The sequence below is a fragment of the Globicephala melas genome, chromosome 8 (assembly GCF_963455315.2).
Source record: "Globicephala melas chromosome 8, mGloMel1.2, whole genome shotgun sequence".
Taxonomy (NCBI): domain Eukaryota; kingdom Metazoa; phylum Chordata; class Mammalia; order Artiodactyla; family Delphinidae; genus Globicephala; species Globicephala melas.
The window spans coordinates 24,456,140-24,930,860 of record NC_083321.1 but is presented as its reverse complement, the minus strand read 5'-3'; the positions used below and the strand labels follow the sequence as shown (position 1 = coordinate 24,930,860).

Below are 474,721 nucleotides of genomic sequence, written 5' to 3'. Positions count from 1 at the left end.
AAAGCATGTGGTTTCCAGTAGGCCAGTTTAGGCTGTGCCTTCAGACACCACCTTATACTTCCAGGATTTAACTTCAGAGAAACATCAGGAGGAAAGTTTCTCAGCGCCCCGCCAGAACATACCAGTGAGAATACGTATTCTCAGTCTCTCTCAGTAAACTTTTACTCGATTACATGCACTTGGTGTCTGGCTTCTTTTCGTTCAACATTTTATTTCTAAGATACATCCACGTTGTATGTAGTTGTTGATCATTTACCCCATTACTGTATAGTATTCATCTGTGTGCATATGTAATCATTTATCTGTTCTGTTGATAGACATTTGAGTTTTTACTTTTTGGCTATTAGGAATCGTGCTACTGCAAACATTTTTTGTTCATATCTTTTGGTGAACACGTATGCATTTCCTTTGGGCATATATGTAGGCATGGAATTCCTGGGTCATAGGGTATACAGATGTTTCACATTATTAGGTACTGCAAACAGTATTCCAAAGTGGTTAAATTAATTTACACTCAACGCAATGTATGAGAGTTCTAGTTACTTTACATCCTCACATGTATTTTTTGTTTCTTTCCATTTAGTCATGGGTGTGAGTTGTTCAAAATTATGTGAACATTCTAGCCCAAAGTACTGATCCCACATATAGGTGAAATCCAAATTTTGCAATTCACTTGAAGGTAAATTGGCTTCTTGAGAGTACTAGGAAGTATTTAGCTATTTAAATGGATCTAGGAATTTAAAATATTTTTTTCTAAAGAGATTAAAAAGTCATTGACCAACACACGTAAACCATTCAGCCAGTACCTATCAGAGTGCCTGTCACAGCAGGTATGTCAGGAGTCATTCAGTAATATTTATGAAGCATCTACCATGTTCCAGGCATTCCATGCTAGGCATGTGTCAGTGGACAAAGCCAGAATATTCTTTTGCTCCTACAGATGTTTTTGTGGGAGGGAAAGATTGAAAGTAAATAAGTTCAGTTAGGGTAAGCAGAATGAAGAAAATGGCCTGATTAAGTGACCAAGAAGGAGCGTGTCAGGATCTGCCTCAATGAGAAGGTGACATTTGAGTTGTGACAAGAAGAATGCTAGTCAGCCATGTAGGGGAAGAGTATTTCTGGTAGAGGGAGCAGCAAGTACAAAGGCCCTAAGTCAGGGATGAGATTTAATATGGACAGACCAGGAAAGTGGCTTGTGAGGTCAGAGAGGAAGTGTGTGAGTGGGCAGCAGGAGCTAGAAGACAGAACCAGAGGGGTGGGAATGCAGGCCTTTTGCCAAACAAAGGAGTCTAGATTTTACTGTGTTATGTTCATGGGAAGCAAACACCATGAATTGGCTATTGTGGAGAATGGTGGCAGGGCCACAGGAGCAGCTGGAAGACCAGAGAGGAGGTTGTTGAAGTAGTCCAGAAGAGATGGTGGATACTAGTCTTTTGTCAAGACGTTTGTATTACAAATACTTTCTCCCAGTTTGTGGCTTTTCTTCTCATTTTCTTTACAGGGTGTTTGGAAGAGCAAAAGTTTTGAATTTGGATTAAGTCCAAGTTATTTATTTTCTTACAGTTTATGCTTTTTTTTATTATTTATTTTATTTATTTATTTATTTTTACAGTTTATGCTTTTTGTGTCCTAAGAAGGTTTTGCCAGTCCCAAAGTTGCAAAGGTTTTCTCCTTTGTTTTCTGCCAGGAGTTTTAGGTGTTGGCTTTTATTAGCTCTGTGGTCCATTTCATGTTAATTTTTGTGTCAACTTTTTGTTCTAATGGCATTATTTTATCTTATCGAGAATCTGTACTTTTCCCTAAATGGAAGTATGGTTATTTGAAGTGGGAAAATAAGATGTTAATAATTAGTATTTTTCAATCATAAAAATAATACCTGATTACATTGTACTTGGAAAATGCAGAAAAACAGATTTTTTAAAACTCAAAAATGTAAGTGTTGAGGTGGTTAAAATAATGTAAGCAATTTTAGATCCTGATATTTTCTACTTCAATTTATAACATGAGTATTTTGCATGTTTTACAAACTTCAGAAATATTTTGAATGCCCAAATGTGGAATTTAGAGAGGTGATCAGCTTTGTTCTACATTGCTTATTTCCTTGGAGAATCCAAAGAATTCACTTTTTCTTATCACATCGAATGTTTATACTTACTATAAACCAATTTTTAATTAGAAAAACAAAAAGAATAGTATAACACACACACACATCCTACACCTAGATTCACCAGTTAACATTTGCCACATTTTCATCTCTCTATATGTAATTTTTAAGTTGAACCTGCTGTGGATAATCATGATACTTGGCCCCTAAGTACTTAAGCAAGCATGCATCTGTTTGTAAGAATAACATTCTTCAGCTGATCACAAAACTGTGTAACACCTAGCAAAATTAACAATTTTATAACATCTAATTTCCAGTCCATATTCAAAATTTCCCAGATGTTTCAAGAGTGTCTTTTATGGCCATCTCCCCATTCCCCCTGTCTAGGAGCCAATCAAGATTCACCCATTGCCTTTAGAGAAATGCAAATCAAAACCACAATGAGGTATCACCTCACACCGGTCAGAATGGCCATCATCAAAAAATCTAGAAACAATAAATGCTGGAGAGGCTGTGGAGAAAAGGGAACCCTCTTGCACTGCTGGTGGGAATGTAAATTGATACAGCCACTATGGAGAACAGTATGGAGGTTCCTTAAAACACTAGAAAGAATTACCATATGATCCAGCAATGCCACTACTGGGCATATACCCTGAGAAAACCATAATTCAAAAAGAGACATGTACTGCAACGTTCATTGCAGCACTGTTTACAATAGCTAGGACATGGAAGCAACCTAAATGTCCAGCGACAGATGAATGGATAAAGATGCGGCACTTGTATACAATGGAATATTAGCCATAAAAAGAAACGAAGTTGAGTTATTTGTAGTGAGGTGGATGGACCTAGAGTCTGTCATACAGAGTGAAGTAAGTCAGAAAAACAAATACCATATGCTAACACATGTACATGGAATCTGAAAAACTGATACTGATGAACCTAGTGGCAAGGCAGGAATAAAGATGCAGATGTAGAGAACGGACCTGAGGGCACGGGGGAAGGGTAAGCTGGGACGAAGTGAGAGAGTAGCACTGACATATATACACTACCAAATGCAAAATGGATGGCTAGTGGGAAGCTACTGCATAGCACAGGGAGATCAGCTCGGTGCTTTGCGACCACCTAGAGGGGTGGGATAGGGAGGGTGGGAGGGAGACGCAAGAGGGAGGGGATATGGTGATATATGTATATGTATAGCAGATTCACTTTGTTGTACAGCAGAAACTAACACAACAGTGTTAAGCAATTATACTCCAATAAAGATGTGAGAAAAAAAAGATGTGAATAAGTGTTTTCCTTTTTTTTTGAATTTTATTTAATTTTTTTATACAGCAGATTATTAGTTATCCATTTTATACATATTAGTGTATATATGTATATAAAAAAAGGATTTACCCACTGCCTTTGGTTATGACATGTCTCTGACCAAATTCAGAACAGTCTTTTTTTTTTAATGACATTTTTTTTGAAGAGTTCAGGCTAGAATAGTCTAAAATCTGTGTGTGTTTCTTCGTGCTAATTGTAGCATGAATTTCTGTGAAGTACAAGCTGGGTCTAGTGGTTTGATCAGATTTAGTGTTTGCTCATTTGCAAGAATTGTAGGAGTAGTTGTGCCTTATTGCTTCACATTAAGGGGCGCATAATGTCAGGTTGTCCATGATCGGCTATGACACTAACATAAAGAGGTTACTAGCAAATCTCTCCATTGTCGTCTGTGGGGTTGGTACTGTGGCAGTATCAATAGCATTTTGCTCATTGGCTTTAGCGTCCATTGATGATTATTGTCTGAATCAATTATTACATTGGGGGTTGCAAAATGGTGATTTTTCAATTATATCGTTCCTTCTACATTCTTTACCTGGCATCATTCTTCTAATAAAGGCTTTCTGCCTTTCTCCCTGTGCTCCCTTCAGTTTTTCTCTGTCTCTCTCACCACTATGGATTCATGGATTTTGCTTTATTCAATAAGGTAAAATTATTAATTATCTTCAGGTCTGTCGAATCCTTTTGACATTATTGCATTAGTCTCTGAATGTTTCCTCATTTTCTGGCCTAATAAGGTGTCTTATGCTCACCTTGTATTTTTCCTGCCTTGGATCTGGAAGTAGCCATTTCTCCAAAGAGCCAAGGGTTCAAAGGACCCAGTTGAGTAACGTTTATGATACAGAGGTAGTTCGTTTGTCTTTTGTAGTACTGTCCAATTATGGTGTCATAGGTATTGCTGACCAAGAGAAAAGACTGATCTTTTCTCTTAGTTTAGCTTTAATCCTGTATCCCCATTACTCAAGCTCATATCTGACTCCGTTTTTGCAGAGAGATGTTGTTTGTCCAGCAACTACAGCCTACCTTCCCTACCCATCTTGTGACTCTCAGGCTTACACACTGATTGCAGTTGACCAGGGAGAAAGATGAGTTTTCCCATGCATGGGAAAATTCATCTAATAAATGCCATGTTTACTGCTGTTTCCCCATTGTTTAGCCCTTGTGCCCAGTGGATTTTGAATAAATGTGGACCCTAGGATTTGAGGACCTTATTTAGTAAATCATGAAAATGGTTGTGTTATATTCATGATGATGGTGATTAACTTGAAGGAGGTGATGAAGTGAGAACAGGAGCTGTGCTGCTGCTTCATCATAGTCTCCATATTCTTTCATCACGTTCATCATATTTCTTATAATTATCTTGACTGCTTTTCTCACTAAAACTCTGAATGCAAAGGCTGTTTTTATCTTGTATGTGCCATATCTTTGACTCTATGTACCTGGCCATAGCAGGCACTAAAACATTTGTTAAATAAATGAATGAAATCAACAAAAATCTGTTGAATGGAATTTAGGAGGCCCAGTTTTATTACCTGCTTGGCTACTCATTTAGGTGGTCCGGTTTTGAGCAAGTTTGGGCTTCCCTGGTAAATTGAGAGAGAGAGATTGGGATTTCAAACTCAAAAGCAGCAAGGGCTGGGCAGACTACACAAGTAAGTGAAGCAGACTGAGTGGGGACTGTGGCCAAGCAGGGCGGTAAGTCCGAAGGGAGCAGGACACGCATGTGGCATGGCACACCCAATGTCTACCAACTTCTAGTTTTCTGAGAAAACAAATATGGATGTCAGTGAAATATTGGCAACTAATGAAACTGAAAAAAAAGTTATGTTTGTTTTAAATATGGCGTAGGCCAGACACAAGTCATCTGCAGGCCAGAGTTGGTTTGTGGGTAGCCGGTTTGCTGGAATAGTTATTCTTAGAGTTTCCTTTCAGGTTTGACATTTGATCATTCCGTTCATTTCATTGTTGCTATATCGTAGTATGGCCAGTAGGGGGAGAAAGAGTACTCTAATAATTTTTCTTTCCAGTTTGGTGGGATAACAACATTAAAGAAAATAACAAAGTAGAGATGGGGCGAATTGTAGGCTATGTCCCATGAACACTGAATAATACAAAGTGAGAAATTTCTGACTTTTGTAAATAGAATTTGAAAAAGTGAGAAAGGATTCCAAGCCTCAGTGAATCCTTGAATTAATAGACTAGTTGGTTTATCATGGAATCAACGTGAGAGATCCATTCATCCCTCCATTCCTCTGCTGCCATGTATACCTGCCATGTAGTCCAAAAATGTGTGGATTATTTCATCTCCAGCAAAGGAAATCAACCTTAGAGGGTTTGCAACTGGAAGGGGAAGGAAATGGTAACAGGAAAAAGTGACTCAGTACCTAGTTTTTACCAGAGCCTTTTATGTACATTATCTTCCTCATGATAACCCTTTTCCTGTGCCCAAATCCCTCTTTATTTTTTTATTCTGCAGAAGAAGGAAAAGGCTTAGAGAGGCTCAGTAATTTACTAATAAAACAACACAGAAACAAACAATGCTGAAAACAAGCCCCTGTTTGACTCTGAAGCTTTTGGATGTTTCGCCTCGCTACATTGTCTAAAGCCAGCGTGGTAACTACTTAATAACTGCCTGGGGGTTGTATGCGTATGTATGTACATAAGTGTGTTATAACCTTTATTAATATAAATAATGTATGGCACACAATTGACAAATGATGATAAAATATACAACACTTTTTATTATAGATGTCATATAGTCAATTGATTCTCACAGAAGGCTTTCACTGAGTTTTGCTAAACTCTTATATGGTTATAATTCAGCCACAACTTGACAAAATCAGGCTATGAATAAATGCTTTATTACTATCTGATTTAGCAAAGAATTGCTTATGTTATTGATGAACAAGGGCGGTTCTGACCTGAATGTTCACTGTTATTTTCTTTTACATTTAAGACCAAAGTGAAACAACAAAGATATACCTTGGTCATATATCATCATATATACACTGTTGGTCAATGACATGAGTGAACTTTTTGCTCAGTCTGATGATAGTTTTCAAACACTGGGAGAATATTGCTTTCCCTCAATTTTTTGGTGCTATTTATAACGTACAGCTACACACACGATATACTTTTAACTGCATTAACATTTTCTTCATCACTTAAGTCTAGAAAATCAACAAAACAATAAACTAAACTCTAATTTGTAGTTGAGTTTGTAGTGTTTGCCAATTTCCATGCTATAAATATTCCCGCCATAGCATTTCAAGCTACCTACATGATGTCACTGAACATAAAGTTGGGAAGAGATGTGCACCATTAGATAGTACTTCCATTAAATAGTTACAATAGACATAAATAACATCAAGAGCACAGATAATAGCAAAATGTAGTGAAATAATTAGAGGTAAGTTTTGAAAACAAGCAGTTCTCCCTTTGCACAGTAGTGTGGGAACATAAAAATGATCATGCAAGCTGAAACCATGCAAAGTGATCTTAATCATCAATGGGAATAATTACAATTGTTCCCTCACCTTGAATATTTTTTGTTAAAGCATTACAAGCTCTCTGCTGCTGGTTATAAATGTATGTAGGAAAATGTAAAAATAGTACGGCTAATAGTATATAATTTAAGACATTAGAAACATTGAGAATTAGAGTTTTAAAGTTTTATTTCTTTGTAAAATACTTATCAAGAGTTTAAACAGTGCTTGCATTCTTCTCATTGTATAACTTATGATGCATATTTTCTATATCTTGGTGAATTGTACTTTTTGATCATCTTCCAACATTTTATCCTTTGCGCTTTGAATGTCATGAGATATCTCTGGTAACTCCTCTAATGTGAATTCTGTTGCTGGCATCACTTCCTCTCTGGGACATCGTCATCCTCTTTGTCACAACACTTTGCTAGTTTATGTTGATGAGTTTGCCTTCACTAAATTCCTCTGGCTGTATACGTACAGTCTCCCAAACAGCAGCGTGTCAGCCTTCTCACAATCAGCTTTGTCTTCTTTGGGTCCATTTACATTTGATTCACATTTGACTTCCAGCATTATCATTTTCCATTTCTCTGCTGCACTTTCATCTTTTTTTGGCCAATTCCCTCTTTCCATTATCCATTTTTGTAAAATGTCACGTGGGTTTATCACGGGAAGACAAGAAGGTAACAAAACTACATACTCTGCTGTCTGCATGAACTGATGAACAGATGCGCAGGGATCAATCACCAACAGTCTTTGGAAGAGGCGATGTGACTGGTCACTGATCATGAAGTGCGTTCATTATTAACCTAGTGATTTATGGACTGAAGAGCCAACAGCGAAGTTTGTAATTTATGCCTTCACTCATAGTAAATATACTGTGGTGACTAAAATTTGGACCACATTGTTGATGGACTGGTGTTATTTAACTAAACTGTGGTAACTGAAATTTGTGCATATCGGAACCATATAAAGTGAGAGCTGCTTATATTTATTACTTTTGTTTTTAATATCATTTAATTGTAAGTTTATGAAATTCAATTTTTAACAATGAGTGTGTTTGACAACTGGTTCACAAAATAGCTGAAAATTTCTCAGCTGACTTTGGTACAAGCCAGATCCAGCACATCACTACGTAACCCCATAAAGCATTTAGTACTTCCACTTTCCTCAATTGTGTGAACAGCAGAGGGGCTGTTATTTGTTCAAGTTTATAGGCAGAATGACATATCCAAGGCTGCTGTTCTTTAAACTCTCCTGATAACTTGGGTTCAAATGATCTCAAGGTTTACTATAAGCCTCCAACCTCATGCTGTGTCTTCTTGGTATCCGTAAAGAGGATATGTAAGAAAAGTTAATAACTTTAAAAAACGAAACATTTATTTTAGTTCTTCTATTTCATTCCTAGCCTTGTCTCTTTCATTAATAGCAGAGAGACTATTATTAGTCAACTTTCACTAGGTTATACTGCAGTAACAAATGACCCTCAACATCTCAGTAGCTAAAAGCAACACAGCCTTATCTCTTGCTCTTGTTGTATATAGGTCCCAGGTTGGTGGCAGCTCTGCTCCTAGCTACAGCCTATGTATAGTCCATGGATTTTCTTCATGTTTGTATCTGGACTAAAGGAGTAATAAATATTGGACATGCTCTCCTGATGGAAGAGGGAAAAGACGCAGAATTGGACCTTGCAGTGTTTCCTAAAGCTTATGAATGGAACTGGCATGCGCTCACCACTGTCACAGGCCATTATCCAAAAGAGTCATATGGCCAAGCCTCATATCAATAGGGAGGGAAAAATCAGGACAGCAAGACTACAAGTCACACAGTAATGTGTGAGGAAGTGTAATCTTCTGACATGGAAGTAAAGAACAGAAGCAAATCTGCTTTTTTTTATTTCAACTCGTGAGAAGACAGGAATAGTTTCTCAAAAATTACCAAAAGTCAAGAATTTGATTTCTAAAAATTCATTTGTTGAGATAGGATTAAGCCCTGTGTTCAATGACCTAATGTCTTGTTACTCCAAGTGTGATCTATCAATCAGGATTAGCATCACCTCGGAATGTTTTAGAAATGCAGACTCTTGGGTGACCTCAGATCTACTTAATCAGCATCTTCTTTTTAACAAGATCTACAAATTTATGTACACATTAAAATGTATGAAACTTGGGCCTAATGGGCATCTCTACCTGGATGCCCTTTCTAGCTCTTGTTTTCTTCCCCCCAAAACCTCCCTTTCCTATATTCCCAGATCTTGGTTAATGACATCCTCAATCACCCCAGCCCAAAGGCTGAAGGTTTTCCTCAATTCCCAGCCCCGTCCTCCTCCTATCATTAGTCACCCCTATCAGATCCACTTCATCCTTGGCTCAGGCCTAGGAACTTGTCTAAACTAATGCTCTTATCTGACTTCCTTGCCTCCAGCCCACCATCCTCTCCCGGCTCCAACCAACCTCCTTATTACTTGCTGTGCGGTCTTATTAAAATTCAGTTCTGATTAAGATAGTAGCAGTGGAGATGACAAAAAAGTGCTTAGGTAAGGGAGGCAGTGCAAGTAAATATCCAGTCTAACAGCATACTATTCATCAATAAAAAGGAACAAAGTTCTGAGAGCAGAGTTCTGCCTATCAAATTCAGTTTCAAGGCAAGTCCTTGACTATTTTCCCCCCAAGCTCCTCATGCGGAAATCCTGGAGTGGCCATTGTATGCTAGCCTGCTTTAAAATTGTGACTATCACTTTTAGGGTAATGTCCAAATCTCTTAGGGGGAGATTCTCTGTGATATGTCCTTGGTCTGCCTCACCAAGAGAATCCCTCGGGCTTCCCTGGTGGCGCAGTGGTTGAGAGTCCGTCTGCCGACACAGGGGACACGGGTTCGTGCCGATCAGGGAGGATCCCACATGCCACGGAGTGGCTGGGCCGGTGAGCCATGGCCGCTGAGCCTGCACGTCCGGAGCCTGTGCTCCGCAACGGGAGAGCCCACAACAGTGAGAGGCCCGCGTACCGCAAAAAAAAAAAAAAAAAAAAAAGAGAATCCCTCATTGCTTTCCTCCCCATACTAAGCAGCCATACCAGCATCCTGGTCTCGTGTGAAGGTACCTGTTGATTTATAATTCCACACTTTGGCATGGCTCAGAGGCCCTCTTTCTTGCCTCCATTTTGTCTGCCTGACATGTCCCAGCTCAAGTGTCATCTCCTCTGGCATCCTTCCTTGAGTCAGGAAGAGATTTCATATCTCCTTCCTTATGTCATTTTTCACCTATGACATAAATAATTGTTTTATGATTTAATTTATCCATTGCTATATCCTGAGACCCCTGAGGGCGATGGATTTTGTCTTGCTCGTCTTCGTAGTCCCAGTGAGCACAATGTTGGGCACATATTAATAGTAGAGATCAGTAAAGGTTTATTGAACGAATGGAGGAGTGAAGAAAAAACGATGGTTTAAATCAGACATTGTGAAGAATGATAGGATTGTGTTAACATATAGAAAGTCTCCACTCTCAGGCACTTAACAGGTACTCAAGAATGGAAGACATTATTACTGTGCATGTTGCCTTTATTATTATTTTATTATTATTTGGACGTGCTGTGCGGCCTTCGGGATCTTAGTTCCCTGACCAGGGATTGAGCCCATGCCCCCTGCAGTGGAAGCAGGGAGTCCTAACCACTGGACCGCCAGGGAATTCCCACAAGTTGCCTCTAAAGGGGTGATGGTTTCATCTGGTCTGAAGATGCACTTGATTAGATTTTCTATAAAATAGAAGTGTTTTTGGCAAACAAAAAGGGGCTTTGGTTGGTTGGAGGAGCTGGCATTTATCGCTAGTGGGCTAATATCCTTGTTAGGATACGTATTGTTTGTATTACGCTTCTTATATACCTTTAAAAAATGATAGAACTTTAAAATGAAATTTTAAATGTAAATATTCTCTCCTTTGTGTGCATTGAGAAAGGCTTTATATAAAAATAACATCAAAGATTTATTGAGCACTTTGTGCCAAGCTTAGTTTTTTTTGGACAGCTTTATTGAGCTATGACTTACATAACATAAAATTCACTAGTTTTAAGTGTACAATTCAATGAATTTTGGTATATTTACAGAGTTAATCGTCATCACCACGACTAATTTCAGAACATTTCTGTCACCCTAAAAAGAGAGCTTGTGCCCTTTGCAGTCAGTCACTCCCCATTTTTCTTCCCTCGGCCCCCGGTGACCACTGTGCTACTTTCTGTCTCTTTGAGTTTGCCTTTTCTGGACATTACATACGTGGAATCATGTAATGTGTGGCCTTTTGTGACTGACTTCTTTGATTTATCATAATATTTTCAAGGTTCGTCCACGTTGTAGCATGTTTCAGAACTTCATTCCTTTTTATTGATGCTGCTGGAGCACATTTTACCTGTTCACCAATTCATAGAGATTTCGGTTACTTCCACTTCTTGGCTGTTGTGAATAATGTGCTGCTACAAGTATTTGTATTTGTGTGCACATTTGTTTTTATTTATGTTGGGTAGATACCTTGATATCTTGGGTTGACATGTCCAATTTTCTTAAAGAGGAATACTGAGGCACAGAGAGTTTATAAAATTTCCCCAAGGTCACCAGTTATTAGGTGATAGAGTTAGGACGGGAACCCAGGTTGTGAATCAGTGAGATTTTCAATGGCCAATGCTAGTTGCCATCCCACAGGGCCTGAGGAAAGGGCTTAACGTAGTTAAGCTGGAACATGAAGGCAAAGTGTGCAGTGGAAATGAGCTAGCCTCAGAGTGCCAACGCCTGGACCATATCCCCGCTCTGCGATTGGACGAGCCCCAAAAGCAACAAACATTAACAAGACAAATTAGCCCTTGATGGTTAAAAAACTAATTTTCTCCTCCCACTGGAGGATTTGGAGAGCAATTAGCCAGAAGCCGGGGAGTTGAAATGTCATTAATGGAAAACCAGTTCAAATCAACAAACACTGAATCTCTAGGCTGCCGTAGGGGCCATGGCCAGGACTGAGGTCAGCATCACCCACCTGGCACTCGGGCTTGGCCCTCGTGGGTGCTGGCATCACCTTGTTGGGCCTGTTGTGCTGGGCCTTAGAGTGAGCTTTGGAAACTTAAAAACATAGGTTGAGAGATGAGCGAAAAGGGAAACCAAGATGATCCACTCTTCTGCAATAGCCTCATTTCAGGTGGCCCCTTCTCCCTAGTCTCCTGCCTCTTCTAGTCCATTCTACCGGGTAGCTCCTCTCTCAGGTCCCCTCTGTGTGTGCCCACAGCACTTGCCAGGCGAGGCAGACGTGTGTGTTTACTTGTCTCCTTCACTCCAGGGTGGAGGCAGTGCCTTGCACACTGCAGGGCCTCCAGGACCTACCAAAGTTTTGGGCACAGGAAAGAAGGGCTTCACAGTGTAGACCTGGGCTTTGTACCAGCAGGGAGTGTGAGTAACAGAGATTAGAACTAGAGGAGAAATATCTGCTTATTGCAAAAAGAATGAAACAGGCCCAGGCATTCCCCTCCACGGCAATGGTGGAAATGTGAAGTTGAGGGCCTAAAACCACTGCCCAGGGATCGATCTCCCCACCCCCCGACCCCAATCCCGCCTCATAAATGCTTTGCACGAAAGACACTGACTTTATAAAGCTACATAGCAAAAAATTCACACATAGGTTAAGTCCAAAAGCCCCGTTTAAATAGACTAAAATTAACAAGAGGGTTTATGGTTTAAGAGGGCTGCAACTGTCATATTATATATAAGAGATAAGATTGATTGAGTGCTTATCGTGTGTCAAGAGTACTTCTAAATGCTTGAAATGTATCAATTCAATCCTTAACACAACTCAAAGAGGTAGGTGCTCTTACTATTTCCAATGTTATAGATGAGATCTATAGAGATTACGGGATTTGCCCAAAGTTATACAGCTAGTAAATGGTAGAGGCAGAATTTAAATCTAAGTAGTCAAGTAACAGAGTCTGTACCCTCACCCATCGCTCAAGGACTGGGATCTCATCAAGTTTCCTGAGCCTGCAGAAAACCTCTCCGGAGCTGTTCCTACCGGATGAGGATAAGGTACAAACTCAGCCTCTCTACATCTGCCTCCAGCTTAGGTCTCCGGCCTTGAAGCAGGATCTCCTCAGGTCCCCTCTGTGCTGCCCTCACCAGACACTTTACTTTTCCTTGAAAAATGCTGCAAACTCTCACGCCTTTCTACCTTAACTTTTGCGGTGCCAGCAAACTCCAAGTTTAAATGTTACCTCCTTTCACCTCTCCTCTCCTTCCAGGCAGAAACAGCCAGCCCTCACCCACATTCTCGCGATGATGGGCGATGTGCATATATGCCTCTAGCGCATACTCACTGCATCTCTCTGAGGCTAATGCCGTATGTGTCTGCCCCCTAACTAGATTTGAGACTGGGGCTTCTTGAGGCTAAGCATTGTGTCTGCTCTTGAGGCCAGCTCATCAGAGAGAAAGATTCAACGAAACATCAGTCTAACCACCAAAAACGCTGACAAGTAATTTATACCTTATCTAACTCTGGCAACTAATGTCGAAGGGAAAATCCCATTTACAATGCAGAGGATATACTTTGCTATCTCTCAGCCCCAAATCTCTGTCCCCCAAATCTCTCTCCACTTTCTCTACATGCTCACAGAGAACCCAGCTTTGGTTGGGTTTTGCCTCTCTTGCCTCATAGCCTCTCCCCTTCTGGATCTTTTCTATCTCTTAGGCCAGCAACGTTCTGTCCCTTTCCATGTGAATTCAGTTAGCCCCTCTGGCTTTCTCAGTCCTAGCCTCCCTCTCTATTCTCTCCCCACTGCAATGTGCAGAAAAGGACTGGGTTTGTGGGGTGGGGTGGGGGAGGCTGTGACTAGTCAAGGGTTTATATTTCTCTCCATCACACCTGCCTGTGTGTCCTCAGCTGCTAACTCAGAGCCCGCACATCACTGGTGCTCCTGAGACTGACTTTTCTTCCCCTTTTCCTCTCCCTCCCTTTGGGAAAAACCCAAATGTGTCCAAAGCCTTCCACAAGTTGGTCCCAATATTCCTTCCCCTCTCCACCTCCCACTTCTTCCTAACAGAGTTCTTAGCTTCAAACAAGGGGCCCCAGGGCTCCACACATGCCTTTTTCTACCTCCCTGCCCACTTTTGCTCTCTTTTCTCTTTGCCCTCTTTCCCCTCCATGCTCCCTGCTCCTCAACACCTCCGCTGCTCCAAATCTTGGCGTCTTTCAGTCCAACTTTGCCTGGACTGCTGGCACCATCACGCTCCACCCCGCTGCCCCTGGGATCACCCCTTGTGGCCAGCACCATGCCTCCTATCTTATGGTGTTGTCTGAATCATGGCTTTCTCATTAGTGGCTCAAAATGATTTTTTTGAGCTGTTTTATTGCCGCAGTTAGACTGCAATTTTTTAAAAAAACAGCAGAAGTGATTTAATTGAACAGCAAACTTAAATAATAAGAACCCCAAGAAGGTATTACTATATGTCAACAAATTTTAGGTGCATGATAAGACACATCTGACTTCTGAGAAGTTAATATGTGAAAAAATGTGTGTCTTAGATGAAATATGGTGTTATTTCCATCCTACAGATGCACAGTAAGTGAGATTTAACACTTTTCCAGGCCCACTGGCTGGCTTGCTGTGCCCTGAATGCCCCGAGTTTTCACCCTTGCTGCCCCTTTTTCCTGGCATGCTCTTCCTGCCAGGCTTATTCCCTCACCTCCTTCAGGTCTTTGCTTAAATGTCACCTTCTTGGTGACACCTTCCTTCCCTCTATTTAACATTGCAACACTCCGTCCCCGATTTTTTCTTTCACACTGATTTTTCTCCATAGCTTTTATCACTGGCTGACATTTTATCTCTTACGTATTTGTTTATTGCCAGTGTACTTCCACTAGAATGTCAGCTCTAAGAGGGCAGGGATTTCGTTGGTGGCTGCTGTCTTCAGTGTCCAGAACAGTGCCTGACACATAACAGGCCGTCAGGAGTTATTGTTGAACGAATAGAGCTGGAGCTTCATCACATCAGGGACTGTATTTTTTGCTCGTCACTTAGATCCCTGATGCCTCGCATAGTAGCTGGCAAGCAGTGGGCCCTCAATAAATATTAGTCAATAAATAGGGGATGTGTGAAGCTCCGATGAACTAGGTAACTTGCTTCAGGACATCCAGCTTCGCAAGGGGAAAAGCAAGGAGGCCAGTTCTGCTGATATCGGGCCCTTGTGTCCCACCGGATAGCGACTAAATGTCCTATTTTCAGGAAGGGACTTTTATGAAGAGACTTTCCCCTGGTCTTTCCAATGTGCACGGCTTTGCACATTGTGTGGCTGCAATAAATATTTATAATGCGTTTTAACCCAGAGTGTTATTGCAACTAGGCCACAGGCGCTTCGGTTCCTCAGGGGTAAAACGGGCATTCGGGTGTCCGAGGGCCCCTCAGAGAAGTAGTGAACAAACAGCACAAAGCGCTTCCCCCATCCAAAGGGCTTTCCAAAACCCAGGCCAAAGGGCTTTCTGACCTCTTCAGCACGTTGACCATGACTCTTTACCCCGCTTTTCCGGGCCGGAGGACCTTTCCTGTCCATCTCCCCTCCTCTAGCCGACGGACTGGTGGGGAATGCGAGGAAGGGAAGCCCACCCCTCCACCGCCCTGTACGGATGTCCGCGGCGCGCAAACAGCCGCGAGGGGTCCCCCTCCCCAGCCCGGAGCCCGGCGGGGCGCGCGGGTACGGGGGGCGCGCGGCGGCTCCACGCGAGGATGCGCGCGCGCGCCTGCCTCGCTTCCCTCGCCTCCCTCGCCCGCTCGGGTGGCTACGTGCTTTCTTTGTCAATGAGGCGCCGCTCTCAGCTGCAGTAACACTCTCGGCCAGGGAGCCGAAGCCGGAGCTGGAACCCGAGCCCGAGCAAGCGAGCGAGGAGAGCGCGGCGGAGAGGCTGCAGCCGGCGGCGGGAGGGAGGGCCCTGAGCGCGCCCAGCGGCTACCTGCCCCCGCGGCTCGCAGCCTCGCCCCCTCAGTCTGCGGGAGCCCGCCCGGGGGTGGGGGCTCCGGGCGGCGCCCGTCCCACCCTTGCTGCCCCGGGCGCGCCGGCGCGCGGCGACGGGTACCGTGGGAACCCCGGCCCGCTCCCGCCGCGGCTCCATGCGGCCCCGGCCCCTGCGCGAGTGAAGCCGCGGCTCCGCGGAGCTCGCTCCTGGCGCGGCAGCACGAGCCAGCGAGTCGCGCCGCCCGGCGCCCCCGCCCTCCGGCGCCCGGGCCGTGGCCGGAGATGCCCGGTGAGGACCGGGGCGCCGAAGGCTGGGCTCCCCGGAGCGGTGCGGAGCGAGGCAGTGGCCTGGATGAGTGAAGCGTCCCCATGGCTCGGCAGGAGGCGAAACCCCAGGGCCCGAGGGAAGATGGGCCGGAGGTGCGGGCGCGCAGGGGCCGGATCCGGGCGTGCGGGCTCGGCCGGGCTGGCGGGGGAGCCGCGCGCTGCCCGGGCGTGAGGGGCCCCCGGGCTGCCGGGTCCCAGGATGCGCCGCCGCTGCCGCCGCCACTGCTGCTGCTGGGACTTCTGCTGCTGGCGGCCCTTCCGGAGCACTGCCTGGCGGACCTGGGTAAGCACTTGGCGGCTGCTTTGTGCCCGCGGAGGTTTCTGGAGGAGCGGGGCTGCCCGTCGGGGCCGGCACCTGACCGGGTGGCGGTGGATGGAGAGGTCTTTGCGGCACCGGCGCTAGGAGTTTCCCCTCCCTTTGCTGCTGCAACAGCAGGCGAACTGTCAGCCTTCCCGGGAAGGCACCGTTGGGCGGGGTAGTAAAAAGAGGTGCATTCGCATCTTCCTTCTGGACAAGTGGCAGGTCCTTCCTGGTGGTCCCCAAGGCACACTTCATTTAGATAAAGATATGCTGTGTTTAGGACACCTGAAAAGGGATGTGTTTTAGTAGGACACACAAAGTGGGGACGTCTACTATGTTTTGGGCTCCCTGACGGTTGTCCACTTTCTTTTAACTGCACGAGGTGGCCCAGAGAGTTTTAGGCAATTCCCATGTCGGCGTTTTCCTCACTGTCTTGACAGGAGACTCCCTTTTCTTTTGGGATAGAGGTACCTAAAATAATTGCTTGCGTCTTGCAAAGGGATCGAGTGTATAATCCACTGTTTGCAGGAGGTTAGTTAAAAATAACCACGCTTAGCTCTTTTGACTCCCAAGAATCCTCAGGAAATAGATTTCTTTAATTTCTTGGACGGTTTTTAAAAATCTGTTGTAACTATTTAGGGGGGATTATTCGGCTAATGTTCTTCAAAACTTCCTGTGCGGTCAGCAATTGCCTTTGAAATAAGAATGATTACTGTGGCACTTGTAAAGGGCAGGCTTTTATTTGTGAAATTCTGGGCTCTTGGTACATTTCAGTTATCAAGGAATATAGCCCTTGCTTCAGCCAGTATGCTTCTGTACTTCTGTGGTTTTTAGCAAGGGTTAAAGAGGACTGTTCTTTTCCCAGTGTGCCTCGCCCCCCAATTAGATTCAATCTCCTAATTATGAAGGAGTTCACACTGTTTTAGATAAGAGGGTTTCAGGTTAAAAACATTTCCTGTCTTCAAGAGCTTAATTCAAAGCCCATTTTCCTTTGATTCACTCAAAAGGTTACTGACATGAGGTGTCTATGTGTGCAAGTTGCTCTCCAGGAATTGTCTATTGTGATCATAGTGGTGAGAAAGTTCAGTAATCTTTGGATGCGTGCCCGAGACCAGAGAAAACCTCCGAAGAACTTTAGCCCCCAGTTTTTATGCCTCTAGCAGTTTTCAGTGATGTGTATTTGATGGTTAAAAGGTAAGTTCTGAGTCAGACACATGTAATTACCTTAGTATTCACTGGATCAGAAACACACTTGGAGTTTTTATTTAAAATGAATCAGATCCTTAATAGTTTTGTAAACAATTTATGAGATACCAACTTAAGGAAGGTCTTCATTTGCGTGCAGATACCAAAATCTGTTCAACCGTTTGTAATATGTGAAATTTAGATTTTAGGTATTTATCCTGTTCGGCCTGATATGTCAGATGATTTCCTCTGATCGGCTTTGATTTCTGATCTCTCTTCTGACCTTTGTACTTTGCCCCTTTGGAACCTCTGTGACTTTTCTTGGCTCTTCTTTCAGGCTGCCAGAGCCTGACTTAGGGGACTTCTGTATCTTTTGTTTTTAGCCCTGATGTCCTTTTCCTTTATTCTCTTAGTGTGGGGATCCTGGGGATTGCTAGGAAAGATGCTTTGATTTAAATGATGGTAACAATCAGTAGTCCTCTGTCTTCTTCCTTCTCGTTGCGTCCTCTGTGCTTTTTGGGTGTCCTTTCTGGTGTCACTCTTGATGGCCAGTTTCCCGTGGTCCAGCTCACCTGTGGATCCAGAGTCTACCGCTGGGCTCCACGGTTTCCCGTGTGTTTGCCTCTGATTCAACTTCACGACTTGTTGCTCTCTCAATGGAAGAGTTAAACGTTGGGCTCACTATCTTGCCTCCTGCCTGCTTTCTTTTGTTCTCTGATTTCTACCTGAGGCAGCTTTACTGCGGGTGAGTGCCTCCTGGACCTGATGCAGGGAGTCCCAAGGGGTTTGTGGAGGAAGCAGTGTCAGGAGGGAGGCAGGAGAACAGATGACATTTTCCTGAGACCTTTGACTTTCAACAGACTCCCTGGTTTTGAACTTTTTCTGAGGCACAGCTGCTGCTTGGTGCCGCCACTCGCTGTAGAGTGAGCCTGAGGCCGGGTTGCATGCGAAGCCAAACGCTGATTCGAAGATCGCCCTGAACGTGCTGGCTTGCTACAGTCATGTCATGTGCGTGGTTGCCGCATCTTGTTTTCTAAGCAAGGCTAAGCAGACATTTGCCTTGGCTGACAAATAGGTAAAAATAGGTTGGTTTCTGGACAGTGCTATAGGACCTTTGTGTCCTGGAGCCTCTGCAGTGTGTTCCCAGCCCACCTCCACCCTCTCCACCCCAAATTCTTTTTATTTAATATTCCTGACGAATTGGAGTTCCTTCTCAAGGCTGCTGTCTTGAATGTCCTCTCTCGGACTTCCTCTCCTAACTTCCATCTCCAGGAAACCCTTGCTCCCTGACTTTTATTTTGCATGTGGGAGACTGGTGTGGAAAAGAAGGTTCTTTACAGAGGCAAGCTCTGACATCTCCCCATTCTGTTTTGCCCTCTGAGGCTCTGGGCAGATTGGTAAAGTTCAAATTTGACTACCCGATCTTCTTAACTACTGATCTTCCATTCAGTTCATGTCAGTAAACATTTCCTGTGTGTCTTTTAGGTGCAGGTGCAGTGCTCATTCCTTTATGTGACCTGGCGTCTCTGGACCTCAGTTCTCTTGTCTGTAAAATGGGGATAATAATAGCTCCAATCTGTTGTGAAGATTCAATAAGTTAATATATCCGAGGTGTTTAAAACAGTGCTTGGTACATAGTAAATGCTCAGTGAATGCTAGCTGTTCTTATAAAATTGACTGAACATTTACTCCGTCCAGGTGCTGTGCTGGGGCAGGGGATACAGACATGCATAAGTGTCAGGCAGTTTGTAGAAACCCCTCATGAATAGGGTGATACACGTCCTTGAACTCTGATACTGTGTGGTCAGAGCAAATAAAACGAAGGCACAGTTAATTCTGGAAGACCAGGAGCTTTGGAGGATGAGTAGGTGTTGGCAGGGTTGATGGTGGCATTTCAGGCAGAGGAGAAGTAAAGGTTCTTTACTTCTGTGGCCAGAAGCACAGGATGCTATAGCGAGGAGTACCCTGGACTCTCACACTGCCCTTGGGCTTTCTCAAGCCCTCCTCACAGGCACTCCACCCCCCGGCCCTCCTCTGCTTCTCTCACCAACTTGTAAGTTCCTGATTTATCTTTGTTTCCCTCTTGCCTGTTACAATGCCCAGCACAGAGTAGGTACTCATTAAAGTTTCAGCCTTCTTTCACTCCTATTTCCTTAGCTTGGATGATTCTGTTAGATGTTAGAATGATTATCTCATCTAAGTAACCCACAGCAAGTTGTTAATGACTGCTTTATTCAGGGAATGTATTTGCATTTTGAAAGAATCTCTAATTGAGCACAATATATGGGGGATAATTTTGACCTAGGATGTCGTTTTTTTTTACCCCTCTCCAACATTTTATACATCATCAGATTGGAGTCCCATTCGAAACAGGTGCAACAGTTCATTTGTTCATTCATTCATTCATTCATCCATCCATCCCTCCATCCATCCATTCATTCAATGTATCTTGAGTACCTCAGCTTTTTGAGGTTACAATAATGAAAGAAAACAAGCTCCCATTCTCATGGCAGTTAGGAACTAGCCCAGTGCTTTCCAGACTTTACTGTGCGTGTGAATCACTTGAAGATCCTGTTGCAGATTCTGATTCAGTAGGTCTGGGATAAGGCCTGCGGTTCTGCATTTCTAACAAGCATCAGGGTGATGCTGACGCTGACCCCACTTTCAGTAGCAAATGAAAATAAACGAATAAATGTAGGTTGGATGGTGGTAAGAAAAATGAATCAGGGTAAGAGGATAGCAAGAGGCTGATGTCTATGTGCATGTGTACCCTCATGCCTGTGCCTCATTATCTAGAGTGATGGGGGATGTCCCCCATGTCGAGGTGACATTTCAGTAGATAATTAAAAGTGGATATCTGGGAAAAGGTATTCAGGCAGAGGGGAAAGCGACTGCAAAGGCCTTGAGGAGAGACTGTGTTTGGGATGGTTGGGGAACAGCAGGGAGGCCATGTGGAGTTGAGTGAATAGGGGGAAGGTGGTAAGAAATGACATTGAAGTGGGAGCTGGGCCCAGATCATATAGGACTTTTTGACAAAGTGAAAACTTGGTATTTTACTTTGAATGAGATTAAGCCAGAGGTGATGTGACCTGACTTGAGTTTTAGAAAAATGCCCATGGCTATCATGGGGACAAAAGACTGTAAGGTTGGGACTTCCCTGGTGGCACAGTGATTAAGAATCTGCCTGCCAGATGGCCCTGGTCTGGGAAGAACCCACATGCCATGGAGCGACTAAGCCCATGCGCCACAACTACTGAGCCTGCGCCCTACAGCCCAAGAGCCACAACTACTGAGCCCATGTGCCACAACTACTGAAGCCCACATGCCTAGAGCCCGTGCTCCACAGCAAGAGAAGCCACCACAATGAGAAGCCTGCGCACTGCAACGAAGAGTAGCCCCCCGTTGCCGCAACTAGAGAAAAGTCCGCGCGCAGCAATGAAGAACCAATGCAGCCAAAAATAAATAAAAATTAAAAAAAAAAAAGACTGTAAGGTCAAGGGTGGAAATGGGGAGACCAGGTAGGATGGCTTAGACAATGGGGAGAAGTGGTTAGATTTTGGACCTCTTTTGAAGATGGAGCTAATAGAATTTTCTCATGGATTAGAGGTGGGGTGGGAAAGAAAGAGAGGAACCAATATGGCTCCAAGGTTTTTGGCTCAAGCACCTGGAGGTTGAAGTTGCCATGGAGATGGGGAAGGTTGCAGGAAGCTCAGGATTTGGGTAGGAAATAAAGAGTTGGTTTTGGGTTTGTTAAGGTTGAAATGTTTGTTAAACATCCAAGTGGAGATGTCAGATGGCCAGTTGAACCAAGTAGTCTGGAATCCCAGGCTGATACTGGGTCCAGAGATGTAAATTTGGGAGCCATCAGCACTCAACTAAGCAAGAAAGTATAGAGAAGGGGGAGATCTCAGCAATGAGACCTGGGATATTTCAGCATTTAGGGATTCAGGAGGCGGGGGACCAGCAAAAGAGACTGAAGAAGGCTAGATAGGGACTAGCAATGGATGTTGTATTTAGAGATGTGGAGATGTTTGGTGGCCCTAAGAGTGGAGAGGACAAAAGTCTTGCTGCAATGGGTTCAAGAAAGAAAGGAAGAAGAGAAATCGGAGACAGTAAAAAAGACAACTCTTTTCGTCTTTTTTATAAAGGAAAGCAGAGACATAGGGGAGGTAGGTCAAAAGAGGGTTCAGATGGGTTATAATTACATTATATTTGTACTTTCTCATTATTTTTTTCCAAAAGGATTTTATTTATTTTTTGAATTTTATTTTATTTATTTTTTTATACAGCAGGTTTTTATTACTCATCCATTTTATCCACATCAGTGTATACATGTCAATCCCAATCTCCCAATTCATCACAGCCCCACCCCCACCCCCACCCCCCACTGCTTTCCCCCCTTGGTGTCCATATGTTTGTTCTCTATGTCTCAATTTTTGCCCTGCAAACCGGTTCATCTGTACCATTTTTCTAGGTTCCACATACATGCATTAATATACGATATTTGTTTTTCTCTTTCTGACTTACTCTATATGACAGTCTCTAGATCCATCCACGTCTCTACAAATGACCCAATTTCATTCCTTTTTATGGCTAATATTCCATTGTATATATGTACCACATCTTGTTTATCCATTCGTCTGTCAATGGGCATTTAGGTTGCTTCCATGTCCTGGCTATTGTAAATAGTGCTGCAATGAACATTGTGGTACATGACTCTTTTTGAATTATGGTTTTCTCAGGGTATATGCCCAGTAGTGGGATTGCTGGATCATATGGTAATTCTATTTTTAGTTTTTTAAGGAACCTCCATACTGTTCTCCATAGTGGCTGTATCAATTTACATTCCCACCAACAGTGCAGGAGGGTTCCCTTTTCTCCACACCCTCTCCAGCTTTTGTTGGTTGTAGATTTTCTGATGATGCCCATTCTAACTGGTGTGAGGTGATACCTCATTGTAGTTTTGATTTGCATTTCTCTAATAATTAGGGATGTTGAGCAGCTTTTCATGTGCTTCTTGGCCATCTGTGTGTCTTCTTTGGAGAAATGTCTTTTTAGGTCTTCTGCCCATTTTTGGATTGGGTTGTTTGTTTTTTTTAATACTGAGCTGCATGAGCTGTTAATATATTTTGGAGATTAATCCTTTGTTTGTTGATTCGTTTGCAAATATTTTCTCCCATTCTGAGGGTTGTCTTTTCGTCCTGTTTATGGTTTCCTTTGCTGTGCAAAAGCTCTGAAGTTTCATTAGGTCCCATTTGTTTATTTTTGTTTTTATTTCCATTAGTCTAGGAGGTGGATACAAAAGTAGCTTGCTGTGATTTATGTCATAGAGTGTTCTTCCTATGTTTTCCTCTAAGAGTTTTATAGTGTCTGGTCTTACATTTAGGTCTCTAATCCATTTTGAGTTTATTTTTGTGTATGGTGTTAGGTAGTGTTCTATTTCATTCTTTTACATGTAGCTGTCCAGTTTTCCCAGCACCACTTATTGAAGAGACTGTCTTTTCTCCATTGTATATCCTTGTCTCCTTTGTCATAGATTAGCGACCATAGGTGCATGGGTTTATCTCTGGGCTTTCTACCTTGTTTCATTGATCTATATTTCTGTTTTTGTGCCATGTACTTTCTCATTTTTTAACATTAAAGATGTATAGCAAGAGTGTTTGATTGGGTGAGCTTTCTTTTTTTCCAGGTATAGATAATCCAATAAAGTATATTTAGACTTTTTACTCTCAATATTAATTATTAGTGCTTCAAAGATACTTGCAAGATGTCCCAAACTTGCCTCCCTTTCCTTCCCATCCCACACACGAAGTAAAGAAGAAAATTTTGGGACTAATGAGTCTGTGCTTTTAATACAGACATCAAACAGAAATCAGATGTCCCCTCCCTGCCCCTCACCCTTCTCTAAAACCGAACATCACTGTGGAAACTGAGATACTGAAATTCTTCTGAGAGAATCTCTCAGAAGCCTACTTATCTCAAGTCTTGAATTACTAGAATATGATCTGAGAATATTCAAAATGAATGTGCATGTTTCCTTTTTCATTTTCATTAACCTTCAAGCCCTTATTGAAGGCTTTCTTGTGGTTTTCTTTCTTTTTTCTTTTTTTTTAAACAAACAACAACTCCACTCTTCTCCAGACAAAAATGAATAGTTGGAATGACCCTAAAACATTTTCGTTGCTTGACAACACATTACAGGGGATTTCTAAACACACAGAGGGACACATTATTCTAGGTCACGGGATGGCTGCCTTGGACGGTGGCTCCCTGTGGGGACTCCAGGACCAAAGGAGCAGCTGGCAATCCAGGTATTGGAAATGTCAGTTATTGTAGCCAATAGGATGGTGGCAAGTGAGTCACACTGATTTGATGGTATTTATCAAGCACCTGGCATATGCCAGGTCAAACTCTTTCCTAAATACTGGAGGTATAGTGGAGACGAAGCCAGGCCTGGCCCCTGCCCTCAAGCAGCCTGCAGCCCAGGACAAGAAATCCTCACTCAGTGGCAGGTTGGTAAGGTACCTCTGGGTCAGGAGGGAGGATATGGCAAGACAGAAAGTACCTGCCTTGTCCAAAGAGGCTGTCTCTGCCCAGCTGCAGTGAGGCTCAGGGTGGCAAAGTTCTGACTTCTCAAGGAAAGCCAGATCTTTACTTCAAATCTTGTTTTCAAATGTCACCAGCGAATTCAGAGTTTTGAAATGTCATGCTGTACGTAAAGCACACCCATGAGCCACCACTCGTCTCTTTTTAAGTCAAGTTTAATTAAGGTGTAAATTACATACAGTAGAAGTCACCCTTTTTAGGCGTTCTGCATGACGGGTTTTGACAGAAGCATACACTCACGGTTCCACAACCACAATCCAGACATAGACCGTTTCCGTACTTTCCAAAAATTCCCTCCTGCTCCTTTGCAGTCAGTCTTCTCCGCCAACAACCCAGTACCTGACAAGCACCAATCGATTCTCTGCCCATATAATTTTGCCTTTAACTGAAGGTCATATAAATGGAATCATACAGTATGTAATGTTTTGTGTCTGGCTCCTTTCATTGAATGTAATGCTCCTGAGAATCATTGCATCTCTGGTCCTGTCCTTTTTATTGCTATGTAGTATTCCATTGCACCACAGTTGCTTATCCACTTGCCAGTTGATAGACATTTGGGTTGTTTCCAGTTTGGGGCATAAAAGGCTTTGTGTGGGCAGTTTTCATTCTCTTGGGTAAATACCTAGGAGTGTGATTTCTGGGCCATATGTTAGGTATGTGTTTAACCTTATAAGAAACTGCCCAATCCTTTCCCGAAGTGGCTGCGTAATTTTGTATTCTTATGTATGTGAGTTCTAGTTGCTCCTCTGTATCCTCATGGGCACTTGGTCTTGTCAACTTTTTTAAAATTTAAATTTCAGCTATTCCAATAATATTTTAGTGGTATCGCGTTATAATTTTAGTTTGCACTTCTCTAATTACTAATGATGTTATTGTTGCATATCTTTACATCTTCTATGGCCATTTATATTTCTACTTTGAAGTGCCTGTTGAAGTCTTTTGCCCATTTAAAAAGATGGATTGTTTGTTTCCTTATTATTGAGTTTTGAGCTTTCTTTATATATTCTGGATACAAGTCCTTTATCAGATATGGTTTTTTGCAAATATTTTTTCCCAGTCTGTGTGGTTTTTCTTTTCATTTTATCAACAGTATTTTCCAAAGAACAGACATTTTAAATTTTGAGTAGTTCCAGTTTATGAACTTTAAAATTTTTTTTTTTTTTTTTGGTATGCGGGCCTTCTCACTGTCGTGGCCTCTCCCGTTGCGGAGCACAGGCTCCGGACGCGCAGGCTTAGCGGCCATGGCTCACGGGCCCAGCCCGTTCCGCGGCATGTGGGATCTTCCCAGACCGGGGCACAAACCCGTGTCCCCTGCATCGGCAGGCGGACTCTCAACCACTGCGCCACCAGGGAAGCCCATCTAATAGCTTTTTATAGACTCTTTGGGATTTTTCTAAATAGAAAATCGTGTTATCTATGAATAGAGAGTTTTATTTCCTTATTTCAAATCTGTATGCCTTTTATTTCTTTGTCTTGCCTTGTTGCACTTGCTAGAACTTCAAGTACATTGTTGAATAGGAATGGGGAGAGTGGACATCCTTGCCTTGATCTCCTAGTCTTGGAGGGAAAACATTCACTGTTAAGTATGGTGTTAGCTGTAGTTTTGTTTTTGTTTTTTTGTAGAGGCCGTTTGTCAGGTTGAGGAAGTTCAATACTATTCCTAGTTTGCTGTGAATTTTTATCATGAATGAGTATTGAATTTAGTTAAATGTAGAATTGGTAGAATTGGTATTATTTCTCCCTTTAGACCTGTGGTCTTAAAAATGAGAAGATCCCTCAAGGGTTTCTTTAGTAAAATAAAAAGTGTCATGTACCTCTCGTACACTTCCTCATTTTCAGGGGTGCCAGTGGACACTTCCTAGACATTAGAACAGAGTTTGGTTTCAGGTCTAGAATGGCCTGGGTGAGGGGGAATTGTGTTGGATGAGTTCAGGAAATGGGTCTCCCGTAGCGGACTGTTTGCTGTTTTATCAAGTCACTTTTTGGGGCCTTAGTTTTCGCATCTGTGAACAAAAGCCTCAGGATCTTCCCTTCCTCCCTCATTACCCTGGGTATGTGTTTATGAGCCCTAAGCAGATGTTTTGGTGGGTTAGACCAATCCTCTTCTTACCTCTTCCTATATTAGTGGCAAGCCAGGTCACGGACTCTCATTCTGCAAAGGGAAGAATTTTCCCATGGTTTTCTGTCATGGTTCCAACCTGATGCTCAGACAAATGTTGGCTTTTTAAAAAAAATAAATAAATTTATTTATTTTTGGCTGTGTTGGGTCTTTGTTGTTGCGTGTGGCTTTCTCTAGTTGTGGCGAGCGAGTGCTACTCTTCGTTGTGGTGCGCGGGCTTCTCACAGTAGTGGCTTTTCTTGTTGCGGAGCATGGGCTCTAGGTGCGTGGGCTTCAGTAGTTGTGGCACGTGAGCTCAGTAGCTGTGGTGCATGGGCTTAGTTGCTCTGCCGCATGTGGGTTCTGACCAGACCAGGGCTCAAACCCATGTCCTCTGCATTGGCAGGCGGATTCTTAACCACTGCACCACCAGGGAAGCCCCAAATGTTGGCTTATCTTTAATCTTCATTGGCTTTTAAAAGTTGTAAAAGTAATATATACAGTACTTTATTAAATTCAAGTAATGCACAAGGTATGCAGCAAAATGAAAAAGGCCCTGTTGACTCCATTGCTATTTCGCAAATATGGTAGGTCCTGGGCTTCCCTGGGCTTCCCAGGGGATAAACACTGTGTATAAATCAATTAATGCAGATGTAAATCGGGCCAAGGAGCTGCCTCAAGCTTCAGCCCAAGGTCATTGCTGCACCTGCCATCTGTCCACTCAGGCGAGACTTTGCCTAATGCCTCCTAACCACAAGAGGGGAATTTGATTTAGATTTAGATTTATATATGTTAAACCTATTCTTAGCTTGAAAGAAAACCTCCTGACCGCAGAAACACAAAATGGCTTTGGTATTTATGCAGTGCCAGTAAATAGGAAGGTCTGGGTTATTTCTCACTTTACTCTTTCAATGTGAAATATGGAATTAAGTGCTAGAATGAAACCAGGACTCCTGGACCTACCCCTCTACTTCTGTCCCTGCTTGTGAATGCTGCTCCTCAGTCGCTTGTCTTTTTATTTACCAAACGTCAAGAGGGAACCAAGGGAGCCTGAAGAAAAATATGTCTGAGAAGAAAATGTGTTGCAATTAATAGTGCAGCTTCTAAGTCCTTGTTGAAAAGAGCTGAACCAAAATATCTCTAAACCTACAGACATCATTATCAAATGTGAGTCTTTGTTTTGAAAAGAGCAGGAGAATCTGGATTATGAGCATTTTTGGAATATAATTGACCTGGATGGAAGCGTGTTACAAAATCACTGCCACAGAGCTGTCTTTGGTAGTTTCCTCTTATTTTATTAATACTGGAGGTGAACACATGAATCAACCTGGTGAATCCCAGGGAAATTAAACCTTTTTTGGAGTGGGATGGAGAATGGGTTCTTGTCTCTAGTCCAGCAATAGAAATGACATTCAAAACAAGTGTTTCCCCATTCTTATGGCTAACGTGATATATTTACTATTCGCTACGGGGATACTCATCCTCAGAGTTTGGTAGAGCACGTCACAGTTGTAGAAGTTTTCATTCTTGTTTCTTGTTTGAATCTCATATCTCTCCTGAGAGAGGGTTGAGGAAGTAATTTGCTAAAGGTCACACAGTGGTCCAGGGATTTTTTCATTAGTCTGTGATTTAGGGGACAGATTACCTAGCTCCTCCACTAAAGCTAGCTCAAGTATGGGCTCCAGGCCACAGGGAAATCTCATGTGACAGATTTGGAATAGGAATGAAATACAACGGGGTCACGTGGACAGTGTAACTCATTGATAGAAATAAGAGCTAACAGTTTTGAGCATTTACTCCTTGTATCAGCTCATTTGATTTTCACAGCAACCCTGTGAGGTTGGTTCTGTTGTGACCCCTGGGTTTCAGGTGCGGGGAGTGAGGCAAAAAGCAATTTAACAGTAATGTATTCAGCGTCGCACAGGTTAAGTGTCAGAGGTGGGCTTTGAACCCGGGCGGTTTGATTCCATGGCTCTCACTCTGCTTCGTTATATTGCCTTCCTTGACAGTGAGAGGCTGAGGTTACTGGCTTTGTGTCTCCTGGACCCGGAGGCCTCTCGTCTCTCTTTTCCTGCAGGCTGGGCCTGTCCATCTGCCTCTTTCTGCAGACTGGCCTTCTCTGCTTACCTGTAGCTTCTGGGTTCCCCCATAACTAACCTTTGCAGGCGGCTTTGCTTGTCGTGGTGCTCCCTGCAGCCAGAGCTGACAAGCCTTTTGCATGTAAGCGCCCACCCTCCAGTCTCTGTCCCAGGTCTATATTTCCCAAGAGGGAAAATCAGGCTGCCATAGTGTGGCCAAAAAAGTAAGGAGTCTACCCCTCATCTGATCAGCAGAGGCCAGAGGTGAAAAGGCTGGTCGTTCAAAAATGCCCTCCTAGGGCTTCCCTGGTGGCGCAGTGGTTGAGAGTCCGCCTGCCGATGCAGGAGACACGGGTTCGTGCCCCGGTCCAGGAAGATCCCGCATGCCGTGGAGCGGCTGGGCCCGTGAGCCATGGCCGCTGAGCCTGCGCGTCCGGAGCCTGTGCTCCGCAACGGGAGAGGCCACAACAGTGAGAGGCCCGCGTACCGCAAAAAAAAAAAAAAAAGCCCTCCTAGGCTGAGCCCTCCTTCAGCCTTGGCAGTGGGCAGAGTTCAGTTTTAAATTAGGTGTATGGATAGGGCAAACTTCCCCAAATTCGTCTCTTCCCTCATAACAGTAAAAAGAGGCTCATGTGCTGGCTTTATGAAAAATGGCAATGACAGGTGGCCTGATTGATAGAGTTGACCAGTTTCCATGGTATAAATACTGTCACCGTGGCTGATTTCAAGCTACCAATGTGACAATGGATTTGGGAAGAGATGCTCATGGTTGGCTGAGCGCCGAGATGATCCTGTCCATCTACGGACTGGATGCAGGGCAGCTTACACAGTAAGTGCAGGATATCTCCAAGGAGTTTGAAGTGTAGGCTTACCAACTAGGTGGGCTTCTAATTATGTAACAGGGAAGGAGATTTCAAGGAAGAGAGGGTGGAAGTTAGGTTTGGCTCAGGCAGCCTGAAATAACTTGTTGCCCTAAGTGTGCATCTACTAGGCACACGGGGCTGCTTTCTAAAAAATCGCAACTTCCTTTGCCTGCAGCGTCTCACTTGTGACATATAATGAACGCTTTCACTGATTTTAAGATGCCAGACCTCATTTTCTTGGAGGGGCATTGGTCTAACACCGAAAGATATAGTTTTTCCTTGCTTCTCTAAGTCAGCACTTCCACCTCGTTTGCTGGTGTCATTAATGGACTCCTTTCTTCCACCTTCCAAACCTAGAGATGCCGAGTCCACGTGGTGGCCTCTTAGACATCTTTCAGCTGTGTACACGCTATTAGTTTCGATTGGAGGCTTTTATTTATGACCATAAGGGCATCTCTCAGGTCGTGTAATTATGCTAAAAGCCAAGACTGGCTGGTGACTGCAGCCTCTGAGAGCATGTCAGATGCCGTCACAGATCTCAAGGCCCGTCTGGGTGGCTCTTTCCCTAGCACATCTGGAGAGGGGGTTGGGAATCTTGGCTTTGGTGCACTACGTACAATTCCCCCATCTTTCGCACGATGCGGCTCCGTTGTTAACCCTGGCCCGCTCCCATAAAGGGTGGTGGTGACCACTGGCAGATGAGGAAGGGGGTGTGGACAGCGTAGATCTCTCCTCAGACATGGAGTTCCAAGTGTCCTACTGATTGATGGAAGGTCAGCGTCTTTACCTATAAAAATAGCACAGTTAATTTATTCTTTTAATTTCCCCAGGGATGTAGCAAGGGAGAAATTTTACAAGATTCTTCTTTTATGTCTCATTGGAGTTTTGCCCTAGTTTGTGGATATGTTGACTTCTGAATAAGAGGACTAACATTTACGAAACAGCTACTACTTGTTAGTTGGTGGATCAAGAGTTTTGTATAATTTAATCTCACAGTGACACTGTTCTTGTCCATTTTGCTTGGAGGAAGCTAAGATTGAGAGAACATTTATGAACCTGACTTGCCTAAGGGCACTGTTGCTTGGAAGTGGTGGGGATGGGATTTGAAACCAGATTAGACTACAAGGTAAATATATTTTCAGCTATACTCTGCCGGCTGTCCCCCCGCCCTGCCCCATTTTATTAAATTTTCAAGCATACAGAAGAATTGAAAGTACTGTACAGTGAACAGACATATACCTACCACTTCGACGGTACTGTGAACATTTTGCTATATTTGCTTTATCGTTTATCTGTCCTTCCTCTATCCACCCATCAGTACATCTTATTTTTTGATGTATTCAAAGTAAGTTGCAGACATCAGTACATTTCACCCCTAAATATTTCAGCATTCATGCCATTGATTATAGTTCAATATTTGTTTATAGTCCTTTTTTTTGAGGTAAATTTTACATACAGAGAAATCGAGAAATCCTAAGTATATATTTCCAAGTTTTGACAAATGCATACATAGGTGTAACCCAAATCCCTGTCAAGATATAGAACATGACCGTCACCTCAGGAAGTAAGTGTCCTCTTGCCTCTCTCCAGACATACCTCTCCCTACTCACCCCCCACCCCAGACATCACGGTTTGATTTTTCTTTTCACCATGGTTTAGTTTTATACCATGCAGTCTTAAATGATGTTGCCTGTTGTTTTCAAATTGACTTTTCATTGTTTGTATTAAGTCAAGACAGTATTTATTGAGCCCTTGGTATGTGGCAGGCACAGTGCTGGTACAAGGGGTACAGCGGGCAGGTAAAAGACATTGGCTCACGTGGAGAAAGAGACATTAATCAGCTCATCACAGGAAGAAGTACCCTATTACCAGCGGAGGGGAGTGCTGAAGGGGGAGCCCAGGGTGCTGGGGGGGCTTGGTGAGTGATGAGGTGGAAGGTCAGGAAAGGCTTTCCTGAGGAAGTGACGTTGGAGCCAACATCAGAAGGATGCGTAGGAGATAAGCAGGCAGGGAGGTGGGGCAAAGGGCAAGGTGCCTACTATCTTCCCTGGTGGGAAGAAGTGTGGTTTCTTCTGGAACTAGAGAGAAGGTGGATGTGGTTGGTGGGCAGGAATCGAGGGTGAGAGTGAGTGATCGAGTAGGCAGAGAGCTAGCAGGGGCCACATCACCCAGGAGACAGGCCTTGGCCTCTAGCCACCATCTTGAGCCATTGCCTGGTTTTAAGTAAAAGAGTGACCTTGACATTCAGTTATCCAGCCAGTTGAGTTGGATGAAGGGGAGATATGGACCGGATGTTCTGGAATCACAGCTAAAATTAAGTATCATTGGCGTGAAGCTTCCAGCTTTTAGGAGAACACTGATTTGCATTATGATCCTATATAGATCTTCAGATGCCGCATGTGAGTTTTCTCCCTCTTCTGCCTGCCTAACTAACTACCATTTAGTTACTAAATAAAGATCCTCTGTACCTCCAGCTCTTGCTTGCTCTTTCCTCCCAGTCTCCCTGCCTCCATTTCATTCTCTCCTCCTCCCTTAACTAATCCCCTTTCCATCACCTGCTCCTCCCTGAAACGGGCCCTCCTAGAGTCACCAACGACTCCCTGATTTCTTAGTCCTGGGGCGGCTGTCAAATCCCCTTGGCTCTGTCATTCTGTAGACTGTCCCAGGTGGCTTCATCCGAACTCATGGCTTTAACAACTGATTATGTACAGGTGATGCAAAAACTCTTGACTCTCTCCTGAGGGTGCGATTCATACACCCACCTGTTTACTGGACATCTCTACCCATGGCTACAGACAACCCGACCTTTTCCCCTTAAAGTGAGCTCATTTTCCCTGGGGTCTTGCTCCCCATTCTGTATTTCCTATTTCAGTGAGTGTGCCCACCACTTATCTGTGGAGCCAGAAATCTGAGAATCATTCTAGGTTCTTTTCTTTCTCTCCTTCTCTTCATCTAGTTGACCGCTAAAGTTGCTACTTGTATTTCTGAACGTTCTCATAATTCTGTCCCTTTCCTGTCTCTGCTGCCTTATTTCAGACCCTCCCTCTTTCTGGTCTGTGTTCTTGTCAAAGCCATACCTCCTAACTGGCCACCCAGCCTCTAGTCTTGGCCCCCTTCTAAGTAATCTCATCCTCCCTACAGAGATTTTCATAAGACATGAATCCACCCAAACCCTTCTATGGTTCCCTGTAATTCTCTTCCACTGCTTAGCAGTCTGGGTACTTTATGGAAGAGCCACCTTCAACTCGTACCTGCCACCATAGCCAGACTTGCAGTCCCCCCAGAGCCCTTGCACGCCCCTTACGTGTTATTCTTTCTGCCTGGGAAGCCCTTCCCAGCCCTGTCTGCTTGGTTAGCATCTGCACTTCCTTCGAGACTCGGTTCAAATATTAACCTCCTTCAGGTAGCCTTTCCGGGCAGCCACTCTGCCCTCTACCGTGGGAGGGAGACGCTGTCCTCTCTACTCCCACCCTCTGTGCCCTCTGTGATGGCCTTTGGCCTGTGTCCTCCATCAGACTGTGAGCTCCTTAGAGCAGGTGTCAAAAGGGGGGTCCTGGAAAAACCCTTTCACAGTAACTATGATCCATGTGTAAAAACTGTTTTCATTATAACGTGGACACACAATGTTACAGCCAAGTCTATTAGAAGGAACAAGGAATTAAGTGGCTAGTGAGACAACTTGCTTAGAGCAAGAGGGAAAAATGTAAACTCACACCAGCACCGAGGACCACCTGGGCTCTGCCTCCTGCACACATGGCGGGAGACGATGCTGCCAGGGCAGGAAGTGGTGCTCCTTAGTACACGGCTGTAAGTTCTAGGGCGAAAGTGTGCAGACAACCCCTAAAGTTTGGGAACCCACCGTCTCAAAGGCTGGGGTCATGTATTTGTCTCAGCGCAGGCTCTTACACATACATGACAGACAGGGGATGGGTGTGGTGTGTATACAGGAAGGAAGAGAATTTCCCGGTATGTTCTTACTGTACTTACAAAGTCCTGGTCTGTTATTTCTGGTCTTAAAACCTTTCTTGGGACTTCCCTGGTGGCGCAGTGGTTAAGAATCCATCTGCCAATGCAGGGGACATGGGTTCGAGCCGTGGTCCGGGAAGATCCCACGTGCTGCGGAGCAACTAAGCCCGTGCGCCACAACTACTGAGCTTGCGCTCTAGAGCCCGCGAGCCACAACTACTGAGCCTGCGTGCGGCAACTATTGAAGCCTGCGCGCCTAGAGCCTGTGCCCTGCAACAGGAGAAGCCACTGTGGTGAGAAGACTGCGCGCCGAAATGAAGAGTAGTCCCCACTTGCTGCAACTAGAGAAAGCCTGTGCGCAGCAACGAAGACCCAACACAGCGAAAAATAAAATAAATAAATTTATCTTTTTTAAAAAGTAAAAAAACAAAGTGCTAGTCCTTTTCTGTGGATAGCGCTCTACACTGCTTGCTATTGTGTTATCACTCCTCTTCTTCCATTCATAGCCAAGTTAGAAGAAGAGGAAAAATTCACCCATAATCCCAACAATCTAACACAACTATTCTTAGGATTAGTGTCTTTCCTTTCATCCTTTCTTTGTTTTTTTCTTTTTTAAAAATTTTTAAGGTAATTTTAGTACAGTTGTCTCATTCACCTAGGGAAGTTTAACTCTTAGAGGTGGCAAGCTCTTTTTTTTTTTATAATTAAAAATACTTATTTTATTTATTTATTTATTTTTGGCTGCATTGGTTCTTCATTGCTGCACGCAGGCTTTCTCTAGTTGCAGCGAGCGGGGGCTACTCTTCGTTGTGGTGCTTGGCCTTCTCATTGCGATGGCTTCTCTTGTTGCAGAGCACAGGCTCTAGGTGTGTGGGCTCAGTAGTTTTGGCATGCGGGCTTAGTTGCTCCACAGCATTTGGGATCTTCCTGGACCAGGTCTCAAACCCGTGTCCTCTGCATTGGCAGGTGGATTTTTAACCATTGTGCCACCAGGGAAGTCCCTTTCATCCTTTCTGTGTGTATGTGTGCGTTTTACAAATATAATTGTAACCATAATCCACCATGGTTTCCAAATCTTTAGATTCAGGTTCATAGTTGCCGTATTACGGACAACTTTTGTGTTTCATCTATAGTCTGAGTTAAAGACTTAGTAATCAGTTATGTCTCCTAATTGTTTCTCTTTTTAGGAATTTTCAGCTCCTTCAGTTCCAGTTAGTGTTTATAATATCTTAAGAGTTTTTGGGTTTTTTTGGGTGGGGGGGGAGGAGAGAAACTTTTCTTCTCTATTCTAAATGTTGTTGGTTTCTTGTCATGCAGCCAGAGAACTGCTAGAAAATAATTCAAACGTCTTTACCTTTCTAGTATTCTATTCTCATTAATCCCAGGGGTTACAGAAGATGCTCTTTTTATCCTCTGCTAGTTTTCTCTGTTAAGGTGAGGCAAAATTCTCTCAAGTCACCAAGCTTACCTGGTGGTTGAGACTCCAGGCGGTGAGCTGGCCATCTGGTGAAATGGACATCGCCTCCTACAAATAGGCATCTCCCATGGAGGAATGGCATCCCGAGGGCCATCGTTCTGAATCCCCCAGGCTCCATCCACTGCCCACTGGCCATCTGTTCTCCCCTACCCCAGGGTTTATTTTGGCTTTGCATGCTGACATATGAGATCTCTTCTGAGTCACCTGTGCCCACCTTGGTCTTATTATTATCCTTTAAAATCCCTTCCTAAACCTTGGAAATGATTGTACTCACTCGGTTTTGTGAATTCAGAATGACAAAGATAAAGAAGCAAGAAGGTTGTGGCCATGTTTTCGTCATAGGCTGTGGCATTCCAACTCCTCTTATGTGGCTTATCTGCCTGTGGGCTCAGCTTTTTGGCTCACAGCATCATAAAGCCAACCCTTGCTGGAAAGAGCTAGCCCCACTCGTGCTAATAGGAAACTGACTTTTGATTCCTCACTCAAGTCATCTTGAGGAATGATGTTTAATAATTAGTTCTGGGGACTTCTTTGGTGGCGCAGTGGTTAAGAATCCGCCTGCCAATGCAGGGGACACAGGTTCGATCCCTGGTCCGGGAAGATCCCATATGCCGCGGAACAACTAAGCGCGTGCGCCACAACTACTGAGCCTGTGCCCTAGAGCCTGCGAGCCACAACTACTGAGCACATGTGCCACAACTACTGAAGCCCGTGTGCCTAGAGCCCGTGCTCTGCAACAAGAGAAGCTGCTGCAGTGAGAAGCCCACGTATCGCAATGCAGAGTAGCCCCTGCTCGCTGCAACTAGAGAAAGCCCGTGCGCAACAACGAAGACCCAATGCAGCCAAAAAGATAAATAAATAAATTAATTAAAAATAATAATAATTAGTTCTGAATTTGGTATTAATAGAAAAGTAATTTCTATGATTTTGACATAATATATACTTTAACAGTAATTTTGACAGTCTTATTGGTTTCTGGCCTTTAAGAGTCAATGCTATTTACAAATATGAAATTTTTACAAATAGAAATCAGCCAATCAAATATTTACAGAACATGCACGATGTTCTAAGTAAGGCCAGTGCTAGGGGAGGTTTTCTAAGTGGTACCAACAGTGTTTTTAAGGAATATACATGAGAACACAGTTGCATGAAAATAGCTAATTGAATGTGGAAGGTGCAGTACCCAGGTGCAAAATAAGCAGTATAGGCAATCAATGTTCAAAGAATTTATCCATTTTCATTCCTCATGGACTGTGCTGCCGAACTCAGCATCTACTTTGCTCCAGGTTACAATGGGAATGAACTGGTGGGTCCCTAATGCTAAGAACCTAGGTTACAATGGGAATGAACTGGTGGGTCCCTAATGCTAAGAACCTAGGTTACAATGGGAATGAACTGGTGGGTCCCTAATGTTAAGAACCTAGGTTACAATGGGAATGAACTGGTGGGTCCCTAATGCTAAGAACCTAGGTTACAATGGGAATGAACTGGTGGGTCCCTAATGCTAAGAACCTGTCTGAAACAGCAGTGGTTGCTGAGCATCTGTGATCTGGAACCCCATGGTCTAGGATGGCGCTAGAGGTCCTCTGGGAACTTCCAAGTTGTTGATTTTCCCTAGAGCAGGTCTTACAGAATCATGCACAGCAACAGAATCTTTAAAAGAGAAGCTGGCATTCTGCTTCTGAAATATATTCTCACTATAGACAGTGGGAATTGTGGAATAAAATTACCTCTAAACTGTTCTTACTTGAATTACCTTTAACTGGAGAATATCTTTACTGAACAACTCTGTGACGTGTGAGTTACGGTGAAAGTAGTAGTTTCCACTTATTCTGTCAGCACTTAGTATGTTCCTGACACTGTACTGGGTACCTGACATGCTTATGATGGCATTGAATCTTCACAGTCGTTTTATGAGATGTGAACTGTAATTATTCTCATTTTACAGATGGGGAGGCTGAAGCTGAGAGAGACAGTGTAACTTGCCCAGGACCACAGAGCATAATGATGTTAGATCTGTACCTCTGCACCCAAGCCTGTGCTCCCGTCTGCTGCTTTGCTAAATGTTCTCTGTGATTGTACTTGCTCCCCCTCTGCCCAGCGAGCTGTAGCCCAGCCCTGAGGATGAAATAAAGCAGTTTTACTTGATAGGCACATCCCACATGCTTTACAGAGGGCTTTCACATCCGCCATCTCTGCCACAAGGAGGATTTGTGACTCTTCATTTCAGATTTCACATACACACGAAATGATATTTATTTCCAGGCTCTTGTTATTGGGGATGATGAGAATTGACTAGATTGTGTTTTGACCCCCGTAGTGCTTGAAACTCAAGGACACTGGCAAGAATTCTAAAGAATTTTATGGAATTCTTAAAAACTCACACATGCAGATTGAATCGATTGTGCTTTTGGTCTTGTTTGGGCCCTTAAAAAATGCACAGGCCTGAGTCACACTGTGGTCACATCTAAATAAAATTTAGATGCAGTTGGATATGCTTCTGAATTTGCCCTTTGAGCTTGGCGAATTATGAATTTGTCTTGGAGACTCATCAGTTTCCCTGCCCTCGGTGACCACTACATTTCTCATGCTGGCAATATTGAAAAGAATGTTTAGGTTTCCAGCTACCTTTTGTGGAATTCATATACATTTATACCAGACAGTTGGATCTGAGATGGATATTGAGAATTTCCTGCATCTATACAGATTAAAAATGTTCAGTTAAAAATGTTGCAATAGATTTCTTCTATCATCCATTTATTCAACAGTAATTATTATTATTATTTTTTTTGCGGTAGGGGGGCGTCTCACTGTTGTGGCCTCTCCCGTTGCGGAGCACAGGCTCCAGACGCGCAGGCTCAGCGGCCATGGCTTACGGGCCCAGCTGCTCCGCGGCATGTGGGATCTTCCCAGACCGGGGCACGAACCCGTGTCCCCTGCATCGGCAGGCGGACTCTCAACTGCTGCGCCACCAGGGAAGCCCCAACAGTAATTATTGAGTGCCTACTGCGTGCCATGTTCTGTGCTCTCCTTGACCTTGAAGTCTCACTATTGCTCTTGTCCAGCTCATTTTTCACAGTAGCTGCTAACTACATCTGAGTGACCTTCAGCACTCACCTGTTCACTAAACATTAGTTGGAAGCCAGTTATCTGTAGAGATTGTTGGGTGTCAAGGCATGGCCGTAAATGTCTGTAATATGGTAGGCTGAGGCTGGGGGAATCTCGGTCAAAGAAATGCCACTAGGCATTGAAGCACAGGGGAAATCCCTCAGAAGCAAAGAATCAAACAAACAAAATAAATAAATGCTGGGTAGACAGGTAACAATCATTTAGTCCATCTCTCTCATTTTACAGATAAAATATTGAGGCCTAGAGAAGAGCCAATTGGTCAAATTAAGTAACCCGTAATATTGAAGTTTCATTTTAGGATTTGGCAACTTCCTTAGCTTTAAACTCCTCCAACAGGATGAAGGAATGAAATCGCACTTTGAAACGTTTTCCTGCATTTTGTCTGGCACTACGTGCATCATGTGGGTGGGACGCTGTTTTGAATTGTTCGGCGTTTCTCTGCTACCTTTATTCTTTCACCCTCATACAAAGCTTCCTCTCGTGTTGAGATTCCTGCCTTCCCCCTCCTTGTTGCTGTCACCTTCTGACTTTACGGGCACCTGGCCCCGCAGTTATCGAGGATTTGACTCTGCTCAGACTCTTTCCATGCCAAGTCCTACCATCAGCGCCAGCAACATCAGGCTCCACGAGGATAACCCATCGTTTCCTCCCCCAGCTTCAAAGCTTCTGAACTTCTCAGTTGGAACCATCTTTATTTTCACTTCAGTTCAGCCACCGTCCCCTACGGCCACACCCCGCACCGCCCTCAGGAGCTTGTGCCCCCTGTGAAATCTCAGACTCTAGTATTCCCGTCTCTGTCCACCACCCCTTAGCGTTCTGTTGCTCACTCCCTTGTTCCCACTGTCTCTACTCTTTGACGTCCAGGCATTCGCTGTGTCTGCTTCAACCCACAGGCTGCTGGAATATAGAACAAATACAGCTGGGAGTTTGGTGATCTTAGGGTTCTTGTTTCCAGCATCCCTGTAGTCAGCTGGTCCAGCGGTGCTCCTCTCTGCAAGGTCTTCCTTGCCAGTTACAATCCCTTCACGGATTCCTCATCAATTCTGCTTCTCATTCCCCATGACTCTCCTGGAGCCTTCTAACCTGATTCCAGCCTCACTTCTCCTTCTCAGCAGATGACTTTTGTGGTACCTTCTACATTTGTTCATCCCTTAACTGTGGGTGTGCCCAAGTTTCTTCCCTGGTCTTCAAGCTTCACCAATGTCTGGGTGGAGACGACTCACAGGATGCATCACCAGCATAGTTCCTGCAACACGCCAGCCCTCTGCTCGCTCGTGGACGCTTCTGGTTAGATGCCCTCCAGTCACCTGGCACTCAGCCATTTCCCAGCCTAATCTCCTAACCTGGTCCTCCTGCTATATTCCCAGTCCTGCTGAATGGAGCCTGTCTGCCTCGCCATGCAAGCTGGAAAGCAGTCATCCTAGACTCTTTCCTTTCAGTCTGCACATCTCTGGTCCTGTCAGTTCTGTCTCCTTAATATTTCCTGTGTCCGCCCCCTTCTCCTACAACCGTTACTCGAGCCCCTATGACCGCCCATCTGGATGATTTCTGTAGCCTTCTATCTAGACTCCCTTCCCCCCTCCCACCTCAATCCATCCTCCACAGATCTTTCTAAATTACAGAACAAATCCCATCTTCTTCCTCAGCCTAAGGCTGAAAACAGCTCACAGATGTGTTTTATTTGACTGATAGTGTTGGCCCGTACCATGTTTAAAAACAATTTTCTTTTGGCTTTTCTTGTCTATATTGAACAGCAGAAAACTTCACCTGAGACCTCCAGGTTTCTGGTTTGTCTTTGAAAACCGGAAACCCTGGCCCCCTGGCTCCTGCATTCCCCCAGGGTCTGCTGGATGGACAGCTGTGCCTCTTAGATGGGGTGTGCCCTCATCCGTTAGTCACAGACTCACCTTCCCAGGTATGTTTCACTCACTCATGTCACCCACCTGGCTCTTGCATCCTTAGTCGGTGGCCTTTGGTTTGTGGAATGAAGTTGGGTCTCCTCTAGTTGCAAGGGCCCCACTGTAGTCCTTGTCGCCTGCACCCATTGAGCTTAATTTCTTGGAGTACGTCAAATTTGGGATTCGGTTTCACACCTCTGTGTTGGCATGTATCCCTCTTCTGGTTAAAAATCACATGAGAGGCAATAATCTTTCCTGAGGATCTTGGCAACCAGCTAAGATGACAGTTTCATCCTTAATCATTTGGACCAGGGGTGGTCCCTGAGTCCATGAACCCCTAGAGTATCCTTTCCTAAATTCACAACCACACGCGCACACACACCACAACTAAAAAAAGAGTGCCAGGAAATAATACTTCCCATTACCACTCTACCTCCTTCCTTCCCTTTTCCTCTTTTCCCTTCAGTTCCCTTCTTGCCTCCCTTTCTTCCTTTTCCTTCCAAGCTGGTCATGACCCACCAAACTGATTTCATGATCCACTAATGGATCACAATCTGTATGTTGAAAAACACTGCCTTGGGGGGTGGTGTCTATACATCCTTAAGATTACATGTTTATATCTGTTGTATACCATACCTGTGTTTTTCTGGGAGAGAGAAACCTCCTTAGCATTCAGCTCGCCAAGGGGCCTGAAGAAACATTTCATAACCACTGATTTAGGTATTTTATTTTCAATGGGATTTGACATTGCCACTTTTCATGTACCCAAACATAGAATTTAGTGATAATTATTATTATTTAAAAAATTTTTTTTAGAATAATTCTTTATTTATTTTATTTATTTTTGGCTGTGTTGGGTCTCTGTTTCTGTGCGAGGGCTTTCTCTAGTTGCGGCAAGCGGGGTCCACTCTTCATCGCGGTGCGCGGGCCTCTCACTGTCGCGGCCTCTCTTGTTGTGGAGCACAGGCTCCAGACGCGCAGGCTCAGTAGTTGTGGCTCACGGGCCCAGTCGCTCCGCGGCATGTGGGATCCTCCCAGACCAGGGCTCGAACCCGTGTCCTCTGCACTGGCAGGCAGATTCTCAACCACTGCGCCACCAGGGAAGCCCAGTGATAATTATTTTGAATGTGGGCCCTTTGTGTCAGCTCTCTGACATGTCCTGTATTGTTTGTTGTTAAATGAAGTTAATATTTGCAGACTCTCAGGGCGGGCGAAATGGATCCTTTAAATCTCTTGTTCACATGGGAAGGTGGAAAGCTGGGCAAGGCACCCTAAAAAGGATTTACTTGGTGAAGGAGGTTTAATAAAACCTTCATTTAAAGTCAGATAAAATAACAACCCAGAAAACTTTTTTTTTTTTGGTTGATATCAAGTCATTTATTCAACAACTGCCCTTGGTAATGGGAATGAAGAAAACAGTAGTGAATAGAATACTGTTCTATTCAAATTCAAATTATGGTATTTGAATAGTATAGTGTATACTCTACTATTCAAATTCTTGCCCTCATGGCTCTTTCAATCCAGAAAAGAAGAATGAGAAATAAAAATGGGGTAGCAACAAAGCATTGAAGTAAACAGAATAAATATCGTAAACGCATTGATGCCAAAAATATATATTAGAAAAACCTAGGTTTGTGGAAGGGACTGTGTAGGGAGATAACAGAAAAGACATTACAAGATGACCAAAATTATTTTGAGCTACAAAATTATTTACACAATGGTTTTGAGTAAAAATTCAAATGAAACCGCCATAATAAATTAACAAAAAAATTTCCTGATTAAATATCCTCTGGTAATGTCTTTTCTGTTATCTCCCTCTATGTTTTTTTTTTTTAAAAGCACCAAAAGCTGCATTGGGAATAGTATCTTATCTGTGTTCTAGGTGTCACTGGCTCTGATTTTAGAAGGGGAAGGCTATACGTCAGTAGGCTTATGGACCTGGCCTACTACAGGGAAGCTTAATGCTTCTCAAGTAGGGCTATTTATTATGATCGGTGTGTACCACTTCTCTGAGTGATTCCAGCAGTTGGAGCAAAACTGACTCATTACTACAATAGTCAAAGAATGAAAAATGACCACTGTGACAAGTGTTCCTTTTTTTTAACTTTAGTAACACAATTACAATATTATTATAATTTTTGGTGTGAATATAACAAAACTGTGTTGCTCCCCCTAGAGACGCCTGCAGAGAAGAAAGAACATAATCCGGAATCCCATGGACCCCAGCACACCCGCTGGTGGCGTTTCTCTTGGTAACTGAGTGCTGCTCTAATGCGCTTGGCTCGCTTTCAGGATGTCTGGGAGGGCAAGGGGCCCCTGCAGGCTCCCACTTACGCTTCACCCGTGCCCTGGCCATGTGGCAACACGACTGTGGGTGTGCAAGGAGGGGACGGCTGCCAGGACATTTTCATTTGGTGTGTCTGTTTTTTCAGATGATCTTTGGTCCAAATCCTGTGTCTCCCAGACAGGTGGATGTGGTCGGGGGAGGGGGTGGTGTGCTGGAAGCACACACTTATCCTCACTGACTCTGTGTTGTCATCTGGCAGGGAAATCTCAGCAAAGCTCCCCAGAGCCCTGATATTCCCGGAGGCCTGACATTTGCTCTCTGCCCTGCACACTTGCTTGTTTCTGAGGGCCCCCTCACCCCTGCACGGAGGGGATTATCTCCCACTTTCTTCACAAGTCTAATTGAAAGGCATCGGGCACCTTCCAGGGAGCAGTTCCTTTGCTGCTGCCTCTTCTTTTTCTTCTTCTCCTTCTCCTTTTTCCTCTTCTTCCTCCTCCCCTTCCTCTTTTCCTCCACCTTCTCCTCCTCCTCTCCCCCCACCCCCCGGGATAACCTTCGCTTTCATGTACCCAGGTATCAGAAGAGGTCTTCTTGCCCCTTAAGCCCTACTTGAGTGGGCTCCAGCCCCCCCTGTGGCCGCTGGTGGAAGTACAATGCTCTAAGGTTCCTACACATTCCTCAGGGGCCATATTCTTACCCTCAGTTTTGCCTCTGAGCTTCTGCTTCCAGCCAGTGAGCTCAGATTAGGGGCTCTCTACCCTTGTTCCTCACACGTGCATCCTTAGTTTCTTCAAACAACCCCCCTGGAGTAAGCATTTGCAAGTACACAGAAGACGTTATTTAATTTTTTTTTTTTTAACATTACATGCCCAGAATTTATCTTGTAACTGGAAGTTTGTACCTTTGGACCGCCTTCATCTACTTCCTCTACCCTCCACCCCCCACCTAGCCTCTGGCTCTGGAAACCAGCCATCTCTTCTCTGTTTTCAGGGGTTCAGTTTTTAAAGATTTCACATATAAGTGAGATCATATGGTATTTGTGTTTTTCTGTCTGACATTTCATTTAGCATAATGCCCTCAGAGTTCATCCATGTTGTCATAGATGGCAAGATTTCCTTCCTTTTCATGACTTAATAATATTCCATTGTATATGTGTACCACATCTTCTTTATCCTTTCATCTGTTGATGGACACTTAGGTGGTTTCCATATCTTGGCTGTTGTGAATAATGCTGCAATGAGTAGGTGGGTACAAATATCTCTTTGACATAGTGATTTTGTTTCCTTTGGATACATACGAAGAAGTGGGATTTTTTGATCATACAGCAGTTCTATTTTTAATTTTTTGAGGCATCTCCATATTGTTTCCCATAGTGGCTGTACCGATTTACATTCCCACCAACAGTGTACTAGGATTCCCTTTATTCTGCATATTCACCAACACTTGTCATCTTTCTCTTTTTTCTTTTAAACTTATTTATTTATTTTTTGGCTGCATTGGGTCTTCGTTGCTGCACGTGGGCTTCCTCTAGTAGTGGTGAGCGGGGGCTAACTCTTCGTTGTGGTGCACGGGCTTCTCATTGCGGTGGCTTCTCTTGTTGCAGAGCACGGGCTCTAGGCGCGCGGGCTTCAGTAGTTGTGGCATGGGGGCTCAGCAGTTGTGGCTCTCGGGCCCTGGAGTGCAGGCTCAGTAGTTGTGGCACATGGGCTTAGTTGCTCCGAGGCATGTGGGATCTTCCTGGACCAGGGCTCGAACCTGTGTTCTGTGCCCTGGCAGGCAGATTCTTAACCATTGCGCCACTAGGGAAGTCCCTGTTATCTCTTGTCTTTACGATGATAGCCATTCTGACAGCTGTGAGGTGATATCTCATTGTGGTTTAGATTTGCATTTCCACGATGATGATTCGTGGTGTTGAGCACCTTTTCATGTTCCTGTTGGCCATTTGTATGTCTTCTTTGGAAAAATGTCCATTCAGTTTCTCTGCTCATTTTAAAATTAGATTCTTCGTGTTTTTGCTGTTGAGTTGTGTGAGTTCTTTACGTGTTTTGCGTATTAGCCCCTTATCAGATTTATGACTTACAAATATTTTCTCCCATTCCATAGAATGTCCTTTCATTTTGTTGATGGTTTCTTTTGCTATGCAAAAAGGGTTTTAGTTCGATGTAGTCCCACTTGTTTATTTCTGCTTTTGCTGCCTTTGCTAAGAAGACTTTAAGGAGGATTGTGGAGTCCAAAGGATTTGCACTGCAGCAAGGCAAACGGCTTTAAAAAGTTCATGCTGTGTCCTTGTTCTGAAAAATTCCCCGGCAGACTCTAAAAGCCCTCAGCCTTCTGCTCCTTTCTTTCTGTCTTCCCTCTTCTCTTTCATCCCCAAACTCCTCATCAGTTTTTGCTCAGAGCTGTCGAGCTTTTCTTTGGTTGCTTCTTACTCTCAATGACCCCTGCCTATAGGGTCTCACGTTCTAAGCCCCAAAAGCTCATCAAGATTTTTTTCCCCCTCCTAAACAAGAGAATTCCCTTCTTAAGGGCTGCTAAGATAATAGAAATTTCACCATGTCACTAAATTATCTACTTTCTAGAGGAAAAAATAATATCAATGAATTCTACTCTTCTGAAATAAGGAATAGATATTTGTTGTACGCACAAAATAAAGATTGAAAAGTGTCTTTTGTAGCACCTTCTTTTCTAAAACAGGCCATAACTGGGCTAATATGTTCTGGAGCTAGAAGGGAAGTTATTTCAACCAGTTGGGGGCCTGGGGGGCAACAGGGGATAGAGAACTAAATTATGAGCTGGAAGTGAAATGCAGGGGACTTTGCTACATATCAGCTGTATATATGGCCTTAGCTTTGGGCCAGTGACTCCCCTTCTGTTTCCCTATCTGCAAAATTAGATTCAATGGTTTCTAATGTTTTCCAACTCTAAATAAATATATGTATGTGTAAAGAAATACATTTTAGAGCTTCCTAAACCTTTAGGAAAGCTTTCTATATACAGATGCCTTGGGTGAGCAAGTTCTTCTGTGTCTCCATGTCCCAGCTCTGCATGTCCCAGGTGATATAGATTTCCCTCTGTTAGAGCGTTGGTTGCCTCACCTATGACCCTGTCCTTGAGATTAGGTGTCCTGCCCTTAAACTAGACTCTAAAAAAAGGCCAGAGCTGCTTGCCTGGGAAACGTTTTCTCCTTTAAAATAACACAACAGTCAAAGGTTACAGTGTAACTGATGCTGGGGGGTTGGGGGCAGGGGCAGATATCATAGCATCTGTGTTTGTTTCTTTTGTGGGGGGAGGGGTTTGTGAACCTTGGAAAGAGCCTCAAAACTGTTCCTCCCTCTGAAACCAAATCATGTCAATGCCAACACTTGTGAAACTCCAGACTTTTTAAGGTCCTGGTGGACTAAAGTGTTGATGGTTTGATGGCTTTGCAAAAGTCTTCATCAGAAGTGAAGGTGGTGATTCATAATTGATCGCTTTCTAAAGCGCTTTTTGTAGGAAAGTAAAATGGATGACAATTCCCATTCTGAAAGTTTCCTTTAAGTTCTCTTTTTTTTCCTTGCTGGTTTTCCTGGTGATTAAAGGAAGTAGCATTTCTTCCAAGATATTTCTCTTCTCTTTTGTGCTTCACGGACATTTTTGTTAGTCCACTAATTTCACTAAGGGTAGATTCTAATGTCACATTTTGATTGTGACTTCTCCCAGAATCAAGGAAGAAGGTGAAAGAAAATCAATAAAGATCAGTTGCTAAATCAAGGTCATTCTGCTTGCTCTTTCCTCTCTGTTCTCCTTACTCATTTATTCTCTTTCTTTGGAAAACACCCCTTTGGAAAGACTTCATTTGATCATTATCATAATCTCCTTTCTCAGTTTAAAATGAAAACCCAAAAGCTTGCTTTTCTAGTGCATTGTCACCTCTTTTTTTTTTTTTCCCCCTGTACTTTTATTTCCATAGTGGTTTTCTGTAAGCCCTCAGGGCATTTTGGGATAAGATTTGGAAGAAAAACTCAATACAGTATAAAGTTACCTTACACCCATCTCAGAGTAGGTAAAAGACTTAAAACAGCCAGGAAAAAACCCAAGGGAGTCTGGGCTAGTGGGGGCCACAAAGGTCATTTTGTCTTTTCTCTTGTGCTCCTGGCTATTATCGCTACCTTTCTGTCTTTTATTTCTCTTTATTCATGGCCCTCTGCTGTGTCTACTTTTGCCTCCTTCTCCTTTTTCATAGAACTGTGGGATTTCAGATTTGGAATGTGGACCATGGGAATCACTAAGACAAACCTCATTTTTTGGAAAAGGAAGCTGAGGCTTAGAGAAGGTACCATGAAAGGAGGCAGTGGGTTGTAGCGGAGAGATTTCTCACAAGCTTTGGAATTGCAAAGGGGAGGGTTTAATCGCTGGCTTAGCCATTCACTCCCGGGTACTCTGGGGCTAGTCTCTCAACTGCACTGCTGGTGTGCACTGCATTTGCCAAAGGCGGACAGTAATATATTACTCGTGGAGTTATGAGGGTTAGATGAGATAATGAATATCGTGTTCCCAGGCAGTGCCTAGGAAATCACCCCCCAAATGGTAATTATTATCACTAACTAGTTAGAGTCAGTACCTGGATTTGTTCCTGTTTCAGGTTTCTTACCGTCATGGACATTGTTAACCGTCTTGGTGCTGAAACACCTGCCTCAGTCCATCTTGTGCTCCGCTTTCCTAGGTTTTCAGTCTTCTTGGCTTTTGACTTTGAGGTTGGCTTTTCCGCTTATGACCTCATCTCACTCCTTGAAATGAATACTGCATTTTAAATTCTACTAGGTTCCCTGCCCTGCGGACCCACGGATGGGCATAGGGAGTGGGTATCAACTGACTGTGTCCTTGATTTAAGATTGATGTGGGATTTGGGTCTATAGACAAGGTGGAAGGGAGTTGCAAGAAAAGGCAGCAGCATGAGCAAAACTAGAAGCAAGGATTTGCAAGACATGTTTGGGAAACAGTGAATTGCTTGGCAGGCTAGGAAGAAGACGGTTTCGAGAAGGGGAGACCAGCCCCCTGTGTGAAATGCTGCAAAGATGTGGAGGTAGGAGAAATGAGGAAAAGTGATTGGATTTGGCTACACAGGATTCCTTTGTGAGCTACGAAAGGGCTACTTAAGTGGAGTGGAACAGGCACAAGCCAGGTTGTAAGAGATTACAGAGTGAGGGATGGAGAAGTGCAGTGTGTTAGTGTGGACCGGGTATCCCCGAATGCTGGTCCATAAGCTTTTCAGCCGAGGTTGTTAGAAGTGAAACGAGAAATACAAAGTTAACATAGTATGTTTTTCTAGCACAGGGAGATCAGCTCCGTGCTTTGTGACCGCCTGGAGGGGTGGGATGGGAGGGTGGGAGGGAGGGAGACGCAAGAGGGAAGAGATATGGGAACATATGTATATGTATAACTGATTCACTTTGTTATAAAGCAGAAACTAGCACACCATTGTAAAGCAATTAGACTCCAATAAAGATGTAAAAAAAAAAAAACTCAATTTACCAAAAAAAACAAACAAACAAAAAACTGCTGCTTAAATTGATGACCCCTCAGATTAGATGAATTATGACAAAAGAGAGAAGGCCCAAATAAACAGTACCAAAAGCAAATAAGGACATTTCTCTCAATCTTAAAGATATTAAAGAGATATTAATAGGATGATATAAACAACTTACAAAAAAAAACATAGTATGTTTTTCATAAGCCTAATTTTATTTACTTTTAATGGCCATCCTGTAATCTGAGATTATAGCCTTACTTTTTTGGCTTTAAAATGACCTTTCTTTAATGGAATGATGGTGGTTCTCAACGCTGGCTGCACATTAGAACCACTTGGGGAGCTTTTAGAAACAATGGAGTTCTGGTTCCAATTCAGACAACTGAATCAGGATCCTGGGGCAGGCCTGGTGCTGGTGTGGGTTCAAAGCTCCCCAGGTGATTCTGTTGTGCAGTCAGGGTTGTGAATCTGCTAGTGAATGATAGGATTTTTGTTGTTGTTTTCCTTTAATTTTTAAAAGGCCTTATTAGGCAGAATTAAACATTGGAAACCCTTTGTTCTATCACCTGTTTAAGACAAAAAGATAAGTGGTTCAACCAGCAAAATCGAGTTTATTTGGGAATAGCAGAAGAATTACAATGGGGGACATGCAAACTGTGGGGGACCCTAGGCAAGTCTGGAGAACAAAGGAAGAGTGTTCTTTTATAGAGGAAAGGGGGGAGTTGGGAGGGACTGTTTTTGAATAAAAGTCCGTTGGAGAAGAGCCAGAGTTCAGAGGTTTGGTAGCTCCTTATTGGCTGAGTTGTCATGACTTCTCATTGGCTGGGCTGTTGCTGGGTGAGGAGAAGATCATCTTTACTCCTGCGAGGTGTGTAAAGTAAGCTTCTTCCTTTTGGGGAGATACAAGGTAAGGCGGTGAGTGGTGGTGCATGTGAGCTCCCCTTCCAGCGCCTTCCGACTCCATTTTAAATGAGGTTTCCGGGACTTCCCTGGTGGCTCAGTGGTTACGAATTTGCCTGACAATGCAGGGGATACGGGTTGGAGCCCTGGCCCGGGAGGATCCCATATGCTGCGCAGCAGCTAAGCCCCTGCACCACAACTGCTGAGCAACCCCTGCTCGCCATAACTAGAGAAAGCCCGCACACAGCAACGAAGACCCAATGCAGCCAAAAAAAATAAATAAAAAAAAAAAAAATAAATTTATAAATGAGGTTTCCTTTATTCATTTTCACAGTTCATTGCCCCACCTTGTTTGTTTTGTTTTGTTTTCATTTGTACTTGTATTTAATTTTTGTTTTACTGACTTGTGAAGTTCAAATGGCAGGGACCCAAATGACAAGGGAGAGCTATAGCTGTCCTTTAAAAGAGTTAGCTCTTGGGCTTCCCTGGTGGCGCAGTGGTTGAGAGTCCGCCTGTCGATGCATGGGACACGGGTTCGTGCCCCGGTTCGGGAAGATCCCACATGCCGCGGAGCGGCTGGGCCCGTGAGCCATGACCGCTGAGCCTGTGCGTCCAGAGCACGCAGCGGGAGAGACCACAACAGTGAGAGGCCTGCATACCGCAAAAAAAAAAGAAAAAAAAAAAGCGTTAGCTCTCCTAGTGCTTTTGACTGGCATTCAGTGTGTTCACATTTTCAGGATCATTGCATTTGTATGAAGTAAGGGTCACTTTTGTTCTCAAGCACACATTGAGTATCAGGATTATTGAGAGAGCAAGTCGGAGACTTAGATTGATGGATGTAAAGAACACAGAACATTCTCCATTTGAGTGTTCTCTTGTCAAGAGGGGGGGGTTCTTGTGTTTCAGCTGCGCCTTTTATTCTAGCTGCACACAGGACATTCTGTCCTTTCTGACCTTGAAGGTGAAAATCTTTTTACGTAAAACTGAAGCTCTGAAATGTAGTACCAGATAAGTGAAACATTCTGCTCTCTGGTGCTTCTAGTTATTTTAATGTTTAAAGGTCAGAGTAGGAAACATCTTAAATGCAAAGCATTTAATTTCCATTAGAGTTAAAGTTTTCTAAGCTTGTGTTATAGCCAATAAAAATGATGATGTTTAAATCAGGTAATGTTCTAGTTCTTACATGAATATTTTATATGAACTACACAGGCAGAAAAATCTATATGTTTATCCAATGTTATGTCCAGTGGCTATTGGAAGCTTGTCTTCTTGGGTTATTATATGAATAACTCCTATTTTTTATATATATATATATATCCAGATTATAAAAAGAATTACATGTATTGTTTTTAGGGCTTGTTTTGTAGACTAAGTATTTGGGCTAAATCTTGCTAATATAGGCATTCCCTGAATTACTAACACCCTTACAGACTTGCTATAAATAAGACTATGTGGGCTGTGCTGTGCTGAGAGAGTGGCTAGGTTCTACCTTGGGGCAAGAAATGATATTTCTGGGTGCTGCCTTGCCCTAGTATTAGTACTGAAGTACATAGAGTGTTATAGTAAAGAGTGTCTTAATAGCCCTCCACTTAACCAGCTGGCTGCATTAATCAGTGCTGGTCGTTTGCTCTGTGACTGATGGCATAGCACGCTGTGATAGCCCATGGTTAGAAAGTTGGTACCTTCTCCCACCAGGAGAGGATCAGTTATGTTTGTTCCCAAATCTGTTGATGTCTGTTCAACTTCTTGTTGTAATTTCTTAATTTATTGAAATATTATATAAACCGATTAAATATCAGTACAAACATTTCACATAGTAATCTACTATGAGATAGGTGCTATTTTTCTCTCCTTTCTATAGACAAGGAAACTGAGATACAGAGAGCTTAAATAACTTGCCCAAGCTAGTAGGTGACAGTGACAGGGTTTGAACCCAGGTAGTTCAATTCCAGCTATAGTCTTTTTAAAAAAAAAAATTATTTATTTAATTTATTTATTTTTGGCTGTGTTGGGTCTTCGTCGCTGTGCGTGGGCTTTCTGTACTGGCAGTGAGCAGGGCTACTCTTCGTTGTGGTGCGCGGACTTCTCATTGTGGTGTCTTCCCTTGTTGCAGAGCACGGGCTCTAGGCATGTGGGCTTCAGTAGTTGTGGCATGTGGGCTCAGTAGTTGTGGTGCACGAGCTTAGTTGCTCCGCGGCATGTGGGATCTTCCCAGATCAGGGCTCAAACCCATGTCCCCTGCATTGGCAGGCAGATTCTTAACGACTGCACCACCAGGGAAGCCCCCAGCTATAGTCTTAACTGATCCACTCTACTGCCAGGGTAATACATAATCCTGGCGTAATTGAAGGCTTTCACAAGGGGAAGATGAACAAGATTTTCCAAACTTATTTGAACATGGAATCCTTTTACCAAGAATACCTATTAATAATCTGCAGCGTGAATGGTCTGTGGAACCTGACTTTTGTTGGATGTGGATTTAGAATAATTAATTTTAGGAGAAGATATGTTCCCTTAACAATGCTCAGTTAGGATTGCTTTGCTATCATTTAGCACAATATATATATATCTTTAAAACTTCTTATGACTTTGGTCTTTTAAACTTCATATTGTAGTACGATCTATACAGTTAATTATCCTTATTTATTGCATAAATTATAATTTATCCTTATTAACAGGCCAGGAACAGCTTTGGGCACTGGGGAAACAAAGAAAGTGACAATTATAATGAAAAATTTAGCAATTCATCTACATGAACTGTTGGCATGGACTTCTGTGCCGTACCGAGGTCCAGATACTACATGCAGAGCAGTCCTTTTATACTGTCTTGTTGTAGAGAGTAAGAATATTTGAATATGTTTAGAGTCTCTAGTTAAGGTGTTCACATTTATGAAAAGGAAATCAGAGCAGGGTCTGACAAAGAATTTGTGTGTGAGGATATGTAAGACTTGCAATCTCCAGCATCTGGATGTTTCTGGAAACAGAATATTTGAAATTCCCTGGAAATGCTTTGGAAAACCCTGAGATAGCCATTGGCAAAGCGTTTTTTGATGTTATAATTTCTTAATTCAGTAAACTTACTACCTAGTGTTTTTATTAACTACTACTGTCAGCACACAAGCTTAGAAGTCTCTTAAAATTGTAATTGTTGGTCGTGAATATCCTCACTGTAAATGTGTTCTGCAACATCCTTCAGAATCACACAAAAATTAAGCTTTGTACAGTATGGATTTAGCATGAAGTATATTCTGTAATAGGATAATTTATGAAATAAATAATCCATTGATTAGAAAATCTTGTAAAAGAACTTTGAAAAGTTGTGATAAAAAGGACAAAACATGGGCTTCCCTGGTGGCGCAGTGGTTGAGAGTCCGCCTGCTGATGGAGGGGACACGGGTTCGTGCCCCGGTCTGGGAAGATCCCACATGCCGCGGAGCGGCTGGGCCCGTGAGCCATGGCCGCTGAGCCTGCGCGTCTGGGGCCTGTGCTCCACAACGGGAGAGGCCACAACAGTGAGAGGCACGCGTACTGCAAAAAAAAAAAAAAAAAAAAAAAAGGACAAAACATAAAATTTACCACCTTAATAATGTTTAAGTGTACAGTTCAGTAGCGTTAAGTATATTCATATTGTTTTGAAACAGATCTCCAAAACTTTTTCATCTTGCAAATCTGAAACTCTACACCCATTAAACAACAGCTTTCCATTTACCCCTCCTGCCAATCCCTGGTAACCACTATTCTATAATACTCTCTGTTTCTATGAGTTGGGCTACGTTGGATACCTCATGTAAGTGGACTCCTACAGTACTTGTCTTTTTGTGCCTGGCTTATTTCACTTAGCATAATATCCTCAAGTTTCCTCTCTGTTGTAGTATATAACAGGATTTCCTTCCTTTTAAAGGCTGGATATTATTCCATTGTATCTATATACATTTTCTTTATTCATTCATCAGTTAATGGACATTTGGGTTGCTTCCAACTCTTGGCTAATGTGAATATTGTAAAAGGACTTAAAAATTATGCATAGTTTCTGTCATAGGCTAGTAATAGTCACTTACCAACCCTTCTATTGATGGATTTTTAGGTGACTTCTGTTTTCCCCTACCGTAAACATCTTTCTCATAAGTCATTGATTACAGCTCTGATTATTTCCTTAGAATAACTTCCTGGAATAGAGTTACGGACCAAAAGGGGTGCATTTTAAGGCTTTTGGCACAAGTTGTCCAATTATCTTCCTTAAGTGTTTGAACAGTGAAGGAGGGAACCCATTTCTCCACACCCTTGCCAATGTTGAGCACTGTCATTAAAAAGCAAAACAAGGGCTTCCCTGGTGGCGCAGTGGTTGAGAGTCCGCCTGCCGCTGCAGGGGACACGGGTTCGTGCCCCGGTCCGGGAAGATCCCACATGCCGCGGAGCGGCTGGGCCCGTGAGCCATGGCCGCTGAGCCTGCGCGTCCGGAGCCTGTGCTCCGCAACGGGAGAGGCCACAACAGTGAGAGGCCCGCGTACTGTAAAAAAAAAAAAAAAAAACAAAACAAAACAACAGAATACCTTTACCAATTTGATAATTGAAAATGGTATCATATTGTGGTTTTAATGTGCATTTTTTGATTACCGCAGAGAGGTTGAACTTTTTCATGTGTTTATAAGCTATTTGTGTGTGTGTGTGTATGTGTAGATTCTGTTCACATCCTTTGTTCATTTTTCTACTAAGGTACTATGTATCTTTTCCTGTGTATTTTAAGATCTCTTTATAGAGTAATAGAATTAAGTCTTTATGATATGTTGCAGGTATTTTCCCAAATTTTATATCATTTTCCTTTTAATTTTTATAGTGATTTTGACATCCGGTATTTAATATAGCCAAATCAATGAGTCTTTTCCTCTATGATTTCTTTCCTCTGTGCATTACTGATAAGACTGGTGAAGTATTAGCCAAAGCGAGTGTACTTTTCCCTGCTTCTGCTCCAATTCAGAAAGACAAATGAAGTTGTAGCCATATTAGGTTAGTGCAGGGCATTGTACATTTCATATTCAATCATTCATTCATTTATTCATTCGAAAATATTTATCAGGTGCCCACCATGTCCTAGGCACTGTATTAGACACTGGATTGCACAGTATGCAGCTGGGTTGCATGAATAAGATGCCCATACATAACGGATTTTCACAGATATTCCCAGTTTCAAAGATGCCACCCTATTGTCAGTTTTAGATATTAGACTGCCTGTTCTGAATTTGGTTTCTGAATGCATGGATATCCTCTCCTTGAGTAACATGCTCATTGGGGATCCTTTTTGGTCTGCCTACACCTGGACCCAGAAGGCAAGTACATTCATCCATGCTGCAGCTGGAAGGGGGCCAAGGTCCTGCTGCAGTTGAAGGTGTGAACTCGAGGTGAGCATAGCTCATTCTGGTTCTCAGGAGTACCCTCCACTGAGGTACCCAGTGGAATAGCCAAGACCCTGTCCTCACTCCCTGGCCCACACTGCTCATGCTGGCACAGTCATTTCGCCTTTCTAAGCTACAGAGCAAGTCAAAGCCTGGGCTGGGACCCTCACATCCATAGGCTTCTTTCTTTACATCAGTGCTACGGGGAGAGCTGAGGTGAAGGAGCTGAAAACACTGATGATTCCCCAGCATGTAAAAGACCCCCTTCAAGCAGAAACCAGCCCCAGATACTGCATGGTGAGGACCTATTTTGGGGTGGGGTGACCACTCCTGAACAAGGTCCCTGAAAACCCTCCGTGTGATATATCACCACCCTCTCGGGCTGCAGGACTTCTGATGATAACACTAATTGATAATCATTAGAGTCCCACGTGGGAATATTATGCCTTCATTGGATTTGGTTTCAGGCCTTGCTCAGAGCCAGGAAATGAATTTGTAAAAATCACACTGTTGTGTTATAATTGGTCAGCTGCCTGTTCCTGAAGTGCTCGCTTTTGGGATTTTGTAGTTTTTTCCCTAGTAAGTCCTTAGAATTCAAAACAAACACTGGGTTGTTATTTATTAATAGTGACTTTATGGATAAGAAAATTGAGGCAGCCGTGCATATGGCTGGTAAGTGTCAGGGTGATTTTCGTTATATTTTGGTTTTATCTCCAGCTGGATGCCAACTGGATGCCAGCTGGATTATGAGACAATATAAAATCAGAACCTTCCATTCAGAAAACCCATTCATCTGATCACCCTGGACACACTTGTAATTCTATCAGGTGACATTAGAGAGGTCACGAAACTCAGAGAGCCATCTAGAACTGTGCTTGCCTAGAGAATCCTGTGTTCAGATGGAAATATTTTATCTCTCCTCTGTCCAGTACAGTAGTCACTGGCCACATGTTTCTGTTGAGCACTTGAAATGTCGCTAGTGTGACTGAGGAACTGAATTTTAATTTTTTTTTTTTTTTTTTTTTTTGCGGTACGCGGACCTCTCACTGTTGTGGCCTCTCCCGTTGCGGAGCACAGGCTCCGGACGCGCAGGCTCAGCGGTCATGGCTCACGGACCCAGCCACTCCGTGGCATGTGGGATCTTCCTGGATCGGGGCACAAACCCACGTCCCCTGCAGCGGCAGGCGGACTCTCAACCACTGCGCCACCAGGGAAGCCCCTAATTTTGTTTAATTTTTGTTAATTTAAATTTAAATAGCCACATGTGGCTGGTGGATAGTGTATTGGACAGCATAGATTTATGAAGCACTACATTCATGGTTTTCAAACTGTTCGATTGTAATTCGCTATGAGAAGCACATTTTATATTGTACTGCGGCACAGACACATGTGTATGAACACACACCCCCGCCCCCTGGCGCTCCCCACCTCGCTCCGCCGCCATCACCAAAATTTCACCAAATGATATTTGGCCTTACTACAGGCAGTGCACAGTGGTATTTTCTTTTTAAAGGTGCTGGTTATGACTTGATCAGTTGATTTTGTGACTCATGAGTGGGTTGTGAGCCCCCAGGTGAAGAACATTGCCTTACATTACCTGCCTCCCACCTCTAGCCATTTCCTCTATCTCTTTTCCTGTCTCTGCATCTGGCCCCCTTGCAGGGTCTTTGCATTTGCTGTTCCCTCTGCCTGACATGCTTTTCCCTATACCATCTCCTGACTGCATGTCTTACATCCTCAGATTTCTGCTCAGATGCTCACTGGAGATTTCCTCTTGTAGCCACCCTACCTCGGGAAGCTCCCCATCCCTCTTACCCTGACTTGCTTTTCTCTGTGGCAGTGTTCATCACCTGACATATACATCATTTGTTTATTGCCCACTTTCCCAGCTAGGAGGTCAGCTCCACAAAGGCAGGGGCTGTTTTGTTTGCTGGTATGTCTCAGTAGCCCGAAGAGGCTTTCAAAATAACTGTTAGTTGAGTAAATGAACAGACATGGCCCCATGACCTTACTCAGAGTTTTCCTTATGGCTTGATATACTGAGAGGTTTGTGGAATTGTTCATTCGTTCCTTTGGATATATTGAGTTGTTACCAGTGGCCTGGCTTGTGTTATGGCTGCTGGGGATAGATATGCTGGAGGAGAAGGGAGACAAGTCTCTGTCCTCTTGGAAATTTTAATTGGCTTTGGGCCTCTGCTGTGTGTGGGTCCAGGAATGTTGTGCTGGAGGTTGTCTGGATATGTACCAGGCAATCAGAGGAGTAGGTGAAGATTTTGTATTTTTTAAAGTACAAGCAGCCCTTAGTAAGGCTGCTGAGAGTTGGGGACGGCACTGCATGGAGGTCTAGGAAAGTAACTGCAAACAGAATTTTACATGGAAATGCTGGGGTCCTGGCGATGTGGCCTGTCTTATGTTGTGGACTCTGTAAAAGTCTGAGACTAGAATTCAGGTCTCTTATCTTCCATGCCAGAAGCTCTCTCTGCACCTCTTTATGGTTGTCTCTTAACATTTTCCTCTCAACATAGGATTAAAAATGGCCAACCTAAAAAAAAAATTATTTTTGCTTCAGGGCTGAGTGGCAAGCTTTATGAGAATTGAGGAATGGGTTTAGTGGATAGCTATCTAATTATAATCATACCTTGAAATTTTTATTAGCCAATCTTTATACTTGATGGTTTCTGCTTACACTACAGATATGCTGGTGGTTCTCGAATTCATTTTGAAGGCACAAAGTGTTTCTATTCTTGGTCTGTTCTCTCTCATCTTTTCCTTACAGTCAGATTTATTATTCCTTAGTCTTTTCCCCTGTCCTTCGTCAGAGAATCATCAGGATGGTGCTATTTTATTCTCCTCTGTTGAGTGTACACATTAAATATAATTTGTTGAATGGCTTTCTTTTTTGCAACAGGAAGTCTTCAAAAAGAACCTATTATAATATTAAGGCTCCAGGTAATAAACAGTAGAGCTGGACCAGTAAGTTCAAAACATCTGAGCAGTCTCTTTATTGTGTACACTCGAGCTTTTAGCTGCATACATTTTACAGTACCTCATCTGACGCTATTTGTGATACGTATCCCCCAGTGATTAAGTCATCATTTTATGATCTCATGCACAGAAAGTGCATCCACAAAGCTATTTACTCCCCATTCCTCGAGCTCAAATGTTAAGAATCCTGGTTTGTATCTGAGAGATCTTTTGTTGATTTTAGTCGAGCTGTTCTAAAGAGGTCATGCAGATTTTTACAAAATAGTTTTATGTAAGAAGTACCTTTTTTAGGGAGGGACAGAGTGAGTTGGGGATAGAACTGCCTGGTAGGGAAAAACCAGAAAATGGACCCTGAAGTAAAAAAGAAGTGGTGTCTTAACGGCTGTGGTTAATAAATGTTTACAGCGAAGTCTTGAGCTGCAACTCAGCAGTTTTGTTAACATAAACGTTCCATAACCACAGCATCTTTGATGAGCTCGTGGGGCAGGCGACTGATGCCGTGAGCGCAGAAGGAACCGGGCTCCCACTCGTGAGGGAGGTGCTGTCCGCGAGCATCGTGTTTTCCACTGAGTTAATGCAGTGGTCCCAGCTGGGATTTTGACTGTTCTCGACTGATGGAGCTCCTGGGAGGGTGACCAGAGCCCCTCTGGCCCCGAGGAATGACTGTTGATTTGCAGCCTCAAATGAAGCTAAAGCCGAGAGCTTATGTTTTAAATAATGGATAGTTAGCTTTGTGAACAAACCAGCCAGATCCTGCCTCCGGCCAATGCCCTCTGGAGGTGCCTGGAGAGGGCTTGGGAAGTGTACTAACTCCCTCCACTGGCTTGAAGGGCACAGAAAGTCCCTCTTCTCACTCGGGGAACTGTACCTGTGGAAGCGTTGACCCACAGGCTGACTGGGAGAAAGGGAAGACACAGGGAGTGTGGGGAGTGGGCAGGGGGGCTGCTGCAGCAGATCACGGGGTCTGAGAGCCAAGTCCAACTGGTACGGAGATGGTGTCCTGCTCCAGGGGCTTTGAGATGTCTGGAACCATGTAATGTCTTGCTACTCGCAATGTGGTCTGTGGACCAGTAACACTAGCATCACCTGGGAGCTCACTCGAAATGCAGAATCCTAGGCCCTGCCTAGCCTTATGGATTCAGTCTGCAGTTTAACAAGATCTCCAGGCGATTCGTATGCACATTAAAGTTTGAGAAGGACTGGCTGAACACTTTCATTTAGTACCTTTACAGACCCGTGGCCAAGCAATGTTAGTGACTTATAAAGCAGACGAGTAAGTCATTCAAATACACGCTGCTTTGCAGCCCATCTCGCGTGTTATAGGGAACGGAGTAACAGCAACAGCAATAATAATGTGAATTTGGCTGGGAGTGGAGGTGGTGGGGATTTTGATTCAGTTTTGGCCAGCACACATCATTGCCGGCTTGAGCTCGGAGCAGAGCTCTTCAGACTTGAGCACGCATCCCAGTCCGTGGAGGGCGTGTTAAAACACACATTCCTGGACCCCACCCCAGAGTTTCTGATTTGGTAGATGTGAGGTGATCTTTGAGAATTTGTGCTACTAACAAGTTACCAAGTGATGCTGCTGCTTCCGGTCCGGGGGCTACGTGCTGAGAATCACATGCTTCAGGTATAGTCTGCTCACGGCAACTGCGTGGTGCTTGTCTCTGTGATTCCCCCCCCCACCCCGGGAATTCTGTGCTCTGGAGCTGCCTTGGCCTCCTCTCCTGCCAGGCCTCTCACCACACCTCGTTAGGACATTCTTGGAGTGTCCTCATGATCTGCCTGTACCTGCAGATTCCCAGAACCTTCTGACTCAGAATCCCTGGAGGAGCACAGGACGGTTCATTAGCATCTCAGGGTCACTATTAGGCACACATAAATAAACAACAATTGCCCTGTGTGTTCCTTCCCCAGTGCATTACATCTTAGTTTCTAGGATATGTTTTGCCCTTTTTTTTGGCCCTTTGTCATTTTGCTTGGGCCACTGTTGCTCTAGAAATGGCCTCTCACACCTACTCACCTGCTAGGATTCTCCCCTCCTTCCAGGTCTTCCTATGAAGCTGCATCCTCCTTGAGACTTTCCCTGGCCCTTCTAGCTGGATGTGATCCCTAGACCATTCTTTCTTTTAAAATAAGCTTTTATGATGAATTGGGCGATTGGAATTGACATGTATACACTGATGTATATAAAATTGATGACTAATAAGAACCTGCTGTATAAAAAAAAATAAAATTCAAAAAAAATAAAATAAGCTTTTAAAAATGAGATGCCAATCTTTATATTTTGATCAATTGTAAGATGCCCTTTTCACCCCTCCTCATACCCCCTCCTCTTTTTGAGTTGAATTTTCAATATATGGCACTTGTGGCTTATTGTGAGGTGTATGTCAGTGGACATTGCTGTGAAAAACAAGGAAAAGAATACCAAAAGCTTATGACTTTTTCAAAGTTAAGTGTCAAAAACCCAGTACATCACACAAGACAGCATCGGCTGTTAGGTATGTGATTATAGCTCCTACTGATTATAGGCTCCTGGACAGCTGAGACTGTCTTATATTCATCTGTTTGGTTCCCCATATAGCTGGCTTATAGTAAGAGCTCAATAAATACTAGTTGAATGAAGTGTGATTCCTTTATCTGTGGGTGAAGTTGACACCCTTCCTTTTCTGGTTTGGCCTTTTGTTTATGTGTAGAAATATGCACCCTGCTCTGGATACTGATGAGAAGGGCAAACGGCAGAGATTCAGCCAGGAGAATGATGATCTTCATTCAACCTCTAAATACATAGTGACCCCCCGCCAAAGGCTGGCCTACTTCCGTAGAGTCCTGGGTGTCTGTGGGACTCGGGGTGGGAGATAGATAGGGCTAAGGGAAGTGCTACCCTTCTGGACTCTGTATGCAGGGCATGGGGGAAGCCTAAACTCCTCCAGCCTGGAGACCACGGGCCTCCAGTGTCTCTGTATCCCCAGCTCTTAGAATAGAAAACAGGCAGGGGTCAGTGTTTGTTGAGTGAATGAATGAATGAAATCTTGACTTTGAGTCTCTGGCAGGTATCAAATCTGACCTCTTTATGTCTCATTTGCTTCATTTGTGGGGTAGGGATGTTAATATGTGATTCAACTCTATCTCAAGGAACTTTCGAGAGTCCAAGATGAATTAATTGATCCGAGGGCACTTTTTAAAGAGTTGCATGTGTGTTATTACCTAGAGCAGAAGAGAACTCTCTTTTTTCTTATAAACAGCTCTTCTTCTTGGTCCTCAAGGCCTATTTAAAAAATTTGTCAATTAGGGGACTCTTGGCTCTCTTGGGTGACTCATTCTCTGATGATTTGCAGCAGATGAAGGGCAGGCATTGCAAGTGTTTCCGGGTCACCATGTGTATCAAGGGATCCTCCTGCTAGTCCTTGTTTCTCTGACAGATATGTTTTTTACTTTGTACTGTAGATTTCATTGAAGAAACTCCGGGCTTAAAGGAATGATTTGTTGTGGCATTTCCTTTTGGAGCGTAAGCGTTGAAACGAGATAAATATATAGGAGTCATCCGGGTGTAGCAGTGAGAGTGGGTGGAAGACAACATTTGAACTCGGATCAAGTTTAAGTCATGACTCCGCCCCTCATTTGCAGAATGTGTGCTCTTGGGCATGGTCGTTGCTTTTTCTGATCTCTGTGAAATGAGGTACATACTACCCATCTTGTAGCTTTTGTGAAATTTAAAAAGAAAGCATCCAGGGATTACACTTTTTTGTTAGCACTGGGTGGTGGTGGTGGGGGGCGGGTTCAGCGCCAGGGAAGCTGATTTCCTCCCACGTTGATCAGACTTAATTTTGCTGTGTCAGGAGGCTGAGCGTCAGGTGGCCTTGGTTGGGCTAATTCCTGCTCTACCATTTACTAGTTTTAAGATATGGGGCAAAGTACTGAAAATCTCTTAGCTTTCCTCATTCTCTCAAATGGGGTTAATAACATTTGTCCTCAAAGTTGTGAGGAATGGCGATGATGTATGTAAAGAGCCTTGAATGCAGTGGTCACCAGAGGGTTGATACTCTTTTTCGTTGGTCCTTTGGATACGTGAGTTCTCACATGGGACTTGGGGGCACTTAGGTGGTGAAGGGATTCTGGATGTGGCTGAGTGAGCAAGGGCCAGGTGGTTTGAGTTGGGCACGTAACTAAAATTCTTTTCCTCTTTTAAGCATTTTTGGGGACAGAATAATCTAGAATATGATTAAAAGAAAAATAAACCCTTTGGGTGCTGAGCGTGATTACACGTACTGGTGTACAGATGCTGGAATGTGGACGGAAACATCTATTTCCATCATGATCAGGGAAGGGCTGGAACTGTTTCACACTGAATCAAAGATGATATGAGACAAAAAAAAAGGGAGAAACCCAGCAAACACCACCCGAACCAAATGATCGTAAGTGACAGTACCAGTAATGAGGTATATGGACATGTACCCCTCTTTTGATGCACTGAGGTGGATAAAACAACACCTCTGGGAGATTTTTTACTAAAAATGCACAAGCTCGCTCTAATCAGGAGAAAACAGCAGATCAGTCCAAATCCAGGGAGGTTCTAAAAATTACCTGACCAGTTCTCTTCGCAGATGTCAAAGTCATGAAAGACAAAGACTGGGGAGCTATCACAGGTCGGTGGAGAAGGAGACTTGAGAACTGAATGCAATGCGGGGTCGAGGATTGAACCTTGCAGGAGAAAAAGAACATTAGAGGCAGAGCTGGAACGTTCATATAAGGTCTATGGAGTAGCTAATAGTACTTGATTAGTGTTCTTTTCCAGGTTTTGGCAGTTGTATTATGGTTATGTAAGAGGTAACATTAGAGGGAGCTGGCTGGAGGGTACTGAACTCTCTGTACTGTTTTTGTAATTTTCTGTAAGTTTAAAATTTTTTCAGAAGTGAAAAACATGATAGTGGGATACCTGGCAGCTTTTGTGAAATGTGCCATTTTGTAGGAAGTGGAGGGAGCTTCATTTGCTGCGTATGAATTTGGGAGCTAGAAACACCTGTTTACTTTTGAGCGAAAGCAGTGGAGTTATATCTTGACTGATGAAGTTCCTGGCTGTCAGGTGAAAGCAAGGTGCGTTAACAGACCTGCAGAGGCCACCCTGCGCACAGGTGTTTGGGTGCCTGGAGCCGACGGTGTTTCGGCTGTTTCACCTTTCACTGGGTTGGTCTGGCAGAGCTGACCTGGCTAATAATGACGATTACCTCCTTAGATTGGATGCTGTTGTATGCTAGAAACTGAGTGCTAAGTGCTTATCATCATTAACCCGCACAACGGCCTTGAAAGGCAGATGCTAGTTCCCCTGTTTTATGATACATCTCTGAGCAATTCATTTGCCCAAGACTTGCTGGACTGGAAACCTGCCTCCAAAGCTCAGACTCTGACCGCTGTACTGTTCTGCTCTCCTTCCTCTTAACGGGTGCTCCCCTGACCAGCCTAATACCAGCTCTCCCCTGCGGGGCCTCCAGACCTGACCCCTCTGTTATCATTTATGCCTTCAATGGATAGAAAAGAGGAAAAAGGGGGTTACCAGTATTTTCTATATCCCCTAATTGTTTGAGCATAGACTAGCATTTTATGTAGGCTCCTTGGGGCTGTTACTAGGTTTCTGTGGTCAAATATATTAGGGGGGAACTTAGGGATAAATAAATTAAATAGCTGTCTACCTTTACCCAGGCAACTGAATGTGGCTGGAGAAAAGCACTCAACCAGGCCGAATGGTGCCGTCATTTTATTACTGCTAATGTCAAGCGGGCTGTTGGAGCGGCCAGGCAATGCTGTCCTATTGCCCCAGCTCACGTCCCGCCCACTCCCCAGGATGACTGCATCACACCTCTCCTCCCTTATAAATCTCCACCTTTCCCAAGAAAAAACAACCAGGTGAAGGAGGGTTTCCAAAAGCCCCCACCACTGCCATGACCAAGCTGCCTGAATCCTGCCTTCTATCCTGTTAAGGATGAACCATCTGATTCTTGTGGGAGATGGACCCACAGGGTCTTTGTGCTCAAGGACCTCCTACCGGCATCTTTCCTCCTTCCCGTTGCAGATTGGCACGTCGGTCTACCTTCCAACTGAGAAAAGCCCTCCCTTGACCACACACACTCCTTCAGCTGCTGCTCTACGGCCCTGTTCCCTTTTCAGCAAATCTCCTTGAAAGAGTTTTCTTACAGACTGTCTCCATTTCCTCTCTTCCCATTCTTGCTTCTTTTAAAAATTGAGGTGAAATTCACTTAACGTAAAACGAACCATTTTTGTGTGTTAAAATGTATAATTGAGCAGCATCTAGTACGTTCACAGTGTTGTGCAGCCGCCACCTCTGTCTGGTTCCAAAACCTTTCCATCAGCCCCAAAGTAGCTCCCAGTACTTTTTAAGTAATCATTTCCTATTCTCCCCTCCCCCTCACGCAACTGCAAATCTGTTTTCTGTCTTTATAGATTTGCCTATTTTGTATATTTTATATAAATGGAGTTGGACAGTATGTTGATCTTATGTCACTTAGCATACTATTTTCAAGGCTTGCCCATGTTGTAGCATGTGTCAGAGTTTTCATTCCTTTTCATTGCTTAGTAATATTCTATTTTATATGTGTAGCACATTTTGTTTATCCATGCATCCATTGATGGACATGTGGGTTGTTTCCACTTTTGGGTATTGTGATCAGTGCTACTATGAACCTTCAGGTATAAATATTTGCTTGAGTGTCTAGTTTTAACACTTTCGGGCAGATCCCTAGGAGTAGAGTTGCTGGGTCATCTAGTTCTATGTTTCACTTTTTGAGGAACTGCCAGACTGTCTGGTGGCTTGGACAACCGGCTGCACCATTTTACATGACCACCAGCAGTGTACAAGGATTCCAGTTTCCTTACATCCTTACCAACATTTGATATTTCCTTTTTTTCATAACCGCCCTAGTAGGTATGAAGTGGTATCTCATTATAGTTTTGATTTGCATCTCCCTAATGGTATTGAACCTTTTTATGTGTTTGTTGCCCATTTCTATATCTTTGGAGGAATGTCTCTTCAAGTCCTTTGCCCATTTTTCGTTCGATTGTTTTTTTGTTGCTGTTGTTGAGTTTCCCATTTTCTCTTGAATCTACTCGAATCAGGCTTTTCTCCTTATCATTCCACAAATTTGCTCTTATCCAGGTCACCAATGGCTTCCCACGTTGTCAAATCCAGTGGCCTATTTTCAGTCCTTATTTTTTTTGTCCTCACAGCAGCATTTAAGGGAAGAGCACGCCTTCCTTCTTGAAATGCTTTCTTTACTTGGCTTCCCAGATACTTTTATTTCTTCCTTCTTTTCAGCATCTTTTGCTGGTCCCTCCTCATCTTCATGACCTCTAAACATTACATTTTCCCAGGGCTCAGCTTTTATACCTTCTCTGTTTCTGTCTTCACTTCCCTGGGTGACCTCATCTGTTGGAGGACGGAGGAACAAAAAGTGCCCACTGAACTGAAAAGGCATCTGGAGACTGAAAATGAGGCAGGCAGCTCCATAGAGTCAATGGATCCATTTATTATTGGGTAATTTACTCACAGGGTGGGATTGGGATCAGGTGGACGACGATCTAGAAGCATCGCAGCTGCACTCTGCACTGCTGAGGGGCCACTGGGACAATTTTATAGTTACCCTACGTACGGGGGTACGTGCTTGGAAATAAGATGTGCATTCCTAAGTCAAGATTTATGAGGGGTTACTAGTCTCGTGGGCACCAGGAATGCGTCAGGGAAGGTTTTCATCATTGTTTGGTGACTAGAGAGCATAGTGATTATTAAACAGTATCTATTAACTGCAAAGCCCTTGATGACAGAGAAGTGATTTATTGCACAGCACAGTCCTGGGTAGGGTCAGTGGAAGGACAGGAGAAACTGAATGGGGCCCAAGATGGTGTCAGTTATTCCAACAGCCATATACCATCCTTCCAAGTTGTTCAGGCCAGAAATCTGGGGGTTGTCCTTGACCTCTCTTTTTCCTCCTCCACTTGGCTCTACCTTCACAGTATACTCAGACTCTGATCGTGTCTCACAACCTCCAGTGCAGTCACCCAGATCCAAGCCACCATCATTTGTCAGCTAGAGTTTTGAAGTAGCCTCCTAATTGGTCTCCCTGCTTCTCCTCTTGCCCACCCCCATCTATTCTGTGTGAAACACAGCAGCCAGAGAAATCCTGCTAAATGGTGAGTCAGATCATGTTACAGCTCTGCTCTGAAAGCTCCAGTTGCATCTCATTTCACTCTGTTTGAGCCAAAGTCTTTAGCCCTGGCCTCCTCTTCCATCTTGTCTCCTGTCACTGCCCCCACAACCTGCTCATACCACTCCAGCCAACGCTATCCTCTTTGCTGTGCCTTATACCTGCCAAACACACTCCTGCCTCAGGGCCTTTGCACATACTGCTTCCTCTCTTGGAGTACTCTTCTTCAAAGTCACATGGCTTTCTCCTTCCTATCTCTGCCCAGTGTCACTTGGTCAGAGAGGTCTCCACTGACCACCCTATACATAACAGCAATATCCTCCTCCCTCTTTTGATCTTCCTTACCCTGCTCTGTTTTTCTCCTTTTCACTTATTTATTGCTCCGTATCCTCTATTAGAATATCAACCCCATGCAAGTAAGGACTTTTTGTTTTTTGTTCACTGCTTTAGTCCCTATGTTTACAACTATGCCCAGTACAGCAACATAGATAGTTAGGACTTCTCCTAGTTTGTAATATGCTACTATTCGTTAACAATCTCGAAGGAGAGGATATTTTTGCAATATTCTCCTTACCTCCTTTCTTTCTTTCTTATTGATTTATTTACCCGTAGGGTCTATTTTTTTGCAAAATATTTTTGGGAAATGCTGGAACAGACTCTTATTTGTGATAGGTCATGTTTGGGGGTGATGTAGGTAGGGTGAGTGTTATATAACCTGAGTCTTTTTTCCCTTGACTAATAAAACATTTCAGCGTGTGGGAAAACCGTACTTCCAAAAGCCCGGAATTTATCCTGAGGGTGTGTTTTGATAACTCACTAGGTGTGATCTGGCTAATTAATTCTTCTTTGATTTTGAAAAGTGGTTTTACCTTTGAGTGCTTTTGCATAGTTTCATGTTTATAAGCAAAGTGTGGCGTAACTTGGAAGCAGTTTCTCCTAGAGCTGTTCACCCAGTTCATACTTGTCCTTTCTCTGCTTTTGTCTCAGTTCTCCAGAGGATCTCTGCTGTGCCCTTTGGGATGTCAGGATCCTGCAGGGTCCCATAGGCGGTCTCTGTCATTTTCTAGCCCCAGACTTCTGTCAGAAGAAGCTCTGAGAGGGTGGGGGTTATTTCTGTTTTGTTTACCACTGTAGATCCTAATGCCTAGCACCATGCTGTTCCCATAATACGTGGCCAGTGAACATTTGTTGAATGAAACTTTGAAGTAGCACATCCACTTGACCTTGCCTCATGATGACTTATTTTTAGGGCTCAGGTTCAATGGATTTTCTTTGAAAATTTGCTTAAGAACTCTGTCCCAATGGGTTTCGTATACAGAAAATTTTTGTGTAGTTCCTTCTGGGCACAATGAGAATTTTGTCCTCTGTAAAGCCGCTGAGATTCTGAATGGAAATCTAAGTACCTTTTCCTCCTAGTTCCATGATCTCAGCTCACAAACAATAATATGGACATTCTTGGAAAGATTCTTTAGGTAGTTTGAATAGTTTGCAGTAAATAGATTTGAAAAAAAGATTCTGTTAGGGTATTTAACTTGAAAGCCACCATAATGTAAAAAGCAGCTTGTGTGATTGACATTCCCGGAGGAAAGTTGCTCTGAGGACCTGCCCATTTCATCTTTTGATTTTGAAAAGGTAAAAGGTACAATGTCAGCCCACGGTATAGATGGGTTGGTATTTTATTTCTTAGAAATGGTCAACAGAAAAGCTGTACTGTTTCTGGAAATTGGAAAAATAAAAGGTTACTTGGAAAAGCCCAAGATTTTTGTCTTTCAGCCTGCTCTCTTAAGCACAGAATGATGTGCCCTTCCCTTTTAGCTTTTCCAAGGGTGTTCTCTGATTTGCACAGTAAGAAGAATTGCATTGTATCTAGCTAATTAACTCTGAGTGCTAATGTCTGAGTATTAGTGTCTTAACTTTCTCTAATTAAGTTCAGCAAATTCAAAGGCCACCTGAATAGGGATGGGATGGACATTTGCTTTAGAAAGAGGCAATAAAATCAAAGGTGAGGAAGCCAATGGGGCTGTGTGTTTGGTAGTTTTTCATAGATGTCACCATAGTCACAGTGTCTCTGGAAATCACACGTATATTCCAGCACAGAAAATGAAGAGACCTGTGGTTGCAGGTGAAGTAACCTGAATCTTTCCCATTCTGTAGCTTTTTAAAAAACCTTTTGCTTCTACACATTTTAGGGTTTTTTAAAAAAAGGCTCAGAGGACTGGGATAGTAAATGTCTATTGGTGAAGTATAATATTTATTGAGGTCTTACGCTGTGCCAGACTCTGTCCTAAGATTATTGTCTTAATTCTAAAGTAACCCTGAGGTGTTATATTAGTCTGGGCTCTCCAGAGAAACAGAACCAATAGGGTGTGTATCTATACTATATTATACTATACTATACTATATATACTATACTGTACTAGACTATGTCTATCCTTTATCCTCTAGCTATATCCATATCTATATCTCTATACCTGTACCTAGAGAGATTTATTATAAGGAAATGGCACACCCAATTATGGAGGCTGAGAAGTCCAAGACCTGGCAAGTTGGCAAGCTGGAGGCCCAGGAGAGCTGATGGTATAAGTTCCAGTCTGAGTCTGAGTCTGAAGGCAGGAGAAGACCGATGTCCCAGGCAGACAGTCAGGCAGAGAGAGCAAATTCTTTCGTACTCAACCTTTTATTCTATTCAGGCCTTCAACTAATAGGATGAGGCCCACCCACATTGGAGAGGGCAATCTTCTTTATCTGGTCTACCAATTCAAATGTTATATCATCCAGAAACACCTCCACAGACACACCCAGAATAGTGTTTAACCAAATATCTGGGCACCCCATGGCCCAGTCAGGTTGACACCTAGAATTAACCACAGATAGGTACTGTTTTTGTTCTTTGTAGAGATGGGGAAATGGAGAGGATGGTATAGGTAACTTGTCCGAGGTCACAGGCTGGTAATGGTGGAGGCAGAACACACAACCCAGGCAGTCTGGCTCCCCAAATCCTCTCCTTAATTCGTATAACAAACTGCCTTTCAGAGGAGTAAACTGAGATGGGGGAGGAAGGGTGGGGAGGGGGGAAGTAACGTGCCTAAGAGCCGCCAACTAGTTAAGAGGCAGAGCTGGGATTTGAACCCAGATCTCCTGACACCGGACCCAGCCCCCAGGGAGTCCTTCAACTCCAATATGGCTTATCCTCTGTATAACAGACAACTTGTTTGTGAAAGGAAAAAAGTTAACTTTACCCCTGAATTGTTGACTTAAGCACTCAGTGTAGTAGTTCCAGCCGTCTCACCTTTTCAGCATTGTACTTTGTGTCTATAATATTCCAGTCCTAAAATACTCTCAGATGAGTTAGTCTACATGGACAAGTATGGTAATTATTTTTAAAACACTACCTTCCATTTTAAAGCAAGTCAAGCTTTTGAGAGCACTCTCATTTATACACATTATCTAAAAAGTGGATTAGCTTGACAAAGTGGATTTATTCGGGGGTTGTGGCCTTTTGTGGATGTGAATGGAGAAAAGGCTTTTACCTCCTCTTAGCCAAGATTAGAAAAGGAAAAAATGAGTTATGAGAAGATGCTGGAAGAGAAAAGAGTGTTTATTCAAGCAGCATGATCATTGGCAGGCGGCTCTGATGGAGACTGAAGAGCCCTGGACCGGGAAATGTAGAGTCATAGAAACTCTGGATATTGAAGCCACACAGTTCTGGGTTCGAATCTTGGATCTGCTGCTTACACATTGTGTCGCCTCTCTGGACCGTTCCTCCTTTGTGAGATGGGGATTATGCTTTGCACCTTACCAGATGGTTGTAAGCATGAGAAGTGCTTGTTCGGTGCATGGCACATAGTAAGCCCTCGATAAATAAGAGCTATTACAAATCCCACCACCTCTACTGGTGAGGCCTACCTTTACCAACCCTGAGAAGACCTTCAGTCTGCCTGCTCTTTCCCACCTATAGTGGCCACATCTGACTATTTTTTCCCATTCTTGTCCCTGCCAGTGGGGCAGCTGTGGAGTCATCCTGCTGCTCTAGGCCAGGTGTAGTTGGAGACCACCTGTCCGTCAGCCCCTTTGTGTGTGTCCAGCTGGATAAAGGGGCCTCTTCCCTGGTTCCTGGCTTGCGTTCTGCATCCCTTCTGAACCTGGCCTGCCTGGCTGGCCCACTACCAGTTGCCTATCCTTCTCCAGCCCTGTCCTGGCCTCCTTCCTCCGAGCTGTCTCTGTCCCTGTTTTACCACTGTTGCTAACTGTTGGTGTCAAACTGGGCAGATTTTTTTTTGGACAGAAAATTGTTACACATGGATTGTTTTAGAAGGAGCTACACCATTTCAAGAGAGACAGTAGATTTGGTTCACTGAGTCAAATTCCTGGTCATTTCTGGGGGAAAAATCAGTTAAGCTGGTGGCTTACTGACTCCGTTGGCTGGTGGCTTCATTAAACTGACCGGCCTGTTTAATCTAAACAGTTCTGCTGGTGACCAGTTTAGACACAGACGTAATGTCCCGTTCCTCCTGGTTTTTACCCTGGTTTCTCCTTACCTTGTGCGTGGAGTATAACAGCAGAACTCCTTTGAACACCGATCTTTGCTTTGCTTTTGCTGGAACTGCCTTGAAAGGATCTGGAAGCTTCCATGTACGGGAGCCAAGGCTGAAGAGGTCTCAGGTGCTGTGCTGACAGGTGACAGGTGGAGGGCTGCTGCTTCCAGCAAGAGCGCCCTGGGTGCTGGACCAGAGGTCATGCTCGCCAGCGTGCCCAGGCCAAGAAAAGGCAGGGATGCGGGGGGCATCTGTGCCTTCCATGCCAACAAAAAGGCAGTTCGTCAAAGCGGAACCTACGACACCCGTTATTTGATTGCATGTAACTTTTTAGAATTACTATCATTCGAACTTTTTAACTGGATTCAGTTCCAGAAGCATCACTCAGGGCTCCAGGTATATGAGTCTGCACTCTGAGTCAGAAGGCACCCAGTACTTTACTTAGGCTCTGGAAAGCATCATTTATGGGGTAAGGAGTGTTCTTCCTCTATTGACATTTTCCCTTTCAGCTCCTCTGTGATCAAAGTGTAGAGATTTGAAAGTCCTTTAAGATGTAACCTTGGAAACGGTAATTCTTGTTTGGCACAGATCCATCAGATCCATCAGATGCTGGTGACTCCGGTCATTCCTGACCATGTTCTGCTCGGTTAGTGATTTAGAGCTGAAAAGAATCTCCACGCAGTCCTTCTTGGCACTGGCTACATTTCCGACTCTTCCGGTTTCTCCCCCTTGTATCTTAAATGGATCCTAGCCCTGAGAAGGAAAGTCTTCGTGATTTAGTGTATGGGCCTGGGAAATCCAAACCATCACGTGCCAGTCTTTTGTGAGAGAACAGTCTCAGATTGAAGAGACTCAGAAGGTGGAAATTTTTGAACAAGACTTTTATAAAACGGGGGCTAGTAATTAATAGTCTCTCACAAAGGATTTAGCAAAATTACCATTCCCTTGAAAATCTTAAATTTCTGTGTCTACCCTGAAAATTTTGATTTCAATTACATGTAGAATTTTCTTATCCTGTGGAATTGTTGTATTAAATTACGGCAATTATAGTTTACATGAAAATGAAAGAATAAGTTATGTCCAGCGTTCCTTAGTTGAGCAATTCATGGTTAGTTTGTCCAGTTTATCACTTTCATGAGTAATAAGCCCCTAGCTGGCCTCCCCTTTCTGAAATAGTTTGGACCCGTCTCAAAACTCAACCAGGGTGGACTCAGAGTCCAACTGTAAGCATTGACACTTAACTGCTTAAATATTCCTTCTGACATCTCAGATCTTCCTTTCAAATCACTTTCCTTCTGAGTATATTCTTTAAAAATTTCTTTAGTGAGGATCTGTTAGTATTGACCTCTATCCAGTCTTGTTTGCCTGAAAATGTCTTTATCTCACCCTTGTCTGGAGAGAGAGTTTTGCTTATTCTAGATTGACAGTTATTTTCTCTTGACTCTTTGAAGATGTCATTTTACTTTCATTTTGGCTGCTGAGAAATCAGCTCAGTCTTTGTCAGTGATCTGACTTTTCTCACTGTCTGCTTTTATTTTCTTCTCCTTGATTTTGGTTTTTCAATTTCACTGAATGGTGAAAGTTTTCATGTCTAGACACTGATTTCTTTTTATTTATTCTGCTTGGGATTTATTGCACTCCTTCAATCTGAGGTTTCATGTCTTCAATTAATTTTTAAAAATTCTTAGCCCTTATTTCTTTGAATATTGCCTCTACTTCAGTCTCCTTATTTTTTTCCTTTCTGAAAATCTGATTAGATATATGTTAAACATTTTCACTCTGTTCTCCCTATCACTTAACTTCTTTCATGTACTTTAACTTTTGTCTCTTTGTGCTGCATTCTGGGTTATTTCTTCAAGACTGTCTTAAGGTTCATAAATTCTGTCTTTGGCTAGGTCCAGTATGCTACTTACCTGTTTTTTTTTTCATGATTATATTTTATATTTCAGAAATTCTATTTATATTTTTAAAATATTGTTAACTCAGTTGTCATCATCATATTATTTCTTTACACACGTTAAACTTATTCTGTATTCTGTATCTGATTATTGAAATATCTCCTGTTTTCTGATAACTTTCACTCACAGTGACTTGCTTACTCTTAGTTTTAGTGATTTTTTATTGTGAGCTTATGTTCCGCGAAACATTTTCTGTGGGAATTATTAGAGCCCTGTGTTTGAAGAGTCATTCTCTAGAGAGAAAGGATTTGAAATTTTCTAGCCATGGGGTAATGACAACCAAGGGCTGCTTTAATCCCATTTTCACCTCAGTGGTGGTGGTTGGTATTCTTCTAAGTCATATTGGTAGTATGAATTCTGGCCCTAAACCTATGTAAGTGTGGGCTTTTAGTTAGAGATTCTCAAGAGAGACTTTTTTTTCCTTTTTTCTGCCTCTCTAAGAGACAAGGCCAGGATAGATAAGTCTTCTTCTAAAGGACAGTTGTTGTGTTTTTTTTGTGGTTTTTTTGCATCATGATCTGAAGTTGCTTCCATTTGACTATTGTGGTGTTTTGGAAAGCGGTGTTTGATCTGACCTGTGACCAGGATCAGGCCCCAGGCTTTGTTCTCAGGTCCCCATACTAAAGCAGTGTGAAAAAACTCAGGCTCATGTTTAGCACGTGTACTTGGAGCAAAGACCAGCAGCTCTGCATTCCATAGTAAAATTACACTTTCTTCTAGTTTCTGGCTTCCAGCTATTTTCCTTACTTTATTGCAACCTTAGCCATGTTTTAAAACAGATTTAAGAGAATATTTTTTCCCTTTCTTAAATGATCTGTATTAGAAGAGGCTTCTCCACCCATCTAGTTGCAGAAACAAAGGTTCTGCATGTTCTAGGCAGTGTTTTAGATGTTTGGGATACAGCAGTGAATGAGCAAGACAGTAAGACCCCATTTATCACTTATATTTAAGTGGTCGTGGAGAGAAGAAACAAATAAAAAATACCTAAATTAGTTTCAGATAGTATTGAATACTATCATCTTTTACAATAGTCACAGTGACCCATACACGGGATTTGGTCCTGTATCTCTTGATGTATTTGTGTATTTAATCACCCCATCGTGGTGCTGTTAGATAAATCTACCCATTATTCCGTGGGAATTGAATAAAACCACCTCATTATTAAGTGATTGGTTAATTTAGTGATAAGGACAGCATGGTAGAGAAGCCTTTGAATTTGGGCTCTGAGGTAGTTTGCATCTACATCCAACTAAAGCAGTTGCCCTAATGTGATTTGTTAAGATAGGTATGAGGTTGAAAATGACGTTTTAATGACAAGCTGAGAGCAATCTTATAAGGCATGAATGCAGCTCTTCTCTGCAAGTAAACATTTTAAAGTCATGTTTTCATTAACGAAATATTTTGCCTCATTTTTATCAGTGATATAGACAGATTAAGGAATAACAAATAATTAGTACCTTTAAGCATTCATCCTAATCCATACCTCTTTAAAGTGGAAACATGGAGAGGAGAGAAAAAGCTGAACATGTTTTTTCCTTAAATAATGAGATGATCAACACATCTGGTAATAAAGTTGATGAAAGAGATTTTGATCATCCAGCGATCTGCTTTGGGGTCAAATGCTGTTTGAGAGAAAGCTATTTTTTATAAGAAATGTCTCAAAATATCAAATCAGGAAACCAGGAAGTGAGCTTGGTTTACTGAGCCTCTTTCGTTTGATTTAGAAACAGGCGCCACTAATGAGAAATGTCAAGAAATTTTCAGAGGTGTAAACGGCAAATGGATGAAATGCTGCACTTTTCAAAGTAGTTGATTTTGCTTGGCACCCCCAAATTGATTTTAATCCACTGGTAGTCAGAGAGTCTTACTTTTTTTTGGTGCCATGGTCCCCTTTGGCAATCTGGTGAAGTTTATGGCTCCTTCTCAGAATGATAGTTTTAGTACTTAAAACAAAATGCATAGAATTAAAAGGAAACCACAAATATTGAAATATAGCTTTATTCACAGACCCTTAAGAGATATCTAGATTATTAACCTCTGTGACATATTTACATTACCTCTCTATTCTTGATAGAAAAAAAGTAGTTTATGACATGACTGATTTCCCCAGTTTTCTTAAAAGCGGAAATGGAGCTGGTATAAAGAGGCACTGTTAAGTCTTATCACATATATTTGAATAAAGCATTTCTGCTGTAGTAACAACATGGTCCCTCGGAAAGGAAATTCCTAAGTTTTGTACCCATATGATTTCTGTAAGATAAGAAATGAGTCAAGACCAGTGCTACCTAGGGCTATTGACACTATATGTTAAGGATGACCTCAGAAAACAAACAAAATCAACAAGGGAAAAACAAAAAGGAAAAATAAAGTCAGTTTATTTGGAAAGCTGTGATTTATTTATTAACTGCCACAATAGGATGAAATATTGTTTATTCATTATGCTTTTCAGTATCAAAGAAAACATTGAAGTGCTTTAAAACATTGGAAGCGATCTAATTGAACATCCTTACAGGAGTGGCTTATTATGTCATATGCATACAATAAAATCCTATGCAGCCATTAAAAAGAATAGAGATACATGTGCTCTCATAATGAACTCTAAGATAGGTCATTAAATGGAAGAGGAAAGGCGTAGATGAGTACACTGTGCATTATCATGTGTTAAGATCTCGCCATTGATAAATCCTTCCCGCCATGTTTCCGCAAAGAGGTACCGGTAATTGGTAACAATGATTATTTCTGGGAAGGGAACTTGAGGTCTGGAGAGTAATGGGGAGCTTGACTTTTCTTTGTGTATCTATTTGTATTGTTTGAATGTTTTGCCACGTGCTTGTATCAGCAGTTCTAATTAATTCATTTAAAAAATGAACTGTCCTTCTAGCAGCTATTGATATTGAAATGCAATTAAAGCATATAAAGAATATGTACTAATTAAGCCTGTCAAATAACACATGTCACTAACTACTACACTATTCTGTGCACCAAGAAGAAAGTCTCAACAATTAGGCCTGCTCCAAATAAGACCGACTGGTTCTTGAGTTCAGGGTTCAGAAGGCGAAGCCCGTGGTTCAGGGTTTCCCCAGGCCCTCTGAGTGTCCTTCTGGGGCCTGTTGTCTTCCTTACACCTCTCACAGACTGCTTTGTAGCTGTCTAGTTCTCTTCCTCTCTCCTCCTTGGTCTGTGAACTCCTGGAGCCACGTGTCTCCCACAGCGTGGCATGGAGCAGGCCCACAATAAATGGTGAAAGAATGATTCACTCTTGATCTTGCCAGGAGTGAAGTCTAGGGATGCAGAAATAAGTAGTAGGCCCCGAGTCTTCCTATAGTGGAGCAGGTGGCACAGTCAGACCCCATGGCTTGGTGGTTGTCAGCTGGATGGGCGGCAAAGGGAAAGGTGGAGGCGATGCAGGGGAGCCAGGGAGAGCTGAGTCTGGTGAGGAAGGCACCAGTCCTTGGCATCCCATTTTTATCCCCAAACCTCCGTTGTGGGGCTGGTTGCTGGTGGAGGAGACAAAGCCAGCAGAACAGTGGGAGCAGAAGGTGGGAGTGAATCAGAGAGAATTTGGATAACAGCAGTTGTTCAGTGAAATTTCACAGTGCCTTTCAAGCATGAAATTCAGTTTATATTTAGAATTTGATTTTAATCCAGAAGGAACACGCAAACTGGTTGATATTAAGACTCTGTAAGAAAGAATTTTTTGTGTCAGTTATTGAAAGGATTAGTAATCAAGTGTGACAGGGGCGACTGGTCATGCTCATTCATTTATTCATTCATTCATTTATTCCATATTTAATGTTGCGCCATGGTGCCCCAGGAGGGACACAGAGATGGATTAGATAGGTCTTCTTCCCTAAGTAGCAGATCATCAAAACATAATTTTGCATAATGATTAAGAATGATATGTTGAATTCAAGCTCCTGGGTTCAAATCCTGGCTCCATTACTTGCCACCTGTGTGACCTTGAGCAAGTTGTTTAATCTCTTTGTGCTGCAGTTTTCTCATTGTTAACATGATAGTAGCGCCTATCTCATAGGATTAAATAAACTACTACTCTCTATGTAGTTTGTGAAACCAAAAGTTTCTTACAAGGTAAGAAAAGTATCTTCTGGTAGTTGCTTTTTTTAAAAAAAATTAATTTATACCCCCTTCACCCATTTCTTTCATCCCCCACTCCCCACCCCTGGACCCCTGGAAACCACCAATCTGTGACTATGTGCTTGGTTTTTCTTTTGTCTTTTTAGATTCCACATATAAGAAAGATCATACAGTGTTTGTCTTTCTCTGTCTGACTTATTTCAGTGAACATAGTGCCCTCTAGGTCCATCCATGTTGTCTCAAATGGCAAGCTTTCATTCTTTTTAAACGGCTGATTAATATTCCTGTGTATTCAATTTCTTTATCCTTCCATCCATTGATAGACACTTAGTTTTTTTCCATATCTTGGCTGTTGTAAATAATGGTGCAATGAACATGGGGGTGCATATATCTTTTCAAGTTAGTGTTTTCGTTTTCTTTGAATACGAAATTGGAAGTGGAATTGCTGCATCATGTGGTATGTACTTATGGATACAGGCTGAACCTCGTTGGTGGGAGTGTGAATTGGTACAGTTTTTTTGTAGGAGACTTTAGCAATGTTCTGACACTTTGACCCAGCAAGTCTACTTCTAGAACTCTACTTTATAGCTATACGTGCACATGTGGCCATGGCTGTCTGGTCAGTCACGGGAATCTCCATACTGTTTTCCATAGTGGCTTCACCAATTATATTCCCATCAGCAGTGCACAAGTGTTCCCTTTTCTCCACATCCGTGCCAAAACTTATTTCTTGCATTTTTGTTGATAGCCATTCTAACAGGTATGAGGTGATACCTCACTGTGGTTTTGATTCGCATTTTCCTGACGGTTAAGTATGTTGAGCATCTTTTCATGTACCTGTTGATCATCTATATGTCTTCTTTGGAAAAATGTCTATTCAGATCTTCTGCTGTTTTTTAGTTGGATTGATTTTTTTTTTTTTTTGCTATTGCTATTGAGTATGAGTTCTCAATATTTTGGATGTTAACCCCTTATCAGATATATGATTTGCAATTTTTTTCTCCCATTAAGTATGTTGCCTTTTCATTTTGTTGATGGTTTCCTTTACTGTGCAGAAGCTTTTTAGTATGATATAGTCCCACTTATTTATTTTTACTTTTGTTGCTTTTGGAGTCAAATTCAAAAAATTATTGCTGAGACCTATGTCAAGGAACATACCACCTATGTTTTCTATAAGTGTTTTATTGTTTCAGGTCTTATGTTCAAGTCTTTAATCCATTTTGAGTTAATTTTTGTGTATGGTATAAAATAGTGGTCGAGTTTCATTGTTTTGCATGTGGCTGTCCAGTTTTCCCAGCACCATTTATTGAAGAGGCTGTACTTTCCCCACTGTATATTCTTAACTCCCTTCTCATAAACTAATCGACCGTATATGCATGGGTTTATTTCTGGGTTCTCTATTCTGTTCCATTGACCAATGCGTCTGTTTCTATGCCAGAATTTTATTATTACAGCTTTGTAGTTTAGTTTGGAATCAGGGAGTGTGATGCCTCCCTCCGCCTTTGTTCTCTCTCAAGATTGCTTTGGCTATTTGGTTTTTTTTGTGGTTCCATACAAATTTTAGGATTATTTGTTCTATTTCTTTGGGAAATGCCATTGGAATTTTGATCGGGATTGCATTGAATCTGTAGATTGCTTTGTATAGTATGGACGTTTTAACAGCATTACTTCTTCCAGTCCATGAGCACGGAATGTTTTTCCATTTATTTGTGTCATCTTCAGTTTCTTTCATTATTGTATTGTAGTTTTCGATGTACAGGTCTTTTATCTCCTTGGTTAAATTTATTCCTAGATATTTTATTCTTTTTGATGCAGTTGTGAACGGGATTGTTTTCTTTATTTCTCTTTCTAATAGTTCATTACTAGTGTATAGAAATGCAACAGATTTTTGTCTATTGATTTTGTATCCTGTAACTTTACTGAATTCATTTATTAGTTCTAATAGTTTTTTGATGGTGTGTTTAGGGTTTTCTATACAATACGTTATCTGCAAATAGAGACAGTTTTACTTCTTCCTTTCCAATTTGGATGCCTTTTATTTCTTTTTCTTGCCTAATTGCTCTGGCCAGGACTTACTTTTATATAATGTAATCTATATAATTATATAGTAATTAATTTTTTTAAAAGCACATCAGAGGAGGCATCCTTTGCAGCTATCAATATGTCTAAGCTTAAAACTCCACTAGTTGATAGATGTTCTTGTGCTGTGGCTGTAAATGAAACATGACTACCAGAGTTGCATGTCCTTCCTATAATTGAGCTTTTTTCTCAATACTGTATGCATTTATCTTTTTTTTTGTGTGTGTGGTACGCGGGCCTCTCAATGTTGGGCCTCTCCCGTTGCGGAGCACAGGCTCCGGACGCGGAGGCTCAGCGGCCATGACTCATGGGCCCACCCGCTCCGTGGCATGTGGGCACAAACCCGTGTCCCCTGCATCGGCAGGCGGACTCTCAACCACTGTGCCACCAGGGAAGCCCGCATTTATCTTTTAAAATATATTTCCTTGCTTCAATGGCAATACCTTTAGTTTTCCCTGTAGACTTGACATGAAACATCTTGACTTGAAGATGTTTTTGTGTCACATTGGCACTAGATAGAGCCACAATCCAGGATATTTTACAGTGAAGGAGGTTGTAGGTCTGTGATGAGGGTAGGTTGAATCAGATATTGTTTATACTACTGTACTCTAGGACCAGCTTGAGATCTTTTTTAGGTTATTATTTTCTCAGTCGTCTTCAGTGCAGAAATGTTGGCATGCCTGGAGGTGCTTTCTTGTGGCCCCCTGCTTGTCCCTTGTCTGTGAACTTTAGGAAACAGCTGTACAGAGAAGACTGAAACCTTTATAGATTTCCAGGTACTACTGCATTTATGAAATTCTCCTCAGTGGCCACCATGCTCAGGTAATCTGAAAGTATGAATACCTTTGAAAAACATTTCAAAAGAAGCAACTTGGCCCCAAGGATTTTCTCTGGTCCCCGTTTTTTTCTTAGTAACTCACTTTGATTTTTTTTCTTGTTATCCACCTCTACTCACACTTAGCAATGTAAATGTTCAGTATCAAAGAATAAGCCTTAAATGTTACAGAGGCAATTAATTTTTGGTTCTACTGAAAAAGTGGAACTCAAATTTGATCTTAAATCGGAATAAAAAGTTAACAGTAATTGTCTCTGGGTGGTGTGATTAGGGATATTTTTCCTTCTTTCTACTTTTATTTTGCCCTCAAAATCTCAAAAATGAACATGTACTATGATTTTACAGTGGGTTTAAAACCAAGACACTTGGGAAAATTTGCTTTCCAACATTTGCACTATATGTGATCTCTAGGCATTTTTGCAGAATGGATCCTGATTCCTCACTCCTTTTCCTCTTCGGAACTTAGTTTTCGATGTCAGTAATAGTGGATTGAGTGATGGCTTCAAACAGCAGAAGAGGATTCTCATTTATTAACTAAAATTTGCCTGGAGAAGGTTAGCAGGGCAAGGCAGAGCCAAGCAAATGAGACCATGGAGTCACCGGAGACTGGGGCGGGCCACCAAGGAGGAGACATTTATTTCCACCCCATTCCTCTCATTTCCTATCAAGGAAGTTCAGAAGCAGCCATTTTTCTGTGACTCTCTGTTGCTGATCATTGGGCAGTTTTACCCTGGCACATGTCTGCCAGTCTGCTGATGTGCCTTTCGGCTGGTGCTTTTGAAAAACCATCTCCTGACCATCCCTTCTGAACTCAATGGTCGCATTCTCCTCCCACCAACATCACAAACATCAGGTGGTTTGTGGGCACACTGTCTCTGCCTGGCCCAGGGTAACCAGATGACTCTGTGGTATGTCAGATAAAGTCCTACTCTGGAATAAAAAAAAAAGTAGTGGATTTGAGCAAAGTAAGACAGCCTTGAAAACACGTCCTAAATATTTGACTGGCTCACCAATTTTCAACTCCTTTGCTCTGATTCCTGCAGAAAGAACATACAGGTGACAAAAATAGATGAAATCAGCCTTCCAGCCAACCCACCAGGCATAATATATTACTGTTTGTCTTGAGCAAGTAGCTATTTGCAAAGCTGCTTCAGTGTGATGTGCCTTAATGGTACACTTGTAGCTTTTCCTTGGATGAGGATTTCAGAAGTTACTCAGGGAGTCTGATAACTGGACACCTCATCAAGTTATAACCTTAGAAACGTCTTTACCTTGAAGAAGAAGAAAGATATAAGAAAATCCCCTGATACACAACCACTTGGGATGAAAACGGGCAAGTAATGGGCTTTCAGTCCAGGCGTGAGCAAAGAAACCATCCTTAGAAAACCCAGAAGGGAGCTCTCTGTGCCGTTTCTGAGTCACAGGCTGTGGTCTTTGCTCATGTACAACATCGCAAAAATCTCCAGCCCTGCAGAGTCTTAATGGTGCATCCCTGATTTCTGTTTTCCAGAAGTATACTGGACAGGATTATAAAAATTGCAGACTCTCCGAGAGGGAGTTCTTAAACTTCAACAATACGGAGCTGGCTGTCTTCACAAAGAAACGGGATCCCTGTGTCCTTGACTACATGATGAAGAAACTGGACCTCAACTGATGGGCAGCTAGAGTTCCAAGAATTTCTGAATCTTAATAGGTGGTGTAGCTGTAGCTTGCCGTTACTCCTTCCTCTGGAGGAAGGAAGGCCGTTCCCACAAGCAAATCTGAGGAGCCCTGGGGCCTGGCTTTCAAACTTGCCCCCTTTCCTTCTAGCCTCCCAATCTCAATTTATTCTTCCCAGGCTACACTAGCCCTGAGCCCAGTGTACCTACCACTCCACGCAGGCCAGTCCTGCTAGTAGTAATAAGACAATATAGTTTTTTTTAATTAATTTTTTATTGAAGTATCATTGAATTACAATGTTGTGTTAATTACTGCTATACAGCAAAGTGACTCAGTTATACACACACACACACAAACACACACATTCTTTTTCAGATTCTTTTTCATTATGGTTTATCACAGGACACTGAATATAGTTCCCTGTGCTATACAGTAAGACCTTATTGTTTATCCATTCTATATATACTAGCTTACATCTGCTAATCCCAAACTCCCAGTCCATCCCTCTCCCCCCCACCCTGCCGCGCCACCGCACTTGGCAACCACCAGTCTATTCTCTATGTCTGTGAGTCTGTTTCTGTTTCATAGATAGGTTCGTGTCATATTTTATTTTACTTTTTATTTATTTATTTAAAAATAAATTTATTTATTTTTGGCTGTGTTGGGTCTTTGTTGCTGTGCGTGGGCTCTTCATTGCAGTGGGTTCTCTTGTTGTGGAGCACGGGCTCTAGATGCACGGGCTTCAGTAGTTGTGGCACACGGGCTCAGTATTTGTGGCTCGTGGGCTCTAGAGCGCAGGCTCAGTAGTTGTGGCACATGGGCTTAGTTGCTCCACGGCATGTGGGATCTTCCTGGACCAGGGCTCGAACCCGTGTCCCCTGCATTGGCAGGCAGATTCTTAACCACTGCGCCACCAGGGAAGCCCTGTGTCATATTTTAGATTCTGCGTGTAAGTAATATTATACGGTATTTGTCTTTCTCTTTCTGACTTACTTCACTTAGTATGAAAATCTCCAGCTGCATCCATGTTGCTGCAAATGGCATTATTTTGCTCTTTTTTATGGTTGAGTAGCATTCCACTGTATATATGTACCCCACCTTCTTTTTTTTTTTTTTTTTTGCGGTACGCAGGCCTCTCACTGTTGAGGCCTCTCCCACTGCGGAGCACAGGCTCCGGACGCGCAGGCTCAGTGGCCATGGCTCACGGGCCCAGCTGCTCCGCGGCATGTGGGATCTTCCTGGACCGGGGCACGAACCCATGTCCCCTGTATCAGCAGGCGGACTCTCAACCACTGTGCCACCAGGGAAGCCCTGTACCACACCTTCTTTATCTATTCATCTGGGGATCGACATTTAGGTCGTTTCCATGTCTTGGCTATTGTGAATAGTGCTGCTATGGACAAAGGGGTGCATGTATCTTTTTGAATTATAGTTTTGTCTGGATATATGCCCAGGAGTGGAATTGCTGGGTCATATGGTAATTTTATTTTTAGTTTTCTGAGGAACTTCCATACTGTTTTCCACAGTGGCTGCACCAACTTACATTCTCACCAAGAGCGTAGGAGGGTTCCTTTTTCTCTACACCCTCTGCAGCATTTGTTATTTGTAGACTTTCTAATGATGGCCATTCTGACTGGTGTGAGGTGGTACCTCGACAATGTAGTTTTAAAAAATTTTTTAAATTTTTTTAGTTTATTTTTGACTGTGTTGGGTCTTTGTTGCTGTGTGCGGGCTTTCTCTAGTTGCAGTGAGTGGGGGCTACTCTTCATTGCGGTATGTGGGCTTCTCATTGCGGTGGCTTCTCTTGTTGCGGAGCACAGGCTCTAGGCGCGTGGACTTCAGTAATTGCAGCACGTGGGCTCAGTAGTTGTGGCACATGGGCTTACTTGCTCCATGGCATGTGGGATCTTCCCAGACCAGGGCTTGAACCCATGTCCCCTGCATTGGCAGGTGGATTCTTAACCATTGCACCACCCGACAATGTAGTTTTTAAACACACAGTTACACACACACTCTCTCTTTCTCTCTCTCTAACGCTCAGGTTTATAGATAAGTCATTAAGTTTCTTTCCAACAGTTGTCTTGGTGAGGGTGTACTGTGTGTAGTTCACTGAGGATTCAAAAAGGGAGAAGACATGAATTTTCTCTCAAGGAATTCATACCTTAGATGGGTAGATGGGACTTCCATGCAAATAGATTTTACAAAGTTGAAAGTGAAAATTGCCCCAGAGAAGGCGTAAAGTGTTATGAGCTCGGCTCTTGACTATTTACAACAGGACAACACAACCAACCAACCTGGGTATATTTATAAGCGTTCACAGGCATAAAAAAAATGTTTATTTTCTTGACGCTTCTTTAACGTATGGCCATTTTTCCCGACATTATTTCTATTTATTGCACACATTGTGGTAAATTTATCATTGTGCATAAATGTCATTAAATTCTGCTCACTGTCCACTCTCGAGTTAATTCATTTGCTTTGTAGCCAAAGGGTTTATGAGGAACCATTCTGCTCTTGTCTGGAAGAAAACAGAAGTGTCCCACTTGTGAGGACTCCTCATCCTCTTTTATCCATATGTCAGCTATGTTTCCTTTCCTTAGAAGTTGAGTGAGCTTCTCTCCAGAACTTTCCCAGTTTTTTTAAGATTTATTTTTATTTATTTTTGGCTGTGTCAGGTCTTAGTTGCGGCACGCGGGATCTTCATTGAGGCATGCGGGATATTTTGTTGTGGTGCGCAGTCTTCTGTCTAGTTTTGGCATGTGGGTTTTCTCTCTCTAGTTGTGGTACGCAGGCTCCAGGGCGCGAGAGCTCTGTAGTTGTGGTACACGGGTTCCAGAGCACGTGGGCTCTGTAGTTTGCGGCACGCAGGCTCTCTAGTTGTGGCGCGTGGGCTTAGTTGCCCCGTGGCATGTGGGATCCTAGTTCCCCGACCAAGGATTGAACCCGCCTCCCCTCTGCGTTGTAAGGCAGATTCTTTACCACTGGACCACCAGAGAAGTCCCCAGAACTTTACCAACTTTGAGAACTGGACTGGACACTCTGAAAAAACCTCAAAAGCAAGGACCTTCCTCCCTCTTGTCTCCAAACAGCCAGCTCTTGCTTCCTTGCCACTCTTTTAGGCTTTGCTGGGGCTCCCCTGGAATTCAGGAACAACTAGCTTTCATTTATTGAGTGCCTACCATGTCCAAGGCATTTTACGTATATTTTCTTTGAATTCTCTCACTTTATCGGATGAAGAAACTGAGGCCAAGCAGTCAAGTAGTTTGACTAAGATCACATAGCTAAAATTTGGACCCCAAACCCGACTCCAAAAACTGATGCTTTCCCCATTGTGCTGTGCTACTTCTAAGTCAAAGAACCCAGTAAGAGAGAAGATACTTTAGTCCAAAGGAGAAAAAAAAATCTCCCTGACCCACAGACTTTAAAGATAGTCTTCATTTAATTAGCTCTCTCTTATTGATAATCCCCTTATTGTCCTGCCCTTCTCCTCATATCCAAGAGGCAGGTGAAATGGGAAGAAACAGCAGGAAAAGGAGGTGTGCATCGTAACCATCCCACTGCAGAAGGAGAGTTTGTTCTACCTTTTTCCTACACTAGTAACCCCGTGGTGATTGGCTGTTGATGAGCTAGTTTTACCTCTTGTCCCATAGTTCAGCCTGTTGGGCATTTCATCGGGGGCCTCTCACCCTTCTCTGAGGGTCTTTTTTCCCCTTTGTGGATCTTCCTGCTTTGCAGCGTCCTGGAGGCTGGGGTGAGTGAGGTGGGTTGTGGGACCAATGCCTCTGTCTAACCTTTTTATGAAGCAGGAGTTTTTCCTGTATGCTTCCTACTGCCCAGTCTGGTGACTCAGACCTGGCCAGGATATACTCATGCTGAAGCTTAAAAAGGAACCTTTCCGGCCGGACTCACACTTTTAAGATGCTGTTGATGACTCTGTTTCCTGGGAAGCCACATGCGTTCTCCGAGTGGCTCACATAGTGTAGCGCTGCTCTTTCAGGTCGCAGCTGGATCCTTGCAAACGTCACAGGATGGATGAAGAAAACAAGATACTGGGAGTGTCAGTGAACTGCAGAGCTGTGAAAATTTGCAGTTTCGGGAATGAGTCAGATTATTTCTGGAAAAGATATCTGCAAGGATGGGCGGGGTGGGGGGGCCTTTAAATTTTTCTGGAGAGGGTTTTAGTTTTAGCTTGCTCCAAATTTTAGGATTACTGGCAAGGGTAGGGAATGGAGGATAAGAGTTATTAAAGTAAGACTGTTGCGGGGGGGCTTCTAGTTCATCGTGAGTTCAAATGTGACTCAGCAGTGTGAGATGGCTGGGTAAGAGAACTAATTCACTCCTAGGGCACCTTAATAGAAATACGATACCTTGAATCAGAGATGTGATTGTTCTCCATACTTGGGGATGCTGTGGAGATGCTCCTAGAGGACTGGGTTCATTTCTGGAATTTCAATTCTGTTTTGTCTAGGAAATTCTAGAATTCTAGAATCTTTCTAAGTCACTTTTCTGAGCTCAAAAAGCAAGCGTTGTCAGAGGTGACAGGCATCTGATCATATCAAGAATATAATTGAATATGGCCAAATGGAGTCAGTTTCAACTTAAATTTTGAACCAATCAGATAAAAATAGCTCAGAAATATTAAAACTTAATCACCATTGAGCATCTGCAGTTTCTGCTTTGAGTAATGTTTAACTTTGAAAACTAGTTTTACTATGCTTAAACTTTATGAAAATAAACTCAGAAGTAAAATACAGTATTGGTTCATCCAACATCCAGTTGATCCTTTCTTGGTGGATATTGCCACGCAAAATATTGTAAGGAACACAATTAAGAATAACACATTCTTTCCTCCCTCTATTCCCCGAGATTTTTACTCCTCTGTTACCAAAATGTTTATGTTCTATTTTGGGAAAGAGGTAATACTGAATAAAAAGTTAAATAACAATTAAGGGCAAGAATAAGATCCCTTCCAGTAGAAGATAAGACCCACCTATCTGCAAGCAGCTATTATGCAAGCTCTCTGCCTAAAATCAAGAAGTAAGAATTCAACTGTAGGGGCTTCCCTGGTGGCGCAGTGGTTAAGAATCCGCCTGCCAACGCAGGGGACACGGGGTTCGAGCCAAGGTCTGGGAGGATCCCACATGCCGCGGAGCACATAACTACCGAGCTACTACTCAACTACTGAGCCTGCGCTCTAGAGCCTGTGAGCCACAACTACTGAGCCCGAGTGCCACAACTGCTGAAGCCTGCGCGCCTAGAGTCCATGCTCCACAACAAGAGAAGCCACTGCGATGAGAAGCCTGAGCACTGCAACGAATAGTAGCCCATGTGCAGCAACGAAGACCCAACGCTGCCATAAGTAAAAAACAAACAAACAAATAAATAAATTTATATAAAAAAATAAAAAATTTTTAAAAAGTAAGCGGAAGAGTCTCTGAGCTGGTGAATTAGACATCAGGAGGTCCTGGCATTACAACGGAAGTTTACTGAGAACTCTTCATACCCTTGTTTATACCCTAACTATTCTTAATTTACAAACATTTCCAACTATAGTTCTACCATCCTTGCAATGTTGGCAAATCAGAGGCAACAATTGAGATGGTAAAAGAGGCTACCATTGACACAGGCAACTACCTTTTGGAAACAAGGTAGCCAATAAATAAATATAGGCAGATACCATGACAGTAATAGGGCTTGACATTGACAGCTAGACAATAGATGTGACAGAAAGCTATAAAAATCTCTGCCTGGGGTAGGTTTAAATAGTCCCACTGAGCCCAGTGACCCTGAGGGCTTCATTGCATTAAGGTGCATTATAGTAATTGATGTGTTTCTTCTGAGTCTAATAGCCTGTGTTCATAACCATGACCCTGAGCCCTGCGGGAAAGATTCAGTTATTCTCAGTGGATGCTGTTTAAGAAGGTATGTGGGTGCACTGTATTATTTTTCTTAAATAATTTTAGAAAGATATTCTAATGTCTAAAGCAGTGGCATTGTCATAGAAGAAATATGTTTTGAAAAGAAAGGAGAAATAAGATGAAAAGGAATTGCTGCTTTAAAAAAAGTTGGAAAGCCATTTGACAAAAAGAAGATTTAGTGATTGCTGCTTAGTTTTCCAGAAACCTTGGTCAGCCACGAGGACTCATTCTCCAAGGGAATTCTCTGGATTGCCAGCAATAATAAATGCTATAGAACTGTGCTGTCTAATAAAATGGTAGCCACAGTTACATATGACTATTTAAACTCAAATAAAATCAAGAATTCAGTGCTTTGGTTGCACTAGCCACATTTCAGGTGCTCACTGGCCACCTGTGACTAATGGCTACCATATTGGACAGCACGGATATAAAATATTTCCATCATTACAGAAAATTCTTTTGGCCATCACTGCCATAGAATGTCAGGAGGAAACAAGGCTTCATGTGGGAATTAAAACAATCATATAGACATCTTTCAGTCTTAGTTTCTTGTTTGGCTTTGGCGTTTCAGTATTTGAACTAAAACTTCGTTGCAGAATTCCAGTTAGGTTTGGTTCTGTTAGAATTAGTCAGAAAAATGCTGTTTCTGAAATGATTTCATGAGTATAATGCTTCTGCATAGTTTTAGAGGCAGCTAGAAAAGTTCTTTGAAAATATGATGCTTCTGAGTCCTTTTTCTAAATGCACAGAAAGTTCTGGAAAAATCACAGAGTTCACAAGGCTCTTGGTTAATTCCATGCTAAGTCATTGGTGTATTTATCTTATTTTTTTTTTTAGAGTTATTCTGCAAGATATATATTGTAAGTAGTAGGGGAAATAATCTCAGCCAGTTCTTCCAAATAGATTTTAGGGAGCAAAATGTCGTTTCTTCTTCACAAATGTGTTCAACCAAACACTATTATGTTTTAAGTTACCTGAGAAGGAAATGTTCACCAGCTCACTAGTGGTCCAATCTGTGAGTGATGGTCATGATAAAGAAGACTTCTCTTAGGAAAAGCGGCAGACCAGTAAATTATGGGGAAGATAAAGGTATTCAATTACTGACCAAGGGGGGCGTTCTCTTTAGCTGGTTGATAGTCGTCATGATATATGTAGGTTTAAAACGAAAAGAGGAGAAACTAAAGTCAGTTTAACACGTAACTTATAATTTGAGCAGGGAACAAACTGACTTTCTCAATCTTAGAAAACTCAAATCGATGACCTAATTTATTTTTCCCCCAAGGGCAGCTGATGCTCTGTTGGAGGTGGGCGTCACGAGAATGTTGTAATGTCCATGCATGCCTTTAGCAACCTAGGTATTTTATCCATGTGAGTTAATGAGCACATATGGGTTTATTGAACGTGCTGAACTTGGTAGGGCACATGTAGGAAACAACTTTGCTCTTTCTTATATCCCTTAACTTTTCTAGCCACTCTCAGGTGATAAGCCAGTAGTCTTCTTTCCCATGTATTAAAAACATCCATCCAATGTAACATCAAAATCCAATTAAGGGCTTCCCTGGTGGCGCAGTGGTTAAGAATCCGCCTGCCAGTGCAGGGGACACGGGTTCATGCCCCGGTCCGGGAAGATCCCATATGCCGTGGAGTGGCTGGGCCCGTGAGCCATGGCCGCTGAGCCTTTGCGTCCGGAGCCTGTGCTCCGCAACGGGAGAGGCCACAACAGTGAGAGGCCCGCGTACCGCACCTTCTGCGTTGGCAGAGGGACAGTTGCTGGCTCATTGTGAGGTGCTTTTAGGGTTCTCTGGGCTCCCCCATTGCTGAACTTTCTTATTTTTCCAAGTAAGGACAAAATGTAAGTCCCCTCTCCAGGGGAGGGGGTGGAGTGTGTTGAAATATGCAGCACACTGGTAACTCTCTCCGTAGAAAATATCTTTGCCCTCCCAATGAATGCTTCACTCTCTCTTAAAGAGCCTGGAGGTGGGTGGTAGGCTCAAGCTAGCAGAACTGGCAGCTCAATCTCTTGGCAAGTCCTGCCAAGGTTGTCCAAGATACGAGGGATCTTAACATCTGTTGAGTAGTTTTGCTTCAACCACTCTGAGACCACAGAATAAGTGGACTTAACATCCTGTTATAAAAGCATCTGGACCACTCAGCCAGGAGGAGGCCTAGGTCAACGGGCTTTTCAGTTGTGAACCCTGATCGCCACATACTTGGTAACAAACCCAGGAATTTATGGCATTTCAGCTTAATGTGGCCACTGCTCACAAGGCTCCAAGTCTCTACTGGGGGAAAAGACTGATAAATACAAGCTCAGTCTATATTACAGATATTCCGTGCTCATCTAGGTGTTTCTACAGCCTTCATTTAATAAGCACTCATTGAACCTCCTGGATTTGTGTGTGTGTGTGGGTGGGTAGTCAGGGATGACTTCCTGGAGGTGATGATCTCTTCTGAGCTAGGTTCTGAAAGAGGAATAGAATATGCCTGCAGAAACGAGTGGTACCAACCTTAGGCCTGGGCCCATTCTGGCCCTCCTCAGTCTGCATGTTTCCATGGGGCAGGGGCTATGCAGGGACAAGGAGCCGTGCCCTCCCTTCTAGAGTCTAGAATCTGCATTAGGCTTTGGGTGCCCACAACTCTGGAATTCCCTATGCATGTCTGTTTCCATGGCCTGTGTGGGCTTCATTCCTTCCTCGCAAGGGCAGCCTGTGACACCAGTGTGTGCACCCATAGGCCTAAGAGATGACAAAGAAATGACTGCTCTGTGTGCTGAGATAGAAGGATTTGTATATACAGCCCAGCATTTCCATTAGCGCGAGTCCCCTTGTGCTGTGGGATGGGAGTTAGAAAAGAAGGTGGGCCGGCTGAGATCCAGGGGCTGAGGGCCAGAGTGAGAATTCTGTATTTGAAGCTGGCCTTCTAGGTCATTACGAAGGAATCAGTAATAAGATAGGATAGAACATACTTCATTTAGTAACTTGTCAGCTTGATTTATAACTTTAAATATTTACATTTATGGCATGCAGGCCTCTGTTTGTACTCCTGCCCCAGGTTCTGCAAATGTTAGGAGTGGGAGGGAAGGTAAGCACGTTAATTAGGGCAATTGGATGGCTTTAGATCATAGGGGTTAGAAGATAGCTCTAGATTAATTAGAAAAGAATCCTATTTAGGAGGAGATCCAAGAATCAGATGAATTTTAGGTGAAACCTGCAATTAAAGGAAGCTTAGTTTGGTGCGGGAGGACCGGCTGCAGGGTATCTGAGGGCAGCTGTGTCCAAGTGGGCCTGCCGTGAATGCTTACAGATGCTGTCTGGAACAGAGCAGGGCTTGGGAAAACTCACAGCTTGGTAGCTTGATGTTTGGCTCTGTTTGTAGGACCCGTAGTATTCAGAGCACAGACGTCTGAAAAAGAGGGTGATCTAAGAAGAAAAAGGGCAGGTGGCCCCTACCCGGGTGTGTTTTTCACTAATGATTGTGCTGATCAAGTGACAGGAGTCACTGTCCTGGTGTGGTTGGATGAGAGCTCAAGATGCTCACTGGTGCTTTTGTCCCCCATGAGGAGCTCTAGATATTGGGTTGACCAAAAAGTTCGTTCGGGGTTTTGGTAAGATGGCACAAAACCCCGAATGAACTTTTTGGCCAACCCAGTAGATTTAGGGAAAGTGTAGAATTCACAGGGTTAAACTCGAGAGCCCAAAACTTAGAACTTGGGAAATGGAGGCATCTGAAAGTGACAGCTGGGATGGTAGGAGTGGCAGGATGAGGAGTTTCAAGCTTTTAAACAACATGTTTATTACTTACATTGCTTTTTATAATCCCCAGTTCCCCAATTTTGCTTGCAATTACCAGCTGCTAGGAGATAGGCTTTTTTAATGGACTGCATTTATAAATTTGGGCATTTGGGTGCTAGTGGAGAGTTTATTTCAACTTTACAGCAGACTGAATGGAAAGGATGCAGAGCTTCACCCATTTAGCTCAGACACAGCTATTTCTAACCTTGTTGGCCGGAGGGGTAGGATGGGAATCCACATCTATATTTATTTGGATCTATACTCTGATGCCGCCCCTTCAGAGGTCTGCTTCCTCCGTCTGCGTGTATGTGTTTTGGGGAGAGGAGGTGGGCACGGCAGGGCTTTCCAAAGGGTGGTTTTTGTCACCTCCTTTGGAAATGATCATATACATTTGGAGCCGTTACCCGACAGATCTGTCATCTAATGTCACTTTGCCTTTGGCCACTTGGCTGTGCTCAGTCTCACATATGTCCTGTCTCATGATGCTCAGCCCAGGAGGGTTTACTTTGTGCAACAGGGTGCTGTTAGCAGCATAATATATTACTTTTTATTTGTTACTATAAAAGGGGTGAGGAGTTGAAAAACCAGTGTCCTAGAGGATGTGGCACACGCATTCTGATTCATGGCCTCGGTCAGAACCATCCATCAGTCTTTTTCCTTTTCTCCTTGTATAAATAGCCTTCATCTCACCTGCTCCTTTTATCTTTATTTCTTCTCTCTCTTAGCAACCCACAGCATATCTTTTATGCTACTCACCACACTCGTGCTCTTCATGGCTACCTTGGACGGACCTGTATTGCTCAAACATAGCAAATAACAATTAATCCTAAGTGCTCGCTGGCCTCAGGGAGGGACCTCAGCTCCACTGAAGTGGAATTAGACAATTAGCTTTTCAGTAGTACCTCTTGATGGGAGGGGAGGGAGCACAGGGATTGAGATGGGGTGGGTGGGGACAAGGGGAGTTGGGCAAGCATGCATGTACCTGATTTTGAAATGCTCCAGAACCAGTCACTACACACAGGGCAGCCCAAGTCAGTTGCCTGGCATCGTGAGGATGGGGATGTGGGATGGAAATGAAATTCCGTTGGCTGGACTCACATGGTTGTGTATATGTATATGAGGTGAGAGTTAAGGGGTTCCTGGTGTATGGGAGCCATCTATTGGCTTAAAAACATGGAGTGGTATTGGAGTGCTGACAGACTCAATCATGCCTTCAACTTGCTTGAGTACATGAATATTGACCATATTTGGATTCAGCGTCAATTGTGAATGTGTGTGTACTTTTCTGCCTGGTACTTGGTTACATATTGTTGGTCGCAGGGAGATTTATGCATATTGAGGAGGTTGTAGGTCTTGGGGTAGCATGTTTAATTAAAAATAATTCCCTTACCTATGTGCTCCTGTGAAATAAATAGACAAAAATCCTTCTTAAGTATTTACATTTTGTTCCTTGCAAAGATTGGTGCAGGCAGGGATGGTCCTGAGGGAAATGGGATTCCTGGTCTTTGCTGTATGGGACTATTACAAATGGATTTGCATGTATATATGTTTATAGGCAGAGAAAAACCTTCTGGAAGGGTAAACACCGAAATGCCACATGTAGTTATCTCTACACAGTGGGATTAGGGGAGGCTAATTTTCTTCCTTTTATTTAGTCTCTATTTTTAAGGTTTTTTTTTTTGTGTGTGTGGTATGCGGGCCTCTCACTGTTGTGGCCTCTCCCGCTGCGGAGCACAGGCTCCGGACGCGCCGGCTCAGCGGCCATGGCTCACGGGCGCAGCCGCTCCGCGGCATGTGGGATCCTCCCGGACCGGGGCACGAACCCGTGTCCCCTGCATCGGCAGGCAGACTCTCAACCGCTGCGCCACCAGGGAAGCCCTAAGGTTTTTTTTTTAGAGTGAAATTGCTGAGGTATTTAAAAACAGGTTGAAAACAAAGAAGAGCATTAAAATTTGAGTTGGGGAGTTGATTTTTCATATATATATGATATATGATATGATATCTATGATACATGATATGATATATATATATATTTCCCTATCTCTAAAGAGTAATCAGTTTTACATCATGTTTTCATAAGAAGTTGATTTTTTTTCCTTGGTAGAAGAGAAAACAAAACATTCTTATAGACCACTCTCTCAATAAAGAGGAAACTTGACACTTAAGTAAAATTCAATAGGCTGCTATAGTAATAGTATCTATTGTTTACGGTGTGCCGGGCATTTTACACGTATTATTTGCAGTTGTTTCAGCAACACTACGTGGTAGGTAGTATCATCCGCATTTTATAAACGGGGGTACAAAGGGGTTAAGCAACCTGCCTGAGGCTGCCTAGCAGGTGAGTGCTGAGCTGGGATTTGAGCAAATGTCTGACTCTAAACTTTGGTTCTTCCCATATGCCAGGCTGCCTTCCTCAATAGGAAGGCATCCAGGATCATTGCAGTGCATCTTGTAGGTGTTTGCTATACCTCATGATTGCTGTTTGTCCCCAGGCATCTCATTCTACCTCATGCCTGAAAAAAATAGTTCACACCTGTGCAACCTCTTCTCCCGAAGGGCCTGAGGGTTACTACTGCTAAATAAATTATCTGTTAGAAAAACACAACTAACCAAATAATAAAACCTGCCAACCTTTTCTTTTCACCATGTGCCATACATATGGAGTCTTTTTTTTACATCTTTATTAGAGTATAATTGCTTTACAATGATGTGTTAGTTTCTGCTTTATAACAAAGTGAATCAGTTACACATATACATATGTTCCCATATCTCTTCCCTCTTGCGTCTCCCTCCCTCCCACCCTCCCTATCCCACCCCTCCAGGCGGTCACAAAGCACCGAGCTGATCTCATATGGAGTCTTTTATATGAATTGTCTCATTAGGTTTTTACAGCGGCCCTGGGAGGTAGATATCATTATGATCTTCATCATTTGCAGATGGAGAAATTGAAGCATCAAGATATCTCAGCTTGTGCAGGAGCGCCCGGCTAGGGAGTATTAGAGCTGGTTTTAGGGTCCAGACAGTTAACTCAGTGCTACGTGCTTTATCAGGACAAGATGCTGAAGAAAGTGTAGGCTTCCTTCTTGGGGCTCACGGTGGCTAAGACTCTGTCACGCAGAAGCCAAGGATGTGGAGACTTTCTGGAGGAGAGGGTGGTGTTTGCTGAATCCCAAAGAGTGTCTGAGTCATTTAGTGGCTAGCCAATTCTTAATTCATAAATGGACCACCATATGGATGGAATTTATCAATCAGCAGAATTCTTCCCTCAGGTTTTTGCTGGAGAATATTCTGAACCATCTAATAAACCAGCTGTCAGTAAAAACTGAATGGAGAACAATAATATTTAGGGAAGGTAACTTATGGAGCATATTCTCTGCTTCTCTGGATACATTTGGTTCCATGTATGGGTTGTATCAGAGTATGAGAAGGTGACATTCTTGGACCACATGACTTTATCCATGGGGAATTGTTTTCATTAAGCTGTGTTTTTATATAAGCCTTCTAATTGTTTTTGAAAGTTTTAACAAAATATCTGCATATACCCCTTATGTAATATTTCTTTTTTTTTTTTGTGGTACGCGGACCTCTCACTGTTGTGGCCTCTCCCGTTGCGGAGCACAGGCTCCGGACGCGCAGGCTCAGTGGCCATGGCTCACGGGCCTAGCCGCTCCGCGGCATGTGGGATCTTTCCGGACCGGGGCACGAACCCGTGTCCCCTGCATCGGCAGGCGGACTCTCAACCACTGCGCCACCAGGGAAGCCCCTTTATGTAATATTTCTGAGAAATTTTTCTCTGAGTTTTTCACTAGGAAAAGCTTTTGCTTCCCTAAGAAGCTATCGTGTTTCTTCCCAAATAATAAGAATTATGTAATTCAACGTGTGTCTGCCTTCACCGTGACTGCCAGGAAACTCAGCAGTAGAGATACAGTGTATTCGGTGATAAGGGGCCTGAGCTCTCTGGTGTCAGACTTCCCGGGTTCAAAACCTGATTCTTCCACTTACTGAAGTTTCAAGTTTCTTAAGTTGGGCAAGTTTCTTAACTTTCCTGTTTTTCAGTTTCCTCATCTATAAAATGGCAGTGGTAATGCCGTGTTTCCTTGGTTTTCAGCCATGGTTTTTATGTTTGTTTGTTTTTTGTATTTTAACATCTCTGAATTGCCTTAGTTTAACTGGCAGTTTTTCCTTTCTTAATGATGCCTTATATGCAGTGAAATATGGTACCTTTCAACCATGTGGTTATTATAAGAACTACATAAGGTGACATACATCACGTAACACATGAATATCATGAATGTTATGACCTTTTTTCACGCTCACTCCCAGGAACCACAGTCATCCTTATTGTTGGCTCATCTGCTCTTCTCCTCTTAACTGTTCTTTTCCTTTTATTTCCATTTTATTCATTTTGTATTATTAGTCCCTTTTGAAAACGAGTGTAAATAAATTGCAAAAAAGTAGATAGTGTTGTAAGATGCATTAATTATTACTACCACCAACTGAAACCACCCCAAATAAATACCAACCTCTGGGACAAGAGAACAGTCAAGTCCACAGGCACACGTTCTTCTATCAGAGGAAAAGAAATATCGACTATCTGTTGTCAGGCTAATCCCAGGAACACCACTGAAAAAGTATCTCAGTTAAAATCAATGATTATTTTTCTGTTTGATAGTTAGTGGTCACAGACAGTCTGAACCTCTTTCTAATTGGCAGAACATGACCTGGAAAGACTTTTATGTTATGTTGTATCTGTGGCACCTTTCCTACATGCTTTAACTTCTTTGCTCTCTAAATAATAAGCTCCTGCTCTTTAGTGGTTCAGTAGCTACTGAAATGAGGATTGGCCAATTTTTCCTATTACAGACAAGGAAATTTTTTAGAAGTTGTCTTCCACTTGGCATTAGGTACAGGTCTAGAATCTCTACTTGGTTCTCCCCTTGTACTGTATTTCTGGAACACTGTGCTGGTGCCAGGTGGCGGGGGGAGGGAGGGCAAACAAAACTGAAAGGGGCAGAGTTTTGTTTGGTCAGTGCCTATGCTGTGCCAGACCTTTGCTTGGCAGTTTACGCACACGGTCTCACTTGATCCTGATGATAATATTGTGAGCAGGTATTATTATCTTCTTTTTACAAATGAGGTAACATTCTCAGAGTGGATCACCTTGCACAAGCTCACACAGCCAGTAAGTGATAGATCTGTGATTTAAATCAAATCCTGCCGGTTCCGAAGTCCATGATCTTTCCATTAATACTTCCCGAGGTCCCTGTCCTCTGTCACTTGTTTGTTCATTCATACTTTCACCCGCTCATTCAGGCACTCAGTCATTCATTCAACCAGCAGACATTTATTAATTGCCTGCTCTGTGTCAGGCACTGTGCTGGGCCCTGAAGATACAAAGATAAATACGACTTGGTCTCCCCTCTTACATCCCAATGGAGAACACAGACAGGCCAACAGACAAGCCAAGACACACGGTAGACATGCGTGACTGCAGAGCGCTGTGTGTGTGTGTGTGTGTGTACAAGCTAGTTGAGGACCCTTGCACTTTTTTCCCCTAAACATTAACATTTACTGGTCAAAGAAGTTAGCAGTCCCATCTCCCCCTCCCTGCCGTGTCTCTTTAAATTCATTCTCTACACTGCAGCCAGAGTGGTTTTCCAGACGCACACCTACTTATATCACTTTCCTTTTTAAAACCCCTCGATGGTTCTTGATAGCCCCAGGATAAAGCCCAGACTTCCTAACAAGGCTTACTAGCCCCTTCTTGATCTTCCCTGCATCTCCCTCCACCTTGCAGTGCTTGATTCGGCTGTCGGGATTTCTGTGATGCTCTTACGATACAGTCCAGACTTCTTATCCTGCATCTTCCTTCACCGCCAAGTCTTTGATCCAGCTCTACGGAACTTCTTGCAGATCTAAGAAATCTCAGAACATGCTCTGCATCTCTGAGCTCTGACCTTTTGCCCCAGGTGTTCTCCTCTCTTGGAACATCCCCACCTCCACCCCAACCCCCTCTTGACCTTCTTGTCTTCCTTCACCATCACCTCCTGTGGGAAGCATTCCCTGACCCCAAAACCTAAGTCAGGGGTCCCTGCTTTGTGTCCCCATCCCTTCATGCATGACCAGCATTTATCACATAGTTTTACAACCTCCTGTAGACACATCTGTCCTCTCTAATGGCCTGTGAGGGCCAAGAGCTTGAGCTTGTTCTCTGCTGAGTCCTCAGCAGCTAGCACCCTGACTGGCACATGGTAGGAGCTTAATAAGCATTGTTGAGTGAATGGATCAGAAATTTATATGCCAATATGAAGAAAACAGAGACCCCGTTTTCTTTTATACTAGTATGCACTGAAAAATGTTTAGCCTTTTTCTTTTATTTTTTTCACAGTCTGATAGTTAATATTATGTGTCAACTTGTTGGGTCATGGGATGCCCAGATCTGGGTGTGTCTGTGAGAATGTTTCTGGAAGAGATTAGCATTTGGGTTGGTGGACTGAGTAAAGCTGCCCCAGTGTGGGGTGTGTGTGTGGGGTGTATCATGCCTCTGCTGAGGGCCTGATGGAGCAAAAAGGGGGAGGAAGGGAGCGTGCTCTGTCTGGCTGATTGGGCTGGGACATCGAACTTTTCCTGCCCTTGGTACTCTTGATTTTCAGGCCTTCAGATTCTCACAGGAATCTACACCATCAACTCTCTGGCTCTCAGGCCCTGGAACTGGGTCTCCAGCTCGCAGATGGCAGGTCATGGGACTTGGCAGCCTCCATGGTCCTGTGAGCCAGGTCCATATAATAAACTTCATGTATATAAATTTCATTATATATAATATATAAACAAATATATTTCTATCAACATAGTTAAATGAATAATACATTATATAAATAATATACGTATATTAAAATAAATACAAATATATTGGTTCTGTTTCTCTGGATGACCCTGACTAATACACATGGCTAAGTTGATGGACCTACACCTGATATGCAAATACACAAACAAGTGCAAGTTGAAAACTGTGGAAAGCAGCAGCAGTGAGAAGAAGGGATGGTGGTCTAGAATTTATTAAGGTGAGAAGGCTGGTATCTTTTGTTCTATAATAGAACATGTTGTGATTAACAAGTAGGAAACAGAATGCAAGTGCACCCACACTAGTGAGACAACTGAAACATTTCTAATAAAAAAGCATGTCCAGGGCTTCCCTGGTGGCGCAGTGGTTGAGAGTCCGCCTGCCGATGCAGGGGACACGGGTTCGTGCCCCGGTCCGGGAGGATCCCACATGCCGTGGAGTGGCTGGGCCCATGAACCATGGCCGCTGAGCCTGCGTGTCCGGAGCCTGTGCTCTGCAACGGGAGAGGCCACAACAGTGAGAGGCCCGTGTACCGCAAAAAAAAAAAGCATGTCCAGCAGAGAGAGGGACTGTGGAGCAAATGGAAGGCTCATTCTTGAGTTTGAAGGAGGAGCGTAGGGGTGGTACCTGCTGCACTAAATCAATGGCAGGGACAAAGTGGGAGGGCTCCAGGGGACACGGCCTGGCCACCAGGAGCTTAGTAGGTTTGCTTGATTGGAGTTGAAGTTCCACGTGGGAGAAGGAGAGGTTGGTAAAAACCTTGCTGAAGAGTCTGGGCTGCTGGTTGGGTGGTTTACTGTGAATACCCTGGGTCTCTGGACGGATGGCAGACTACTGAACATTGGACCCTGAGAACAGTATTGCCATTTTCTTTTATTTTTAATTTTTTTTTTTTTTTACTGAGGTATAGTTGATTTACGTTTCAGGTGTACAGCAAAGTGATTCAGTTATACATATATATATATATATATATTATATATATATATGTTCTTTTTCAGATTCTTTTCCCTTATAGGTTATTATAAGATATTGAATATTGTTCCCTGTGCTATACAGTAGGCCCTTGTTGTTTATCTTATATATAGTAGTGTATATCTGTTAATCCCAAATTCCAAATTTACCCTTCCCCCTGCCCTATGCATTTTCTTTATTGCTTCCTCTGTCTGGGCAGTATAGTAGATTCCTTTTTTTGTTTTGTTTCTAGATCAGCATTAATGAAAATCTACTGTGGGTTGAGAGATGCCACCTTTATTTCGAGGGTGCAAGGGAAAAACGACGGTGACCCTCTGCAGCGAGCAGAGTGGAACACCTGGGGTCTGGCTTGCTTGTCTCATACTATCCCAGAGTTCAGGTGAAGGAGAAGGTGAAAAATTCTGCAGTCCAAAAAGAAAAAGAAAACAACAAAAAAAAATCCAAAACAAAATCTTGTCTTTTGTGCTCCTTTGGAGTAGGGCATTGGGCACTCCCAGCCACCTTGTCATTAATTCCCTGGACGTATCTACAGCCTTCTCCAGACAGCCACACTTTTCCACTGACAAAACATTTAATTCTCAGTGACATTTCTCCATCATTATAAATAGCAGGGAAGTTTCAGTCATGTTTTAAGTGCCAAAGCTTTTTTCGCCCAGTGGGGCTATAGCAGTTTGAGCAGAGCCATTTGGATCCTAAAACAGATCGACTGGCTAGTATTACACTTGGCTCTTCAAAGAGAACTGCTGATTTTAGCACATTAGGAAGTTTCACAGGGGTATACATTTTCATATTTTCCTCCTCCAGTCAGGAGTTTCCACGGCACCAAAATTTTTGTGTAGCTGTCGACACTCTGGGATAGCTCCAATGATCTCTAAGGGCGTCATACATTTTGAAAAAAATTATCAAAAAGAAATTAGTTTCAATTCACTGTAGTTATGAAAAATTCCCCAGCCCTGGCAAAGAGTGTTACAGAGTCACCCAGTTAGGTCATTCCAGACCTGGGACTCGCCTGTGTCCTCAGGTCCATCACTGTCCCATTATCTGGAGTGATGCGTATTGCCCGAGAGCTTATCTTCCTCTGCTGTTCTGCCCCGTATCCCTTGCAGTGTTCCTCGTTTATGTACTGGTGAGTGATATGGGTTAATAAAACTTGGGAGAAAACATCATGTATGAAGCAAGAAGATTAAATTTGGTGAGTGTTGATTAGCATTCTCAGTACTGCTTTAAAAATATATACTGTAATGAACTCTTCTCGGCTAAAATATGGCGTTACATGATCGTAATTCTGGTTTCTGTGCCGTCGTAATCTCCGTGAGTATACTTTATTGCTTCCTGGTCCTGGGTAGAATGAAGATACTGAGCTTATTCTCTTTTTAAAATGTTGTAGGAACATCAACAAATCGTTTTTTAAATATCCCCAGGAAGGTAGAAGTAAGTATTGAAAGAGGGAGCATGGATGTGCTCTGGGTCGTATTGGGTCTGGGCAGAAATGGTCCTCCAGTGAAGTTTTTTGGTTCGTTTTTGTTTCTTAAATAACAGCTTTATTGAGATATAATTTGCATGTCATAAAATTCGCCCATTTAAAGTGTACAACTGAGTGGTTTTTATATATTCACAGAGTTGTCCAACCATCAACACTCACTCATTTTGCAGTGTTTTCATCACCCCTGCAAATAAGCCCTGTACACATCAGCAGTCACTCCCTATTCCCCCTTCCTGTCAGTCCTAGGCAACAACTACTTTCTGTTTCTGTGGATTTGCCTATTCTGTGCGGCCTCTTGTGTGTAGCTTCTCTTACTTAGTGTGCCGTTTTCAGGGTTTATCCATGTTTCAGCAAATATCAGAACTTCGTTCCTTTTTATTGCTGAACAATGTTCTATATGTGTGTGTAACCTTGTTCGTCCATTCATTCATTGATGGATTGGGTTGTTTCCACTTTTTGGAATTGTGAATAATGGTGCTATGAACATTTATGTGAAAGTTTTTGTGTGGATATATGTTTTCAGTTCTCTCTAGGAGTGGCATTGCTGGGTCATATGGTAACTCTATGTTTACTCATTTGAAGAACTGCCAAACTGTTTTCCCAAAGTTTCCAAGGCACTGTTTTACATTCCCACCAGCAGTGTAAGAGGGTCCCAACGTCTCCACATACTCATCAACACTTGCTATTGTCTGTCTTTTTGATTTTAGCCATCCTAGTGGATGTGACTTGGTATCTTATTGTGGCTTTGGTTTGCATTACCCTGGTGGTTTGATCATGTAGAGTGTCTTTTCATGTGCTTATTGACCGTTTGTATGTCATCATTGGAGAAATGTCAATTGAAATCCCTTGCCCATTAACATATTTTTAAATAGGTTTTTTTTTTTAGAGCAGTTTTAAGTTCACAGCAAAATTGAGTGGAAGGTAGGAGAGTTCCTACACACCCCCTGCCCCCATACACACATAGCCTCCCCAACTATCAACATCCTGCACCAGACTGGTACATTGTTACAGCTGGTGAACCTGCATTAACACAAAGTCATTATCACCCAAAGTCAGTAGTTTATGTTAGGGTTCACTCTTGGTGTTGTACATTCTAGGGTTCACTCTTGGTGTTGTACGTTCTGTGGGTTTTGACATATGTATAATAACATGTGTTCACCATACAGTATCTATCATACGGAATTGTTTTACTGCCCTAAAAGCCTTTCATGCTCCACCTATTCATCCCTCTTGCCCCCCTAACTCCTGGCAATCACTGATCTTTTCACTGTCTCCATAGTTTTTGCCTTTTCTGAAATGTCATATAGTTATAATCTTACAGTTAGCCTTTTCATATTGGATCTTCCAAAGTGGCTGCACCATTTTGCATTCCCACCAGCAATGAATGAGAGTTCCTATTGTTCCATATTTATACTAGCATTTGGTGATGTCAACATTTTAGGTTTTTGCCATTCTAATAGATATATGAGGTATCTCATTATTGTTTCTTTCATTCATTTTAAAATTGATTTATTTTTCTTTTTGTTGAGTTGTAAGGGTTCTTTATGTATTCTGGATATAAATTATATATCCTTATCAGATATGTAATTTGCAAATACTTTCTGCTATTCTTTGGGGTTTTTTTCACTTTCTTGATGGTATCCTCTGAAGCACAAATGTTTTTAATTCTGATGAAGTTCAGTTTATCTGTTTTTTTTGTGGCTTGTGCTTTTGGTGTCATATCTAAGAAACCATTGCCTAATTCAAGGTCATGAAGATTTAGTCCTATATTTTCTTCTAAGAGTTTTATAGTTGATGCTCTTACATTTCAATTGATGATGTATTTTGAATTAACTTTTGTATATGATATTAGATGGGAGTCCAACTTCATTCTTTTTTTTTAAATCTTACTAAATATTTATTTATTTATTTTAATATCTTTATTGGAGTATAATTGCTTTACAAATGGTGTGTTAGTTTCTGCTTTATAACAAAGTGAATCAGCTATACATATACATATATCCCCATATCTCCTCCCTCTTGCATCTCCCTCTCACCCTCCCTATCCCACCCCTCTAGGTGGTCACAAAGCACCGAGCTGATCTCCCTGTGCTATGCAGCTGCTTCCCACTAGCTATCTATTTTACATTTGGTAGTATATATAAGTCCATGCCACTCTCTCACTTCGTCCCTGCTTACCCTTCCCCCTCCCCGTGTCCTCAAGTCCATTCTCTACATCTGCGTCTTTATTCCTGTTCTGCCCCAGGTTCTTCAGAACCTTTTTTTTTTTTTAGATTCCATATATATGTGTTCGCATATGGTATTTATTTTTCTCTTTCCGACTTCACTCTGTATGACAGACTCTAGGTCTGTCCACCTCACTATAAATAACTCAATTTCGTTTCTTTTTATGGCTGAGTAATATTCCATTGTATATATGGGCCACATCTTCTTTATCCATTCATCTGTCGATGGACACTTCAGTGGCTTCCATGTCCTGGCTATTGTAAATAGAGCTGCAATGAACATTGTGGTACATGACTCTCAACTTCATCCTTTTACATGTGGATATCCAGCTGTCCCAGTACTGTTTGTTGAAGTGACATCCTTTCCCATCGAAGGTCTTGGAACCTTTGTAAAAAATCAATTGATCAAAAAAAAAAAAAATAAGTCAATTGATCGTAAATGTAAGGGTTTATTTCTGGACTCTAAATCTTATTCTGTTGAGCTGTAAGTCTATCCTTGTGCCAGTATCAGTCTCCATTATTGTAGCTTTGTGGTAAGTTTTGAAATCAAGAAGTGTGAATTCTTTGGCTTTAAAAAAAAACACATCATTTTGTCTATTCTGGGTCCCTGCATGGAGTTTTTATCGCTAGAATTCCATTTCCACTTAAGATTCTGGCTTCAGAAAGAAGGGGGCAGGGTTAGTGGCTGACGGAGGGGATAATGACTGAGCATAATGTTGCTGCAGTGTGATTCAGTCCTTTGTTCCGGTGTCCATGGTAACACAGGTACTTCAGTAGGTTTCTTACATTCTGAGGGAAATGTCTTTGAACACCACTACCACCCCCCAACTTTTCATGGCTTAGAGAAGCTGAAAGCCCTTTTTAAAACTTCTTTGAACATCCTCAGACTCGTGATCCCAGGGTCTCCCCTGTCTAGCACCTGCAGCTGGGTGGGCCATCTCAGATTCTTTCCCCGTGGCACCTTTGGTGACAGACTTAGCCACCTCGTTGGTTCTATAAATCATGCAATCATGCCAAGCATTTTGCAACTTTGGTAGACTGCCAGTGAAAATCGGCAGCTCACTTGGAGTAGTTCTGCAGGGTAGGTAATATTCTTCCATCTCAGTCACCCTTTCTTCTCTCTCTCCTCAGTCCCTTCATTCCAGATCTCCCTCTCCCCTTCTCTAGTGCTTGATGCTCAGTTATACAGAACAGCTTTCCTCTTTCTTAGACGCCTCATTCAGGCTTTGGAGATATAACTTGTAGCCCAAGGAGCTCAGCAAAGCCTTTATGCAACAGCAGCAGATGTCTCTCTAAGAGGGATTCTCCTCACCACCTGCTAAGAGAAGAAAACCTTTTCCATCTCCTTTCTTACGTTAACTCGCAGCAAAGTCTGTCAGCTCTACCAGGGAATTTGTTAGGCAGGTGCAGATCCGACATGAGCTCTGGTAGGAAGGAACAGGGAGCCAGGTTTCTGAGGTCCTTCCTGGATCCAACATTTTGGGAGTCTGGGAATCCTTAGATTCCTTATCAGAACCTCTTCAACATTTTCATGAAAGCAACCAGACAGTGGCTTAAACATTCATGGCTTTATTTTCTTGTGTAAAAAGTCCAGAGTTAGGCAGCTCAGAGCTGGCATGCAGGCTCCTTGCAACCTGCTGCTCTGATGTCCTTAGAGGACCACCTTGGGATCCAAGATGGCTGCTTGAGCTCTCTGCTTCACGTCTACATTCCTTTCAGCAGGAAAAAGAAAGACAAAGACAGCGTGCCTTTTCCCTTTAAGGACACTTCCTGGAAGTGACAGACAACACTTCCACCTACATTTAATTGACCAAATCTTAGTCATATGGCCACACAAAGGAGACTGGGAACTGTAATTCCAAGGACCATGTGCCTAGTTAAAAGCAGAGTGTTCCAATACTTTCTCTGGACTTGGTGATAACACTTCACTTCCCAGAAGGCTGGACTTGGGCTCATGAGGCTCTGTGGGAACTGGTGTTTAGGGCCTTTGGATTCCATCATGTGACCAGGAGCAAGAGTAGGGGGTGACTTGGGAGGCAGACACACTGTAATTACCAAACCGGAAGCACGGTGCAGGGTATAAAATAGGGCCACAAGAAATGTTTGTTGGAAGAACAAAAGAACAAGTGAATTTACTGCACCTACAGTTCAGACTTGCATGGCTGTGGTTGTAGTGTCCTTTGGGGGCTTTTTTGATGCTGTTCGCTTTAACCCACCAAGCTTTTATTGAGCATCTATTACATGCCAAGAAATCAGGAATTGAGGGAAATCAAAGATGAATAACCATGGTGCCTACCTTCAAGGAGCTTCCGTCTAGTGGGAAAGACAGGAAGCAAACAGAAATTTCAATGTCAGTATTCGGTATGAGGAAGCCCATAGGAGGGGCACCCAACCCAATCTCTGGAGAACAGGGGACAGACGCCTCCTGGAGGAGGTGATGCCCAAGGCAAGTCTTAAGGATTGCTTAGGAATCATCCCAGCGTTGAAGGAAGGGAGAGAAAAGCATGTGTGAAGGGTCATTGGTGAGACGAACTGTCAGTAGTTGGAAGTGACCAGACTATAGTTATCTTGTCAAGGCCCCCGTTTTATCACCCCTCTCCTTTGGCCATCAGTGTTCTGTAATACCCTTTGCCTAAAGAACGTAGTCCCCACTTCCGGTCATGGCATTCAGGGCTCACCACCCTGTTGGTCTCCTACCCATGCTCCTTTCTAATCATATCGGTTTGGCCCCCATTCCCTGAACATGTTCCTCTTTCCCACATCTTGGCTGATTGTATAATCTCTGCATAGAGTAACTTTTCCTAGCTTCTCCTCTGGTCAAGGCTTATCTCCTTTTGGGAAGTTCTAACTAAGACGTCACCTTGTTTGTGAAGCCTTAAATTTGTCCTGAATTGGACCTGCTTTGCCTGTCTCCCGTGGTTCCAGGACTCACGTTTCACCATGTCGCGCTGATCACCTTCAATTCTATACCGTAGTCACATACCTGTTTACCTTGCCCATCGCTCTTCTGTGAACAACCTGAGGGTAGGGACGCAAGGCTGAGTCATTTTTATGTCGCGATTCTTTACTAAAAGAGCGACATGAAAGCACACCCACTTTAGACTCAAATCTGGGCTCGATACTGCACTCAGGCAGGCGTGATGTGCCTTGGGGAAACCCTTTCCCTGCCCTGGCTTCCCAGCTTGCTCATTTGTACGAGAGAGATAACAATAATCACCACAGCAAGGAGTGGGTTGGATGATTAGATGAAATAACATAGGTGAAGTGTATTTCATAGAAACCGGCACATAATAGGGGCTCAGGAATACTTGCCACATGAAACGGGCTGCGACCTGATCGCTGCTGTTTGTTTTGGTCCTGTTTTTTCCAGGCCGGGGGTCTTGGGGCCTGTCATCCTCATACACAGTCTCATGTGAGAAATGGTGTGGGCATTCTAATTATTTGGTGCTGTAGACTTTTTTTTTAATGAAGGAGGGCTGCAAGATTTTACATGTTCAGGGGAATATCCAAGGGAATTGAAAGCCAGGAAGAATATGCATCTTCAGGGCATGTGGTTTTGAAAACCCTGTGTGTGTGGATTTGCCGGTTGCTGCTGCAGAGCTGTGACCACTGAAAGCTAGGAGAGTGAAGAAGCAGGTGCGTCTCATTCTCCTGCAGTGATGTTCTGAGCAGAGAGGGTCAGGGCTCCATATACTCACTAACCCATAATTCTTCACCTCCTCTTCTCCTTCCTGATATAGTCCTGATCCATGTAAGCAGGAGACAGTTGTTTTTTTTTTTTTTTTTTTTTTTAGGCGACAGTTTTTCCTCTTCTGATTCTGTGACTGTTAGTGTATGGATGTGTATTTATTTATTTTTTCCTTAGCCTTGTTCAAAATAAGAATTTGCCGTGGTGAGCTTGTAAATATAGCCTATCTCTCTGCAGTTTCGTGGCTGTTAAGCAGAGGTGCATGTCGGAATTGCCTGGGAAACTTAAAAAAAATACAGATTCCATGCCCCCTCCATCCTGGCCCTCCCTGGGTGGTGATTCACTAAATCTAGAGTGGGCTGGGGCACATCTGGAAACTTCGCCAAGTCCCCAGGTGTGTCTATCCCTGGTTGAGAAGCTTGGCTCCACATCACCCGAATGGTCTTGTAAAATCTGGAAACCCCACACAACTGGCTAGAGTGACAGCCTGTGTGAGAGACGGCAAGTTTGAATGCCACTCAGGAAATTTATTACTGAGCTGAGATGGGCAAGCTGCCAGGCTGACGGCGTTAAAGGGAACGAGAGTGCAGTTTTGTTGAAAGAGAAGTTTCCTCTGCAATCAGGGCAGTCGGCTAACGAGCATGCAGACCATGCTGATTAGGGAATAAGGCATTTAGAGGAATGAATGGGGGTGTGTGTGCTCACTGAGAAGGCTCACCCCCATCTCTCAGTGTGGGCAGCAGAGAGGCTGGGGCCAGACGTTGGACTAGAGAGAACCTCAGGTCTAGTCAGCAAAAGTCAAGTTCAGAGAGGTTATCTGAGAAAAGGAGGAACAGGTAGATGCTATAGGGCCAGAGTCCTGAACACTTTTATTTTTATTTATTTATTTATTTATTTATTTTTTGTGGTATGCGTGCCTCTCACTGTTGTGGCCTCTCCCGTTGCGGAGCACAGGCTCCGGACGCGCAGGCTTAGCAGCCATGGCTCACGGGCCCAGCCGCTCCGCGGCATGTGGGATCCTCCCGGACCGGGGCACGAACCTGCGTCCCCTGCATCGGCAGGCGGACTCTCAACCACTGCGCCACCAGGGAAGCCCGAGTCCTGAACACGTTTGATGCAGTAATCTTTTAAAAACATGAGTCAGATCATGTCACCCTTTTGCTTAAAACTCTCCAATGAATTCCCATTGTGCTTAGAATGAAATCCAGACTCCATACAATGGCCTGCTAGCACCTACCTGCCCATCTCTGCGTAGCTGGTTCCTTTTCATTGTTCAGGTCTCAGCTCAGATGTCTCCTTGTGAGGCCTTTCTTGTGCACCTCCTCCCAATGTCACTTTGAAATGCATTACCCTGTTTTATCTTTGCTTTTTCATAGAGTTTATCACCACATAAAAATCTCTCATTTATTTCCTTACTTGTGTACTTGCTGGTTTGCTTCTCTATCCGTCTCTTCCATCAGAATGCAGGTTCCATGAGAGCAGACCTATGTACCTGGTTCGATTCTGTATTCCCAGCACCTGGAACAGTGCTAGCCACAGAGTGGGAGCTCAGTAAATAATTAATCAAGTGAATGAATGAATGAGTGAATGCAGATTCTAGATCTCAAGCCAGTAAGCTGGAGTCCAGACTGTAGTTCTAGCAGCTTGGGGTCGGCAACCAGGGCAAAGGCAGTCACACATCGGAGCTGAGAAGGGAGCCCAGTCAGCTCTGTCTGTGTAGGAGTCTCCTTACAGCCTCCTCAGTGGGACCTGAGCCCAAGGGGAGGAAAAGTGTCCACTGGGTAGATTGGCCCCCAGTGCACTGAGGAGGGAGCTGGGGAGTCTGCCTCTGACACCTCAGAAAGGGTGAATGTACATTTAACAAGATGTAGAAATCCAGTGAAGTATGACTCACACAAATGTTCTCTCCGACCTTCTGTCCAATGCGATGGAACACAATGAATTTTAAGATGTAAGATGTTTAATGTGGGGTTTTTTAGAAAGGCACCATGATGATGAACAATTTGTGGTGGAGTGTGCCTGGGAGGGGTGTCCAGGGACACATGCACACGCAAAGAACTCACATCCCTTTGTGCACAATTCTCTTTGGCTAGGTCCTCACTTTTTGAGCTGCATTAAGGTGCCACTTGCTTTGGAAACCATTGCCCCAGGGCCATGGGAGGTGTTCTGATTTGCAGTCCCTTGGCCTGAGCACATCCTACCCGCCCAGGGTCATCAGTTACCTGTTCCCTCTCACACCCCCAGGACTGCGAGCGCCTCAAAGGACTGTGTTGTTTGTCTTTATTTCCCTCTCACCGAGCACAGTGCCTGACCCACAGTAGGTCGTAGTAAATGTTGGTTAAATGCACAAACACATGCACACACGTGTCACTGCAGGAACATATTTTGGCTTTGTCTCAGTTCAGGGAAACAGGGAATAGTCCCAGGGGCACAGAGCACTTGATCTGCTAAAATAGCTCGTGGTTTGGAAACCTGCAAAATACAGGTTAGACGAGCAGGCCACATTTGGACAACAGGCTGGGGTCCAGCCAGGGAGGGTGTTGGCTTGTCCCAGAGAAGGGCAAGGCTTGAGTTTTTCTCTGGGATTTACTTCCCTAGCATAAAAGGGCACAGGAGGGGAAAAATCCCCAACAGTAGTTAAAGCCATTGTCTTCAGCACGCAGATCCCTCTGACCTTGAACTCACTGATGACATGGTATCAATTGCACCTGCAGTCCCACGGCAGCAGCTGCTAGCAGAAGCCATGCTAACAGGGCTCTGGGAGAGTTTTGTTCCAGCCTGACCAGCACAGCTGGCTTTGCCGCCTCAGCCTGGGCAGGGGTTTCTGTAAAGCTGTGTCTTGCAGGGATTGCAGTTTTGTCTTGGGAAAAACACAGATTGACCTGAACTGGTTGAGGGGAGGAACAGAGAGAAAGAGGTTTCTCAGGCTTTGCAGAGCTCTTATAACCACATGGAGCAGATTTTCCAAGTTGATGGGCTTTGCCTGCAGAAGGCTGCATAGCACCGAGGGAGGGCGGGTCGGGAGTCCTCGGTTTCCGTCCTCTGAAGAGCCGGTCACAGAGAGTAATGGCATCTTTCCCAGCGGATTTTTTATTTCGTCCTTCAGGTAAAGAGTAATCTATGATTTTGCCTTAGGTGGACTGATAGAACGACCACAGTCCCAAGCCTTTTACTCGAATCATCTCATTTAATCCACACAATATTATTATCCCCATTTTCACAAATGAGAAAACTGAGACTTGGAGAGGCTAAGCAGGTTGTCCCTTAAAGCCACCGGTTAGTAAATGACAAAGCCCAGATTTGAATCCAACACAGTTAAAGATGTATATGGGACATATACAGATCTGCAGAACTTCAGAGTTTTCCTTCTCAGGAGTGAACCTTGTAATGTCTTTGTCCTCTTTGCCTTTCTTTGGATAGAGAGGAGATGGCCAAGGTCTGTGGATTTGCCAGCTGGGGTCTGGAGTGTCAGGGGGTGTCCTGGGGTAGCTGTCAGCTGCCCTGTGGTGACTGGGGAGGCTCTGAGGCAAGGCCAGAGGGCATTCAAGCCACACACAGACCACCCAGGAGCAGCCACCTGGCCTTTCCTCCTCTGGGATTGGCCAGTGTTAGGAAGAAAAGCCAGGATATGGAATTTACGAATGGCTTGTCCAGGGATGGGGTTGGGGGGCTTCCAGATTGAGAGAGGTTGGCAAAGAGTGAAAATAAATCCTCAACCCAAAAGTAAGGCAGCATTGGGCAGGAGGTCTGGGCTACACAGATGACAAGCTGGTCATTGAAGTGGCTGAGCCAGAGAGAAAGGCTGGGAAGCGCCAGGAATAGAATAGGGAATCAGTGGGAAATTTAAAAGTTGAATTAGAAAATCTGAAATGAAAGCAGCGTCGGGGGGATATGAGAAGGCTCTCAGTTGTACTGGCATAATAGATCTTGTGATTCTCAAACCTTTTCTCCTGTTGTCAAGAGCATAACCTTAGGTCTGAACATTGAATTGAGATGTGTGTTTTTAGCAGAATTGTTGGGAGGGAAAACAAGAGCCAATACTGGCCCAGTTTGGTAGAGAATTAGACTTATTTTAAAAGAGAAAAAAGAAAGAAGAAGAAAAGATAGGACTGTCAGGACCAAGCAAGGGTGGGAGAAGAGAGCTGAGAACTCTACCCAGGGTCTCCATTTAGAAGTTGTAATATGTTTAGCAGGCAGGAATTTGTTTCAAAAGACTGGGCTACAAGAGACATCCTGTTAGCTTATTTTCCTAAATCGAGTTAAATTTGGCTGTAGGCCTCCACTTATCAGGGTTGGAGGCAGGTTCTTATTAATGGTGTGTGTGTGTGGTTTTCAACAGTTTTACTGATACAAAATTCACACACCAAACAATTCACCCTTGAAAGTATATAATTCAGTGACTATATATTCAGAGAGTTATGCAAGCATTACAATTTTAGAACATTTTTGTTACTTTAAAAAGAAACCCTGTATTCATTCTCCTACTTTCCCCCAACCCTCCCAGCCCTAGGCAACCACCAGTCTACGTTCAGTCTCTATGGACTCGCTTATTCTGGACACTTAAATAAATGGGATCATACAATATGTAGTCCATTGTGAACTGGCTTCTTTCGTTTAGCATAATGTTTGCAAGGTTCATCTATGTTGTAGTATTTATCAGAACTTCATTCCTTTCTATGGCTGAGTGACAGTCCATTGTGTAGATATGCCTCACTTTATTTACCCAGTCGCCAGTTGATCTTTGCTTTTCTCCACCTTCTTGCTGTTACGAATGCTGCTGTGCGCATGTGTATAAAGGGGTTCCTCATAAGTTTGGGGGATCTCTGGTCTTCAGTCCCCATGAAGACCACAAGATGCTCATTTCCCAAATCTGTGTGGCCCATTTGAAAGTTAGTGGTTCTTCTATTCTCCGTATCCTCTTAGATCCCCCTGCCAGACTCTGCAAAGGGATGGCCACTGTTTGCAAGGCTGGACTTATGGCTCTGTTCCCTGGCAGCCATGTGCCACTCCCATCAGAAGCCCAGCTACCTCCTAGGATATCACGTGGAAGGAGCAATCTGCCTTTGCTGCTACTTAAAGGACATGGCAACGACACCATCCTCCACTAAATCTACCATCACCAACATATTTTTTTTCCTGTATAATTGCACCAGCATTGAATTTTGCCATTTGTATTTATTTTAGTTTAATGTGTGCAGTTATGTCTTAAGTCATTTTAGTTTGTTTTGCTATAATGCCTAGGGATGGTACATTTCTCTCTCTCCTTTCTCTTTCCTTTCTTTCTCTCTCTTCTTCCTTCCTTCCTTCCTCTCTTTCTTTCCTTTTTTCTTTCCTTCCCCTTCCTTCCTCTCTCTCTCTCTCTTTCTTTTTTTCTTTTTCTTCTGTTTACATTTCCTTTGGGCTAAGTGAACCATCTCCTCTGGCCCACTTAATGAATACAGTCTGGGCTTTTTGTATATATTTATATAAGTTCTTTTTTTTTATATCAGTTCTTTATACATACTATTTTTGAATAGTGAAAGTTTTATCAGTTATGTTTGTCCTATTTCCACATTACTTTTTATTTATTTATTTTTCAAACCCGTTGATCTTTTCTCTTTTATTTCTTTAATAGTAAGACCATTCTCTCATCTTCATTTTTCATTTCTAATATAATTCTGGTAGTTCTAATACATAATCCGTTGCCCTGTTTGAAATTTATTTTGTATCACCAGGACCTAAGGTACAACAAATCATTTTTATTTAAGTTGGCATTTAACAGTAGTTATTTTTTTCACTTTTGTATTGCTTCTAATATGTAATTTTTTTACATTCCTTTAATAGTTTGAATTATGTTTCTGAAGTGTATGTCAGACCAGTGATACTTGTTTTTTTGTTAATACATTTATTTATTTTTGGCTGCGTTGTGTCTTTGTTGCTGTGTGCGGGCTTTCTCCAGTTGCAGCGAGCGGGGGCTACTCTTCATTGCGGTGTGTGGGCTTCTCATTGTGGTGGCTTCTCTTGTTGCGGAGCATGGGCTCTAGGTGCACGGGCTTCAGCAGTTGTGGCGCACGGGCTTAGTTGCTCTGCGGCATGTGGGATCTTCCCGGACCAGGGCTCGAACCCGTGTCCCCTGTGTTGGCAGGTGGACTCTCAACCACTGCGCCACCTGGGAAGGCCCCAGTGATACTCGTTTTTAGTGAAGCTGCATACAATTTCGATGACTGCGGCTTTATAGTTTACAGTCCAGTAGGGTGGATCCACCCTCATTTCTTCAAAAAAAGTCTGTGATTCCTTATTTCTCCAGATGAGTTTTACTCATCTGTCTGGTTCTCGAAAGTATTCCAACAGGTCTTAGTAGATAATGGATTAATTTGTGTCAACATAGGACATGTAGTCATCTTTACCAACTGAACCATCTCTATGCCCTTAGCTGTCCCCTTTAAGCCCGTGGACTCATCCCACGTCCCCCATAAATGCCCAGCCCCCTGCTTCCTCCTCTTTCTTTCAGAGGAAGTTGGAAATTTACCCTTGGAACAGGGAACATCACTCCATTTATTCCAATTTTCTTTATTTCTCTTAACAGAGTTTTACAATTTTCTTTAAGCATTGTGCATCTCAAGTTAAATGAATGTGCAGGAATTTAACATTTTATATTATTATTGCAAATAGCATTTTTCCCTGACTTTTTATTTTTAAGCTGTCTGGCACTAGTATAAGCAAAGGTTATTGATATTTGAAGATTCATTTTATATCCACAATTTTGAGCAAGTCATTTTCTGGTTAATTTTGAATTTTCTAGGAACATGAACATGTCATCTGGAAATACTGATACTTCCATTTTTTTTTTCCTTCACTATCTTTGCACTTTATTTTTTCTTAAATAGTTATCTACGAATATTTCTAGAGCTAGGTTAAATAGAGATGGTAACAATGGGGCATTGCTGTTTTGTTTGCAGTGGGTATAAAACTGATGCTTCACAGTATATATGCTTAGCCCTTCCACTAGGCTAAGACAGAAATTCTGTACCATTTTTTTTTAAAAATTTTATTTATTTATTTATTTATTTTTGGCTGTGTTGGGTCTTCGTTTCTGTGCGAGGGCTTTCTCTAGTTGCGGCGAGCGGGGGCCACTCTTCATTGCAGTGCGCGGGCCTCACACTGTCGCGGCCTCTCTTGTTGCGGAGCACAAGCTCCAGACGCGCAGGCTCAGTAGTTGTGGCTCACAGGCCCAGTTGCTCCGCGGCATGTGGGATCTTCCCAGACCAGGGCTCAAACCGTGTCCCCTGCATTGGCAGGCGGACTCTCAACCACTGCGCCACCAGGGAAGCCCCTGTACCATTTTTAAAAAGAAATTAATTAAAAATTAATGCTGAATTTCGCTGAGTTCCTTGTTGGCACACTTAATAATTATATGTATCTAAGGACTTTCTTTGAATATGCTACATTGTAAAAATAGTTTTTAAAATTTGTGCTAGATTTACATGACTGGGACAAACTCTACTTGGTTATAATGATTTTATCTTATTTAAATTAATTAATTTGATAGGTAAGAAGTGGATTTATTTAGAGAGAAACACACTCCACAGACAGAGTGTGGGCCATCTCAGAAGGTGAGAAAGGCACCAGGCTATGGGGTTGTCAGTTTTTATAGAGGTGGGTAATTTATAGGCTAATGAGTGGGAGGCGTATTCCTGCTATTTCAGGAAGGGGCGGTGATTTCCAGGAATTGGGCCACCGCCCACTTTTTGCTCCTTATGGTCGCCTGGGAACTGTCATGGCACCGCTGGGTGTGTCATTTAGCTTGCTGATGTGTTACAGTGAGTCTATACTGAGGCTCCAGGTCTAGTGGAAGTGTCCGCCATCTTGGGCCCATTTGGTTTTAGTCAGTTTATGTCATGTCCTTGGTCTATGTCATTCTTTCAAAGGTTGTGCCTTGCCCCCTTCCCTCCTGTTTTATTCCCCCCTCAAAGATTTTACTCCCATATTCTTATGGGAAGCAGAAGTGTGATAGCCCGTCTTCTGTAACTGCTTCAAGGCTGAGTAGGGGCATCGACCCTGCCTGTCAGGGAGTAAAAATCACTGGATGCCTGATCTAGGGGCCCCAGGGACAGGACAGGTCCTTGTTTTAAGTCAGTGTGGGCTGGAATCCTCGCATGGCCATCATCTTGGTGTGGAACTATTGTAACTGCTTCCGTAGCCTTTCTGTGAATCTCCTTGATGAGGAAGCACTTTTTGTAACAGCATCAGAGTACAAAAATATTTATAAATGACAAAAGACTTAAAAGGCATGCTTAAACATGATTTTAGATGCTACCCCTTCCAAGGTAGTCTCCCAACCAGGTGTTAGTGCCCAAAAAGTTGTCACAAAGAAACGGCACAGAAGACATTCCCAACAGTGTTGACGACGAGCAGGGGTTGGTCTAGCTTATCACTGTCCTTTCATGGTCACCAGCTGAAACCATGTACCTCAGACTGGGACTCGAACCCATGCAGCCGGGACTGGAACCCAGCCAAAACCCACAGTCTTCCAACTGAGATCACACACCCGGTTTCAGGACTTAATGAAGCTCAGGTTCTTGATGTCTTGTCGCAGAAAGAATTCAGTGACAGACAAAGTGATAGGTAAGAAGTGGATTTATTTAGAGAGAAACACACTCCACAGAGTGTGGGCCGTCTCAGAAGGCAAGAGCAGGCTACTTGGTTATTAATGATTTTAAATGTCAGTGTTTCCCTGATATTTTCATAAGACAGAAACCACTACCCAGCTTCCTTCTCCCCATTTCCTTCCTTTGTTCCTTCTCCCCCATCCTCTTTTTTCCTCTTTTCCTCTCTCCTCCTTTTCCCTCCTCTCCCCTTCTCTCCCTTCCTCTTCTTTTTCTTCCCTCCATTTGTCCTTCCTTCATCCCTTGCTTTTGGTGGTGCCTTTGTCAGGTTTGGGAGTCGAGGCCTTTATTTCATAAACTAACCTAGTTTATGAAGGTTAGTTCTAGAATATGAGATACTGCCCCCCCACCAGTAAGTAGAATATGAGATCCTTTATTTAATAAGTGGGTTGGAGAAATTTTCCTGTGAGTCAAGTAGTAGCAAATATCTTATTTGAGGGGTGGACAAGGGGATTGGAAGTTGTGCAGGAGAATCCTACATTCTGGGGTGCCCTTTAGGAGACTGATATGCCAGCCTTGAGTGGAATGACTTTGGGGAGATATGGATGGATAAACGATTCAGGGGTTGGATACATTCACCTAGAGAGAAGAGCTGATCTAGAATGGTGGGCTTGACACTTACACATGGTGAAAGACACATTGTGAGGGTAGAGTTTATTCCATTTGGCATACAACTGAGCATGACAGCCAAGGAGGCAGGACAGGCACATGTTTTCTGCTCTCAGACCGTCTCTGTCTCTGGTAGTTATCCTTCCAACCAAAGAATTAGCTTGGCCATTTGGTCTTGGTCTTTGGGTCTGGAAAATATTCTTCGTGGTCAGGTACTGTCCATGCTCTGAGGGCTGCATGTGGCTTCATTTGCGGGTAGGTCCTCCCCAGATCCTTCTCTTTTCCTAAATGTGAAGGGTAGACTCTTAAGGTTATTCTTATTATTCCAACCATAACTCTTACTTTTAGAGGCAGCTCATGGATCTTCTCTTTGAATTTCAAGTTTAGAAAGCTGTTAAGTGCAAGTCTCCAGACCTCTCTTTGACTTCAGTCCTGCACCTGAATCTGCGGCTTTGTTGATTGATATCCACATAGAAGTTGTCTTTCACGTGAGGACCTTTGTCTTTATCGCTGCCCTCTTAGGATCTCAGCATCATTGCATTTGTTTTCCTTTTTTCTGTTGGTGCCTGTGTCACAGGGTGTGGATCTTCATTCTGTTTCCAGTTATGGCTGTTCCTTCTGCCTTGGAGGCAGTGTGGTGTGTTGATACGGGCAAGGGCTCTGCCTGGGTTCTAACACCAGCTCCACCACTTAGAGTCACAGTTAAATAACTTGGCCAGTTATTTATCTCTGGTGTAACATGACGTCTCCAACTCTGTGATGAGAATCATGACCACTCTTTCCGTAGAGCTGTGAGAATGTGCTTATCCATATGTAAGGCTTTGTACAGTGTCTGATAGAAGTGAGTGTTCTATAAATACTAGTTGTAGCTTTATTGTTACAGTCTACCGGTGTGGTAAAGCTATAAATTAGGTTTTCTGTGGTTCTGTGTGTTCTCTGTTAAAAAATTCTGACTCTGATTACAATGTGTGTGTGTGTTTTACCCCACATCACCAAGCAATTCTCTGGCACCAGCTGGGTCTCCCACAATTCAACTCAATTCAACACTGTCTACCCAGATTCCACAGGTGAAGGGCTCAGTCCCACAAGACTCTCCCTGCTTCAGGTGCCAGTCATAAGTCCAGGTTGTTACCTGTGCTTCTGACCAACTGGCTATAAATCAGAGATATGTACCACCCCCCTCCTTGGGTTTGATTAATTTGCTAGAGAGGCTCACAGAACTCAGGAAACTCCTTTACTCACTAGATTACTGGCTTATTACCAAGAATATTAAAGGATACAAATCAACAGCCAGATGAAGAGGTACATAGGGCGAGGTCCCGAACAAAGGGGCTTCTGTCCTTGTGGAGTTTGAGGCCAGGCATGGTGGCATGTGGAAGTGTTCTGTTTCACCAACCTGGAAGCTCTCGGAACTGTGTCTTTTGAGTTTTTATGGAGGCTTCATTGCATAGGTATGATTGATTAACTCATCAGCCATTGATGATTGATTCAACCTCCAGCCCTTGTCCTCTTTCTGGAGGTCAGTGTGGTGGGACTGAAGGTTCTAACCCTTTAATTGCACCGTTGGTTCTCCTGGCAGCCCCCATCCTTAGGTGCTATGCCAAAGCCATCTCGTTAGCATAAGAAAAGACACCTTTATCTTGGGACTTGGGAAATTCAGGGGTTTTAGGAGCTCTGTGCCAGGAACAGTGGATGAAGACCAAATATACATTTCTTATTATAAATCGTAGTATCACACCATAATATCAGTGTTTTACCCCGCCCTCCCTTTTTTCAGTCCCACTCTAGAGTTTGTAATTTTACTGTGGTACCGTTACTTCACTGCCCAATCTTGCTTTGATAATTCATTTCTTCCTGCATCTTTTAAATAAGTAGTCATGTGTCATGCTCCTACTGGCCTTCAGAAGGCACCAAGCCAATCAGGCCATTTTAAGGATCACCTGTCCACTTCTCCGCCCCTACTTGATCCCAGTATACTTGGGTTGCTTTTTCATCTCTCTGGGTCAGGCTTTCCTCAGCCCCTGACTTTGGCAGCTGCCATCGGCCCAGCACAGATCCGGCTTCCTTCTTTGGCACTCATAGCTCAGATCTTGAACCTTACAACCCAGGTTGGGACTTAATTTGTTACTGAACCTTGGTGCTTCCCGTGGTCAGGTAAGAGCCCCCCGTTCTAACGCAGCATTTGGTCATCTTGCCAACTTGCCCTTTGGAGTCAACAAAGCTTTTGAGGATCTGTGTCTTTTAAAATTGGTTTTAGAGCATACCTTGCTTGGTTTTATTACTGTTTCTGTTGGTTTAAGGCATTTTTTTATTTTGGCCAATTTGGTTCGGAGGGAATCCCCTGGGGATGCTGCCGTTCAACTTGTTGAAAAAAAATTGAACTACTATACATTTACTTTATGTATGAAATTATACTCTGTATAATTAACTTAACTAAGTCTCTATAATAAGTGATATTATACTCAGAACAATGTTTTATTAAAGGCTAATAGATGATCTTCGATAGGAGAGACACTGTAACAGCTTTTCATCTTGTCATCTCACAAAGGACAAATTATCCTTTGAATCATTGTCTATATCTAGCAATTCTTTTAACATCTTTCAAATGTCAAGGTCTTTCCAGATTAAAGAAGAAAAGAATCTATGAATAACTCAACCAAGGAGCTGCCTGCAAAACTCAATTTCTGCTGGTGATTAGGTATGTCACAGAAATCTGGTTACTGATGATGGAGCAGGTATTCTCAGTCTTGTTCGAGCCAAGACTGACTTTGGCCCATTCATTCCTAACAGTTTTTTTTTTTTTTTAAATTGGAACCACTACATTACCGTCATACACTTTGTGGATCCATGAAAACAAGTGGCTTTAATCATTCTCAACAGAGCCTGCCCGTGATGAATATCAAGAAATATTACATGGATTCCCTAGTAATTGATTATTCACTCAATCAGAAATAAATTGCATTTCTTCACTATGCCTTGACCTGTAGGAGGCCCACTAACGGGGAAAAGATAACATCTAATAAAGAAAAGGCTGGTTGTTTTTCGAGATGTCAAAGTGTCGAGGTCAGGTTCCACCAAGGACAGGGTCATTTGAGAAGATTATGAGCCGTCTCTTTTCTTGGCTCCAGGTATAGCTCATTTGCAAGATTCTTGCAGACCACAGAGACTGATTTGGAGGGGTGGAGCTGCATGGTGGGAGGGTGATATGTACTGACCAAAAGGTACAGTCCACTAGATGGAGGCAGTTTGCTGGATGAAGAGCTCTGGAGGCAGGGACTGTGGTCTATTGTTTTTGTAATCCTTAGCAGCTGATACACAGAAGGTCTTGACTGTTCATTGAATGGCTGAGTGATTGCCATGGGGCTTTGGGAAATGGAATGTTCTAGCAAAGCTCTAGCATTTCAGTGTTGGAAGCTCTTCTTTCCCCTCTTGTCCTCAAAAGTCCATGAGCTGAAGCATTGGTTTGTAACTATGAATGCATTTTAGAATCACTTGGGAACGGTAAAAAAAAAAAAAAAAAAAGTGACACTTGGGCCCATGCTCAGAGATTCCGATTTAATTAATCTGGGGTAGGACCCAGGCATCAGCTTTTTCCAGAAGTTTTCTCATGTGACACTAATGTCCAGCCAGGGATGAGGACTCCTGGACTAAGAGAAAGACCAGTGTAATGGTCTGAAGTTGAAAACCCAAGATCCCGTGTGTTAGACTCCACAGCTGAGCAGGGTTGGTTGGGGAGCCTGCTAATGAGTAAGAACTCTGTGTCCTCTCTGTAGCTGAAATCTTGGAAATTAAATCTAGAATCATCTTTTAGAGGAAAGATGATTTTCAGGGGGCAGAATGATAGAGTAATCCAGGAAATGGGCTGTGAGAGACTTAGATTCTGGTCCATCTTCTTATAACTAGCTGTGATCTTGGCCAAAACACCTAACGTCTTGGAATCCCAGCTTTCTCATTGGTGAAACAAAGACTTCAAATTTTAGAATCTTTCCAGTTCTAAATATGATTTGGTAAATGTGCCTTTTTGTGCTGACCCACTCCCTCAGTAGTCAGTCTATGATGTTTGTGGTGCCCAAACCCGAAGAGAGTGTTAGGAAAGTGAGTTACACTGATGTCATAATTATTTACATTCCCTGCTCTAGTCTATGGACAATTCCTGAATGTGGATAAGTCCATCTACAGGTATGTTCCCCCTCAATTTTCTTGAAGAACAAACATTAAAGGATGGCAAAAGGACTAAGTCTAATTATTTTAGTTGTCAAAAATATTTATATTGATCAAATACTGTGTGTCTAGGGCTTCCCTGGTGGCGCAGTGGTTGAGAGTCCGCCCGCCGATGCAGGGGACACGGGTTCATGCCCGCGGTCCGGGAAGATCCCACATGCCGCGGAGCGGCTGGACCCGTGAGCCATGGCTGCTGAGTCTGCATGTCCAGAGCCTGTGCTCCGCAACGGGAGAGGCCATGACAGGGAGAGGCCTGCGTACTGCAAAAAAAACCAAAAAACAAACTGTATGTCTAATGGGAAGGAAGGCCAAAGTTATCAATGTTTATTAATTGTTTGCCATGTACTAGATGCTGTTTTAGGAACTCTATGCCTGTCTTCTCATTCAATACTCACAACGACCATACGAGGTAGATTCTATTATTATCCCAAATTTCCGGGTGCAGAAATTGAGGCACATAAATGTTAATTAACGTGCCTAAGGTTACTATCCAGGAAGTAACAGATCAGAGTTTTGAATTCAGGAAGACTAGTTCCTAACCACTAAGTCATATTGCCTGTGGAATAACAGCTTTCATTTCTATGATGCATTCACTTATAAGAGCCTGTCATCTGCCTGAGAGCCCTGTGAAGTGTTATTCTTATCTCCGTTTTCAGGATCGGCTCAGAGAGTATGAATAATTTATTCAAGATCATCCAGTTTGTGTGCAACAGTGCTTGGAGTTGAACTTGGTCCTGACTCCAGATCTGGTGTTCTTTTCATTCTCTTTAAACATTTGCACAGCACTTAACAGTTTATAATGCATTTCTACATTTGCTATGTTGTTAAATGTTCACAACAACCCTATGAGATAAACTGGGAAAAATGTGACTGTTGTACTGCGCAGCTGTAGTTAGGTGGCACACTAGATGCTATACCAGATATGCCCTGAAATTGCTGACTTAACACAATATCAGTTTATTTCTCACTCATACAGAGTCTAGTCAGTAATGAAGGTGATTCACTGCATGAAGTCATCATTCAGGGGCCCAGGCTGATGGAGGTGCTGCCCTCCTCATCCCATGATCTCCAAAGTTACTCCATCCAGCAGCATACTGGGGAAAGAGTGGAGGATCCCACAGGAGGCTTTGATGGGCCAGGCCTGGAAGTGGTATCTGTCTCTTCCAACTGCATCCCATTGGCCGAGACAGTCCATGGCCACTCCAGACAGAATGGAGGTCTGCAAAATGTAGTCTAGATGTGTGCTCAGGAATGAAGGAAAATGGGTTTGGTGAACAGCTGGCCAGATTCTGCTGCAGTAGTTAAAAATGATGAAAACATCAAATATTACTAATTCTTGCTATATGCCAGGCACTCCGTAATCTCAATAATTTACAAACATTATGTCAGTAAATTCTCATAACCGTCTTTGAGATAAGTTACTACTTCTTACAGATGCAGAATTTGAGAGACATGAAATCAAGCGACTTGCTCAAGGTCAAAGAGATAGATGATAAGTAGCCAATCTTGAATTCAGGCCCAGGTCTCTCTGACTTTGGAATCAATATTCATAACCACTCTGCAAGTTTTACATCTTCTTAGGGCAAGTCAGGAGAGTGGGGTTCCAGTCCCACTTTTGTCATTAATAGTACAGCATAGACCTTGAGTGATGAGGCAGCTAAGCATGTTGGGGAGCACTGATTAGTTTCCCTCTCTTATCCAAGGCCCAGGCCGTGAAGGGTCTGAGTCTCGTGTGGGAGTTGATAGAACTACTTAATTTACTTCAGATTAGCCAGGCTTTTCTAAATCCTGCATCCGTATACATTCAAGCAGATGTAAAAGTCTTTTCCCTTGATTATTCCTGGCGCATTCTCCTTGCAGCTCCAGTTAGGTGTGTTAGCAGGGACCCAGGTGCCCGATTTTTCGTTGACATTTAACACAAAGCTTTTCAAGTTCTTATATGCCCATGCATCACCTGGGATCGTATTAAAATGCAGATTCTGCTTCAGCAGGTCTGGGGTGGGGCCTGAGAGTCTGCATTTCTCACAAGCCCCCAGGTCATGCCCACTTTGCTAGCCCATCAACCACGTTTTGAATAGTAAGGATCTGGTATCTGTGTAGCAGAATCGGACCGCTCCCTCCTCCTTTGTTCCTATCTGTCACTTCACTCGTTATAGTGTACTACAGCTAATGGGGTAGATGGCTGTCTTCTCAACTAGAATCTGAGTTTCTTGAAGACTGAGACCATTTATACCTGAAAATTCTATGGCTGGCTTAGTGCCTGATTCATAATCATTGCTGAATCCATGTGTTTTGAGTGGACAACTAATGACTGCAAGTGCGAGTATGGAGCGAGGCTTCATGGAATCCTGCCCTTGAGGCACTGTCAAGGGCATTGCCTCTCACCCTATAGGGTGCTATGTGAAAACAGTTGGCCATCTGCAGGTCCCACAGGGCTTTTGATCCTTTTTGGTTCCTTCACCGTTCGTATGACAATACAAAACAAATGCAAGACCAAAGAGTAGAAGGATACATAGGGAAATTGTCTGGCTAATGTTAATTTGGTGGGTGTGGGAGGAGGGATCTGAAATACACAATCCATAATGTTCCAAGCAGCCAAGGTTGACTAGTTACAGTTCCTATTTGTCTATTTTCTTGTAGGTACTAGGTTTTGAATGTGGGAGTACTTTCCAAACTAAAAAATGAAGATCACCATAAAATATATATCTTTCCCCAACAAATCCCTTTTCACATTTTTCTACAGAAAAATCTGTTTTCTCTAAAGAAACAGAATCTGAGGGCTATAGTTGTCTGAAAATGGGATGGTATCGACCCATTTTGTAAAGACACTCCTTCCCCCCAAGTAGTGGACCCTTGAGGTTACCTGAGGTGGCTGGTTCCTGCAGTTCTCACCAGTGACAGACCACTGACAAGAAAAAGAGGACATGAATGTCAAGTGTTAGAGGAGAGATCTGGTTTCCGTCCGAGGTTCAGATGGCTTAGAAACAGGATCTGTTTGTAGAAGGTGAGATCTAGGAAGGGAGTCAGAATAGGCAAGGAGAAGAAGAAGGTAAAGTTTCTGAAAGATTGTCAGGCTAAGCCTTTCTGTGGATCACCACAAAAGTCTGCTGGGACCCGTGGTACCTCTGCCCAGGAGGGCACATACATGCACAACTGTGCATATGATTGCAGCAAGTTCAGGGTGCCTTTGGGCCCCAGATTAAGACCAGTGTTACCCCTTCGAGTGACAAGACATGAAGACTAGGGTATGGATAACATGGGGCAGGATTTAAAGAGGTTCTGTCTCTCTCTCATCTATTCCCAAATGGAATTTCATGTGGGTACTAGTTATGGACATGGTTCTACCTTGTGTTATTTAGGCTGTTCAGAGAAAGTTTAGCTTCTTTTCAGACACTGATACAATCTCAGAGACGATCAGAGATGTCAAGAGCCTTGATAATTGGGCTGCATAGGTCATGGCATTAGTTCTGCTCCTTTAGCAAGATTGGATTTTATTGTCCCAGGCATGGGTACAATGTTCCCTATCAAAAGTTATTCCAGGGACTTCCCTGGTGGCGCAGTGGTTAAGAATCCGCCTGCCAATGCAGGGGATACGGGTTCGAGCCCTGGTCCAGGAAGATCCCACATGCCGCGGAGCAACTAAGCCCGTGCACCACAACTACTGAGCCTGCGCTCTAGAGCCCACGAGCCACAACTACTGAGCCTGTGTGCCACAACTACTGAAGCCGGCGTGCCTAGAGCCCGTGCTTGGCAACAAGAGAAGCTACTGCAACGAGAAGCCCACGCACCGCAATGAAGAGTAGCCCCTGCTCGACGCAACTAGAGAAAGTCTGCTCGCAGCAACAAAGACCCAACGCAGCCAAAAATAAATAAATAAATATCCTTCAAAAAAACCCAAAAAGCTATTCCACATACTCTGTTCATTATTTTATCTGCCTGCAGTACTGTCATCAGATGAATACCAATCATTTTGGTGGATAGTTCCCAGTGCTGTTTGGAGTAACTGTTTTTCAGCTCGGTTAACATTAGCATTTGCAGTAACAAGGCAGGGAGCGGGGGGCGGGGGGTGGGGAGAGGGAGATGATGCCGTTTATGTTCATCTCCAGGAAAACACAGTGTTTTCTTTTAGCGGGAGTCCATGCAGTTGTCATGATTTCTAATTTAAAGAAAGAACAGGAATCCTCATTGTCTGACTTGCACCTCCGCTTCCTGAAAGTGATGAGAGAAGGTCTTGGTCCCTCTCCTTGGAACTTGGCTCATTGCAGCAATAGTGAAGTTTTCATTTGAGCTGCAGCTGGGATGGTGAACTTAACTGTGCACATTAATGTGATGCTTGGGGCATCATACACCTAGGTCTCTGAGTTCCTGCTGTGTTGAAAAGGGTGATCCTGGTAAAACACAAAATTCCAGAATCGTGGAGACTGTTTCCCATGGGTTTGTGTATCAATTAAATTATGCCTTTATATCTAAAAACAAAATGATGGTGAATTGTCATTTTGATCTTTTGGCTGCCCAACCTCCATTTGCTCGCCTAATAGCACCCTAGTCCCCTTTTGGGGAATTACCTTTTCCCCAGTGCTACAGTCTGGCAGGCTAGTAACCACGTGCCCTGTCTTCCCCTAGCTAAGGGGCAGGCTTGTGAATCAAACTAAGCCAGTAGCACCCTCCCTCCCCTGGGATTTCAGTCTTGAATAGCCTGACTAAGGGACTGAAGATGATTGGAGAGCAGTCATTTCTAACAACAGGTCTCCAGTAAGAGCAGTCCTGTACGAGGCCAGTTAAGTCAGAGTCCCAGAGGACGAGGTCAAGACATCAATATTCTTTCTTTATTTTATTTATTCTTTATTTATTTTTTTGACTGTGTTGGGTCTTCGTTGCTGCGCACAGGCTTTTCTCTAGTTGCAGAGAGTGGGGGCTACTCTTCGTTGTGGTGTGCAGGCTTCTCATTGCCGTAGCTTCTCTTGTTGTGGAGCATGGGCTCTAGGTGCATGGGCTTCAGTAGTTGCAGCACGCAGGCCCTAGAGCGCGTGGGCTTCAGTAGTTGTGGCATGTGGTCTCTAAAGCACAGGCTCTGTAGTTGTGGTGCACGGGCTTAGTTGTTCCGCGGCAGTGGAATCTTCCCGGATGAAGGATTGAACCCATGCCCCCTGCACTGGCAGGGAGATTCTTAAGCAGTGCGCCACCAGGGAAGTCCGACATCAATATTATTTAAAAGCTTTAAAATCTCCCCCGATGATTCAAGTGTGCAGCCAGGATAAGAACCATTGCCAAAGAGACTGTTCCAGAGCCTCCAGACCTGCCTGCCTGGTTTCCACACCTAATTCACCTTCTTGTTGAATCTGTGAGTTACTAAAAACCTTCTTTTAAATCCTCGAATTATTTAAATTAATCAGAGTTTGTTTTGTTTCTTGTAGCAGATGACCCCAATATTAAAATAAAAAACAGTCATATGTATATGTTTTACTCTGAACCCAATTCAAGTTAAGCCACCTTGCCAAGAAACCCAAAACTCATGGATTTGACAGCTTAAAGCCAATAATTACTCTTCCTTTCCTAATGGAAAAGCCAAATCCACTCATGAAAGGTAAGCCCATTATTCCACCAACACAAAGACTGGGGATTTGCATGGTATTAGGAAAACTTTTTAAGAATCCCTGGAAGACTTAAGCAAAAGGACACTCTAAGTACCAACATGCCCTCTTTTCCTTCTCTACCTGCTAGAGATAAATTAACATGTAGCCAAATAGCTACTTACTGGCAGCAAACGTGTGAATCAGGGACTTTGCAGGCACTCTTCAAAGGCAGTTGGCAACAGGAGGGCTTTCTGGACCTTCAAAGAGTTTTTAAGTGCCTTAGATTTTCCAGTTGGCATCACAGAAGAGGAAATTGTAGCTTTGAGAATGAGGGTGATAAGTGGCCAGTGAAAATGGAAAATTTTCCAAAAGCCAGATTTCATTTAGATTGTGTTGCAAATCCGGAAGAGAGCCACTTGGGCTTGCTGCTTCTCCCCTGGGTACACAGCTGAATTTCAGGCTTTGGAACAAAGGTGCAGAGGCATCTCATGCAGCTTTCCTGTGAGAAGAAAGAATTTGTAATTTGTGAATATTTATCTGCATTTATAGTCACATCGCCTTTTTTTTTTCCCCAGCAAAGCATTTTTATTTTTTTTAATAGATCTTCATTGGAGTATAATTGCTTCACAATACTGTGTTAGTTTCTGTTGTCCAACAAAGTGAATCAGCCATATGCATACAGATGCCCCATGTCCCCTCCCTCTTTTTTTTTTTAAACATTCACAGAATATATATTTTTAAAATTTATTTATTTATTTTTGGCTGTGTTGGGTCTTCGTTTCTGTGCGAGGGCTTTCTCCAGTTGCGGCGAGCGGGAGCCACTTTTCATCGCGGTACGCGGGCCTCTCACTGTTGCGGCCTCTCCCGTTGCGAAGCACAGGCTCCAGACGCGCAGGCTCAGTAGTTGTGGCTCACGGGCCCAGCCGCTCCGCCGCATGTGGGATCTTCCCAGACCGGGGCACGAACCCGCGTCCCCTGCATTGGCAGGCAGATTCTTAACCACTGCGCCACCAGGGAAACCCCTCCCCTCCCTCTTGAGCCTCCCTCCCACCCTCCCTATCCCACCGCTCCAGGTCATCGCAAAGCACCAAGCTGATCTACCTGTGCTATGCTTCTGCTTCCCACTAGCTAACTAACTATTTTACATTCGGTAGTGTATATATGTCGATGCTACTCTCTCACTTCGCCCCAGCTTCCCCCTCCCACCCTGTGTCCTCAAGTCCATTCTCTATGTCTACATCTTTATTCCTGCCCTGCAACTAGGTTCATCAGTACCTTTTTTTTTTTAGATTCCATATATATGCATCAGCATACGGTATTTGTTTTTCTCTTTCTGACTTAACTCCACTCTGTATGACAGACTCTTGGTCCATCCACCTCACTACAAATAACTCAGTTTCGTTTCTTTTTATGGCTAATATTCCATTGAATATATGTGCCACATCTTCTTTATCCATTCATCTGTCGATGGACACTTAGTTTGCTTCCATGTCCTGGCTATTGTAAATAGTGCTGCAATGAACATTGTGGTACATGACTCTTTTTGAATTATGGTTTTCTCAGGGTATATGCCCAGTAGTGGGATTGCTGGGTCGTATGGTAGTTCTATTTTTAGTTTTTTAAGGAACCTCCATACTGTTCTCCATAGTGGCTGTATCTATTTACATTCCCACCAACAGTGCAGGAGGGTTCTCTTTTCACCACACCCTTTCCAGCATTTATTGTTCCTAGATTTTTTGGTGATGGCCATTCTGACCCGTGTGAGGTGATACCTCATTGTAGTTTTGATTTGCATTTCTCTAATAATTAGTGATGTTGAGCATCTTTTCATGTGCCTCTTGGCCATCTGTATGTCTTCCTTGGTGAAATGTCTATTTAGGTCTTCCACCCATTTTTTGACTGGATTGTTTGTTTTTTGATATTGAGCTCCATGAGCTGTTTGTATATTTTTGGAGATTAATCCTTTGTCTGTTATTTCATTTGCAAATATTTAATCATAGTCAAACATTGAAGCAGAATGGTCTTGATAGGAAATAAATACATTCTTTATTCAGTGTGAAGAAAGGAGAACTATGCCTTGTTGTAAAAAGATTCACACACTTCTAGTCCTTGGGGATTGTTGTCATGTGTATTAACGGCCTTCTTAGGCCACTTGCAGAGATCAGAAGTTGGAATGCAGTTGTCACTTTAAAACTCTTTGATCTCCTTTCACCCATAGACAAACAACCCCTGAAGTCATTGGACTTCCTTATAATATCTGGGAATAGGGGTTTAGGATCCCAGGACCTCTGGGTTGGGCAGCACTGGAGGGGGTGTCAGTGGCAGCCATTGATGTAGTGCTGGCAGCCCTTCTGCAACGCTGTTTTAGTCTAATGCATATCTCAGCTTACTATGCCCAACGTACAGCTTTGGAATTCTACTCCCAGACATGTTCCTCCCATTTCGGTATGGATGGCATCTTCAGTGGGGATGCCTTCTCAGCCTCTCCACTGTCACTCCTTATATTCAATGACCATAGACTTAGCCAGGCCACTGTAATAACTCCCAACAGGTTGTCTTGCTTCTCCTCTTGCCTTCTTCCCTCCGACACTGCAATCATTTCCTCACTATACAGCCAGAGTGATCTTCTAACATGCAACTCAGTTTATATCACTCCCTCATTTAAAAGAGAACAGCTTTTAGAGTAGAGAATTGCTTTCCATCTCAATAAACTAAAACTCAGACTCCTTATGGTGACCATAAAGCCCTATGATCTAATGCCTGCCTTTTTCCTAATCTTACCTTGTATAATTTTTCCCTTTGCATCATGTTCTAGCCACAGTAGCTCTCTTCCCACCCCTTCAACACACCAGCCTTATTCCTACCCCAGACCCTTGCAGTTGGTGTTCTCTTGGCCTAGAATCTCTTCGCCAACTCTTCCCATGCTACTCTTTCTTATGACTCACATCTTAGTGCCAGTGTCACCTCTTCTGAGAAGCTTTCCCTGACTACCCAGGCTAAGGTAGCCTGGCTCTCTTCAGCACCACATTCTACTTTCTCCATAGAATTTAACACTTTTGTGTCCTATTCAGCTGATTTCCCCCACTAGAACCTAAATGCCATGAAAGCAGGGACTTTAAAAAAAATTCATTGTTGTGTCTCCAGTACTTAGAATATTGCCCAGCACAAAGTGGGTAACAGTAAACCCCAAAGTAAAGCTTAATATGTAGCCCCAACATTCAAAGAGTAACTTAGATTGCCTCACCTAATGTGCAGCTTTATTAATAAGCAGGTGACATTCTTTTGAGGGGGGGTGAACTTTTTAATTTATTTTTTATTTTGTTAATTTAAAAAAATTTATTGAAGTATAGTTGATTTACAATGTGTTAATTTCCACTGTACAGCAAAGTGACTCAGTTATTCATATACATATATTCTTTATTCTTTATATTCTTTATATTCTTTTTCTTGTTCTCTTCTGTTATGGTTTATCAAAGGATATTGAATATAGATCCCTGTGCTATACAGTAGGACCTTGTTGTTTATCCATCCTATATACTAGTTTGTATCTGCTAATCCCAAACTCCCAATTCTTCCCTCCTCCGACCCCCTCCCACTTGGCAACCACAAGTTGTTCTCTATGTCTGTGAGTTTGTTTCTGTTTCGTAGCTATGTTCATTTGTGTTGTATTTTAGATTTCACATGTAAGTGATATCATATGGTATTTGTTTTTCTCTTTCTGACTTCTCTTAGTATGATAATCTCTAGGTTCATCCCTGTTGCTGCAAATGGCATTATTTCACTCTTTTTTTATGACTGAGTTACATTCCATTGTACTGTATGAGTAATATCCCATTGTATTGTATCCCGTTGTACCACATTTTTATCCATTCATCTGTTGATGGACATTTAGGTCGTTTCCATGTCTTGGCTATTGTAAATAGTGCTGCTATGAACATAGGGGTGCATGTATCTTTTCAAATTATGGTTTTGTCTGGATATATGCCCAGGAGTGGGATTGCTGGATCATATGGCAACTCTATGTTTATTTTTTTGAGGAACCTCCATACTGTTTTCCATAGTGGCTGCACCAATTTACATTCCCACCGACAGTGTAAGAGGGTTCCCTTTTCTCCACACCCTCTCCAACATTTATTATTTGTAGACTTTTTAATGATGGCCATCCTGACTGGTGTGAGGTGGTACCTCATTGTAGTTTTGACTAAGCAAGTGACATTCTTTTTGAGAAAACTAAAAAATCATTATTTCAGCTCATATAAAGCCCAGTTGTCTTGTGGCCACGTTTAGGTATGATGTCACTTTCAGAGAAACATTACTCCGGGACCTCCCTGGTGGTCCAGTGGTAAAGAATCTGTCTTCCAATGCAGGGGACGAGGGTTGGATCCCTGGTGGGGGAACTAAGATCCCACATGCCGTGGGGCAACTAAGCCCACGTGCCACAACTGCTGAGCTCGCATGCCTTAACTAGAGAGCCCACGCGCTCTGGAGCCCGGGTGCCTCAACTAGAGAAGAGAAGACCCGCACGCCACAACTAGAGAGACGCCCACATGCAGCCACAAAAGATCCTGCGTGCTGCAACTAAGACCTGACGCAGCCATAGAAATAAATTAATTTAATTTAATTTTAAAAAAAAGAAACATTACTCCATCCTCCAAAATAATCAAAAAGGAATTAGAATCTTTACTGCAGTCTAGAGTTAAAACTCCAAAACGCTTCTCAAATATCTTCTTTCTTCCTTTTATTCCTCCTTAGTATCTCTAAGGGTGGAGGATTGCAATCTATTTATTAATACTTTCCTTTTTTTCCAATTTACATTGTAAAAATAAATGTTGAAAATCAAAATATAAAAAGAACACAACATAACAAGGCAGTATTCTGTCACTACAGACGTATTTTATATTTACTTAACCTTTCTTCAAAAGTACTAGTGAAGTTTGTGTTGAATAGATATGTGCACACAAAATAAAAGTCCATTAGAACTTAAATATGCAATTAAAGTACCAGCTGTTGCACTACAGTTGCCAGATCTTGATGTTTATTTGAGCTACGGTACCAGACTGACCTGGATTCAAATCCTAGTTCCACCATTTGCTGTCAGTGTGATCTTGGACAAGTCATGTAAGCTCTCTGAGCCTTGGTCTCCTCACCTATAAAACAGAGATACTAATAATGGTGACCTTATGGCCTCCTTTGTAAGAATTAAATGAGATCATGCATGGAAAGCATTTAGCACAGTTCTGGACTTCTGGTAACCCTCAGTAAGGGTTAATTTTAACAACATAAATTCCTCTTGTTAATGGGACTGGGAGTGATGTCAGAGCATGTTAGTATTATCTAGGGGCTCTCCAGGAAGCTTTGCTACACCTTCTGTCTCCACCCACTCCCACCTCAGACTCACTGTGTCCTCCTTCCTCTTTTCAATCTTATCTGTCATCTGGCAGTCTGAGCCTGATAGCTACATTGAGAGGAGAATTGTCAGTGGTAGCTTGTGCTCTAATTAGAATATGATGTGTGGCTTGCCTCACTCAGGATCCAGCTGGCTGGACCTTTTATACCCTTCTGATGTATCCTATTCCCTGGGTTTTGGTGGAGATGATTAGTACATGCTTCATCATGTCTGGGTTGGCTTAAACAGCTGAGGGCCAGCTTGGATAGCTCAACTGGGGTCGTATGTATGGGTTTCTCAGTTCTCTTCTACATGATCTTTCCACATTGCTAGCTTATTAGGCTTCCTCATAGCATGGAGATCTCAGGGTAGCTGGACTTCTTACATGGCAGTTGCCTTCCTCCTAGAGAGAAAGCAGAAGCTGCCAGGACTTTGAAAGCGGGACTCAGAAGTCCTGGAACATTTCTTTCATCACATGCTATTAGTCAAAGCAATTATAAAGCCAGCCCAGATTCAGGGGGAGGGGAAAGAGACTCCATCCACATCTTGATGGAGTGTGTGCATACAGGGAGGGGAGTAATTGTCGGCAGCTGTCTTTGGAGATAATATGCCACAGTGAGAAAGTGACCATTCCCTTCCTGCAGAGGGGTTGATGGGAGGGGATAGACTCTTCACACACAGTGCACTTGCTACAAGACCACCACTCGTAGCTCCTAGTCCTTTTCTTACATTTACCTGTGAGGGAGGTAGGAGGGCTGGTTCTTCATCCTGATGACTCTCAAAGAGCCCTGTGACGTAAGGCACGTGTCTGACTCTAAAGCCGGTATCTCTCTGAGCTTACATACGAACACTCAGAGCCTTTTTTTTTTCTTCTCCTTTTTCTTCCCCTGAACAATTGCACTGAGCAATTAAAAGACAAACCCCTACTTGACATTCTGCCATATAGAAAAGATCTTCCTCTTTCCCCCATGTTAGCTTCTTGGTTATTTTCTCTCTCCAGCTTGTTTCAACAAGTAGCCTTCTCTATCTAGCCTAATCTACTCAGGAACTGAGTAGATTAAATTACTTGTTAAATAAATCCCTACCATCTGAACTTTGATTACTCTTTTGATGACGCTCAGAGAGCAGCTAATGCACTGGGTGGCATCCCTCACTCTCCAGACCTGTATCCAAACTCTCCTAGGTTAATACTTATATTTCATATATTTGGGTATTTGGGGGTGGGGGTGGGGAATAGGGAGTCTGTATTCCCACCCTAGAATGTAAGCGTTATTGAAGGCGGAGTCAGCGTCCATCCTAGCCCTATGGTTTATTTAGCACAGCGCCTGGCATGTAACAGGTGCTCAATAAATAGTTGTTGATTGAATGAGTGAAGAGAATGTTACATGCAGAGGCTTAATGCTCCCTGAACCAGAGTGAACATGCTCATCTCTCCATTTTGGTTTTGTGCGGTTAGTTTTTGGACCAACTTGTAGGACCTCGGAGTTATCTCATCTCTATTTCCTCTTGTTAGATCTTGTCAGGATTTAAATCTAGAGCTTTCTGACTCTAAATATAGTGCTCTTATGGTGCTGATATGAGAATTAAATGAGATAAAGTATGTATAAAGCCCCCAACACAGTGACCGGCATGTAAAGGCACTCAGTTTCCTGATAGAGAAGTCAAATTCATTCCCCATTAATAAAGCAAACAAACAAGGAGCACACATGAATCATTCTCCTTTGAAACTCAATGCAGTTCATAGCAAAATAAAGGAATTTATATGGGGGTCTTACTTAGCTCCAAACATCTGCATTCCTCATATTATGAACCATAAAGTGGAGCATTCTAAATGCCTTCAGCGCATTTGGAAGCTGTTGCCGTTGCTGTTCGTGGTGCTGAATCGTTGTTGCCCGATCTCCCTCAGAATAATATTCTAAATATCAGGGTAAGGAATGGTAACAAGGAAGAGAAGGGGCAGGAACACAGAGACAAAGCAAACAGAATCTGTTGGAAAGGCCTATTTGCTTACAGAAATTTCCAGGGAGAAAAAAGTGAGCCCTTTGTTTGCTGTTCTTTTCAAATACAGACGTCATTCGTCATTCAAACTTGGGATCAGATAGCTACAAATATATTTTCAGATAAACCCCCTGCTCTCCAAACTCTTGGTACTGGTACTATTATAAAATCAGGAATCAAACAGATTTGTATAACGCAGTATTTCTGACAGTTCAAACTTGCTATTTAATCTCAGAAATTTAAATAATTCAGGTAACGAAGGACAGTTGTAATTGCAGTTCATTTATTCTAGTAATGTGTACTGAGCCTTCTGTGTCCCGGGGACTGTACTTGGCAACCAGACATAGAGGAGTGAACAAGAAGGATGAAATCACTGTTGTCATGGAGGTAACATTTTTGTGGGCGAAGACTAAAGAAAAACAAATTATAAATAATTTGAGATTCTAGTAAGTACTATGAAGAAAATAAGCAGCAGTTACCAAGAAGGAACGTTATCTTTTTTCTTGGCAGTTGTATGTGTATGTGTGGAGGATATTGTATATAATTGATAATACTAACAAGGACTAGCACATGTTTAGTGTTAGGTGACAGGCACTACTGTGAACATCTTACCTGTATTAACTCATTTAATAATTACAACACCTCTGTGATGTGGCTACTGTTTTTATCACCCCCATTTTATAGATGAGATGGCTGAGGCACGGGAAGGTTAAGTACTTGTCCAAGGTCACATGGTAAATCAGGGATAGAGCTGAAATTTGAGCCTAGATAGTGTGCTGTCAGAGTCCACCCCAGAATCTGAGATGCCCAGAAGCCAGTGGTGAGAATGAAAGGAAAATGGTAAGAGAAGAAAGGATAAGAGCAACCTCCTCAAGCAACCCCTCTCGGGAGAGGTTGGCCTTTCAAAGAAGCTCATGCAGAACTTTGCATCTTGCTTTTGCAGAGCTTAACCTTGCAGTCTTCATGAATCAGTCTTCATTTTCCCGTCTTTTTACATCTGTGATTCTATTGCTGAGACCGGATTCTTAGTGAGATTCTGCTCCACAAGCTTCTGGATAGAGCTCCATTCCATCACTCATGAGAAGTCAGTTTTTTTTTCTTTTATAAATTTTTAATTTTTATTTATTTAGTTTTTGGTTGCGTTTGGTCTTTGTCGCTGTGCGCAGGCTTTCTCTAGTTGCGGCGACTGGGGGCTACTCTTCATTGCGGTGCACGGGCTTCTCATTGTGGTGGCTTCTCTTGTTGCGGAGCACGGGCTCTAGGCACGCGGCTCAGTAGTTGTGGCACACGGGCTTAGTTGCTCTGCGGCATGTGAGATCTCCCCGGACCACGGCTCGAACCCATGTCCCCTGCATTGGCAGGTGGCTTCTTAACCACTGTGCCACCAGGGAAGCTCTGAGGAGTCAGTTTTAATTGGGAATTTTTATGTTACTACCTTCGGTCTCTGAGAGGAACTTCAGAGATAGGGAAAAAGGCTTAGGTCAGTTTGGTTTATGAAAAATTTTGTATTGAAAGCTTTAAACACTTCTTTAGAGCATCCATTTTTCCTTTATGTGAAGGCAACTTGGTGATATCTGAATCTGATTCTCTCTAATCTGCCCTCAGGCACACTCACTTTAGGAGTCGTTTTTTAGTTTCTCAAGTTGACCATGTAAACTTAGTTCAGAGTTTGTCCTGGAGTTTTAGTGTTTTATTCACAAAACTATACAAAAAGTGACATCTAATAGGAATATTGGTATCTTCAACTTTAAATGTTCATGAAACCTAACAAGCAGATGCCAAAGACCGATATATCAAAGGAATAGTTATTTTTATTACCAGAACATGCTTCATGGAGTATAATGTGGTCTCATGGAAAGAGCATGAGCTTCTTAGTCTGTGAGACCTGGTCCAAACCTCAGATCTACCACTTGTGAGTTGTGACCTTGAGAAAGTGATAATCTTAGAACCTTGATCATCTTGTGTCTTAAAATGGAGATAACCTCATACAGTTGTCTGTCAAGGTCAATTGGAATCATGCAGATAAAGTTCCTAGCACAATGCCTAGCTAGTAATTGCTAGTTGATTTCTTTTTCTAATGCAAACTTTGTATGAAATATATACAATAGAAAAATGCACAAACCCTAGGTATACAGCTTGATGATTTTTTTTCAGATGAACGCATGTATATAACCACACCTAGATCAAGAAACAGAACATTACTAGCCCACCTGAATACCCCCTTATGCCGCTTCCAATCACAGTCTCACCTTATAGATAAATTTTGAATGTTTTTGAAATTCATATAAATGGAATTATAGATTAAATTCTCTTTTGCGCCTGACTTCTTTTCCTCAGCATTATGTTTGTGAGACTGAATGATGTTGGTATGTGTAATTGCAATTTATCCTCCTTGCTGTATAGCATTACACTGTATGAATGTATCACAATTATTAATCCATCCTGTTGTTAATGGGCGTTTAGGTGGTTTCCTTTTTATCTGTTATGGATTTTGCTGCTAATTATCATTCTAGTATGTGTCTCTTGGTGAACATATGGAGGCATTTCTATTGTATATGTATATTTTTTATTGGGCATATTTCTAGTAGTGGAATTGCTGGGTTATAGGATATGGTAGACACTGTCAGTGTCAGCTTTGGTAGTCACTGTCAGTCAAATGGTTTTACAAAGTGGTTCTACTTCTTCCTTTTCCTTCTACAAAGGAATATATCTCAAGGTTTTTTTAAATAAGTGAGTTAGTAAGTTTACCATATGAATCTATTTGCCAAAATTATATGGATAACCTGCATCTTCAGTAATATTCCCATTATATAAAGTGAAGTACATCTGGGTGTGTTTGTAACTTTATTTCTGAGAGTTCTTTTTCCTGGGAATTATTGACTCTGCCACCAAAAAGTCATCTGACAGTTTCAAATATGGCAGGGCTTAAACTGGTTGATTTTCAGTAGTAGTTTCAGTGTTTATGCCAAGCTTTTCTCACCTTTCAATACTGTGAGTGTAACCCTTGAATTATTTACTAGCTCTCACTGAGTCCTGGCTTGAAGCAGGGACAGTTAACAGAATATACCCACTGTCATTATTCAGCTCAAACAACATTCACAAAAATTCTGCCTTCAAAGTGGCCTGAAGAATTGTTATTTTGCAATCTCCCAAGTTATGTAAGTTCTCCCCTTGCAATTTAAGAAGTTTGATGCTGCCTCCCATCTTTACTATCCCCGTCATTTATTGCTTGCCTCTTGTGAACAGAGAGCACAGAGTGAATTACTTTACATGTGTTTCATTTAATTTTCATAGCAAGGCCATCAAAGAGGAATCATCACAGATTACTGAGCTAAGGCACAGAGAGGTGTTAAGTTGCTCCACAACAGCTCCCAGGTGGTGGAGTCAAGGTTCTAACCACAGTGCACAGGACTCCGAAGTCGGACCTCTTTCCTTCTGTCACACATCTTCACATCTCTGTATTCTTCCCTCAGAAGTACTTAAATCACAAAGAACAAAACACCCCATGCACAGAACTGCCTGAAGCGAATGTTCTGTTCACTCAAGTTCATTAGTTCGTTGTGAGGAGACTCTCCACTGAATGCATTATCTGTGCTTTTAGTCAGTAAAGGCTGAAAACTCTGCATCTGTGAACTTTTTGTCTCTCTTCTCTCCTTGCCAACTAGCGCAGTTATTCTGCGGCCAACACAGCCTTTCTCTCCTATTCCTGTTACCTGATACCCCATGCTCGTTTCACATTGGGTTCCAAATCAATTGTAAATTTTTCGGAAATTGCAAATCCAGGCCGCCTCCCACTCCTGCTCTGCACCCCCTCCCCATTTCCCTCTGTTTATCTTCTATTCCCACTGCCATCAAATTGAGCCTTCACCTATTATGTCTGCTCATCCTCTATTATTTCAGGTCTGAGCAAAGCAATGGAGACTTCCTTTCTTGTACCATCTGTGCTCTCTAGGAGGTTAATATAGCAATATTTGTGACAATTAGTGAAAAGGAATCTTCTCTTTGATCCTTCCCACCTGTAGCTACAGTTCTGGGTTTTTGGTTTTTTTTTTTTATGGCCAGATTTTTGGCATCTGGGAATATGATTCCAAGACTACAAAATCTTTCAGTGGCAAAGGGAAAGATTCTAATGTTCGACCTCCACAAAAATAATGGCTTCTATGTATTAAGCTCCCGGACCTGGGATCAAACCCATGTCCCCTGCATTGGCAGGCAGATTCTTAACCACTGTGCCACCAGGGAAATCCCCATATGACATATTAATTTATCAACATGACAACCCTATGAATTCTGTTATTCCCATTTTACAGATGAGGAAATTGAGGCAGAGAGAGTTAAGAAATGGACTCATGGTTATCAACTTAAAAATGGCAGCATGAGGATTTGAACCCAGAAAGTCTAACTCTAGTAATGTTTACTCATTCTGCTCCCCTGCCCAATGGTGGATGAGTCCTGGAAAGAGCTCTGTATCTGAAGTTAGGAAACTGGGATGGTTCCTGGCCCTGCCATTTATTAGCTGGCCATTTAGAGTGGAGAGGTCGCTCAGTTTCCCTATGTGTAAAATGAGGACAAGCTGGGTTGATGTGATGTCCCATGAGAGTGCTGCATGTAAAAGTTCTCTGTGAGCTACAAAGCAAAGGCTAGAGCGGCGTTATGAGTATTGTCTCCTCGCATTACTCTCCTTGAGATGCAGCCTCAGTTCATTTAGATTTGATTCAAAACACATAATGGGGCTACAAGGAGCTGCCATTAATAACCATTTGCTGTTTTGTCAAGCTGGTGGGTTGCTTCATCACCATTTCTGCTACCTCCAAACTATGAAAACAGCCAGATTTTGGCCCATTGGAAGAAGATAAAAATATTTGAAGTGTTTCTGAAATTAGGCTTCACTTGACATTGGAGCTCTACTTTAACAGGTCTGCCGATACCAAAATCCAGTTTGTTGCAGGAGCCCCACCTCTTCCTAAACCAGGCCTCAGATACATGGAGGGCATGATGCTTGGGAAGAACCTCCGAAGGGTTGAGGTCCTTGGAATAAATAGGGTCCAGCCCTGTTCAGTTTTCTTTGCCAAACTCCTGAGCAGCTTGATTTCTAGGGAAAATACCTAATTTCTGGTATGACAGTACCTTAAGTGGGACACAGCAAGGTGTAGTGGAAAGAACACAGGGAGATTTGGGTCCTTTTGAATGATGGCTCCTTGAAATACCACCAAATTACCTGCAGCCAAGACAAGGCTGAGTTTATTGTTTGCTTCAGGCAGGCGAAGGCCACCTTGATGGAGTAGCATCTCAGGGTGAGGAAAGTTAAGATATTTATGAGCTTTTGAGGAGGTCTTGATAAGGATTGGGTGAGGATCAAGGTAGAATATTGATAGTTTAGGATTAGGAGACACAGCAAGGCGAGAGTTTCTAAGGGTCTTGGAGTATCAATAGTCATTTGATGCTATCATTGAAAAACCAGGCAGTTTTAAGTAGGTTTTTGGGAAGTCTTTGAAATGAATAATAAAGTTATTTGTAACTTATATCTTCCTGGCCAAGAGTTTCCTGGAAGAGCAAAGTCATGTTGATGAAGACAGTGGAATAGTCGAGTCCTGTCAGTGAAGCCAGTGGAAGAGTCCCATTAGTGTAGACAGTGAGCTGCAGGTGTAGACAGTTTTCACCTCTCAGCCTGACCCCTGGTAGAGCTTACCAGCTGTGTAACCTACATCATTTTGTGTGAGATGGAGTTACTCACGCTTACTTTACAAGATATTTTTGAGGATTGATTCATAGAACATATATAAAATACCTTGAATGAGTAAGTACTCGACTATTAGTAAGTTTCTGAACTTTCAAGAACAACTGCCAAAAACTATCTTGAAGAACTGTGCTCTGAAAAATCAGGAAGCTGCTATCATAGCTGATGGTTTGAGAATCACGCTGCTGTAGCCACGACCCCTGGCAGCAGAGCGCATGTGCTACACCTTCCTTTCTCTGCATGTGACTTAGCTCCAGATGGAAATCTTGTGCGGTGCCTATTCTTGTTGGAACCTAATTCACACACAAAACCCCAGCTGCAAGGGCATCTGGTAAATATGGTTTTTGGTTTTCCAGCCTCTTCATGCTACAAAGAGGTTGGACTGGGTATTGAGCAAAACGGTCAGTTCACATTATCCACATAGACAGTGTGCTACTGAAACCTTACCCAGACACTCTGCTCTTTCCCCATCCTTATCATTTCACTACCTTTTAGACTCCTAACCTCCAAAGGAAGCAAAGGCAAGGAGTGAAAGAGAAATAAATTGCTCTGCTTTGCTTCTTGCAGATGAAAGAGGTAAGGTTAAAATTAATGGCTGCTGGTATAGTGCACAGAGCTCCAGAGTTGTGGAATTACACCTGAGTGTCTACTCAGGTTCGTTGTCCTCATTCTGCTTCCCCCGGGCTTTGGGCATGGTGATTATCCCCATAACGCAGATGTGGCTCACACCCTTCCCCTCCTACCGCTACCATGCCTGTACTTAGCCTGCTCTTCATTTAGTCATTCATTAATCAGACCACGTCACACACTTGCATGAGAAATGGATGTCTCTGTTGTGCACCCGGACATCTCCCACCACCAACTTGCAAATCCCTTTGAGATCTCTCCTCTGAATGAGGAAGGGAAAGAGCAGTGTTCAAGTAAGTGGAAGCCTGGATTTTTGCCTTAGGGCAGCCCATTTCTCTGCTGTGTATATTTGTCAGCTCAGGCAGCCATAACAAATACCACAGACTTGGGGGCTCAAATAATAGATACTAATTTTCTCACAGCTCTTGAGGCTGGAAGTCCAAAATCAAGGTGTTGGCAGGTGTGGTTTCTCCTGAGGCTTGTCTCCTTGGCTTTCATGGCTGCCTTCTTGCTTTGTCCTCACATGGCCTTTTCTCTGTGTGTGCTTATCCCAGATGTTTCTCTCTTCTTATAGGGACACCAGTCCTATTGGATTAGGGACCCATTCTTATCCTCTCATTTAGCCTTAGTTACCTCTGTAAAGGCCTTCTCTCCAAGTACAGTCACACTGAGGGTTAGGGCTTCAACATACAAATGGGGGAGTGGGCGCAATTCGGTCCCTAACACTGTGTGGTCTTGGACAAGTCGTTTAACATCTGACCTCCATTTCCCCATGTATAACCTGAGAAGATTGGGGAATATGACTTCCTTTCAGCTCTTTGATGCTACCATCTCTTGGGGGGAAGTTCAGCTCCTAAATGACAACTGAGGGGGTGACTTGTTTTCTGAAGAGAGACCAGTGGCTTATGCCATCTTCTCTTGACCTTGACACCCCACTGCAGACTCCCTTCCTGCTCGGTTTCCATCACTCTTCTAGCATTTTCCATACTCACTGCATTGTACTTGTAATGATTCTTTGGCGTGTCTGTCTTTCCCACCGTCTTTACAGACAGGGACTGCTCTTTATCTTCTTAACTTTAAAAAGAAAGGCCAAACCTACCCTGCGTGATTTGCAAACAGGAAATACCAAAGCACTGTTCTAGGTCCCACTGTAGTTTCTGTATTTTACCTCCAGCAGGAAGACTTGCACCTGCTCCCTCTTTATTCTTGTTCCTTACTCCGTTACCCCAAAAGACCGCGTATTTTATCACCAGTGGTGATGGGATCACATCAGATAACATTTGTGATGTTCAAGAAGTACAAAGTCGGGCTCCCCTGGTGGCGCAGTGGTTGAGAGTCCGCCTGCTGATGCAGGGGACGCGGGTTCGAGCCCTGGTCCGGGAAGATCCCACATGCCGCGGAGCAACTAAGCCTGTGCGCCACAACTACTGAGCCTACGCTCTAGAGCCCGCGAGCTGCAAGTACTGAAGCCCGCGAGCCTAGAGCCCGTGCTTCGCATCAAGAGAAGCCACCGCAGTGAGAAGCCTATGCACCACAACGAAGAGTGGCCCCCACTCGCAGCAACTAGAGAAAGCCCGTGCGCAGCAACAAAGACCCAACTCAGCCAAAAATAAATTAATTTATTTTTTTTAAAAAAGAAAATAATTATGGTACAGTGGACTCATTTTTCTTATACACACAATTAGACTTTTAATTTGGCCATCATTTTCTTAAAATATTTACCTTTTAATACCGCAGTGGTGGTAACGATTAATGCATAATAGTCACATTTTTTTCAGGCAATCTAGTTTATTTCTGTTTTACAACAATCCCAAGGCAAGGAGGTGGTTCTACCTCATGAAGCCATCCAGGGATTCAGGTGCTTTTCTCTTGCTCCTTAGCCATGTCCTAAGGTGTGTCCCTTGTTCATACAGTACAAGCTGGCTTACCAGTTACATATGTTATGTTCTATCCCAAAGGGAGAGTATGAAAGAATGGTGGAGGGACAGCATTTTCTTTGTAAGAAATAGAATATTACTTTTGTTCACATTCCACGGGTGAGAACTTAAGTCACCTGGTCACGTCATTTGCAAAGGATAACGAAATATTGCTGATGGTTACTATGTATTGTACTAGGCACTATTCTAAACTCTTTTAATGCTATGTCTCCTTTAGTCCTCACATCAGCTATGTAAGGAAGGTATTTCATAGGTGAGAAAATCGAGGCAGAGAGAAGTAAAGCGACTTGCCCAAAGTCACACAACAAGTGTAGTGCTGGGATTTTTATCTGGGTCTGTCAGGTTCCAAGGCTTATGTTCATATCCACCGAGACGGAAGAGAAAAAAGAAAGCTAAGAGAAAAATTGCACAGGGTTGAGAAATCGGAGCTCAGGTCACCTTTGTCAGTGTCACATTGGCTCCAGCCCCCTTCCCCCACTGCATGCTTGATGATGTGGTGTGGTTGACGCCAGGACACAGGGACAGAGACGGTCAGCAGCGCTTTCTCCCAGGCCTCCCCTGCATGGTGGCCAAAAGTGTCAGCTGGGAAGCTTTCCTCTAAACTTATAGTCAAATTCATCAAGTGTCTTTAAGAAAAAATGAATTTCAGGTGTTATTATGGTGTTTGGGACTGTCCTGAACTGTTCACAGATAGACTCCAAAAATGGGGTAAAATGAAAGTAAATCAAATTTCTTCCAACTCAACAGAAAATCCCCTGGTGACCTAGAGTCTTATCGTGGAGGGATTGACAGTTTTCCTCACAGGGGTTGGGGTGGAGGTGGATTGCAAACGTACAGAAGGTTTGGATGGTCGGAGTCTTTGGGTGCTGGTAACACTCATACTAGCTGAGCCAGAGACGGGAGTTTTATTGGAAGGCTGCAGGGGTACATCAGGGAACCCCAGAAGAGAGAGTACCACCGGGCTTGGTGAGAGAAGAACCAGCAGGTCCAGGGCTGGCCATCTCTGTTTCTATTGTCTGTCTCTGCCTCTCTCTCTCTCTTTCTTGTCCCACCACCCCAATTCTCTCATTTCTGCTTCTCTCTGGTCCTCTCCTTTACGTTTATCTGAAAACTTTCTCTGGGTCCATGGTATTCAATACAAATAGCCAACCTGAAAGGGCAGCATGGAGTCCAGTGCCCACCCCCCACCCCCAACACCTTACTGAAGCTCTCCGTGGCCCAGGGACAGCTTGACTGCTGCAAGGTCAGGTACAGTTAACTCTCCCTGAGGCAGGTGTCCACTCTTGGGCACCTGAGTGTCAGCAGTAGGGTATGATAGCAAACCAGCTTTGTGTTTTCAGGAGAGGGCGCTTGCTGGCAGAGGGGCTGCGCACTGGACAGAAGCTCCAAATAGTGTCTTCTGCAGCTGGACAGAATAAGGACTGTTTATTGGTCATTTACCTTGTACCAGACTCTCTACCGTCTGAAAATGAAAATCAAGACTGCCTTGATCATTCCATAGTATTTTACTCATACCCCAATCTAGGGCATCTGGACAGGTCCAAGGCCCAAGGAGGTAAATGGCAAAGGCAGATTCAGTTACAGCTCTCTTTGCTCCAGGTACAAAGGTTGCTCGCTTGGAGAGTTTGGTTCGTGTTGCAGCGTAAGCTGCACAGCTGCTCCTCGCCATTCCAGGTACCTCTTTTGGGGCATCTGGGTGACTTCAAGGTTGACAACCGGGAAAAGCTCCAGAGGTTTATCTTTTTAGAGGTTAAATGTTACACGTGGTCTTGGAGTCAACTAGAGGAAGAATAAACTCAGCAAAACTAGAGTAGTATTTTATGCAAAATCACTAAAAAATTCAGAGATAATGAAAATTTTAGTCTGGAGTGTTCGTTTCCCAGAATGTGTGGTGGAAACCGCACACTGATCAACACTTTGCAAATCGCATGACTTTTACAGGTCTACACTGCCTGATGCTGGCCATGGGGACGTATCAACAGGATCTTCCCTCCACCTTCTCATTTTCTGTACCAGATTTGGAGGACTTCAGTGAAAACCCAATCCTTGCAAAAGTGAATTGTCTTTTAAAAAGGGTTTATCTCTCCCTACTTTATATCACTTTGCTTTCCTACAAGGAGGCTTCGGAGCAGTCTTTCTACAGGCTTTGCCTAAGCGCTCACCGGCACTTTATTTAATCATAGTTTTATGAACTCTTCCTATGCCACCAGCCAATTTTACAGCCCCAGAACCTTGCTTAGGAGACAGACACTGCATTTTCCCACAGTCGACTTTAAAGGCTTTACCGTCTGGGATTTTTAGTAACTTGTGACTAGCAAACGGGTGTCATGTTTTCAGGACTTTGCAGCCTGAAAACTCTAGGGTTGTTGTGCAGAAATGCCTGGTAATAAATAAATGACATGTACTTGTTTCACGTTCGTTTGAAAAGCTAACCATCAAAATAGATTTTAAGTAGCTGATATCTTGTTTAATTTGATTTATTGCCTTAGTGCCTTACTTGGTGGATAAAAGTCAGTACATTATTGCAGAGGTTACCATATTATGTCAGATTTTCTGAGAACATTTGACCTGGAAAAGGATACTATTTCTCATCTCCTCCTCCACAGCTGTCACTGTGTTCATAGAAAACGGAAACCAACCAGGGTTAGGTTGACTTGGCTGCGGTCATATTTGCTTGCAAAGAACAGAAGCCACCTGAGCTAGTTGAGGCAAAAAAGTCTTATGTTTTGGGAATCATGCAAGGGTATGTCACAGAACACAGTGGTCTGGAACCCAGCTGAGTCCCCCTAGAATGTGGAACCAGAGCAGCTAATCTAACTGTCTCTTCTTAAGATTACGTGGTCTCTTGCCCGTGCAGCTCCTTGCATCTGTTTCATCCTTCTCTCTTTCTTCAAACCAGCATTCTCTGTTTGGGCACGTATGTGTGCCAAACGTGGCTTCCTGTTCTGTGTCACTTCCCTAGTCAAGCACCCAACACAGAATGACAATGGTCTCCAGGTCCCAGTTTCAGATTCTGGGGGAACAGTTCAGTTAGCCCAGCTCTGACCAAAGTTATCCATTCCAGGTCCAAGCATCTGTGACCACATGACCAGAGATCTGCTCAGATGGGGCTATAAGAGCTGATGCTCAGGGATGGAGCAGGGGAGGTGATACAAGTAGGTTCTCTCAGGTGAGTGGTGAGGAGGAAATTGTCAGTATCTCGGACTCACTAGGTGTGGAAACAGCTAATTTGCATACCCCCTGTAGCCTGGAAGTCATGTCTATCCTCTGACCCATCCCTATTAATCTTGCTGATCTTTTCCTCTCTTTCATTTAGTCCCGCAATCATTCTTTAACTTCCTCTCTTTGCTTCTCCTCACTTCATTTTCTCTCCCCTGTCTCTTAGTTGATGCTTCAGGAAAGTAACATGATGCATCTGGTGATAGAAAGCACACGGTCATTGGGAATCCAAGACCAGCCTCTAATTCAGACTTGCCCAGAGCTAGACCTTGGCCAAGTCACTTAACCACCCTTGGCCCTGGTTTCATCTTCTGAAAATGAATGGAGCTAGGCTAGTTGCTGGAAGAAATCTTAGAGATCACGTTGTCCAGGCTGCTAAATATCTATCTGTCTGCTGATGCTACCATTGTGCAAATATGGCATATGTGGCAGACATTACTAATAGATTCCAGCATGCTTCCCTGCTGATCCAGAGCTGTGCTTAGAATCCTTCACAGCAGTCTGGGCAGCCACTACCAATCAGTTGGAGGCAACCCACCTTTGAGATGAGACCGATTAGCCATCTCTAAAGCAAGAAATCAAGGCTCAGATGTCTACCAATTTTTCTTCCTTTTACCTTCCTTAGAGGGATGGGATATGTGAAGTCACTATTCCTAATTTCCTGAAACTTTGAAGAAAAAATAAATGCCCTCTTCTGCCCTTTTCTTCCTAATATTCATTCAATCCAATCCATCCAGTTCAGCCTTTAATTTCTCCTGTGGCTGAAAAATTGACAGTTCTTTTAGCAAAGATGTGGAATCGGCCACATTTGTCTGAGAGCTCAGAATTAGACTGTCTCACTTTGCAACTGTGGTGGAAGGCAACAGTGAGCGTTATTTTACTTCTTGAAAATATGTTTTCTGCAGTTATATTTGGACTGAAAAAAGATCCTTGCATTCTCAGCTCAAATTATATTCAATGTTCCTAATTGCTGTTACCCTCAAATACGATATTGAGTGAGGTCACATCTTCAATTCACATTTCTCATCTATATTTACAAATGAAACAGCTTTGAAACATCTGCTCTGCCTATAGAACACTCATTTTTGCAGATGATGCAGCTGTAATGGCTGGTGGCAGAATTGTTTCCTCGACGACAATGCTGGGAAACATATCTTTCTCCCTTTCTGCCTTTCCTGCTAGATGCTGTTTTTTTAAGTCGCCTTCTGGAGTTCATTTCCCCAGGAGAGACGAGTTTAAACTTCTAAGGTAGCATATTCCAATTATTTCTGCTGAAAGGCTGCCTCCTTAGAATAATTACTGATGGCAGCTTCCATGTGGTTAGGGTTAGGACCACCTTACGTAACGGCCTTGAGGTGGGGGAGCTGTAGGTCTAGAAAGGAGACTGATTGTAAGTAGAGGGATGAAAGGAAACTTTTCCAAAGAAGACCAGACCTGGGAGAAAATGCCTGTCTCCAATGCATTGGAGCTGGGAGAAAATGCCTATCTCGAACGCATAGGAGTCTAGAGCTGGCTTCCTAGTAAAAAAGAATCCTTGCTGTTGGTAGAGAATCTGGCTGTACCACTTTATTCCTCCTTGGAAAGGGGTAGTGCTGTAGGTGAATGAGGAAGAGTGGGGTTACAGTCCATAAAGACTGCATTTAAATGCTTTGTTGTTGTTGTTATGTACTTCCCATTTAAAAATATTATAAGGTAATAGCAGTGAGGACTTAAATGCTTTCATTTCTGGAGCCAACTGTCATTTGCAGGAACTCCAGAGGACAGAGGTATATGTTGAATTGCACCGTGAGTAGGTGCTGACCCAGTTCAGACTGTGGGAACTCTACAGGTTCAGGGTGACACATTGTAACGTCACAAAAGGAATGGAGGGCAGAACCTGGAGATTAAAAGATACCTAAAAGACAAAACAAATTTTTGTTTGTTTTTGGGCAAGATTAATATATATCTAGGATGATAAAACTATTGAAAAATAATTTCCTAGATTAAATCATGCCATAATTAATGGGCTCTTCTAGGCGATCAGTTTTACCCTCTCATGTTACAGAGGAAGAACCTGGGACCCAATCAGACAAAGTAATTTGCTTCACATCTAAGTGGGAGAAGGTAGGAGAACCATGGTCAGAATCCAGATGCCCCGGCCCATGTGTGATGTTTCTACTACTCCCCGAGTATGATCTTTGTCATACATTAATTTTATCTTTGAGTTGATTGAAATAGATAAGATCACAGCAGAACCACGTACATATTGGAGACTACTTTGTGTTAATCTGTTCCGTTACTTGCTTTTCAAGCAAAATTGACTATTTGTCCTTTATATAGTGGCTGTAAGGAAGCCCAGGAGCTGTAGCATTCTCTGACTTTTAGATTCAGAGCATAAAGTTATTCTTTTACTTTCTACTTGTTTTGATATTATAAAGTCACTTTCAATGTTCAGCACTATTAAAATGCTCTAAAGTTGCAATTAAAGCTATTAAATAATCTTTACCTTTGTTATTAAATTTCTTTTTTTCCCAATAGTTCTTCCAGCACTGATTTAAATTACATATTTTCACATGTAGCACTTTCTCTTGGGGGATTCATTCTTATATAGACTGGATGTTTTGAAAATGGGAACTACCTGATGTAGGTTGGCATGAAAAATAACTAGTTAAAATTTCAGAATTCTGAATAAAGATGTGTATCACTACCATGAAAACAATTTAGCCAACAAATTCAACCTTCTGAAATAGATTTAGGATTTAAATTATTCAATATTTCAATATAGTTTGAGAGAAAATAGATTTTAATGAAGTCTCTATAATAGAGATGTTGATTTCTATATGACATATATTTGTCATTGATTATTTCTATTTTTGAAAGGAGCCAGGATTTCAGGATCACTTACATGTAATTAACAACCCAACCAGTGTGCCACAAGAAACATTTAATTTCTCTTGGTATTTGTAAAGAGTGAACAAAACATGCTACTATTTCACTGGTAATGGTTCTAACAGTTATTTACTGTGAAAATAATAGTGTTAACAATTCAGGGTAGAAGAGGGAATTGTATGTTATTTATTTTGCGGATAATAGTGTATGTTTTTAACGTCAAGAAGCTTTATATTGATACTAGGTGGCAGTTCGGCAGGAACACACAGCATCTCCCCCCTCCTCTCACCAAACGGTGTGTAGTCAGTCATTCCTAGGCTTCTTCTGGACCAGAGTGGGAACCGTGTTGGATAGGCCAGGTACAGAGAGTACCAGCATTCTGGTTGCCTCTTGTGGGCAACCCTAGTTCTGGCCAGACTCTGTTGCTAGTCGCAGATTGGCCTGGAGGAGACTGGAAAGATAAAGGAAAATCCATTGCCAATACTGAAAAATCATGTCTAATGATTCTGGTTAATACTAGGTAAGCCGAAGTATTGGGAGAGAGAAATGGAAATTCTGTTGAATGGAATAAACTTAATATAGATAGATCTTACTATTTTATACCAAATGAGGGAAAATGTAGTCTCAGGCATGTCTAAATTATAGAATTCTTAAAAAGTAAATGCTATCTTGATAGGACCACATGTGTAAACACTAAAGGCAAATAAACTGTAAATGAACTAACACAACATTGTAAAACAACTATACTCCAATAAAAATTAATAAAAAATAATATAAACTATAAATGGAAATTGCTATGAACATATTGGCTATCTTATTGAATTTTGGTGCTTCTAAAGGGTTTGAAAATTATTTACTTAGAATAAATATTTTCTTTTTTATCTTAGAGGTAATCGGTTTGATCATTATTCAATCCTAATATAGTTGGTCAATAATTTCTTCCTACAAGAATCTGAATTAATAAATCCTGAGATAGTGATATTCATATTAATGAAGTTAGACTCCTGTAGTAAAACATATGCCTACATCAGTCACCAGTGAATATGAATTAAGAGTCAGTAATACTATTTGTATTAATATTGGCTACTTATTCTGCTTCTTTGGTCTCCACATAGATACTTGCAGGTTTTTAGTGTCTAATTGTGAGAAAATCATCAGTATCCATGAAGCACCACACAACCTTTTCCGGTAGAGCACTTTTTTTTTTAGGTCTCCAGTCAGGGGGGAAAACAGTCAAGTTATTGATATTATTATTTTACCTAAATTAAATGAACTTAATGCCCCAAGAAGGCATTAGAGCCAATCAGTATAATAATGGTGGTCCTTACGTTAGTGACAGTGCTTTACAGGTTTCCTAGTGGTTAACCTTGTGTTATCTCAGTGATGTGCATCGTTAGAAGAGTTCATGAATAAGTCTGATAAGGTATACCGGGAAACAAGCAAACAGAAGCAGAATTTGTCAGCTATGTAATGACCAAGGGTATGTTTTCTGATTCTTTAATGGATTCAGTCCACCCATCAGTGCTTCTTTAGTTTTTCTGTGTGTCTGAAATTGCTCGAGGGCAACAACTTTAAATTCTGCAGTGATCTAAGCTAGAATTCCAAAGTGTTCTTCAGTTGGGATATTAAGTGGTATCAAGCAAAAAAAAAAAAAAGAAGAAAAAGCCCCACAGTCAACCAGCTTGAGTATTTTCTAGATGAAATAGGTCTTTTGTTTATCGCACACTTTTCAGAGTCTTTAGTGTATTTGTTTGCACTGTGAATCTCCCACAAGAAATTTCCTGAACTGTCTTGAATATAGAACTTCTTTTCCCTCAAATCATTGCATGGGACCAGGATTTATTGGAACAGATGTTGGGACCTGGTTGTCTTTCCTTTTTCTCAGGTTTAAGAATGTCAGGTTGTCTGGATGTCCATGGGATTATTTTCTTATCAATATAAAAAAAAATCGTGTGAGATACAAGATGAATGAGAAGGACTCTGCCTATCATGAACAGCAATGCAAATGGTACAGAGTTGAGGTTGCACACACTGAGTCCAGAGTTGGGCCTAGGGTCATACTATTTGGTCTTTAAATGCAGTGGAAAGTTTTACATTCTCCTTTTGTGTGTATGGATGTTTTGTGCATGCACTTGTGTGTGTGTTTGTGTTGACTGTCACAAACCTTATAAAATTTTTATTATTTATTAATTGATAATTTATGCATTGCATAATTTATTATTATATACACATACATAATTTTTATATAACTGCACAAATGTATCTTGGAGTGTACATAGATTTCTGTTTTTCACTGCTGTCTTTTCCCACCCCCTACATACACAACATTTTTGCTTGGCTGCCTTGTATTCACTTACATATTTTGATCATTGCTTATTTGTTTAATATATCCATACTGGATTTGGGTGTTAAAGCAGTACTGGTTTCATAAAACAAATTGGGGACATTTTCACATATTTCAAAGGCCTGAATTAGTTTAAGAACATTAGAATTACCTATTTTTTTTTAAGTTAGATAGCTCTCAGCTGAATATATCTCATTCTGGTGCCTTTTTTAGTAGCGGCTCTTCTTTTTGTATATTAATTTGTTTAGGATTTTCATATCTGGTTTAATTTTGGTTATCAAAATTTTTCTCATGTAATAAGTAAATAAATATTAATAAATACATTAAGTTTAAAATTTGAGATACATATGTGAGAAGCTCTTGTTCTGTCTCTGTTTTCTTCTCTCAGAGTCTCAGCGATAGTTGTAGTTAGATTTGTAAAGAATCTTATTGGGAAAGTGTTCACTTGGCAACTATGCTGAATAAATCATCTTCAAAACCACATTCTTGACTGTGGAAATAAGCAGGCTTCAGGGGAGAAATCTAATGCAGAAGCTCTGTGAGCTCTTACTAATGCCTAAGAAAGCCAGACGGATTATTCAGGTACTCATTGGAGAATTACGGCTGGGGAAAAGGGATTCATTGTAAGGAGAGAGAACTATTCCTGAGAAGATAGAAGAAGTTTACCCTCAAAAGTGGGAGTATAAGAATTTATTTTTATCATAGTTTAGAAAAAAGATATGCCTCTGAAACCTCTCAGTGGGATTTTGTGCCCCTTGATGATAATCATAACAAGTAACATTTTTTTTAACATCTTTATTGGAGTATAATTGCTTTACAATGGTGTGTTAGTATCTGCTTTATAACAAGGGGCAGGACAGGAATAAAGACGCAGACATAGAGAATGGACTTGAGGACACAGGGAGGGGGAAGGGTAAGCTGGGATGAAGTGAGAGAGTGGCATGGACATATATACACTACCAAATGTAAAACAAGTAACTTTTTTTTTTTTTTTTTTTGGCGGTACGCGGGCCTCTCACTGTTGTGGCCTCTCCCGTTGCCGAGCACAGGCTCCGGACGCGCAGGCTCAGCGGCCATGGCTCACGGGCCCAGCCGCTCCGTGGCATGTGGGATCTTCCCAGACCGGGGCACGAACCCGTGTCCCCTGCATCAGCAGGCGGACTCTCAACCACTGCGCCACCAGGGAAGCCCCAAGTAACATTTTGACTGCTAACCACATACCAGGTTATGTTTCAAATACCCTACATGGATTAATGCATTTAAGCCTCAAAACAGCCTGTGAGACAGGAATTCCTACCATCCTCATCTTAGAAAGGAGGAAACAGGCATAGAGAGGTATTAACTTGCCTAAATTTACACAGCTGGAACAAGGCCATCAGCTGCTCTGTCCCCAGGTCCCACACCCTAAACTGTGGCCTTTGCCCACCTTCCCAGTGAGATCACAGTTTTTTTTTTTTAATTTTTAAAAATTTTATTATTATTTTTGGCTGCGTTGGGTATTTGTTGCTGCACGCGGGCTTTCTCTAGTTGTGGTGAGCGGGGGCTACTCTTCATTGCCGTGCGCGGGCTTCTCATTGTGGTGGCTTCTCTTGTTGCAGATGGAGCACGGGCTTCAGTAGTTGTGGCTCACGGGCTCTAGAGCGCAGAATCAGTAGTTGTGGCACACGGGCTTAGTTGCTCCGCGGCATGTGGGATCTGCCCAGACCAGGGATCGAACCTGTGTCCCCTGCATTGGCAGGCAGATTCTTATCCACTGCGCCACCAGGGAAGCCCTACAGTTTATCAATCTTTGTAAAACAGCGACAATCAGATAAAGCATTCAATATGTATTTGTGGAATAAATGTTAAGTGATTGAGCAAATAAGGGAGATAACTGGCTGTAATACTAAGCAGAAGGGAAGTACTCTAATAGAGCTAAAAATAAAGAGTTGTGGGAACAGTGCCATCTTAATTATGGGACTATCACTTAGGAGTGGTTTACATTTAAACCTTTCAACGTGGGGGAAGACTAATAATATGTTGTCTTTTTGCTCAACTCTCTAAGCTCCTGTTACTGCTTTTCTCTAGGTCCAGAATTTCTTAGATCTCCAGTATCTTGCTTAATGGATTTAAATGGTCTCAACTCCCCTTAAGGCCATCAGAATGAAATAGTAAAAATTAATACGCAATTTGGAAAGGTTTGCCAATAGGATTGCCCTAGTTGTGAAGGCCAGTTACTGGTGGTTAATTGTCTTCTGTCATTGAGTTAGGCCATCATGAAGTTTTAAATTTATAAATGACCCTATCCGAAAGATCAGAAGGGTGCCAGGGCATAGGGGTAGGAGAGAAACTCCAAGTCCCATTGGTTTATTTCTCTTGATGCAGATGATCTTCTGAGTGTATGGTGTCCTAGTCCATAAGAGGAGGCCATTGTATCTGTCCCATCTGCCACATATGGATTTTGATGACAGAATTGGAAGGAGATGAGGCCATTATTTATAATACTGAAAATTTATAAGCAACCTGTATCCTAACAGTTAGGGGATGGTTAAACAAATTATGATACCACATCTTAGTGGAAATAATATACAGCCTTATCCAATATGGAAAAATGCCTTAATATAATGTTAAAAGACAAGAAGTAGGTGCAAAGTTGTATGTGCAGCGTGATCACCAGTCTGAAAAGCAAGCTAACCCAAACTTTCCCAAGAATGAAGTCCGGAAGTACAAGTCACCACAGTATGAATCCTAGTTTTCTTGGTGTAGCTGGACATGCACATGGAGGGGGCCGAGGGCAGCACGGGGTTATTTTTCTTTTCTTTCTACTTTTCCATCTTTTCTGAATTTTCTGTAATGATCACATATGCCAAGGTTTTAAAAAACTGAAAAAAAAAACTGAAAATGAAATTTATTACTGTTATAAAGGGGGAAGATCAATTTTATTTTTAAACCTGTTTCACAAAGGATTTGAAAGCAATAAACTTTTTTTAAAGAAGAAAACAGGGGCTTCCCTGGTGGTGCAGTGGTTGAGAATCTGCCTGCCAATGCAGGGGACACGGGTTCGTGCCCCGGTCTGGGAAGATCCCACATGCCGCGGAGCGGCTAGGCCTGTGAGCCACAACTACTGAGCCTGCGCGTCTGGAGCACGTGCTCCGCAACAAGAGAAGCCGCGACAGTGAGAGGCCCGCACACCGCGATGAAGAGTGGCCCCTGCTCGCCGCAACTGGAGAAGGCCCTCGCACAGAAACGAAGACCCAACACGGCCAAAAATAAGTATAAAATAAATAAATAAAGTTTAAAAATTGTAATATGTTAAAAAGAAAACAGCTGTGAAGGAGCTTTGAAAGTTAAAATGCTTCTGTCGAAGCAGTAAACAGAACCTGTTTGCTGGCATCACTTCAAGGAATGGCAATTTGATTCTATTAACTGGTGCATTTCATTTTAAAAAGCCCCAGGAGAAATCATCTTAGGCAAAAACATCCCAGGCGCCAAACTTCAGGACTGTGGGGTCTGGGGTGTGGGGTGGATGCTTCAGCATAGCAGTGATGCTTAATCCATCTCTTCTGACCTTCTGGGAATCGAAGCCTGACAGGTGTTGGTGATTTAGAGCTGTGTTCCAGTAATGTTTGCCAAAGCATCACCAAGGAGAGAGACTCATCATCAAACTCAGGAGAGGAGGGCAGCTACCATGTGGGCTGGAGGATGGAGCCCACCCCAGACCTGGAGATGGAGCAAGACCTACTTCTCATGTGGAACAGAGAGCCTTGGATCTGAGGTCAAAGGGGTTGAGTCATACTTGGCTATAGGGTAACTCTCAGAGTGACCTTGGCCAAGCCAGCACTTGACCTCCCTGAACCCTGGTTTCTTCACCTGTAAAATGGGGATAATAACCTTTATCTTCTACCTCACAGGAACTGTAAGGAACAAGGTGGGTTGAGGGTATGACAATACTGTGCAAACTGGAATGGGTTCCACAGATGTGTGGGATTGTGGCAGTGCATGATCTGCAGGCATTTCTAAGTTCTGACTGGTATCCAGATCCTCTGAGGAGGCTTCTGAGTACTTCCATGTCTACTCTGGGCTCAACAGGTAATAAAATAACAATAACAATACTAGCTGGCAGTATAGGAGCACTAGTACCAGGCAGTGTTCTAAGGACTTGACATGTATCACCTCATTTTAATCCTTAAAACAATTTCGTGGTACTGTGGGTACCATGAAGTAGGGACTGTAATTGTCTCCTGAGGAAACTGAGGCACAGAGAAGTTAAGTAACTCGTCCAAGATCACCCAGCAAATAGAGGAGTGAGTGGGATTTGAATCCAGGCAGTCTGACTATGGGACCTGGTAGAAAGCCTCAGCTATTTTTCTCTGGCATACAAGGAAGAAGAGTTCGGGATATTTATTAATTGGTTGCCTTAGTTTCCTACATTTAAGGGTTGTTGGGGATCAGGTTTGCTTTCCTTTAAGTGCTGCAGGGAGCAAACCTGCTGGTGAGCGGGGAGCGGGACAAAGTGGATGGTTTCTCGACCTTGGTTGGAAACGCAGCCATGCCTCATCACGCATTAGGCCGGCTGTGGAAGGCTGTCTTCCCCTCCATGTCGCCAGCAGTCAAAGAAAGGAACAGCGCTGATTGGGAGAGGACTGTGGCGGGGTTACAAGAATGGTTTTGAGGAAACCAGCAAGCAACCCAGGGAGGGCAGCATAGAGGCCCCGTGAACCTGAATGAGAACGCTCCTTAAGTTGCAGACTCTGAGGGCTTTGGAAAAGAGGGTCTCTGAAAACAGCCATGGCCAGGGGACTGACACAGCCCTGGGGACTGAGGAAAGAGGCTCAGGTGAGAAGCTGCATCAGCAGAGGAGTCTGCTGTACCTGGGAGCTTCTGTGAGGTTAAAGTGTGCCCGGTGCAGGCAGCAGCATCGCAGCCCAGCTCTGCGTCTTATGTACAGGTACTGAGGATGATAAACGAGCAGCAGCGCCAGGGGCCTCAGGAAGACAGAGGCCTGAACGATCCATCGTTATGCATCTCCGTGTTCCCACGTGGATCTCTGAGGTCTGGGGAGACTAGGGAGGTAGTTCTCACCATTTTGACATTAGTCAGTGACAGACTCTGCCTCCAAACCTGGCCAAGCACTTTCTTAACTTTTGATGTTTCATTATGTTAATGATCTGTTTCTGGACTCTTTTCGTTGAAGGCTAAGTTTAGCTGCCCTGGGACTCTGCAAACTTGCTGAGCAACAGAAGCACTTGATGCTTAACCTGTGCGTGCAAGCTTGTGCACTTTATTATTAAGTCTGATGTTTGGACAGGAGTGACTTATCACTTTCCTGAAGCTCTGAGAGTTATGGTTTTATTTAAACCTGGCTCAGATAAGCTTGGTTTAAAATGCGTGTGTGTCGGTTGTCTGCTGAGCAGCATTTGTGTGACCACCCATCCTTGTTGTCTGAAGAAGGGAAGAGCTGACTCAAGTTAACTTTTCTTTTCATTATTTTGAGCGTCTTCATCTTGCTTTGCTTTCACTCGTTTGCAACATAAGTTGATCTTTGCTCCTTGTCTTTCTTCATCCAGAGCCTCCTTAAATCTCTACCATCTAAACGACTTCCCTTTACAGTTCTTTAGATTACCAGTCCCTTTGTGGGAAACACTGTCCAAACAGAAGGTAATTGTTGGCTTGTCCGTGGAATAGATGATGTTTGTAAATGTTCAGAAAGGGTAGACAGCCTGGGGCTTGTGCGGAAAAACACCACTGTCTTTCATCTCCCTCTGTAATGTGTGGGACTTATCTTTGCTTTCTGTACATGTTTTGAAGACTGTTACCATATTTTCAGCAAAGAATAATCCATTTATTCTAAATAGAAGAAAGTTATGGGGGAGTGGAGATTGGAGAGTCAGCGGGAGTTCATTGAGAAAAATAAGAATTCAGTAATTTGATTAGAATGGTGTGGCTTTTTTTTCCCCTGAAAAATGGGATTTAAACAGAAGAGTACATACACCCTGTTTCATGGCAACATTCCAACGTGTCTGGCGCTTTTTGCTGCCGTGGTTTTGTTTCTGCTCTTGCAAAGCCCTGTGTTCTCTTCAAATAACTTCCTCCGAGTCCCAGGTACTGTGTTAGAACTTTTACTTCACAGCTGTTCTCTGTGATAGTCCAAACAAACATATTAATTTGTGCTCCTTTTCTGCTGACTTGAGTACACCTTCTCGCCATCCTTCATGCTGCACTTCAGCCACGGTACCTCGTGCTCCGTCTCTGCCTCCTCCATTCCCTCGGCACCATATGCCCTTCCACAGCGTGTTACTGCCTACTTATGTCAGCTTTCAACTGTTGTGTAGTCAACTGCCACAAACTGTACAGCTTAAAACAGCACACATTTATGATCTCACAGTTTCCGTGGGTCAAGAGGTTGAGGATAGCTCGTCTGGGTCCTTCGCACAAGGTCTAATAAAGCCGCCGTCATGGTGTCAGCTGGGCTGTGTTCTCATCCAGAGGCTTGGCTGGGGAAGAATCCACTTCCAAGTTCACCCAGGTTGTTGGCAGAATTCATTCCCTTGTGGCCGCCAGATTGAAGGCCCTGGCTTTTTGCTGTCAGCCAGAGGCCACCCTCAGCTCTGAGCCGCCACTTGTAGTCCCTAGAGACCACGTGCAGTTCTAGAGGCCACCGACAGCTCTTTGCCACACGGGCTTTCTCAATATGGCCTCTTAATTCATCAAGCCATCGAGAAGAGCGAGTCTGCTAGCAAGGTAGAGCCTTATATAAGATAAGATCATGAGGGTGACAGTCTGTCACCTTTGCCGTAGTCTCTTGGTTAGAAACATGTCACAGGTTCTGCTCTTACTCCAGGAGGGCGGTCACACAAAGGCATGACCACCAAGAGACAGGGATCATGGGGCTGCCTTAGTCTGTCCAACATACCACCTCTACCAAGCTTCTACTTCACTTCCTTCGAGTGTGTTTTAAGCCCTCTGTAATTTGGTTTTGTCCTACTTCTTGTAATTTACTTTCTCTTCTTAATCTATACCACCTACCTTTCATTTCTCCTCAAAATTTTTCTTCCCTTCTTCTTTCTGTGATGCATCTTTAATTAATACAAAAATACTTAAAATTTTTATTATTTATTTATTTTTGGCTGCATTGGGTCTTCGTTGCTGCGTGCGGGCTTTCTCTAGTTGTGGCAAGCGGGGGCTACTCTTCGTTGCGTTGCGCGGGCTTCCCATTGCGGTGACTTCTCTCATTGGGGAGCACGGGCTCTAGGTGCGCGGGCTTCAGTAGTTGTGGTGCTCAAGCTCAGTAGTTGTGGCACATGGGCTTAGTTGCTCCGCGGCATGTGGGAACTTCCGGGACCAGGGCTCGAACCCGTGTTCCACCCGCATTGGCAGGTGGATTCTTAACCACTGTGCCACCAGGGAAGTCCAGTACAGAAATATTTTTATTAGCAGAGACAAAGTTCTAAAGTCTTATGTGTAAAGCAGAAGTATTTTTCATTGAAATGAAGGCTTCTTAACTGTCTTTTTGGCTTCTGAATCCTTTTGAGAATCTAATCAAGGGTATAGAGACTCACTCCCAGAAGTGAGGGACACAGCCCTGTACTGTTTCAGTTATTATTTCTGCACAACATACCACCCCTAGCTAAGTGTTGTAAAACAACAACCATTTTGTTGTGCTCATGGTTTCAGGAATTTAGACAGAGCACAGAGAGGATGGCTTGTCTCTGCTTCTTGATGTCTGGGGGCTCCATAGGGAAGACTCAGACAACCACAGTGATTCAGGTGGTTAGGGGCTAGAATTATCTGGAGGCTTTTTCATTCACCTGTTTGTGCCTGGGCTGGGATGACTGGGAAACTTGGCTCATCTGGGACTATTGACTGGAGTACTTGCACGTGATCTCTCCACATGGCTTGGGCTGCTCACAGAGCAGTGTCTGGGTTCCAGGAGGAACAATGAGGGAGGGGTATGGAGGAGCATTCCAAAAACCAAGCAAAAACTGCTTTTTATGATGGTAGCCTCAGAAGTCACATGGCATTATTTCTGCCACACTAATTGGTTTAACAGTCTCAAGTCCACCCAAGGGATGGGGACCCAGACGCCCACCTCTCAACGAGAGGCATATTGGAGAATTTGCAGTCATTAAAAAAAAAGAAAAACCCACCACATACACAAACACACACATTTTTTTTTGATTTTTAATTCAAGTTTTTATCAAACACCAATACTTCATAGACATGCAGGGCATGACAGTACTATATTTCCATATTTTCCACAAAAGTGTGAGGAATCACATGTTGCCCACGTTTTCCTTTTTGCCTCCCATTAGTGAATCTTTTTTTTTTTAACATCTTTATTGGAGTATAATTGCTTTACAATGTTGTGTTAGTTGCTGCTGTATAACAAAGTGAATCAGTTACATGTATACATATATCCCCATACCTCCTCCCTCTTGTGTCTCCCTCCCACCCTCCCTATCCCACCCCTTTAGGTGGATGCAAAGCACCAAGCTGATCTCCCTGTGCTATGTGGCTGCTGCCCACTAGCTATCTATTTTACATTTGGTAGTGTATGTATGTCCGTGCCAGTCTCTCACTTCGTCCCTACTTACCCTTCCCTCCCCATGTCCTCAAGTCCATTCTCTACGTCTGGGTCTTTATTCCTGTCCTAGGTTCTTCAGAACCTTTTTTTTTTTTTTTTTTTTTAGATTCCATGTATATGTGTTAGCATATGGTATTTGTTTTTCTCTTTCTGACTTACTTCACTCCGTATGACAGACTCTAGGTCCGTCCACCTCACTGAAAATAGCTCATTTTCGTTTCTTTTTAGGGCTGAGTAATATTCCATTGTATATATGTGCCACATCTTCTTTATCCATTCATCCGTCAGTGGACACTTAGGTGGCTTCCATGTCCTGGCTATTGTAAATAGAGTCGCAATGAACATTATAAACACACACATATTTAAAGGAATATATTATCTTGAACTCTGAGAACTGAAAGGGACCGAGAAGGATTATCCATTTCAATCTCCCACCCACGGCTCAGCTCCTCTTTACAACTTCCTGTCATCACATACCTGGACCACAGCAGGTGTTTCCTTACTAGTCTTCTGTTGTCCACTCTTGCCCATTACAGTCTGTTCTTCACTCTGTAGCCAGAATGATTGTTCTGAAACACAGATTTGCTCCTGTACATCACCCACCCTCAACTCCATTCCCTCCCACTCCTCTTTGAACTAAAATCTGTGACACTCCAATGGTCCAGTCATCAACTACCTCTTCAGCCTTATGTCATGGCCACTCATGTTCTACTTGATCTTGCTATGGTTACTTTTTTAGTTCTTTGTACTACTTATGCTTCTTCCTGCCACAGGGCCTTTGCATATGCTCTCCTCTCTGCATGGAATGTTTTCCCCTACCCTCTTGGCTTGATTAATTTCTCCTTATTCTTTGGCTCTCAACTTGATAGTAACTTTCTCAGTGATGTGCTTTCTGACCTCCCTGGTCAGGTCACATCCTCTTATTGTATGCTCTTAAGGACGATGCATCTTTCATCTGTAACATGTATCATTTTCACATTTGTGAGAATGTCTGATTTAAGTCCACATCTCCCATAAGACTGTGAGGTCCATGAAGCCAGAGACCATGTATGTTTTTTGTTATTTATTCTTTATGTATTTATTCTTACATACAGATGTTATAAATATTATTTCCTAAGTATGCAATAGTTTTTTATTTTAGGAGTGAAAAAAATTTAATGCAGCCTAAGAATTTATACTTTCCTTGCTAGCCTATATTCCTATTGTAGCTTATAATGAGCTCCAGTCAAACCTACCTATAGTTAACGTAAGCTATCCTTAAAGGGAAGCTCCCCCATTCTGTTCTTGTCTGGGTAATATGTGGATTAAGGGTAAGCCTTTATACTTAATCCTAATTTATGTCTTCCTTCAACAATAATTTCAGTCAGTTGACATGTCTTTGAAGCGTGTTTCTCTGGAATTCTTCATATCAATTATTCTTTTGAATTTGCTATCATTTGCTAATTCAGTGAACATGCTTTCTTCCTTAGCTTTATGTATATCGGTGGGGTTATTTTGTCACCAAGTTCTGAGGTCAAATATGTTTGAGAAATATCCTAAACATATTTCAGAAGTTAAATAGACTTGATCAATTTTGGCCAAAGTTTAATTAAACCATCCAACATCAATTCATGGAGTTTTTACTGCATCCCAGGCACTATGTTTTCTTGATTATGGGACTTCTCAGCCTTTATTTAAATGTTGATATACATGGGAGTATGCCCATTTAAGTTCCAAATCCACTCTGATACCAATTTCTGAATAGGTTAGGGTAAGTTAGGTTATGCTTCAGTAGCAAACAACCCCCAAATTGCAGTGATTTAAAAGAGCAAAAGCTTATTTTTTCCTCATGCTACCTGGACACACTTTTACAGCAGAGGGCTTTTGCTTATTTCAGTCCCTAAGGGACTCAGGCTGGTGGACCGACCTACAAACATTTTGAAGATTACTAGGTTCCTCCTCATCCTTCTTCATAACAGCTTACTGAGATATCATATTGCTAGGGTTTTTGTTTTTTTATGTCTTCAGAGGAAGCAAGTTCTGGAGAGTCTTGCTCCAGCATTGATTATGAATGTTCTAGACCAGAAGTGACACTTGTCACTTCTGCTCACAACTCATTGACCAGAACTAGTCACATGGCCCCACCCAACCATAGAGGTATCCAGAAAGTGCAGTCCTATTATATGCTCTGAAGGTGGAGAACCAGAAATATATGGTGAATAACATTAGTGACTGTTAGGTGTGAGTGTAGTGTACAACACTTCTCAAAATTGTTAGCTTGTTGAAACTTTTCCTCATGAGGCATCTTGGGACACTGTGTTTTGTAAGGGATAGCTTGGGAAACACTGGATTCTAGTCTAGAAACAACAAGGTTTAGCAGAGGCAAGTCCACTAGAGACTATTTCTTTACTTCAGCCTCCTTTGGCTGTGCCCATTCAGTCAGTTACAATCCCCCTTGTATTAATCATCCAACACCCACTTCCCCTTCGTGTTTGTAAGATTTTTATGAAAGAGTTTGTAAAAAATATTTCTGAAAGCAAAAACTGCTTTGCCTGTCACATCCTTTTTGACTTAGAAGGGTACTTACTTGAAAACAGTTTAATTTGGTATGACTCTTGAATCCATGAGTTGAACCCATGGTTGACTCTATTTCAATGAGAGTCCAAAAGAAGAAATTCTACATAGATTCCATCTGACATGCCAGTAATAAAAATGGATTCTAAAGTGTTCATGGAAAATGCCAAAATGCACAAACTACATTAGATGGATGTTATATTCACTCGTGTAAGTACCGCCTATATACATAACCAGACAAGACTGCACGGCAAGTGTGAAGCTGAGTCTATCTAGGAGATAAGCATCGTGAACAAGAAGGACTGAGGCGTGACAGTAGTATCAGCCTTCCATGTAAAATTGCAATCAAGGGAGCATGGATACTTCCTTAGGCTGAGTTTGGTAACAGAAACACAATTTTCATTGCAAACCATGAGGCAGTTCCCAGGGAGTGCAGATATTTTAATGACAGGCTGTGTAGACTTTTTTGTCCTATAGCTGTATATACATTTGGCACTTTTCCTGTGAAAGGTGCACTTTTGCTAACAGAGGCAGGAGGAAGCTTTGGGTCCTGCAGGTGAGGGCTGTGGTGATTCTGATCTGGCGACAAGGAGACAAAGAGGCTGAGCCTGGCTTATGAAGATGGCTTGCCCAGGAGAAGGGGTTGGTTCTCACTTGCAAAATTAAATGAACAAGGCCGTCGACTGCTGTAGTATTGGCTTATATCCTGATGTGTTCTAAAAATGACTTACGGCTAATTCCTTGGGTATCTGTAAGTCCCAAGAATGGGGAATTTTTGAAACAAGAAAACAAAAAATCAGAAAGGAAAGTTAATTTTTTTGGTATTAATTCAGAGTAAAAGACATCGTTTGTCCTTGCTTTTTCCATCTTAAAAAATGAAACCGAAAACAATATTTCAGAACATCATCACGGTTAGGCTTTTGTGACTCAGAGTGTATTTCATATTCTAAGGGCTCAAATACATGAAAGCTTCAGCTTTAGCTGTTGGGTTTTCTGGTGGCGGATACAACGGGGGTGGAGTGAAGGCTAGAACTGGTTTGGGAGAAGCAGTTGGGAAGAAGACGCTGCAATGGGAGTGAGGAAACCTCGCATCTGGACCTGCTTCTGTCCCTGATGGGTTATGTGGCTTCTGGCAATGATGTCTCCACTCTGGACCATAGCGTCCTCTTTAGTGAAAGAAATAAACAGAAAACACAGGGACTTAGAGCCTGTAATGACCGCTCACTTGTTTAGTGATTTTTTTTTTTTTAAGCATTTGTTTGGTGCTTTTCTGCTTGGGGAGCCCTTCCTTCCACCTCCTTGATTTCCTCTGTTCCTCCCAGCCAGCCAGTGGGGCAGTTAGAGTGTGCTTGTTGCCCTCACTCCTGCCACAGCAATCCGCAGGTGCACACACAGCCGCGGGTGGCTAGAGGGTGCGTGCGAACCCAGGTCTTCTGACTTCCGCTCTTGGTATGTCTGCTTCTATCAGGTGGTTCTAACGTTTTTTTGGCCAATGACATAGAGAACTCTAGGAGTACCTTTTCTTTGTTATTTTTAATTTAAAATACCATTTAAGGGCACTTAGCCACCTCTGGGGGGTCATCAACACCATCGGGACCACTGTGGAAAGGGGGATCCGAGAATCCTCAAGCAGGATGTCGTTTCTCTTCCCAAGCATGGAATTCCCGGCTTTCTGATCAGTTATTTCCTTGCCTCCTTTCCTGCGGAGTCACCATTTGGCCCCGTCTCCTCGCCTTTCTGCCTGCAGTTTTGCTCATTAGTGCTGACAGTTCTGGTTTCTCTGCAGGTGCTGGGAATGACACCAGGCCTCATGAGAGGTGTCTCTGGTCCTAGATGGGATGTGAATAGTGTTTCTCACAGAAATAGCCTAATTTGAAAGAAATCCCCTTTGCTATTTGACATGGTGTGAACGATAGCATCAGGAATCCTTTTACATCCAACAAAATAAATATGTCTCCTTGGTGCCATGTTCCCAAACACAGGCAACCTCAGTTATTGTGCTTGAGATGCCCTAGGGTCTGAAATAAAAAAGATTTGCATTCAGATAGACAGTCCTTTCCCTTTGCATTTTGGATTATTGGATGGGATTTATTTTGGTGTCCGTGGCCATGGCAGGGAGCCATGTTCATCTTTGATTTTCCAGGTTGTGAGTTTCACAGTCCAACCCTTGTAGGTGGAACAGAAAAGAGATTTAAAATACACAAGTATCTACCACATCTTTGCTTAAACGTCACTTCATCAGAGACCAGTTCTCACCAACCCTGCCCTGTAGGTTAGCTGCAGCATCTATGTATTTGTAATTACCTAAGTTATCATTTGAATGTGTTTAATGAGTCTTCTGTGATGCGGTGGAAGCTCTGTGAGGTCCCAGCGGTGCCTGTCTGGCCTACCCTTCTCTCCAGGACCTATGGTGAGCCGATGCCTGACTGCTTGATCCTTTGTTTCACAGGAAGGGACAATCTACAGATCACTGTCACCCCAACCCCGGTGTCATTTCCTCATGGGAAATTGTTACCGATTTCACCAACATGGCCTTTGTCCGAAGTCCAGTCTTCCTCAGCGGTGGACAGAATGAAGCCTGTGCCGGGACGGTCCCCTGACAACACGAGCTGGCCGCAGTCTGCCCAGACGCCTCCACCCAAGACACAGCGCCAAGCTCGGGCCCACAGGGACTTCTCTCCTTCCCCTTACCAAGGCAGTGGACATAGCACCTCCCTCGAGCCTTCCAAGGATTCTGCGGAGGCCCTGGTCCAACCAAGACTTCCAGGGGGAAAAGAAGCAGCCGCCGTGTCAGGTTTGCCTCACACCAGCATGCTTCCCACACTGTCCCCTCTCCCACCAGTGGCGTCCTCCCGTGCTGGCCTCCCATCCCGGCCACCGTGGGTAGGGACTCCTTCCATGGCAGAACTACATTCCCTGAGGGCAGACGCTCTCCCCTCATCTTCACCTTCTTCATTGGCTCCTGCCTCACCTCATTCCATCATCTTTTCTAAGCCAGCAGAGCAACCCATCAAAGTGCTTTTATTCCCCCAAACAGCTCCAACTGACTCATCCTCAAGGCAGAGCATAGCTAATCCCCTAAACCCATTTGCTGAGGAAATGAACCACACTCCATCCAGAAATACGCAGGATTTAATAGGCGTCCCTCGTCCAGGTTTTCCTGGATCCTCAAGCCCAGCAGAGGGTCCTCACTCAGCAGTCTCTCACACACCTGAGTTTCCGAGCTCCGTGGCCGACCTGGCCCATCCGTCTCTCCCTCCCCTAGCTCCCGGAAGTCTTCTTCAGCTTCCAGGTGGAACACCCTCATCATCGGTGTTGGAAGGGGCTCCAAGTCCTGCATCCACCCAGCCAATTGAAGCTGAGGTGGCTGAAAGAGCACGTAACGGGGTGTCTCTGCCAGCCTTTAAGAGCACCGCGACCCATGAGGCTGTGTCTTCACCTGTCCAGGCTGCAGAATCGGTGGCAGTGGGAATGATCAGCCGAAAGGCAGCCCCTGCTACTGCAAAGGACTCTGCTCACCCCCTGCACTTGTCAGCAGCTCCAGAGAATTCCAGAGGGCCCGCCCTTTCAGCAGAACACACATCCTCCCCTTTGGTGCCTTCTCTGCCTCTCACCCCAGCCAGCCGAGGGCAAGAAATCCTTTCTGGGGAGGTTCTCACATCCCCATCAAATGGCGCAGTGGCGGACTTCCCCTCCATGCCTTCCTTCCTCCAGCTGGCAGGGAATCATGCCTCGCCATCCGCCACGCCCCCAGTGCCAACTCCTCAAGAAGCAGGCAATTATGGACCCTCTCCGACTGCAGCTGCAGACCTGCTCCTCTCAAGCACATTTCCTAATCTTCCTTCCACGACTTGGACATTTCCCCTGCAGAAAGAAGGTAGCGGAACAGCTGTTTTAAAGAAAAACAAAAAGGCAAATTTGACAGTTGCTCTCCAGACCGTTTCAAGTAAAGAGAGGCCAAGTCTTCACACTGTAAGTGGAGTCACCTCTGATTTTAGCACTGATTGGGTTTCTTCAGACATTACACCACCAAGAACAAACCTCCTTCCTTCAGAATTATCTCCATCTTCCATCCCCTTCGCACGAGCCACCCAGACTGTTTCTCCATCTCATAGCTCTTCCAACACCAAGCCAGATACTTACACAGTTGTGACGGACCATTCTGAGTTGCCAGTTTCAGCTTCCAAACAGGTGACAGCATTTCCCTCCTCCAGTGAGGTCTATGATTTCTCAACAATGGGAGACATGAAGAAGCCAGCAATCACAGATGTTTTCTGGCATTCTCTTGCAGCAGAAACTGGATCCCGTTCAACAGAACCAATGATATCTGGCTTGCAGCAGCAAACAAATTATGATGTGAACGGGCACACAATTAACTCCACAAGTTGGGAAACTCACTCAGCTTCAACTGCTCCTCCCGGTGGTTTAAATTCTGCTGCAAGTACAATAAAATCTCGGGATTTCAAAGATAATGTTGGGCATTTAGCGACTGCAGAAGGCTTTAGCGTTCAGGATCCAGTCTCTGGTACAAGCAGTAACCAGCTCGTCCAACAGTCAGACGTTACCATGGTTGGAAACCATACAGACTTCTTGTCTATAAACACTAACAACTATTCCAGAGACTTTCAAACAGCTGAGGTTGAAGATGACCCATCCATTAGTCAACCTTCTGTGTCTCATCCCCATCTACGGCTGCCTGCCCATCCAACACACTCTCCTGTGCTGACCTCTCCAAGTCTAACTTCCACAGCTAGCTTATGGGAAATGCTTTCAGATGGAACGGATACAAGTTTCCAAATTTCCGGCAACATCTATCCACCTCCAGTGATAAGTGCTTCCCCACCGTTCCAGAGTATCCCGAGATATCACTCTACTGCTGAATCTCCTCCTCTGTCAACCAGTGCCTTATTCAGGACCCCATCCAAAGCACTGCCGGCTTCTCAGCGCCCCGAGAAGTGGACAGGTGCAGCCACTAATGCAGGTAGTTTGTTTCCTGGTACCCCCTCCCCCAAAATAGGTGTGACTGCTTCTGGGGCCAAAGCATCTTCAAGCTCAACAGAGATACACAGCTTTGCTCAGAAGGAGCAGATATACCTGATTCCAGGATGGTGAATGAGTTAGCAGTCCAGATAGTCAGGGCCCCTGATCTTCTGCCGACTTGATTTTTTGGAAAGTATTCAGAATTTAAGTGTCCTTATTTCCAACCATAGCTTTGCTCTAAGTGGCATTCTCATTATGTTTAATCGACTTAACGAACCTAAAGCTGTTTTGCCTAAATTCCAGTGCTCAGAGACTTTTCACCCCAGCAAATCCATAAGTTACATCCATTCATTCCCACAGTGGTGTGTGCATTCCGGACCAATGACAAACTTCGCTTTTCTCTCTTTGCAGTGGACTCCTCGGTGTCGCCCAAGGCAGAACCAACAACAGCAACCATGTTGTTTCTTCGGAAACCGAGTCCACTGGTGCTGTCTGCAGCCCTGGTTGCTAAGGGCGCCGGCAGCAGCCCTTCGGCCGTGGCCTCGGGATTAGTCAAGAGCAGCTGGACCACTGCTGTAGCTAAAAACGTCACAAGCAACGCAGCATCTGGCCCAAAGGCGACACCAGGGGCAGCCCATCCAGCCTTCTCGTTCACGCCGACCTACATGTTTGCAAGAACAGCACACACCGTGAGCACTCCCATGGCCATGCAAGGGAACACGGGCACTGCCTCTGGCCTGTTGTCCACAACACACCTCCCCAGGAAACCACAAGCCATGTACACGGGCTTCCTGAATCCCACCAACCCAGACATGCCCAAGGTGTCCACCGCACGCCCGCTGACAATCACGGCAGCCTTGACGTCCATCACTGCACCAGTAAGGGCCACCCGGATGCCGCCTTTGTCAGCAGAAAACACAGACGTCGCTCTTCCCTCTGTGTCCATGGCCATGGTCACAACTGGCAAAATGGCATCCAACCTGGAGTGTCAGATGTCCAGTAAGCTCCTGGTGAAGACAGGTAAGAGTCCACTGTCCTGATTTGACTTGAAAGCAGCAAGTGCATCGTGGCCTCAGAGGTGTAGCGGAATTATTAGATTTCTTTGAGATCAGTGGTTCTCAACCAGGGGGCGATTTTGCCCCCCTGCCCAGCCACCAGGGGACATTTGGCCATGTCTGGAGATGTTTTTGGGTGTCTACAACTTGGAGGGTAGGGAGGGTGTTACGGGCATCTAGTGAGTTATAGACCGGGGATGCTGCTAAACGTCCTGCAGTGCATGGGACAGTCAGGCGACAAAGAACGATCCAACCCAAAACACCCGTAATGCCGAGGTTGAGAAGCCCTGATCTTTATCGAGTGACAGAGGAGAGGAGCATCATGTGACATGGATTCTAGTCCTGGGATCCATCCTGATATCAGAGGCTCCTGGGAAACCAGTTCTGCCAGCGAGTCTGAGACAACAAATGTACACCAAAGTTTGTGTGTAGAGACCTCGGTGATGTCTCACACGCGTGAATGATGGGATCGGTAAAATGCAGAATCTTGGGAAGGGCTTTCTGTCATGTATTTTCTCAACCAGCAGATACTAACAGTACAGCTACCGTACATTATGTTGGCGCCCAAGATTTCTTCTGATGTTAAAAAGGAGACCTTCTTGAAAAAGTCGCGTAGATGCTGTCTTTTTTAGCCCCCGCCTCTGAGTTGCAGCAGACGGGCCAGGAAGGCACAGGATGCTTTTAATAGTGTGGCAATGTCTGCTATAAAAAGCATTAGACACGTTATTTGAAAGAACATGCCAGTGTTGAATGCTCATGTCCCGCCTTCCTCTTCACCCCGCAAAGAATTAAATGAAATTATCTCTTGAGATGTGTCTTATTCTAAAATGGGAAATTGTGAAACTAGGCAGAGCAGAAAGCACAGTATCTTTTTCAGTTTCTCAAGCAGTTATACCATCTGGTTTTCCACATCCCAGCCACCTAGGTGCAGAAATCTGGAACATTCTCCCCTCCCTCTTCTTCACAACCTCCCTTCACCCCAGCCACCCCCAGTCAACGACCGGTTCCTTCCAGTTCTACCTCCTAAATACCTCTTCCCTCCACCCTCACTGCCGCTTCCCTGGTTCACAGCGTCACCATCGCTCACCTAAATTTCTGAAACCACAGCCAGATTTCTCTCTCTGCCTGCAGACTTCCCCCACCCTCCAATCTGTTCTCCAGTCTGGAATCCAGAGAGCCTCCTAAAATACATGCCTTTGCTTTAAACCCTTCATTGCCCGCTGCCCCAGGACCGAGCCTGATACTGTAGGCTGAAATATTCACTTCTCTCCCCTGTGCCTTTGCACTTGGTCTTCCCTCTGCTGGGAGTGGCAGGGGGCAGTCCCTCCGGCCTGGGCCTGGTTCACGCCCATCATCCTCCAAGACTCAGTGGAAGCGACAGTTCCTCCCGGAAACTTTCCCTGATCCCCACCCGCTTGCCCAAGTCAGAGCTGGATCCTCCTCCAAGGGCCTCCAACCACATCCTAGGCTTCCATTCACCTAGCACCTGTCATGTTCAATCACAAATGCCTCTTCTCCATGCCAGGTCTGCATTCCTGTCTCTGTCCTGCTTGTGGGGTGAGGACTGCACCTCCCGATGCAGGGTTGATTTAGGCTGTTTTAGGATGCAGGGCCTGCAGTTAAGGAGGTTCTCAGGGATGCTGTTCCAGGAATTTCCTTGCATGCAGACCGGTCAGGGGCAGGCAAGGCTTAGCCTGGCTTTCAGGGTCAGAGGCAGCGTTGGTCAGAAGTGAAGTACCACCAGCATGCTAGCTCTCTCTCCACTAGGGCCACACGAATGGCTGGGGCCTTCTCTCCTTAGGACTTGAGCGGGACCAACGGAGCTGCTGCCCCATTGGTTGGACCTGTGCCCACTAGCTTTGCTCAGAGCCTGTAGGAGGTGGTGGGTAGCTGGGGAGGAGAGGAGGGCTCATTAATTAGGAGGTCTGCTGCCTTATGCTGATTGCATGCTTCTGTTTCGCCCCACAGTTCTCTTTCTGACCCAAAGGAGGGTGCAGATCAGTGAAGCCTTGAAGTTTAATGTAGCCAGAGGGCTCACACAGGCATTGCGGAAGGCATTTCACCAGAATGACGTCTTGGCTCATGTAAGCCCCCTGCTTTTGTAACCAGGCTCATCTATCTCTTCCTCTTGGGTCCAGAGTCTGTTTAGATTGTTTTCCTCCTACCTGGGTACCATAGCCACAACAGAAGTAGAATCTTTCATCATTTGGGCAAATAGCTAATGCATGGTAGCTGGAGAAGGTCAAATTCTGAGATGGAAAATTGAGGATAATTGCCTTATGTCTAGTTTTTTTTTTTTTTTTTTAAGCCTGGAGGTTCTGTTTTAAATTGTCCCATTATCCTGTTGTTTGGGGAAAGTATTTAATTGTGTCAGTGTAATTTTGCAGAAATCATCCATTGTGTTTTTCCTTTATCTTCCTCACCATTGTGAACAATTAGTGATTTATTTCTGGACATTTAAAAATTACTCTGACTTGTAAACTGAGTCCACCTTTGCTTGAATTGCCAGCAGCAGATAGGGAAGTAAACATTTTTTTTCTCTAAACACTTTAATGCCAAGAACTATTTAACAGCCACTAGCTGATTTTGATGGCATATCTAAGTGATGGAAGCCTTGCTTTACACCCTTTTGGTTTGATTCCAAGTTTTCAAGCAGTAAGTGTGATTGGCAGTCAATGGACAACCCTTTACGTCACTAAAAAATATTGCTGTCGCTTCCTCCTTTGATGCTTTGTGCCCCAGCTGCATTCAGATTAGGGGTCCTTCCCCACCACCACATGAAGGACTAGGAAGGAGATTGGGTACACAGTTTATTGGTCATGGTTAATCTCTTTTATGTAATTCTGAAAAAAAAAAAAAGAAGAAATGCTCTCCACGAGAGGCATCTGTGGTTTCTGCACCAGAAACTTTATTTGAAAATGTGAATGCTTCCATGTGGTTACCTGAGACAGTTTTCACTAAACTTTGGTTGTTTGCAAATTTTCTCACAGCTTTTGCCTTTTTTGCATATCATCACAGACCGCTGTGACAATTAGTACATGTTAGTTTTTTTTAAAATCAGCTTTTATTTAAAAAACACTTAAGATTGGGATTGACATACACACACTACTGTATATAAAATAGATAACTAATAAGGACCTGTTGTCTAGCACAGGGAACTCTTCTCAATACTCTGTAATGACCTATATGGGAAAGAATTTAAAAAGAGTGGAGATATGTATATGTATAATTGATTCACTTTGCTGTACACCTGAAACTAACACAACATTGTAAATTGACTATACTCCAAAAAATTAAAAAAAAAAACACTTAAACACGTTTCTGTTGAAAGGATGTTTGATATTACCACCATAAATGGTAATCAGGATCATTTGCCACAAATAAAAGGTAATCATAAAAAGGAGAATAGGGAGTTCCCTGGTGGTCTAGTGGTTAGGATTTGCACCTTCACTTCCATGGCCCAGGTTCAATCCCTGGTCAGGGAACTGAGATATTGCTAGCTGAGCGGTGTGGCCAAAACTTTTAAAAGATAAAAATAAAAATGAAAATAATGGAAACAGTCTGCTAAATTCAAGCTAGACATTGTTGCTTACAGAAGGCATTAAGGCTGGGCCTGGTGTTCCTTTGTTTGTTTAAAAATATGGTTAGCAAGGATTAGAGAGGTGTTAAAAGTCAATTATCCTCAAACTGAGACCTGCTCCTTGAGGTAATTGGAAGGGTTGGAATGGGAGTAACTTTCTTGCTGGGTGACTTGGTGGCATTTGGTGCTGAGTCCATGTTCCATCCAGAAAGTCACCTAAAGTCACCTTGAACACTGCCTTTAGGTAACAACGTGCTGGGGAGCACACAGTGTGGAGGAAGCAAAGGCATACCCAGCCTGCTGCAAAATCAATTGTCTTGGTTTCTTTGGCAAATACACATGACACTCCTAATGGAAGTGCAAGAATAAGGGGGAGGAAAGCAGGTGTTAAAAACACCCTGAACTGCTGATATAAAACACTAAGAAAACAAAACAAAGTAAGAATAAAATCGAAAGTCTCAGAATCTTCCAGTTGGGTCAGAATGAGCTCAGATCATCAATATCCCTTAGGACTCAGCTGTAAGAGAAACTCTCCATGGCCCATCCCTGCCTTGGTCTTGAACCAGTCACAAGCTAAGAATGGAGTGAAGTCTGAACAGTTCTTCTCTCAGCTTCTAAAGAAAGGAATTCACCTCATTTACTACCTGACCCCTGTCCTGAAGGGCCTCCACTTAATCTATCACTTCTGCCTTTTAATGTTTATAAATGATGAGAAATAGGATACAGCTGTTTTTCCCAGCATTCCATTCCCTGGAAATCTCTTTTGCCTGCCGTCTCCTGCCTGCCTTCTTGGGTGCTAATCGATGCTCACAGGATTATACTGAGGCACTTAAAGAATAATAATAAAAAAACCCCACACATTTAATTCTATTCCAGAATTAAATTAAATATAGATTGAATCCTATATCCGTAGGTTCAATATAAACTATATTTTGTTGTATTCTTGTATTTTGAGACTTGACAATCCCCATAGGCTTATGGGATTGTTAGAATATTTGGCAAATGGGAGTGTCCTATTACTTAGCCATGCTGAGTAACAGTTGTGGTTCTAAGAAACACCAAGAAGAACTTAAAGTACCATGGAAATGAACACTGAGTTCTGTGGGTCCATTTGTTTTGTAGGTGGACATGCTGGAGCATTCTCACAACGTCACTGTTGGTTATTATGCTACCAAAGGGAGGCTGGTCTACTTGCCTGCTGCAGTGATTGAAACGCTGGGCGTTTATGGGATCAGCAATGTCACTGCAGATCTGAAGCAACACATCCCAGCCTTGCAGTCTGTGGCAGTACTTGCCTCCCCGTGGACTCCCCAGCCTGCAGGCTACTTGCAGCTGAAAACAGGCAAGTAACTCAGAAGGAAAGGATTCCTATCCGTTCTGGGATCCGTGGTGGTACCAAGAGGACACCTGTTTGAAAACTCCATCACTAGCTGCTCTGTTATTTCTTAGAGTCATTGTGTACCTTCCTCCAAGGGCCTTGCTAATCAAATGTCCAAGTTCCCTGCACAGCAGCCTAAACTTTTCCAACCTGGACTCATTAGAAATATTCCTTCACAGGAGTCTTTCTTCCCAATTTATATAATTATGAGTATATCGTACTTGTGAGCATCATATACTGTATTTATTTTTTCCTGTATTAGCAGTGGTTACTGAGGAGAGTTGAGCGTCCATAAAATCTGTGCTTTGCAGCAACATGTTCCAGATGCCCCTGAATCAGAATCTCTGAGCTTAGGCCTTGGAATCTTTCTTTCAAACTCCCTGGTGACTCTGATCTGTGGTTTGTAAACCACAAGAGTAGAGGAACCATTGAAATTGAAAGACTCAAACAACTTAGTCATGCAGGCCAACTGATTGTTTTTTTCCCCTGCAAAGAAATAGAAGACATGATCACTCTTAAGCCGTTTTGTTGTCTTGGAGCAGATGTCTCCATATGCCAATCAAATGAAATCACAAAATCCTTTGCATTGGAGGGAATCTCAGGTTAGATCCCGCTTTTAATTCTTTTATGTTATAAATCATTTTAAGAGCCACTTCCAAAATTGCAACTGTCCTTATTTGCCTGATTTCTCTGATGTAAAATCATGCCGTTTTATATCATGACTGCTATTAAGTTCAAGGAACTAAGACGCAGAGCTTTGGTGAGCACTGATTTATTACTCTCATTCTAGTGCTACAGTTTGTGAGCCAGTCGGACAACATACGGTCCTGCAAGTTTGCTCAGACGATGGAACACAGGCTACAGAGGGCCTTCCAGGACGCCCAGAGGAAAGTTCTGAATACTAAAAGCAACCTGACGATTCAGGTAAGGAGGAGGGTGCTTCAGCTGTGTAGTTGACAGAGGCCAACCGGAACACAAATGTTGGCAAGAAGTGATTTGGTCCCGCATTTCAAAGCTGCCTGGTGTAAATGTAACTTTGTACTTCGGGCATATGATATCAACAGGAGAAGGTGCCACTTTGGGGCCACCGAGTTGAGTCAGGCCTGGCAATGATGAGGATGTCTGGGGTGTGGTGGTCATGACAAGGGAGATGCTGTGAAACTGTGTACCTGCTGTGATTTGGGATTTAATATTTATTTTCCCAAGCCTTTCTTGGGAAGGCTTGAAGCTTCCTTAAGCCTTTCTAATACATTTATTATTATTATTATTTATTTTATTTTTTTTTTGCGGTACACAGGCCTCTCACTGTTGTGGCCTCTTCCACTGCGGAGCACAGGCTCCGGACGCGCAGGCTCAGTGGTTTTAAAATTGACATTTAGCATAAGTGAATTATCAGCAAAGCCAATATGATGTGAAAAGCATACATTTTAATTTGAATGAGCAGTCGTCCTTTTCTAGATTCACCCAAAGTATATATGGAAGTATCTCATTATGATCTGGTTCATATTAGACTAAGATCTAAAAACATGTCACAGACATAAGATTTATGTAAGGAGTGTGACTCAGCTCCTTTTTCTTTCTGTTTGCATTTATGATCCTCACAGGTACATGAGTCTTATTGGAGCTTGGCAGAGGAACATATTCTAATTATATTCAAGAAGCACAGACTTATCGACTAGCTTCTCTTTATCAGGCACTGGAAGGGACACCAAGATAAATAAGCTGCCCTTGGCCTTAAGAATCCTCTCTTGTGTTGTCGTATGATAGTCAGGGGCCGTGAGATGAAACTTTATAAAGCAAGTAACAAACATTCCTTGGAAAAGAGTACAATGGGCAATTAGATAATTGCATCTAAATAGATTTTAGATGCTCTTGAACCTATCCACAGCTTTGGGTGAATTGTTTTATTAACCCTCTTTCACTTTTTGCCTTGGCTGGCAGGAAGCCCAGAGCCAAAGTTGTTGTGTGGATTTAGTAACCCTCTAGGCTCCTATATCATGCATAGATTGCTACATGTTAATCATCACCCCAGGGTTGTCTTTTTTTTTTTTTTTGCGGTACGCGGGCTTCTCACTGTTGTGGCCTCTCCCGTTGCGGAGCACAGACTCCAGACGTGTAGGCTCAGCGGCCATGGCTCACGGGCCCAGCCGCTCCACGGCATGTGGGATCTTCCCGGACCGGGGCACGAACCCGCGTCCCCTGCATCAGCAGGCAGACTCTCAACCACTGCGCCACCAGGGAAGCCCCAGGGTTGTCTTTAATCTGTTTTTTCAGGACCTGGTTTTGTAATTAATAAATTACCAGTGTATTGTATTAAATGTAATTTGTGGGGCACCTTGGATCTTTTGTGGAATAAGACCATGTAAATATTTAATTTGTTCAGAGATTCATCAAAAAAGTGACTTAATTATTTTTTACTTGTATAGCATTGATATTAGGGGCTAGAGTATAGTAGACTCAGTTAGGACTTTTTGATTATAAGCAACAGAATCCAAGCTCACAGGCTTATGCAAAAAAGAGGAAGTGATTGGGTCATGTAACCGAAAGGTTCACAGCTCCTTACTTCAGGAGCAGTTGGATCCAGGTGCTTACATGATTTCTTCATGAAGTTCTCTCTTCGTCTCTTGGCTTGCCTTGCTCTGGGCGGCATCATCCTCAGGCCCCTGGCACCTCCAGGTTTGCCTCATCCTTATTACTTACAGTCTCATGGATCCAGAGTGCCTTTTTTGTGTCATTCCAGTCAAAATCCTGGATTAGTTTTCATTGAACCCTCTTGGATCACGTGCCCATTTCTGGACCAGTAACTGTGGTCAAGGATATGAAATATCCCAGTCAACTAAGTCTGGCTGAGATGCCCACTCCTGGAACCTGAGTGGGACAACTGCAACCAAAGCACATGAACTGATTGGAGAGGAGGAGGTGTTTCCCCAAGGAGAATTGTGGTGCTGACAAGGAAGAAGGGAGAATGGATACTAAGAATGAAAACAACAGCCTTCCATTCTGTCAGCGTTGTGGGTCTAATTAGCTAAATAAATCATGGCATGAGTGAATGGGAAGTAAGAGATACGGTCAGAACCCATATGAGTCTAAGAGTAGAGGGGTAATGGGAAAGTATCCCCTGCAAGGCACAAGGCATGACTATCAAGGAACAGTGATATGACCTTGGTTTCAGGCCTGTGGATCTCTTCTTATTTATGAAGTTGTTGTTAAGCAGCCCCCAAGAATGGTCACACTTTTCTTAGCTATAAGAAAAAAAAAAGAGTACAGTAAAGAAAACACAAATAAATGGAAAGACATTCTGTGCTCATGAATTGGAAGACTTAGTATTGTTATGATGTCAAATACTACCCAGAATGATCCCTATGCAATCCCTATCAAAATTCCAGTGATGTTTTTTGCAGAAATAGAAAAATGCATCCTAAAATTCACCTGAAATATCAAGGGACCCCAAATAGCCGAAACAATCTTGAAAGAGGAAAACAAAGTTGGAGGTCTCACACTTCCTGATTTCAAAACTTAGTGCAAAACTATGGTAATCAAAGCAGTATGGTACTGGCATAAAGACAGACATATGGACCAATGGAACAGAATAGAGAGCCCAGAAATAAACCCTTACATATATGGTCAAATGATTTTTGATGAGACCATTTGGTGTGGGAAGGGACAGTCTTTTCAACCAATACTACTAGGAAACTGGATCTCCACAAGCAAAAGAATGAAGTTGGATCCTCACCTAACACTGTATACAAAAGTTAACTCAAAACGGATCAAAGACCTAAATGTAGAAGCTAAAACTGTAGGACTCTTAGAAGAAATAGGGGAAAAAAGCTTCATGACATTGGATTTGGCAGTGATTTGTTGATATGACACCAAAAGCACAGGTAACAAAGGAAAAAATAAATAAGTTAGATGTCATCAAAATTAAAAACTTTTGTGGCTCAAAGGACATAATCAAAAGGCAACCCACAGAATGGGAGAAAATATTTACCAATCATGTATCTATAGGGGGTTAATATCTAGAATATGTAAAGAACTCCTACAGCTCAGCAAGAAAAAAACCAAACAACCCAAGTAAGAAATGAGCAAAGGACTTGAATAGACATTTCTCCAAAGACGATATACAGGTAGCCAGTAAGCACATGAAATGATGCTCAACATGACTAATCATTAGGGAAATGCAAATAAAAACCATGAAATACCACTCACACCTATTGAGGATGGCTATTATATAAAAAAATAGAGAATAATAAGCATTGGTAAGGAGAAATTGGGACTCTTGTGCACTGCTGGTGGACGTGTCAAATGGTGCAGCTGCTGTGGAAAACAGTATGGCATTCCCTCAAAAAAACATAGAATTACCATATGGTCCAACAATTCAATTTCTGGATATATACCCAATAGAATTTAAACCAGGGACTTGAACAGATATTGGAACACCGGTGTTCATAGCAGCATTATTCACAACAACCAAAAGGTGGAAGCAACCTAAGTGTCCATCCATGGGTGAATGGATAAGTCAATGTGGTATATACATGCGATGGAATATTATTCATCCTTAAAAAGGAGGGAAATTCTGGCACAGGCTACAACATGAATGTACCTTGAGGACATCATGCTAAGTGAAAGAAGCCAGTCACAAAAGGACAACTACTGTATGATTCCACTTATAAAAAGTATTTAGTTTTGTCAAATTAATAGAGAGAGAAAATAGAATGGTTGTTTCTAGGAGCTAGGAAGAGGAAGAAATGGGGCGTTATTTAGTAGGTACAGAGTTTCAGTTTGGGATGATGAAAAAGTTTTGGAGATGGATGGTGGTGATAGTTGCACAATAATGCGAATGTACTTAATGCCACTGAACTGTACACCTTAAATGATTAAAATGTAATGTGTATTTTACCACAAAAAAGTATGAAACTAATATAATGTTGTATGTCAATGATGTCTCCTCAATAAAAAAATTCTCATCTGAAAAAATGTATAACTTACCTGGTCGAGAGTAGTATGTACAGAGATACCATATTGCAAGCTCTTTGGGATCCAGTGAGATTTAGTTGTGTTGAAAAGCAAAAAAATAGTGTTCAGAATAGAGATAAAGGTTGCAAAGTTATTTTAGTTATTATTTTTTTAGGTGACAGTGCAGTGAGGTCTTTTGAATTATTCGGAAAGAAGTGCCTTTTTTCTTGGTACCTTGGGAGAGGCATGAATATCTGTGGCTAAACCACATTCCAGAAATACTGTTGGAAAGGAAGTAATAGTTGACCAGAAAAGTTGACTCCGTATGTCGTTAATCATGGGACTCTCGCTACTGTGTTAGAGAATTTAAAAGGAACTTCCACTTATGGGAACAAGTTCGAAATAACATGAAGAAGCTATTCTTGACAGTCTTCTTCAAAGTAAGGTTTAAAAGGAACGTTGCAGAGATATTTATGTCTGAGCACACAAAGGTCTGGGACAGACTGGGTATCAGTTTCCGGCAGAAAGAGAGGACACATTCAAATGAAGATAATTTGAGGAAAGTCCAATGAAATGGACTTTGTAGAAGTGTGGGCGGGCTCTAGGGAAACCACAGGGACAGTGCAGCTGCCAAGGCTGTGACAGTTGGGGCCGATGCGGTGAGAGGAGCCAGCAGTTGTGGGAAGCCTGAGGCCAGAGCTGCCCAGCATGAGCTGTGACCCCACGGGAGGGAGTCCCTGACACCAACTCTGACCTCACTCTCCTCCTTCTCTCCCACATCCTCCTGAGCTGCCTGCAGCTGAAGCCAGGGGGCCAAGGAGCCCATTGATGTGGTCCACAGGGGTCTGCCTCTGGGGGCACTGAGCAGAATGAGGGCAGGGTGGCAAATGCATCTGGAGGGGGAAGGGGCAGACGCCAGCACAGAAGCCCATAAAGAGTGTCTCACCAGGCAGAATGCCTTCCTACCGCATCTGTTTTTCAAAGCTCATCTGTGGGATATTTTTATGTATACATTGACCTATAAAAGTCTCATTTCCTCATAACTAAAAAACTGACTTAGACAAGATTCGAGAAGAAAACCACACCATCTCATAGTAATATTCACATGTTTTACATTGAATTAATAGACCACAAGGAAATGGAATCTCTCTCTAAAGAAGCTGTTTTCTATTTCTGAATTCTTTTTGTCATCAGGTTCGGTCACGCTGTCCATGACTAGGTTGATGATGGACGGTGTGCATTCCCTGTCCTTTCAACTTTAAAACCCCCATAAGTTTGACTCAGGCTTTCTCTGTCTGAGCAGTTGAGTCCTCCTTAAATTTACCATTCCTATGCTCTATTGTGTATTTTCAGAACCATAAAAGTAGCCTGAGACCATTTAGCCCCTGGAAAAGATACACACACCAGTGGTTAAAACCCGAAGTCAGGCTGCCTGGGTTGGAATCCTGTCTCCGTCACTTATTAGCTGTGTGACCTTGGGCAAGTCCCTTGATCATTCTGGGCTTCAGTTTCCTCCTCTGTAAAAGGGAGTCATAACAGGATACACCTCCTAGGGTTGCGGTGAGGATTAAATGAGATCATGTGCCCTTAGCACGATGTCTGGCATGTAAGCAAGCAATCCGTAAGTGACAACTACTGTTATTCTTATCTCTTCCTTGCTCTCTTCCCACCTCCCTTTCATTCCTAACCTCAACTTCTCCTTAAACTTCTCCTCCCACGGCCTCCATGAAACAGACCCTCATCTTATTTGGCATGTCTCCCTCCCCTTTCCTCCTGTGTCGATTCAGATGGTGAGCACGTCCAACGCCTCCCAGACAGTCACCTTGGTGTACGTGGTGGGCAACCGAAGCTCCTTCCTCAACGGCACCGTGGCCAGCAGCCTCCTCCGCCAGCTCTCCGCTGAGCTGGTGGGGTTCTACCTCACCTACCCGCCGCTCACCATCGCCGAACGTGAGTATGTCCACGTCCTACAGGGACTCTGCCATCTTCTCCGGGGCCTTGTCTGTTTAGCAAACCTCCATGGTGCCAGGCCACATGCTACCTCTTTTGTCATTATATCACAACTGAAATATGTGATCAACGGGGATTGAATTGATGAAAACTTTATTACACGTTGAAAAAAGCAGTAGGTGCTTTTTACCCTTCACTTATCTCGTATCTCATTTAATCCTCACAACTACCCTATAAGGTAGGTGCAGAATTAACCCCATTTTGCAGATGGGAAAACTGAAACTCCAAGAGTTTTAACAAGATGCCTACTCTGACATAGCTAGCGAGACGTGGAACCTGGGGTTTGAACCCAAGCAGTCTGCCTTCTGAGCTTATAACACTGCCTGGTATAGCATCTGTCCTTGTGGCAATCTGGGTTGCTATGGTTTCCTCCACTTCTGCCATCAGCAGATGTTCCTGGGCCTACAGCCCTTGCCCGGGCTATAGATATTATGATGCAACTCATGTGCAGTCAGCATCGTGACTTCACTTAATGAAGTCCCCATAGGCTTGTGGCCTCATCTTCCTCTAATGCTTCAGTTACATAATCCTCATTACCATTCAGCAGTCATAGACTTTGAAGACGATGCAGCCTACATTTTGTACCCAAACATTTACTTGGTAGCCAAAGGAAGTAAAGATCTATGCTCTTAAATTTAATCATTGGTACATTTCTAAAGGTCACTGGGCAAGTTATTTTTTTAAACATGTATTAGCAAAATTGTTTCTATTTCCTTCTTTTATATATGGTAGATAAGTGAGATAATGTGTGTGAATGTACTTATTAGCACATAGTAGACACTCAGAGTTTTTTTTAATGTTTGTTTAATGGCAAGCTTTTGTGACTTTCCATATACTAGGGAAAGATGCTTCTGGATTTTATGGAAAAGATGATGTCATTAAAGATGGCATTATGTCACCTGGCAGCACATGAAGAATTTCGTTTTTCATCATCTTGATATTCTGAGAATAATAACAATAACACAACTATGATTTATTGAGTACTTACTATGTGCCAGGTACTATGCTAAGCCTTTTACATGTATTAACTCTGATGGTCACCACACCTGTAAAGAAATGGTACTGTTACATTTGGCTATAAAACTTAGTCCTTGACACTGGAAAAATCCATTCAAGAAATAATTATTCCTAAAAGTGTTGTGATGGTTGGATAATTTTTAAAGAGAAAGCTATTGTTAAGATAGGTTCTACCTGTAGGTCTTGACAATGGAAGTGTTTCACTTAAGAAGGTTTTGATGGAGAAACCAAAAGCAGACACCCAAAAGCCCTTTACTGAGTATTTTAGTTTTCTGAATAGCAAGTTTCAGTCTGTATGTCCTAGAATTCCCAAGAATGATAAAGCAGGATTTAGCTGCTTGGTATATTGTCAGCTATGTCTATTTCTCTGAACAATATTTACATATAAAACCTGTGAAAGTAATTTGGTGTGTTTCTTGTTTGTTTTAGCGCTGGAATACCCCAACCTTGATATATCAGAAACAACCAGAGACTACTGGGTAATTACAGGTAATCTCTTCTTTCATTTCCCCTTTCACCCTATCAGGTTGGTTTATTTTTTTCTTTCTTTCTTCCTTCCTTCCTTTCTTACTTTCTTTCCTTTCTCTCTCTCTCTCTCTCTCTCTTGCTCTTTCTTTCTCTCTCTTTCTTTCTTTATTATTTTTTTAACATCTTTATTGGAGTATAATTGCTTTACAATGTTGTGTTAGTTTCTGCTGTATAACAAAGTGCATCAGCTATACATATACATATATACCCATATCCCCTCCCTCTTGCGTCTCCCTCCCACCCTCCCTATCCCACCCCTCTAGGTGGTCACAAAGCACCAAGCTGATCTCCCTGTGCTATGTGGCTGCTTCCCACTAGCTATCTGTTTTACATTTGGTAGTGTATATATGTCCATGCCGGTCTCTCGCTTCGTCCCAGCTTACCCTTCCCTCTCCCAGTGTCCTCAAGTCCATTCTCTACGTCTGCGTCTTTATTCCTGTCCTGCCCCTAGGTTCTTCAGAACCATTTTTTTTTAGATTCCATATGTATGTATTAGCATACTGTGCTTGTTTTTCTCTTTCTGACTCACTTCACTTTGTATGACAGACTCTAGGCCCATCCACCTCACTACAAATAATTCAATTTCGTTTCTTTTTATGGCTGAGTAATATTCCATTGTATATATGTGCCACATCTTCTTTATCCATTCACCTGTCAATGGACACTTAGGTTGCTTCCATGTCCTGGCTATTGTAAATAGTGCTGCAGTGGACATTGTGGTACATGTCTCTATTTGAATTTTGGTTTTCTCAGGGTATATGCCCAGTAGTGGGATTGCTGGGTTGTATGGTAGTTCTATTTTTAGTTTTTTAAGGAACCTCCATACTGTTCTCCACAGTGGCTGTATCTATTTACATTCCCACCAACAGTGCAAGAGGGTTCCCTTTTCTCCACACCCTCTCCAGCATTTATTGTTTGTAGATTTTTTGATGATGGCTATTCAGACTGGTGTGAGGTGATACCTCATTGTGGGTTTTTTTTGTTTTTTTTGTTTTATTTTTGGTACACGGGACTCTCACTGTTGCAGCCTCTCCTGTTGTGGAGCACAGCCTCCGGACGTACAGGCTCAGCGGCCATGGCTCACGGGCCCAGCCGCTCCGCGACATGTGGGATCTTCCCGAACCAGGGCACGAACCCGTGTCCCCTGCATCGGCAGGCAGACTCTCAACCACTGCGCCACCAGGGAAGCCCTGCTCATTGTGGTTTTGATTTGCATTTCTTTAAAGATTAGTGATGTTGAGCATCCTTTCATGTGTCTGTTGGCAATCTGTATATGTTTTTTGGAGAAATGTCTGTTTAGGTCTTCTGCCCATTTTTGGATTGGGTTGTTTGTTTTTTTGATATTAAGCTGCATGAGCTGCTTGTAAATTTTGGAGATTAATCCTTTGTCAGTTGCTTCATTTGCAAATATTTTCTCCCATTCTGAGGGTTGTCTTTTCGTCTTGTTTATGGTTTCCTTTGCTGAGCAAAAGCTAAGTTTCATTAGGTCCCATTTGTTTATTTTTGTTTTTATTTCCATTTCTCTAGGAGGTGGGTCAAACAGAATCTTGCTGTGATTTATGTCATAGAATGTTCTGCCTATGTTTTCCTCGAAGAGTTTGATAGTGTCTGGCTTTACATTTAGGTCTTTAATCCATTTTGAATTTATTTTTGTGTATGGTGTTAGGGAGTGTTCTGATTTCAGTCTTTTACATGTAGCTGTCCAGTTTTCCCAGCACCATTTATTGAAGAGGCTGTCTTTTCTCCACTGTATATTCTTGCCTCCTTCACCAAAAATAAGGTGACCATAGGTGTGTGGGTTTATCTCTGGGCTTTCTATCCTGTTCCATGGATCTATATTTCTGTTTTGGGGGCAGTACCATACTGTCCTGATTACTGTAGCTTTGTACTATAGTCTGAAGTCCAGGAGCCTGATTCCTGCAGCTCCGTTTTTCTTTCTCAAGATTGCTTTGGCTCTTTGGGGTCTTTTGTGTTTCCATACAAATGTGAAAATTTTTGTTCTGTTTCTGTGAAAAATGCCATTGATAGTTTGATAGGGATTGCACTGAATCTGTAGATTGCTTTGGGTAGTAGAGTCATTTTCACAATGTTGATTCTTCCAATCCAGGAACACGGTATATCTCTCCATCTGTTTGTATTCTCTTTAATTTCTTTCATCAGTGTCATAGTTTTCTGTATACAGGTTTTCTGTCTCCTTAGGTAGGTTTCTTCCTAGGTATTTTATTCTTTTTATTGCAATGGTAAATGGGAGTGTTTCCTTAATTTCTCTTTCAGATTTTTCATCATTAGTGTTTAGGAATGCAAGGGATTTCTGTGCATTAATTTTGTATCCTGCTACTTTACCAAATTCATTGATTAGCTTTAGTAGTTTTCTGGTAGCATCTTTAGGATTCTCTATGTATAGTATCATGTCATCTGCAAACAGTGACAGCTTTACTTCTTTTCTGATTTGGATTCCTTTTGTTGCTTTTTCTTCTCTGATTGCTGTGGATAAAACTTCCAAAACTGTGTTGAATAGTAGTGGTGAGAGTGGGTACCCTTGTCTTGTTCCTGACATGGTTTGTCTTGTTCCTGAAATGGTTTCAGTTTTTCACCATTGAGAACGATGTTGGCTGTGGGTTTGTCATATATGGCCTTTATTATGTTGAGGTAAGTTCCCTCTATGCCTACTTTCAGGAGAGTTTTTATCATAAATCGGTGTTGAATTTTGTCAAAAGCTTTTTCTGCATCTATTGAGATGATCATATGGTTTTTATCCTTCCATTTGTGAATATGGTTTATCACATTTAATTGATTTCCATATATTGAAGAATCCTTGAATTCCTGGGATAAACTCTACTTGATCATGGTGTATGATCCTTTTAATGTGCTTTGGATTCTGTTTGCTAGTATTTTGTTGAGGATTTTTGCATCTATGTTCATCAGTGATATTGGCCTATAGTTTTCTTTCTTTGTGACATCTTTGTCTGGTTTTGGTATCAGGGTGATGGTGGCCTTGTAGAATGAGTTTGGGAGTGTTCCTCCCTCTGCTACATTTTGGAAAGGTTGGTTTATATTTAAAAACTGCATGCCATTCAGTGATAGAATTGCCATCTTTTCTTGGGTCCTGTCTTATACGCCAAGGAGTTACTTCCCTAGGACCAGAAGTGGGTGGAGTAAGCCGAGATAGGAAAAGACAGCATGCTGAAGATGAGGGTTAAATAACCAATTCAGAACAGCTACATTGAAAGTCCCACCCAGGAGCTTCCTCTTCGCAAAATGTGTACCCGTCAAAAGGTGCGGCATTAAGCTGTGGACGTCTGGGGCATGTCCATGTGAATGGTTGTCTATTTGTTTAAAGATTATTTAAAGACCGTAGGACTTTCTGCACTGCTTTACAAAACCCAAATGAAAGTCAGAGGAATGCCAGGCATGCATTTTTCTCTCTCCCCAGTACGCCCGCGCTGATCCTGGTGGAGCCCGGGCGTGTCCTGACAGTGAGGGTGGATGGAAGTAAAAGGGTGTTTGGGTGGCAGTTTCCTTTTTTCTTCCTTGACATTTCCCAGCTGAGATTTATGAAACAGCAAAAAATTTTTGCTTGTGTTTTTCAAAAGCCAGACAGTAGCTCTGAAAATTAGAGAAGCAAGGATTGGAAGCGGAGAGAGAGGACAGATGCTTGTAGCAGGAAAAGTGACCAGCCGGGCCATAAAGGGTGATGCCAAAAGCTCAGCTTCTTGGGCTTCCCAGGTGGCGCGGTGGTTGAGAGTCCGCCTGCCGATGCAGGGGACACGGGTTCGTGCCCCGGTCCGGGAAGATCCCACATGCCTCGGAGCGGCTGGGCCCGTGAGCCATGGCTGCTGAGCCTGCGCGTCCGGAGCCTGTGCTCCGCAACGGGAAAGGCCACAACAGTGAGAGGCCCGCGTACCGCAAAAAAAAAAAAAAAAAAAAAAAAGCTCAGCTTCTCTGTAACTGGTGACACACTGAATCTCAGAGACGGAGTTTTGGGTGAAGTAGAAAAGGATAGCTTCGTTGCTTTGCCAGGCAAAGTGGAACACAGCAAGCTCCTGCCTTGAAAAACTTTGTGTCCCAACCCAGGAGGATTTGATGAAGAGTTTTATAGCAATAGTTCAAGGGTGGGGTTGCTGATAAGATTAGGGTGTGTGCAGGGTCTGCATGCCTTTACTCTCATCTCAGGTGGTCGGTCTCCTAATCTTGATGAGCTTCTCTGGTCCCTTCAATCTCAGGTGGTCTCTTGGCTGCTTCTCCCTTGATTAGCAACTGTTCGAATCTGCCCTTTGGAACCCAGGGAGGGTCATGGAGGCTGGAGTCTTGCCTACAAGAAAGGAAGGACAGAAAGGCTTCCATGCCCAGGAGCCCCACAGGGTCCTCCTCAGTTTCAAGGGGAGGGACGGAAGGGTGTTAGTCTGCTAGAGCTGCCGTAACAACGTACCCCAGGCTGGGGGAGCTTCAACAACAGGAATTTATTTTCTCATAGCTCTAGAGGCTGGAAGTCTAAAATCAAGGTGTCACTTGGGTTGTTTTCTTCTGGGGTCTCTCTCATTGGCTTGTAGATGGCCATCTTCTCTCTGTGTATGTCTGTGTCTTAGTTTTCGCTTCTTTTTTTTTTTTTTTTTTTTTTTGCGGTACGCGGGCCTCTCCCTGTTGTGGCCTCTCCCGTTGCAGAGCGCAGGCTCAGCGGCCATGGCTTACGGGCCCAGCCGCTCCGCGGCATGTGGGATCTTCCCGGACTGGGGCACAAACCCATGTCCCCTGCATCGGCAGGCGGACTCTCAACCACTGCGCCACCAGGGAAGCCCAGTTTTCTCTTCTTATAAGGACACCAGTCGTATAGATTAGGCCGCACCCTGATGACCTCATTTTATCTTAATTGCCTCTTGAAAGGCCCTATCTCCAAATACAGTTGCATTCTGAGGTCCTGGGAGTTAAAACGTCAACATGTGAGTGGTGGGAGGACACAGTTCAGCCCATTACAAGGAGGGAGGAAGATTTTGCAAGTCCTGGAAGATGTGCTTGAACAAGCAGGCCCTCCCAAACCGCCTTCTTCCCTTGCCTGTCTCCTCCCTCCCTTGCTGTCCTAAACAAGCAGTAGATGGGCTGCTGCCTGGAATACTAACCAAGGAGCTTGGTGAAGCTCGCTCAAGGTCTCTCCTAAATTGCAGAAAATTGCATTTCTTTCTCCCCTGCAAAGCCGTGGATTTGTAGAGATTGTTTTACCTGCTAAGAAGGCCAACTAAAGAAACGTTTACAGAGGAAACAACAACCCATCAGAGCTTATGCTCGAGAGAGACAATGCAACACATTTTGGAAACCAGCAGGTTATGTAACATTTACAAAAGCATGTTTCCTGCACGCGGAATGCTGTTTTTTAACTTGTAGCCATTTCCTCCCTTCTCGTAACTTTTAAGCGTTACATTCAACGATAAAACATCCTGTCCTTGACAGACTCCTGTTTCATGCTTTCCTCATGTACCTGTGTCTTGCCCTGCCTCTGTTTTAGTGACATAACCTTAATAAAAAGCTCCATACATGGTCTTGCTTTCGGGATTCTTCTGGGACTTGACCCCTGCCCACTCACCTACGTATCCAACTTTGTTATCACTGTTGCTGCCTGTTGGTAATCAGCATACACAGTGGCACCCATCACTGTGTTTGGGGCTGATTGGATCAGTTGATTAGTGCTTGCGGGGGAAGAGGGGACAGGTCCAGGTCTCAGGATGACCCTCCTGCCTTCCCTTTGGCCCATAACCGCTTTCTAGACCCATGGGCGGCCACCACCAACTTTAACCATCTTTTCCAGAAGGGGTAGGAGATTAGGAACTGAGAGATGAAGACAGCACTTGTTCAAACCTACAGTCCCTAGAATAACCTGTCTGCCCAGATATTCATCCTGGGCATCCTGTCTTCTGCTCACTGCTAACAGCCAAGAGGATTTGAAGCAACTTTTCTTCCTGTAATTTGTATTGTAAAAGCCTAACATGTTTTCATCTGTTTTCCGACTAAGCTTATATTAAATATGTTTTGTCACACTATCCACTTCTCCCCTCCCTGAGTGTGGGTCCCGCTGTGGTGGAAAATCACTGGCTTAGGGTGACTCCTGCAGCCCCTCTTTACAGAGTACCCAGGGGCTACCCTGCTCTCATGGATCCTGCAGGCAGGGGTGTATATATGAGGCGGGTTAGAAATGTACAAACTTAATGTTGCTGCCTGACAGAGGTGAGAGCCCCTCTTAGGCTTATTCATCTGTCTTTATTTCACCTACCAGAGTCAGAATATCCCAGACCCAGCAATTACAGGATTTCTTCTGGTCTCAGCTCTGCTACTGACTAACCTAGTGTGTCCTTGAGCAAGTCAACTTAGACCCACTAGGCAGCACATGCTCACCTTTAGAATCAGGAAAAGATGTGAGCTGAGGATTGAGGTTCTTTTGGCTCTGAGTATGTGAGATTCAACCATGAGTAAAACAACTTAACTTGAGTTCACTTGGCCTGATCGTTGGAATCTTAGAGCCCAGTGCAATTGTAAACAAAGAAGGAATGAGAGACCAGTGATGTTACAGCACCAAATCCTCTGGACAAAGCTCCTAGGAACACAGCTGGGACTTGCCCGCCTCCTCTGAGCTGAATCAGTGGTGGGTAAGGGTGGGTGGCCAGGGCCCTGGCTGATGTACTGAGGGGCTGCGGTCTTCCTGGGCCCCCGTGCCAGGGTCCAACCCCCGCTACTGCTTCCGTGTCTCTGTGAAAGCTATGGGCACACACCTCTTTCCACTCCCTTCCAGGCGGGCAGAGAGGGCCAGGAGCCTGAGGTCCACAGTGCTTCTCAGGGAAAAGGAAAGGAGCTACAGTCCTGGAACACAGCTCTGTGCTTTCCAGGCAATTCCTTCCTCTGGTGAGGATGTGTCTAGTGAAGGAGGAGGCGCGTTTGAGCAACAACAGCTACTGTTTACGGGCACCCCCCTCTCAAGTGCACTATGCTGGAAGCGTTTTTGTATAAAGTATACTGTTCTTTGCAATGATACAGTCAGGAGGAGCTTATGATAACCGTGTTTTCTGATGAGGAACTGGGGCCCAGAGAAACGAGGCAACTTGCTCAAGACACTCGGTAAGGGGGCATCAGGATTCAAACCCAGGCCCCTGGCTCCAACCCTCTGCTCTTCTCCAGCCGCCTCGAGAAGGACACATCCTCTTTGGAAATAGAGCCACGAGGCATGAGGGAGCTGCCCAGTTGATTCCGTGTAGCTCTGTGGCTGGTTCCCACAGAGCTGTACTTCCCGTACAGCTTCCTGTGCTTCCCTGGAGGTATTTTTTCTCAATTTTTAAAACTGTGGTAAAATAAACATAAAGTGTGATTTACCATTTTAACCTTTTTTTAAAAAAATAGTTATTTATTTATCTTTGTCTGCGTTGGGTCTTTGTCGCTCTGCCCCGGGCTTTCTCTAGTTGGGATGAGCGGGGGCTGCTCTTTGTTGCGGTGCGCAGGCTTCTCCTTGTGGTGACTTCTCTCTTTTTTTTAAATATCTTTATTGGAGTATAATTGCTTTACCATGGTGTGTAAGTTTTTGCTTTATAACAAAGTGAATCAGCTATATGTATACATATATCCCCATATCTCCTCCCTCTTGCGTCTCCCTCCCACCCTCCCTATCCCACCCCTCTAGGTGGACACAAAGCACCGGAGCTGATCTCCCTGTGCTATGCAGATAGCCAGTGATTTTCCCACTAGCTATCTGTTTTACATTTGGTAGTGTATATATGTGCATTGGCTTCTCTTGTTGTGGAGCATGGGCTCTAGGCGTGCAGGCTTCAGTAGTTGAAGAACGCGGACTCAGTAGTTGTGGCTCACGGGCTCTAGAGCACAGGCTCAGCAGTTGTGGCGCATGGGCTTAGTTACTCCGCGGCATGTGTGATCTTCCCAGACCAGGGTTCGAACCCGCGTCCCCTGCACTGGCAGGAGGATTCTTAACCACCAGGGAAGCCCTTAACCATTTTTAAAGTGTACAATTCAGGGGCATTAAGTACATTCACAGTGTTGTGCAACCATCACCACTATCTATTTCCAGAATGTTTTTGTCACCTGAAGGCTTCTACTCTTCTCTTCTTTGATGTCTGCCCTTGCATCATCTCTGGGATTCCTGTAAAGTAACCCATGATGACGTCCCTCGACCATCCTGTGTCCCCTCTCTTGCTCTTGTCCACCAGTTAGGAGAGACCAGTGTAGAAGTAATCCTTCAGCAGTTGGCGCTGTCCTTTTACGGGAGGGGTGTCTTTGAATGCGCAAGAACACAGGCTCTCCTTCTGGGGTCAGGAGGCTGGTCAGCCCTTCCTCAGCCTGACAGCTGTGTCAGGAGGGTTCCAAGGGGCCACAGTGGGAAGTGCAGGAGTGTTTTATCTTTGTTTGCAGGAGTTCTGCTGAGCTGGGAGTCCCTCATAAGGGCCCTGGAAGGAAAGCTGCTTTATGCCCTCCGTGGGGATTATTTAGCATTTGTGGTTTCAAAGAAATGATTTCTAAGACTCAGCTGTGGGTTTTATTTTTCTCTTGATTGGTTTAAGCATCGTTCTCTGTATCTCGTTGTCATCCGTTGCGTGTTCTGGCCCTGTTAGAATGCCATCATAGCAACAATGCCGTCTTTATATCCAAGCTATTGCTAGATCCCAGTAGACGGGTGGTATTAATGGTCCTTGGCTGGACTGTAGTAGAACAAACTCTGCTAAATGAAAAACCTTGTATTACATTCCCAGCCCGTGTAAGTTTTGGTCTAAGAAGATGAGAATTGCTTTTAGCATTTTTGTTTTCAGGGATGACTGTGTTTGGAGGGAGTGTTCGTGTGTTTGGGAAGAAGTGTGCTTCTTCCCAAGGGTCTCGGAGGAAGGGCTGGCTTTGGGGGTAGACAGCAAAAGGCAGTCGTCCCCGTAGTAATTGACCACAGCAGTCTTTGGACGGCTCTGGTGTTCACTAAATTCTCTCCCGTGCACCAGCCATTGCCTGGAATTCCATCACCAACACCTTAACCCATTGATTAAGACACCCTGGATGTGGGTGAAGCCCAGCAGTGAAGGAGGGATGGAAAGAGAGGGTTTCATTTTCCTTCTGCACACCAGGCTCTATGCTAAGCTGCTATATACATCTTATTTCATCTCAACCTTAAAGCCCACTAGAAATATATTTGCTGTGATATAGCCTGTAGCCCTTCTTATTCCGTTTTACAGAAAAGGACTTGGACTCTGAGAGGGCCGGTGGTTTGCCCAAAGTCCCCCAACTGGCAAGGGCCAGCACGGAGAGAGCCCAATCTTTCTATCACACGATCCTTCTCTCAAGTGAGAGAGACCCCAGGGGCCCTGGGCAGCTTTAGGGGTGAGCCCTGAAAGGACCCCATTGAGGAGACAAGGAAGAGGACACCGAACAGGGGGGTTTGCCCATGTGGAAGGGGCTGAATTGCAGGGTGGAGCTTAGATTTCTCACCAGAGCTGTTGGGAAGGAAAAGTAAAATCAGGGTAGCGCTGAGCCAGGGCTTCTGAGTGGGAACCACCAAAAATCCAAGTAGTTGTACCCATTAGCGATGCTGTATTCCCATATGGACTCTGACAACACATACTGTCTTAAATAAGGTTGGGACCTAATACAGCAGCGTTACACCTGTCACAGCTTGTGAAGGACAGAGTGCATGCTTTGGGGTTCCACAGGCTCAGGTTTGAGCCCTGGCTTTGCTGATTACTAGCTGTGTGACCTTAGACAAGTCACTTAACCTTTTCAGCATCTCGAACAGGTCAATAGCGATTCCTAACTCCTGGGGCTGATGTGAGGGTAAAGTGAGGGAAGGATGGCCAAACCCTAACGTGGGGTCGGGCCCATGGCCCTTAGTGGCTGGTGGGGGCCAGCGGTGGCGGCTGTGGTTCCGAGTCAGCAGGCAGCCTCTCCTCTGACAGCCCCTCTGTGTCCTGTGTCCACAGTGCTGCAGGGCGTGGACAGTTCCCTTGTGGGCCTGCACAACCAAAGCTTCGCCCGGGTCATGGAGCAGCGCTTGGCCCAGCTGTTCATGATGTCCCAGCAACAAGGCCGGCGGTTTAAACGGGCCACCACCCTGGGAAGCTACACCGTGCAGGTGGGTGTGCGTAAAGTCATGGGGGTCTTATAAGAAGGGTGTGGAAATGTGCTTCCTGAGCCTAAGAAAACCATGCTGCGTGCCGAGGCGCGCTCACATTGCAAGCTGATGAGGCCAGTTCATCCACACTGCTCTTAGGTTTGGGGGGGGGGCGGGTGACAGTCATAATCATCGAAATCATGAAGGAGGCTGAGAGCTGCTCTCCCGACTACTAGCCTGTAGGGAAAGGAGGTCTCGGAAGAAATGCTGCCCACATGCACATATTTATTAAACAGAAGGCTATTCGTAAGCAAGCGCAACTCCTCTGCATCCTCTTCTGGAGGCTGGATGACGTCCCAGCTTTCAGGCCTCTCAGCGCCATGACTGTGATCAGCAGAGACACCGATCAGCCTTACAGGTGTGGGATTCTGTTAGCCTTGTCGAATCCGTTTCCACAAATACAGCCCTCTACGTTTATAATGGACACGTGACCACACAGGGATTCAGGGTAGGGAGCTGTAGCAGACACCACTGGTGCCCTGCCCAAACCCCCTTCTAATTTCTGTGATGAACGCTGATGAACTCCTAGCATCTCTTTATTGATGGGCTGCTCTTGAGATGCCAGAACGTACTTTGCCCAGCCACGGCTGGCCGGAAGCGCCTGGGAATTCACCAGGGGTGGAGGTATAAATACCACAGCTCTCTTGCTTCTTGGCTGGGAGGATTCTGAAATGTATGCTTTAGGATCATTGCCAGAGCTTTCCCACAGAGAATTACGCTTTAGTTTCCCGCTGTGGTGACTGGCTTCATAATGCATCCCTTGTTAGCTCCCTTCCACCCCCTGTCGGTTCCCTGCATCTCTCCAATAAATTACAAGCATTCAACTCATCTCAGAGTCTGCTTCAGAGGGAACCCGACAGAGACAGTAGCCATCCTGAGGGTAGAGGCTCTAAGCCTCTCTAGATTCTTTATCCAGTTCAAGCAAGAGTGGGAATGTCTATAGCATATTCTGGGCAATCCACGTATCTTGAGTACCACTAATTTCACAAAAAGAGGACCCATTTCTAACATTTGTTATGCTAATTAACAAGCTCTCTTGAGCAAGGTATCAAATTACAGAAGTGCTTCTGGTAGTTGCCTCTAGGAAGTGGGCTTCTTATTTTCTGGGATCTAGTCGACTGCCCCTGGATTGGTAATTGACCACATCTAGTGTGTAACTTAACCCAAACACACATGCATGGTGTCTAACTAAGAGGAAGCTTTAAAGGAAATTGCAGACATTACCACAGTGTCTGCAGATCATGTCCCCAGGCAATCTTGGAAGTACAAACGACCCATGTTCTGGAACACACTTCCCTATGTTAGTCAACATCACGCCCCTGAGGGAGACTCCAGGTCCCCCGTTCGCAGTTGGTGAATTTGGCCTCTTGTCCTATTGGATGTTGCTTTGGTTCTAAAAATCTTTGTGGTCTGAGACAGCCTTGTCATGAGGTAAAGCGATAGTTAATTTCATGTGCCAGGTTTGTGATTTCCCTTCTGTGGGTCCACGTGGGCCCTATAATTCATACTTTTCCACATGACAGAAAGGAAGTTGCTGGGCTTCAGACAGTTGAAATGAGATTTGCCTCAGCTGAAGGGGAGGAAAGAATCACCCTACACTGCTGGTGTTTTTTGTAAACCTAAGAAACCCAGAACATTCTAAGTGTCTAAAAGAGCCCAGTGAGATGCTGTTTCCTCTTTTTTTCTGAGTACTCAGTGTGCTTGGTCCCTTGCGTTGCCTGGAAAACCTGAGTGAAGTAAGTAGGGGTTTATTTCTGCAAATCCCCAATTTACCGAGGCTGTAGACCGCCTTCCAACATCATCCTTGGAGAAATTTGGTAAGAAGAATTTGCTATTAAATTGAAATTGAGCGAAGTTATTAGATACTTGAATGTTCATTCACCTTGTACCTGGTTACACTAACGCTCTCCCTACCTCCTCTCCCACTGGGGACAGAAATAACACCCCCAAGTTTCCCAAATAAAATTCACTCTACACAGCTTACATCATCCTTCACCCAGAGAAGACCTTCGTCTTGGCTCAGATCATTTGTAAAGATGAGCCACCTTCATGAATATGGAGATTTTAATGTCTAGAATCTAAAGATATTTCTCTAGTGGATGTATTTGAGAAATTGAGTCCAAAGAAGATATACATATGACCAGTAAGCATTTTTAAACATTTAACTCTTGTCATCAAAGTAATGCAAGTTTTAACTACCACAAGATGCCATTTTCAAGATGAGTAAAATGGTACTATCCAGTGTTGATGAGGTTGCAGTGAAGTGGGCACCCTCAAACACAGTAAATGGATATGACCTTGCTGGAGGGCAGGTGAGCAATTTAGACAAGAATCTTTTAGATGGTCACAACATTACTCCTATAAATTCATTTCGAGGAGATAGAGATGAACACAAAGATGAAAGGGTAAGAGCAGTGTTTCTCAGAGAGGGTCCAGAAAATGACTCTATAAGGTGCCCAGAGGCAAAGGGGCTTTCTGGCCAGGGCAGTTTGGGCAAGGCTGCATCCTGTAGAATGTTCTTGAAGATTCCAAAGGCATATTGGCATACCAAAGACTCTAAAAAAACCTGCAAGTAAAGAAATCTCCTTGACTTTCTTCAATATACTGGTTTCTACATTTAAATGCCAATAAGACCCTTGTTTATAATAATATCTACATTTCCCCAACATTTTATTACAAGCATTTTCAAACTCACAGAAAAGTTGAAAAAATTATGACGTAAGCACCCATTTACTCACCGTCTAGGTTCTACAATTAACAGTGTATTATGTTACTGTTTTATATTTGATAACATATCATTTCCATACCGTAGATCAGTTTGGACTGTTCTAGAACCTCATATAAGTGGAATCCTACAGTATATTCTCTCTTGTATAAGGCTTTTTTGACTCTGTAGTGTTTTTGAGATTCACCCATGTTGTTCTTTTATTCAGTAGTTTATTCCTTTTTATTGTTGAATAATATTCCCTTGTATGAAATATACTACCATTTGTTTATCCATGCTTCTGTTGATGGACGCCTGCGCTTTTCCCAATTTTTAGCTATTATAAACAAAGCTTCTATGAACCTCTTCTGCAGGTCTTTCCATGGCCATGTGCTTTCATTTCTCTTGGGTATGTAGGAGTGGAATTCCTGGGTCATAGAGTTGGTCTATGTGAGTTCTAGGAGAGACTGCCAGACCTTTTCCCAAAGTGTACAGTTTGACATTCCCACTCCCACCAACCAGATGTGGAGTTACCCCACCTCCTCATCAACACGGTGTTGTCAGCCCTTCTTATTTTAGCCACTCTGGTGGTTGATATTGATGACTTGTGTTCGTTTTTTTTTTTTTTTTTGCGGTACGCGGGCCTCTCGCTGTTGTGGCCTCTCCCGTTGCGGAGCACAGGCTCTGGACGCGCAGGCCCCGCAGCCATGGCTCACGGGCCCAGCCGCTCCGCGGCAAGTGGGATCTTCCCGGACTGGGGCATGAACCCGCGCCCCCTGCATCGGCAGGCGGACTCTCAACCACTGCGCCACCAGGGAAGCCCGACTTGTGGTTTTAAATTGAATTTCCTCATTGAGCATTTAAAAAATATGCTTATTGGCCATTCAGATATCTTCCTTTGTGAAGTGTCTGGTCAGACTTTTTTAAAACCCATTTTTTATTGGGTTGTAGTAATATTTATTTTAATTATTATTTATAGCATACATACATAGGAGCATAAAAATATGTAGAGTTTAAAGAACACTAGTAAAAAAGAACCCACAACCCAAAGAGTAAGAACATTACTGTTACCTTAACCCAGAAGCCTTTTCTGTGTCTTTTCTTATTATACATACTCACTTCCTTCCCATCAGAGTTGACTGTGCTTCTGAATTTTGTATTAAATCACACCTGTGTTTTCTGTATAGATTTTACCATCCTCATGTGTATCCTTAAGTAGTACATCATTCGGTTTTGCATTTTATATTCTGTAATTTGTTTCTTTTGCTCCATATCAGGCTTTTATATTCACCCATATTGATACAAAGAGCCACAGTTCATTTACATGACTCTATAATATTGCATCGTGCGACTGTACCATAACTCACGTATCCATCCTACTGTTAGTGAATTCTGAATTTTCAGATTTTTTTGCTATGATATGAACAATGCTGCTATAAATATTTTTGTAACTCTTTTAATATCCTGTGAAGCTCGTAATCTGTAATGTACACTTTGGAAAATACTATATTATGCCATAATGTTTGTCGATGGTTAATTACACTAGTAAAAAGTTGGAAACAACCTAAATGTTTAAAAAGGAAGGGTTAGTTAGGTTTAAGAGACATGCATACAGTAGAACATTATGTAGGTTTTAAATTTATGTTTTCTGTATTTATAATGATTATCAATTGTTAGTTACAATGCTGAAAAATGAGTAACAATTGAAGTGTTCAACAGTAAAGGATTGGCTAAGTTTAGGAGGCATGCCTTGGAATGCCGTGTAGAAGTTAACATTTATGCTTTTGTTATATTTAAGCCCATTATGGATGCAAGTAAAAATGGCAGTATATAATACTATATAGAGAGTATGATAAATAATTTTGTAAAATGATAAATAAAAGGCCTGTGTGGAAAAAACAAAGAATAGACAAAATGGTAATAGTAATTAGCTGGTGGTGGAAGGATTCCAGATTGTTTTTATTTTGTTTCATTTCTCGATGCTTTTTTGTATTTTCAGATTTTTCTGTAGTGACGATGTATAACTTGTACAGTGAGAAAAAGCAACAAAGGTTATTTTAGAAAAAGAGCTTTGAGCCTCCAAGTACTGCTTTTATCAGAGTTCTTTTGAATTGCAGACATATAAGTTCATTTTTTTTTTCCTCTCTGGCAATTGCAGGAATTTGAAATTAGAAATCTTGTTTGAGAATAACCTAACATGCCCTGAATTAATGTGGAGGCCTAGTTTCAAATGAGGCCAGAGTTCTCTGGAGGCTGGAAGACATCACCATTTCAACGTTTCCTTCTCCAGCCTGAAACTGTTCTTTCCAGATGTTTATATTTTCAAAACCCTTTTCTCCTCCCTCCTCCAGCCATAGCAGGGTTTCTTGAGATGTTGGTGATAGGGAGGTGTGAGAAGGGTGATGTCTAAAATATACGTCATGGGTCCACTTAGCCATGGAAGGCTTCGCAGTCGGGAGACAGCCTGCTGATTGCCCAGGTGATTGCAGAGTTAACGCAAGATGCCCTGTAAACATGGCCTGTCTTTTTCTGAAAGATGGTAAAGATGCAGCGGGTGCCAGGACCCAAGGACCCCGCGGAGCTGACTTACTACACCCTGTACAATGGGAAGCCTTTGCTGGGGACTGCAGCTGCCAAGATCCTGAGCACCATTGACTCCCAAAGGATGGCCTTGACCCTGCATCACGTTGTCCTTCTGCAAGCTGACCGTAAGGGGATAACCTTTCCATTCATTCATTTTTAAATTTTTAATAAATTTATTTATTTATTTTTGGCTGTGTTGGGTCTTCGTTGCTGCGTGCGGGCTTTCTCTAGTTGTGGCGAGTGGGGGGCTACTCTTTGTTGCGGTGCGCGGGCTTCTCATGGTGGTGGCTTCTCTTGTTGTGGAGCACGGGCTGCAGGCGCGCGGGCTTCAGTGGTTGTGGCACATGGGCTCAGTAGTTGTGGCTCGCAGGCTCTAGAGTTCAGGCTGTGTTGTGGCACGTGGGCTTAGTTGCTCTGCGGCATGTGGGATCTTCCCGGACCAGGGCTTGAACCTGTGTCCCCTGCACTGGCAGGCAGATTCTTAACCACTGCGCCACCAGGGAAGTGCCGTCATTCGTTATTTTTAATACCAGTAAATGTTTCCTGAATCACTTGGATGTTATTAGACCCAGAGCGAAACATACTTCTGTTCTAGAAGGTTCTCAAATCAACCAGTTGTTTCCTGTGTTGTTTGAAGCAATAGGTTTTGGGTCAGGGATATGTTTTGGCTACTAGGATGATGATAATACTGCTTTTCCCCAGGTCCTATCCTCTCTTCCTCCTCAGTATAATCTTGTGAACAGTTAGAAAAATCACCACAGCTGAGCTGGTATTTGTCTGCTGGGGAATTAAAGGTAATTTCATTCAATAAGCTTTGTAGAGTCCTGCATCAACTGTGTGTTCAGTGCTGGAGGACATATAGGAGTGGGCAAGTCCCAGTCACTGCCTTTAAGGAGCAGAGAAGGCGTTAATGCAGATATAAAGGCATAGAATGCAGGAATGCTTTGAGGAGACAATGTGATTGCTACAGGGCTCAACCGAGGGACAGATTGCTCCGAAGGGGCATCCGGGAAGGATGAACAGAGAAAGGATATGAAACATAACAGCTGCCTCTTTGAGGACCCTCCCCTGGCAGCTACTCTGCTTGTTGCTTTACATAGATTTTCTCAATTTCTCTGGGGCAACTTTATTCAGCTCCAAATTACAGATGAGGAAACCTAGGCTCAGAAAAGTTAACTAACTTGCGCAACATCACAGAACTAGGACTCGAGTTGCCAAGATACGAATCTGGATCTGTTTGACTTCAAAAGTGTATTCTTAACTGTATTGCATGCTACAGTTTCAGCAGAGGGAGAGGAGGATGTACTGTCCAGAAAGAGGGAGCAGCAGAAGCAAAAGAAGGGAGGTGAAAAGTACCAAGGGTGCTTGAAGAAAAGGAGTTCCAGTTGCCTGGAGTGCAGAAGCATGAGGAGGAGGTGATGGGATTAGAAACGAGCATTGCTTAGGAGACTCAGGCGTTGGATGGCAGGGGAAGGAGATTGTACATGATGTGATTGGCTGTGGGGAGCTGTTGGACATTTCTGAGCAGGGCAGTAGTATCACTGGAAGTACCCATTATCTAGGGAGGTTAATCTGTCGGCAGTGTCCGGGATGAGAGGGGGCAGGACTAATGAGGCTCTCTGGTGGCCCAGGCATTGGGGCCCCAGAAGAGGGCTGTGAAGGCAGCGAGGGGAGAGGGGGTTGATGAAGGTGACAGATTGTGTGGTAGAAAGATTAGATTCGACAGCACACCGAGCATACAGGGCCTGGAAGGTCGTCTCCCGTTGATCTCCTAGTTGGTGTCCGTGTTCCTTAGGAACCTGACGCCTGGCTCATGGTTTTCCTCTCCTCCTCGTCTCCTGCCTTCGTCCGGGGTAGGTGTGGCTTCCACAGGGATGGTCCAGCCCACATGTGGTTACGGCCCTCACTTCTGCTCGGCCAGCACATCCTCACAGACACACCTTTGCCTGGAAATGATGGTCTCCCTCTACAATCTTGCCTTTGAAATGACTTTTTAACCAAGATTCTCTTCCTTTGCACCTCTCTCCTTCCCTCCCTGTGAGCTCTGTCCCGTGTCTGGTCAGGTCAGCTACTAACTTCATCAGTTTTACTGCATCTTTTTTTTTTTTTTTTTTCTGTACGTGGGCCTCTCACTGTTGTGGCCTCTCCCATTGCGGAACACAGGCTCCGGACGCGCAGGCTCAGTGGCCATGGCTTACGGGCCCAGCCGCTCTGCGGCTTGTGGGATCTTCCCGGACCGGGGCACGAACCCTGCATCGGCAGGCGGACTCCCAACCACTGTGCCACCAGGGAAGCACTTACTGCATCTTCTTTATGTGGGTTCCCCAGGGCTCCATTCTCGGCTCTTTCTCGGTCTCTCCAGGTAGAGAATGAACTGTAGAGGACTGGAGTGAAAACCACCGTAGGTGCCCAGGTAAGAGGGGAAGGTGTCCGAGGTGGAGACTCAGAGAAGTGGTTGGATTCGGGATATTTTTGGAGACAGAGCTGTTGGGGCAAGGTAATGGATTGTGTGCGTGGCAGGAGGAGGTGAGGGCTGGAGGACTCAAGGGTGACTCCCAGGTGTTTGCTTGAGCACTGGTTGTGGTGTCATCTGTTGAGATGCAGAGAGGAGAGGAGGAGGTTTAGTGGGGCTGCAGTGGCGGTGGGGGAGATGGAGTTGAGAGTTTGCTTTTGGACATGTGAGCTTACACATTCAGGGAGAGCTCAGGAGATAGGAACTCGGCAGTCATCCACACAGGTGACATTTAGAGCTAAGGGAGTAGGTAAGATTAACCAGATTTGCCTTGATTTAGAACTAAAGAGAAGAGGGTAAAAATCAGGCCCAGGGCATCCACATGAGGGAAGAACTGGAGCCAGCAAAGGACCCTGGGACGGAGCATCTGGGGAAATGGAGGAGGTGGTGTCTAGAAATAAGTGAAGAAAGTCAATGTCCTGGGAGGGAGGGAGCTGCTGCGTCATCTTCTGTTCTGGAAGGATGGAGATGAAGTGAATTTGGAGTTTGGTGGTGACCTTGGCAGGAGGGGTTTCCAGGAAGAGGTGGTGGAGACAGCTTGGCTGGAGTGGACCCAGGAGAGGGTGGAGGTGGGGAAGCAGTGACAGCAAAGGGAGAAGATTAATGGGACAGTTGCTGGAGGGGCGTATGGGAGATATTGGGGTACATTTGAATATTATGGGTGACTAATAGCAAGGGAGAAATTGACAATGCAGAAGAGAGACGAACACTGCAGGGGTGAAGTCCATATGTGCTCGAGGGGGTGGCAGAGGTGGAGGGTTCAGACTCAGCGAGGAGCAGGGACGGCTCAATCTTTTGCACCAGGAAGGAAGGCAGAGTACAGGGGTGTGGGTGTCGGTCAGGGGGTGCATTTGGTAATGGAAGCCTGAGGATGTTTCTGCGGTTGTTTCTGCTCTCCTGGGGCATAATGAAGTTGGCAGCTGAGGTTGAGATTGTGTGGGGGGCATTTGAGCAAGGGTGCAGTGGTACACACTGAGCATCAGCAAACTGATGAGAGAAAAACCGTAAGATTGGCAAGGCTCCCCTCCTCCTGGGTCCTCATTGCTATGTTCAGACCATTTCTTCTATTCTTTCAAAATTCTAGATGCTTTGAACTGCCCCTTCCTCACTGTAGTCACCTCTAGAGCCCAAGCTGGCCCCCATCATCCTGGTTCATTGTCTCTTCCTCTGCATCGTTTCTCCTGTCCCAACCCATCCTCTACTTTGAGGTCAGTTCCTTGACCTCCTCACATCTACTCCAGGCCTTGTGGTACTTGGGAAGGGGCAGAAATGGGAGAGCAAGAGGTGAATGGAGTGTCAGGAGGAGAGGTAAGGGGACTTTGCTGATGGAAATGGGTGGGAACAGTGGAAGGTCTGAGAGCGTGGGCAGGAGAGAGCAATCAATCAAATTAGAAGGTGCATGGAGCCTTGTGGAAATGGGAGTCGAGGGGTCATCTAGGAGTGACCTTAGAGGTTTGACTCTGGCTCAGAGAGCCAGGATTCAAACTCTGTTCCGCCTGGCTCCGGAGATGCTAGCCCTCAACCTTACTTCTTTGTTTCCTTGAAATCCACCTGGCTCTCTCGGTTCCCTTCTAGAGTAACTCACAAACTGTTTCCTCTTCTCCATTTCATCATTATCTCCTCTTGGACTTTGCAGGTGCTTCCCAAATGACTCAGCCTCAGCCTCTTTGCCACTAATGTACCATCCACACTGTAATTAGAGTCATTATAATAAACACAGGTTCTGGTCTTACATCTACTCCATTTAAAAAATATTTGGTGGCTCTCTGCTGTTCATAGAATAAAATCCAATCTTCTTAAAGTGGGTCTTTGAAGCCTTTCACAACAGGTGCTCAGCAAATGTTCAGGGCCCTTGACAACCTGGTCTCCAGGCTTCTTACCCAGCCGTACGGCTACTCTTCTCTCCTTCAGACCTAATGCTTCAGCCACACGGGAGGATTCATTCTTCACATTCCCTATGCCTCTGAAGCCTTCCCTGACCCCTGAAGCATGACCCCTCCCCGAAGTTTCCCTAGTTCCAGGGGCCTCCATTGCCCTTATCACACTGGGCAAATGAGTTGTTTTCTCTCTTCTCCCTCATGAGCTCTTTAAAAGCAGGTACTACATCTCATTCCTTTTTGAATATCCAGCCCCAGCTACTGCCTGGCTCGATCCTTGTGAAGGCAAAGAACCCACTTTTGCTAAATGCCTCTGCCAGGCCCTGAGTGAGGCACGTGGTTGGAAGACACCATAGCAGAGCAGTTGAGAGCAGAGCCTTTGTAATAAGACCGAAGACAAATGAATGACCCTCTGACCTACATTTTCCTCATACGTAAAATGGTGATATCAAAAACACTGACCTGGTAGAGCTACTGGGGGGACTAAATAAGATAATTATTGCATGTAGAGGGTTTAGTACCATTTACTACATGTCTATTAGGCTCGTAGTAAATGGTAGCCGAGTGTCTCATTTATCCATAAGGTAGAAGGACTCGAGGAGAGGCAATGAAAAGGGAAGGGAGATTTGAAGGTTAAGAGCCTGTATAATTCAGAGAATAGGGTGCTTTTAATGAAATTAGAGAGGGGGTTAGAGTGGAGAAGCACTTTTAGGAGGGAGAAGGTGATTTACTCAGTTTGGACCATGTGGAGTTTAAGTGATGTGCTATTAAGGGGTACCATGGGGGTGTTGAGGGCTGAGGTTAGGAAAGTTGTTGGAAATCCAAGCCTGGATCCCAGGAGAGAGGCCTAAGTTAACACTATGGATTTTGAGAATGTTGTAGATACAGGGTAGAATTTAAATCCTGGAGAAAATTCGAGTCCTGGAGAGAGTATAGCTAGATGACAGACCCTGGGAAATGCCTCCATCCCAGGATCAGATGAGGAGGACACTAAGGCCAGTGAAGAAGAGGAGAAACAGAGAGGTTTTAAATCTCATTTTCTCCTAATAGCTTTGAAATCAGCCTGAGATGTGAATCTGAGGTCAGCACTTTGAATAGAGAGTCATGGTGTTGAACAGACACCTTGTCCCTCTGAAGGTAGGGTGTAGCGTTCTGTGTGTTCCAGTGTCTTCTAAGTCGCTAGGTCTAGGGCCGATGTGCAGTGCCCTACAGCGGAATATATGATGCCCACTCTACCCATGTCATCTCTGGGTAATGGGGCAGCAATGACTTCTATAGAAGCAACTGCATTCCCGATGGAGGTTTTCATCCACTCCCTTTGCAGGATCTGGAATGAGAGGCCCCTCAGAGAGGTTATCCAGCTGATGGAGTAGGGAAAATTCTCCCCATGCAGAAGCAGTCCAGGGCGGGAATTGGTTTACCTTACACGGCCATCAGAAATTTATCTCAAAAAAAATATCACTTAAAGAAAGCCATAGACTGACCCTTTGGTTAAGGGAACTCTCATTCATTCCTTCAACAAATATTTTTTGAGCACCTGTTATGTGTCTGGCACTGTTCTAGGCACTGGAGATACAGCCGTGAGTAAAGCAGGCAAAACCTCTGCCCTCATGGACCTTACATTCCTGAGCGGGCAGGTTAAACAGACAAAATAACTGAATAATATGTTAGATGCTAATAAGTGCCATGGAGAAAAATTAAGCACAGAAGGGGCTAGGGGATGCCGAGGAGATAATGGCTGTGATTTTAAATTGTTGGGGTGTCGAGAAGAGGATATTGAGGAAGTAACCTTTGAGTGACCACCTGAGGATACCTGGGACAAGAATCCAGGCAGAGGGGGGAGGGTTTGAGAGCCAGCGAGGAGGTCCCGATGGAGGAGAGCAGCAGCGATGAGGTCAGAGGTGCAGACTAGGGGCCACGATCGGTGGAGCCCCATGGGCTGCACCCAAGTGGGGTGAGAGCCACGGGAGTGTGTGGGCAGGGGAGGATGGGCCTGGGCTCTCACCAGCTGCTGGACCCTCCCCTGCGTCCACTCACAGCAGTCATGAACTCTGATGTTTTGACAGCCACAGAAGCGAGCTGGGAGCTTCTTCGAATGGATTCCTTCTCCTTTCAACATTTGCTCCACATGAGAATAATTATTCTGAGTTTAGGTTATGTGGACCCTTTGACTTCATTCCCTCTGACAGATACTTTGTGTGTGTGTGTGTGTATGTGTGTGTGTGTGTGTGTGCATGCACACGCACACATGCACAAACTTCCATTCATGTGTGATAACTCAGAACTGACTTAAATTGTATATTTCAGAGAAATGAATTTTTTGGTAAAAAAAAAATATCTAACCTCCCCGGGGCTCAGTTTCTTCATCTGAAAAATGGGTATGAGAATCTTGACAAAGAGGGTATCCCAATGCCTAACACACGGTAGAAGCTCAAGAATGTTGTCTCATTTTCCTGTCCTTCCTCTGACACTCTTGTGAGTTAAATAACCATTTGTTCCATTTCACCTCTGTACATGACTTTGTAGTTTTAGATCATTATGCCAATGAATATACTGGGTTTGGATGACTTCAGCTGACCTAACTTTACTATCGCTTTGACTGTTCAATGAATTTATTAATGTACATAGCATGAATGTGTTCTCTCCCCATTTAAATAGAGGTGAAAGGATTTTCCACACTGCATCAAGAAGGCACACCTCCATCAAAACAATAGAGCTGAGTAAGAGCAAAACACATGTAAATATTTCATTCTTGCTAATGAAAACACTTATATACATATATAAATATATGTAGGATATCATGTTCTGATCCACTATACATTTTTCTCCATCAGGATAGAACAGCATAGCCGAAAAGAGGCATACTGATATTTTTCACAGAAGCACAGAGCTTTAAAAAATGTTAATGGCCTAAAACTCACATATAAATACTGAATTACTAAAAGCAGCAGCAATTACATGTTTAATGTCAACAGGAGCACATTATCTAATGAGCTGTTTGCAGAAGTTAATAATGTGATTAATCACTGACTGACAAAAACTGTGGAAAAGAAGTTCTTTTGTACTGATAGTACTCCCAAGGCAATTGCTGCCTGACGAGAGGTAGATCTTGGCTAATGAGGTGCCAGTTCAAGTCAGGGGCTGGTGGAAGTCAGAGAAAGATCAGCTGGCTCCTCAGGCAGGCCCTCACCATGTGGCACGTACTGGTGGGGCCTTTGTATTCCAGAGTCCAGTCCTCAGCTTTGTGGGTCTAGTAGCCCCCAGAATTAAGCAGGATCAGGAGGACCAAGTTACGCTAACCAGACTTATAAGAGATTGATATATAAACCAGATTGAAAGTATTTAGTTTAAAATATGGATTAGAACTACCAAGGAGAGGGGATTTCTTTAACTGGCTGTTACTCTATCCTTTGTGGAAATCTGTATGGGGAGCCAAATTGCAAAAGGAGTAATGGTAGTTCAGTTACACATTCATTCAACTTTTAATTGAGCACCTACTATGTGCAAGGCACTGTTCTAGGCCCTGGGGAATGCAGCAAACAAGGGACAAAAAACCTCCCTGCTCTCTTAGGGTGCACATTCTAATGGAGAGGCAGGGGGTGACAGATGGTGAGCAAATGTATATGTATCATGGCAGATGGTGATACGTACTTTAGAGCCTCACCACTCCAAGTGTGGCCTGGGGGCCTGCTGCATGGGTACCCCCGGGGAGCTTATTAGGCATGTTACCGAGTCCAAGCTTGTACTGCTCACCACACGACAGGCTGATAAATTCAGAGACGAGTTGTTGGGGCCAGGAATAGTGACTTTATTTGGAAAGCCAGTAGACTGAGAAGATGGTGGACTTGTGTCCCAAAGAACGTATTACAGGGGGACCCATCCCAACCCACAGAATCAGAATCCACATTTGAGCAAGATTCCCAGGTGATGGGCATGCACATTAAAGTTTGAGAAGCACTGATATAGAGAAAAATTAAGTAGGAAGAGGGGGATGGAGAGTGCTAAGGGCAGGGATTGTTATTGATATTTTATAGAGAGTACAGGGAAGGCCTCACAGATATGGTAACGCTTGTTCAGAGCCCTGATGGAGGGAGGGAGGGAGCCACGTGGATATGTAGGTGAAGAGCGTTCTAGGTAGTAGAAGAATAAGCTGGTGCAAAGGCCCTGAGGCAGGAGCATGTCCTGCATGTTTGAGGAACAGTAGGAGGGAGGTAGGCTGGAGCAGAGTGAGTTGAAGGAAGAGTTGTAAGGGCAGAGAAGTAACTAGATGGTTGGTCAGGCAGATCACTTAAGGTCTTATAGAAATTATAAGGACCCTGGCTCTTACTCTTAGTGGGGTTGGAGCCTCTGGAGGGTTTGAGCAGAAGAATGTTGTGATCTGAATTTTTAAAGGATCACTCCAGCTTCTGTCTTGCAAATAGACTATAGGGAACAAGGGAGGAGCTCATTGCAGTAATTCAGGTGAGAGATGTTAGTAGCTTGGACTATAGCAATAGAAAGAAGTCATATATTTTGCAGATGGAGATGACAAGGTTTGTTGCTCAGTAGGATATTGAGTGAGAGTAAAAGAGACAGGTCAACATTGATGGCAAAGTTATTGGTCTGAGCATCTGGAAGGAAGGAGTTGCCATTTGTTGGAGTGGAAAATATCACAAGAACAGGTTTGGTTGGGGGTGGGGGGATTGGGAGTTGGGCTCTGGATATATTAGAGACATTTCTTAAGTATCCAGCTGGAGATTTGAGTTGATGGGTGGATACAGGAATCTGGAGTTCAGAGTAGTGGTCCTGGTTAGAGAGATAAATGAGCAGCAACAGCACAGATGGTTTTTAAGCCTTGAGTCCATGAGATCATCTAGGGAGTGGGAGAGAAGAGAGCTTGTGTGGTATTAACAGTATCACCAAGCTCAAACAGCCAGCTGCAGCCATCTTGCCCACCAGATAGACCTGCCATCCGGCCAGGTTACCCATGTCTGCTGGTCGGGGTACCCTCCCCTGGCATGGATAAATCTTTGGTTCTCTTTTTCTAGATTTTCTGCAGACCCCACTCCCTTCCAATAACTCTTTATTCCTATAAACAATTATTTTGGTTACTGTTTTCTTTACTCCAGTCCTTTTGATTGGACTGAGGTGTTTCCAAAGCTTCCCCACCTGGGATCGTGGGCGGAGGACTCATTCATCTCATATCAAAGGCTTTTTCTTTTTCTCACATTTTCCTAACCCAGCTTACTGAAAAGTTGAAAGAATTGTACAGTGAACACCCATGTTGCTACCACCTCGATTCCACAATTAGCGTTTTACTCTATTTTAATAATCACATCTCTGTTCATCTATTTTTCCATTCATCTGTTAATCCATCATATTTTTTGATGTATTTCAAAGTAAGTTGCAAACATCAGTAGACTTCAACCCAAAACACTTCAGTATGCATATCATTGCCTAGAGTTCAATATTCATTTGTGATGTTTTAGATAAAATCAGCATACAGTGAAATGAACAGCTCTTAACTATACCATTTGATGTTTTGACAAGTGTATACACCTGTGTGACCCAAACCCCTATCATGATGTAGAGCATGACCACCAACCTGTGGCCCTTTGCAACTTAATTAATGCCAGCCCCACCCTCCTTGAGGCACCTACTGTTCTAATAACACATTCTTCCTACTGACAGTCACTTTCGTTACGCTGTTTCACTCTGGCTCTGAGAATAGCTGGATCGTTTTGATTAGACAAGGCATTTCCATGCCTCCCCAGGCAGCCATCGGGGGGCGGGGCAGATCCGTCCACTCAGGTATGTTTTATTCGTTGCTCACTCAGTGGGTGACTTAACTACAATATTTAGAGTCATCTCTCCGTGGCCTTTGCCGCCTGACTGCCCCTCAGATTGCTTCTCTCTCCTCTTTTGACTCACGGACATTACCAGAGGGGAAACTTGATACCAATCCATCTTCCTCTTCCTCCTCTTAATCATAGTGAAGGCTCACATTTCTTCAGCACCTACTAGGGGCCACACCAAAGCACCACATGTACCTTGCCTCTCTGATGCCTTGCAACGTGATAGCCCCATTTTACAGATGAGGACACTGAGGCTCAGAGACTTTGAGTAGCTTGCCAAGGCAAGAGCCTTTTTGAGCCCAGACCCTCTCAACCCTCTCACGACCTGGGACTGGAGGGCATTTATCTCCTGCTTGCTTTCCCCTTCCCCGAGCTCCTTGTCATGTGCTTCCCCTACTCTTCCCTGCAGCCGTGGTGAAGAACCCGCCCAACAACCTGTGGATCATCGCCGCGGTGCTGGCGCCCATTGCCGTGGTCACGGTCATCATTATCATCATCACTGCCGTGCTCTGCCGGAAGAACAAGAACGACTTCAAGCCAGACACCATGATGAACCTGCCCCAGAGAGCAAAGGTACGAGATGGAAGCTGTGAGGAGAGGGGCAGGAGCCCTGGCCCCTTGGGGCTCCACCTGCCTTTTCTCTCATGGCTCTTGAGGTCTTTGCAAGTACCTTCAGAAGCATCCTCATGAGCCCTCATGTTGAAGGAGACCCTTTATTTACTTATTTGAATGTTTTAAAAATTGTGGTAAAATATACATAGCATAAAATTTACCATCTTAGTCACTTACAAGTGTACAGTTCAGTATTCTTTAGAATATTTGCATTCTTGTGCCACCTTTATTTTTATAATGAGGACACGATAGCTAATGCTCATCTAATGCTCACTCTTTGCCTTAAATGCTTCTCAGGGCTTTGCATATACCAACAACCCCTAATCTTGCCAGCAACCCTTTGAGGAAGAACATTATTTTACAGATGAGGAAACAGGCACAGAAAACGAGTTGCTAGCTAGACCTGAAAGGGGCCTCAGAGGTCATCTGATCGGACACCTTCCCTTTTACAGAGAAGTGACTTCTTCACAATGGCACAGTTAGTAAGTAGCAGAACTGATAGTAGAACCAGGTCTCTTGGCTCCTAACTCAGGGCCCTTTGGGGCACATCAGACCCTCAAAATTTTCCTTCTTCCGCTGGCCGGAATGGCTGATCTTCAAAGGCTGCATGACGGGCGAGCTACAGATGCTTGGCCGGGCAGCCATCAACCCCCAGTTCAGTGGCTCCCCTGAGGGCCGGCCGGGAGCCCCGGCCACTTTCCACAGCCTCCACAGGGCCGTACCACCCATCTCCAGTGACTGGAAGGGGAATGAACTGAGGAAATTCCAAAGGCTAATTCTCCAGTCACATAGCTCCCTTCACAATAGTCCCCGAAGGGACTATAATAACCTGTAATACCCAGTGTTTAAATAATGCCTTACAATATCCTGGGCTATCCTAGGTCTGTCACCTTGTTTGCTCATCACAGTAGCCCTGTGAGGTAGGTTATAATCAGGGCAGCATTTATGATTTTCATTTTACTGCAGAGAAACCCAAAGGAAAGAGAGACTGTGGGACTTACTCCACAGCAGTGGGGGAGGTACTCAGGCCCATATCCGAGTCTTTGGGCTGTGTCTACTTTATACCCCTTCCTGAGCTCTGAGATTTGGTGGGTAGGATCCTCTTCCAGCCCTGAACATCTGAGCTTTGTCTACCTGTGCAGGAATGAAACAGCGAATGGAATTTCACATCCACTGGGATGCATGACGTAGTGATCGTCCTTGCTGGGAGTCAGGCATGTCTAGTTCTTCCTGGATGATCATACCTTGCTTCAGCAAAAGAAATCAAATGAATTTGATTGTTTGTTAAACCGAGTCACCTGTTGAGAAGCTGCGGCTTGCTGAGACACTGTCTAGTGAGGAGCCCAACCCCAAAGAATGTCGTTCCGTGTCTGTTGACATAAAGCCACCCGCTGCGCGGACGCAGCACGATGTTGGTAATTACCCAAGCAGTGAAAAATGAAACTATTCCAAGAAGGGGTATTTCATTTCCATCTTAGCTTGGTTATAATCTGAGCCTTGCAGACATAACAGTAATTACCAGAATCTAATTGCAGCTGAGTCCAGGAATGCAAAACATGCCATACTGAGGTTGTAAATGCCATCTTTGTGTGCTAGATGAAGCCAAAATTTTACTAATTTGCCGAGATGAGTTGGGCAGCACATGATTTCAGCATATCTTCTGGCTGGAAAGCTGTCTGAGGCTGGAACAGATTCACGTGTGTGGGTTTTCATAGCCCCTTTTATGTCCCTTCCCGGTGCATTGTGCTTCAACAGATACCCGGCTGCTGTGGAAAATCAAGCAAATTTATGTTCCATGAGATGATTGAGTTCACTTGTGTGGGGTGATGGCGGTTGTTTTCTCCCTCAATGAGACTGGGCTACGCACTTGATTTCCAAAGCCCTTTTATCACGGGAAACCAGCGGGGTGGAACTGCCTCTTTCTTACCGCAGTCCTGCCCGTTGCAACCCAGGGGCACTGCAGTGTTTGCAAGAGGAGAGAGCCGCCTGCATCACTTCTCAGAACCGTTGTGTGTGAGCAGAATTCATTTAACGCCAAGGGACCAGGCGGGATGAAAAAGTTAGCTTTCGCCACCAATCCAGAGACCGGGAGGGTGGTCTCCTAGTCTCCAGGGATACCACTGTGCCTGTAAAGATGCGGGCTGCAGTGCCAGAGGACATGGCTGGGGATCCTTGCTGAGCCCCACTAATAGACTTAACATCCTAAGAGGAGGTGAGTGTGGCTGTCCCGGGAGCCAAGACCCAGCCGTGCACGCCCACACCCTTCTGCAGAGACAAGGTACCACAGATGTAACCCTATTACCATTGCTGTCATCCGGGCTTCGGCAGGTAGAAGATTGAGAAAATGATCAGCGCAGGAGGAGGGCCAGGCGTCATGCCTTTATCGCCTCCTTTCTTCCTAGTTCACTTTTCCCTCCTCTTTGTCATTGGATTCATAGCCTTTCCCCAGGTTTTCCCTTCAACTGAAGAGAACATGATCCCCTGGAACAGGCCACCTTAAGAGAAAGTTGTTAGGGCCATATCCAGGTGCAGAGTGAGCTTGGAGGGCCTGCACTGGTTGGCATGACCTTCTGCTTGGGATGGGTCTGCTTTAGTCACCCCCTAAAGATGCCCAGCTGTCTCCTGTTTCTCACATATTATCTATATGACCATACTTAACCTCTTTGTGCCTCAATTTTCCCATCTGTGAAATGGGGGTGATAACAGTATTCACTTACAGGTTGTTGTGAGGATTGAGTTATGTGCATTACTTTGAGTGTACCTGGTACAGAATAAATATTATATATAAGTTGATGTTTATTATTATACATGCTTTCTTCTTAAAAGATCGGGGTAACATGTTTACCTTTGAAATTGTTGGAGATTATTTTGATTTGATAATTTTACAAAACTCATTAAAGCAACTGTAAGTGTTTCATGATGTTGTATTAACGGTGTTAGGGGTCACTATTGTGTGTCCCGTGGGCAGTTAGTTAATCTCAGGTGATTTTCAAGTTGGAGGTTGAAAGACCACTATCCTGTCAGTCAGAAGAGTAAGGTACTAGTCTTGAGTCTTTCACCACTTAGCTGTGTGATCTTGGCCAAGTCACCGAACCTCTCTGAGCTTTTGTTTTCTTACCTGTAAAGTGAAGACTGTGCTGTTTGCCCTGCTTTCCCCATGTGGTTGTTGTGAGAATGAAATGAGGTGTCAGTGTTTTGCAGGCTGTAAGTACTGAACATGCACAGGGATTGTTATTATTAACCTAATAACGAGGGCCGCCTTTTAAGCTTGTTATTCCTTAATGTCTCCCTGCTCACCCACCGTCAACCCAGTCTCCTGAAGTATCTAGCGGGTAACTTCAGCCCAGTGTGAAGGGTGAGAGGCCAAGTTCAGAGAGAGTGAGGATGAGAGGGGCAAGCCAGAGCTAGCTCGTCTTCCTCACTAGGTTCTCAGGTCATCTTAGCCGCCAGTGCAGACTCCAAGTACCTCACACACAGGCCAGGAGGCTCAACACAGGAGCCAGGCCAAGTGTGGTAAAAGATGCCCAACCAAGATGGCAGGCTGCAGAAGGAGAGGAGAGGCCGTGGGAAGAACCATCAAGCAGTGGTTGGGTGTTCTGGCTCTGGGCCATATAGTAATGGGTTCAAATCCCGGCTCTACCATAGACCAGCTGTGTGAGCCTGGGGAAGTTGCCGAACCTTTCAACCTCAGTTTCTTCATCTTTAAAATGGGGAACCATAACAATCCCTACCTCCTTGAACTACAGTGAGGATGAAATGACATAATTTATGCAACGTATTCGATACTGTACCAGTAATATCAAGTGAAGCTGAAACTGTGAGCTCCTTGAGGGTAGGGGGCCAGTTATTATTCACCTTTATGTTTCCAGCATCAAGTGCAGTCCCTGACACAAGCCAGTGCTCAATAACTAGAGTTGGAGCAAAACTGAATAGGATAATGGGAGGATGGGGGTATGGCATAAAAGGGACCAACAGGAGATGAGGCTGGGCACATGGATTCAGACAGAATGTGAAGGGTCTTGGGTGCCTTGCCAAAGGGTTTGGGTGCCATGGAGCGTTTTTCATGAGGTAGTGATGATGACCTGACATGGTTCTAAGGGAGGTAACTTTGGAGGCTTGTCAAGGGTGGGCCTGGAAAGGAGCAGAATGGAGGTAACAAGACCAGGGCAGGGTCCGTACAACAGTGGACCTGGAGAGAAAAGGTCAGCTTCCAGAAACATTTCAGTTGAATTCAATTGGTGATCAATTGTTTGTAGGAGAAGCAGGTGAGTCAGTATTCTGGGAACATCAGCACATCCTCTGAAGGCTCCTTTGTATTTCATGTACCACCAAGGGAGGGGAGGGAAATGAACAAACACTATTTCAGAAGCACATTCCCAGATCTTAGCATAGAATTTTAGTGGTTACCACGTGGGTCAGAGTGTGAGTGTCTCAGAGAAGAGAGACCAGTGACCACACCTCCCAGAGTGATTTATCCAGGGAACTGTCCATGGCTATACTACAGACAGCTTGAAATAAGGAAGCTTTGCTGGATTTAGCAAGAAAACGCCATCCTATTCTGAGACACGATTTGATGGGTTGGGCCAGGGTCTTAGACCATTAAATCTGGCTGGAGCCTTCCTGTTACAATTCTTAGCTAAGTAACCTGCTGAAAGAGGAACTTCTGATCATATCAAGTGCTGATAGAACCCAAACAATAGAGGTTAAGTTTCATCCCAAATTTTCTTAAGGAGAATCCACTGATGTCCATTTCACCTGGCCTATGATTTAGTAGGCAGGAAAGCAGTATTAGCTAATATTGATTGAGCATTTGCTGTGTGTCAGGTACTTAGCTAAATGCTGGACTTGAATTTACTTATGTAATCTACACAGCCTCCCTTTAAGGGTAGTTAAATATCACGCTCACAGACATACACATTTGATCCTGCTTACGCTGTTATTCTCTCCATTTTACAGGCGAGGAAACACGTGCAGAGAATTTCAGTAACTTGCCCAAGGCCACCCAGCTAATACACGTCAGAGCCAGGATTTGAATCCAGGCTGTCTGCTTTTGGAGCTGCTGACCTTAACCTCCCCATCGTCCTGCCTCAGATCTGTGTTGTGCTGTTTTGGGGTGTCAAGCAGAATAGAGACACTCGCAGGAATTGTTTAAATATGCTTCTTGGTTTTTTCATTACCCCACTAATAAATGTCTGTTGGGTTTTGCTCACAGCTGCCCTATCCACTTGGGATTTCAGACGTTGTACAACAAAAGCCTTGCTAATTTTTCAGTAATGAATTATAGGAGAGCCAGCCTGCTTAAGGGAGAGGTCTGGATTAAAGAGTGATTCCATAGATTCCATTTTATTATTAATAATTGTGCTGCCTCGCCTGTGGTAGCACATTTCCTCCCTCTGTTTTCAGAGCTGTGATCCCCTTTCATACTCAAGGGTGGTGGAGGTAAAGCAGATAGGATTATCCTCATTTCTCAGATGAGACAGCTGAGGTTCAGAGTCCAAGTGACTTGGCAAGGCTGCACACCTGCTATTAAACAGGCTTTAAGGGATGACAAAATATTCCTAGGTAGGAGAAGATGCGGGACCTGTTTAATGTAGCAATTAAGAGCTTCTAATTAGCAGTATCCTGTGACTTAAAATAAGTGGTCTAAAATCCTTGAAAGTATTTGTTCTCACACACGTATTTGCATCTTGTTTATACTAGTCATTCTTCTGAGTCTTAGCTATAGCGATTCTGGAGCTATAGGTGGAATTAACGCGGATTTTGATTTTGCAGAGACAGAAATTATGATGGAGATTCATGTTAACTCTTGTTCCTCAGAAAGCTAAGTATGGTCCCAGCACATGCACTTTCCCACCTGTCTTCTCTTAAAGCTGCTGTGAGCGTCTTGCTTTGCCAGAAACGTGACTGCAAATCTGTTTCCTCTTTGCAGCCTGTGCAGGGCTTTGATTATGCCAAGCAGCACCTGGGCCAGCAAGGGGTGGACGAAGAGGTCATCCCCGTGACTCAGGAAACGGTGGTCCTCCCACTGCCCGTTAGAGATGTTCCTGCCTCTCAGGAAAGGGATGCCCCTCAGGATGGAAGTACTATCAAGACGGCCAAATCCATCGAAACCAGAAAGAGGTAGGCACGGGGCCAGCTTCTGCCTCTCTGTGTCAGCAAGAGAAATCATGGCTGGGGAGAACAGCTGAAGCCCTCAAGTTAATTCCTCTGTTCTCTTTAAAAATTCCCCTTCGTGCTTGTTTTGAATATTTGAGAAGGAGACTAAGGGAGACGATAAGAATCACAATACCTGCTTCTCATGAGCCACTCGTAAGGTTTTAGATGCCTGATCAACCCCAACGGAAGAGGTTTAGCTCTTAGATTTATTATAACAACTTTGGCACTGATGTCACACTTATATTTTTAATTTATCTCAAGAGCAGTGCCTTTGGTTCAGGATAGTTGTATTTTATCTGGCAATTTCTCTATAGAGCTTATGATTTTAGTTCAAAAACCATTTATTGAGTTTTTACTATGAACAGAGCACTTTGACAGGCATTGGGAGGACTACAAAAAGGTTTAAGATTGATTCCTGACCCCAAGCATCTCCTGATGGAAAGACAGAAATTGCTGAAATACCAAACGTGATGGGCGGGTGCCCACAGTGGAGTCTGAACCAAGTCCTGGGGAAAAGAGAGGAGGAAGAATTTAATTCTGATGAGGGAAAACGTCGTGGAGGAGGTTATGTTGTAGCCAAGCCTTGAAGGGCAAGTGGGATGCCCATAGGTGGGAAGAGATAAAGGGATCCAGGCTGGCAGAGCCAGGAGAGATACGGACATCCATGCTCACTTAATAATGAGTGTCGCTGGGGCTTAGAGCTCACAGTGCTTGGGTTATAGTGAAAGATGAAACCAGAAGATAGATGAAAACTGTGGAGGGTCTTAACTGCCAGCCTAAGGAGTTTGACCTTTATTCTCTAGGCATTGGTAAGGCACTGAAAGTTCTTCAGGGAGACAGTGATGTCCAGCCTGTATCTTAGGAAGACTACTCCAGCGGCAATGTGGATGATAGATGGGAGAGGTTAGGCTGGAGGGCAGGAGCCTGTTAGGACTTTGCAATAGGCTCACAAAGAGGTAATGAACTCTCTGGCCAGCCCTGTTGTCTGGCTGAACCAGCTCCCATTGCCAACCTTACCTGGGACCACAGTGGCGGCTGGAAAAGCTACATCCTCTCCCCCTCCTTCCCTCCCTTCACCTAACATATTTATCGACTGCTTGCTGTCTACTAGGCACTAGGGATACTGCAGTAAACAAGATAAAGTTCCTACTCCCGTGGTGCTTACAGTTTGGTAGGGAGAGATAGACAATAAACAAATAGAGAAATAGAAATATAGTAGGTTGGGCAGTGATGAGTACAAAGAAAGCCAAAGCATGGTAAGGGAATGCAGAGTTGGAGAGGGGAACATGAGGCTATTTTAGCAGGAAGTTGGGGAAGGCCTCTCTGATAAAGTGACATTTGAGGAAGACCTGATTGAAATGATGTGTGAGCCTTGAGGTTATCTTGCAGAAAAACTTTCCAAGCAGATGGAACAGTGTGTACAAAGCCCAGGGGAGGGAACTTCTTGACTTGCTTAAGGAAGAGCACGAAGGCCAAAGAGGCTGATATGAATGAGGGGGGAAGTGGTAGCAGGTGGGCCAGAGGAGCTGCCTGAGGTTGAGCATGGCAGGCTTTATAGACCAAAGTCAGGACTTGAGATTTTGTTGTGAATAAAGATCAGAAGTCATTGGAAAGTTTTGAGAGGAACAGTGATGGGATGTGACTTGCAATTTTAAAGGTTCACTATGGCTGCCGTGTGGAAGTAGACTGTAGAGAAGCAGAATAGAAGCAGAGAGACCCATTAGGAAGCTATTGCAAGAGTGGAAGAAGTGATTGGGTTCTAGAGATGTTTAGAAGGAAGGGCTGACAGGATTTGCTGATAGATTGTTGTGGGGTATGGAAATAGGGATGAATTTGCCATTTATTGTGCTGGGGAAGACTGGAGGAGAAGTTCGTAGGGGACAATCAAGAGTATGGATGTGGGTATGTTAAGTTTGAGATGCTCACGAGACATGCAGGTGGAGATGTTGAGAGCTCCGTTAACCATATGAGTCTGGAGTTCAGAGGAGAGGTCCAGAGTAGAAATATAAATGTAGGAGCTGTCAGCGTTTGGTTATAAAAAGCTCTGAGACTAGATGGGGACCTAGGAGAGTGTAGCTAGAGAAGAAATCAAAGAACTGACCCCTGGGACATTGCAACGATTAGAGGTCCAGATAATGAAGACGGATCAGCAAAAGAGTCTGAAAAGCATCAGTAAGAAAGGCACAAGGAGAGCGAAGCAAGAGTGGAATCTGAGAAGCCAAGAGAGGGGAGTCTTTGCAGGAGGAAGGAAGGATTGTTTGTATCAAATATATAAATTTTGCATTGGAGTCAAGCAGCAAGGCTCTGTGCTTTTCTCTAGGAGATCTTGGTACTTAAGAAAGAGGTACAGAGAAACAGGGATGGATTTCAGCTTGTGTGGGAAAGAATGTTGAGGGCATGTGGATTAATTATCTGTTGCCCTCTAACAAACCACTCTAAAGCTTATCAACTTAAAACAACAACCATTTCTTTAGCTCATGATTTTTGGTGGGTCCGCAGTTGAGGCTGAGTTCAGCTGGGTGGTTCTTCTAGTCTGAGCTAGGCTTGGCTGATCTCAGCTGGGCTCACTCATGCATCTTTAGTCAGGTGGAAGGCCTGCTGGGCTGGCTTGTTGATGACAGCCTTGCCTGGGGTGGCCAGGTAACTGGGACCTCTTGACATGTGGTCTTGAACCCTCCAGCAGGCTAGCACTGACTTTCTCACAAGGTGGTTACAGGGTTCCAAGAGCAGTAAGAAAAGAAGCCCCAAACAGGCTTCAAGTCTCTGCTCTTATCATGTTTGCTACTGTCCTGTTGGCCAAAGCAAAACACATAGTCAAGTCCAGAGTCAGTGTGGGAGGGGACTACCCTAAGCTTGGTTACTGGGAGGTGTGAACAAATTGGGACCTTAACTGCAACAGTCCACCCCAGCATGAAGTTGAAACATACAGAGAAGCAATGGATGATTTATCTGAGTTGACTGGCAAGTAGTATTATCTATAGTAATTATTCTCATTATGATCTTTGCCAAGTACTACCATAAAGGCATGCTAACAGTTTATCACCTATTTAGAGGACACTGAAAAAAAATCAATAGAATTACTAAAATTAGAATATTAACATAGCACTGCACTGCCAGGAAGAATAGAAACTTTTCCACCCATTCTAGTTGAGTGGTTTAAATTGTGCAAAGATTTCTTTTAAAAAAATTGTTTTAGGGGGCTTCCCTGGTGGCTCAGTGGTTGAGAGTCCGCCTGCCACTGCAGGGGACATGGGTTCGTGCCCCGGTCTGGGAAGATCCCACATGCTGCGGAGCGGCTGGGCCCGTGAGCCATGGCCACTGAGCCTGCGCGTCCGGAGCCTGTGCTCCGCAACGGGAGAGGCCACAACAGTGAGAGGCCCGCAGACCGCAAAAAAAAAAAAAAAAAAAAAAAAAAAAAATTGTTATTTTGTTTCTTGAATTTGCAAGGAGTCTATTCTTGCTAATCAAATTTAAATACTTAACCTCAGATTTTTATTAAGAAATATTAGCTTATGAAACAAATACAAATAAAGAAAACAATGCCTACCCTATTGAATGATTTCTCCATTTGCTTCATAATTTTACCATAACAATATACTTTTATTAAAGACTGGCTATATCATTGCCATAGCTGTGGGAGAAACATCACCTCTGTTCAAGTTCAGTTGATCACAGGAATCTCTGATCATTTGGGAAGATTTTAGGATGCCACATCCAAGAGCAAGCCCATCACGCATCTATGTTTCTAGCTTCCCCAACTTGCCACTTCAGTTTCCTCGTTCCCGCTAGAGCAGGACCCTTCAGAATGGGGCCGTTAGATGGTCCAAAAAGTTCTGCAGGTGAAAAATAGGGGAAGCCAGTGATCTGGTGGTCATTAAGATATCTTTAAAAAATTTGTTTTAAAACTGAAGGAAAAATGAAGATTCAGCCATTGCAGACAACCAGATGATGTTTTAGGTCCTTTTCCTTATGTAGGCTTTTGGCGATGGCTATTTTGTTGTTCCATGACTGGGATTAATGAGCAAGGATAGAGAAGCACCAGCCATTCGCAATGGGTACTTCAGTGCAGGGATTGGTCATGATTGTTCAGCAGTTGATTAATCCCCACCCCCAAGATTGTTCTTCCAGGATCCATGTACACCCATACTCAGAACGGGGACTACTGAGTTCAATAGACTTAAACTGCAACCTCTCAGGTGACACTTGCTTTCAAAGACATTTTTGTTACTGTCGTGAGTGGACACACACACACACGCACATACGTAGATCTCATTCTCTGTTTTTGACCAGAAATTCTGAGTTGACAGGTCCATGTAAACATAAATCTATAAGCTGATGCAAAGAATAAAGCCAAGCTGGGGTTTTTTTTTCCCTCCAGAAATGTGTTCATTCAAACCTTTCCTCGGAGCCAGAGTAATAGCCAGCGAATCGTTTCAGGATCAAATGAGGGAAAGGGTACGCAAACGCTACAAAAACCATTAAGTATTTTGTGCATGTGAAGTAGGTTGCAAGGAGCCTTTCCTTCGGGACCTCAGTGAAAGCCTCGTTGTGCCAAGGAAGCCGGTTGGAAGAGTAGGGATCATTAACTGTGAGGTTCTGAAAACGATCCAAAGGTGTGTGTGTGTCTGCACACCCAGCACTCAGTGGTCAACTAGTTAATGCCTCATTCATATTTTCCTGAACTACGTTCTTTGTATTGCTTTTATGGTGAAAGAGATTGTGGCCAAACAAACGGGGAAGTGCTGAATTAAACACAACAAGATGAGTCTCTTTCTGACAGGACTGATGAGAGCCTTTGATATGCTGATGTGCTGTAGGAATATCCAAAGAGGGAGTATAGTGATTGACATCTCCCAGACTCGTGCTTGTCTGTGCATCCTTGGCGGGGAGCATCTCCCGTGGCCCCAGCGGTGCTCTGTGGAACGCTCGTGGCTGACTCTGCCTTATCCCACGGTTGTGAGCGGGCACTTTCATTGTGCGTGGTTTTTAGGGTGCTAAAGTGCACAAAAGTGTACAGAACTGAGGATCCCAAATTCCCAGAGGATGAGAGGGGGATGGGAGGAGGAGGTAGAGGAGCATCCACCAGGATACGCGGCTTCCACTTAAGAAGCTGCTTATTTATGGGTCAAGGGCTGCATTTTTTTTTAAATTTTATTTTATCTCTTTATACAGCAGGTCCTTATTAGTTGTCTATTTTATACATATTAGTGTATATATGTCAATCCCAATCTCCCAATTCATCCCATCACCCCCACCCCCCGCTTTCCCCCCTTGGTGTCCATACATTTGTTCTCTACATCTGTGTCTCTATTTCTGCCCTGCAAACCAGTTCATCTGTATCATTTTTCTAGATTCCACATATATGCATTAATATACGATATTTGTTTTTCTCTTTCTGACTTAGTTCACTCTGTATGACAGTCTCCATCCACATCGCTACAAATGACCCAATTTCGTTCCTTTTTATGACTGAGTAATATTCCATTGTATATATGTGCCACATCTTCTTTATCCATTCGTCTGTCGATGGGCATTTAAGTTGTTTCCATGTCCTGGCTATTGTAAATAGTGCTGCAATGAACACTGGGGTGCATGTGTCTTTTTGAATTATGATTTTCTCTAGATATATGCCCAGTAGTGGGATTGCTGGGTCGTATGGTAATTCTATGTTTAGTTTTTTAAGGAACCTCCATACTGTTCTCCATAGTGGCTCTATCAATTTACATTCCCACCAACAGTGCAAGAGGGTTCCCTTTTCTCCACATCCTCTCCAGCATTTATTGTTTGTAGATTTTTTGATGATGTCCATTCTAACTGGTGTCAGGTGATACCTCATTGTAGTTCTGATTTGCATTTCTCTAATAATTAGTGATGTTGAGCAGCTTTTCATGTGCCTCTTGGCCATCTGTGTGTCTTCTCTGGAGAAATGTCTATGTAGGTCTTCTGAAGGGCTGCATTTTATTCCAGTCAGTTTTCCATTGTAGGGGCCAGATGCCAGTAGGTGCTGAATTTGGACAATTGACATCAGAACAACAAGGGATTTGGTGAACCTCTGCATAGCTGCTTCCTGATTGTCTCCCACAGAGGAGAAGGCAGTGGGTCTCTAGCTCAGCCCACCCACAGGCTGATGTGATCCAAGGAGCATGAGCCTTAGCAGGGGTTCCCAAGAGCCCATGTTCCCACAGGTTCCAGAACACCAGTGAGTGGCCCCAGTGGAAGGCGAGAAGGCCCCGTGGCTTGCCCTGTGTAAGGCCTGCCTCATCTGGGACATTGTAGGAGACAGAAAGGGAAGGGGCGCTGGCCTGTGGCAAAAGCTCCTACCCGCAGGGGGAGTCCTGGCTTCCAGGGCTGATCCGCCACTCCCAACTCTGTCCTGGACAAAACACCTCGCCTCCTGAAATTCCTCACTTGCTAACAGAGGTGACAGTCACCACGTCAGTGAGTTGTCATAAGGATGCATTAACAGTTTGGAAGCATTCAGCACAGTCCTTGGCACATGGTAGGTGCTCGTGGTGGGGAGCTTTTGGAGAACCTGGGTGGTGTCTTCATATCGCTATATACCTGTATACCTGACACAAATCCACAGAGGAGGTGCACATAAAGTCTTTCCTGAATGAATGAATAGCTCGAATTGGTAGATTCAAATGTAAGTGGTTGCCAGTTAGCTTGAGTGACTTAATCTTTAGGAGTCAAGCTATATTCTGTAAAGAGACCAGCCAAAGAGAACCATGTTTTATGCATGTCCCTCAAGATGCCATGTGAATCAGACACTCTGCAACACTATCCAAAGTGCCGCGTTTTAAAAAGAGGGCACGCTTCCAAACGCCAGCACTGTCTTGTCCCTGGTCACTGGGGGTTCATGAAAAAGAGATGGGAATGGAGCGCTGCGCTCACTGAACTTCTCTGAGGAGCCCAGCACTGGGAAACACACTTCACAACAGCCAGGTCCTTAACCCATGCTGTGTGTTGGGTGTGTTTTTTTCCTTTTCCTGTATCGTGTCTTCTTTGTGGGTAAAACCAGAATGAAAGGCTGCAGACACAAACTGTGCGAATAAAATAACCTTGAGAGGAGGCTGCTCTAGTTGAAACTTACCGTCTCCCTGTTGCTATGGTTACCTCCAGCAGGTCGCCCAGTGAGAATGGCTCTGTCATCAGCAACGAATCAGGGAAGCCCAGCTCGGGGAGGCGCTCACCCCAGAATGTAATGGCACAGCAGAAAGTGACAAAGGAGGAGGCATGGAAGAGAAATGGTGAGAAGCCTTCCCTGCCAAGCAGCACCCCCAAGCCCAGCGCACACGTGCGCGCACACACGTGCACAGGCTCGCACACCAGTGTGCTTCAGACCACCGCCCACTCTTCTCTCTACTCTGTCCCGGAAAGGTCCTACCTACCTCTTGAGGTAGTGCCTTACGCCCTTGCCTGAATTACTGTGTTTCACTTCGTCTGCCCTCTGTGCTTATGGAATTGTGCAGGGCCTGAGAAAAACCCTATACAGATTGAGCTGATGTTTGCTTAGAGATTCTTCTCATTTGGGGGTGAATTGCCTTGATTTGTAGCACCAGGTCCACGAGGGTGGCAGGTTTCTGAAACGCTGCCTGTCTTGGAGAGTCCCCTCATTTTCTTGCCCTGACTCGCTTGATAAGTTTCAGGGCTTCAGTCTGTGCCAGTGACTCCAGATATTACACATCCATCTCTCCCAGGAAAATCAAGACAGTAATAAATCTCTCATCATAAAAATCAGCCTGAGGTTGTCTTTATGCTCCAGGGAAACTTAACCGTTTAGTTTCTCCCTCGTGCAGATCTTTTCAGCACCTTTAAAGGGTTGGTGTTGGGGGTTATTTCCAAGCCGTCAGCGCTGCCTTAGTGTGCTGTGACGCCACCTGGAGATCTCACCTCTTAGACATCAATGTGCAGCCTCCTTCCTCCTCATCCCACTTTTGTTCTGAGCCTCGTCTCCACTCGGTCCTTCTGTGTGTGATGCTGGCTTCCTAAAGTGCTGCCACTCAGATCAGGGAAAATTCCTTTTGGATATCAAAGGGCTGTAGGTGGAGTCCTACAGAAATGCTGGGCGAAAAGGCAAACCATCTGGCGCTCTGGTTAGCTGTGCTTCCCTTGTACAGGAATCTGATGAAGTGTGGTTCAGGACTCTCCCTTGAAACTAGTGCCAGGATATTCTTTTGTTTTCGAACGTCACTTACTTCTTTCTTTTTTCTGACCAAAAAAGAAAGAATGGCACAATGCATTTGTCTTCTGCATGGAAAATGTGGTCCCTGTTCCCATTTCCAACCATTATATAAAGCATTTCTTTAAACTGTCAAACTGATTTGATTCTTACATTTTTTCTTTTCCTGATCCCCCCCCCCCATGCCACACAGAGATTGTGCTTTCCACACCAGAATCAGGGTGTGACCTGTGGGGTTTTCCTGGAATATCACCCTACCCGGGACCACCAGAAATTCTGCCTGTCGGCAGTCTGCCAAGACAGCTCACAGCGGGCCACAGGAGCTGTGGCTGATAAAGGGAGATGTGAACTTAGCCACTTTCTCCTCTTTCCTCCCAGAGTGAGATGCTAAGGAAGGTGGTCAGAGGGAGTGAGGCAACCCAGAGGCAATGCAGTGAAGCCATAGGGGAAGGTTGTTTTAACCAACTGCGGTGACTGCCATTGCCTTTAACCGAGATGCCCCCCCTACTCCCATCACACCCCTCCTTCCCTCCTTCCTTTATATTCTTCCCGGAAATGTATAAAGTTGAGTCAAAGTCCATCCTCCCCCAGATACCCCATCACCCACCCCAGTCCTCAAATGGCCTTGAATAACTCAGTGTGTGTCTCTCTCAGACTTTTTTACTATGCATATGACAACACACATGAATCTTCACATGTATCAACACATGTTTTTTGTTGTATTGCCTTATTTTATTTTGTGCAATGGGATCAATGTACACACTGTTCTGTGCCCTTTTTCTTGCTTAAAAATATGCAATATACAGACTCCTCTGTCAGTAAATACCCACTGACAAGATGATGCCTTTCCCCGTGCCCTGCATTTAATCTGTAGAAGAGGAGCGGGAGGGGTCAGTTTCAGACCCCATCACTCCCCACCCAGCTGGTGAGGCATTGACTTCTCTAAATGCTCCCACTGACCTTCCTGTTCTTGTTTTCCCACCCTCTCTACCTGCCTTCTCATTCTGTTTAGGTCACTTTGATTATTTAAATATCAGGTTCAGAAGTAACAACAGCCAGGTGCATGAATAAAATGCAATTACTGTACCAGGCTGAGGTTTTAACGTGTTTGTTTTATTAGAAAGCCGTCCTTTCTCCAAGTTTACAGTGCTTCATTGCATTTTATTTTTGCCAGAGGTAAACCCAGTGAATTTTCAGACTTGGTCACTTCTCTTTGACCACACGTTCTCGTTCAATGAAGTTTCACTTTCAACATTTCAAATAGAAATAAGAGGACCAACTCATTTAATGTAAAATTCAACAGATGCTAAAGCACATCAGAATTCTAGACTGGACCTTCAGCGGAACCTACACTTGTCCTTTTTTTTAATCACAGGGCCCCACTTTATCACAATACGAGGTTAGAGTTCACCAAAAATATCAATAGCATATTTTATTGGATTAGAAGATGAACAGAAGAAGAAGGGAAGGAAGGAGGGAGGGAGAGAAGGAAGAAAGGAAGGAAGGGAGGAAGGAAGGAAGGAAATAACGTTGAATGGAATTGTGGAAAAACTAAAAGGTGCGGTTCCATCACATTGTCAGCTTGCAGAAAGTACTTGATTGTGTGAATGTAGCCTCTGAGAATAGATTATTCTCTTGGTGCGGAATAATCAGAAGTTGTTTTTATGGCTTAGTATCCATTCTAGAGGTTAGGGTTACTGAGGTTAATTAATAAATGTTCATGTACCAGGCTGTCATTCTAAAACTCTTGTTTTCCACCAGGTTTGTTGCATATGTAGCTTCTAATTTTCTACTTTTTTGTGAAGATAAGAACTTTAAAAGGAAAAGACACTATTCCACTAGCAACATGGCTGGGGGTGGGGGAGGGGGAGGTCCTTATAGCACAATGGCCTCGTTAGTTACCATAACTGCAGGCAGTTTTAGAGTCTGTTTCAAGGTGATGTTTAAATATAAGTGGGAAAGATAGGTGCCAGAGCTAGGATTTTGAAAGCAAAACAATTTGGCATTCTCTCAACTAAATACAGATACTTAAACTTCTGAACCCAAACCACTGTCACCTTAGAAAGAGTGTTTTCCAGGAAAGAGTTAACAATGAGTTCAAGGTGAGAACATTATGTATTTGTACCTTCAGTCATTTAGAAGAAAGGACCGCCATAGACCCTTAAGGGTGCACCTTCCTTTAAGACACCAAGATTTCACCGCCAGGTTTCAGAATCTAATCACACCTTGCCTCCTAGTTGTCGTGGGGCAGGTGGGACAGGAGGAGGACAAGCATCAGAGAGCTTAGAGGATGAATCACTACTTTCTTAGTAGGGGCCCTTGAGGATTTGTCAGAAATATTAGCTCAAAAACAGTTTCAGTTTATTCTTTCTTTGCTTTGCCAGTGAGATGAAGACTCACTTATTATTTGATAAGCAACACCAGAGGGCAGTGATTCTAGTTGTAAATTATTTGTCTTTGAGCTTTAATAAAGGTTCCCCAAAAAGAAAATGTTTTAAGAGCATTTTCTGCTTCACGTGGGAAGGTTCTCCCCATGCCAGTTCAAGCATAAAGAAATGAAATCTCCCTTTCCAGCCTGATATACTGAAGTTCACACCAGCAATGCAAATAAAACACAAATAGATACAGGGTGGATGCCTGGTGGCATTTACTGTGATGATGTGATGATGTTCTAGGATACTTCCTCAATTTCACTGTGGCCCTTTTCTTCAGCATTGTCCGATGCTTTTTTCTTTAGGGATAAATTATGCTTTAAATATTCCCACGAATCTGCTGTACTCACATAACATTTTAATGTATTAATATTTAATGCAATGCCTTTTAATGTATTTTTTCCATACAGTCCTTTTGGGGGGAGGATAACTATTTTGCTCTTAAAGAAACCTAGAGGAATTATTGTGCAAATCTGAATATGACTTTGAGTGATAGTGGAAAGGAACTGCAGTTTATACAGTTTCTAGGGTGTTCTTTTCCTGTCCCATTATAGTTATGCTCCCCCCTTTCCCTCCACGGGGTGAGGAGTAAGGGTGTCACAACCCAGAAGCAATAAGAATGCTAGGTATCATCTCTTCAACCTCGGGATGGTTAACTTTTACATGTTTAATTGTTCTGCAGGTACTAACAGCATCTCTTTTTCCAAGTCAGGAAATTTTAGTCATTCCTTTATTCATTCATTTATTCAGCAAATCCCTATTGAAATCCAACTGCATGTGAGACATTGCTAAATGCAAAGGCATGAGCCTTTAAAAAGATGGGAAAGAATGGAGCTCTTATATTCTAGTGGCAGGGGGTGGGAGCTGATTAAATCAATACAACAAATCAATAGTGATAAATGCATTGAAGAAAATACAACAGAGTGATGAGGTGAGTTTTTTTTAGATTGGTGGATAAGGTAAGTCTTTTTTAAGCTGCAACTTGAAAAATAAGAAGGAACTAGGCATGTAAAGATCTGCGGAAAGAGCAAATGCAAAATCCTGGAGGTGGGAACAAGCCTGCTGTGTTCAAGACGGCCATTGTGGCTGGAGCAGAGTGGCTCAGGGAAGAAGTGGGAAATGAGCTCAGCAAGATAGCCAGGGCCACATGGTACAGGACCTTGTAGGTCACAGTAAAGACTCTGGATTTTATTCTGAGAGAGATGAAGCCTTCAGAGGGTTCTGATCAGAGGAGTGCTGTGATCTGGTTATCTTTTGAAAAGATAATCCATCCTGGCTGCTGGTGGAGTGTGTATTTTAGAGGTAGGAGGACAAGAGTGGAAGCTCAGAGGAGGGGCATTGTTTAGGAAGTGTATTGGTTACTTATCGCTGCGTAACAAATTACCCCAACATCTAGCAACCGAAATGACAATCTAAATTTATTATCTCACGTAGTATCTGTGGGTCAGGAATTCAGAAGTGGTTTAATTGGGTGGCTCTGGGTTCAGAGTATCTCATGAGGTTGCAGTCAAGATATTGGCCTGGACTGTAGCCATTGAAAGGCCTCACCGGGCCTGCAGAACCCACTCATAAGATGGCTCACTCACATTATTGTTGTCAGGAGTCTCAGTTTCTTGCCACATGGACGTCTCCATAGGGCTCCTTGAGTGTTTGCATAACATGACAGCTGACTTTCCCTAGAGGCAAGTGATCCAAGAGAGAGCAAGGTGGAAGCAACAATGCTTTTTTACGACCTAGCCTTGGAAGAGATACATTGCCATTTCTGCAATTTCCTGTTTTGTTACACAGGTTAATCCTATGTGGTTGTGAATATCGGGAGGCAGGAATTACTGGGTGCCGTATTGGAGGCTGGGTTTCATAGGAGTTGTCTGGTGGGAGATAATGGTAGGAAAGCAAGAATTGCCCAGCAAAACTACACTCTAAAAAGATATATGCATCTGGTAACACATCTGAATAGAGATTTTCCTCTGTCATTGGCTTCTTGGTGGCCTGCTGTTCACAAATAAGTCCACAGAACCCAAAAATCCTCCAATTATAACCCATGGTTAGACTCTGAGGTGTTTTAGCCACATTGCAAACTAACAATTTACTTGGCTCAATTTGACAAATCTTCTGTGATTATGATAAGTGACAGAATGGTACAAACTATGTTTCTCGATAATTTAAATGACATCTCAATCTCTCGAGATGGGAGGAAAGATGAATACACTTCTATTACATTCATATTTCATATAACACCTATTTTGCTCCTAAATTGCCGGCTGGCTTGGTCGTTTGAACAGGCTTAATTTATCTCTTGCCGAGCCATGCTCAATAAACTGTCATTCGTGTAGTTACTCAATGGGAATGTGCTTTAAGAACAAGTAAATCAGCAAGGTAGCCCTGGCCCTCCAACATCCTCCGTCAGCTTAGCTGTGGAAGCGCAGGCAGATGGCTGTCTTGCAGCAATCACAGCAGAATCCTCTGTCAGAGGGGAGAATTAATTTAACAGAGTGTAGGTGGAAATCGCTCTACTTAATTAGGGGAGTCGTCTGTAGCTTTAAATTCGTTTCTCGGGCGGTTATTTCTTAACTTTCTTTTGTTTTAGTCACATGAAAGAAACCAAACCCTAGTCATTGAAGAAGCAGTCTTTAGAAAGAAAGAAAAAGTTTCAGGAGCAATTACTGTGGCTGGTTGACCAGGGAAGACTCGTGACCTTCACATGATGCCAAAATGGGTAGCTTTGGTGGCAGAGACTAAACTGAATGCTGTTATTCTCTTGATTGTCGTATTTTAAGAATAGTTGCCAGGTTTGGCCAAATGGCACTTTTCCCATCTCCGACTCAAACATAGAGAACAAATTTACTTTTTATTTTTCAAGTGTGTTCTGTCACAGTTTTGAAGGAATGGTTTTTACTTTTTGAATTCAAACCAGTGGAGGGGTGAAGAGTGTAGATCTTAAATTAAAAAAAAAAAAAAAGAAAGCAAGCCACGAGCAGGAGTGAGCCATTGGCACAGAACCAGACACTGTCGTTCCTGAGGTCATTTTGAGCAAAGTCATATCCTTCGGCCGTGAGCCTCTCATATATTCCCCCACGGTGGCGCAGCTTCCGCACACCAGAAAATCAATGTGTTTATGTTGTGCTTTAGTGCCGGCGAGCGACGAAGAGGAAGGAGCCGTCCTCTTTGACAGCTCTGGCAAGGCGGCTGCTGATCCCTTTGACACGTCTTCTGGGTCTGTGCAGCTCATCGGAATAAAACCCACAGCCCTCCCCGTGGTGCACCCCACCTCGGACAGGAGCCAGGAGCCGGTCGTACTCAACGGCGAGGTGAGCACCTGAGGACCAGAGCAGGAGAGAGCGGGTACAGCCAGGCCTCCGTGGATGCGGACTAAGGAGTAGCACCTGGGGGTCCTGGGTGCAGGTTGCATCCAGGTGTACGGGGCTCTGGGGGTCATTTTTACCTCTGCATGCGTGGGCCTCAGCAGAACTAATCAGGACACAAGTCACCCCAAACCAGTTTGCTGAGTGATGTTTTCAGAGCATTTTCTACCTTCATTAGAAAGCCCAAAGGGGACTTTTTAAAAACTGTAGTTGTGAAGAGAAACATCAGAAATCCTGCTTCCCCAGCACGTCACCCACACAGCCTGCTGTCTTTCTTGATACTAAACTGGTCAGGATGGCACGTCTGTTGCAGTGGTGGTGAGAGGCACTTGAATTGATAGGGGACCGGAGGAGATCCAGACCGGGATATGGCCCACTATCTAGGCTTTGAAATGACTTTTACTCCTTTGAGCAAGCTTGAGACAACCCTTTGCCTGCTTCCAGGAGGATATCGATGGATATCATGATGTTAACCAATTTTCCTAAGTCTGAAAAAAATGATTAATGTACACGAGAATAATGATTCCACCAAAGAAAAACAGATAGATGGATGGGTGGGTGGGTGGATGGATGGATGGATGGAGATAGATAGATAGATTGATAGAGGCAGTTTAGGGGAGAGCAAGAGAGTAAATTGGGTAAAAATTATCTGCCATTTCTCCATCTCCTGCAGCAGAATGGTCAGTGGGCTGAAGACGTTTATGGTCCTTTAAGGCCATGCATGTGGAACCTGCATGTGAATACATTACACATGTATGCACGCACACACGTACTTTCATATATTTTTCTCTGTTGTTAAGCTGTCAGGTTGGTTTTTCACTTCATTAGTTTATACCCAGCTATGGTTACCTGCATCAGGAGGGAGATTGCCTAAGCTTTGAAGTCTCTTTACCCTCACACCCGGAGGACAATGCGACAGCCCCATGCAGCTGTGTATTGTAAGCGCACTTAGCGGTTTGTCTGCGTCCCCCATCGAGGCCACGTATAAAAGCCTGTTACAGACCTGATTCAGGAAGCTCCTCTGGTTTTCTGGACAGAAAGACCGAACTGCCCGGAGGTGTGATGAGTTGAGGTTCATCAACTTTAAAAATAATTTAACTGGGAATTCCCTGGTGGTCCAGTGGTTAAGACTCAGTGCTTTCACTGACGTGGGCCCAGGTTTGATCCCTGGTCGGGGAACTAAGATCCCACAGGCCGCACGGCATGGCCAAAAATAAATAAATAAAACTAAAAAGAACTTAACTGGTTGTGGACTTATAGAGCACTTCTATTCCAACCTCATTCTTTTTAGACAAAGCAACTGAAGCCAGAGGGCTCAGGTGGCTTGCTCAAAGTTGCACTGCAGGTTATTGCAACAGTATGATGCTCAGGCCCCCTGGCTCCCTGTCCAGTGCTCGCTCCTTCCCTCTCTTTGACTTCCTGTGGCCCATTAGTGAAAAAAAGCATTGTGCTTGAAAGAGTATGGACTCTCCAGCCATGCTGCAAGAATGTGAATCCCACCTCTTCTACTTACTATCTTTGTGACCTTAGGCAGGTTAATTTATCTGTGCCTCAGTATCTCCATCTGTACAATGGGACTGTTGTGAGGATCAAATGAGTTAATACATGTAAAGCACTTAGAACAGTGCCTAGCCTACAAGTACGTTATTATTACTGTCATCATCATCATTAGTCAGCTAATGAGCAAGGATTCACTGATCGTGTACTTTATGCCCTTTGGCCCTATAATGTGGGAACCTGTATATCTTCTTAAAGCCAATCACAGCCAGTGAATCTTTCCTTATACACAGTTCTGCCACTGGACATGCAAGCCCAGTGATTAGAGGCCTCTGAGGTTATCACTAACGCACTGGTAACTGCTCTTCATTAAGACCCTCTGCCCAGTATGGGCCCAGGTGATGGCTGCCATGCCTGGATCTTTTCATTCCCAGCTTAGCCATGTGAATGTCCTGGGGACAGGTTCCAGATCTCGGCTAAATCTAACTTACCACTCCCTTTTTCTGCCAGGCCCATCACCCTGTCACAGGAGAACAGATGAGCATTTTCCCTGTCCAGAAGTGGATGCATGTTACACTTTGGTAGCCGAAGGAATAGACCTTGCTGACGTTTGGATTGGAAAGGAGCCCTGAACTGTTCTCTGTAATTTACTGCCTTGTGGCATTTGAGGCAGATTGTCTTATAATTTTCCTCTTTCTCCTCTTACGGGCAGCTTGTATAAGTGAAGAAAGTACAGCCTCAAAGCCATAAATTTTCCTTTTATGAATTATAGGTAATTCTTTTAAATATTATTTTAAAGAAAACATAATAACAGCAAAGTTCAGAAAGTAAGAAAGATCACTGTAACTTCACTACCCTAATACATCCTCTGTTTTCATTTTTTCCACCTTCACGCTTTTGATCAAGCGCATGATATTTTAGAATCTCATCATAGACAGACAACTTTATATCTTGTATCTTAAGCACTTGCTGTGTTGCTGTTGTCTTTCTGACGATCATTGTGAATGACCTGATTGAGTAGGTGCACCATTGATTGGGAAACTACTCTCCCATTGTTCAAACCAGGTATTTTTGGTTTTAGTTTTCATGCATGACTTTTAAAAAGTTTTTATTTTGAAAATAATTTTAGATTTACAAAAGAGTTGCTGTAGTAGGACAGAGAATTCCGTTACCCAGCTAGTTTTTTACCTGCTACCCCTACTGTTAACATATTCTGTAACCATAGAATAATGATCCAACCCAAGAACATAACATTGGTACAATACTATTGACTAATGTGCAGATCTCATTTGAATTTCACCGGTTTTCCTGCTCATGTCCTTCTCCTGTTCTGGAATCCAGTCCAGGATCCCACATGGCATTTAGTTGTCTTCTGAGTCTCCTCCAGTTTGGGACAGTTTCCTTCTTTGTGACCATTTTGTCTTTCATGACCGTTACTCTTTTGAAGCCAGTTACCATGTAGAATGTCCCTCAATTTGGATTTGTCTGATGTTTTCTTATGACTGGATTGAGGTTATGAAGTTTTGGCATAACTATGGGAATGTTGTGGCCTTTCGTGGGCATTGCATCAGGAAGTACTTGATACTGATATGTCTGATTACTGGTGATGTTAACTTTCATCTCTGACTTCGAACTTCTCTTGGAACGTTGTTTCAGGAGAGATTCCAGAAATGGATTCCTGGCTCAGAGGATGTCATGCTACCTTCTTCTCTTTACTGGTTTTCTCAGTGGCAGGCAGAATGAGGGAACAATTAAAGATTTGTGAGATGCTACCAACCTAAAGCTATCATCAGGGCCCAGGTTGGGGAGATCTTTGCAAGAGTTAGAAAAAGTATGTCCCTCAGTCTGTTTCTTCAAATGCTGTAAAAATAAAGCATCTAAGATGCAGCCTCGTGTTAGTGAACCTTGGGCTTCGTACGTTGGTTGATACGTATCTTACCACTGGATGAATTCATTGCTAGGATAACCTAGCAGCGTGGAGTGTCAGGACTGGAGTCTCTGCTTGTACATTGAACCACATCCTGGGCATTTGGGAGTTTATCTTAGAGGATGGGCTATAGTTACTCAGGCTCATGACTCCGGAGCTAGCTGCACGGATCCTCGAATGGGCTTTGATAAAACACCACACTCTCACCACAACTTGTTGGCCAGACACAGCTAGTGCTGTATCTAATCCTCAAAGCCCCCAGGTGTTGGTTTACATTGTTATAGGCTGCTTCTTGCAACTGGCTTGCCCCTTCCTCTTTCCCTCCTGAAACAGGAACCAGAAAGGATGCAACCAGAGTAACTCTCATGGGCAAGAGGAAGGAACAGGGACATTCTAAGACTTCAGTGCAGCCTGTGGCCTGTCTGCCTTCCTTTGTTCATCTTGCCCCTGCCCCAGCACACCCACTCCCACAGTGCTGCACCCATGCTGCTCAGCCCAAAGCCCCCTCACTGCCCCACTCCACCCACGTCTGCTCACCTTAGTGCTCTGTGCTCCCAAAGCTACTCATTCCCCTTCCCCTTCTCTCTGTCAAGCTCCCTCTCCCTTACTCTTAGATGTAAAGGAACCCCAAACAACCCACATTAGCGATAATAACATTTTAAAGTCATTCTCAGTGATGGTCACGTTGCAAGCATGCCATGCATGTGAACTCATGCAAATCCTCACAACAGCCCTACGAGGGCAGTAGTATTATCTGCCTCTTCACCTAACGAATCTGAGGCACAGAGAAGTTAAGTAATGTGCCCAGGGTCACGTAGCTAGGGAACGACAGAGCTGGGATTTAAACCAGGCAGTTGATCTGGTCCCCAGAACCTACACCCTTACCCACAGCTTTATGCTGCTCCATCATTAAGATGCAAATGACTGAAAGCAACGGTATTATCCTCCCAAGTGTGTTTGCATATTAACCCACTGAGCTCTGGTGAACATTTCATGAAGAGTTGGGAATGAGTGAGAGACAGAGATTGACTTTAAAAGGAGATTCTTCCCCTGTGTTACTTGCAAGTAAGTTTGGCTCAAGTGGGGACCCTGCTCCTATGCTTACCTGTGACAGTGGGGGGGAACTGGGGGAAAGAGGGGAGCAATTCCCTCAGCAGAAGGGAGTACTGCTGGCCTTCGTTTTTGGAGTCTTGATGTTCTAGCAGATTTTAAGTTAATTATCCAAATAGAAGAGCCTTAAGAAGAAAAAGAGCTTAATCTAAAGTATCGTCAGCAGCATGGGCAGTGAGTCAGGGATTCATGGGCCCGACTGGCCAGAAGCCCAGCATCCCAGGCTGTGGGTCATTGCTACCAGGGGGACTTTCAAGTCCAGGGGGGACACAAAGTGGGAAAGACAACTGTACCCCTTCCTCCCTCTGTCCCCCGTTGGCATTGGCTGCAACAGTGAGGAAGCTCCTGTGCCACGTCCCGGGGGCCTCAAATTTCTGACCCCAAGACCATTGGACCTTATGCCTTCTCGAACCCCCTAACTGTTTCTTCAAACACGCTGTTTTGTAGCAGTCTAATATAGAACACGAACAGGAGCATGGAGGGCTGCTCTGTTGGTTGGGGACCAGACCCCACAGCTTAGCTGTCTTTTTTTTTTTTTTTTTTTTTGCGGTATGCAGGCCTCTCACTGTTGTGGCCTCTCCCGTTGCGGAGTACAGGCTCCGGACGCGCAGGCTCAGCGGCCATGGCTCACGGGCCCAGCTGCTCCGCAGCATGTGGGATCTTCCCGGACCGGGGCACGAACCCGTGTCCCCTGCAGCGGCAGGCGAACTCTCAACCACTGCACCACCAGGGAAGCCCATTAGCTGTCTTCTTGCTGCCTCCACACTTTCCTGGCTCCTGAGGACTCTCCTGGAGCTCTGGGGCAACAGTTCTTAACCCAGGTCCCTGGACTTGCTGAAGCTATTGGCTTTTGGAGGGCAAGACTCCTAATTCTCGTAAGATTCTCAGCTGACCTTCCAAAATGACACAAATCCATGGAATATAATTTGAAAACCAATGCTCAGTGCCAGAGGTTTCTCACCCAGGTGCTGGACCAGAGTCAGCTCTGGGACTGTTTTCAAACCACAGATGCCCAGGCCCCACTCTTGAAGATTCGGATTCAGTAGGTCTGGGGTAGAGTCTGGGCCTATGGATTTTTTGCCAGCTCTGTATCCAGCGCCAGTGCACTGCCAGATGACCATTGCCTTGCATATCTTCCCAATGGAAAGACCCAACTCTGGCAAGCCCACACCAACCTCAGCCCTCAGCCATTCTTGGGGTGGAATCTACCAGTCCAGGGGCTTAGACTTTGGACCTTCTGTACTTCCTCGTCTTCTCATCCTGAGAGGCAGTGTACATGGTAGCTAACTGTGCAGACTCAGAGCTCTGACATGGGCTGTCCAAGGTCAAACCCTGACCCCACCACTGATTATCTGTGGGGACCGTGAGAAAGCTCCTTAATCTCATCTGTACAATGGGGAATGAAATAACCTGCCTATGGGTTGTCATGAAGGTTAAGAAGACTTCACTTCACACACATTAAGTCACTCCAGTGATTGTACATCACAGACTCTATAAGGGGAGCTCTTACTTAGTTTGCTAGGGGTCCCAACTCTGCACTTTACTAAGTTAGCCGTTTGGGGGCCTCAGTTTCCTCATCTGTCAGGTGGAAGTCATCCGCACACTTACCAGACTTTCCATGATTGTCCCTTGAAATTACAGCTGTGAAAATGCTCTCTACATTATACACGATCATACAGATGTAGTCAAGTCCGATTACCAGCAGCACTAATGGTTCTCCATATTGTTCAGTGTCAGGCAGATTTCACCATTCAGCTCTGTTTGTGGGAGTAACATCCTCATCATTTGTTACTTACTTAGCAAAGTCATCTGCTTGTATCTTTGACAGGTGAGCAGGAACTGGTTGGCAATAGCGACCATGCAAGGCTTCTTTCAAGAAAGCTATAGGTTGACAAGAATAAGCTCTCAAGTGCAGGTCGATAGAGTGGGGAGACCTTGGGAGCAGGGTGTCTGCTCCCCTTTCCCACCCCATTCATCTCAACTCTACTCCTTCAGGAACTGGCTGTCTTATCCAGCCGGACACCAGCCAGACTGCCAGGGGAGGCCACTGGGCTGCTCAGGGCTGGAGCTAGAGTCGGAACCCCAAGTCTAGCTGGGTTGCCAAGTCCGAGTCTTCCACACAGGGGAACCAAAAGGGTTTAGGCGGGACTAAGGCCCACACCACAAAGCTAAAAGTGCAGAGTCAGGCCTAGACCCGAGTAGACTCGAATAGATGGGCAAGGACGCCCTGCGGGAAGGTCTCAGGTGACTTAGGCAAGCGCCAGGCTCCACACTGTTTGTGGTCCACTCTTGAGGGCTGGTCTTGGCATGGGACACAGGTGGGTCTGGCTGGCTCAAAGGACCAGAGGTGAAGCCCAGGATGGCTTTTCCAGGAGTTGTGACTGTCTGATGAAGCTTCTTGTCTGTGGGCTGTGCCTGGTCAGGTGTGGGCCTGAGACTGTCTCTCTCCCCAGGTGAACAAAGCCCTGAAGCAGAAGTCAGACATCGAGCATTATCGGAACAAGCTGCGCCTCAAAGCCAAGAGGAAGGGCTACTACGACTTCCCTCCGGTGGAGGCGGGCAAGGCTCAGATGGAAAGAAAAAAGATGTATGAAAAAGCCCCAAAGGAAATCGAGCACGTTTTGGATCCAGACCCAGAAATGTGTGCCCCATTCACTGAGGCTAAAAACAGGTGCAGTCCCTAAGGGATTCTCTGAAGGTCGCTGTACCATTAGTGGGCGAGGGCAGGGTGTGCCTCGGGCAATACAGTCTGGGTCTCTGGATCTGTTTGTTACTTTAGGACTATCGTCTTTGCAGGCTGCTGGTCTGGGCCACACTGGTCTGTACGAACAGGAGTTCCACAGTGAGTCTGGGAGAGAATAAAACTGAAGCCGTTAAAAAAAAATACTTGTGCAAACAACCATAATTGTCCTTTAGCTTAATGATGTTTTCAAACCTGTAGCTGTTTCAGAGCTGGGTTCAGATACAGTTATCACCCACCTGGTTATGCAACTTGCAGATCAAGGGACAGTGTATTCGTCAATTATTTTAGTGGCTCTTGCATAAGAAAAACAGAACGCATGCCTCACCTTTTCATTCAGCTTCAGTAAGTATTTACCGCACCGCTACTGCAATCTCCATGCCGAGTTCCTCTTTCATTCATAGACTTGTTCATTCACTTGCCATTTATTGTCACCTGCTCTGTATTGGGCACCACGCATGATCCTGGATACTGTCACGGTCACATGTTCATTCATTCAATTCATTCCAACTTTTATGGTGGACAGGACAGCCCAATCACTGCTCTTGTGGAACTTAAGGTCTGATGGGAGAGAAAGATCACCACCCCAAAAGTTCATTGCTCACAAGTGCAATGGGTGTTTGAAATGTGAGCTGCTGTGACAGTGGAAAAGGTGGGCCTGGCCTAGCAAGAGACGGGTAGGCCTGGTGGTTGGAATTGGCATCTCTCCAAGCTTTGCGGCTAATTCAGCAGGGAGTGGCCTCACCTGCTGGGAAAAGGGGTAGAGGTCAGCAAAGCTAGATAGGCCCGCCTTTCTTCTTTGCCTTCCCTCTGAGGCATTTCCCCAAAAGCATTTTCATGATTTGAGAACATCTCTTTCAAATACTCCTTGGCAGGGGCCCCTTGACTTTGAGCTGCCAGTGCTCCAACCCATCCTGTAGCCTTGGCAGACGTACCCTCTTCAGAGGTCCCCGGGGAGGACAGGATGGTTCCTGGCCTGAGTGGGTATTTATTCAAAGCCAAAATGACTATGTGGCAGGCTTAGATGGAAGCCATAAAATCAAGCTGCTATATTTTGTGAATGGAATCACCATAATTTATTTTTAATAACGAAAGGGGAGAATTCTAAGCCAGTGCTTCACTTACCAGGCTTCTCATTAGGCTTGGTGGGGATACCAAGCTGTTGATCTAAAATCATACTGTGATGGGATCACAATGTGTGTGCCACCAAGTTGATAACTGTAGGAAAAAGAGAGAAGAACATATGTAGATGTTATTGGGAGGCTGGGGCTTCTTTAGCTTTCACATTATACTTTGGGTCTTTTTACTTCAGGGGTCTTTTATAGACGAGGGCGGGGAGTTTTTTTGCTGGGTTTCCTGCTGATACTTGGGAAATGAATCAAAAGCCCTGTACAAGGAAGAGGAACTGAGTTTGGAAATTTTTGAGAAATGAAACTTTCCGTTAAGGTATTTTGTAAGGAGAATGAGCAAAACTTTTTTCTGGAGAGGTGCATCTCCACTGCCTAACGAAAGGTCAGGCCAGATTCTTAAGGCCCTTTGATGGCCTGCTGATGCTGGAATGATAAAGGTAATTTTTAGGAAATGTCTGTTGAAGAAATGATTTCATTAAAATTTTTGACCAGTTAAGGGAAAAATAGAGATAACAACAAATCAGGTGAGGTGGGGGGTAGGAAAGGAGATGGGGTCAGCAAGAGACTGGGACGAGAGAAGAGAAAGATTAATAGAGAAAAGGAGAGAAACAGAGGCTCAGTAAGCTCTTGGGTGCTATTCTTTTTTTTTTTAAACTTTTTTAAAAAAATTAATTTTTAATTAATTTTTGGCTGCGTTGGGTCTTCGTTGCTGCGTGTGGGCTTCCTCTACTTGTGGTGAGCGGGGGCTACTCTTCGTTGCGGTGCACGGGCTTCTCATTGCGGTGGCTTCTCTTGTTGTGGAGCACAGGCTCTAGGTGCATGGGCTTCAGTAGTTGTGGCCCATGGGCTCAGTAGTTGTGGCTCATGGGCTCTAGAACGCAGCGTCCGTAGTTGTGGCACACGGGCTTAGTTGCTCTGCAGCATGTGGGATCTTCCCGGACCAGGGCTCAAACATGTGTCACCTGCGTTGGCAGGTGGGTTCTTAACCACTGTGCCACCAGGGAAGCCCCTCGGGTGCTATTTTTGTCACACCCCACTGTTGACTCCAGGCACTGTCCACTGCTACCTGCTGTGTGTGTTACCTGTTATCACAGGTTAGACTTGCCTGTTAATTACTGTTCACAGTTCAACTTGTTAGAGGTTCTGCTCTCAGTGACCTAGCCCCTGCAAGGCACAAGTAAGGGACTCATTCTCTAGGCCAGAAGTAGCATCAATAACCAGAATCTTACCCTGAGACCTAAATAAATCAAAGACAAAGTTTAGATTCCAAATGATGACTCATCCTGATACCCTTTAAAAGAGTTTTCACAGGGCTTCCCTGCTGGCGCAGTGGTTGAGAGTCCACCTGCCAATGTAGGGGACACGGGTTCGTGCCCCGGTCCGGGAAGATCCCACATGCCGCGGAGCGGCTGGGCCCATGAGCCATGGCCGCTGAGCCTGCGCGTCCGGAGACTGTGCTCCGCAACAGGAGAGGACACAACAATGAGAGGCCCCAACAGTGAGAGGCCCATGTACCACAAAAAAAAAAAAAAAAAGAGTTTTCACAGCTTTTTTTTAAAAGTCAGAGCACACCCCCCTTTTTATTTTATAAACTCTTACTCAGAGACACAGAGTATGTAATATAACTGAGGCAGGTGCTGTCACCTACATGTCCCCTCAGCCCCCCTATAGGCCAGCAGCATCCTTCATCTGTGACTCTGACGTGAGCCCCCGACCAGAAGTGTCAGGTAGTTAATGTGCTCTGGAGCAGCTGTAGTCACTGACAGATGGGAACTGATAAAGACCCCTGGCAGAAGAACTATACACTGTTGTAATAACCACGTTGTCTGGTTTCTATGTTTGATGACTTGACATCTGGGACCTTGCCCCTGGAGAAACGGGGCCCCTCCCAGGGCTGGCTAGACTTTTCTTAGGGATAGTAAGTCTCACGTGCAAGTGCACTTGTTAGACACAAACCAAACAAGCTGCAGCCCAGACTCCAGCTGCCTCTTGCACACAGGGCTTTTGCAATCTGAGCCCCCAGCGTCCCTGCCCGAATCACCCTGGCCAGGTACCAGACAAACAGGGACAGCTCCCATGTCCCAGAGTCTGCCAGAATCTTTCAAGTGAGCCAGTCCTAAGCCTGCTTACCCTGCCTTGCCAGTTCTTTCCCATGAAAGCCACAATAAAGGCTCTTGCCCACATTTTCCCCACACTCCCACTGCCTTGTGACTGACCTTTGTGCTTTCCCTGTGGCCCTCCATAGTGTGGCATGCCCTTTCCTCTTGAGATCTGTGAGTATACGAGCTATCTTTTCAATGGCAGTCATCCCCTGATCTGTTGGTTTTACCATACCTGAATAATAATGAAACCTACATTTTATTTTATTTTTATTATTATTATTTTTTTTTGCGGTACGCGGGCCTCTCACTGTTGTGGCCTCTCCCGTTGCGGAGCACAGGCTCCAGACGCGCAGGCTCAGCGGCCATGGCTCACGGGCCTAGCCGCTCCGCGGCCTGTGGGATCTTCCCGGACCGGGGCACGAACCGCGTCCCCTGCATCAGCAGGCGGACTCTCAATCACTGCGCCACCAGGGAAGCCCGAAACCTACATTTTAAAACATCTGTCTCTCACACTCCTCTAGTGAGTTTGAGCCCCAGATACCCAAAACACTGATCTGCTCTGGATCATATCCTTTATTGGCCTCCTTTCCTTCCCTCTCTCATTTTCCCACTTCCCAACTTGTGCTTCCTGGAACCCTCTCCCAAATAAACCACTTCTACTTCTACTCAGATCATCACAGAGCTTGCTTCTGCGGGAACCCAACCTAAGGCAATAACCTATAAAGACAGAGTTTCTCTGATAGAAGCAGGGCGTCCTCCTCCTTCTCAATGGCTCTAGTCCATCTTTATGGAACCCTAGGGTTCTGTAGAACACAATTTGGAAACTACATTCTTAAACTATAGTGGTTAATCCCAGGCTCCAAAAAAATCCAAATAATATTTATCATTATCCTCCCAGCAGTATTTTCAAATGTTAAAAAGCTTATATCTCAAGTTTGCAAGTTTCAAAATTTGTTAACTTTTAAAGTATAGCAAAAATACCAATAGGAAATGAATATACCTAAGGGAACTCTTATTTGATTAAAATAAGTAATTTCTCTACCTGAAAGCCTAATTTATCTCGAAGTAGTTGCTTGCACATCAGGCACACATTGGTGATCTGGACAATTGAGATCCATGTCAAACAGCAGTCTTTAAACTGTATATAAAAGAACATTGTCTTTGACGGAAAAGGAGACTGGGGTGTATGCCAGTGTCTAAGGGCTCACCCCCATTCATGGTTCTTGAAAGGGCTTATACAATCTCACTATTGTATTTCTAATACTTCCAAAATAAACTACTTAAATGACAATTGCTAATCCTAGCATTTACTCCTCCATCACCTTTATTAGTAATTGGCAATCTCAGGACAGTTGTGAAGTCTGCTTCTTCCAAAAATGATTTGTAATTAGGTCAAGGGTAAGAATTCTTTGGGATCTGCCTTAACGTGTGAATCACTCAGAACAGATTCTGTTTCACGAGGCTGTGCTTCTTTCCTAAAGGAAGCCTCTAATTGCAGATAACTACAGGGCACGTTTGATAACACTAGGTGGTAAGCTCCTATATTAGTCAGGATTCTTTGGGATGTAAATGATGGAAAACCAACACAAACTGGTTAAATAAACGGGGAATTTACCATTGAACAGGCCAAAGCTTCAGGAGTGGCTAGATCTAAGAGGTCATAGAATGTCTTCCATGTTTACCTTGCTGTTTCTTCACTCTTTGCTGGCCGGTTTTCAGGCAGGCTTTTACCTCAGAGTGGCAGACTGGTTACCAACAACTCTAGGCTTATATCCTATCTTCTTAGAAACCTCAATGCCAAGAGAATGCCTCTTTGCTGGTTGCTGTAGCAAAAGCCTTGAGACTTAGTCTCATTTGACTAACTCAAGTGCCCACCCTCTGACCAGCTGTTATGGCCATGGGGCTGTGATGCTATGACTGTCCAGCCTGAGTCACATGCCTATCCCTGGAGGAAAGCTGGCCCCCAAAGAACATCCTAGTGCTCTTACCTAAAGAGGGTTGTCCTGGATGCCAGGGAAGCAAAGACCACAGAGGCTCTCTAAACAGGTATAAGCTCCTCATGGTGAGGGAGTCGGTCTAACAGTGTGTTTTATTCCCTAGACTAATTGCAAGGGTAGTGTCTTGCCTTGGGAGTTCTAATGTCTGTTCTAGACTAACAGTGTGTGAGTGTCATGCTGTGACAAACTGGGTGTGGGATCATGAAAAGGTATCTATATGTCCCAGGTTTCTTCCATAGTCACTGGGAATAAATAATGCAACCTCTTTTCCTTCAACCAATGAATGGATAGAATCTTAGAACCGAGACACAAAATAGGTGGTGTTTGGGGAGTTCTCTGAAGGCAGATGCTCTGAAATGCAAGTTATTTACAGAGAGAAACTTACTGTTGGATGAGAGGGAAGTAGCCAGTGATTTTATCCCACCTTTGTGTGATGAACCCTGCAGGATCATGTGAAAGTCCCTGCTACTAAGAATTGACTCTTGTGCAAGAAGAAAAGCACAGCCACAGCCCTCACTATGTTACTGTTTCTTTCCCCCTCCTCAAAAAATTCCTCTAATGACAAGTGGAAACAAGACAGTGATGATGCATTTCCTAGTGGGAGCTGAGTGGAGCCTCTGAACATGCTACTCCCTGGGCCTGAAATGCTCTATGCCTAGATTGGCATGTGGCTGGCTCTGTTAAGGTGTCTGTCAAAATGTCACCTCTCCAGAGAGGTCTTCCCTGACCATCCTATCTAAAGTCATCCCTCATCCTAACGCCATCTGTCACATCACCTCATTTTTCTTCCTAGCCCTTATTTCTCTTGGAAATTATCATGCGAATTGTCTGTCTCCCTTATTAGAATGTAAGCTCAGGAGAGTGGGGCCATGTCTGTCCTGCTCACTGTGAATCTTCATCATCTTCCACAGTGCCTGGTACATAGTAGCCACTCAGTAAATACTGAATGATGAATGGATGGATGGATGGGCCCCAAATTGCCTTTTGGTTTATAGCTCCTTAGCCCAGAAGGGAATCCACTGTGGTAAAGGTAGAAAAGAAAATCTATCAACACTTGTGTTTGAGAAGCTCATTAGCCACAGCGTTTGTTAACGCATCATGGAACCCTGCATGTGAAATCAGAAAGACGAAAAGGAATAGGAGGCTGCCAAGTCAACAAAGCTAACAAAAGCAAGTTTGTTCTTCCAGCATTAGCTGTCCTAGAGGGTCAAGGGAGAGTCCCTGGCCTTGCCATCAGCAGAATTTTAGATGAGGTTGCAGTGTTGCAATTGATTATAGTTACCTAGTTTCCATACAAAAGAGCATTTACAAGTCAGCCAAATGGTTATAGCATCTGGAAGAAAATTCTTTATTCTACTCTTTCTACAGCCCCTGATGGCCAGGGAACAAATACCATCAATTCTGAGATTCGTGAAGCAAATCCAAACCCTTCATTGGTTGCCTGTAGTTTGGATCAGTGGAGAATTCCATCTGTCAGGGCATTTGCTGCATCATAACAGTTGTTGAATTTTCTTCAGGCAACAGATGAAGAACTCTGTCTACCGGAGTCGGCAATCTCTGAACAGCCCGAGTCCGGGGGAGACGGAGATGGACCTTCTGGTGACTCGGGAGCGACCTCGGCGTGGAATCCGTAACAGCGGATACGATGTAAGTCTCTGGTGGGCCGAGCTGAATACAGCTTTGCTTTGTCCTGAATGCAGAGGGGAGAGAGCATCCTATAATGTTTCAGTTTACTGCATATTAGTGGAATTTTAAAATGCACTAAAATGGTTTCTGTTTTATTATTTATTACCTGTTTTGCAAAGTAAGACTAATTGGAATGTGTCAGAGTAACAAATTATTGCTCAAAGGAGCTCAGTGTCTAAATTCAACCATTATATGAATAGTACGTTATTGATCTTAAACTCAACAGCAATTCTAAATGCCCTTAATTTTTTTTCCCTTTGTCCTTACAAACTCAGTAGGAACTATGGCTGTGGGTTAGAATTCATTTGAACATAGGCTTCTTTTAATCCATAGCACCGTTGAGAAGCTGGATTTGTTCCTGATTTCATAACTCCTCAATATGCCATGGAAACAATGAGATTTCCAACAGAGCGATTTGGTGATTGCATATGATGAAGCACATGCTTATGTGCAAGGATGCTCCAGGCTGTAAAAATGCTTCTAATCCCATCAAACGTCCCCAGATGATGACTTACAATGTGGTGCCTCCTCTCACGTTGTTTACATCCCGTCACATGTAGTTGGATTTCTACACCCTCAGGACTGGTCATTGTTTGCCACAAAAACTTAAAGTGGGATTTTTTAATGGTCCAATTAAAAGCAGAGATATTACACCTAATTTGAACTCTAATTACCTTCCTTACATTTAAACTTGATATTTGTGTTGGTGATGATACCCTTATCTTTTATTTCTCTTTCCTTTTTTATAGAAAACAGTTTGATGGTTTAGTTTTGTAAAATTCCAGATGCTTTGGGAAAATCTTTTTTTCTCCTCCAGATTAAATTATTCAATGTTAAATTTTCTCCCCATATAAATATTTCTTACACTAAACTTGATCATCAATTTGATAATCAGCCTGTGGTTAAAAATAGGGCGTTTGAAATTTCCAATTAATCTCTCCCTACTAACAGTGAGTATTCTTCCTGGATGCTTGTAGTTTGGGGAACTTCTTCTTCTGCTCGGGACTATTCTGCTGAGGTATGATAGGATTCTTAATTTATTTCAAGATTTGTATTAATAGATTTCTTGTGAGGTTCTAGACACAGACATTTTTACAGTTTGAGGAAATAGGCCAGAGGTTTCCCTATTAGTCTTGAAAAGAGAACACTGCAGGGTTTTTTTTACCACTTTGCCAGGACTTGTAGTACTCAACTAATACTCCTGGAATGTTGTGTAGAACAGTAGGAGAGGGACGATTTTTTAAAGGCGGTTGCTCACCTCTCACAAACATGTATAAATATTCCAATTACAGATTACTTTAGGGGAAGCACACTTCATTTCAATAGATATTTTAAAATATACAATTCTTTGAAAAGTGTGTGTGATCACAAAAACATAAGCAAATATGTTTCCTTTAGAGAAGATGATCACCTAGGGAACAATTTTAGGAATTTAGACTGTTGATGCTGAGAATGAAATTGTTTCTTGTATCTCCTCCTGAGCCTTTTAATCCCATGAGAAGTATTTGCTATCATGTCCTGACTGCGCACACGAGACCAGGCCCTATTCTAGTCTTTTTACGGGTATAATCTCATTGAATTGGCAGTCACCAGTCAGGTAGGTACTCTCATCATGTCCGTTGTACAGATGGGAAACCAAGGCTCCAAGCAGTTACATAATAAGTTTACCCGACTCCAGAGCCCATCCCCTTAACCACCACAATACGACCTGCATGTGCCCTCACAACACTGTATATCTGTCTTCTCATAACGTAATATATGCCCAGTATTTCTGATCTCTATAAGATGTCAGGTCTCAACAAAATTCTTGCATGGATAACCCACACAAGCCAAAACTGGACCAGCAGATAAAGTAAAAAATAAGAGTCTTAGTTTTAAACAATGCATGCATTCGTTTTCTGAATCTTGATGTTCCAAAAGTCCTGAATCACTCCTGGCAAAAGAATCCATTAGCTCAGCAGTGAACAGGTCATTCAGTTGGAAACACGTCATGCTTCCTACTGGGTCTGGGGATCTTGAAGCCAGGCCAACATTTGCAAGTCATTTCTGCCAGATTAGGAAACACCAGAGGGACCAGCTCCTTTTTTTTTTTTCTTTTGAATTTTATTTTATTTATTTTTAATACAGCAGGTTCTTATTGGTTATCCATTTTATACATGTTAGTGTATATGTGTCGATCCCAATCTCCCAATTCATCACACGACCACCACCACCCCCTGCCACTTTCCCCCCTTGGTGTCCATACGTTTCTTTTCTACATCTATGTCTCTATTTCTGCCCTGCAAACCGGTTCATCTGTACTATTTTTCTAGGTTCCACATATATGTGTTAATATACGATATTTGTTTTTCTCTTTCTGACTTACTTCACTCTGTATGACAGTCTCTAGATCCATCCACGTCTCTGCAAACGACCCAATTTCGTTCCTTTTTATGGCTGAGTAATATTCCATTGTATATAGGTACCACATCTTCTTTATCCATTCGTCTGTCGATGGGCATTTAGGTTGCTTCCATGACCTGGCTATTGTAAATAGTGCTGCAATGAACATTGGGGTGCATGTGTCTTTTTGAATTATGGTTTTCTTAGCGTATATACCCAGTAGTGGGATTGCTGGGTCACCTGGTAATTCTAGTTTTAGTTTTTTAAGGAACCTCCATACTGTTCTCCATAGTGGCTGTATCAATTTACATTCCCACCAACAGTGCAAGAGGGTTCCCTTTTCTCCACACCCTCTCCAGCATTTGTTGTTTGTAGATTTTCTGATGATGCCCATTCTAACTGGTGTGAGATGATGCCTCATTGTGGTTTTGATTTGCATTTCTCTAATAATTAGTGATGTTGAACAGCTTTTCATGTGTTTCTTGGCCATCTGTATGTCTTCTTTGGAGAAATCTCTGTTTAGGTCTTCTGCCCATTTTTGGATTCGGTTGTTTATTCTTTAATATTGAGCTGCATGAGCTATTTATATATTTGGAGGTTAATCCTTTGTCCATTGATTCATTTGCAAATACTTTCTTCCATTCTGAGGGTTGTCTTTTCATCTTGTTCATAGTTTCCTTTGCTGTGCAAAAGCTTTTAAGTTTCATTAGGTCCCATTTGTTTATTTTTGTTTTTATTTCCATTACTCTAGGAAGTGGATCAAAAAAGATCTTGCTGTGATTTATGTCAAACACTGTTCTTCCTATATTTTCCTCTAAGAGTCTTATAGTGTCTGGCCTTATATTTAGGTCTTTAATCCATTTTGAGTTTATTTTTGTGTATGGTGTTAGGGAGTGTTCTAATTTCATTCTTTTACATGTAGCTGTCCAGTTTTCCCAGCACCAATTATTGAAGAGACTGTCTTTTCTCCATTCTATATCCTTGCCTCTTTTGTCATAGATTAGTTGACCATAGGTGTGTGGGTTTATCTCTGGGCTTTCTATCTTGTTCCATTGATCTATATTTCTGTTTTTGTGCCAGTACCATATTGTCTTGATTACTGTAGCTTTGTGGTATAGTCTGAAGTCAGGGAGTCTGATTCCTCCAGCTCGGTTTTTTTCCCTCAAGACTGCTTTGGCTATTCAGGGTCTTTTGTGTCTCCATACAAATTTTAAGATTTTTTTTGTTCTAGTTCTGTAAAAAATGCCATTGGTAATTTGTTAGGGATTGCAATGAATCTGTAGATTGCTTTGGGAGTATAGTCATTCTCACAATATTGATGCTTCCAATCCAAGAACATGGTATATCCCCCCATCTGTTTGTATCATCTTTAATTTGTTTCATCAGTGTCTTATAGTTTTCTGCATACAGTTCTTTTGTCTCCCTAGGTGGGTTTATTCCTAGGTATTTTATTCTTTTTGTTGCAGTGGTAAATGGGAGTGTTTGCTTAATTTCTCTTTCAGATTTTTCATTATTAGTGTAAAGGAATGCAGGAGATTTCTGTGCATTCATTTTGTGTCCTGCAACTTTACCAAATTCATTGATTAGCTCTAGTAGTTTTCTGGTGGCATCATTAGGAGTCTCTTTGTATAGTATCATGTCATCTGCAAACAGTGACAGCTTTACTTCTTTTCCGATTTGGATTCCTTTTAAATAAATTTATTTGTTTATTTATTTGACTGTGTTGGGTCTTTGTTTCTGTGCGAGGGTTTTCTCTAGTTGCGGCGAGTGGGGACCACTCTTCATCACGGTGCACAGGCCTCTCACTGTCGCGGCCTCTCTCATTGCGGAGCACAGGCTCCAGACGCGCAGGCTCAGTAGATGTGGCTCACGGGCCCACTTGCTCTGTGGCATGTGGGATCTTCCCAGACCAGGGCTCGAACCCGTGTCCCCTGAATTGGCAGGCAGATTCTCAACCACTGTGCCACCAGGGAAGCCCTGGATTCCTTTTATTTCTTTTTCTTCTCTGATTGCTGTGGCTAGGACTTCCAAAACCATGTTGAATAATAGTGGCAAGAGTGGGCATCTTTGTCTTGTTCCTGATCTTAGAGGAAATGCTTTCAGCTTTTCACCATTGAGAATGGTGTTTGCTGTGGGTTTGTCGTATATGGCCTTTATTATGTTGAGGTAGGTTCCCTCTATGCCCAACTTTCTGGAGAGTTTTTATCATAAATGGGTGTTAAATTTTGTCAAAAGCTTTTCTGCATGTATTGAGATGATCATATGGTTTCTATTCTTCAGTTTGTTAATATGGTGTATCACTTTGATTGATTTGCGTATATTGAAGAATCCTTGCATCTCTGGGATAAATCCCACTTGATCATGGTGTATGATCCTTTTAATGTGTTATTGGATTCTGTTTGCTAGTATTTTGTTGAGGATTTTTGCATCTATATTCAGCAGTGATATTGGTCTGTAATTTTCTTTTTTTGTAGTATCTTTGTCTGGTTTTGGTATCAGGGTGATGGTGGCCTCATAGAATGAGTTTGGGAGTGTTCCTTCCTCCACAATTTTTTGAAAGAGTTTGAGAAGGATGGGTGTTAGCTCTTCTCTAAATGTTTGATAGAATTCACCTGTGAAGCCATCTGGTCCTGGGCTTTTGTTTGTTGGAAGATTTTTAATCACAGTTTCAGTTTCATTACTTGTGATGGGGCTGTTCATATTTTCTATTTCTTCCTGGTTCAGTCTTGGAAGGTTATACCTTTCTAACAATTTGTCCATTTTTTCCAGGTTGTCCATTTTGTTGCCATTCAGTTGCTTGTAGTAGTCTCTTAGGATGCTTTGTATTTCTGCGGTGTCTGTTGTAACTTCTCCTTTTTCATTTCTAAGTTTATTGATTTGAGTCCTCTCCCTCCTTTTCTTGATGAGTCTGGCTAATGGTTTATCAATTTTGTTTATCTTCTCACAGAACCAGGTTTTAGTTGTATTGATCTTTGCTATTGTTTTCTTTGTTACTATTTCATTTATTTCTCCTCTGATCTTTATGATTTCTTTCCTTCTACTAACTTTGGGTTTTGTTTGTTCTTCTTTCTCTTGTTCCTTTAAGTGTAAGCTTAGATTGTTTATTTGAGATTTTTGTTGTTTCTTGAGGTAGGCTTGTATTGCTCTAAACTTCCTTCTCAGAACTGCTTTTGCTGCATCCCATAGGTTTTGGATTGTCGTGTTTTCACTGTAATTTTTCTCTAGGTATTTTTTATTTCCTCTTTGATTTCTTCAGTGATCTCTTGGTTATTTGGTAACGTATTGTTTAGCCTCCATGTGTTTGTGTTTTTACGTTTTCTTCCCTGTAATTGATTTCTAATCACATAGCGTCGTGGTCAGAAAAGATGCTTGATATGATTTCAATTTTCTTAAATTTTCTGAGGCTTAATTTGTGACCCAAGATGTGATGTATCCTGTAGAAGGTTCCGTGTGCACTTGAGAAGAATGTGTAATCTGCTGTTTTTGGATGGAATGTCCTATAAATATCAATTAAATCTATCTGGTCTGTTGTGTCATTTAAAGCTTGTGTTTCCTTATTAATTTTCTGTTTGGATGATCTGTCTTTGGTGTAAGTGAGGTGTTAACGTCCCCCACTATTATTGTGTTAATGTCGATTTCCTCTTTTATAGCTGTTAGCAGTTGCCTTATGTATTGAGGTGCTCCTATGTTGTGTGCATATATATTTATAATTGTTATATCTTCTTCTTGGATTGATCCCTTGATCATTATGTAGCGTCCTTCCTTGTCTCTTGTAACATTCTTTATTTTAAAGTCTATTTTATCTGATATGAGTATTGCTACTCCAGCTTTCTTTTGATTTCCATTTGCATGGAATTCTTTTTCCATCCCCTCACTTTCAGTCTGTATGTGTCCGTAGGTCTGAGGTGGGTCTCTTGTAGACAGCATATATATGGGTTTTGTTTTTGTGTGCATTCAGCAAGCCTGTGTCTTTTGGTTGGAACATTTAATCCATTCACATTTAAGGTAATTATCGATATGTATGTTCCTATTACCATTTTCTTAATTGTTATGGGTTTGTTTTTGTAGGTCCTTTTCTTCTCTTGTGTTTCCCACTTAGAGAAGTTCCTTTAGCATTTGTTGTAGAGCTGGTTTGGTGGTGCTGAATTCTCTTAGCTTTTGCTTGTCTGTAAAGCTTTTGATTTCTCTGTCGAATCTGAATGAGATCCTTGCCGGCTAGAGTAATCTTGGTTGTACATTCTTCCCTTTCATCACTTTAAATATACCATGCCACTCCCTTCTGGCTTGTAGAGTTTCTGATGAGAAATCAACTGTTAACCTTATGGGAGTTCCCTTGTATGTTATTTGCCATTTTTCCTTTGTTGCTTTCAATAATTTTTGTCTTTAATTTTTGTCAATTTGATTACTATGTGTCTTGTCGTGTTTCTCCTTGGGTTTATCCTGCCTGGTTCTCTCTGCACTTCCTGGACTTGGGTGGCTATTTCCTTTCCCATGTTAGGGAAGATTTCGACTATAATCTCTTCAAATATTTTCTCGGGTCCTTTCTCTCTCTCGTCTCCTTCTGGGACCCCTATAATGCAAATGTTGTTGCATTTAATGTTGTCCCAGAGGTCTCTTAGGCTGTCTTCATTTCTTTTCATTCTTTTTTCTTTATTCTGTTCTGTGGCAGTGAATTCCACCATTCTGTCTTCCAGGTCACTTATCCCTTCTTCTGCCTCAGTTATTCTGCTGTTGATTCCTTCTAGTGTATTTTTCATTTGTTATTGTATTTTTCATTTCAGTTATTGTATTGTTCATCTCTGTTTGTTTGTTCTTTAATTTTTCTAGGTCTTTGTTAAACATTTCTTGCATCTTCTCGATCTTTGCCTCCATTCTTTTTCTGAGGTCCTGTATCATCTTCACTATCATTATTCTGAATTCTTTTTCTGAAAGGTTGCCTGTCTCCACTTCATTTAGTTGTTTTTCTGGGGTTTTATCTTGTTCCTTCATCTGATACATAGCCCTCTGCCTTTTCATGTTGTCTCTCTTTCTGTGAATGTGGTTTTTGTTCCACAGGCTGCAGGATTGTAGTTCATCTTGCTTCGGCTGTCTTCCCTCTGATGGATGAGGCTATCTAAGAGGTTTGTCAGGACCAGCTCCTTGACATGGTAGAAACAAAAGCACCAGGAGGTTGATTTAAGTGTGAATTTTTCAAAGGTTGCCTGCTTTAGAGTCCCAAAGGAAACACCTGCATGTAAAAATAAATGAATAAATAAACAAATAAGCCAACAAACACTCTTCATGGGCAAATCTTAGTCCCAGGACTGATGGCAGCCTGGATTGTTTCAGAATTTTTCCACTGAACAGGAAGAGTGAGGGCCTACGGAAGAGAGACTCTTAGCTCCAAGGGGTTTGGGAATCCCTGTGTTTTGCAGCAAGAATTCTCAACCACTTTGCCACCCTAACAGCTAAGGGATGCCACACACTCCTGGCATTTACTGGGGCTCACTTGGATAGTAATTTTCAGAAGGAGGCACCCCTTTTAGAAGAAGGCATGATTTTAGAAGGATGTCCAAAACTGACCCATCCTAACAAGAACAGATCATAGCTTTAAAGTAACTTTGAAATTAATTCCTCCAAGTGCAGAAAGTGAGTAGAAAAGATAATGTCAGCCTAATATTTCAAAACAAAAATAACTATTTGAAATTTTTTTTAAATGTTATTTTCCAAATGAAAGTCGTACAGAAAATAATGAAGCAGTGGGGAAAGGAAAAGAAAATGCCCCAAATGTGATTTCTCAGGCAGAATAAAGACCCAACTGTTTTTTCCTACATCAGCCAAATTGTTAACCCCTGTATGTGGATGATGAATCAGTCTTTGCTTCCAAAGGGCAAGTAATAATCAAATCATTCCCCAGAAATAGAAACGTACTTTCTCAACCTTGATTTGCATTTGGACTTCAAAAACCTATGACAGGAATAGGGTCAGCTATGTGCCTTGGCCACGAGAGCGTCTCTGAAACAATGGTTTGAATTATAATGTTGAAAATGAGTGCTGACCTCCCAGAAATAGAGAGCTTTACAAGCATTTCCCTTAGTTTCTCTCCAGCACCGTGTCTGGAATTCCACACCCTGGCGGTGCTCAGACCTTAACAAACATGTGGGCAGTGAGTGAAAATGTTAAGAAGGATGATTGATCCATTGATGCGTTTCAGTAGAGGTGATGTCGAAGGCTCTGATGTAGCCATCACCAGCACTATTACAACCTTGGGGGAAATGTTTTGATATGTTAGCGGAAACCAGATGATTTTACAACTGAAGAGTTTGTAAACCTACAAAAAGGGGCGCTACATCAGGCAAGGTTCAGCTGCAGAAAACAGAAAACATCAAGCCTTTTTTTTTTTTTCTTTGCGGTACACGGGCCTCTCGCTGTCGTGGCCTCTCCCATTGCGGAGCACAGGCTCCGGACGCACAGGCTCCGCGGCCATGGCTCACAGGCCCAGCCGCTCCGTGGCATGTGGGATCTTCCCGGACCGGGCACGACCCCGTGTCCCCTGCATCGGCAGGAGGACTCACATTGAGCCATTTTAAACAGACAAAAAGGGACTGTAAGGAATTAGATGCTCCCACAATTATCAGAGGGCTGGAGGAGTGTTCCAGGAAAGACTGAGAACAAAACCGCAGGGCTGGCCCTGCAGAGGGGCCACTGCTTGTGCCCCAAGCAAGAAGGTGAGGGAAGTGGGCTGCCCTGGAACTGCTGACCAGCAGAAAGATGGGCCCTGCCTCATTCCCTTGGTCCAAACCACACACTAGTGCATTTAATTGACAGAACCTAAGTCTCAATCACAGCCAGTTCCTCCTGGAGGGCCCCAAGTGCATGTTAGCTGTTAGCCTTCGAGCTACAGGAAAGTGTGTAAAAAAGAGGTTGCCAAGGCCTGGTCCAACATTCCTACCGTGGCACGGGGTAAAAGCAAGATAGAGAATTACCAGGCAGAGCAATATTTGGGAAGCATTTGGGGGAACTGGTGGAGGAAAGCATAGCAAAGAGGAAGATGGAAACACCGCTCAGAGCTCAGTACCCACCCAGGCTGCAGGCTGGGTGCACTGTATCGTGTGTGATGGGCTGTTTATCTTGCTGGCGTCTCTCGGCTGACAATGAAGACAGTTTCCTTTGTTCCAGGTGAACAGTGGTTACTGGAAGGAGGCCAAGGGATTGGAACAGTTGTTTTGACGGTTTCCATTTTCAGGGAGATGAAATATGATCTGGAAGGCCCCTGACTGCCTGAGATAGCATACAGCACGTCTGGGGCCTTCTCAGTAAACTTGTAAATCCTATTATTAATGGGAGTCTCTCCTGCTCACCTCTCCCCTCCCTCCCCCAGCGTCTTATGGCTTTGACATGATAGTTAGAGACCAAGGCAAAGCACAAGGATGCCCTGGCACTGCCTGATGTGCCCAGTTAAGTTACAACCAACTTTTGCTTTCATTGGGAAGCAGATGGTTGGATTTGGGGGTTTTGTCCTTTACCAGAAGCAACCTGCCATTGCCCTCTGAACTAGGTGCCCTGTGTTGGCCCTGACCCCAACATCATCACCTCCTAAGCATCCCACGTAGAACTGCCTTACAGATGTCTCCCATCTCAGCCTTTCATTTCTTTCTCCTGCCTCTGCCAGCTAGTTTAAGCTGCTAATAAGCCTGGCTTGGTATATTATCTCAAGTTAACTTATCGTACATTGTGTTTTAACAGGGGCCTTTAATCCCAGGGAAGTATCTGATAATGGGAGAGCAGGCTCCCTGGTTGAGGCTGAGGCAGAGGTGGAGGTGTTTGGTGGTGCAGTGAGCCTTTTGGTGTCGTCCAGACCCCAGCAGGCTGGTGGCTGCCCACGGAAATGCTTGTTAATCCCACAAAGATGGAGGCCTCTTGGCAGGTGGAGAGCAGGAAGTAGATTCTTGTTTGCAGATTTTGGGGGTGGAAGGCCAGGTTTCAGGACCGCCTAGTGACCCCACTTGGTGCCAGGCCTCCCCTGCTGAACTTTCTCTCCCGTGCCGGCAGGTTCCCACTGGGCAGGAGACAAACCGCTTCCCTTCCTTAGTGAGCACTCAGGTGCCATCTGCCTGCCTGTTCTCGCTGGTTCCCTGTGCTCTGGACGCTGCCTGTTCCTGCTCTTGGTACCCGCCTACTCACCCTGCCTCTTCTGAGCTCTGAGACCTCTTAGCCTCTTGACTAGGGCAGCCACTTACTGCAGGCCGGCGTCCCCAGCATGCTCTTGGTATGGACACCTGTAGGGGAAGGGAAGGAAGCAGGATTGGACAGAGTTAAAGGTCGGGCTATGGTACAGGAACTACAAGCCCTCAGCTGACCCCACGGGGAGCTCTGTAGCTCACATGGCCCCGAAGAGCTCTCCCGGGTTTTCGAGACGCATCTGGGCTCTTATCCTCTAGCACTGGCCAGTCCCTAGGTGTCCTTGGGAGAGGCAGCTCTCTTTAGCCAAGGACGATTCCCAGCGAGAGAGTTGCCACTGCCGGTTCCCAATAATGCCCGGGGAGAGCGAGGGCGATTCCCAGTTGACACCTGAGGGCTGGCGGCGTGCCCAGCAGCTCGGGAAGGAGCCCTGGAGTCCTGAGCAGCACAGCACCATCCACCCCACGCTAGTGCCTCCCAACCCTGGTGTTCCTTGGCCCACTGTGGCCCTTGAAGTCCTGCAGGAGCCGAAGGCCAGGGGACAAATGAGAACACCCCTTGGTAGTTGCTACCCCTGCATTTCCTCTAGCAAGCATTTCTCACGTGCAGTGGAACCACTGCATCATATTGCGTTTAACATACGCAAATTCGGGAATATAGACCCTGTAAGACAAAGGAAAGAATTTTAAATATTGCAAAAAAATAGCTTTTGTCTGTATTCTGTTCGTATCATGCATTACAGGTGATCTGTTTCTTCTTACATATTGTTCTGTAAGATGGTACACACAGGCCATGCATGCTGTACCATATGGATGATTTAAGGACTTCTCAAAGGTTTAACTACATGATTTTTCCCTTCTCTGCTGGCATTGGCATCTAAGCCCCACATGTGACTACCTGTACGAGGCTCTATGGAGAAGAGAAAGGTAGATTAACTAGTGCTTGCCCCGAGGCGCTTTTGCAGACTAGTGGAGGAGACAGGTAGAGACATATGCAGCCGGTTGTGCCAGTGAACTTGGATGGGAACAGGAAGTCTTCCTGAAGGTCTCTTCCTGTCTGTCCCACGGCTGCCAGAGGAAACCTTCTAAAACACATACCCTTGTTTAAAATCCTTCAGTACCTCCTCAGGGCTTGGGCATAAGACTCAAACTCTGAGCTTCCAGCTCAGGACTCATCTGCTCTGGCTGGCCTGGGCCTGCCCTTCTGGCCGCGGCGGCTGCTTCTGATCCACCCCTCGGCGGCGGCCCTACACGCCCTTCGCAGACTTGCCCTGTGATTTCACCTCTCTGCGTCTTTGCATGTGCTCATCCCTCTTCTCAGAACATCCCTTCCCTCCGGCTTAGCGCAGGCCGAGGTTTCTCAACTTCAGCACTGTTGATATTTGGGGCTGGATAATTCTTTGTATGGAGGGCTGTCCTGTGCATTGTATGATGGTTAGCGGCATCCCTGGCCTCTACCCACCAGCTGCCAGTAGCACCTCCCAGTTGTGAGAGCCAAAAAATGCCTCCAGACATTGCTGAGTGTACCCTGGGGTACCCCAGTTGAGAACTGCCTATTCAGACAATGCTTTCAGAACTCGGTTAAGCATCATCTCCCCGAGAATCTTTTCCTCGACCCCACGTCTGTGGTCTGACTTAAATGCCGTCCCTCGTGTTCCAGGAGCACCTGGGACTCACCCCAATCAAAGCCCTTACTCCCCATTCTCCCTCTGTGGGTTTATATATATTATTTCCCCCTCTGCCCTCCTCAAGGACAGGAATCATGTCTTCTTCATCCTGGGAACCTCAGCACTCAGAATGAGAACCAGCGCCTATTAGATGCCGTGTCTCTGTTTTTTGAGCAAATGAACAAGCAAGTGTCAACCAGAAGTGACTCCGGAGCTGAGACTTGAAAATATGGGGCAGATTTCGCTCTGAGCCAGATAAACAGTTGATTTGACGGGCTTATCAACACTGTAGACAAATGCTTGTTAGTGTTTGAAGTTCAGTCTAAATGGTGGTTATCAGTTAGGATGCTTTGGCTAAAATAACAGAAAACTGAACCCAACTCAGACTGTCTTTACTCATTAAGGGCATGTATTGGGTACAGTAAATCCGGGCCTGGTCTGATTGATGCTCCCGTTCCTTTTCTCTGCGTTATGCAGTGCTGTCCCCCTCATGCTTTGGGTTCATCTACAGGTTGATTCTCTCCTGTAGGAAATGGCTGCAGCAGCCTCAGGCCTCGTGTCTACATGCTGCATTGGCCAACGCAAGAGAGAATATCTCTTTTCCCAGCCATGAAACGAAGCTTATGGGTTTTACTCTAACTGAGCCACTGTAGGTCAAGTGCCCGCCCCACCCCTGTATCAAGGGATGGGGTGGGGGAGGGGGCTTATACTGATTGATTTAACCCAGTCAGACCTCAGCAGCAGAGCTGGGACAGGCTTATTAGTCCCTGCCGGCCCCCCGCCAGAGCCCCTGTCTGAGACCCAGGGAGAGGAGTGGAGGGATGCTCAGGCCATTCCAGTACCTGTGACTTGAGGAACATCGATCTTTGGGCCTTTTAAGGGGCAAAACCAGCACAGTCCTCCATGTCACTTGTCCCTCCAGTCTCAGTTGTGGGACAAACACCTCTTTGGTTGACCGTCCATAAAGGGAAAGATCGGCATGGCGATAAGCCCGTGACCATTTCTCCCTGTGGGCTTGGGGAGTCCTGGCTAGGTTGTGTTTTAGAGACGGAGTGACCAAGAGGGATTTTGTGGGTCTGTCTGGCTTTTTCAAGAGGTGGAAGGAGGAAGAGCAGATTTGAGTTGGTGACAGGGAGAGTCTGTTTGTCTGCAGATTCGAGTCCGCTCTCAAAATTGAGCCTGAGTCCCCTTGCTGCCTGCAGGGCCGACTCAGCTAAGAAGATGAGAAGAAGCAGGTGATGACTCGTCTCAAGAGCAAAAAGCAAAATAACTTCCCACAAGAGAAAGCCATTCTTGTGTGTTTACTTTCAGGTGGATTTTTTATTTTATTTTTTATTTTTTTGCGGTACGCGGGCCTCTCACTGTTGCGGCCTCTCCTGTTGCGGAGCACAGACTCCGGACGCGCAGGCTCAGCGGCCATGGCTCACGGGCCCAGCCGCTCCACGGCATGTGGGATCTTCCCAGACCGGAGCACGAACCCGTGTCCCCTGCATCGGCAGGTGGACTTTCAACCACTGCGCCACCAGGGAAGCCCTCAGCTTGGTTTTTTAAAATGTATTAGTCATTGGTTGACTCTGGCTCATGTATTGTTCTCCACATTCACAATCAGTACTGTGTAATGGTTATGCTCGTGGCCTCTGGAGCTAAGCTGGGTTCACAGTCCAGCTTGGCTAGACACTGGCAGTGTGAAGCTGGGCTAGTTACTTCACCTACCTGTTTTAGTTTCTCCACCTGGAAAATGGGCATGCAGGTTGAACCTGCCTTATAGGGTTGTTGTGAGGATTCAATGAATTAATGCAGGTAAAGCACCTAGAAGATGCACAGTGAACATTAGCTGTTGTACCTGTGGCTAACAGATTCCATGAGGGAGAGAGGGATACTCTTTTTTCTGTTTCTTTTCCATTCTAGCACTTTAGACATCGCAGGACTGCTGTGAATTGTCTCACCCACTGTGGTATTGTGATTTATAATAAGAAATAGATTATTTGGTCTTAGTCCTTGTTGCTGGCCCGGAGCTCCAAAACCCCTTGGGACTTCCTGAGTGATGGGAGCATTAAACGTCCTTTATGTTAATGAGGTGACCTAGAAAACACCTAAGGATGGGGGCTGGTTGCCAGTGGAGCCCACCGTGTGATTAAGGGTTGGAACTTTCAGTCCCACTCCCACCCCCTGACCTCCAGGAAGGGAAGAGGGGTTAGAGATCAAGTTCAATTTCCAGTGATTAGTCAATCGTGCCTATGTAATGAAGCCTCCATTAAAAACCTAAAAGGACTGGGTTCGGAGAGCTTCCGGGTTGGTGAACACGTGGAGATTGGGGAGAGTGGCACCCTCAGAGAGCGTGGAAACTCCTTGCCCCTCCCCATAACTTGCCCTATGCCTCTCTTCCATCTGGCTGTTCCTGATTTATATCTTTTAATAATAAACCAGAAATCTAGTACGTAAAATGTTTTTCTGAGTTCTCTGAGCCATTACAGCTGAACCTGAGGAGGGAGTTGTTGGAACCTCCAGTCTATACACTGACTGGTCAGAAGCACAGGTGACAACCTGGACTTGCGACTGGCATCGGGAGCGGTTGGTGGGGTGGGGTGGGGGGCAGTCTGGTGGAGCTGAGCTCTTAACCTGCAGAATCTGATGCTTTCTCCAGGTAGAATCAGAATTGAGTTGAACTGTAGGATGCCCAGCTGATGTCCAAGAACTGGATGTGTGGGGAAAAACTCACACATGGTGATCGGAATTGTACACACTAAAGAGAGGATTGTATTCCTCAAAGAGTGCCTTTCTCCAGCATGATGGGGCTGGAGAAGGGCTTTGTAAAGGGTGCCTGAGACCTTCCCCCCGTTGCCCTGACACAGGCCAGACTTCCAGAGGTGACCTCTAAGAGCACGCTTTGCCAGACCCGGGGTTGCCAGTGGTTATAACTTGGTAAATGTGATTTGCTCAGTAATTGAATTTCCACTGCTCTGTGGAGGGCAGCAGGTCATGGGGAGAAAGACAAGAGGATGGAGCCGGTTCCTAAGACTCCTGCTTCAGGATGAAAACGTTTTGCTTTGGGAGCAGCGAGTAAAGCTGAGACTTGTCCATTTGCTGAGGATATTGGACACCTTCTTTTACCCTTGATTGTCTATCCCCATAATTTCAGTGTAATTATGGGTCACTCTTTGGAAGATGAGAAAGAAAAAGAATGTCCCTCTTCTTTAGAAATCTATGAGAGACCCTGTAAGGTTTTTTCTACTCATCTGAGACAGAAACAGCATGCTGTTTTCATGTCCCTGTAGCTTGGAAGTGATTGCGGGTCATCCTTTGGAAGGCAATCAGAGTGAAACTTGAAATTTTGCTGAGATTTTTAACAAATTCTTTTTGTACAGCCTGTTGCAGAAGAGAAATCATTCACCATTATTTTGAACCCCCCTATCTGTTCTGAGGGATACCGATCGCCCTCTATTGTCAGAGAAGGTTTTGAGATGTAGGCTCAGGAGGAAGCTGACCCTGTGTCGTGATAGCTCTTCTCCTCACAGGGGAAGTGAAAACTCCTTGAACTTTGGTTTTCACAAGTGGCTTTGTAAATGTCTCTGCTTACTCAGTGACAAGCAGCACTTGCAGTGGGGCTGTAATAGCCAGAGCAGACATTGAACAGAGAGAAGCAGTAGTTTTGTGTTGCCCGAGGGACCCTGTTGGTGGAGAGAAAGCTGGTCATGGAGCCAGATCAGTTCATCATGGCCATATGGCCCAGAGACGTATCTTGCTGAAACCCACACTTGATCTTGGGGCTCTTGCTGTGAAGATGCAGAATTTGCTCAGAATCTGTTCTCCATGTTAGATAGAGCTGTGATTGGCGCTGAGTTGACAATCAGGGCTTTGGGGCAAATTTTAGAGAGAACCTTCTAATTTTTGTGCTTCAGAAATGAAGTGCCTGGGTGGGGCAAAGTGCTGTTGCACACGCTTGTGTGTCCTGGAAAGTATGACCTTGTAAGACATCTGTCCACTTTGGGGTTCATAACTCAAGAAATTCTAGAATAAATGGCTTCCCCAGTCCTTCATCCTTCCTCTTCAATTCCATTCTAGATAAGACTGCCTAATTCATTTTAGACGTTTGGAATTGTCTTTTACTGTTAAAGACTTTTGAGCAGAAATTCTCCAGGCTTCTTTTAAGATTAATTTCCATCCATTCATTCATTCAATGAGCATTTATTAAAGTTCTACTATTCGCCATTCTGGGATGCAACAGGACACGTGACAAAGTCCCTGCCCTCATGACACTTATATTCCAGCAAGGGGAACAGATAACAAACACGTAAGCCCATAGATACACAGCACAATGTCAGAAGCGCTACAGAGGGACCTAAAGCAGGGCAAGGCGATGGAATATTCAATATAGAAGAACGTAGAAAATATAGACTATCAGGAGGTGCTCTTCATAGGTTGACCAAAGTAGGGCTCTCTGGGGAAGTGACTTTTGAGCAGGGACCTGAAGTGAGGAAGCCAGCCAGGCTGACCCCCAGGGGAAGAGCATTCTGGGCAGAAGCTATAGCAAGTTGAAGCGCCCAGAGGAAGATGCGTGCTTGAGGAGCTCAGAGAACATCAAGGAGACCGTGTAGCAAGATGCCCTTTCTTGGTAAAGGGTCTCAGCTCTGACTCCTTCCCTATATCCCCACATGTCACTATCTGCAAGTCCTATCAGCCCTCTTCCAAAATGCATCTTGAACTCAGCTGCATTGTCTTTGTCCATGACCACCCTAATCCAAGCCCCTGCCATCTCTCTCCTTGCCTGGATTATTGCAAGAGCCTTCTAACTGACCTCCCATAAATTCCAATCACATTTCAACCTGGCTTAAATTTCTTCAACACTTTCCCATTGCCCTTTGAAGACAGTCCAGCCTTCTTACCATGGCCTTCAAGACCCTACAGGATCTGGCCCCTGCCTGCCTGTCCAGCCACATCTCCTGACAGTTGGAGCTTCAGCCGCATGGTCCATGTATTTATTAGTCAGCTCGGACTGCCATCGCAAAGTACCACAGACCTGATGACTTAAAACAACTGACATTTATTTTCTCACAGTTCTGGAGGCTGGAAGCCTGAGATCAAGGTGTTGGCAGGGTGACTTCCTTCTGAGGGCTGTGAGGGAAGGATCTGTTCCAGGTCTCTCTCCTTGGCTTCTAGCTGGTGGTCTTCTCCCTGTCTTCACATTGCCTTCCCTCTTTACATGTCTGTGTCCAAATTTCTTCTTCCTATAAGGATGCCAGTTGTATTGAATTAGGGCCCACTCTAATGACCTCATTTTAACTTATCTCTGTAAAGACCCTATCACCAAATACAGTCATAGTTAAGACTTCAACATAGGAATTTGTGGGGTCAGGGTAGGGATGGGGACACAATTCAGCCCATAACAGTTACTTTTCTCATCCTCAAATACTGTAAGCTTTTCCCATCTCAGGACTTTTCATAAGCTTTCCTATGATCTTCACATGGCCACCCCATTTTCCTTCAGGTCTCCATAAATGTCACCTCTTCAGAGAGGCCTTCCCTACCATCCCCATCAAACCAGCTATGATGCCAACCCATGTTGTTTGTTTCATTAAGCCAAATTTATATATGATAACGTGTACGGGTCTTTAGTGTACAATTGGATGGGCTTTGACAAATGTAGATACCCTTGTAACCACCAGTGCAATCAAAATGTAGAACATTTTCAACACCTCTGGAAAGTTGCCTCATTTCTCCTTTCAGCCAGTCTTTACCACCACAACCTCAGATGGCAACCACTTTTCTGATATCTACTATCATAGTTTTACCTGTTCTTGAATTTCATATGAATGGAATTATTCAGTATGTACTCTTGTGTCTGACTTCTCTTGCTCAAAATTTATCGATGTTTTTGCATGTATCAGTAGTTTATTTTTTTGTTACTGAGTACTATTCCATTGTATGAATATACCACTATTTATCCATCATCCTATTGTGGGACATTTGGGTTGTTTCCAGTTTGTTTGGAGCTACTAGGAAAAAACTGCTGTAAACATTTCCACATATATGTTTTGTGAACATATGTACTGTAGTCTAAATGTGTGTGTCCCCCTAAAATTCAGGCTTTGAAACTCTAACCCCCATATGTTGGTATTAGGAGGTGGGGCCTTGGGGAGGCGAGCACGTCGTTGAGTGTGGAATCCATGAATGGGATTAGCGCCCTTATAAAAGAGATTCCCGCAAAGCAACCTCGCCCCTTCCTCTATGTGAGGATACAGTGAGGAGTGTGCATCCTGGAAGACGGCCCTCACCCAACCGCGCTGGCACCCTTGGACTTCCAACCTCCAGGACTATGAGAAATCAATTTTTGTTGTTTATAACCCACCCAGTTTGTGTTATTTTATTCTAGCCGCCGGATCAGACTAAGACAATATGTTTTTATTTATCTTGGATAAAGATGTAGGAGTGGAATTTCTGGGTCCCAATGTAGGTGTATGTTTAACTTTTTAAGAAACTGCAAACAGTTTACAAACTATTTCTGCTGTTTCCCTTCCCATCAGCATCCTGACAGTTCTAATTCTACTCCTCAATCTCACCAACATTTGTGATTAATCTTTTGAATTTTAGCCATTCCAGTGAATGTGAAATGATGTCATTTCCCTAATTACTCATAATGTTGAACACTTCTTCGTACATTTATTGAACATTTATGTACCTTACTTAATGAGGTGTCTATTCAAGCCTTTTGCCCAATTTTTAAATGACGTTGTCATTTTGTTATTTATTTGTAGGAATTCCTTATATATTTTGGATACAAATCCTAATATTTCTCCTGGTTGGTGGCTTGTCTTTTAATAACTTGTATGATAAAAAAAAAAAAGTTGGTTTTTAATTTTGATGAAGTCTTAGGGCTACAGAATGTGTTCTAGGACCAGGCAATATGATGGAATATTTTCCAGAAAGAAGATAATTAGGGTTCCTAGCAGGGCTATAATTTCCTTCAAGTTAGTTCCCATGGTGTGTCAAAGAGAAGCTGAAGGCATGTGAATACTTAGCCACTGCGTGGGCCTTCCTAGGTGTGCGAGACAGGTGTGCTCTTTTAGACAATGTTGAAAGGATCGCAGATGTTTACTCCGTCCGGTGGGCACCCTAAAGCTCAAGCCCAGAGGCCCGTGTGTTCAGGTATGAAGAAGAAATGACGTTAATTTCTTCTAAATTCCTGCGGCCTTTGCTGCTGAGATACTTAGATTACCAGCTCAGGTCTTTGGTCTCTTTACTCAATAGAAATTGATAAGAGACCAGACTAGGAATTCAGGCAAGACTTTCTTGGGACTCCTGCTACAGCAGGAGGGCGTGAGAACAAGAAACACGTGCCCTTGCTCACTCCCTGAGGTGGGGGGCGTGAGCTGGTTCCTTAAGTGGGGTGAGGGTGAGGGCGGATCCAATGGGTCGGGCAGGAGGCGTGGCTTAGGTGGCCTGCCCACCCCGTTGGTGGTCCCGTGTGCGGGGATCGTCCGCAGGACCCTCAGAAATGGTTTGTGTCCTTTTTGTATCTTATTGTTCATCATTTGTCCCAACTGCACTTGTGTGCAGTTATTCTTAGTCCCTTACAGTTTCTTTGTATTCTGTTGCTGGAGATGTTTGTCCAGGTGCAAACACTGCAGCAAAGATTCCCAGGTCTCAGCCTAGCTCACTTAACACCATAAATATCCAAAATCTTAAACATGGGCGTTTCCTCTAACCCAGTAATTCTACTTCTAGGAATTTAACCTAAGGCTAAATTTATGGTTATATGCGAAATTTTAATCACAATATACATATGTCAGCTTTGTTCCTATGGTAAAATATTGGGAAACCACCTAAAATAGTGGATAGTTAAAAATAGGTTGTAGGGACTTCCCTGGTGGCGCAGTGGTTAAGAATCCACCTGCCAATGCAGGGGACAAGGGTTCGAGCCCTAGTCTGGGAAGATCCCACATGCCACGGAGCAACTAAGCCTGTGCGCCACAACTACTGAGCCTGCGCTCTAGAGCCCACGAGCCACAACTACTGAGCCCATGTACCACAACTGCTGAAGACTGCTCGCCTAGAGCCCGTGCTCTGCAACAAGAGAAGCCACAACAATGAGAAGCCTGCACACCGCAACGAAGAGTAGCCCCCGCTTGCCACAGCTAGAGAAAGCCCGCGCACAGCAACGAAGACCCAAGGTAGCCAAAAATAAATTAATTAATTAAAATAAATAAATAAATAAAAATTTTAAAAGTAGGTTGAAAACTCGATATAGCAGAATGCTATGAACTCTTTTAAGGTTATTTCCTATAAATACATATTTTTATTGACAGATATTCATTTGTAATATTGTATAAAAGATTTCCAAATATTATATATAATTCCATTATATATATATGTAAATCCATATATATTCATATATATAGGAGGATTTTTATATAATGGGACATTCAATTTATATATATTTATAAAATATATATGTGTGTGATTATTCTGTTTATAAAATCATGACCCAGATGGCTCTGAGAAAGTATCTAAACTCAAAAGAATTATGTCGACAAAAGTAGATTTTAAATACTTCTACTTCTTTACTCATATTTTCATATATTGATACAAGAAAACTCTCAGTCATGCCCAGTAATACTTTTTCAACTTCCTTAATTCCTTTCCCATTCACATGCTTTATTGCTGCTTTTGCATCTCTCTCCAAAATCTCACTAAAAAAATCCTGCCGCTTACTCCGCTTCTGCCTCATTGCCCTCCCCCACTTCCTATTCTCCATCACAAAAGCCAGAGAATCTTGTGGCAAGTGGTGAACTCTCCTTGGAAGAGGAGGAGGGAGAAACTGACTTGGGCCAAGTCAGCATTCTTTGTAGCTGCCTGGGGTGGGGTGATGGGTGAGGTGGGGGAGTAGAGAGGAGAGTGTCCGTAATGTGCCACCGTTCATAATCTTCATCTTATTTCATATGCATAGAAACATCTGGAAGGGCAAGCACAAAGGTCAAAATGTTAACATTAGTTATCTCTGGTGGTAGGATTAGAATGGATTTTAATTTTCTTCCTTTTGCTTATCTGTGTTTTCTAATTTTCTACCATGAACAGACATTCCCTGATTAATTTTTTTTTTTTTTTTTTTTTTTTTTTTTTTTTGCGGTCCGCGGGCCTCTCACTGCTGTGGCCTCTCCCGTTGCGGAGCACAGGCTCCGGACGCGCAGGCTCAGCGGCCATGGCTCACGGGCCCAGCCGCTCCGCGGCATGTGGGATCCTCCCAGACCGGGGCACGAACCCGTGTCCCCTGCATCGGCAGGCGGACCCTCAACCACTGCGCCACCAGGGAAGCCCATCCCTGATTAATTTTTTAGAATTTTTATTGAAGTATATCTTGATCAATTTATAAAAATCATTTAAAAAAAAAAAAAGTTCCCCAGTGCTTCTCTGGAGTATGAGGTTGGAGAGGCTAGTATGATAAACTCCAAGTTAAGGAGGTTTAAAAATATATTCTCTGTGCCAGATACGCCACTGACATTTGTACTCAAGCCAGCCATCAGTCAACACTGGGAGATGTGTCTTTGTGCCTGTCTCCCTCTTTTTGTCAAATAAAAGCAAAAGGTATTTTCAAAATTGTACAAGTTAGGAAGAAGGACTTGGAGCAGGTTAGGCCAGTTGACACATACGCCTTATCTGGAAAACGGGTACAGCCATATGGCCCTCAGGGATTGGTGAGGGTGGAAAACCCAGCACAGGGCTAGCATATCACAGGTCCTCAAGTAACTTTGAGCACCTGCTCTGTTCAGTTCTTTTGCTAAACAGGCAATTACTGGTTTCAGCTTTGGGCTAAGCTCTGAATTGGAGGCTGTGGATATAAGAAAAAGACACTGACCCAGCCTTAAAGGAACCCTCAGCCTGTGGGGAGGAGGAGATAATATGGGAGTGTCTGCCAGACCCTCTTCTAAGTGCTTGATATTTGCATATTGATGCTTTACCTCTTTATAGTAATCAATAAGGTAGATTTTCTCAATTATTATTACTTTTATTTATTTTATTTTTGGGGGAGGGAGTACGTGGGCCTCTCACTGTTGTGGCCTCTCCCGTGGCGGAGCACAGGCTCCTCACGCGCAGGCTCAGCGGCCATGGCTCATGGGCCCAGCCGCTCCGCGGCATGTGGGATCTTCCGGGACCGGGGCACGAACCCGTGTCCCCTGCATCGGCAGGTGGACTCTCAACCACTGTGCCACCAGGGAAGCCCTCAATTATTATTTTATAGTCTGTCCTTCTGGTCACAGATATCTGTTCATCCTTCTGCCAGAGCCAATATCTGTGGTACGGTAATGGACCTGTTTATGTATGTGGTGAGTAAGAGCTTGGGTGCTGGGAATCAGGCTCTCTGGGTTCAAAATGCAGCTCCATCAATTATGGGCAGCATTGATCTTTCAATGCCTCAGTGTCTTCATTTGTAAAATAAGGATAGGCATAGTCGTTGCCTCATAGATTACTGTAAGGAAAAAATGGATCTATATAAAGCACTTATAACAGTGTCTAGCACATAAGCTATTAGTAAATGTTAGCCGCTGTTATTATTGTTGTTGTTGTTATTTGTCTCCTTCTATAGACTGGGAGCTCTTTGAGGGCTGGGACACTATCTTATTTATTGTTGTATCTGCAGATCCCAGCCCAGGGCCAAGCACGGGGTTGAAATCAATGATTATCTGTTAAGTAAAAGAACAAACATCACTACTCATATATTGATATTTTGAGATAGGGGAGGAGGTGATACAGAGGGTGGGGAGGGATTCCCCTTATGAGTGGACATCAGATTCCCCCCAGGCACGATGATTGCAGGAGGAATCTGGGCTCCCTTAGAGCAGATAGCATCCAAGAAATCAACCTAAATCACAGTGAATGTGAGAACCAGAAGGGACTTCCCCAGACCATGGTTAACACTCCCATTTTTCAGGTGAGGAGCCTGAGGCATAGGGAATTCGCGTGGCTCGCCTGTGGCTCTGCAGTGTTGGGGGAAATCTGTTAGGGAATGAGGGCTCTTTATCTTAACCTCAAGTTCTTTCTATTCCATGGGCAATTGACAGAATTTTTTATTTTGGTTCAGTTTCACAAAGCTTTCTTGAATGCCAAGTGTCTTGTGCTAAGTTCATGAGAGACAAGTGAAATGGGTGCAGAGCTTCCAGACTTGCTCAAGATTAAATAAGCAAATCATGTGTGAAGAGGGGAAACCCCAGGATATAATGAGAGCTCATCTTGTTTCCATCTGTAGATATCAGGAGGCTAAAAAAGCAAGTGAGAAGAGTGGGAAAAGTTCTTTAGCACCAACCCGTTGAGGTCATACTTGGGTTATGACTCTGGCCCTCCAGTTAAAGGGAGCCCCCTGCCCACGCAAAATGAAAACGCGGGGCGGGGGAAAGCGCAGGTTGATTTGCGTTGGGGTGTTAACGGGGTAGACGCAATGGGATTCTGGAGAATGTCACCACCTCCCCAGCCAAGATAGTATCTTCCCTGAGCCTTACTCGGAGAACCCCTCCCCGAACTCGGTACAGCCCCACCCCAGGGCTCCTGGGAGAATGGGTGAGTAGGAAGTTGTTGCTAAGAAATATATTTTTGCCCTGCTGAAGTCACAGCTATAAATTCACATAATAATCGATCCACCAGTATGACTGGAAATGCATAGCCCAGCTCAGGTGTGGGAAACAATCATAGCCGTCCTCAGCACCATTAATCTTCCACCTGGGAGTGGCTTAGCACTAGGCATCCATTATTTATCCAGGAGACTGGGGATGTGAGGAGGAAGGGCCGTGTGTGGGTAGCAGCCAGCATTGACAGGGAACTGTGAGAGGTAATGGGGTGCGACAAGATGTGCAAGGAGCAGGAGCTGGGAGAGCAAGGCTCTGCCATTGCCACCTCTGGTGGACATTGGGTAAGTCACTTAACCGCTCTGGCCTTGAGTTTCTCATCCGTAAAATGGGGCTTGAATTAAATGGTCTCCTAAAGTCCCTTCCGGCTCTGAAATTCCATTCGGAATGTTCTAAGCGTTGTAAGAAAATTTTTTGCAGAAGTTGCATTCACTACCCTAGAAGGTATCACTGGGAGCACGTTTCCTGGAGAGGGATTTCAAGCCTTTCCCTAAAGAACCCCGATGCATGAGGGCCCCGGGGCGTCCCCAGCCCAGGGTCTGGGGGCATACACCCAGGCATGAAATGTCTTTGAGTTCTTGTTTATTATTATGAAGGTAATTTTGCACTCTACTCCATAGTCTATTCTTGCATGCGTTAATATAAAAATAGTATTCTGAATTACTGTTGATGTACGTTGATAAATCTAGACTTGCAGGTCCACAGAAAATCTTGTCTTTTGATCTTGAACTATAGCCAAGCCCTAATTCTGTGTGATAAGATTATAGGAAATGTCTAATTTCTTTTTCATGCTTTCTGTATTTTTTATTCTCTAATGTGTGTGTATTAATACCAAAGAAAAGTACATAAATGTTTAAAACATGAAAAGTAATGTAGTTCTGATCTTCCACATCTAGATTATTTTTAATTTAAATTTTTTTGTGTGGTACACGGGCCTCTCACTGTTGTGGCCTCTCCCGCTGCGGGGCACAGGCTCTGGACGCGCAGGCTCCGGACGCACAGGCCCAGCGGCCATGGCTCACAGGCCTAGCCGCTCTGCGGCATGTGGGATCTTCCCGGACCGGGGCACGAACCCGTGTCCCCTGCATCGGCAGGTGGACTCTCAACCACTGCACCACCAGGGAAGCCCCACATCTAGATTTTTAGGAGGGAAGGGGTCCCTTTAATGAATGGGTTCCCTGATGACATTTTCTTGCTATGCTCATTCCTACATGTCCAAGTGCTTTATCCGTGAGAAATAACATGTGGTTGAATGAATAAAAGTAATAATAATGACAATTATGATAACAACAAAAGCTATTCCTGTGTTTTTACCATGTGCTGCTGTTCTAAACTCTTTACCTCTATCATCTTGTTCAGTCCTTAAAAAACCCTTTGAGGCAGTTCTTATTATTATCCTCATTTTACAGATGAGGAAACTGAAACATCAAGAATTTAAGTAACTGTCCTGGTTGGAACATCTTTTCTGCCCTTTTACCTTTTCGGATCGCCTTTTAGATCTGGTCATTGCAGCAGCATCCGCCCTGCACGGTAGCAGCTTGACTGTGTTACCCTAACAGTTCCCCATCTCTTGGCTTTGCCCTGTGGCTTCTCTGCACTATTCTGTGGGACACCCATGGGACCCCATTCTGCCCACCTGGCTCCTGCACAGATCTCAGAGTGCAAGGACAGTCTCTGGAGGGTCATTGACTCATTCCTCGGAGGTCCTCAGAGGGATTAAGCCTCTGTGGCCCACAGCAATCATTAACTCAGTACCGTGACTAGCTTTTCTTCCTTCCCCAGTCCCCAGGAATTCTTTTCCAAAATGAATCATCTGTATATAAATGTACGTCTCAGGTTCTGCTTTTTGGAGCAACCTAAGCTAAGACATTGCTCAAAGTCCCATAGCAGTTAAGCTGTGAAACCCAGGGAGGAAAATATTCACTCTATGTAAAATAATTATAAGCACCTAGAACCAGGATATAAATACATAAATCTTTTTAAAGGGGCATGTGTTCACGGAAGAGGACTGTCACACAAAATCAGATAGGTTTAGGAATGGAATAACTACGCCAAATGTAAATGGACTTCTTTGATTTTTTTCCCTCTTGCTTATCTGTATTGTCTAACTTTCCTAAAGTGACAGCTGTTTCTTGTGTCATGGGTGGAGAGCAGGGTGACAAACTGATCTATGCCAGTTTATTCACACAGAACCCTCAGGTTCTTTTAGCAGATAGCGGTAGCCATGGACATACTTGAAGTGGACGTGGGTTAACCAGTCTCTGCAACCTCACTATCATTTTATCACAGAAGCAAGTCTCAGACCAAAATGTGCCACACATGCAGACTTATTAAATAAGCATTCATTAGCAGGCAAACATAAGACAGTCCAGGCAGCCTGCTCTGGAAGCTGATCAAGTACTAGCTCTCTGCCCATCTGAGTACCGCAACTGCTCCCCGAATGGAAGGTTCACTGGAAGAAGGCAGAAGAACATTCTAGAGCAGTGGGTCTCAAACTTGAGCAGGCATCAGAATCTCCTGGAGGGCTTGTTAAGGCACGGATTGCTGGGCCCTGACCCCAGAGCTCCTGACTCAGGGGGCACTACGCTTTGAGGTGTGGTTTTGTTATTCTCTCTGATAACTGGCACCAGGCCACCAGCCATTCCCTCAATGGCTGGGGCACAGGACCATTTAGGGGGTTAGTCTATGGTCTAGAACACCAGCCCCTGGGGTGTAGACTACAAGATGCTCTAGATTCTTTTACCTGAAAGGCCTAAGGGTGGAGAATATCTCTGAAAGGTTTTAGAGGATACCACTAATGTCATCAATGAAAAGCCATTTCTCATCCTCATTATGCGAATTAGCAAAGCCTGATGCATTCCTTAAGGTCCAGAAAACTGAAGTTCACAGAGATAGTTGTGTGTGTTCACATAGATAGTGTGGCCTCACTGATATAATGCTAGCTGACTACCCCTGTAGTGTGAATGCCGGGAGAGGGCGCCTAGGGTCTAATATAAATTAGCGCAAATGCCTAATGACACGCGCCTAAACAGAACATTTTAGAGTAAATTACAGACGTCGTCAATGGGAAGGAAAGTTCATTAACAAATCGATGGGCATTTGTTTGGTCCCACAGACTGAGCCTGAAATCATAGAGGAAACCAACATTGACAGAGTGAACGAGCCCCGGGGCTACGCCCGGTCGAGGCAGGTGAAAGGCCACTCGGAGACCTCCACGCTGAGCTCGCAGCCCTCCATCGACGAGGTCCGGCAACAGATGCACATGCTGCTGGAGGAGGCCTTCAGCCTGGCATCCGCAGGACACGCAGGCCAGAGCCGGCACCCAGAGGCCTATGGCTCCGCCCAGCACCTGCCCTACTCCGAGGTGGTGACCAGCGCTCCTGGGACCATGACGCGGCCCAGGGCTGGGGTGCAGTGGGTGCCGACCTACCGCCCAGAAATGTACCAGTACAGTCTGCCCCGGCCGGTAAGTCAGACATCCCTCTGCGTGCCTACCCTCATCAGGTCAGCCCCGGCCAGGATGTTCCGACAGGGGTTTCAGAGCGGGGACTTTCCTGATGAGCCACCTTGGGATTTGGAAACGAACTTTGCTGGGCTTTCACACGTCCTCCACCCAGGATCCAAGCCTAAGCCTTTTAGTCCTGTGGACACAGACACACAGGAAGCCCTTATGTCCGACCGTAATATGTTTTAGAATGACTTCCCTTTTTTATCCCTCCTGTGAAGGGCTGACCTCACTCTTCACTCACTGGTTGTTTTCTACAACCCCACGTTTAAAGGCCCTGGTTTAAATGTCAGAACGTGTTGCAGAGCCCCATGTTAGGGGGCCGTGTAGCCTGGTGTCTCCCGGCAGAGGCTCTGGAGGCGGGTACCATAACTTTGAATCCCAGCTGACTTTGTAACTTGAGGACTTAAATTTTCTACAGGTAAAGTAAACAGGTAAGAAAAATAACTGATATCCTAGGGTGGTTGTAAACATTAACCAAGTTGATATACATGAGGTACTAGAAAAGTACCAGGCACCCAGTAAATGTCATAGAAGTTTCAGCCATGATTATCTCATTAAGTGGTAACTGTACTTCAGTATCCGAGAAAGCATCCAATGACTAAAAGCTTCCATGATTTAAACAACGATTTTAATTGGGTTGCATATAATTAGTTCATCGCCATAGCATCTACAGATATCTTTTTAAAAAGACAGACGTAGTTTTATAAGCCACAGACCATAATAGGCAATGCTTTGTATATGTATAGATTCCACCCTTGTAATACTTCATGCCCTATCCCCAAGGGTTACTCACTAACAGAGCTTTATAAATTGTCGTTGTGATATGTAATTACCCAGTAAAAGCTAACATTTATAGAGTGCTTCACTGTTACTAGGTACTGATCTAAGTGTCATGTGTATGTTAACTCATTTATTTAGTCCTTACTACAAGCCTCTGAGGCAAGTACTAGTTTACTAGTTTTATCCCTATTTTACAGATGAGGAAACTGAGGTTACACAGCTTGTTCAAGTCACACAGCCAGGAAGGGGCAGAGCCAGGACCCAAAGCCAGGCCATCTGGTGACAGAGCACATGTTCTCAACCTGCCTTGTGCTGTTACATTGTCTCTCCATCGTATTCTTTCATTTTCAGTAGACTATTCCGGATACCTATGGGCTTGTGGAGCCTTTTGATAACTCCAGCCACCGCCCCGCAAAGCACACACTACAGTGGCACTTAATAAACTGCTGTTATGCTATGTAACCACCTAATCTACACACTATTGTGAATTTCCTTATTCTTTGCTCCAGATTCCTCCTGACCAGGTCCCTGAGATGTCTCCCCTTCACACTTCTCCTAATCCCCTCAGTCTCTCTTTGTGTCGGTGCCCTCTCTTTGAATGTCAGTCTCTGGCCCAGCCTTTCTCTGTTGATAAAACTCTGTCAGGAGAGACCAAAGTTTATTTCAAACTGAGCCTTTGGGGCAGGGACACTTGTGCTTGCGTGCGGTCATCATCACTGCAAGGGTTTGTCCTTAAGTCGGCAGGTGCAGAATTTCTGTTTTGTCTATTCACTCCAGGGTGATCAGATCATGCTGAATAAACTCACAAAAACTACTTTATTATTAAGAATATTAACTTACAAACCTGCAGTGAGATGCTGAATGATCAGGTGGGCCAGAATACTTGTTTCCTGGTCTTTCCTGTTAATGATCTTTCGTTAAGTAAAAGCCAATTCAGGGGAAGTACGACATTATCAGAAGGAGAACTGGTTGGTATTGGCGTCATCTTCCTCAGTCTGTAATATGCAAACCCAGAGAGCATAGTCAATAAAGGAAATAGAGTGAATGTGGGACCTCTTTTTTTGCATCCCATTTTCTGAGATATGGGTAGAATAAAATGCAAAATTCTTAATATAATGTTTAAGTTAAAATAGAAGACTTTGGGGCAATGCCCAGATCTCAGCAATAGGAGTTGGCCTCTGCCATCATGGAACTTTTCTGAATCTGTTCAAGAAGCACTGCCTTCCAGAAGAGTGTCAGCAACTCGGGGGCCACCACTGGCCATGCTCCCATCAGATGAGATTCCAAATATCCTTTTTTTCAGAAAGAGTTAGAAAAATGCTCACTGAGCCTGGCAAATCTGTTACTTTAAAATACTTTCCCATGACAGTCGTATTATAGTTTCCACAATTACAGTTTTCTTAACTAATTGCCCATTAAATTGGTACTCTTCTTTATGGGGAAAGAAGGGATTTTCTCACTGAGATTTAGAAAACACTCTAATCTTACCACATTTATATCTACCTCTTAAAGTGGCTGTCCCCTGGGGAGAGTCACCTGTATCCACTCTATACTGGTCCACACTGACTTCAGTGTCATTGGCTCATTCTTCCTGATTCCAGACATTAACCATGTCCCCGAATTTTCCCTCAGCCCAGAGTGGAACGGCACTCGCCAGCTGAATGACCTTAGCCAGCGATCGTAACTCTGAGTCTCGGATCCCTCAGCCATAGAATGGTGGCGAGAAGAGGGCTGCAGCGAGGAAGGGATGATAATTCGTGTGAAATGCTCAGCACGGTCCTGGCATTTAGTAAGCACCTAACACGTGTTAGCGGATATTAATCAGAGTGCTTCATATGGCGCCTAGCGCATCAAATTACTGGATAAATGGTAGTCATTGTTATAAAAATATTCTCTTCTTTTCCCTGGGTTCCACTCGTTATCTCCCTTTCTCTGACAGTTCTGAGAGTACATCTTCTTTTCCTTCTACTCTGTTACATTCTTTGAAGAGCATGCTCTGTGCTCAGGGAAGCTTCACTTCTGCTTAAAGATGATTCTCAAGAATGACTGGGCCCCTCTAGCTGGAGGCCAGATTCTGGGAATCTGTGAAGAGATCTGGGTTTCAGAGAGAAAAGCTGAAATAACGGGGTTGAGTCTTCCAATGACAGGCAAGAAGATGCCACAACCCACATCCATATGCCTCCATTTAACAAAACCATCTAAAAATGTCATTGTGGGAATATGAAAACTTGGATGGTTCTGTTTGTTATAATTCAGGGTTGGCAGTTGTGCCAGGAAGGGCAGAAACATTAGCATCGTATACTTAAAAAAATGAAGCCACCAAAAAATGGAAGTGGACTGAGAAATAACACAGCAGAGAGATGGGCCGTCAAACTGAACAACATCAAAGGCAGTTCTTTCGTTATTAAGGTTTCCTTTTGCCAACAAAAAATGAGGTCCTTATTTTAATGAAAAGAGAAATGGCTAACAATACACAGTAGCAGTGATGATTCTTAACCCAAGCTCTTGCCAAGCCCTCTGTGCTATGATAATGTGGAAATCAATGGACAGGGTGGCAATTTAGAATGATAACTGTGATTACTTTTCAGCTTCCAAAAAGGAAGCGCTCTGAGCTCTGCTGTAGGATAGTGGGAAGCCGGTGGTTCTAAATGCACTCGGCCAGGCTGATGGCATGTACATCGTGGAGAAGGTTACTGCTGGCAGCTGGGGATTTCTGCACTGCAGTTCAGAGACCCTTGATCATATTCTACCCCTTGAATCTGGGAGGAAATTGGACTTGACACCTAATGACCAATCCAGTTTTGCTAGCAGCTGTAATGAGTCTGTGCCAAGGGGAATGAAAACATCCTACAACCTTCCTGTTGGTGTCGGGGATTCCGAGAAAGGGATCGGGGTGAAAGCATCTTCCCCACTAGAGGCCTTACAGATGCAACTAATAGTAATAATAATAGCACAATACCAGCTGCCCTCTCTTGCGCTCCCGCCGTATACAGGACATTAAGCTAAGTGCTACTGTCTCTTCTGATCTGACACCCACCCTATGAAGTCAACATTACTATCCCCGTGTACTCCATGGGAAACTGAGGTCTGGAGAAGTGAAGAACCTTGCCCAAGCTGACACAGCTCGAAAGGGCAGAACGGGGTTAGAACTCAGGGCTCTCTAACTTCAAAGCCCATGCTCTTTCCACCCTCTGGCCAGGTGAGCCAGAGGATGTCCTAGTCTCTGATGAGAACTCAAATCTCCTAAACTTCAGAGTGTGATCTTATAAGGAAGCTTATCCAGTTTGATGGGATTTTGTCCATTCCTATCATTGCCCCTTGTAGGAGAGACATCGCCATGAGGATGGAATTGAGAATAATATTACAGCCCGTTTTCCTCCTCTCCCCTCAAAAACAAAGCAAAACAAAACCAAAAATCCCCTTCTGAAACCTTCATTAATGATGAGATATGCAGGCATATCAGGCAGGAGTTTGCATCCACCCCAACACTTGGCTTCAAGAAACGTTGCATTTCTTATGTTTCTCCAAATCAAATTTGAATCTGTTCTGAACTCCCATCTGGCCAAGTTTGGTGGGGCGGGAAAGGAAGGGGGGAGGGGGAATGGGAATTCAATGTCAGTTATGCACAGAAGTCATTGGCAGTTTGCTGAAGGTGGAACAGCGGGAGAGGGTCTACCCCAAGCAGTGTTGATGGGTCCTTAAGGATGGAGGAAACCCACCAAACCGAGAAGGTATCTGGAGACTGAAAAGTGAGGCAGGTAGCTCCATTTAATCAATGGATCAGTGTGTTATAGGGTAACTTACATGCGGGGTGGAGCATGTAAGGATGGAGCAGATGGCGATCCAGAAGCATTCACAGGCTGCGTTCCACACCACAGAGGGGCTACTGGGACAATTTTATAGTTAACCTGGGGTATGGGGGTATGTGCTTGGAGACAGGGAGTGCATTCCTACATCAAGACTTATGGTGGGTAATTAGTCTTGTGGGTGCGGGGACTACATCATGAAGGTCTTTATCATTGTTTGGAGAGTAACAGAGCATAGAGGCCACCTGGACCTAATGGTCATTAAATAATATCTATTAACTACAAAGCCCTTGATGGCAGAGAAGTGATTTACCACACAGCGCAGTCTTGGGTAGGGTCAGTGGAAGGACAGGAGGAACTGAACGGGTCCAAGATGGCATCATTTAGGCTAGCAGCCAGACAATGGAGCGTTGCCCAGCTCCCAGGAGTCCACGAAGGTGGGTCGCTCTGTATTACCTGGGACAGCCTGGGCTGGGGCTGTTTGCCTTTGGACTGCCCCAAGGAAGCCCTCCTTGAAAACCAACAGAGTACCCAGCATCTGGCAAAGGCATACCCCTCTAAGCTTAATCGTTCGAGTGAGTAAAAACCAGTTTGTACAGGAAGGCTGTGTGGAAAGGGAGAGAGGGAGGGAGGAGAGGAGTATGTATCTTAGCTCACAAACTCAGGTGTGCAAGACACGTAAGTTTATTTTCCTGTAATCTTCCAGCGCCAAAAGTTCAGTCTCAGTTCAGGGTTTCCGTCCCCACCTCTGATTAAAGCTTAGTGTGTTGCGGGGGCGGGGGAGGGGAGCTAAATGGTGCAAAGCCTGGTCAGGGTGGGGAGGAGGCTTCAGGACTTGGTTCCAGTTTGCTCTCATCTAACTACTCATCTGGCTGACGTCCCAGAGAGCTGCTTCTTTCCATCTAGTCTGCAGGTGTTAGTCCGGGTAGAGCACAGCTGTGTCCTGGTCCTCCTGCTTAAAGCTCTCTCCAGATCCCTCCTTCCCCTCCTCCCATGCTTGAGCCTTCTCTCTCCCTCTCTCTCTGCCTTCCCCGCTCTCCCTCTCTGTCTCTCTCTTTCACGTGCACGGGCGCGCACGCACACACACACCCTTGCCCCTCTCCCCTCTCTAGCATCTTCCTTATATTTATTCTCTCCTCACCTCCCCGCCCCCCTGTGCTCCCAGATTGAGGCGCTTCTCCAGACCCATCAGCATCGAAGCTCTCCTCTTCTTCCTAACCTAAGGGTGTTTAGAGGGCAGAGTGGTCTAAAAGTACCTCACTTCTTCCAAATCTCTTGTTTTGGCATCAGCCTTCAGCCTTCAGTGCTCTAAGGGCTTAGGTTTTTGATATTCAAAATCCTAAATGCTTGCAATTCAGTAGCTTGGACTTTCGAAATGCCAGTAAGAGTTGGCTCTTGGGCCATCTTTAGTGGGGGTGGCCTTCCTTCCCTGGGGCAGGAAGGTGCGATGCCCTCACTGCTTGGGGCAGGGGAAGGGCCCTGGATTCAAGGAACCGCGGTGGCAAAGTCTTGGTTACTACAATTACTATATCAAAATATTATCTTGTCTCAAAAGGAAGAGAATATCATTTATTGAGTACCCACTATGTGCCAAATGTCATATTAACATATGAAATGGGTCTTCTAAACAGCCTTTGAAATGGGGGTGTGATTCTGTTACTTTCATCACTAATGAGAAAACAGACACAGAGAAGGTAAGTTACTCGAGGTCAAGCAGCTGGTAAAGATCAAGCCAGGATTCAACTCCAGTTTTTTGTTTTTGTTTTAATTGGAGTATAGTTGTTTACAATGTTGTGTTATTTTCTGCTGTACAACAAAGTGAATCAGATCCAGTTTTGTCTGACTCCAAACCCCTGCCCTCTGCATCACGCCACCCTTAGCTCAGAATTGCGAGATAGCGCCCTTAACTGGCTATGTGATTTTGAACGAGTCAGTTCACCTCTCTGGGCTTCCATATCTCCCTGTGTTAAGGTAAGAGGTGTGGTCTCCTGCTCTTTCCAACTTGAACCTTCTATGATTCCCAGGGCCTGGAAGCCTCAGCGTTGCTCCATCAGTAACTCCTGGTGAACTGACAGATCAAGATAAGCACTGGGTTTGCACCATGGGGTCAGTCTTCCATTACAGTGCCCTCTGTTTTCAACTAAATAAGAACTGTCCGCTGGAAGATTCTACTTTGTGCACCAGGATGTAAAGTTATTTGTAGCTGCATGCAGACTTAGACACTTGTTGTGCCCGGAGCAGTACTCGCAGGGTCAGCACGGTGCGGTGGAAGGGGCACCTTGCAGTGGAACCCAGCATTGTCAGCAGGCCTGGAAAGATTGACACGTTCGCTCTGACCTGAGGCTGACTTGCTGTCACAGGACAAGGGCCTCCAATGAGGGTGGGGGGCTTTGGCCTGCTGTTCCTCGTGCTCCCACCAGTGCAGAGCCTGAGACCCCTGACCTGTGCCTCCAGCTGCAGCCTGCCCCTTTGACTTGTCACCCCTCTAGTGCTACCCCTTGAGGTTGATCTTCACCAGATTCCCCCTCTGGATGGATGCATATGCCCAAGGAGGGTCCAGCACACAGTGGGTCTCACCCGGGCTCCTTCTCCACTGGGTTTGCTAGAAAGAATGGCCCTGACCCACCCCCTCGCCCCCTGCCCAGGGACATCAGGACTGGAGCTTTGAGCAAACTGTGATCACCTTCCCTTCTACTTTTACAACCAAACCTCTGAGCCCAAAGAGTGGCCTATTCTTATCACATCCAGGCTCCTTCCACCTCAGAGACCTGAGAGCTATTTATAAAGACTGCCTGCAGTTCTGAGTGTGTGATCTCCTTTCTAGCCAGAGGCCAGGGATCCCAAAAGATGGTGTCCTTGGGCGCCAGACTGGGCCCCTCACGGCCACTGTCACAGAACTGGAAACTTGGAACTAGGTAACAGTTTTGAGCAATAGTTTCTAGTGGGATCCTAGTCACAAAGCAGCCCGCAGGGAGCCAGGTTCCAAACACATGGAAAGGGGAGCCAGAGTGCGAATCCAGGAGGACTTAGAACTATGGGGAAACCGTACAGGGGGAGGTAGGAAGACACTCCTGGGGGGATTTTCCTCAGCCATTAGCACAGGGCATAGGTAGCCTTTCTGCTTTTTATGTGGTCTCTGTGGCTACAGGGAGCCCCGAGGATACAGACCAAAGGAGACCTTGATCTCCTGTGTAGTCTTGCTTTGTACCTGGAAAAATCATCCAAAGAAGGAAACTCCCTTGGTACTTTTTGTCAAAAGATCAGAACTTTTCATCAATTCCTTGGTGAACTGTTAAAAGATAGACATAAAATGCATTTTCTTGGCTGGAAAACTGTGTTGACTACAGAATAAGCCTTCCAAGAACCAGGGATAAAAATAAGTTGTCTGTCTTCTCTACTGATATCATGAGAGGCCAGAAGAGAGAAGAGGGGCTATACACCCCTTTCTCTATTTTGGGAAAGACATATCCTTACTTGTTGGTTTGTTGATAATAATGGAATGCAAAGCTGGAAGGACCTCCGGGACAATGATTTTCAAACTCTGTAAAACCGTAGGGTTCAGGGAGGTCCCCAGGGTGTCATCATGCAGGTAAGCAAAGGGCCAAAGTCACCTAGGCATCCCTACCCCCAACTTCAACCAGAGCAGTTCTGCTTTAATCTGGTGATGTATTCGGGTCATGTCAGAATGGTTTCATGGCTAAAGAAATGTTTGTTTGGAAGCTCATGAACTATTCCAGTGCCGTATTTCACAAGGAAAACCAAAAACAGAAAAATGAGATGCAGAGAGACTGAATGACATGTCCACAGAATGTGAATGGCTGAATCAAGATGAGAGCCTGGGTCTCCTGACTCCTGGTTCACTCAACATTCATTCAACAAATAGGTATATAGCACTACTAGGTGCAAAGCACTTTGCTTGGTGAGGCGGGAGAGCCAGGATGAGAACGATGCTCTTGCTGAACCGCAAGGAGCTTAGGATCCAGTGGAGCTTAAGATTTTGGTTCCCTGAATACTACCTTGGCATACATACTGGGTTGGCCAAAAAACATCTTATGGAACATCTTACGGAAAAACCCAAACGAACTTTTTGGCCGACCCAATAGCTTACTGATGCTAAAAAGGAAAATGCAGCATGGTGATGTCGCTTTCCATATTGATTCAGCCAGTACCTCTAGATTTGGGCAAATGTTTTTTCATTCTTGTTCTGGAAAATTACTGTTGCTGATACATTTCTAGGTTGACAGTTATTTTCTTTGAGCACTTTGCATACCATGGTCTTCTGGGTGCTGTTGAAAAGTCATCTGTCAGTCTAAATGTCATCCCTTTACAGGTGATATGCCTTTTTTTTCCCTCTGGCTGCTTTTAAGACCTTCTCTTTGTCTTTGGTATTCTACCATTTCATTACAGTGTATGTAGGTGTGTATTTTGTTTTATTTATCCTTCTTGTCATATATTGTACTTCCTAAAATGATTATTTATTTCTTCAGTTCTGGAAAATTCTTAGTCATTGCTTCTTCAAATATTGTTTCTTCTTTCTCCAACTTTTCTCCTTTGGGACTTTGATTAACTGCATGTTAGACCTTCTTATTCCATCCTCTATATCTTTTACTTCTCTTTTATATTTTCTATCTTTTTTTATCCATTTAATGAGTTTCTTTTAATTTTTTTTGAATTTTAGTTTATTTTTTTATACAACAGGTTCTTATTAGTCATCGTGGTACATATATACAGTGGAATATTACTCAGCCATAAAAAGGAGCGAAACTGGGTCATTTGTTGAGACGTATATTTTCTATCTTCTTGTCTCTTTGTGTTTCATCCTTAGTAATCACAATTCCATTTTCTAGTTTATATTTCTTTCCATCTGTGATAAATCTATTACTTAATTCACCTATATTGAGTGTTTTATTTCAGTAATGTTTTCACTTCTAAAAGTTCTGTTTGTTCTTCTTCAAATCTGCTGGATCATTTCTGATAATGTTTCTGTCTGGTCAGTTATTTTCTTAAAACATTTCTTACCTTGTTACTTTCCATTTTGTATCTGGAAATTTCAAACTCTAAAGTCCTTTAAGGTCTAAATTTGTTGTTTTTTCTAACTTTCACTTATGTTTTCTGGTGTGTTTTCTGATATTTGATTATGAGCTCCTTTTTGCTTCATCTCAATCTGTGCCAATCCCGAGAGCCTAGGTTAGGAATATCTCTTCCAAAGAGGACTTACAGTTGCTTCTGCCTGAGCCTGGGAGCATTACCAACCTTCCTCCCTGGGAGGAGCCGATGTTAGCCCCTTCCAGGTTGGCTGTAAGGGTCTCAGTTTCACCTGCCTCACCTTGCCCTATCCCAGGCTTGATCTCTTAATTGATTACCAGTATGGCATTTGTTTTCCAGGCAATCCCACCTTTCATATTTGTTTGCTACTCATTGTTTCTACCTCTGATTTCAGCTCACAGTTTTTATTTTAGTTTGCTGAGATGTGAGAGGGATGGGGTGGGTAGTGGGTGGAGTCCTTAAGATTTTCCTTATATCCTGCAATTCCTACATGCATTAAAAGCCAGGTTTTATCCAGAATCTACTTGTTATTTACTGGGGAGGCCCTTATGAGTAGGTAGCCTGCCATGATGCTGAAGGGAGAAGCCCTCATTCGGTTTAAAGAATCCTGTGTATGGATTCTCTCTGCTGTTACTTTCTGTCTGGATGCCTTTAGGTTTACAGCCCTATGATCTTGTTCCTCAAGAGAGCTGGCAGGCCTTGATACCTAAAGAAAAAAATGAATGAGAAGCACAAGCCAATCTTTGTCTTCGCAGAGAGCATTTCTAGATTTTCTCCTGCTCAAAGAGGCTGTGGCCTGGCTGTCTGGTCCTGTCTCTGACCATTTTCCTTTTCTCCCCTCCTGTGTTGATTAAAGTCTTCACTTTTGTGGCATTTCTGATCCCTTATCTTTGAATAGTGCTTTATAGATCACAACATACTTACACATACACTCTCTTGCCTGATCTACTTTGCACCCACGCCCTCTGGGCAAGGTATCCTTGTCCCCATTTCAGAAGAATACACTGAGGCCCAGAGAGGTCACCTGACTTGCTTAGGGACATAAAGTCTATTCATCAGCAAATTAGGGCCTCCACCCATACTTCCTGGCTCCAGACCCATTGCTTTCCCCCACTAAACCCACTTTCCATGAGTGAGAAAGTAAACGCAATCAATGATTCATTCCTTATCTAATATTTATTGCTCATCCATGATATAACAGGCACTGTTCCAGGCGTGAGGATGCAGCTGAGAACAAATCCCTTGCCCTCATTACAGTCTAGTTTGTGGCAGATAATAAGTAAGCAATGATATCATACCAGAGTGACAACTGCTATGCCAAAAAATAAAACAGAATATGGAGACAGAGTAAATGGGGCTCACAGGGAATATGGGGCTGGATGAATGAAATGAAGGAAGGAGCCAAGGGAAGGACTGGGAGAGAAGCATCCAAGGGGGAAGGAGCAGCACGTACAAAGCCCGAGGCAGGAAGGAACTTGGCAGATTCTAAGAACAACTGAAGGACTCTGTGACTGCAGTGGCCCAGCAAAGGGGGGAATGGTGGCAGATGAGATAGAAGAGTGGGCCGGGGAACATGTTAAGGGAGATCGAAGGGGAAAGTTTGAGGAAAGAAGGAAAGTCTAACCCTCGGAAGTTTGCTTCCCTTTTAAGTAAGAAGAACCTGTGTGTTGATGGGCACCGGGTTTTAACACATCTCCCTCTATTTGCTCGTCTCTTTCACAGGCCTACAGGTTTTCCCAGCTTCCTGAAATGGTCATGGGCTCTCCCCCTCCACCTGTGCCTCCGCGGACTGGCCCAGTGGCTGTCGCTTCTCTCAGGCGGTAACACATTCCTTTCTTTGCCTTATTTGGAATATTTGCAGAGGATTGGGTCCTGTGCGCCCCTCCCTGACAGATTTCCTTCCTGCCCTGCCCCATTCAGGGTGCATCACCTGTACAGACAACCATGTGCCTGGGACACCCCAAGTACCATGAAGGAAGGGAGTGGGGGCCACAGAGGGTTGACCTACTCTCTTACCATTGAAAACTGAAAGTCCTGTAGAACCCACAATTGAAAAAACCCAAGGTCAACTGCCCCATATCTTGACCTTGAACATCTAAAAATTACTCCAACTTGGGCCATCACAACAGCCGCCTCAAGTCTGGGCACCTCCTGCCAGGTGTGTGCACCCAGAAGGCCCTTTGTTATTGAGGGGTAGTGTCTGAGAGGCCGGGGAGCAGCATGTCTAGGCTCCTGCCCTAACTCTTGACTTGCAAGATGGAGAGGATGAAAGCCCACGAACTTGGATAGGTCAGCTGTGAAACATATATTCAGCAATCTCTTTGCTCTGTAATAGTATAAAAAGCACATGTTTTAAATAAAGATAGACAAGAAACAACAGCCAAGAGCCCTGGGGGAGGTTGGAACAGTCATCATGTCCAAGGCCAGGAGAGACACCCATGCCCTGGGGCCTGTACGGGCCACTGCCCTGGCCCTCCTACCATAGCTTCCTCCAACATGCTGATCACACACTATTTGTGGGCCACAGGTCTGAACTTTGTCAAAATGGTGAAAAGAAATGAGTTTTCCTCAGAAACGACCTGCCTTCATTTCCAGCAGTTTAGGATGCCGAGCTGTGTGTAGACACCACCCTTTGACCCCAGTCAAGCTTAGGGTGGGATGGGAAGCAGCAGACCAGGGTTCCACCCTAACCTGCCAGTAACGCGCTGTGGAACTCCAGGCACATTGCCTCACCTGTCTGGCTCCTGTTTCCTTATCTGTAAAATGAGGGCACTGACCTAAATGATCTCAAAGGCTCTGGGAGTCCTCAAAGGTGGCCGAGCGTACAGAGCAGAAGCCAGGGATTTTCCTAGGATGGTTTTCTAAAGGAGTAGCAGATGCCTGGAAACAGCCTGTGGGAAGCCAGGGCTGTGGGGGTGAGCAAATGGGAGAAGGAGGGATGGAGAAAGGAAGGGAGACCCTATACTACTGAGCCCCCAGCAACCCACCCTGATGTGTAGTTTAATCCTCACAGCCTGTGTCTGACCCTCCCTGGGGAATAGTTGCTCCTGAGGGTTCTGGATTGGAGGAGCTTTTCAATCAGTCCTTTGAGCTATGTTTGCTGAAGGCCAGCACCTATTTCTTTTTTTTTTTTTTGCGGGTTCGTGGGCTTCTCATTGTTGTGGCCTCTCCCGTTGCGGAGCACGGGCTCCGGACGCGCAGGCTCAGCGGCCATGGCTCACGGGCCCAGCCGCTCCGCGGCACGTGGGATCTGCCCGGACTGGGGCACGAACCCGTGTCCCCTGCATCGGCAGGCGGACTCCCAACCACTGCGCCACCAGGGAAGCCCCAGCACCTATTTCTTATTTCTTCTCTCAACCACCAGTCTCCTCTCATGTCCTGCACCGTCTGCCATCCTTGCCAAATACGAGGAGGTCACTGCCCTCCTTACGAACCCAGAGGGTTAGACCAGGGAAGAACCTTTGAGATGGAGTCATCCTCCCCTTTCATTTTACAGATGAGGAGCTGGGGCTCAGCGAGGAGGCAGCCGGAACCCAGGCTCCCGATGCGCCTCTATTCTGCTCTTACTGTGACAGCCTGCCTCTGCTTAGAGGGTGGCCCTGTGGGCTGGCAGCCTTTGCCTCCCTGCACTCTAATTTTAGGAGAGCCCGAAGTGCCTCTACCAAAGGGAAGGCAGAGCCTGGCTACAGCACCCTTTATACTAGGGGGAGAGGCCCGTGCCCTCACCCCAGCCCCCTCTTCCCTACATGGCTTTCTGAGCTATAAGTGGAGAGAGGTGTTAAATGCGCCAGATTCTCTGCTTGCCTGTGGAACTTAAAAAAAAAAAAAAGTGTTCTTTCATTCATAATGCCCAGAAAGTACTAGGCTCCTGCTTCCGGGAGCAGCCCGAGCTTCCCAGAGCCTAGGGCTTCTTGCTTCCTGCCAGTAGCAGCAGGGAACGCAGTCCCCGCAGCCCTCCAGGGTCTCGGTCCTGGTGTCAGGAGGGGGAGTGGCGGCGCACTCCAGACGGAGCCTTCCCATTGGCTGCCGATGATGTCATCACCTGCTAGGTCGACCATCCCCAGCTAAGACCCAGCGCTAATTCTTGGCTCATTTTTATGTGGAAATTAAGTGTTCTACTCCCCAGAGACATGAGAGTCACCCTCAGGGGAGCACTGACCTTGAATATCTAAAAATGACTCCAGCTCGGGCCACCGCGACGGCTGCTCCAGGCCTGGGCGTGTAGGCCCCCTTTGTTATTCGGGGGCAAACCCAGGCCTGAGGACCCCGCCGTCCTGGGGCTTGGAGGCCGAAGCCATCCTCCGCCGTGATCTGCCCCGGGAGCCCCGCCTTGCCCGGCCGGCCGCGGTCCTGGGAGGCGGCTAAGGCGGCCCCTTTCCTCCCCGCAGGTCCACCTCGGATATTGGGAGCAAGACCAGGATGGCCGAGTCCGCGGGGCCTGAGCCCGCCCAGCTGCACGACAGCGCCTCCTTCGCGCAGGTGTCCCGAGGCCCTGTGTCTGTGGCGCAGTTGGATCAGTCGGCTTTAAATTACTCAGGTGGGCAAGAGGAGAAAGGCCTGGAAGAAGCCCGCGCCCCGCACCAGCCCCCGTGCTGTGCACTTTGTCTTCCCCGCTCTCCACCTTCTACCCGCCACCGTCAGGAATCAAAGCAATTGTATTTCTGGATCCCCTCTGGACTTCAGTAGCCCTGGCTAGAAGAGCTACTGCTTTTATTTCTTAAAAAGATCTGAACTCTGACAAAATATTAAGATAGGTTACGGTCAGGGTGGATGTTCACATTTTGCCAGACTTAAGGCCTTTTAAAAATTTATTATATATATCTTTAAAGCATTCCAGATACAACTATCCACTCCCAACTCATTCCCCTTCTCCCCAGAGGTAATCACAGTCTCTAAGTCATGGGCTTTCACTCCATATGTATCTCTATACAATGGTATATGTTAATGCTTTGTATATTTTAAATTTACATAAGTGATGTTAAGCTATACCTTTCCTTTTGCACTTTGTTTTCTTGGTTTAACATTGTTTTCAGGAGTTCTCCAGGCTGTTACACACATGTTGATCTAGTTCACTTGTTCACACTGCCATATGGTATTCCATTATGTGACATGCCACCATTTATCCTATCCCCTAGTGAGAGACATATTGGTTGTTTCCAGTTTTTTGCTATTACAAACAATGTCAATGAACACAGAGGTTTGAACATGCCGTAATGGGTTTTTTCATTTATCCAAACCACACCTTTTAGACTAAAACTGCAAACACCCGGTTGTCAACACTTACTAAAGCATACTGTGTCCAGAAATGCCACCAGTGAAATCTATTCCTTTTGGTTCCTCTTCTTGGCTTTTGAAAAATACCCAACCTCCTGGGAGGAAAACACCTGGCACCCCAGCAGGTCAGGGGTGTTGGGATGGGGATGGGGGAGTTGGTGAGGGCTCGGCAAGGATTGTGAGCCATCACTTCTCTAGAAAGCTGGGTCTGAGTCCCAGCAGGTGATGCCTCCACTACTGTCTGGACAGGTGAGCAGGGCTGGGGCTGCAGGTGGAGATGTGATGCCTTCCCATCAGCCCTTCCCCCAAGGCCAGAGTCCTCCTATTTCCGAGCTTCCCCCAGCTTGTGCATATGTCAGCCCAGTGGGCGAGGTGCCGGCCTAATCTCGCCCGTACATCTCCTCCATGCCAGGTAATACGGTGCCGGCAGTGTTCGCCATTCCAGCTGCCAGCAGACCCGGCTTCACCGGCTACTTCATCCCGACGCCTCCCTCGTCCTACAGGAACCAGGCCTGGATGTCTTATGCAGGAGAGAATGAGCTCCCGAGCCAGTGGGCTGATTCGGTGAGACCCTCGCTGATTCCCTCACAACTTTACCTGCTTGACACCCTACAGGGAGAAAAGGGATGTGAGGCTGAGAATGAGTGTTTTGTTATCTCAGGCCCCCTTCCACCAACCAGGTGGCTAAAATCAGCTATTAGAGGAGACAGTGCCGGGGAGGGGAGTGTGATGTCCTTTGACACAGGAGCCTTCAGTCAGATTCCACCTCTTTCCAGAGGGCACCCTTAATCAAATACAGTTTTATAATAACTACCATTTTTTAAGTATTTTCTGTGTGCCAGGCACTATATTAGATGTTCTATTTATGTTATCTTATTTCATCTTCACGAGACCTGTCATGTAGGTATTATTTCCCTGATGTGTTCAGCAGTCAAACCTGCATCTTTCTGGCTCCAAAGCCTTTACTAAATTTGTTCCTTTCAGCTTTGAAATCCTGTGAAAAGTTTAGATGCAATACCAGAAAATGAAGTATTAGAAACCCGAGACTGAATTACTTTGCATGTAGATCTAAAGCTATCTGCCTGTCTTCCAGCTGAAGACTGTCTTTTCACGGTCAGCTGGTTTCTTCCTTCATTATACTAGTAGGAGTTTATGGCACAGTGGACCTGGCCCAGCCTGGACCAAAGAGGGGCAGCAACCAGATGAACCTGGATATTCACACCCAAACCTGCCTCTGAGCCACCTGTCAAGCACTGCCAAGTGAAAAACAAAAACCAAGCAAACAAAAATAGCACAGTCATGGCCTCTAGAATGAGTTGCTCCACTCCCTGTGTGAGATCATCCATCATGGATGAGAAAGGCAGGCTGTTTCCTAGGGCCCCGTGGTGCTCTATGTCATTTTAGGGTTTGGTCTCAGCATTTGAAATACATCCTAGATTTAGGAAACACATTGACACCTGTGTCATCTTTTCTCTCTGTCCAAACCCCTGGGGTCCATACTTTCTACCCCTACAGGTTCAATTCAACCTCAGTGTTGGTGTCTCTTCTTATTGTAGTGATGCCACATTTAAACAACATCATCAGGGTAAAACTACCCTACGTGTATTAATTTTCCTAATAAAGCTATTCCTTTAATTTCCAAAACATTAAAAAATATATGCCACCCTGAATTTTTAAATTCTGGAATGAATTACATCCTTCTCCCCTCCTTCTTTAAAAGAAAAACATAATTTAATTTGTCTTTAACAAATGATTCAGTGTCATTATTCTGGCTCACTGTACTAAAATGACATTTGTCAGATGGGCTCTGACGGTGTGTAGCATTATTGCCCCTATGTCAGACATCTCTAAACTATTATAATTTTTGGAATTATTATAAGGCTTAGTATGTTTTTTCTTTCTCTGACCTTGCTCCCAGCTCACACCTTGCTCAATTTCCCCACTTTCAGATATATACTCATCTTTAAATATGCTTTTCCTAATGCTCTGTTATCTGCAAATGAGGCATGTCTGAGCTCATTAGAGTTGTTTGTAGAGCTGGAGTAAATAGTCTCTGAGAGAGTAACTGGAGGGATTCCCTACTGTTCAGTCTACAAATCTAAATGCGGGAGTGTATGGCATCTCTGTTGGTTGTTTGTGGGCCTTTTTTGCTTCCTTTGTCATGCTCAGCTCTTCTAAACAGCTGAACTCACTGGGTGTGAGTTGGTCAGTTCAGAGGTTATTCACCTCCATAATGCCACTTGCAATCTAAACATAATGTGTACTTTTCAGAAAGTAGTTGATACTTGTGCTAATTAGGCAGTAGACCTGCAGCTTTGTCAGCTCACCCTCTGCATGCAGGGTGCACTGGGTGCTTTGCAGGAGTCAGCAGAAGTATTTACAAAACTTGTCCCTTGCCTTCAAGATACTTACAGATAATACTTAGCCAGGCTTATGGTGACATCCAGATACCTTTGGGTTCATGTTGCCTTAAAGATGAAGGAAAAGGAGCCCAGCAAATCGAAACTTAATCTTTTGGACATGATGACTTGATCACCACGCCACCCCCCATTGTGAGGGAGTGCTAGTTTCCTATTAGTTGTTTTTAAGAGGAAAGTGATTGCTGCAGCCTAAATGGGTCTTTCCTGGAGCCCCATTACCACCTTCAGGTAAGCAGGGTTGCGTGCCCATACGTGGAGCACGGAAGCCAGGAACCAAGCTGGGAGGTCAGGTGCTTTATTGCATTTGAAATTCAGCACAGGAGGCTCAGAGGGACCAGATGTGGGCTTGAGAAAGATACTCCAGTGGGGAAAATGTTCACCCTCCACATCCATGTGAGAAGAAAAAAGCCCCCACCATCATTTGGATGTCTGACCCTCCTGATCCCAGGTATCCAGATATAAGGAGCTAGCTTGTATAAAATCACCTGGACCTGGCTTGAAAAATAGGTTTCATCCTTGGTGCTGGATGGAGAGGGATTTGAGAGGGGGTTCCCAGGCTCATCAGGAAAGTGTGCTGTGATCAATAGGTGATGCCTGCCACAGGCACTGGCTAGGGAAGGAGTGGTGTTTGCCAGCCCTGGATTTTGGCCCGCAAGGTGTGGTGGCTCCCGCCTGCCTCTACTGTAAGGGAGGAAGAGTGTGTCATCTCCTCATCTTCCATGCTTCTGAGTATTACCCTGAGGCCACTCCAGTGGCGTCAGGTGTCCCTGGTCTGTCCCAGACACAAGCACCAAGTTGCTTAATGCTGCAGAACTGGGAGGTCTCAAGAGTTGGACACTGACCCTCAGCTCCAGCTGAACTTGAAATGCAGGGAAAGGGGACATGGCAGCTTCCTTCACAAACATACGGCACCAGCTGGTCATCCTTCGGTGATTTTCAAATTGTGCCGCTCAGAACCCCAGGTCTGAGACACTCCCTACTGTGTACCGTGCACAGTTCTGGGCACTGGTGCACAGGGATAAGTAGGTGAGACACAGTTCTGCCTTCACAGTCGATGCCTGAGACAGGCGATGATATTGTGAGTGATGACTGTTACGCTAGACAAAGTGCATGGAAGGACCTTACAGGGAGCCCTCAGCTAATAGAGGACTGGGGAAGGTCTCCCGGAAGAAAGGGAGTTTGAGCTGAGACCTGACAGGCAAGTCCCGTGTCCTGGCCTTGGCTCTCTGTTAGCCCCCAGTCACCTGTGCGTTCCCAGCTGTGTGGCCCAAGGGCTCGGACAGTCTGGCTCTGATTTTCCTCTGAGATGCAAGTGAAATATATTTGCTACTTTGTCTTCCTTTACCAGGTCTTGTAGGGGAATTAAAGCCCCAAACTTTGGGACATCCATCCCATCACTTCTTCCCTCACTCGGGTCCTTCCCGACTCTTACCTGATCCATTGAGGTAGCCTCAGAACTTATCTCCTCTCCACCTCCAGTGGGTCCACCTCCAGAGTGTCCTTCCTAAAATACAGACCTTTCCCCTGCCTGACACCCGTTGGTGGCTCCCAGGCCAGACCTTCTCCGGAGGGGTTTTCAGAACCTCTGGCAGGGACTGGGAGAGGCCTGCTTTCCTACTACACCTTTGCCCATACAAAATTCTGAATCCTCACCCAACCCCTCCACTCCATCCTCACCAGCGCCCAGACATCTCTGTAAGGAATGGAAACACGCTCAACTCCTTAGAAGTGTACCATAGAAAACTTTACTCTGTAGCCTGGCGTTCAGCAGCTTTTTGATCTGGCCCTGACTGCCTGTCTTCCTGAGCTCCCCTCATACCCCACATACCCTCTCTGGTCAGACCAAATCACTGAACCTCCCTGGGTGCCCCTTCCTCTGTGTACCTCCAGGCCTCTGCATTGCTTTTCCCTCTGCCTGGAATGCCCCTCCCACCTTGTCTTCTGAAAAACAGCCTCTTCATCTTCCAGACTCAGCTAAGCTGCTTCTCCCAGAAAGCTGCCTGACTCCTTACATGTGTCCCATTCACGGTAGCACCCCATACCTACGTCATCCATGGGCATTTATCTTGCGGTGTTGCAGTTAACACTATGGGATATAAAGGCCTTTTGTGGATTACCGTGGAACAGCATCCCCTTTTATGGCACTGTTTCTGTGGGAAAGTTGATCCTGAATTCCGGATCATTGCCCTGTCCTTATTACTATACGTGTCCATATATTAAAGCATAGAACTGTGTATCTTCCACTTTTAATGAAAAGAGAAATTTTTTTCAAGAAACCAAGATCATATTCCAGATCCAAGACAATATAGTGCAGTGACTAACTCCCAGCCTGGAGCTGCGTCTCTCAGTGGCTTGTTAGCTGTGGCACCTTCGACTGAGGCACTGTTTGCTTCAGTTTCCTCTTCTATAAAATAAGGGTAACAATAACTACCTCCTAGGTTGTTGTTTTGAGAATTAATTGAGACCACGATTGGAAAGCCCTTAGCACAGTGTTCATTAAGTGTTAGCTATTATCATCAGTGATAAATCCCTGAGTCCGTTTTTTATAAAAATATATAATTAAAGTCTATTTAATTTTTTAAACATCTTTATTGGAGTATAATTGCTTAACAATGTTGTGTTAGTTTCTGCTGTATAACAAAGTGAATCAGCTATACGGATATGTATATATCCCCCTATCCCCATATCCCCTCCCTCTTGCATCTCCCTCCCACCCTCCCTATCTCACTCCTCTAGGTGGTCACAAAACACCAAGCTGATCTCCCTGTGCTATGCTGCTGCTTCCCACTAGCTATCTATTTTACATTTGGTAGTGTATATATGTCAATGCTACACTCTTACTTCATCCCAGCTTACCCTTCCCCCTCCCTGTGTCCTCAAGTCCATTCTCTATGTCTGCATCTTTATTCCTGCCCTACCACTAGGTTCATCAGTACCGTTTTTTTACATTCCATATATATGCATTAGCATACAGTATTTGTTTTTCTCTTTCTGACTTACTTCACTCTGTATGACAGACTCTAGGTCCATCTACCTCACTACAAATAACTCAGTTTTGTTTCTTTTTGTGGCTGAGTAATATTCCATTGTATATATGTGCCACATCTTCTTTATCCATTCATCTGATGATGGACACTTAGGTTGCTTCCATGTCCTGGCTATTGTAAATAGTGCTGCAGTGAACATTGTGGTACCATGTCTCTTATTGAATTATGGTTTTCTCAGGTTATATGCCCAGTAGTGGGATTGCTGGGTCGTATGGTAGTTCTATTTTTAGTTTTTTAAGGAACCTCCAAACTGTTCTTCATAGTGGCTGTATCAATTTACATTCCCACCAGCAGTGCAAGAGGGTTCCCTTTTCTCCACACCCTCTCCAGCATTTATTGTTTGTAGATTTTTTTGATGATGCATTCTGACCAGTGTGAGGTGATACCTCATTGTGGTTTTGATTTGCATTTCTCTAATGATTAATGATGTTGAGCATCCTTTCATGTGTTTGTTGGCAATCTGTATGTTTTCTTTGGCAAAATGTCTATTTAGGTCTTCTGCCCATTTTTGGATTGGGTTGTTTGTTTTTTTGATATTGAGCTGCATGAGCTGCTTGTATATTTTGGAGATTAATCCTTTGTCAGTTGCTTCGTTTGCAAATATTTTCTCCTATTCTGAAGTTTGTCTTTTTGTCTTGTTTATGGTTTCCTTTGCTGTGCAAAAGCTTTTAAGTTTTATTATGTCCCATTTGTTTATTTTTGTTTTTATTTCCATTTCTCTAGGAGGTGGGTCAAAAAGGATCTTGCTGTGATTTATGTCATGGAGTGCTCTGCCTATGTTTTCCCTCTGAGAGTTTTATACTGTCTGGCCTTACATTTAGGTCTTTAATCCATTTTGAGGTTTTTTTTTTGTATGGTGTTAGGGAGTGTTCTAATTTCATTCATTTACATGTAGCTGTCCAGTTTTCCCAGCACCACTTATTGAAGAGGCTGTCTTTGAACAGGCTATCCTGTTCCATTGAGCTATATTTCTGTTTTTGTGCCAGTACCATACTGTGTTGATTACTGTAGCTTTGTAGTATAGTCTGAAGCCAAGGAGCCTGATCCTCCAGCTCCGATTTTCTCTCTCAAGATTGCTTTGGCTATTCAGGATCTTTTGTGTATCCATACAAATTGTGAAGTTTTTTATTCTAGTTCCGTGAAAAATGGCCTTGGTGGTTTGATGGGGATTGCATTGAATCTGTAGATTGCTTTGGGTAGTATAGTCATTTTCACAATGTTGATTCTTCCAATCCAAGAACATGGTATATCTCTCCATCTGTTTGTATCATCTTTAATTTCTTTCATCAGTGTCTTATAGTTTTCTGCATACAGGTCTTTTGTCTCCTTAGGTAGGTTTCTTCCTAGGTATTTTATTCTTTTTGTTGCAGTGGTAAATGGAAGTGTTTCCTTAATTTCTCTTTCAGATTTTTCGTCATTAGTGTATAGGAATGCAAGAGATTTCTATGCATTAATTTTGTATCCTTCTACTTTACCAAATTCATTGACTAGCTCTAGTAGTTTTCTGGTAATGTCTTTAGGATTCTCTATGTATAGTATCATGTCATCTGCAAACAGTGATAGTTTTACTTCTTCTTTTCCGATTTGGATTCCTTTTATTTCTTTTTCTTCTCTGATTGTTGTGGCTAAAACTTCCAAAACTATGTTGAATAGTAGTGGTGAGAGTGGACAACCTTGTCTTGTTCCTGATCTTAGAGGAAATGCTTTCAGTTTTTCACCATTGAGAATGATGTTGGCTGTGGGTTTGTCATATATAGCCTTTGTTATGTTGAGGTAAGTTCCCTCTATGCCTACTTTCTGGAGGGTTTTTATCATAAATGGGTGTTGAATTTTGTTGAAAGCTTTTTCTGCATCTATTGATATGATCATATGGTTTTTCTCCTTCAATTTGTTAATATGGTTTATCACATTGATTGATTTGCATATATTGAAGAATCCTTGCACTCCAGGGATAAACCCCACTTGATCACGGTGTATGTCCTTTTAATGTGCTGTTGGATTCTGTTTGCTAGTATTTTGTTTAGGAGTTTTTGCATCTATGTTCATCAGTGATATTGGCCTGTAGTTTTCTTTTTTTGTGACATCTTCATCTGGTTTTGGTATCAGGGTGATGGTGCCTCATAGAATGAGTTTGGGAGTATTCCGCCCTCTGCTATATTTTGGAAGAGTTTGAGAAGGATAGGTGTTAGCTCTTCTCTAAATTTGTGATAGAATTCATCTATGAAGCCATCTGGTTCTGGGCTTTTGTTTGTTGGAAGATTTTTAATCACAGTTTCAATCTCAGTGCTTGTGATTGGTCTGTTCATATTTTCTATTTCTTCCTGGTTCAGTCTCCGAAGGTTGTACTTTTCTAAGAATTTGTCCATTTCTTCCAGGTTGTCCATTTTATAGGCATATAGCTGCTTGTAGGAATCTCTCATGATCCTTTGTATTTCTGCAGTGTCAGTTGTTACTTCTCATTTTTCATTTGTAATTCTGATGATTTTAGCCTTCTCCCTTTTTTCTTGATCAGTCTGGCTAATGGTTTATCAATTTTGTTTATATTCTCAAAGAACCAGCGTTTAGTTTTATTGATCTTTGCTATCGTTTCCTTAATTTCTTTTTCATTTCTTTCTGATCTGATCTTTATGACTTGTTTCCTTCTGCTAACTTTGGGGTATTTTTGTTCTTCTTTCTCTAATTGCTTTAGGTGTAAGTTTAGGTTGTTTATTTGAGATTTTTCTTGTTTCTTGAGGTAGGATTGTATTTCTATAAATTTCGCTCTCAGACCTGCTTTTGCTGCATCCCATAGGTTTTGGATCATCGTGTTTTCATTGTCATTTGTTTCTAGGTATTTTTTGATTTCCTCTTTGATTTCTTCAGTGATCTCTTGGATATTTAGTAGCATATTGTTTAGCCTCCATGTGTTTTTACTTTTTACAGTTTTTTTCCTGTAATTGATATCTAGTCTCATAATGTTGTGGTTGGAAAAGATACTTGATACAATATCAATTTACTTAAATTTACCAAGGCTTGATTTGTGACCCAGGATCTGATCTGTCCTGGAGAATGTTCCATGAGCACTTGAGAATAAATTTTATTCTGTTGTTTTTGGGTGGAATGTCCTATAAATATCAATTAAGTCCACCCTGTTTAATGTGTCATTTAAAGCTTGTGTTTCCTTATTTACTTTTTGGATGATCTGTCCAGTGGTGAAAGTGGGGTGTTAAAGTCCCCTACTATTATTTTGTTACTGTCAGTTTCTCCTTTTATGGCTGTTAGCATTTGCCTTATGTATTGAGGTGCTCCTATGTTGCATGCATAAATAAATATTTACAATTGTTATATCTTCTTCTTGGATTGATCCCTTGATCATTATATAGTGTCCTTCTTTGTCTCTTGTAATAGTCTTTATTTTAAAGTCTATTTTGTCTTATATGAGAATTGCTACTCCAGCTCTCTTTTGATTTCCATTTGCATGGAATATCTTTTTCCATCTCCTCACTTTCAGTCTGTTTGTGTCCCTAGGTCTGAAGTGGGCCTCTTGTAGACAGCATATATACAGGTCTTGTTTTTGTATCCACTCAGCCAGTCTGTGTCTTTTGGTTGGAGCATTTAATCCATTTACATTTAAGGTAGTTGTCGATATGTATGTTCCTATTACCATTTTATGAATTAATTTGGGTTTGTTATTGTAGGTCTTTTCCTTCTCTTGTGTTTCCTGCCTAGAGAAGTTCCTTTAGCATCTGTTGTAGAGCTGGTTTGGTGGTGCTGAATTCTCTTAGCTTTTGCTTGTCTGTAAAACTTTTAATTTCTCTGTCGATTCTGAATGAGATCCTTGCTGGGTAGAGTAGTCTTGGTTGTAGGTTTTTCCCTTTCATCACTTTAAATATGTCCTGCCACTCCCTTCTGGCTTGCAGAGTTTCTGCTGAAAGATCAGCTGTTAACCTTATGGGGATTCCCTTGTATGTTATTTGTTGTTTTTCCCTTGCTGCTTTTAATATTTGTTCTTTGTATTTAATTTTTGATAGTTTGATTAATATGTGTTTTGGCATGTTTCTCCTTGGATTTATCCTGTATGGGACTCTCTGTGTTTCCTGGACTTGATTGACTATTTCCTTTCCCATGTTAGGGAAGTTTTCAACTGTAATCTCGTCAAGTATTTTCTCAGTCCCTTTCTTTTTCTCTTCTTCTTCTGGGACCCCTATAATTCGAATGTTGGTGCATTTAATGTTGTCCCACAGGTCTCTGAGACTGTCCTCAATTCTTGTCATTCTTTTTTCTTTATTCTGCTCTATGGTATTTATTTCCACTATTTTATCTTCCAGGTCACTTATCCATTCTTCTGTGTCAGTTATTCTGCTATTGATTCCTTCTAGAGAGTTTTAAATTTCATTTATTGTGTTGTTCATCATTGTTTGTTTGCTCTTTAGTTCTTCTAGGTCCTCGTTAAACGTTTCTTGTATTTTCTCCATTCTATTTCCAAGATTTTGGGTCATCTTTACTATCATTACTCTGAATTGTTTTTCAGGTAGACTGCCTATTTCTTCTTCATTTGTTTGGTCTGGTGGGTTTTTACCTTGCGCCTTCATCTGCTACATATTTCTCTGTCTTCTCATTTTGTTTAACTTACTGTGTTTGGGGTCTCCTTTTCGCAGGCTGCAGGTTCATACTTCCCATTGTTTTTGGTGTGGGCCCCCAGTGGGTGAGGTTGTTTCAGTTGCTTGTGTAGTGTTCCTGGTGAAGGGACTGGTGCCAGTGTTCTGGTGGGTAAGGCTGTATCTTGTCCCTCTCGTGGGCATGGCTGCGTCCAGTGGTGTTTTTTGGGGTGTCTGTGAACTTAGTATGACTTTAGGCAGCCTCTCTGTTAATGGGTGTGGTTGTGTTCCTGTCTTGCTAGTTGTTTGGCATGGGGCGTCCAGCACTGGAGCTTGCTGGCCATTGGGTGGAGCTGTGTCTTAGTGTTGAGGTGGAGATCTATGGGAGAGCTCTCGCTGATTGATATTACGTGGAGCTGGGAGGTCTCTGGTGGTCCAATGTCCTGAACTCGGCTCTCCCACCTCAGAGGCTCAGGCCTGACACCTGGCCAGAGCACCAAGACCCTGCCAGCCTCACGGCTCAGGAGAAAAGGAAGAGGAAAAAAAGGGGAAAAAAACCCCAAAAAACAACAGATAGAACCCCAAACCAAATGGTAAAAGCAAAACTAAACAGACAAAATCACAGAAAGAAACAAAAACAACAAAATAGAAACAAACAGTCAGAACCCTAGGACAATGGTTAAAGCAAACCTAAACAGACAAAATCACACAAAGAAACATCATATACACACTCACAAAAAGAGAAAAAAAGGAAAAAAAATTTTTAATTAAAAAAATAATAAACTTTAAAAAAAGAGAGCAACCAAACCAATAAAAAATCCACCAATGATAACAAGCACTAAAAACTAAACTAAGATAAACATAAGAATCAGAAACAAGTCAGATGCAGAAAGCAAACCCCAAGTCTACAGTTGCTCCCAAAGTCCACTGCGTCAATTTGGGGAACATTCATTGTCTATTCAGGTATTACACAGATGGAAGGTTCATCAAGTTGCTTGTGGGGATTTAATCTGCTGCTCCTGAGGCTGCACGGAGAACTTTCCCTTTCCCTTTCTCTTCTTTGTTCGCACAGCTCCCGGGTTTCAGCTTTTGTTTTAGCCCCACCCCTGAATGTAGGCCACCCTCAGGCGTCTGTTCCCGCCCAGACAGGAGGGGTTAAAGCAGGGGCTGATTAGATCTCTCTTGCTCACTCAGGCTGGGGAGTGGAAGGGGTACAGTAGTCATAATTGTAATTCGGGGCGAGCCTGCAGTGGCAGAAGCCAACATGACATTGCAACAGCCTGAGGTGTGCCATGTGTTCTCCTGGGGAAGTTGTCCCTGGATCTCAGGACCCTGGCAGTGGTGGGCTGCACAGGCTCCTGGGGTGGAGGGGGGTGTGTGTGTGGGTAGTGACCTGCGCTTGCACACAGGATTCTTGGTGGCAGTGGTGGCAGCATTAGCATTTCATGCTTGTCTCTGGGGTGTGAGCTGATAGCTGCAACTTGCACCTGTCTCTGGAGCTTGCTTAGGTGGTTCTCTGAATCCCCTCTCCTTGCGCACCCCGAAACAATGGTCTCTTGCCTTTTCGGCAGGTCCAGACATTTTCCCTGACTCCCTCCCGGCTATCTGTGGCATACTAGCCCCCTTTAGGCTGTGTTCACGCAGCCAACCCCAGTTCTCTCCCTGGGGTCTGACCTCTGAAGCCCAAGCCTCAGCTCCCAGCCCCTGCCCCGCCTGGCGGGTGAGCAGACAAGCCTCTCAGGCTGGTGAGTGCTGGTCAGCACCGATCCTCTGTGCGGGAATCTCTCCGCTTTGCCCGCTGCACCCCTGTTGCTGCGCTCTCTTCTGTGGCTCCGAAGTTTCCCTCCCACCCACCCTCAGTCTCCGCCCGCAAAGGGGCTTCCTAGTGTGTGGAAACTTTTCCTCCTTCACAGCTTCCTCCCAGAGGTGCAGGTCCCATCCCTATTCTTTTGTCTCTGTTTTTCCTTTTTTCTTTTGCCCTACCCAGGTACATGAGGAGTTTCTTACCTTTTGGGAGGTCTGAGGTCTTCTGCCAGCGTTCAGTAGGTGTTCTGTAGGAGTTGTTCCACATGTAGATGTATTTCTGATGTATTTGTGGGGAGGAAGGTGATCTCTGCGTCTTTCAGCTCCTCCATCTTGAAGGTCTCTCCCGCGAGTCCTTTGACATCCATAAAGAACAACACCTCTTTTGGCTAGATGGTGCTTATATTAAAAAGGTAGCCAGGTAGGTTCAGATGTAGATTCAGGTATGTGCCCACTGTTTGCATACTGTTTAAAACACGTATTTAATTCATCCAACCAGCAGATCCAGTGAGTCCAAATCACCTATTTTCCAAACAGACTCCAGCTTTTGTATCTACACGATGGTGCGTTGCCTTCATTTTCTTCTAAATCTCTTTCCTTGTCCTCAGTCCCCTCCTGCTTTGGTATCGAGTGCGTCGTATGACTTGAGCCGCTTCCTGACCCCAGGTCCTTGTCTTCTCTCCCAACATGCTTTGTAGGTCCCCCTCCCGGGGTACATCGAGGCTTACCCCCGGTCCCGGTATCAGCAGAGCTCGCCCTCCAGGCTCCCTCGCCAGTACAGCCAGCCAGCCGGGCTGCACCCCAGCTTGGAGCAGGCCCCGCTGCCCTCCGCAGCAGCCTCACAGCAGAGCCTGGCGGAGAATGACCCGTCCGACACGCCCCTGACCAACATCTCCACAGCGGCCCTGGTGAAGGCCATCCGGGAAGAGGTGGCCAAGCTGGCCAAGAAGCAGACGGACATGTTTGAGTTCCAGGTCTAATGCCTTCGCCCACTTCCAGACTCTGAGGACACAGTCTTTGGTTTTCTCCAGCCTGGCTTGATGGGTCTGGAGGCAGACGATGTGGGCGTTTTTCTCACCCTCAGTTTCTAAAAACGTGAACAGTGGGGCTTCTGGGGAACAGGAAACTCTTGAACAACTGGATGCTTGGCTTATTCAACTGATTGTATGTCAACAAGTCCCCATGTGGGACCATATGTTTGTTTGATACTCTGTTACATTAACTGTTTGAACTGAGGGTGTATTTCCCTATGGAGCCTTAGTCACGAGAGATGCTCGCAGATCTGCAGATTCCTGTCCAATGCCATATTTTAATAAATCATCACCAGAATGGGGAGAGCACAGCTCTATCTTCGGTGACCTCTGCATGTTAACTCTATTTCTGTGTTAAAGGCAATGCAGGCGTGTGATGAAGTCCCAGACTGTACTCTCTCTCATTCAGCCATAGCTGTAATCATTGCAATCACCTCCCGTCTCCAAGGGAGACACTGACTCCAACCAAGAGAGCTGAGTCCTTTTCTTTTAAAGGCTCATATTCAAAGTCAAATAAATTGGATGAAAATCAGTACTGTCAGTCAATGACTGCACCTATGAACAGTCCTGACTCTTTTCCCCCCGCAATTAATTCAACAAAGGCCAAGAAAGAGAGAGAGAAGATGAGAGGGAATGGTGGATTCGTGTTGACAGGTTTTTGAAAAGGTGTTGTCATTCTGGAAATGGAGTATTCTGCAAGCTGGGCTCTGGCTGGAAGAGAATCGGTGCTAAGAGCTTTAAAGGTCCTACAAAAGAAAAAAGGTTTTCTTTGCCCTGCAACGAAGGTGGCCTGAGAACGAAGCTTCTCTCTTTTGGGGGACGATAGACACATCGACTTTTACAAGGAAACCTCTGTCTCTTCAGCGATGATGTCCAGCATGTGCTGCCCAGTGATACAAAAGGAAATAGTCATTGATGCCTGTTAGAAGCAGGAACAGTGGACCCAGTCTCCCCAGGCTGCAGCCTCTGTTCATAGAAGCTTCTGAATGCAGAAAACCTGTTGATTTACATTTAAATGTAAATAACATTTTTAAAGGTGTATGGAGTTAGCCAGTCCCCTCCCGCACTCCTTCCCATAGTTAGTTAATAGACATAGGAGGACCTTTGCCAAAATGGCAGGCTTCTGACCTCATGACCGTGATGTTGCAAATCAGCCTCCCTGGCGTGGCAGGTGAGCCTCCAGAGCTCTGGGTGGACAATACCTCGCAGCCCTAAGGCACCAGCTGCTGACTGTCAGTGCAAAAGCAAAACAGGTGCTGACTTCAGGTAGCCCAGGGGAGGGGACACCGTGGTGTCCTCACCAACTTTGGGAGCTATGCTCAATGTTGGGGACTTACTTGGTGTCTGTTGGAGAGTGAGGTCCTGTCCTGCCTTCTCACCCATGATCCATCTAGCTTCAGCTTGTATCCATCCCCTCTGAGTCCATCTTTCCATTCTCCTCATGAGTTTCTTTGGTCTTTATTGAGAGAAGAAGCTGGAAATTTTAACATTCAGAGAAGAGTAGGAGTGGAATTGATTAGAGTGGGAGAGTCAAACTGTCAAAGCACAGACTTTTCAAAGAAGCTGTTTTTATTTCCCAATGGCAAATTGCCCTTTCTGGAATGTTCTGGAGATACTGTGTCATGGAATCCCCAAACGAGTCTCTTGTCCTGATGATATTAGGTAGTGTCCTTTTGGTATGCCGGTTGATCTTTCATAGTGTTAGTTTTTTGTTACTTAAAAAAAAAATCAGCTATAAATAAAATGTATTTTTGTAATTTCCATGTGTATATATGGTATATTTCTACCAATGGCCACTTGTTGTAGTCCAAAACCTAAATCAGTTTGCAAAACACTTTGGACAGTGCAAGATTTTACTGACAGATTAACACAATGCCTAAGTCTATCCAAATAGGTATTCTGTGCACTTGAATGAACAAAGAGCCAAAGAAACTCAGCCTTTTCATGCAAACGGTATGAGTCCAATAAAGTCAGCTACATTGTCCCGCCTTATCAATGATATGAATATTTCATCAGTGCAATGACATCAACCTGGTACTTTGTCTACTTGGTAAATGCCTGGAAATACTGTATGTTAAAATGAAGTTCCAAGACCTTAGTGTAATTTAACTGTAGGCACATGCGTTCAAGACAGTGTCTGTGTTTTGGATGTACCAGTGACTCGCAGAAGAGGAGCCCACGGTGTGCGGTGGTCTGGCTCCAGCTGGCTAAGAGGATGCAGAAAAATCATGGTGAGCTGTGTAGAACCCCATGAAATACTGAGTCAGTCGATGGAGATGGCTAAAAATACAGCATGCTAAATCAGACACTCTTTTAAATGAGATACTGCAGGTTTAAGAGCAGTATATGGGAGGAACACCTTAAGTTGAGAAGAAATCAAATCTGTTTGTGTTGTCCCACCAATGCGAAGATGGCTGCCACTGTTTGATATTCTGTGACTAAGATGTGGTCCCTTTTCTGAAGAGTGTCCTGACCTCATGGAGGTTATGGATACCTGGACAGCTGACTCTGAGAAAAGGCAGGTGGTCAAAAGTGCCCTGTGGAAGTGAACACAGAGTTCCACGCAAACCCAGAGGCTCTGTGTTCCTCATCACCCTCCAGACAGTTGAAGAAGCCACAGAGGACATTGGTGACCTCAGAGAAGGAAGCTAAAGTCTGAAGAAGTGGACTGACCTGCCCGAAGCCTCCAGCCCAAGCCCACTGACTCACGATCGGGCTTGCTTTCCATTTCACCATGCTGCCTGCACGCTTGCCTGCGACACGTTTCTTGAACTGCGCTAGGAAGTTCAAAAAGTAGACAAGGGTCATATGAGGGACAATCTACGTTCTTGGGAAGAAAAAAGATAATTGAATATGTAAAGAACTTCAGATAAAGTGTATGAGGACAATGCGTTTGTGGCATAATAAACATTTTTCGGAACTAGTTTCAACGTGAGTTTTCTGCATTCATGAAAAGAAAGGCATTTTGGCTTTTTCCAGAGAGCGCCTTCGAGGAAATGGTGTTCTCTGCCGCTGTTCAAGACTTCAGGGCTGTGTTCTTCTCTCAGTGCCGTGGGTCCAAACAGGCAGGTGGGGAGGCCACAGCAGCTTGTCACCGAGAGGCAGCCAATTCTGCACTTTGCATTAGGGGAGGCGATCCCGTGGTACAGGAACGTAAAAGTCTATTGCGTGCCCTGGTACCTACCACCCGAGATGCATTGGTACCTGTGGAATAGGAACTTGCCTCTTTCAGGGTGTGCTATGGACTGAATGTGTCCTCCGCAATTTCTATGCTGAAATCCTAACCCCCAATGTGATGGTATTAGGAGGTGGGGCCTTGGGAGGTGCTTAGCTAGTGAGGGGAGCCCTCGTGAATGGGATTAATGCCCTTATAAAAGGGACCCCAGAAAGCTCTCTTGCCCTCTTTTCTGCTACATGAGGATAAAATAAGAAGTCGATAGTCTGCAACCCAGAAGAGGGCTCTCACCAGGACCTGACCATGCTGGCACCCTGATCTCGGACTTCGTCCTCCAGAACTGTGAGAAATAAATGTCTGTTGTCTGTGAGCCACCCAGGCTATGGTTCTCTGGTATGGCAGCCTGAGCTGACGAATGACTAAGACAGGGTGGATCGCGTAGGAATCAATTCTCCGGTGCCAGAAGAAGTTATATTGTGCATGTGTTAATTTAAGAATTCAGCAGAAGGGCATGTAATTTCTGAGCATTCTTGATGGAAGAATGGGTAGGATATTGTTAGATTTGTGATATAAAAAAAGAAGACTTCTGAGAGTCCGGATGGAGGAGGAGAAAGATTTAAATACCTGACTAAAATAAGTGCTTCTCTAACAGGCAGAAATTAACAAAATAGATCAAAAGATTTAAATACCGATTACCAATAAATAAGCTTCTTTTTTCTGCATAACACACAGGCACTCATTGTTTAATGAAAAAAAATAACAGGGGGGTTTACCTGGTGGCGCAGTGGTTGAGAGTCCGCCTGCCGATGCAGGGGACGCGGGTTCGTGCCCCGGTCCGGGAAGATCCCACATGCCGCGGAGCGGCTGGGCCCGTGAGCCATGGCCGCTGAGCCTGCGCGTCCGGAGCTTGTGCTCCGCAATGGGAGAGGCCACAACAGTGAGAGGCCTGCGTACTGCAAAAAAAAAAAAGAACAGATATTATTTTAAAGTTTGAGAACAGAATTTAAATGTAATCCACTCCTATTACACATCAGAAAGTAGTTTGGACTTTTCTAACAAAATACAGCCAAATACGCTTAGGGAAAGGTAATCATTTAGCAGTGACTGACTTGGGTCCAAGTATTAGAAATTAAATGCAGCCATTTAGTCCAATCTTGAAGATATTCTAGTCAAGGACCTTTGTGAGGACCAGAAACCCATTCACACTTGCTCAAATGTAGAGACTGACTGAGCAAATACAGGCAGACCTCAGAAATATTGTGGGTTTGGTTCTAGACTGCCACAGTAAAGCAAATATCACAATAATGTGAGTCACATTAATTTTGGGGTTCCCAGTGCATATAAAAGTTATATTTACACTATACTGTAGTCTATTCAATGTGAAATAGCATTATGTCTAAAAAAATACATACCTTAATTTAAAAACACTTTATTGGTAAAAAGTGCTAACCGTCACCTGAACCTTCAGCGAGTTGCAATCTTTTTGCTGGTGGAGGGTCTTGCTTCAGTGTTAATGGCTGCTGACTGATCAGGATGGTGGTTGCTGAAGGCTGGCACGGTCGTGGCAATTTCTTAAAATAAGGCAACGATGAAGTTTGATGCATTGATTGACTCTTCCTTTCATGAACGATTTCTCTATAGCTGCAATGCTGTTCGATAGCATTTTGACCACATTAGAACTTCTTTTAAAATTGAGTCAATCCTCTCAAAACGCTGCTGCTGCTTTATCATCTAAGTCATATTCTAAATCCTTTGTTGCCCTTTCAACAGCCTTCACAGCATCTTCACCAGGAGTAGATTCCATCTCAAGAAACCATTTTCTTTGCTCATCCATAAGAAGCAACTCCTCATCCGTTACAGTTTTATCATGAGATTGCAGCAATTCAGTCACATCTTCAGGCTCCACTTTTAGTTCTCTTGCTGTTCCCACCACATCTGCAGTTACTTCTTCCACTGAAGTCATCCATGAGAATTGGAATCAACTTCTTCTAAACTCCTGTTATGTTGATATTGTGACCTCTTCCCACGAATCACAAGTGTTCTTAATGGTATCTAGAATAGTGAATCCTTTTCAGAACGTTTTCAATTGACCTTGCCCACATCCATCAGAGGAATCACTATCTGTGAAGCCTTACAAAATGCATTTCTTATATAATAAGACAAAGTCAAAAGTACTCCTTGATCCATGGGCTGCAGAATGGATGTGCTAGCAAGCATGAAAACAGCATGAATCTCATTGTACATCCCCATCAGAGCTCTTGGTTGACCAGGTGTGTTGTCGATGAGCAGTACTATTTAAAAAAAGAATCTTTTCTGAGCAGTAATCTCAACAGTGGGCTTAAAATATTCATTAAACCATGTTGTCAAACAGATGTGCTGTCATCTGGGCTTTCTTGTTCCATTTATAGAGCACAGGCAGAGTAGATTTAGCATAATTCTTAAGGGCCCTAGGGTTCTTGGAATGGTAAATGAGCATTGGCTTCAACTTTAAGTCACCAGCTGCATTAGCCTCTAACAAGAGAGTGAGCCAGTCCTTTGAAGTTTTGAAGCCAGGCATTGGCTTCTCCTCTCTGGCTATGAAAGTCCTGGATGACATCCCCTTCTAATATAAGACTGTTTTGTTGTATGGCTGTTAGCATAACTGATGGCCATCTTGGACGCTTAGTTTCTCCTGTCCGTTTACTGACTTCACCCAGGACTGTACTGTGCAGTGAATCACTTCTCTGTCATCAAAGGCTTTGTAGTTAATAGATACTGTTTAATAATCGTTAGGACCCGGTAGCCTCTATGCTCTCTAGTCCCCCCAAATGATGAAAACCTTCCCTAATGTAATCCCGGTGCCCATGAGACTAGTTACCCATCATAAATCTTGACTTAGGAATGCACGTCCTGTTTCCAAGCACATACCTCCATATTCTAGGTTAGCGATCAAATTGTCCCAACGGCCCCTCGGCAGTGCAGAATGCTTCTGGATTGTTTTCCAGCCGATCCCACCCTGTGAGTAAATTACCCTGTAATAAACTGATCCGTTGATTACATGGAGCTTCCTGCCAAATTTTTCAGTCTCAAGATGCCTTCTCAGTCTGGTGGGTACTTTTCATTCCCTCTGTCCTCCAACAGTCGTCTACATTGACAGTCTGTTGTTCAGTGCAGTCACCTTCATTAATCATCTCAGCTGTATCTGCTGGGTGACTTGCTGCAGCTTCTGCATCAGCACTCACTGCTTCACCTTGTGCTTTTATGTTTTGGAGACGGCTTCTTTCCTTAAAGCTCATGAACCAAACTCTGCTGGCTTCAAGCTTTTCTTCTGCAGCTTCCTCACCTCTCAGCCTTCATGAAATTGAAGAGAGCTGGGGCCTTGCTCTGGATGGGGCTTTGATTAAGGGAATGTTGTGGCTGGCTGGATCTTTAGACTACTAAAACTTTTTCCAGACCAGCAATAGGCTGCTTTACTTTCTTATCATTTGTGTTTTCACTGGAGTAGCACTTTTAATTTCCTTCAAGAACTTTTTCTTTGCGCTCACAACTTGGCTAACTGTTTGGTGCAAGAGGCCTAGCTTTTGGCCTGTCTCAGCTTTCAACATGCCTTCCTCTCACTAAGCCTAATCACTTCCGGCTTTTGATTTAAAATGAGAGACATTAGACTCTTTCTTTCATTTGAACATTTAGAGGGCATTGTAGGGTTATTAATTGTCCTAATTTCAATATTGTTGTATCTCAGGGAATAGGGAGGCCCAAGAAGAGGGAGAGAAGAGATGGGGGAACAGCCGGTCAGTGGAGCAGTCAGAACACACACAACATTGACTAAGTTTGTCCTCTATATGGGCGTGGTTCATGGCGCCCAAAACAATTACAATAGTAACATCAAAGATCAGTGATCCCAGACCAACATAACAAATATAATAATAATGAAAAAATCGAAATATTGCAAGAATTACCAAAATGTGATACAGAGACATGAAGAGAACAAATGCTGTTGGAAAAATGGTGCCAATAGACTTGCTTGACACAAGGTTGCCACGAACCTTCGATTTATAAAAAAATGAAATATCTGCAAAGTGCAATAAAGCAAAGCGCAATAAGACCAGGTGTGCCTACGCAGGGCCATTTCATGGAAACAGAACAGCTCCCGGTGGGGAGGGATGGAGACCGACGTCCTCCCCCCGGCTGTCTCCTGTTCTCTCTCCACACGGGCTTTCACCTGTTTTTCTCTGCATACCTGCTCCATTCTCCTGCTTCGCTCGGCCTACTGTCCTTCTCTGTTTTCTCATTAGTGTGTATGTAGCTGAAAATCCACCCCAGGACCCACTCTGCACAACTTTACCCTTTCATTACCCACCCCTCTCTGGCTGCCATCTCTGTGCCCACAGGGCAAATTCTTGAGACTCGGATTGGTCCAGTTCACCCGCCTACGATGAGCCACCCTTGGGTCAGGTGCCTATACAATCAGCTGTCAGCAAGGAGACAGGGGTCATGTGACATAAGCATGGCGCCCCTGGACTGACCCTTTCATTGAGGGCTTTTGCTGAGGGCTTGTACCCAGAGGAGGAAGCATGAGAGGGTAGGTCCTTCAAAAGCCTGGAATTGGCCACTACCCCCAGGATGGCAGCCAGCAGGTGGGCAGTCCCTGTGGACACTGCCACGGAGAGGCGAGGGCATCCTCGACTCCCACGTCAAGTGAGCATGCACGTGCTTGCAGACCTGCCCACCACTCCCACCCCAACACCTGCCCTGTTGAAAATGCTGCTGGGTCTAGGAAGTGACTTCTGACTGAGGCCCAGTTAGCACAACGTCTTGCTTAGCAATGATAAATACTTGTAAATTGAAACGAATGATCTTAGCTCAGGTGATGTTAATATGGCTCCTGGCCACACACTTGCATGATGTGAAAACTGATGAGCTTCTCAACAGAGTCTTTTGAAACGAAATTGGTCTCTAGTAAAATTGATATTATTGTGGCTCTTCCCTTCTAAATATTTAATAAGTTAATGTCCCAAGAATTGTAAAGTCTCTTGATTTCTTAAGGTGAACTGTTACAGAATCCTAGCCTGTGATAAGTGCTAAAATGTAGGGTGTTTCTGGGAAGGGATATTTAGGAAGTATCAATAGAATTAGTGCCAGAAACAAAATTCTTTTAGAGGATATTAAGTTGCTTTGATTATGCAGGTTTCAAAAACAGAGAAATTTGTGATGGGGCAGAATTTGTCTTCATAGGACAGATCCGCACTTTAATGGAAGTTGTTATATAATGAAATCTTGAAACTGATTATCTCCATTCTCTGACTTTGGCCAGACTTTTGTGAATTATGGAGGGAGGCCATCAATGTATTTTACATAAATTAACTGTGGCTTCACTTTATTTTCCCCCATCTCTACCTTATGACTAAACTGGCCCCCTCCAAACCCACACACAAACTGAGTTGAGAGATGGTTTGACCGAATAGAATCAGAGGAATATCGTTGGTCTGGAAGTTTTGAGAAAAGCAGAAATAATCAAGGCCTTGACAATTCACGTTAAACCAGTCTCTGGTTCCTCATCTGTGAAATGGGTATAAGAACTTTTGCATTTCCTACCTCCCGTGGTGGTTGTAAGGAGCACGTGGCATAATGTATCCGAAAATGCTTTCAAAAGTATATTTGAGGGGCTTCCCTGGTGGCGCAGTGGTTGAGAGTCTGCCTGCCGATGCAGGGGACACGGATTCGTGCCCCGGTCCGGGAAGATCCCACGTGCCGCGGAGCGGCTGGGCCCGTGAGCCATGGCCGCTGAGCCTGCGCGTCTGGAGCCTGTGCTCCGCAACGGGAGAAGCTGCAACAGTGAGAGGACCGCGTACCGCCAAAAAAAAAAAAAAAAAAAAAGTATATTTGAAGATGTTCTTACTAAAGTATTAGCTTCATAATTCAGTTTCATCCAGCGAAATGTTTTAGCTCCTTCCATCTACTGAACTAATTGGTCACATGTTCTATAAAATTTTTAAAGTAGTTACATTCTGTAAAATAAAAATACAAAGATGATCCTAAGTTTGGAACTGCCCATAAAAGCCAGCCTCACCTGGAGCTGTGTTTTGCTGTTGCTGCCTATGATTTGGAGGACATGTAAGTACTTGTGCCTGCGCTTTCGCTCTGGGGGGTAAACCCAGGCCAGGAATTCTCACCAAACATGTTAGACATGCTGGGCAAAGGCAAGTACCGAACAGGAGCTTGACTGTACCTGTTGTAATGTGACGCTCTGCTTCCTAATTAACTTTGTACGTCCTTGGCCTCTGCCAGGAACAGTGTTCATATGCTATTAGAATTTTTTATGGTAAAATAAAATGGCAAAGGCTTTCACGCCCCCAAACCTGCCTGCGCCTCATTTTGCCTACTCCAGATGGTGAGATGGACTCACAAATCAGTTGTACAGCAGTGCCCGCTGGGGGTTGTTAAAGGACAGTTGTGGGTCTGGCAGACACCCTGTGGTCTCAACCTGGGGCATGAGCTCATCAGCTAAAAAGAGCTCACCCCTGGCCATCCACAGGCCCCTGAGCAGCAGTTCCAGCCCATCCACGACTGTATTCTTCGGGCAGATGGTGTCCAGGGGCAGAATAAGCCAATGTTTGCTTACATGCCCTTCTCAGAACATAAAGAAGTCCCATCCGGTGCTCCCGAGGAGTCCAGGGATGACGTTAGTCTGGGACATAAACTCCCAAGACCACCTATTTCCTCATTGCTAGTCCCAGCAATCATGATGCCAGCCTTATGTTTAGACCTGACCAGAGACTCTGTGTTATACTCCATGCTCCGCCCTTTGATCCAAGCTGGTTGGACAGGAGGCATATCTGACCCAGGAGCCACAGATTCATAGGCTGACCAGCCACCAAAAAAATGTGGCTTAGCACGTGGGGCTAGGCCAACCAGATTCTTTCGCTAGGAAACACCAAGAAACAGAGTCTGTTAGCAGCAGGTGTTGAAACTGAATGGTCAAGGCTCAGAGGCCATGATGGGCTGTATTCAAAACAAAGATCTAAGAAATCAGAACATTGACTAAGAAGTAACCTTGAAGCCAAGGAGATTAGAGATAAGAAAGCCTATCTCCTGTAATAAAAATAGACCAAAACCCCAACTCTGAATGTTTCAGAGGAGTCCCTATGCCCTAATGGAGAGACACGACCCTGGGCTTTTGCGGCTCCAGTGAGATTTGGGCAGCAACACAGTGATGTTCCTCACTTCAGCCTAACTGCTGAAGCTTTCTGCAAACACTCAGAAAGTACCTAGAGACTGAGGGAGCGATTCTTCACTCCACTCTGCCCCTCTGTAAAGAAAGGTCAACTATGTACAAAAGACTCCCCCGAAGCTGCTGTCTTGCTTCAGTGACGAGGAATAAACTTAGAGCCCCTGCAAAATGCTGTTGCAGGGCTCGCCATGGGGTGGAGAGCACGGCAGAGGAGAGGACCAGTGGGCCCAGGAACAGAGGGCTTCCCTGCTCCCGCATTTGCTTTTTCTTTCCTCCTGGACCCTGGCTGCTCCTAGCTCTCAGGACCAATGACGTGATCAAATGGAAGGAAGTGGTTGGTGCCTACTTCCATCCCAGGAATGGCTGACATACACAGCCCCAGGGAGCTGGAAAAGGCACATGACAAAGCCAGCCCCTCCTTGCTGGTCTCCATTAGAAATAGGAGAGCAAACTTATTCCAAAGGATGATCTCCAGACATCTTTTAGGAAATGTCATGCATCCAACTCAAGAGCTCTGCTGGCCACTGGAAGCCAGAAAGGATGTGCCTAGGAAGGAGTATGGAACCAAGTAATGAAAACATTAGTGAGAGTGATGGTCAATTAACTGTAAAATGTACACAGATGGTTAGAGGGAAACACAATTGCTGTGAGTCTCTCTATGACCTTTTGGAGGTACAGTTATGACAAATACTGGTTGACACAATTGGGTACTTCATTTTAACAACATTCCAGTGTTCATATTTGCACAAAGAAAAACCCACATTTAGGGAGAGGTCATCTGACTCCTCAGAACTGAAATCAAGTTTTGTTAGCATAACAGTTTCACCACCTACCCCTCCTCCAAGCCAAAGAGCTCTGGCTAACTCTTGAAGGGAAAACACTGCAGGTTACCTGGTCTCTGATATGGGCTCTGTGTGCTTGCTCTGGACTCTGCCAGGCCTTCACAGAACATATAAAAGGGCTTGCTTTTGCCCCCAGTGCCCACTCTGTCACCCAGCTCCTGGTGGCTGAGGCCTACGGGAGCCCCACAGGGCCTGTGGAAGCCACATCTCTTGAAGCCATATTCCCAGTGATGCCGACATAACCTAATGAAAAGTCAGGCTACCACCCAGATGTCTTACCTACGGGACGTTTAGAAACTATTGGATTGGGGACATAGGGTCGACCGATAAGTCATCTGTTGGACCGGATTTCTCATGCTTCGGCTGGTGGCAAAGCCAGAAACTGTTTGCATGCTCCTGGAGTAGTCCATTTTCTAGATCAAATTTGACAGCATCAAGAGAAAGGGCGTAGATAGTCTTAAGACCGTGAAAACAAAGGGTTGCCAAATTGCCCGAGTTGCTTCATGTATTAATGTTCAGGTGCTTTGGGAACTAAAAGTTTGCTTCTCTCTAATTTAAGGTTTTGTCCTGAAAATTGGAAGGTCCCAGACAAGCTTTCTGTGTCCCAGGGGCCAACTCTTTTAATGGTCCAGGTAAAGGAGAACCAAAGGCTGAGACCAGAAGCCGTGACTTGAGCAGATACGAGGCCCGGAGAAGGGCTGCAGGGCTGTCTTTCTGCCAGGGATGTGCATGTCTGTTGACTGTTAATCTTTCATTTAACTGGAACTGTACAGGAAGCACTGATAGAAGCTTCCACATAGCCATCCATTCAGTCCTTCATTGGCTGAGCAAACTTTCCTGAATTCTTACTATGCATCAGACGCCATGCTAGGTGATCGGGATTCAGCGGTGAGCGAGACAGCGCCTCCCCGCACAGAGTTCACGCACAGAGACTGATCCTTGAGACGCAAAGCCCAACATATGAAGGACTCACCATGCATTCAACGATTTTTCTACCTCATAAGAGCCAGCCTAATGAAAACTGAAGTCCCCTTCTTTCTGGAAACATTTAGGTTTAGAAAATAACAGACTCTGCAATTGCATCTTCTGATTAGGCTACACACAGCTTTCCTTCCCAAGGATCTTTAACCGATTAGTAAGGTACCCACAATATACCAGTGGGGATAGAGAACAAGTTGCCAACTGCCAAGAATCAACAAGTATTTGTTGATTTCAGGAACCATATATTCAGTACTTTACGAGTGAAACCACGGTGCACCGAACACTCACTTTGCATTGTTCATATCAGTACACTGCCATTCAGAACATACTGGATTATTAATGAATGGGCTTGGGTTTTTATTCAGCCTCTGAACTATAGTGCTCTGTGGAGCAAATCTAAACAGGTGAACCAGGTAGAGCTCTGCAGTGATACCACTTTTTCTTTCTTTGTGATACCATTTCTCTGCTGCATTAGCCTGTTTTCCTTAGTTGAAATTGTGTTTGTTTACTCCTGGAAATTTTGCACATGAAATAAAGCACATCCTCTTGCTGGTAATTTTCTTTCCAAGGTGTTAGTGGATCTATGTGTTCACATTTTGTCTTTTCTCTTGCGTACTAGTTCTTTCTCCATTCCCCATAAGGAAAAGATTTTAACAAGCGTTTACAAATTCTCATAATATTAGAAATCACCATGTGATGAACTGATGTCTCCCAGTAAATTTCCCCAGAATTTACTGGGGAAATGATCCAGGTTTATACCCTGCAATCCACCCCATGACCTGTGGACACTATAGAGGCCTACCTGGTCAAAGATTAAGCAGAATTAGGACTTCAGCCGGGCAGGTACTCAAAATGAGGGAGAGGGGAAAGAATGGGGAGGAGATGGAGGGTTTTAAATATAATTTAATATTTAGGGGAAGAAAGCAATGTAGTCACCACTGAGTGGGAGTGGAAGAATTTCCTTGATTTTAAATCATGCATGGAGTGAGAGGACACCAAAATATTTTCAGTTTGGGGTCTGAAAAGTTTTACTCTAGCTCTGAATCTATGTCAAGGCCACTGTTATCACACTTTAAAGGGATGCCCATGTTAGGATTTGGGGTCATCCGGCCTAGATTGGAACCTCACCTTTACCACATTCTAGCTGTGCTCCTCTGGGCAAGTCATGTCCCCTCTCTGAGCCTTATCTGTGAAATGAAGCTGGGATCTAGTCAGTGAAGTGACTATAGAGCTGGAGGGAGAGAACACAGAGTTTCCAACTGCAGGGCACTCTACGAGCATGATGGACTATTGTTATTGATTAGCCTCTGCTTGAATACTTCTAGCGTTGGGAAACTCACTATCTTGCCAGAGCTGAAGCATTACCCATTGATCCACCAGGAGTGACTCCTATGCTCAGCCCCTTCCAGCCCCCAACTGTGGACAGCCTCCCTTTTCAACAGCTCAGGACACCAATAAGCGCCCCCCAAAAGAGGGTGAGCTCAGGACACCTAGGGAGACGTCGCTGGTGCTGTGATAGGAAAGGCTCTTCATCACCTGGCTGAGGTGAGACTAGCTGGAACCGGCTGCAGATCTCCCACAGATTCCACAGTCCCATCACTCCCAGGAGTCATTCTTCTGAGCACCCAAAAGACTCAACTCACCCAGGGCATACCATCCTGGTCCTAGCAAGCAACTTGCAAAACACCTGAGCTTGGTGCATTTAAAGGTCTGGCAGCAAAGACGGTCGGCTCTGTAAGAATGACATGGAACTCATTACCAGAATCATATGGTAAGCCAGAGGAAAATAAGATTCTATTTAGTAAAACTCCATGAGACTGCTCATGTCACTGCTCAGGGACAGCGTTGCTAAAGTGAAGTTCGCCTGTGCTGGATTCAGGAGAAAACTTGCCTGTCCTTATCTTGGAGTCCAGACTCTTGTCAGTTATGACATTTGCCCACACACTGTCCATAGCAGCTGGCTGAGGTGGGCTGGAGGGGAACAGGGAAAATAGAATAAACTGAAGCCAGTCAAGAAACAATGAGCTAAGGGTTTAAGTGTTTGGGCTTTAGAGCAGCTTGGCCACATCCTAGCTGTACACTTCTTTGTGCCTCTGTAAGTGGGGATGAGGACATATTCCTCATAGGTTCAGGCTATAAACATTAATGAGATGCTATAAGTAGCGTGCTGAGCCCAGGACCTGGCACAGAGAAATCCCTTGATAACTAGTGCTTGATAGTTGGTATCATGTGATATTGTGGCAGGGCTGGGGAGAAACTCCCAGAGTGTCACTAACCCCCAGTGGTCTCTCTTGCACTCAGACCCCAAGACACCTCTTCTGGTGCTAGAACTGGTCTCGTCAGAGCATCTTTGCTCTGTTCCTGAAACAAACTATAAAATGACATCAGTTCTTGAAACGCACCTGTAGTAAACTGTTTCTTTGGGATGGATGGGGAAGGATGCAGTGAGCAATTCAGATTTAGACACCACCCTCTTTCCCGTGCAGAGGGTCACACAACCTTGTTCTGCAAGAGGCCTGATTGCGTACATGCCCGCGTGCGCACGTGCACAAACACTCCACATCTCGGACAAGCGAGCCTTTTCCTGATTGTCCTGTGACTCTTCCCAAATCACTTCCAGGAGGGATAAAAAGGGAGCCTAGCTTCCTGGAGGCTTACACAGAGAGGAGCTGCTACTTGGAGGGAGCGGGTGGGCTCAGCTGACAACCCACTGTGTCCCCATAGGCAGTGGCTTCACTTCACTGGTTTCTAAAGAGATACCACTTTGACCTGCTCCCATATCACTTAATGCTGGAAACCAAGCCTACATTAAACCCCAAACTTCCCTCTTTCCACACTCAACATGATCTAATCAATTAAATAAGGGGGAAAAATATATATATAGACTTGAGCTGTCCAGCATGGTAGCCACTAACCCCATGTGGCTATTTAAACTGAAATTTAAATAATTAAAATGAAATAAAATTTAAAATTCAGTTGCTCAGGTGTACTAGCCACATGTCAAGTCTCAATAGCCATGTGTGGCTAATGACTTCCATATTAAACAGCACAGATACAAAACAGTTCTGTCACTGCAGATAGTTCTATTAGACAACATAGATCTGCTATGGATGGAAACGTGTCCCCCCACCCCACCCCACCCTGCCCCACATACATAGGTTGAAGCCTTAATCCCCAGTGTGTTGGCATTTGGAGATGGAGCCTTGGGAGGTAATTAGGTTTAGATGAGGTCATGAAGGTAGGGCCTTCATGGTGGTATTAATGTCCTTATAAGAAGAGGGAGACACACCAGAGCTCTCTCTCTCTCTGCCATGTGAGAACACAGCAAGAAGGTGGCCAACTGCAAGTCAGGAAGAGAGCCCTCACCAGGAACTGAACTGGCCAGCACCTTGATCTTGGACTTCCAAGCCTCCAGAACTGTGAGAAATAAACATCTGTTGTTCAAGCCACCCCGTCTATGGTACTTTGTGATAGCAGCCAGAGCAGACCAGTGCAGATAATAAGTATTAATGAGTTCAGTCCAGCTTCTTTTATTCATGTGAACTGGGTTTTTCGCCTTGAAACTGGTTCTGGAAAAATATTTTCCCCGTGCAAGTAAAACGTGGCTCTCAGCAGGTGGCCACCTGCAGCTTCTGAGAAGGGCCTGATGTTGCATCTGTGTTTATTTTTGCAATGAATGCCTGCAATGGCCACAGTGTCTCCTCCTCCCTAAAGATTTCCAAATGGCATTTTCTTCTAGATGATAAAGAACAAGCTTGTAAATATCAGCCCTGGATGTGAGGGGATGGGGGCTGTTTCATCCCAAGTCTAAATCCATGCTGTCACCTAGTGGATCCCCCCCGCCCCACATGAGAGGAACAAGGACTTTGTGTTAATGACCAGAAGCCTTGATGCAAATTTGCCTGGCAAACCCTAGGAAGGTGAGCATTAGCTGTGTGTCAGGTGGTGAGCTGAGCAGTTCACACACATTATCTCAGTTAATTCGCAACACCAATTATCATGCACATTTTCCATGAGGAAAAGGGCTCAGAGAAGTGAAGAACCTGCTTCACTGACAGAGCCATTGGATGAATAAATGAATGAACAAATCAGTAAAAGCATGCAGGCTTAGTTTCTGTGCACTGCATTCAGATAAACTCTGCAGAGATTAATAATCCTGGGGGAGTCTGGGAATGGATAGATGGAATAGCTAACATTTATCCCCCCTCTGGAGGAATCCTCCCTCAGGCTCCCGTAGAATCATCCGCTGATTATAGGACCTTTCCTGCTCTGTCTCTCCTGGCACCTGACTCGCGACCTAAGCTCAAAGCCACTGGCAATCCACTGCCATTCTGCTCTTAGGAACTGGAACTAGGAAAGGTTCCTGTGAATGGGGAACCCGAGTGACTCTCTAGGAGGAAACTGATCAGAAAGGCAGGAGGTGCACAGGTGTGTAGAGTGAGAAGGAGTTAGGAGGGCAACTGCCTGGGCTCCTGGTGGCTTCCAAGCCCTGGTGCCAATTGGCGTGAGGCTTGTGATGGGACATGTGGTGTGTCTGCAGATGCTCCCCAGCTCCAAGGGCTTCTGGGGGGGCTGCGATCACAGGACCCTGGCCACCCCGCCCCAACATGGACAGAGATGGACATGCAGCCCAGACGAGCCGATCACATTTGCTCTCCGAGGAATGTGGTTGGAGCTGAGTGTCCAGTGGCAGCACCTCATTCCTTTCCTCCTAAAGGCCTGGATGCCTCCTTTGTTTATTTCTCTTGAGTAAGTTTCTACTGTTTGTAACCAAACAAGCCTACTGGCATCTGCTCTTGTTATTTAAATAAACTAGTTTGAGTGGCCTCTTTCCTCTCAACCAGAAAAGCGCCTAGAATATGTGCATCTCCAGCTGTGCGTCACTGATGCACCTTCTGATTCCTCTCCAGTCCTTTCCCTCCAGTCGCCACACAGATGGCTTCTTGGATGTGCTGATGCTCTGCTATGGACGGGATAGAAGGCCTGGGCGATGGCCAAAGCTCTCCCTTTGGGGCACCACCTCCAGAGAGGCCAAGCCCTTGAGCTCACCTGATGTGGCAGATGTGACGTTGCCTGGGAGAAACGTGGTTGGCCCTCTCTAGAAAAGAATCACCCTCTTCCCCAAACTGCCTTCCAGCCACGCTCACCCACTTGCTACTTTTTGTGGGTGGAGCTCTAGGGCCCTGCAAATTCAACGTTTCTCCCTCCCTGCTGGTCAGGCCAACCTCCAGCTCAAACCCCGAGGCCACCACCACTCCCTGTACTAGTAGCTTAGCAGTGAGGGCTGAGTCCTAAACTGGGTGGGAAACAGTAATCATGACTCCCAGCTGGGGGCAGTTCCCCATCTATCACCTTGTTTGTTGTCCCCACCCAACCGTCCCATGAGAGCAATATCTCCATTTCCCAGATGAGGAGACAGGCTCAGAGAGGTTAAGTAACGTCCCAGATATAATGTCCCAACATATCTGGTTGGGGACAGAATCTAGATGCCGTTGAAAGGAAAAGGCCAGTGTGCATGAGGTACCAACACGGCCTTCATCTCCAGTGAGAGGGAAGTCTTTAAAGCGGTGATTACATCTCTTCTATTCCTGCTCCGAGAAGCCAGGCCCCCGCAGGTGCTGGATCCGGCCTGACCCCTTTGGCCATACAGTGGGGCACAGGTTACTTGGCTGAGGGAGTGGCAGGTTTTCCCATCACACCTGAACTCTCTACTTCCCTCAGGACTGACAGATCCTTTGATGAAGCGGTCATGATCTAAACAGTCGGTTTCACCCTCTATCAGGTTTCCTGCTCCATCTTGCTCAAACCAGTTACCATTGGAGAGGATGTACTTCAGTCCCTCACCCACAGGCTGTTCCCTCTGCGTGCCCTCTACCCTGATGTCCTGAGAGTACAAGTTGCTAATCTGATTGGCCGGAGTCCAGACATTCCCTGGGCCCTGCATCACCAGTGGCCAAGCTTACTCCATCTTAAAAGTCAGTGCGCCCGTGCTCCCTGAGCGCCTGTTACAAGGTAAAGCCTGCCTTTGTGAGCAGGCATGACCAGGTTCTTCTTTCCTAGCTCTTCCATGTTGGTAACTAAGTGGGCAATCAAGCTGGAGGCAGCAGGGAGCTCCAATCATACCTTCAGCCCAACTTTGAATGCTCCAAAGCAGCTTTCCCTTTAGCTCAGCTATACATTTTTTTTCCTGTTTATCTGGTGGTGTACTGGTAAATGTTTGACAACCAAGTCTTTATGGAGGTTGGGAAGGGTGAAGAGGACAGGAACAACCCTGATTTGTACATTTGCCAGTTTCCAGAGTGTAAATACTCTCACTGTGGCCAGTTTCAAGACGTCAAGTGGCATTATTAGGAAGGAATGTAACCTTAGCACATCGTTCTATAGTATTTCTGCTCTACAGACGAAGAGCCATAAATAACTTCGAGTGTAGGTAACTGTAAAATGTAGCAAAATAATTAGGGAGTGCTGAATTTTGAATATTTATTACTTTAGTTTTAAATATAGTTTAATTGTAAGTTGATATAGTTTAATTTTTAACAATGGCTGTATTTAACAACCAGCTTACAAAATTCCTGAAAAGTTAATCACTGGCTCTCATGAGCTGTTCGAGCTGGCTCCAGCACACTACTCTATTATTCCTCTGCATAGGGTGTTCGCTCAACTGGGACCCCATCCTGTTTTCATCTGCCAAGCAACCTTCTCTTTGGGGAACAGCCTCTTCCATTCCATTTCATTCTGGAGGGGCTGACAATCACAGGACCTGCCTCCCCCACCATCCTGATAACAGGACCTGTGACCAAAGCCATGGGATGAAGGGATAGGTGACAGGGCTGGGTGTGGGCATTCCTGGGATGTGACACCATAATACCGTCAACCCCATTCTCACTTGGGAAATTGTGGGAAACTCAGCCAACCCCAAAACTATGTCTTGCCAGTATTGAGCCTAATGTTTCCTTCTGATAGCTCACTAGGGCTCCCCCTGTACCTGTGCCCCATGCCGCGGGACAGCCTGGGTGAACCTTGACAGGCCTGAGTTCCAGTCCTGGCTCTGCCATTCCCTAGCTCTGTGCTCAGGAACAGCAGGGGTGGCGGAGGGGGGTGGGTGTAAGCTACTTCACCTTTCAGAGCCCCTGTTCCCTCATCTGTAAAACATGCCAAGAGCGGTTCCTATTTCACAAGGTGCTAGTGAGAATTAGATTGTTCACATCAACTGCCTCCCTCTGTGCCCAGTATGCACTTAACTGGTGGCCAATTTTCGAGCCTGGAGGGATGGGGGCGGGGGCTACTGGGCCTCTGGAGAGGGAATGGGAAACAGGGTCCCACTGGACAGCCCTGTCTCCACCTGAGCTCTGCGCTGGGTTTTCCTGATGCCTAGTTTATTCTCATTTATTCTCATTAAGAGTCTCTAGCTCCCCTCACTGCACTTGCCAGCCTGCAGTTTTCTAGAACAGTGGAGCCTCTCTTGTAACAACCAGCCTGGGGCAATGGGAATCTGGCTTCTTCCTGGAGAGGGGAGACAGGGCCTGGAATGCCCAGGGTGGGCAGACTCCCATGGGGAGAACAGAGGTTGCAAACTCTGGGGGACTGTCCAGCCTTTATATGTCCCGCATTGGGTTTTGGAAACACTGGAATTCATTGCTAAGATTTACAACCCAAGAGCTTTTGCCTGACACTGGGCCCACACTCCTGGCTGGGCGGCAGTGGCTGGAACTGACCCCGCGGTCAGGCAGGAGCTCTGGGGCTTGCCAGCCTCCCCCTGGCTCCCGGCGCCACACCCAGAGTGTCCAGCTGGGCCTCACAGGTGTGCACATTTGCATCCTCAAGCTAGAGGTCGCTGCACAAACTTAGGGGCAAGTGTATGTAACATCCAGGGCTCTCACCACCCCATCTATCCATCTATCAGCGTCTGCACCCTTACACCGCAGATACAACCTCCCGCTATCACAGATAAACCATCTCTGCTTCCATCTAAAGCCAATCCCTCTACTGTAAACTAGACCCAACCCCGCTGGTTTACTCAAGGATACCATTCCAGCAATTCCTCATCTCTCTGAAACCGTGGGTTAAATCCATTTCACCTGCCTTCACTAATCAAGGTCGTTTTAAGACTTGCATGTCCTCCAAGCAGCACAAAGCCTAAACAGTAAGATTTTTGCCTGAGTTTTTGTCCAGAAACTTGGAATCAGCTGTGTCTAATTCGATCTGAGTGGGTTAAGACTGGATAGGACCACTGACCCTCTAACTGGGCCTGTGCCAGTGTCCGCTCAGTGACTTTTTTTTTTTTTTTTTTGCTGTACGCGAGCCTCTCACTGTTGTGGCCTCTCCTGTTGTGGAGCACAGGCTCCGGATGTGCAGGCTCAGCGGCCATGGCTCACAGGCCCAGCCGCTCCGCGGCATGTGGGATCTTCCCGGACCGGGACACGTGTCCCCTGCATCGGCAGGCGGACTCTCAACCACTGCGCCACCAGGGAAGCCCCCGCTCAGTGACTTTTTGACATCAGAGGGCTAAAACCTCCACCCTCAGAACACGCAGAGGCCTGTAGCCGAGTTACACCCAAGCAGAAGGACAATTACCGCACCTTTTCCAACCACCTCCCCATGCTCCCCACGCCTCCGGCCACCCTGAGTCTTTATTCACTACCCCATAAATACCCCAGGCCCTTGCCTTGGGGGGGCGGACCATACCTGACCTGCGGCTTGTTCGCACAGCTTCTCATCTGGCTGCCTCGCAAATCAGTCCTCTCTTCGCTGCAAACCTTGGCGTGTCAGCATTTGGCTTGCTGTGCGTCAAAGGAGCCTCTTCTACCTCGTCAGTTTTTCTCTACTGGGTCATTCTCCATCAGACCACAAACGTCTGGTCATTTATTCCTTCTTAAAAAACCATTCTGTCAACCCCGTTTATCCTGCCGGCTCCTGCTCAGATCTCAGCTTTCCTTGAAGCTAAGCTCCATAAAAAGTCATCTACACCTGCTGTCTCTAGCTCGTCTGCTCCCGTTCTCTCCCCCAAACTACTCCACTCAGGTGTTAACCCCCATCGCTCAACCAAAATTGCTCTGGGCAAGATCACCGGTACTGAATCCAAGTTGCTGAATCCAAAAGCGAATGTTCAGGCTCCTCTCACGTGGCCGAGCAGCAGCATTTGTCAGAGCCGACGGCTTCCCCCCGTTACACCCCTTCTTAACCTGTCTTCTGAAATACCCGGCTCACTGCTTACTCCTATTCATTCTCCAAACTTGATGGATTCTTTGCCTATGTTCTACCGTGCTGCTGGCACAGTGAGGGCACAAGGGAGTCTAGATGCCAAGCACCAAAACGTTACATTTGATGGAAGATTTTTTTCTATCAACTACGTTACCCTTTGCATACTCCTGCGCTGAGCTGTTGCTCCTCCTGGCCGTAGAGGCAGCACCTGGCAGAGGGACGGCGGCCGCAGCGGGTGCCCCATGGGGGACCCAGCAAGGGGGAAAGGGCAGAAATGCTGTACCATCGCTTCTCGCTTAGCTGGATTATTAATTCCCACAGCCTCCTAACTGCTTTCTCTGCGTCCCTCCTTACCCTGTTCTCAACATAGAGCAAGTCAGATCCTGTTACTCGTCAGCTGAAAACACTCTAACTACTTCCCATCCCACTCGGAGTAAAACCCCAAGTCCTTACTATGGTTTGTAAGGTCCCGCTCGAATGGACCCTCTCTGTACTCGTCCCTACCACTCTCCCCCCACTCCTGCTCCAGCCAGCTGGGCTCTCTGCTGACCCTCAAGCATCCCACCTTCAGCCTTCGCACCTGCCTTTCACCCTGAAACATGCCCCCAGGTTGTCACCTGGCTGTCGCCCTTAACCTTTGTCAAACCTTGTTTAGATGTTGCCTCTTCAAGAAACCCTGCTTTCCTCCTACCCTCAGGACCATCCTCACCCCTACTCTTTTTGTTTTCCCCTTAGCCTGTCATCTTCTGATACCCTATTATGGTTTACTTATATTTATTGTCTGCACCCCCCAGCCCCAAGAGCCTAGGAGGGCGCCTAGCACATAACATGCACTCAAATATTTCTTGACTACATGAATTTCTAGGAACGACCGTGTCTTTGATCAGATTATCAAAGAGTTTTGTGCTCCAAAAACCATTTAAAAACTAAAAACATTTCCAAGGACTAAAGCTGTTTGAAACAAACTAAGCCCTTGTCCCAGTCCTCAAAGAGCCTTTCTGAGCAGGGTCACAGCAACAGATCCAAATATATGTTGCCCTTGGCTTTTCCCAGTCCCCCCACCCCGACTTGGCAGTGTTGGGGATCCCCTCCTCCCTTGAATGCCAGCTGGGCAGCAGCTTCCAGCCCCCGTGAGAGTGCTTCCCCAGCAGCAGCACAGACAGGAGAGAGACCATGAGCTTTACCACTCAAGTGGGCACTGTATGTAGAGTATGTGCTGGGATCAACAAGAACAGCAGTAAATACAGAACAAAAAATAACGATCTTTGAAATGACAACAAACGGGGCACATTATCTAAGCACTAACACCTAAGGAGGCCGCTGCTTAGGCTCTGGTGGGCAGCTCCTCAGGAGAGAGAGGCCGACTTCTTTCCAGGCTGCCTCATCTTCAGGCCTTGTAACTTTTCATCTTTCAGCGCTTTCAAGAATTTATCTGCAGGAGAGCAAAACAAACTTAGCTGTAGGAGACATAAGGGCTTTTTCTAACACTTCCAAAGCAAGCTTCTGGGAAGCAATTGTGTGCTCCCTACATGAGCCCCAAACCCATTATGACCCAAGGTGGGTGAGGGGAAAAAAACCCTAACAGCCAAAACACGTCAAAGTGGAGAATAGGTGGTTGAGAAATCCAGGACTCAGAAAAGCCCAAGTATTCCTGGAGTTTTCTTCCCGAGGATGTGAGGAAGGAGACATTACAGGGTGCCTGATGAATTGGGGACCATTCCTATGGCCACATGGACCTAAACATGTCTGTTATTTCACAATAATGGGGATGGTCTTTCTAGAACCATCTGCCCTTTTCCAGTGGTCAGGGGCTAGCCTTAGCCAGACAAGGTGTTGGGAAGGACAAAATCTGTGGAACAGCCTATGGCTGTTTGGTCCATCTGGGAGCAGAATATTCTACAGTGCAGCTTGGTCCTTCTGGGAGTAGAATTGGGTTTAACTACTTTACTCTCTAACATCAAGGACTCAAGTCTGCGCAGCAGAGGAATCCTGCCCACATCAGCACAGCTGGTCTGCCCAAGACTTCAGACCTTAGACCAGACGGCAGAGGCAAGGACCCTGGTGAAAGGGCGGCCAGGGGTCACAGGAGGCTACCTTCCAGCAGTGAGAAATTGAGGATGCCCAAACTCCTCAGTGAACATCCTTGGGCCTTCTGGGTCTTACACTTCCCCCTACAGATCAACTGACCCTCACCTACTTCCCCCTCCTCCCATTGAGGACCCCAGTTTAAGATAAACACTAAAAGTCAGGTCTCTAGAGACAGGGGCTGTGTGTCTCGGGAGGGGGTGGGGGGGCGGTGTGCGAAACTCCAGGGTGTTAGTATCACTGTGCAGGAGGCTTAAAGTTCAACTTGAGGGTTGTGATGGACAGAGTTCCAGGTTTAGAGGCTCAGAGTCCAGACTAACAAAAGGGCTCAGGACGGAGGGAGGCTGGAATTTGGGGCAAAGGGGGCCGTGAAGTCCAGATTTATGGTGGGCAAAGGAATCGGTTGAAATCCAGGATGGAGTGTCTGGGTTCTGAGGGGATCGGTTTGGGATCAGGGATTCCTGGAAGCTGGAGTCTGAGCCCAAGGCCACACTGAGGGTGAGGGGCTCAGGGGGCATGGAGCCAAGGAGGGAGCAGAGGCAGGGTAAGGGTGGGCTCGGCCGAGGTTACACACAGCGCTGGGAGTCGAAGCCGTCCCCAGTGATGGTGAGCAGCTCCAGCTCCTTAATCCGGATCTCCAGCTCGCACAACTCCTCGGGATGGGAGGCAGAGGCTAGCCGGGGGGTCGTGGGGCCGGGGGCCAGGGGCGAGACAGCCACCTCGGGCCCCGGCTGTGGCGAGTAGAAGAAGCGCAGAGGCTCGTAGGGGATGGAGGCCAGGCCGGAGGGCCAGGGCGGGGGACAGGGGCGCTCACTGGGGGAACCCAGGCCAGGCGGCGGTGGCGGCAGGGGCGCTGGGGCAGGGTGCGCCTGGGGCAGAGGCTGGCTCCCAGTCGCCCCGCCCGCCGGCGCCCCTCCCGCCTTCAGCGGCACGAAGAGCTTCTTCCAGATGTTGAAGTCGCTGAGCGGGGACGAGGAGATGCCGCGGTCATAGAGGGACGGGAAGTAGAGGGGCGGGGCCGGCCGCTGGCTCCTCGTGGGGCTCTGGCTGCCGCGCCGCCCCTTCGGCATCTTTTGAACGGGAAGGTGAGTGGGAGGAACCCCGTGCCGGGAGACGCGAGCCCTGGCCCCGAGTCACCCTGGTTCTGAGGTTCCACAGGCCACGCCCCGAGGGAGAGCGGCCCCCACCCTTTCGCCCGGCCCCGCCCCAAACAATCAAGATTCTAAAGCCCCGCTGGCCACGCCCCAGAATATGACCACGCCCACCGACGCGCCCCTAGAGTGAGAAAGGCCAGCGGAGTAGCTGGAAAGGGAAATCCCGCACGTACGCCCTGATGTGCGACCCGTCCCCTCCGGGCGCTCCGCCAACATCCTCGACGACAGGTCCGGGTCCTCCAGATCCCGCCCCACGACTCCTCCTACCGCCCCTAAATTCCGCAAGCCTCACAACCGAGCTACTGCACCCCTGGCGCCTGCTCTCGCATCCCGCCATAACTTCATGCAAAAGTAGGAAGCTGGGAGCTGGTCAGAACTCCGAGGGAAAACTTTCTTCAGTCTTCCTCTCCTTCTATAGGGAGAAAAAAAATTCCTAGAAACTTGCCCCCTGCCCCAGCAGACTTCCCTTACCACTCCTCATTGCAAAGAAGTTTAGGGACAGGAGTGTCTGACTTTTCCTCCTTTACAACGGAAGAAGAGGGTAGATGGGAATGGCTGTTAGAGCCAACCCATGTTTCTACCAAATTTCCCAGTGTTGTGGACGATTCTGGAAGAAAGGGACCCTGGTATGGATTTGGAATAGATCTGAACTAGGTGTCTTCAATGAAATGTAGTTTAGTTCTCTTCCGAACATTCATTATCAGGAGCTAACAGGCAGTAAACGAACCACCAAAAGGAAATCCTGCAGAATGGCCCTCGAACAGCTCAGCTCTTCTTTACGGTGTCTTGGACATACTGTCCAAGGGACATGCCCAGCTCATATAGATGAGTAGCCTGTACTAATCATAGACTGAGGGTGAGTAAATTTCCTTGAAAACGTCTGCCTAATGATATTGATGTAAATGAACAAAGATGGGTGGGGGCCAGTTTAGACTGTTGGCCAGTCAAGATCTGAGTCAGTACCAGCTCCACTAGCAAATGCTGTGTGTGTGTGTGTGTGTGTGTGTGTGTTTGGCAGCAAAGCAGAGAGAATCAGATATCCAAGATGGACAAGTTGCTTGACTTCTAAGATGGCTTTCTGTAAAATAAAAATAAGAGAACCAGGCTGCCTCATAGGGTTGTTTGTGATAATCAGATGGAAGACAGAATAGTGTGTGTGAAGCACTTGTAAACTTAGAAACTCTGTCCAAATGTAAGGAGCAGCAACCCCCACTGAGGGGCTTGTCTGAAGCTGAGAAGATTTTCCTCCCCACACTTACCTGTAAGCTCCTTGAGGGCAAGGGTCCAGCTCAAGGATCCTATAATGCTGAGCATATAATAGGATTCAATAAATATTTGGACACTTTTAAAACAGTGTTATGTGTTGTGGGAACTGAAGGGGATCACAATATACCACCCCCAAATATGCCACTTTGGCATAAGAATTATTTTAAGTTGGCAATTGAAAAAAGCAGACACAGGAGGAACTTCCTCCTCTCCTTTTATGGCCTAAAAGCAGGCCATAAATTTCCCTTTGTAAAGGTAACAAAATTTCCTTTGTAAAGAAAATAAATTTCCCTTAGTGAAGGTGTCCCCAACTCCCTCTCCCGTGCCAGGAAGAAGAGATGACCCTTATTACTGGAGATGGCACTAACTTGAGCCTGCATAACAGACCTTACCAAACAACCCTTGTCTTCCATAAGTTTCCCCCGTATACTTACCTTCCCACCATTTACCTAGAAATTAAAAGGCCTAGAAATCCAAACCCCTTTCCCTTTGTCTTATCATTTGTTCGCAATTTAACACCCTTTGTTGAAATGGTTTCTGAGCTCTCAAGCCTAAACACTTCTTTGGGTTTTCATTACTTTTCTGTAAGGCCCACATATGCATACATAATAAATCTTTTCTCCTGTTAATCTGTCTTTTGCTACTTTAATTCTCATGACCCAGCTACTGAACCTAAGGGAGTTGAGGAAAAGTTTTTTTTTCCATTCCTACAGTAGTAGGAACCATAGTAGTGGTAAGAACCAGGGTTTGGGACTCAGGCCTGGGACTGAGCCCTGGATCCACTATGTATTTGGCTGTGTAGGTTGAACCTTTCTGAACCTGTTTTTCATCTATATAATGGGACTAGTAATGGTACCTAATTGCTTGGATTGGCAAGATTAAATGAGACAATCTAAGTACCTGGCCGTAATACCTACTCAGTAAATGTTAGCACTTGTTATTACCTACTGAAGATCCTTAGAATGGAAAGAGATTTTGCATTATGTTTTTTATAGTTTATTTTTATTAAACTATATTATTTACTACTACTAATATTATTAAATAATAAAATAATATGATTAAATAATATTATTAAACTATTATTTTTAATTAATTTATTTATTTTTGGCTGCGTTGGGTCTCTGTTGCTGCACACGGGCTTTCTAGTTGCAGCGAGCGGGGGCTGCTCTTTGTTGCGGAGCATGAGCTCTAGAGCACAGGCTCAGTAGTTGTGGCACACGGGTTGCTCCGCGGCATGTGGGATCTTCTCGGATCAGGGCTCGAACCCGTGTCCCCTGCATTGGCACACGGATTCTTAACTACTGCGCCACCAGGGAAGCCCACGTTATGTTTTTTAAATGATGTGATATAATCACATGTTTTTACTTGTATTTATCCATTCAAAGAGAAAAACCTTCCAGATGTTTTTTCTTAACCCCAAGATAATCTAAACAGATTTGATACTGGACGGCTTGCTTATAACACAGTTGTATGAGACAATGGGTTAAAAAGGTTGTTTCCTCTAACAACCACACTACAAGAAAACTCAGGCGCCATAATGAACAAACACTGAGATAAACCCCAGTTTGGAGGTGAAGTCCATATGGGGTCATAACAAACCATGGTAGTTAAGGCAGAACCCTACCGATTATTTCTGCAAACAAAGGTCCAGGAAATTCAAGTCACTAATGAAAAGATGAGCAGGCTTGCATGCATTTTAAACAGAACTCTTCTCTCCCTGCGGTCTAAAGCTCTTGTATCACCTGCCTCTTCCCCCAAATCTCCATTAAGTGCCATCCTGTTGGGACTTGAGGGACACAATTCCTAACACACCTGCCCCCTGCCTGCATTTGGAACCAACTGAGAAAGACACACACGAGTCCTTTTTTGCTGCTAAAGGTCAGCTGGAGGATGCTGCTATCGGTCTGGCAGCCAGGTGGGCTTCCTGATACTGCACCTCTCAGGTGAGCTCACCCACGCTGCGCAAGGCCCTCTGGGAAAACCACAGGCCTCGTGTGCAGGGAAGGGGCCTTTACCGGCACAGTGAAGAGCTGGCCAAGAACCGACCTGGTCCTTTCTCCAAACTCACTAAGCAGGGCAGTCCTTCCTCCACTCTCTGGAGAAGAGGGGCCAGGAGGGTCACTCTTAAGAATCATGACGCTGCAGGATGTAAGTTCCTCCCAACACTCTGATTTAAATTTTCTATTTAACCCAGGCTGCCTCTCTGCAGTTGAGGTTTGTAATTTTCCATTGCCACAGCCCTCTCCAGAAGGTCCTGGGAGTACGTGGGGTGCTGTTCACCTGGTTCTCTCCGTCATGGGACTGCTGGAGATGGTACAGAAAGCCTCCCCTGGGAGTCCCCTTCCCCTCCATCACTCTAACTCTGCATCTAGACACACTGCTGGCCGTCACATCTTCACTAGGGTCTCTGCCTCTTGAGGGGTGTGTCACGATTTGCCACGCCTGCCTTGGCTCTGGGTGGCTTTTAGGGACATGCAGTGTTTGTGGCTTGGAATACAACAGCGTTTTTTATGAAGAGAATGTTTGTGTCCCACCCAAATTCATATGCTGAAATCCTAACTCCCAGTGGGAGGGTATTAGGAAGTGGTTAGGGCATGAAGAAAGAGCCCTCCTGAATGGGATGAGTGACCTTAGAAAAGAGAGCTCCCTTGCCCCTTCCGCCACATGAGGGCACAGGAGACAGCCACCTATGAACCAGGAAGTGGGGTCTCACCAGACACCAAATACACTGTAGCTGTGATCTTGGACTTCCCAGCATCCAGAACTATGAGAAATAAATGTTTGTTGTTTAAGCCACCCAGTCTATGGTATTTTTGTTATAGCAGCCTGAACCAACTGAGACAAGAGTCGTGTCTGAATCAGGACCCCTTGTGACTCTGCGAAAGTCATGCCACCTCCCTGATCCTCCATTTTCTGACCTATAAAATGAAGATAATACCTACATCACAAGGTTGGTGTATTTGATGAAAATATGTATAAGCAGTACCTGGGACACATCACGGGTGCTCAATGAGGTGTGACTATGATTAGTATTCAGTTACACATGGATTCCTTAATTCAGCATTAGGTCCTGGTAAATTGATGAGAAAAATGGAGCAGGGGATCTCTCCTCGAAAATCAAACCCACTCCAGATTGAAAAGCCCTACACCCTAGAAGCTGATTCCCTGTTGTCCTGCTGAAGACAGTGGTAGTGAAACCGCAGAATGCGTTTCGGGACTTAGTAGAGCATAGGTTCTCCTGTCTTGGCACAGAATTCAGTGAGAGGCAGAGTGACAGGTAAGGAAAGAGTTTATTAGTAAAGGATGCTCGTGAGAAATACAAGCTGGCAGGCAAGGGAGTGACACCCTGAGAACTTAGTGGGCTACAGTTTTATAATCGAAGGAAGAGTGGAGAGGGGGAGAAGAACACCTTCTTCCTCATTCTTCAGTAAACATCAAGCTTCCATCATTAGCTCCTCCTCCACAGCAGGGCGGGGGGGCGGGGTTTCTTGTCCCTACATAGTCAACCCGGAACTGTCATGGTGCTGTGGAAGTGAGCAAAAAGGTGGTAACATATAGTAAGATATGGTAAATCATCTCAGGTTTCAGTATAATGTCACCTTTCTCCTATATTTCTGCTCTTAGTACAAGCAGATAAATCCCCTTCTCAAGGACGATTAACTTGCTGACTTCAAGGGGCTCAATGATGTAGGACTCATTCCACAATTGTTTTATTGTTTGGGGACATGTCTCATGCTTCTGTGGTATGGTTTTTTTGCCAAGCAAGTCTGTGTGGTTTTGTTGCTAGGCAAGCCTGCTTGGTTTCGTTGCTACGCAAGCCTGCTTTCTTGAGTGATCATGAACTTACAGGGGTCTTCCACGCTGTTCTTTCTATTTAAGATCCCCTTTGGGATGAACTATTTAATCACCTACTTTGTCCCTTTACTCTGTCCCTATAGTAGTAAACACATAAAGAGAGGCTACTGCGTGCCAGGTACTTGTCTTCACTAATTTCGTCTTTCTAACAACCCCTAGAAGTAGGTGATGTTATCCCCATTTTCCAGGTGAGGAAACTGAGGCACACAAGGTTAAGTAACTTACCTGAGGTCCTGTGGTTGGTTAGCGTCAGAGCTAGTGTTCCACATGGGCAGGCTGGCTCCAGTGCTCAGTCTCTTCACCACTCCCTGCTACAGCCTCCCAACTGTTCTCTCAGCCCGCAGGCGAGGCCACCTTCCTGCCCTCTGGCTTCCCGTCCTCTTCCTGGCAGGGGGCTGGCTCTAACTGGAAGTTGTTTGTGCCACAGTTCAAGGGCCCAGCTATTCTGGGAAGCATGGAACAGTCTTTTCTTTATTACTCATTTGAAGTAACCATTGTGTTGGTCTGAACCTGGGCGTGGGTAGGGAGCAGGCATTCCCACCTCCCTTCCCAGCATCCACGATTTCAAGAAAGTTTCTAAACAATGCAGCCCAGCCCTTATTCTTGTTTCTCTTGGTGGATGTGTTCCTCTGCATTTGCAGAGTAAGTACAGTTTTTAATAAACTGAAGCCTGGGAGGTAGATTCCCTGGCATGGAGAGTACAGGGGTTTGGAAGATAAGAGCTGAGTCTAACCATCAACCAGCATGAACCAGCTATGCAAGCTTGGGTGAAATAATTGTCACTAACACTTATTGTCCACTTACTGTGTTTTCATGTATCCTGACAGTAACACTTACAGGGGTAGGTCTGTCAGAATTTTCTGTTCACAAGCAACGGAGGTTGATACTGAGGATTTACACAGAGGTCTGTGAGACAGCTCATGGAATTAAAAGCTTAAGAATTAGGTTTAGGGCTTCCCTGGTGGTGCAGTGGTTGGGAATCTGCCTGCCAGTGCAGGGTACATGGGTTCAAGCCCTGTTCCGGGAAGATTCCACATGCCCCGGAGCAGCTAAGCCCGGGTGCCTCAACTACTGAGCCTGAGCTCTAGAGCTTGCAAGCCACAACTACTGAGCCCACAAGCCACAACTACTACAGCCCATGCGCCTAGAGCCCGTGCTCCACAACAAGAGAAACCACCGCAATGAGAAGCCCTCGCACCACCACGAAGAGTAGCGCCCGCTCACCTCAACTAGAGAAAGCCCGCGCACAGCAATAAAGACCCAACACAGACAAATATAAATAAATTTATTTAAAAAAAAAAAAGAATTAGGTTTAGAAGGTGCAGAGACCAGGTAGGAGGAAGGAATCAGTAGCCTGTTCAGTGTGGCCAATGGGGTGGTAGATGCTATTGGCTGGCTATTCTCAATGACTGTTTTAAACACTTTTCCCTCGTTGCCTTCCCCTACAGAGGCTGGAAACTGTGCCAGCCCCCGTGCAGCTAGGAATAGCCATGAGACACAGTTCTAGTCAGAAAACATGAAGAAGGTACCTGGGAGCTTTCTGGGAAAGATTGCACTTTCCTTATAAGAGGGACAGAAACAACTGAAGCTTTCGCCTCATCTCCTTTGCCTGCCTAGAACCCAGATGCAATGCTGACACTTCTGCAGTCACTTTGTGATCAGGAGGGAAAGACCAAAAATAGCACAAATATCCCAGCCCAGACATCACTGAGCAGCTAAAACAACGCTAGTGGCTGCCCACCTCCAGATTGTTTATGCAAGGAAACCAGACTCTATCTGATTAAACTACTCTAAATTGGGTTTTCTGTTACTTGTACCTTTCCTGAGACTCACAGCTTCAACCAAAAAATTTTTATCAACCCTTGCATAATTCAAGACTCAAATTCCCGGAGAGAACATGCCTGTCTTTTGGCTAGAGGAGGCGCAGTGGTTGGGACCAGTGGTTAGACCAACTTTATTAACAGTTCCACCAAGACTGCACTTAAAGGGTGAAAGTAATTCCCCAAAAGGTAATTATGGCTCTGTTACAAGAGGGAGGAGGAGAGATGCCGAGTGGCTAAAAGTCAAATGTCCTTTACTGTAGGTACCACTGTTACAACTGATGACGATACAGAGGCTCAGAGTGGTGAGGTAGTATGCTCAAGACCTCAGAGCTAGCCAGTGATAGAGGCATAAAAAGGACTCTTTACAACTATGCTGCATATGTATGCCTTTTAAGTAAAGGTCTGTTGCAGTTTAGGTTTTACTGTAAACCTAAACTAAAAAAAAAAATCTCAAAGCTACTTTATTCACATAATATACGTATTATTTCCATTCCAATTTTTAGTGTACTCTTAACTGCTTCCTATAGCTCAGGGAGGAAGGGGTTTAGTTAGCAACTGTCAGTTAACCCTTCTCACTCGTAGTTGTCTTCATCAGGGATGTCTGGTTGCAAAGAACAGAAACTTTCTCAAACTAGTTCAAGCAATCTTACTGAATCCAAGGGCGAGTCACCTGGGCCCCACTGTCCCACTCAGTGAAATGGGCAGGGACTGTAGTTTGTAAACACTCTGATGGGTTTGGGTATAGGCAATACTATTGCATAGTTACTGAAAAAAATTAAATGAACTCATATAAATACAGTGCCTAGACTAGTGCTGGCACACGGTTAGGCCCTCAAGTTGTGACCCACTATGCTCCCTGTTCAAAAATTTGGAGCGGGTCCCATTTTGTCTACCCTTGTAGAGTTTACAAATTACAATGCTAAGTTCCAGTTCCGGTCATAGCACCGTAAGCCAACACTGCTCACATACAGGATCAGCATGCTGGGGTTGGCTAACTTGCACATGGCTGATAATAGCAAGGTGGGAAAAGCAGCACCCCCAGGGAAGCTGATCACAGGAAGGAAGCTCCCTACTCCACAATCAGAGTCTTGAGTTTCCCAGGTCAGTGCACTCGCCCCCTGTAGGGTTCATGCTGTCCCACCCCCTCTCCCAGAGGCTCTGGACTCCCCAGCTGCCAGGTGGGAAAAGAACATCCTTACCTACAAGGGATCCTTGTAGACACTGACCTGGAAGTTAAGTACTGTGGTCATTTATTTTATTCCAAAACAACATGTGCCTATGAATAGGAAGCTTTACATTTATTTAGATAAATAAACAGTTTATGGTGAATAATCCTCTAAGAAAATGTTAAAGATCATCTCTGGTCAGCTTCTACTTTGGTCAAAGCCAGAGGTTAGTAAACACACTGTGGTTCCCTGTAGATTCTGAGACCCCTGGAGCGTCAACAACCCTGTGCTCCAGGTAACCTACATTTTTATTATAGTCCACTTCCCACCTGCTGGACACTGCAGATGCATGGCCTAAAGCCTCACAACAATTCTCTGAGGTAGGTGCAGGAAGCCAGAGCTCAGAGGTGTTCAGAAAACACGTCCAGGGACTTCCCTGGCGGTCCAGTGGTTAAGACTTCACCTTCCAATGCAGGGGGTGTGGGTTCGATCCCTGGTCCGGGAGCTAAGATCCCACATGCCTCACGGCCAAAAAACCAAAACATAAAACAGAAGCAGTATTGTAACAAATTCAATAAAGACTTTAAAGATGGTCCACATCAAAAACAGAAAAATCTTAAAAATAAATAAATAAAATAAACAAAAACTTGTCCAGAGACATAGCCAATTAGTGGAAGAGACAGGATCCGAATTGAGGTTCCCAAAGGCAAACTCCATGCACTTAACAGCTACTATCCTGAAACAAAATATTTACAAGAATCAGTGGGCCTTTTGAAACAGACTGGCAAACACAGTGTTTTGAAATTACCTCCTGTTTCTGGAAAGGTCTAACTAGGTATGTAAAGCTCACACCATTGGGTAATCTAACTGTCAGTAAAAGACAACTGTACTTAATATTTTCCTTTCTAAGAAAAGGCAGGAATTGATTCCTTCAAAGCACAAAGGCACGAGGGTCCCATTCCAGGTTTCTTTTCAGAGTCAGACTGGAGTACATGTAGAGCAGTACATTTAGGGCAGCTGAGTGGTTGACCTGGGGAATTGAGTGGGCATCCTAAACTTACCAACATATTAACTTGGTGACCTTGAGCAATTCAGCTAACTTCTCCAGATGAAATTTCCTCTTAAGCAAAGTGAGATAATGACAGTACGGATAAAAATACTCTGTAATGACCTATAAGGGAAAAGAATCTAAAAGAGTGGATATAAGTATATGTATAACTGATTCGCTTTGCTGTACAGCAGAAACTAACACAACATTGTAAATCAACTATACTCTAATAAAAATTAATTTAAAAAACTACATGTAAAACACGCTGCATAGAACCTCACACTAGAAAGCACCCTTCATCTCAGTGCTCGGCATGTCAGTACAACCTCCAGTCAGCTCTGCACCTTCTCAGCACATCAGCATCCCTTAGAGGGAACTGTTAGCATTAGTCAAGATCTGTTTGGAAGCAGCAAGACCAATGTGAGCTAGTAGACTTTCAATATTGATGAGGGACTTACAATGTGCAGATAAATAATCTGGCCCTGCTGAGGGTTCAAACTCTCAAGGGGCCCAAAGTCCAAAACATGTGGGCTGGCAGGCTCTTATTTTATCAGGACACACACTGCATGATGTTAAGTCATGGGGCCAACTGCAAGGACACAAAAGTAGACCTGTACCTCGAAGCTCAGTACTTCCCAAAGTTGGACACTGAGCCAGTATCCTTCAGGACATACTACGAGTTCCACTTATCTATCCACTGGGTGTACCTTGCATCTATCTATAGCTCATCCCCCAAAAGAGACGATCCAATGGGGTTGTCACCACCCAATACTGAACGCAAGACTATTGACTCTCCAACTCATCTGGCCTTTACAGTATTGCCTCCGGGTCCAGACATCTAACCCTTAGTCTGTGGTATCAGTCATAGCAACTATCTGCAGAAAGAAACCTCGAAGCTTAAGGCCATTTATACGGCCCTTGCTGATTGACTCCCAGCAGCCCTCTCCCCAGCTCCCCATTTAGCAACACCCAGATTCTGCCTTAGAGAATTACCCTCTTCTCAATGTACTCTGGCCCCAAAGTGGGCAGGAGACCCAAGAAAGCAGTCAGACAGTCTCACCCTGTCATCTGAATCTTGAAAGAGATTTCTGGAACTGCCCAACTCCTGTTTTTTTTTTTTTTTTAATCTCTCTGACTGACTCTTCTGCTCTCCTCTTCCACTTTTAAGGGTGCGTGTGATTACATTTGTTTCACCTTCTCCCTATTTTATTTTATTTTTATTATTTTTTAATAGCTCTTTATTGGAGTATAATTGCTTCACAATACCGTGTTAGTTTCTGTTGCACAACAAAGCGAATCAGCAATATGCATACACATGTCCCCATATCCCCTCCCTCTTGCGTCTCCCTCCCACCCTCCCTATCCCACCCCTCTAGGTCATCCCAAAGCACCGAGCCGATCTCCCTGTGCTATGCTGCTGCTTCCCACCAGCCATTTTACATTTGGTAGTGTATGTATGTCGATGCTACTCTCACTTCGCCTCAGCTTCCCCCTCCACCCCATGTCAACAATTCCATTCTCTATGTCTAACTCTTTATTCCTGCCCTGCAACTAGGTTGATCAGTACCCACCTTTTTTTTTTTTTTAGATTCCATATATATGCGTTAGCATACGGTATTTGTTTTTCTCTTTCTGACTTACTTCACTCTGTATGACAGACTCTAGGTCCATCCACCTCACTACAAATAACTCAATTTCGTTTCTTTTTATGGCTGAGTAATATTCCATTGTATATATGCGCCACATCTTCTCCATCCATCCATCTGATGATGGACATCTAGGTTGCTTCCATGTCCTGGCTATTGTAAATAGAGCTGCAATGAACATTGTGGTGCATGCCTCTTTTCTTTAAATTTATTTTATTTATTTATTTTTGGCTGCTTTGGGTCTTCATTGCTGCACACACAGGGGCTTTCTCTAGTTGTGGTGAGCGGGGGCTACTCTTCATTGTGGTGCGCAGGCTTCTCATTGCGGTGGCTTCTCTTGTTGAGGAGCATGGACTTTAGGCGTGTCGGCTTCAGTAGTTGTGGCATGTGGGCTCCAGAGTGCAGGCTGAGTAGTTGTGGTGCACGGGCTCAGTTGCTCCGCAGCATGTGGGATCCTCCCGGACCAGGGCTCTAACCCATGTGCCCTGGATTGGCAGGCGGATTCTTAACCACTGCGCCACCAGGGAAGCCCCATGTCTCTTTTTAAATTATGGTTTTCTCAGGGTATATACCCAACACTGGGATTGCTGGGTCATATGGTAGTTCTATTTTTAGTTTTTTAAGGAAGCTCCATACTGTTTTCCATAGTGGCTGTATCAATTTACATTCCCACCAACAGTGTAGGAAGGTTCCCTTTTCACCACACCCTTTCCAGAATTTATTGTTTCTAGCTTTTTTGATAATGCCATTCTGACCGCATGAGGTAATTACCTCATTGTAGTTTTGATTTGCATTTCTCTAATAATTAGTGATGTTGAGCATCTTTTCATTTGCTTCTTGGCCATCTATATGTCTTCCTCTGTGAAATGTCTATTTAGGTCTTCTGCCCATTTTTAAACTGGATTGTTTGTTTTTTTGATATTGAGCTCCATGAGCTGTTTGTATATTTTGGAGATTAATCCTTTGTCTGTTGTTTCATTTGCAAATATTTTCTCCCATTCTGAGGGTTGTCTTTTTGTCTTGTTTATGGTTTCCTATGCTGTGCAAAAGCTTTTAAGTTTAATTAAGTCCCATTTGTTTATTTTTGTTTTTATTTCTGTTACTCTAGGAGGTGGGTCAAAAAAAGGATCTTGCTGTGGTTTATGTCAGAGTGTTTTTCCTATGTTTTCTTCTAAAAGTTTTATAGTGTCTCGTCTTACATTTAAGTCTTTAATCCATTTGGAGTTTATTTTTGTGTACGGTGTTAGGTAGTGTTCTAATTTCATTCTTTTACACGTAGCTGTCCAGTTTTCCCAGCACCACTTATTGAAGAGGCTGTCTTTTCTCCATTGTACGTTCTTGCCTCCTTTGTCGTAAATTAGGTGCCCATATGTGTGTGGGTTTATCTCTGGGCATTCTATCCTGTACCATTTATCTATATTTCTGTTTTTGTGTCAGTACCATATGTCTTGATTACTGTAGCTTTGTGGTATAGTTTGAAGTCAGGGAGCCTGATACCTCCAGCTCCGTTTTTCTTTCTCAAGATTGCTTTGGCTATTCGGGGTCTTTTGCGTTTCCATACGAATTGTGAGATTTTTTGTTCTAATTCTGTGAAGAATGCCATTGGTGGTTTGATGGGGATTGCATTGAATCTGTAGATTGCTGTGGGTAGTATAGTCATTTTCACAATGTTGATTCTTCCAATCCAAGAACATGGTATATCTCTCCATTTGTATCATCTTTAATTTCTTTCATCAGTGTTTTATAGTTTTCTGAGTACAAGTCTTTCGCCTCCTTAGGCAGGTTTATTCCTAGGTATTTTATTCTTTTTGTTGCAATGGTAAATGGGAGTGTTTCCTTGATTTCTCTTTCAGATTTTTCATTGTTGGTGTATAGGAATGCAAGACATTTCTGAGCATTGATATTGTATCCTACTACTTTACCAAACTCATTGATTAGTTCTAGTAGTTTTCTGGTAGCATCTTTAGGATTCTCTATGTATAGTATCATGTCATCTGCAAACAGTGACAGTTTTACTTCTTCTTTTATGATTTGGATTCCTTTTATTTCTTTTTCTTCTCTGATTGCTGTGGCTAAACTTCCAAAACTATGTTGAATAAGAGTGGTGAGAGTGGGCAACCTTGTCTTGTTCCTGATCTTAGAGGAAATGGTTTCAGTTTTTCACCATTGAGAATGATGTTGGCTCTGGGTTTGTCATATATAGCCTTTATCATGTTGAGGTAAGTTCCCTCTATGCCTACTTTCTGGAGGGTTTTTATCATAAGTGGGTGTTGAATTTTGTCAAAAGCTTTTTCTGCATCTACTGAGATGATCATATGGTTTTTATTCTTCAATTTGTTAATATGGTTTATAATATTGATTGATTTGTGTATGTTGAAGAATCCTTGTGTTCCTGGGATAAACCCCACTTGATCATGATGTATGATCCTTTTAATGTGCTGTTGGATTCTGTTTGCTAGTATTTTGTTGAGGATTTTTACATCTATGTTCATCAGTGATATTGGCCTGTAGTTTTCTTTTTTTGTGACATCTTCGTCTGGTTTTGGTATCCGGGTGATGGTGGCCTCATAGAATGAGTTTGGGAGTTTTCCTCCCTCTGCTATATTTTGGAAGAGTTTGAGAAGGGCAGGTGTTAGCTCTTCTCTAAATGTTTGATAGAATTCACCTGTGAAGCCATCTGGTCCTGAATTTTTGTTTGCTTGAAGATTTTTAATTACCGTTTCTTACTTGTGATAGGTCTGTTTATATCTTCTAATTCTTTGTGGTTCGGTCTTGGAAAATTGTACCTTTCCAAGAATATGTCCATTTCTTCGTGGTTGTCCATTTTATTGGCATATAGTTTTTTGTAGTAGTCTCTTATAAGCCTTTGTACTTCTGCAGTGTCAGTTGTGATTTTTCCTTTTTCATTTCTAATTTTATTGATTTGCACCCTCCCTCTCCCTTTTTTGTTTTTTTTTTTTTTTTTTTTTTTTTTTGTATGCGGGCCTCTCACTGTTGTGGCCTCTCCCGTTGCGGAGCACAGGCTCCGGACGCGCAGGCTCAGCGGCCATGGCTCACAGGCCCAGCCGCTCCGCGGCATGTGGGATCTTCCCGGACCGGGGCACGAACCCATGTCCCCTGCATCGGCAGGCGGACTCTCAACCACTGCGCCACCAGGGAAACCCCCTCTCCCTTTTATTCTTGATGAGTCTGGCTAAGGGTTTATCAATTTTGTTTATCTTCTCAAAGAATCAGCTTTTAGTTTTATTGATCTTTGCTATTGTTTTCTTCATTTCTATTTCATTTATTTTTGCTCTGATATTCATGATTTCTTTCCTTCTACTGACTTTGGGTTTTCTTCGTTCTTCTTTCTCTAGTTGTTTTAAGTGTAGGGTTAGATTGTTTGAGATTTTTCTTGTTTCTTGAGGTGAGGTTGAATTGTTATAAACTTCCCTCTTAGAACTGTTTTTGCTGCATCCCATAGGTTTTGGTTCGTTGTGTTTTCGTTGTCATTTGTTTCTATGTATTTTTTAATTTCTTCTTTAATTTCTTCAATGATTTCTTGGTTATTTAGTAGTGCACTGTTGAGCCTCCATGTATTTGTGTGTTTTTTTTTTACAGTTTTTTTCCTGTAACTGATTGCCAATCTTATAGCGTGTGGTCAGAAAAGATGCTTGATATGATTTCAATATTCTTAAATTTTCCGAGGCTTGATTTGTGACCCAAGATGTGATCTATCCTGGAGAATGTTCCATGTGCACTTGAGAAGAAAGTGTATTCTGCCACTTTTCAGTGGAATGTTGTATAAATATCTATTAGATCTATCTGCTCTATTGTGTCATTTAAACTTTTGTTTCATTATTTATTTTCACTTTGGATGATCTGTAGATTGTGAAAGTGGGGTGTTAAAGTCTCCTACTCTTATTGTGTTACTGTCAGTTTCCCCTTTTATGGCTGTTAGCATTTGCCTTATGTATTGAGGTGCTCCTATGTTGGGTGCATAAATATTTACAATTGTTATATCTTCTTCTTGGATCGACCCCTTGATCATTATGTAGTGTCCTTCTTTGTTTCTTGTAATACTCTTTATTTTAAATTCTATTTTGTCTTATATGAAAATTGCTACTCCAGCTTTCTTTTGATTTCCTTTTGCATGGAATATCTTTTTCCACCCCCTCACTTTCAGTCTGTTTGTGTCCCTAGGTCTGAAGTGGGTCTCTTGTAGACAGCATATATACAGGTCTTGTTTTTGTATCCATTCAGCCAGTCTGTGTCTTTTGGTTAAGGCATTTAATCCATTTACATTTAAGGTAGTTGTCGATATGTATGTTCCTATTACCATTGTCTTAATTGTTTTGGGTTTGTTTTTGTGGGTCTTTTTCTTCTTTTGTGTTTCCCCGCTTAGAGAAGTTTCTTTAGCATTTGTTGTAAAGCTGGTTTGGTGGTGCTGAATTCTCTTAGCTTTTGCTTGTCTGAAAAGCTTTTGACTTCTCCATCGAATCTGAATGAGATCCTTGCTGGGTAGAGTAATCTTGGTTGTAGATTTTTCTCTTTCATCACTTTAAGTATATCCTGCCACTCTCTTCTGGCCTGCAGAGTTTCCACTGAAAAATCAGCTGATAACCTTATGGGGATTCCTTTGTATGTTATTTTGTTTTTCCCTTGCTGCTTTTAATATTTTTTCTTTGAATTTAATTTTTGTTAGTTTAATATGTGTCTTGGTGTGTTTTTCCTAGGGTTTATCCTGTATGGGACCTCTGTGCTTCCTGAACCTGGGTGACTATTTCCTTTCCCATGTTAGGGAAGTTTTCCACTGTAATCTCTTCAAACATTTTCTCAGACCCTTTCTTTTTCTCTTCTTCTTCTGGGACCCCTATAATTCAAATGTTAGTGCATTTAGTGTTATCCCAGAGGTCTCTGAGATTGTCTTCAATTCTTTTCATTCTTTTTCTTTATTCTGCTCCTTGGCAGTTATTTCTACCATTTTGTCTTCCAGCTCACTTATTTGTTCTATTGCCTCCGTTATTCTGTTATTGATTTCTTCTAATGTATTTTTCATTTCAATTATTGTATTGTTCATCTCTGTTTGTTCTTTAGTTCTTCTAGACCTTTGTTAAACATTTCTTGTATTTTCTCAATCTGTGCTTCCATTCTATCTCTGAGATTTTGGATCATCTTTACTATCATTACTCTGAATTCTTTTCCAGGTAGATTGCCTATTTCCTCTTCGTTTATTTGGTCTTGTAGGTTTTTACCTTGCTCCTTCATCTGTGACATATTTTTTTGCTGTCTCTCTCTCTCTCTCTCTTTTTTATGAGTGGGATTGTGTTCCTGTTTTACTGGTTGTTTGGCCTGAGGCTTCCAACACTGGAGTTTGTAGGCTATTGGGTAGAGCTGGATCTTGGTGCTGAGATGAGGAACTCTGTGAGACCTCACTCCAATGACTATTCCCTGGGGTCTGAGGTTCTCTGTTAGTCCAGTGGTTTGGACTCAGAGCTCCCACCACAGGAGCTTCCCCCTGACCCCAGGCTCGCAAATCAAGATCCTGCAAGCCGTGTGGGGTGACAAGAAAAAAAAGAGAGAAAGAACAGAGTAAAAAATAAAATTAGACTAGGAAACTAACAGATATGTTAGAAAGAATATAAAAATAAAAATACAGATGAATCAACAACTGGAAGGTACATCAGTAACAAAATAGTAAAAAAGAGGAGGGAAAGGAAAAAAAGGGGGGGGGTTGGCCTTGGCTGTGGAGGGCGGGGCCTAATCAAGGGCAAGTTTTGGGCAGTGGGGAGGGCCTATGCTCAGGACCCACAGGGCTGGAAAAGGCCCTGGGGGCTGTGGGGGGTGGGGCTTAGGCTCAAGGAACAGAAGGGGCCCAGGCGTGCCCCCCCATCCCCGTCTGAGGGCAGCGGACCTCACTGGGAGCTCAGCAGGCTTCCTGGGCTCGAGTGGGCGGGGCAAACACCCTCCTCTCCTCTCCTGCTCCTCCAGTCTGGGGTCTGGGAGCACCCCTCCCGCCTGCATCTCTTGATCTCCCTGGCTTCCTTCCTATGTCCCCAGGTCCAATGCAGTCAGGCGGGGGTGGGGGTGGGGGATGGGAGAGCCTTGGAGGGCAGGGGACCCGCCTGGGAGCTCAGCAGGCTCCCCGTGCCCAAGTGGGCAAGGCGATCGCCCTCTGCTCCTCTCCGGCTCTTCCCAGAGTCCCTCCCACATGCCTCTCCTGATCTCCCTGGCCTCAGGGGTGCTGATCTTGTCTTCTCCACTCCTCCTCCCTCCTCGGTCCCCCTACGTCCTACTGGTTCACTTTGGGGTTCCTCCCGTCTCCTTGGGGGTCAGAGTCCCCACCAGCGGCCGGCAGATGCCCTATTTGTGGGGAGACGCTATCTCCGCATCTTCCCACACCACCATTTTGACTCCTCCTCTCTGGCTTTTTTTTAACGTTTTACATTTTTTGGCTGTACTGCATGGCTTGCGGGATCTCAGTTCCCCGACTCAGGATTGAACTTGGGCCACAACAGTGAAAGCACTGAATCCTAACCACTAGACCACCAGGGAACTCTCCCCGACTACTGGTTTTTTGCAGTCTGGTTGAATGCCCCTTCAAAGTTCCCCCAAATTCATTTTCTGCTTAAGTGAGTCAAAATTGGTTCTTGTTCCTTGGAACTAAAAGGCACTGCATGAAATGAGCCACTTTGCTGTGGGCATGGTCAGTACTTTCTTGGGCAGAAAAAGTTCTATTGAGGAAAGAGTCACACCTAGTATTTTGTCTTTGAACAGAAGATTAAAGATGATGTAAGGAAAAGCTCTGAGCCAATAGGGAACACAGAGCACCAAGGTAATGCTAGGTTTTGATGAGGAAGCCTCTATTGGTCTGTGTTTAAGTAATGGCATCAACAGAAGAAATCTGGTACTGTCCAAGATCTCTTCTTTCAGTTGCTACCATTGGGCGTGTCACCTATGTTGTTACCCTTTGGGCCAATCACCACACTCATGCATTTGATGAGATTTTATTTTCAGAAAGGCAGTATTCATTCTGGTTTGTCCAACAGATCACATAATCAAGGTGTTTTTTTTTTGTTTTTTTTTAAATGTTAATCAATAAATTCCACTTGCGTCGGCAAAAGTCAGACTATGCTGTTAAATATAGCCAAGACTGTAAGCATACAAATGTCACTGTCTACTGGATCTTAAATTATTCACCAGTACCCACAAGAAAGAGGCAAAACTTTGTCCTCCTGAAAAGGTGTATCACTTTTTAGGAAACCGGTAGCGCTTCTGAAAGCCTCAGCACTTGTGATTACGCTAACAGCCCTTACAGATGTATTTGACACTATCTGTGCTGACTCAGCTAGGAGCCAACAGGCTGGATGTCGGCAGGTAAAACACATCCCTGCAGACCTGTTACTATTCATGATGACATTTGGAAATCTCAAATCGCAACCCCAAAGGCTCCTCCTTTTCCATTCATGTATTATACACACACATATGAAGAGTTTTCCTACCAGTAACATTTAAAATAAGCACGCTTAATAACTGCAAGTCACAAGTAACATAGAATATTCAAATGTTTAGTTTTTAACTGTGTGTGACAAAGCTAAGACAGCCTACCATTCCAATAAAAAAGACGGGGAGTGGGAGGGATAGTTTTAACACACCATTAATTTATGTTACTGCGTTTTTCTACTGAAAGACAGCAAAGACAATACAAAATTTAGGGACAGAAGAAAACACAGATTTCAGCCTCTGGTACCTCTCTAAAGATAAACCTTGTGCTTCCGTGCCCTGCCATCTGGAAAGCTTACCTCCTTCCCAGCCAGTCACCTTCTAGCTGAGAATACAACAGTCATTAAGAATCTCATTGGCCACAGCCCACACCTGGAACATGCACCATGCCTACCTGGCAATACAGGGACCATGAAAGGCGAGAATAATGCATACCTTGTGAGAGACTGTTGAAAAGGAGCCCCCTGCCCCAGTCACCCAAAAAAGTACTGATCACATTAACTACATCCAAGGAACCAGAGGGAAATAGCTGAGGACTGCAGAGAATCTACTCAAGCTGTCACTGCAAAGAGCAGAGTAAGAAGCATACAACTTTACTCAAATCACATGCACTTCACTCAAACTTTTTCCCTCAAACAGGTCTTCTCTGCCAACAGAACTGGTCTTCAGAGTCCCTCTGAGTTCCTCTCTCTAATCTAACTTGCTCAAGCTAGTTTTAGTCTTTCCCAACAGGATCCAGCTGGAAAATATAAAGCCTTTGGAACGCAGCAGCACAGGAAATGAGGAGTATACAGAAACAGGAGATTTAGGAGAAGCCCTTCTGGTGTAGATTTAGAGACAAAAGCTCCAGACCGCCACCAGCAGCAGGATGACCAGCAGAGCTGTTTTCCCTGATATACTCGTCCCGTCACTTTTGTTACACAGGTTCTTCTGGCAGCAGTGGTACTTAAGCTCCTTCTCATCTAAGGCTTTCGCAATGGCTTCGAAATTGCAATGGTCAAACATCCAACACTGGTAGTAAGTTTTCATTGGCACTGTGGGGGAAATACACACACGCAAAGATAAGCACTCAAGCAGGTAAAATGCTGCACCTGTCTTTGAACTCGCAGTTCTACTTCTTAGAACTTATCCTGGGGAAATAGAGACATTTGGGTAAAAATATGTATCCCAGTTAGCTTATAAAGGGGAAAAATTAAGTAAATAATGATCCAGCTCTGAATGGAACTTTTCCATAAAAGCAGAGTCTCATCAGAGCCAATACAGTTGTGTGTATATGGAAGGCAACAGGCAATCATACTAATGTTTGAGAGAGTTACAAAGATTTTTAAACACATGCCCTCTTTGATCCAGGAATCCCACTTCTAGAATTTACCCTATGAAGTTACTTGAAAAAAGGTTAAGATATATGCTCAAGAATGGTCACTGCACTACTATCTGTAGCAACAAGAAACGAAAAGACAGTCGGTTAATAAAAAAGCACTTGAATAAATTATGGTAGAGTTCCACACAACGAAGTTCCATGCAGATAAGGAATGCCACAGACCATGTGTATTGACATGGGAGGAGTTTGAGGGTTTTTTTAAAATGCAGAAAAATAGTTAAATTGGACTTCAACAAAATTAAACGTTTGTGCTTCAAAGAACACTATTTTAAAAAATTAAAAAGACAAAACCCACAAAAAGTGAGAAAATGTTTGCAAATCATATATCCGATAAGAGTATAGTATACAGAATCTATGAAACACTCTTACAACTCAATAATAAAAAGACACCCCAATTAAAAAATGGGCAAAGGGTATAGATACTTCTCCAAAGATACACAAAGGGCCAATAAGTGCATGAAAAGATGCCCAACGTCATTAGCCATTAAGAAAATACAAATCAAAACCACAGTGAGGATCAATTCACACCTATTAGGATGGCTATAGTCAAGAAATTGGAAAATAACAAGTGGTGTCAAGGAAGCAAAGAAATTGGAATCCTCAAATATTGCTCGTGGGAAGGTAAAGTGGTGCAGGTATCTTGGAAAAGTCTGGCATTTCCTCAAAAGGTTAAAAATAGTTACCATATGACCTAGTAATTCTACTCCTAGGTAAATATATTACCCAAGAGAATTGAAAACTATGTTCACACAAATGCTTATACACGAATGTTCATAGCAGCATTATTCAAAACACCTAAAAAGTGGAAACAACCCATATGTCCATTAAATGGTAAATGATAAGCAAAATGTGGTATATCCATTCAATGGAATATTATTTGGCCATAAAAAGGAATGAGGTACTGATATATCCAATAACATGGGTGAACATTAAAAACATTATGAGCAGGGACTTCCCTGGGGGTGCAGTGGTTAAGAATCTGCCTGCCAATGCAGGGGACACGGGTTTGATCCCTGGTCCAGGAAGATCCCACGTGCTGTGGAGCAACTAAGCCCGTGCACCACAACTACTGAGCCTGTGCTCTAGAGCCCGCGAGCCACAACTACTGAAGCCCGTGTGCCTAGGGCCTGTGCTCTGCAATAAGAGAAGCCACCGCAATGAGAAGCCCGTGCACTGCAACATAGAGTAGCCCCCTCTCGCTGCAACTAGAGAAAGCCCGCGAACAGCAACGAAGACCCAATGCAGCCAAAAATAAATAAATGAATAAAAAAATTTAAAAGAATAATAGATTATATACTTTAAAAAAACAAACAAACAAAAAAACATTATGCTAGTGAAAGGAGCCAGTCACAAAGGACCACAACACTGTATGGTTTGATTTATATCTAAATGCCCAGAATAGGCAAATCCGTGGAGACAGAAAGTAGATAGTGCTCCCTGCCGGGGTATGGGCGAGGGAAGAATACGGAGTGACCGCTAACGGGTATGGGGTTTCCTTTCGGGGTGATAATAATGTTCTGAAAATGAGTGGTGATAGTCGTACAGAGTTGTGGATATACTAAAGGCCACTGAATTGCGCACTTTAAAATGTACTTTGGAACTGAGATATGTGAATTATATCTCAATAGAAAAAAGCCTAGATGCAGAACAACATGTAGAATGTGACCCACCTGTACAAAGTCTATGTGTGGGGGTGAGTATACTACTTTTCTCTGGAAAGATTCCCAAGTAATTTAACAGTGTTACCCTCACAGAAGGCTATCTTTCATTTATACATGTCTCTGTAGATTGAGATTTAAAATAAAAAATCACTGGATGAATTTATTTTAAACATAGCTTAAACTTCCTTTAAAAATCATTAGATTATTCCGTAAAGCAGGAAAGTTTTCCAAAAGAACGGCCACTATGGTCCCAATTTTTACACACAAAGGAAGATGCAGGCCAAGATATACGATGCCAATTAGCTTATAGTGACTTAACATTGAGAAAAATTACGTTAAATATTTTAAAAAAGTGAGAGCTGAGAGAGAAGAGAAGTTAGTTGTACTAGATGCTGAGGACACACAGATATAGAAGGTTGGTCCCCGCCCTGGAATCATTTTCTTTTCTTCTGTGTTGGAAAGAAAAAAATACAGATGCTTATTTCCTTATTTAAGGCCAATAACTAGTTTATTCTATTTCATTCACAGCTCAGAACAAAACTTCTAAGTTTATAACTGCAGGTATAACTGTTCTGTCCTCCCCCTCAGAGGAGATGAGTATTTGGCCTGGATTTTAATGAAGTCTGGTCAAGTGGCAGAGGCCAGATAAGAGTGTTCCAGTGACTCTACCTGCTTGGATCATAAATATTTAAGTGGATGCTTCTAATACTGTACTAAAGAATGCTGTTGAATAGGACAAGTTACTGTCTTATGTAGTAGTCATCAGGCTTTGGAACTGCGAAAGCATGAAAGTCACCAAAATGTTAATTAGGGAAACCTAACAGCTTGGGGAGAGCAGATAGTAATTTATTAATAATTGCTACCAATTAATCACTTACTACGTGTCCTGCAGTGAGCCAAGCACTTTCCTTGAATGATCTTATTTGCAGAACAACCTTCAATGGTGAGCTTCTCACCAAAGCCACTGTCAGAATCACCCGAGGAAAAGTGGATCATATCACAGAGTCACCGGAATGTTAAAGGTTCTCTCTCTGCTAGGCACAGCCTCCCCGCTCTTCGAAGATTTGCCTTGAGTCTGCCTTTACCAAGCAGTAGTCCCCAGTTGCCTTAGGCATCCTTCAGTGTGTCCCTTATTTGAAAGGCCATTACAGAAATGATTGCTTGGCACTGTCATCAAAGGCTCTGCCAGACTCTCCGTACATGGTTTATATTTCCAGGACCTAGCCAGGACGCCAGTAAATTAGTGGCTGAAGTAGCGCCCATCTGTCTCTCTTCTAGACTGAATCCGCACAGCGCTAGCACGCACATTTCTCCACTAACTGCCCCACTGACCCCGGGAGGTAAGTATTCCTATTTCACAGCTGGGGAGACAATGTGGCCAGATTAATTAAATAATTTCTCCAATGTATGCCTGGCCTTTGATTCCTGTTTATGACAGTGTGCCTCGCCTCTCCCAGGCTGACGTCAATCAGAGTCGGAGGGGCATTTAGATGTTCTGTTACTATCTGCCTTACTGTAAGGTTTGAATATCTATATTTCAAGAACTGCTGTTACCACATGTCTAGCTGAAGTTTTGGGACCTATGTTCATGAGAAGAAGAAAATTATTTAAGATTCACATTATCCTTAAAAAAATAGATTTTATACTTGAGAGGAGTTTTAGATTCACAGCGAAATTGAGCAGAAAGTACATAGTTCCCATAGAGCCCCCGATAGCCCCACCTCCACCCCAAACAACATTTCCCGCCAGTACATTTGTTGCAACTGATGAACCTACATGGACTCATCATCGTCACCCAAAGTCCATTATTTACATTTGGGTGCACTCTGGGTGTTGTACATTCTATAGGGTTTGACAAATGTATGACATGTGTCCATCATTATAGTATCACACAGAGTCCTAGCTTCGTTGCCCGAAAAATCCTGTGCTCCTCCTATTCATCCCTCCCTCCTCCCCCACTTAACCCCTGGCAGCCACTGACCTTTTTATTATCTCCTTGGTTTTGCCCTTTCCAAAACATCACATAGTTGGAATCATGACAATGTAGCTTTCCCAGAGTGGCTTCTTTCATTCAGTAATACATATTTAAGTTTCCTTCATGTCTCTTCATGGTTTGATACTTCATTTCTTTTTAGTCCCTTCTCTGGATGTACCACCGTTTATTTATCCATTCATCTACTGAAGGACATCTTGGTTGCTTCCAAGTTTGGGTAATTATGAATAAAGCTGCTATAAACATCCATGTGTAGGTTTTTGAGTGGACATAATTTTTTGACTCATTTAGGTAAATATCAAGGAATGCAACTGTTGAATCTTATGGTGAGAGTACATACTGTGTACCAATTTATATTCCTTCCAGCAATGAATGAGAGCTCCTGGGGCTCCACATCCTTGCCAGCATTTGGTACTGTCAGTGTTTTAGACTTTGGCCATTCTAATAGACGTGCCTCCTTGTTTACATTAATCATTTTTACAAAGCATAACAGTTCATTATAAGATGAGTAAATTCTGGGGAATCTAATGTACAGCATTATGACTGTGGTTAACAAGACTTATTGTCTATTTGCAATCTGCTAACAGGGTAGATCTTAAGTGTTCTCGTCACACACAGAAAGGTAACAATGATTGATTGCAGTAATCATTTCACAATGTATATGTATATCAAATTGCCATGTTGTACACCTTAAACATATACAGTTTTTATTTGTCAATTATACTTCAATAATGTCGGAAACAACTAAAATGAAAGTTTAACCATTCAGGTAGGAAACAATGGGATTTGTTTCCTAGTCTAGTCTACTTCCCTCTTTCCTTCTCTCCACCTCTACCATCTGACACACCCACTTCATCAATAAAAAAGAGAGGCCGGAAGAACTTACTGGTGGCAAGACAGAGATCAGAGCTCAAAGCTTCTAACTGATAATCTAATACTTATTCTACACATAATATTGCCTTTATTCTCTCATTTGGAAATTATACTTTTTGTAGTGGGGGTCCAAGAGACACAGACAATCAGGGTTGAGAAGTAGGTCTCTGTGCTCACAGATAATTGGTGCTCAAATATTTGTGGAGTGAATGACTATTCTCTCTGGGGGCCTCACTATGCGTTCTACATTAACAATGAGTTAATACAGTCCTCCAGGTGAGGCAGAGGAACTGTCGCCTACAGAATCAAGGACCTTACATGTAGACCTTGGCATCTGAGCTGTATTCCAGGAGTTTATATCAAAATTATGAGGTACTCCTGTTCTTTAAACAGGATAATTCTAATTCATCCTTACTTATTGAGGGATTCTTCCTTTCTGGGGAAGTGAAACTCCTCCTCCTTTCAATCAGGTTTCCTAACTTCTATTTTAATAGGATTTATGGAGGAAGCGATTCCATAGTCTAACCAATTTGGAAAATGCAGACTTGACAAAATTTGTCAATGTTGCCAGTTCCCTACCCCAAGCCCACGAGTGCCTTGTTCTCTGAGGCCACCAAGCCTCGGTAGCTACTGTTGCCTTTCTTGGGAACACCCTTCCTCTCTTAGTCCTCTTACTTCCTACCTGTCCTCTGAGCTCAGCTTGAGTCCCCTCAGGACTCTGTATGTATTAAATTCCCCAAGGAATGAGACACGGGTATCAATAAAGACATCTGTAATAGCTACACAGGCCTCTTTCACAATTTTCATCGTCTCCTTTCTTCATCTCTGCACCCCGACCTCCTAGCTCAGGCTCTGGCACAGGGCAGGCTCTCAAAAGTTTGCGAGGCAGCCAGTGTTGCTGTTAAGAGCACAAGTGTTGGAATTAGATGGGTTCCCACGTTCAGATCCTGAGCTCGTTCCTTGACCTTAGTCTGTTGCTTAACCTGAGTCTCAGTTTCCTCATTTACCAAACGGGAATAAAATATTACCCCGAGTGGTAGATGGGAAATATTAAATAAAAAAACAAATGGAAAGTGCTTAGTGCCGCACACAACTGGTGCTATTAAATGGTAGCTATTACTTGTTGAATACGAGTCTAACAAGAATGAGAGCGGCACAGATCTCTTCCCAGGCTCTCTTCATCCCATTACACTCAGGAAGAGGGGGAGGGGGAGGCTCTTACCGGCTTTAACGATGAGACAAGCATCTTGATTACGTGAACAATTGACAGTGGTAGTGCAGCCATTAGCTGGGTTAATACAGTTGTAGCACTCCAGGCTGTGACCTAGGATCAGGAAGAATGCCCGTCAGAACCTGGTAGACCAGCAATGACTCACCCTCCCGGCAGCAGAAGCAAGCCCACCAGCTCCATTAGTGTGGGTCAGAGGTCAGCAACTCAGAGTGGGCTTCCTTCCCACATATATCTGCAGCAGATGTATTTTTCCAAGCTCAAACTACAGTTCCAGCAGCAGTTTTTTGGACCCTGAGGCAAGTGCAAAGGGAATTTCCAGATTTCAAAATCCATTTAACTGTGCAATTGAGAAGCTTTTTCCTACTTTCAACCGGAAGTGATTAATCTGCAATGCAATGACATATTAAAAGGAATCCATTAAGAGGATAAACTAACAGAATTCTATAGACACCTTCCAAGCAATGAATATGCTCTATCACGTAACATTCTCACGGACTGATCAGCAGTATTTGGCAGTACCTATCTGTGTGAAAAGACATGCTCCAAGACGAAATGCATGACATCTCATTACAGATCAGTATTAACAGATGAACGTTTGCAACCAGTTTGATGACGGGGAACACTAACTTTTGAATCCCAAGTAAGCAAAATGTTATTCTCCCAGAAAGAATTCCATTCTTCTCATTAGTAGATCTGTACTATAAATAATTGTACTCAATTATTAAATTTTTGAATTCTGCCAATTAAAAACTTGGAGAAATTTGTTTTCTCTCTTATTTATATAAAAGCCTACATAATATCCTTGATTTTTGTCTCTTGGCCTGCAAAGCCTGAAATATTTACTATCTGGACCTCTGCAGAACAAGTCTGATGGCCTCTGGGATAAGGCGTCCTCACTGCAGCTGTTCTCTGCTGAGGGACTGACCCATCGCCAGAAGCAAACACAGTCAAGGGGCAGGCAGCAGCCATACACTTTAAACCCATGTGGGTGGGAAGACATGCACAGTGACACTGAACACGAGGGTCGACTTATATCAGAAGCAAATGCCTCTGGTTCCCCAATTTGAAAAATGACTACCGCTCCCACTCATGTTCTTAGGATTCATCTTTGGTGGCTCGACTTCAAGTTTCACTGGATTATTTTCCCTTCTCTGTTTTTACAACAATGGTGATGGAAAAAGATGAGTCATATTCCACATCTGTGATGGGAAGAGTTGGAAGCAAGTTTTCCTGATTCATGTGGACATACTCTTTGCTACAATAAGAGATCACCTTCTTCTGGCCACATGGCTTCTGCCACGTAATCAGTATTTGGAAGTACCTATCGGTGTGAAAAGACATTTTCAAAGATGAAATATGTAAAACCTCATAAAAGAATGGCATGGTTAAACCAAGACGAAATGTGGGTTTTAGAACCCAAGAGCTGACTTTTAGTTCTAAGGCCAAAGTTCATCACCAGGAAGAGGAATTCTCCAAAGGCCAGAAGAAAGTGGCTCCTCACTTCCTGAGCACAGATAGGAGTGAAGCTCTCTATAACATCTTTTTTAAAAAATTAATTAATTAATTTATTTTTTGCTGCATTGGGTCTTCATTGCTGCAGGCAGGCTTTCTCTAGTTGCAGCGAGCAGGAGCTACTCTGTTGTGGCGCGCGGGCTTCTCATTGCAGTGGCTTCTCTTGTTGTGGAGCACAGGCTCTAGGCACGCGGGCTTCAGTAGTTATGGCACACGGGCTCAGTAGTTGTGGTGCACGGGCTTGGTTGCCCTGCGGCATGTGGGAATCTTCCCGGACCAGGGCTCAAACCTGTGTCCCCTGCATTGGCAGGTGGATTCTTAACCACTGCGCCACCAGGGAAGTCCCTATAACATCTTAAATGGCCAGGTCAAACCTTCAGACAGAGGAAAGAGAGCTCACCTTTGGAACTTCTGTGAGGCAGAAATATTCACAGCTAACACAGTGTTCAAATACCTAAACTTTCAATCTTCAGAGAACTGCTATAAGAGGCAGGCTCAAGGATCTCCATCCCCATTTTTCAAGAGAAAATTAAGACCAAGATGTTAACTAACTTGTCAAAAGTCACACGGCTACTAAAAGGAGAGCTGGGACTCACACCCAGGCGATCAGTTCTGAAGCCCACGCTTGGTTTATTTACCGTGATGTTCTTCTAATTGTCCTGAGTGGGAAAGAGAAGAAACCAGGACCAGTTATGGGGGAGACCGGGTCAGGGGCAAAGCAATAAGTCAGTGGCTGTTTGATATTCTAGCTACTTAGCCAGGGTGGAGGGGATCTTCTTCACACTCCAACTCCCTCAGGAAAAACCTAAGTGCCCCCGAGACCCGTCACAGAACAGCTAACAGCGCCAAACCCAAGCCTGATCCATAAACAAACGTAGACTGCTGGAAAGCAGGTATGACCAGGCTATTCTTCCTACAGAAAATTCACTGGGTAGAAGAATTAAGACAACGTATATTGTAACATAGCGAACCACATTACAAACCTCCGTGACTACAATCAACAGACGTGGGGAGGGAGGGGGGTCGTGACTTCTGTCTTTTCTCAGAAAGGGAAAACTTGTGCAATCATGTCCTTGGGCTACTTTGTTCTTTGCTTCCGTTTCCTCAACTGTAAGATGGGCATAATAGTACGGAGCCCTCACAGGATGGCTGGAAGGATTAAATGAGCCAGGGTCGGGTACAGGCCCTAGTACCTAGTAAGCATTCACCATATGGGAGCTACTAAAGCTACAAGCTCTAAGACATGCTCCAAAATGCAGATGCCTCTGTAGTGCCCACCGCATGGCTACTTCCTTTTCTGCCTCCTGTCCCCACCCCTCAAAAATAACAGTTAGGAAGGCGGAAGATGGCGGAAGAGTAAGACGCGGAGATCACCTTCCTCCCGACAGATACACCAGAAATACATCTACACGTGGAACAGCTCCTACAGAACACCTACTGAAGGCTGGCAGAAGACCTCAGACCTCCCAAAAGGCAAGAAACTCCCCACGTACCTGGGTAGGGCAAAAGAAAAAACAGAGACAAAAGAATAGGGACGGCACCTGCACCAGTGGGAGGGAGCTGTGAAGGAGGAAAAGTTTCCACACTCTAGGAAGCCCCTTCGCGGGCGGAGACTGCGGGAGGCGGAGGGGGGAGCTTCGAAGCTGCGGAGTGCACAGCAACGGGTGCGGAGGGCAAAGCGGGGAGATTCCCGCACAGAGGATCGGTGCCGACCGGCACTCACCAGCCCGAGAGGCTTGTCTGCTCACCCGCCGGGGCGGGCGGGGCTGAGAGCTGAGGCCGGAGCGCAGGGAGAGGACTGGGGTTGGCGGCTTGAACATAGCCTGAAGGGGTTAGTGCACCACAGCTAGCCGGGAGGGAGTCCAGGGAAAAGCCTGCACCAGCAGAAGAGGCAGGAGACTTTTCCTTCCCTCTTTGTTTCCTGGGGCGTGAGGAGAGGGGTTTAAGAACGCTGCTTAAAGGAACTCCAGAGACGGGCGCGAGCCGCGACTAAAAGCGCGAACCCCAGAGACGGGCGCGAACCGCGGCTGAAAGCGCGGAATCCAGAGACGGGCGCGAGCCGCGGCTGAAAGCGCGGAATCCAGAGACGGGCGCGAGCCGCGGCTGAAAGCGCGGAAACCAGAGACGGGCGCGAGCCGCGGCTGAAAGCGCGGAATCCAGAGACGGGCGCGAGCCGCGGCTGAGGGCGCGGACTCCAGAGACGGGCGCAAGCCGCGGCTAAAAGCGCGGACCCCAGAGGCGGGCGGGAGACGTTAAGGCTGCTGCTGCTGCCACCAAGGGGCCTGTGTGCGAGCACAGGTCACTCTCCACACCCCTCTTCCGCGGAGCCTGTGCAGCCCGCCACTGCCGGGTTCCCGGGATCCAGGGACAACTTCCCCGGGAGAGCGCACAGCGCGCCTCAGGCTGGTGCAAAGTCACGCCGGCCTTTGCCACCGCAGGCCCGCCCCGCACTCTGTGCCCCTCCGTCCCCGCCGGCCTGAGTGCGCCAGAGCCCCCAGTCAGCGGCTCTTTTAACCCTATCCTGTCTGAGCAAAAAACAGACGCCCTCCAGCGATCTACACGCAGTGGCAGGGCCAAATCCAAAGCTTAGCCCTGGGAGCTGTGAGAACAAAGAAGAGAAAGGGAAATCCCTCCCAGCAGCCTCAGAAACAGCGGATTAAAGCTCCACAATCAACTTGATGTACCCTGCATCTGTGGAATACCTGAATAGACAACCAATGATCCCAAATTAAGGAAGTGGACTTTAGGAGCAAGATCTATGATTTTTTCCCCTTTCCTCTTTTTGTGAATGTGTATGTGTATGCTTCTGTGTGAGATCTTGTCTGTATAGTCTTGCTTCCACCATTTGTCCTAGGGTTCTATCCGTCCATGTTTTTTTTTTAATTTTTTTTCTTAATAATTAATTTTAATAACCTTATTATACTTTACCTTCGTTCTTTCTTTCTTCTTTCCGTCCTTCCTTCCCTCCTTTAGACAACGAATCATCCCAAATTGAGGAGGTGGTATCTGACAGCAAGATTTAGGATTTTTCCCCATTTACCTCTTTTAGTGAGGGTGTATGTGTATGCTTCTGTGTAAGATTTTGTCTGTATAGCTTTGCTTCCAACATTTGTCCTAGGTTCTTTCCGTCCCTTTTTTTTTTTTCTAAATAAGAAGTTTTTAATTCAATAACTTTATTATACTGTATTTTATTTTTACTGTATCTTCTTTCTTTCTGTCTTTTTTCCTTCTTTCCCTCCTTCCTTCCTTCCTCCCTCCCTCCCTCCTTTCTTTCCTTCTTGCCTTCTTTCCTTCTTTGCTTCTTTCTTTCTTTCTTCCTTCCTTCCTACCCTCCTTTCCTTCTTTCTTTCCTCATACTTCTACTAATTCCCTCTACTTTTTCTCCCTTTTATCCTGAGCCTGTGGATGAAAAGCTTTTGGTGCTCCAGCCAGGAGGCAGGGCTCTGCCTCTGAGGTAGGACAGCCAACTGCAGGACACTGATCAACAAGAGACCTCCCAGCTCCACATAATATCAAACGGCGAAAATCTCCCAGAGACCTCCATCTTAACACCAGCACCCAGCTTCACTCAACGACCAGCAAGCCACAGTGCTGGAAAACCTATGCCAAACAACTAGCAAAACAGGAACACAACCCCACCCATTAGCAGAGAGGCTGCCTAAAATCATAATAAGGCCACAGACACCCCCAAACACACCACCAGACGTGAACCTGCCCACTAGAGAGACAAGATCCAGCCTCATCCACCACAACACAGGCACTAGCCCCCTCCACCAGGAAGCCTACACAACCCACTGAACCAACCTTAGCCACTAGAGACAGACATCAAAAACAGGAGGAACCACAAACCTGCAGCCTGCAAAAAGGAGACCCCAAACACAGTAAGATAAGCAAAATGAGAAGACAGAAAAACACACAGCAGATAAAGGAGCAAGATAAAAACCCACCAGACCTAACAAATGAAGAGGAAATAGGCAGTCTACCTGAAAGAGAATTCAGAATAATGATAGTAAGGTTGATCCGAAATCTTGGAGATAGAATGGACAATAGATTGGACAAAATGCAAGAATCAGTTAACAAGGACCTAGAAGAACTAAAGATGAAACAAGCAACGATGAACAACACAATAAATGAAATTAAAAGTACTCTAGATGGGATCAATAGCAGAATAACTGAGGCAGAAGAACGGATAAGTGACCTGGAAGATAAAATAGTGGAAATAACTACTGCAGAGCAGAATAAAGAAAAAAGAATGAAAAGAACTGAGGACAGTCTCAGAGACCTCTGGGACAACATTAAACGCACCAACATTCGAATTATAGGGGTTCCAGAAGAAGAAGAGAAAAAGAAAGGGACTGAGAAAATATTTGAAGAGATTATAGTTGAAAACTTCCCTAATATGGGAAAGGAAATAGTTAATCAAGTCCAGGAAGCACAGAGAGTCCCATACAAGATAAATACAAGGAGAAATACGCCAAGACACATATTAATCAAACTGTCAAAAATTAAATACAAAGAAAGCATATTAAAAGCAGCAAGGGAAAAACAACAAATAACACATAAGGGAATCCCCATAAGGTTAACAGCTGATCTCTCAGCAGAAACCCTACAAGCCAGAAGGGAGTGGCAGGACATACTGAAAGTGATGAAGGAGAAAAACATGCAGCCAAGACTACTCTACCCAGCAAGGATCTCATTCAGATTTGATGGAGAAATTAAAACCTTTACAGACAAGCAAAAGCTGAGAGAGTTCAGCACCACCAAACCAGCTTTACAACAAATGCTAAAGGATCTTCTCTAGGCAAGAAACACAAGAGAAGGAAAAGACCTATAATAACGAACCCAAAACAATTTAGAAAATGGGAATAGGAACATACATATCGATAATTACCTTAAATGTAAATGGACTAAATGCTCCCACCAAAAGACACAGATTAGCTGAATGGATACAAAAACAAAACCCTTATATATGCTGTCTACAAGAGACCCACTTCAGACCTAGAGACACATACAGACTGAAAGTAAGGGGATGGAAAAAGATATTCCATGCAAATGGAAGCCAAAAGAAAGCTGGAGTAGCAATTCTCATATCAGACAAAATAGACTTTAAAATAAGGACTATTAAAAGAGACAAAGAAGGACACTACATAATGATCAAGGGATCGATCCAAGAAGAAGATATAACAATTGTAAATATTTATGCACCCAACATAGGAGCACCTCAATACATAAGGCAAATACTAACAGCCATAAAAGGGGAAATCGACAGTAACACATTCATAGTAGGGGACTTAAACACCCCACTTTCACCCATGGACAGATCATCCAAAATGAAAATAAATAAGGAAACACAAGCTTTAAATGATACATTAAACAAGATGGACTTAATTGATATTTATAGGACACTCCATCCAAAAACAACAGAATACACATTTTTCTCAAGTGCTCATGGAACATTCTCCAGGATAGATCATATCTTAGGTCACAAATCAAGCCTTGGTAAATTTAAGAAAATTGAAATTGTATCAAGTATCTTTTCTGACCACAACGCCATGAGACTAGATATCAATTACAGGAAAAGATCTGTAAAAAATACAAACACATGGAGGCTAAACAATACACTACTTAATAATGAAGAGATCACTGAAGAAATCAAAGAGGAAATCAAAAAATACCTAGAAACAAATGACAATGGAGACACAACGACCCAAAACCTGTGGGATGCAGCAAAAGCAGTTCTAAGGGGGAAGTTTATAGCAATACAAGCCCACCTTAAGAAGCAGGAAACATCTCGAATAAACAACCTAACCTTGCACCTCAAGCAATTAGAGAAAGAAGAACAAAAAAACCCCAAAGCTAGCAGAAGGAAAGAAATCATAAAAATCAGATCAGAAATAAATGAAAAAGAAATGAAGGAAACAATAGCAAAGATCAATAAAACTAAAAGCTGGTTCTTTGAGAAGATAAACAAAATAGATAAACCACTAGCCAGACTCATCAAGAAAAAAAGGGAGAAGACTCAAATCAATAGAATTAGAAATGAAAAAGGAGAGGTAACAACTGACACTGCAGAGATAAAAGAGATCATGAGAGATTACTACAAGCAACTCTATGCCAATAAAATGGACAATCTGGAAGAAATGGACAAATTCTTAGAAATGCACAACCTGCCAAGACCGAATCAGGAAGAAATAGAAAATATGAACAGACCAATCACAAGCACTGAAATTGAAACTGTGATTAAAAATCTTCCAACAAAGAAAAGCCCAGGACCAGATGGCTTCACAGGCGAATTCTATCAAACATTTAGAGAAGAGCTAACACCTATCCTTCTCAAACTCTTCCAAAATATAGCAGAGGGAGGACCACTCCCTAACTCCTTCTACGAGGCCACCATCACCTTGATACCAAAACCAGACAAGGATGTCACAAAGAAAGAAAACTACAGGCCAATATCACTGATGAACATAGATGCAAAAATCCTCAACAAAATACTAGCAAACAGAATCCAACAGCACATTAAAAGGATCATACACCATGATCAAGTGGGGTTTATTCCAGGAATGCAAGGATTCTTCAATATACGCAAATCTATCAATGTGATAAACCATATTAACAAATTGAAGGAGAAAAACCATATGATCATCTCAATAGATGCAGAGAAAGCTTTTGACAAAATTCAACACCCATTTATGATAAAAACCCTGCAGAAAGTAGGCATAGAGGGAACTTTCCTCAACATAATAAAGGCCATATATGACAAGCCCACAGCAAACATCATCCTCAATGGTGAAAAACTGAAAGCATTTCCACTAAGATCAGGAACAAGACAAGGTTGCCCACTCTCACCACTATTATTCAATATTGTTTTGGAAGTTTTAGCCACAGCAATCAGAGAAGAAAAGGAAATAAAAGGAATCCAAATTGGAAAAGAAGAAGTAAAGCTGTCACTGTTTGCAGATGACATGATCCTATACATAGAGAACCCTAAAGATGCTACCAGAAAACTACTAGAGCTAATCAATGAATTTGGTAAAGTGGCAGGATACAAAATTAATGCACAGAAATCTCTGGCATTCCTATATACTAATGATGAAAAATCTGAAAGTGAAATCAAGAAAACACTCCCATTTACCATTGCAACAAAAAGAATAAAATATCTAGGAATAAACCTACCTAAGGAGACAAAAGACCTGTATGCAGAAAATTATAAGACACTGATGAAAGAAATTAAAGATGATATAAATAGATGGAGAGATATACCATGTTCTTGGATTGGAAGAATCAACATTGTGAAAATGACTCTACTACCCAAAGCAATCTATAGATTCAATGCAATCCCTATCAAACTACCACTGGCATTTTTCACAGAACTAGAACAAAAACTTTCACAATTTGTATGGAAACACAAAAGACCCCGAATAGCCAAAGCAATCTTGAGAACGAAAGAAGGAACTGGAGGAATCAGGCTCCCTGACTTCAGACTATACTACAAAGCTACAGTCATCAAGACGGTATGGTACTGGCACAAAAACAGAAAGATAGATCAATGGAACAGGATAGAAAGCCCAGAGATAAACCCATGCACATATGGACACCTTATCTTTGATAAAGGTGGCAGTAATGTACAATGGAGAAAGGACACCCTCTTCAATAAGTGGTGCTGGGAAAACTGGACAGGTACATGTAAAAGTATGAGATTAGATCACTCCCTAACACCATACACAAAAATAAGCTCAAAATGGATTAAAGACCTAAATGTAAGGCCAGAAACTATCAAACTCTTAGAGGAAAACATAGGCAGAACACTCTATGACATAAATCAAAGTAAGATCCTTTCTGACCCACCTCCTAGAGTAATGGAAATAAAAACAAAAATAAACAAATGGGACCTAATGAAACTTCAAAGCTTTTGCACAGCAAAGGAAACCGTAAACAAGACCAAAAGACAACCCTCAGAATGGGAGAAAATATTTGCAAATGAAGCAACCGACAAAGGATTAATCTCCAAAATTTACAAGCAGCTCATGCAGCTCAATAACAAGAAAACAAACAACCCAATCCAAAAATGGGCAGAAGACCTAAATAGACATTTCTCCAAAGAAGATATACAGACTGCCAACAAACACATGAAAGAATGCTCAACATCATTAATCATTAGAGAAATGCAAATCAAAACTACAATGAGATATCATCTCACACCAGTCAGAATGGCCATCATCAAAAAATCTAGAAACAATAAATGCTGGAGAGGGTGTGGAGAAAAGGGAACCCTCTTGCACTGCTGGTGGGAATGTGAATTGGTTCAGCCACTATGGAGAACAGTATGGAGGTTCCTTAAAAAACTACAAATAGAACTACCATATGACCCAGCAATCCCACTACTGGGCATATACCCTGAGAAAACCAAAATTCAAAAAGAGTCATGTACCAAAATGTTCATTGCAGCTCTATTTACAATAGCCCGGAGATGGAAACAACCTAAGTGCCCGTCATCGGATGAATGGATAAAGAAGATGTGGCACATATATACAATGGAATATTACTCAGCCATAAAAAGAAACGAAATTGAGCTATTTGTAATGAGGTGGATAGACCTAGAGTCTGTCATACAGAGTGAAGTAAGTCAGAAAGAAAAAGACAAATACCGTATGCTAACACATATATATGGAATTTAAGAAAAAAATGTCATGAAGAACCTAGGGGTAAAGCAGGAATAAAGACGCAGACCTCTTAGAGAACGGACTTGAGGTTATGGGGAAGGGGAAGGGTGAGCTGTGACAGGGCGAGAGAGAGTCATGGGCATATACACACTAACAAACGCAGTAAGGTAGATAGCTAGTGGGAAGCAGCCGCATGGCACAGGGATATTGGCTCGGTGCTTTGTGACAGCCTGGAGGGGTGGGATGGGGAGGGTGGGAGGGAGGGAGACGCAACAGGGAAGACATATGGGAACATATGTTTATGTATGACTGATTCACTTTGTTATAAAGCAGAAACTAACACACCATTGTAAAGCAATTATACCCCAATAAAGATGTTAAAAAAAAAATAAAAAAAAAAAATAAAACAGAAGAGATGTTCCAACAAGATGTAGTGAAAAAAAATGACGTCTAGAACAGACTGGGAAATAAACATTTTAAGGAATAATTAAAAAAAAAAAAAAAAAAATAACAGTTAGTAGGGCTTCCCTGGTGGCGCAGTGGTTGAGAGACTGCCTGCCAATGCAGGGGACACGGGTTCATGCCCTGGTCCGGGAAGATCCCACATGCCGCGGAGCGCCTGGGCCCGTGAGCCATGGCCGCTGAGCCTGCGCGTCCGGAGCCTGTGCTCTGTGGCGGGAGAGGCCACAACGGTGAGAGGCCCGCGTACCGCAAAAAAAAAAAAAAAATAACAGTTAGTAGTACCAACGTGACATAGGCAGAAAATGACCTTTGATGTTTACAGTGAAGCAAAGCAAATAACACAGGTGTTCCTACTGTTACAGAGGTAACGAGGATCTCCAGCAGGCAGAGAGGGGTGGCCCCGAGAAGGAGCTGGGGCAGACACTCTGGTGCCAGGCTTATTTGGGTTCAAATTCTGGCTGCACCACTTTGGTGTGATATTTTACAAGTTATTTAATCTCTTTGGGCCTCAGTCTTGTCACCTGTAAAATGGCAAGAAAAATAGTCCCTGCTCCACAGGGTGGACATGAGGATTAAATAAGTAAATACATGTAAAATGCTGAGAATAGTGATTGGCACGTGAATGCTACAAGCAGCAGCAGCATCACACAGGAGAAGCCCAGGGCGGGCGGCTGGGCTCAGCACCCTAAAGATGGCATCCATCGGTAGCCCCAGCGGCGGGTGGTGAACGGGGTGAAACTTAAGCAGCTCAGTGTAATCGCTCCCCACTCAAGCAGCTCTGTCACCCAGGATGAACTGTAACTCAGGAAGGTGCTCCACTCAGGGTAGGGCCGTAACACAGGAAGGAGCAGTCACACCACCCTGGACCTGTAGCACTGGTGGCGAAAGAACGGAAGCTCGGCCCGAGGTCTGTGGCATCAGCTTGGTCTTCCTGAGGCCTAAGAAAAAGTTTAGGGCCGAGGTGGCCTACCTGATCCAGATTCACGTCCCTGTGGACCACTCACCTACATGGCAGACGACAGCCAGGCTGAACAGGAGCCCGAGCAAGGCGAACCCTCCTTTGCTTCCCATTGTGACCGGCTACAGATTCTGGAAGAAAGGAGCACAAAGCATGGTCATGAACCAACAGGTGATTGCCGGGTATCTCAGAAACCAAGAGGTGGAAGGCCTGGGGGCTTCAGGAAACATGGGAAGGAGTGAGCAGACCAAGAAAGCAGGGAATGTCCGGGCTGGGTGCGATGACCCTAGGGTGCTCTCAGGTGGGGCTGTGCTTGCTCCCTCCCTGGCTGAGACCTCGGCTTACTGAAGAAATGCTGCCGGGCCTGGTGGGAGGGGCAGCTGCAGGGAGTTAAAGCACACCGGGCCCACCCCAGCTCTCACCTACAGTAGCCGTGCACCCTTGAATAAATTCAGTTCCTCTGAGCCTCAGTGTTCATGACTGAGCAGTGGGACAGCACTGTCTTCCCCCTCAGGGTCGCTGACTCAAATGAGAATATTAACAAAGTACATAATGCAGCACCTGCGATTTCAGCTCTGCAGGCCCCACCCCCAGCTGCTGGCTGAATTGAGCCTGAGCCCAGTGAGGGCCACTTCTCCAGGCCACGCCACTAAGTGCATCAGATGGAAGGGGTAACTCTGGAGGGCACCAGTGTGCCTTCAGAACAGGAAGCAAAGGCTTAGCGTGCACAGAAGCTCTGGCTCCCCACCTCCTCCTTAATCACTCTGGAAAAGTAAGGAGGGGTTCCAGGTACCTCTGGTGACAAGTCCCCATTACATTAATGCCTAGATGTGTGGCAGTGAGCATCAGGGGAGAAGAGGGGAGGGCTGAAACACCTTGAACCCTCCTTTTACCTGAGCAGGAGGCCAAGACACAGGGAGGGTTTTTTTTTTTAGACTTTATTATTATTATTATTATTTTTTGCGGTATGCGGGCCTCTCACTGCTGTGGCCTCTCCCGTTGCGGAGCACAGGCTCCGGACGCGCAGGTTCAGCGGCCATGGCTCACGGGCCCAGCCGGTCCGCGGCATGTGGGATCCTCCCGGACCGGGGCACGAACCCGTGTCCCCTGCATCGGCAGGCGGACTCTCAACCACTGCACCACCAGGGAAGCCCTATTATTTGTTTTTTAAAGATTTTTTTTTTATGTGGACCATTTTTTAAGTCTTTATTGAATTTGTTACAATATTGCTTCTGTTTTGGTTTCTTTTTGGTCCTGAGGCATGCGGGATCTTAGCTCCAGGACCACGGATCGAACCCACACCCCCTGCGCTGGAAGGTGAGGTCTTAACCACTGGACCACCAGGGAAGTCCCCACAGGGAGGTTTTTAACTTGCCTAAGTCCAAATCATGAGCAGTAGATCTAAGGAGTCTCCCGACCCTACCCCGACTCCCCTGAGGCCATCCTCCAACGAGGAGGCAGCAGCTGCCCCAAACCAGGGCAGCTCCACATTCTATTCTCCTGGGCCGCACAGGCCAGGATTTCTGCCTGGTAGACAGACGGGGCTCTTGGTGGGTGGGCCCTGCCCTCCTCTGGGTTGGAAATGGCATCTCTCACACCTCTGAAGGTCATGTGATGCTGAGGAGTTGGCTGAGGAAGGCCGGGGAGAATTGGGAAGCGAACAGGGCAGGGCCTGGCATTGCCCAAAGAAGACGCCATTGAGTAAAGCCACGCCCGGGAGAGAGACAGGTTGCTTGCTGACGTGTGGGAAAGTGGGGAGAAAATCTAACTGGGCCTGGCCTTTCTTTACAGGTTGAATACCCCCCACTTCCCTCTGGTACCTGCAACACCTACCACAGCCTACTAATGCCCCCCGCCACCGGGCTGACCCTCCCGGGGTGTAGCTGCCCACAGCACCCCTGTGCGGTGAGGACCTGAGGCTGCCCGAGGCCAGCGGTCAGAAGCTCAGACTGGGCTGGCGAAGACCTGGACACGAGGTCTGGCTCTGCCATGGCTACTGAGCCTCGTTCTCTTCACCTATGACAAGGGGCAGGTACATGGGCGCTTTCCCACACCAGGAGACTGAGGTGAGATAAGTTACCTATGTGCTTGACAGTCACAGAAAAGTGGTGGCTGTCACCGCTTCCTACCTCACCCTGGACTCCCTTCCTGACCACACCCAGATTTCCTGCCCAAAGTCAGGCACGTCCATACCTCCGGGTCAGACTATTGGCCTCTCCAGGCTCTCTTGTTCCCTGAGCCTGAGAGATGGAGGCAGCAAGGTCTCTGCATCCTAATAGCTCAGGGAGAGGCCCCTGCCCCTCCTGCCAGCACCTGACGCCCCTGCAATGCCGTCTGTTGGGAGCCAGATGGGTCAAGGGAGAGAATCACAGCGTTCCCGCGCCACCAACCCCCCAGCCAGTGGCCCAGGCCCAGCACACCCCAGCTCCCTGCCTGGTTCCTCATGCTCGGGGGCATCTGGGTAGAAAGGATGATTCACACACTCAGCTTAGGCAGGCCTGGGGCTGGGAAGAAGTGCTGCGAGAGAACAGGAGAGGAAGGCACCCATCTGAGGTCCCCGAACAGGGACGCGGAGAGCATCAGACTCTCCCTAAAAGTTAAGAACATCTGCTTCCTCAGGTAGCCCTACTGGAGGAGGAGGGAGGGACCTCCTGACGGGGGCGGGTAGGTGCTGGAAGGGCGGCGGGCTGGCAGGAGCTGCAAGCTCCAGGAGACTTCCCTTGGAATGGTCCTTGGCATGAATAACACCATTACAACAAAGAGGGTGCAGCGCAGTGAACTCGCCCTGATGACACGCATCAGAAAGAAGGGTCTACTAAGAAAGGCTCATCTCTTAACAAAAGCTGCGGAAACGGCACAGTGAACTGGTCTAGGGACAGGCTTTCTCGTCGACCGGTGAACAAAGTCTTGAATATTTCTGGCTCTGCCACTTATTGCCGTGTGTTACTCAACCTCTGGGCCTCCCTTCTTCACCAAGTAAACACAGGGATAATCACAGGTACTGCACAGCATGGTGCCTGGCCAAAGAAGGCCCTCAAAAAGCAGTAGCCACCATGAGTATCACTGGGAAGTCCCGAGGTTCCCAGGAAAAGAAATTGGGCAGGGAGGGGGTGTTGGCGGGTGGAGGGTGTGGCAGAGAGACTAAGTGATCAGTGTACGGATGTTGAGCTGTTCGGATCGGAAGACCAGGTCTTCATTAACCACTACTAAAATATGAATTTCCAAGAGCGATATGTTGTTATGAAATGGCAGGGGTGGGGGACAGAAAATAGCTGATTGTTTTAAAGCTATTTTATAAATGCCCCCCAAAATGCTGCTGATAGTAGTAAACACTAAGCAGGATTATTTATAATCTCTTATTTCTCTTCCTGACCTTTTACTTTTTGCCATACCTCCCCAAATATTCTATAATGAGCCAAGCATTATTTTTATAATTAGAAATAGGAAACTCCGCACATTACAAAACTTTCCCTTTTAGTAGTCATAGATCACCTGTCTTCTGGCAAGTCTGTTACAGAATTAAAAAGAGAACCGCACCTCATGGCTTGAAACTCTTCCCCCTAGTCTAAAACATCCTCCATTTTAAATTTAAAAATGATGCCCGTAAGTTAAGTGTAGATCAGATGGTAGATGAACCGAGAGCTGCCGTTACTTTTTCAATCCACCCAACCAAACACTTAGATGCAAGATGCATCCAGAAGACCTCATCACTCTTTTCTAAACATATTGAGACTCATTTAAATGGATTTAATTATTGGAAACAGCCCAAAGTCATTCTGCCTCCCATCCAAGTACTAACCAGGCCCGACCCTACTTAGCTTCTGAGATCAGATGAGATGGGGCGCGTTTAGGGTGGTATGGCCGTAGACGCAAAGTCATTCTGGAAAAGGTGCACAGAATAAGATAGGTGAGCCTATTGGAAAACACCATTTGGGAGTCATAGGACACGGCTGGAGCCAGCCTTAGGAAGTCTGGACAGATTTTCCTGGGTGGCTCTGAAGTTGACTCTAAAGGGAATTCCTTCAGGGGCACGCCAAATAGGCTTTTCACCAGAGGAATAAGTAACAGTCAAGGATATATAAGCATTGTTTAAAATAGTAAAAATTTGGTAACATACATTTCCAACAAGAAGATGAGTAAATTATGGTACACTTCCATGGTGGGGAACTACACAGCCATGAAGAGTAACAGACATGGAAGGCTATTCACAATGTATTAAGAAAAAAAGCCAGTTTAAAATAGCTATAATTTTATTACTTTGTCTTAAAAAAAATACACACACACACACACACATATATACACACTCGTATAAAAAAATGCTTGGAACACCTTCCCACTTTTCCGAAAATTTTGGATCATGGGATTAACAGCATGGTAGAATTATGAGCATCTTATTTATGCTTAAGTATATTTTCTTAACAATGAACCTTTTTATAGAAAGAGCTCTCAACATGAGTGAAGAATATTTTAATGTACTTAGGTGTCATTTCACTTGCAGCTTAAGTTTTAATTTTTCTACTACTCCACCTGATTAAGTATTAAAAATATATACCACCTTTCAAAATTTGCTACATTAAGGTAAAAAATATTTCATGGGTATATATTCTCCTATGTCTAAAAATAGTTACTTTAGTCACACCCTATATTTGTAAAAAAAAAAAAAAAAAATGAGGCTTGTGTGATTTTCTAGTTGTCCTGAAAGACCTATATTCTAATCCCACTCTGCTGTCAATTTATATAACCTTAATGCAGCCAACTACTTTACTTCAGTTCCTAATTTGTGAAGTGGTAATAATGATTTTATAGAATGATAAAATATAAAAATAAGACTTGAGGGTTTTAAAGCTCACTATGGGCTAAAATGTTACGTGGCACTTTAAGGAACAGACAAATGCACACACAATCCTGGGGTTACTCTGTCCTGGGCTTAGACCTGAGCTGGAAATAATATTTTTACTATTAGGTGCCAGATTTCTGAATTTCTTCCAGTTTATCAGGACAGCAAAGTACACAGCTGTAAAAGCCAGGAGAAACGGTTGGGATAAACCAGGGCTGTCCTATTTGGAAAAGTATAGTCAGAGACAGTAACCATCTTCAAATAGGGTAATGGCCACCAAGGAAGAGAGGGAGAGGTTATTCTGTGTAATTTACAAAGACAGCATTAGGATCAATTAGGGAGGCATTCTGAGCTTCCTAAGAGCAACTGCTTGCTATCACTCCACCCCTCCCTCCCTCCCTGCCATGTGCCAGGCACTGTGCAAAGTGTCAGCACATATGGAAATCAATTCCCTGGTGAAATGTGAAAAACTCCCCATCACTTGGAAATGTTCACACAGAGAGCAGAGATCACAAATCAGAGATGATGCAGAAAGATGCCAGCAGAAAGCAGCAAGGGGTTAAAACAAAAGATCTCTGAAGTACTAGAGATTCTCATCCTACAATAAGAACCAACCTGATCATTATTTATTCATTTCCATCCACCTGAGATGTAAGGGGAAGCTACAAGTTGCAAGGTGATTTACAAATACAGGCACCCCTAATCAAGTTCCTGAAAATGTTTTGGGTAGCCAGTTTATGGACAGTGTAAGCCTATATTCCATTATTTTAAATAGGAAAACAAAGACGTGTTGCCGTCCATCCAAAGACCCCAGCCAGTCCCCCCAAATGTCTATCTATCTATCTACCTATCTATGTATCTATCTATCTATCCATCTAAACAATCGAAATAAATGTGAACATAAAATATTTAACACACCAATGACCCAACAAACTGAAGGAATCCATCGGTGCATATATTTACTCTACGAAGTAAGTTCAGTCTCGGCACCTACCCCCCAGTCATCTCCACAACGGTCATTTATGAGCCCACTGTGAGCTGAGCAGGTGCCATGCTAGGCACTGGGCTACAGCGACTGCTGAACCAGGCGAAGTCCCACTCTCAAGAACCTTACAATCTAGCGGAGATGGACACCAACTAACACTAAAGACCAGGAAGAAAATAACATAGGGTAACAGTATTGGTTCTCTAGCTTTAGTGGGCATCAGAATCACCTGGAGGGCTGTTAAACACAGATTGCTGGGCCCTGACCCTCTAAGTTCTGATTCTGCACGTCTTGGGTGGGGCCCAGTTAGAAATTAGCATTTCTAACTGGGGACCACACTGAGCTGAAGATTCAAAGAGTGAGATGGACTTTGCCCACCCATGGGGATTCTGAAGACAGAGCAAGGGGGTCACAGCTGAGGCATACAGGTGGCCTCTAGGAGTGAAGAATGGTCCTTAACGGACACTCAGCCAGGAAATGGCACCTCAGTCCTCCAACCCCGAAGACTGTACTGTGCCAATAGCTTGAATGGTCAAGGGGACAGATTCTCGCACAGAGCCGCCAAAAAGGAACACAGCCCTGCTGACACGTTGATGCGAGCCCAGTGAGGCCCGGGTCAGATTTCTGACAGATGGAACTGTAAGATTAATAAATTTGTGTTGTGTTAAGCCACTAGGTTTGTGGTGATTTGTTTCAACAGTAATAGAAAATGAATACACCAACCTCAGAACTGGCACGTGGCAGAGCAGCATTTAAACCCAGGTCTGAGCTCTTAACCACAGTTAAACTCTCTGGTGGGGAAACTTCTTGTGAATTCAGCTTCTGAAATAAATTGGTTAACACAGGCCACCAGAGAAGAGATTTTACATTGGCAACGTTGCCACAAGATTCACAGATGCCCGGGAGTATAGTTTCTGTTCCTGGGAGCCTGGAGCCTCAGAGGCTGATAAACTTTAAGGCTAGAAGTATTCTCAAAAATTAAACCCAACGTTCCTATTTTATAGGACATTAATGGAGGCCCCAGGGGATGAAATTACCCATTCCCAAGGCAACAGGTTAGTTGCAAAGACACACTGGGTGGATCTCCCTTCTATTTACCAGGGGCCAGTAACTCACAAGTAGCTTAACATTACCTGGAGGCCAGTAGTGTTAGTGGCTTGGGGCTTTGCCTCCTTATCACCTTGTACACACACAGCCTGGCAAGCTGAGAAGATCACTGATCTTACACAAAGATCACTCAGCTCAGAGAAGTCATTACTTCAGCAAGTAGAGACAAACAGAAAGCCACCATCATAATGAACAGCCCCTCCCAGTTACTCTGAGATGCCAGAGACAACCATCTCAGAACTCTCTAAACTACACAAATCGGAAGCTTCCTCAACAAGGAAGGGCCTTCCTTGCAATTTGTTCCAGGGACTCAAGTCTCTAGTTCTCCAAAGAGGGCCCTTTCCAGACAGCTTCGTCACGGCCCTGCCCTTTGAGATTGTACGTGGAGAGCCAACTGTGTAGTGAAGATATTTCACAAGATATAGGGTGTAGTAATAACATGTCCTCCGCTTCGGAAATTCTCAAGCATCTCTGGGCTTGGTTTTGTTTATGGCATCTTTGCTCGTGAGGTTCTTCTGGAGCTGGCCCAGAATTTTTTATGCATTTCTTTTCAAGAGCTTGTACCTGCAGCTGTCAAAGCTGAATTCCATTAGACACCCGCTCTCCACACTCTAACATCCATTTTTATTTGGACTTTTACCTTACAAGCTACTCAGCATAATGAGGTGTTTTCCTTATAGTTTTCTGTTTGAAAATACAGAAGCCATAGTTTCACACATTTGGTCCACAGTCAGGCACCTCCCTCAATTAACATTCTGAGCTGTATGTGCCTTCCTTAGAGAACTGGGAGTAAGCTGCCCCCAACGGGGAACATGGGTACCGAAACATTAACAGCCACATTTGTTCTCCGCTTACCAGGTGCGCACAGAGTCCTTTCCACGAATTATCTCATAATTGGTGAGATATTCGTGTCCTTATAACACCCTAAGAAGTAAGGCCTGTTATTTTAGCAATAAGAAAATGAGGTTAAATAGCATGCTCAGCATTACGCAGCCAGTAAGAGCAGAGCCAAGGCTCAAACTGGTGCCAAGCCCAGGCCCTTGACCACACATGAACTTCATCACTTCTCTGCAAGCAAACCATGTCAAATTGTACTTATTTTAGGAGCATTCCAGAGCCATCATCACCGACAGATGAAGCTAGACAACGGAGAGCAAGGTGGTAGGAAAGAGCTGTTTCCCTGATCTGTGATTCTCAGAATTGCACACAAAGTAATCTTCGGATTATCTCGCCTGTATTTGAGGTCTCTCCCTCCTTTTCAAGAAATGTCTATCATCACAAGCAACCCTGATATGGTGTGGGCTATGTCTCTAGGTTTGTAAAACGTATGGGCTGATTTGTTTAGAATGAAATAGAATTATTGCAGTTGAGAGTGGTGGGCAGGTCTCAGCTGGAGCCCCCTGATATCCTTAAAAAACTGGCCAAGAACAGGATTTTTAAAAGAATCAGCTGGCCAAGAATCAGGAGGCACTTTCAAAGCGGACATGAGGCATTATAGGAAAGAAGGAAAGCACTGGTCAAAAGGAAAACCGGAGGAAGCCTGGGCCAGAGCCTTCACTAGGTGGCAACCAGGCCAAATCGCTATTTCACAAAGACTCCGAGGGCACGGACGAGATCCGAGTTTCAGAAGTCACACAACTACCGCCAGGGTGAGTCACAAATCCCAGCTCTTCGTGTGAGTTCCGGGATAAGGGGTGAAGCCACCTACGTCAGAGGAGAAATGGAACGTTACCTGGTACATTTCCAGGATCCATGGAGAAAACCACTACTTAAACGTTTCCTTAAGTCTGCCGTTAGACTCTATGAAGGGTGCGGCCCAAGCTGGCCCAAGCAAACTAAAATTGGACTCAAAATGTCTAAGTCACGACCCCACCCTGCTGTTTAAAACTCAAAATTTAAACCTCCAGAGGAAGAGAAGAATGTCCATAACTTCCAGGGATGGCATTAACCTCCTTTCAAGGTGCGATGCGATTTCTTTTCCCTAAACTGCAAGAGCTTCCCTTCAGATTCAAATTTCGAAACAAACACTCCCAGGAGAATGGAGGGCAGGGCCCGCGGAATTGGGGGTGTTTTGGAAAGCGCGCCCGCTCCCCCCTTCTCGTTGGTCGTATACAAAGGAATCACCAGTTCTGCGGGCCGCGGGCGGGGGGAAGGGCGCCGGATCTCGCCGTCCCTGGGCGCGGAGGCCGGCGCAGGGTGGGCACGGCCCTCTCGGACCCTCCAAACCCCCCAGTCCCGCGATGGCAGGGGCCCGGGCCCAGCTGCCCGTTGGCGCATGCGCCGGCCCAAATCCCCGAGTGCCGGACTCGGAGCGCGGCTCCGCTCCCCTCCTGGCCCCCAGACCTCACCTTCCAGCCCCCGTCGTCCGCTTCTGCGCGGGTACGCCTGCTAGGGTCGTCCAGTCGCGTTATATCGCCTCGGCTGGGGCGGGCTCCGCCTCCTCCCGCCGGCCCCACCCCGCCCAGACTCCGGCCTCGCCCTGCGCGCCGCAGTTTGCCAGCGAAGGTCACCCGAGCCGGCGCAATTGCGGGCTCCAGGACCCGGTGCAGAAAAAGCCCTGTGGCCAGGACTAGATTAAGACCTTTATGATAAAACACTGAAACGGAAAGTTTATGATGTTCTTCCTCCGATTTGTTATCGAAAACAAAAACAATATGAAACTCCAACACTTATGAATTTTCCTCCTTTGTTGAAAAAAATATGAAAATGTTTTTCAAAATGTTTGTGTGCCCTTGCCAAGCTCCCAATTGGCCTGGCTGTCGGGTTAGCCAGCCTGGCTGCAGCCTGAGGCTCCTTTCTGCTCCCGGGCTCTGGTAGCCTCCAAGTACCCTTGAGCCATAGTCACCTCTGTGACTTGTTTGGAACCGAGATGAAATTCTGCTGTGGGTTTTTTTTGGGGGGGGGGGAGGGGAGGCGTGCCCTGCAGCTTGTGGGATCTTAGTTCCCTGACCAGGAATGAAACCCACGCCCCCTGCAGTGGAAGCCGGGAGTCTTAACAGCTGGACCGCCATGGAAGTCTCTAGAACGTTATTTTTAGGTGAAGATGTAATCTGAAGTTTCTGGTTATCACTTTGTCACTACCCACTGCAGAACCGGCTTAAAGAGGGCCATACAAGGGGGAGTGGGAAAAGCAGGCCAAAAGTACAGGTCTTTCTCCAAGAGATTGACCTCTATTGGGGACTGTGAGACTCCTTGAGGATCAGGGTAAGAAGGTATTGCATCTCAGGACTGCTCATGTTGAATCGGGAGCGGAGGAACCCATGACAAAGTTCAAGCAGGGGAAATCGTATGACAACTGATCATGACACGTGCCTTCTACCATGATCCTCTGATGGCTTTGGGATGTCAGGGAATGAATTTCATTTGGTGGTGCCTTAATCTTGGTTTTTCTCTATACAAACAGTATTCTCAAATCAGAAAGATTTGCTTTGATATTTAAAGTGTGTCTGCTTAAATCAGCTAATACATGTGTTTCCTATGATAGCTTTACAAAGCTCTTCCACATGCATTTTCTATGCATCCTATAAGCTCTTCCCTCCTTTAAACTCTCTTGGGTTCTGAGATGCCACTCTCTCCTGGTTTTGCGTCCAGTTCCTTGACCTTTCGGTCTTGAGATTCTTTTGTGTGTGTGTGTTTTTTTTTGCGGTCCGCGGGCCTCTCACTGTTGTGGCCTCTCCCGTTGCGGAGCACAGGCTCCGGACGCGCAGGCTCAGCGGCCATGGCTCACGGGCCCAGCCGCTCCGCGGCATGTGGGATCCTCCCGGACCGGGTCACGAACCCGCGTCCCCTGCATCGGCAGGCGGACTCCCAACCACTGCGCCACCAGGGAAGCCCTCGGTCTTGAGATTCTTTTCCATTACCCCCTCATAATGTGGTGTTGCCAGGGTTGGACTGAGAACCATGGCTGTATGTTTTCCCTGGGAGACTATAGTGCACCCACTGTTTTACCTTGGGAATACAGTTGGCCCTCCATATCTGTAGGTTCGGCCAACCAACTGCAGAATATGCAGTTACCAAGGGCTGGCTGTATGACACCATTTTATATAAGGGACTTGAGCATGTTTTGGTATCTGTGGAGGTCCTGGAATAAATCCCCTGCAGATACCGAGGCATGACTGTATGTATGTTTGCAGATGATTAGCAAATCTTTATTCTCCAGTCCCGACCACTCCCTGGATCTTCATATTCATATCCAACTGATTACTGGACAACTCCATCTGTATGTCCCACAGACACCTTGAACTCAAAATGTGTCCAAATGTTCCACTGCTTTTCCTGCAATTTTTTTCATAAATGAAGCCCCGTACCTGGAATCAACTTCTATTTCTTCCACTCCCACACAGGCAATCACCAACTCCTGCCTATTTTATCATTTAGCTACTTCAATTTCATCCTCTCTTCACTCTACTCCTACTGATACTGCCCTAATTCATGCCTGTAGCATGTCTTACTTGGGCCATTACAATTCCTTCATACCAGGTTTACAGGCTGCCCATGTTAATACCTGCATCTCTTGCCCCTTCTCTACTTTTGCTCCTGCTGGAGACCTGGCTGGTTTACCTCTCTCCAGCCTTATGATTGACTTTTTACTTTCCATTTAATTTTTCCCTTTTCTCGTCATCCTTCCTGGAATACAATATGACTGCAGTTGCTATCTTGCAGTCATGAGGTGACCTTAAAGATTAAAGTCTGCTACGAATGGTAGAACAGGAAGATGGAAGGAACCTAGAATGTTGACACCATTGGGCCACCGTATCAGTCCTGAGCTAGTTACTTTCTACTTTTCACAAGAGAAAAAAAAAACCCTAAGCTATTTAAGCTCCGGTTTATTTACATATCTGCCTCATCCTGATACATCAAGCTTCAGACAAATGAGTAAAAGATAAGTGGTTTTCTGAATGGACCTAGGAGCCAGAAATGGGCTTCACTCCACCAAAAGCAGTCTGATCAACTGTTAGATCCCTTTTCTGTGTGAATACACATTCTTGCCAATGAAATAAAACACCTGAGGATGTTATCAACTAATCAATCACACCTTAGTAAGAAATAGAGACCATTCATTCAACATACTAAGAGAATGAATTCTGATGGAAGGATAAGCAAGCCTGAAGCATTCTGAGGAGCAAGGATTGGATGGGGTGGCAGGGAGATTTGGGACATCATGAGTACTCTGGGAACTGAGAGAAGAGAGGCCATTCTGAAAAAAGAAAGATGCAAAGAATGGCAAGGTATCCTGGCTCCAGCTTTAACTTCCAACGTTAATAGTTTTAATTAAATCACTACTTTACTGGGGAAGTTTATTTTTCAAAAAACCAGTGGTTTGATTAAAAAAAAAAAAGGATAGGCATAATAGATTTGGGAGCCTATTTAAAAAGAAATAAGCAGGAAAAACTACTTACTCCACTTCAGAACATTTTGACATGTGCCAGTATGAAAGACTAAGTTTGCCTTCATGGTCCCTGATGGGAGTTGCTTAATCCTGTATATACCTCCCTCTTCCTACAGTTTTCCCTACAAAAGAACTGTTCCTGGGCTAAGTGCGAGGTGGAGTACATGACAGAGTATCGTCAAAGCCAGGAAATGACTTTGAATGGGCCTCTGGCAATAGGCCAATGAGTTTTGATCTCATCTTCCATCTTAAGAGCAAAGGCTTATTAATATTAGTTTATGGGAAATAGGCAATTATACAAAATACAGGATCGGAACCAAAATATGTTTTCAAAATGTGAGTTTTTGACACTTGGAGGATTTCATTCCAAACTCTCAATTACATAATTACAAAAAAATCCATGTTTTAGGGAAACATACTTAATCTTAACTTAAAATTCATGTCACTTATCACAAAGTTAGACAGTCAAGTATATAGAGGGGAAACAAAACAGAAGCAGTATTTTCAAATTTAGACTACATGAGATATTGTGAAGAATCTTTTGTTAATAAGCAACACAATACATACTTTTACACACTACACTTCAAAAATGATGCATCTGTGAACAACATGATAAAGTTCATAGTGTTGAAGACTTTAAGTTCAAGGTTGGCAGAGTTGAAGACTAAATTCAAGGTCAAAGTCATACTGATAGACTTTAAATTCAAGGTTGTTGTGACAAAAACTCTAAATTTAAGGACAGATTGTCTAAGAAAGGACAACTAGCATTCAAGCTATTTAGTCAATCAGTTCCCTGTGAGTACAAAATATACAGGACTCACTAAATGGATTAGCCTAATTACAAATTCTGTTCATTTCTAAATAACTTATGTCTTTTCACAGAATCATTCAGTCACAGTTTCTCTCTATCCTTGTGTAGGTATTTCTGCTTCATTTTAAATCCTTATTCTACTCCCTCCCATTTCCATATTTTTATAAGTATAAAATATCTTTAAACAAAAAAAAAGTCTGTTCCTTAGCTAGAGAACTATTCTCCCACTGACTTCTAGAAGAGGAAAAAAAGATTCCCATTTCCTCCTCTACCTCAAAAACACTACGCAAACTCAAACAATCCAGCTCCTAAAGTAGTGTCGTATAGAACCCAGGTCCTGGCACAATATTTCATGCTAGTTTTCCTGCTATAAGCTGAGAACAATTTAGTTATTTACATTACTGAGAAATCTATTTAACAGGCTGATTCACCCCGGAGCTTCCATCAGCAGAGGCTTGCTAAAAAAGGCGAGAGCAGCGGCGTCTCCGAATGGGAACGTCAAAGACTCTCCTCCGTCTCTCCTCCTCGTCATCTTCATCAGATTCATCCATATCTGCCGAATCATCATCATCGTCTTCCTCCTCCTCCTCCTCTTCTTCCTCTTCCATCTCTTCATATTCATCAGGACCCATTTCCTTGAAAGAGAAAACAATCTTTTGATAAGAACTTCCATCAGTTTTTTGACTCTTATTTAATATAAGTTCTCATTTACCTAGAATCTAAACAACTGGGCATGCCAAATATGAATTTTTATAGACTTCTCAGAGAATGTTTATAGATTTTTAAAATAGAATTTTATAGCCTTTTATACAGTTTCATGATGCACATGCTGATGCAAATTCTAGAGTATATATTCTATCACGTTTTAAAATGCTCAATGTGGTTTTAATGGTAAATATATTTCATCAGTATAGTACTTATTTTTTACATGGTGGTTGGTAATTCACACAATGTAGCAAACAGACCACTCCTAACAGCCCAAGATAAAATTTTACTGAACTTATTAGTGTACTGAATAACAATTCTTTATTAACCTACATGCTTACAGAAAAGAGGATCTGAAAATATTGCTAAGGTATGACCTCTACTGGTAAGTTTTATGTACTGTCAACAGGAGGTCTGAGATTTCTATTGAGCTCCTAGTATAAAGACAATCAGCATCGGTAGCCTCTGCTTTTAAATTAATTTGTTGAAGGCTCTCAGAATAAGGCAGTAGTGATGTTGAACATCCAATATCTGAACATCTCTTGGGAACTTCAGTTCCTTTTAAGCAGTGTCTCTAATTGAGTCTTGACCCATTCTGCTGTTGGTTTTCTCTCTCACACATTTGAAGACTCAGTGAGAGGACCTCCTGTATTGGACAGAACTCTGAACGGCAAGGAGGACCTAGCTGGTAATGTGGCAAGTATTGGGAAACTTGGGATGTGATGGCAGCAAAAGTCCTTCCACCAAGGCTTTTATGGCATTGCATATGCAGCATCCCACTACCCCGTGATCGAGTCTCTAACCACTCTCCCCTGTTCACTGCCCTCCAGCTACAGTGGCCTCCGTGCAGTTCTTCAGACGTACCAAGCACATGAGTGCTTCAGCACCTCTGTACTTGCTGTTCTTCTGCTTGGAACACCCTTCAACCACACATCCACCCAGCTCCCTCTACTTCTTTCAAGTCTGAACTCAAATGTCACCAAGGCCTTCCCTGACACATCTTTATATCAGAACAACCCAACAGTATACTCCTTAGCTCCCTTACTCTGATTTTTCTCCCAGAGAACGTATTACTACTTGACATAAGTGAGGAGTGTGTATTTGCTACACTTTGTCTCTTCCAACTAGAATGTAAATTCCAAGCCAGAGATTTTTTTTTAATCTCCTCAACTTTCTTCTTTTTTTATTTTTATTGAGGCATAATTGACATACAACATTATATTGGTTTCAGATGTACAACATAATGATTCCATATTTGTATACATTACAAAATGATCCCCACAATAAATCTAGTTAACATCCATCACCTTACATAGTTACAGGGCTTTTTTCTTGTGATGAGAACTTCTAAGATCTACTCTCTTAGCAACTTCCAAATATGCAGTACAGTGTTATTAACCATAGTCGCCATGCTGTACATCACATCCCTGAAGGCAGAGATTTTGATTATATCGTTCACTGCATTTTCCCCAGCACCTAGTAGGTACTCAATAAATATCTGTTGAGCAAGCAAATTAATTAACGTGGGGGAAAGGAAATGTCCTTTAGAATTTGTCAAAGGAACTGTCACTTGGGATTTATTATAACACTAACAACAACAATCAGAGAAAATATACATAACTATATTTCATTACTTTTATCTTTTGATTTTTTTAATCTGGGAAATAAAGACTTTAAAATTCAGTAGAAGGTACAAAAGGGGGAGAGGATTAAGGCTTAGGAAATTCTGAAACATTAAATCCAGGTAGTATGATTATTAATTATCTTAAGGAAGAAACCAGAAAAACTGTTAAAGAAATCAATGTAGCTAAAGAGGGAGATTGCTGATGATCTCAGACAAAAGTGTACATATACAAACAGTGGATGGAAAGAGGAACACACAGACAAGAATGGAAATAAATAAGCAGCAGGAGCCTCTCAAGTGTCCAAAAACAAACTACCTAGACCAAGAAAAGGCTTAAGACCAACCAAAAAATGTTTTATAGCAACATTCAAAGTATAAAGCAAAAGGAAGTATTAAGTATGATAATATATGGCTAGTGGACAAATAAGGGGAACAACTCAACTTCCATATCAAAAAAACTAATTTTTAAACAGGAAAGGTACAATACAAATAAACACAATACAAATACAATCCCCACTGCCTCTTTCATGTTGATTAGAAATAAGTCCAGAATTCTCATTTCATTTTATTGAGTTCTCATCCTCGAGAAAGAGAAAACATTTTCCACAAGGCAGATCAAGATTTTATATGCTTCTTTGTGGTTGGGAGGAAACTAAAACTCTTAAGTAAGAACATAGTTAAGAGAGGGTCAAACATGTAATGAGTTTATTATTGTAATTTGAAATTATAAATTTAAAAATTTTAAACTTTAAAAAAGGAATAATATTATAAAACTTCTCAGTTTTAATTTTTAACATGATAAATGTCATATAACCCAAAAAGCAAGAGTTCTTTGGAGTCCTCAATAACTTTTAAGAGCTGAAGGGGATCATGAGACGGCAAAGTCTGAGAACTACTGTCCTTAAGTAAAAACTACTCTATCCCCACCCTAACAAACATTGAAAACAAGCCTCAACAGGATCGACTGACCCAACAGTAACTGCGCAAACTACCTGTGCAAACAAATGTCAACACTCTTTATGCTTTAGGTCAGGAATATATAGCAACTTTAGGGCAAGGAATATTGCCATAGATAGAGATTTTATAACAATAAAAGAAGCACTTCATTAAAAACATGTAACAATGCTAAACATATTTGCATATAATTAAAATACATGAAGCAAATTAAAAAGAGAATAAAAATTCAGAATTAAAAAAATAGACAAAACTGTAATTATAGTTGGAGATTACAACAATCATCTCTCAGAGAACACACACACATACAAAAGATCAGTAAATATATAGAAGACTTGAAAAACAGTCAACCAATTTGACTTGCCATTTATAGAATTAATATTCCCCCAAATGTCAGAATATACATTCTTTTCAAATACACAAGGATCATTTACCAAGATAGACCATAATGCTGGGCCATAAAACATTTAAAAATATTGAAATTATACACAGCGAGTTCTCTAACCATAACAAAACTAGAAATCAATAACCAAAAGGTAACTGGAAAAGCTCCAAATGTTTGGAAATTCATACATTTCTAGAAAAGACATAGATCAAAATTAAATTACAAGGGAAATCTGAGAATATTTTGAATTAAATGTTAATAAAAATAATGCATCAAAATTTGTGAAATGTAGCTAAAACAGTGCTTAGAGAGAAGGTCTAAAATCAATAATTTAAACTTCTACCTTAAGAAGTAAAAAAAAAAAGCAAATTAAACCCACAGTAAGTAGGAGAGAAATAAAGATAACTCCAGAAATCAATGAAACAGAAAATGAACAAATAGAGAGAAACAGTGAAACCAAAAATTGTTCCTTTAAATAATCAATAAAAGTGACAACCCCCTGGCTAAGATGATGAACAAAAGAGAAGATGTACATTACCAATATTAAGAACAAAACACTACATATAACTATAGCTCTTACGGCCATTAAAAGGATATCAAGGGAATACTGCAAATAACTTTTATGGAAATAAATTCAACATTTAGACCAAACGGACAAATTCCTTGAAAGACACAAAATTACCGAAAGTGAAACACGAAACAGAAAATATGAATATTAAAGAAATAAAATTCATATCTCAAAACGTTCCCACAAAGAGAACTCCAGCCCAAGATGACTTCACTGATAAATTGTATCAAATATTTAAGGACAAGATGATACCAATCTCATACAGAAATGGGGCTAGTCAAAAATGGAATACTGTTATAGGAAGTAGCAAATTTACAGTATTGGAAATATACCACTGGGAGGGAAGCTAAACTTCACTTCCAAACCCAGGCTGTAGACTCTTTTCACCAGAAATACCACAAGTATAATGGCCTAAAGTCTCATCATCATCCTTCTCTTTCCAAACTGGAGTTGGGAATGTATCCACTCTAAGTCAGATTAATATCATGTCTATCTTCCCAGACTTCCATTAGACCCACCCATCGGGGTCATCCCAGGAGCTAGAGGGCTTTTTTTGAATATTTGACACCTATGACTTGATTATATTCTGGGTATGCAATTCATTATTTATTCCTATTGTATAACTCAAGTGTCATAATTTTCTTTAATCATTTTATAGCCTGTAAGATTGGGGTTACTGCTATACCTGTCACCCTAGAAATGAGATTTCAAAAAAACAGCTAGTTGACTTAGGAAATGATCCCAAAGAGAGACTACTAAAAGTGCAAGTCTACCCATTAAATCTTCTTTGTAATGATTTTATAGGATATTTGTGTTATTTTTTTAAAATTGGGAGTTTTAGCAAAACCACTGTAAGAAATTGCTTCCCCAGTCTTAATGAAATAAAATAAAGGCGATTCTAACTGGTCTAGTGTGGTGATTCTCATTAGGCAACAAAACTGTTTTTGGAAACTGGAAAAGACACTGAAACTTTGAAACCAATAACTACCTTATATGATACTGTAATGGTGGATACATGTCATTATACATACACTTAAACCCACAGAATATGCAACACCAAGAGTGAACCCTAATGTAAACTATGGACTTTGGGTGATAATGATGTGTCAATGTAGGTTCACCAGCTGCAACAAAGTTACTACTCTGGCGGGAGATATTGATGATGGGGGAGTCTATGCATGAGTTGAAGCAGAGAGTATATGGGAAATCTCTGTACCTTCTGCTCAATTTTGCTGTGAATCTGAAACTGCTCTAAAAAATAAAGTCTATTTAAAACAAACAAACAAATAAAAACAACAACAAAAACATAACAGTAGAGTTACTCTGATTGAAGAATCTGGAGCCTAGTTTACTTACTGTCCACCCCCCCCAACATATTCACACATCTCCCCCTCCCCCCAAAGATATTTCCCTCAAAATCTCTAGGGTTCTCTGAAATACCATTTACAAACTATCTGTCCGGGTAATCAACAAAGACCCTCTGTGGAGTTCATTCCACAACGTCATGTAAAATCAGCACCAGAGGAAAATTTAACCTACCAATCGAGCTATAGACACCCTGAATGTCGGACATGCCATATGGAATCGGGGAATGGCAACATTAAAGATCTTGTCTTTAAAGTAAAGGAAATGGAAGGTATAATATCCTTCCATATAGCCTGATGTTGTAGAGAATGTGGTACAACTTGTGTATTCATATACCCGGCCTGGGCTGATGATTGGAAATTCACCTGCAGAGAAAACAGTAACAATAAATTAAAGTATAATATTTAGTTCTTCATTATAGCAAACACGATATGTCCTCTTTAAACTATATTAAAGAAAATGCATAATTAGAAAAAATCTAAAAGGAACTATAAAAAAATGTTAATATTTTGGGATGGGATTATGAGTATTTTGACATTTTTTTGTACTCTCCTAATTCCCTATAGTGTGTTGGGGGTGGGGGGGTGATATCCAGTAGAATGAAAATTAAAAAAAGAGAGGGGGGCTTCCCTGGTGGCGCAGTGGTTAAGAATCCAACTGCCAATGCAGGGGACACGGGTTCAGGCCCTGGTCCGGGAAGATCCCACATGCCGCGGAGCAACTAAGCCCATGTGCCACAACTACTGAGCCTGCGCTCTAGAGCCCACAAGCCACAACTACGGAGCCAGCATGCTGTAACTACTGAAGCCCGTGTGCCTAGAGCCCGTGCTCTGCAACAAGAGAAGCCACTGCAATGAGAAGCCTGCGCACCGCAACGAAGAGTAGCCCCCGCTCACCGCAACTAGAGAAAGCCCGTGTGCAGCAAGGAAGACCCAACACAGCCAAAAATAAATAAAATAAAATTAATTTATAAAAAACTAATTTAAAAAAAAAGGAGCGGCATTGAGGACACAATCTTTAAGACACTGGTAATAAAAAGTGTCACATATTCTAGTTCAAACAGAGATAAGGATAATCTAAATGTTTAAATGTAGCAAGAGACTAAAACATAAAACTCTGAAGATGCATCTTAAGCATTTAGCCCAGACAAAATGGCAGTCACAAGGGAAAGGTTTTACACCAATAGACGAAATGACAGAAAAAGAATTACAGCTTTAATAAAATTCTTTAATATCCAGGAAAAATTCCTTAAAAAGACACGTAGAATATGAATCTATTTGTGGCAATTAGTTAAAACAACTTCAATTTAAACTGAATTCTACATATGCTTAGGGCCAATAACAAAAGCACATAGCTTAAATAGTATTATTTTCCTGAAGGACACATATAAAACGTGAAGAATCTGAGGTCTCAGAAACTTATGATAATCATAATTTTTTAAAAAGCCAAATGTCAATGGTAATCAGAGGCTAGAGATGATTGAAATCAAAAAACAATAAAATCTGTGCTACTAAGTTTAACATTTCTCCTGAAATTTCAAAAAGATGACCAATATGAAATTTATTTTCTCTTTCTGCCATACACCTGTAACCCTACAGAATATGATAATGAATAATTATCCAGCTAAAAAAATAAAGCAGTTAAGAAGGAAAAGCAAGAAACCCGTGTGATCTACAGAAGGGAAATTCAATCCCTGAATAATTGAGTTTGCTATAATTTTAGAAAAGTTCATGTTTCAGGTACTAAACTGATAAAATAATGACCTTTACACATTATATTTATGAAGCAAAATATTGTAGTTAGGAGAAGAATTCAGAATCTATGATATCTTTCACACTGAAACACAGCTATTAAAAAGATGCAGTCTTATCCACTAACTACATCATGCATTTGCCAAGCTATGTATCACATATATACTCTCCAAAATGTTTTAGAAGCAACTGATGTATAAACCCAAATCTTGGGATACATACCAACTACTCCAGGTCCTTGAACTTCTTCCACGTCACCTTTAGCATTTGTTATTCTCCAGTAGCGACTGTCTAACTGACATGCCTTCTCAGGAAGTGCATCTTTTGACATTTCAATCCTGGAGAAGAGAATGGAGTGGTAGAGACACGTTGGTTTTTTCTGTTTAAGAGCTACAGTATTTTGAGCTAAGCCAGTGAAAGGGATTTCCAAAGGAAATTAAGAAACCCAACCCAAAGTCTGTGTAAATCATCTATTCCTGTAAGTTTGCAAAGATTCTGGCCTAATTAGCTGAACTCCCCCACAGAAATGGTTTCATTCAATTTACACACTTGACTTTCATTTAGGATTTAACGATAGAATGGGCAACATAAAAATTTACAAACATAGTGGTGACAACAATCTTTTGCTGTTCAAATAAAGACCAATGTGGGAAACACTTTCTAGAATATGGTGCCATGAAAAACTTCTGTTCTAAAAAATGGAGTCTTTTCTTTCACTACAAGGCTATACAGCCCTTTTCTCCATTAGCTTCTAGAAAGCTCAGAGCAAAATGTCACTATTTCGTGCATCTACTATTTAGTTACTGGGGTTATACCTTGACTCTGTTTTCCAATACTATTATTTCCCTCCTTTTTCTGAGACTCTGCTGACTCTTATTTTCATTTAGAATACCGTATAAGCACGTGTAGGTATTACTATTTTAAGCTTATCTCAATTCTAGGCAGGATTAAATTAAACAATTAAAACAACATTCATCTGAATATGTGTAACTGGACATATCAAAGTCTTCATACAATACCAAAATCCTAGAATGCCTTCTGGTTAAGTATACATTATTATTATTTCTAGTATGTATATATGCATGTATATGTATTTTTTGAAAATATATATCATAAAGTATTTAAAAATACATCTAAAAACAAAGCATTCTTAATCCCTTAGGGCAATGAGTTATCTTTACCTCACAGTACAGAGTACTTCTAATTAAAGTGTATTTAATATTTGTTTTTTATTTAACCAAATCCAGGGCTTGCTCAGCACTATGTCTAATATACAGGCTGTACTCAATAAATATTTATTACACTTTTAATTAAATATAGACAGGCAAGATAAAACTGAAATGCATCGTTTTATCGTGGGCAATTTCATAGCTTTCAGAACGCATTATAACTCTAATACTGACCTTTCATGATGATTACAGCTTAGTGGTCCACCTCTCAAAGTACCTGGCACAAAAGCTGATACAAACTCAAGGTGCTTTACAAACACTATATTGTAGAAAATTTGTTTGTTATCCACCTACCTCCACACTTTAGCAAGAGGCTGCCTTTCAGAATGTGTTTTTATATCATGTCAAATGGGGTGATAACAACACATCCATAAGGTATATCCCCAAAGGCAACCCCATTTAAAATTCTCACCTGATTCGGTATGTGAAGAAATAGTGGGGTGGATGTACAGAGCTAAGTTCTGGCAGAAACGATGTGGAAACTGAAACTGTAATATCCCCAGTCGTTGCTACACACTCTGCATCATGAACATATCTAGGTAATTTTAAAAAATTAAACATTTTTTAATCACAAACGTCAATTCTGTAAGATAAAAGATTTAAAGATACAATGCAAAATAGTTTATATTTTACTTTACGATAAAAACAAATTTAAATCATATTTGGCACCTTAAAGGTATAGTTATTAAGCTTAAAAGAACAAACAAACTAGAAAACCTTGAAGACTCTGAATCAATAATGATAGCAGTCAAGGTTCAACCAGTGGTTGACCAGTGGTTCAAATAATGGATCAGTAACTAACTTGGAAACTAAAAAGAGCTTATTTCAGTCTTTAGAGCTAAGGAAACTTTTGGAACATCTGAAAACCCAGCTATGCCCTATACACAGTGACTCTGACAATAAAAATGTGTTAGTATTGTTATTCTAGAGGCCTCTAATGTATAATTAACGTATCATTTCTGCCAACTGAGCTACTGTGAACCAACCTCTAGTTCCATCTGTAATACCTGAGTGTTCCATTTAGAGATAATGACTAATATTTCCAGGAGCTAATAGTTACTGACTTGCTATTCACAGTAAATCTGTTATTGGCAACAGCCTCCCACTCCACCGCCAAAAAACCCCACAACTATGTAACTACTATAAAGCCACAGCTTCTAAATCAAAATCAGTTTTTTCTCTTGATTCTTCAAGATGAAAAAAATACTGGCTGTTCAACTGTTTGGATGTGTTGGCTTTAAAGTGAGAATAAAATAGTGAGACTTAAGATGAGAGGTTCTGTTATTAACCTTCATGGGAAACTTCATCTCCTGATCTGTAACTGATGTTTTTTCCTGATTTATAATCATTCCAATCCATAAAGCCCCAAGTGAAATACCTGAAAATTTGGTCTCTGATGATAGGGAAGCCACCTGATACAACATTGTTGACATAAGAAGTAAACCAGTCAGTAAAAGTAGCACCTGTAAAAAAGGAAGGGAAAAAAAAAAGAGAAAAGGACAAATAGTTTTTTTTAAATTTATACAGGAAACAAGGGGAAAAACGACAATTTCTCTATGCTTAATAGTGATATCTAGTGATGCCAAAACTAGAAATATTTATATATACCATTCTACTAATCCTTTATTAGGTAAATTTCTATCCTCAGTTCTATCAATCTTATTCCAAACTACCTTGCTAGGGAATCCTCCGACTACCTTCAAACTACTTTTTACACTTAAAACTAAATAGTTGACTTTTAAACTTTAATTTGTTCTGGTACAAGAATGAAAAGCCTTCTGTCTATAATTTCTGGAACATATAGAACAAAGGAGATATAGCTATGTCTATGAAGAAACTACAGAAAAAGTATCAGCACCTATCCTCATATGATCAGGGTACATCCCTGGTCCAGGCACATCCTGACTCATGCACAAAATTCTGGCAGAAGCCAGGCTCAGTCTGGACATCTAATAGGGGTATAGCACTGTGGAGTTCTGGGCATCAGGCCAATCCCAAAGTAGCCCAGTTGCATTACTACAGATTCAAATGTACAGCGGTCCTCCATATTCTCAGTGACCAGCTCAACGCAGAGAAGAATGACTGGGATAGTCCAGTCCAGACCATATATCCGTGACCTAGTGATTGGATCAATAACAAGTATTTACATGAATTATGTTGCCTCTTGTGGGTAATACAACATAACTTTCTCAGACCCCCATCACTGACTGTTAATACAGCTCAGTGCCTAACACATACTAGTCCCTTAATCAATGTTGTTTAATGAATTTCTTCATAATCTTGTTTCTATTAACCCAGTTCCTGTACTCTGCCACACTGAAAGTCAGATGCTAAATTTATAGTATGTATTTACTTATAATTCTAGTTAGGGAATGACTGAAGATACAATTTAAGCTTGAATCTGAGAGTATACAGCTTTAAAATTTTAAAGGTATCAACTGACAGAAGGTAAACTACAATAGTTTACTCTTTTTTCAATGCCTATTAATGGCCCACTCTGACCCTTTATTTATTAACTGCTACTTTATTCAAATGATCACTGATCATCTTCTATCCACTTTGAGCTAGATATTAAGGGGCCACATGAATGTTTTTAAATTCATAGAAGGTACAATTTTCTGTTTTGAGAACTAGCAGTTTCCCTGCAGAGTTTAAAAAATCATTTTGTAAATTTCATGAACTAAAATATTATATAAGAAAAAAGAAATTTCTTATGATTTACATTAAAAAAGAAATTGGCATGGTGTATTTTAATGTGCCTTAATTTATTATAACACATACCAAAGTGCGTTCTTTAAAATAAGGATAAAATTTTCCATGCAGCCTTCACCACTAAACTTATCTGCACATAGATTCCAGTTTTCTTAAATATGTATTAATAATGCACTGAATATCAGGAGATTCCGTCTTATGTTTTACCAAAAATTCCAAGAAAGTCAAACTTAGTTGAATTAAGATGTAATTTATATGTTCTACAGTAGTTTACCTTTTAAAGTAAGCCCATATCTTGCAGTTCCTTTGAGAGTATTGGGGTTTTATCAAGGAAGTGTAAAGGCAGATCAGATGCTTTCTCATCTTTCCTCCCAGACTAACTTCCCACCTCATTTCTTCCAGTGCATCTCAAATCTTTTGCTTTACTCGCTCATTCTAGGAGAAACCCCAACTCCCAGAAGAGCATTCTCAGACCTTAGTACTCTGCTGTAGTGGTGGGGTCTTCCACACCATGTCAGACCAGCACCAAACTAAGACTAAGAAACTCACAGAGCCTAGCCGGCAGCTTACCTTAGAGCTCAGGCAGCCTTTAGTTTATAGACTGAGCAGCACCACTGGACTAGAGCCAGGACGATCATGTTCTCAGAGTATGTGCCACCCAGAGAAGCCAAAGAGGGCAACGAGCAAGGGCGTAACCCCCAGAGGGTGCTTAACTTAGATACCATAGACCACAGGAATCAGGGTTAGCTGAAGGCTAGGAACCAAGCTTAAAAGTGTTTTATAACTGACTGCGTAGGGGTGAGAACTTCTTGATATTGTGAAGTATGCCACAAACCTAGAATATGCTGTAGTTTGAACACACAGAGACTTATACTCTGTTCAAGGTTCCAATTAGGAGATACAATTAAATACAGATGCCTTGGCCTGCAAGATCCTTTTACTATTAATATATAAAGATGTTTAATATGTTCCAGAAATGCCTTTAAAAAGCAGCATGGATAGTCAGGAAGCTTCTCTTTTTCCTCTACGTGAGCAAAATCTAAGCAAAACAAGAATGGATGAACAGCACAGGGGTGAGCTGCTCTTGAATACAAATTGAATTGTTCTCAAAATCCTATGAGAAATATGCTTTTAAGGCCAAGAAAAACCAGGTGTGCCAAGCAGTTTATAAGGCCCAGTTTATTCTGGTCTCTGAAGACTGCTGGTCTGAAGTCTCTGGTGTGACATCAGTATTTTACTATAGCACTGGCACCAGAAGAGAAAAAGTATAGTTATTTTATGTATCTATATCTCTAATTATGTATTAATATGATCAATGGAAAATGCATGTGTGTGTAAGGGAACTATATACACATTCTTAGCAATTCTATACATTTCACTGTTCTATAGCAGAATCCTAAGAGCACAAGGTTGTATATGGCATAGCTTTTTCCAAATGGAAACCCAAGTCAAATAAAGTACAAGGGCTATTCTAATGAGAACCTAGTTATAGTACTTTATGAACCAGCAAGCTTTAAGAAATACAAATATAAAATTGCCAGTTGATCAAGTAACAGAAAAGTTTTTACCAACTTAATTTTTTTGACCAGAAAGAAGAGACTTTTCTCTTACCTATGATAAACATGTCAATAGCAGCTGGATTCCGAGCCATTTGGTCCTAGGTGAGAAAAAGAATATTGTAATCAAGGAAAATACATTTTACTTAATTCCCCATTGTTCACTACCTGTATCCTTCCCTGGGGACAAGACAAAACAGATAAAAATAACTTAAGTGCTCTAACCAATACTCAGACATTCCTCACACTCTTCAGTTTCTGCTCTTATGATTTCTATATTTAGGCTCTTCCTGTTAGTTACAATGAACTAATAAATGATCCTTCAAGAAAACAATTAGGACATTAAAACCGTGAGAAGACACATGGCCTATGAACCCAGAAGACAGGGCTTTGAATTCAGTCAAGGGACCTGAACAGTTCTAGATTAGTCTCTTCTCTCAGTAAATGGAGAGACCAAGTCATCATCCTACAACCTTACAGAGCTATCAAGTCAAAAATGAGATAAAAGATGTGAAAATGCTTAGAAAAAAAATTAAAAGCTATGCAAGCTCTTTAAATAACTTAAATGTTATATGGAGTCACATGTCTCAGATAACTATGAAATTTTTTTTTTTTGAATTTTTTTAAAAAATAAATTTATTTATTTATTTTTGGCTGCATTGGGTCATCGTTGCTGCACGCGAGCTTTCTCTAGTTGTGGCGAGCAGGGGCTACTCTTCGTTGCGGTGCACAGGCTTCTCATTGCGTTGGCTTCTCTTGTTGCGGAGCACAGGCTCTAGGCGCGCAGGCTTCAATAGTTGTGGCACGCAGGCTCAGTAGTTGTGGCTCACGGGCTCTAGAGCGCAGGCTCAGTAGTTGTGGCGCATGGGCTTAGCTGCTCCACGGCATGTGGGATCTTCCCGGACCAGGGCTCGAACCCATGTCTCCTGCATTGGCAGGCGGATTCTTAACCACTGTGCCACCAGGGAAGCCCCTGAAAAATATTTTCTATTTAAGTTCACATCTAGGCAAAAATGAAAGCAGAAGGTCTGCAACTGAGGAATGACTGAGAACTGAAGAAATAAGAATGAAACCAAATGCCATATTTTCTGTGCTTACATTAAAATCATAACAAAATCCTCTTTAAAAAGATCTACATTTTTCAACAACTCAAATACCTACTGAAGAAAGAGTTTAGAAAGTTTCTATTGCACTCAGAACTTGAATCCAAAGCGAATGATGATGGATGATGTCCAAAAGCTAAAGTTAGAAATTTATATTACAATTAATCACTTCAACGAAAAGCTCATTCATTTTTCTTTTTTTTATAACAGCTTTATTGGACTATAATTGCTTTACAATGGTGTGTTTCTGCTGTATAACAAAGGGAATCAGCTATACATATACATATATCCCCATATCCCCTCCCTCTTGCGTGTCTCATTAGTTTTTCTTAAACTTAAAATGTCCTAATACAAATCACAGCTTCCCTCTGTACGCATGCTAATTTTAAAAGAAAATGCTAATTTTCTTTTAGCATTCCATGCCATTATATCAGAATATTAGCCCTCTAGTTAGATCCGTCTATAATCAAATTGCATAATGCTCTATACCCATTCTACAACCCTGAAAATTCCTAATGCACATTTTATACATCCATCAGAACACATCTTAAAGGCACATTTAAACATGCTTCCTACTTACTGGACATTGGTAGAAGACTTCATTTTTGTTTCGGCCCTCCGCAGCTTCCACTGCTATGTACTGACTCAAACCAGTATGTATGCAAAAAGTTAAAGGTAGACAGTATTTCAGTCCCTGTCTCTGCTGGAAGCCTCCAGCAGCCGTGTCGACGTCTAGCAAATCCTCAGAACGATAGTGATTAGACAGTGCCATGCTTCCCAACAACCTGAGAATATAGACTCAAAAATTTAGTCAACTGCAATCTTTTTGATGAATAATAATTTCACATTGACAACTTTATAAGAAAGATTAACATGTCAATTCTAAACCAGGAATACCCCAAACACTACAATTTCTGCATATATTAAATTCAAACTCTTGAGTGGAAAGATTCTGATTTAAATTAAAAGCCTAAATGTCTAAACTGTCTAAATGCCAACCTTTTAAAAAGAAAAATAGTTTTATTGCTTTCAAAAATCTATCTTGCCATAATTTGCCAGTGTTTTGCTATATATATATGTATGACTAATTTAATGTTTAATGTTCTCTCTGATACCTTCATCTTGATACAACCTTTAGCTTACACTATCCTACCAGGCAGTATAAATGGAAATCAGCTTAATCCTTGTCCAAATTTTCATAAACTTGGGATGTATGGGGTCTAAACTCATACGTATGAGAACAACACAGGTGTCGGTCCTTGATGAGCGTCTCATCCTAAGTCTCACTGTTTGGGCTGTGGGTAGATAAAAATCCCTGTGTTGCATGATCTGTTTGTCATGTCAATTCTGATCAACGCTTAGTATAGTTCTCTCCTGTTGGTTCTTGAAATATGACAATTTTTCCATTTTGTCAAGCTTCAGCTTGACAGGAAAACAGAATAGGAAAAAACCCAGTGATTTAGGCTTATCTAGTCCCAACTGCCCAATATTTGACTTCTGAATACTACCTTGTAACCTCAGTATGATCACCTCCTAGATTCCCTGTACTCACTCAACTCTGATCTGAAATGGTAACAGAGCCTCATATGGTTCTTCACACACAAAGAGATACCAAGTTCTAATAAGAACAATGCAAAGTTCTCCCTAAATTCCTATCAGTATGTCACAAGTGCAATGTCTCTGAAATACCTTAATTTCATGAGGGAACAAAGGGAGTAGAACCATTAGAAGCATGTAGCTTTAAAAACTGTGAGTAAATTTGAGAGCTACTGCATGGTCTGCTTTTACAAAAGGTTCCACAGTGAATACTTCATATTGTTTAGAAGTAAGTTTAAAATAGGCCATTCAATTATAGACTATGCTTGAATAGGACAAAACTAATATTTTCTTTAGTTAAGTGTATGTAGCTCTGAACAAATTACTTTTAACATGTATGATTCATAGAACTTATATCAAGCTTTCTAAAATACTTTACTTGACCTGTAACAGGATAAACACTTCAAGGATTTGAAACAGGTTTAGTTAAATTATACTCACACACACATCTCCTCTCCTGTCCTGTAGGCCCACCCCAACCATTTAACTGTAAAGATGTGTTGATAGAAACCATGTTTTTGAGACATTATCTATTTTGGTAAAATCAAATTCAAGCTATAGATTTTGTCTTATGGATTGTTATAAGGAACAGGAGGAAGTTCTTATACTTTTTAATCTGTTAAGAGTAACTACAAATACAATTTGTTTACATTCTAGAAAATAACTTGTATCATTAAAAATAACTCAAACAGTGAACATCTCACCCAGGAACCACTAACTTCTGCCCATTGTGGATACGATATGAACATCGATAATCATCAGGAAGCTTGCAGCCAATCTGAGCTTCCACAGCATCTAGGTCTTCCTCTCGAGCCCCCTCTGCAGATGCACAAAAGAGCAAATTATCAAGAAACCATAAGCCTTAAATCTAAGAAGAAATGCAATCTATCTGCTAGCCAATGATACAATCTTAGAGCAAGTGAATTCTGTCCAAAATGTACTTGCTGAAATATAGGGAAATGAATTGAAAATTCACAGAAATATTATATCACTTTAGATTAGCTCTGACGTTTGAAGCACTGAGGAAGCAAATTTCTCAGTTTTCTCTCCATGGGGAAAACACTGGCACTAAGCAAAATATGGAATGGCAGGCACCAGTGAAATCCACAATAGTTTCTTCGCAGTACAATACAAACTTTAGAGCATATCTCATTTTTCTTAATCTAATATACTCAAATTTCTCTATTTAAAAAACTCTCCAGAAGTTCTCTAAATGGATGTTGTTCAAGAGTGTTAACCTAGTCTCTTAATGGGAAATATAGGACATAGGTGTAGGTTCATGCTGTGAGGAGGCCATTACCTTGAATTTGATTTTCACGTTTATAAGCTTGCCATATATTCTAGCTTTAAAAAGCAGTAATTACAAATACTAAGAGAAGAGATTCACTCCCAGCAATGGCCCACCAGGTTGTTGGACCAAACGTTTTGCTGAGAACTAGAAAAACTGAACAACAGAAAATTGGTTTCAAGGCTTTTGGAGAACCTCAAAGACAGTGAGAACTGGCAGGGGTGGGGTGGGGGAAGGTTGGTCCAGAAGAACAGGGAAACTGAGAGTTTAGCCAGGGCTTTGGAGCCACCTTGTCTCTGAGGCAACTGCCACTTCTGAAAGCAAACACGAGGCTGAGAGGCCGAGAAGCTGAGCAAAGCTTTCAGCAGTACCACAGGGTTGAGAGAATTTTCCAAAACTGATGAAAACATCAAACCATAGATTTAAGAAGCACTATAAACCCCATGGAGAATCATTACAAAGAAAATCATTATCTAGACACATTACTGGAAAATTGCTGAAATCAAAGACAAAGAGAAATCTTAAAAGCAGCCAGAGAAGGGGAAAAGCCACAGTCATCTTCAGAAGAGCAACAATAAGACAGCTTCTTAACAGAACAATAGAAGCTGGAAGAATGGTATCTTCAAGTGCTGACTAGAATTCTATATCCAGTGAATACATACTTCCAAAGTGAAGATGAAATAAATATATTTTTCGACAAAAAAAAAAATCTGAAAATATTCAGCAATAGCATTCCCTCGTTAAAAACAAAACAAAACAAAACAAAAAGGAATTCTCCAGGCAGAAGAAAAATTATCCCAGATGGAAGCATGAAGATTCAGGAAGAAATAAAGTGCAACCAGAAAAGGTAAATATTCAGGTAAATCTAAAATAATATTGAACATGTAAAATAATAATAATGTTTTCAAGGATATAAAATATGTTGAAAACTAAAATCACAAAACTATAATACAAAAGACAGGAGGGAGGTAATTGAAATTAAAGTATTCTAAGGTTCTTTCATTGTTCAGGAAGTGGTAAAAATACTAATTTACAATAGACTTTAAGTCAGAGATACATGTTTTAATCTCTAGGCTAATCACTAAAAAAAAGTTAGATAAATGAGAAAGGAAAGGAAGTATGGAATAAAAGATAATTAAGAAGAATGCAAAAAAGGAATACCTGCTCAGGTGCCACCAATATAAAACAGAAACATGGTATATTTACACTCAAATGTATTAGTAATTACATTAAATATAAACAGACTAAATAATCTAATTAAAAGACAAACAGACCAGATGAAAAACAAAACACAATCATATACAAGAGGCACATCTTAAAGATGTAGATACAGAAAAGAAAGCTAAAATAGCTACTAAAATCATACAAAGTAGACTTTAAGGCAAATAGCATTATTCGAGGTAATGGAGGACTTTTTGTAATGGCAAAAAGGTTAAATTCACTACACAGGTATTATAAGTTTAATTTTGTGCATCTAATAACACAGCTTCAAAATACTTTTTTTTTTTTTTTTTTTGCGGTACGCGGGCCTCTCACCGCCGTGGCCTCTCCCGTTGCAGAGCACAGGCTCCGGACGCGCAGGCCCAGCGGCCATGGCTCACAGGCCCAGCCGCTCCGTGGCATGTGGGATCCTCCCGGACCAGGGCACGAACCTGCGTCCCCTGCATCGGCAGGTGGACTCTCAACCACTGCGCCACCAGGGAAGCCCCCAAATACATTTTTTAAATGACAGAATTAAAATGGAAAAAATATATATCTGTAATCATAATGGGTGTATTAGTTTTCTACTGCCACAATATTAGCCGCTTAAAATAACACTCATTTATTATTTCACATTGTCTGTAGGTCAGAATTCTGGACATGACTGAATTGGATCTTCTGCTCAGGTCCCACAAGGCTGAAATCATGGTGTTAACTGGGGCTGCTAGTGCACCTTATGCATCTTTTGCTTGGGGTTCTCTTCCAAACTCACTGGTTGTTGGAAGAACTCAGTTCTTTGTAGTTGCAGGATTGAGGCTCTCTACTCTTAGAAGCCACCTGCCATTCCTTATCACCTGGCCCTCTCCACAACTTGCCAGTTTGCTTATTCATGACCTGTAGGAGACACACCCAGGCTCTGAATCTCTCTGACTTCTGGAAGGGCCCAGTTCCTGTTAAGGGCTCACCTGATTGGGTCAGGCCTGCTCAGGATAATTTCCTTTTTGATTAATGATTAATTCAAATGCAACTAATTTGGGACCTTCATTACATCTGTAAAACCCTTTTGTCATCTAATATGACCTAATCACAAGACAGAAATCAATTATATCCATTGTACAACTCACACTCAAGGGGAAGCTATCATTATACCAGGCATGTACCACAGTGGGTGAGAATCTTGGGACCTATCTCAGAACTCTGCCTACCACAGTGAGAAATTTTAACATACCTCTCTCAGTAACTAACAGAACAAGGAGACCAAAAACCTCATTAAGAGTACAGAAGATTTGAACAAGATCAACAGTTTTTGCCTAATCATATATATAGTACTAAATGGCAAGAATGGCAGAATATACATTCTTTTCAAGTATACATGGAACATTTGCCAAGATAAATTATATGCCGGACCACATAACAAATCACAATAAATTTCAAATGACTGAACTCATATAGAGTATATCCTCTGATCATAGTGGAATTAAAATATAAATTACATTAAAAAGATTACTAAAAAAGCCCCCAATGTTTAGAAATCAAGCAATACATTTCTATATAATCCATGGGTCAAAGAAGAAATCACAAAATATTCTGAACTGCATGTTAATGAAAATACAGCATATTAAAACTTGTGGGATGAAGTTAAAGCTATGTTTAAAGGGAAATTTATATCCCTAAATGCATTTGAAGAAAACAAGGAAGGCTGAAAAATCTATGATCTAAGTAATCATCTCAAGTCAGGAGAAAAGTGACAGTAAACTTAAAGAGAAGTAATCAGAGAAATTAATGAAATAAGAAATAAGATATTAACATAGAGAGGATTGACAAAGGCAAAAGTCAGTTCTCTGAAAAGACTAATAAAACTGATTAGCCCTTACCTAGCAAAACTGATCCAGAACAACAGAGAGAAAGCACAAATAATATAAGAAATGGAAAGGTGAAATCACTAGAGATCTAACAAGCATTACGAAGAGGATAATTATGAAAAATTTTATGGCAATAAATTAGAAAATGTAGATGAAGTAGACAATTTCCTAGAAAAACACAACTTATCAAAACTGACATAAGACTAAGTAGAAAATCTGAGTAGTCCTAAATCTGATAAAGAAATTGAATCCTTAATTTAAAACCTTCCCACAATGAAAACTCCAGGACTGAATGCCTTCACTGGTATATTCTACTAATCATTTAAACAAGAAATAAGACCAAGCTTACATAAACTCTTCCAGGGAACAGAAAAAGAGGCAACACTTCCCGACTTGTTTACAAGGCCAGCATCATCTTGATACCAAAACCTGACAAGAACATTGCAAGAAAGGAAAATTACAGGCCAAACTCTCTCATGAGCATAGATGTAAAAACCCCAAATACTAGCAAATCAAATCCAACAATACATAAAAAAGATAATACATTCCAAGCAAAGTAGGTTTATTCCAAGAATGCAAAATTGGTTTAACATTCAGAAAAATCAATCAATGTAATTCAGAGCATTAACAAAATGAAGTAGAAAAATCATATGATAATGACAAGGCTGGAAAGGCATTTGATAAAACTCAATTATCTGTTTAAAGCACAAAAACAAAAAACCCTTTTCCCAAACTAGGATCAGAAGGGACTTTCTTCAACATGCTAAAGAGTGTCTACTAAAAATCTACAGCAAACATCAGCTTTAAAGGAGAAATGTTGAAAGCTTTCCCTCTGCAGTCAGAAAGATAAGGATACTCACTATTATCATTTCTATCCAACAGTGCACTGAAGGCTCTAGCCAGTTCAATAAAGCAAGAAAAATAAAGAAATGACATATAGGGATTGGAAAGCTAGAAATAAAACTATCATTCTACATCTTTAAAGAAATGCAAATTAAAATCACCACTACACACCCACTAGAAGGGCTAAAATAAAAAGAATGACAACATTATTAAAGTGCTAGTAGGAATGTTAAGTGGTAAAACCACTTTGGAAAATTAACAGTATCTTCTGAAGTTTAATACAAGCACACTATACAACCCAGAAAACGCAACCCTAGATATTTACCTGATAGAAATATGCTCATATGTACATCAAAAATGATTTACAGCATTATTTGTAATAGTCAAAGACTAGAAACAACCCAAATATCCAACAACAGTAGAATGAATGTATAAATTGTGGTCTAATCATATAACGGAGTATTTATACTGTAACAAAAATGAACAAAATACTGTTACACACAACACTGCTGAATCTCACAAATGAAACAGAAATAATTCACGCAAAAAACATACTTAATCATGCCAATTATATAAAGTTCAAAAAGAGAGAAAACTACTCAGTGGCATTAGCAATCAGGATAGTGGTTACCCCTGAGAAAGACAGAGGGTTCTAGGTACACATAATTATTCTACTTCTTGACCTGACGGGTGTTACAATGGGCATGTTCACCTTGTGACAATTCACTGAGTTGTACACTTATGATCTGTGCACATTTCTATAGGTTGGTTAACATCACTAGTGATAGGCTGTGGATATCACATACCCCCAGCTATGTGATGACACACCTCACCTCGCTGGTAACCTGAAAACACATTACTCCAGTCTAATCGTGAGTAATACTTTAGACAAAGTCAGTTTGAGGGACATTCTGCAAAATACCTGACCAGTACTCCTTCAAACTGTCAACGGTGTGAAAGACAAAGAAAGACTGGGAAGTGTCCACAGACCAGAGGACACTAAGGAGACATGACAACTAAATGCAATGTAGTATTCTGGATTGGATGCAGGAATTGAAAAAGGATTCCACTGATGGAAAATCTGGTGAATTCTGAATAAAGTCTAGAATTTAGTTAGTAGTAAGGTGCCAGTGAAGACTTTAGTTTGACAAATGTCCCATGGGTTGGTATGTTAGGGGAAACTGAAACTGTGTGAGGGGTGTACAGAAATTCTCTGTACTATCTTTGCAACTGTCTTGTAATCTAAAATTAGTATAAAATGAAAAGTTTATTTTTTAAAAAGTTCAATACAAAAGAAAACAAGCTGAATAGCTGCCTGAACCAGAAGGTGAATGAGAAAAAAAACACTAATATTTATATAGTTAGTGCTACACGTTGGACATTTAACATGTAACATTAAGAAACCAAGAATTTCTTGAAAAGAGAGAGCAAGGCAGAAAAAAAGTAAAATAACAACAAGCAAACATGGCAAAAGACAAATATAAGGAAATACATTTAGAGGGGCATCCTACTATAATAGAGTTTGGGAGCCAGGCAGACCAGGGTCAAATCTCAGCTCTACCAATTACAGCTGGCTTTCTGTATCCAGATGTGGAACTCAAGGATACAAAGGGTCAACTATGGGACTTGAGCATCTGCATATTTCAATATCCTCAGCAGGTCCTGAAACCAATGCCCGGTGGATACCAAGGGATGACTAGACTGACTGTGATCTCTGGCAAATTATTTCATCTCTTTAATCCAGTTTCCTCATCTGCAAGACAGAAGATAATACCACCTACCCAGGAGAATTACAGTGAGGATTAAATAAGCTTCATGTGCTTAATAAAGTGCTTTCCTGGCATACAATAAGTGTTTATGTACTTCCCTTGCCCCCAGACTATTTGTATGAGGAAGCAGTGAAAAGATTACTAGGAGCCAAGAAACCTAGATTAGAGTTCTATCTCTGTTACTCACTAGCTACAGGACCCTGAATAAGTCACCTAAACTCTCTGAGCCTGTTCCTTCACCTGTAAAATGAAAGGGCTGGTATAAATCAGGGATCCACAAACTACAGCCTGCAGGCCAAATCCTGGCCTGCGGCCTATTTCCATAAATAAAGTTTTCTTGGAACACTGCCACACCCATTTGTTGTTATATTGTCTATGGCTGCTTTCCCACAATAGCAGAGTTAAATAGTTGTGACAGAGGCCATCTGTCCGTCAAAGCCTAAAATATTTACTATCTGGTCATTTAAAGAAAAAGTTTGCTAATCCCTGGTCTAAATGATCTCTAAAAGTCCCTTCTGACTTTAAAATTTTAAGCCAATACTTAAGGTTAATATGAAATTTAAAGATATGAGATATATACCATGAGATAGATTGGTAGAATGTACATCAATATACTATAATTTCAAGATACTTAATAAAAATTTTCCCAAACCCAGTGCCTATTTGCTTTCCAAGTTTCCTTCCTATCTGTGATCTCTATACCCTTGAAACTGAGTCAGGGACTATGGCCCCTGAGATGAGCAGCTAGTTTCCTGATTCAGCCCTAAAACTCATAGGTCTACATTAATAGAATCCCCAGCTTTCTAGATATCAGAGCCTTTGTTCTATTCCAATTTATGGCAAAGACCCCAGAGAACTGGCACCTGGGAGTAAAACAGGGGCTGACAAGGAATTCTCTGACAACCTCACCTTCAACCATTAAGTACAAAACAGTGAGCAGGGAGCCTGGGAATACCAATTGAGTGTCCCCTCAAAAAATTAAAAAATAAAAAATATAAAGAAAAAGGAAAAAGGAAGAAGCTGCTATGTACCCTTAGTTTCTTCCTTTCCTGGTAGCTCTGTGTCTCAAAGGAGAACCATGTCTATATTCCCATATTCCAAATATTCTAATATTAGACTAGCTCTCTAAGACTCCTAATACATTCTAAACAAAATAGGATAGGTCTTCTCTCCCTTCAACAGCTGGTAAGACCACATCTCTGGAGTCAGCCCTATATTCAAATCCTGGCTCTGCTCTCCTTTGTGATAGCAAACAACTTACTTAGCCTTTTATGCCTCAGGTAGCTCACCTATAAAATAAGACTAGTAATGACCTACCTCATAGGATTTTGGCAACTTAAACGGAATAATATACAGTACTTGGCTTAGTACCTAGCTTTGTGTTTAATAAATAACAGCTATTGCAAACCCTTACATATTTTACTTATCATTACCAAATACCTATTTTCTGAATTATTTTCCTCTTGAAATTATTTAACCCCATACACCAAGTGGATAATATTTTTCTTTTCTTCCAAGGAAAAAACCTATTAAAAATATTAATCAAGGGTACTTTCTTTCAAAGCTGTACTCTCTCTGCCAAATCATTCTTTCTTCTACCTCCTAGCAATTCAGTTTTAAGTACCTGGTCATTCAATCATGATTTGTATGAAATTCATATTTGCATGGAAACGTACAGCAGAAATATGAAATGTAAAAGGAATGCCACGTCAAAAGAGTCCTTAGTTCAAAAGGTACACATTTGAGAAGAACTGATCCCAATTTCAGCTTAGCAAAACCAAAACACATATAAAATTCCTTTTAGTGGAGAAACTTGAAAAAAACTTGGAGGCTAAAGCAGGTAAGTAGCAATATATCTGCAATCCATTTATGTATTTCTTGGGCATAAATTTAAAAATCAAAGTAATGAGAAATAGCTTGTTAATAATTTCTTGCCAAAATTGGACAATAATAGTATAGTAGAGACAGCATAGATTCTGGAGTCAAATAGACTTCAGTTCAAATCTTAGTTTTCATTATTCTGTAAATGTCAAAATAGGGATGAAAGTTTTCCCTACTCTATTAGGCTGCTCCTACATGCTTAAAGACCCAGTCTGTAATATTTGGTCTTTCAAATATTAGATTGTCAAATAAACATTTACTTGTACTAAAAAGAGGGAAGAGGGTTGATACAGCAGGCAATTTTTCAAATTAAAAAAGAAGTCTTTTAAAAGAAATTACAAGTTATCCTCAAGCAACAATAACATTACTAGTTTCTTTATGTAAAACAAATGTAAGGATAAAAAGAAGCTTTCACTGCTAATAATCATGTGGATGCTGAGGTAGGCAAAAATAGGGCAAGCACTAGAACCAGGGTCCTTTTAGCAAATTAGGCTTTCTATGTGCTTGACCAAATGCGAATGGTGAATTACAGATAATGTTGGATTAGCACAGATGATAGAAACCCAAAGTTATTTAACCTATTTATACTATGAAACTAAAATGGGGAAGGGAGACCCTGCATTCCCAATACCTTTCAGAGATAAAACCATACGAGGACATCTGGGTTCCAAATATTTCTTGAGATCATCCCAGGCCTTTTTAATAGCAGCATAATGGTCAATATATCTTCCTACATCAGAGTAAGTATCAATGAAGAGGGATTTCCAACACTGGTTCTTCTGTGTTTTCTCTTCCCTAAATAGATTTAAAAAATAAAATTAAAAATCTTTTGAAATGAAATTAGCATATGTTTTAGACACTTATACCAACATACTTTATTGGGAATTTGTGGTTATTTTTGTCTTCATTTTCATTTATTGTAGCTACAAGTGAAGACTAGATAACAAAAAGTGACACATACATCAAAAAATTTAACAAGTTACTGCTGGCATGGTGGGATTATGAGTCACTTATTTTCTTACTTTCTACTTATTTTTTTTCTAAATTTCTAATCCTTGATAAGATATAATGTGAATAGTATATGGGATATGAATTTCAACTTACTCCTAAAAACATGCCAGTTACACAATTTTTAAACATATATTTAATTTTTCTATTTTAGAGAATATTTAGAATCTAATGATACAATAATATTAATCTAACTTATCTACATTGGATTAGCTAGAGAATCATATAGCATATCAAAGGAATCACACGATTCAACATTCCTATTTGGTACAATTCCACAAACATTTACTGTCTACTTAGCTACTGAGGATATTAAAAGTAAGGCACATTTTTTGCCTTCAAAAATGTATAATCTAATCAGGGAGAAAGAAGGAAGTATAAATTTAAGAGTCAGAAGTGGTACAAGATAAGGCAGCCAGAAAGGGCCTTAAGGTAACATACTAATGAGGTTGACCTTATCCTGTAGGGAATGGAGAGCCACTGAAGAGTTTTAACAGGAGAGTTAAAAGAGCAGAATTGTGGTTGTGGTTTGGGAAGGGTGTACACTAGAGCCACAGAGATGGACTGGAAGGGTTTTGCAGCAGTCTTGGTAAGAGATGATGAACTGAGCTAAAACTGTGGTGGCTAGATGAAATGAGAAGAAAGATTCAAGAAATATACAGGGGCTAAAATCAGAAAAGCTTGGTAATTGAATGAATGTAGAGACAGAAGGAGAAAAGAGATCTAGAATGATTCCTGTTTCTGGCTTGGAGGGCGGGATGGATGGTACTGCTATGAAGATATGAATGCAGGAGGATCAGGTTTAGGGATGGGGAAAAGAACAATTCAGGGTGTTGTATACATGTGCCTGCGTTTTTCGGGGTGGGGGCAGTGGTGGAAGGGAAGTGTCTTTTTATTAATCTAAGTAATATACATATATATTATTAAAACCAAAAAGTACTGAAGAACTTAAGATGAAAAACTAGGCAGTCTCCTGTTCTAAGTCCAACCTCTCAAAGAAATCTTTAGTTATTTCTGGAAGTTATCTCTATAATTCTAAATGTTTATGCCTCTAGTTCTTGGTCTACCAATTTATATCTATCTACTGATACCCCAAAGTAAAAGACCAGGATACAGCAATACTTAAAATTCCCCCTTCCTCATTCTTCCTCCTCCCAATGTTTGGAGGCTCTGTTACTAATTTTTCATTTTATTGAGTAGCTTGCAGCTTTAAATAGTATATTTAAACCTCTATTTCTTGCTTCAGCAACTTCAGTCACTACCTGACTCCCCTCAACCTAAGAAAAAGATACTAGCAATCCTACCCTCTTTCATCTTTCCCAACTCCCACCTTCTGTCATCTACCCTTGTATTCTATCAAATTTATTAAAATTTACTGAATTCAGTGAACCCTGTGGGTCATCCAACAGAAAGATCCAGCAGACAGTTGTGCAAAGAAATCTGGAGCTCAGTGGGAATGTTAGGGGTGGACACTCAGGTTTGGGAGTTAGAAGCATACAAGTAGTCTCTACAAAGTGCAACAGTGCATGCAGGAGACTTCACAGACAGAGAAGAGTAGTGAGCCAAGGGTAGCAGCTTGGAGAACACCTGCATTTACTGGCAGGCACAAGAAAGGCCACCAAAGGGGTTAAAGAGACAAGGGTTAGAGAGGAGAATCAGGATAGACTAGCATTAATGGAAGCCAAGGGCCAAATTTCAAGAATACATTTCCCAAATACTCACTCAGATATCAGCCAGTATTTTTTGCAATGTCTTCTCCACAGCGGATCGTGACTTGATAGCTGGCTAAGTCTTCGACTGACATAGCAACAACTGGCAGTAACCAGATTCACAGTTAGTATAAAAGAAAACAAGAAAACAATTTAAAAGTAAAGATGAAAATATTCAATGTTAGGTTTTATTCCTTTTGCTTTTCTGCCACTATCTACCTTTATAACTGCAAAACAATCTTTTCTAAAACCTGTTTAACATGTTAGCTAGTATAATTACCTTGTGAGTAGTGAAATCTTAACTATTTGAGTTCACAAACCACAAAATGTCTACAATTGTAATTTTCACACGAAAGTCTATAAAACATATAAACCATTGGAGTTAATTTCAAATCAAAGAGCTTTCCTATATTTATTATTGGGGCAGTAATCATTTCTACATATAGAAACGTTATTCAGGTGTAAACAAAGTGCTTTTTCTTTTTAAGATCTGTGAGACATTTGATATTAAATACACAGGTCTTTTGTTTGTTCTAATTTTTTCTTAACAGAAAGAAATATTACAGCCATATTACTTTTTAACTATAGCAACTATTGGAAAGCCCACCTATAAAAGGTGTCAGATTCTCAACAATTCTGTTTCAATATCCATAGCTATTCAAGTTACTATCAGCTGCTCAAAAATTTGGAATGTTAGAAACAAATAATTTTCTTTTTATACAGAGATTTCTAATACAATAGTGCTTGAATCCTGTAAATCCTACCCTACATAATTAATTTTCAAAAAGAATGAACTTAAGATTTAAAAAAATGCATTTCTATCCTTTCAGAAGAGAAATCACAAGTTATAGAAAGTAGGTATAAAAGATTTCACTTGGGCAATAGCTAATCAATTAAGGGAATCTTAAATCACATGGGATTTGTCAAGGCCATAAGTGGAGCATGTTAAAAAACAACTGATGGTAAACAGATTAGCCTTTGTTCATTTTTCAGATTTTATACAAACATAATTCTCATCCTTTTCTGCCAAGCTCAGGAGATGCCCAAACTAACATTTACAAACATAGGAATCCTTCCAGTTTTGTGAATTCAGAGTCCATCACTGTCCCAAGAGTTAACATAAAAGAATCTCTGGAATATGCACCAAAGGTGATTTCTGATGCAAGGCAAGGATGAAAACTACTATCCTAGAGCTTCTTACTCAGTTGGCATGGGGTGAGATCTGTACCTCAGGCATGTGTATGTTTAAAAAGTGCCACATGTAATTCTGATACACAGTGAGATTCAAACTATGCAGTTTATATTACATAATGATCCCAATGGACTAATTCAATCCAACCCAATCCAGTTCAGCAAATATGTACCATAACCTTCAGAGCTTAGCAATCGGCAGGACACCTGACAAATTTGGGCTATAAACTACAGGAAAGAAGTTGCAGTACACTGGAAACTTTTCTGTGGATAAAATTCTATGGCATTTGTGTCAACATTCCTGGGCTAAGGGATGCCCAGAGAGCTGGTTAAACATTATTTTTTTAAAACATATTTATTTATTAGCTGCGTTGTGTCTTTGTTGCTGTGTGCGGGCTTTCTCTAGTTGTAGGGAGCGGGGGCTACCCTTCGTTGTGGTGCGCGGGCTTCTCATTGCGGTGGCTTCTCTTGTTGCGGAGCATGGGCTCTAGGCGCGTGGGCTTCAGTACTTGTGGCTCGTGGGCTCTAGAGCGCAGGCTCAGTAGTTGTGGCGCACAGGCTTAGTTGCTCCGTGGCATGTGCGATCTTCCGGGACCAGGGATCAAACCTGTGTCCCCTGCATTGGCAGGCGGATTCTTAACCACTGCGCCACCAGTAAAGCCCCTAAACATTATTTCTTGATGTGTCTGTGAGATGTTGCCAGAAAAGATTAGCATTTGAATTGGTGGACTAAGTTAGCCAGATGGCCCTCCCCAATGTGGGTTGGCACCTTCCAATCATCGAGGGCCTGAATAGAACAAAAAGGCAGAGGAAGGTTGAGTCTGCTCTCTGCCTGACCGCTAAGTTGAGACACTGATCTTCTCTTGTCCTTGGCACTCCTGGTTCTCAGGCCTTCAGACCCAGACTGGGATCTACTTCATCAGCTCTCCAGCTCTCAGCCCTTTAAACTATACCACCAGCTTTCTTGGGTCTCCAGCTTGCATTTGGCAGACTGTAGGACTTCTCAGCCTCTATAATTCATGAGCAAATACCTTATAAAAAACCACACACACACACACACACACACACTCTCTCTCTCTCTCTCTCTCTCTCTATTGGTTCTGCTTCTCTCGAGAACCCTAATACAGTATTCAACTCAGTTCACTTCCACAAACATTTATGGAGGGATCACTTCTGTTTAAAATGTTGATTACTACCAAAATCATTTAAAATAAAATCTGATCTCCTCACCTTGTTTTACAAGGTCCTGCATGATCTCACTAGTCTCTTCCCAAGCCTCTCTGCCTGTGAATCATTCCCTAATTCCTGCAACACCAGTCTTCTAGCTCCTCCAACAGGCTATGCTATTGTCCAATCAGCTTCTGAAAACACCGTTCCTTCTGCCAGGACTGCTCTATGTTATCCGTCATATACAGCAGCTCCTTCCAATTTGAATCAATTCCTTAACAGACCAACTGGTTCACTTCCTTCATAGCACACAGCAGCTCTTGTAATTACGCACTTATTTGTTTTCCATCTTGCCCGCTAGACTGTAAGCTTATGAGAGGGGCCTTGTCTGTCTTGTTCACTATTGTTTCCCCGACATTTAATAGGCTGGCACACAGCAGGCGCCCAAAAAAAGCAAATCTGTTGAATAAATGGTGACTCTGCAAAGATAAACAAGACAGTCGTTACATTTAAGAAATGCATAATCTATCTGGTATGGTAAATACCTCTCCTTCTGCAGAGGAAGGAGAAAGGTAGAGACTGGACTCGGGAGAGGGGGTCCTTAAAGGAATTCCATCTTGCCAGGTTCAGAAGAAGGGGGCATGGCATTCCAGGCAGGGTCAGGAGTTTAAGCCACAGAACAAAGAAACACAAGTGTGCTGGCAGAGGTCTATTTGGCCAGAGTAGACTATGCCAAATAATAAGGGCCTTAAATGCTCCCAGAAGTTTAGGTTATAATCTGTAAATAACAAGGGGCATTATAGGTTTTTAAGGAGGATGACAGCCAGATCTGTCTTAGAAAAATCACTCTGGGAGCAATGTGGCCCACAGATCAAAAAGCGTGTGTGTATGTGTTAGATTTCTAAAAGGCTATAGCAACAGAATATTTCAGATGAAAATAGTTTGGAACTGTAACAGCCTTTTCGAAAGAAAAAGATAAACTTTATTACAAGCCTGAGTAGAGAAAAATTTGTTTTCTAGAAAAATAAAAGTGTTACAGGTACTAATATAGATAGCAGCCAGAAACTGGAATTATCCCTCTGTCACCACTTAGCTAAACCAACCAACAGCTACCAGTAACTTCAAGAAGGCTGTATTTCTAAAAGGATTCCTGACAACACAGGGTACAATCAGCAAATGACTAAAATCCAATGGTTAATCCAAAAAACAAAACAAAACAAAACGAATCTCGCCTACCTATCCTTAAGAGGGCGAGTCTGCCTCCTTTGCAAATATATGTGGTGGCACAAGAAAGACCCATGCCACCAGCTGTCAAGGGTGTAAACAGCGCCATTTCTTCCACCATCCCAGACGGTCCCAAGCGCTGAAGTAACTGGGCATTTAACCACCCCTACCAGCAACCGGTGTTTATTTTTGGAACAGATGCCGGTAACTTGGGAAACCCAAAGCATACAGGAGGGAAAATGGTCACCTGTACCGCACCACCGGAAGTCAGTACCAAAACACAAAATCCAACATGCAACCGTGAGAAGGAACGCTGAAAGCGAAACAATTATCTAGCACAGAAGTCCGAAAGTGAGCCCTGCCAGATATTACGTCGCTGCGTAAGTCGCACCCAGGGGTCAGGGGGTCGCCTGGCTCCTCTCCGGCGTCCCACCTGCCCACTTTGGCGCCTGACTCTACAGGCTCCTGGCCCAGGCAGAGAAGAGCGCTCGGCCCGGACGGGGACTTTTCCAAAGCGGCCAGGGCTGCCCTTAGCGGGCAAAGACCACGGGGGCCGGGAGGTGCGGGGCGCTGGGGTCCGCGCGGCTGCAGCGGGGAGCACTTGGCCCCGCTTCCAACTGGGCCTCGCCATAGCCTGGGAGAAAGAGCTGTTGTCGCTCCTCAGGCCTGGGCCCGGGACGGGAGGAAGACCTCAAGGCGGGGCCCTTTCCGCCCCGGTCTCGCCCCTGCCCCCGGTGGCTCTGCAGGATCAGGGCGGCCCTGGCGTCACCTCCTGGCTGTCACGGGAGTCCAGGTCCTGTCGGCGAGCCGGGCCTCCGTCCCTCTTGCCTTACGCCTCCTCCCCCACCCGTGACCCCACCCCTGCCGTGCGCATCGTCCCATTACTTGATTAGGTCCCGGTAGTCCAAGAAGGATAAGATAAGGAGCAGGGGATCGGTGGGCAGCGATTCTAGGGTCAGGGGCGCCGACTCGGTCTCCACGGCCGCCATCTTGCCTGGCCCAGTGCAGGCCTGGCCCCGCCCCGGCCCCGCCCCCTCCGCCACCGCCCTCGCAGTTCCCTAGCCGATTGCACAGGTTTGTTGTGTAACCGACAGGATAGCCCCGCCCACGGGGAGGCCGATGGGCGGCTCCCTGGAAGGCTCCGCCCACCGTCCTGCGGGTCAAGGGCCAGCGCGGTGGCGTCCGTCTGCGTCTCGGGTACCTCTTCAGCCAAGCTGCGCGAGCTCTGCCAGGTGCCCACATGCTCACCCTTAGATCTCCCGGTCTCTCTCCTCCCATTCCGGTCCCTAAACTTGCCCAGCCCGGACCCCTATGAGCCTTTATTACTAAATCTGCTTGGGTCACTCCAGCCCCTCATGCGAAATTTTACATCCGGTATCCTCGAAGCGTGCCCCCAAATCTCACAGTAAGTTCTCTCTCTGCCCTTGGCCCCCAAATCCATCGCTTCTCTTCGTTTTCCGACCTAGAAATTCCTCGTTTCTCCCTTCAGCTTCCCTCGCCTGGCGTGTCCCTTGCACAGAGCAGGAACCTTGTCCGCTCTGTAGTGGGCAGAGTTGGGAATCAACTAGAGGCTCTTCTTCCAAACTAGGGAAATGGTCGTCGAGGGCATAATTTTAACGCTCTCCCAAGTAAACGGTGCATGGGGTCTGAATCTAAGGGTCAGCCTCTCTCAATTAGGTTGTCCCGGTTATTTTTCAGCCCATTAGGGCAATGCAAAGCGTATATTAAATGGATTTTTTTTTTGCTAAGATTTAATCTCGGAGGGTTAAGTACTTCCGGTGTGAAGGGATGGGTTGAGACCCGGCTGGGCTTGATTGAGGCACATGATGGCCACTCTTCAGCTTAGACAAGATGGTATTAAAATGGGGGTGGGAGACGTGTCATGGATTGTGAGCTAAGGAATACATCACTTATCGGATTTCTTCTTTTCCGTTTCTTTCCAAAGGCAATATGGTGTAAGCAGCTGTGGGGAGTCTGGTCAGACACGAACTTCACACATCTGTTATTTACTAGAAGTGAGATGGTGGACTAGTTAACTATACCTAAGTTCTATGAGCTTGTTTACTCTAAAAACCAACCATTCCCTAAAGTGGTCTATGAATGCTGATAAAGATTTTTGCAAAGTGCCTGGCTAGATATTCAATAAATGTTAATTTCCCAAGCCTAAGTATACATCCATCACTAAGTTTTCCAAACTCTTCCACATCCTGGAGAAAGTTTTCTCCTAACTATTTGGAAAAGTGGAAATGATTCTACCCCTCCCATCTCACCCACCCCCAACAATAAAACACTCCATTTCTTCTATTCACCATGCCATTAATGCTTTATAATTATGGTTTTGTCTAATTTTATAACCCCTCTTCTCCCCCCCCCCCACTGTATTAATTACATTTTTTATTTTCTGTGTCTTATGATGTTTTGACATCCTAAAAATCCTGCTGGCTGGGGAGAGACTGCCCCCCCTCCCCCCAGGGCTAGCTCGTTCCTAAAGATAGCAAACAACTTACATGGACGCACCTCTCATATGCAAGCCAACCACCCCCTTTATCTAACTGTCACACACCGAGCCACTATTTCCCCTGCCTAAATTGTCTCAGGGCTAGGTACCAGGCAATGAGAGAACACCTCTATAGCCCAAAGCCCACCATTTATTGTTCAAATTAGCCAATCCCAAGCTGTTTACTCGCCCTGCCCAGTGCAAACTCCAATAAAGCTCTGGCCTAAATTTGCCTCTTGCTCCTGCTTCTGCCTCCTGACCCAAACCTGATGCTTCCACTGGGCACCTTCACAGTGTCGTGTGCCCCTTTCTCTAGGGAAATGTAATAAAAATCTTCTTTCAATGGCACTGATCTTGCCATGTCGTCATTCAATCACCTTCATAAACTAAAATCCCACAGGTAAAATGAGAGCCACCCAGCAAAAACCAAAAACTAAACAAAACAAAACCCTCTGCTTACATCTCTGTATTTCCAAACTATTTATGCACATATTTAGAGCATTAATTGAACCAGATTCAGGTCAGTTGTTCCCTGTTTGTCTCTCTCACCAGGCTGTAAACTCTCAGTCTTTTTCATCCTTGTAACCCCAAGGCCTTTCTACAACAAGTAGAAAGTTTAAGTTCAGGTTGAATGGATGAAGACAGAGCTGTCATTTCTGTTTACAAGGGAACCTTGCCTGTTGATATAGGTAAATGCTTATAAAGGCATTTGATTCTAATTCATTTTGTCTATTTCTCCCTCAGATGGGCTACTTTACTTGTTTTAAATCGAAAAACTGGTAGGAGTTTCAAGTGGACTGCATTTGCTTCTGCTATCCTATTGCATTTTCCTTCCCTTTGGACTTGGTCCAGTTATGACCTAATGAGAAGACCAGAAGTGTGAAGTTAATCTGTCATGGCCAGGATTAAGGTGAGGCAAGATTTGCGCTCACTTGGGGCACAAAATTTAAGGAAGTACCAAAAAACCAGTAATCAAGATGATGTTAATATTTTAATACAATACTTAAAAAAATTAATGCAAAAACCCATGATGAACAAAATCTTAAACAAAAACGGGATCCCACAGTGCTATGCAAGCCATACTGGAGCCTAAGGCAAAAGGAAAAATATATGTTTTTATGTCTTTTCAAATGGTTATTTTTTTCCTATAAGGCCAGGAGGGGGTGCTCAGGCAGGGGACTTGCTTCTCCCATGTGGCAGGGCTCAGAGCTCTTGCCATCCTTGGGGAGTGACATCAGGTTGCTGGCCCCTGCTGTGACAGCCCACACCTCCCTGGGGAAGTGGTCCCAGCCCAGGCTCCATTTCTGTCCCCAACATGGTAGAAGCAGGTAGAGGAAGCTGGGGGAGCAATGTAGCTGAGCAGGACCCAGGACAGTCCTCTCCTGGGCTGTGGCTTCCTGTTACCAACCGCCATACCCCTAATCATGGCTGGAAAGGGGTAGGAAGAGGAAGCTGGGACTTGGCTATTTGGGTCCCCTGGGCTAAGGTTGAGGGTGAGGGCTCCATAGCCTTTGTGCCTTGGTGGGAGAAACAGTTTCTCCAAGTCTGCTAATTGTTTTGGAAGCTAGTCTCTAAAGGGCATGGAAGGATTTCACCAAAACAGAATTTGCTTGCCATTAATATTCCTATGGTAGGTCAGAAAGCACAAGGTTCTGAAAGAAGAGTTCATGTGTGGCATAAAAAAAAAGATTTCTCTATTCTCTCAGGAATAGAGATAATGCCTGAGAAGTAAATATACTTACATGTTCTCTTGCCTTCACTGGCAAGCAGTTTTTAGTGCACAATGCCTACCTCCTTACACATGATTACACCTTAGCTTCAAGCTTCCCATTGGCTGTTTTGGTAAATCCCTCAGACATCATTCATACCTTATCACATGCGAGGGTCTGGGCTCAGGACTGGAAGGGATCAAGACACAGTGCTGTTCCTGCTTTGATGCAATTACTCATTAGAAGGTGAGAGATACACCTGTTTGCTCGGGGAGAGACAAATCCGCATAGCCCTGCAGTCTGTTTTCTCCCTCGTTTTCATGGTTTAGCAAGTAGCTGCATCAGCAGATCTGAGTTTGCTGGCAAGCAGGACAGACAGCAGACACTGAGCTTTAGAGGCGCTTGCTAAATGGTGTAAATGGTGCCCAGGGGCCCCCCATGTGTAAAACACCATAGTTTAGGGTCCCTCTCTATTGACCACCCTCTGGGATGTGTCCAGTCTTCTTCTGCCCAGCCTAAGTGTGCCTCCCAGTGGGACAATGAAAGCTGTGAATTGGGATGGGGCGGGAGGTGGGGTGGGGTGGTAGTTCACGTGCATTCTCCTCCTTCTCTGCTTGTAGACCCGCCCCAAACATTGTGTGTTGACACTGCATGGCCTTGGTGGCATGCGTCCTGGGCCCGTGAATAGCAGCTGCACGAAGGTCAGACTCCACTTTGTCTCATGCTCAGTGTTTTGGGAAAGGGCCTTGACCAATTGGGCCTCTCAGGGGCAGGATACATTCTCAGGGGTTCCTGGCAGGTTGTAGGGCAGGCCTGGGATTGGACCGTTCAAGCCTTGGTGTCAGCTCTCCTAGTTGTGGTGAGGCAGATGAGGCGGTGGGAGGACCAGGATGGAACTGCCAGACACCAGCTCCCGCAGACAAGTGCGTCATTCAGAAGGAAAACCGGGCTGCAAGGCTGCTGGTGATTGGTCAAAAGGAAGCCTGCCTCTGCAGAGCCCAGGAAAATTCAAGACTATGCTTATGCTTCATGGCTGAAAGCAGGGAGAAGAATAAAATTACAGGGTGGTAGGGAGGTTAGGGGCTGTCAATGTTGCTCAGAAAGGCATCCAGCCTGATGGGTTGATGCAAAAATCTGGAAGGGATTTAGCTGTTTCTGTGGAACAAAAACACAGACAAACCCATGGCTAATGAAAAGCCTAGAATGAAGGTAAGATTTAAATGCATAGTTCCAGCAGTCACACAAACGAGGTTCTGGGACTCCTGCTCTTCCCGTAGGCAAGACTTTAAATATTCCTGAATTTGCTGAGCATATGTCTGTTGTTTTGTTTTGTCTGGAACATGCTTCTTGATTTCTTGCAACCTGTATAATTAATATGAATTTTCTGGACACATGGTGAATGGACCTGCTTATTGGACGCAAAGTGTCCCCTATTGGTGGCTTCTAATATGGTGAATACTGAAGGTGTGGCCAAGAATGGCCTGTAATCCCAAAGCTTACCAAGATTGCATCATGGAAACAACAGCTCCTCGCAGGGACAGAGAAAAATGCAGTCTTCTCATACAAGATGTTATACAGGTCAGGGAGCCAAATAACGCCATCCAATTCAATAGCCTACAGGGCTGGGGAAGCCACTAGTGTCTGGAGTCTTACTGTGTCCTTTTGAGGCTTATGCAGGTCAGTTTGTCCACTGTTGTTGCTATAGTGCCTGACAGACATCATAAGAGTGGCTGAACCAGTGATGCTTGGTATGTGGGCTTGGATGGGCCAGTGTTTTTTTTTGGTGGGGTGGCGGGATACTTTCCAGGAAGAAGGGAAAATTCAGTCTCTGACCTATGCTCATCTCTGTGCCCTGGGAGGCTGATCTCTATGACCTCCTTCACCTGGGTTCTCTTGTCATCTGGCTTCTGGTGGGGTTCAGCCAATGAAAAGCATTGGTCGGCAACTGAGGAGCGGGGGAGAAAAGAGAAATTAGGGTATTTCTCTGTGTAGACCAAACTTTTTGGTGCCCTCTTTGAAGTCTTTGGCTTGTCCCACTATGGTAACACTATTCCTTCCCATTGCTCTTTCAGGCTTGGAGACATCTCCCCCCTGTTTACTAATCCCTGGGCACCTCACCATCCCTTATTTGTTCCCTCATCCTGTTCATACCTCTTACGTGATCTCCTCATTGAATTCTGTTCAGTAATGTCCCTTTGAAAGTTTTGTCTGTTTTGTTGTAAGACCCTGACTGATATCATTTGCCTTCACCCACCCAGGCAAGCAGTACTGTAAGAAACTCCCTAGTACATCATCAGTGGGTTGAACTCAGGCTAAAACAGTGAGAACTGCTGCTTGGGGCCAAACATTCCACTATATTGATGACACAAGCATTGAGTGTACTTCATGGATTCCATCATGTCCCATGTTGGAAAAATTGACCAAAGATGGATGGGTTCAAAAACTTTTGGAGGTGATGGATATGTTTATTACCTTGATTATGGTGATGGTATCACAGGGGTATGTACATGTCCAAACTCTTCAAAAGGTATACAGTAAATATGTGAAACTTTTGGTATATATCAACTATACCTCAATAAATCTGTAAAAGAAAAAAAAGAAGAAGAAGAAAGATTCTGCCACTCATGGGACCTTCTTGGGTGCTTCCTGTGTGGCCACTAGCTATGGGACTGGAGGCCCAACCTCTGATTGGCCTATTTTAGAAACAAGACTCTCCGTACCTAGGAATTTCACTACAGCCTTTATATACCAGACAAACAACCACACGTGGGGAGGGGGCACATGTGGCAAGAAGCCTGGAAAGTGATCCAGTCATCAGTAAAGCAAACCTGTGCTGGAGGCCTCCTCTCCTATCTCCTTACCACCCATGGAATCACAGATATCAGTGTTCCATCTCGAAGCAGGTTGTAGACTGTGGAAATGGGACTCTACTTTCTCGTCAGCCAGGTCTACAAGAACTTCCTTCTGTTGCCAAGCCTGAAGCTAGCCCATTCTGGAAAAAGAGACTGTCAGTGAAAAGAAAATGACTCTGCCACCTGACATTCTCAACTTGCATTGAGTCCTATACCATCTGAACTGGAACACCCAGAAAGTTCTGTAGTGATATAGAAATGGTCCCTCCAGTCAAGGCCCAAGCCTGTTTCCTGATACCTCAGCCAACTTCAGGAACAGGTGGCTGCCCACCCGTTAGACACAGAGAGACCCACCTACTGTTAAACGTAAGCAGTTGGCTCACTGGGGACCTCTTCAACAAGACTTCCATATGACAAAAAAGCATGGTTCACTGATGAAATAGCTTGCTTCTGAGATGGGCAAACCCCATGGAATGCCACAGCCATAAATTGTGGAGTTCAGCACTAGACATGCTGAACAATGTGGTAAACTTCAGATGCTATTCTTGGCTGTAGGGCACGCTGCCCCAAGATGGACAGAAACAAACCTTTACGCAGTGTGTCCATTAGGGTCCTCCAAGAAACAAATGCTGGGATAGGATTAGATTCATGAGAGATGCACTGCGGTTGTGAGTAGGGGTTGTGAGGGATAAAAAATAGGGAGTAAGAACAGGCAAAAAGAGCCTCAGACCATGATGCAAATCTGATGCTTGGGAAAAGAGAAGGTGGAGGAAAGAGGATTGGGAAGGAAGAATCTCAGACTGGACTGCAGCTCTAAGAATGTCTCAGCCAGGCCGATGGAGAGTCCTTGAGCCAAAGCTGCCCACTGGAGTAGTCCAGAGACCCACGGGATTGGCCTGCGCTAACACCCCATCATGGTCAGGCCTGGACTGGGAGCACCCCAGAGGAAGTGTGACCTTGATGCAGAAACGTTGTGGGTATCAAACGGGAGTTGTCAGTTAATGATGCTACCTGCAGCAGGAGATCTGAGCTATTTCCATGGCTGTCACACACAGAACATCCCTAATGGTCTAGCAATTGGTCAGGCCATTGGGACACCCAAAGACTGAATTAATAGAGGCATAACAATATGGGGCATCCCCTGTGGACATAGTTACGAAGTGGCAAAATCTAGAGGAAAACAACCTACTTAAAAAGACTGATGAGGTATATATGGGCTTTGTGTCTATCCATGGCAGCCCATTGAATCTATGCTCTAATCCACTACACCAATGGAACCACCAAAAGGATGGGGATACCCAACTGGAAATTCTTTTGACACAAATAGAAGCTACTGCTACTGAAAAAGCTTGCGTTCTTGTCCCACTCTGTCCAGTGATGACCTGGTGGTCTCTACAAGCCTGGCCTGTTCAGCTGTCTTGGGCCATTTGTAAGTTGCACACTGTCATAGTACCCTCTGCCTTGACTGAGCAACTGGGCACCTGGGAGTCAAGGAGGAGGCACAGAGGAAAATGTAAGTGAGAAGAGGACACTCTTCTCTCCACCCCACCCCCTTATCATGGAATAACACACAGTTGAGGAATGTATCAGGTTACTTTGGGGAAAAAGAATTCATGCTCCATATTTCAAAAGAGGAAATTTAACACAAAGAATTGTTAGACAATGTGCAAAGGCTGAAAGAGCAGGGAAAGAATACTGAGGGGATCCAGAAATTAGGACTGCCAGAAGCAGCTACCACCCCAGGGCTCTGGAAACAAAACGGAAAAGAGCTTATAGAACAGAGGAGCTGGAAGTATGTGCCTGAGGATCGAATGATCAGATGTCTAAGGGAGGGATCCCGTGCAGCTGGTGTCAAGATCTCTGAGAGGGGTCGCCTCACAGCTGGTGCTAATGAAATCGCTAGGTGGTGTTTCGGGGGGCTTCGAGGAGCTCTGGTGTTTTATGCTTTAGCTCAGAAAGAATTTGGTGAGAGGCAAAGTGATAGATAAGAAGTGATTTATTAGGCTAGGATGCTTGTGAGGCTTACAAGCGGGTGGGTGAGAGGGTGCTGTGCCCCAAGAACTTAGTAGGCTACAGTTTCATAATTAAAAGAAAAGTGGGGAGGGGGAAAAGACCACTTTTTTTTTTTTTTTAGTAGACATTAAACTTCCATTTTTAGCTCCTCCTCATCAGGTGGGGGAGTTTTCTTTTCCCTACATGGTTAAGCCGGGACTGTCAGGGCACTCTGGTAAAATTATTTCAGGTTGTAGGACAATGAGGGTCTTTCACTTTGAAATGCCTCCTTTCCATAAATTATTATTTTTATGTGTGCAGAGATCACGTCCTAGGGATTATTAACTCACTGAGCTTACTGGGCAGGATGTGGATTTCATGCCACCATTGTTTTTTTGTTTGGGGGCATGTCTCATGCTTTTGTTGCATGGTTTTGTTGCTAAGCAAGCCTGCTTGGTTTTGCAGTTAAGCAAACCTGCTTTCTTTCTTTCTTTCTTTTTTTTTTTAAAGAAGATGTTGGGGGTAGGAGTTTATTAATTAATTAATTAATTTTTGCTGTGTTGGGTCTTCGTTTCTGTGCGAGGGCTTTCTCTAGCTGTGGCAAGCGGGGGCCACTCTTCATCGCAGTGCACGGGCCTCTCACTATCACGGCCTCTCTTGTTGCGGAGCACAGGCTCCAGACGCGCAGGCTCAGTAGTTGTGGTGCACAGGTTTAGTCGCTCCGCGGCATGTGGGATCCTCCCAGACCAGGGCTCGAACCCGTGTCCCCTGCATTAGCAGGCAGATTCTCAACCACTGCACCATCAGGGAAGCCCCAAACCTGCTTTCTTGAGTGATCATTAACTTACAGGGGGGTTTTTTTGTTTTTTTTTTTTTTACTTACAATCCCCTAGTGGGATTAACTATTTAATTACCTACTTTGGCCCTTTACTCTGTCCCTATCACGAACATATCAGAGCAGGTAACTCACAGCAGATACTCAGAGTCTTGAAGTCGCCAGATTTAGCACACATACACACATACCACCACCACCACCATCACCACCTTCAACAACAACAAAAAAACAAAGGATAAACAACGCCACCAGGAAACCTAGTTAAATTTGAATGATTTCTAATTGCTTATGTGCATATACATTGAAATAAAAGAAAAATATCACATGGGACACATTTATACTAAAATATTATTCATTCTCTATCTGAAATAAATTATAACTACATAAGTTACCTACCTGTTTCTTTAATTATATTTCCCTGGTGATTTGGGTCTCCCTAACGTTTCTTTGTGTTGCAGAATTTGCATGTATAAGTCCTTGAATTTACAATCTGTTTCATTTACATTGTAAAATAGTTTCTACAGTGGTCACATCCAGCTTATTTTGTTCTTTTGTCTACTGAACGTCCATTAATGAGAAAACACGCTCGACAATTGCATTGTGAGCTGGTGTGCTGAGGTGTACCGGCTGTCACCAACTGGCTCAATTTCAGAAGTTTGGGGGCTATCTGTGATTTGCTAACTTTCCGTAGTGTGCGTTATTGGAGTGAGGCTGTCATTGACTGGTTGATTTTCAGAACACAGGTTATCTCTAATTAGTGGTGGTTTCTTGTTCATGACCTGGGACTTTGACCAAAGAACAATCTTTTTCTTTCTTGATGATAAGAAGAATCAGTACTTTAATTCTCAAACCTCCTTTTTGGCCTATCCTAAGTCAAACCTGCAGGACAGACCATGTGGAATTGTCCATAACTATATTTGTGGAGGTATGATTTTCAGCTATGTTGCATTCAAGTGACTTAAGCTTCAATTACTATAGCAAAAAAATACTCTAACTGCTGATACTTGGTAATTTATTGGAAAAGAAAAGCTGTCTAGAGGGCATTGAAGGCATTGGGGCAAAGTCAGTACAGAATACAGAGCACAATCATTAAACACAAGACATGTCATATAGAGGAGTCCTGGCAACCCTACTCGAAAGGGTACCACTTGATTGGTATTGGACCTTTGAAAAGGACAACTTCACAGCTAGTGATTTGGATCCTGAAAGGGCATCCTGGAGCTGGGGATCAGAGTGCCTAAAGACCTCCGGAGAGAGACATGCAGGGGCTGGAAATCAGCAGGAGACTCCCCCGCCCCTCCTTCCTTCCAGTCTCCTGCCAGTGCTTCCCAATAGGCAGTGCCTAACCGGAATCCAGCTTGCAGAAGCATCAGGGAAGTGTCATTTTCAGTCTTACAGGCCCACCATCACTGAATAGAAAACATAAGGGCAGCCACAAGCTGAAAGACAAGAGGTAAATAATTAACACAAGGAAGAATTAGTCAAGGAAAAAAAAAAGCATCCAAATCAGAAAAGAAGTAAAATTATCTCTGTTTGCTGATGACATGGTATTATATATAGAAAACACTATAGACTCCACCAAAAAACTGTTAGAACTAATAAGTTAGTTCAGTAAAGTTTCAGGATACAAAATCAATATACAAAAATCAGTTGCATTTCTATACACTAACAACAAACTATCAGAAAGAGAAATTCAGAAAACAATCTCATTCACAATAGCATCAAAAAAGATGAGATACTTAAGAATAAATTTAACCAAGGAAGTGAAAGATCTGTACACTGTAAACTATAAAACACTGATGAAAGAAATTGAAGAAGACACAAATAGATGGAAAGATAGTTCATGTACATGGATTGAAAGAATTAATATTGTTAAAATATCCATACTGCCCAAAGTGATCTACAGACTCAATGCAATCCCTATTAAAATTTCAAAGGCATTTTTCACAAAAATAGAACAATTCTAAAATTTGTATGGAACCATAAGAGGCCCTGAATAGCCAAAGCAACCTTGAGAAAGAAGAACAAAACTGGAGGCATCACATTTCCTGATTTCAAATTGTATTACAAAGCTATATTAATCAAAACATTATAGTGTTGGCATAAAAACAGACACATAGATAAATGGAATAGAGAGTACAGAAATAAACTAGTGCATTAGTTAATTAACTAATGGTCAGTTAATTTTAACAAGTGCACTAAGAATATACAACAAGGGATAATAGTCTCTTCAAGAAATGGTTTTGGGAAAAGTAGATATCCACATGCAAAAGAATGAAACTAGACCACTATCTTACACCATACACAAAAGTCAACCAAAAATGGATTAAAGACTTAAAGGTGAAACTGTAAAACTCCTGGAAGAAAACATAGGAGTAAGCTTTTTGACACTGGGCATGGCAATGATTTTTTGGATTTGTTATCAAATCAAAGGCAACAAAAGCAAAAATAAGCCTGTGGTACTACATCAAACTTAAAAGCTTCTGAACAGTAAAGGAAACCAACCAAATAAAATGAAAAGGCAATGTATGGAATAGGAGAAAACATTTGCAAGCCATATATCCAATAAGGGGTTAATATCCAAAATATACAAGGAACTCATACACCTCAATAGCAAAAAACCAGATGATCCAATTAAAAAATGGACAAAGGACCTGAGCAGACATTTTTCCAAAGAAGGCATTACAGATGGCCAACAGGTACATGAAAAAGTGCTCAACATCACTAATCATCAGGGTAATGCATATCAAAACCACAATATAATATTACCTCACACTTGTTAGGGTGGCTATTATCAAAAAGACAAGCAATTACAAATGCTGTCAAGGATGTGGAGAAAGGAGAACCCTTGTTCACAGTTGGTGGGAATGTAAAGTGGTGCAGCCACTATGGAAAACAGTACGGAGGTTCCTCAAGAAATTAATAATAGAACTATCCAGCTATCCCACTTTTGAGTAAAAATTCAAAGGAAATAAAATCATTATCTCAAAGAAATATCTGTACTCCTATAGTCATTGCAGCATTATTCATAATAGTCAAGGTATGGAAACAACCTAAGTGTCTATAGACAGATGAATGGATAAAAAAGTGCAGGGTATGTAATGCAGTGGACTATTATTCAGCCTTAAAAAAAGGAAATCTTACCATTTGCGACAACATTGATTAACCCTGAGGGCATTATGCTAAATAAATATGCCAGACAGAGAAAGACAAATACTGCACCGTATCACTTATATGAGAAATCTAAAAAAAAAAAAGGTTGAATTCATAGAAACAGAGAATAGAATGGCTGTTGCCAGGGGTTGAGGGGTGGGGGAGGTGAGGCGAGGTTGGTAAAAGGGTAAAAACTTTCAGTTATAAAATGAATAAGGTCTGAGAATCTAACATATGACATGTTCACTATTGTTGATAACACTGTATTGTATAATTTGCTAAGAGAGTAGAATTTAAGTGTTCTCACCAAAAAAAAATTTTTTAAAGGTGAATTTGTAAGATGTGTTAATTAACTTGATTGTGGGACTCCTTTTGCCATGTATATCAAATCAGCATGCTGTACACTTAACTACAATTTTGTCAATTATACCTCGATAAAGCTGAAAAAAATAAAATGGGAAAGATAAAAAATAAACACAAATATAATAAAAAAGAAATGCATAAATATTTTTAAAGGATTCTCCTTATATTTTTGTACAACTTGTATTTTTGGAACAGATTGTAAACTTTTTTCCTTCTTAGGAAATATTCATCTACATTATCATTATTAATGACTAGATGTATGTTTCTTAATATGAATGCATCATATTTTACTTAATCTCCTATTATGAGACATATAGACAATTTCCAATTTTGTTATAATAAAAGCATTGTGATAAGTATCCTTGTACATTCATTTTTGTGAATTGTTACTGTTACGTTCATAGCATAAATCTTAGGTTTGGAATCGCTGGGTCAAATTTACAAACTTTTAAATAGTTTGTCACCTATTTCTAAAGGACTCTCAAAATAGGCTACAGACAAAGCACTGAGTTCAAGGTATAGAAGTAGTACAGTCCCACATTCTCTGACCCAAATATAGTAAAATCAGAAACAAATAATAAATGTATATTCTCAAAGCCCCACCAGTTTAGTCTCAAAAAGCAAATAAATGAAAATATCCTCTAAAAACCTCTTTGGTCAAAGAAGAAATTAAAGCAGATATTACAGAATTATTTGACAGTAATGACAACCAGAATGGCATATAATAAAATTTTTTATTTTTCTGCCAAAACTTTACCTAGAAGCAAATTAAAAACCTTAAATATTTTCTGTATTAGACAAGGAAGAAAAAAAAATATATATATATATATATATAAATTAAGGAAAAGTATAATGGAAAGAATTAGGAATAGAAAATAGTGGAATTGACATGTAAGTTCCATATCTTGCTCTATGTTTGTGTAAATGTTGGTGCATTTCTGTGTGTGTGCGTATTCACATGTGCTCAATGGAGCAGGGAGCACCATGGACTCTTACCACATTTTGCTGACAGTTCAAGAGACAAGAGAAACCTGACCTCACTTGCAGTGAGATTAACTGGGGTAATGTCAGTGTCAGCAGAGCGTCATGAAGGCACAAATGTGGAAGTGACTAATTTAGCAGTGGGCGGGTCAGTGAAGGAAAGCGTCCTAAAAAATGTGACAGCTGAGTTGAACATCATGGGATGGTTTGGATTTTGCCAAGTAAAATGCTTGTAGAGAGAAAATGAAGCCTAGATGTGTGACTGTTTTCAAGGAGCTAGAATTTTTTTCCATGCCTAATCAGTCCGAGACATTCATGGGATTATTAAAGATGCAGCCTTATCATTTTTAATTATATGCTTTCTTTTAAAACTGTGATTCTTTTGATTGAGGTCATCTATTTTTAGAGCCTGGTTTATATTATTAGTAATTACGGCAGAAAATGAACTTCATAGAAATTAAATGTCTTTTTGTTTCTTATCTGTACTTAGCTGATGAAGTTAGCATGCAAAGATATATTGAAAACCTACTTTATCCTATGAAAAGGACATGTTTCAAGGATCTAAATGTGGTCAAGGAATGCAGTCTGTTAAACCATATGGAAAACTTTTCATTAATTTTAAATTTTTTAGGAATTTATCTGTTGGGTATACCATGACTAAGTTACAGTATTTTATATACTAAGTATGTAATGGGAAAAATGAGGTATGTAGAACTTCTTTTTCCAGAAAGATATACTTTTTACTGTCCTTGTTGTTATGAGTGTTTTCAAAGCTCAAACTTATAAATTCAGTTGAGTCCTTTTTTGGGGGAAAGAAACAATGTTATCATGGGTGTGTGTGTGTGTGTGTGTGTGTGTGTAAAATCAAGGAGAAAGGTGTAAAAAGATATATTTTTTAAAGTGGCTTCTCTGGGGATGGAGACGGGGATGTTGTAGAAAACGTGAGTAAGGAAAATAAGAGAGCATGAAGGGAGACAATTATTTTATTTCTTTTTATACATTTGTATTGTTTTGTTGTTACAGTGATAACTGGTGTGATGGTTAATTTTATCTAGCTACTCCACTGGACAATGGCATTTGGTCCAACATTATTCTGGATGTGTCTGTGAGGGTGTTTCTGGGTGAGATTAACAACTGAATCAGTAGACTGAGGCATCTGTGAAATCCCCACGGCTAATGTCACACTTAACAGGGAAAGACTGAAAGCTTTTACCTGTAGGATCAGGAATAAGACAAAGATGTCTGCTCTCATCACTTCTATTTAATATTATACTGGGGATTCCGGTCAGGGTAATTAAACAAGAAAAGAATAAAAGGCATCTAGATTGGAAAGGAAGAAGTAAAACTGTATTTGCATTTGACATGATCTTGTTTGTAGAAAATCCTAAGGAATCCACACACACACACAAATACTATAGCTAATGAACAAGTTCAACACAGTGGCAGGATATAAGATCAATATGCAAAAATTAATTGTATTCCTATATATTAGCAATGGGCAATCCAAAATGAAAAATAAGAAAACAAATCCATTTTCAATAGCATCAAAAACAATAAAATACGTAGGAATAAATTTAACAAAAGTGCAAGACTTTTACACCAAAAACTCTAAAACATTATCGAAAGATATTAGAGAAGACCTTAATAAGTGGAAACTTATTGTTAAGATGACAGTTCTTCCCAAATTGATCTATAGAGTCAGTTCAATCTCTATTAAAATCCTAGATGGTTTCTTTGGAGAAATTGATAAGCTGATCCTAAAATTCATATGAAAATGCAAGAGACTCAGAATACCAACACAATCTTGAAAAAGAAGAATTAAAGTTGGAGGACTCACATACCCTGACTTCAACACTTACTAGAATGCTACAGCAATCATGAAAGTGTAGTACCGGCATAAAGAGAATTATATAGATCAACAGAATAAAATTGTGAGTCTAGAAACAAACCTGTACATTTAAGTCAATTTTCAACAAGGATATTAAGACAATTCAGTGAAGAGAGAATAATATTTTCAACAAATAGGGCTGGAACAACTGGCTAGTCCCATACAAAAGAATAAGATTGGATCCTTATACAAAAATTAATTCCAAATGGGTCAATGACCTAAATTAGAGCTAAAACCATAAAACTCTTAGAAGATAGCATATAGGTAAATCTTCATGACCTTGGCAATGTATGTATAAAATAGATAACTAATAAGAACCTGCTGTATAAAAAATAAATAAATAAAACAAAATTAATAAAAAACACAATAAGGCAGCACTTCACATCCACGAGGACGGCTATAATAAAAAAGACAGATAATAACAAATGTTGATGAGGGTGTGGAGAAATTGGAAACCCCACATATTGCTGGTGGGAAGATAAAATTTTTCAGTCACCTTTTTCTGATAAAAAATTATTTAATCCAAACAAGTTTACATGTTGACACATGACGTGACTAGAATAAATCTATCCAAATTAAAATTGTGTTAAGGACCAAACAGATGACTCGTTTATATAATACAGAGTTCGCTCAAAATAGTGGGTCCTAGCTCTAACGTAAGACCTCTCAGTTTGGCAGTTCCTCAAAATATGAAATACAAATTTATCTTATGGTCTAGCAAACTCACTCCTAAGTATATACCCAAAAGAATTAAAAATATTTGTTCACACAAAAACCTACACATGAATATTCATAGCATCATTATTCATAACGGCCCAAAAGTGGAAACAACCTATACGTCCATCAACTGATGAACAGATAAATGAAATGTGGTACATCCATACAATGGAATCTTATTTGGCAAAAAAAGAGAAATGAAACAAACCGAAGGACAGTGGTACAATGCAGATGAACCTTGAAAATATACTAAATGAAAGTTGCCAATCACAAAAGAACACATATTGTATGATTACATTCACATGAAATGTCCAGTATAGGCAAATCCAAAGAGGCAGAAGGTGGATTAGTGTTTGCCAGGGGATGTGCTGAGGAGGGAGTGGGGAGTGATTGGGAACAGGTACAGGGTTTCTTTGGGGGTGATAAAAACATCTGAACTTAGGCAGTGGATATGATTACATAATTCTGTGACTATACTAAAAACCACTGAACTGTACACTTTAAAAACAAAGTTGATCATTTTTTCATATACTACGTGTTCTCAGGAAAACAGTTGGATAATGCTGCAGAAATGAATATACTCAGTATAATGAACACTGCCCACCTCTACATAATTACACCATATCTATTTCACAGTCCATATTGACCATTTGGAGAACCCATCAGAAGTGCACATGTGAGTCTCTGTGCTTGTTACTGTCAGAGCCCAGGCAGCCTAAGACCACTAGGGACAAACCTGCAGTTTGACAAAGTCAGGTTTATTGGCTCATTGCAATGAGAAAAACCACACGGTAGAGTTAGTTACTATGGAGCTTCTCAACAAACAAAGGGAAAAGTAGAGTTATTATAGAATTTGGGGGAAGGATGGAACCTGGGTAAAATTCAGATGAAGTAGGTGTTTTAATGCATTTAAAGCAATGCAGGGTGAGTGCAAAAGGGTCACAGCATGGCTAGACTGTGAAATGGATCCAGGGGCATACTTCCTTGGAAACCACTAAGTTAAGATAAATGTGGACTCTTGCGTTCCAGACACCTTTATCTGAATGTCTGCACCTGGGTTGTAAATCAAGGTCGCTTCTTTGTGTCAGAGTGTCTTGGTTATTCCAGGCAAAACTGGAGGGGTTTTCATTCTTACCGGAATAACTTCAAACAGCAAAGTTTCTGATAGTCTGATTTTAGAGGACAGGTGAATGGTGAGTAGGACAGCAGGAGTCATCCTAAGAAGGGGTCCTATGGCACTTTTCAGCGTTTCCTTGGGAGAAATACTGTTTACTGTGAACTTGGCAGCCGTCTTTATTTGTGTCTGTTGTCCCAGCCTGATGAATGGCAGGGATGGTTTTTCCTTCCTCAGTATTTGAGAGAGTTACAAAGATTAATGTGATGTTGTTTGTGCTCTTAAGACCCTAGAGGGAAGAAAGGCAATACTTTGATTAAGGAGGGACCCAGGCAGGTTGCCCTTGTGTTTTGGTGGTTTTTCAAGGTGCTGGTCAGCAGGACTGAGTTAGCTCAGAGGAAGGACAGTCTGGACTCCAGAGGCGTCTCCTTTCTAACAAACCGATTTCCTCAACCAGGAACACTTGCTGTAATGTGGACTCCCCCCATGGCCCCCCTTCCCTTTCCCCGCTAGAGAAAGAGCAACACTCGGTGGCCAAGACCTTACTGCAGTGCCCAGGCCAGCCCTGTCCGGCCCTGACACACCCTGTGTGCTGAGCTGAGAGCGCGTAGCAGGTTCTGCCTCCCCTGCCCCTGGGTGTCCCATGAACTCTATTTGTACTGCGTGCGACCTCAGGGGGGTGCGTACCCTTGTATTCCCGTATGAGGGTTCCGACCACAGAGGCACACGTCCACTTTGTCTCTAGTTTTTGCAAGTAGTCATTTGAAGCCGGGCCACCATAGAGGTGGCAAACATTTCTTCTCAGAGGTCGTGTCAGGTCTCAGGAAGGGCTGGAGAGTGGGTGAGGGTCTCAGATTTCAGGAATCCAGATGCTCGGGGTGGGTGGGCTCTGAGATGGGGGAGAGGAGCGGAGGGGTGGCAGCCGCAAAGCGAGTGCGCCATTTTTAAGAGGTAGATTTAAGAGGAAAAACCTGGTAGCGAGGCTGCCAAAGGGAGGCGGGTGGCAGAAGCAGAGGATGGAAAGGCAGCGGCGGGTAGAGAAGACAGGCAGCAGCCGCTGCCTGACTCGCAGCCAAGCTGGTGGGCGGATAAGAAAACCTGGCGTGGATTTCGCTACTCCTGGAGGCAAAAACCCTGAGAGGCTTAGGGTACAAAGGGAAAACAAGGAATGGCTCCAGGAAAATTACAAACACTGGACCAGCAGGAACCAGGACTAGGTCTGGGATTTAGTCCCTAACCCCTCCCTCTCCCGCAAGAGGATGCTCAAAATTTCCTGAATCTGCTGGAGACCAGAGCTTACTTGGCTGGTTAGTCGTAGTCAGTTCTTTTCTTTGTAGGGACAAAATTATGCACGATCTTGGGCCTTTGAAGGTACTGATTAGAGACGTTCAGAGCGACCCCTGTTGGTGACTTCTAGAAACAGTGGGCCAGGGGCACTGCCAAGAATGACCTGTACTCCTAAAACTTGACGAGAATCAGTTTTGTTCCTCTTACCAAGAAAAGGAAAAACAAAACAAGCAAACAAACAAATCAAACCCCGCGATTTGTAGGAATCCTGCGTTAAGGAGGTTCTGCAGCTCTTGGCGGCTCCGTGTTCTCTTAGCTGCAGTATAACTTCCTCCTTCCCCAGGGGACATCTGGCTTCCCATCTTGTATTACACCTGTCCTCACCTCAGGCCAGAGTTTGGTCTTGTTCTTGGTAGTCGGGGGATTCCCTTGTCTTCCTCTTCTCTCCTAGGAGACTGAATGTCCACTTTTGTCTCCTTATTTTCAAATGTATGGGGCTAATCCTAGCCAAGGCTTTTAAAATTTTTTATTAAAAATTTTTTTTTGATGTGGACCATTTTTTTAAAGTCTTTATAGAATTTGTTACAATATTGCTTTTTCTGTTTTATAGTTTGGTTTTCTGGCCACGTGGCATGTGGGATCTTAGCTCCCTGACCTGGGATGGGACACGTACCCCTTGCATTGGAAGGCGAAGTCTTAACCACTGGACCGCCAGGCAAGTCCCTACGCTTTTTTAAAATGGGCTTCAAGGAATCAAATAAGGTCCAGTTATCATCCTCAAGGGTCAACCAGTAGTATTTGATGAATTCATTGCATAGAACTAGAGAATAATGTGACATGGAAAGAAAGAAAAACCAATAGTGCTGTGAGGTGGGCAGTGATGACCAAGGCTCAGAGAAATGATCTTGCCCAAAGTTGCAGTGAATAATGATAAAGCTCACGCTAAGCACTCACTTCCCAGGCACTTTACAAATATTATTGCATCATCTCAAGTCTCCTACTTGGCTTTGCTGTCTCAGGAGCTCCTCTGAACATTTATCCTTCTGAATTCCCCTCACATCCAGCAGGGAGATCCAGAGGGCTAGTCCTGGGGGCACATTATTTGTTGTAGGGGAAAAATGGGAATGGAAATGTCTGTGAACCCATGGGTCTGGAGAAGCCAGGCCTTCTCTTTTTCCTCCTCTTCTTTTTAATTCTTCCTATTCCTCTTCTCAGTTACATTTTTCCTGACCCAGGTTGAAACCCTTGGAGGTGGAAGTCTTCCTGTAGTGAGCAACCTGACCACCAGAAGGCAGCATGAGACCATGGCTGTGTCTGAGCATTAACCAGGTCCTTCTAATGAGCGCTTCCCCACCAAACATGAGGATCTCGGGTTCCCAATCCTGTCTGCACATTGGAATCATCCGATGAACTTTTATAGAATCACGACTGCCTGGGCTCCATCACAAGCCAACCGCATCTTACATTCCTGGGAATGGGGCACAGGCGTTGCTAGTCTTCAAGTTTCTCAGGTAATTCTAATATCTATAAAGGGTTAAGAATCACTAATGGAGAACACTGAATCCTGAAAACTGTACAGACTTTTAGGAATCACCCATCTCAGCCCGTCTGCTCCCATTTCACAGCTTCAGGACCTGAGGCCCAGAGATAGAAACAATAGGCTTAGGGATCATTGGAGGACAGAGCTCAGGACCCTCATGCTCAGCTTGTAATCATTCCTCCATAGCACACGTTCTTCCATGTTTATACCAGGCCTAGGCATCAGAAGGCAGCGAGGAACAGCTCTTTCCTGCCCTCTGATCCCAGGGCTGTGTGGTCCCTGGCTAAAGAGGCTCCCCATTGATGGAAGAATTCAGGAGAAACAGCTGGAGAGCAACCCCAGCCATGTGAGTGCTGAGGTTCAGAGCTCACGTGCTCTAGGAAACCATAGGAGGGAGAGAGGGTGTGGAGCGGTTACAGCCAAGGAAGGCTTCCTGGAGGTGAGGCGAGAGTAGAGGACAGGCTGGATTTCAGAGCCCACCATGGATGGTGGGAGCCACATTCCACACCAGAGGACCAGGACAAATGATGGGCATTGGTGGGGCCACGTGAGCCAGTAGGAGTGGGCAGAGGTGAGGCCTGGAGAGCAGTGAGGGTTACCACCGCAGACAGAGAAGGGGGCACAGCCCAAGGACAGAGGAACATCCAGAGGAACCAAGGCTTTGTATGAAATGTTCTAGGTTTCAGCCTGGATGCAGTGAAGAAACACGGACGCGAGGGGCACAGGTGAGCTGGGCCTTAGAGAGATGCTGCTGGGGTAGGATGGACTAGAGACCCAGAGACGAGGCAGCGTGTATGGGGGCCCCATCCAGGGAACTCCCTTTGCATCATCCTTTTCCAGGTCCTCAGAATCTAGAAAAGATGTGACTTTTGGAAGGTGTCCTAGAAGTAACTGCTGAATAGAGTGGAACGTTTAGTAGAAGAAGGAGCTCAGCAGGGGGTTGTGGCCAAGGACAGCATGGTAGAAAGATACGGAGGGAAAAGAGGGTCGTTTGGAGAGTAGCAGGGGCTCCGTGTCCAGAGGCCTTCTAAGTCTGACAGTTAATGGGGCTGTCAGAACTGTCATAATCCCAGGGGAGCAGGACAGTGGTGTTCAGAGTGAGGCGACCTCCCTCTTTCCCATCCTCTTTCTCCTCTAGTCAGGATATTCTTGGGGATCCCCAGAAACCCCACTTGAGAAAGCTCCAGAAGTCCAGCATTAACCCCGCACCCCATCCTCATGCATCGTTAGAGTTCTGTTGACATGAGGGCTCCTCTTTCCCGTGGTGTTGTCCGTGATGTGTCCGGTCCAGTTTTGCCTAATGTAGCCAGCTCTCTATGGGATAATGGGAGCTCAGGAATCCTGTACACTCTACTTTTTTGCTTGTAGGATCCCCCCACCCCATAAACCCTACCATGTGGCACTGATGGTGTGTGCCCTTGTCTTTCTTCCATGACATCTGGTTACCAGATAGGTACACGCTCCATTTCCCCCAATGCCGGGTGTTTTTGGAAGAGTCATTATTCAACTGGGCATCCCCAGGGGCAGATGGGTAATATTTTGCTCCTAAGCATCCTAGCAGGTCACGTGTTTTTTTACGGTTGGGGGGAGGGCAAGGAGAAGAGCCAGAAAACACTGCCCTCTATTTGCAAGGCAATACAAACTTTTCAGAACATCATGTCTGCTATCTCTTCCGTCATTCACTGGAATCTTCCGAGGTAAAGAGTATCCTTATTAGGAAATGGCTGGCCAGAGATGGCCCCACCTGCACTGCCCAGCCAGTCCCACAGGGAAAGGGGGTCTTTTCCCCTAAAGAAGTGCCCAGAGAGTAAGCTGTTTTCCCACATTGGGACGTGGGCATGAGGAGATGGGAACACCAGAATTGTTAAGCGTGAGGGAGTCATTCCAGTAAAGGGCCAGTTTTGGTAATAATTACGCGGGTTGAAGGCTGTATTGGCACTAACATCCTTTGTGCACTCTGGGATGCTGTGAACAGTCAGCGGGTGCAGTCACAGATTCCACATAGTTCCCTTTGGTGTCCACCCTCCTGCTAATTAGGAAGATTTGGCAGGTCTTGAAAACATCACCTTCTCAAGGTGACACTATTGCTCTCTCCTTCCTTAGGGAAGATCTGGTCCCTGGTCTTTCAGATTTCATCTGTCTTCAACTCAGCTCAGGGTCCCAGCACTGCCATCTTCATATAAATGGGTACAGGCATCCACCCGCCCTAGACTGGTAGTCGGGGGTGTTTGGTCATAACTGTCGGTAGTCCAGAGATTCCCTTTGTTTTCCATTTCTCTCGAAGCAGCTGGAAGCCCACTTTTACCTTCCTCTTATTTCTGTAGGCAGGGCCTGATGTTAGTCAAAGATTTATTAACTTTGGGTCCATACAACCAAATAAGGTACATATACAGCCTCCATGGGGGTCAATCCACTGAAATTTATATAAAATTTTATGTGTATGTCCATACACATAAGAGAGAAAGTGATTCAGAACTGTTGCCTGAGACTTAGCAGCTACTGAATAATCCTCAGGAAAGCCTGGCTTTCCTCCTTAATAATGGGAATGAGGTGAGGATGTCTGGTCTCTCCAGTTGTTTTTTTTGTTTGTTTGTTTTTTAACATTGTGCTGGAGGTCCGAGCTAGCGCAAAAAGGCATACAGATTGGAAAGGAGAGACCAAAACTTTATTTGCAGATGATATGATCATGTACTCGAAAATTCTAACGAATCTTAAAAAAAATCTACTGGACTATTAAGTGAACTTAGCTAAGTCACAAAATACAGGGTCAATATCACAATAATCAATTATACTTCTATACATTAACAATGAACAACTGGAAAAGGAAAATTTTAAGTACCATTTATAAAAGCATCTAAAAAGGTGATATATACTAAAGGAAAATTTAATGAAATATGTGAAAAACATGCATGCTGTAAACTATAAAGCGAAGCTGGGAGAAAATAAATGGAGATATATACCAGGCTTATGGATTAGAGGACTCAATATTGTTAGATGGCATTTCTCTCTAAGCTGAGTTACATATTCGATGCAATCCCAATCAAGATCCCAGCAGGCTTATTTCTGATTTTTAGAATTTGACAAGCTGATTCTGAGATTTTATACAGAAATCAAAAGGTCATAAAATAGAAAATTTTTGGAAAAGAACAAAGCTTAAGGGTGTAATCTGTCTAAATTTTAAGACAATGTAAATATACAGTAATCAAGTAGGTTACTATAGATTAAGTATAAAAATAGAAATCAATGGAATAACAGTCTAGAAGTAGACCCATATTCATTGATTTTCAATTAAAGTGCCAAGGTAATTCAATGGGGGACATGATGGTGTTTTCAGCAGATAATGCTGGTAAAATGGTATATCCATTTGGGAAAAGAAGGTGAATGTCAACTCTTATCTCACATGATACACAAAAGTTGACTTAAAATGAGTCACAGAACTAAATGTAAAACTATAAAACTTCTAAAAGAAAACATAGGAGACAATAGTGTAAACTTTAGGTAGGCAAAGATTTCTTGTGGGGAAATATGAAGTGTGAACCATAAAAGGAAAAGCTGACAAATTGGACTTCGTCAAAATTAAAAATTTCGGTTCTTCCAAAAACACCATTAAGAAAATGAAAAGGCAAGTTAGGGGCTGGGAGAAAAATATTTGCAATACATGTATCTGTACAGGACTTGTATTTGGAATTTATAAAGCACTCATATAACACAGTGAGGAGGAGACAAACCAGCCAATTGAAAATGGGTGTGGTAAGAATTCTAAGATGACCCATGCCCATGTATAATAATCTCCCTTACAGTATGTGTGGGACCAGTGAATATTGTGGATGTCACTCCTGTGATTGGATTACATCATATGATATGAAGGGATTGACAGATGTAATCAAGGTTCCTGATCAGTTGACTTTGAGTCAGTCAAAAGGGAGATTACCAATGGGTGGGCCTGACCTAATCAGGTGAGCCTTTTAAATGAGGCTCTAGAAGCAGCGGCAGAGCTTTCCCTTTGGCCTGAATCACCATGGGTTCTACGACTGCAAGGAAGTGAATTCTGCCAACAACCATGTGTGACTGGAAAAAGACCTGCAGCCCTGGCCAACACCTTGTGAGACCCCGAGCCGAAGGCCCAGCTCAGCCAGGCCTGCAGGACCCATGGAAACTGTGAGACAATACATGTGCGTGACACTTGAATAGCCAATGAGTACCTGAAAAGATGCTCAACACGATTCGTCATAAAACAAAAATGCAAATTACAACCAAAATGCATACCCCTCTATACACGCGATAGAATGGCTAAAGATAGGGAGAAAAAACTGGCAATACTAATTGCAGCATCTAGAACTTTCATGGACCACTATGGAAATGTAAAATGGTAGAGCCACTTTGGAGAACAAGTTTGGAAGTTTCTAGTAAAACTAAACATAGATTATCATATGGCCCAGCTATTCTGCCTGTAGATATTTACTCAAGAGAAGTAACGTGCATCCACACAGACTTATACATTTTCACTGCACTTTTTGTTCATAATAGCCCAAAAGTAGAAATAGCCCAATTGTATACCAACAGGCAAAGGCATGAACAAATTGTGCTGCATCCATACAAGGGAACACTCCTCAGCAGTGGGATCCCTCACGGGGTTGAAGGGAATGACCTCTGACTTCACAGCGGTGGTGGCAGTTACGCAGGGGAATACACGTGTCAGAACTCATCTAACTTTGCACTTATAATGGGTGCCTTTTATATCCACATCATAACTCAATAGAGTTGATTTCTAAAAATTCACTCTCCTAGAGTGATTTTATTTGCTTGACAAGGATCCCATACGGAGGGAAAACCTAGTGATGCAGGTAGATAGAGGTCAGTTGCAGGAGGGATGTCCTTGGTTAGGAAGGGGGGTGGGGTCCACAGCCTATTGATAAAATCAGAGGCGGTTTATCTGTTTTCTTGGTTAAACAGGAAGCAGTGTAGCAGCTGAGAGGGAGGAGAGGTAGGGCATGGGAGGTTTTGGGGGGGGTGACAACAAGGTGTGAAAGTCATTTCAGAGAGTGGGAGACAAAAAAATGGACCTCAGATCTGTGCCCTGCCCCCCCACACTCCTCCTCCAGCCCCCCGCAATTCACCTCGGAGCTCTTTTCCCCCCAGATTCCTCTTCCCTATCACTGTCTCACTTGACCAGCTGCCTTTTCAGTTTAGAATCTTAGACTCCTTACCATCATTATGGAAACTCCAGGCCACGTGGGGGACTCTGCAGGGGTCACATCCCGGAAAAGCCTTCTGCTTTGTTTCCCAGGTCCCTGCAACTTCCAGGGCTCTGGGGTTTTGGGGAAGCAGTAGGCTCTCAGGAAGCAGAGTGCTTGGGAAGCTCACAAGAGAGGCATCCACCCATGGAGTCAGGAGAGTGGCAGCGGGGGAGGTGTGAGGGCCTGTTGCAATAAGAACTAAGGGCAGGGAACTGGTCAGACAGACACAGGGACAGGCAGAAGACAAGCTGCCAGGACCCCGAGACCTAACAGAAAAACCTTGGTCTGTGGACTTGGGTTTTCCCAGGGCTGCTAAGCATCTAGGTAGCCAGGGAATCCGACAGGCCTGCTCCCAGCAAAATACCCAGCCTGGTCTCCCTGTGAGAAGGATGCCAACTCCAACCTCATCCATTTGGACCAAGTCCTCCACTGAGAGGACTTTATGGACATCTGTCACTTCTTCAACTTTGATTTCTGTTGTGTCTTACCCTTAAGAGACTCTTACCATGGGCAAGAGACATGTCATCAGCATGTCTACGTGTCCGTGGACTCAACCTACCAGAGTCAACTCTGAGACTCGTGGTTTTAAAAAACAACATTGGCCACTAAGGAAGGTCACCTGGACTTGGAGCCTAAGGAGGAAGTGCCTTCCTGTTTCCAGCAGTCATTGAGATAGGTATGGAGCGAGAATGTTATTAGAAATCGAATGCTTTTAAATAATTTTTGCTAATATCTCTGTAAGCAAAGGACAGTGGCCCTGGAGTCGGGAGAGACTGGGGCCTAGTCCAACTTCTGTGCTCCGTGACCCTTGGCAGGGCTGGCCAGGAGGAGTTATCTGGCTCTAATGACATCGTGACATCATGTTTCTCCTTGGTGCCAGGTGCTCTTTAGGCAAAGGTGGTGCCTGAGGCCAGGGTAGAACAGACGGCAGCTCTGCTGGCCCCAAGGGTTCCAGAAGAAGCTGGTCATGCAGTGATGTGTCCCCCCAAGGAACCTCACCCCTCCCAGGTGATACGCAGCCAGCTTGCAGTTCCAAGGCTCCCCGATGCAGACAGAAAAGACAGGACAGGGCAGAGCACCACTGGTTTCCTCCTGGAGGGCCGTTGTCATGGTTCCCATAACCCTGCACGTCCAGAGAAAAATTTGGTACCAGTGGAACCTCTTTTCAAAATACCTTCGCTCCCAAAGAGCATACAAAATACACGAATTAGTGTCAGAGGAGCTGTTGCCAAAATGTGGACGGTTTCTGCACGTTTAGTTCATCCCTAGGGACGGGGCAGGGGAGTGGTCAGTACAGGTATGAGGCCCAGCCCTCAGTCACGCAGGATGGGGGAGCCACGGTCTGAAGCGTAGTTCCGCCATCAGCACCCACCTCCAGACCTCAGTCTCCTTCTGGTCAGAGATGGGTCTTTTCCACCATAAACCACAGAGCGCGCTGGGGCCCTGGGTGCTCCCAGGAAGTGGGAGCTCAGAAAAGGAGGAGGTATGAACTAGTTGTCTGGGAGAGTGGGAGAGTGCAAGGACCAGCCAGCGCCAAGGCCCCGTGGACCTGCTTGAGGTTAAAGGTCATGAATTCGGTCATTGTGGTGGAGGTTTTTCTCCAGCCACCTCTAGCTATGCTCCTGGAGGCGGGAGCAGGCCAAGAGCTGATCTTGACCGGGGCTGCCGCTTGCTGGATAAGCCCAAGGAAGGGGGCTGTGGTGTACATGGGATACTGCTTATAACAACCACAGAACGTCAGCTGGAGAGGAAAAGAGATGAGGATGAACTGGGGTTGGATTCCACCACACCTGGGCTGTGTGATCTCAGAAAAAATCACTTAACCTCTCCAAGCTGCTCTTTCCTTGTTTACAAAATAGGCATCAAAGCGCCCCTTCCATGGGATTGTGAGCATTAAATGATGTCCTTGGTGGGCAAATGTTCTGGCCTATAAGGAGTCCTGGACACAGTGGGTGTGCGCTTTGCATTAAAGGTGGTCTGTGTGCACAAATGTTGCTGGAGCATCCCCGGGCAGCAGCAGCCAGATGTGAAGCTGAGCCCAGCACCCGCGGTCACTCTGCTTCCCCGAGCTCCTCTCCTCCTGCAAAGCCACCTGCAGACACCCCCTCTTCCCTGGCGGCCCCCATGAGCATGACAGATGTTCCCACAAACAAGTGGTCTCTCACTGAGCTGGGCTGCTGCCCTGTGGGCCCCTCCAGACCCTTGTCTGCTCTTCTAGTGAAAAGGCCTGTGATCAGAATTGGCCTTGATGTCCCTCAGGATGAAGTCTCTTGCTGGAAGCCCCTTACACTCCCCTGAAAGGGCTGCTCAAACAGCTCAGGTGCAGACATCTGTCGGGGGCTGTCCCACAGTCTTTCCCGCGTACCTCAGTTCACTCCTTGGAAATGCAGGGTGGGTGCGAAGGCCCTTCCTGGTCTGTGGTCCATAGGCCTCAGCTTCCTGTCAATTTCCTCCGCTGCACCTGAGCTTCGAGTCCTGTGGACACAAATAGTCAAAGATCACCCTCTTCTGCCCCTGCGGAGTGACCATCTCCAAGCCCAGCCCAGCCCAGCTCCTGCACTGCTTGGCCAAGTCTCCCCAAGTTTCCCTGCTCTGTTCTCTCCTCCCCTTTAGAGCAGCATGTGAAACTTCAGCCCCTACTCCTTTTTCTCCTCTCCTGCCCGAGGTGGATTCCCGACTCCACTCCACTCCAGACTCCCCTCCTTCTGCTGGGAGTCCACCGCCTGCCTCTCTACCACTGCCTTCCTGTCAGCTCCTCCTCTGCCTTAAAAACCCAAACCAAACCTTGACCTTCTCATCTGTCCCAGGCTGAGCAGTCTTCTATTCCCCGGCAGATGAAGCAGGACTCTTCCACACGCTGTCCCCAGACTAGGGACTTCATCTTCGTGCTGACAGCTTCCAAGTCACCAACTCCTTCTCAGATCTCTCCCAAACCACCCAGATGTCCCCCAACTCCAGACGCGCGGCCACCCAGAAGGCTTCAAACCTGAGCTTCTCATGGAGGTTCCTTAAAAAACTAAAAGTAGAACTACCATACGACCCAGCAATCCCACTACTGGGCATGTACCCTGAGAAAACCATAATTCAAAAGGAGTCATGTACCACAATGTTCATTGCAGCTCTATTTACAATAGCCAGGACATGGAAGCAACCTAAGTGTCCATTGACAGATGAATGGATAAAGAAGATGTGGCACATATATACTATGTAATATTACTTGGCCCTAAAAAGAAACGAAACTGAGTTATTTGTAGTGAGGTGGATGGACCTTGAGTCTGTCATACAGAGTGAAGTAAGTCAGAAAGAGAAGAACAAATATGTGTGGCTTTTACCATAGGCACTATAATAGCACCCATTTAACAGATGGAGGTATTAAGGCACAGAGAAGGTAATAATGGCCCAAGAAGACACAGCCAACAGGGGCAGGACCAGTGCTCAAATCCAAGCCGTCTGGCTCCAGGCCCCTTGCTTTTAACCACACCTCCATTCTGCCTGTGGTTCTAAGTGCTCCAGTCTGGGTCTGGGACCCCTTGCTCCCTTAAGCGATTCTCCCTGCTTCATTTGCTTACAAAGCTTTGTGTACTTCTTTCCCAAGTCTCAGTTCCCAGCCCACCTCCCACCTGTGAGCTTGCCGGACACCTCCTCCTGATGGTCTCTCAGCATCAGAGCCCCAGACTTACTTCAAACCCCTCCCTCTGTCCTCGAACAATGTGATTTTGCAGCTTCATCAGCGAATTTCTTTCATTCAGCCTTGCAGGCTAGTTTCCTGTGAGCTTGCCTGTCTCCTTTACCCAGCCGCGAGGTACCCGGAGGCAGAACCCTGTCCTCTTGGTGCCTCTCTCTGCCTCGTGTGCACTGAAGGCAGATTCAGCTCTCTCTCAGATCATATCCCCTCCCAATTTCCCTGTTTCTGCTCAGGGAACTATTACTTATCCTTTCTTCCTGCCTCTGCCTCACCCCTGGCCTCTGTTTCCCACATCCCACCGGCCACGTCAGGGCTGCCTTCCAACTGTCTCTCAGATTCCTCACGGCTGCCTCATTCCAACTGCACAACTGTCATCCAGCACCAACCCTTCACCATCTGGCCATCCCAATGGCTTGCTGGCCCTGCCCCTTATTTTTAAATGTGGAGTCTAATAACCTAAAACATGGTAATTTTTTTTTTTTAAATCAGTTACCCTGAATATAGCTGTGGGTCGAGAGTTTACTACCTGTGCGTTACAAATAGCTGGAGCGGGGAGGAGAAAGGTCTTGATAAAAGAGGGCGTTGTGGGCTTCCCTGGTGGCGCAGCGGTTGAGAATCTGCCTGCTAATGCAGGGAACGCGGGTTCGAGCCCTGGTCTGGGAGGATCCCACACGCCGCGGAGCAACTGGGCCCGTCAGCCACAGCTACTGAGCCTGCGCGTCTGGAGCCTGTGCTTCGCAACGGGAGAGACCGCGATAGTGAGAGGCCCGTGCACCGCGATGAAGAGTGGCCCCGCTTGCCTGCTGCAACTAGAGAAAGCCCTCGCACAGAAACGAAGACCCAACACAGCAAAAATAAATTAATTAATTAATAAAAACTCCTACCCCCAACATCTTAAAAAAAAAAGAAATGATACTTAAAAAAAAAAAAAAAAAGAGGGCGTTGTGCTCAGTCTCCAAGATGGCCCCCACAGCTCAGGATGACTGCCTTCTGGGTTTCATGCCCTCGTGCAGCCTCCTTCCACACTGTCTCATGGTTGGTCTGTATGACCAGAGCACATGGCAGAAGTGATGGTATGTCATCTTTGAGGTTAGGTTGCAAACAACATTGGGATCTCTCTCTCTCTCTCTCTCTCTCTCTCTCTCTCTCTGTGTGTGTGTGTGTGTGTGTGTGTGTGTGTGTGTGTGTGTTAACTTGCTCTGAGGAATGTAAGGACACTCAGACAACCCATGCAGCAAGGCCTTCTGCCAAAAGCCACATCACATGAGTGATCCATCTTGGAAGCAGATCCTCAGCCCCACTCAAGCCTTCAGCTGACTGCAGCCCTGACTGATGGTTGAATGGACCTCATGAGAGACTCTGAGCCAGAAGGACCCACTAGGCTGCTCTCAGATTCTTGAGCTCAGAAACTGTGTGAGATAATAAATGCCTATTATTTCAAGCTACTAGATTTTGGGGTAATTTGTTACACAGCAATAGATAACCAATACAGAGGATGGGATCCATTCATTCACTTCGTCATTTAACACAGTTCTTTTTTTTTTTTTGCGGTACGCGGGCCTCTCACTGTTGTGGCCTCTCCCGTTGCGGAGCACAGGCTCTGGACGCACAGGCTCAGCGGCCATGGCTCATGGGCCCAGCCTCTCCGTGGTATGTGGGATCTTCCCGGACCGGGGCACGAACCCGTGTCCCCTGCATCGGCAGGCGGACTCTCAACCACTGCGCCACCAGGGAAGCCCCTAACACAGTTCTTTTGAGCTGCTACTATGGGTCAGCTATCCTGGGTACTGGGGGTATAGCAGTGAACAAAATAGCCAAAGTCTTTACTATCAGAGTTTTTACTCTAGTCAGGGGAGGAAGATAATTAAACGAAAGAAAGAGATATGCTAGATGGTGATAAATGCTATGGCGAAAAATCAGTATGAAAATGAAATGGAGGGTATATATAGGCATGATGTTGCAATTTTATATGGGTTGGTCAAGGGAGGCCTCTCTAATAAAGTGCTATTTGGGCAGAGAACTGAAGAAGATGGGCAAGCAGATATACAAGAAACAGCACGCAAGGCCAAGGGAACAGCAGGTACGATGGCTCAGCATCCACCCGCTTCTTACCATTTCATCGCTCATCTCTAGCACAGGCTACCTCATATCAGACATAAATTGCTAAACTAACCTCCTAACTGTCTCTGATACCGAGTCCAAACTCGTTCTGCTCACTGCACGACAGGCCAATAAATTGGGAGATGAGGTGCTGGGGCAAGGAATAACGACTTTATTCAGAAAGCCAGCAGACCGAGAAGATGGTGGACTAGTGTCTAAAAAACCATCTTCCCCCAGTCCGAATTCAGGCTTCTTTTATACAAGAAGGGGGAGGGGGATAGAGGGTGTGGTTGGTTGTTGCAAACTTGGTGACTGTGGAGACCACTGCGAGGCTGCCCATTGGTGGAGCGGGACCACTAATGGCCGGCCCACGCCTATTACAATTCCCCACTGTCAGTGTCCATTCTACAGTCTTGTGGGAAAAAGGGGTAACAATCATTGTGGCTAGTTCCTACTGAACAGGGGTGATGAAGGGGTGATCGTGGAATGGAATTGATCAGCCTTGGGCCGGGAATATTCTTTAAAATTTTTAGTAAGTAATACAATTCTCTTTCTTTAAAAATTTTTGGCTGTGTTGGGTCTTCATTGCTGTGCGTGGGCTCTCTCTAGTTGCAGTGAGTGGGGGCTACTCTTTGTTGCTGTGCGCGGGCTTCTCATTGCAGTGGCTTCTCTTGTTGCAGAGCACGGGCTCTAGGCGCGAGGACTTCAGTAATTGCAGCACGTGGGCTCAGTTGTGGCACACGGGCCTTAGAGCATGTGGGTTTCAGTAGTTGCGGTGCTTGGGCTTCAGTAGTTGTGGCACACAGGCTTAGTAGTTGTGGCTTGTGGGCTTAGTTGCTCTGTGGCATGTGGGATCTTCCTGGACCAGGGATCGAACCTGTGTCCCCTGCATTGGCAGGAGGATTTTTAACCACTGCACCAGCAGGGAAGTTCTCTTTCTTTCTTTATCTACAACTATTTGAACCTGATGAAATCTCTTCTACAATGAAATTTTAATCTCAATACTTATCCTTTTTGAAGAGCAACCTCAAGTCTTCTAAAGGGTTCAGAAACCCATTGCTCTCTAGGCCTCTCAGGAGCTGGGCCATTTTCTGATGACAGTGGGGCTATTTTAAACTGATGAATCCATGGCTTTAGTGCAGCTAACTTGACAGATGAGTGCATGGTAAGTAATACCACGTGTGGTCCTGTCCACTGTGCAGTTAGCTGGTGTTCAGGCCTTTGTTCTCAATACGTTTTAAGGAGGACTTGATCCCCAGGTTGGAAAGGATGTAAGGCTACTTCAGTTGGATAGGCAGACCTGCTGGAGGCAAACTCATGAACAGAGGTTAGTATAGTGCCCAGAGTTTTAACGTAATTGGCAACTGCTAGGTCTTTCAGAGCATTTATAGATTCTCCCACCTGGGCAGGCACCTGGAAAGGCTTACCATACAATATGTCAAAGGGGCTTAATTTAAGCCTGCTTCTGGGAGCCACTCTGACCCACAGCAGGGTAACTGGCAAGGCCTTATCCCAAGTTAAATTGACATACGTTAGCAATGTTCCTTTTTAATGTATAATTCACTCTCTCGGTTTTTCCTGTTGATTGTGGTCTCCAGGATGAATGTAGCAGCCAATTAATTTGCAGTGCTTTGGACACTTGTTGGATTATACTAGAGACAAAAGCAGGCCCGTTACCACTTTGAAGGGAGGCAGGGAGTCCAAATCAGGGGATAATTTCCTTAAGGAGGGCTTTAACCACTCTGGAGGCTTTTTCTGTCTGGGTGGTATATGCCTCCACCCATCCTGAAAGTGTCATCAAACACTTACAAGTATCTGAAATTTCCTGCAGCTCACTTGAGTCAAATCTATTTACCAGTCCTCGGTGGGGCAGGTTCCTCTGTGTTGGGTCCCCATCTGGGGAGGTCTGACAGAAGTCTTAGGGTTATTTTTAGCACAAATCATGCAATTTTGAGTGACTTGTCGGATGGTCCTTTGTAGGTTAGGCCCCATTATATATTTTTGAATCCATTGTAAGGTGGCATCTCTCCCGTGATGGGCACTATTATGAACGTGCCACAGCACAGTGTCCAAGAGTGTCTCAGGGATCAAAACAATTCCTTGTGCATGACATTTCCAGCCAGGCGAGGTGTGATCAAGTGAATCCCCACTTTTCAGCCTTCTCCTTGTCCTTTTCTGAATGCACCAGCTGGTATTTTGACAAGTCGATCTGCAGGAGAAGTGACCCTATCATGGCTTGATAATCGCCTTCTTTTGCTGCCTTCTTTGCAGCTCGGTCAGCTAACGAGTTGCCCTTTATTATATGAGTTTCGTCCTTCTGGTGGCCTTGGCAGTGCTTTGTGGCCACTTGTGAGGGCTTATGGACTGCTTCTAATAGTGACAGGATTTCAGAAGCGTGTTTTATGTATTTATTGTTTGAAGTGAGGAGCCCCCTTTCTTTCCAGATTGCCCCGTGAGCATGCACCACAGAGAATGCATAGTGAAGAGTCTGTGTAAATATTTACTCACTTCCCTTCAGTGAGAAACAGGGCTCTTGTCAGAGCAGTGCTTTCTGCCTTCTGAGCTGAGCTCCCTGGGTGCAGGGCTTTGGCTTCAACAGTTATTTTAAGGGTACCGTTGCGTACCCAGAGTGTGGCCTACGTTGGTCCATGATGCTGCTTCCATGGGTGAACAGTCTCATATCTAGCTCGACCAAGGGTTGGTCCATTAAGTCCAGTCTGCTAGAGCACACTAGCTCCATGAGGTGTAGGTGTCGTGCTCTGGGGATTGTGCAGCATCAATTGGAAGCAATGTGGCTGGATTTAGGGCTGAAGTGACCTGAAATCTTATACTGGGATTGCCTAAGAGAACGGCTTGGTACTTTCTCATTTTCCCAGAAGTCAGCCAACAGCCCCCGCTTTGTTCCAGTAAAGAACGGACATGGTGAGGGACAAACACAGTGGTGGGTTGCCCCAGGGTAAACTTCTCAGCTTCCTGAGGTCTGTCACAAGTAGTTGCTATAGCTCCAAGGCAAAGGGGCCATCCCTTAACAGTCTGTTTTAGTTGTTTTGTGAAGTAGGCAACGGGGTAGAGGGATATTCCCCAGAGTTTGAATGAACACGCCAAAATTTATGCCTTGTCTCTCATGGACATATAATCTGAAAGGTTCTTTTAAGTCTGGTAGTCCCACGGCTGGGGCTGAGATTAACTTTATTCTTATTGTTTCAAAGGCTGTTTGGCACTCTTTAGTCCAAGTAAGGGGCTCAAAATCATGTCCCTTTGAAGCCTCATAGAGGGGCTTTCCTATGAGCCCAGATGTGGGGATCCAAATCCTACAGAACCCTGCTAGTCCCAGAAACCCCCTCAGTTGTCTGTGAGTCTTGGGTGTTCCAATGCCTGCAATTGCCTGTTTTCTATCAGGCAAAAGACCCCGCTGTCCTTGGGAAAGGACAAAGCTCAGATATATGACTTGTTGCTTACATATTTGGGCCTTTTTTCTGGGAGATCTTATATGCACAACTGGCCAGACAGTTCGGGGTTCTGATGGTATTTTGTAAACACTTATCATATGTATGACTCGCTATGAGCAAATCATCAACATACCGGAATAGGAGTCTTTCATCCAACATGAAGTTTCTAAGGTCCCTAGCCAACACTTCCCCAAATAAGGTAGGGAAATTCTTAAATCCTTGAGGTAGGACTGTCTAACAATACCGTTGGACTACCTGTGTTTCTGGGCCCTGCCATTCAAAAGCATACAGCTGCTATGATTCTTCTGCAATAGGAATGCAGAAAAAAAGCATCTTTCAAGTCCAAAGCTGCGAACCAGCTGTGTTCTCCCTGAATAGTTGTGAGCAGAGCAGGTGGATTAGGTACCACCCATTAGGGGTGCAAATCTTGGACTATTTCATTAACAGCCCTCAAGTCTTGGAAAAGCAACACTGCTGAGTTTGGCTTTTTGAACAGGAGATTAAGGCTGTTATATGGGGACCTGCAAGGTTTATTCAGTCCTATTTTCAAACACTTTTTGAGAATTGGCTGCATTCCCTTTTGGGCCTCTTGCCTCAGAGGGTATCATTTTAGATTAGGTGTCCCAGCATTTCTTTTTAAGGGCATTTGCATTGGCCATGCGTTCTTGGCCTTCCCTGGGGTGCCACCAGCCCACACTTCTGGCCTTACCTTTTCGAAGCCTCGGAGGGACAGAGCTCTGTCTCCTTTTCTGGGGTGTCCATGAGGGCCATCTCTAGGCTTACAGTGTGCTCTGGTGGGACCCCAATGTCAAGCTGTCCTGGCAAAAAAATTACTTGAGCATTTAATTTCCAAAGGAGATCTCGGCCCAAAAGAGAGATTGGATATACTGGCATATATAAGAAACTGTGTTTCCGGGTGAGGTCCCCTAACTGGCATTCTAGAGGTTGTAAGAAAGAATGATTTTGTACTTCTCCAGAAACTCCCTTGACCAGGATGGATTGAGATGTTTTCTGCGCCCCCTTGGTATTTACCACAGGGTATGTTGCACCCATATCTATCAGAAAGTCAATCAACTTGTCCCCCACTGTCAAAGTTACCTGGGACTCCTGTGGGGGAATTGGAATTGGACACCTCAAGTCGAGCCCCCAGGCCTCTTCATTTATTTTCAGAGTGTTCCTCGCTTTCTACCACATGAGAGGCCCCCATCTTTCTTTCATTGTTTTCATTCTTATTTTTTTGTCTAGGGCAATCTGTTTTCCAATACCCTTCCTCCTTACAGTAAGCACACTGTTCCCTCCCCAGTGGTGGCTTACCTCTCTTCAGGTTACTCGCCTTCCGAGAATCTAATGCTGCTGCCAGAAAAGCTGCATTCCATTTTGCATCTTCTTCCTTCTGTCATTGTTCCCTGTTGCTCAACACTTTAAAAGCAGCATCTACCAGTTGCGAAGAGTTCATTCCAAATGTACCATCTAACTTTTGTAATTTTCTTCTTATATCTTGGGCACTTTGCCCTATGAAGGTCATATTTACCATTGCCATATTTTGGGGGGCCTCGGGGTCTGCATCAGTGTAGCACCTATAAGCTTGAAATGGAAAATCCTTGCAATGGAATATTATTTGGTTATTTTTAAGAAAGAGATATCTTTTTATATGTTGACTTGGAAAATGTATAAATATATTAAGTGAAAAGAATCGGTTACATGAATCATACCATGTTCGTTAAAAAGAAAAACGTCAGGGCTTCCCTGGTGGCGCAGTGGTTGAGAGTCCGCCTGCCGATACAGGGGACACGGGTTCGTACCCCGTTCCGGGAAGATCCCACATGCCGCGGAGCGGCTGGGCCCGTGAGCCATGGCCGCTGAGCTTGCGCGTCCGGAGCCTGTGCTCTGCAACAGGAGAGGCCACAACAGCGAGAAGCCCGCGTGCCGGAAAAAAAAAAAAAAATCATATGATTGAATAAGCAAAGGGAAAATACAGAAGGACATTTGCCTAAATTATCAAGGCCTCCCAGTATTTTCCTGTTCCTAATTCCAATGTTTAATTCTCAGGCCTTATCTTCCTTGACTTACCAGCCGATCTGACATGGCCGATCACTCTCTTCCTTGAAATACTTTCTTTACTTGGTTTCTCCCCTGTGATGTACCCTTGGTTTCCTCCTCCTCCTCTGGCCTCTCCTCAAGTCTCCCTTGCTGCTTCCTCCTCCTTTCCTTGACTTTCAAACATTGGAGCTCCCCAGAACATAATCCCTGGACCTCTTCCATGCTCAGCTCCTGCCTCAGACTTTAAATTTCAACTATCTGTTGGATGATACTCAGATTGCTATCACCAGCCCTGACCTCTGCCCAGACCATTGGGCTCATATAGCCAACTATCTAACTGACTTCTGCACTTGGAGGTCTAATACACATTTCTAATCCTGCTATGACCCGTCACACCTTACCCTCCTAGTCTTCTCCATCAGTCATGGAAAATGACTCTCATCTAGTTGCTCAGGATCAAAACCTGATTGTTATTGACTCCTCTCTTTATTTTACACTCCATATATAAATTCTGTGGATTCTACCTCCAAAATTCAATTCGAATCTGACCATATTTCCCCTTTCCACTGCTACCACCCTGATCCAAGTCACTACCAATTCTTGGCCTTGATTACCGCAATAGCCTATCTCATTTCATTACTGTGTACAATAACCTAATAGAAAAAAAGACCAAAAGATATGAACAAACTGTTAATAGAAAAGAAAGCCCATAAACATAGGAAAAGGTGATAGGCCTCATTCATGATAAGGGAAACTACACTGAGATACCATTTCACATCTATCAGCTTGGCAAAAATCTGATAGTTGACAACATATTCTGTTGACAAGGCTTGGGAAACAGGCCCATACACTGTTAGTGGGAATATAAAATAGTACAGTACCTAGGAAGAGACGTTTACCGCTATCTAGCAAAACTACCTATGCAGCTGCCCTTTGACTCAGGGACCCCATTTCTAGGAATTCTATCCCAAAGACACACATGCACAAATACGAGTGAGCTAAGTACAAGGGGGATCTCTGTCTCCGTTATTTATTTTTTGCTCTATTATTTATGAACAGTGCCTGCAACATATTAGGTACTCAATCAATATTTGTTGAATGACGTTTAGCCAATGTTGGACTTTATTGGTCCTGTTTGCTTTGTTAGCAAGTGCTGAAACAACCATTTTATCCCTACACTCCAAGGGAATCCCAGCTCTCAAAATTAAAAAAACTTTTCACCACGGAGCCCTGATTCATTTTAGTGGAGAAGGGTGTTAAAGAGCACAATTTAACATGCTGTGTCGCTCTCTCTGGATGCTTGCCTGAGGAGAGAGCCAGAGCTCACAGCGCCTCTCCTCTCCATTCCCAGCCTGGTCTGCTCCTCACCTGTATCTTCTGCATTTGCCTTTTGATATTCTCAGCTCAAGTCATCAGACAAACCGGCAGCAACCTCTACAGCAACAATGACAGTATTGCTCTTGGGGTCACCCTGAAATGGTACCTGACTTTACCCTAATCCCACCTGAACCCACAAGACTCCTATTCTGAGACCCTCCCTGCCCCTAATCCTACCAGGGGAGAGCCCACTTCAGGGTACCCCTACTTCCTCACAGAACATCACAGGAAGCCTCAGAAGTTCCCTGTAGCAGATTGGTCTCCACTTCTGCCCAGGGGGATCTGCTGGTCCTATCCCCACTGGGCAGGACGGTCCCAGGCTCTTGCAGCGCTCTGGCTCAGACACTCCTCATCCTAAAGCCAGGTCACTGTCACCATCTGGGGATGAAGTGAAAGATAAGCACCTCAGGGGGAACTTGCCCTCCAGGACCTCCCTGATGGAGCCATGAGGGTGAAACAGCATGTGAAACAGCCCAAGCTTAAATTGGTTTTGCCTCTTTAAATAGGTTGTTGAAACAGCACTAGCTTAAACTGGTTTTACCTCCTTAGACAGGTTGATAGATTAATCAAACTTGAATTATTTTAAAGAAACAGCACTGCTCCGTGTGCAAGACGGGAACCCTTGTCTCCAGGATGACCCTGGAACAGAGAATTTTAGTCTACAGAACTCAAAGAATAGAAATGATGCCAGCAGAGCCCTTTAAAAAGCGAGAAGCCCTTCAATAAGGAAAATCTGGCTTCCAGGATCAGTAGTAGCTTATATGGACTAAATCAAGACCGTCAATCAGCATCCAAGTTGGAAATTTCCCTAAACCCTATACATTTCCCCCTGAACCCTGGATCAAGGAGACAGATTTGAGAGCTTTGCCTCCTATCTCCTTGCGGGTGGATTTCCTGATAAAGCTCTGATTGGTAGCGAGCTGCGTAACAAGCAAAATCCAGTAAGTCGGGAGGACTAGGCCTTCTCTTCCCCACCTTGGGGCACAGAGCAGGACATGACTAGGCCAGCAGAGGGCACTGAGCCTCGACACTGAGGCCCGAGGCCGGCGGGGAAGGGTGTGAGCCCACCGCGCAGAGGAGGGAGTGCGCTCCCCACTTGATACACTTCAGCGGCTCCTGGGCACTCTGCAGCGCCCAGAGCCCCAGAAGCCTTTCTCCGGATCCTCCGGGGGTTAGGGTCAGGTTGCGCTGCATGGGGTACTCGGTCCTCAAACGCTGCCTCTTGCGGAGAATAAGGCCCTCTCTGCGTTCCACCTGGAAACGCAACTCCCCTGCAGGGCTGCGGGGCTCGCTGGATGCTGCTGTCTCCCCTCCGGGTTGGAGGATCCCGGAGCAGCCACAGGGTGAAACCCAGACCCTGGGACCCAGCGAGGTGCTGGAGAGGCGCCTGAATAGCAAGCCTGGAGCCCCGCGCCCGGGCAGGAGGAGGAGGGAAGAGGGGGGGGTCGTGCTCGGGCTTGGGTCCCAGCTCCCCGGCACCATCTAAGATCACCCCTCCTCTCCCCCGGTCCATTCCGGCTATCAAGCCAGGCACCCTTATCGCTGCAAGCCCTGGGCCCTCCAGTCCCTCTTTCTTTCCTCACCTCCCCCGGGACAAAGTGACCGGCGACGTCCCGAAGGTGGCTCTGGCCCCTCTCGGAGACACGGCGACGTCTCGGCCCGGCTCTGCCTGCCCAGTGCCGCCAAGGTGCCCGCAGTCCACTGCGGAAGGGCATCGGCGCCGCCCGGGCTCCTCCTCCCGCGCTACGTTCGTGGCGACCCTGCAGCGCAAGGGCTGAAAGTCATCTGACTTTACGCTAGAGCTCTCCCCAGAGCCAGGCGCTGCGCTCTCCCCAGAGCCAGGCGCTGCGCTCTCCCCAGAGCCAGGCGCTGAAAGCCGCGCCTCCTGGTAAACCCCGGCGAGGGTATCCTCCGCCTTCTCTCTGAACGGGGGCGGCTCACAGAGCGAAACCCAGAAGCAGGGAGTTTAAAAGGTGGGAAAGGGCGGCCTCGCCTTCTTGGGCCTCGAGGTAGGTCCCCAGCACCTCCCACCTGGGGTGAGCCCGACACCCGGCCCCGCGGACACCTGGGCGGAAGCCCAGCCGCAGTGAGGAAACTGCGCGGTGGAAACAGATTGCCTGATTTTCTCCGCATTCATTTCGCGTAGTTTTCCGGAGGCCTAGCAAAAGGCTGGGACCCTTTCCAGCAGCGCCCCTGGGTTAACTGGTGAGATTCAGGACTGGGGTCCGACAGGAACACTGACAGGGAAGGAGCACCACCTCGCGGTCAGCGCGAAGGTTATCGGAAAGACCTCAAAGGAAAGCGAGGGACCATCCTGCCCCCAACTGGGAACCCCTACGCCTTTCACAGGGACACTCCACCTTCACCCCTAATTCCATCCCGCACCTTGAGGGGCCTCCAAAGGACACCTCAGCTGCCGCGTTAAAGCTCTGTCCATGCTCTTGCAAGTAGCGGCCCCTTGGCCTCCTCTGAACCTATGGGTGTTCTCACCTGGGGGGAGACGGTAGCCTTAGGATGGCGTGACCAGAACAGGGCAGCACCTGGCAGTGGGGTTTTGGGGTTGGGCAGGGAATTCCAGAGTCCTAAGCAGCCAAAAGGGGGTGGCTGAGGAGGCACATCCCTTGGCCCCCAGGATTTCTTACCCAGTGGGAAGGATGGTGAGTCTAGAGGAGAGCCAGAGCCAGGCTCTCTCAAGTGTGGGTCTCTTGCTCCGGTGTAAAGGTGGCAGTGCCTTTTTCCATCTGTCTCACTCACCTGAGTGTCTCCTATGCCCCACCCCTGTCCCACGCTATATGTTATTTTCCTCTCATTCCTCCATCCTTCCTTGTGGCCTCCATTTCCTGGGTGCCATTCCAGTACATCTCATTCCTGCCTCTTTGCCTATCTCCCAGGTGGCCCCCATCTCTTCTCTTCCTTTAGTCACATTGAGCATGTCGTTAATAATGTTAAAATTCCAAGCTTACTTAACATCTATGAGCCAAAGACTGTTGTAAGGGCTTTACATATATTAACTTATTTCCCGTAAGAACCCTATGCTGTAGGCACTAGTATCGCCCTTGTTTTTAGATGGGGAAACTGAGGTCCCCAGAGAAATTTGCCAAAGAACTGAGATGTGAACCCAGGTCATCTGGCTCCTGTGTCTGGTCCCTTAACCATAACACCCCGCTGCTCCTCTGCTGGATTTCTTTTCCACTTTTGGATTTGACTGAGGCCGTGAAAACTTCATATGGATTTCAGCAATCTTGGAGAAGTTTCACCTCCTCTCTGGATCCCATGATCTCTGTAGCTCCATGGCCCTCTTTATAACCCATGTTGCTTTGAGTTTCTATTTCACTTCAGCATTTGCTAAGGTCCTGTTTGAACTTTCTAGTCTTGTCTCAGATGCCTTACAAGGCATTAAGGGAGTACGAAGAGTGAGTAGTGTCCCTGTGCAGCCAGAATATTGGTGGCAGGAAAAGCAGTGAGAGGTTTGTCACCCAAAGAAAAGGTGGAAACGTAGCCGCCAGGTCTGGCTTCCCCTCTACACGTGTCCTTCAGTTCTCACCTCAGAGTCTGGCTTTGATTTCGTTTCAGAGATGAAAATTTATGTTCACTTCTCTCCATTGCTTTCCCACTTCTTGCGGATTGAGCCCCAGATGTGCTCAGCCTCACCTGTGAGTCCGTCCTAGCCACAGAGCTAGGAGAAAAACAGGGGAGGGGGATACAACCAGTATCCCCAGTTCCTTCAGGGAGAGAGGTTCCTTCAGGGAGAGAGGTTCTCAGGCAAGATCAGGGCCGACAGGAGGTAAGAGTTCAGGGAATATTCGGTGAATTCAAAGAGGTTCTTACTCAATCCTTTTGTGGGAAACATGGACCCTGGGAAGGAGAAGTCGGCGTGGGCCTCAGAAAGGTTTGACAACATGTGTTGGCTGGTCCTGTTCTGCTCTGGCTATCTCTCCAAGAGGGGGAGGTTCTGTCCTTGGGCAGCTGAGTTCTGCCATCATCTCCCCCAGTGCCACCCACCAGTGAGTGTAACCAGCAGGGAGGCTCTGGGGGCCGAAGTCCCCCTAAATGCTGGACTTTCCAACTTCAACCCCGGACCCTCAGACTGATTTGGCTTGAAATGTCTTTTGGAATTCCAGAGGCTGGCACAGCACTTCCTGTGACACTCAGGGCTAACCTGAAGTGGGCTGTCTCCTGGCAAGGTTATAGGGCAGGGTTAGGGTCAGGATAGAAGTCTTGTGTACTTAGTTGAGTCCAATTTAAAAGCAGGTCGCATTTCAGGGTGGTCCTAGGGCTTTTGGACTCTGACAGGATTCATTGCTATTTTTGTTGCTGTTGCCTTTGTTATCATGACGATTCAAGTTTAGAAAAGGAGCCAGAGTGACTGTTAACTGTCTATGTAAGTGGCAGAGCTGAGAGAGAACCCAGGACTTTCTGGTCCCAGGGCCACACACCCAGCCACTGCCCCACACTGATCTCTCTGCTTGGGTCCTGCTAGCCCAGGATGAAATTTCCTCTCTATTTTTAATATCAACCACATCCATTACCTTGAGCCTGCTCCTTTCATGTCCATTAGTACTGCTCCATCGGTTGTTCCCTCATCCTCTTACATATCCAATCTCTCCCTCTTAATTGGCTCCGCTTGGCATAAGAACAATGATTCTGTGGCCTGAAAATCCCTTTCCATTGATCCTGCCTCTCAAGCTACCATCCCGTTTCTCTCCTTTTACTCCTTAAAAAACAAAAGCAAACAAATGGTAGCTCTAAAAACTAATCTATGCTTTTAGGAGTCAGGAAAGCAGTTATTTGTTGAGCTTTATACTACATGCACTTTGCTATATATATATATACACACATATGCATATACATACTACACATATGTAAGCACAACTATGCTCTATTATAAATACATATTATATGTATAAAAGAGCATACGTTATATTGAGTATGTGTTTTATATGCTATATATTACTTCAATAAATGTATATTAAAATATGTACATTTTAATAATATATAATAATAAATATATGTAACTTCAATAGAAAATTAACAAAAGAAGAGAGAGAGTAGCCTAATTCTCTTTTCTACTCCCTCCCTCCTTCCTCTCCCACTCAGTCATTATCCTTCCTTGCAATCTGGCTGTCATGTCCACCTTCAAAGGCCACCAGCTGCAGTGGCCCCTGCTAGACACTCCTCCCTCGCTGGACACTGTCACCATGGTCTCCTGTCCCGAATGCCTGACTGACGCCCCTCCTTCTCCTCCCACTTCGTGGGTCCTGCTGCTACTGTTAACTCCACTTGGGATGCCTTTTCTCTCCATCTCTGCCTGTCTGCCTGTCAACGTTCTGCCTCCTTGTCAAGATCTAACTCAAGTAACACCTTCACCTGGAAGCCCTCCCCAGTTCCCCCAATTCTGCATCCTCTGTGCTCACTTGACACAGAGGGGGTAACTCTGGAGTAGAGCTCTTCTCATTTATTCAACAAACGAATGCCCATCATGGGCCAGGGACTAGGGGCACTTTCTGCCCGGTGTTAGTTATTGGTAATATTAACTTTTGCGATTTGAATTGCAAGAAACATAGACTCACTCAATATTTTCCTTCAAATACATGGGATTGGGTAATGGGAATTTCTTATCACCTTGCCATCTAACAATTTGTCTTCTTCCAAGAATAGAAAATATTATTGGATTTATGACCATTGTTTCCAAGCAAAATATGCCAGAGGGCATCTTTCTAGCAAGATGATTGTGAGTTTGCACTGAAGAATAACTAATATGTGTAAAGCTCCCTCTCCATCCCCACCCCCACTTGAAGTTCTTTTGTTCGGGGATCCTGCTGGCCCATCCCTAACTTTAGGCAGAGTTTTTATTTTTCCTTTGATGGTTTGCCTGGGCCCAACCCCTCCCCCACTCCCACTCCCTGCAGGGTGAATGGCTTTAGCCCAGAGGAGACTAAGTACAGCTCAGATCTCTGGCCTGGGGCCAGTGATGAAAGTCCTGAACAGCCAGTCTTCCCTGCTAGAGTGAGGGACCATTCTGTAGAAGCTGAATGAGCAACACCGGACTGGACCCCAAGAATGTCTTTAAAATGGGAATTTTTCTCCTTTGTCAGAAGATTGAAAACGACAAGAATGAAATCTAGATGCAGTTGAGATTGGGGCTGCCACATATGATTATTTTGGTTGGGCACTGCACATGTGTTCCTCATCTAAGAGGGCACCATTCACATCACAGACACCTTTATTATTCTGCAAATGTTTGTACGTTTGTTATTATTGTTTATCGCAGAGATGGGTGCTTTGTATATTTATTACAACCTCCCTGCAGATGGCAGTAAAGTGTCTTGTTTTAAGAGGTTTAATATATTTTGTTCTGCTTCCATGCACAAAGGAAAAATGAATCAATAATCAAAACCAACAACAGCTCTAATGTCATCTAAAATATTTCTGCTTCTAAACAAGAAACTGCTTTTCTAATTGATATACTGATAGGTGAGTATTTCAAAAATTAAAAATAAATAATCCCCATTGTTAGTGCACCAACTAATTTAATGTTTCATGTTGCATCACATCACCTCCTGTTTATTTGCTGTTTTCAAAAGGTATTGCTGTGTTCCCAGCATAAATGTGCAAGGATTTTCATTATTCTACGGATCATCATCAAACTAAATACATATGCTCAGATAATCCATAAAAAAATTATATGCACATAAATTAGAAATCACTATTTAATGATCTGGAAATTACATAATAGCAATCACTTGTTGTTATGGATATTCTGTTAGTAATACTATTAACACGACAATATTTAGCAGCTTGTCGATTAGGTATTTTGTGTGTTACATACATCTAAGTTCTAAAATAAAATACTAATTATTGATTTTGCTCAGATACTATGAAAGAGATTTTAAAATTGATTTCAGAATCAGAAAACAGAGAAGAAAATGAAAAAGAATAATTTAGATCATTAAATACATTTTGGAGAAGATGGAATGGGGGCAGACTGCTGGATTAGGATGTGGAAGAGAAAAAGAAAACATTAAACTGGAGATTGATCTATCTATTTATCTATCATCTATCTATCAATCTAATATACATATACGTTAATGTATATTTTGTCTATCCAGGTACCTGGCTATGTAATTTGAATATTTAATGATTTGAATATTAAAATGATTCTAGCTGAAATTTGTCTATCTTATGTAAGAAATTATGTAACTTTTTATTAAATTTATTTTCATTAAATTTTCATCAAAGTTTATCAAACTTAACTACCATCAGTGCAGGTGGGAAGTTTTCAGGAATTGTTTATTCATAAATTCTTATTAATGATCAAAGCCCCTACATTATTCTACCTCAATGATTTCTGTGTTTTATCTATATTGTAAATTCTTCAGGGATGGAGGAAAAATATCAACTGAAATGGAAACATGAGGAAGGATTGGCAGTATACATCACACATTACTAATAGACAGAGGGTAAAATGCACTTCACCGATAGTGTTAAGAATTCAAAGTTAAAGTATGATTAGAAAGCTATGTACTGAGAGAGAGGCAGACAAACAAAGATACTATGAAAATGAGAAACAACACTGGGAACACATACTATGCATGATTCAACTTTTGGCAAGGCCACATCCAGGGAGAAGATTATCCAGGCAACTGTGAGTACAATGATGAGAATTGCCTTCCTTTGGCAGAAACTATACAAAATTCGATAGCATAATGGCACATTGATTAACAAATAATGTTACACATTTTTAAAGTCATAAAATATAAAGCCAAATAATTAAAATTATAATAGATGCAATGAATGAATTATTTTTGAAAAAGGTAAGAAATGCAGATATTATTGGACCATTTTAGATGTAACCCCTGGTATAAACCCTGTAGAACAGATAATGTTATTAGATTTGTGGATTTTCAACAAGTAAACATTTCATACGTGAATGTTTGGACAAAGGGGGTTGCCCAGTAAATGACAAGACAAAAGAAAGCATATGTGTATTTTCAGAAGGCTACTTACAAAAACTGAATCTAAAGAAAACTTGGATTCAGCGATGCCAAAAGTATGCGTACAGAATGTAATGGATTGTTACAGAAGAGCCTCAAAAACTCTAGGGCATTTTATATTTTTTGTTTTGCATCTTCTTTACATTTAGTATTGAATCATGTGGCAAAAATCTATTTTGACAGCACTGAATTTTTTATATCATCCAAGAAATTATAAAACTACTCTTTTTGCTTCAATCAAATGTTGAAGTATCTTGAAAATGCATTTGTGGGACATAAAATTTTAAACCATTGTTGAATATGAGATGGGGAAATTGAGTAGATGCCATCTTGCTACTAAAACTTAATTAGAGGGAGTATGCAGTGCATATTGATGTTACAAATAAAAGCACAGATTCTCAAATATAAGTCAGAGTATACTTCTGAAAATATTCTCTTTAAAATGCATTGCTCAGTACTAATTTGAAGTGAAGGTAAAATTGATGTTGTAAGCAAAATTAGATGGGAGCCAAAAGTCAACATCTATTATTCCCTCGAACACAGATAATGAGCTAAGAAAATCTTTCAAGAAAAACGAATTTATGATAATTACAAAAAGATATTATTGCTGCTCAACAAATTGCAACTTCTTGACATTGACTCCAACTTCTTCAATATAAAAACACCAGACAGGGGGAGGAAAATTCATTTCAAATGTTATTTCCACAATCAAACCACCTCTGATCCAAAATAGATTTCTGTTTTTTTCTATAATGGTAACAGTAATATTGATATTATCTTTAAAAGAAAGGTTTATATTGCTGAAAGAATATGATGGCCTTTACAGTGTCCTAGATCAGTACTTCTTAGATTTTCCTGTGCATACAGAGTGCCTGGGGATCTTATGAAAATGCAAATTCTGATTCAGTAATTCTGGAATGGGACCTGAGATTCTACATTTATAACAAGCTCCTGGTGATGCCCTAATGCTGGGTACTTGAAGTAGCCGAGTTCTGGATATCTCATGTGATTTGAAGAATTACTATCAATACCAAGTACCAAAGCTAGGTAAAAATGTATGACTGAAATTGACTGATGAGCATATTAAAGAATTTTATGCATCATTCATCAATGTATAAAGAGCTAAAAATCTAAATTTGTCTTTTTATAATCTCATATTCTCCCACCAAAATATTGTAATGTTTTAGTGACAATAATTTATCCATTTCCAAATAACTTTGAAACTTTCAAGGTAAAACTAATTTTTTAAATATCAATATCAGTGAAGAATGTGGCATCTCAAAATTGAATATGTTAAAACCAAGGTAAAGTCCACAGTGTCATAAGAGAGACTGCCAATCTGGTGATCATTTCTATAAAATATGAACTATATAAAAAAGTAAGCATTAAAACTGTCAGAAAGAATTATTTCTACCAAGGCAAGATGTCTATGAATTTTACAACAAATCATTAGATCCAAGTGACTTAAATTTCTAATATTATCATTAACCATTTGAATTTTCTATCATTTTATGATGAATCATTTACCTGTGCAACTCATATAAAATGACTGTTTTTCTTTAGTAATTGTTATTATTATTTTTTAGTAATTGTTATTATTGAGAAGTAATTAACTTTGTTAATTTGAGGAAGGGGTAGCTTTTTCAAATTTGTATAAAATGCCAAGTGGTTTGGTGGTAGCTCTGGTATGTGTAGTGTACTTAATAAGGAATAAAATGACCTATGAAACCCATTTGCCTGGTCTCAGGGTTTTGGTATGCTGAAATTCCTGTCTCATGTGATTAGAAGAATCACAGTATAATCTGTCCCCAAATAGATTGTTACAAGGATATTCATGGTACTAGGGAGAACAGGATATTTGGCCATGGGTCTGTCTGCAGATACCCAGAAAGACCAACCACCAAGACCTCATGGGAAAAATAGGAATCGTGGTCCTGCATGGCATAGAATCCTGGAATCAGAAGCTAGTCCAGGGTCTAAGGCAGCTCTAGCTATCAAGTTCGTTTATTCTGTCCTCAGCCATCCACACTGCAGCCATTCAAGGGTGACTCATTCTTTCCCTCCCTCTTTCCTCTTTCCCTTCTTCTGCCTTTGCTACTTTCTCTGTGTGGGTCAATTCAAGAGAAAGAATTTGATGGGACTAATATGGTCACTTTTGGTCCTGCTGGACAAAACTCCTTAATTAGAACCCCCTTGCTAAGGGGGTGCTAAGAGGACACCCCTGGGGCAGCTCTTCTAAACAGGGGCCAGTGGGAAGGAACCCCTTGCTTTCAGAATGGGGGAGTGTGGGCTGACTAGGTAGTGAACCTTTTGAAAACAGTCCTTTTGTTTAAAAAACACCCTTGATGGAAATTTTCTTTATAAAGAGGATCTATTTTCCTGAATATAAGAGAAATACCTGTTTATTTTAGAAAATATAGAAAACAATAAAGAAGAAAAATCATCACTGTTAATTTGGATGTGTTTTCTTCTAGTTATATATATATATATATATACGTATATGTAAATATACCTACATGCATATATAAAACTGCTGTAAGATATGGGATTACACACTTTTTTTTTCATTTATGTTGTGAGATTTTTCCTAGGTCATTAAAAAGAAATCTTCCAAAACACCCTTGCTTATGGTTCCCTCGCACTCCAAGAGACGGGCCATTATCAGCTGCTTCACTATTGCAGGACAGATGTTAATTTTAACTGGACTTCACCTGTATGAAAATGTCAGAGGGATGGCTCTGGGGATGATTGAATTGTGCTTTGGGGCTTTCACCCCTAGGCCAGACTGAGGCAAAATAGCTGGCTTCTGTCTCCAGGTCAGCTCTGGCAGCCTGGACTCCATCTGCACCCACGGAAGCTCAAAGAGGTGCAGGACCTGGCCTGGGGATTTTCTGCACAAATTTATGGGAAGGAGTTGGTGGTAAAGGGTTACAGGATTAGAGAGCTAAGCTGAAGGGCAGCACGTGGAGGCAGTGCTGCGTGCTGAATTTACAACAGGAGCCTGGGAGTCGTATAAATGAGTAATGCTTCGTGATGTTCTCCTCCAAGCGAGCTGCAAAAATTGGCAAGGGTCCTTCAGTGTGTTGTCGATGTGTCTGGAATTCAAATAATTTGATTCTGAGATACCATGACAATGGGAAGCAAGGCATTACCTTGAGAGAATGATGGCAGAGACAGCTGCTGCAACCAATATTCATGGAAGATGTGGCGTTAACAACTGTTCTCCATCCACTGTCCTTCCGAAATCGAAATCTCTATCCTGCCTCCTTGCTATTGCCCTTACTCAAGGGCATTAAATTAAAAAGTAATGTCGCTGGTAATTCTTTTTATTTTTTTTCCTAGTCCAGGCGGTGAAGAATGGGGAAAGTGAAATAAAAACCTTGACTGAAACTGATATGTCTCCTTAAAAAAATGATGCTGGCATTAGACATAGCTCAGAAGAGCACATTTGAATATCGGGTGGCACTGCGGTGTGTAGCATCACTTGCTTCGTCTTTTAAATTTGTCTTTGCTGGCTGAGCACGTGAATATTTTCCCAAGGTGTAATAGCTGGGAGGATTCCGTCAGTAATAACAGGAGATCTGGTGAGCTGGGTCCTGTTATCTTTTGAATCACAAAGCGTTTTGCTCGTGCTGGTTGTCGTTTCCATTAGGGTAGCTGATAAGCAGATTCGGACTTTATTTGTCCAAATATAGTGCTCATGCTACCTCTTGTTTGTACAGTGTTTAGCTTTTCTGAAGCACTTATTTTAAAAAGCCTTTTTATCCATGGCGTAGCGTTCTGGAGAAGAACTGTGGACGGGGACTATATGAGCTATTGGTCACAGGTTTGCCACTGTGACTTTCTTTCTCTATAACTCCTTTTCTCCATCTAAAAAAGGAAAGTGTTGGCCTTTCCTCCGCATCCTCAATTCCCTGATTCTATTATTTCATTTGACAATTTATTACTAATAGTAGCATTGACCAAGTTCCCAGGTATCTTGACTCCACGTTTCCTAAAAAAGTCATATTCCTTTAATATGAATATGAAAATTTAACATTTTGACACTTTTTATTAACCTACTAATTAATTCTAAGAAAGTGAACATGTACATAATAATTGCAACCATTTACAGAGCATTTGTTCTGTGACCAGTACTGTTCGACTGCTTTATTTATTTTCACAACAACCCTGTGAAGTAGGTAGGTAGGAATTATTATTCCAATTCAACAGTTGTAAGAAATAATTTATAATATATCTTGTTTCTGCTACAGAAGTACTTTGGACAGACAGTCAAAAAGAGGTAATGAATGGATGAAAATTCATCGACAACATGTCCCCAGAATCAGCTTTTCTCCTAGATTCATGAATTTAGGATCGAACCTTAAGACATGAAGCCAATGTTGAAGGAGCAAAGATAAATTCAGCAGTGATATCAGTTCACCTTCATGGAAACTGTCCAGGAACGTGGTCATGGGTCTGCACTGAGATGTTCTGATTGACTTATGGGTCTCTTGCTACAGAATTAGTATTGCAGCTGGCCAGCATTTAGATCCATTATTCCTTCCTAGTTAGCAAGCACTTCATTTGCAGCCATAGCTCCAGGAGCAGAGCCATTGGTGTGTTGGGGAACCCTGGGGTGCCTAGAAAGGGTTACAGTTGGGTCTATGTTATCAGCATACTCAGAAATCTTGTTGGGCAACAAGCAGCCTCCTCCCATTACCGCAGCATTCTGCTCTATATGTGCCAGGATATGGGAATATTAGGAAACATTAGAAGAGAATTTATTCTCTTTTTTACTTGCTCTTACTGGAAATGAGAATTCCACCAAAATGTGCATTTCAATTCAAAGTCAGGAATTCCTTGTGGAACAAGAAAAGAGGATATCATGCGTAAGCCAGAATAGCCATACAAAATAATCCAGACTTACGCCTATTCCAGGAAAATGAAATCATACTTCATCAGTGCCTCCACCTCTCTCTCTCCCCTGAGCAAGGTAAACTATATTTCTTGTATCCAAAAATATTTTTAAAGACTGGAAGTTACTGGAGAGGTCAGCTTCCCTCCGGCATTTATTGCCACCATCTTGAATTACCATTAGAGCCCGATGGCCCAGAAATGGCACCAGGGAAGTCCACCCATTTGGGCCTCCTTCCTTCACACTAGGGAATCAGGCTCTCAGCCTTGCAAGTCTAGAGACAGGATCTAATGCCTCCCAGAGGGTGATGGGAGATAGGAAAGCAACTCACATGAGATTAAACTATAACCAAGAATGCAGTTTTAACATTCTGAAATAAAATTATCTAGGGAAGTGGACATTCTTTGGGCCAACTCTCCCTGGAGGAAACTCCTAGGGAAGACAAATCTTAACAGAAGTTTGTTGTGAAGGCTGTTGAATGAGTCAGACAAAGACAAGAGGCTTAGAAAGTGTCCCTGAGCTGGTGATTGAATTTTGTGTCAGGTGCTGTGCAAAGTACTTTACATGTATTATGTAATTTGGTCCTCATAACAATCCATAATATTCTGTTATTACCCCCACATTGCACTTGAGGAAACCAAGACCCAGAGAAGTTAATTACATTATCCAATGCCACGCAGATATTGTGTTTGGTCAAAGGGTACAGAAAACTGTTCATATATTTCTAGCCCTGTCTAGTGAGAGACCATGTCTAGTTTTTAAAATAAGCTTTGTTGAGGCATAATTTACATATGATCAAATCCACCAGTTTTAAGTGTTCAATTCAATGAGTTTTAACAAAAGTACAGTCACGTAGCCATGACTACGGTCATGATACAGAACACGTATATCATCCCCAAATGTCTTTCATGCCCCTCTGAAATCCATACTCCCTACCCCCAATCCCAGCTCCTGGCAACCACTGATTTGTTTTACATCACTTATTTTCCTTTTTCTAGAACTTAATGTAAATGGAATTGTATAATACATAGCCTTTTGTGTCTGGCTTTTCCCAGTGCAATGATTCTGAGATTTATTCACATTGCCTGTATCAGTAGGTTTTAATTTTTCCTTTGTATTGCTGAGTAGTCTTCCATTTGTACATCTCCTTTAGCGAAGTGTCTATTCAAATCTTTTGCCCACTTTAGTTGACTTGTCTTCCAATATTGAGTTATAAGAGTTCATTATACATTCAGGATACAAGTCCTTTATTAGATACATGCTTTGTAAGTATTTTCTCCCTGTCTGTATCTTGCTTTTACATTTTCTTAATGGTATCTTTGGAAGAGTAAAAACTTTAAATTTTGATAAAGTCCATTTTATCAATTTTTTGTTTTACGATTTATGCTGTTTATATTGCATTAAGGGATCATTGCCTACCCAAAAGTTGCAAGATTTTCTCTTAAGTTTTCTTATGGAAATTTTATAGTTTTATGGGTTACATATAGGTCTATAATTCATTTCATTTTGAGTTAATTTTTTGTATGGCATAAAGGATTGAGATTTACCCTTTTTTCCAGTATAGATATTCAATTATTTCAACACCATTTGAATTACTCTATTGAATTGCCTTGGCATCTTGTCAAAAATCAATTGACCGTATATGTGTGAGTCTATTTCTGGACTATCTGCTTTGTTCCATTGTCTAGTCTTACACCAATATCACTCTATCTTGATCAGGTAGTAGGTGAGTCCTCCAACTTTGTTCTTTTTCAAAATTGTTTTGCTATTTATATCCTTTGCACTTTATGCAAATTTTAGAATTAGTTTATCAACATCTACCGCCTAAAAAGTTTCCCGGGATCATGATTGGGATTATGCTGAATCTACAGAACAATTTGGGGGGAGAATTGACATCTTAACAATACTAACTCTTCAGATCCATGAACATGGTATTGCTCTTCATTTATCTAGGTCTTATTTAATCATTCTCAGCAATGTTTGGCAGTTTTTAGTGTATAGGGTTGGGACATTTTGTTAGATGGATCCCCAAGTATCTAATATTCTTATGCTATTTTAAATGGTATTTAATTTTCTTTCAAAGTCTGATTTTTCATTGCTAGTATATGTAAATGCAACTGATTTTTGTCTGTGACCTTGCTAAACTCTTCAGTTCTAAGTTGTTTTTTATGGGAAACTCCTTCAAGTTTTCTAGACAAGCATTCTGTTTATGAAAAGACAATTTCCAGTCCATATGCTTTCTATTTCTTTTTTCTTGCCTCACTACACGGGTTCGAATCTTTAGTACAATGTTGAAGAGAAGTTATGAGAGTAGGCATCCTTGAATTTTTCCCAAACCGAAATTGAAACTATTCAGTCTTTCACATTATGTATAATTTTAATTGTGGGTTTTTCTTTATTGTATCTATATAAATACACACAACACATCCTGTTGGTTCTGTTTCTCTGGAGAACACTGGCTAATATGTTGTGACTCTGGCGTGTGAAAATTCGTGTGTGTGATTTAATCAATTCTGGGATATTATCAGCCATTATCTCTTCAAATATTTCCTCTTCTCAGGTCTCTCTATTCTTTTGTTTTGGAACTCCTAGTAGGTATAAGTTGAAACTTCTTGTTCTAACCTCCATTTTTCTAAATCTCACCCTGGGTGATTTTCTTAACTCTGTCTATAGGCTCACGAATTCTTTGTTCAGTGGTCTAAACTGTTTAACCCATTCATTGAGCTTTAAATTTCAGTTCTTTTTCTTTCTAGAAGTTTTATCTGATACCTGTTCAAATCTACCTTTTTTTAAAAAAATAGACTTGTTCTTTTAATAGATTTCAATTCTTAATGTATTTAATCATTTAAAAATATATTTATTTTATATTATCCTTTAAACGGTTTTTCTATGAACTGAAGTTCTTGGGGGTCTCTGTGTGTTGTATTTTCTGATACTTGTTCATGGAAGGAGTACATACTTTGCATTTTACTTACTTATTTACTTAAAGCTCTTCTTGAGTGAGGCTTTAGTTTTCCGTGGAAATTCTGAAGTATCTAAGTTGCAAAAATGTCGCTTCAGAGAAAGTTGATGTTTGCTTCTTCCCAGTGAGACAAGAGGAATCACTGGCCCAGTGTAGATTTTCATTATAATTTTTGGGCTGTGCATTTATTATAAATTCAGAATCTGTGAGCAGTAGGCCTGAGGTTTTGGGTACCCAGAGGAAACTTTTGTTTGCTCTCATCCAGTATATCCAGGCAGAGATTACAAACTTCCTTGACATCTCTCTGAGACTGTGGATACGTTTTTTTTTTTCCGGTCTACTCTTTGTGGATGTGGCCCTTTGCCATCTCTGCTTTTATGTAGGTTTTTGCTTCCAATCTCCTACTTCACAACAATTCTCATCTCTTAATCCCTGCATGGAGCCAGATCGCAGTGGCCAGTAACTCCCCCAGGGCATCTCAGGATCAGCTTTACACAATTCTTTCCACCTCTATTTATTTCTGGACCTAATATTTTCTATGTTTGCTTTTCCTGCAGCTCAGTTTTGTGTTTAAATATCTTTGGATTGGTTTTATTCAGCATTTATAGGTGTGGTAGGTTATCCTAGGTGACCATCTCGCCCAAACTAAACGTTCTCCAGTTTAGATTCTACTACATCTTTGTGTACAGCTGGGTCTGAGGCATCCTACCTTCCCTTTGTTCTGGGTGTATGCTGGGTATACTCATCACTGGGCACCTTGGTTTTGTTATAAGCCGTGGCAGGCAGGATCAGAAGATTCACATTCTAGTGGTTACCAGAGGGAGAAGGGGTGGGGAGGAAGGCAAAATGGGTAAAGGGGATCGACTGTATGGTGACGGTTGGAAACCAAATTTTTGGTGGTGAGCACACTCTAGTGTATACAGAAATACATGTGAAACATATAATGTTTTAAACCAGTTACCTCAATTTAAAAAAGAAGATTCACATTCTTTTCTAACAATACCAATTACCCAGAACCTAAGACCAACTATCTTTTTTTTCTTCAAGCACCGGGTAAGGAAGGAAATATTTGTCTATATTCAAATGAAAATTTTCTTTTTTTAAAAATAAATTTATTTATTTTATTTATTTTTATTTTTGGCTGAGTTGGGTCTTTGTTGCTGTGCACAGTCTTTCTCTAGTTGTGGCATGCAGGTTTCTCATTGCGGTGGCTTCTTTTGTTGTGGAGCACAGGCTCTAGGCGCACAGGCTTCAGTAGTTGCAGCACGCGGGCTCAGTAGTTGTGGCTCGTGGGCTCTAGAGCACAGGCTCAGTAATTGTGGCACACGGGCTTAGTTGCTCTGCACCATGTGGGGTCTTCCCGGACCAGGGCTCAAACCCATGACCCCTGCATTGGAAGGCAGATTCTTAACCACTGTGCAACCAGAAAAGCCTGACAAATTTTCTTTTCTTAGTAGCTCATTTCCTCTCATCACACGAAGCAAGTAAAACCTTAGAGAACATGGCAAATTGTGTTGCAACAAACACCATGAAGACAATGTTTCATCAGCAAAAACTGACACCCAAGATGTTTAAGAAGTCCCTATTAATAATAATAACAAGAAAACAACCATTTTTTTAGTGTCACTAAGTAATTTCAGCTACCTCTGAAATACATCTTGAACCTGTCGCCTTTTCTCCATCCTCACTGCAAACACCCTGGTCCAAGCCACTGTTATTTCTCGGGCTTCCCTGGTGGCACAGTGGTTGAGAGTCTGCCTGCCGATGCAGGGGACATGGGTTCGTGCCCCGGTCCGGGAAGATCCCACATGCCATGGAGTGGCTGGGCCCGTGAGCCTGCGCGTCCGGAGCCTGTGCTCCACAACGGGAGAGGCCACAACAGTGAGAGGCCCGTGTACCGCAAAAAAATAAAAATAAAAGTTTCTAAATGTGTTTTAATTATGTCTTGCCGCATAATAAAATACCTCAGAACTCAGTGACTTAAAACAATTATTTATCTTACATAATTTCTGTGGGTCAGAAATTCAGAAGCAGCTTAATTGACTAATTCTGGCTTAGGAGTCTCTCGTGAGGTTACATTCAAGGTGTGCCAGGGTTGCAGTCACCTGAAAACCTGACTGGGGCTTGAGGATCTGCTTTCAAGATGGCTTCTTCATAGGACAGGCAAGTGCTGGCTGATGGCAAGAGGCCTCAGTTCCTTTTACTGCATGGACCTCCCCATAGAGCTGATGGAGCACCTTTAAGCCATGGTAGCTGGTTTTCTCCAGAGCAAGTCATCCAAGAGAGAGCTCGGTAGAAGCCGCAGAGTCCTTTATGACCTAACATCAGACATCATACTCTATCATCTCTGCAATATCTTGTTGGTTAGACAGGTTAGCCCTATTTGATGTGGGCAGAGACCACATAAGCCTGAAGCCAGGAGGCGAGAATCTCTGGAGGCATCTTGGAGACCAGCTACTACAAATGCTTATTCCCAATTCCCACACTGCCCTGTCTGTAAACCAAAATTTGAGTAGCAAATTCCTAGAGATAACCTGTAATACATTCTTCATTTCGCAGATGAGGAAACTGAGGTCTGCCTGAAGACATAACCCTAATTGGAGGCAAAATCACATTTCCAATTTCCATTTCAGGGTTCTTTCTACCACATTAGATTGCCTTTATATCTATTTTACCTACTATTTATCTAAGGGGTGGGGTGGGGGGCATTTGCCCTGAGCTGCTCATTAAGTAATGAGACTGAATCAGGTGGGGTGGAAAGGCCGTGACACACAGAAGCTGCGGCTGCAGGTTTTCTTAGGATCACCACAAAGCCGTCTTCAAGGTGGCCATCAAGTAGGGTAATTCCGTGAGCCCAGTTCAAAAGCTTCACAATGTTACAATGGAAATAGACTTGATTTAACTTCAAAGATTCTATTAACTCAGAGAAATGATGGTTTTCTGGGTGAATTAACACACAGCCACTGGTAGAGGACGAAAGTCACTTTAGTGCTTTGAAACTTCTTTCAACTCAATTCTTAGATCTACGTACGAAACATTATAGCTTAGATTCCTGGTCCTAAAATACACACATTTCAGAGCCAGATGATCACATCTTGATCCTAATTTCAAAGGAAATGAAGAATTTGTATCAAGCTCATTTTATAAGGTTGAGAAATAACGTGCTTCAGAAACTGGCACTAAGTGAATCCTCCTAAACACATCATTTACATTACATGTGTGTGTTTGCAAGGAACTGCTGGCTTGAGACACATGAACTTTACTTCTAAGGCTAGAAGTACATTAAAATTGTGATAAACGAATAGTAGAGTATCACTGACTTCCAAACGATATTTTCCCTCTCTTTATCATCTCTCCTATTCTTCTCCTAATTAAATCAAACCTCCCAAAAAGAAAAGGTCAAGATTTCTAAAGTTTAAAAAAACTTTTTATTTGTAAACGTGTCAAACTGATAGAAAAGATGCACGAACAAAAATAGTGTACCTGTGTATCCCGTACCTAGATTCACCTGTTAACATTTTTACCCATTTGCTTTGCCATTTATTCCTCCCACCCTGCCCTCTCTCTGTCTCTGTCTCTCTCTTTCTACACACACACAGCAGACACACACACACCCCACACATGTAAATTTTTCTTAATTATTTGAGACTAAGTTCCATATGTCATGACCATTTTGTCCTAAATATTTCACTGTGTATTTCCTAAAAATAGGGATAGTCTCTTATGTAACCACAGTACAGTTGTCAACCTCAATAAATTTAGCATTTGTGCAATAATTTGAACTAATCTACCCTCTCATATTTCAATGTTATCAATTGCCCCAATGATATCCTCTATAGCATTTTCCCCCTCCAGTACTGGAGGGAAAGTAAAGGGCCAGGTATTGGACTTAGTTGTCAGGTCTCCTTAGCCTTCTTGAATCTGGAACATTCCCACAGCTTTTCTTTATTCTTTATGACACTGACATTTTTGAAAATAGAGCCCCATCTCCTCCCTTTTTAAAAATACAATGTTCATCGTTTTGAGTTTGCCTGGTAATTTGTCTCGTACTTAGATTCAGGCTATGCATTCTCAGGAGGAATCCTAAAACAGTGATGGTATGTCCCTCACAGAGAATCACATCTGGAGGCACACATGGTCCATCCGCTCCTCACTGATCACCTGGTCAGCGTGCTGTCCAATGTCTCCACTGTGTACTTACGGGTTTCCCCCTTGCAACGAATAACAATACATGGAAAGGTACTTTAAGACCGTCCAAGTATCCCGCTCTTTCTTTGTTGAAATTTAGCAACTCTTGATGCTTCTTGCTTGATTTTATCATTTCACTATGATAGTTGCAGAATGATGACTTGCCAACTCCCACACTCTCTTCACATTTACCTGTTGGCATTCAAGATTCTGCTGTAAACAAGAGCCCTTTATTCTCTCCATTTATTTATTATTGGTATGAACTCACGAATTCTTATTTTCCCCCCAACACTTTGTAACTCATTACTATCCTTAATTATTTTGGTAGTCAAATTGCTCCAGATTGGCCAGCCCCTTCAAGTTAGCTTCTTTGTCCTTGTGGCGTACCTACATCACTTTTTTAAAAGCAGTTCCTTATTTTCTAGCATAATAAGATGTTCCAGGCCCCTGTTATACCTTCCTTGCACCCTCCCTCCACCTCTCAGAGATTCCTGGGTTTGGATTTTGATTTGCCATTCAGTCTCAAAACTGTGGAAGACCTCATCTCCCCTGTTATTTACTCACTGGCCCAGCCCCCCTCCAGCCAAAGCTCACCACCTCCACCACCACCACCATGAAAACTCTGGGCTCACTTGACTACCTGCTCCACTAGGTCAAGGTCTCTGAGTCTTTGCTCTTGCCTGTGTCACCCCCTTGCTGGTCCAGGGGCATTTGAAATGTCACTTCTGCTTTACTCCAGATAGCCGCCCAGGGGCCAATAGAATTGTTCCCTCATCTGTGTTTCCACAGCACTTTCGACATATCTTTATTATGGTGCTAATCTCATATCATTGTACTTTGGTTACATTTCTGGCTAGACTGTACTCAAATGGTTTCAAATAACCTGGGGAGAAAGGTATTCATTTTCCCTATTTTGCAGATGAGAAACCTGAGGTTCAGGGAGGTGAGCCTAAGAGAGGCAGCAGAGCACAGAGTGAGGCCTCAATTACAGACTACTTCTGCCCTTTATTAGCCGTAGGACCTTAGGCAGGTGACTAAGCCTGTCTGTGCTGCAGTTTCCCCGGGAGTCCATGTGGATGATAATAAATAGAAACTGCCACGTGGCGCTGTTCTGTCACTTAAAGGAGTTGCTATTTGTACAGCCCCTAGAAGAGTGTCTGGCACGTGGTAACTGCTGTGTAAATGTTCCTTAAATAATTAAGTCACATCATTGCCATTCATATCCCAGTCTTATGATGATAGAGCTCCTAGCCACTGCTCTGCTGTAACTTTGTAGGATTCCAAGATTCCCTGAGAAGCAGTGATTCTATTAGAGACAGCAATAAAAGGAAGCTGGTTCAGGTTACAAGACATTAATAAGGTAAGAGGAAGTGAAATGTTCCACCAAATTGCTGAAGTAAGTCATGGACCGGGGAAGGGTGCAGGTGCCTGGTTCTCTGCCTCTGGGTCTTGGGCACACAGCCTGCATGCTCAGGCAAGGACCACCAGGGTAGATTCTGGGAGCTGGTCCCTCTCTTTACATGTCCTTCCTCTCAAGTCAGTTGTGGGTTAGACATTTGGGCCCCTGGGGTGATTTACCACAAAGACTCTGCCTGCGCATTCACAATTCTGCAAAATGGCGCCGTGGACAAATGGAAAACGTTAATTATCGCTTTGTTGAGGATGGCAAAGGTATGGGCTGAGCTCCTGAATCTTATGCGTATTATACTATCATGGGGATTAAGAATAAAGTTTACATTTCAAAAGCATGAACCATGTTTATTTTGACCTAATACTGCACATAGGATCATTCACATAACTAAAATCTATTATTATTATTATTAATGTCGATATGGTTAAAAATGGTGGATTGAATTGTGATTGATCTGGTAGATGACAACTGCTAGCTGAGTGACAGAATTATGTAAAGGTTTTCAGCTTAGGGACCAGGGGTAGACAGTGTTGGTCTACACGTGGAAAAGTTACTCAGTGATTAACCATTGTGTCAAATACTATTAACAACTTAGAGCAGATGATCTACCAAACTGGGGGATGTTTCAGAACATTCTTAAGCTTCAGCATGAGTCAGAATCATCTTTAGGGCTTGTTAAAACACAGATTGCTGAACCCCATCCCCAGCATTTCCGACTCACTCTGTCTGGGATGGAGCCCATGAATCTTCATTTTTAATAAGTTCTCAAGTGATGCTGATATTGCTGCTTCATGGACCACAATCGGAGAACCACTTCCCTTTGTTGATTTAGAACAAATATCCCCTCACTGGAAGTCCCTTACCAACACCTAGTTGAAATTCAGTATAACTAGATTTGTTTTAAATAGGCCACCCTAAGCAGTCAAACTTCCCAACCACTTTTAGTATTTTACAGACCAAGAGAGCCATCACTTAATTATTTCTCCAGAAGAAGAAAAAACCAAGCAAACCCTAGTGATGAACTTTTTAAAGGAATATCACAGTTAATTAATTGTAGCACTAGATGCATGTTTCTGATGTCTTGATAATTAAACACATTAAGACTTCTTGGTACTTGCCAATATTTTTACGTAACAATTGAAATACATCTCCCGTTCGTCTTTCATTGGGACGTTCTTGAACTAGTGAGCTGAGAGGTGATGACCAGCAGGTGGCGCTCTGAGTCAGTTCATGGCTGCCTGGATGCGGTGAAAGGCAACCGCACAGACAAGGTGCCTGCTTTAAATCCTCAAGGTAAGGCTCTCTTAACCACTTGTCATAAAATACCCTGAGACACACGTCTTGGAAAATCGAAGTGTCAAGCTCAGCATCTTTGCCACATTTCAAACTAGGTAATTACCTTCTCTCCCAAGGGAATCTGTTTTATGTATTTGTGTCCTTCCTAGGTTACAGGTTTCCCAAAGGCAAAGATCTTGCCTTCTGTTCACTCTATACAATGCTGAAGTGAAATGCAGGTTTTACAATAGCAATCTAATTATTCTACATCCCTCTGAGCTACATGATGACCCGTTAGATACTAATTGCTAGTAATATAGAAACGTGCCTGCCTCATATAAACCCTAGCCATAAACTTGTTTTTATTTGACCGGAAAGTAAATTGCTTATTTACTTCTCCTTTACAATATAAAAAGCCATTTTTTTCCTGCCATCCCAAATTGTAAGTCATTACCAGGTAAACAACACTGCGTATTTTAGTCAGTCATTTTTATTGTCCTCGGAGTTTTTTTAAACTACACACAACAAATACTTTGATATAATCTAAGATAATAAAATAGGTGAACAACTTTTTTTTTTTTTTAGATTTACATTTGTATAGAAACAATCTGTGGAACTCCTCACTTCAAAACTAAGGTGTCTAAAAACAGTGGTTCATCAGCATTGCTTTAAAGAATTGTTTGGTTAAAAGTTGCAGTTTTCATTCTCAACTGAAATGTTGTCTCCATGCAGTGTCCCTTGGGTCCAAAGCTTAAGGCCTTGGGAAGGTGGCCAAGAATAAAAGGATGGCCACTCTTCTCTCTGTCCTTCCCTTGTGTGGAGGACAGTGGTTGGAACAGGGTTCTCATAAAAGCCAGGAAGAAAAGAAATCAATTGCACATCTCTAGTTTTCAAGGGTTAAAGACATAACAAGTCTGGGCAGAACAAGTCCCCATCTGTAGATGGGAAGTTCCATCATGACGGCACAGAAGCCCCAACACTCTCTCCCTCGCTAATCATGTCAGTTACTACCCATAGGCTGTGGCCATTGTCCATAAGTTCTCCCTCAAGGCCAGTCATTTTGTCACGTTTAAGTTTTGCCCCCTTGTATTATGTCACTTGGATGCTGTGTATTGGTTCTTGGTGTCCAATTAGGGTCTTTCATCCCCTAAGAAATGTCTCAGCCCACCCTCAAATCCCCCAAATGCCTAAGAGTGAAGACCCCACGGAGACAGTGACTTCAGTGAAACACCTCTCCAGAGATGCTGGGGCATCTGGCCTATATCATCCCATTGACCTTAGTCCACTCATAGATGTCCTGTTCACACACTATATCGGAGTTGATGAGGAGGTATCTGTCACCCACACAGAAATGCTTCTGACAGGCGGCACATTTGAAACATTCCAGGTGATACACTTTGTCCCTCACCCGCATCGTCATCTCGTAGGCACGGATCCGCCTGTCACAGGATGCGCAGAGGCCGTCCTGGCCAAAGAGCCTGGGGAGAAAACGGAGAGAAGAGCTAAAGAGACAGTGGCACAGATAATACTGGAAGAAAGGGCCTGAGGATGGGTTCCATGCTGTAGGCTGGATTCCCAAGACGTCCCAGCAAGGAAGAGCTGGGTCCAGACCGATGGCTGACTCGTTCGCAGTGTTTCCTAGAAGGAAGTGGGTCCTCTGGGATGAGACCGTATCTGTGGCATTTGTGTTTGGCATAACTCGTCCCTTTTCTGAGCTCTCTCCCTGCCTGCAGCCACCACCCTCCACGCCTCCAGGTTGCCCTGGGCCCCACCTCTGTGGAAAAGACTCTCAGCTGAAGCGATTTCAGAGGTTAGGCATGGATTGTGTGTCTCTTCCCAGGGGAACTTTCATTTTAGAAGAGGGGCCAGGAGTAAACCCCAGGGGCCCCTTTGAGAGGAAACTGACCAGGAATGCAATGAAATGGGCATCTTTCTGAGGCTCCCAAATTCTATCACATCAACAACCACTAATTCCACCCATAGGGAGGGTTGGTCTTGAATTCCTTCAAAGGTACCAAGGCCATCTCCGCATGGTTGTTTGCTGGGACCCCAGCTTCTGGGAGACAGAGGGAGCTCAACCGAAAACACGCGGTATAGTTAATCGTGCCTCGGACATCTGGAGGATGGGCAGCATTTCTCCACATAGAATGGAAGATCTTAATTCGAGATCCTTGCTGCGCCAATGGCATGAGTCTCTGGAGAAACTCCTCTTCTGACATTGAAATCAAGACTCTCCTAAGTCTCAGCTGACAGGTTACTTATATTAAGCAACATGTGGGAGATGCCACATGCCAAAGTGGGAGATGCAATATGGTGGAGCGTAGTGCAGTGGTTCTCAAAGTGTGGTCCTGGGACCAGCCGTATTTGCATCACCCGGGAACTTGTTAGAAATGTTCGCTCAGACCCTCCTGATTGAGATGCTCTGCAGGTGAGGCCCAGCCATCTGTGTGGTCCTGAGCACGGCCAGGTGATTCTGATGCAGGCTGAAGTTTGAGAATCAGCCCGCAAGAGTGGGATAACACAAGCACTGGAATCAGAAGACTTGGGTTCAGCCAGGACTAGCCCTGAGTGCCTGAGTGACCCTGGTGAGACCTCTGATTCCTCTGAGCTTGGCAGTGATCATAGCGTGCCCCTCACCCGGCTGTTAAAGGATGGACGCAGCATGTCAAAGCACCAGCGTTCAAGGGCAAAGCCAGCGCTGGCTGGGTTTTAACACATCTTGGGGGTATTCCAACAGGGCCAGTCTTGCTGCCAGAAGTCATTTTCCCACATGCCTGATTACATGGCATGTCAGCAGGTCCTTTTCACGGAAAACCTTCAGGGCGGTTTTAGGTGAATGCCTGTTCTTCTCGGAAGTTCTTATTAACTTCAGAAGAGCAGAGAGTCAACTGGTACGTTCTGAGAGGTTCTAGGGGAGATGAGGGCAGTTGACAAATTTTGAAACACATGAACAAAATTAATGGAACCAGGAAGACGTGGTCTGTGGGTAGAGAACTCATGGTTACAGCCAGGCCAGCTAATTTCCCTCCGAATCCCGCTTTCCATTTGAAGAGCTCTGAGTGTTTTCAAGGCACCACCTGGGAGCAAGCTCATTACTGGGGGAGATCATTTTATCCCAAGGCAGCAGATGGTGGAGCTGTAGGGAACTGCCACCCTGGAGGTCACAGAGTGGAAAGACAGTTCTGATTTCCTGATTGTTCAGTAAGTTGAGTTTGGGCCCAAGTGACTTACAAAACAGTGTGTGTGGAACGAAGCCAACCACCTGGGGTGTGTGACCCTTACGGAAGGAGAGCGTTTATTAAAGGGAAGTTGGGGGTAAATTACAACACACGTCAGGCAGCTAACGAAGGGAAGGATGAAGGACTTGTATTTGGGAGACAAGTTCAGGTCCCAGCATCACCTCTAACTAGCCGGGTGCCCCAGAGCCAATGACATCCTCTGCCCTGGCTTCTGTGTCTTAAGGTATAATGCAGGAGAACTGGAAGAGAAGGCCTCTGCAGGCCCTTACAAGCTCTGGTTTGCTGGGACTTCACTAATAGTGAAAATAGCCAGGACTTGACATCTAACTCAGGCGTTCACCTCTGGCACCAAGAACTGGTGCCTTAGGCTGGATATCCCGGAAATAGACCCTGAGACCAGGATTTGTTAAGGATGTGTCATCAGGGGAAACAGGTAAGGTGGCAAGGGAAGCCGGACAGGAGGGGTGCAAGGCAAGCAAAGTTGCACACTCGGGCCAAGTCCGAGGGGAGCTTCAGCCTGACTGCACGGGGACTCTGGGGTGTAAGTTATGTCTCCAAGCGGCCCTGGCTCCCGGCAAGATTGCAGGACTTTGGTCTCCGGCAGTGCCAGCCACTGGGCCAGGTCTGTTGGGCATGGGGGGGTGGGCAGTGGGCACACTTCTGGCTTTAACAGACACAGGTGCTGGCTGTTGAAAGTAAAACACTTAGGGGTGGGGAGGCACTGCACACAAAAACTGGTAAAAAAGCGATCCGAGGGGATCTGGGCTGGGCACTGATACTAACAGCTACTCTTCGGTTCCCAAGAAAACAACATAATAGCACAGGGTTTATTTAGGTTCTGCATGGGGGTCTCATGAATATTTGAGGCTAAATGTCTGAAACGGACAGTAACAGGCAAGTCAAACATTGGAAACCCTCAGGGGGAGAAGTTCTCCTGGGGCACGGGTGGGTGGGCAGGGGGAGAAGGACTGAATCCCATCATAGAACTCATTTCCTCACTCCTCCAACTTGCCTTTTGCAAAGACACTGCCAGATATGTCAAGAATGCAGGCAAACAAGTCCATGGCTAAAGGGCCATGCCTGCAGCAAGAAATGATTTTTCTCCTCTGTCAAGAGATGTCATGTCTGAAGCTCCCTCCTGCCCATTTTAATAACAATAATATAAATATGAAAGGATGGCTGGAAACGCTTGCACTAACACAGAGTTAATTAACATGTTGCCTAGGAATGTAACAGGGAGAAGAATTATTTCATGTCACGAAGACACAGGTTAATTAACACTGGGTTCTCCCAGACTGTTTTTTTCCTCTCCTTTTTAAAAATGCAAGAGATTAACAAGCCCAGGCAGCACGGGGTTTATTCTTGAATGTTATATAAAAACTGCAGAAATAGGGAGAAGCCCGGGCTCTTTTGACCTTACTCTATCTGTACCTCATTTAATAAGATTCAAATGATTTGACAGGGATGTAGTCAGGGGGCCCAATGGGAATCATTTACCCGTCTGCTTTCTGCACTGTCTTGGCAAACTGATAGCGAGCAGAACCAGGTCTCTATTTATCCCAGTTCTGTTTTCTTGTTACTTAATAAAAAATTGACCAAAATTAAAATCATGATCCTTGGAAACCTGACTTCTTTTCTCTGAACCACCAAATTTGCAAGGACTTTATCAGGAAATTTGGGGGTGGGAAGCTTACTCTGTCAGTCTCTGGGTGAACAGATAAGCTTCCTTCACCATGGAATTGCCTGCATTTTTTTTTTTTTTTTAATGTAAAATGCTCTGAGGGCAGGTTTGGGAGGAAGAGCTGGCCTGGCAGCCAAGGGCGCTGGAGTCTAAACAAGCTTCCCTGGTTTGGTGGTCCTAATGTATTAGGGCTCCATGCTCCACAGACCCTCTGCCACAGGAAGGTGGCAAAAATCTGACAGCTACACAGTTAAGCAGATTTGACAGCAGAGGGCACAGAGTTACCTCTGCAGCAGCTAATATGAAACTGGAGATGCTAGAACATTCTGGGCAAAGGCACTCATCTGAGTGCTGGAAAATTCACATAGCCAAACTTATGACCCAGAGCACCCAAGATGGCCTCAGTGCCTGTCTCACTGGGTGTTCCAGAGTTCCTATTTTGCCTTTCCATTCTTCCCTTTCTTTGTTCATTAGATCGGAAAAGACTCTAATGATCAATGTCATGAGCAGCTAACATCTATTTGATCCTCATACTCATGCAGCAAGCCAAGCCCTTCACATGTATCACCCCATGTAATTCCCACCCCTTCTTGGAAGTAGGTATCGCTGTTATCCCCATTTTACAGATGAGGAAGTCGAGGCTTAGGAAGGTTACATAACTTGTCCAAGGTCACAGAGCTAGAAAGCAGTGGTGCCGGGGCTCAAACCTACAGCTGACTTCAGGGCCTTCCTGCTGTGACCGTCAAATCCTTGGAATGCAATGGCGAGATCATGCTTTCTATTTTTAATTTTCTCATCACATAATATTGGAATCTTACAAAGGACTATTTAGAACCTATAGGTATATTTTGAAGCATTAAATGAGCTCCTAGGAGCCCCCACTCAAACTTAGAAACTACAAAGCTCGCGGTTCCTTTGGCACATCCTGTGCCTTCTCCCCAACCTTCTCCCCTTTTCTGCCCCACAGAGGGAACCGCTATTCTGAATTTTGTGTTCATCACTATCTCGCCTTTAAAATATTAGAATTTGACCATGTAGGAATGTATCCCTGAGAACATGCTTCTCGAACAGGAAGAAAGGCCGACTGCTTCCCTGCATCGGGCAGCTGAGACCCAGCCTGACCTCGCTGGGGCAAGAGGCAGGCACTGGGGGAGACAGACCCACAGCCCCAGGAGGGCAGCGAGGAGAGTACCTGAGATAGTCTCTGCGGCAGAGCTTCCTGCCCAGCTTGTAGTAGAGGCGCCGGCCCACCTCGCCCAGCCGGCACCCGCAGAGGTCACAGCTGAGGCAGTCCTCGTGCCAGTACTGGTCGATGGCCTTCAGGAAGTAGCGGTCCCCGATGTTCTGCTGGCAGCCTCCACATGTCAGCAGGGATGGGGGGATCTGCAGCACCTCATCCACTGGCTCCCTGGAAAGAAGGCCAAGCATTAGGGATGACCTCATCTTGGGGAGACAAGCACGGGAGAGGGGTCAGGAGTCATGCTGTGCCCAAAAGGAAACCTCATTCAATTGCCTGTAGGTGACATAGGAGAAAGGAGGGGATAGCATATACCCAGGGCAGACTGCAGAGAGACCCTGCCAGCCTTGGGTTAGGACAGGAGAGAGCTAGACCCTACATCCTAGATCCCGGAAGAAGCAAGTGCGGGGCACCAAGAGGCACCAAGGCAACTGCAGGTGGTACTGCACCCCTACCCACTGTCCAGCCCCACTTTCTCGGCACCTGTGGTCTCTCTTCTTTATCTCCCTCCTACTCCATCTCCACACCTCTCCTCTTTCCTCCTCACATACCCAGGACCCAAGGGCACTGCCCAAACCCAGAGAAGGCACCCAGGACTATAAGAGTTGCTTGCTGCCAGGACAGTGACTTCCTAGAGGACTAAGAATCTGCAAATTCCCTTTTGAATCTCCGTGCCATCCTGCCTCAAACCTTTCCCAAGTGCACAAAAGCAGAGGTGAGGAAGGAAGAAAGAAGAAAAGGACCCCAAGTTATTTTAGGTTGCTTTCTCTTTCCAAGATAAAAATTCCACCAGGATATAATAGAAATTCTCATTTTTATTATCTTTTAATAGAAATTCCGCATCCCATCCTTCTTACTGAATGAATCCTTGGAGAAAAATCTCAGGTGTTAATTAAGGCCACTGTTAAACTTAGAAAGGACGTCAAACAGAACTTTCTGCACGTGAACATTTTTACAGCAGCAAAACTGATTCGGATGAAGTTGATTTAGGAAAGAAAATGGGGAGAGGGGCAATAATTATTTTCGAGAGAGTGGAAGGCAATTAAACAGACCCTGAAATCTCCATCCAGGCAATTGTTAGGAGCGAGCCTGTGATGTGTGTTCTTTCACTACAATGTCATACAGTGTCTCCAGTTCACTTTGCTTCACTGGAATCTGAATACTTCTGTTTTACATTTTAAAAGAAATAACGTTATTTGCCAAAAGAAAATAAAGGGAGTGGGAGAAATGATTCTCTCACCAGATGGGACACAGGAAAAACAGTATACCTGTTGATCTGTGACAATTAACAAGTGCTTTCTTGAACCTCACTCAAACACAAATCTATTTTTCAAAATTCTATTATGTTTTGAAAAATGGAACTGCCTCCAACTGTGAAATTCCCAAAGGGAGTTTCCCCCTCGGTACTTTGAGGGTATAAATCTGTGTCTCCTATTTCCAGCTGACGCTAACTTACCAGGTGACCTTGTGTCCTGATTGGCCTGTGCCCACAGCACTCAGCGTCCTTTACACCTAGGGATGACAAGGCTCAGGGAACCAGTGTTGATAACACACTCTGACAGCTTCGGGTGACTCTGTCTGTAATGTGCATACCTCCCTGTGAATATTTAGGGCTCCTGAAACCGAGCCCACACTTTGTAGATCAAGTATGAGGGTCCTTTGTGAGATGATCTCCTTTTAGAACAGGGAAAGGTAAAACCCAAACCAGTTTCCTCCTAAAAACTCAAGACTTTGAATAGTTTTAAGAATTCACTGAAGCCTGGCTTGCTTTTCTTTGTTTCCATGGGTTATACATAAAGACTTCCATTCTCCCTCCTGAAAAATAAAACACCAGCATTTTCACATGCATCACCTCAGAATCGCATCTCTTCCCTTTCCACAGCCCATGGTCTTACTTTAGGCTTTCAGAAACACTCATGGAACCTCAACACTGCTGGATGCCCTGATGCTGAGGCTGCCAACCAACTGTGAAAGAAGAGAATTTGCACTTAGCTGGTGCAAAACTGCCTGGAATTAAAATGAACTGCTCTTGTTACTCACAGGGAGGCGGTAGGGGCCACTGGTGGTCCAGTAGAGGAAATCTCTGTGTGAATTCTGGCTGTCTTTCTGTCTAAATGTTTCATTTGCATATGCCTTGGCAAATTTCTGTGTGTGATTTGGAGATGCTGATCAGACTGACCTCAGCTGCACTGACCCAAGTATGTACACAATGAAGCTTCTGGTAGAATAGTGGTTCGCAGTAGAAATGGTAAGCAAAAGAGCTATTGTGATGGCCTGAGATGAGATAGGAAAGGATAGGATAAGATATTGGCTCTATCTTTCTATAATTAATGATAATATCACATTATCTTTGGTGGATGTTCCAAGCCAATAACTGAGTGGGATTTACTCCCTAATATTTTATATTCTCCTAGAGCCTATCTGAATATTATACCTAAACACACTTCGGCCTGGATTTCTGGGATAATTTCTCAACAATTTCCAAGAGCGATAGGGAAAAAATGTGCTGCAGTAATTTCTCAGTGAGCTGGTCCACCTCCAATGAGAGCTTGTCTGCATTGGGCAAATAGTGAAGCAAAGGATGGAGAAGAGCACCCTTCAGTAGGTGCTTTGCTGTGTTATGAGGTAAAGATGTTTCAATTTTCCAATCTCAGTGAAAAAGCACAAACTTTGAAAAGAGAAACACTTCCTTCAGGGAACTGAAACCTCCAGATTTATCTTCTAATAAAAGGCTTAGTGATTGAGTTCTACTGATCGAAAAGGCATTAGAAGCCTTTCAAAGGTAATTCATCCAATTCACTCTCTTATTGTATTACTATGGTCTTGCCCAGGCTCTGAAAACTGAGGGCTAAATTGTAATTCTTGGTTTGTTAAAAAAAAAAAAAAAAAAAAAAAGAGCAAACCACCCCTTTAAACCCAGTGTTTTCGTAGATATATACTTTTAAAAAGGAATGTTATCTTTCTCCTGAGAATTTAAGGAAGCTGGGTTTTTGTTAGAACAAACCAGACTCCTTATAGAACTGGCATCTGAACCTTCAAGATTGAATAGGGCTGTTTATATTCTCACTAGATCATGGTACTTCCTGTGTTTTATGAGAACACGCTGAGCTTTTATGCTCGTAACTGAGGGTAAAACCCAGGTATATAAACACCATAGGAGACTGAAATTGGGAGAAGGAGGTACTTCAATCAGGAAAGCACAATTCTTTTAAAGCAGAAAAAGAAAAGAAAACAAAACAAAACAAATGCCTCTTAAAAGCACAAATGGACAAGTCATTAACCAGCTCCTTTGGTCTGTGTAACAAATCCCTTCAAAGGATTAGATGGGGACTTCAAAGGAATAAATGTTCTCAAAACCAGACAGCTAATGAATCTTAAAAGGGCATTTGCGCTGACGGCTAAATGATATCTTAAAACAACCCTTTCTCCGCGTCTTAACACTAAGGAATGGGCTGGAGGTAAACATTGGGAAGAGGGGTTACTTCAAACCAGTCAGAGCCTCAGAAAACAAATGCAGTTCATTAGAGCTCCGGTTCCCAGACTCCAAACCCTTTGAGACTGTGATAAAAACCGTGAGACTCCGCTCCCCAGAAAAAATTCACCTATACGCAAAATGGTGCACTAACTTTCAAGGTTCAAAGGTCCCCATCGGTGGACCCCGAGGGGAGAGGCGGGGACGTGTATCCAGATTAACTCCGTGTTTAGCTGCTCTAAAGTCTCTGGAGGCCTGAGTGAGCTCCGAGGTGAATTCTCGCACCTCCTCACCCGCCGGTCCCTGGCGCTGCGGGCAGCCGCTCCACCTGCGGACCGGGAAGGGGGCCGTCGGGGACTCGGGAGGCCTCCACTTGTAATGTCCCCCTTTCCAGGACCAAATGGACAAAGAGAAAGGGGACCGAGAAGGAACGAGAGGGGAGAAAGGAGCAGAATCGAGTCCTGAGGGCTCTCGGGACTGCACCTGCGCGCCTCCGACCTCCCCCTCTGCCTGCTCCGGTGTAAACTTTCTGGCCCGCAGTGGCTTTGGGGAGAGTCCCAGGTAGCCGGGAGGGGCCCGCAGCGGCGCCGGGTCGATCCCCTCTTCCTGCCGCCCGCCGCCCAGCCGCTCTCCCAGTGTCCCCGGAGTCACCCGATAGGATGCGGGAGCCCCGCGCAAGGCAGAGGGAACCAAGGGCACGCTGCGGGCGCGCACCTGGAGCCTTCTCGCCGGCCGCCCGCGCCACCCTGCCGCCCCGGGGCGCGAGGCCGTGGACATCGTGGGTGGCAGGGGCGCCGCACTTACTCAGACGGGTCCAGGCTCTTCCTCTCGATGGCCGAGGACATTGGGGAGGGAGGTGGTGTGCCAGGCGGCGGGGGCGCTCCCTTTGTGGCGCGGGGCTGGCCGGCTGCCGGGGCTCGGACCCCCTCGGATGCTCGGGCGCCGCCGCCTCCGCTCCTGCGCCTCCTCTTGCTCCGGCGCTCTGGCGGCGAGCTCGCCCCTCCGCGCTCAAGGACAGTCACCGCGCTCCCTTCAAACGCCAAAGAGAGAGAGCGAATCACCGGGCTGCCGCGCGCCGCGCCTGAGGCGGGGACAGGGGCGCGCAGCCTGCCCCGGGCGGCTGCAGCTGCCGCTGCTGCTCAGGACTTAACCTTCCATCCCGGTCCCGCCGCCGCCGCCGCCGCCGCCGCCGCCCGGTCCGGCTCGGCTCGCGCGCTGTCGCCGGCTCCGCGCCGCCCGCGGGAATGGGGCGCGACCGTCCGGCCGCCCCTCGCCCCTCGCCCCTTCGGCCCGGGTCGCGGCGCGCAGCTAGCCGCCGAGGGCAGGGAGGGGGCGGCGGCCTGGGGGCCGGGAGGGGACTGCGCCTCTTTCCCCCGGCTCCCTCCTCTCTCGGGAAGGTCTATTTTCGCTCAGCTTCCCTCTGTCTCTGGTTTCATTTCCTTTTTCCTGATCACGATTCAAATACAATAGAAGGAAATCACATTTAAAGAGACAGCTGCCCGGTACCCACCCCCCCTTCTTTTTTTTTTTTTTAACGGGGCTCCTGGGGATTAGCGATACAAACAGCAGCCGCCGCCGCAGCAGCAGCCGCCGCAGCAGCAGCCGCCGCCGCAGCAACCTCCGCAGCAGGACTGAGTTGGCGTCTTAAAGGGGCCAGCGTCGGGGACGGGGAGAGTCTCTCAGTGAACACCTCTCCTTGGAGAGGCGGCTGGGTTGCCTCTAAATCATTCTTTAGGGATTCCCCTCTTCGGCGTTGCCCTTTTGGTAAACTAAGATTGAAAGTAACCAGCGGGCCGCTCGAGGAAGAAAGAAAAGACAAGAATGCGAAATAAGCACATACAGAGATGCACGCGTTCCGAGTGGCGTTCGCGCCCGTTCGAGGTTCCAGGTCCGCGGACACGGAGCGCGGAGATGCCCCAGACAGCGCGGCTCTGCTGGCTGCGGACTTGTGACTGCGTCCGCGCTCCAGACAGGCGACGGGAACTGTGCGAGCAGAGGCCGCACGGGCTGGGTACGCCTGAGCAGTGCCAGGGGCTGCTAATCCCAGAGGGAGCGTGGTTGGGAGGGACCAAGCTGATCTCAGTCTCCTCTCCATCTGCTGGTGGCAGAATTCCCTCCCTCAGCATCTTTCAAAAATCGGACTCCTGCGGTTAAACTGGCCCCTGTAAAGTGCCAATAGTACTCTGCACAGAGAAGAGTGCCTCTCCAATGAGGGAGAGACTATTTTGCCCTGGGTCAGGGAAAGCGAGAGAAGCCAGACTTGATTTTCGAGTTCAGGTTTCCCCTCCAACCTCAAGGGCAAATTCTAGGAAGAGGGAGGAATGCAGAAGGGGAGAGGAGGAGGCTAATAATCTGCCCTTGTGTAGAGCAAAACTTTAGGTCCCTTGGGCCTCATCAGAATTCCTTGAAAATAACTGCATTCAGAAATGATTACTAAAGGCCTACTTGTGCATGACACCAGTCACAAGTCTTGTAGAGAAGAAACTACCAAGTACTTTCAGGATCCATAGTTTTATATGAGCAGTCTGGATCATGGTCATGGGTATTGTATTCTCATTTTAAAGATGGCACTGAAGGACCTGGATGAGTTCACCCTCAAGGGTGGTGGCTGAAATCAGAAGTGCATCCCTGTAGGCATCGTTTTCCCTGTTCAGAGCTTATCCTCACTAACTTCTCACACGTAAAACCAGAATTTACTATTGCTTGCATGCTCTTGTCCTTTCCTTACCTCCATGTCCAAAGCTTGGGTCCCTATGGGTATAATTAAAATCTCTCCCAATCTCCACCCCTCCGATGTGTGTGTGTGTGTGTGTGTGTGTGTGTGTGTGTGAGAAAGGAAGCCTTAAGAGCAGCTTTGAGTCCAACTCAAGGCCTTCTTGAGTCTCTAAAAAGGCCTTCTCTGCTCCTTGTTTTTAATTTAAAAAGGGAAAATGCCTAGAATTTTTAGGTCAGCCTAAATTATGTGATAACCATGTAACCTACTACTCTGCAATTGGAAATGAAAATAAACATATATATAGGCTGTGAGGAGCAGTTCACCTATTTACAACCAGTCAACATGGTGATTAAATGCTAGGACTTGGGCATCCGACTGCCTGGGTTTGATTTAAGCTCTTAGTTATAAGCTAGCGGGGCCTATCTAGGAAAGTTACTTAACCTCAGGAGGCAGTATTGGTAGTGGCTCTGGAGTCAGACAGCCTGCACCGCAACCCACCATTTCCCACCTGTGAACCTGGGCGAACAGCAGGAATTTAAATGCCCAAGATCCTCATCTGTCAATGGGGGTGCCAGAATCTATTGATCAGTTGTTGTGAGGATGAGTGATTGCATGCAGTGTGGCCCTTAGACGTGTAATGAGCTGGGGGAGATACAGACATGAGATTACATACATGGATAGCATTTGGTGTGTGTTAAGCTCTCA

The 474,721-nt window shown here is 43.8% G+C and overlaps 5 protein-coding genes and 1 long non-coding RNA gene across 14 annotated transcripts in view; 1 reads left to right on the top strand and 5 right to left on the bottom strand.

Annotated features, from left to right (window-relative positions):
* Positions 1-16,080: 16,080 nt before the first annotated feature.
* On the top strand, positions 16,081-298,543 carry KIAA1549L (KIAA1549 like). 3 transcript variants are annotated; one of them, XM_060303369.1, is made up of 21 exons: positions 16,081-16,492; positions 161,900-162,244; positions 164,842-165,450; positions 167,454-167,569; positions 170,188-170,407; positions 171,234-171,367; positions 177,184-177,346; positions 178,853-178,912; positions 188,896-189,047; positions 194,327-194,498; positions 205,006-205,169; positions 211,138-211,328; positions 218,487-218,614; positions 225,108-225,286; positions 232,328-232,545; positions 239,361-239,490; positions 266,465-266,815; positions 278,212-278,309; positions 280,878-281,026; positions 282,176-282,327; positions 294,309-298,543. In XM_060303369.1, the coding sequence occupies exons 1-21, from the start codon at positions 16,252-16,254 to the stop codon at positions 294,588-294,590; spliced, it is 4,254 nt and encodes a 1,417-aa protein (XP_060159352.1). In that variant the 5' UTR covers positions 16,081-16,251; the 3' UTR covers positions 294,591-298,543. The 3 variants fall into 3 exon arrangements, with proteins under 3 accessions (XP_060159352.1, XP_060159351.1, XP_030720627.2); XM_060303368.1 differs by lacking the exons at positions 16,081-16,492; positions 161,900-162,244 and adding an exon at positions 162,265-164,431 and having other exon boundaries at positions 218,490-218,614; XM_030864767.2 differs by lacking the exons at positions 16,081-16,492; positions 161,900-162,244 and adding an exon at positions 162,266-164,431.
* An 18,733-nt stretch (positions 298,544-317,276) lies between these two features.
* On the bottom strand, positions 317,277-324,757 carry C8H11orf91 (chromosome 8 C11orf91 homolog). Of its 2 annotated transcripts, XR_011377677.1 has the most exons (3): positions 324,636-324,757; positions 323,965-324,079; positions 317,388-317,482 (listed from the first exon to the last, which is right to left on the bottom strand). XR_011377677.1 is itself a non-coding variant. In XM_030864763.3 (2 exons), exons 1-2 carry the CDS (start codon positions 319,203-319,205, stop codon positions 317,397-317,399), a joined length of 582 nt encoding a protein of 193 aa, XP_030720623.1. In that variant the 3' UTR covers positions 317,277-317,396. The 2 variants fall into 2 exon arrangements, 1 of the variants encoding a protein (XP_030720623.1); XM_030864763.3 differs by lacking the exons at positions 323,965-324,079; positions 324,636-324,757 and adding an exon at positions 318,710-319,205 and having other exon boundaries at positions 317,277-317,482.
* Positions 324,758-333,021: 8,264 nt separating this feature from the next.
* On the bottom strand, positions 333,022-365,866 carry CD59 (CD59 molecule (CD59 blood group)). The gene is made up of 4 exons (XM_070046129.1): positions 365,587-365,866; positions 356,356-356,440; positions 344,706-344,807; positions 333,022-338,609 (listed from the first exon to the last, which is right to left on the bottom strand). The coding sequence occupies exons 2-4, from the start codon at positions 356,420-356,422 to the stop codon at positions 338,407-338,409; spliced, it is 372 nt and encodes a 123-aa protein (XP_069902230.1). The 5' UTR covers positions 356,423-356,440; positions 365,587-365,866; the 3' UTR covers positions 333,022-338,406.
* Positions 365,867-368,949: 3,083 nt separating this feature from the next.
* On the bottom strand, positions 368,950-401,143 carry FBXO3 (F-box protein 3). Of its 3 annotated transcripts, XM_030864761.2 has the most exons (12): positions 401,014-401,143; positions 396,560-396,649; positions 394,461-394,624; positions 385,691-385,805; positions 383,971-384,175; positions 382,343-382,388; positions 379,398-379,482; positions 378,432-378,554; positions 377,013-377,128; positions 375,214-375,404; positions 371,451-371,641; positions 369,936-370,073 (listed from the first exon to the last, which is right to left on the bottom strand). In XM_030864761.2, exons 1-11 carry the CDS (start codon positions 401,115-401,117, stop codon positions 371,498-371,500), a joined length of 1,383 nt encoding a protein of 460 aa, XP_030720621.1. In that variant the 5' UTR covers positions 401,118-401,143; the 3' UTR covers positions 369,936-370,073; positions 371,451-371,497. The 3 variants fall into 3 exon arrangements, with proteins under 3 accessions (XP_030720620.1, XP_030720621.1, XP_060159349.1); XM_030864760.2 differs by lacking the exon at positions 371,451-371,641 and having other exon boundaries at positions 368,950-370,073; XM_060303366.2 differs by lacking the exon at positions 369,936-370,073 and having other exon boundaries at positions 370,080-371,641.
* A 9,190-nt stretch (positions 401,144-410,333) lies between these two features.
* LOC115857570 (uncharacterized) lies at positions 410,334-440,767 on the bottom strand. Of its 2 annotated transcripts, XR_011377614.1 has the most exons (4): positions 440,528-440,767; positions 428,659-428,768; positions 427,293-427,416; positions 410,334-411,452 (listed from the first exon to the last, which is right to left on the bottom strand). It is a non-coding gene; the product is annotated as an uncharacterized lncRNA (long non-coding RNA). The 2 variants fall into 2 exon arrangements; XR_011377613.1 differs by lacking the exon at positions 410,334-411,452 and having other exon boundaries at positions 423,587-427,416; positions 440,528-440,757.
* Positions 440,768-462,131: 21,364 nt separating this feature from the next.
* Positions 462,132-474,721, bottom strand: part of LMO2 (LIM domain only 2) — a 29,281-nt gene continuing 16,691 nt past the window's right edge. The window contains exons 1-4 of one of the 3 annotated variants that reach the window (XM_030864759.3): positions 472,452-472,809; positions 472,105-472,330; positions 467,784-467,999; positions 462,132-463,149 (exon numbers count right to left, since the gene is read on the bottom strand). In XM_030864759.3, the coding sequence (XP_030720619.1) occupies positions 462,930-463,149; positions 467,784-467,999; positions 472,105-472,330; positions 472,452-472,458 (669 nt within the window). In that variant the 5' untranslated portion in view covers positions 472,459-472,809 and the 3' untranslated portion in view covers positions 462,132-462,929. Of the gene's footprint in view, positions 463,150-467,783; positions 468,000-472,104; positions 472,331-472,451; positions 472,810-473,140; positions 473,399-474,721 lie in introns of those variants that run through there. The other 2 variants (XM_030864758.3, XM_060303365.2) reach the window with 2 other exon arrangements.

Coding starts and splice junctions, on each gene's coding strand:
- KIAA1549L (XM_030864767.2), top strand. CDS start 162,349: ATGGCAGAACTACATTCCCTGAGGGCAGACGCTCTCCCCTCATCTTCA. Junction 178,913..188,895: donor AGACTACTGGGTAATTACAG/GTAATCTCTTCT, acceptor CTGTGTCCACAG/TGCTGCAGGGCGTGGACAGT. Junction 282,328..294,308: donor CGAGCCAGTGGGCTGATTCG/GTGAGACCCTCG, acceptor CATGCTTTGTAG/GTCCCCCTCCCGGGGTACAT.
- C8H11orf91 (XM_030864763.3), bottom strand. CDS start 319,205: ATGCCGAAGGGGCGGCGCGGCAGCCAGAGCCCCACGAGGAGCCAGCGG. Junction 317,483..318,709: donor CGGCTTCGACTCCCAGCGCT/GTGTGTAACCTC, acceptor GCTCTCCTGCAG/ATAAATTCTTGAAAGCGCTG.
- CD59 (XM_070046129.1), bottom strand. CDS start 356,422: ATGGGAAGCAAAGGAGGGTTCGCCTTGCTCGGGCTCCTGTTCAGCCTG. Junction 344,808..356,355: donor GGCTGTCGTCTGCCATGTAG/GTGAGTGGTCCA, acceptor TCCTGATCCTAG/GTCACAGCCTGGAGTGCTAC. Junction 338,610..344,705: donor TTGTCTCATCGTTAAAGCCG/GTAAGAGCCTCC, acceptor TTTCCCCCACAG/TGCCAATGAAAACTTACTAC.
- FBXO3 (XM_030864760.2), bottom strand. CDS start 401,117: ATGGCGGCCGTGGAGACCGAGTCGGCGCCCCTGACCCTAGAATCGCTG. Junction 384,176..385,690: donor CAGAAGTTAGTGGTTCCTGG/GTGAGATGTTCA, acceptor CTATATTCTCAG/GTTGTTGGGAAGCATGGCAC. Junction 377,129..378,431: donor TTCTTCACATACCGAATCAG/GTGAGAATTTTA, acceptor TCTCTTCTCCAG/GATTGAAATGTCAAAAGATG.